Source organism: Chiloscyllium punctatum, chromosome 41 (assembly GCF_047496795.1).
Source record: "Chiloscyllium punctatum isolate Juve2018m chromosome 41, sChiPun1.3, whole genome shotgun sequence".
Taxonomy (NCBI): Eukaryota; Metazoa; Chordata; class Chondrichthyes; order Orectolobiformes; family Hemiscylliidae; genus Chiloscyllium; species Chiloscyllium punctatum.
Genome location: NC_092779.1, coordinates 33,806,535 through 34,383,250, shown reverse-complemented (window position 1 = coordinate 34,383,250; position 576,716 = coordinate 33,806,535). Strand labels below are relative to the sequence as shown.

The 576,716-nt window shown below is 41.3% G+C and overlaps 3 protein-coding genes across 16 annotated transcripts; 1 reads left to right on the top strand and 2 right to left on the bottom strand.

Moving 5' to 3' along the window:
• Positions 1 to 219,814: 219,814 nt before the first annotated feature.
• On the bottom strand, positions 219,815 to 501,445 carry elmo1 (engulfment and cell motility 1 (ced-12 homolog, C. elegans)). Of its 14 annotated transcripts, none has more exons than XM_072560695.1 (25): positions 501,360 to 501,437; positions 493,422 to 493,500; positions 489,501 to 489,555; positions 477,871 to 477,996; positions 443,894 to 444,047; positions 437,386 to 437,426; positions 436,470 to 436,542; positions 425,762 to 425,812; positions 422,279 to 422,448; positions 412,537 to 412,572; positions 401,381 to 401,480; positions 399,645 to 399,796; positions 393,518 to 393,596; positions 371,633 to 371,683; positions 365,987 to 366,109; positions 363,405 to 363,533; positions 342,764 to 342,868; positions 324,704 to 324,812; positions 309,063 to 309,199; positions 245,756 to 245,919; positions 241,025 to 241,137; positions 238,916 to 239,023; positions 237,513 to 237,595; positions 231,651 to 231,728; positions 219,815 to 220,972 (listed from the first exon to the last, which is right to left on the bottom strand). In XM_072560695.1, exons 5-25 carry the CDS (start codon positions 443,969 to 443,971, stop codon positions 220,772 to 220,774), a joined length of 2,181 nt encoding a protein of 726 aa, XP_072416796.1. In that variant the 5' UTR covers positions 443,972 to 444,047; positions 477,871 to 477,996; positions 489,501 to 489,555; positions 493,422 to 493,500; positions 501,360 to 501,437; the 3' UTR covers positions 219,815 to 220,771. The 14 variants fall into 14 exon arrangements, with proteins under 14 accessions (XP_072416796.1, XP_072416797.1, XP_072416794.1 ...); XM_072560696.1 differs by having other exon boundaries at positions 501,236 to 501,367; XM_072560693.1 differs by lacking the exon at positions 489,501 to 489,555.
• Positions 501,446 to 522,852: 21,407 nt separating this feature from the next.
• On the bottom strand, positions 522,853 to 552,451 carry rp9 (RP9 pre-mRNA splicing factor). The gene is made up of 6 exons (XM_072560710.1): positions 552,292 to 552,451; positions 549,155 to 549,185; positions 545,458 to 545,587; positions 542,477 to 542,568; positions 527,857 to 527,918; positions 522,853 to 525,849 (listed from the first exon to the last, which is right to left on the bottom strand). Exons 1-6 carry the CDS (start codon positions 552,423 to 552,425, stop codon positions 525,672 to 525,674), a joined length of 627 nt encoding a protein of 208 aa, XP_072416811.1. The 5' UTR covers positions 552,426 to 552,451; the 3' UTR covers positions 522,853 to 525,671.
• Positions 552,452 to 552,484: 33 nt separating this feature from the next.
• LOC140464982 (gamma-glutamylcyclotransferase-like) lies at positions 552,485 to 564,801 on the top strand. Its single transcript, XM_072560709.1, has 4 exons — positions 552,485 to 552,871; positions 555,857 to 555,999; positions 563,626 to 563,761; positions 564,000 to 564,801. The coding sequence occupies exons 1-4, from the start codon at positions 552,485 to 552,487 to the stop codon at positions 564,150 to 564,152; spliced, it is 819 nt and encodes a 272-aa protein (XP_072416810.1). The 3' UTR covers positions 564,153 to 564,801.
• Positions 564,802 to 576,716: the final 11,915 nt, after the last annotated feature.

The following is a 576,716-nucleotide window of genomic DNA, read 5'->3' as shown; positions in this document are numbered from 1 at the left end:
CTCCAGTGCTCCGGGGAAAGAAACATTCCAGCCTATTCAGTCTCTCCTTTCACTCCAATGTTCCAGTCCTGGCAACATCCTTTTCTGCACCCTCACAAGTTTAACAACATCCTTCCTGTGGAAGGGTGACTAGAACCGTGTGCAGTATTCTGAAAGTCCTGTACAGCTGCAACATGAAATCCAAACTCTTACATTCAATGCTCTGACCAATGAAGGCAAGCATGCCAAGTGTCTTCTTCACCATCCTGTTTACCTGCGACTCTACTTTCAAGGGATTATACACCCCTGGGTCTCTTTGTTCAGCAACACACCCCAGGGCCCTGCCATTAGCTATATAAATCTTACCCTGGTTTGTCTGACCAAAATGCAACACCTCACATTTATCTCAATTAAGCTCCATCTGCCACTCCTTGGCCCATCTAATCAAGGTCCCAATGTACTCTGAGATAATCTTCACTGACCACAAACCACCTATTTTGACGTCATCTGCAAGCTTACTAACCATACCTCCTATACTCACATCCAGGTCATTTGTAGAAATGATCATTTTAAAATTATTCTTAAACCATTCAAAATGGCACTTAAATATGGTTACCGTAGAATTTTTCACTGTAAAATCCTAGGATTCTCTGGGAAGCAAGGGAGGAGATTGCAGAGCCATTGGCCTTGATTTTTGTGTCCTCTTTGTCTACAGGAGTAGTGCCAGAGGACTGGAGGCTAGCAAACGTGGTTCCCTTGTTCAAGAAGGGGAGTAGGGATAATCCTAGTAACTATAGGCCAGTGAGTCTCACTTCTGTTGTGGGCAAAGTCTTAGACAGAATTGTAAGGGATAGGATTTATGCACATCTGGATAAGAATAATGTGATCAAGGATAGTCAGCATGGTTTTGTGAAGGGCAGGTCGTGCCTCACAAACCTTATCGAATTCTTTGAGAAGGTGACTAAGGAGGTAGATGAGGGGAAAGCGGTAGATGTGGTATATATGGATTTTAGTAAGGCGTTTGATAAGGTCCCCCATGGTAGGCTACTGCAGAAAATACAGAGATATGGCATTGAGGGTGAGTTGGAGGTTTGGATTAGGAATTGGCTGGCTGGAAGAAGACAGAGGGTAGTAGTTGATGGCAATGGTTCATCTTGGAGTGCCGTCACTAGCGGTGTTCCGCAAGGATCTGTTTTGGGACCATTGCTGTTTGTCATTTTTATAAATGACCTGGAGGAAGGGTTAGAAGGTTGGGTGAGCAAGTTTGCGGATGATACGAAAGTCGGAGGAGTTGTAGACAGTGAGGAAGGATGTGGCAGGTTACAGCGGGATATAGAGAAGCTGCAGAGCTGGGCAGAAAGGTGGCAAATGGAGTTCAATGTAGCTAAGTGTGAGGTGATTCACTTTGGTAAGAGTAACAGAAAGATGGGGTACTGGGCTAATGGTCGGATACTTGGTAGTGTGGATGAGCAGAGGGATCTTGGTGTCCATGTACACAGATCTCTGAAAGTTGCCACCCAGGTAAATAGTGCAGTGAAGAAGGCATATGGCGTACTGGCTTTTATTGGTAGAGGAATTGAGTTCCGGAGTCCTGAGGTCATGCTGCAGTTGTATAAGACTCTGGTGCGGCCGCATCTGGAATATTGTGTGCAGTTTTGGTCGCCATACTATAGGAAGGATGTGGAGGCACTGGAACGGGTGCAAAGGAAGTTTACCAGGATGTTGCCTGGTATGGTAGGAAGATCCATGGGCGGCACGGTGGCACAGTGGTTAGCACTGCTGCCTCACAGCGCCAGAGATCCGGGTTCAATTCCCGCCTCAGGCAACTCCCTGTGTGGAGTTTGCACATTCTCCCCGTGTCTGCGTGGGTTTCCTCCGGGTGCTCCGGTTTCCTCCCACACTCCAAAGATGTGCAGGTCAGGTGAATTGGCCATGCTAAATTGCCCGTAGTGTTAGGTAAGGGGTAGATGTAGGGGTATGGGTGGGTTGCGCTTCGGCGGGTGTGGTGTGGACTTGTTGGGCCGAAGGACCTGTTTCCACACTGTAAGTAATCTAATCTAATCTAATCCTATGAGGAAAGGCTGAGGCACTTGGGGTTGTTTTCATTGGAGAAAAGAAGGTTTAGGGGTGACTTGATAGAGGTGTACAAGATGATTAGGGGGTTAGATAGGGTTGCCAGTGAGAACCTTTTTCCACGTATGGAATCAGCTATTACAAGGGGGCATAGCTTTAAATTAAGGGGGGGTAGATATAGGACTGATGTTAGGGGTAGGTTCTTCACTCAGCGAGTCGTAAGTTCATGGAATGCCCTGCCAGTAGCAGTGGTGAACTCTCCCTCTTTATGGGTATTTAAGCGGGCATTGGATAGGTATATGGAGGATAGTGGGTTAGTGTAAGTTAGGTGGGCTTTGATCGGCGCAACATCAAGGGCCGAAGGGCCTGTACTGCACTGTATTCTTCTATGTTCTATGTTCTATGTAAAATACATGTGACAATAAAATTATTGATTAATTCATTCATAAAACTTCCTTCCTAAAGGACATTAATGACCCAGTTAGGTCTTTACAACAATTGATAATTTCATGGTTAGCATTACAAAGATTAACTTTATATTCCACATTTCTGAGTTGAATTCAACTTCCTTCAACTGACATGCTTAAAGTTGCACCAAGGTCATCAGCCTGGGTTTAAGGGTAACTGGCCCAATTACATTACAACAACTCTTTCCCACAAGAGCATAAATTAAAATGGGGTCACTAGGATTGTTAAAATACATAGTTGGGAGGGTTTGCTATGACCATTTATTCCTCATTCCTAATTGCCCTTGCGAAGTCAGTGCTAAACTGTCTTCTTGAACTGCTGCAGTCCATTTGTTATAGGAAGCCACATAATATTGTTAGGCAAAGAATTTCAGAATTATGATATCAGTGATTTTGAAGGAACACTAATATATCTCCAAGTCTGAATGACAAATGGTTTGATGGTAGTGGCGGGAGTGAATGTTTCTGGATAGTGGCAGTCAAATGTGCCGCTTCATCTTTGATGGTATCAAGCTTCTTACATATTGTTAGATCTGCACTCATTCAGGCAGGTGGGAAGTATTCCACCTGACTTGTGCCTTGAAAATGATGGGCAAATATTAAGGAATCAGGATGTGAGTTGGAGATGAAAGACCTCCAATAACCACACTGTCTTCCTTTATGCCAGTCTCCAACCAGATTTATCCCTGTTTTCAATTGATGCCTTTTATTTGGGCTCCTTGATGTCACATTTGGTCAATTGGGGCCTTGTACCAATGTCCATCTCATCTTCCCTCTGGAATTCAGCTCTTTTGTCTGTGTAACCAAGGCTGTAATGTGGCCTGGGGTTGGGTTGAGGGTGTTCCTCAGTGGGACTAAGATTGCCTGATCCAGAGGGCCCCCACTCCACCTGACATGTCCCCAAAGCCAGCAAGGACACTCATCAAATAGATATCCATGTGGTAAAAGAGTAAAGTACCAGTGGCAGTGAGACAAGTGTTTAATTGATCACTCATTGCACAATTTCTCTTTGGGTGGGAGAGCATTCTCCAATCTCACCACTGTCCATAAAATGCCTCGGACAACAGAAACTGACCTCCAGATTTCCGACCCTGAACCTGCTTCCTAACCTGCTCCTGCAGGTCATTTAGAATTCACACATGGTGTGTTTGATTATTGTGTCAGTAACTTGTTGACATTTGATTGTCCCACCAGGTACTTTGCAACAAGATCCCACTTTTTGGTCTGGAAGCAAAATGGAGAATATTTCTGGCACATTATTCAGTAGTGGGCTCGGAACAGATAGAAGATTTCAAAATGTTTCTCCTGTTCCGGCCTCAGAGTAGATAAGTTTCTTAGAGTGTGTTATTTCTGTAATGTATTGGGATACTTTGACAAAGCACAGGGAAACCGGTAAATATCTCCAACTGCCACTCTAACCCCTCACCCGCTTTATCCCCTCATCCACATACCTGATACAGTTACTTTTTATCCATAAATTTTCAAAGACTTTGGGAACATTTAAACCTTGTGCTCACCTGATTATGGCAGTTCATGCTTTTAAAGGGGTCATGGTCTGGAGTCCCTTGAAAATCTTACACTGAGGTTGGATTCCAAAAACAGGGACACTCCATATTTCTTTACCTAGTTTGGAAGTCTGGGCCAGAAATGTGACGAGTCTGTCAGGAAATAAAGAAACAATATGGTAGATTGTCAATCCATAAGACCATAAGACATAGGAATGGAAGTAAGGCCATTCGGCCCATCGGGTCCACTCCGCTATTCAATCACGGCTGATGGGCATTTCAACTCCACTTACCCGCATTCTCCCCGTAGCCCTTAATTCCTTGTGACATCAAGAATTTATCAATCTCTGCCTTGAAGACATTTCCTGACCTCCACTGCACTCTGTGGCAATGAATTCCACAGGCCCACCACTCTCTGGCTGAAGAAATGTCTCTGCATTTCTGTTCTGAATTTACCCCCTCTAATTCTAAGGCTGTGTTCACGGGTCCTAGTCTCCTCGCCTAACGGAAACAATTTCCTAGCGTCCACCCTTTCCAAGCCATGTATTATCTTGTAAGTTTTTATTAGATCTCCCCTTAATCTTATAAACTCCAATGAATACAATCCCAGGATCCTCAGTCGTTCCTCGTGTGTTAGACCTACCATTCCACGGATCATCCGTGTGAATCTCCGCTGGACACGCTCCAGTGCGAGTATGTCCTTCCTGAGGTGTGGGGACCAAAACTGGGCACAGTACTCCAAATGGGGCCTAACCAGAGCTTTATAAAGTCTCAGTAGCAGAATGGTGCTTTTATATTCCAACCCTCTTGAGATAAATGACAACTTAATCGCTTTCTTAATCATGGACTCAACCTGCACGTTTACTTTTAGAGAATCCTCAACTAGCACACCCAGATCCCTTTGTACTTTGGCTTTACGAATTTTCTCACTGTTTAGAAAGTAGTCCATGCTTGTATTCTTTTTTCCAAAGTGCAAGACTTCGCATTTGCTCACATTGAATTCCATCAGCCATTTCCTGGACAACTCTCCCAAACTGTCTAGATCCTTCTGCAGCCTCCCCACTTCCTCAGTACTACCTGCCTGTCCACCTAACTTTGTATGATCGGCAAACTTCACTAGAATGCCTCCAGTCCCTTCATCCAGATTATTCATATACAAAGTGAACAGCTGCGGCCCCAACACTGAACCCTGCGGGACACTGCTTGTCACTGGCTGCCATTCCGAAAAAGAACCGCTTATCCCAACTCTCTGCCTCAATACAACAGTGATTGCCATTTTTCAGAAGTTTTTGACTTTTATCTCTACTCCTTTCTGCATTGATGCTAACAGGTCTTTCTATTTTGAGCATTTTCTGTCATATTTGTTTTGTGCAAATCATACCTGTTCTCCTGCAAATATTCCATTACCTTGCTGCGTTTCTCACTCTTTATTAAGTTTTCTGAAATAGTTCACATTTCCAACACAGATTAAAATTAGATAAAAGAGATGCAGAAATAGTATATGGAGCGAAACTGATCACATTAATATATGCTATTTTAATTTAAATTTTACTCTAAATGCCTCTATTTTTTGCCTGATACATTATTTCAGAATCTCTGATGTGAATACAATGTTTCAAATCTGTCCAATAAACAATACAAAACAAAAAGACCCACTTATTTGGCTACCAAGCTATTCTTATCAAGGATGGACCTTTCCTGTTGGGTAAACACAGAGAAGATTCTTTCAATTGTAGGGGCCATAAATGTAAGAGTCATTAATATATCAAAACTTTGGGGAAATTTTAAAATGTGAAGCCCCTGATTACATGGAATTGCTATGACAAATATACATTTAAGGTGAATCTAGGGAGGTACATAGGAGAAAAAGAATTGAAAGATAGTGAGGCCAAATAGGATTGGATTGACTCATGGACTATAACCACTGTCACACAAAGTAGCTGAATAGAATGGCTGTGTTTGAATTTTAAATATTCCGTACTATAAGTACTTGCAGTGCTACTATTTGTCCAGTGGGTGGCAGGCTGATCACCTATCAAATTCATTTTCAGCTTTCAAAATGTATCTTGGAGGTACATATATTCACTTTAAAAGGAGAGTTTTATCTTCTTTCTCTAACCTTTAGTTTATCAGTAACTGTGCACCATTCTCACAGCTGAATTTCGCACCAACATATAGTTAGCAAACTGGGTCAGGTTCATTACAATATATCGAAGATGTTAATACCATTGAGGTAAAAACAATGACTGCAGATGCTGAAAATCAAATACTGGATTAGTGGTGCTGGAAGAGCACAGCAGTTCAGGCAGCATCCAACGAGCACGAAATCAACGTTTCGGGCAAATTTGCCCGAAACGTTGATTTCGCTGCTCGTTGGATGCTGCCTGAACTGCTGTGCTCTTCCAGCACCACTAATCCAGTATGTTAATACCATTGTCTACCACTGTGGCTCAAGCACTGATCCTCACACCCCTCCACTACCTACACCCTGCCTTCCTAAAAATAGCTGTTTATTTGTATCTGAGGTTTGCACTGTTGTTTCACTTTGCTGGCCTAAACATTGCCAGATTTTAATGAATTCAAGCTTCCAATTCTATTATGCATGCTCTCCATTATATCCACTATTCTTTGCCTTCAGCTGACAGAAATAGATGAACTCAATCAAGCAAATTGCAGATGACAGCTATCACCATGTGTCTCTACCTATGATGCTTTGGAATTGCAATAATTGATACTAAAACGAGCCTTTCATGGAGTGCAGGTGAATTTTTTTGTTTGTAAGGAATGTCCATCACTGGATAGTTGCTGAGGAAGGAAATTCCCTGAGAAATTAATTTTAAGACTAGTGATCACAAGCAGATTGTCTTGCACACGCCATTAAAACAATATGAAGCAAATGAACTGTTCAACATTTTGTAAGCAAGGATAATGTGTGATGCATCCTAAAATACTACAGACATACTTCAGTAAGAAAAACATTTATACACCCGAGAAAAAAATACTTTAGATGAAGCTTTCAGATCTTTCAATTTTATGTTCTAAACAATTATACCAAATTCACTACTTCTATTTATGTATGTAGAACTCAAAAGCAATAATGATTCATTAAAACATAAAGTCTGGGAAAAAGGATGCCATTATTCATTTGGAAAGATGGCGTATATAGAAATCCTTAATGTAAATATTTATTGCTAAAAAGAGAGATGTTACTAAATCTTTTTGTCTAGTTCTCATTAGGACAAATAAAAGAATGTTAAATTTCAAACAGTCACAAAACAATTTATACTACATGACAAAGGAATGCTGTTTGTTGACAAGTCGGCTCTAATTATCTAAGGCATTGTTAAATAAGAATTTGGATGGCTTCCCAATTATAATTACCTTAATTCATTGTTGATTTGTTTTAATTTCTTCAGATCTGAACAAGACTTTTGATATGAAAAGTAGGACAAGACCTTCAGTTGACACATTCAGAAAAAGTTTCTTCAAACAGAAAACTTATTGATGTAGTTAAAATTTAGCCTCAGCCTGAATATCTGGGTGTATGCATTCATATAGATGAGGTCTCTTAATTCTAATTTGCAGAGCACATATTTGTAATTAAAACCAATATACTTCCTTCTTTCTCATTAGGACATATTCTAACTTTTAACACAGAAGGAAAAATATGCACTTCCCATCCAAAATTAAACCAAGATCTTTTATGACTTCCAATCAGTGCTCAAGATGAAAACTTGTTATCTCTTCATCAATAGGTATTCTTATCTGATACAGTGAACAGTGGGTATTCTATGGTGATAAGATTTATTTATTTTGAGTTTCATTTTATTAAAGCTTTCTCTGATTTCTTTTCAGAAGTGAGAGAGTAAAGTGTAAAGCTAACCAGGTAGTCTGAACGGCCTTGCCAATATTGTGAAACTGGTTCGACAAATGATTCCAAACTTCTAACATAAACACAAATTCTAATTCCTACATTTTCTCCTGTGGAATGCCATCTTCTGAGCTTGTACCATCTTTTCCACTGTTGCCAGTAACTAACCTATAATTCTTATCTATGACTGAACTAACCTTTGCATGTGCTTTCCACACAGAGTTACAGTGGAATCAGAACCCAGAAGTGATTTAAGTACAGGCCAAGGTTACATAGAGGCAGAGAAGAATGTGTATACTTGGTGCACAACAGCAAACAACTGCAGAATTCCACTTTGTCACTTGTGTGAAGAATTTATTTGTCTGTAACGTACATCTTTTTGGATTTATTGAAAAACTTGGTGATGTTGCTTTTATTCTAGTTAACAATAATAAAGAGAAACAAATTGACAGATTTTGGTGATTGAATAAGACATTTACTCTTGCGGTGAGACTCTTGAAGTAATGGGTCTTGAATTCTAGTGCACTTCTCCTACCAGAGTTGGAACATTGGCCATACATTTACCACTATGTTGTTTTAGTTCAACAAAATTTGAAAAATATTCAAATGGAAAACAATCATCAAGTGACATACATCTTAGAATGAGTTATTTGATCAACATGTGAATGATGTTATGCAGAGTTAATGGACAAGCTGAAGTATCCTGCTTTTCTCAAGTCATCCAAGTTTGAATATCTTGTTTCCTCATAAGCTGGATTGGTTCATTAGATGTTGTTTTATACAAATATGACGACTTTCTGGATCTGCTGCTTTTAGAATGTTTTATGTGGCTGACAAGAAATAGATCAAACCTAGCAATGTTAAGGATGCTGCTGTTATGTAATAAGTTAAACTTTTCATTGTTTCCCCTAAAATCTAGTCTGCATTCTGCTAATGTGCGCAAAACTGCAAAAATATGTTCCAATTACAAGCTTACAGTACAAATGTTCTTTTCCATTTGTTCCTCCAGGTGTGGATTCAAGGTTAATCCGTGTTGCCTCATCAAACAAAGCTTTTCTGTGATATGCAGAGTTCTCAAGATTTTGAATTCCACCAGGATTTGCCAGTCATTAAATTTAACTTCAGCCAATGCCATCGATGATGCTGAGGAGAGTGCGGAAACAAAACAGTGAACACAATTGTTTGTAGAGAAAGGTACCCGCCATTCTCAACTTTCATTGAAAACTGCTCTTTTGAGCAGTAGCTAAATTGTTTTGGAATAACAATTCAATTTCTCAGATGGTCCGTTCCAATGTTGACATGTTGAGGGACCTTTCTGTACTCAGGAGGATATATTATCATCCATCAAGGTACTCCGGACATAAAGAATATTACACTTGGTGTATCTGTTTTCTTTAACTGGGATTTAAGACTCTGTAACATTCTCAGATGTATTTTTCACATTAACATATGTATCATTCATCTCTGTAGAAGAGGTAAATGCAAGGGTTCCTGTGGGGCTGGCTGACTCTTGAGTATGAGGTCCCTTCTTTATTGTGATGACATTACTGATAATGTTTGGTAATTATTTTGGCTACCCTTCAACCTGTTTGCTTCGTTCTTCCCTTCTGACATCCACTTCCAAAATTTATCCCAATTTCAACAGGTTTCTTTGTAATAATCAGAGAAGTAAACCCCAGACAATTTTTAAACAGTTAATCCTTGGTTATTACAAGTAAACAAGTAAAAGATCCAGTATATCCAACATTATATCTAGTTACACCTTCTTAGTCTTTAGAAAATAAATGTAGTTTTTAAAAGGAAAATGGATCCAACCACAACAGGGGTTATTGCCACTGTGGCCAGGGCGCTAATAAGGTGCAGAGAAATTGAGAAGAAACAGACACATTGTCATCCAATGTGGAGAGTATCAGAAATAGAGCAGTCCTTAGTGATGTAAGCAGTCAGCATTCACATCACACACAAATAATGGGTTAGCATAGTCCTCCATTCGGAGGGACATGGAGGACTCCAACAAGGAGGGCCATGCAATGCCTGGATGTGGTTCTTTGACATTGAGGACCTTATTCCAACACATGCAATTACTGTCATGTAAGCACAGTAGTAGACTGTAAGTGCTGGATGATTACTGATATCTTGCTGCTCACCTCATCCACCACATCACCCAGAAAGGCATATAAAGGTCTTGTTATACTACTCACAGCTCAAGGTGAGAGGGAATCAGGTCTTGTGCACCCTATGAGATTCTGGATTGTCTTTGTGAATTGTGGCTTATGGATGCGATATTATATATATATTTTTATTGAAAAAGAATTTTTAAAAAATATTACTACCAAACCAAAACAATACAATTCAAAACAGTAAAAAGAAAAAGCACAGAACTGCACTCATGTACAAATATGCATGTATGTATATAAGAGAAAAAAGGACCAACTAAATACACAAATAAATAAATAATAGCTAACAGCTAGCTAATAAATAACAATACGACTCAGCAAGACAAAGCAATAGCGCTCGGCTATCGAGAGCATTAATTTATACATATTCACATATTCTTCCTCTCTGGGTGATAGATTAATTAAATGCAATCGTTATGGCTATATAAAAGCCCTTATTAGTGTGGCAGACAAATCTGTGTCCGGGTAATCCAAAAAGGCCCACCACATCTTATAGAAATTCTCAGTTTTATGGTGCATCATACTTGTAAGAAAATCCAAAGGGATATGCTCCATGATTAGCTTACACCAGCCCAACAAACCCGGGAGATTTTCAGTCACCCAACCAGCAGAACGTTTTTTTCTTGCACAGGAAGTAAGGATATTGAAAAGTTTTTTTAAAAATGCGTATCTAAAGGAAGTAGACTAGCCAGGCCAAGAAGAAGAGATTCCGGGTCCATCTCCACTTCTGTCCCCACGATTCTCTCTATTTCACTCACCACAGTGCTCCAGTATGTCCGGAGCTTGTGGCAGGACCAGAGACAATGAGTGAGAGTGCCTGTACTCACTTTACACTTGGGACATGTTAAAGATACTCCCACTTTAAATTTTGAGAGACAATCCGGAGCCAAGTGGACCCTGTGGGAAATTTTCAATCATAAGGCATGTGTCCTTTTGCAAATCAAGATCTTTCATGCATTTTCTCAAATATTCTCCCATGAATGAGTGGAGCTCTGAGCACCCAGATCTGTCTTCCACACTTTACACAGTCACTGGGTCTCGTCTGAGGGGTGCCACCTCCTCCAACAGGGGGTAAAGAGTGCTGACAGAAAGTGTGTTCTTAGCACTAAGCACCCTCCTCTCTATGTCGGAACTATAGGAGTCTGTTAGAAGTGTAGTTCTTTTTTGAATGACGTCCCTGATTTGGTAAAAACAGAAGAGGTCCCTGCTAGGTAGCTCGTACTTCTGAGCTAACTGGTCAAAATACATCATTGTGTTCCCCCTCAAATAGGCAAGACACACCCCTAGCTGCCCAGAGTTTGAACCCACAGTCCATCGTCCCCAGTTGAAAACCCAGCATGGCAAGGTTTTGGCAATATTGCCTTCCCTCGGCTGAATTGCCCTCCATGCTTTAACGGTATTGATAACGATTGGGTTATGGCAATTTTCCCTAACTGTCCTCATTTTGTCTAGGAACACCAAACTAGTAAGGCAGCACTCTGCCTGAGAATTTTTGATATCTAACCATAATGAAAGAGGGTCCCCACGGGTCCAGTCACTTGCATAAGATAACAGCGAGTTTAATTGATAGTTTTTAATATCCAGGATGTCTACCCCCCCCCCAGTCTGTGGGGTAGCTGTAATTTAGTTAATTTAATAAGGGGCCACTTATGACGCCAGATGAAAGAACTGAACCAGCCATTCGGTCTCCTGAATGTTTGCCTAGTGAAGATCAAAGGGAGCAATCACCTAGGGTACAATAGAAGGGAGAGAATATTCATTTTAATGAGGGCCATCCGACCTAACCAAGAAATCGGAAACCCCTCCCATCTTCGAAGGTCTTGTTTGATTCTGTCGAATAAATGGACAAAATCAACTTTAAACAGCCGATCAAAAATGGGAGTAATGAAAATACCAAAGTAAAGAAAAGTTTGTGAGAAGATTTGTAGCTCGGGTGCTCATTGTTGTGGTTCTGTTCGCCGAGCTGGGAATTTGGGTGTTGCAGACGTTTCGTTCCCTGTCTAGGTGACATCCTCAGTGCTTGGGAACCTCCTGTGAAGCGCTTCTGTGTTGTTACCTCCGGCATTTGTAGTGGTTTGTCTCTGCCGCTTCCGGTTGTCAGTTCCAGCTGTCCGCTGCAGTGACTGGTATATTGGGTCCAGGACAACAGGAGGCCCCCAAGCACTGGGATGTCACCTAGATAGGGGACGAAACATCTGCAACACAAATTCCCAGCTCGGCGAACAGAACCACAACAAAGTAAAGAAAACCCCCTGTGACCACTTAAAGGGAAATCGAGATTCGACCTTGAAACCAGGCATTTTCGGGAGACCACCCAAAGGCATGGCCTCCAATTTTGTTAAGTTGTTCTTGTAACCCGAAAAAGCGCCAAACAAATTGATACATTGTATCAGGTGAGGTACAGAAACTGCTGGCTTTGACAAAAAGATAAGGACATGATCTGCATGCAATGTAATCTTGTGTGACTTTGACCCCAATTCAGGAGCAGATATGTTGGGGTCCCTATGATTGTCCTCCGCCAGCGGCTCAATCACCAATGTAAAAAACAATGGTGATCGGGGACAGCCCTGTCGACTGCACCCAAGGATATTAAAATTGCTTGATGGCACACTATTGGTGAGAACCGCAGAAAGAGGGTCACAATAAAGAACCTTTACCCATCTGACAAAGGCTTCATCCAAGCCAAACTGCTCTAAAGTATAAAAAATGTACAGCCACTCAACCCGATCAAATGCCTTCTCTATATCTAGAGAGATCACTAATCCCTGTACGGATTGTTGTTGACATACTTGGATCACATTGAGTAACCTCCTGACATTATTAGGCGACCTCCAGCCCTTTATAAAGCCTGTCTGGTCCTCTTTAATCATGGAAGGCAACATAGTTTCTAGTCTTAGTGCAAGAATCTTAGCTAGAATTTTGAGATCAACATTCCAAAGTGAGATTGGCCTATAGGATGCACAGTCCTCCGGGGTCTTCCAGTTTTTAAGAATAGAAGAGATATTAGTCTCTCTGAAGGTTGGTGGGAGGTGATCACCACTGTACGAATCATTGAACATGTTGAGCATCAGTATGACAGTATGTTCATAAATTTTTTATAAAAGTCACTGGGAAGTCCGTCAGAACCAGGCACCTTTCCATTCCTTTCTCAGCCTCCTGCACCTCTTGTATTGACAATGGGACATTAAGGAAAGACTCTTTTTCAGGGGTTACACCCAGGAAATCCAAATTCTTGAGAAAAAACTCCATCCTAACCCGTCTATGATATAATTCGGAGTAACATCTCTGAAACGCCGCATTAATCCTTGAAGAATCACAGGTTAGGTTTCCAGCACCTTCCCTGATCGAGGTGCTGGCTTGAGGGGCACTCTTTTTCCTGGCAAGGTACTCTACATCCTTGCCCAGTTCATCACCATGCTCAAACAGCCTCTGTTTTGCAAAAGTAAGCTCCTGCTTAGCTGTCTGTGTGAGCATGGAGTTCAGTGTGGCCCGAAGCGCTATGATCCCCTGTAGCTTAGACGATGAGGGCATATTAAAGTAGGCCTTTTCAGCTGCCTTCAGCCATGTTTCGAGCAAACATTGCTGCTCACCCTTCTGCCATTTCTTACTGGCAGAGTAGGAAATAACTAATCCCCTGGCATTAGCTTCAGGAGTTTCCCAGAAAATGGCTGAGTCATAGAGTCATAGAGATGTACAGCATGGAAACAGACCCTTCAGTCCAACCCGTCCATGCCGACCAGATATCCCAACCCAATCTAGTCTCACCTGCCAGCACCCGGCCCATATCCCTCCAAACCTTCCTATTCATATACCCATCCAAATGCCTCTTAAATGTTGCAATTGTACCAGCCTCCACCGCTACCTCTGGCAGCTCATTCCATACCAGTGCCACCCTCTGTGTGAAAAAGGTTGCCCCTTAGGGCTCTTTCATATCGTTCTCCTCTCACCCTAAACCTATGTCCTCTAGTTCTGGACTCCCTGACATCAGGGAAAAGACTTTGCCTATTTACCCTATCCATGCCCCTCATAATTTTGTAAACCTCTATAAGGTCATGTCTCAGCCTCCGATGCTTCAGGGAAAACAGCCCCAGCCTGTTCAGCCTCTCCCTGTAGCTCAAATCCTCCAATCTCAGAACATCCTTGTAAATCTTTTCTGAACCCTTTCAAGTTTCACAACATCTTTCCGATAGGAAGGAGACCAGAATTGCACGCAATATTCCAACAGTGGCCTAACCAATGTCCTGTACAGCCACAACATGACCTCTCATATTCCTTTACTCAATACTCTGACCAATAAAAGAAAGCATACCAAATGCCTTCTTCACTATCCTATCTACCTGTGACTCCACTTTCAAGGAGCTATGAACCTGCACTCCAAGGTCTCTTTGTTCAGCAACACTCCCTAGGACCTTTCCATTAAATGTAGAAGTCCTGCTAAGATTTGCTTTCCCAAAATGCAGCACCTCACATTTTTCTAATTTAGTTTTAGGAAAGCCCTGAAATCATTGGAGAAATACTCAACAAACTTACTATCCTTAAAGATGAAGGGATCCATTCGCCATTGTCCCAAAGTTGCTATAGTGTCCCTATTCTTGACCAATAAGTGCATTGAAGTGTGATCATAGGTAGTAATATTGCCAAATGTACAGGACGCCACAAAGTCCAACTGTGCTTCAAGAGTGAAAAAGAGATTAATCCTGGATACTTGTGTGGATTCAAGAAAAACATAAAATCCCTGCCTGTAGGGTGGAAACGCGTCCAGACAACCACCAACTCTAATTCAACACACAAATCCTGTAATTGCTTAGATTGTAAAGAAGGTATTGGGAGTCCTTTGGGCACTCTGTCTACTATGGGATCAATAAGACAATTAAACCGTCCCCTGCCATGATAATATCCACAGAAGAAAAATCCACAGAATATAAAAATTACATAAACTAAAACAGCTACAATTAACACACCTGCAAAATTTTCAAAAACTATATACAACAAAAACCAAAAACCAAAACCACCAGTAGATAGGCATCTAGCCATCCCAACCTTCTTAAGCTCCTCCTGGCCGAGCCACAAACATAAGTAGAAAAAGAAGAGATGAAAAAGAATAGCAATGCGAACAAAGGAGTTTAAAGTAAATGCCCAACACATACCCTGGTATAGCTTAACTTAGAAGCTAAAAGTGAATACTCTGTCCATCTCAAAGTATAATTTAACCCAAATTATTATCAACAAGACTTCCTTTAAGAAGGAAAAACCCAAAAAATGCTATCTTCTGTACCTATTAAATCGTCGAGTCTAAGTTAACATGTCCACAAAGTTTCTTGCTTTCTCTGGCAAGTCAAATGAGTGTACGGATCCATTAAGCTGAAGCACCGCTGGATACCTTAGAGAGTACTGGATCCCAAGTTCTCTCAATTTTTTCTTGATGCCATTGTAGGATGTCCTTTTCCAGATCACTGCCATTGAGTAGTCCTGAAAAACATGACCCTGGAGCTCTCACAAACCAAAGCCCTCGGATCCTTCCCCTGGGTTCTGGAAGCTTCCATGATTCTCTGTTTGTCTCTATACTCGAGGAAATGCCTGAGGATGGGGCAAGTGTGTTGGTCCAGACCTGGCCTTCGCGCCATGACCTGGTGAGCTCTTTCAATCTTCATTCTTCCCATTTCAGCCTCCATGCTAAGGCATTCCGGCAGCCACTTCTTGAAAAATTCCACTGGCTGCTCATCTTCCTTCCACTCCAGCAAACGGATGATACGAAGATTCTTCCTCCAGCCCCTGTTCTCAGGATTGTCAACCTGATCAAGTAAATCATGGACCTGTTTTTCCAGGGCTTGGATCCAGTTCTTATATGAGTTGATCTTGGCTTCCACCACAGTGATTCGGCATTCGACCTCGTCCGACCTTTTCCTGAGGTCTCCAAACTGCTGCTCATGTTTCTGAAGCAGAGATTGGGGCCAGCTTTTCCTCAATCTGCTTCCCCAGCACCTCGTGAGAGTTTGTGAGCTCCGCGACCAAGGCTTGGTGATTAAGTTGGTCGACCATGTCAGTGGGTTGGGCCACAGCCCTGACCTCGGGTGAGCTTCCTCCTTCTTTCGGCATTTCTTCACAACAGGAATGAAGGTAAGCAAGATTCTAAGGTTCTATGACTCTTTCAAAGTTTGTAAAACTAGCTTGACTGGGGTGGGCTCCGTCTCTGCCTTACCTGTGTTGTAGTGTGGAACCCAGCAAAGCGATCCATCGAGATTGCCACCATCTTGAATCCCGCAGATGAGACATTCAAAGTTTCTATAATTCCTTCTGCTTCATAGAAATTAGTGATCAATCTGTAATAATTATCACGATTGCTTGTGGCAAGGCTTTTTAATCATACACAGTTGGACATTTCACATGCAGGGTACTATAAATACAGATATCTTCAATCTGCACTGTGTAAATTCCCCATTAATGCATTGCTCTTTGAAGCCACTTTCTAGTTCGAGTGCACAATCATTGTTCAGACGAGAATGGAAGGCAACACAGGACACACTTGGCATGGTGAGTCACAAACTCAGCTTGGTAGTCAAGGTGCCACTCAAACCTTCATGTTCCTTTTCTCTTTGTATTCCCTATTGGCCCGATCAATACTGAGTTTCCAACCTTCCTACCCAACTCTTTCATTTGCATTCACATTTCCGAACACTCCCCTAATCCCTGGCCCTGCAACACAGTCATGCCAACCATCAATGCCAGAGTGATTACGACCATCAATGACTCCCCCTCCTGCAGTATTGAATGTCCTCAAAAGCACTAGTGTCTCCTACCAGTATATGTTGAGTTGCCATCCTTCTCATTAATTGGCCCCTCTGTACCCAAGGATGCAGGCTCCAATCTCCAGAATTGACTTCCCTAACTTTGCTACCACAGCAGTGGTGTCTGGTAATTCTCTTGGCTTTCATGAGCTGATTTCCAGAACTGACATGGCCTGCCCACCTAGACAATTGGCAGAATATTAAATTACATGTCATTGAGGTGAGATTAGGTACTAGCGGCATGCTAATGCGTGCAGGTAGGCTTCTTGCTGCTCACTAGTGAGATTCTTGGAGAAAGTCAGGACTGCAGATGCTGGAGATTAGAGTCAAGAGTGTGGTGTTGGAAAAGCACAGCAGGTCAGGCAGCATCCAAGGAGCAGGAGGATCGAAGTTTTGGGCATAAGCTTTCTGATGAAGGGCTTATATCTGAAACGTCGATTCTCCTGCTCCTCGGATTCTCCCTGACCTGCTGTACTTTTCCAGCACCACACTTTTGACTAGTCCGATTCTTGTTTCTCCATTTATAATATGGCTACAGAACTGAACATTTTCTGTGGATGTTAAGAACCTCATTTCTTCTGATCTCACCTTATTTTCCCAATAGGCTTACCTTTGCCCATGTCATTCAGGGCTGGGAAGATTTAGCCCTCCAAGTTTAATTTGCTAACATTAGGTATCTGGAGTAGATATTTAATAAAGGTGAAGAAAAAAGGTGAACTATATATATTTTATATTATATATTTTATATGCATTTTGTTTTTTTTTTCATCATAAATACCTAAATCATAAAGAGAAAGATTGTAAAAATGACGAGATTCTTCTCCTAAACCCCACTCCCTCCAAACCACTACATTTCCCAGCACATTAAGTTATTTCAATGTAATATATTATATTTTTCTGCAGTTATCCAGGTATGTTTGGAAAATACTAATTATTTTTCACAAGCCAATTTAAGTAAAATTTCTTGTTTCCAGGGAGATGTTTCATACATTTCTTTCCAAAGCCTTTCGCTTGAGAGGTGAATGGACTTGAATGTGTGGCTGGGAAACTAGTGCAGGAAGCAAGGATTTAAATTCTTGGATCACTGGGGTATGTTGTGGGGATAACTGAGACGTGGCTTCAAGTGGACAGGGCCTGGGAAATGGATATTCAAGGCTATACATGCTATCGTAAGGACAGACTGACTGGCAGAGGGGGTGGGTGGCCCAGTTGGTAAGGAATGCTATTCAGTCCCTTGCACGGGGGCACCTAGAATCAGGGGATGTAGAGTCAATATGGATAGAGCTGAGAAATTCTAAGGGTAGAAAGACCCTAATGGGAGTTATCTACAGATCCCCAAAAGTAGCCTGGATGTAGTGTGTAAGTTGAATAAGGAGATGAAATTGGCCTGTCACAAAGATATTACTACAGTTGTTATGGGGGATTTCAACATGCAGGTAGACTGGGAGAATCAGGATGGTACTGGACCCCAAGAAAGGGAGTTTGTGGAGTGCCTCCGAGATGGATTCTTAGTTCAGCTTGTGCTGGAGCCTACCAGGGAGAAAGCAATTCTGGATCTGGTTTTGTGCAACAAACCGGATTTGATCAGGGATCTTGAAGTAAAGGAACCATTAGGAGGTAGTGATCACAATACAATAAGCTTTAATCTGCAGTTTGAAAGGGAGAGGGTAGAATCGGAAGTGACAATATTTCAGTTGAGTAAGGGAAACTATGGAGCTATGAGGGAGGAGCTGGTCAAAGTTCAATTGTTCAATACCCTAGCAGGGATGACAGTGGAACAACAATGGCAGGTATTTCTGGGTATAATGCAGAAGATGCAGGATCAGTTCATTCCAAAAAGGAAGAAAGATCCTAAGGAGAGGGAGGGATGGCTGTGGCTGCTGAGGGAAGTTAAGGCCCATATAAAGACAAAAGGGAAAAAGTATAACATAGCAAAGATGAGTGGGAAATCAGAGGACTGGGAAGCTTTTAAAGAACAACAGAGGATAACTAAAAAGGTAACACACAAAGAAAAAATAAGGTACGAAGGTAAACTGGCCAAAAACATAAAGGAGGATAGTAAAGGCTTTTTAGATATGTGAAAAGAAAAAAAGGTTAAGACTAAAATTGGGTCCTTGAAGACAGAAACGGGTGAATTTATTACGGGGAACAAAGAAATGGCAGAAAAGTTGAATTGGTACTTTAGATCTGTCTTCACTGGGGAAGACACGAGCAATCTCCCAGATGTAATAGTGGCTGAAGGACCTGAACTGAAGGGAATTTATATTAGGCAGGAAATGGTGCTGGAGAGACTGTTAGGTCTGAAAGCTGATTAGTCCCCGGGACCTGATGGTCTACATCCCAGGGTACTGAAGGAGGTGGCTCTAGAAACCGTGGATGCATTGGTGATCAGTTTCTAATGTTCTATAGATTCAGGATCAGTTTCTGCGGATTGGAGGGTGGCTAATGTTGTCCCACTTTTTAAGAAAGGAGGGAAAGACAAAACAGAGTTATAGACCAGTTAGTCTGACCCCAGTAATGGGAAAAATGCTGGAGTCAATTACGACGCATCTGGATAGCAGTAACAGGATAGGTCAGAGTCAGCATGGATTTATGAAGGGGAAATCATGCTTGACTAATCGTCTGGAATTTTTTGAGGACGTAACTCTGAAGATGGACAAGTGGCTGTAGTATACCTGGACTTTCAGAAAGCCTTTGATAAAGTCCCACATAGGAGGTTAGTGAGCAAAATTAGGGCGCATGGTATTGGGGGCAAAGTACTGACATGGATTGAAAATTGGTTGGCTGACAGGAAACAAAGAGTAGTGATAAACGGCTCCCTTTCGGAATGGCAGGCGGTGACCAGTGAGGTACCGCAAGGATCAGTGCTGGGACCGCAGCTTTTTACAATGTACATTAATGATATAGATGAAGGTATTAAAAGTAATATTAGCAAATTTGCTGATGACACAAAGCTGGGTGGCAGGGTGAAATGTGAGGAGGATGTTAGGAGAATACAGGGTGACCTGGACAGGCTAGGTGAGTGGACGGATGCATGGCAGATGCAATTTAATGTGGATAAATGTGTGGTTATCCACTTTGGTGGCAAGAACAGGAAAGCTGATTACTACTTAAATGGAGTCAAGTTAGGTAAAGGAGCAGTACAACGAGATCTAGGTGTTCTTGTATATCAGTCAATGAAAGCAAGCATGCGGGTACAGCAGGCAGTGAAGAAAGCTAATAGCATGCTTGCCGTCATAACAAGAGGAATTGAGGATAGAAGCAAAGTCCTTCTGCAGCTGTACAGGGCCCTGGTGAGACCACATCTGGAATATTGTGCACAGTTTTGGTCTCCAAATTTGAGGAAAGACATTCTGGCTATTGAGGGAGTGCAGTGTAGATTCATGAGGTCAATTGCTGGAATGATGGGACTATCGTAACGCTGAAAGATTGGAGCGACTGGGCTTGTATACGCTTGAATTTAGAAGATTGAGAGGGGATCTGATTGAGACGTATAAGATTATTAAAGGATTGGACACTTTGGAGGCAGGAAGCATGTTTCTGCTGATGAGTGAGTTCCGAACCAGAGGACACAGTTTAAAAATAAGTGGTAGGCCACTTAGAACAGAGTTGAGGAGAAACTTCTTCACCCAGAGAGTGGTGGGTGTATGGAATGCTCTGCTCCAGAAGGCTGTGGAGGCCAAGTCTCTGGATACTTTCAAGAAAGAGTTGGATAGAGCTCTTAAGGATAGTGGAATCAAGGGTTATGGAGATAAGGCAGGAACAGGATACTGATTGAGGATGATCAGCCATGATCATAATGAATGGTGGTGCAGGCTCGAAGGGCAGAATGGCCTACTCCTGCACCTATTGTCTATTGTCTATTGTGAAATACTCCTACCCCTATACTTCCACACCCTGCCTTGCACATGGTTTATTGTAGGCATTGTCATGAAGATCCAGAAGTTATTAAACACAATCATTTTACATGCGCTGCAAAATGATTCTACCACAAAGTGGCATGCAAGCACTAAACCCAAAAGCACTTTTGTTGAGCAGATGCATGCTTACATCATTAGCATTTTGAGTTAATTTCATTATTCCACTCCTTTGGGTTTGCAGAACTGTGGGGATGCTGGTGCATGGAAAGGGAAACCAGATTAAACTGTGGCATGAAAATTACAAAAAATACATGGTGCAGTGTGTGGGAGCACTGAGCACATTGGATGGAAGTATTAGAAGACATTATTCAGAATTCATATTTTGCTAATAACTGGATTGCAAAATTTTCTTGGTTCATATGTTTTCCAGAATTTGTAGATCGAACAAATGTTTGGGACCAACCAAAAATGATGACAGAGCTTATCCATGTATCAACAGCTTCCATATTTTAATTTGTATCTGAATCCAAAGAGGTTTAACTCACCAGACTTATAAACAGGGCTGGGCCAAAAAGTTAAACTGAAACATTAGTGGCAACAGTGGATCATTTACATAGGGGAAATAAAGCATTCATACCGATGTGGTCAATGAGTTGGAATTTGGGCAAGTGAATCCAAAAAAAAAGGTGTTTATTTAGTGCCGCAGCATGCTTTTTAGAAATATTTGAACACAGCCCATTATAATGAATTACTGCAGAAGTGCATTGGCTGGCTATTTTATGTAAATAAAAGCTGGAGTGAAGCTTTGAGGGTTTGACCTTGAATCTAATCTGCTGTGTGCATGATCTGTGAATGCTTAATGCCGAGTCAGGATGCCAAAGCTGAAAGGCATTTCGTTGACGTCCTTTGCATTAACAAATACAAATGGGTATCGAAGAAACAAAACATATGAAGAGCTGAGGCAAGACAATTATAAATTTGATATTAGGTTTAATGACATTTAATTTCTATGGTTCTATGGTTCATCAAAACAGCTTCAATGGAACAAAGGGTGATATTTGTTCAAAAGATAAAGTCAACAACAAATTCCATTCTATACGCTATCTTTAAAGTTAAATTCATTCATAGGTGCTTCAAAGGAATGTCAGGAAATATTGGCCAATGAACCACATGTTAAAGGACAGATAACCAGAGGCTTGGTTAAAAAGATAAGTTTGAAGGAGCCAGATAATGGAGGAGAGGGAGGAGGGGGGAGAGATTTCAGAGGCAGCTAAAGACATAGCCATCAATAGTAAAACAAGGAAAATTATGGGTTCACGGGAGACTAGAAGGGTTATAGGTTGGAGGAAATTTGTCGGACAGGGAGGTGGGATGTGAAAACAAGGATTAGAATTTTAAAGCTCTGGTGGTGGGATATGAACTTCCAGTTGCTGGATTACTCATCCAGTAACATATGCTAGCATCGTCACAATATGTCTGAAGGTGCACTTATTTCTGAATAAAAGTATCACTAATCTTTAAACCAACAAACAAATAAACCAGTTAATTAAACACTTAGTGAAGACGTATATGTAAACATGAAATCTCCAGAAAATGTAATATGTTCTTTTCAGCCGCTATTTATGAGACAAAGTCACCAAAGTCTTAATCTCTCATTTGAGAGACAGTGAGATGGTAGTTTAACCTGAGGTCACTATATCGTGAAAAAGGAGAAAGGCTGAGAAGGATAACCTTAGCCAGTGTGGGAATTGAATTATTATTACTCTGCATTGCAAATGAGCCAACTGAGCTAACTGACTCCCAGTGTTATTTATGCTACCTTTAGAACAAGCTGTTAGATAGAAATTGAGTTAACTTAATGAACAGCCTTTTGCTGGAAAAATAAAAGCATTTATATGTTTGAGTCAGTCAGCAAATTCCTAATATAATTTTAAGTAATAATATTTCCGATATATGAGGTATGAAATGAATTGCAAATCTTCAGTTTTGCAATGCCCAACCATTTGCTTTGCATAAATTAACCTCCCCATTACTTGTAAATGCATATTGGATGTTCACAATAATTTCCTCTTAAACTCACCACAGAAAGTTAAGACTAGCAATTAAGAGAGTAAACAACCTGTAAATCATGTGATTAATGTTATTGCAATATCAACCAAACTCTCCAGCTGAGGAAGGGTAAAACTGAAACCATAAATTGTCATTCCTTCAGGTTGTGGGTTGTTCTCAGAGACTTTAAAAAATCTCTAATTTTATATATTCCTATTCTTTCCCACTTTTTGCTCTGTATTTACCCTCTCCATAGATGCTGCCAGATCTGCTGAGTTTCTCTGCACTTGCTGTTTTTAGCTTAGGTCTCCAGCATTTGCAAAAATTTGCTCTATTTTAGGTCTTGGCTGCCCTGATGAAACAGGAGGGATATTCTTTGGTAGCTATAATTGTTTGAATAGTCAAGACTACATTATTCCGGAGTTGAAAATGACAGGCAGGTGCTCTTTTCTGACACGTGTTGCAAAAGGAAATGGAAAACAAAGCCAAGGGAAAGATTAACTGTATATCGAAAAAGAAAAGAATCATATATATTTAGGTCTGAATCTGTCCTACCATTTAATATTTTTCATTATAAATTATATTATGCTGATTTCTTAGTAGTCAATCCAAGATTATCTGTTTACTCTATATATGCTTTTCACAGTAAAATCCAGTATTAGTAGCTGATAAAATATGTAGAGATTGCATAATCTCCTCTGAAAACATTGAAATAATTCAACCTGACAAATACATTTTGTACAAAAACCTATTTAACTTCAACAGTGTTACACTGAAGGTGTGAATTATTCAATTTGACGTGCTCTCTAATATCACAGCAAATATTAATCTGAAGCCTCAATGAACAGAAATAAAGTGACCCTATTAATGTATAAAATATTGATTTCCATCTGTGAGATTGTGTGAATAGGGAACAAAAATATAACTATTCAATTAGTTACTGATATTGAGTGAAATTACTTTCAGATTAACATGAATAAATTGCTTTGTTGGTAACCTCTGCCTTGTGCAGGATTGTGAATAAACTGGCATAACATTTATTCAGCATCTTATCAAGCATCTTTCATGATATTGGAATGAAAATCAATACACAACAAAGATAGCTTCATGTTTTAACCCTTTCATTCTGGGAGTTTTTTTGCAACTCATTATGTACGTTGGCTGCAAACTATCACAGCTCTAAAACAGAGGAAGCGCTTCTGTAACTTTCCTGAGCAAAAATAAATTATAGCTACCAAAGAATATCCCTCCTGTTTCATCAGGGCAGCAGTGGCTGAGGAGATCTCTCTCAGCTTAATTACTCATATAGTTAAGGTACTTCCATGGTCACATTTTAGGTTCAGCCCTGGCGTAAACATGGACAAAATTCTATGAATTCCCAACAGGAGCTAAAATGAACTCAATGAAAATTGAGAAGATTCTCTGCTGGTTGGAGTCGTGTGTATCACAAAGGGGGACAGTTGTTGGATTTTGAAGTCAGTGATCTCAGCCCTAGGAGATTGCAGTGGGGGTTCCACAGGTAATGTTCTGGACCCAGCCATCTTTAACTAGTTCATCAGTAGTTGTCCTTAAACCATCATGAGAGAGGATGTTCATTAATTTTGCGCTGTATTCAGTACCAGTCACAGCTGTTCAGAAACTGTACCACCCCATGTTCACATGCAGCAAAGCATTCATGTTTGGGCTGATAAAATAATAACAAACATTATATCATACCTCAAAAGGGCCATACAATGATCATCTCTAACAGAATCTGTGTCTCCCCTGATATTCAATGGCATTGCCATCACTTAATATTCCAGCATCAACATCCTGGAGTTTACCATTGATTGGAAATCTGACTGGAGTCGCATGTAGATACTGATACTATAGGAACAAGTGAGAGACTGGGAATTCCATGGGGATTGACCATCTTTCTGACTCCTGAAAACTTGCCCACTATCTACAAGGCACAGGTCAGGATTGTGATACAATGCAGCTCCAATAACACCGAAGAAGCTTGACCCATTCAACCTACTTGGCAGAACTCAATCCACTCCCTTAGACTTTCCCTCCCTCCACCTCCAGCATTCAGGAGTGCTTCATAAGGACATAAGAACTAAGAGCAGGAGTAGGCCATCTTGCCCTTTGAGCCCACTCTGCTATTCAAAAAGATCATGGCTGATCTTTTCATAGCCTCAGCTCCACTTACCCGCCCTTTCACCATAACCCTTAATTCCTTGACTGTTTGAAACATTATCTATCTTAGCTTTAAAAACATTCAATGAGGTAGTCTCAACTACTTCACTAGGCAGGGAATTCCACAGATTCACAACCTTCTGGCTGAAGAGATTCCTCCTCAATTCAATCCTAAATCTGCTCTCTCTAATTTTGAGGCTTACCCTCTTGTCCTAGCTTCACCCACCAGTGGAAACACTCTCTCTACTTCTAGCTTATCTATTCTCTTCATAATTTTATATGTTTCTATAAGATCCCCCCTCATTCTTCTAAATTTCAATGAATATAATCCCAGTCTAACCCAGTCTCTCCTCATAAGCCAACGCCCTCAACTCTAGAATCAACCTAGTGAACATCGTCTGCATCTTCTCCAGTGCCAGTACATCCTTTCTCAAGTCAGGAGACTAAAACTGCACACAGTACTCCAGGTGTAGCCTTACCAGCACCTAAGCACATAACCTCTCTGCTTTTAGCAATGAAGTACAAAATTCCATTTGCCTTTTTAATTACCTGTTGCACCTGCAGACCAAGCCTCTGTGATTCATGTACAAGGACACCCAGGTCCCACTGCATAGCAGTATGCTGCCATTTGTTACCATTCAAATAATAGTCCTTTTTACTGTTACTCCTACCAAAATGGATGACATCATATTTATTAACATTACACTCCATCTGCCAGACCTTTGCCCATTCATTTAAACTATTTATGTTCCTCTGCAAAGTTTCATAATCTTCTGCACACTTTACTCTACCACTCATCTTAGTGTCATCTACAAACTTTGACACACTATGTGTTTTCCCCAACTCCAAATCATCTATGTAAATTGTGAATAATTGTGGTCCCAACACTGATCTCGGAGGCACACCACTAGTCACTGATCTCCAACTAGAAAAGCACTAATTTAATTCCACTCTTTGCTTCCTAGTAGTTAACTAATTCTCTAGCCATGCTAAGGCATTACCCAAAGTACCATGCATTTTTACCTTATGCAGCAGCCTTTTGTGCAGCATCTTGTTGAATGCCCTTTGGAATTCTAGATACACCACATCTACTGGGTTCTTGTTATCCACTGTGCTCGTTTAAAATTTCAATACCTCAACAACACTCTGTTGACAGCACCTTCTAAACCCACAACCTCTACCATCTAGACACCATAGTTAGTAGATGCATAGGTTCACCATCTCAACTGCATGTTCTCCTTTGAGCTACACACCATCCTGATTTGTAGCTGGCCCCCATTGTCACTCAACCAAAATCACAATACTGCTTTTCTACCAGGACTGTGCGTGTAGCATGGATTTCAGTTATTTAAGAAAACAGCTTACTATTACCTTTTCAAGAACAACTATGAATGGGTAACAAATGCTGGCCTTGTCAGAGATGCTCACATCCCATGAACGAATGAAAAAAAATACACTTCTGAGATCAAAACACTCTAGTTTCACTATTCCTCTCTCTCAAGGCAACATAGGCGTAGGCTGCTTGGCTCTTACAATTCAATTGGATCATGGTTCATCTAGTTGTGATCATAACACCTTTCTGCTCCGCTCATAACCGTTGACTTCCTTGACAATGAATAGTCTATCTAATTTAGTCTTGAATAAATTTGGTGATTCTGCCTCCACTGTTTTCTAGGATGGAGAATTACACAGACTAACAACTCCCAGCGACAACAAGTTTTTCTTCATTTCTGTCTTGGAAGTAAGACTGAGTGTCTCCTAGTTCTAGTTTCTCCTATAAGAAGAAACATCCTCCAGGAATCCATTCAGTCAAGTCACTTCAATGTCTTACATGTTTCAACAAGGTCATCTCTCATTCTTTTAAATTTCAGTGGGTGAAGGCTGAACCTGTTCAACTTGTCTTCATAGATAAGCCCTTCAATCTCAGGAATGAGCCAAAAAAACTTCTTCAATTTGCTTCTAATGCAACTACTGTAAGTCCTTTTTCAAATAAGGAGATCAAAATTGTATATAGTACTCCAGACTAGGTCTTAACAAGGCCTTTTCCAACTGCAATAAAATTTCCCTACTCTTACATTCCACATCCCTTGCAATAACTGACTCTAACTTCCATTGTCCTTCCAAAACATCTGCAAAACATTCTTGTTATTCATGTACAAGGACACTCAGATTTCTCTGTACCTGTCAGCTCAGAAATCTTTCTTATTTAAATAATATGCTACTTTACTATTCTTCCTGCCAAAGTGAACAAGTTTACATGTTCCACATTTCCCCATGCATCTACTGTTATTGTTGGTTTTGATGGTAGAGGTCAACAGGTTTGGACAATGCTGATGGAAGACTTTGGGCATTACTGTAGATGTTATAGATGAGATCTTGAAATGTCTTTGAACATCAAGAGGCAATGGATAGATTCCTTGTTGTTGCAGATGTTCATTACCTGACACTTGCATGGCAAGCATGTTACTTGTCACTAGTCAGATCAAGCCTGGATGGTGTCCAAATCTTGTTGCACATCTTATGGCATATGAAGTATTGTAAATGATGTTGTATACTTGCAACTATCAGGGAATATACCCCCTTCTGACATTTAAATGAAGGGAAGGTCATTGATGAAGCAGCTGAAGGTGTTTGGGTTAAGGACACTACCCTGAGGAACACCTTTGCAGATGTTCTGGAGCTGAGATGACTGACCTTTAACAACTTCAATCCTTTCCTATGTGCCAGGTATGATTCCAGCCAGCAGAAAGTTTTTCTCCTGATTCCCAGAGTGTTCAGTTTTGCTAGGGCTTCTTGATGCCACATCCAGTCAAATGCAGCCTTAATGTCAAAGAAAGTCATCCTCATCTCACCTCTGGAGATGAGCTCTTTTCTTCATGTTTGGACCAAGTCTGTAATGAGGTCAGGCACTAAGTGTCCAAACTAATCAGTGGTGAGCAGCTTATTCCTTGCAAGCCCTGCTTGATAACACTGCCGTTGGCCTTATCCAACACTTTGCTATTTATCAAGAATAAACTGATAGGGTGGTAATCAGTTGGGTTGGATTTATCCTTTATACGGTATTCGTTTAAATTTGATACTAGCCTTACTTTTTACTTTTAGTATCCTTTTCAATGAATCTTTCCCACTGAGAAAAATCTTTGCTGAGTAATTAAATATCCTCAACTGCATTTCTACTGTTTTAACTTATAACCTAGTTTCTAAGCTCATGTTAATGAGTTCAACCTTTGTGTCATGAAAATTATCTTTATTTAAGTTTAAAATATTAATCTTAAAACTGCACTTCCTACCTTCAAACAGATGGTGAAGTTCTACCATGTTATGGTCATTGTTGCCTGGAGACTCCTTTACTATGAGATTATGAATTAATCGTAGCTCATTGTTTATTAATACATTTGGAACAGTTTGCTTCCTGCGAGTCTCTAAAATATAAGAAATTATCCTGGGTACAAGATATGAGCTAATTTTGGATGCCATCTTTGTCAATCTGGTTTCCCCAGTTTACATAGAGTCATAGAATCATAAAGCACAGAAATAGACCCTTCGGTCCAACCAGTCCATGCTTACCATAATCCCAAACTAAACTAGTCCCACTTGCCTGCTCTTGGTTCAAATATTTCTTTTCAAGTAGTTGTCAAACGTCGATTAAATGTTGTAACGGTATGTGTATCCACTACTTCCCCCTACAAGTTCACTCCAGCCTCAAATCATCTCTGTGTAAAAAAAGTTGTCTTTCATGTCCTTTATAAATCTTTCTTCTCTCACCTTAAACATATGCTCCCAGTCTTGAAATCCGCCACCCTAGGGAAAAGCCACCTGCCAATTACCTTGAACAATGTGGACACAAACCAGAAAGATTGGATGAATTGTGTCAGGTGACCAGTGATGAGTTTCTTGCCAGGTAATAAGTCCCATTTTCCAACTAAATGTTGAAAGATCAGACAAGATACGCATTAGTGAGCAGCAAGAGGTCTATTTGCACACAATAACATCCTCATAATGATGTCAACCTGTCTCAATGATATGCTGATTCCTAATTTGCCCACCTGCAGGATAGAAACTTCACTGCAACAGTTCCCAAAATGACAGTCAAAGATTTTCCTCACCACATGTTTCTCTGGACCTCCATCACTCAAAAACAGCCCATAACATGCTCCATGTGCAGCATCTACACAGATCCCCCATTTCAGTTAGACATCCAGACCCCCTTCAGAAAAGCAGGTAAAATTACCCTCTAGGAGAAAGAAAACCCATTCAGGGCAGCCATCACTTATCAGCGCCTGATCAGGGGAGATTCCAGCAGTAGTCAGTTCTTCCCTCAAATGGAGCATGGGAGAATACAATGAACAGGCCACTACAAGGGCATGGTCTATAGGGAATGAACTTGGGAAGATAGTGTGAGAAAACTCATCGGGGCTTTGGACAGACACCCAACATGAAACTCACGAAAGTTGACAATGAACCAAATTTGACAAAATCCTGCTCGTAATGATTAGAGTACCAAAAAAACTTGAAACATTAACACTTTCTCTTCACAGAAGCTGCCAGATCTGTTGAGTTTCTTCAGCACTTCCTAATTTTATTTCAGATTTTCAGCATTTTGCTTTTCCTTGAGTAAGTATTCTACTATTCTATTGCTCCGACCTAAGTAGATAACTTTACATTTCCCCACATTATATTCCATGGAGTTGAGATATAGAACAGCCTAATTCGAATCTAATTGAATAGCAAAACAGGCTCGAGGGGCTCCATGAATAGTTATATTGTATTTTCCTTTTAATGCATAAATTGGCATAAATTTATTCATGAGGAAGTGGGGAAAGAAATGGTTTGAAATGGAAGTGTGATTCATCAGCTTTGACTCCTGTTTTGTTCAGCGAAGGGGGTTATTCACTGTACGGTGCTAAGTATTGATTGTTATTAGTAATTAAAGCTTTAATCTTGAGTGGTTCTATTTTTGGCACAACAGTCTACAAAGAATGTTCAAAATTTTCAATATCATTTGAATGAACAAAATGCTTCTTGACATCATCTTTGAGTGACTGATTTTTAACTTGATGCCCCCATGTTTCAGACTCCCCCAGCAGAGAAGATAGTTTCTCTCTATCATACCTAGCCAATTTTAATCATCTTAATTACTTCAAATAGACCATCCCCTAATCTTCTATATTTCAGAGAATATAGGTTGGTGCAATTTCTTTTCAACTATTTAACACTTTTCACCTTTGCACTCAGAAAGCCTGAACTCACTTTCTGAGTTGGACCTGACTAGAAATGAATAGGAATAACTGCTCTCGTAGGTGAATCTGTGAAATTCTTTAGCACAGAAAGGCTGTTGGGGCTAGATGGACAGGTTTTTAATCAGTGGGGAATCAAGGGCTATGGAGAAAATGCAGAATGTGGATATAAGGATAATCAGATCAGCCATAATCGCATTGAATGAAAGAGTAGACTGGAAGGACCAAATGGTCTACTTCTGTTCCAACTTCTTATGGTCTTACGGTCTGAAGGTGTAGCATTTATTACCCAGATGGTATTTTAGAGTCAGCCACATTGCTTGGGGTCTGAAATCATATGTAGGCCAGGCCAGGTAAGGATTCCCTTCACTGAAGCACATTAGCGAGTTAGATGTATCTTTTTGTCACAACCATGACCAGTTGTCACATGGGGCTGCATTCTCCTTTCTTTAGCTCAGTCTGAGTTGTGGTGAGTTTCCTGGAGGCTTTGTTGCCATGAAATCCAATGAGTTCTCTTGCTGTATCTTATCAAACTGGCCTCTTTATTTACTTATTGTGCCCTATGGCTTTGCTAATATCCAATTTCCACTTCAACTTGCTATGTGTCGTTCCCAGAGCAACTTGCCAGTCACCGGATATCTGCCTTGCTCCTGTGTTGATTTTGAAAGCCTGTGGTGCACCCAGACAAGCACTGAGAGCTGTTCCTGCTTGGTTCCTGATATTTATCACAGATGTGGCAGATGAGGAATTTGGTGTCCCCCTTTGTGGGCAGTATGCTAGATGGGGTGCTGGTGACACAGGACATAGCTGTAGAGGCCACACACCAGACCATGGCAGCTTGGTTCGAGATTGCCATCCAAATGTAAACAGTCTCAGATGTTTGGAGGAATGTCAAGTACTGTAAGAGGAAGGTGAACGACCTTCTCCACTACACCCAGGTTAAGTGCCACCATCTTCCCTCTGATTCTTCACACACTATCTCTATAACCGAACCTATCTATCTTACTTCGGCACTCTCGCTACTGCCTGCAATATCTTCTCCAACTCACTGTCGACTGCCCCAACCCCTGACACCACTAACCCCACATGCCCTCTGCACTGCCGACATATTCGCCAGGGACACCTGCTGCACCCTACCTGCATCAGCAGTAACAGCTGTGCCACCCACTTGTATCTCCCTTTGTGCCCACCTTTCTCTCATTTCAAGAGGAAAACAACCCATAATTGGGCCGAAAGAGTTAGAGAAGGTGGTGTGAACACAGAATAGTACAGCACAGAAACAGGCCATTAGGCCCACCAAGACTCACTGACACATGATGCCTTTCCAAACTAAAATCCTTTTTGTTTATATGTGATCCATATCCCTCTATTTCCTAATAATGTTGATCTTGTATCTACTTGTACCTCTAGTAGTGCCTTCCAGGTACTTATCACTTTCTTTGTAAAAAATATCTTACCTCATATCTCTTTTGTACATTCCCCCATTACCTTAAAACTGTGTCTCCCAGTACTTAACATTGCTACACTGGGAAAAAAAGACTCTGTCTATTCTTTCCATGTCTTTCAGAATTTTGTAAACTTCTATCAGGTCACCCCTCAGCCTCTGACGATCAAATGAAAACGTGCCAAGTTTGTTTAATCTCTCTTCAGAGGTAAAACCCTCCAAACCCAGCAACAGTCTGGTAACCAGATTCAGGTTACCAGAATCTGGTTTCCAGCATCTGCAGTCATTGTTTTTACCCAACAGTCTGGTAAACCATTTCTGTACCCTCTTCAAAGCCTCTATATCCTTCTGGTAGTGTGGCGACTGTACAGCTCTTCAACCCTGAGGATCTAGTCTCTGATCACGCCAAGCAGGTTCTGGACTGATATTGAAGGCTGCCTTAGACCTACTGTACTGGGACCTTCTGAGCAAAAGCTTATCCTCCTTGACTTGGCTGAGATCCACTGACAATCATGACAAGCTTCCTGGGTTTCTGCCTGCTCTAAATACCAGAGCAATACAGCAGTAATATGAGCCTGGAATCTCTAACTGAGGGGGGCAAAGTGCAAAAAGGAGAGGCAATGCAAGGCAGGGATGCTTTGAACATCCAGGTTGGCTCAGAGAGAGTGAGCTCCATGAGAGGAAGTGAAGAAATCAGAGATGCAGCTAGGAGCTGGGTGCATGTCCCACAGCACAGTATTCTTGCTACAGTATTACCATGATAGTGCCAGACTAGCCCCAAGTGCAGCATTGAAGTGCAGAGTGTTCTATAAATCAATCAGAGATATGTCTGTCCAGGGATCCTTGTGGCCAGTGCCTATGGAGTGTGCCCTGTGCCCAGTGTCGATCAGGGAGGTTCTTTGAATCAAGCGGGTGAGCTGAAATTATTTGGTACCCACACTCAGTTCCATGTTGAGAATCCTCGATGCTTATTTGGTACATTTGGTTCAATCGGAAACTGAATATTGATGTGGTGAATTGGACTGAAATTAAGGTGTTTAACAAACAATAATCACTGTCAATTTGCTTCTCCCCATCGCCTGGAGAGAATCACATCAGGCGGCTTGCGGAAAGCCGAAAAGATGACATAAGTTCCTCCCAACATTGAGGTTGACCTAACCACACTTTTTGCCTGATTGTGCCACGTGTCGCATCATAATCCCCATGCAATCCCCAGACCTCCCCCAGGTTACACTTTTGGACCAGAATGGGACAATGTGCAATCCCATAGTGTTAACGGCACTGTGCATAATCTCAGAACATATAATTGAACAGTATGCGATTTTGGGATAGATAATGGAGCAGTGTGCAATCCAGGATGCAGAGCAGAGCAGCATGCAATATTGGGATACACATTAGAGCAGTGTGCAGTCACAGGATGTGTAGAGTCATAGAGGCATACAGCACAGAAACAGGCCCTTCCATCCAGGATGTATAATTGAGCAGTGTGTAATGTCAGGGTGTTAATAGAAAAGCACTTACTGTGTGAATTGAGTTGCAGTCCAATTCCAATTATATATTTTCACAATGATTGAATCATTAATTTTTTGGTGAATCCTCACCACTTTTCATCATATTATATGGTCTGTGGGGGACTGATCACTAGGAGGTATATTTGCTGCCACTAACTGCCTGCTAGGTTGGGATCAACAGAGGATCAACAGAGTTGACCTGATCTCACGCTGGTGGAAAATCATTTGGTAGACTGACGATGAGGCTCTTGTCTTAAACAAAATGAAGAGGATGATAGCCATCAGATTCAGGTTACACTGGAACAATAGGCATGAGAGAGGCATAGATGCTAAGTCAAACTCCTTCTACATCCCAAGCTGTTCACCCACTCAAGTCTGTGTGACACCATCATACTGGGTGGTGCTTAATGGATGCCTTAGCACTAACTCTTTCTATCTAATAGCTTATGCAATAGTGGGGAGTATCTACATTTGATTTGTGAAAATAATTTGTATCCAATGGTGTATAGTGATGAGAAAATGGCAATTCTTTTGAACAATTTGCGAAGGATCTCTGTAATTTTATATGTCTACGCCCTGATGCTGTTGATGTATTGAGTAAACAAGGAAGGTCAGTTTCAAATCTTGGGAGGGATTTAGTTGAGTGTACCTTTGATGTACTTCTGAAAGCGATGACTCAATATTCTTTAGAAAATGAACTAATGAGTGGACTTGGATAGTAAATTTTAGATTTCCATAACTAAAACCTTAGCCCAATTGCAAAGGTACACAGTTATGACTGAGTAACAAACATGTTGTCACACTTGTACATAGAATGTGGAAATTACTATCTATTGGTTTACAGCAGTGGTCATTATGAAGCTAAAGGCAGAACTGTTGGAAAAGGGTCACTTAGGGAAGGTGTTACCAGTGCCCAACATGGTGAGAAGAATGATGGGTGGATGAAGTTAATCAAGTGACATATCAAGAAGATTCAGTTCTCACCAACAATAGAAACATCAGTGATTAAATACTCTGCCTTCAGGTCAATCCCCTCACAAATAGTTACCTCAATTTGATCTCCCCTCATTCTCATTCCAGAGAGTATAGGCCTAAACTATTTAACCTCGCCTTGCATTTCAAACCCCTTATCTCTGGGACCAATCTAGTGATTCACCTCTGAACTGTCTCCAATGTCACTACACCCTTATTTGAGGAAAGATATAGTGGCATTGGAAGCTGTTCAATGGACGTCCATGAAATTGATCCCAGTCTGTCGTATGAAGAGAGATTGAACAGTTTAGGCCTGTACTCTCTGGAATTTTGAAAAATGAGGGGAGATCAAATTGAGCTATTCAAGATGATGAAAGGTGTGGATAAAATAGACATGGAGTGGATGCTTTCTCTTGTGGGACATTCTTGGACAAGAGGGCTATTTTTTTGCAAGATTTGTGAAGGTTTGTAGCTCAGGTTGAGGTTTAGGGTGTAGGTTCGCTTGCTGAGCTGTAGGTTTGATATCCAGACGTTTCGTTACCTGGCTAGGTAACATCATCAGTGGCGACCTCCAAGTGAAGCGAAGCTGTTGTCTCCTGCTTTCTATTTATATCTTTCTCCTGGATGGGGTTCCTGGGATTTGTGGTGATGTCATTTCCTGTTCATTTTCTGAGGGGTGATAGATGGTATCTCGATCTATGTGTTTGTTTATGGCATTGTGGTTGGAGTGCCAGGCCTCTAGGAATTCTCTGGCATGTCTTTGCTTATCCTGTCCCAGGATAGATGTGTTGTCCCAGTCGAAAAGGTGGCTTTTTTTTATCCGTGTGTAGGGCTATGAGGGAGAGAGGGTCGTGTCTTTTTGTGGCTAGCTGGTGGTCGTGTATCCTGATGGCTAACTTTCTTCCTGTTTGTCCTATGTAGTGTTTGTGGCAGTCCTTGCAAGGAATTTTGTAGATGACGTTGGTTTTGTCCATGGGTTGTACTGGGTCTTTTAAGTTTGTTAGTTTTTGTTTTGAGAGTGTTGGTGGGTTATGTGTGCTACTAGGATTCCGAGGGCTGTCATTTCTGAAACTTCTTTGATGTATGGTAAGATGATTAGGGTTTCTGGCTGTGTTTGGTCTGCTTGTCGTGGTTTGTTCTTGAGGAATCTGCAGACTGTATTTTTTGAGTATCCATTCTTCTTGAATATGTTGTATAGGTGGTTTTCCTCTGTTTTGCGTAGTCATCTACAAAACCAATGTCATCTACAAAATTCCTTGCAAGGACTGCCACAAACACTACGTAGGACAAACAGGAAGAAAGTTAGCCACCAGGATACATGAACACCAGCTAGCCACAAAAAGACACGACCCTCTCTCCCTCATAGCCCTACACACGGATAAAAAATGCCACCTTTTCGACTGGGACAACACATCTATCCTGGGACAGGCTAAGTAAAGGCATGCCAGAGAATTCCTAGAGGCCTGGCACTCCAACCACAATGCAATAAACAAACACATAGACCTAGATGTCATCTATCACCCCTCAGAAAACGAACAGGAAATGACATCATCACAAACCCCAGGAATCCCATCCAGGAGAAAGATATAAATAGAAAGCAGGAGACAACAGCTTCGCTTCACTTGGAGGTCACCACTGATGATGTTACCTAGCCAGGTAATGAAACGTCTAGATATCAAACCTACAGCTCAGTGAGCAAACCTACACCCCCTAGAGGGCACAGTCTTGGGATAAGAGGGAGCAAATTTATAACAGACACAAGGAGAACTACTTCTTCTAAAGGGTTGTGAATCTGTGGAATTTGTAACCCCAAAATGCGTTGGATGCTGGGACAGTGAGTAAATTAAAGTAGGAGTTAGACAGATTTTGAAGTGGCAATGGGTTGCAGGGATATGGGGAGAAGGCAGGAAAATGGGGTGAGGAGTACATCAGCCACGATCGATTGGTGGAACAGACTCAATAGGCTGAATGGCCTAATTCTGCTACTACATCTTATAAACTCATTAACTTAAGGTGGTGAGAAGGGCATTTGCATCTTGTTAATACCACTACTCTCTGGATTTAACTTTGCTTTCCCAATTAACTGCTAGAAGGTATTGGAACCATGAAAGCAAAGAAGGGAAGAAGGCTCAGTAAGGTAGGAGTGTGCTCCAATCAGTCCCGGAGCAAAACTCCAATCAGTCTGATGACTGCAATGGGAGAATGTTCCAGTCAATCAGGGGATGTGCTCCGATGATTTTGGGGAGTTTTTTGGACAAAAGTCAGTCCAGCTTGGTGAAAGCTGTGTTCAGGATCAAGTCTATACTGAGACCAACCATTGTCTGGACTCTGTTTACAGTGCCAATAAAGCAAAGGGAATGGTCATTGGAATGAGGAGGTGTAATTGGTTGTCATTATCAGGAATGTGGATGGTGAAGGATGGAGAGCTTATGGCGTGGGGAAGGGTGTGGCAGTCAAAGAACATCAGAGTAAAAGGGACTTTAATCAGAAGAAGGGTAAGGCTCAGCAGAGATAGTAGAACCTTAATGAAGAAAACTCAGAGGAAAGTTAAAAATCACACAACACCATGTTATAGTCCAACAGGTTTAATTGGAAGCACTAGTTTTTGGAGCACTGATGAACCACCTGATGAAGGAGCAGCGCTCTGAAAGCTAGTGCTTCCAATTAAATCTGTTGGACTATAACATGATGTTGTGTGATTTTTAATTTTGTATATTCCAGTCCAACACCACCATCTCCAAATCACTCAGGAAAGGTTGGGAACCTCAGTGGGGACAATGACTGATGGGGCATGAAGGAGGGACAATCACAGGGATGATGAATCACTGAGGATGGAAAGAAATGGGAGGGGAAATGGTGTATTACAGAGTGGGCAGGAGGGTAGGAAGGAGTTAGTGCTCAAGCAGTCCAATGAGGAAACTGTATCCCATCTCATTGATCGAGTATTGTGCAATATATTTAATACCTTATCAAAGTAGAAATGGCTGCAGCCAAGGTGGGAGGAGACGCCATGTGGTGGAGACAGTTGAATCCTGTGAATCAACATTTCTCCGTAGCACATTCCAACAAAATGTTGAACTCAAGGAGCCAAGATACATTTTCACTTGATTTCTACGTGACAATCCCTCAAGTATGTGGTCAGCATTGCAGCAAGGGAACTGCGATCCAGAAGCTGCACTGCTGGTACCAGACAACCATCGCAAGCCTTGTATGTGCTGGGATCTCAATGGGGTGCCACAGCCACATAAGGGGAAGGTTGGCAACTGCTCTGATTTCAGAGACAGGAGGATGGGCAATGAAGTTGCTGGCAATGCCATCATGCCAAGGCCATGATGGAAGTATTCTGCTTCAAACTACCTGAAGGGGAGCTGGCTATTATATCTTGGCAAGTGGACCGGCATACCTTCAGTACAGTGGGCACTGCCTTCACCCTGTTCGTGTCATGATACTCACAAGGAGCTGTTCTTTGAAGCTGCATAGAATGTAGCTTCCTATGGAGGAGGTGGGGTGAGAAACATTGCAATAGGTCGAGACTTTCCTCAGCACAATGGGGGAGGCTGGACGTCTGAATATCTAAGAGATGTATAATTATCTGCAATATATTACCGTGTCCACAGATTTCCTGACAACAATGTTGTGATGGCACAGACCAACCCCATTACTCTTCTGGTCATTTTGCTTCTCAGAAGGAATTGTAGCTGTGGCCTGTCCAATGGCACCAACACTAGCAGGAGGAGGAGGAGGAGGAGGAGGAGGAGAGGACTAGCCTGCAGAGACATACTGCCTGTACAAGAGACCAATGTGGATGACAAGTTTTGCTTCAAAACCAAATCTCAATGCAGATGTTTGCAAATCGCAGGCTGTTCGTTTTGGAGATATCTCAGGACGTCTTGGGAACTTAACACCTACATTTGCCAGTTATTGAACATGCACCAACATCCCCATCCACTAGGAGGGAATCCTATTTTTGTTGTCTTAAATGTGACAGTGGCCCTCAATTTCTATGCACGTGGATCAATTCAGGGAGCCAATGAGGTCCACTGTGGAATCTCAGGCATCCACCGTCAATCTATCTGGTTGGTGACTGATGCTCAGTTTGCTGACGTTCCCCTAGATATTAATTTCCTCTTGCACACTGGGAGGCAGGCAGTCAGGGTTTTGGGATTTGCTGCCTATAGCTGCAGGTACAATGGGTTGTTCTCATGCAGCCATCAGATCAGCAAACAGCAATGTTGGTGACTGGGAGAGACTTCTACTCCATCTGTAATCGTGCTAGCCAGGTTATCCAGGGAGAAGCTTTCTCACGTCATAATCATTTGATGCCCCTCCGCAACGAATTCAATAAATGGTGCCTCTGTGAGGCAGGATGAGATGAAGGAGTGGACATCTCCTCTGAGGAGGAAGCTAATGCTGGACATAATCCTGGTCCAGGAGAGCTCCTCACAGATACGACAACAGGGCTATAGTTCAACAAGACAGACAGGCAATTGGAAACCTCATATCCTGCTGCTAATGTCAAAGCGCCCTCAAAAACACTTCTTCTTCCACTAAGTGTGAACACAGGAGTGGACTGAGCATGCTGACTGCTGCAGCATTTGGAAAGTAGTGTCGTAGGAGCCATGGTGAGTTGCTGCATCTTGCAGATGGGGGCACACTGCTGTAACTGTGCACCAGGTCAAGAAGGATGATTCAGTGGCCACCTTGTAAATCTGTGTCATGTAAACTTAAAACATGTGAAGGACTAAAGCTGAGACCTGGAGCATTCAAAAATCCCCACCCTGAAATTTCTACACAATAACTCTCCCAACTACCTGTTATTTTCTCTGTTTAATCATCTTTTTTAGTCTCTTTGGAGGGTCAGGGTGGACTCGATGGGTTGAATGACCTCCTTCCATACTGTAGGGATTCTATGATTCGATAATCTCTGAGGATGTATTTATTTTGAGCCCCCTCAGCCTGTTTTCCATTTCTTCTAGATCAAAACCATTAATTTTGCTTCAATTAGGGATGAGTGGGGAAGGTTGTTATTCAATACATTCCCAAATGAATGATTAGAATGATTTACTGGATTGTGTTCAGCCTTAGTTTCTAACAGCTTTGCATCATTTGTCATTCTCTCTCCTCAGAAAATAACATTGCCATTATGTTCAGCTTTAAAAATACTGTAATGGTATTCTTTGGAGCAGAATGTTCACAAAATTCACAAACTATTTTGAGCAGTGAAAAAGGCAGTAAAGCTAATTCTATACAGTAAAATGCACCAACGTTATGAACTTTAATGTGATCAGTGTGGTGTAGACTATATTCTGGAAAAAACATTTTAACGTCGGGGTAAATCCGAATTAGCTACATCTTTTCCCTCATTGTTTTTTTGTAGTGGTGGAAGCAAATTATTCCATTTCTACCCTTTGTATTTCAGTCCTACAGCCACTGGCAACATTGACCTTGGTGTCAGTGTTTACTATCAAGACAGTGCTCTGGAGGAATGATGTGCTCCTGAAAAGACAAATGTACAAGAATCTAGAGAGACAGCACCACTGCCAGCCGTGAATAGAAATAATCATTCCAGACATTTTGGAATCATTCCACTGTTTGAACAGTGGCAGAGTATTAGCCAAGCAACACAGGCCAACAACCTAAGCCAGTGGTTCACTGCCACAAAAATAAAGAACAAATCTTACACAAAAAAAGGTGCAAGGCATGTCACTTGTTTAAACATGGCTGCACATTTTGTCTGTTCCCTGTGTACTGGTACCTCCCTGGTAGCTGGAGACATCTTTGTGCTGCCTCACCAATAGCAGGTGTGTTGGTTTGTGAATTTCTGTAAGTTGTCAGCAGCATGAGATTCATGTTCTGGTGTTAACCAGATTGTATCATTGTATTTTACAGAGCTGACAGAGGAATGTGGCATTAAGGTAATAGATGTGAGTGCAGTACCAGAAAAGAGACTCTACATCATATTTGGAGCTATGGGAATGGTTTGTTTGCAGATCACCACTGGTCCTTTTGTGGTATTCAGGCTCTATTTGCATTATACAAAATAGATGGCCTTAAAACAATGTGCAAACACACACTGTCCCCAGGATGGCTGTGTAATATATATTATAAGCATAGAATAAATATAAAAGGCAAGAAATTTATATACATTTTTACCAGGACAGTGTTTCACATCCAATGAAGTGTTTTTGAAATGTAATAAATTTAACATGGAAAAAAAAATTGATTGATTGATAGATTGATTGATTTATTGTCACGTGTACCAAAGTACAGTGAAAAGCTATGTTTATGAGAAGTACAGGCAGATCATAGTAGGCAAGGATGTACAAATCAAAAAGGCTTAGAAAGAGGCATACAGGTTACATTGCATAAGGCGTGCTCTAGGTGAGATCAATGTTATTATTTAAGGCTAGAGAGTCCATTCATTAGTCTAATAACAGTCGGGAAGAAGCTGTTCCTGAACCTACTGGTGTTTGTGTTCAGGCTTCTGTACCTTCTGCGTGATGGAAGAGGTTATAGGAGATCATGCGATGTATCCTTGATGATGTCAGCAGCTTTTCCATGGCAGCAAGCCGTGTAAATGGAGTCCATGCATGAAGATTGGCTTCTGTGATGGTCTGGGCTGTGCACACTATCTTCTGTAGTTTCTTATGGTGCTGGGCAGGGCAGTTGCCACACCAGCCCATTACGTACCCAGATAGTATGCTTTCAATGGTGCAGCTGTAGAAGTTGCATTTATATTGGCATCATTCTTGACTTCGGGACACAAGAAACACTTTGTAATTCATGAAGTGCTTCTGAAATGTGACAAGTGTGATAATGTAAGAAGAACACATGAGGTTTTGCTGTAGACTGCCAGTTACAGCCATCTCTTGAATATTTTAAGAAATCGCATCTGTAAAACATTTATTTTCTCCTTTGGTTTTCAACCTGCCAAGGTTTATTTGTTAGGATCCAGCAAACATCACTGTTATTATGTTGGTAAATGCAACAAACAGACCTCGAAACAAGTGGGTAAGATGAATGACTTGTTTACCTTTTCAAGTGGTATTAACTCAGGAAAAAGATGTCAGCCAGGGCATCATAACGAAAGTCTGCAGGTTGAAAACTAGAATGCAAAATGCTGATTAAGTTAGTCTTGAACAATTCCAGTTGTGAAAACCATGAACTTGGCTGTCAGTATTGTGTGCTTGTAGCCTGAAGCAATCTGCTTTTAAGATTCAAAACCAATAGGTCAATGTTAACTCCTCGGCTCCATATTTTATTTTCATTGTTTGTAATCGGAGAAGTTTCAGTTTGGAAAAAGAGTCATATTTGACTTGAGATTTTAACACTGTGTCACTCGCCACAGCTTGAGTTTCTTTGCCTTTGCCTTTTCTGACTTTCAGAGTTCTAGCATGTGCAGTGGTTTTAATATTTCCAATTTTTATTTTAATCAACTGAGCTGTTTGCAAAATAGTTTCTGTACAAACCAATATGAATGACTCTGTCTTTCTACTGATATTCTCATTATTCCCTGTTCCTTTAAAAAGTGTAGATTATGTGAATGGGTTATCTATCTGAAGATTTAACTCCTTGTATTGCCAGCATTAATGTGCACACAGGAAAATAAATACGCCCCATTCAAATATACTTGTTACATGCCTATATAATGCACATAATGTGCAAATAATACTTCTGAATTACTTCTAATAACAGTGATGTTTGCTGTCGAGTCAATCAAATAAATGCTTGAGATCATCTTAGGGTCTTTTATACAGCTGAATGATGGTAAAAATGACTTGAGTGCAATAAGCTGAGTGCACTGTGAATTCATCAGTCCTGACATGAAGCGCAGCAGAAGAAATGAACAGTAAGAGACAAAGTATTCTCTGAGTCAGTACAATGTATGCCAATTTTAGAAACATAATTGACATCATTCTTTTCAGAACTGCCTCCTGTCAGCAGCTGTTAGAAAACTATACCTGTCTTCTTAATAACAGGGATTTTTCTATTAATGTATTGTGAATGGTATGGTATTCTGAGTTTTTTTATCTTGTAAGTTAACTCTCCGAAATGAGAGTTGGGCCTTATAAACTCTCAGCCTCCATGTCACTGATGGTTTTTATTATTTAGTCAGGAATTTCTTTCATGCCTTCTTACTTGGAGATGTTTTTGAATTCTATATTTTAGATTATTGTTAAATGAGCTCTAGATTGCTACACCCTTAAGTGCTGATATTGAGGCGAAACTTAAAGGGTACCCGGTATAATAAAATGATCCCTTGGAAAGGAAACTGACAGTAATTGTTCCCCATTCTGTGCTTGCGTGCAACCCTTCATGTTTGTGGGTGGTAGTAGAATGACATTACCCAAAACTATATTTTAGGCCATAATTATCTAAAAGATTTATGAAATACTAATAAGGCAAGTGAATTATAGCTGTAAAAAAAAGACAATGTTAGTTTTTACTGGCTTTCATTCACTCCTACTGCCTTGGTGGAGCCCTCACTCAGCTCTTCACTAACTGCTCCTCGCTTGGTACTGCCTTGATTTTAGAATTCTTATCCTAATTTACAAATGCCTTCACCCTTCCCCATCTCCTCAATCGCCTTCAGCTTTACAATATCCTAAAACTCTGCACATTGCCAATTCTGTCTGCTAAAACATTCCCAATTGAAATAACTCCATTATTGGTGGCTGCTTGTAAGAATATTTGCATATTATCAAGAATATTAATCGTTCAATCTAATTTCATTATAAAAAGATTGATATCTAGCACTTTATAGGTAGTGTGGTGAGAAAACATGGACGGAGACTATAGTGAAGAAAACGACAGCTCTCTAGAAAATGTCGGTTCTTGCTTGCTGCTTTAAAAATTGCTGCTTTAGTTATTTTTGATACTTTATTCTTCAACATCTAAATGAAAATTTGGGGAACAAGAGATCTGATTGAATGACCTCCTCCCATTCCTAATTCCATGACCAATTTTGTTTTGTTAGAAATACCCTCAAAGCCTATTCTTGAATTAAATAACTTACTATATTTCTGTTATACTGGTTCCAAAGATGGAAAGGTTTTTGGTTGTAACTTGTAGCTTAAGTGAATGTCCTGCTGAAGAATGGGCATTCATGACAAACAATAAAAGACTCTGTAATGTGCAATGTATTATTATTGCCAAGTTGTATTAATGGGAAAACCTGAAAAGCCAGTTTTTTCAATACCAACTGCATGGTGCTTCTCAGTAGTTCTCACCCTCACTAATATGTCATCTCTTCCCACTTCTGTTCTCAAGTCCTGCAGATGCTGTGCACCATACTGAGTCTACCTGCCACCTTCTGCTGACTCTCTTCACATTACCATCTTGTGGGAAAGGTGCCCTGGAGTGCATCCTTGTCTTTGCCTCATGCAACATTACATCCATTTTGGCAATCATCAAACCCAAGGTGGGGATTCACACTGCTCCGTCACAGAGAATTTACAGGAGTCATAGTGAGCATATTTGAAAAAAAATAAGAAAACTAAAGTGTGTCACTGTAGGAAAGCAGCTAAGTCATTGGTGAATCTTTATCCCTTTTTCCCTAAAGAAGTGCATTCATTTAAATTGGAACTGAGAAATTAAAAGTTTAATTATAGGTAAGAATGACGATAAGTCAATATCAGCATTAATACAGAGCTGATTTTAGAGCAGTAATTGACATTAATAGTTGAAACATCTTTTGCTGCAGTAAGGTTTGTGAGCAATGGTAAAACATATTATATGACAAGTATATTCCACCCTTAGGCTACTGTTTGTGTGGGTTTCCTCTGGGTACTCTAATTTCCTTCCACAGTCCAAAAATGTGCAGATTAGATGGATTGACCATAGAAAATGCAGGATTACAGGGATAGGATATGGAGGTAGGTCTGAGTGGGATGCTTTTCAGAGGTTTGGTGTGGATTTGATGGGCCAAATGCCTTGTTTTCAAACTGCAGAGATTCTATGAAGTAGCTGTTAAATATAAATTAAGAAAAATGAATGGATACACACATAATGAAGATTGCAAAGCAGGTGATGTATAGTGTCTGCAGTATATGAAAGCCCCTGGGTGCTAGTCCGATGAAGATCAGACAAGTCAAAAGTAAATGTCAGCGGCTAGTGGATTTTGGTTCAAAGTCACTGAGCTGCAGGTGCTGTGACATATCAGGGAAGGGAAAGGTTACTCGATCATCTTGTACCACATGCTGGGCAAAGTTTTAGGATAAACTCTTCTGATCTGCTCAGTGGTCAAGGACAAAAGGGTATGTCTGAAAGTTAGACAAGTAAGGAAATCAAGAAAGCAAAATTTGAGGAGGCTCAGCCTTTAATTGTCCAACAGGCTCAAAGTACTTGCAACTTTTCTGGGTGAAAGTGTGATTACAGTGTGGATGAGTGATCTGACCATGGCCACATGGCTGAAGGATGTCACACAAGCAGGGGGTGGGGGTAATTACATTGGAATATACTGGTAGTTGGAGTCAACACCGCTGGGGATTGGGGCATAGAAGTGGCTCTCTGCAGCCAGAGTACAAGCCCATGAGGTTGTGTTCACCCCTTTGGCTTTACTGACACCTTCTATCACTACACTCCTGTTTATGGAGGCAAAGGTCAGGACATCTGTTTAGGGTAGGAGATGGATTTCTTGTGGAAAAGAAGAATCCAATGTAATGGCCTACATAGGTATCAAAGGCATAAGAATGACTAGGAAAATGGTTCTACTTAGAGTTAATCTGCAGAGTTAATCTGCAGATTAATTAAATTGAAAAACTCTGAATTATTACCTGAACCATGAGAAAATTCGCATAGGGTAAATATGGTTACAGAATTAAATAATTGGGTCAAAGATTGGTGTGGGAGAAATGTGTTTTAACTGGGGCACTGAAGGCAGTAATGGGAAAGCAAGAACTGTCTTGTTAGTATGGATTTCACCTGAACAATTTTGGAACCTGTGTCCTAACCAGTCATGTAACTATGATATTAGAGATGAATTTAAACGAAAGAATGTGCACGATGTATCAAGTCTGGGGAGATAGAGTCATAGAGTCATAGAGATGTCCAGCTTGGAAACAGACCCTTCGGTCCAACCCGTCCATGCCGACCAGATATCCCAACCCAATCTAGTCCCACCTGCCAGCAGCCGGCCCATATCCCTCCAAACCCTTTCTATTCATATACCCATCCAAATACTTCTTAAATGTTTCAATTGTACCAGCCTGCACCACTTCCTCTGGCAGCTCATTCCATACACATACCACCCTCTGTGTGAAAAAGTTGCCCCTTAGGTCTCTTTTATATCTTTTCCCTCTCACCCTAAACCTATGCCCTCTAGTTCTGGACTCCCTGACCACAGGGAAAAGACTTTGCCTATTTACCCGATCCATGCCCCTCATAATTTTGTAAACCGCTATAAGGTCACCCCTCAGCCTCCAACGCTCCAGGGAAAACAGCCCCAGCCTGTTCATCACCTCCCTACAACTCAAATCCTCCAACCCTGGCAACATCCTTGTAAATCTTTTCTGAACCCTTTCAAGTTTCACAACATCTGTCCAATAGGAAGGAGACCAGAATTGCACACAATATTCCAACAGTGGCCTAACCAATGTCCTGTACTGCTGCAACATGACCTCCCAACTCCTGTACTCAATATTCTGACCAATAAAGGAAAGCATACCAAACGCCTTATTCACTATCCTATCTACCTGCGACTTCACTTTCAAGGAGCTATGAACCTGCACTCCAAGGTCTCTGTTGAGCAACACTCCCTAGGACCTTACCATTAAGTGTATAAGTCCTGCTAAGATTTGCTTTGCCAAAATGCAGCATCTCACATTTATCTGAATTAAACTCCATCTTCCACTTCTCAGCCCATTGGCCCATCTGGTCAAGATCCTGTTGTAATCTGAGGTAACCCTCTTCGCTGTCCACTACACCTCCTATTTTGGTGTCATCTGCAAACTTACTAACTGTACCTCTTATGCTCGCATCCAAATCATTTATGTAAATGACAATAAGTAGTGGACCCAGCACCGATCCTTGTGGCACTCCACTGGTCACAGGCCTCCAGTCTGAAAAACAACCCTCCACCACCACCCTCTGTCTTCTACCTTTGAACCAATTCTATATCCAAATGGTTAGTTCTCCCTGTATTCCGTGAGATCCAACCTTGCTAATCAGTCTCCCATGGGGAACCTTGTTGAATGCCTTAATGAAGTCCATATAGATCACATCTACTGCTCTGCCCTCATTAATCTGCTTTGTTACTTCATCAAAAAACTCAATCAAGTTTGTAAGACATGATTTCCCAAGCACAAAACCATGTTGACTATCCCTAATCAGTCCTTGTCTTTCCAAATACACATACATCCTGTCCCTCAGGATTCCCTCCACAACTTGCCCACCACTGATGTCAGGTTCACTGGACTATAGTTCCCTGGCTTGTCCTTACCACCCTTCTTAAAAAGTGGCACCATGTTAGCCAACCTCCAGTCTTCCGGCACCTCACCCTTGACTATCGATGATACAAATATCTCAGCAAGAGGCCCAGCAATCTCTAGCTTCCCACGGAGCTCTAGGGTACACCTGATCAGGTCCTGGGGATTTATCTAACTTTATGCATTTCAAGACATCCAGCACATCCCCCTCTGTAATACGGACATTTTACAAGCTGTCGCCATCTATTTCCCTACATTCTATATCTTCCATATCCTTTTCCACATTAAATATTGATGCAAAATACTCATTTAGTACCTCCCCCATTTTCTGCGGCTCCACACAAAGACCTTGCTGATCTTTAAGGGGCCCTATTCTCTCCCTAGTTACCCTTTTGTCCCTAATGAATTTGTAAAAACCATTTGGATTCTCCTTAATTCTATTTGTCAAAGCTATCTCATGTCCCTTTTTTGCGCTCCTGATTTCCCTCTTAAGTATACTCCTACTGCCTTTATATTATTCTAAGGATTCACTCGATCTATCTTGTCTATACCTTACCTGTGCTTCCTTCTTTTTGTTAAACAACTCCTCAATTTCTTTAGTCATCCAGCATTCCCTATACCTACCAGCCTTTCCTTTCACCCCAACTGGAATATACTTTCTCTGGATTCTCGTTACCTCATTTCTGAAGGCTTCCCATTTTCCAGCCGTCCCGTTACCTGTGAACATCTGTCCCCAATCAGCTTTTGAAAGTTTTTGCCTAATACAGTCAAAATTGGTCTTTCTCCAATTTAGAACTTCAACTTTTAGATCTGGTCTATCCTTTTCCATCACTATTTTACATCATTCATCTGCTCTATCCTCCTATTCCTGCCCTCACTAGCCCGTAGCACCGGGAGTAATCCAGATATTACCACTCTCAAGGATCTCCTTTTTAAATTCCTGCTTAACTCTCTGTAATCTCCTTTCAGAATCTCAACCCTTTCCCTTCCTATATCGTTGGTTCCAATGTGTACAATAACCTCTTGCTGGCCCCCCCTGCCCCTTGAGAACATTCTGCACCCTCTCTGAGACATCCTTGATCCTGGCACCAGGGAAGCAACACACCTGATTTTTCGCTGCTGGCCACAGAAACGTCTGTCCATACCTCAGCCTAGAGAATCCCCTAACATAATTGATCTCTTGGAACCCGACGTACCCCTCATTGCATTAGAGCCAGTCTCAATACCAGAAACTTGGCTGTTCGTGCTACATTCCCCTGAGAATCCCTCACCCCCTACATTTTCCAAAACAGCACACCTGTTTAAAATGAGTATAGCCACAAAAGACTCCTGGCATGTGCTGCCTACCTCTCTTGCCTTTCCTGGAGTTAACCCATATATGTGACCGAATCTGAGACTTTCCCCCACTTTCTACAACTGTCATCCATCACATACTGTTGTTGCTGCAAATTCCTCATTGCTTCTAACAGTCTCTCCAACTGATCCATTTGATCTGATACGATTCGCAACCAACTGCATTTATGGCCGATATAATCCGCAGTAACTCTTAAACTCTCTTTAAACTTCCACATCTGACAAGAAGCATATATCACTCTACTAAAAGCCATTGCTCCTTCACAATCTACAGACCCAGAAAATAACACCGTCTTATTCCTCTACGAACACTGCCCCAGGTTAAATTAATAGTTATGGCTTATATTTTAAGTTTAATCAAGAGACATATCTCCAAAAACATAAAATCAAGAAAGAACCCACTCTACTCACTACTGCAGACTTTCTGTAGGCCACACTTAAAACAAAATATACTTATCTGATTCTGTGCTGTGAACTTTGCCCAACAGTTCCTCCAAGATCAGTTGTGAATTTCATTGTTTGTTAATTTTCCCAGACGCAATCCGATGTCCAGCGATTCATGAATTCAACCAGCAAAGGCAGTGTCAGTTTCTTTCTTTCTCTCTGTCCTGCACTGACCTCACCATGTGCTTCCTTTGTCTGTTTCTTCTCCCTTTTAAAACTGCTGTTGTTTTGATTTTTCTTTCCAAAGTTCCAAAACAATGCAACAGCATATAAAGTAGTAATTGCTGCTCCTGGAATTCGAAGAAATCACCTCCAGCACCTAAAATACCTCAAAAAAGGAATAGCAAGAAAGTTTTCCTATCCTCCATCTTGGATTACCTAGAATCCTTGATGTGATGAACAGAGAAAGCAAGGCACAACTGAAAGTTAGCAATATAGGAAGAGATAATCAGAGCATGGCAGGAAACAACAGAGCACAGAATATTAAGAGGTGGAGGGGAAGCTTTGATAATTAATGATAGCATCAGTATATTAGAGTCACGATCTTGATTCTAAAGATTAAGATGTTGATTCAGTTTGGGGAGAGATAAGTGGCAAAAGAGAAAAAAGGCTCTGCTATTCAGTCTCACAAAAGTTAAAAGATTTTCAGGAAAATATATTAAATTCCCCAATGACTTGTCTTCTTGACCCAGGTTGACAGAAATCATAGAGCAATTTCCTCAACTTAACAAAAATCACTATTTATTATAATTAATTAGATTTTATCTACAGGTAAATAGTTATGAACAATTGGCATACAACTCTACAAATTAAAACTCTAATCACCTTCTAGACTTCCCTTTACATACGCATACAAATGGACAGATATAGAAAGAATGAAATAAACACAGATATTATAGATATGGGGAGACTAGGAAAGCGGTGGTCTTTCTTTACTGGATCTGTTGAGATGATTTTTATGATTCTTGTGTTGGTCAGAATGCTACTTCTCAGTAGTCTTTCTCCAGATGCTTCCACCAGTTTGCAGCAGGCACAGGGTGGCTGGTTCACTTAAATAAGGGCTCTGGCTTATTAATTAAAAGTCACAGCTTACAGCAATTGCTGAGGGCGGATAACCTGGGTTCCTTCAGATTTAAAGTGACTTACTACAGAGATCAGACATGGACGTTTAAGCTGGTCATGGTCTGAAAGCTTCTCTTTATGTTTTGTACAGCCCTAAGCTGTTCAGCTACCTGAGAACCAATCACATAATTATAGGCAGGTAAAAGATCTTTGTCATTGGTAATTGGTCACTAGTCCATAAGCCAATCCATTACTTTTTGCCAACCAAAAATCCATTTGTACACAATCCTTCAGCTCCAGTTCATCTGAAAACTAAACTTCAATTATTTATTGAAATAGCTTTCATTTTGTGTCAGGCAAATTGCTTTCAAAACATTGAGCAGTCCTTCAGCCATCCCTAGTTTTTAAAATAATTCGTTTCACACTTCATTCCACAATACGGACAACATAAAAGACAGGATCTTCATTTAGGACGTAATAAATATAGGAAATCACCTTGTAGGAGTGGTTTACAAACTCCCTAAAAGTAACCATTCTGCATAAACGCAATCCACTGAGAAAGAAAGATTCTACAGCAAGAATGCGCCATCTATAACTAACTATAGTTCACATTAGTTTCATATTGCAAGAAAAAATGTGTTCGCAAGTGTGAAGATATCCAGCAGGTCAGAAGATTGGACAAAATATAACACACAGCAAAAAAACAACTTAAAGAGTATAGTAGAAACCCAGATAAAAATGTATAAACAGATAGCAAGAGTTTCTTTATTAATTTGAAAAGGAAAAGCAGTAGGTAAAGTGAATGTTGGTTCTCCATAGAGTAAACCTGGGGAAATGATAATAGATAATAAGGAAATGGCATATAAATGGAACAGATATTTTGATATGTCTGAAATGTAGAGATACAAACAACATCCCAAAAATAACTGTGTACCAAGACGTGTTAAGGATGGAGGGATTTAAAACAATTGTAATCACGAGGGAGAGGATGCTGAGCAAAGAATGAGAGCTAAAAGCTGACAGGTCTCTGGGTGATGGACTTCATCCTAGAGTCTTAAAAATGTTGGTTGCTAATATAATGGAAGCATGAGTTTCAATTTTCTACAATTTCCTCAGTTTTGGAAAGGTCCCATCAAATTGGAAAATAGTGAATGTAACTCTCGGATTCAAGAGATGAGCAGGTCAGGAAGTTTAAATTAACAGGCCGGTAACCCTAACATATGTCATTGGGAAATTACTCTAATCTATCATTCTTAGTATTGGCAGGGCATTTATGATATTGATGTACTCATGCAGATTCAATATGGTGAGAGCTTTGTGAAAGGAAAATCATGTTTGACTAACATACTGATGTTTTTTGAAGGAGTGACAAGCAGTATGGATACAAAGAAAACATGCGGTGTTTTTAGACATTCAGTAGGCATTTTTCTACCTGTCACATTAAATAATACCTCATGGTGTAGGGGATATCAGGAAACAGAGAGTAGCATAAACTAGTCACTTTTGGATTGTAAGGTGTAACAAGAGGAATGCCACAAGAATCGAATATTCATAATCTGTAACAATGACTTAGATGACAAGGAAAGATGTGTGGTTGCTCAAGTTACTGATGACACAAAAATAGGAGGAAAATAAGAAATGAAGAGGGATAAGAAGCCTGCAATGGGATATTGTAAGGTTAACAGAGTGGCCAAAACTTTGGCAGTTGAATACATTGTGGAAAAGCGTGAACTTTGGGAGAGATTGCAGAACATTGCATGCAGAGGAATTTGGGTGTTCTGCCACATGAATCACAAAAAGGTAATTTGCAAATACAACAAGTGGTCGGGAAGGTAAATGGAAGGTTATCATTTATTACAAGGGAAATGGAATATGAGAATAAGGATATTCTGCCATAGCTGCACAGGGCATTGTACTGCATGCAGTTTTGGTCTCATTATTTAAGAAAAGACATAGTTGCACTAAAAGCAGTTCAGAGAGGTGCTCTTAACTGACTCTTGGGACAAGGGTGTTAATCAATAAGGAAAAGTTGGGCAGATTGATCTTGTATCCCTTGGGGTTTAGAAGAAGGAGAGGTAGCCTCATTGAAATACACATCAACCTGAGGAAGGCTAATGGGATGAATGCAGAAGGTATGTTTCCTCTGTAGCAAAGACTAGATTTGAGGGACATCATTTAAAAAACCGCAGTTTCTCACTTAAGATGGAGAGGAGGACAATCTATCGAGTGTGTGGAAATCTATTCCCGAGAAGGCAGTGCAGGCAGAAGCATTGAATATTTTTAAGGCATTGGTAGATAGATTACTTACTGACAAGGAACTCAAAGAGTATCGGGGTAGGCAGGAAAGAAGCCACGAAGAGATCAGCCTTGATCTTATTCAGCGGAGCAAACCTGAGGGGCCAAATGGCTTTCTTCTTCTTTAAAGATTCCTATGTGACAAGTTACTAACTATATATCCTAAAGGAGAGAGTGGAAATTTTGCTTTTAGATTATGGATGGGGATTTGAAGCCAGTTGCTGTAATTTTTACACTATGTAAGAACTTCAGCACAATGTTTGTCCTGAGACTCTAAGTCCATTGGAAGTGTTTCCTACTGCTTCAGCTCAAATGTAGGATTTCCAAGCTAGAGGGGCAGCTGAAGTCGTGTGGAGCCATTATAGATGACTGTTTAATGGACCGTACTTTCTAGGAGATGATGACCACACAGGCAGTGAGAGGTTAAGAGAGATATGGAGGAACTGGAAGAGGCAGGAAGTGCAGGAGTCATTGGGTTGTGTCCTCTCTCAACGCTACTGCACTTTGGGCTGATCCAGCAACTAATTCATTGTTGTCTGAACTCCCACCTCTTTAAAAAGGAAACAATGTCACTGCTGGGACTGTGCCTAGCTGAACACTTGTAGTGATGGACACTGCTCTTTCTGAATGAGGCTGAAGATTCCCAAAATGAGGAAAAGCAGGTCTCAGTGACTGAGAGTGGAGGTGGTGACTGGTGACATCAAGGAGGTTCTGTTGCCACAGAGGTGGCCTTTACCACCAGAGGTGCGTTCTCATGCCACCATTGAGGGAGACAACCTCCTGAATGTAGAGGAAGGACTCCAAGGTTCACCAAATGGTCTCCCCACACAGTGGGATCATAGCTCCATTGGTAAAATGCTGTTGGTGAAAGAAAGAGGACAGTAATTAGCTACCACAGTAGTATAGTTGACCTTTGGCAGGCCATCCTCCACTTTCCCTGCTGCTGACAGAATTCTACAACAGCTTGAGGGGGATGGCACTCTATCTTGTAACTGCCCTTGCTATTTTACTGGCTCACCTACTTGCCAGGAGAATATTTGTAGAGAAATCACAAAGATATGAAAGAACCAAAGTGATGATACCGAGCAATCTAACATTATTCCAAACAATATTTGGGTAACTAGAGGAAAAGATAAGGAGAGAGAGGAATTTCTGAAATGTGTTTCAGGACAACATTCTTCATCGATCTGTCCTTGATTCGGTGAGAAAGCAGACATTGCTGGATCTGGAACTGGGAAAGGAAATGGTGCAACTGTCTTCAGAACAGTAGTAAGAGTGACCATAAAGTTTGGATTAATAAAGGAGAAGACCAAGGAACAATTGAAGGAGACTATTAAATTGGAAATGGATGGACTTCAATGGGGAATGAGAAAGGAGCTTAAAATAGGACCAAACACTGCAAGACTTATACATTAATGGTAAGGTCCTTGAGAGTGTTGCTGAAAAAAGAGACCTTGGAGTGCAGGTTCATAGCTCCTTGAAAGTGGAGTCACAGGTATATAGGATAGTGAATAAGGCGTTTGGTATGCTTTCCTTTATTGGTCAGAATATTGAGTACAGGAGTTGGGAGATCATGTTGCAGCTGTACAGGACATTGGTTAGGCCGCTGTTGGAATATTGCATGCAATTCTGGTCTCCTTCCTATCGGAAAGATGTTGTGTAACTTGAAAGGGTTCAGAAAAGATTTACAAGGATGTTGCCAGGGTTGGAGGATTTCAGTTGTAGGGAGATGCTGAACAGGCTGGGGCTGTTTTCCCTGGAGCGTTGGAGGCTGAGGGGTGACCTTATAGCGGTTTACAAAATTATGAGGGGCATGGATAGGGTAAATAGGCAAAGTCTTTTCTCTGTGGTCAGGGAGTCCAGAACTAGAGGGCATAGGTTTAGGGTGAGAGGGGAAAGATATAAAAGAGACCTAAGGGGCAACTTTTTCACACAGACGGTGGTCCGTGTATGGAATGAGCTGCCAGAGGATGTGGTGGAGTCTGGTACAATTACACCATTTAAGAGGCATTTGGATGGATATATGAATATGAAGGGTTTGGAGGGATATGGGCCGGGTGCTGGCAGGTGGGACTAGATTGGGTTGGGATATCTGGTCAGCATGGACGGGTTGGACCAAAGGGTCTGTTTCCATTCTGGACATCTCTATGACTCTATGACTCTATGATAGGAAATATAGTAACTGAATAATGGATGAACTTTAAGGAATGGAGTAATTCCAAAGTGTAGCCACTGTTGAAGGTGAGTATGCTTCCAACTGGCACGATGAGGTCCCAGAAACAGCAATGAGATAATAGATGAGAGCAAACTATGTTTGATGGTGTTACCATTGGCTCGAATATCAGACGCCTTCACTGCTCTTCTTTGAAAGGCAATATGTAATCTCATAAATACAGCTGAGAGGGCAGATGGACACTCACTATAACATTAATATTTACAAAGATGAAACTCCCCCTCAGTAATATACTGCAGCATCAGCCTGTGTTGTCCACTCAAGCAGGGCCTGAGCCCATGATATTCAGACCCAGGAGATGCTACAAAATGGCTCAAGCTGATGGAGTGAAAAATCAGTTTTTTTTTGCAGGTATCAACAGAGAACAATGAGCATCTGTCTTACTCAGCAATCGCCCTGTTGGTATTTCAGGGATATGCCACAAACACTAGATCATGAGTTCTCACCATTGGCTCTCCTCAAACTGAATTTCCAACATTAGCCTAGCTGCCAGCAGGTGCCACTGAGCAGGGGGTACCAGGAAGTACCAAAATGGAAAGAAGAGCTAATCATCTAAAATCTTTCTATAAACTGCACTAGAAAATCATCCAAAACAAAATTCATGTGATTTAACAGAGTGAAACTTCAGTCAATGGTGTGATTGTAAGTTGAGTCTTTACCTATATTACAGGAGCAAGCAAGTTGTTAAGGTCTTTTTTTTTCTCTTTATCAATACTTACATAGTCCTCCATTTAAAAAATAGACAGCATTCATTTTGTAGTTATGGGAAGTAGGTGCCAATACATAATATTCCCTGATTCTATTTTATTTTTTAATCTTACTGGATTCAAACACAAGTTTTCATCCTCAGTTAGAAAAAAATGTTCTTATTCTTTATTCCTTTTTATTCTCTCTTTTCCTTTTCCCCATGTAATTTACAGTTTTAAGTTGAAGATTTACAGTGTGACCAATGTATTATGAATTTATGTCGCCCATTTACATTTTATCACATCTGGTTTAGAAAGCGTCAGCTGCTTTGGGAACAGTCTTATGTGAAAGTACTGAGAGGATTGACTTGTTCTTTTAAGCTTACTTTTCCCCTATGTTTCTTTCATTCAGCAATAGTTCAGTGAACATTTCACTGTAATCAATAGGTAAAGAGTTTCAGATGCCTCTGGCTATGTTTTAGTTGGTGCTTTTTAGCCTGAAATCAATAATTGAGATAAAAAATTCAAATGCACCAGAAAGGTTGGTTTAGCAAGAAGCTTTGTCCTTAGAATCAATACTTGGACCAAGAAAGTCCTTGGAACCTTGCCACTTGAAAAAGCTGAAGATAGGCTTGAAAACTGAAGACTGTTCAAGGTTCACAAATTATCTTTGTGCATCTGAATTTCCTCCATTTTATTTGCATGCTATAGTTTTGGCTATACCTATTTTTAAATTTGATGTTTTTATCTCTGCCTCCAACTCATCTGTGATACCGGCTGTTGCTGTCTCCTCCAGGCCAGGGTGATCAATTCGAAAAGAAGTAAAGTATGGTTTGTTGGAATAACAGGAGTGTCGGGGAAATATATTTCTGTCTCTCTATCTCTGTCTCTCTCTTACTTCCCCACCATGTCCCTCTCACTCCTTACTCACATGAAGGCAGACACCAGGCCACTGGACAAAAAGGACAGATGTCTCAGAAAATTGATTCTTAGCATTGCAGTGACAGAAAGTGCAGAGCATGATCAATGAATGAAAGATCTTCCACAGTATGCAACAAACCTAACATGGGTATTTGTGGTATTCTGCTGCTGAGAAACTATTTATAAAGAACAGCGGTAAACTACTACAGGAAAGCAAAGTTGTTCAACACCAGTGGTGCAAAACAGGCTGATTGAGAATTGATGGCCCATTTCATGCCCATCTCATGACCTTGATAGCTGTACATTTACTACGATAAAGACTTCAATGTGTACAGGCCGTTTGACACCACATCATCCTGAAGCATTTTACAGCCAACTAAGCACATCTGAGTTAAGTCCTGACAGGCTACTTGTGCACAGCAAGATCCCACATACAATGAAGTGATGATGGCACAACAATAGTTTGATGGTCAATGAATAAATAACAGCTAGGACAATGAGAAAAACACATTTGTTCCACTTCAGGTGCTGTGAAAATGTTTACACTCACAATAGAGGAGCCCCTGTTTAATATCTCCTCTGAAAGAAATCATGTCTGACATGCAGCACTCCTTCAGTTCTGCATTGATCTGTTCATCTTAGTTATGTCCTTAAGTCTCTATAACTGTGAATGTTTGACTTGGGTCGAGGGTGCTACCACTAAGTCCTGTAAGAGAGCCACACCTAGCAGTAACCTGCTGTTTGCATTTCTATTGATGCCTGTATATTTTAAAAAACCTTTCCATCCCACCTGCACTTTTGGAAGTAAATACTTCGCACCGATTATAACATTTACAGAAGATGTAACATTTACACACCAGAAGTATTTATTGCCTTCCAAAGTGACCCCACCAAAGTTTCAGGGATAAATGGAAGGAAACCTAAACTCCTTACTATTCATTCAAAAATATCCAGCACTAGCCCATCATGTACTGTACCCTGCCTTCAATTTATCTTACCTCCACTATTCCCCACACCCTTATCCTATCCCAAACAACCCTTTTTTATGAAAGGGCTAATCAATGTTGATCAAGGATTAACCTCCCTTCTGGAGACTATAGATTTTTGAATGTAGATTTTTTTTAAAAATTCATTCATTGGTCTTGGGCGTTACTGGCTGGTCAGCATTTATTGTCTCACTTGATCCCCTCCAGTCTGCACCACCAGTCAACAGGGTCATGGCTGACTGAACATTCCTAACATTCTCTTTCCTGCACATACAAAAGGATAATAAAGGAATATATGGCTTAGAATTTCTTGATGTTAAGGTTTTAACCTGATACCATGGTTAGTTAGTTGATTTCTTGAACTGTCATTTTTTAAAAAGTTCTTAATTCTGTCATGTTTCTCTTCAATCAGGCCGAGAACAAGTACTTGCCTTCATGTTAAAGAGAGAAGCTTTTTAGTTTGTGTTCAATGCAGCATTCATAAATCCATTTCCTATGGTCTGCCAACAAACAGCACAAGTGAATTAGGAGTGGGTGTAGGCCACTTGGCTGTTCAAGGAGTCTGCACTGTTCCTTGAAATAATTTCAACAGACAGTGAATATTCAAAAACATTGTAATGTGTTCTGGGCTTGATAAGTGCAGGCTAGTGTTGTATAAGAGTCTGGAAAGGATGAATATTGACAAGTGCATTAAATACTGCTTAATATGATTATATCACACAGGCTAGGGAACAAGAATAGCGTCATATGTCGAAGGAATGATGTTGAGATCTTCCTCATAGTCTCAGAATAATGTCTAGCGTGTCAGTGTTAGGTGTTTGTTATGTTTTGCCAGGGGAGGTGGTAGAAGCAGATATGTTTGCAAAGTTTAAAAGGCATTTAGACAGGCACATGAACAGACAGAGAATATAAGGCTGTGGACCTTGTACAGGCAGATGGGATCAGTTTAGAATGACATTATGGTCTGTGCAGACTTGGTGGGTCAAAGGGCCTGTTCTTGTGCTGTACTGTTCTATGTTCTGCGTTCTAATGTAACTAGTACATAGTCTTTATCATAGTGTAATATGGACTTTGTTTAAGACGTGAGTCTCTTCTCATTAGACTTCCAAGTAGTTTTAGATTAGATTAGATTACTTACAGTGTGGAAACAGGCCCTTCGGCCCAACAAGTCCACACCGCCCCGCCGAAGCGTAACCCACCCATACCCCTACATCTACCCCTTACCTAACACTACGGGCAATTTAGCATGGCCAATTCACCTGACCTGCACATCTTTGGACTGTGGGAGGAAACCGGAGCACCCGGAGGAAACCCACGCAGACACGGGGAGAACGTGCAAACTCCACACAGTCAGTCGCCTGAGGCGGGAATTGAACCCGGGTCTCTGGCGCTGTGAGGCAGCAGTGCTAACCACTGTGCCACCGTGCCTCTTCTACCTCATTTGACCAACAAAGCCCCATAGATCCCTATCAGGAAAGGGAATGATAGCAGCACCATCATAAGATGGATCTTCCGCTAGGATGAGCTGTGGAGAGGATTCATCTTACAACAATAAATTTCCACCTACAAAATGTGAAAATTCCCATCATAGTGTAAATTAAATAGGAGATGAGGAAACTTTCACATGTCTCATGTAAGTCCTGGCTGAATGGGTTTATTGCCCTTATGGAAAATGTTAATGCTGGCTCAGACTACCTTTCATCTAATTCACATTGGTTTAATGAAAGTTGACAAACCTCTGTGGGTTAGATGATCCCTGTGGCTATTTTAAGCTCGTGTTTTGGTCTCTTGTTAAAACCATATCAGTTCTTGCAATCTCCTTGTATTAAATTGGCTTCTGAGATTAAAGGATCAATAGTCCACACTTTGTATCATCTTAACAACATTTATATAGCAACTTTTACATAGTAAAATTCCCCAAGATGCTTCACAGCAGAGTTATCAGACATGATTTGATACCCTACCATGTAGACAATATTCACATTATTAATCAGATGCTTAGTTCAAGAAATGTGTTGGAAGTTGCTTCTTAAAGGCTGAGAAAGAAACAGTGAGGTTAAGGGAAGGAAATCTACAGTTAAGGACCTGCACAGCTGGTGGTGGTACAATCGCCAATGATGAGCCTAAAGATATTGGGGATGCTCTAGAAAGGGATTTGGGTTAACACAGAATGCTTTGACAGTTGTACAATGGGGGAGCTGGCAGAGATAAGGAGTGGCAAAGCTGTGAGGTGATATGAATACAAGGATTAGGGCTTAAAGGCTGAGAATTTGCAGATCTCAATCTGGCATTGAATACATGGGTAGTATTTTAGTCGGACTTAGTCAGACACTCACCAAGTCCTAAAATCCTTTTGTGAACCAAATATGACAAAGCAAATAAGCAGTCCCTGTAAAATGGATCTAGCATTTCACTTCTAAAACAATACACATTACCAAAAACTTTTTATGTCTCAAAACATCTCAGAATATTTGATGTGCCTCTTGATGAAGACGATGGGAGTTGATAGAAGCACAACTAGTGGATTAAATATGTAAAAAGCTGATGTATAAATCATCAACCTCCAGGGTGAATATGTCTCTCAGAATCAGCATGGTGTCTGCTTCTCCGATGCTAACCCAGCAGTTTTGTTTTTACAGAGCCATTAAAATGTAAAGATGAGCTAAGATTATTTGCTACATTCTGAGTTGAATTTCAATGTTGCTATTCTTCAACAAAATTGCTTTCCACAGTTCACTTTGTGTCAATCAACATTTGGAGGCAATCTGATTGATCTTTCACAGTGTGTGTGTGTGCATGTAAATACATACACACACAAAAATATACACTTATTTCCTTTCAGATCTGCAAGAAAGGTCAGTGCTGAGGCAGTATTAGTACATAAATGAGGCACAGAAAACATTTTTTTTATCTGACAGATCTGACAAAAATACTTGATATGAAAACAATTTGATTTTCTCCCATTCTTGAGTTAAGGACATTGGATTGGTGACAGATTAGGCTGAGTCTTACTGGAAATTAGCTCAATATCATTTTTAGTGGGTTTTGTAAAGAGTTTTGTAGTGATTGTAATGAGGTCAGCCAGGTTGACCTTGTAGAATATGAGTTCCCTGACTGGGGTTGTTAACCTGGTCCAGTCAGGGAGCCCTGGCTGACAGATAAAAACAGAAGGCTCAGATATCCCGTCACTCTGACAGCTGGCGCTGAGGGAGCTGGATCAGTGTTAAGGACTTTCAACATGTAAATAAAGACTGACTTGGTGACAGAATACTGGCCTCTGTTGAGTTATTTCAGTGACAATGAGAGTACAGTATGCCCATGAAGCAAGTTGCCTGCAACAGTCTTCTTTGAGTTGGGTAAACATTTCTGGCATGATGCTGTTATTTGGGGTCTTGACTCATTTTGCCTTGACATTGAAGACTGTTATTTTTTAACCTGGCAAATGACATTCGGCAGATGAAAAGCAATGAATAATTCTCCTGACAGCTTGTGCACCCACAGCATTTTTGGTTATTAGGATTTGAACTTTCCCTGAAGTACCAGATATTAAAACCTTTCAGGAGTTGATGGTTTTAGTTAAGGAATACTATGGCCCTATGTCTCCTCTAATTTTGGGATGAGAAGGGTTTTATTTGGCAATTTGAGAACCGGGGAATCTCTATCGGGATTTTTGACTAGGTTAAGATGACTGGCAAAGGCATGTGACTTTTTTTAACCCTTAATGAGATGTGAGAGACTGTTTGGCATGTGGTGTAACTGTGCGAAAGCGCCTACTAGCTGAGGCACAACTGGACTTCAAACATACACTCCAACTGGCTTTACCATTGGAAAATGTAGTAAGTGGAGCTTATGATTTGCAGGGTATTCTGATGAAAATGACACCCTCGCTGGGTCAAATTGAACTTGGGGAATGCCACTTGAATGAAGGCAATTGCATAGACTCAGTCAGGACATATCCTGAACAGAGGGACTCTAAGGTAGCCCACAGCAAAGCCCCAAAAAGAAGCCAAGACTCAGCCAAAGGGTTAAAAATATCTTCAGGATCTGGGTTGGAACATCATTTTGCTGTTGCTGGTGTGTGTTCTTGAGATAGCAAAACAGTCCAAAAAGACTTAAATTGAGTAAGAGCTAGTACCCAGGAGAGTGCACACCCTGGAAAGTCCATCTACATCTCATTTTGAAAAGTTAAATTGCTCAGCAACATCCAAATCAGAACTAATCAAAATAAATGTCTGGTTAAATTGTCACCTGGCCCTAATGGAAGTCGATATCGGTGCGGCCGTTTCAGTCGCAGAATCAGTCTTTAACAAAATTCGCTCTGGACTTTGGTTTGTGCACGACCTCAGATGGATTGAGAACCTTAATGGGGGGACCTTAATAGATTAAGGATACAACTTTGGTTTTGGTCTCTTATGAGAAGCAGCTGGTTCAGTTAGCACTGAGTGTAGTAAAAGGCTCAGGCCCAAGCTGGATGGAGTGAAATTGTTTGAGAAAGATTCACCTGGATTGGCACAACATTTTTCGATTAGAAAAAGGCTGCCTGAGTGTAGTCCTAATTAAATACCCAGAGGGTTTTCAGGAAAGTCGAGGGACTATCAAAGGAGCCAAGGCCACCTTGCATTTGACTTGGAAGCAACTCCATGATTCTGCCAGGCCTGACCAGTGCCATTTGCCTTGCAGACAAAAGTAGAGGCAGAGATCAGGTTGCTGGAAGGTGAAGGAATCGTCAAACCAGTCCAGTTTGCAGAATAGACTGCACTGGTCATACTGATTGTGAAACTTGATGGGTTGGTTTCCCTTTGTGGCGATTTTAAACAAACAACAAACCACTTTTTGCAGCTGAATAAATAACCAATCCTTTGCACTGAGAATTTATACACAAAGCTGGCAAGGGGCTGTCCTTCATGAAGCTGGACATGAGCCATGCACATCTCCAACTGCAGTTAGATGAAGATTCCCAAAAGAATGCTGGGAATACCTATAAGGATTGGTACCAATATGCAAGACTGCCATTTGGGGTCAACCTGTACAATTTTTCAGCAGTTGTTGAAGAACATTTTACAAGGTCTACCCCAGGTTGCCATTGATCTGGATGATGCACTAATTACAGGGAATAATAATAAGCAGCACTTAGAAACCTTGGATGTAATCCTTAGCTATCTCTCCGAGGCAGGCGTATGCTACAAAATGGAAAGAATGTGTGTTCTGGGCACCTTAAGTGACACACTTGGCCACAGAATTGAGATGCCTGGGTTACACCCATTGGAGGATACAGTGAGGGCGATCAAAGATGCCCTGGCTCCCATGTCTGTACTGGAGCTTAAGTCTTTCCTTGGGATGGTGAATTATTATGGAAAGTTCATACTTAACCTTGCATCAACTCTTAACAAAGGGTCAGCCTTAGAAATGGTCACGTAGCTAAGCCATTTCTTTCAGGGAAGTGAAGACACAGCTTTCATCCTCTAAGGTACTGGCACACTCTGGTCCCAAGTGAGATCTGGTGTTGACATGCAATGCCTGTGCATACAGCATCAGGGTAGTATTAGGTGGTCCAATGAAAAGGAATGCCCAATAGTGTATGTATTCAGGACTTTGGCTAATGCAGATGGAGAAGGAACATTTGGTGATCATATTTGGAGTCATAAAGTTTCACCAATACATTTGTGGACATAATCTTTTAATAATAATGAACCACAAACCCCCGCTAGGTCTACTTAAAGAGAAGGCAGTGCCACCCATAGCTTCAGGTTGAATTCAGCAATGGCTTTAATATTAAGTATAATTACAAGTTTGGAACAGTGCATGGTGGTCCAAGTACCAAACGCAGATACGTTGAGCTACCTCCTGACAGATATATCACCAACGCTCCTGGAACAACCCGGAATGGCTTTACATTTTCTGGAAACACGTCCGGTCACAGCTGACAATATCAGATTTTCAACACAGAAAGACCCAGTCCTGGCAAAACTAGTGGTAATGGGGAAACCAAAGGACCATCACACCCAGAACTGAAACCTTTTTAGACCCGGAGAGATCGGATTACAGTAGAGGATGGCATATTATTATGGGGAGCAAGACTGATTGTCCCAAGGAAAGATCACAGCCAGATACTGTCTGAACTCCACCAGGGTCATCCAAGGGTTTTGAGAAGTTTTGTCTGGTGGTTAGGATTGGATGTAGAAGTAGCCGCGGTGCTGCATAAGTGCCCAGAGTGCCAACAAGGACAAAAGTTACCGCTAGTAGCACCCCCACATTCAGATGGAATACCTGGAATGACCAGGTATTCCCTGGACTTGGTTACATGTCAGCTATGCAAGTCCATTCAGGGGCTCAATGTTCTTAGTCATTGTGGACGCCCACTCAAAATGGTTGGACATGCATTGAGTTCATTCGTCAAACACAGGAACAGCAATACAAAAACTGTGTGCATTTTTTGCAGTACACAAACTCCTGGAAGTGTTGGTTACAGATAACAGGTTATCATTTACCAGCAGGGAATTTGAGTATTTCCTAAAGTTGAATGGTATTCACCATATTTGGACAGCTCCATACCATCCACCATCCACCATCCACCATCCAATGATCTGGCAGAAAGAGGAGTTGAAACTTTGAAGGCAGGCTTAAAGAAATAGCCTACAGCTTCACTCGGTATCAAACTGTCCCAATTACAATTTGATGATAAAACGACCAATTATTCAAAGAATTGCTAATGGGGAGAAGACTCCAAACCAAATTAAATCTGATCTTCCTGGACTTAGTGGGAGAGGGTGAAATGGTATCAGGATCATCAATGCCAGACACAACACTCCACTAAGTAGTGGCACAATGGGCGGCACGGTGGCACAGTGGTTAGCACTGTTGCCTCACAGCGCCAGAGATCCGGGTTCAATTCCCACCTCAGGCGACTAACTGTGTGGAGTTTGCACGTTCTCCCCATGTCTGCGTGGGTTTCCTCCGGGTGCTCCGGTTTCCTCCCACAGTCCAAAGATGTGCAGGTCAGGTGAATTGGCCATGCTAAATTGCCCGTAGTGTTAGGTAAGGGGTAAATGTAGGGGTATGGGTGGGTTGCGCTTCGGCGGGGCGGTGTGGACTTGTTGGGCCGAAGGGCCTGTTTCCACACTGTAAGTAATCTAATCTAATCTAAGTGAGAGAGACAGTTTACTTTAGGGGATGGTGTTTTGTAGGAATGGCCTTGTGTGGATAAGAGGCATGGTCAACACTCTGGATTCAAGAGACACGCTACTGTGGTTTACACGCTGCTCATATCAGAGGCAGAGTTTGGAACCTGACCTGGTACTAAAGCATCCCAGGAGGAGATACAAAAAAAAAGGAACTGGCCTAAGTTCTCAGACTTAGAGGGGCTGGGATGTAGGAATTGTAATGGGTTCAGCCAGGCAGACTTCATAGGGGTGTTAACCCAGTCCAATCAAGGAGCTCTGGCTTGTATAAACAGGAGGCTCACTCTGAGAGCTAGCTTTGAGGAAGCTGGTCCAGCATCAAGAACACATGCAAATAAAGGTTGACATGGTGATGGAATACTAGTCTCTGTGGAGTTACTTCAGTGAGCACATCAGTAACATGTCTCTTTAGCTTATCAAGGAAGAAACATCCCAGTTTTCCAGCACTCTGAGGATTGCTGGAGACCAGGCACCTTCTCAGGCCCCGGGAGAGGATAGTCCCATCGTGTTGGTAATTAATAACTTTACCTGAATGAACAGCCAAGCCTAGGGTCAGCAGGCATGTTTGTCAGAGACACTCAGTAAACTGGATTGGAAGTTGGAGGAGTTCACTAACGTTATCAGTATCATGTTGCCTCATAGAAAATAGAACATAGAACAGTACAGCACAGTACAGGCTCTTTGGCCCTCGATGTTGTGCCGGCCTTTTATCCTACTGTAAGATCAGACTAACCGACATACTCTTCATTGTACTAACTTCTATATGCCTATCCAAGAGTCACTTAAATGTCCCCAATGTATCTGACTCAACTACCATTGTTGGCAGTGCATTCCACGCAACCACCCTCTTTGTAAAGAACCTACCTCTGATATCTCCCCTAAACCTTCCTCTAAAATTATTCTGCCCGGTGATAGACATTTCCGCCATGGGAAAAAGTCTCTGTCTATTCACTCTATCTATGCCTCTCGACATCTTGTACACCTCTATCAAGTCACCTCTCACCCTTCTTTGCACCAATGAGAAAAGCCCTAGGTCCCTCAACCTTTGTTCAAAAGAAATGCTCTCCAGTCCAGGCAGCATCCTGGTAAATCTCCTCTGCACGCTCTGTAAAGCTTCCCCATCTTACCTATAATGAAGCGACAGAACTGAACACAATATTCCAAGTATGGTCTAACCAGGCTTTTATAGAGCTGCAGCATAACCTCACGGCTCTTAAACTCAACCCGCCCTGCTAGTGAAAGCTGACGCACCATATGGCTTCTTAACAAACCTATCAACTTGGGTGGGAACTTTGAGGGATCTATGGACATAGACCTCAAGATCCCTCTGCCAAGAATCCTATCTTTAGCCCTGTATTCTGCATTCAAATTTGACCTTCCAAAGTGAATGACTTCACACTTTTCCAGGTTGAACTCCATCTGCCACTTATCAGCCCAGTTCTGCATCCTGTCAATGTTTCATTGCAACCTCACAACAGCCCTCCACACTATCCACCACTCCACCAATCTTCGTGTCATCAGCAATCTTACTAACCCACACTCTACTTCCTCATCCAAGTCATTTATAAAAATCACAGAGCAGAGGTCCCAGAACTGACCATGTGGGACACTACTGGTCACCAAGCTCCAGGCTGAATATTTTCCATCTACCACCACCCTCTGTCTTCTATGGGGTGGCCAATTTTGTATTCATGCAGATAGGTTTCCCTGTATCCCATGCCTCTTTACTTTCTGAATGAGCCTACCATGGGGAATCTTATCAAATATCTTGCTAAAATCCATTTACACCACATCCACTGCTCTACCTTCATCAATGTGTTTTGTCACATCCTCAAAGTATTCAATAAGGATTGTGGGGAATGACCTGCCCCTCACAAAGCCATGCTGACTATCTCGAATCAAATTATAGCTTTCCAAGTAATCATAAATCCCGTCTCCCAGAATCCTGTCCAATACTTTGCCCACCACTGACGTAAAACTGGGTGATCTGTAATTCCTAGAATTAATGCTATTCCTTTTCTTGAACTAGGGAATAACATTTGTTATCCTCCAATCATCTGGCACTACTCCAGTGGACAGTGAGGATGCAAAGATGCCAAAGGCGCAGCAATCTCTTCCCTCACTTCCTGTAGTAACTTTGGGTATAGCCTGTCTGTTCCTGGGAATTTATCTATCCTTACGTTTTTCAAAATTCAAAATTCTGAATTGTCTGCATCACGACAGAAAAACAGTAATATTTGGATAAGCTCTTGCTGCATCTATTCAGGACGGTTGCACTGATAATATATGGGGAGTTTCAGAATCAGAATAGCTTTCTCATGATTTCTGAACAGTCATAGCAAACACAAATGCGATTTCATCTTAAAGGATGATACACAATGGTTTGGAATTCTCCCAGAATGAGGGCAATATGATGCCTCTACATGGATCTCTGAGTTATTTCACCTTATCGAGATGTATGTAGTACAGGCCATTTCACCAACAATATTGCAAAGTTATAAATCTGGCAGGACTGTTCCATCATTGTCCAGACTTAATGCAGCCAACAAATGCACAATTGGTTCTAACAGACCATGTTCTTACAAACCTATAGCTCAGGAGAAAGTGAGGACTGCAGATGCTGGAGATCAGAGTTGAGAGTGTGTTGCTGGGAAAGAACAGCCAGTCAGGCAGCATCCGAGGAGCAGGAGAATCAATGTTTTGGGCATAACCCCTTCAGGAGGAATGACTAACCCAAGTATTGAGGTAAGTACATGAAAGTTTGTTTAACTTATGTTCTTTTATCTCTGATATGGTGAAGAAAAAGCGTTTGTGGAGCATGTAAAACAACAGAGGTCTTTTGCAGGTCTGGGAGAGTGTGACCCTGAACTGTGGCAGGGCTGACTGCAGGAAGAGTAGGTGGCGGTGCATGGGTGTGAGTGTGTGGTGGAGGATCTGGAAGGAGAATCGTTTCTGAAGGTTTTGGATTTGTAGTACTGGTTGTCCTATTCAGGTCCAAATTGTATTGGTCTGAATGTAGTTCGGAGTCCATGTGGGATCAGTCATTTCCATAGGCAGGCAAAGAGGAAGGTGAGGTGGCTGTTGTAGTGAGTCTGCTACAGGATGTGGCTGAAGAGCTTCAGGGCAGAGGGGATGACCTGTGGGTTCTATGAGAGAGACTCTTTAAGATCCTTATAGAGAGAGGAGAACTTCGTCAAGGTAGGCATCCTTGGAAGAGGTTTTGCAGTCGGGTTGAAATCAACTAGGAGAAAGTGAGGACTGCAGACACTGGAGATCAGAGTTGAGAGTGTGGTGCTGGAATGACGTCATTCCTGATGAAGGGCTTATGCCTGAAACGTCGATTCTCCTGCTCCTTGGATGCTGCCTGACCTGTTGTGCTTTTCCAGCAACACACTCTTAAAACCTGTGGCTCAGTATGTGAAAAACCTCCAAGGCTTTGTAAAACAATGAGATGTGTGGAACATGTCTGTGAATTGTTGAACGCAGATGAAACTTGTAAGTTCCCCTTTGATCATATCAGTTTCACAGAGATGACAAGGATGCAATTATTACAAGAAACAGAATGGCTATGACTGCTTGAGGCCAAGTTTTGTAATGTACATTATTTGTCAATGAATGATCTGCACATTAAGTGCAGTTTGATGGCAGTTGTGTGACATCATCCTTGGATGCCTAATTAATGCATTTACCCCTACCACAGCCTTGTATTACCAACATATCCACTCCGACCACAAAGACTAGAAATATAAACTTACTCTGCCCACTGTGAATGTATCAGCTGCCATTTCTCTTTGTTATTGCACAGTTGAGATTTGGTCAACGATTCTGTATTATCCAATTTGCAATCTTGGGAGTGAGTTACAGCTCCCCCAAATAAGCAGGACCACACCCACCATGATCCATCTTGTGTTGCTGTCCCTCTCAACCTCATCAACTTTCAACTTTCAGGTTTGCCATGTTGCTATTCAGCCCTTTTATTTGAACGTAATATCCCCTCAAGCCACTATATCAACCCTCTGCCCTCCCACTGAAGCCAAAGTTATTATGATATGTGGACACCAGCCCCCAACCTACAGTACTCATTATCTTCCTTATATGTGAAGTTGCCCTGTTGTACCTGCCACACAGTGTGTTTTAACTCATATCTAGCAATGAAAATGCGAGTTGACACTTAGTAGTAATAAATGATAAAAAATTTTTTGTTAACCCAATTAATATTACAATTATGAAACACACTACAAACTAACAATTTACTCTATAAATCTATCAACCATATTGTGCTTTAACTTAACTCTGGATGATTATATGCCACCAGACTAGATTTTGGCCTTGATCCATGTGGTGATGATGGTCTGGTCTTCTCCCAATGGCCCCAGGGGTGTCTTTTCCTCTTGGTTGTTGATCTCAAGTTACTACTCCCGAGGGTGATTTTGTGGTGATTCTTATACTTAGAAATCTTCACCCCCATTTGGAAGGTCTTCGATGTCTACCAATAGATCAACCAGGGCTCAATCACCCTGACTGATCAGACCCAACCAGGCAGTGACATGCCAACGGCAGGGTGGTTCTTGAGTATCCATATTTGGAAGTTTTGGGTGCATGTAGGTCATGTAGCCCTCTCCAAATAAGGGTGTGTGGCACCCCTGTGTCTGGCAAACAACTCAATGTTTCTGATTGTCCTGGGGATGGCATTCAACTTGATTCCAATTCAAATATATATTGTACCGTCTGCAACTGCTGGGTCAGTTGCATACTGCCTGCCTGTAGCTGTAGCCTGTCTGGATTCTGCAGCATGTTTATTCCAGAGACTTTGGGCACAGTCACATTTGATCAAGGCTTGCCTCAATTTCCCAGCATGCCTCATTTATTGTCCATTTTTCATAAATCCATTATTTTGAGCTGCCTGTCTGGCCACACCCCCTTCATTGTCATTATCCCTTAGCATCACAACAGACTATAGCCCATTCCCAGATGGCTCAAGATCTGGGAAAATTCAAACCAATTGTTTTTCTATTTTACATCTCGATTTAGGGAGTGAGGAAAGAGGCTTAAGGGCAGTAATCTCTGGGTTACTACCAGTGCCATATGCTAATTAGGCAAGGAATAGAAAGATAGGACAGATGAATGTGTGGTGAAGGAGCTGGGACAGGAGCAAGGTTTCATGTTCTTGGATCATTGGGACCTCTTCTGGAGCAGGGGTGACCTGTACTAGAGGGACGGATTGCACCTAAACTGCAGGAGAACCAATATCCTCACAGAGTGGTTCACTAGTGACACTCAGAAAGGTTTAAACTTGAGTGGCAGGGGGCTGGGAGCCAGAACAGCAGGTCAGCAAGTGGAGGGATTGAGGGGAAGGTAAATGTAAGGACCGGTAAATCAGAAAGGAAGGACAGGCAGAGACATATAAATAAACACGATGGTATTATTGGGCTGAAATGTGTTTATTTAAGCACGGTGGCTCAGTGGTTAGCACTGCTGCCTCATAGCATCAGGGTCCCAGGTTCAATTCCAGCCGCGGGTGACTGTCTGTGTGGAGTTTGCACATTCTCCCTGTGTCTGTATGGGTTTCCTCCCACAGTCCAAAGCTGTGCAAGTCAGGTGAATTGGCCATGCTAAACTGCCCATAGTTTTAGGTGCATTAGTCAGAGGGGAAATGGGTCTGGGTGGGTTACTCTTCGGAGGGTCAGTGTGGACTGGTTGGGCCGAAGGGCCTGTTTCCATCTAAAAGAAAAGGAAATCATTATAGGTAAGGCAAATGAGCTTAGAGCCTGGATCATTACATGGGACTATGATGTTGCAGCCATTAGATACTTTGTTGAGAGAAGAACAGAAAGGGTTGAGGGTATATTTACGAGAATGTTGCCTGGAATGGTGGGAAGGTCTTATGAGGAAAGCTGAGGGACTTGAGGCTACCTTCATTACAGAGAAGAAGGTTGAGAGACGACTTAATTGAGACATATAAGATAATCAGAGGTTTGGATGGTTAAAGCGTTTTTTCTCCGATGGTGATGGATAGCACAAGGTGACATAGCTTTAAATTGAGGGGTGATAGATAAAGGACAGATGTCAGAGGTAGCTTCTTTACTCAGAGAGTAGGAGGGGCATGGAATGCACTACCTGCAACAATATAGACTCACCAGCTTTAAGAGCATTTAAATGGTAATTGGATAGGTATATGGATGAGAATGGAATAGTATAGGTTAGATGGGCTTCAGATTAGTTCCACAGGTCAGCACAACATTTTGGGTTGAAGGGCCTGTACTGCACTGGAATGTTCTATGTTCTATGAGCCAGGGCCCAATGTATCTACTCCAGCTTATTTAGAGAAACAAGACAGGAGATTGCTAGGGCCTTGATTGCTAGCCACTGGAGAGATCCCAGAGGACTGGTGAGTAACTAATGTTGTTCCTCTGTTCAAGAAGGAAAATAGAGATAATCCAGGAAACAATAGACTGGTGAGTCAGTGGTTGGGGAGCTATTGGAGAGAATTATTTGGGATAGGATTTATACACATTTGGAAAAGCATGACCTAATTAGGTGGCTTTGTGCAGGATAGGTTAGGTCTTACAAACTTGATTGAACTTTTCAAGGAGGTGACAAAGCTGATCGATGAGAGTAGAACAGTGGATGCTGTCTACTTGGATTTTAGTAAGACTTTTGACAAGGTCCATCATGGTAGGCTCATCCAGAAGATTAAGATGTATGGGAACCACAGTGATTGGCTGTATTAGTTCAGAATTGGCCTGCCCAGAGAAGGCAAAGGGTCGTGGTGGTAGAGGGCTTTTCAGGCTGAAGATGCGTGAATAGTGATGTTCTGCAAGGATCTGTCCTGGGACCTCTGCTGTTTGTGATTTGTACAAATGACTTGATTGAAAATATAGCTGGGTGTATTAGTGAGTTCGCAGATGATACAAAGATCAATGGAGTTGTGGATAGTGTAGAAGGTTGTCAAAGGTTACAATGACATATAGATCAGTTGTAGATATGGGCAGAGAAATGGCAGATGGAGTTTAATCCAGGTAAGTGTGACATGCTGCACTTTGGGAGATCAAATGTTAAGGTAAAGTAACAGTTAATGGCAGGTCTCTAAACAGCATTGATGTATAGAGAATTTTGGGGTTCAAATCCATAGCTCCCTGAAAGTGGTCACGCAAGTAGATAGGGTGATGAAGAAGGCATATGGCATGCTTGCCTTTATTGGTCAAGGAATTGAGTACAAGAGTCAGGATGTCATGTTGCAGCTTTATAACACTTGGTTTAGGCCACATTTATGCATTTAATTCTCATGAGCAGGAGGATGTGGAGGCTTTAGAGAGGGCGCAGAAGACGTTTACCAGGATATTGCCTGGGTTCGAGGGAATTAACTATAAGGAGAGACTGGAAAAATTCAGGTTGTTTTCTCTGGAGTGGCAGAGGCTGATGGGAGATTTAATAGAAGTCAATGAAATTATGAGACGCATATATAGGTTTGATGGTCAGAATCTTTTTCCCAGAGTTGAAATATCTAACATGAGGTGGCATGTATCTAAGGTGAGAGGGCAAAACCTCAAAGAAGATGCAAGGAGCCAATCTTTTACACAACATAGTGGTAGGAGCTGGAACGTGATGCATGAGTGGTGGTGGAATCAGATATGATAAAGCCATTGATGGGATTTTTACCTAAGCACATGAATCTGCGAGGAATGAAGGGATGTGAACCAAGGGCAAGCAGAAGCAATTAGTTTAATTTGCTGTCATGTTCGGCAAAACAGTGTGGGCCGATGGGCCCATTTCTGTGCTGTACTGTTCCATTCAGTATGGGCCAATGGGTCCATTTCTCTACTGTACTGTTCCATTCACTGTGGGCCGACGAGGTCGTTTCTGTGCTGTACTGTTCCATTTACTGTGGGCCGACAGGCCCATTTCTGTACTGCACTGTTCCATTCAATGTGGGCCGACTGGCCCATTTCTGTGCTGTACTGTTCCATTCGCTGTGGGCTGATGGGCCCGATTCTGTGCTGTACTGTTCCATAAAGTATGGGCCAATGGGTCGATTTCTCTACTGTACTGTTCCATTCATTGTGGGCCAATAGGCCCATTTCTGTGCTGTACTGTTCAATTCACTGTGGGCCGACAGGCCCATTTCTGTGCTGTACTGTTCCATTCACTATGGTCTGATGGGCCCGTTTTTATACTGCACTGTTCATTCACTGTGGGCCGACGGGCCCATTTCTGTGCCATTCTGTTCCATTCACTGTGGGCCAACAGGACCGTTTCTGTGCCACACTGTTCAATTCACTGTGGGCCGGCAGGCCCGTTTCTGTGCTGTACTGTTCCATTCACTGTGGGCCAAAGGGCCTGTTTCATTCCTGAACTGTTCCATTCACTGTGGGCCGATGGGCCAGGTTCTGTGCTGTACTCTTCCATTCACTGTGGGCCAACAGGCCCATCTCTGTACTTTACTGGACCATTCACTGTGGGCCAACGGGCCAATTTCTGTACTTTACTGGACCATTCACTGTGTGCCAACGGGCCCATTTCTGTGCTGTACTGTACCGTTCACTGTGGGCTGATGGGCCCGATTCTGTGCTGTACTGTTCAATTCCCTGTGGGCCGACGGGCCCATTTCTGTGCTGTACTGTTCCATTCACTGTGGGCTGACGGGCCCGTTCCTGTGCTGTACTGTTCCATTCACTGTGGGCCGACGTGCCCGTTCCTGTGCTGTACTGTTCCATTTACTGTGGGCCGACCAGCCCGTTTCTGTGCTGTACTGTTCAATTCCCTGTGGGCCAACAGGCCCATTTCTGTGTTATACTGTTCCATTCACTGTGGGCCGACCAGCCCGTTTCTGTGCTGTACTGTTCAATTCGCTGTGGGCCGACCAGCCCGTTTCTGTGCTGTAATGTTCAATTCGCTGTGGGCCAATACAGCCATTCCTGTACTGTAATGTTCCATTCACTGTGTGCTGATGGGCCCGATTCTGTACTGTTCCATTCAGTATGGGCCAATGGGTCCATTTCTCTACTGTACTGTTCCATTCACTGTGGGTCGACGGGCGCGTTTCTGTGCTGTACTGTTCCATTCACTGTGAGCCAATGGGCCCGTTTCTGTACTGTACTGTTTCATTCACTGTGAGCCAACGGGCCCGTTTCTGTACTGTACTGTTCAATTCGCTGATGGCTGATGGGCCCGATTCTGTGCTGTACTGTTCCATTCAGTATGGGCCAATGTGTCCATTTCTCTACTGTACTGTTCCATTCACTGTGGTCCGACGGGTCCGTTTCTGTACTGTACTGTTCCATTCACTGTGAGCCAACGGGCCCATTTCTGTACTTTACTGGACCATTCACTGTGGGCCGACGGGCCTATTTCTGTGCTGTGCTGTTCCATTCACTGTCGGCCGATGGGCCCGTTTCTGTGCTGGACTGTTCCATTCGATGTGGGCCGACGGGCCCATTTCTGTGCTGTACTGTTCCATTCACTGTGGCCCGACGGGCCCATTTCTGTACTTTACTGGACCATTCACTGTGGTCCGACGGGCCTATTTCTGTGCTGTACTGTTCCATTCACATTGGGCCGACGGGCCCATTTCTGTGCTGTACTGTTCCATTCACTGTGGGCCAACGGGCCCATTTCTGTGCTGGACTGTTCCATTCGATGTGGGCCGATGGGCCCGTTTCTGTGCTCGACTGTTCCATTCGATGTCGGCCGACGGGCCCGTTTCTGTGCTGTACTGTTCCATTCACTGTGGGCTGACGGGCCCATTTCTGTGCTGTACTGTTCCATTCACATTGGGCCGACGGGCCCCTTTCTGTGCTGTACTGTTCCTTTCAGTGTGGGCCGACGGGCATGTTTCTGTGCTGTATTGTTCCATTCATGATAGGTCGACGGGCCCGTTTCTGTACTGTACTGTTCCATGCACTGTGGGCCGACGAACCCGTTTCTGTGCAGTACTGTTCCATTCACTGTGGGCCAACGGGTCAGTTTCTGTACTGTACTGTTCAATTAACTGTGGGTTGATGAGCCCATTTCTGTTCTGTACTGTTCAATTCACTGTGGGCCAACAGGCCCGTTTCTGTGCCGCACTGTTCAATTCACTGTGGGCCGGCAGGCCCGTTTCTATACTGTACTGTTCCATTCACTGTGGGCCAAAGGGCCTGTTTCATTACTGAACTGTTCCATTCACTGTGGGCCGATGGGCCAGTTTCTGTGCTGTGCTGTTCCATTCGCTGTGGCCAACAGGCCCACTTCTGTGTTGTACTGTTCCATTCACTGTTGGCCGACGGGCCAATTTCTGTGCTGTACTGTTCCATTCACTGTGGGCCGACGGGCGAGTTTCTGTACTGTACTGTTCCATTTGCTGTGGGCTGATGGCCCCGATTCTATGCTGTACTGTTCCATTCACTGTGGGCCAATGGGTCCATTTCTCTACTGCACTGTTCCATTCACTGTGGGCCAACAGGCCCATTTGTGTGCTGTACTGTTCCATTCACTGTGGGCCGATGGGCCAGTTTCTGTGCTGTTCTGTTCCATTCACTGTGGGCCGATGGGCCCATTTCTGTGCTGTACTGATCAATTCACTGTGGGCCAACAGGCCCGTTTCTGTGCTGTACTGTTCCTTTCACTGTGGGCCAATGGGTCCATTTCTGTACTGTACTGTTCCATTCACTGTGGGCTGATGAGCCCCTTTCTGTGCTGTACTGTTCCATTCACTGTGGGCCGACGGGTCCAGTTCTGTGCTGTACTATTCCATTCACTGTGGCCCGACAGGCCCATTTATGTACTGTACTGTTGCATTCACTGTGGGCCGACGGGCCCGTTTCTGTGCTGTACAGTTCTATTCACTGTGGGTTGACGCGCCATTTCTGTGCTGTACTGTTCCATTCACTGTGGGTCGACGGGCCCGTTTCCGTGCTGTACTGTTCCATTCACTGTGGGTCGAAGGGCCTGTTTAGTTACTGAACTGTTCCATTCACTGTGGGCCGACGGGTCCCGTTCTGTGCTGTACTGTTCCATTCACTGTGGCCCGACAGGCCCATTTCTGTACTGTACTGTTCCATTCGCTGTGGGCTGATGGGCCTACTTCTGTGCTGTACTGTTCCATTCACTGTGGCCCGACAGGCCCATTTCTGTACTGTACTGTTCCATTCGCTGTGGGCTGATGGGCCCGATTCTGTGCTGTACTGTTCCATTCAGTATGGGCCAATGGGTCCATTTCTCTACTGCACTGTTCCATTCACTGTGGGCCAACAGGCCCGTTTCTGTGCTGTACTGTTCCATTCACTGTGGGCCGACGGGCCGATTTCTGTACTTTACTGGACCATTCACTGTGGGCCGACGGGCCTACTTCTGTGCTGTACTGTTCCATTCACTGTGGGCCAACGGGCCGAGTTCTGTACTTTACTGGACCATTCACTGTGTGCCGACGGGCCTATTTCTGTGCTGTGCTGTTCCATTCACTGTGGGCCGACGGGACCATTTCTGTGCTGTACTGTTCCATTCACTGTGGGCCAACGGGCCGATTTCTGTACTTTACTGGACCATTCACTGTGGGCCGACGGGCCTACTTCTGTGCTGTACTGTTCCATTCACTGTGGCCCGACAGGCCCATTTCTGTACTGTACTGTTCCATTCGCTGTGGGCTGATGGGCCCGATTCTGTGCTGTACTGTTCCATTCAGTATGGGCCAATGGGTCCATTTCTCTACAGCACTGTTCCATTCACTGTGGGCCAACAGGCCCGTTTCTGTGCTGTACTGTTCCATTCACTGTGGGCCGACGGGCCGATTTCTGTACTTTACTGGACCATTCACTGTGGGCCGACGGGCCTACTTCTGTGCTGTACTGTTCCATTCACTGTGGGCCAACGGGCCGAGTTCTGTACTTTACTGGACCATTCACTGTGTGCCGACGGGCCTATTTCTGTGCTGTGCTGTTCCATTCACTGTGGGCCGACGGGACCATTTCTGTGCTGTACTGTTCCATTCACTGTGGGCCAACGGGCCGATTTCTGTACTTTACTGGACCATTCACTGTGGGCCGACGGGCCTATTTCTGTGCTGTACTGTTCCATTCACTGTGGGCCAACGGGCCGATTTCTGTACTTTACTGGACCATTCACTGTGGGCCGACGGGCCTATTTCTGTGCTGTACTGTTCCATTCACTGTGGGCCAACGGGCCGAGTTCTGTACTTTACTGGACCATTCACTGTGGGCCGATGGGCCCGTTTCTGTGCTGGACTGTTCCATTCACTGTGGGCCAACAGGCCCATTTCTGTGCTGTACTGTTCCATTCACTGTGGGTCGACGGGCACCATTCTGTGCTGTACTGTTCCATTCACTGTGGGCCGATGGGCCCGTTTCTGTGCTGGACTGTTCCATTCACTGTGGGCCAACAGGCCCATTTCTGTGCTGTACTGTTCCATTCACTGTGGGCCGGCAGGACTGTTTCTGTGCTGTACTGTTCAATTCACTGTGGGCTGACGGGCCCGTTTCTGTGCTGTACTGTTCAATTCACTGTGGGCGGACAGACCCGTCTCTGTACTGTACTGTTCCATTCATTGTGTGCCAACGGGCCCATTTCTGTGCTGTACTGTACCGTTCACTGTGGGCTGATGGGCCCGATTCTGTGCTGTACTGTTCCATTCACTGTAGGCCAACAGGCCCATTTCTATACTGAACTGTTCTAATCACTCTGGGCAGACAGGCCCGTCTCTGTGCTGTACTGTTCAATTCACTGTGGGCCGACGGGCCCGTTTCTGTGCTGTACTGTTCAATTCACTGTGGGCGGACAGACCCGTCTCTGTACTGTACTGTTCCATTCATTGTGTGCCAACGGGCCCATTTCTGTGCTGTACTGTACCGTTCACTGTGGGCTGATGGGCCCGATTCTGTGCTGTACTGTTCCATTCACTGTAGGCCAACAGGCCCATTTCTATACTGTACTGTTCTAATCACTCTGGGCAGACAGGCCCGTCTCTGTGCTGTACTGTTCAATTCACTGTGGGCCGACGAGGTCGTTTCTGTGCTGTACTGTTCCATTCACTGTGGGCAGATGGACCCCTTTCTGTGCTGTACTCTTCAATTCACTATGGGCCATTAGGCCCGTTTATGTGCTGTACTGTTCCATTCACTGTAGGCCAACAGGCCCATTTCTATACTGTACTGTTCTAATCACTCTGGGCAGACAGGCCCGTCTCTGTGCTGTACTGTTCAATTCACTGTGGGCCGACGAGGTCGTTTCTGTGCTGTACTGTTCCATTCACTGTGGGCAGATGGACCCCTTTCTGTGCTGTACTCTTCAATTCACTATGGGCCATTAGGCCCGTTTATGTGCTGTACTGTTCCATTCACTGTAGGCCAACAGGCCCATTTCTGTGCTGTACTGTTCCATTCACTGTGGGCTGACGGGCCCATTTCTGTGCTGTACTGTTGCATTCACTGTGGGCTGACGGGCCCATTTCTGTGCTGTACTGTTCCATTCGCTGTGGGCCGACCAGCCCATTTCTGTGCTGTACTGTTCAATTCGCTGTGGGACGACCAGCCCGTTTCTGTGCTGTACTGTTCAATTCGCTGTGGGCTGACCAGCCCGTTCCTGTGCTGTACTGTTCAATTCGCTGTGGGCCGACCAGCCCGTTCCTGTGCTGTACTGTTCAATTCGCTGTGGGCCGACCAGCCCGTTTCTGTGCTGTAATGTTCAATTCGCTGTGGGCCAATACAGCCATTCCTGTGCTGTAATGTTCCATTCACTGTGTGCTGATGGGCCCGATTCTGTACTGTTCCATTCAGTATGGGCCAATGGGTCCATTTCTCTACTGTACTGTTCCATTCACTGTGGGTCGACGGGCGCGTTTCTGTGCTGTACTGTTCCATTCACTGTGAGCCAACGGGCCCGTTTCTGTACTGTACTGTACCATTCACTGTGAGCCAACGGGCCCGTTTCTGTACTGTGCTGTTCAATTCGCTGATGGCTGATGGGCCCGATTCTGTGCTGTACTGTTCCATTCAGTATAGGCCAATGTGTCCATTTCTCTACTGTACTGTTCCATTCACTGTGGTCCGACGGGTCCGTTTCTGTACTGTACTGTTCCATTCACTGTGAGCCAATGGGCCCATTTCTGTACTTTACTGGACCATTCACTGTGGGCCGACGGGCCTATTTCTGTGCTGTGCTGTTCCATTCACTGTCGGCCGATGGGCCCGTTTCTGTGCTGGACTGTTCCATTCGATGTGGGCCGATGGGCCCGTTTCTGTGCTGGACTGTTCCATTCACATTGGGCCGACGGGCCCATTTCTGTGCTGTACAGTTCCATTCACATTGGGCCGACGGGCCCATTTCTGTGCTGGACTGTTCCATTCGATGTGGGCCGACGGGCCCATTTCTGTGCTGTACTGTTCCATTCACATTGGGCCGACGGGCCCCTTTCTGTGCTGTACTGTTCCATTCAGTGTGGGTCGACGGGCAAGTTTCTGTGCTGTACTGTTCTATTCACATTGGGCTGACGGGCCCCTTTCTGTGCTGTACTGTTCCATTCACTATGGGCCAACGGGCCAATTTCTGTACTTTACTGGACCATTCACTGTGGGCCGACGGGCCTACTTCTGTGCTGTACTGTTCCATTCACTGTGGGCCGATGGGCCCGTTTCTGTGCTGGACTGTTCCATTCACTGTGGGTCGACCGGCCCGTTTCCGAGCTGTACTATTCTATTCACTGTGGGCCGGCAGGACTGTTTCTGTGCTGTACTGTTCAATTCACTGTGGGCTGACGGACCCGTTTCTGTGCTGTACTGTTCAATTCACTGTGGGCGGACAGACCCGTCTCTGTACTGTACTGTTCCATTCATTGTGTGCCAACAGGCCCATTTCTGTGCTGTACTGTACCATTCACTGTGGGCTGATGGGCCCGATTCTGTGCTGTACTGTTCAATTCCCTGTGGGCCGACGGGCCCATTTCTGTGCTGTACTGTTCCATTCACATTGGGCCGACGGGCCCATTTCTGTGCTGTACTGTTCCATTCACTGTGGGCCGACGGGCCCGTTCCTGTGCTGTACTGTTCCATTTACTGTGGGCCGACCAGCCCGTTTCTGTGCTGTACTGTTCAATTCCCTGTGGGCCAACAGGCCCATTTCTGTGCTGTACTGTTCCATTCACTGTGGGTCGACCAGCCCGTTTCTGTGCTGTACTGTTCAATTCGCTGTGGGCCGACCAGCCCGTTCCTGTGCTGTACTGTTCAATTCGCTGTGGGCCGACCAGCCCGTTTCTGTGCTGTAATGTTCAATTCGCTGTGGGCCAATACAGCCATTCCTGTACTGTAATGTTCCATTCACTGTGTGCTGATGGGCCTGATCCTGTGCTGTACTGTTCCATTCAGTATGGGCCAATGGGTCCATTTCTCTACTGTACTGTTCCATTCACTGTGGGTCGACGGGCGCGTTTCTGTGCTGTACTGTTCCATTCACTGTGAGCCAATGGGCCCGTTTCTGTACTGTACTGTTTCATTCACTGTGAGCCAACGGGCCCGTTTCTGTACTGTACTGTTCAATTCGCTGATGGCTGATGGGCCCGATTCTGTGCTGTACTGTTCCATTCAGTATGGGCCAATGTGTCCATTTCTCTACTGTACTGTTCCATTCACTGTGGGCCGACGGGTCCGTTTCTGTACTGTACTGTTCCATTCACTGTGAGCCAACGGGCCCATTTCTGTACTTTACAGGACCATTCACTGTGGGCCGACGGGCCTATTTCTGTGCTGTGCTGTTCCATTCACTGTCGGCCGATGGGCCCGTTTCTGTGCTGGACTGTTCCATTCGATGTGGGCCGATGGGCCTGTTTCTGTGCTGTAATGTTCCATTCACATTGGGCCGACGGGCCCATTTCTGTGCTGTACCGTTCCATTCACTATGGCCCGACGGGCCCATTTCTGTACTTTACTGGACCATTCACTGTGGGCTGACGGGCCTATTTCTGTGCTGTACTGTTCTATTCACATTGGGCCGACGGGCCCATTTCTGTGCTGTACTGTTCCATTCACTGTGGGCCAACGGGCCCATTTCTGTACTTTACTGTTCCATTCACTGTGGGCCGATGGGCCCGTTTCTGTGCTGGACTGTTCCATTCGATTTGGGCCGATGGGCCCGTTTCTGTGCTGGACTGTTCCATTCGATGTCGGCCGACGGGCCCGTTTCTGTGCTGTACTGTTCCATTCACATTGGGCCGACGGGCCCATTTCTGTGCTGTACTGTTCCATTCACTGTGGGCTGACGGGCCCATTTCTGTGCTGTACTTTTCCATTCACATTGGGCCGACGGGCCGATTTCTGTACTTTACTGGACCATTCACTGTGGGCCGACGGGCCTATTTCTGTGCTGTACTGTTCCATTCACTGTGGGCCAACGGGCCGAGTTCTGTACTTTACTGGACCATGCACTGTGGGCCGACGGACCCGTTTCTGTGCAGTACTGTTCCATTCACTGTGGGCCAACGGGTCAGTTTCTGTACTGTACTGTTCAATTAACTGTGGGTTGATGAGCCCGTTTCTGTTCTGTACTGTTTAATTCACTGTGGGCCAACAGGCCCGTTTCTGTGCCGCACTGTTCAATTCACTGTGGGCCGGCAGGCCCGTTTCTATACTGTACTGTTCCATTCACTGTGGGCCAAAGGGCCTGTTTCATTACTGAACTGTTCCATTCACTGTGGGCCGATGGGCCAGTTTCTGTGCTCTACTATTCCATTTGATGTGGGCCGAAGGTCCCGTTTCTGTGCTGTGCTGTTCCATTCGCTGTGGCCACCAGGCCCACTTCTGTGTTGTACTGTTCCATTCACTGTTGGCCGACGGGCCAATTTCTGTGCTGTACTGTTCCATTCACCGTGGGCAGACGGGCCCGTTTCTGTGCTGTACTGTTCTCTTCACTGTCGGCCGATGGGCCCGTTTCTGTGCTGGACTGTTCCATTCGATGTGGGCCGATGAGATCGTTTCTGTGCTGTACTGTTCCATTCACTGTGGGCCGACGGGCGAGTTTCTGTACTGTACTGTTCCATTTGCTGTGGGCTGATGGCCCCGATTCTGTGCTGTACTGTTCCATTCACTGTGGGCCAATGGGTCCATTTCTCTACTGCACTGTTCCATTCACTGTGGGCCAACAGGCCCATTTGTGTGCTGTACTGTTCCATTCACTGTGGGCCGACGGGCCCGTTTCTGTGCTGTTCTGTTCCATTCACTGTGGGCCGATGGGCCCATTTCTGTGCTGTACTGTTCCATTCACTGTGGGCCAACAGGCCCGTTTCTGTGCTGTACTGTTCCTTTCACTGTGGGCCAATGGGTCCATTTCTGTACTGTACTGTTCCATTCAGTGTGGGTCGACAGGCCTGTTTCTGTGCTGTACTGTTCTATTCACATTGGGCCGACGGGCCCCTTTCTGTGCTGTACTTTCCATTCACATTGGGCCGACGGGCCCCTTTCTGTGCTGTACTGTTCCATTCAGTGTGGGCCGACGGGCCTGTTTCTGTGCTGTATTGTTCCATTCATGATAGGTCGACGGGCCCGTTTCTGTACTGTACTGTTCCATGCACTGTGGGCCAACGGGTCCGTTTCTGTACTGTACTGTTCAATTAACTGTGGGTTGATGAGCCCGTTTCTGTTCTGTACTGTTCAATTCACTGTGGGCCAACAGGCCGGTTTCTGTGCCGCACTGTTCAATTCACTGTGGGCCGGCAGGCCCGTTTCTGTGCTGTACTGTTCCATTCACTGTGGGCCAAAGGGCCTGTTTCATTACTGAACTGTTCCATTCACTGTGGGCCGATGGACCAGTTTCTGTGCTCTACTATTCCATTTGATGTGGGTCGAAGGTCCCGTTTCTGTACTGTACTGTTCCATTCACTGTGTGCTGATGGGCCCGATTCTGTGCTGTACTGTTCCATTCAGTATGGGCCAATGGGTCCATTTCTCTACTGCACTGTTCCATTCACTGTGGGCCAACAGGCCCATTTGTGTGCAGTACTGTTCCATTCACTGTGTGCTGACGGGCCCGTTTCTGTGCTGTACTGTTCCATTCACTGTGGGTTGAAGGGCCTGTTTCATTACTGAACTGTTCCATTCACTGTTGGCAGACAGGCCCATTTCTGTGCTGTACTGTACCATTCACTGTGGGTCGACGGGCCCATTTCTGTACTGTACTGTACCATTCACTGTGGGCCAGCGGGCTCGTTCCGATGATGTACTGTTCCATTCGATGTAGGCCGACGGGCCCGTTTCTGTGTTGTACTGTTCCATTCACTGTGAGCCAACGGGCCCATTTCTGTACTGTACTGTTCCATTCGCTGTGGGCTGATGGGCCCGATTCTGTACTGTACTGTTCCATTCTGTATGGGCCAATGGGTCCATTTCTCTACTGCACTGTTCCATTCACTGTGGGCCAACAGGCCCGTTTCTGTACTGTACTGTTCTATTCACTGTAAACCGACGGGCCCATTTCTGTGCTGGACTGTTCAATTCACTGTGGGCCGACGGGCCCGTTTCCATGCTGTACTGTTCCATTTACTGTGAGTCAAAGGGCCTGTTTAGTTACTGAACTGTACCATTCACTGTGGGCCAACGGGCCCATTTCTGTGCTGTACTGTTCCATTCATGATAGGCCGACGGGCGAGTTTCTGTACTGTACTGTTCCATTCGCTGTGGGCTGATGGGCCCAATTCTGTGCTGTACTGTTCCATTCACTGTGGGCCAATGGGTCCATTTCTCTACTGCACTGTTCCATTCACTGTGGGCCAACAGGCCCGTTTCTGTGCTGTTCTGTTCCATTCACTGTGGGCCGATGGGCCCATTTCTGTGCTGTACTGTTCAATTCACTGTGGGCTGATGAGCCCGTTTCTGTGCTGTACTGTTCCATTCACTGTGGGCCGACGGGTCCAGTTCTGTGCTGTACTGTTCCATTCACTGTGGCCCGACAGGCCCATTTCTGTACTGTACTGTTCCATTCACTGTGGGCCGACGGGCCCATTTCCGTGCTGTACTGTTCCATTCACTGTGGGTCGAAGGGCCTGTTTAGTTACTCAACTGTTCCATTCACATTGGGCCGACGGGCCCATTTCTGTGCTGTACTGTTCCATTCACTGTGTGCTGACGGGCCCGTTTCTGTGCTGTACTGTTCCATTCACATTGGGCCGACGGGCCCCTTTCTGTGCTGTACTGTTCCATTCAGTGTGGGCCGACGGGCCTGTTTCTGTGCTGTATTGTTCCATTCATGATAGGTCGACGGGCCCGTTTCTGTACTGTACTGTTCCATGCACTGTCGGCTGATGGGCCCGTTTCTGTGCTGGACTGTTCCATTCGATGTGGGCCGATGGGCCCGTTTCTGTGCTGTACTGTTCCATTCACTGTGGGCTGATGGGCCCGATTCTGTGCTGTACTGTTCAATTCACTGTGGTTCGAAGGGCCTGTTTAGTTAATGAACTGTACCATTCACTGTGGGCCAACGGGCCCATTTCTGTGCTGTACTGTTCCATTCATGATAGGCCGACGGGCGAGTTTCTGTACAGTACTGTTCCATTCGCTGTGGGCTGATGGGCCCGATTCTGTGCTGTACTGTTCCATTCACTGTGGGCCAATGGGTCCATTTCTCTACTGCACTGTTCCATTCACTGTGGGCCAATAGGCCCGTTTCTGTGCTGTACTGTTCCATTCACTGTGGGCCGACGGGCCGATTTCTGTACTTTACTGGACCATTCACTGTGGGCCGACGGGCCTACTTCTGTGCTGTACTGTTCCATTCACTGTGGGCCAACGGGCCGAGTTCTGTACTTTACTGGACCATTCACTGTGTGCCGACGGGCCTATTTCTGTGCTGTGCTGTTCCATTCACTGTGGGCCGACGGGACCATTTCTGTGCTGTACTGTTCCATTCACTGTGGGTCGACGGGCCCATTTCTGTACTGTACTGTTCCATTCACTGTGGGCCAACGGGCCGATTTCTGTACTTTACTGGACCATTCACTGTGGGCCGACGGGCCTATTTCTGTGCTGTGCTGTTCCATTCACTGTGGGCCGATGGGCCCGTTTCTGTGCTGGACTGTTCCATTCACTGTGGGCCAACAGGCCCATTTCTGTGCTGTACTGTTCCATTCACTGTGGGTCGACGGGCACCATTCTGTGCTGTACTGTTCAATTCACTGTGGGCCGACGGGCCCGTTTCTGTGCTGTACTGTTCAATTCACTGTGGGCGAACAGACCCGTCTCTGTACTGTACTGTTCCATTCATTGTGTGCCAACGGGCCCATTTCTGTGCTGTACTGTACCGTTCACTGTGGGCTGATGGGCCCGATTCTGTGCTGTACTGTTCCATTCACTGTAGGCCAACAGGCCCATTTCTATACTGTACTGTTCTAATCACTCTGGGCAGACAGGCCCGTCTCTGTGCTGTACTGTTCAATTCACTGTGGGCCGACGAGGTCGTTTCTGTGCTGTACTGTTCCATTCACTGTGGGCAGATGGACCCCTTTCTGTGCTGTACTCTTCAATTCACTATGGGCCATTAGGCCCGTTTATGTGCTGTACTGTTCCATTCACTGTAGGCCAACAGGCCCATTTCTGTGCTGTACTGTTCCATTCACTGTGGGCTGACGGGCCCATTTCTGTGCTGTACTGTTGCATTCACTGTGGGCTGACGGGCCCATTTCTGTGCTGTACTGTTCCATTCACTGTGGGCCGACGTGCCCGTTCCTGTGCTGTACTGTTCCATTCACTGTGGGCCGACCAGCCCGTTTCTGTGCTGTACTGTTCAATTCACTATGGGCCGACCAGCCCGTTTCTGTGCTGTACTGTACAATTCGCTGTGGGCCGACCAGCCCGTTTCTGGGCTGTACTGTTCAATTCGCTGTGGGCCGACCAGCCCGTTCCTGTGCTGTACTGTTCAATTCGCTGTGGGCCGACCAGCCCGTTTCTGTGCTGTAATGTTCAATTCGCTGTGGGCCAATACAGCCATTCCTGTGCTGTAATGTTCCATTCACTGTGTGCTGATGGGCCCGATTCTGTACTGTTCCATTCAGTATGGGCCAATGGGTCCATTTCTCTACTGTACTGCTCCATTCACTGTGGGTCGACGGGCGCGTTTCTGTGCTGTACTGTTCCATTCACTGTGAGCCAACGGGCCCGTTTCTGTACTGTACTGTACCATTCACTGTGAGCCAACGGGCCCGTTTCTGTACTGTGCTGTTCAATTCGCTGATGGCTGATGGGCCCGATTCTGTGCTGTACTGTTCCATTCAGTATGGGCCAATGTGTCCATTTCTCTACTGTACTGTTCCATTCACTGTGGTCCGACGGGTCCGTTTCTGTACTGTACTGTTCCATTCACTGTGAGCCAACGGGCCCATTTCTGTACTTTACTGGACCATTCACTGTGGGCCGACGGGCCTATTTCTGTGCTGTGCTGTTCCATTCACTGTCGGCCGATGGGCCTGTTTCTGTGCTGGACTGTTCCATTCGATGTGGGCCGATGGGCCCGTTTCTGTGCTGTACTGTTCCATTCACATTGGGCCGACGGGCCCCTTTCTGTGCTGTACTGTTCCATTCAGTGTGGGTCGACGGGCCTGTTTCCGTGCTGTACTGTTCTATTCACATTGGGCCGACGGGCCCCTTTCTGTGCTGTACTTTCCATTCACATTGGGCCGACGGGCCCCTTTCTGTGCTGTACTGTTCCATTCAGTGTGGGCCGACGGGCCTGTTTCTGTGCTGTATTGTTCCATTCATGATAGGTCGACGGGCCCGTTTCTGTACTGTACTGTTCCATGCACTGTGGGCCAACGGGTCCGTTTCTGTACTGTACTGTTCAATTAACTGTGGGTTGATGAGCCCGTTTCTGTTCTGTACTGTTCAATTCACTGTGGGCCAACAGGCCCGTTTCTGTGCCGCACTGTTCAATTCACTGTGGGCCGGCAGGCCCGTTTCTGTGCTGTACTGTTCCATTCACTGTGGGCCAAAGGGCCTGTTTCATTACTGAACTGTTCCATTCACTGTGGGCCGATGGGCCAGTTTCTGTGCTCTACTATTCCATTTGATGTGGGTCGAAGGTCCCGTTTCTGTACTGTACTGTTCCATTCACTGTAGGCCAACAGGCCCATTTCTATACTGTACTGTTCTAATCACTCTGGGCAGACAGGCCCGTCTCTGTGCTGTACTGTTCAATTCACTGTGGGCCGACGAGGTCGTTTCTGTGCTGTACTGTTCCATTCACTGTGGGCAGATGGACCCCTTTCTGTGCTGTACTCTTCAATTCACTATGGGCCATTAGGCCCGTTTATGTGCTGTACTGTTCCATTCACTGTAGGCCAACAGGCCCATTTCTGTGCTGTACTGTTCCATTCACTGTGGGCTGACGGGCCCATTTCTGTGCTGTACTGTTGCATTCACTGTGGGCTGACGGGTCCATTTCTGTGCTGTACTGTTCCATTCACTGTGGGCCGACGTGCCCGTTCCTGTGCTGTACTGTTCCATTCACTGTGGGCCGACCAGCCCGTTTCTGTGCTGTACTGTTCCATTCACTATGGGCCGACCAGCCCGTTTCTGTGCTGTAATGTTCAATTCGCTGTGGGCCAATACAGCCATTCCTGTGCTGTAATGTTCCATTCACTGTGTGCTGATGGGCCCGATTCTGTACTGTTCCATTCAGTATGGGCCAATGGGTCCATTTCTCTACTGTACTGTTCCATTCACTGTGGGCTGACGGGCCCGTTTCTGTGCTGTACTGTTCCATTCACATTGGGCTGACGGGCCCCTTTCTGTGCTGTACTGTTCCATTCAGTGTGGGCCGACGGGCCTGTTTCTGTGCTGTATTGTTCCATTCATGATAGGTCGACGGGCCCGTTTCTGTACTGTACTGTTCCATGCACTGTGGGCCAATGGGTCCGTTTCTGTACTGTACTGTTCAATTAACTGTGGGTTGATGAACCCGTTTCTGTTCTGTACTGTTCAATTCACTGTGGGCCAACAGGCCCGTTTCTGTGCCGCACTGTTCAAATCACTCTGGGCCGGCAGGCCGGTTTCTGTGCTGTACTGTTCCATTCACTGTGGGCCAAAGGGCCTGTTTCATTACTGAACTGTTCCATTCACTGTGGGCCGATGGGCCAGTTTCTGTGCTCTACTATTCCATTTGATGTGGGCCGAAGGTCCCGTTTCTGTGCTGTGCTGTTCCATTCGCTGTGGCCAACAGGCCCACTTCTGTGTTGTACTGTTCCATTCACTGTGGGCCGACGGGCCAATTTCTGTGCTGTACTTTTCCATTCACTGTCGGCCGATCGGCCCGTTTCTGTGCTGGACTGTTCAATTCACTGTCGGCCGATGGACCCGTTTCTGTGCTGGACTGTTCCATTCGATGTGGGCCGATGGGCCCGTTTCTGTGCTGTACCGTTCCATTCACTGTGGGCTGATGGGCCCGTTTCTGTGCTGTACTGTTCCATTCACTGTGGGCCGACGGGCAAGTTCCTGTACTGTACTGTTCCATTCACTGTGTGCTGATGGGCCCGATTCTGTGCTGTACTGTTCCATTCAGTATGGGCCAATGGGTCCATTTCTCTACTGCACTGTTCCATTCACTGTGGGCTTACAGGCCCATTTGTGTGCAGTACTGTTCCATTCACTGTGGGCTGACGGGCCCGTTTCTGTGCTGTACTGTTCCATTCACTGTGGGTTGAAGGGCCTGTTTCATTACTGAACTGTTCCATTCACTGTTGGCAGACAGTCCCATTTCTGTGCTGTACTGTACCATTCACTGTGGGTCGACGGGCCCATTTCTGTGCTGTACTGTTCCATTCACTGTGGGTCGACGGGCCCATTTCTGTACTGTACTGTACCATTCACTGTGGGCCAGCGGGCTCGTTCCTATGATGTTCTGTTCCATTCGATGTAGGCCGACGGGCCCGTTTCTGTGCTGTACTGTTCCATTCACTGTGGGCCGACGGGCGAGTTTCTGTATTGTACTGTTCCATTCACTGTGGGCTGATGGGCCCGTTTCTGTACTGTACTGTTCCATTCATGATAGGCCGACGGGCCCATTTCTGTGCTGGACTGTTCCATTCACTGTGGGCCGACGGGCCCGTTTCCGTGCTGTTCTGTTCCATTTACTGTGAGTCAAAGGGCCTGTTTAGTTACTGAACTGTACCATTCACTGTGGGCCAACGGGCCCATTTCTGTGCTGTACTGTTCCATTCATGATAGGCCGACGGGCGAGTTTCTGTACTGTACTGTTCCATTCGCTGTGGGCTGATGGGCCCGATTCTGTGCTGTACTGTTCCATTCACTGTGGGCCAATGGGTCCATTTCTCTACTGTACTGTTCCATTCACTGTGGGCCAACAGGCCCGTTTCTGTGCTGTTCTGTTCCATTCACTGTGGGCCGATGGGCCCATTTGTGTGCAGTACTGTTCAATTCACTGTGGGCCATCAGGCCCGTTTCTGTGCTGTACTGTTCCTTTCACTGTGGGCCAATGGGTCCATTTCTGTACTGTACTGTTCCATTCACTGTGGGCTGATGGGCCCATTTGTGTGCAGTACTGTTCCATTCACTGTGGGCTGATGAGCCCGTTTCTGTGCTGTACTGTTCCATTCACTGTGGGCCGACGGGTCCAGTTCTGTGCTGTACTGTTCCATTCACTGTGGCCCGACAGGCCCATTTCTGTGCTGTACAGTTCCATTCACTGTGGGTCGACGGGCCCGTTTCCGTGCTGTACTGTTCCATTCACTGTGGGTCGAAGGGCCTGTTTAGTTACTGAACTGTTCCATTCACTGTGGGCCAACGGGCCCATCTCTGTACTGTACTGTTCCATTCGCTGTGGGCTGATGGGCCCAATTCTGTGCTGTACTGTTCCATTCTGTATGGGCCAATGGGTCCATTTCTCTACTGCACTGTTCCATTCACTGTGGGCCGGCGGGCCCATTTCAGTACTGTACTGTACCATTCACTGTGGGCCAGCGGGCCCGTTATTATGATGTACTGTTCCATTCGATGTAGGCCAACGGGTCCGTTTCTGTGCTGTTCTGTTCCATTCACTGTGGTCCAACAGGCCCGTTTCTGTGCTGTACTGTTCCTTTCACTGTGGGCCAATGGGTCAATTTCTGTACTGTACTGTTCCCTTCACTATGGGCCGACGTGCCCATTTCTGTACTGTGCTGCTCAGTTAACTGTGGGCTGATGAGCCCGTTTCTGAAATGTACTGTTCCATTCTCTGTGGGCCGACGGGCCCGTTTCTGTGCTGTACTGTTCTATTCACTGTGGGCTGATGGGCCCGTTTCTGTGCTGTACTTTTCCATTCACTGTGGGCCAACGGACCCGTTTCTGTGCTGTACTGTTCTATTCAGTGTGGGCTGATGGGCCCGTTTCTGTGCTGTACTGTTCCATTCACTGTGGGTCGAAGAGCCTGTTTAGTTACTGAACTGTTCCATTCACTGTGGGCCGACGGGCGAGTTTCTGTACTGTACTGTTCCATTCGCTGTGGGCTGATTAGCCCGATTCTGTGCTGTACTGTCCCTTTCACTGTGGGCCAATGGGTCCATTTCTGTACTGTACTGTTCCATTCACTGTGGTCTGACGAGCCCATTTCTATCCTGCACTGTTCCATTCGATGTAGGCCGACAGGCCCGTTTCTGTGCTGTACTGTTCCATTCACTGTAGGCCGACGTGCCCGTATCTGTGCTGTAGTCTTCTCCAAGTAGGTTTGTGATTGGATGGCCCTTTTGCACTTTTCCCATCATCCCACCCCCGAGGCTAGTCCCTACTTAAAGGTCTTCTCCTATCATGGCCGATCTTCAGCAAACAGTCAGCAGGGATCTCTCTATGCTGGAAACCTGAAATGCACACCCAGTTGAGATTGCTTACATAATTCTGGGGAGATTCATGATACAAATGGCACATTGTGTCTCATCGAGGAACACATAAACAGGAAGAGACTTGCTGACAGCCATTCCCCTGCCCTTGATGTTGGCCCCCACCAACTCCAATAACCCTTTTCGTCAATACCCCTCTCAACATTCCTCACTTATGGACTGTGTCATTTACCATGCATGGCCCTTGGCTGAGTGCATTATAGGCAGCAGCCTCTGCTTGGTGGTGGAGCTGTTGAACAATGTAGAATCTGTTGGCCTCTGATAGATCAGGGAGCAGGAATTCTGCCCCCAGGATACTTGGACCTGGGAGAAATCTCAGAATTGCCCAGTTGATTGGCACTTAATGCAGCAGGCAATCCAGATGAGATGCTTAGCAGATCTGTCACCAGAACCCTATCAGTTGGCAAGATTTCCATCACCAATCCTAATTCTCATTTTTAGAAGTATCTTAAATTCTAGGTCACTCTGACACATCATATGCCCTCTCTTCATACTGATATAGCCTCATATTGATATGACCAAAGTAGTGCAGTATCAAAGGATAATTACCCTTGAGGTAAGCTTGAGATTTCAATGGTGAGAAATTGAAGAATAAAAAGTTTATTATTATCCCCTAAGGTACCTGGGAGGAATAGCTCCTTAACAAATAAATGGTGAATTAAAAACTGAAAAATTTGAGTAGGAGGTAGGCGGTTGTTGAAAAGAAATTTTATTAACATATAATACAGAACAAAACAATGTAACACTAGAATGGTGCCTAGGATAAGGGATATCAAATACTTAGAGAGAGACTAACAACTGGCATTGGACCCCATAGATCAAGTGGGAACTTTGTGTTCAAAATCATGAAGGATGTTGATGGAGTAACTAAAGATGATCCATTTCCGGTGGTAAGAAGGTTTATAACTAACAAGGATATAATATAAACTAATTCCAAGGAAATCCAAAGGATAACTGTGTCGAAATAGTTTTATTCATAGAGTTGCTATAGCCTTGAGTGCAGGTGGAAGCAGTTTCAATAATAACTTACTAAAGAAAATTGTATAAATGCTTCAAAAGGTTAAAGAATTGCAGGGCAATAGGGAAAAGCATTAGGGAAGTGAGACTAATTGAATGGCTCTTTCAGAAAACAGAATGAGCTGAATGCTTTCCTTTTGTGCTACAGTATTCACTGATTCTATTTTCGATTCATAAAACATGCAATCACCCACTCAGTACTTTATTGATAAATTCTCTTGTCAGTCTGATTTACAGAGACATTTGCAATCATTTATTTCTACCTGTGACATCTCCTCTACACAGCTGATATAAATTAGCTGCAACTTTGCAGTAAGTTTGATTTACAGCTTCAGTCGAAACAGAGATTTGAGAGACACTGACTATCAACACTATGCTTCATTATCTGGGAGGTTTTCTTAAGAAAATTACTGTAAAGCCTTGCCTTTCATCAATAATGCCACAACTCTATCATTTTAACAGTTTTTGGCCTGGAGAAACAGAATTGTATGTGAGTCTATGTTTCATCTCATTGCTCTCTGCATTTGATTGCTCACGAACATATTTTTTTATTTGATTGCATGTCCCTTTGCCTGCTGCAGCCCTTGTCATTTATCAAGTGCCTCTCTGGGAGCATAACAAGAAGGAAATAACAGGAGAAATTGCTGAAATTACACAGCAGACCTGACAAAGTCTAGAAGGAGGAAAAATTGTTTGATGTCAACAGTAGACTGCTCATCAGCAGGTTTCTGTTATCCTATCGGTTAACTTGTTTCTCCATTTATGAGGAGTTGACAGAGACGCTGTGGATTTAATGCACTTTCTGTACTTATATCAGATTTTCAATTTTGTATAGGTTTTTTTTATCAATCTGATAACATTTAATCCCTTTCTGAAACGATTCCTCTTGCAGCACGATTCAAACAGGGTTTCTTTCACCAGCCTTGAAAATAAATATGGCTCAAGTATTATTCCCCTGAGCTTAGAAAGCTAAGGAATTATCTAGTCACGGTGTTAAAAATGATAAAAGGATTCTGTAGGGCAGATACAGAGAAACAATTTCCTTGAGCGGGGAAATACAGAACAAATGGACAGAGTAATTAAATTAGAAGTGGCAATTCAGGCATGGAATCAGGAAGCACTTTTTTACACAAATGCTATTGGAAATCGCATTTCCAAAAGGCTATGGATGCTGGGCCAATTAGAGTTTTCAAGACTGTGATTGATGTACCCCAGCTATTGGTATCTTCTGAGTGGTTTCATTTCATTAAATTCAGTGAATTCTGTGTAGGGTACATGGGCTTCAATAAATATTGTTTGAAACTTTGTTTTGTAACTGTCCATCATATCGGGTTCTCAAGAAAATTTGTCAAAAATAATAATAATGCACAAATAACTATATTTAAATGTACATATTTTTAAATAGTACAATTGTTTTGTACCATATTCTTTATTTTTTGCTTTTTTTTAAAAGTCACCAGACTGGTTATTTTGCTTTTCTGTTTTATTTTCAGGTTATTTGACTGTGCTTTCATTTGATGGCTGGGGACTGTCTGTCAAAAAGTATGGGCTCGTGATTTGTTCAACTTTTTTCTTTGTGTGCAGAAATGCTCGAATGTTGGCAGGTCGGTGCCAGACCTAGAGGTTTGAAACTTGACCAAATCGTTGATAGCTACCCGACAATAGGGGAAGTTACCGAATTGTGACGTATCCACAAAAGACAGGACAAATCCAGTCTGGTCAATCACCACACTCTATTCTCAATCATCAGTAAAATGATGGAAGGAGTCATTGACAATCCCATCAAGTAGCATTACCAAGGGGTGACCAGCTCATCGATGCCCAGTTTGGGTTCCAGTAAGGCCATTCATCTCCTGGCCTCATTACATGGACATGAGCTCTGATCATCAGAGGTCAAGTGAAAGTGACTGCCCTTGACATCAAGGCAGAATTTGACTGAGTGCAGGATCAAGGAACACTAGCAAGACTAGAGCCACTAGGAATCAGGTAAACACTTTACTAGTTGGTGTCATACCTAAGATATAGGAAATTGTGGTTGTTGGAGACCAGTCTTCTTAGCTCCAGGATATCTCTGCAGGAGTTCCTCAAAGTAGTGTCCTAGGCCAAACCATCTTCAGCTGCCTCATCAATGACCTTCCCTCTAGCATTAGGTCAGAAATTGCACAATGTTCAACACCATTCTTGCTTCCTCAGATGTAGAAACAGTAACAATCCATATGCAGCAAGACTTGGACAGCATCCAGGTTTGAGCTGAAAATTGGAAAGTAACATTGTGCTATATAAATGCTAGGCAATAAACATGATGTGCTCTCCCACTATCAACATCCTGGGGGTTACCATTGACGAGAAACTGAAGAGGACTAGCTATCTAAACACAGTGGCTGCAAGAGCAGATCTGAAGCTGCAGTGAATAACTCATTTCCTGTTCCAAAGCCTGTCTACCAGCTGTGAGGCACAAGTCAGGAATGTAATGGAATGACTGGATGAATGCATCTCCAACAACATTTAAGATGCGTGACACCAAGCATCAAGCAGCCCACTTGATTGACATCACATCTACAAACACCAAAAGTGGCAAAAATAAGTCATTGGTAGTAATATAGAAAACACAGAAGGCAATTTGCACACAGTAACTTCACAAACAGCAATGATTAACATGATCATGTTTTCATGACATTGGTAGAGGCGTAAATATTGACCAGCACACTGGGGAGAACTCCCAAGCGCTTCCTTGAATAATCTCTTTGGATATTTTCCATTTACCTGTAGAAATGGCCCTGATTAAATGCTTCAATTGTTATACAGTGCCCCCAGCAATGCATGGCTGTATTAATCCAAAATTTTGTTTAAGACTTTACACTGGGATATGAACACAGGACTTTCTGATGCAGAAGATTTGAAGGAGGCTATAGCTCCACAATTTATCACTCCTTGTTCTTTTGGAATATGTGAGTAAAGAAATCTTGCTTATCCTCTGAACCAAATCTATTAAAGTTTTCTTAGTGCTGCAACAGTCCCTAATGTGGTTTATCAGTATTCAAGTTGGAGTTCAGCTAGTCTTGTTTAGACTTTGTCAGCTGGTATGTGAACAACAAATTTTAATCTGAATTCAGTAAGAGAATATGAATTCCTTGTTTTCCATAGATATTGCCCAAAGCTCTCTTGAAGACATTAGCTAATGGTGGTATACAGTTCTGTAGGATATAGCAGTTCCCTGGGACATTGAAAGTGACCATGCTTCACAGCTCTTTGATCATGGGGAAAATAAAACTATTCCACACTCTTTGTTTATTCGCTGCTTACATGTCTGGCCTTTACAATTGTGGATCAGTGCATAATGATTTTTAGACACTTTTTTTCAAAATGGAACAAGCTGCATTGAAAATTAGGGATGATAAGACTACTGATCCCAGGTTGAGGCCATTAATGCCAGGCAAGGACACTTAAAATCGAATGTTTGGTCACTACTCGAAATGTGCCATGGGCAGCAAGGCTGAAAATCCTATCAGATGACAAAAAGCAAGGCGTATGTCTAAAGCAATGATCTCAGCATTACTATGGTTTCTCATCTTATCTGGCACCTGATATCAAAACAACAATGTTCAGTTATACTGCCTTCTAACATACCACAATGCTATAAGGCATAACTCAGGAGCATTAGCAGACAGTTAAACTGCCACCAAACTAATAAACAGATTGTCAAAAAGATAGATTTTGAGGTGCATTTTAAAGGATTAAAGGTAGAGAGACAAAGAGATTGAGGGGGAATTTCCAGAGCTCAGGGCTTGGGCAGCTGAGGACATAGCTGCCAATATCTTTATTTAAGCTATATTCTAAGCATCAAGTTTTTTTTAGTGTTTAATTTATGCGATGTGGAAATACCTGGCAAGACCAGCATTTATTGCCTCTCCTTTATCACAAATACGAAGGTGAGGCAGCTTCTTGAGAGTCAGGCACAATGTCACAGGTGTACCCACAATGCTGTTGGTAATTAATTCCAGGATGTTGACCCAACAGTGATAGATTTTCAAGTCAGGGTGGCATGTGAGTTGGAATGTGGTGGTTTTCCCATGAGCCTACTGCTTTCATTCTTGTAGGCAATAGTTATTACAGACTTTGAAGCTGCCAAAGAAACCTTCATGATTTTTTCTATTACACCTTGTAGATAACATAAAGTTGCGCCATGATTCACTGATGGTGGAGGTAGTGAAGATTTAAGGTGATAGGTGGAGTGCTAATCAAGACAATTGTTTCATCCTGGATAATGTTGAGTGCTCTTGAAGCTGCATTTAATCATTACACTTGTGGCTTGTGACTTGATCATGGTAGACAGACCTTGGAAGGTGCAGAGATGAGTTATTGTGGTAAAGCAAAGGAAATTATGAATGTTCAAAAAAGAACCGAAGAACTTCAGAGTTCTTAAAAGGTTATAGGGCTGAAGGGGCTCGCTGAAGTAGGAAACTGTAATGTCATGGTAATTGACCAAAATAATTAGGAATGTGCAAAAAGTACTGGCCTAGCCAGTGATGCCCATGTCCCATGAATGAATGAAAAAAAAGAATAAAGAGATAAAAATTTTAAAATTCAGATCTTTTATGAATGGCCTTCTGGTCAGGAATTCTAATAAGGTTGGAATCAAAAATCTCAACTTGTACTGGTTGACCTTTCATTAAATCAGCATCAAATGTACAATTTTTTCCAGAAACTGGTAAACACATTGGCTCAAAGCAATTAATTGTCCCTTGAGTATGAAAAATAAACAATGTAAGCAATCTCTCTTTAATAATTTGCACTACTGGTGAACGAGGCAAATAGCCAAGTTGTTCATGAGAGAAACTATTATGCCGAAGAGGGAATTAAACATCGCTGCCCTAGCAACATTATCTGAACACCTCAAAAACTCATCACTAAAAGGTGATATTTCTTCAGACCTAACGTCATTCTTGTTTTCATGTCATTTCACATCCAGGCAACTCGAAATAACAACAGCTCATACCGCCCAGTCTTGTTGCATTCCAGTTTCAAGTGCTTCCCTGCTACATATGAAATATTCATAGAAGAGAAATGGAATGAGGTGTATAAATGGAACAAGTCAATCAATGTCAATTCAGGGAAAACAGAGAATTTCATTTTCGAGACTTACACACCCTAAATATTTAAAAGGAGAGAAACTGCAGCACACTCTAGTATAGAGAGATCTATGTGTCCTTGTACGTGACACAAAATATGTTAACATGCAAATACAGCAAGAAACATGTTGGTCATGGTTGCAAAGGTTGGAGAAAAGAAATGGGGAAGTATTGTTAAAACTGTATAAAGATCACACTTGGAGTACTGTATCTAGTTTTAGTTATCCTACTTTAAAAAAGGATATATTTCTCGTTGAGGCAGTTCAGTTGGTTGATTCCTGAGACAATGGGGCAGGCTTGTAAAGAAAGGTCAATAGGTTCAGCCTGTGTGCTTTGGATTTTGGAAAGATGAAAGGTAATCTTATTGAAACGCACAAAATTTTAAGAGTGTTTGACTGGATGAGAGTTTCCCATCATTGGAAGTTGGAGTGACAGTTTTCAAAAAATCTCCTTTTACATGAATTCTTTCATGGAATGTGGGCATCAATAGATAGGCTAGCACTTCATGCCCTTTCCCAATTGCCCCTGAAATGAATTATAGGCAAAGCTGAGGAGATATTTCATCTCTTCATTAGGTTTTGAAATTCACTTCCACAGAGGGCAGTGGGGCTCTGTCATTAAATATATTCAAGGCTAAGTTAGACAGATTGTTGGTCTACAAGTGAATCAAAAGTTAGCATGCAGGAACGTGGAAACAATATCACTATTGGATCAGCTTTTATCTGATTAAATGACAGAGTAGGCTCAAGAGGCCAAATAGTGTATTCCTACTCCTTTTTTTCCTATGTTCTATACAGCTCTGAGTATGACTTCTTTGGGAATTGTCTTCCACTGTAGCATTAAAGACTCTATAGAAACCATCAACATGGATACATTCCTGATCTCCTGCCAAAGTTCTGATGGGAGATTAGGTTGCAATCTCCCACCCACTTCTCAAGAAATTTCTAACCCCTCTGTCTCCTCCAGAGATGCTAATTGACCTGACCTCTACTCTCATCTGTAGAATCACAGAATCAAAGAATGGTTGCATCACAAAAAGATGCCATTCAGTCTGTTGTATACATGCTGGCTTGTTTTGCTATGCCAGTGTCTGCAAGAGCAACTCATTACTAGTGTGTAGCAACTAGTCTCATTCCCCTCCCTCTTTACTCAGTCATGTGATTTTTTTCCCTCTTTTGGTGCTTATCTAATTCCTATTTATAAGACATGATTGAATATCTCAAACAATGCATTCCCAATTCTAAACACTGCTGTGTACAAAGCTTTCCATGTTATGGTCACTTATTCTGCAGTCCTGTACTCTTTCTAAAGCCTTCACATCTTTTCTAACATGCAGTCCCTAAAACTGGACACAATTCTCCTGTTGAGGCTAAGCCAGAGTGTTATAAATATTTCACCATAAATTCCTTGTGCTTCGATTTGTAGGATCAGCCATGATTGTATTGAATGATGGATCAGTCTCCAGGGACTGAATTGCCCACTTTTGTTCTGAGGTCTTATATTCTTGTGTTCTATTGATGAAGCCCAAGATTCAGTCTAATCTGTTAAACATATTCACATGCCCTATTACCTCCAACAGATTATGAATGAATGCCCTTGGTTTTTCAGGTTTGTTCCTGCGCTTCCTCTTTAGAATTCTACCCTCACTGGCTTCCTCATTATTCCACCAAAATGAATCATCCCACATGTTGAATTGAATCTGCCACAAGTCCGTCCAGTTCCCAAGCCTGTCAGAGTTCCTTTAAAGTCTTTGGCTATCTTTGTCACAAGAACATAAAAATATAAGAACTCACGGCAGGAGTAGGTAATTTAGCCCCTGGAGACTGCTCCACCAAGCTGACCTCATTTTGGCCTCAACTCCACTTTCCTGCCTACTCTCTATAAGCCTTCAACCAATTACTAGTTAAAAATCTGTCAGTCTCCTCTTTAGGTTTAGTCAATGTCCCTGTATCCTCTGCAATTTGGGGAAGTGAACTCCCCAGATTCACAACCTTTTAGGAGGAGTAATTTCTCCTCATCTCAAACCTAAAACTGTGATCTCTCGTTCTAAATTGCCTGACAAGAGGAAATATCCTCTCATTCTTCCAAACTCTAGAGAGTATAGGCCTAGACTATTAAATCTCTCTTCATAAGACAAAGCACTCAACTCTGGAATCAATCTAGTGAACCTCCTCGGAATTGTTTCTATTGCATTTACATTCCTCCTCAAGTAATGGGATACAAATTGTATGTAATAATCAAACTGATATCTCACTAATGCTTGGACAGTTGCCCCATAGCTCATAATAATTGGAAATTTTGTTTCATCTGCAAATGTTCAAATTGTATCTAAGACATCAATATATATTAAGGAAAGCAATAGTCCTAATGTTGACCCCTAAGAAAGCTTACTATATATCTTCCTTCAGTCTGAAACTCTCTGTTTCCTGACACTCAGCCATTTGTATTCACAAATGAAGTTGAAGAGCTTCAACTTCTCTGGCAATTATGTGATAGTTTTATCAATGTTTGGAAATGAATGAATGTCATATTAAATGCATTGGCCTTATTAACCCTCGTATCTTATCATAGAAACTTAATCATGTTAGTTGAACAATATTTGTCTTCAACAAATCAATATTGGCTTTCCTTAATTAATTTATACTTTTTTTTAAATGACTATTACTTTAATCCCAGATGATCATTTCTAAAAGCTTTCTGGTCATAGCTTGGCCTGTACTGCTGGATTAATCTTACAATGCCTTTCTTTGAACAAGGATGTAACATTTGCAAACCTCCTGTCTTCTTCCACACTTCTGAGTCTAAGGAGGATTTGAAGCTTATGACCAGTAGGCAAAATATTCTTACTTTACTATTCTTAGTATCTTCAGCTACATTCCACCTGGCCCTGGTAACTTATGTACGGCCAATTATGTTATTTTTATGTATGGTCAATTTTTCTATTCTCCCTTGATTATCAGTGCGTAGCCCATGCATGAACTGGGTACTATCTATGCCAGCTGGGATTTCTGCAGGTTGGGTGTTGGCGGGAAAGTAAAATAGAGTATGTGCCCTGTCCATTTTGTCTCAACCCCCTTAATACAGATGCCAAAATTGGCAGCCCACTCGCCATATGTAAATAAATTGTTAAGAGTCAATCCAGCAAATTACAAATTGATCACATTTGCATATTTCCTACACCACAATAAGATTGGCATGAGTCACTGGTTGTATGTGGACAGCCCATGTGTTTTAAAACCTTAAAAAAGTGCAGAAGGAAAAAAAATGCAATCTTCTGGAAGATCCCTTTGTGTGAGATGAGTCCCTCTGAGGATTTTGGTCTTACTTCCTTCCTACCCACAGGTTCTCTGTAACCCAATCCCATTCTCGTTCATCCCTCTCCAAATTGGTCTTGTATTCCTTGCCAAATATCCCTGAATAACTGCCAATTCCCATGTAGTCAAGTGACCATGGGCCCAAAATTGGGCATTCTAAATTGATTCTAAGCCAAAGAAATTGGGTCTGACAGAAAATTGGCCAAACTAACTATCAGCTACAGAGAACAGTCAAAACAAAATCAAAGTGGTCACAAAGATTCAAGGGAACCAGTTACAACCAGCCCAATTATGTATTGGAGAAGCTTTATTCAGACTTTCTGGCACCTTGACTGTCTGAGTACATGTTCTTTACACCTCCCACTGTCCATGCAATAAATTGGACTGGTTTGATGATTTCTTCATTTTCCATACTTCAGATTTCTGCTCCTAATTTTGCCTGTAAGGAAAATGGTATCGGGCGGGCCTTGCAGAATCATGGAATTGCTTCCTGGTCAACATGCATGGTGATCTTAGCCCCTCTGATAATCCTAGACCTTCCTGCAAAACTTCTTAGTGTTTCATTAGGACTTCCTTCAGGCAGACAACTTCAAAAATGCTGAGCCAATCCAGGTGAATCTTTTCCAACTAATTTTGCCCCAGCAAGCTTGGGCTTGAGCCTTTTACTACAATTGCTGAAGTTATCCTCTTAATCTACAATATTCCTTAACTAAATCCCTCAACACTTGAAAGGTTTTAGTATCTGGTGCTTCAGAAAAAGTTCCAAATGACCAAAAACGCTATGGATCCACAAGTTGTCAGGTGAATTACTCTTTGCTTTTCATCTGCCCCAATGTCATTTACTGAGAAAAATTAACGTATTATTTCCACATACTGGGGCCAGTCTATGACAGCAGGATCGATTGAGTCAAGCTTCCCAAATAACTGTATGATGCCAGGAGTGCTTACCACAACTCAAAGACAACTGTTGCGAGGAAATCTCTTCATGTATGTACCTTTCTGTTATCACCACTGAAATAACTCCACAGATGGAGGTATCCCATCACCAAGTCACTCTTTATTTACATGTGGAGAGTCCTTGACACTGATCCAGCTCCCTCAAGCCAGCCCTTAGACTGAATAGGATGCCTGACAATCCTGTTTTATCTGTCAGCCAGGGCCCCCCAATTGGATCAGATTAACAGCTCCAATCAGGGAACTCATACTCTAAGAAGTCTAAGAATTGATGGATTTAATTAAGGAATATTATGACCCTAAACATCCTCTAATTCTGAGATGCTATCAGTTTGACTTGGCAATTCGAGAATCAGGGGTATCCGTGTCGGGATTTTTGACAATTGGCAGAGGCATGTGACTTTGGGTTAAACTCTTAAAGAGATGTTGAGAGACTGTTTGGAATGTGGGATTACTAATGTAACTCTGCAAAAGCGTCTACTAGCTGACCTTGTCACAATCAATATATTCACCAGATTGTGCTGGATTATTTGGATATTGTATTGCTACAAACTATACATTATTGGTGTCTGGAAGAAAATCTACCATAATAATGAAAAGAAACTGATGGAATGTTGGAATACTGCCCCAAATTAATCATCCAGGTAATTCCTGCTGCATTTTTCAGATGCAATGTCTGTTAATGTTGCTTTAGATCAGTGATCAACTGCTTGGTATCCTTCAATGGATATCATAAATTAATAACCCAAATTTTACAGCAATCTGTTCTTTCATTTCCACAATGAGATATGAAAATCATGTAACAATGTAAGCATTTATATCCACGTAGAAGTAAGAGACTGTGTTTTCTTACATAGGAACATAGGGAGTAGGAACACATGATCCACATTCAACCCCTTGGGCCTGCTCCACCATAGATCTGCTTTTATTCACTCGTGGGATGTGAGTGTCTCTGGCTGGGCCAGCATTTCTTGCCTGTCTCCAGTTGTCTTTGAGAAGGTGGTGAGATGCCTTCTTGAACCGCTGCAGTCCCACAATGCCCTTAGATATGGATTCCAGGATTTTGATCCAGTGACAGTGAAGAAATGGCGATATATTTCCAAGTCAGGGAGATGAGAGGCTTGGAGGCAACTTGCAGGTGATGGTGTTCCTATGTATCGGCCACCCTTGTCTTCATCAATGAAATTGATTGTGGGTTTGGAAGGTGCTGTCTCAGGACCTTTGTGAATTTCTGCAGTGCATCTTGTGTGTTTAATGACTCTGCCCCAGCTACCTGATGAAGGAGCAGCGCTCCAAAAGCTTGTACTTCCAAATAAACCTGTTGGACTGTCACCTGGTGTTATGTGATTTTTAGCACTTTCAAATGAAAGACTCCGCTACACCATTGCACTTCTTTCATTGCCCTGCTGATATTTACAAATCTTCCCCTTTATTGAGTTCATCAAACTTAGATTTGACTTCAAGTAAATTGCTCAGTTTTTCATGACTTCAGTTGTAGAAGGTTGCCTGAATTCATTATGGATATTAACATGACTTTTAATCAGCAAGCATAGATCTTTCTCTCCTCTCTATTTATTTGTCTTTTTGCAATTACTATTCAGAAGATTGCAGCTCCCTGAGGTAATGCAAATGCAGATTAATAATCCCTTGCCACTTTCTGCTGGCATTCTATACACTCCGACATTTTAACAGAAATTAATGAAGAAAATGAGGTTGGTTCCTGCAAGCCCAGCATTATAATTGCTAGACTCTTGATTGACAGGCTAAGGATGAAAATTGTCCTCAACAAAAGTATCAACGGACAGTCTCAATGAAGTATGTAACTGTCTGGAATGTAAGTGCACAGTGATCTTCTACGCTCATAGATTGTAGGATGAAAGCCCAAAGGGAGATATTCAACAGTGGCAAGATTGCAGAAAAAATGAGAATAATGTATGCTAGTAAATAAAGATGTTACAAAAAGGAAGGTAAATCATACAAGAAAGCTGCTGTCACCTATTCCTATTAAATATTATACTTTCAAAGAAATCACCAACTTGGAAATGATCACTTGATACTAAGATACTCAAGAGCAAGATATTTTTCCTTTGATCAACTAAGCCTGGAATACAAAATGTGTTAAAAATGGATTTTGTTTTTTTTTAACTATGCTTACGGTCTCTGTACTGAAACCATGTTCCTCCCTCACATTGGCCCACTGTGTGTCATGAGCTTTACTGTGTTGTACACCCATGTATCCTATTCCTGGTTAGTTTGCAGAAAAAGGAGCTCTGTGCCACCATCCTCCTTCCCTTCACATAAAAGTAAAAGTGCTGGAGAAATCCAGCAGGTCTGGCAGAACCTGTGGAGAGAGAAATAGAATGAACATTTCGAGTCTAGTATCTGTCTTCTTTAGATCTGGCAATTCCAGAGCTTGGTGTCGAGGAAACCGAAGATATGAACACCAATGAAAATGGGAGGTACTTAAGAAGCTAAAATGAAGTATCTCAGAGGTTGTGAGACTGGAGGAGATTACGAGATAGGGAGGAGTAGGTGGGATTTGAAAACAAGGATGAGAGATTTAAAATCAATTTATTGTTTGATTGGAGTCAAACTATGTTAGCGAGTACAAGGGTAATAGAGGAACAGGGCTTGTTGTGAGATAAGACATGGGTAGCAAAGTTTTGATGACCTCAGTTTTGATGGGCAAATGCAGGACAGCAGCCAACAGTGTGTCAGAAAAATTGAATCTAATGATTTAAAAAGCATAACTGAGAGTATCAGCAGCAGATGAGCTGGCACAGAGACAAAATTTCCACAGAGGTGGAAATAGGCAACCTTAATGATGGGATGTATAGGAGGTTGGTAACTCATCTGAGGATCAAGTGTAACACCAAAGTTATGAATGGACTGGTTTAATCCATGATGCAAAATGTATTGTTTAATTATATTTTAATATAATTTACTTTATAATTTGGATTTTGAAATATTGGTATGTGGGTTTTGATCTATATGTTTGAGGAGGTTTAATGTTTAACTTGTTAGCACTTCTGGAGCCATGATTCTTAAAACCTAAGTGGCTAATCAGGGAATAAGTTACAAAACCCTCAAGACTGGGACTTGAAAGAAACAGTTAAATTGATAGACATGACAGAGAAGCAAACTCTCTCTGGTACTATACTGTGACAGTGTTGAGATAGATAAGTTCTTTTTCTGAGTGTTTCAAACTCTTTAAAATTGTATTACATGAAAATAGGATTTTATTCTTTTTATTCTATTTCACTTTCCTTTCCTTAGATTAATAAACTTCTGTTCTATCATTAAAACCAAATACCCTCACTGTAATTTTCTCACATGACCCTCATAGAACTATTATGTCATTCATTTCTGTGAACCTACTCCTCTCTATTTTGGACATACTCATTGCCTGAGTTTCCGTAGCCCTTGAGGTAAAGAGATCCAAAGGTTTACAACTCTTCCTCCTCATTTCAGATCTAAATAGCTTGTCCCTTATTCTGAGACTGTGTCCCTAGTTCTAGATTCTCCTGCCAATGGAAATAAGATAGTTCATAGGTTACCTCTTGCCACCCTTCATCCGATTGCATTCCTTGGAGTTTAAATCACTGTGTTCAGAGAAGTAGCATTAAATAATATGATAAAAAGCTCTTTGATTAATTATATTGGGCGGAATCTTGCAGAGGCCTGTGGGCTATGGTGAGAAATGCGGCAGAATCACACACGAAGTCCAATGAGGTCTATCTCAACATCACTAAGGCATTTAACTGGGTTCCAGGTGGCATATTGCATATTAAGATGGAATTGTTGTTTTTTAACAGATCATTAACTGTACATCTCACCTCACTAAAATGAACTTTTCCATTCTATCACCTTCCGCGATCAATCTCGATACCAAGAATTTATGATGTCGAAATCAGAGCATGTATCTGTGACTTCATCTTGCTGCTTACTCCAAAGGACATCCATGCTAGACACCAGGTACAAGTATCCCACCGACCACATGCAGCCCACATCCAGGCTCATAACGCTGCTGTATTACCTTACCTTAGTGTAGGCATAAAACCTGGGAATATGTTATTATCTGGCCTCAGTCAAAACAATGGAGATAGTCCTCAGTCATGAGAGAGATCTCATGCAGCCTAATGAAGAGAAACCCTTCATTAAATTTGACAAAATTGACACTTAGCAAAAGAGACAAATAACCAATTGAAATTGCAATTGAAAATTAAATGCCCTTTTTTTCAGCCTTCTCTCCAAATTTTGTTTGTTTCCAATTATTGACTCAGCCCTTTATTCCAGTCGCAATCTGGATATGACAGATCAGATGATGAGTGGCTTGGAAGGGAACTTGCAAGTAATGGTGTTCCCATGAATCTGCTCCCCTTTACCTTCTAGATGGTTGTGGGTTTGCAAGTTTCTGTCTAAGGTCCTTTGGTGAACTTCAGAAGTGTATCTTGTTTTTATAAACACATTGCTTCTATTGAGTGTCAGTGATGGAGAGAGTGGATACTTGTGGATGCTTGTGGATTCGGTGCCAATCAAACAGGTTGTTTTGTCCAATGGCATCAAGCTTCTCGAGTGTTGTTGGAGCTGCACCCATCCAAGCAAGTGGGGAGTATTCCATCACACTCCTGACTTATGCTTTGTAGATTGTGGACAGGCTTTGGGGAGCAAAGAGGTGAGTAAATTGCAATAGTATTCATAGCCTTTGACCTGCTCTAGAAGCCATTGTATTTATATAGTGAATCGAATTGAGTTTCTAGTAAATTGTAACTCCTCAGCCTGTTGCTTGTGAGGGATTCAGTGATGATAACATCATTGACTATCAAGGGATGGTGGCTAGATTGTCTCACATTGGAAATCATTATTGGCTGCATTTGTTACTTGGCACTTTTCAGTCTAAGCCTGGATATGGTCCAGATCTAGCTGCATTTGACCATGGATCATTTCAGTATTTGAGGAGTCACAAATGGTGCTAAACATTGTGCAATCTCAGCGAACATCCCCACTTCTGACCTTATTATGGAGGGAAGATCATTGATGAAGTAGCTGAAGAAGGTTGAGCCGAGGACACTACCCTGAAGCAGAGATATCCTAGCTGGGATGACTGATCTCCAACAACCAGAACCACCTTCCTATGTGCCAGGTATGACTCCAACCAGCGGGGAGTTCTCCCCTGATTTCCATTGATTCCAGTTTGGCTAGAGCACCTTGATGCCAGAGTCGGTTGAATGTGGCCGTGATGTTACTCTCACCTTACCTTTGGAAACTTGCGCTTTTGTCCATGTTTGAACCAAGGCTGTAATGAGGCCAAGAGCTGAGTGGCCCTGGCAGAACCCAAAGTGGACGTCAGTGAAGGGGCTATTGATGAGCAGATGCTGCTTGATAACACTATTGATGGCACCTTCCATCACTGGTGAATGATGATCAAGTATAGACTGATGAGGCATGAATTGGCTGGGTTCAATTTGTCCTGCTTTTTGTGTACAGAACATACTCGGGCAAGGCACTTTCCACATTCTCAAGTGTTGTAATTAAACAGGAACATCTTTGCTAGGGATTACCACAAGTTCTGTAGTAAAAGTCTTCGATGTTATCGCTGGAATATTGTCAGGCTTTGTAACTTTTGCAGAATCCAGTGTCTCCAACCATTTCTTGAGATCACATGTAGTGAATCGATTTGGGTGAAGACCTATAATTCTGGGGAGCTCTGAAGGAGGCCAAGATGGATCATCCACTTGACATTTCTGGTACACGACACGCAAGGATTTCGCAATGTGAAAACCAGACATCATCTCCACATGGACAATGTGGTGGTACCCTAACTACCTGATGCAACCCCAGTGTAGCAGCAATGTGCTTTAGGACTCAACCAGCTCAAACACTAATGCTGCAGTGAAGCTACTCTTGGTGGTAGGCACTGAAATCCCTCATCCAGAGTAAATGTGCACCTTCACCACTCTCAGTGCTTCCTCCAATATTATTTAATATGAAGGAACACTGATTCATCAGCCAAAGGTGAAAGGGTGGTAGTACATAGAACATAGAACATAGAACAATACAGCACAGAACAGGCCCTTCGGCCCATGATGTTATGCCGAATATTTTTCCTAGCTTAAGCACCCATCCATGTACCTATCCAATTGCCGCTAAAAGGTCGCCAATGATTCTGACTCTGCCACTCCCACAGGCAGCGCATTCCATGCCCTCACCACTCTCTGGGTAAAGAACCCATCCCTGACATCCACCCTATACCTTCCACCCTTCACCTTAAATTTATGTCCCCTTGTAACACTCTGTTGTACCCGGGGAAAAAGTTTCTGACTGTCTACTTTATCTATTCCTCTCATCATCTTACAAACCTCTATCAAGTCACCTCTCATCCTTCGCCATTCCAATGAGAAAAGGCCTAGCACTCTCAACCTATCCTCATACAACCTATTCTCCATTCCAGGCAACATCCTGGTAAATCTTCTCTGCACCCTCTCCAAAGCTTCCACATCTTTCCTAAAGTGAGGCGACCAGAACTACACACAGTACTCCAAATGTGGCCTAACCAAGGTCCTGCACAGTTGCAACATCGCTTCACAACTCTTGAATTCAATCCCTCTGCTAATGTACGCTAATACACCACAGGCCTTCTTACAAGCTCTATCCACCTGAGTGGCAACTTTCAAAGATCTATGAACATAGACCCCAAGATCCCTCTGCTCCTCCACCTTACTAAGAACCCTACTGTTAACCCTGTACTCCGCATTCTTATTTGTCCTTTCAAAATGGACAGCCTCACACTTGACAGGGTTGAACTCCATCTGCCACTCCTTAGCCCAGCTCTGCATCATATCTAAGTCTCTTTGCAGCCGACAACAGCCCTCCTCACTATCCACAACTCCACCAATCTTCGTATCATCTGCAAATTTACTGACCTACCCTTTGACTCCCTCTTCTAAGTCATTAATAAAAATTACAAATAGCAGAGGACCCAGAACTGATCCCTGCGGAACTCCACTTGGAACTAGGCTCCAGGCTGAATATTTACCATCTACCACCACTCTCTGACTTCAAACGGTTAGCCAGTTTTCTATCCAACTGGCCAAATTTCCCTCTATCCCATGCCTCCTGACTTTCTGCATAAGCCTACCATGGGTAACCTTATCAAATGCCTTACAAAGATTCATGTACACTACATCCACTGCTCTACCCTCATCCACATGCTTGGTCACCTCCTCAAAGAATTCAATAAGACTTGTAAGGCAAGACCTACCCTTCACAAATCCGTGCTGGCTGTCCCTAATCAAGCAGTGTCTTTCCAGATACTCATAAATCCTATCCCTCAGTACCCTTTCCATTACTTTGCCTACCACCGAAGTAAGACGAACTGGCCTGTAATTCCCGGGGTTATCCCAATTCCCTTTTTTGAACAGGGGCACAACATTCGCCACTCTCCAGTCCCCTGGTACCACCCCCGTTGACAGTGAAGACGAAAAGATCATTGCCAACGGCTCTGCAATTTCCTCTCTTGCTTCCCACATAATCCTAGGATCTATCCGGTCAGGCCCGGGGGACTTGTCTATTCTCAAGTTGTTCAAAATGCTCAACACATCTTCCTTCCTCACAAGTATCTCTTTTAGCTTACCAGTCCATTTCACACTCTCCTCTTCAACAATATGGTCCCTCTCGTTTGTAAATACTGAAGAAAAGTACTCATTCAAGACCTCTCCTATCTCTTCCAACTCAATACATAGTCTCCCACTACTGTTCTTGATCGGACCTACCCTCGTTCTCATCATTCTCATGTTTCTCACATACGCATAAAATGCCTTGGGGTTATCCTTGATCCTATCCGCCAAAGATTTTTCATGCCCTCTCTTAGCTCTCCTAATCCCTTTCTTCAGCTCCCTTCTGGCTATCCTGTATCCCTCCAACGCTCTGTCTGAACCTTGTTTCCTCAACCTTATGTAAGCCTCCTCCTTCCTCTTGACAAGACATTCAAACTCCCTCGTCAACCAAGGTTCCCTCACACGACCATCTCTTTCCTGCCTGACAGGTACATACATATCAAGGACACGTCGTATCTGTTCCTTGAAAAAGTTCCACATTTCCACTACATCCTTCCCTGACAGCCTATGCTCCCAACTTATGCTCCTCAGATCCTGTCTTATAGCATCGTATTTACCCTTCCCCCAATTGTAAAACCTACCCTGTTGCACGCACCTATCTCTCTCCATAACCAAGGTGAAAGTCACAGAATTGTGGTCACCATCACCAAAATGTTCACCCACTAACAAGCCCATCACTTGTCCCAGTTCATTACCAAGTACCAAATCCAATATGGCCTCCCCTCTGGTCGGACAATCTACATACTGAGTTAGAAAAGCTTCCTGGACACACTGCACAAACACCGCCCCATCCAATCTATTTGATCTAAAGAGCTTCCAATCAATATTTGGGAAGTTGAAATCGCCCATAAATACTACCCTGTGGCTTCTGTACCTTTCCAAAATCTGTTTCCGAATCTGTTTCTCCACATCTCTGCTGCTATTGGGGGGCCTATAGTAAACACCCAACAAAGTGACTGCTCCTTTCCTAGTTCTGACTTCAGCCCACACTACCTCCAAAGGCAGATCCCCCTCAAACTTCCTTTCTGCAGCCGTTATACCATTTCTAATTAGCAATGCCACCCCCCCTCCTTTTTTACCACCCTCCCTAATCTTACTGAAACATCTGTAACCAGGAACCTCCAACAGCCATTCCTGTCCCTCATCTATCCACATTTCCATGATGGCCACAACATCGTAGTCCCAGGTACCAATCCACGCCTTAAGTTCACCCACCTTATTTCTGATACTCCTTGCGTTGAAGTATACACACTTGAACCCATCTCTGTGTCCAGTGCTACTTTCTCCACAGCCTCCCTAAATTCTTGGACATCCTGACAAACAGCTAGCCTACTTGCTGGACTACAAGTCCAGATCCCATTCCCCCTGCCAAATTCGTTTAAACCCCCCGAAGATGCTGCAAGGATGGTGTAGGAGGGAGGGCTTCAGGCATTTGGACAATTGGGCTGCATTCTGGGGAAGGTGGGACCTGTACAAGCAGGATGGGTTGCACCTGAACCAGAAGGGCACCAATATCCTGGGAGGTAGGTTTGCTAGCACTCTTCGGGGGGTTTAAACGAATTTGGCAGGGGGATGGGATCTGGACTTGTAGTCCACCCAGAGATGATGACTCTGTCCATCCTAGCTTTTAGCTTCCAACCTAACTCCCTGAGCTCCTGAATGATCTCCCCACCCCTCTTCCTACCTATGTCATTGGTGTCAACGTGCACCACGACTTCTGGCTGCACACCCTCCCCCTTAAGGATTCTGAAGACACGGTCCGAGATGTCTCGGACCCTGGCACCCGGGAGGCACCAAACCATCCGAGAGTCTCGCCCATGTCCACAGAACCGCCTGTCCGTCCCTCTAACTATAGAGTCTCCTATAACTAGCACTCTCCTTCTCTCCTCCTTTCCCTTATGAGCCTCAGAGCCGGACCTCGTGCCAGAGTCCCAGTCACTGCAGCTTACCCCTGCTAGGCCTTCCCCCCCAACAGTATCCAAAGCGGTATATTTATTGTTGAGGGGAACGACCACAGGGGATCCCTGCACTGCCTGTTTCCTCCCCTTCCCACCTCTAACTGTTACCCAGCTACCTCTGTTCTCTGGCATAACTATGTCCCTGTAGCTTCTATCTATCACCCTCTCAGCCTCTCGAATAATCCTCAGTTCATCCAACTCCAGCTCCAGTTCCCTAACACGTTCTGTGAGGAGCAGGAGCTGACTGTATTTCCTGCAGATGAAGTTGGCAGGAGCATCGGTGGTCACCCCTACCTCAAACATCCTGCAGGAGGAACATTCCGCTGCCTGCGCTGCCATTACTCTACACTTAGTCTCCAAAACAAGAACACCGAGTAGCTTACCTGTGGACTGTAAAGCTAGGTTAGAGGAGGAGGATGGGAGGGAGGCCCTACTCTGTAGGGCCTGGGGTCTAGAACGCACCCACTCAAATATCAATCACTTACCTTCCCGACTAGCTCTGCACTCCAACTTCACTTCCGCCCAGCTCGTGCCGCTCTCTGTTGTGAAAAGACCGTTGGCGTCAAGGTAAGTTCTTAAATATCAATCACCTGGGGTCTAGAACACACCCACTCAAATATCAATCACTTACCTTCCCGACCAGCTCTGCGCTCCAACTTCACTTCCGCCCAGCTCCCACCACTCTCTGCTGTGAAAAGCAGAGAAAGAGTTTTCCACGTCTATGCTTGGCTTGATGCCTTGACGCTCCATGGTTTCTTAAGTCAATGTTGAGGACTCTCAGGTCAACTCCTTGCTGACGGTATATCATTGTGCTGCCATGTGTCTTGTCCTGTTCTACCAATGATTCCAGACAGACCTAGGCATGGAAATGCTGGCGTCTGGGAAATTGTAAGGAATGATCCTGTCAGTATGACCATATTAGGCTGTTTCTTGTCTAATCAATGAGACAGCTCTCCTAATTTTGGCAGTAGCCCCCAGACATTAGTAAGGAGGACTTCGCAAGATCGACAAGGCTGATTTTGCTGTTTTCAATTCTGGTTCCTAGGTCAATGCTGAGTCAGTTTTCTCCTTTCTAGTCATAGAGTCATAGTGATGTACAACACGAAACAGACTCTTTGGTGCAACTTGTTCATACTGATGAGGTATCCTAAATTAATCTAGTCCCATTTTCCAGCACTTGGCCCATATCTCTCTAAACCCTTCCTATTCATGTACCCATCCAGATGCCTTTTCAATGTTGTAATTGTACCAGCCTCTACCATTTCCTTTGACAGCTCAATTCATACACGTACCTCTGTGTGAAAAGGTTGCCCCTTTGGTCCCTTTTAAATCTTTTTCCTCTCAACCTAAACCTATGCCTTCTCGTTCTGGACTCCCCAACACAGGGAAAAGATTTGTCTATTTACCCAACCCATGCCCTTCATGATTTCATAAACCCCAATATGTCACCCCGCAGCCTCCAACACTGCAGGGCAAACAGCCCCAGCTTATTCAACCTCTCCCTATAGCTTAAACCCTGCAACCCTGGAAACATCCTTGTAAATCATTTCTGAACTTTTTCAAGTTTCACAACATCCTTCCTATAGAAGGGAGACCAGAATTGCACACAATATTCCAAAAGTGGCCTAACCAATGTCCTGTACAGTCACAACATGATCTCCCAACTCCTGTACTCAATGCTCTGACCAATAAAGAAAAGCACACTAAACACATTCTTCATTATCCTATCTACCTGAGACTCCACTTTCAAGGGACTATGAACCTACACTCCAAGGTCTCTTTGTTGAGCAAAACTTCCTAGGACCAGTCGAGTGTATTATGCAACTGAATTGTTTGTTGAGCCATTTCTGGGGACATTTAAAGGTCAACTGAATTGCTGTGGAGCTGGAACCGAATTAGATGACACCAGGTAATAATGGCACTTTCCTAAAGGACATCAGTGAAACAGATGGGTTGCTCTGACAATCAACAGTGGTCATCATTACACTCTTAATTCCAGTTATTTTTTGAATTCAACTTCCACCATTTGCCATGCAGGTTTCAAGCTGGGTCAGATATATCTCTGAATAAATAGTCTAGTGATAATACGACTGGGACATCACCTCTACACTTGCTTCAGACCTCAATGTGATCTCCTCTGAACTACCCTAAAAGCTTTCAACCTCTGAATTATCTGAACTAAAATAACTTTGATTATTCTGAACTGAAAACAAACTAATTAAATTCAATGTTTACCTATCTGTTATAAAACACCACACCAAAAACAATATTCCACAGTCACTTATAGAATCATAGAGGCATAGAGTCATTTAGCTTAGAAACAGATCCTTCGATCCAACCATTCCATGCCAACCATAATCCCAAACTAAACTACTCTCACCAGCCTGCACTTCACCCATATCCCTCTCAGCATTTCTTATGTATATACTTACCTGAATGTCTTTTAAACATTATAGCTGAACCTCCATCCATCACTTCCCCTGGATGCTCATTCCACACATGAACCACTCCCCGTTTAAAAAAAATTGTCTCTTGTGTCTTTTTTAAATCTCACCTTAAAAATATACTGCCTAGTCTTGAAATCTTCCACCCTTGGGAAAAAGTACTTGCCCTTCTCTTTGTCCCTCCCCCTCATGGTTTTATAAAACTCTATAAGGCCACCCCTCAATCTCCTTATCTCCAGTGAAGCAGTCCCAATCTATCCAACCACTTTTTATAAAACAAACCTTCCATTCCCAACAACATTCTGGTAAATCTCTTCTGAACTCTCTCCAGCTGAATGATATCCTTCCCATAATAGGGTGACCAGCACTGGATACAGTACTCCTCACCAACATCCTATGCAACCTCAACATTATGTCCCAACACCTATACTCAAAGGTCTGAGCAATGAAGGCAAGCGTGCTAAATGCATTCTTAACCACCCAACTATATGTGATGCCAACTTGAAAGAATTTTGTACTTGAACTCCTAGGTCTCTCTGTTCTACAACACTACTTGAGGCCCTACTTTTAATTGTATGAATCCTGCCCTTGTTTGTTTTACCAAATGCAATATCTAAATTAACCTCCACTTGCCATTCTGCAGCCCATTGACCTAGTTGTCAAGATCTCTTTGTAATCTTAGATATCACCAACCAATCTTGATATCATCCACAAACTTACTAACTATGCCTTCTATATTCTCATCTAAATCATTTCAATCACCTGCTTGATGTGGAATGCTGGATTAAGGTTACTGCTACACAAGGACGTGGAATTGATTTTATTTTAAAGAAAGCCTCAATGAGCCACATTCATCTGCTTTTATAGAATTGAATATCATTTTTGGAAAGTGAATTTTGCCATAAATATGTATCTTTCATCATGTCCTTTAGAGGCACAAAATCAACTGAAAATGTGATACAACCACAGCTAATAAGAGAAGTTAAATAAGATCACTAAAGGAGGCTTATAAAGTTTCCAAACAATTAGTAAGGCTGAGGATTGGAAACATTTTAGAATCCAGCAAAGGAAGTCTTAGAAAATAATATGGAAAGGAAAATAGAGTGTGAAAGTAAACTGGCAGAAAAATAAAAACAGACTGCAGCAACTTCAAGAAATACGTGAAATGAAAAGATTAGCAAAGACAAAAATTGCATGCCCAACACAGGCAAAGGTAGCAGAACCTACAATAGTAAATAGGGGAACCTGAAAATGGCAAATAAACTAAATAAATACAACATACTGAATCTTACTTGTTTGGCCAAGTCTGAGTTTTTTGGATAGCTTTCTACCTTGAGGTCTAAAGAGTTTTCTCACCAAGTTGTTTTACCAAACTCACCTCATTAACTACTTACGCTGCCCCTACGGTGTTCCTTAAGTCCAATTCTGGTCCTATCTTCACACGCAGTGCTCACGGAACACCTCTACATTCAGCAGATATCCACCAAAACACCAGCATCCACTGTCTGCACAATGTTTTTAATCAAATTTTTGGCGATTGTTCACCCAGATGAGCGTTGGCAATCTAGTGTTACCCCTCATCAGCAATGTCTTGGCACAATAGCCATTTACAATCTCATTCTCTCACCCTTGTGACATTTTAACCAGCAGACATACCTGCATCTGGGGGAAGCTAGTTATACTGCTGTATCCTACTGCCTGGACTGCAGCATCATGGGGCATTGAAATTAACCCATGTGATCTCACACAGATGGCATTGGCCAATGTCAGGCAGTTCTGAAGAAGAGTCACTGGACCCAAAACCTTAACTCTGATTTCTCTTCACAGATGCTGCCAAAAGTGCTGAGCTTTTCCCACAATTTCTGTTTTTATTTCTGATTTACAGTACCTGCAGTTCTTTCAGTTTTTATTTGGCCAATGTCATGATGCATTTGTGGGTGCATGACTGACAGGGCACCTATCAGTCTCTGGAAGGAGGCAGTCACATTGAAATTTAGACCAGCTATCATCTTCACAACCACTTCCTCAACCCTCATCCAGCACAATTCCACCAAATGACCCAGGACATAAATTGCTTCTGTCAGCACTGTGCCTCAACCTTCTCTACGAAATGGAATACATGCAAGCCATCGCCATCCGATGAAAAAGGCACTCACTGTCCAATCTATCTAATCTACCTGATATGTCTCAATTAAGTCATCTCTCAACCTTCATCTCTCTATTGAAAACAGCCTCAAGTCCCTCAGCCTTTCGTCGTAAGACCTTCCCTCTATGCCAGACAATATCCTGGTAAATCTCCTCTGAACCTTATCCAAAGCTTCAACATCCTTCCGATAATGCGGTGACCAGAACTGTATGCAATACTCCAAATGTGGCCACACCAGAGATTTGAACAGCTGTAGCCTGATCTCATGGCTCTGAAACTCAATCCCTCAACTAATAAAAGCTAACACACCATGTGCCTTCTTAACAACCCTATCAACCTGGGTGGCAACTTTCAGGGATCTATGTACGTGGACACTGTGATCTCTCTGCTCATTTACGCTACCAAGAAACCATGAGCCCAGTAATCTGCATTCCTGTTACTCTTTCCAAGGTGAAACACCTCACACTTTTCCGCATTAAACTCCGTTTGCTACCTTTGAGCCCAGCTCTGCAACTTATCTCTGTTTCTCTATAACCTACAACATCCTTTGTCACTATCCACAACTCCACCAACCTTAGTATCATCTGTAGATTTGTAGACTTCACATTGCTACAATTTTCATGGAGGAAGACACAAAAAAATCTCAAAGAAACCAAATAGTGGCAAGATTTTTTTAGAAAAGTAAACAGGACTGAAAATTGAGCAATCCCCTGGACTTCATGGTCTTCATCACAGAATTTTAAACAGTTGGCTGTAAAGAATCATTAGTAGTCATGTTCCAACATTCTAAAGGTTTGGAAATAGATTATAAAATCTGTAAATCCTCTATTTAAACAAAGAGTTCAAGAGAAAACAGGTAACCACAGGTCTGTTAGTCTGACTTTAGTAGTAGTGAAATTACTGAAATCTATGTCAAAAGATGAACTAAATGTCCAGCTAGAAAATAATGGGAGGATCTGGCTGGGTCAATGTGGAGTAATGAAAAGAGAGTCATGTTTGACAACCTGTTAGAACTTATTGAGGGTGTAATGAGTAGAATAGATAAGGCGGAACCTGAGGAAGGTGATACTAGTCAACGATGGAGCGCAGCAAATAGTCACCAAACTGAATCCTGGAATGGTAGTGTTATGAAGGTGTAGAAGTACCTTTGAGAGAGTGATGGACTTAGCAAGCACACTGAGTGCTGGAAGAACTTACAATGTAACATTTGGTTCAGAACAGATAGCACTGGCTGAGTTGCTATGAGTCAAAAACAAATTTGAATTCGGCCAATCAGTTCAAATTATACCCCCCAAAAATACCAAACTCCAATCAAGTTTGAATTTAGTATATTGACCATCTTAAAAGCCAATAACATAATCCAATGCTTTGGTGGGGGGGGTGCACGTTGTCAGGATTTGAACTGGTTTGGACAGATTTGAATAGGTTTGGGGGTACAAAAAAATCCCAGCAAATTTAAATACTTGCAGATAGCGTCCTAGATCTTTAAATAAGGCATTGTTGAGACAATTTGTTTAATTTCAGTGACTTGTGGAGATGAAATTAAAAGTGAGAGAAATAGCTCTTAAAACTGCTAAAGAAGTTATGGGATTTGAAGATGATTCTCAAATTTGCCAAGGAAGTTTAGAAGGAAAGAAAATGGCCATATGTTTAGAATTAGCAAATAAGTTAGATTTGGGTTTAACCAAAGACAAATGTAAAGTTGACATTGTAAGGGAGTGACTCAAACACATAGGTGTGTCAGAGAAACAGACAAGTGCAGTAGAGGTAGAAAAACTTAAATTACAATTGAGGAAAATGGAGTTAGAAGATAAACAAAGAGAGAGAGAGAGAGGAAAATGAATGAGAAAGAAAGTTCTTAGCTGAGCAAAAAGACAATTTGAACTTGAGAAGTTGTGACTTAGTCCGCAGAGTCAAGTTAATAGGATGGAGATTAAAAGAGAAGTTAGTGATATATATAAATGTTAAAATTCTGCCACACTTTAATGAGAAAGATGTTGAAGCCTTCCTTATTTCATTTGAAAAATTGGCTAGGCACATGAAGTGGTCCAAGGATTTATGGGTAATGCTAGTTCAGACTAAACTGGTAGGCAGAGCCAGTGAGGTATTCACCACACTGTCAGATGAGGGGTCAAGACATTATAAAGAGGTCAAACAGGCTATTTTAAGTGCTTATGAATTGGCACCAAAAGCGTATAGACAATGGTTCAGAAACACAAAGAAGGAATGAGGTCAGACTTATGTTGAGTTCAAAAGAAATAAACGTAGTCATTTTGATCGATGGATGCGTGCTTTGAAAATTAATAGGACCTTTGAGGCTCTAAGAGAGATTATTTTGCTGGTGGAGTTTAAAAACTCATTTTCAGAGATGGTAAGAATTCACGTGGAGGAACAGAAAGTTCAGGATGTGAGAGGATTAGCAGATGAGTACATGTTGGTGCATAAGACAAGCTTCCAGCCAGAATTTCATTCTGTGAGGGATATGAAGTTGGGAAAATGGGAGATCCTACACAACTAAACCAAGAGTAAACAGCACTGTTAAGAATTTACCACAGGATAAAAAAGAAGCCCAAGGAAGTGCAAAAGCGGTAAAAGGCCTCAGGTGTTTCCACTATGGTAAAGTGGGACATGTAAAGTCACAGTGCTGGTCATTAAAGAAAGGCACTGTGGGAAAAGATGTGGTAAAAGAAGCTAAGCCAGTGGCATTAATGAAGGTAGTAAAGGAGACCCCAAGAAGAGCCAAGGAACTGCAGGAAAGTGCACAGCCTAAGCATGGGCTGGGTATGGACTAAGTACATGATCTCTACAAAGAACTCACCTCTATGTGTAAAGAACAGGTGGAGAAGGTCAAGGAGTTATAATTTTGAGAGATAAAGGATCTAACCAGTCACTGATAGTAAGGGATGAGTGAATATGCACTCTTACTAATCTGTAACCCGAGAGTGTGGTAATTTGTAGAATTGATAGATAAAAATTTAGCATTCCCTATGTAAGATCAGGTTGGAGTGCCAACTCAAGACTAGGGATGTTACAGTGGGAGTGATTGGCAGAGTGTCAGTTCTAGGAATTCAGTTTGTTCTTGGCAGGATCCAAGGTGGGAGTGACACCCCTTGTTGTGGAGAAGCCCAAAGAAGCCCAAGAAACTGAGGAGTTAAAACAGAGTTATTCTGGTATTTTCCCAGATTGTGTGTAATCAGATCCCACTATCATAAGTCAAAGCACAAAGCCAAAAGGAAAGAAAAAGGTGAAGGCACTAAGGTTCAGTTAGCAGATACTCTACTTGACGTAATGGTGTAGATAAAACCTGAACAAGCAGAGGGTCATACAGAAATGTTTAGTCCTGAAAAGCTAAGGGACTTGCAACAGCAAGATCTGACAATAAAAGATGTATATGTGGATGCGTACTCCAAAAAGGAGGCAGAGAATACTCCGAAGAGTTATTATCTGAAAGATATAATCCTAAAGTGGAAATGGAGATCATGGCAGGTTAGTGCAGAGGAGAAGTGGGCCGAAGTGCACCAGATTGTGTTACATGTGTTCATGCAACACATGAACTACCTGTAGCAGGTCACCTAGGGGTATGAAAGACTCAGGCTAAGGTACAAAAACAATTTTATTGGCCTGGAAAGACAAGGATGTCGTTAACTTTTGCTGTACCTGTAAAACGTGCCAAATGGTAGGGAAGCCACAGGCGGTAATAAAACCAGCACCTTTGTTGCCAATTCCTGCATTTGAAGAACCTTCCACACGGGTTCTAATTGATTGTGTAGGTCCCCTCCCGAGAACTAAAAGTGGGAACAGTACTTGTTAACCATAAAGGATGTGTGTTGCTGGAAAAGCGCAGCAGGTCAGGCAGCATCCAAGGAACAGGAGAATCGACGTTTTGGGCATAAGCCAGCAACACATTTTCAGCTCTGATCTCCAGCATCTGCAGTCCTCACTTTCTCCTCAACCATAAAGGATGTGTCTACCAGATTTCCAGAGGCAATTCCATTACAGAGTATCAAGGCATAAAAGGTAATAGAGGAGTTAGTAGCTTTCTTCACATAGAATGGGCTACCCAGAGAGATTCAGTTGAACCAAGGGTCAAATTTTACTGCTAGCCTGTTTAAGGAGGTTATGGATAGCTAAGGTATACAGCACTTTAAATCCAGTGTGTATCATCCTGAATCCCAGGGAGCTTTAGAAAGGTGGCATCAGACCTTGGAGACCATGTTGAGAGCATACTGTCAAGATTACCCGAATGATTGGGATAAAGGTATCCCATTCATATTGTTTGCCATTAGAGATGCCCCAAAAGAATCTACTCAGTTCACTCCCTTTGAGTTAACATTCATGAAGTGAGAATCCCTTTGAAATTAATTGAAGAAAAATTGACAGGATCACAGTCAGAGATTTCACTCTTAGATTATATATCGGAGGTGAGGGAGAAACTAAATTGAGTAAGTGAGTTAGCTAAACAGTACCTAAAGAGGGCAGTGTGTCGACTGAAGCAGGTGGCAGATAAAAGCACTGAGATGCGGACGTTTTCCCCAGGGGGCGACATGTTAGTACTGTTACCAGTGATAGGAGATTCCTTCAATGTCAGGTTTAGTGGTCCCTATAAAATTGAGAAAAAGTTGAGTCAGGTGAACTCTCTAGTAAAGATGCCAGATAGACAAAAAAGGTATTGAGTATGTTATGTGAACATGTTGAAACATGTATTATATTGAAGAACTGGAGAAACAAGTGTTAGTTACTGCCCCGCAGAGTGAGGAATCAAATCCAGATGATGTGGATTTTGATGTGCCTCAAAATAGATTAAAAATTGAAGTCCTTGAGGAGTGGGATAGGTTAGTAAGCTATCTGTTTCAGGAGCATACAATGCAGTTGAAAGATTTGTTATTACAGTATAAGGACATATGTAAGAATCAGATGGGGAGGACTTATGCTATTGTACATGAAGTAGACGTAGGGAATACTGCTCTGATAAAACAACACCTCTATCAGTTTAATTCTTTAAAAGCCAGACAGATCCAGATGGAGGCGGAGACATGTTCGATGAGGACATCATTGAACCAAGCCAGAACGAGTGGAGTTTGCTGATCATCTTAGTTCCCAAACTGGACAGGACTCAACGATTCTGCGTGGATTATCAACGCTGTTACAAAATCGGACTCATATCCAATTCCGAGATTGGGGGACTGTATCGAGAAAGTCGGACAAGCCAGTTACATCACCAAGTTGGACTTAATGCGTGGCTTATCAAAGACAGTGAAAGAGATTTCTGCGTTTGTAACCCCAAATGGGCTATATCAGTTTAAGGTGATGCCCTTTGGAATGAAGAACCTGCCCGCCACATTCCAAAGACTCGTGCTCAGAATTGTGGCTAGGTTAACAAACTGTGCAGTCTATTTCGACAATGTAGTGATCTTTAGTAAATCCTGAAAAGAACACATGGTACAGTTGGAAGAGCTCTTTGAACGACTACGAGAAGCAAAACTGGTGATAAACTTAAATAAAACTGAATTCGCAAAAGCAGAGGTGACGTTCTTGGGTCATAACATCGGTCATGGAAGGTTGACCCCTGGGAATGCAAAGGCAAAGGCCATCAAGGAATTTCCACAACCAACTTGAAGAAAGACGTGCTTTGATTCTTAGGACTTAGCGGATTCTATCGGAAGTTTGTTCCAAACCTTAGCAGCATAGTGGCACCGTTAACCGATTTGTTGAAGAAGAACACAAAGTTTCAGTGGACAGAACAATGCCAGGAGGCATTCGACCATTTAAAAGCCATAATAACCACCAAACCAGTTTTAGCTACATCAAACTTTTCAAAACCTTTTAAAGTCACCATTGATGCTAGTGGCATTAGAGTTGGAGCTGTACTCCTATAGGAAGATGAGGATGGGATTGAACTGCCAGTTGGTTACTTTTCAAAGAAGATCACTATCCACCAGAGGAAATATTCCACAATTGAAAAGGAACTATTGAGCTTGGTACTGGTCTTACAACATTTTAATGTGTATGTCACACACAATGTGTTGGAGACGTTGTGTACACGGATCACAATTTGCTTACATTCTTAGAGTGCGTTCAAGACAAGAATATGAGACTATTTTGTGGGAGTCTTATGTTACAGGCTTTAAATTTAAAAAGTGTACGTGTTGCGGGTCATAAGAATATAGTTGCAGATGTGTTATCTTGGATTTTTTTTATAGATATTTTTATTGAAAATTTAACATATTTTTACAAGTTTACAAATAAAAAATAACCCAAGTATAAACATTGATATACAGTTAAATCTTAAATAAATAATAACCAAAATTTATCAAACAAAAAGAAAACCGAGAGAAAAAAAACAAAACTTAACTAACTACTAATCTAACCTACAACTAACCAGAGTGTATAATTACGTCTCTTACATTATTCAAAGAAGAAGAAAAAAAACGACGGATAACACAGAAATTGAGTAGTGAGATACATGCTTGGACTGTGTTAACATCAAATCTTAACAAAACCTGTACTCATGTGGGATTCTTCTCCCAAGGGGCCCCGGACCAGCCAGATTCACTATCTCAATTAAATAAAAGCCCTTGTTAGGATGGCCGAAATATCTGTATTTATGTAATTCAAGAAAGGGCTGCCATATTTTATAGAATAATTCGGTCTCTCGGTGCACCATATTTGTAAGGAAGTCAAAGGGAATACATTCCATGATTATTCTGTGCCAATTCGAAAGTCCAGGGGGACCCTCAGCCACCCAGTTTACCAACATATTTTTCCTTGCACAGAAAGAGAGAATAGAAAATAATCTCTTCCCATGCATATCCGGGGTGTGGGGGGGGAGTTCGAAAAACCCAGAAGGAGAGATACAGGGTCCACTCTAATTTCCGTCTAAGATTTCTGTCAGAGCACTTGCTACTTTATTCCAATATCTACAGACCTTATGACAGGTCCATAAGCAATGTACAAGAGTGCCCACCTCTATTTTACATTTGGGACACATTGGAGATGCTCCTGCCTTAAATTTTGCCAATCGGTCCGGTGCTATATGGGCCCTATGAAGTACCTTCAACTGATTGGCCTGAGTTCTGTTGCAGATGGTGATTCTTCTGGCGTTTTCCCAAATGTCATTCCACGTTTCTACAGAGATTTCCAGTCCCAAATCCTGATCCCACGTTTTAAGCAGATTGTCCATATCTCCCAATACTTCATTATGTAATAAATGATAAATAGTGCTGACCAAAGATACCCCCTTTGGCCATAACACTCTATGTTCTCTATCTGATTTATAAAGACTATCTAATAACGTATCGAAAGAGGTCTCCATTAGGTAATCCAAATTTCTGACGCAGCTGTTCAAAAGACATCAGGACCCCTTCTTTAAACAGATCCGCTAAACAGGAGATATCCCTGGATCTCCAGAGTTTGAAAGTGGCATCTGTAAGCTCTTGTTGAAATCCCCATGCTCCCACTATCAGAGCATAGGGGGATGTTTTATGTGAGTTGCCCTCATTTTGCCACAATATATTCTAAGCTTTAATTGTATTTAGTATTATAGGGTTTTTACATTGATCGTGATGATTTTCCTCTTGTCAGAAAATAAAAGGTTAATAAGTGGGCATTTTACTTGAGAAGCCTCGATGTCCAGCCAGATTGATTGTGGGTCAGACAAGACCAAGTCAGCTCTGTAATTTAATAGGGAACTTAACTGATATTTCCTAAAATCTGGGAAGTCCAATACCCCCTTGCCTGTGGAAGCTGTAGCTTCTTCAGCTTAATGAGGGGCCATCTATGATTCCAGATAAAGGAACCCAACCAGCCATATAATTTACGTAGAGCCACCCTCGGCAGCATCACCGGGAGCATTCTCATAGGGTATAGGAGACGGGGCAGGAGATTCATTTTAATTAGTGCTATTCTGCCTAACCAGGAAATTGGAAGGTCTCCCCATCGCTGGAGGTCCTGCCTTATCCTTTCCAGTAAATGCACAAAGTTAACCTTGTATAACTGACCAAATACTGAGGTGATAAAAATGCCTAAATATAAGAAACCCTCCAGGGACCACTGAAAGAGAAAGTGGGATCCGTCCAATAAGTGGGATATACTAGCAAGGCCACCCATTGGCATAGCCACCAATTTTGAAAAATTAATTTTATAGTCTGAAAACGCACTAAGTGTATTAATAACTTGGATTAAGTTATGGACATCAAAGGATTACTGAGAAATAGAAGAACATCATCTGCATAAAGGGTAATTTTATGTTTACCTGTACCAATCCTCAGGGCCGTTATATTAGGGTCAGCCTGTATAGCTTCTGCTAGTGGCTCAATTATTAGTGTAAATAGCAATGGCGAGAGAGGACATCCCTGACGGCAGCCCCTATACACACTGAAGCTATCCAAGCCTAATCAATGGGTAATCACAATTGCTTTAGTATCATTATACAGTGTTGAGACCCATTTGGTAAACACCTTTCCAACGCCAAATCTCTCCAATCTGTAAAACCGATATGACCATTCAACCCTGTCAAATGGCTTTTCCGTGTATAATGAGACTACTACACCTGGTATCTTTCCCTGCTGGCAAGCTTGAATCACATTCAAAACTGTGGAGTTTGCACATTCTCCCCGTGTCTGCGTGGGTTTCCTCCGGGTGCTCCGGTTTCCTCCCACACTCCAAATATGTGCAGGTCAGGTGAATTGGCTATGCTAAATTGCCCGTAGTGTTAGGTAAGGGGTAGATGTAGGGGTATAGGTGGGTTGCGCTTCGGCGGGGCGGTGTGGACTTGTTGGGCCGAAGGGCCTGTTTCCACAGTGTAAGTAATCTAATCTAATCTAATCTAATCTAAAACCCTTCTAACATTATTGGATGATCTACAGCCCTTAATAAACCCAGTCTGATCCTCCTTTATGATGTGTGGCAAAACCCTTTCTAGCCTCAATGCTAACGTTTTAGAAAGGATTTTAAAATCTACATTTAGCAAGGATATTGGTCTCTATGATGCGCAATCTTCTGGGTCCTTTCCTTTTTTGAGGATAAGAGAGATATTTACCTCTTTCAGCGAAGGCGGGAGACAACCCTGACTGTATGAATAGTTATACATGTCCATAAGTGGACCTGTCAATATTCCTGTAAATTCTTTATAGAATTCAGCTTGAAAGCCATCTGGGCGGGGTGCCTTACAGCTCTGAAGTTGCCTGATTGCATCAAGTACTTCTTGGATTGTTAGGGGAACATTCAAGACTGATACCTGTTCCGGAGTTAGGTCCAGAAAGGTCAGATTTTTAAAAAATGATTGCATCCTCCTAGTTCTGTCTTGGCAATCCTGCGATTTATATAAATCAGAATAAAATTTTCTAAAGATTGTGTTAATCCTTTTATGATCATGAGTCAGAATACCCGTACTTTCCTTGATAGACGTGATAGTATGAGGAGCCTTCTTTTTCTTTGCAAGAAATGCTAAATATCTACCAGGTTTATCGCCAAATTCATACAACCTTTGTTTTGCAATTAATATTTCCCTCTTAGCCATTTGGGTAAGCGTGGTGTTTAGAGATGTCCTAAGGGCCGCAATCCTTTGTTATTTGATAATAGAAGGTCTGTCAGCATATGCTGTTTCAGCTGCTTTTAAGCGAGCTTCGAGCAGACGCTGTTGTTCTCCCTTTAATTTTTTCTGGGTCGCTGAGTATGAGATGATCAAACCTCGCACATAAGCTTTGATGGTCTCCCACATCATTGATGGGTTGCTAGCCGTACTTGAATTAATTTCTAAAAACGTTTTACATTCTTGAGAAAAGTACTTTACAAATTTACTATCTTTCATCAGAAAGGGGTCCATACACCAATGCCGGGGGGATGTTGCATTGTTCCTTGCCTTGATTTCCATATATACAGCAGCGTGATCGGAAATTGCGATACTGCCTATTTTACAGGACGATATGGAATTTTTAAAAATCGAGGAGGCAAAAAACATATCGATTCTGGTATGACATTTATATGGATTGGAGTAAAAAGAAAAATCTCTGTCCTGTGGATGAAGGAATCTCCATACATCTACTAGTCCTAATTCTTTGTTCAAATCTACCAATTGTCTAGATCTGGGAGATATTCCTGCAGTACTCTTGGGAATCCTATCTATTTCTGGGTCCATAATACAATTAAAATCTCCCCCTATAATTGTATGATGAGCACCGAGAGCTATCAATTTTGAGAAGGCTTCCGTTATAAATTTAAAAGGATGTGCCGGGGGGAAATACAAATTTAAGATCCCATATTCTTCTCCATTTATAAGGGCTTTAATCAGAATATATCGTCCAGATTTGTCTTTTATCTGATTTAGGATTTTGAAAGGGAAATTCGTCCGAATAAGAATAACAACTCTCCTGCTTTTTGAGCTGAAAGAAGAAAAAAAGGCCTGATCAAATCCACCCTGTCGTAATTTCAAGTGCTCTTTATTCAATAAGTGTGTCTCCTGTAGGAAAGCAATATCAACCCTTTCTTTCTTGAGGTTTAATAATATTTTCTTCTTTTTGACTGGTGAATTACTCCCCTTGACATTCCAGGTACACCATTTAACCAACTGATTAACCACAATCGTCCGGGCAAGTCCGAGACCCCTCGGGAGGGGAAACCCTATCCAGAACATTCCGAGCATAGAGCATATAAAATTCACAAAAAAAAAAGGATCTTTAACACACTCACATCGACATAATAAAAAACTATTTCTAAATAAAAAAAAGAAACGTATTGAAATGTAGATTTTCCTCCTTGTTCCCCAGGGTATCACTTCCTTTCCAACAATCCATTGTATCCTCTCCCAACCAGTGCCCCACTCTTGACCCGGGTGCTCCTCGATAGGATGAAGAAAATTCAAATATACTACAGAGCTAGAGTTAACAGTGAGCACCCTACCTCCCCCCTACCCACACCAACGCCTGGATATATTTGGTAATGTTAATACCATGTATAAGCATATATAACTATAAAATTACAACCTCAACAAGTAATAATTAAATGTAATAATACAAAATAACAGGGGAAAACAACCCCACTCCTAAAGACAGAAAGAAAACAGGATAAGGTAACCACCTCCCCCCACCAACATTAACTAGACACCCCCACCCCCCACCCCACCGGCCTATATATATATAAAACAAAAGGGGAGAAAATAGCTAAGTAGAGAACAAATAAATAAATCCCTCTCCCCACCCCCTGAAGATAATATTAAACAGTAAGGTAAAAAAAGGGATTAATATTTAAAAATGGGGGTGTAAACTGGGGTGGGGGGAGAGCAAAACAACATCAATTAACTCTTACAATTTATCTAAGAGAGTCCAAAAATTCCTTGGCCTTTTCCGGCGATCCGAAGTTATACGCGGACCCTTCATGGTTAAAGCGTAGCGTCACTGGGTAGCGCAAGGAGTACTGAATATTTAAGTCCCTTAAACACTTCTTCACTTCATCAAACGCCTTCCTCTTTTGGACCAGAGCTGGGGAAAAGTCCTGGAATAACATAACCTTGGATCCTTTATAAATAATGGTTTGGGGATCTTTCCCAAGATTTCTGGAAGCTTCTAAGAGCATTTGCCTCTCCTTATAGCTCTGCAGCCGGAACAGGACCGGGCGGGGGCGTTGGTTCGAGCCGGGCCTGGGCATTGCAACCCGGTAGGCCCATTCCACCCTTACCTGGCCTCAATATTTAAAAGCTGTGAAAGCCACTGTTCGAGAAACGCTGTAAGCTGGCCTCCCTCTTCCCGTTCGGGAAGGCCCAGCAAACAAATATTTTTTCGGCAACCTCGATTCTCAAGGTCGTCAATGTGACTCTCTGAGGTCCGGACTTGCTGTTTGAGAGTCCGGACCCGATCCACGGCCGATTCTGCTGTAGTTTCAGAGGTCGTGACCTTTAGCTCCGCCCCTCCGACTCGGCACTAAACTTCCTTGATGTCTCGGTCGTGCTTTTGTAGTGCGGCTGAGGGTGAGTCCCATCGGCTCCGGGACTCTTCAATGAAGGCATCGATCTTCGCGTCGAGTTTAGATATTATTTCCGCGAGGCTCGCCACCGTGGGTAAGTCCCCCGGGGCTGCTGCGGACACCTCAGCTGCAGCTGGGGAGGGTGGGGGAGAGGCTCCTGCCTGCTGAGAACTGCGGGCTCCCTTCTTTTTAGTCATTTTTACTGGAGATTAAATTGTTTAAATGCAGTAGTAAGCAACTAATTACATTAAGTAAAAACTATTTTGAATGATTTGGTGAGTGTGGTGGGGTAGGTGACCCACTTTGCCCAAGTCTTCGGAGGAGCACTATATACTCAGACTTGCTGGGTCACTGCCAACTTGGATCCCGTTTATCGTGGATTTAATTGATAAAGTTTGGATAAGATTTGTATTTATTTAATGTTATATACAAGCAGGTATGTGGAAAGAAGTTCAGGTGAACTTAGATTAAAGTTATCTGTATGTTAGGGTGATGTGTTTAAAGAATAGAAAGAAAAATGAAGCCATCTTTTCGTTATAATTGTTCATTATTTTTCTTAAAGGGGGAGGTGTTATGAAAGTGTAGAAGTGTACTGTACCTTTAAGAATGACATGTCAAGCACATCGAATGCTGGAGAATTTGCAATGTAACATTTGATGCAGAACAGATAGCACTGGCTGAGTTATTATGAGACAAAAACAGATTTGAATTCGGCCAATCAGTTTAAATTATACTCCAAAAAATACCAAACTCCAATCAAGTTTGAATTTAGTATATTGACAATATTAAAAGCCAATCACACAGACTGATGCTTTGGGGGTATAAGACTGGAGAAAATTGAACAGTGGGAGGAGAACTGCCATGCCACCAGCATGTAAAGACTGCCCGAAATATAGCTCTCTTTATTGATCAGTAACCTGCGAAGCAGAAGCCCCAAGAAGAGGAAAAGGAGACAGGAATACAGAGAATAACCAAAATCTGCCTGGTTTTGAGATAAGAAGTTTTGTTTTGTAAATCTTAATTGGGATTTTTATCAGACCAGTGTTGTAGATGGGAAGGTAAAAGATAGCTTAGAGGAAGGAGTTGTAAATAGTTGTTAGTTAATTATTCTCTGTTATACTTTAAGAAATAAGGTTGTTAATTTTTACTTTAAATAGTTCTTGGCCTCTTGAATTTTCACAGATTACTGCAGGAGATAAATCTTTTCTGTGTTGCTGGTTTAAATTAAGCAGGAGGGTTTACTTTATGTTATAACAGTAGAATGAGGTGTGATGGAGGAGACCGGACCTGTATTTGCCAAAATTCAAAAGAATGAAAGGAGATCTCATAATTCTCACAAGAATGCAGGGAGATATTGCCACAGGTCTAAATGGGAGGTGGTGCAAGCTGTTCAGGCATTGGATATGTAATCATCTGGTGAGGATGCCCCCAATCTGATGCTCTCAACTGCACAAGAAGTTAAAATGTTCAAAAATATCTTGGGTAAGGTTAGTGGCTCACAACCTGAATAAATATATGTTGTTCTCCATAGCTCCACTCTCACTCTATGCAAAATAAAAGCCCAGTGCTCCTGACCCATCTGGATCCCCACCTCTGATACCACCTCAGATGAATAAGAGTCAAAGCCCTCAGAAGATTTAATTGTCATGGTGATCCTCTGAACCCTCCACCAACGGAGACACATTCTCCTCAGTCAATCATTTCTCTACAGCAGACTCAGGGTCACATTCTAACGAGTGTATCCTGGAGAAGGTTCGGGCCAAGGTCTTGAACACTCAGAGGATAGTTGGAAAGTTGTCTCCTGCTGAGTCTGCTGCAGCTGATGTGCCTATGGACCTGATCATTAGTGAGTTGATGAAAATGCTTCCAGAGGCAGGAGTGCCAGAGAGTACCTGTACACTGGAGTGAAGGGCAGAAGGACGTCTCTGACATTATGGCTCCAGCATGTGAGTGCAAGGCTGCCTTCATGTGACAAGCAGGTACTGCTGTGGGAAGGTAGGTGTAGAAGAGCAATAGGTATACACTGCTTAAATGATGGATGCATTCACTCTTTGGTAAAGTGAGAAGGAGCCAGAGAACCTTAACCTCCCTCTAGGTTCCCTATTCCCACGACGGCTGAGAGAGGTGCCAATACACTGTGACAAAGAGAAACTTTGGCGATTTTCATCTCATGACACTCGAGGATGACCTCCCTCTGTGTCTCCTCTCTGTCAGTGACTCCGTTAAGTCAGGCCAAGGAGACCACACCTGTACCTGGACAGGGGACCCAGCAGCTCGGAGCCCTCTCAGCCCCGGGTCACCAGACTCATCTGAGGCAAGTTAGCAGAGCATTCAGCAGGTCCCTGAAGCTCAGCTGTGCCCAGACAGAGCAGTAGAAGAAGCAAGATTAAAGAATGTTGAATTATTTTAACTACAAGGTGTCACTGTTCCATAGAACCAAGTATTTCCCAAAACTAAAGCTGACAGTAATATGACATGATTCTGTCTGAAAAGGCACCTGATTGTTTGTTTCTATTATAGCCATCCTTGAAGGATAGACCCTCCAATTTTCTGCCTCTGATGAATACCTCCTTTCCCACTGATGTTTGAGAAATGTGTGCAAGGCCTTACGTATTCTTGAACAACTCTCTTCTGATGTTCTGAGCCAGAAACAAAGCAGAAGGTCATTAGAGCAATGCTAAAAATGTAACTTTTTAGAATGCCAAACAAACGAGCATAAAGTCCAAATGTTAGAAATCAAACATTCCCTGAGGCAGGAATACCTCCCACCCATTTATGACTGCTGGTCTGTTTTACTGTTTATTTTAGTTCATTAGAAGTCATTCGGCATCAAATCTGGTCAGTATGAGGGTCTCTTGGACCCATTCTCTGCATCTAACTACTACCTTGGCTTCATCATCATTAATGTTGCTTCCTTCTGTAGAACTCCTTTCCTTCCTTGCTTGAGGAGACTTCTGATTTGTCTATCTCTCCCTCAGCTAAGTTGATGCTTCATCATACAGCAAGGCTGTGCAGGGTGCAGTGATTGATCACTATCCTGGACATACGGTCCAGTGTGTACTGGAGAGCAGCTCCGGAGCCATCCAGACAATGGACTCTCATCAGATCTCTCATGTCTGTTCAACGATGACCCTGGTTTGGGTCTTCCACACTGGGACCATGAGTCAAGTCTTCTAAGCATACTCAATGTAAATCATGGGTCAGCTCTAGGGATGACACTGGGGAGCACATGTTTGCGTTACCTGGGAGTTGTATAGAATGTAAGTCTCACAATGGGTCCCTGGATAGTGGGCACACAACTACAGGAATTGATGCCTGTGGTCAGAAGTGTGCTTGATATTGATGGAGTGAAAGTCCTCCCTGTTCAGGATTCTGGCTAAATTATGCCAGGGACATCTGAGTACCACATAGGCAGTGGATAGTCCCTTAGACCTGAGGGAACTCAGTGATTGACATAAAACTGACCACTCAGGCAGCTTAGCTTTTTGGATCGAAAGTGAACTGCACAAACTGACTTGTTTTCTTAAAATTGAACTCACAAATGGACTTGTGGTTGGCTCACTGGAAAATGTCATGTAAGTCCGCAGTTGCATTTTGAAAGGAGCAGTGGTGAGGGAGGTCAGTGTTGCTGTGATCTTCAGCACTGCAGGCTCCCTCCCAAGCTGAGCACCTACAGAGCCCCCTACTGGAGACGAATGATGTTGGAGGCTCTATTCCTGGTAACGCAAAGATCCTTCCACCTTTGGCATTCATTCACCCACAGGTAACTGGAATGACTTTGGCAAACTGCGAATGATGCTAAAGACTCAGGTACCCATCTTTAGGTTCTGCTTGTTTCACCTGAGCTTCAGCTTTCTACCGCTATTGCTGCACAGTCCTTTGCTTTCTCCTTATCTTAGGCACCACAAAACCAGTTGGGTTTAGCTGGCTAAACATTCTGCATTGAAATAAGAATTTGTGAACAAATAGAAGGAACAATCTATTCCATTTCTTTTTGAGAACTTGCCACCACCCCACCCCACCCCCCCACAACCTTTGGGGCCTTATCAAACAGTTCATGGCTTGGGTGAAAGCCTGCCCTCTATTCCCCTCAACATGTTTAGGTGTAACCTGCATGATAAATGGCTGGTTGTCCTCTTCTTCACCCAGCCATGTCTGCAGAGATTGTATTTTTAAGCATGAGAATACATTCTATGGTATTGACATGCTGCTCACTCTGATGGTTGGTGTTCTTTGTTGCCCCTGTGACACACTCCTGCAACATTGGAATCAACACACAAAGAAATGCTTCATCTCCATGTCCTTCAGATTCAGATACATGGCTCAGCTCCTACACAGCTTCATGTGGAACAGTGCAACCAATGTTGCTGAGTGTGAGTTGGCCCTCAGTTCAGAGTTCAAAGCATTACCCCAATCTTGTTGAGATTTGGGTGTTACAAGAGACTATAAAACAGCCTTTATGACATAGTAAATGCTTTGGTAAGGTTTGCTTTCTGTATTGTGTGCTTGGGCAAAGTATGATTTGGTCTCTGTTTCACTTCATACTTATTTTGTATTTGAGCTGTGCAGGAATATGCACAAACAGACCTTGGCCAAAGTACTAAAGGAAAATATTAATTTCTTAGACATCACAATATTTAAACTGGCCAAAGGCAACACCCATTGTTAGCAACACATGGCTAATTTTATATCATTTATATGCACTTAGAGTCACAAACATAGAGTCACACAGCACATAAAAGAAACTTTGGTCCAACTTGTCCATGCCAACCAAATTTCCCAAACTAAACTAATCCCACTTGCCTGCACTTGGCCCATATTCCTCTAAATTTTCCTATTCTTGTATCTTTCAAAAATCTTTTAAATGTTGCAACTGTACCTACATCTACCACTTCATCTGGCAGTTAATTCCACACACTAACTACCCTCTGTGTGAAAAAGTTGCCCCTCTGGTTCCTTTTAAATCTTTCTCCTTTCACCTTAAACCTACGCCATCTAGTTTTGAAGTCCACTACCCTATGAAAAAGACCTTTGCAATTCATGTTATCAATGCCCCTCATGATTTTATAAATCTCTATGAGGTCATTCCCCAACCTTCCATTCTTCAGAGAAAAAATACCAGTCTCTCCTGAAAATCAAACTCTGCAGTCCCCACAACATGCTGGTGGATGTTTTCTGAACCCTCTCCAATTTAATAATATCCTTCCTATGTCAGGACAACTGGAACTGTATACAGTACTCCAACATTGGCCTCACCAAGATCCTATAGAACCTCAATATGACATCCCAACTCCTATACTCAATGGTCTGAGCAATGAAGGCGAACATGCTAAACACCTTGCATCCTGTCAATCAGTGATGAAACTTTCGAAGAACTATGTACATGAGCCATTACTTCTCTCAACATCATCACCCTAAAGAAACATTCCATAAACCTCCATTCACACTAAATATGTTTTTGTCACATATACAGAAAGCTAGAGGAGTTTAACCAATCAGTTGCTACTCTTTTTACTGCATCACAGGTCTCAATGTCAGATTTAAATTTAAATTTAACAATTGACATAGTGTCCATTACAATTGTATCCACTAGAATCTTTCCCTTAGAGTAGCTCCTGAACACATGTAGACTTAGAGTCATAAAGATGTACAGCATGGAAACAGACCCTTCTGTCCAATTTGTCCATGTTGACCAGATGTCCTAACCGAATCTCGTCCCATTTGCCAGCAATTGGCCCACATCCCTCTCAACCTTCCTTGTTCATATACCCATCCACATGTCTTTTCCATGTTCTAATTGCACCAGCATCTGCCACTTTTTCTGGCAGCTCATTCTATACCCGCACCACCCTCTGCATGAAAGACTTGTACCTTTGGTCCCTTTTAAATTTGTCCCCTCTCACCCTAGAACGATGCCGTCTAGTTCTGGACTCCCCCTCCCCAGGGAAAATACCTTGTTTATTTACTCTATATATTTGATAAATCTCCGACACTCCAGGGAAAGCAACCCTAGCCTATTCAGTCTCTCCCAATAGCTCAAATGCCCCAACTCTGGCAATATTCTTGTAAATCTTTTCTCTACCCTCTCAAGTTTTACCACATCCTTTCAATAGGAGGGAGACTACACACAATATTGCACACAATATTCCAAAAGTGGCCTGTATAGCCGCAACATGACCTCCCAACTCCTATATTCAGTGCTCTGACCAATAATGGAAAGCATATCAAACGCCATCTTCACTACCCTATCTACCTGCAACTCTACTTTCAAGGAACTTTGAACCTGCACTTCAAGTTGTCTTCATTCAGAAACACTCCCCAGAACCTTACCAATAAGAATATAAGTCCTGCTCTGATTTGCCTTTCCAAAATGCAGCACCTTGCATTTATCTAAATTAAACTCCATCTGCATTCTCCTCCCATTGGCCTATTTGATCAAGATTCTGTTGTCCTCTTAGGTAACCTTCTTCACTGTCTATTATGTTTCCAATTGTGGTGATATTTGCAAACTTACTAATTACTTAAACTAGAGATTCCATGTTAATTTGCAAGAAATTCATTAACTCAGTAATGTCAAGTTTCTAGACTCCTAGATAACTGTATATTCCATTGTTGATGTGTTTTTAAAAAAATTTCACCATTTCACCCTGTTCTGTACTTTATGACGTCCATTACTCCATCCTCTTACAACCACCCTCCCTCCAGTGCAACACTTGCAGCATCCCTCCCCCTTTCACTTTTCTCATGTCCCTTTTCAAGATCTCACCCCTTGCATTCTTCCTACACCCCTCCATATATAGGCTCCCGTTCCTCCACCCTTGCTCCTTCTGACTCTTCCTTTCAATTTGTAACTTCCCACACCTTGTAGCCTACCTAACTTCTCCTTCGCTTGGCCCATCTTTGCCCCTATTTGCAGTTTCCACTGACCAAAACCCCATCAAGACCCAGCAACTTGGACTTCTTCAATCAGACAATGACCTTTCGCTTCTGCCACTTACCTTCTCACCACTTGCTCATGTGATGGTATTTTCCAGGGCACTTTTGGGGACAGCCAGCCTTGTTTGGTATTTTGAAGTCTTCTCAAAGAGTGGTTAATTTTTGGACTTTTCTGCTCCAGATGGTTGTGGGGGCTCAGTCATTGAGCATATTCAAGACACAATCAATTGATTTCTAGATATTAAATGCATTGAGAAATATGAGGAAAATGCAGGGAAAATTGTGTTGAGGCACAAGACTGGCCATCATATTGTTGAATTGCTGTTTAGGCTATAGGAGATGAAGGGTCTACTCCTGCTCCTATTTGCTACGTCCTTATGTACCACCATATTTCAAAATCCATTTGTTATTCAAGCAATCTGAAATGTTAATGAATCACCTTATATGTTGAGAAGCAAGTCATATCCAAGCTCCCCTATCAATTGGACTTCCAAGGAAAGATCATTTATTTTCTGAATTATATGTGCCTGCTCATAAAAATGAATAATGACAATAGCTGTGACTGAAAGGATAATAAAATCAAGCAGGTCACAGTCAAGTACAGAAAGGACAAACAAAATTTGGAGCTGTCCATATATTAGTTATGAGCACTTATTATAGATTAGCTGTCAGGTTAAAGAAAAATCTTTTAGAGACACAGCCAGAAACTTTTGATGTACATTTCTTCGAATTTAGGTGTAGAATACATAAATATTTTGCCACATATTGTGTTGGTTTAGGAACTTACACTTGTACAGCTCTGCACTTTCTGAACAGTAAGCCCAACCCATGTATGACCTATATTTGTCTTTACAAATCTTTTTCTCTTCATAAACTTACACAAGCGTTTATTATTTGCTTGTGTGTTCCATGCATGCTTACTCTCAAATTCTATTTTCCCTCTTGTAATCAATCTCTTTACCTCCCTTTGCTGGAATCTAAACTGTTCCCAGTCCTGAGATCAGGTTTTTTTAAACCAATTTGTATACATGTTCCTTGGATTTAATGTTATCCCTAATTTCCCTTTTTAGCCATGATCTGACAATGTTTCCTGTTTATTTGTAAGCCAGACTGGAACGTAAAGCATTTACAGTTTATTCATGTGTTCTTTAAATGTTTGCCGTTGCCTATCTGCCATCATTCTTTTAAATTATGATCCCTAAATTATCATAGCCAGCTCGCACTTCATGCCATCATAATTTCCTTTATTTAAATTCAGGGCTCTACTCTCAGAAACAATTAAGCTGGAGTGCCTTCTATGTGTATCTAACAATAGGCTGCACTGCAAAGTGTTCCTGAAATTACTCATTTAAGAATTGACTCCAGAAGAGGACTATACCTTTTCCAAAGATTCATGCCTGAATGTGACATTTCATGGCTTCACCTTCTTCATCACCATTATGCAGTTTTTGGGAAGAAATAGTGCAATTCAGCAAGTTGCTTTCAGAATCAGAATTACACATACTATTAAAATGTCAACCTATTAACTCTCCTAGATTCTCTATTGAGCAGAGCACATGTAATTCACAACACATTGTAGATTCCGTGTTTCTTTTATGGTTAATGCTTAGCTGATTGATCTGCAGTTATCAGGATTTATTTTATCTCATATTTTGTGTAAGACTTAGATGTATATTGCCTTTTCTTCACTGTTGCTGTTGAAAGTTCTGGAATGTTCTCTCTAATATCCTTTACAATGCACCTTCACAATGTAGAATGCAATAAGTTTATGCAAGGCCCATCACTGCTACCACAGGTATCTAAGGCTAGAAGTAAGTGCCAGCTTTGCCTTTATTCAATGAAAAATAATTGATGGGTATCTTGGTCTACGTTTGATTAGATTAGATTACTTACAGTGTGGAAACAGGCCCTTCGGCCCAACAAGTCCACACCGCCCCGCCGAAGCGCAACCCACCATACCCCTAACCAAACACTACGGGCAATTTTAGCATGGCCAATTCACCTGACCTGCACATCTTTGGACTGTGGGAGGAAACCGGAGCACCCAGAGGAAACCCACGCAGACACGGGGAGGACGTGCAATCTCCACACAGTTAGCCGCCTGAGGCGGGAATTGAACCCGGGTCTCTGGCGCTGTGAGGCAGCAGTGCTAACCACTGTACCACCATGACGCCCACATGTTTGTCTTCAATCAACATCACTGAGACAGACAAGAGATCATTATCTCTTTGATGGTTAGTAAGAGATTGTTATATGAACATTGGAATGTTTGGACAGTTGAAGATATGCAGTAATGTTCCAGTATTACAACAGTGTAGCAGGCTTGATGGATCAGATAGTCTGTTCCTACCCAGCATTTTTGCATGCTTATTAACTGTAATGTCAGCTGGTTTTGGGCCAGATTTCTCAAGGAGGTACCCTTCATGTTTCACATATTGTTGGATGTACCTTGCCTTTCGGATGAAAACCAGCATTCCTTTTGAATATAACCACTCCCTTTTCTTCCTCTTCAGACAAAACAAGGTTACCTTCATTACCAGGTTAGCTGATCTAAATCTAAACATCAATGTTGATTCATAGAAAATCAAGCTTTATATTCCTTACGCTTGCAAATCAACACCCTAATAATGCAAAGTCTTATCAAATCGGATGGCACCATGGCACCAATTCCCATAACATCCCATACACATACCCTTTGGCAAAAAGGTAAATTCAAACACAGGCTTTCACAGGCAGGAGAGATTTCAGAGAGAAAAGTCGAGCAGGGATCATTTGCTGATGCATGGAACTTTTTCTCTGCAGCAGCTTCTGCCACAGCTACCAGCAGCTTCTCTGCTACAATTAAACCAAACTAGAAAAACCCTGAACTGGGAGAACTGGCCACTCTCCTGCCATTGCTAAACTAGGTCTTTCTGAGACATTTCAGCACCTTTGCCTTTACAATCATGCCTAAAAAACACCCAAGGACAAAATAACCTTGTTAAAATGACAGTAGCTTTATAATGATAAAAGCGAATAGTGATAATTACAACGTAAAATTACTGTTAGCAGTTTTATTGTATCTGGATTTTACATATTCATAATTAAATGCGAGGTAAGAATTTGTTAAACTATTAGTCAGGCATTTATTTAATAAAATCACTGTAATTGATGTTTTATTTTGTTAGGAACATATATAGCTATAAGTTGAAATTATGTTTTATATGTTGAAAAGGTTTAGATATGGGTTAGTTCCATATCGGAATGCTCTTGCGGGTTGGTTGCAGAAAGTCTGGAAGTATGTGTTGTTTTGCATGCACTTTAAAGAAGCTTTTATTTCTTAAGGTGAATTGTTCAATGCATTAGAAAAAGTAGGGTGGATGTGCAAAGATATAACAATTCTGAAAATCTGCCAATCTAGGAGTGGTACATGCCAGAGGATGAAGGATGGCTGGACATCGGGATTAATGGGCTCATGTAGGTGCTTCGAAATTAAAGTTTTAGTTTAGTTTACTTTGCAGTTTGTGTGAAGAGGTTTAGAGACACAGATGAAGGGAAAAAGGATCTACTAATGTAAGGAAATTTGCCAAGGAAAGTCAATTGCAGCAGTGCTGGCCTGAGTCCGAGCAAAGGTGATAGTAGTAACACATCACTGCGGTTTGAGTGTTTGTGTAGACATTTCTGAGATAAAAGGAATCCAGTGACTTTGAATCCTTTTTGCATGTCCATAATGAAATACAGGTAGTTCTCCTATAACACGCATTAATGAAACGCAATTTGGCTGTAACGCAATTCGTGAATTGTGGACCTGTTTTTTATGAAGTGAACTCCGGTTTGCTGTTGCATGATTCCATCCCTGGCATTTACCTGAACAGCAAAACCCAGCGTCAGGATCTTCTGTCTGCAAAAGGCAAATTCAGTGTGTTCATCTACAACAAGAAGCTCTGCAAGCCTTGAAACTTAGCTTGAGATTAGGAATTGTAGTCTACATTTAGAAGGAACTTTATTTCCAACTAGGGAAGAAACTCAAGGATTCTGCATCATGGTCAGTTGGCTTGTGCACTTTCTGATGAAGAGCTTCATGAAAATCACTGTAGTCAGTGATTTTAGTGTTAAAATGTTAATTGTATTATTTCATTAAAATATATGAGCTAAAGATTTCCTTAGACTGTGCTAACGTTTGTGTTAGGGTAACTACTATTTTTGTTGCGATTTTTACTGATATTTTTGGTTCCTTGCCCCAACCCTATTTGTTCCATAAGCCCATTATTTATATTGCATGATTTTATATAACACGGTGTCACACAGGCACGCAACTAATGCATTATAAGTGAACTACTGTATTTACAATCTTTGTTTTATCTACTTCCGAATAGTTCTTGACTCATTTTACTTCGGAAATGTTTTATTCTTTGTGTTAAAAGTACAGTGGCAGCCTCCTACGAAGTACTATGCTTCAAGCTGATGGTACTACTGGACAACTGTGATCCCAGAATGGCTTGATAGATCTTTTTGTATGTTTATTTAGTTAATTAATGTAAGAGCACATCACTGAGACATATTTACACAAGGCTATAGAGTTTCTTTAATAACAGAGCAAAAGGTTATTGCACAAATGAAGAAATCACATTGTGAACAATGCAGTTAAAATGATCTTAAATTACACAACTAAACAAAGTTTCCTCACAGCATCCAGTGAAAAGAGAAATCTTTAGGCCCCGCTATAAAAGTAAAGCAGCACAGTACTTTTCAACTTGTGACAATTCTTCAAAAATACTGTGAAATCTCTGCAAATGCAATGGAGGTACAGCAAGTCATAATGGAAAACAAAATTCTCAATATGCACTGACAGGCTCCAGACTCACAACAGAGTTCCAATTATTCAAATAAAGGATGACATTCCATTTCATATATCAAAAATTGTCAAACTCCTGATTGATCTCGAGAATGAAGATGTGTGAGCAGTTAATTTGGTGGACTTTTCCAACAGTGACCAGAAAGACTTTAAAAATTTATTTCAACTCAAATGATCAATGTGGAGTCAAGCTCAAACACTAGTGCTTTGTCCATTGAACCCAGGGAGAGATCTGATCTGAAAATCACTTAGGACTCCCTTTGAGAATACTTCCATTGAAGACACAGCGGTGAATAGATCCACTGACAGGTCTCAACAAACATCTTTGCCTCCCTTCACCTTCTTTTCTACTCTCATCATTAAACAATATTTAGCACGTGTCAATATTTACTGTCTTCTTGAAGTAAGAAAATCACCAAATATAAGTGAAGAAAATCTCAGTGAACCAGTCAATGCCTTGTCCAATGCAATGGCCTCCACTCTCAGACTTGTCTAGGCACTTGCCCTTTGTGGCCTCAGAGAGGCAGGACAGCTTGCTCATTTATCCCAGCAGCTGAGATGCACATGCAAATGCCATTGTTGTGGAACTACATGTGGGGGCAGAGGCTTCTGATCTGGTGTCAATGCAGGGAAAACCTCCATCTCAAAACCCTGCTGTATTGATTATCCCTCAGTCAGAGGGGCCAAAGTAGCCAATGACAATGTTAGCACATTATGAAGTAGGTACTCTCATCCTTTTTCAGTAATGGCCTCAGCTTTTGGCTGGCACCTGAATGGATAAAAGGGAACATCGGCTGCAGTATAACTGGCATCCAATCCAAGCATCTTTACACCAACATCATCACTGACCAGTCAACACTGACAGTAGGGTGTTTGCATTCTGTGTATGTCAATGCACTGCTCCTGCTTTCACTCTGAGTGCTGCGAGATATGGCTCTCTGTAAGGCAGGCATTCTCTCAATAGACAAGCTCACTTGTTCAAAGTCCTGATTCATGGTGATGGACATGAGCTGAATAGAGTATTCCTCCATTCTCAGCCCATGAGCCTGCACTGCCTCAAGGAATTTTGATATGTGGGAACACCTCTGTTGCTCCAAGTGGAGCCTTCATTCTTGTAACCTCCAAAACCCTGCATTTAGGCCTGGCTGAGCATATCTGTATCTATTCTCTATCCTCTGAAGCAACTGCCCACCACTCTTTCTGGCTCTCTCAACCCCTCCTATTTACTCATGGTCTGCTCCTCGAACAGTGCCATTCTTTCCAATTATGTACAAAGACCCACCAATGTCAATGTATCTGTGCTGGTGGAGGGTCGGTTTATAATAATGCTAACTATGTTGGCTCAGTTTCTTGAAATAGTCCTGATTCTATGATAGGTCTCAGGCATCTCACTACCACAGTCACAGGAATACAATCATGAGAACTAGCTTTTGGGAGCAGAGGTCTCTGCAGTGTGGAGATTTCTCAATGCAATGAGTCTTTGGTATGCTGTCTGACAGGGAAGAGTGCACTCCATCTTTGTCCTCTCGAGGTTGCAATATTGTTTCACCTTCTCCAACAGATATGCCCATTCCTCCATTGCCAACTTTCTCTTGTGGGGCCACACTGGCAAACTATTTCTATAGCTCCCTGCTACCTTCCATGGTAGTCATAATATTAAGCTGCAGCACTCCTCTTCCTGTCAGAACTAGTTCTTGGCATTGAGAGACTTTTTCTCTTTCAAGGAGAAAGAAGAGCAAGCAAAATGGCACTGTTGTTGTATACGGGCGTAAGGTTCCAAAAGGGTTAACACTGAGGAGAACCTCAAGCATCACCCACCATGATGATATTATATAGATTTGTGGGCAGGACAGCTTAGGACCTTGAAGGAATGAGGCCTAACATTTAGGCCTCCTCAAAGTTATTTAGTTGACATCTGGTTACTCGGTTAAATGTAAAAGATTCCATGGCACTGTTGGGAAGAAGGATTGGGGAATACTCTCTGGCATCCTATCCAACGTGTATCACCAAGTTACCATCATCAAAACAAAAATATTTGGTCATTATCAGATTAATTCTTGTGGAAAATTACTGTCTGCAAATTGGATGCTTCCCTTCCAACAGTAACAAAATACACAATTAGTTTTGAGATATTTTGGGACATCCTGAGTTAGTGAAAGATGTTATATAAATGGCTATGTACAGGTCTAATGATCCCAGCTGACAGCAATTTTTGAGAAGGTTTGTAACTCAGGTTGAAGTTCTGGATGTAGGTTTTCTCACTGAGCTGGAAGGTTCATGTTCAGACATTTCGTCACCATACTAGGTAACATCTTCAGTGAACCTCTGGATGAAGCATAGCTGATGATTCCTGCTTTCTATTTATATGTTTGGCGACTAGCTACAAAACAGCATGACCCTCTCTCACTAATGTCCTTACATAGAGATAAGGAAGGATACCATTTCAACTGGGACAACACATCCATCCTAGGACAAGTCAAACAGAGACACGCACAAGAATTCCTAGAAGCGTGGCATTCCAACCAGAACTCTATCAACAAACACATTGATGTGGACCTGATTTACCACTCCCTAAGAAAAAGAACTGGAAATGACATCACCACAGGAAATGACATCACCAACCCAAAGAAACCCAAACATATAAATAGAAAATAGGAATCATCAGCAATGCTTCATCCGGAGGCTCACTGAAGGTGACGAAACTTCTAAACATGAACCTTCTAGCTCAGCGAGCAAACCTACATCCAGAATCCCAGCTGATGTTATTACTGGACAAGTTTAATGCTAGCTAAAATCTGATTGATTAGATTATCTTTTGTTTTATATTTTTGTTTTAACAAGATGCTCTTTCACTGAAACACAAATACACAATGTCCAGATTCAATTTTAGCTATAAAACAAAAGTTTATTAACAAAATAAATAAAGATAAAATAGAATAAACTAAACTATTTACATATAACACAAGTTTAAGATTTTGAAACACATGGTAATCCCAACAGCATTCCTTTAAAGTACTCAAACCAGATAGAATTCACTTGTCTATCACACCTACATGGCTGAACTTAACTGTGAATTCAATTAGGAGAAAGTAAAGACTGCAGTTGCTGGAGATCAGAGTCAAAAATGTGGTGCTGGAAAAGCAAGGGAGATCAGGCAGCATTTGAGGAGCAGGAGAGTCAAAGTTTCAGGCATAAGTTTTGACGATGAATTCAACTTCCCGTCTTGAGAAATTGATAACCTCTTCTTTGAGTGTTTATACAGTTGGGCTTAGACTTTCTCAGCTTCAAACAATCCCTTCCGTGTATTAACAAGCTAAAAATTCCATTTCAAATCCTTCTAACTGAAGCAAAACACAGTATATTTTATTTTGTAAAACCTTCTCAATTAAAACAAAGCTATTTTACTCTCCAAGAAGTCTCTCACTCTCATTTTGTGTTTTAAAATAAATTACCAAAGTAAGTTCAACATTAAACCCTCTCATACACACAGAACTAAATTCCACACACCAGCAGATCAGAAACTAAACCCAAAAATAAATTACATGACAATATTATATACTATATAAAAATCATATGCCTTACATCAGACAGGAACAATCCTACCTAATGTTTGAAATGTGCTTTGATCTCATTAATCGTTAAATGTAAATTCTGTCAACAGAGAAGTAGAATTTACAGCATCTTTTTAGTAACTGACGTTATTAGAAAACTCATTATTTCATATTTATTAAGCAATGCATATACTAGAGATAATTAGGTTTTCTTTACAACCTAACGTAGAAATGATGTGACTATTGTTTGTTGTGTTATATATCAAAATTGTGATAGTTGATATCAGTGACACTGGCAGCCTTACATGTAATATATTCCCCTCACATTCACAACACAGTCAAGATAAAAGTAGGTTATTCAAGGTAATTATCTTAACTCATTAAGAGAAGATAGCATTGACCTTATCTCCAGTTGTGCACAATTCCATCTGAACCTTTTGATTAAATCAGTTTCACGCATTGCATCAATTTCTCGTTCACTTGGAAACTAGCTGCAGAGTCCTTTAGTAGCTTCTTGTGTTCCTGGAATGTGGATATGAATCAATAACTGATGTAAAGCCACAACTTGCAACAATTACATGTAAACTAGTCAAATATTTTTTACTTTTGGCCAAATGCGTAGATCCCAAAATGCATTTGTGTAACTGTTTTTATGGCTGTGTTAGCTAACAGTCTCATTCACGAAAATTCACTTACTCAATCACTGAAAAGTCGCTCATTCAATCTACTCTGTTCTCTGCCTATTTAACATGTTGAAACCAGCATTTACATCCAAGTGAAGGCAAAGGCAATATTACAATTTCCAGTCATGTGGTTGACTTTGGATATATGCAGGGTTATGAACCAAGAGTGGAAACCTTATGGATCAAATTATGCACCATTCACTGCCATTATATAACATTCAAACACGACCAAATCACTCTCAATACATTCATCAAGTGAAACAAAACAAAACTATATATAGCTATAGTACCTGAAAATAAACTTAATTTGAAATAGAGACTTCGAGCTATAAAATTAATTTGCTATTGCTTCATGCTTGCTGTTCTGATTGCTTCTTGCTAAGTCTATAGACATAGTAATAATATTGCATGATGTTATTAAATTTCCAAAATTCATTTTATCTTATTCATTTTTATGTGATTGCATTAAAAAGGTTAAAGTGCTATAAATGTACACATCATTATCACCTACTGCAGTATTGGTTCAGGATATCATACTCATTGCCCTATTCAATCTGCTTTTCAGCTGCAGTATTTGGAACCTGTGATGATACAGAATAAAACAGTGGTAACATTGTCCTCAATCACTCGTCACATGACCCATGGAGAGTAGAGGAACTGCACTTGGCTCAGTGTCACTTGTTCTCATTCCTCTCTGTCAAATTTAGGGTGAGAATTTAAGAATATCTATTTGCCACGTGTTGGATGATAGGATGATAGGATGTTTTTGTGGTTCAAGGAAATTCTGTTCAAGAAAACAACTGAAGTGACAGACTTATACCTTGACAGGTTAATGTTTTCCCATCCATTATTCTGTTCCTTTTTGTAAATTCTGACCTTTTCAAATTTCATTTGAACTCCAAGAGGTTGGACAGGGATGCAAGAAATGTAGAATCTCATTCTTGCCCCACATTAGATATTTCAAAAATCAACCTGTTATGAAACATCACGGAGCAAGTGAGACTTGATCCAAGCCTCCTGGTCCAGAGGTGGAGACACTACCACTGCACCATAAGAGCCCCCTTTACCCAGTATGTGCTCTGGTCAAAAATTTGATCTATTGAGAAAATGGAACTGAATACTGGGGAAAAAAATGTAGATTTTTTCTGATCAAGCAGTTCAGAGACGTCATTACACATTTCTGGTGCAGGTCCCATGTACCAGATAAGCCAGTATACAACTCTTGCCTCTAAATACAAGTCAACAATGCTGTGCTTACTATGTGGCACCAACTGCCAACGACATTTGCCACATGCATCAGGAGTCAGGAGAATAATGGATACAACTAAGGTGCCAAGCACCAAACCAATCCAAGGAGGGAATCCTGATCAATGGCTCCTGAAGACATTGCAGTGCAAGGAAGGATAATTAACTACAGGAAAGTAGATCTCAGAGGGTTTTGTGGAGGACACAGGGAGAATCACGCCAAAGCTGCAAAGGTCCTTAAGTACGTAATCTCCTTGACAGACTGCACAGCCTATTTGTCAAGGTTGGTATTATCCATTAGCTGTGCTTATTCAATATTTATATTTTTTGCATGTCCCAGTTACACTTCTGTTTTTTCTTCTTTGTGTCCCTGCTGTTTTCCACTGGCAGTTATTTTTTTCTGTTTCTGCTTCATTATTTCCATCAGACTTATGTTGACCTGCTCCATCCATCATCAGTCTGACTTCTTGAGGTGAACACATTGATTGGCAATGAATTGTTCACGTTAACCCTGCATACATACAGCCTATTTTCAACATTATTGCCTCTATATGGATCCTATGCCACAGATGATAGTTATAACTTTCGACTTGAAATGACCTCTTAATTTTCTCCACTGTAATTCTATTGGACACTACACTATTCCAACTGGAGAGTTATACAGTCCATGACATTGAGATGTCATAATCCCTATGATCTTCAATGGATGACTCATGCATGAAAAATGTTTTGGTCAGTGTGAATCAGGACCTGAAATGGAAGAAGTACCTCTACCCAAACCTAGAGTCAATCAATATGATCAGAAGTGACACGCCCACAGTTCAAATTTCTATTAATTATGAATCAAGTCAAGAACTAACTCAAGACTTGGATCTCCCAAAGTATTTCAATCCCAAAGTGTTATCACACATTAGACTTTCTTTGGATTAAACCTGAGTTTTCACTGTCTTGAGGGAATGATATTCTAGAATTATTTTGGAGTAATTTTGGTCCTGGGGCAATAAGGTCACGTCCACTCTCCTGAGATTCATTAAATTAAGGTATAGCTCCATGACAAGGTGGTTTGTGCATGCCACCAGAAGAAACGGTGTGGTGTTAATTTTCTCATTTGGTTGGAGTTGAATTAATTTAAAATGTTGGGGGTTGAAATTTAATTCTTCGCAAAATCACAAAATGGGAATTGGAGGAACTGTTTCAATTGGGCAGCGTTTTTTTGTAGATTCATGATCAACTGAAGCTGAATTTGATGCACCACTCCCTGATTGCATTTTTACTTGTTTGAAGAGGCTGTGCAAATGCAGGTTGTTTCTGTAAGGAAGTCTTTCCACAGGGCAGTGCTCTTCCACGGAAAGAGCCCCCTCAGTTTAATGACATGTGTCGAAATGTAATTTCCCCTGAGGTTAGCCAGCTCCAGTTCCATCCCTTATGTTCCACAGTAATCAATCATAGAAAGCTGTTTTTATTAGTGGTGTTACCACTAAAAGCCTCAGTGTTGGACAGCTTGTCTGATTTGACAATAGCACAAATATCTCACCTCCTGATTACTTTTTGTGCTATGAAGTGCAGGTGAGAACTCACCAAATGAAAATCTGTCCTCTTATCAGTTCTCAATTGCCACTGTCGTATTACTTAGGAGATGGACAAGGCATTTCAACTGTTAGGGAATTAAAATATTAATATTCTTGGTGCAAAGAAAGAAAACAAAGGCAAAAATACTTGTGTTTATACAGCCCCTTTCACAACCTCAGGGTATTGCACCTCTTGATGTCACTGAATCCCTCACTATCAGTATCCTATCAACATTGACAAGAAACTCAACTAGACTTGCCACATAAACACTGGCTACAACAGCAGGTCAGAGGCTAGGAATACTGCGATGAGTAACTCACCTCCTGACTCCCCAAAGCCTGTCCGCCATCTAGAAGGCACAAGTCAGGAATATGATGGAATACTCCCCACTTGCCTGGATGGATGCAACCCAAACAGTACTCTAGAAGCTTGACACCATTGCAGTTCAAGAAGGCAGCTCAGCCTTCTCAAGGTCACCTGGGGATGGGCAAGAAATGCTGGCCCAAGCAGTGACACCCACATCCCAGAAATAAATAAAAAAATTTCCAATCCAAACATGCCTGTGGATCCCACTACAGCAGTGTGAGTATAAGCAGATAGATTTAAGATACTTTCTGCATCTCGTGACATGTAGGGCAGACAAAGATTATGCTTATGTCTGTTTCGATTGCTAGATATAGCTGTAGGTTGAGGGGCATCATTCCATATCAAGCATGTTTAACCAGGGGATATTCACTTGGAGGTTGCCACTGATGATGTTACCTAGCCAGTAATGAAACATCTGGATATCAAACTTACAGCTCAATGAGCAAACCTACACCCTAAACCTCAACCTGAGCTACAAACCTTCACAAACCTTGCAAAAAATATTCTCCAGCTCTTACTGTTTGCTGTTGGCATATTAGAAGGACTTATAGGTTCATCATTAATCTCTTTGGCCATGTTATGAACATACCTTTTATGGCCATCATTTCCTGGAGTGGGACTTGACCGGCTTAGAGGCAAGGCTGCTACTCACTACACTTCTCCATCTAACAAACAGATAATAGGGAATATATTCAATAAAACCAATTTTCAGGTGTGGAACTTGAAACACACTACTCTCAGTCCTGATGAAGCAGGTGACATGCAAGTTTATATGCTCCTTGCTCATCCAAACGTTCATGGAATGAATTAAGGGAGGTCATGAACTGGAGTTCAAGATGGTAGCTTCTCACCAGAATAATGTTAAAGGCTGCTTGATACCATGATGTGAGCACACTGTAAGATTTTGGTGTCTACACAATGTGCTCACACACTCTAGTGAACTTACAGTCACAGTATACTGTACTGCATAGGCTGAGACAGGACAGTGCTGACCCCCATGACAGGGCTTAAGTTTTCCTTAGTACCAGCTTCAATGGCACCGTGGAGCGAGAACTTTGAGGCAAATCTGCTTCCATGATGCGGGTTGAGGAATAAGTATAAACCACGCTGGAGATTATTGTGCTACTCCTCATTGCAGCAATATCATAGGATTGCTGCGTTTAGCATACTCAGAGCAATTTGCAATTGGGTACTATAGATTCCCTATGGTATGGAAACAGGCCCTTCAGCCCAACAAGTCCACACTGATGAGTAACCCACCCAGACCCAGACTCTATATTTACCCCGACTAATGCACCTAACACTATGGGCAATTTTAGCACAGCCAATTCCCCTGACCTGCACATCCTTTGGATGTGGGAGGAAACCCATACAGACATGGGGAGAATGTGCAAACTCCACACAGACAGTCACCCGAAGCAGGAATTGAACCTGGATCCCTGGCAATGTGAGGCGGCAGTGCTAACCACTGAGCCACTCACAATGAACAATTTCTGTTGTTCTATTCAGTATACTGCTGAACAATTTACTTACAATTCTGAAGAAGAGACATTTCAGAGTCAAAACATTAACTTTGTTTCTCTTTCCACAGATGATGCCAGACTTACTGAGTTTTTCCAGTATTTTCTGTGTTTGTTTCAGATTTTTAGAATCCATAGTATTTTGCTTTAATTTAATAGCAGCGCCCATTACACAATTCTGTTGCTATGGTCAGGTTCTGGTCTTGGTTAAGTGGCACTAAATATTTGTCATCATCTTCATAGGATTTGATTACAAAAATAGTTTATCATGCCATTAGTTTTGATCTAATTAGTTTGGTCTCCCATGCATTGCTTCGAGTCCAATTAGTGTTTTCCTTAAAATGATTTACTTATAGTACAATGGGTTTATACATTTTCATAGATACCAGTACTTCTTCAACTTCCTTCCAGGTTGCTCTACATAATCATGTGCCCACTGATTTATCATTTCATCATTATGCATCATCATTATATATTCTGCAGATGACTGATTACTCAGCAAATACACCACCTAAAAAGTATAGCGCACTGGCTACTTCATGCAATTTAAGACTAAATGATTTAAAAACTGAGCTGATTTTAGGCCAAGTTAGGTCTTAAGGAAGTTTCCATTATCTCTTTACAACTGCTGGAGACAGTCAGGAAAGTGGACCCTGGGTCAGTTCAGTCAGCTGGTCACTCTTTGAATATCATAGTTTTACTGTCCACCTCACAGTGATGGTAGTCAGGTTAGGATGAACACACCAAATGCTAACAAGAGGGACTGTGATGCAAACTCAATTATTAAGATCATATGATTAGTCTCAATGTCTCAGACCGGAAAGCAAGGATTTAAAAAATAGACAAAACCACATGACTCACATTTGACTACTTTGGCCCCTGCTGGAAAAGTGTGAAGAGCAAATGAAGAGCAATTCGAGCATGGATATAATGCCTTCCATGGTTGAAGGTAACATTAAAGCCCACTATTTGTGCTCACATTTAAAGAATGGTCACTTGGCTGACATTCTGGAAAATTATACCTTCACAAAGAAGGTAGAGCACTTTTTGGATGTTCCATATTTAATGAGATCATGGGGTGCTCTGTACCTAATTTTAACTTCCCACCTTGACTCCGCATCTCTTAATACCTTGATTATAATAAAACAACTGGCGACCTCTGGTTTAAAATTATGAACTGACCTATATCTACATTTTGCAAGATAGAGGTCCACTATTCCAAACTGAATAGGATGATTCTGGTTTTAATTCTAGTCCTTTTACCTTTGACTCTCTTATCAGGTGAAGCCAGTTTTGTCCAGCTACTCTTATCAAAATCTTTCAAAATTGTAAACATCGAATCAAATCACTCCTTCACCTTGCCCATTCCAGAAATATGAGGCTAGCTCATGTTCAGTTGAACTCTTAGAACCCAAGAACTTGAGTGTCTCTTTCTAAGTTACACAACAATCAAAGTATTGGATGGGTATGACTTTGCAGATTAGGAAACAATGAAAGAGACAAGAGGACCAATTCCCTGTTTGGGAGCTATTTGTATAATTCAAACTCTAAGGCATTGGTTTTTGCTTTTGCTTCATATTAATCATTGATATTGACCCTTAGTTCAAGTTGCAAAACTAAAGTAACAGATGTTAAAAAAAAGAAAAATCACTCAAGGATAAATATGACATCAGGTAAAGTTATTATGCATACAGAGCCATGCTCCTATTTTATGGAATCTTTGATTAAGTTGCAAGCTTCAAATTAAATAAAATAAACATGAAAGTTGCTGATTACTGGCTTTTGGAATACATTATTTATCACATTAAAAATTAAAATATTTTTCATCCCATTTTTGAATTAGTTAATTTAAGAATAAACTGTGATGAATTATTCATTACTTCTCCCATTCAAGCTACATGCAAAAAGCTTAATTTGATTGAAAGAACTTAGAATAAGAGCTCAAAGGCTAAAAATCAGTTGATGCCATTTTCTGGACATGTCTGGGGCACTTCAGAACCTGACAGTAACCATTGAGGAGGAGATAGGCAGCAAGCAAATTTAGTACTGCTACCTCATTTACCTGATTATTGACTAGGGCCACGCATCAACTAGGTTACTGGCTACCTCAAAATTTAGTAGAGAACCATGAAGAAAATGTTAATGGCACATGGTGCAGATATCCTTGTATTTTTAAAGGCAGTCTGCTCCAGTTCAAGGCAGTCTGTACCTCTTAAAGGGCATCACTAAACTACAAGAGATGATGGTGGATACATTGCTGAAGTTGTGAACAAACAAAAATGGAATGGCAGGTCAGAGAGAGGACTTTCGGATTATAGATGCAGTGTTGGAAGTCTTAGAGCACAGGAGGAGAGAATCCACGGTGAGAGGGGCACCTATAAGTATCATCCAGTGAATGTATTGGCAGCAGATGATTAGTAAGATCCATTCCTGGATTTTGACCTGAGGACCTGGTAGCAGAGCTACAAGAAGTTTAGTGATCTTACATAGGTGATCAAGATTGTACTGAATGCAGATTCATGTGAAAATTCCTCATTACCACAACATCACCTTGTTTCAATACTCAATATGCCACATCCCCAACACTCACCTGATGTATTCTCCAGAGCAATTATGTTGACATTTACAAGAACAATGGGTACTTACTGAGAACAAGTATCAGAATATTTATTCTTAAAGCAACTAAATACTTTACAATTCTAACACAGATGCTGGTTTATTCTGGGCTCAAGCTGATTGAATAATGGACTTTATTGATGGATTACAAAGTACAGCAGTAGCTATTCAAGTGGAGCTGATACCTTTATTCAAGAATATCAAATGGCATGATGTCACACTGCTGTCATCACTTAACTCTCTTCAAGGTACATGTTTACTTGACCACAGATATCAGGGCATCCTCCTTTTCCTTCAAGGAGTAGGATTTTTCCCATGAGAAACATGCACAAAGATACAGAACAGAAATAACAGAGCTGAATTTACACATATTACCTTGACACATTGAGATAATATTTTGGTGGATGTATAATATGACCAGATCAAGTTCCTCTACATTGCTTAAGATATAAATATGATAACGTTCTTTCACTGTAGCTGGTGTAAATTTCAAACCCTCCCCAGGGCATTGTCGATCTACACACAGAACATGGACTACAGCAATTCAAGAACGTAACTCTCTACCACTTTCTCATGGGCAACTAGAGATGCGCAATAAATATTGGCCGTCCCACAATGCCCAAGTTCCACAACAGAATAAAAGAAAATGTGCTGCACTATTTTATACAGTTGTGCTATTCCTTATCTTTTGTAGGTGTGGACTATTCATTGTGGGCGTGTTGTTATCTGATTAACATAATATATTCAATGTCTGAATCATTACCTTGGATAATCTTATGCAAAATGAATGGATCTTCTATTCAGACTGAGAATATGGCAATGTTGTATGATCTGGACAGCATATTAAATGGAAAGATGCAGCTTGTATATTCAACAGAGAAATTCGAAAGGCTTGAGGAGTTGCTTCACATTTTATGAAAAATTGCTTTAATTGTTCATTGAGCACGCTCTGACAGACATATGGATTGTGGATAATGCAGACAGAAGATGACATACTGGATTTTCCATTTCCTGCACATACCTTGGAATTTCTTGCCAACATATTGAGGGCTGTTGTCTGACATGATCAGTGGTGCAATGCCAAATATGTTCAAAATAGCAGTTAACATGCCAGTGACTGTAGTATCCTTAATTTACATAACAAAAGAACATTTGGTAAAATAATCTGTCACCAATATATAGTCTTGAGCGTGTAGTAAATCAATGGTTGTCACTGATTGTGGATTGAAATCTCACTTAAGAAGGCTGTCGTTAACACCTAAGTCAAAAACAAAATAGAGTATTGCATTCATTCTTTGCATTTTGTGCCTCTTCCCAATAGTCAGAATAGTGGAATTGAGTGACAATGCATAGAAAAGCATTGAGAACACTCCTAGCCGTGTGTTTGCAATTTGGTTGGGAACTGAAACCACAGCAGAGTTAGGTTGCACTGGTAATAAAATGTTGCTGGTTTTTCACTGTTAGTCCTGCATTGCTGCAGGTACTCTTGTTTAAAATTATGGGTTTTCACTACCAAAGGACATTAACTAGGATGTTAATTGATTGCATTCTTAGTGAATAGAAATTACTCACCCTCTCCCTGAGGAGGTTATTGTGCACTGGGTTAGTGATGCTGGAAGAGCACAGCAGTTCAGGTAGCATCCAACGAGCAGCGAAATCAACGTTTCGGGCAAAGGGCTTTTGCCCAAAACGTCGATTTTGCTGCTCGTTGGATGCTGCCTGAACTGCTGTGCTCTTCCAGCACCACTAATCCAGTATTTGGTTTTCAGCATCTGCAGTCATTGCTTTTACCGAGGTTATCGTGCAGCAGAGTGAGTTGAAGCATTTTGATTATTATGCAGGGTAGACCTCGATTCTGGACTCAACAATGTAGTTACCTTGTTAATAATCGTCTTCTGGTGTTAACTAAACAGGCTTATTTTGGGAAATAGCCATTGAGCAATCTTCAAAAATGCTCATTCAATGCTGCACCAAGTTGCTACCATGATATATTCTTGAGAATTTCAATTGGATTATGTAAGTACTGAAGTAGTTATTTAAGATGGAGCTAATTGTTTTAACACGGGTAAGGGGGAAACTTTAAGGGCTGGCATGAAATGACCCTCTCGAACTTTCCCGTTAACTTACTTTGAATCATGGAGGGCCACATTTCCTGTGGCCATCATAGCAATCATGCTACCTTTAAAAGATGATGAAAAAGAAAAGATTTTACCTGACCCTCTTCAAATTTAGGCACCAACTTAGCCTCAATGCTCCATTCTGGGGCAGGCAGATTGCGAAACCGGCTGATGCGTGTGTTCAGGCTTCTGTACCTTCTCTCTGATGGTGGAGGTTGTAGAAAAACATTGCCAGGGTGGGATGGATCTTTGAGAATGCTGGCAGCCTTTCCTTGACAGCGGGCCTAGTAGATGGATTCTATAGATGGGAAGTTAGCCTTTGTGATTGTCCGGGCCGAGTTCACCACTCTCTGTAACCGTCTCTGATCTTCAATGGTACAGTTACTATACCAGGTAGTGATACATCCAGACAGAATGCTCTCAATGGCTAACCTATAAAAGTTGGCAAGTGTATTGGCCGTTATGCCAAATTTTCTAAGTTGCCTGAGGAAGAAGAGCTGTTGTTGGTCCTTTGTAACCAGTGCATCCACATGAAGAGTCCAAGAAAGCTTGTTGTGGATGACCACTCCCAGGATGACACTCTCCACTCATTCCACCTCTGTGCTGTTATTGTGTAGGGGGGCATGAGTAACATCCTGCCAAAAGTCAATAATGAGTACCTTGGTTTTGCCAGCATTGAGAGCTAGGTTATTCTCAGTGCATCATTTTTCCAGGTCTTCCACCTCCTGAACAGAGCAGAACTAATGGAGGACAAGGATGCCTGTTACTTGTAAGTCCTATGGAAGTGACAGTTCTCTGCATCCTGGAGGTAGCTGCAACACAACATTTATTTGTGTTCACTCATGTGACATGGGCATCACTGGCTGGGCCAGCATTTGCTTCCTATCCCTAGTTGTCCTTGAGAAGTTTGTGGTGAGCTGCTTTCTTGAAGTCCATGTGTTCTGTGTAGACGCTCAATGCTGTTAGGGAGAGAATTCCAAGACTTTGTCCTCGCAAATGTGAAGCAACGGCAATATATTTCCAAGCCAGCATGGTAAGTAGCTCAGAGGGAAACTTGAAAGTGGCGCTGTTCCCATGTATTTGCTGCTCTTGTCCTTCTAGATGGAAGTGCCTGTGGATTTAAAAGGTGCTATCTAAGGATCTTTGGTGAATTTTTGCAGTACACCTTGTAAAAGTACACATTGCTGCTACTGAACATTTGTGGATGCTTGTGGATGCAGTGCCAATCAAGCGGGTTGCTTTGTTCTGGATGGCGTCAAGCTTCTCGAGTATTGTTGTGGCTGCACTCACCCAGGCAAATGGGGAGCATTCCCTCATGTTCCTGTCTTGTGCCTTGTAGATGGTGGACAGGCTTTGGGAACTTAGGAGGTGAGTTATTTGCTGCAGTATTCCTAGCCTCTGATCTGCTCTTATAGCCGCTCTATTTATATGGTCAGTGCAGTTCAATTTCTTGTCCATGGTAACCCTAGGATATTTATAATGAGGAATTCAGTGATGGTAACACTATTGAATGTCAAGGGACAGAGGTTAGATTGTCTCTTATTGGATATGGTCATTGCCTGGCATTTGTGTAGTGTGAATGTCATTTGCCACTTTTCAGCCCAAGCCTGGATATTGTCCAGATCTTGTTGCAGTTGAACATGGACTGTTTCAATAGCAGTGGAATCATGAATAGTGCTGAGCATTGTGCAATCATTATTGAACATTTCCACTTCTGACCTTATGATGAAGGGAAGGTCATTGATGAAGCAGCTGAAGATAGTTGGGCCTAGGGAACTACCCTGAGGAACTCCTAAAGAGATGTTCTGGAGCTGAGATGACTGACCTCCAACAATCACAACCTTCATCCTATGTGTTAGGTCTGACTTGACTAGTGGTGAATTTTCCTTCTGATTCCCATTAACTCCAGTTCTGCCAATCCTGCTAAGTGCCACATTTAATCGAATTTTGCTCCTCAGTCCATGTTTGATCCAAGGCTGTGATGAGGTCAGGAACTGAGTGACTCTGGCAGATCCCAAACTGAGTATCAGTTGCTCCATAATTTTACTGATGATCAAGAATAGACTGATGGGGCGGTAATTGGCTGGGTTGGATTTGTCCTGCTTTTTGTGTACAAGTCATACCTGGACAATTTTCTATATTGCTGGGCAGATGCCAGTGCTGTACTTGTGTAGATGCATGTGGCATGTGGTATTGCTGAGATAATTGAGAAAAATGGTATATTATTGTCTTATGCCCCTGCTGAATTCTCAGCTCACTCTCATCCTGCTATCTTGCATAATAAGGAAGCTACTGATGATTTGACCATGAACATCTTGTTTCTCAGCCAACCCTACTTCCCTCACATCAACCTGCCCTTTCTAAGTTCCTTTATCCAAGAATTGCCACCTGTTCAGCACACAAGGCCCAAGAAACTATGAAATACCAGGTGGAGTTGGGGGTAGGTTTGACATGGTAATATGGATGAGGTGCAGTATTCTTTGATAAAGTGCCACATAATGAGCTTATGTGCAAAATTAAAGCCCATGGAATAGAGGAGATGCTGACACAGGAAACAGAGGTGGGGAGGGCAGAGATTTTCATGATAGAATTTTCCATTTTCACCTTGGTTTTGATAGTGAAATTCTCCTCCTGTATATAACTAGGCCGAGATGTGAAAATATGGCCAGGGTCAAGGTTCTAACTCTTTCTAGGGTTTTCAACATTGGTTCAGCAAATTCATTGTTATTTATGGCACTGAATGAGGCATTTGAAATATATGCAGGCTCTCTGTCATTCTTAGTTACACAGACTATCACCATAATTCTCAATTTTATTTCCTTCAAGTGCCTATTTAATTCTTTTTGAAATCATGAATCACCTCTGCTTTCACCACCCTTTTGGGCAGAATGTTGCAGACAGTGTAAAAAATGTTCTTGTTCACAACCCCTTGAAGGTCTTGTCAAAATCCTCAAATCTGTATCCCTTAGACCTTGCACCTCCAGTTAATAGGAACAGATTTTCCTTGTCTAAACCTGTCGGAATTATGTATTCCTCTGTCAAATCCCAAACCTCTAACATCAGTTTGTCATTTAACCTTACAGTTAAGATATCCTGTCCGTAGTATAATAAAACTTCTCCACAGCTTTTCAAGCTCCTCACACCCTGAAAGCTTTACTATGTGACCTCCAGCCTGTAAGTCCCATTCCATGTCCTTGCCTAAGGTCTGCTGACAATTCCATTCTTACTGTTTCTATTCTAATATGAAAGCTCCTGACACTTCATTACCCAATTAGGTGATGCTTGAATGAAGGCCATATTTTCAGCCCCTGACTTATTTGCATACCAGAGTAAATCAGAGCAGTTGTAGCAAGTGGTAATGCCCCTACCTCTGAGCTCGGGGTTGGGTGGTGAGGTGTGGTGGGTGTCAGGTTTGGGTCCCACCTAGTCCAGAGGTTTGTCATAACAGTTTGAGCAGGTCAATTTGAAAAATATTAAATACCCCTTTACATCGAAACAGGATGTAATATTAGGTGAAAGTGAGGACTATAGATCTGGAGATTAGAGGCAAGAGTGTGGTGCTGGAAAAGCACAGCAGGTTAGGCAGCATCCGAGGACCAGGAGAATCAACGTTTCAGGCAAAAGCCCTTCATCAGGAATGAGGCCGTGAGCCAAGAGAGTGGTGAGATAAATGGGAGGGGACTGGGGGAAAGGTACTGAGAGTGCGATAGGTAGATGGAGGTGGGGGTAATGGTGATAGGTCAGAGGGCAAGGTGGAGTGGATAGGTGGGAAGGTAAATGGACAGGTGGGACAAGTCATGAGGGCAGTGTTGAGCTGGAAGGTTGGAACTGGGATAAGGTAGGGGCAGGGGAAATGAGGAAACTAATGAAATCCACATTGATGCCATGGGGTTGGAGGGTCACGAGGCGGAAGATGAAGCGTTCTTCCTCCAGGCGTCGGGTGATTAGGGAGTGGCGATGGAGAAGGCCCAGGACCTGCATGTTCTTGGCGGAGTGGGAGGGGGAGTTGAAGTGTCCGGCCACAGGATGATGGGATTAGTAGGTGTGGGTGTCCCGGAGATGTTCTCTGAAGCGCTCTGCGAGAAGGTGTCCTGTCTCCTCAATGTAAAGAATACCATATCGGGAGCAACGGATACAGTAAATGATGTGTGTAAGTGAGGTTTGAGGGCTTGGAAAGAGGTGAGGGAGGAGGTGTGTGTGCGCAGGTTTTGCAATTCCTGCGTTGGCAGGGGAAAGTGCCAAGAGAGAGGGTGAGTTGGTGAGGGGCGTGGACCTGAGGAGGGAGTTGCGGAGGGAATAGTCTTTATGGAAAGCGGATAGACGTGGGGGGGGAATATATCTCTGGTGGTGGGTTCCATTTGTAGGTGGCGGAAATGATGGAGGATAATGTGATGTATACAGATGGTGGGATGGAAGATGAGTACTGGGAGGAGGGGGGGGAGTGTTGGTTCTGTTCTTGTTGTTGTTGGACAGGTGGAGGTGTGGGAAGTAGATAAGATGTGCTGGAGGGCATCATCAACCACGTGGGAGGGGAAATTGCAGTATTTAAAGAAGGAGGCCATCTGGCGTGTCCTTTAGAGAAGGAGGCCGTCTGGTATGTTTTTTAAAGAAGGTCTCCTCTACACTGGGGAGATAGGATGCCTACTTGCAGAGCACCTCAGAGAACATCTCTGGGACACCCGCATCAACCAACCCCATTGTCCTGTGGCCGTACACTTGAACTCCCCATCCCACTCTGCCAAGGATATGCAGGTCCTGGGTGTCCTCTATCATCACTCCCTTACCACCCGACGCCTCCACTCTTCTGCCTCAGGACCCTCCAACCCCATGGCATCAATGTGGATTTTACCAGTTTCCTCACTTCCCCTCCCTCCACCTTATCCCAGTTCCAAACTCCCAACTCAGAACTGCCCTCATGACCTGTCCTACCTGTCCATCTTCCTTCTGACTTATCTGCTCCACTCTCCTCACCATTATCCCCATCTCCATCCACCTATCGTACTCTCAGCTACCTTCCCCTAGCCCCACCCCCCTCCCATTTTGCTCACCACCCCCTCGGCTCACGGCCTCATTCCTGAAGAAGAGCTTTTGCCCGAAACGTCGATTCTCCTGCTCCTCGGTTGCTGCCTGACCTGCTGTGCTTTTCCAGCACCACACTCTTGAGAATATAATGTTAACCTTGCCTCTGAAATACCATTCCATGATGTTATTCTAATTAACCTTGCTGTTGGATATCTCTTGATATATTTTAATATAAAATGAAATTTAAATTTCAAACCGCCCAATAAGGATATGGATGCAGGATTATCATCCCAATAACAAAACCAATTCTACCAGTACCACTTCTGAAACAGTACAGCCTGAGAAATGCCAGCCTTTCCAAGAAGCCTAGGCCCTAAAAATGAATTTAAAGTAATATTACTTGCATAATGGAACTTGCTCAGTTTGTATGATGGTATCAGGAATATGTAGCAATGGAATAAATTGAGAAGTCTGAAGAGGAAACATTAGTAAGACAACATGGGACAGTAGGAAAACAGCAGGTTCCTCCTATCCCTGAAGAAAAGGACAACTACCCATTTTCTGCAATTCCTCACGTCAATATCCAGAGGAATATGTGGCAAACACTTAAAGACATTTGCTCTATTGGGTTAGGCTGATGTGTAGGACTGCACTTAGCAAGATTCTGCTCAAGGGCTATAATTTGAACAAATGATTAACTGCTCCATGATCTAATTGTTGTGTGAAAAATGTTTTTGGAACAAATTACTTGCCTGTAGGCTAAAGAGATGCAACATGCTTGATTTAAGCATTTATTTTAATTTTTGTTAATGGTTTCTTCTCAAACCGAAGCGCACACAGCAGGTTGGTTTACCTGACCTCTGCAGAACAACATACAATTAAATCAGGTTCATTAATATTGTGCGCTTACAAGCTATGGAATATGTAGCTCTAGTCAGGACAGCAGCAGACCGTGGCTTAGTTCCTTGAACAGCCCCAGGTTTCATTCCAGAGAAATGCAGTGCATTCTTCAGAAAATGCATTAGTTTCAATTATAGCTTTCAAGAGCTGATAAAGTATTATCTTTAATTGGATGTCATTACGAGCTGTAAATGTGTTAAAGGGTTAATTTTTTGCCATAAGAATGTAAAGAGAGAGAGAAAAGTAAAAGAATTTGGCTCGTTGCCTAAGATGTCCCTTGAAAGTTAATGAATTTCTGTTGAAATATGTTTATTGTTATTTGGATAAACATGGTCATTTTATACACAAAATCCCACGCACAGATAAATCATATTAATCTAGTTTTGTTGCTGCTGGACAAGGGAGAAATGTTGGCTGCAACGACAGAATAAATCTCTGCTCTTCATTAAGTATTTTTGATCCAATTAGTCACCAGAGCAGGCAGAAATGGTCAATGCTGAAGGAAAAAAAAATGCCGCAAATAATGTTGTACTGTCTTAGAATTACAATTGATTACTTGTACAATTCTTGACCAACTGAGGAACAAGAGTGTATGGATTGCAAGGGTGAGAGAACATAATACATTAAATCAGGCTCACCCACACAGAATGACTTATGGAAGAGTGAGGCCTAAGTTGTTGGAGGGTGATTGAAAGGAGCTGAGTGTCTGTGAGAGGTGAACAGACTCAGAGTTTTGACTGGGTGAGAGTGGATTGAGAGTGAGACGATCTTGTATGGTGGAGGAAGACATGCGATTGAAAATCGGTGAGAATTCAGCTATCATGAGGGAGACCGAGCTGGGGAGGGAGAAGTTCCCATTGTGAGGGATTGGGAGTTAGGTCATCACGGGAAAGGATTGTGGGTGTCCTCTGCCAGTGCATCTTGCATTCCAAATGGGATCTTGTGACACATTGGTAGTGTTCCTACCTCTGAGCCATGAGGGCTGGGTTCAAATCTCACCTACTCCAGGTTGAGCAGAAAATGTCTATTTTCCTTTCCTTTGTTCTTTCTCCACATGTCTTTAGTATTGAACAATGCTTAGTTTCTTGATTGGTTCACTTTGCAGAGCCTCTGATTGACCATTCCATCAGGATGTTCCAATTAGCTAAGTAATGATTCCAGGAATGAGCTCCGTCCACAGCCACACATACCACCCCTGAAGAGTGTCCATTAAATTTAAAACTATTACAGACCCTTCCAATGGTGGTACCACCTATGGTGTATCTGTCGCTTCAATGTATCTACATTTGCTGCTTGGCCTCTCAAATGGTGTTCCAACTTCTAATTATAGGCACTTAATGTTAGAGCCCAACATTGAATTCGGTCTGAAGCTATGGACAGCATTGCCTTATGGTCTTTAAGTAGGCATAGTAAGGATTTTGTGCTCTATCATTGCTACAGATTTATGTCCGTAAAGTTATTGGTGAAACTTGCCGACTCAAAATGTGACCACAAAAACTTTCCTCTCTCTGGGTGTATTTTTGCTCTGCATTAGCCTGGATGCATATGCTATTGGGAGTATCTCTCCACTGGGCCACCTATGAGGCAGCATGGTGGCTCAGTGGTTAGCACTGCTGCCTCATAGTGCCAGGGACCCAGGTTCGGTTCCTCAGGTGACTGTCTGTGTGGAGTTTGCACATTCCCCCTGTGTCTGTGTAAGTTTCCTCCGGGTGGCTCCGGTTTCCCCTCACAATCCAAAAGATGTGCAGGGTAGGTGAATTGGTTGTCCTAAAATTGCTTATAGTGTTTGGTGCATTAGTCAGGTGTAAATATAGGGTAGGGGGATGAGTCTGGGTGGGTTACTCTACAGAGGGTCTTGTTAGGCCAAATGGCCTGTTTCCGTAGTCTAGAAAATCTAATCTATGAGCTAATACTACTCTGATGCTGTACAGGGAGGCACTGCATGTTAATAACAGATCTCGATTGGGATCATAGTGAGCGATTGGTTACAGGATGATAACAGGTTCTTCACTTCCCTGAAAGCTATGGCTTGGCTATATGACCACTTCCAAGGCTGACCCATTTTTAAGAGTGGATGCAAATGTGTCAGGATGGAGGCCAGATTATTTACGAACTTACCATAATAGTTCACCAGCCCAAAGAAAGACATAAGCTCCAGTACAGACGAGGGACCCAGGGCACGTTTGATTGCCCTATTTTACCTGTTAAAGTCCAGGCCTTCCACTCACAAAACTTTTCAAGAAGTTAGCCCAGATCCTAAATTTTCTCGGTGTAGAGTGGATATTCCAGGAGTGATACTGCTGGTCAAAACCCCTTGGTTTTAACCAAAACAGAATTTATTTACAAAGTACCGAATGAAATACAAACAAAAGAGAACAGAATACAGAATAACTTAAACAGTCTGAAGACCCAACTGACTCTATTGCAACTTCATGATGCTGTTCCAAATATTTGCAATATCCCCAAAAACACCCCCTTGGCAAAAAAGGAAAAATCAAACATAACATGGAGCTGTTTCCTTGAGCAGCCGCCTCAAAAAACTGAATGCTTGCTAAAACCAAACCAGAGAAAAGCTGAGTTGGGAGAACTAGCCGCTCCCCTTTCAATATACAAGTTTTTTTCCAATCTGAAAAGCATCTTCAAGTAGATAAACATAGACATTTCATAACCTGTGTCTTTACAACCCATCTGAAAAAAAAACAAGGACAACATAACCTTGTTAAAGGAGCAGCAACATCATATCTCCCCCCTCAAAGAAAAAAAAAATCAATATCCAAAGATGACATCACTTTAAAACACCTTTATCTTACAGTGTTGGTCCACTACAACACCCATATACATTTCATGGACTATAAACATGCAAACATGCACTACTACATTCTGTTTCAGTCTGTTTACTCCTACCACCGAATGCCTCTGTTTCTCATCCAATTTCGACAATGGTCGACAATCATATTTTCTCGTCATGCCACATGCACAATTTTCAAACTGAATAGCTGTAACAACAAGCTCCATTTCAACAGTCTGGCATTTTTGTCCTTAAATTTCTTCACAAACTTCAATAGGTTATGATCAGTGTATATGATTGTCTCATATATATTACTGGTAACATAAATGTTGAAACATTGTAACGCCAACGCCAATCTTGAAGTCTCCTTCTCAACTGTTGAATATTTCTGCTGATGACTGTCAATTTCCTGGAGAAATGCCCATTTGGTCTTTCTATCTTCTCATTGTCTTTCTGTAAGAGCACAGCATTGACACCCTCACTCGTATTGATGGCCACCTTGAGGTGTGGCTAACACTGGGGCAGTGGTTAACACAGCTTTCAGGCTGTCAAATGTCTTCTGATGGTCAAGTGTTCACTGAAACCTCTTGTTTTTCTTTAACAATTCCATGAGTAGAGCAGCCACACTGCAAAAATTTGGTATGAATTCTGATAAAATCCACTCAATCCCAGGAATCATAGTACATCTCTTTTTTATTGATGATATGGAAGATTCCCCACTTACCTTTGATTGTGCGCTCCATGGGGCCATTTGTCCATGTCCAACAATATGGCCCAGGAAAGTGACTTGGGCTTTGGCAAATTCACTTTTAGCCAGGTTTATCGCCACGCCTGTCTCCCGAAGTCGATTGAACAATTCTGATAAATGTCGCAAATGTTCCTTCCATGTGTGACGAAAAATCACCAGGTCATCAATATATGCTACACAATTGAGTAACCTGGAAATGACCATAAGACCATAAGACCATAAGACATAGGAGTGGAAGTAAGGCCATTCGGCCCATCGAGTCCACTCCGCCATTCAATCATGGCTGATGCGCATTTCAGCTCCACTTACCAGCGTTCTCCCCGTAGCCCTTAATTCCTCTAGACAACAAGAACCTATCAATCTCGGCCTTGAAGACATTTAGCGTCCCGGCTTCCACTGCACTCCGTGGCAATGAATTCCACAGGCCCACCACTCTCTGGCTGAAGAAATGTCTCTGCATTTCCGTTCTGAAATGACCCCCTCTAATTCTAAGGCTGTGTCCACGGGTCCTAGTCTCCTCGCCTAACAGAAACAATTTTCTAGCATCCACCTTTTCAAAGCCATGTATTATTTTGTACGTCTCTATTAGATCTCCCCTTAATCTTCTAAACTCCAACGAATGCTTGTCCCACCTCTTCAATAGAGTCTTTCAAATGCAGAATTATATATGAATCAGCCTTTGTACTGGCAGTGGCTTTGTGATAGTCCACACATAACTCTTGGGCACCATCTGGTTTTGGCACAATTACTATGGGTGAGCTCTAGTCACTGTGAATTAGATTAGATCCCCTACAGTGTGGAAACAGGCCCTTCAGCCCAACAAGTCCACACTGAGTAATTCACCCAGACCCATTTCCCTCTGACTAATGCACCTAACACTTTGGGCAATTTAGTATGGCTAATTCACCTGACCTGCACATCTTTGAACTGTGGGAGGAAACCGGAGCACCCGGAGGAAACCCACGCAGACACAGGGAGAATGTGTAAACGCCACACAGACAGAAACCCGAGGCTGAAATCGAACCTGGGACCCTGGTGCTGTGAGGCAGCAGTGCTAGCCACTGAGCCACCATGCCGCCCAACTCACTTTAATTATGTTGTCTTGGAGCATGCGTTCAATCTCTTTTTGAACCTGTGCCAACTTTAGAGGGTTGTGCCTATAAGGATTCTGCTTAATTGGAACAATATTTTCTATAACTATATCATGTATAATTAGGTTAACACTTCTCAGCTTATTTCTGCATATCTCCACATGCGATAGCCATAACTCTTTCAGGTCATTTTGATTTTCCTCTGGAAGGTAACTCAATTATTGACAACTTCCTTATTGTCCAATTTAATTTGAGGAATGTCCAATTCAGAATCCTCTGAACTTGGTTCTTCACTCTGTGTTGTAACCAATAACACAGTCTCCTTTGGCTTTCCTTCCTGTCAAAATACCTTTTGAGCATATTCACATGACACTGTCTGAGATTTCTTCCTGTCTGGAGTCCTTACCAAATAGTTCACCTCACTCAACCTCCTTTCAACTTGATAAAGTCCACTAAACCTTGCTTTTAAATGTTTGCCTATCACTGGAATTAACACTAACACCTTATCTCCAACAGCAAAATTGTGAGTTTGTGATTTCTTGTCTGCTTTCTGTTTCATTGTATGCTGTGATACTTTTTAATGCTGTCTAGCCAACTCCCCTGCTCTATTTAATCATTCCTAAGAATCTGACGCATCGTCCAAATGGATGATCTCTGAATTCTGACTCACCAATTTCTCCTTAATCAATTTTTGTGGCCCTCTCATTTCATGCCCAAAAACTAATTCAAATGGACTGAATTTGGTCGATTCATTTGGTGCAACTCTGATGGAAAAAAAATACAAATGGAATTCCTTTATCCAAATTATCTGGATAGTCTTGACTATAAGACCTCAACATGGTCTTTAATGTCTGATGTCACCTTTCTAGCGCTACCTGTGATTCTGGATGGTACACAGTAGATTTGAATTGTTTTATTCCTAAGCTGTCCATAACTACCTTGAATAATTTTGATGTGAAGTTTGACCCTTAATCTGATTGTATCAGTGGATAGTCCATATGTAGTGAAATATTTGAGTAACTCCTCTACAATCCTTTTGGCTGTGATATCACCTCTGGAAATCTACTGGACACATCCATTATCGTTACCCAATACTGATTCCCACTTTTTGTTTTAGTTACGGGTCCTAAGCAATCAATTAAGACTCATGTAAAAGGTTCCTCAAATGCAGGAATAGGTATTAAAGGTATGAATTTTCCATTTCCCTGACAATGTATGACGTATCTGGAAAAATTCAACTACATCCTTGTGCAGTCCAGGCCAGTAAAAATGTTTTTTTATTTTAGCTTGAGTTTTTCTTACCCCTAAATGACCCCCTATGGGTAGTTCATGTGCTACCCTCAAGACTTCCTTTCTATTACCCATTGGCAACACGACTTGACGAACGTCTGCCCATTTCTCATCGGCTTAAGATGTGATGATCTCCATTTCCTCATTAAGACATCATTTTTAAAATAGTAGTACACTAAGATACATTTGGATTTTTCTTCATGTATGCTTTTTGATGCAATTACTTTAAATATTCATCTTTCTGCTGTAACTCAGTTAATTTATATGAGCTAAAGATTTCTACTTTGTCATCTATTTGCTCTTGGTTTGTCTCAAAAATTTGATCAAACAGGGTCTTTGCTAATTCCACTTTATTTTTCTTATCTATACTCTTTGATCTCTCCCATTTGAATGAACATTTTGTGACCTTGTTACCATGCAGTCAGGAAAACCCCGGGATATGCTTCTTTTAATAGTCCAGTTGCCTGAGTCTCCACTGGCTTTTCAACCACACTCCTACCTGTGAACCAGCTATATCATTAGCAAGGGCAAATTGTATTCTTGGAGCTGAGAGTTTGACCGGTACTCCTACCACGACTTCTCTTCACTGAACACTCTAGCCTCGCTCTACATAATTGAGCATTTCTTGTCTCACCATGAATTCCCGTTACTAGCACTTTTTCTGGCAATAGTCCTTCAGAGGTATATAGCTCCTCATCTTTCAACATCAAAGATTGAGAGGATCCTGTGTCTCTTAATATTGTAACCTCTTTACCTGCTGCTCCTGACCTATGCAAATAAACTTTACCTTGGCAGATATATGTTTTTAGAAGATCTGCAGTTTATGAACATCTGGCACTTCCTCCTTAACCAACCTCTGTCCGGGTCGTCCAGCTTTCTAGCCTCCACTATGCTTTCCATTACTACTCCAACCAAATTCACTGGATTATCCTGTTTTCCTACATCTGGCTTCCCAGTGCTTTTCTTAACCCACCCACACTGTGATTTCACGTGACCGACTTTATGACGTGAAAACACTGGAGCATTTTAGCTTCTCTTTCCCCTTCAAGGGTCTCCTATTTATTCTGTGGTTAGTTATCCTTACGATCCTCACCAAGATTTACCTTTCCCTTACCATATGAGGATTTCTCTTTTCCTCACTTTCTATCACTCACGGATTGATACTGATGTTGGAAGCCAAACTTTGATTTATGGACCAACTCATATTCATCAGCCATTTCAGACGCTAATCTTGCCGTTTTAACTCTCTGCTCTCTCATATGAGTTCTCACTACTTCAGGAAGTGAAGTTTTGAACTCCTCCAAAATAATCATCTAAGGATGTCATAGGTTTGCTCTATTTTTAATGCCCTTATCCGCCTATCAGAATTACTCTGTTTGATCCATTCAAACTCGATGCAGGTTTGACCAACGTCCCTCCTTAGATTCCTGAAATGTTGTCTATAGGCTTCTGGCACAAGCTCATATGCACTTGAAATGGCTTTCTTCACCTCCGCACACGCTCCACATACCTTCTCTGATAGTGATCCAATTACCTCACTAGCTCTATCTACAAGTTTTGTTTGGATCAACAAGTGGTCACTGGCCACTTCATTTGTTTAGCCACCTCCTCAAATGAGATGAAAAAGGCCTTAGGCAATGCTTGAATATATTTAAACAGATTCCCTCCAGGCCTTTGGCTGCCATGGGTTAGCTCATCCTCACTCAATTTACCTTCAGCCTTCATCTCTATTCTTTTCAGCTGATGTTCCCATCTAAGTGCCAATTTCTGAAGTTCAAACTCTTTCCTCCTTTTCTTTCTCTTTTTCTCTTTTTTTTTGTTCTGTTTCAGCGATTCATTCTTTTCTTCTTCTGCTTTTAATTGTAATTCAAACACTTTCATTTCTTCTGTCCTTTTGTTTTGCAAAATGGGGCAGCTCAAACTCTAGCTTGACTGCTAATTCGAGCAGCTTTTCCTTTTTCACCTTTTCTAAAACTCCAGTCACTTTTTCCACCCCCAGAAAACTCTTAGTGACTGAAAGAGCCATTGGTATCCCAAGCACTGTTTAACCAAAATCAACACTCAGAATGAAAGACACTCACACCTTCCACTTTCTGCCTTTGAGTCAAACAACCCTAATCACAAACTGGAACCACCGAATAAATCCTGAATGAGCCCCAATCTGTTATGGACCAGGCCAGATCCCATCAAAACATTTTAAGAAGTCAGCCCAGACCCTAACTTTTCTCATTGTTTTGAGCAGGTGTAAAATGGAAATTCCAGGAGTGATGCAGTTGGTTCAGAACCCCTTGGTTTTAAACAAAACAGAATTTATTTACAGAGTACCAAATGAAACAAACAAAAGAGAACAGAATACAGAATAATTTAACTTATCTGAAAACCCAGTCGGCTCTATTGCAACTTCATGATGCTGTTCCAAATATTTGCAACATCCCCATATTACACCCCTTTGACAAAAAAAAGGAAAATTCAAACATAGGTTCTTATAGAAGAGATGTCAGAGAGAGACAATCAGCATGGAGCTGTTTCCTTAAGCAGCAGCCCCAAAAACTGACTGTTTGCTAAAACCAAACCAAAGAAAAGCTGAGCTGGGAGAATGGGCCACTCCCCTTTCATTGTACAAGTGTTACTTTTTAAAATACTTGAAAACTTCTTCATGTTGATAAGCCCAGACATTTCAGAACCTGTGTCTTTACCACCCCTCCCAAGAAAAACCAGGGACAACATAGCCTTGTTAAAGGAGCAGCATCATCACACACCTTATAGCCCCGCTGGGTATAAAGCCTCTATGCTGGGGGCTGGGAATTTATCCACCTGCAACAAATGGTCTACCGATTGTTTGAAACCCCCACAAAGACGAACCGACTTGCCAGCCTTTACAATTGGTAAAACCGATGCTGCCCATTCCACATACTGGACTGATTTGATATTCCTTCGATTTCCAACTGCCTGATTTGTATCTCCATTTTCATTTGCAAGGCAAATGGCACTGGGTGGGCCTTGCAGAATCATGGAATTGCTTCCTGGTCAACATGCTCCTTTGATAGTTCCTAGACCTTCCTGAAAAACTTTCTGGGTATTTATTTGGATTGTACTCAGGAAGACATTTTCTAAACAAAAACCGTTGAGCCAACCTAGGCAAATTTTTCTCAACCAATTTTACCCTATCAATCTTTGGCCCGAGCCTTTTACTACAATCAGTGGTCACATGAAACAACTGCTTCTCATAAGAGACAGGAACTGCAGTTGTACCCTCAACCTGTAATGGTTCACCGGAATAGATTCTCAGTCGAACTGAGGTCTTCGGCAAACTTAATGGTTCGAATCCAGAGTGATCACTGAAGTGGTATCGACCTCCATTAGAACCGGGTGACCATTTAGCCAGATGTTTATTTTGTTTTGTTCTGATTGGAATGTTGTGAAACAATTTAACTGTTTGAAAGCAGAAGCAGGTGGACTTCCCCGGGGCATGCACTCCCCTGGATACCAGCCTATGAGTTCTCTTATTCAATTTAGATCTCTTGGAACACTTTGCTGTCTCTAGGCCGCACATCAGCAACAACTACTGTGGCTTGCTGGCCCGGATCCTGAAAAGAATTACAACCATTTGGCTGAGGCTTGGCTTTGCTTTGGGGTTTTGCTGTGGGCTGACCTAGACTCCCTCTGTTTGGGATATGTCCTGAGTGAGGCTGTGTAATTGCTTTCATTGAAGTGATGTTCCCCAAGCTCAGTCAGAGTTGCGAAGCTGTCCACTTCCATCAGAATATTCTGCAACTGATATGCTCTACTGGCAGCCTTTTCCAGTGAGAAAGCCAGTTGTAGTAGCTGGTTGAGGTCCAATAGATCTTCAGTCAATAGACACTTCTGCATGGTTACATAATTAATCCCACATACCCAACGGTCTCTGAGCATCTCATTAAATATTAAACCAAAATCACACACCTCTGCCAGTCATCTTAACCTCTCAAAAACCCTGATACAATTCCCCCGATTCTCAAATTGCTTAATAAAACTGATAGCAACTCAGAATTAAAGGAGTCTTTGAGTCCTAATATTCCTTAACTAAATCCATCATCTCTTGAAAGGCTTTAGTTTCTGGTGCCTCAGGGAAAGGTAGGCTCCTAATAACCATAAGAGCTGGTGGTCCACAAGCTGGCAGGAGAATTGCTCATTGCTTTTCATCTGCCCCAATGTCCTTTGCCAGAAAAAATAATGCAATCTTTCCACATATTGGGCCCAGTCTTTGATGGCAGGATTAAACAAGTCAAACTTCCCAAATAGTGGCATGATGCCAGAAATGCTTACCCCAAGTCAAAGATGACTGTTGCAAGTGAAGTTCTTCAGGAGTGTGTTTTTCTCTCATTGACACTGAAATGACACCACAGATGCCATCACAAAATTGTCTCTTACTTATGCATGGAAAGTTCTTGACACTGAACCAGCTTCTTCAGAGCCAGCTCTCAGAGTGAACAGCATTTCTGACATCCATGTTTATATCTGTCAGCCAGGTCTCCCTGTTAGGAGCTGTCCAATCAGGAGAACTCATATTCTATGAGGTCCACCTGGCTGACGTCATTACAATTCCTACAGGAGGCAAAACACAAGAAATTATAGGCCAGTTATTCTGACCTGCTATTGGTAATATTAAGATCTTTTATTAAAATCCATTATTAAAATGAGATTCCAGAGTACTTGGAGTGCATGGTATAATAGGGCTGAGTCAGCAAGGGGAGGTCATGCCTGGCGAATCCGTTAGAATTCTTTGAGGAGGTAATGAGTACATTAGACAAAGGCGAGACAATGGTCACGATCTATTTGGATTTTCCGAAGACTTTGACAAGGTCCATATAGGAACCTAAATAAGGTAAGAGCATGTTGGATTAGAGACAAGTATTGGCCTGGATAGAGGATTGGCTGATTGGCAGAAGGCTGAGAGTGGGATAAGAGGTCTTTTTCAGCTGGTGACTAGTGGAGAATTGCTGGAAGTCAGTATCGGACCACAACTACTCACATTGAATATTAACGATCTCGACAAAGGAACTGAAGGCATTGTTGCTAAGCTTGCAGATGACTCAAACCTAGTTGGAGGGATTGGTCATGTTGAGGAAGTGGAAGGCTGCAGGAGGACTTGGACAGGTTGGGAGAGTGGGCAAAAAAGTGGCAAATGGAACACAATGTGTGAAAGTGTGAGATTATGCAATTTTGTTGGAAGCGTAGAGGAAAGGCTTCAAAAATCTTGAACACAAAGGAACTTCAGCATTCTAGTTCAGAATTCTCTGAAGGTAAACGTGCAGTTTCGGTTAGCAGTTAGGGAGGCAAATGTTAGGGAGCATTCATTTGGAGAGAGCTAGAATACAAGAGCAAGAATGTGCTACTGAGGTTGTATAACGCAATCATTGGACTGCATTTGGAATATTGTGAATAGTTTTAGACCTTGTATCTAAGGAGAGATATGCCTGTGATGGAGGGGTTCTAAAGAGGTTCACAAGAATGATCCTGGAGATGAAGTGCTTGTCATATGAGGAGGGGTTTAGGATCTTGGGTCTATGCCCGATGGCGTTTAGAAGGATGAAAGGGAATCTGATTGAAACTTACAGAATACTGAGAGGCTGAGATAGAATGGATGTGGAGAAGATATTTTCACAAGTAGGAGATACTCAGACACAAAGACACATGCTCACTGTGATATGATGACTGTTTAAAACTAAGATGAGGTGAAATTTCTTCATTCAGAGGATAGTGAACTTGTGGAATTCATTGACAACAGAAGACTGTGAAGGCCAAGGCACTGAGTGTATTAAGACAGAGATAGATAAGTTCTTGATTAGTAAGGGAATCAAAGGCTATAGGGAGAAGGCAGAGAAATGAGCCATTGTTGAATAGCAGACAGACTCAATGGGCTGAATGACTTAATTTTTCTCCTCTATCATATAGTCTTAGGGATGAGCTGAATTTCATGGAGAATGCAAAGATGGCAGTATTGCAAATGGCCTGTGATGATCTAGACTGTGGGGAGCAGTTGGAAGGAGCAGCAGCAGCTTGGAGTGAGTTTAAAACTCACTGAGCTCGGGGAGCGTGATCTAGACTGTGGGGAATGGTTGGAAGGAGCAGCAGCAGCATGGAGTGAGTATAAACTCACTGAGCTGTAAATAAATATACTGGAGTGATGTCACAGGGAAGCTGTGACCTGACGGGCTGGTAGCAAATCTGCAGTAAGTTGAAAAAGAGCATAGCAGAGAAGTATTAGAAATTAATTAATTTATAAATTCAAATAAATTAATAAAGTAACTAACTGAGTAGAGATGGCTGGGCAGCTGATGTGCTGTAGCTGTATGATGTGGGAGCTGGCTGATCCCATTGTGAATGGCAGTGACCACATCTGCAGCAAATGTTGGTTGCTGGAAGAACTCCGGATCAGAATTGATGATCTGGAATCTGAGCTCCAAACACTGCGGCACATCCGGGAGGGTGACACTTACCTGGACACTTTGTGTCAGGAGGCAGTCACACCCGGTAGATTAAGTAATTCAAATTCAGTTCGTGATCAGGGACAGAGGGTGTGATTGCAAGTGAGGCAGGTAGGGGGATTCTGAGTTCAGGAACAGAGGAGCCTCAGCTCTTGACCTTGTCCAACAGGTATGAGGTACTTGCTCCCTGTGTGGATGAGGGAAAGGGCTGCGGGGAGGATGAGCCAGCTGATCACAGCACCATGGAGCAGAAGGCTATTCAAGAGGGGGGAGCAAAAAGACAAGTGGTAGTTACTGGGGAGTCTATAAGTAGGGGGACAGATAGTATCCTTTGCAAGCCAGATTGGGAGTCCCACATAATGTGTTGCCTGCCCAGTGGCTGGGTGCAAGACACCTCTGATCGGCTTGAAAGGATATTGGAGCAGGAGGGGGAAGGATCCAGATGGTGTGGTCCAAAATGGGACAAACAGCATAGGCAAGGCTAGGAAGGAGGACCTGCTTGTGGATTACCAAGCACTAGAAAAGATATTAAGGTACAGGTCTCAAGGATCATAATCTCTGGATTACTGCCTCAGTCACGTGAAAATTGGCTTAGGGATAAGAAAATTAGGGAAGTAAACACATGGCTGAGGGAGTGGTGTGGGAAAGAGGGGTTCCATTTCATGGGGCATTGGCATCAGTTTTGGAACAGGATCTGTACTGATGGGACAGTCTCCATCTCAACTGATCTGGAACCAGTGTTCTCGTGAAAAAGATAAATAGGATGGTCATGAGGACTTTAAACTACTGAATTGGGGGAAGGGAAGGGGAAATCAATAAGAAGTATGATGGTAAATAAAAAGATAAGAAGCAGGTTAGCATGTGTGTGGGAGGGTTTAAGTACAAGGCAGACTATGAAAGAAGTTAAGAGGAAGGTTAGCTCAGGAGATATTATTAGAGATGTTGGAAATCATAAGGGTATGAAAACTAGCGTAAGGACACTTTACCTGAATGCTCATAGCATTCGTAACAAGGTTGGTGAGTTAACAGCACAAATCATTGCAAATGAATATGATTTAGTAGCCATTACAGAGACATGGTTATAGAATGGTCACGACTGGGAGTTAAATATCCAGGGGTATCACACTATGTGGAAGGACAGACAGGAAGGTAAGGGAGGTGGTGTAGCTCTGATATTCAAGGACGTCTTCAGAGCAGTGCTGAGAGATGATGTAGGTTCTATGGAGAATGAGGTTGAATCCATTTGGGTGGAAATTAGAAATTCTAAGAAGAAAGAATCACTGATAGGTGCAGTCTATAGGCCACCAAATAATAACATTACATTGGGGTGGGCAATAAACAAGGAAATAACTGATGCCTGTAAAAATTACTACAGCTATTTTCATGGGGGATTTTAATCTACATGTAGATTGGTTGAACCAGCTCGGTCAGGGTAGCCTTGAGGAGGAGTTCGTTGAGTGTATCCATGACAACTTTCTTGAACAGTATGAAATGGAACCGATGAGGGAGCAAGCTGTCATAGATCTGGTCCTATCCAGGTATACCATTTTGGATACTGTTGGGGGAGATGGCTCACCAGGGGAGGGCAGCAGTTGCCAAGATCATGGCACCATGGCGGGCACTGCTGTTCAGACGGGCGGGAAAAAGGCTCGTAGGGCCATAGTCATAGGGAATTCTATTGTGAGGGGAGTAGATAGGCAGTTCTGTGGCCATAAATGGGACTCCCGGATGATATGTTGCCTCCCAGGTGCTTGGGTCAGGGTTATCACCAATCGGCTGCAGAGCATTCTAAAAGGGAAGGGGGAACAGCCAGTTGCCTTGGTACATATAGGCACCAACAATATAAGTAAAATACGAGATGAGGTCCTGAAAGCAGAATTCAGGGAGCTCGGAGAGAAGTTAAAAAGGAGGACCTCAAAGGTGGTGATCTCGGGATTACTACCAGTGCCACGTGCTAGCCAGCATAGAAATGAAAAAATAGGCAGGGTGAAGACGTAGCTTGAGGGATGGTGTGGGAGGGAGGGGTTCAGATTTGTTGGACATTGGGACCGGTTCTGGGGAAGGTGGGACTATTACAAATTGGATGGTCTTACATCTGAATCAGACTGGAACTAATTGTCCTTGGGGGAATTTTTGCTACTGCTGTTGGGGAGGTTTTAAGCTAATGTGGCAAGGGTCTGGGAACCAGAAGAGAAGGCAAGTAGACACCGAGGTAGAAACTGGAGACTGTAAGAATCATGAAGTTAGCATTAATAAGGGGAAGAGTAGGCAGAGAGCAGATGAACGCAAAAGATCAGGTGGCCTGAAGTGCATATACTTTAATGCAAGGAGTACAGTGGGTAAGGAAGATGAACTTAGGGCTTGGATTAGTGCCTGGGAGTATGACGTTATTGGAATTACAGAGACTTGGTTGGAGGAAGGGCATGATTGGCAACTAAATGTTCCAGGATATGGACACTTCGGACAGGACAGGGAGGGAAGTGAAAGGGGGCGGTGGGGTGATGGAGGGGGTGGTGTTGCATTGCTGGTCAGGGATGATATCGCGGCTGTGCTAAAGGAGGACACTATGAAGGGCTTGAACAGTGAGGCATTATGGATAGAGCTGAGAAATAAGAAAGGTGCAATTACATTGTTGGGGGTGTATTACAGGCCTCCCAACAGTGAGCGTAAGGTAGAAAAACAAATAGGTAAACAGATTATGGAAAGATATAGAGGCAACAGTGTGATGGTGATAAGAAATTTTAATGTTCCCAAAATTGACTGGGATACACTTAGTGTCAGAGGTCTGGATGGGGAAGAATTTGTAAGAAGCATCCAGGAGAGTTCTCTAGAGCAGTATGTCAATAGTCTGACGAGGGAAGGGGCCATATTGTTAGGGAATAAGCCAGGCCAGGTAGTACAAGTTGCAGTGGGGGATTTCTTTGGGAACAGTGACCTCAACTCTGTAAGTTTTAGAACATTTGTAGACAAAGAGGAGAGTGGTCCTAAAGGGAAGAGTACTAAACTGGGCCAAGGCCAATTATATCAAAATCAGGCAGGAGCTGGGAAATGTGGATTGGACACAGTTATTTGAAGGGAAGTCCACATACGATATGTGGGAGGCTTTCAAAGATAGGTTAAAGATAGTGCAGGACAGGCATGTCCCGTTGAAAGCAAAGGATAGGAAAGACAAGATTTATGAACCATGGATGACAGGAGAAATCATATGATTTGCCAAGAGGAAAAGGGAAGCGTACATAAGGTCCAGGCAGCTAAGAACAGAACGGACCTGGAGGAATATCGGGAGAGTAGGACCAATCTTAAATGAGGAATTAAGCAGGCTAAAAGGGGTCACGAACTAGATTTAGTGAGCAGAATTAAGGAGAATCTCAAAGCTTTTTATTCTTATAAAAAAAGCAAGCAGGTAACTAGAGAAATGACTGGTCCACTAAGGGTAAGGAAGGAAGGCTTTGTGTCGAAACTGAGAGAATGGGTGAGATTCTGAATGATTACTTTGCATCAGTGTTCACTGAGGAGAGGAACATGATGAATTTTGAGATTAGAGATAGAAGATTGATTACTCTGGATCATGTTGTCATAAATAGGGAAGATGTGTTGGGTAGGCTAGAGGTTATTAAGGTGGACAAATCCCCAGGACCAGATAGGATCTACCCCAGGTTGCTAAGGGAGGCGAGAGAGGAAATAGCTGGGGCCCTGACAGATATCTTTGTGGCATCCTTAAACAGACTTTGCTGGCAGACTGGAGGGTTGCCCATGTTGTCCCCCTGTATAAGAAGGGCAGTATGGATATTTCAGGTAACTACAGATCAGCGAGCCTAATGTCAGTAGTGGGAAAGTTGCTGGAAAAGGTGGTGAGGGATAAAATCTATTTATATCTGTAAAAGAATGGCTTATCAGTGATAGGCAACATGGTTTTGTGTGGAAGTTTTTTGAGGAAGTGAGCAAGTTGATGTCATGCGCATGGATTTTAATAAGGCGCTTGATAAGGTTCCCCAAGGTAAACTAATGGAGAAAAATGGTGTGCAGGGTGTTCTAGGTAAGTGGATAAAGAATTGGCTGAGCAACAGGAGACAGAGAGTAGTAGTTGAAGGGAGTTTCTCAAAATGGAGAAAGATGATCAATGGTGTTTCACAGGGATCAGTGTTGCTTGTGATATACATAAATGATCTGGAAGAGGGCACTGTTGGTATGATCAGCAGGTTGGCAGATGACACGAAAAATTGGTGGAGTAGCAGAAGCATAGGGCACTGTCAAATAATACAGGAGAATATAAATAGAGTTGGGAAGAGACGTGGCAGATGGAGTTCAGTCCTGGCAAATGTGAGGTGATGCACTTTGGGAAGTCTAATTCTCGAGCGAATTATACATTAAATGGAAAGCCTTGGGAAAAGCTGATGGGCAGAGAGATCTGGGAGTTCACTGTACCATGAAGGCAGCTGCACAGGTGGATAGGGTGCTCAAGAAAGCATATGGGTATGCTTGCCTTCATCTGACGGGGTTTTGAGTATAAGAGCTGGCAAGTCATGTTAAAATTGTACAAGACATTGGTTTGGCTGCATTTAGAATACTCGGTACAGTTCTGGTTGCCACATTACCAAAAGGATGTTGATGCTTTGGAGAGAGTGCAGAGAAGGTTTACGAGGATGTTGCCTGCTATGGAAGATGCTAACTATGAAGAGAGGTTAAGTAGGTTAGGATTGTTTTCATTAGAGAAAAGGAGATTGAGGGGGGACCTGATTGAGGTCTACAAAATCATGAAGGTTATAGACTTGGTAGATAGAGATAAGCTTTTTCCCAGGGTGAAGGATTCAATAACGAGAGGTCATGCTTTCAAGGTGAGAGGTGAAATGTTTAAGGGGGATACATGTGGCAAGTACTTTACACAGAAGGTGGTAGGTGCCTGGAACGTGTTGCCAGCAGGCGTAGTAGAGGCAGGCACGGTAGATTCATTTAAGATGCATCTGGACAGATGCATGACTAGGTGGGGAGCAGAGCGATACAGATGCTTAGGAATTGGGTGACAGGTTTAGATTGTAGATTTGGATTGGCTCAGGCTTGGAGGGCCAAAGGGCCTGTTCCTGCCCTGTAAATTTTCTTTTTTCTTTGTTCTTTGTTCTGGTCCTGTGTAATGAGAAAGCAATAGATAATGATCTCATAGTTAGGAATCCTCTTGGAAGGAGCGATCATAGTATGATTGAATTTAGCATACAGATTGAGAGTGTGAAGATAAAATCCGATACCAGGGCCCTGCGCTTAAACAAGGGAGAATACAATAGGATGAGGGAGGACTTGGCTAAAGTAAATTGGAAACAAAGATTTTATCATGGAACAGATGACGAGTAGTGAAAGGACTTTCAAAGCAATTTTTCAAAGTGCTCAGCAAAAGTATATTCCAGTGAAAAGGAAGGACTGTAAGAAAAGGGGTAATCTGCCATGGGTGTCTAAGGAAATATTGGAGGCTGTCAAAGTGAAAGAGAAGGCATACAAAGTGGCCAAGATCAACATGAAACTAGAAGATTGGGAAAAGTTTAAAAGTCAATGGGAAGCCATAAAAAGGGCTATAAAGAAAAGTAAGATAGAACAAGGGAAAAAAAACTAGCACAGAATATAAAGACAGATAGCAAAGGTTCCTATAAATATATAAAAAGAAAAAGAGTGGCTAAACTATATGCTGGTCCTTTAGAGGATGAGAAGGGACATTTAGTAATGAGATATGATGAAATGGCAAGTGCACTTGTGGTAATTTTCCAAAATTCGCTGGACTCTGGGGCAAGTTCAGCTGATTGGAAAGCAGCAAATGTGATGTCATTGTTTAAAAAGGGAGATAGTCAAAAGATGGGGAATTATAGACCGGTTAGCTTAACCTCTGTAGTGGGGAAGATGCTTAAATCTATTATCAAGGGAGAAATATCAAGGCATCTAGATAGAAATTGTCCCGTTGGGCAGACACAGGTTCATGAAGGGCAAGTCAAGTTTAACTAATCTTTTGGAATTCTATGAAGACATTATGAGCAAGGTAGACATCAGGGACCCAGTAGGTGTGGTGTATCTAGATTTTCAAAAGGCAATTGACACGGTGCCACACAAGAGTCTCCTGCATAAGATAAAGATTGATGGTGTTACGTGTAAAGTACTAGTATGGGCAGAGGATTGGTTGACTAACACGAAGCAAAGAGTGGGATAAATGGTGCTATTCTGGTTAGCAATCAGTAACTAGTAGTGTGTCTCAGGGATTAGTGTTGGGACTGCAATTATTTACAATTTACAGAGAAACCTCGATTATCCGGCATTCGATTATTCGAATTTCAGATTATCTGAATAAAACCGCAAGGTCCCAATGCTTGGCTAAACTGTGTTATCCGGCATTTGATTATCAGGCACTTGATTACCCGAAAACAATACTCCCAGCCTGTGTCATTCAGATAATTGAGGTTCCTCTGTACATAGATGATTTGGAGTTGGGGACCAAGTGTAGTGTGTCAAAGTTTGCAGATGACATTAAGATGAGTGGCAGAGCAAAGTGTGCAAGTGACTGTGAAACTTTGCAGAGGAACACAGATACTTTAAATGAGTGGGCAAAGGTCTGGCAGATGTAATGCAATGTTAATAGATGTGAAGTCATCCATTTCGGTAGGAGTAACAGTACAAAGGATTATTAATTGAATGGTAAAAAGTTGTAGCATGCTGCTGCGCAGAGGGACATAAATCACAGAGAATTAGTCTGTAAGTGCAACAGGTAACTAAGAAGGCAAATGGAATTCTGTCCTTCATTGCTAAAGGGATTGAGTTGAAAAGCAAGAGGTTATGTTGCAGCTGTATAGGGTGCTGGTGAGGCCACACTTGGTGCAGTTTTGCTCTCCTTACTTGAGAAAGGATGTATTCGCACTAGAGGGGATGCAGAGGAGATTCACTCGGTTGATTCTGGAGTTGAGGGGGTTGGTTTATGAGGAGAGACTGAGTAGACTGTGATTATATTCATTGGAATTTTCAAGAATGAAGGGGCATCTTATGGAAACATATAAAATTATGAAGGAAATAGATAAGATAGAAGTAGAGAGGATGTTTCCACTGGTGGGTGAAACTAGGACAAAGGGCATAACCTCAAAGTTAGGGGAAGCAAATTTAGGACTGAATTGAGAAGGAACTTCTTCACGCAGAGGGTTGTAAATCTATGGGATTTTCTGGCCAGTGAAGTAGTTGATGCTACTTAAGTAAATGCTTTTAAAGCTAAAATAGATTTTTTTTGAACAATGAAGGAATTAAGGGATACGGTGCAAGGGCAGGTAAGTGGAGCTGAGGCCACGAAAAGATTAGCCAGGATCTTATTGAATAGCTGAGTGGGCTCGAAGGGCCAGATGGCCTACTTCTCCTCCTAACTCTTATGTTCTTAATCTCCATTTTTAACACGAAGAATGGTTTTAGCAACTGAGCAATGGCTGGCATATAGATGAGCAATAATACATAAATGGAAGTAGGCAGTTTGAAGGTGGAAAGAACATGAGATTGGAAATTTTGCTCATTTTAATCAATTTGATGCCTGAGTAGATTTGTTACATGTGCAAGAGATGAAAGTCAATAACTCAGTCAATCTGGGCAGTTTCTTAGAGCCTGTTGCTTGTATAAGAATTCATTGAAAATTGACTGAAGGGCAAATAAATGTCTTGACATGAAATGTGGACTGTGGAATTCTCTGCAGAGTAACTTGTTCAATGAAATCTAGATACAGATGGAACTACATTAAAGGGCAAAACTCAAAAAATGGGGAATCAGACTCGATGGATTCTGGAGATAAAAATACAGATACAAACATGAGGGCAAATAGCCTACTCCTGTATCTATGCTGTAACATTGGGAGTGGTTTACTTATCTTTACTTAATATTGTACTTGATCACTGATAATTGTTCCAATGTTATGAAGTATTGTGTATGTTCCATTATGAATAACAATATATACAGGCGATCAATAGAGATGAGCATTTAACCACAATTGCACTGCATCCCTCTCTCTTTAGCTTTTTGAGGATTGGTTTTGTACAATGCACAACAGTGAGGCAAAAGTGAGGACTGCAGATGCTGGAAATCAGAGTCTAGATTAGAGTAGTGTTGGAAAAGCACAGCCAGTCAGGCAGCATCCGAGGAGCAGGAAAATCGATGTTTCGGGCGAAAGCCCATCATCAGGACTGAAGGCAGGGAGCCTCTAGGGTGGAGAGATAAATGGGAGGAGCACCCTGGAGGCTCCCTGCCTTCAGTCCTGATGATGGGCTTTCGCCCGAAACATCGATTTTCCTGCTCTGTGCAACAGTGAGTCTGACCTCTAGTTTGCTGCAGTTAACAACAGTGTAAGGCTGTGTGTAAGCATCTTCACAAACCCAGGTTCCCAGTCAACAAATCTAATCCAAGAACATCTAACGTCCTCATTATAATTTCAAGAACTCTGCAGTTAAGAAAGTGCCAACGGTTCTTAAAATGAGTTTTACTGTGGAACATGTAGTGCTGAAAGCTTCATATCATTAAGACTGCATCCATAGAATTAGGTAAGCTATAGTATAGATATAGGTTTTGCAAACTTAACCATCAATGCTCCATTTCAGCCTCCACCTACCTTACCTCATCCCAATCTATCTACATATTCACTTTTCCCTCATGAACTTATTCAGTTTTCCCTTGAATGCTTCCACTTATTTTTCTTAGGGCCATTAGGATAAAAGAGTACAGGGAGGATGCAGGAACATGGGTTGGATGATCAGCCATTATCATATTGAAGGGCAGAGCAGACTCAGAGAGCTGAATACCTTACTCCTGCTCGTACTTTCTATGTTTATATGTTTCTACTATTTGCGGTACTGAATTTCACATTCTCAATAGACTTTGAATACGACCTATTAGGCCTGTTTCTATTGTACCTATAAGGGTATGTTTAAATAACATAGAATGCTTTTAAAAGTTGTAAATCATGGCAGGAATAGCCAGTTTGTGTGTAGATTGCATTGGCTGCTGTGCATGCTGCAAGGAGGGGAATATGTAATCTGTCGCAGTGGGGTGTGATCTGACTCCTTTTAGGTGCCATGTGTCTGAATCAGTGTTACCATGGAACCGTGCCTCACAGTGATTTTGCTTTGCACTTTCACTGGTTTAGCACCTTCTGTTGTAGGTTATATTGTGTAATGAAGGTTATATTGTGGCCAGTTTTGGAACCAAACTGATCTAACTCAGGGAAGGTGCAGCAATAAATAAGCTACAGACTGAAGCAGAGATAAGTCATTATCTCAGGAGTTGCCTTCCACAAAGAGCTTGTTAATTTTGAGATCCAGGGGACATCACTACTGCAATAATCGGTCAAGCAAACAGCATAAAAATGAATGCATAGAAAACAGAATAAAGCTCAGCAGATGGTGTGCTTGATGAACTTACAAGAATAAAGATGATGAAAGACTCACATTGTTCTCAACATTTCATTCCTTACCTTCTTAGTATTGCTGTTTTCATAGACAAAAAATAGATGAGCTGACCTGTCCAATTAACCATTATGCCTAATGGGTAGTATTCCCCGAATCACATTCATTCCAGATGATACCATCTCTTCAATACAACACTCTATGTGGATATTTTCCCAAATGGTACTCGAGTATTTAATTGATCTCAATAGATTACAGGTCTAAAATCATTGTTAAGAGAGTTTCAGCTATGAAAAACATTGTGGGTGGATCAAGTGGCCACTGTGCTCATAGTGCTGTTTTTCACGATGCTAATGAGTGGTCTGCAGCTAATTCTGACATTGCTATCATTCAAGGACATGGAATGTACCAGCAAGGAGAGTATTGGAGGTAAATACAATGCAATTTGCTGGTGCCAAATGGACACCCAACCCCTCTTTGTAGAAAGGCAAAAAAGAACCCAGCTCCTGTGCTGAGTTAAGAGGCAAGATTGGTCTATTGGGCAGGATGAACTTGGGCTGGAGGAGGAAGTGATTCGTATTATGAGGAGGGGAAGCTGTGAGGTAAACCTGATGGGAATGGAACAATAGTTCTCAAAACTGCACTGAAATGTCAGCCAATCACTGCCACTTACTGACATATAGAGAAACTTAAACTGACCGTTGTTCATTAGCTTGTTTGATAAGCCAGAAATCAACTCTTAAACTACATACAGAATTGCATAGAATTTCAGAATAGAAATAGGTTATTTGACCCAAAAATTCTATACCTTATGTTTCAAGTGAACTTCCTATCTTAATTTATCTCTCACTATCAGCACTATCACTATCTTCTTTCTCCATGATGTACATGCCTAGTTTCTGCCTAAATGCATTTAAAATTGAGGCACATAATAAAGAGAAATAAAAGCAACGACCCAATTATGCTGGTCGCATACATCTCTTCCAGAGTGTAATCTGTCTGACTTCTGCTGTCTTCTGTTTGAAAGCGCAAGCTGGCAAACTGAACAATCTACTGATAAGGGATCCAGAAAAATAACCTGGGGTGTCACAAAGTGTTTAGGAAGGGAGTCTAGTCTCACATTCTGACCCTTACCCATTTCCAGCATTGTTCACTATCAAAAGTATGGTTCAGGTATTGTCTCAAAACCAAGGTCGTGCTGGATGGACCTTCGACTGGTTTTCCGATTTGGGTTTGGTGATTGATGCCAGATCGGGTCAAAGCTTGCTTGGACCATGGGAAAATACAGGCCTGTGAAGCTGATAGTTAGTACACTGCTGGATGCACTAATGCAACATTGTGTTAAACAGGTCACAAAGTTATTTCACTCATCTAATAAAACTAAAATTCTTGCCTGCTAATTTATAGTTCAATATTCAGCCATCACTGATTTTGTACAGCCAGATTTGAGGTACTGTACCTGTGAAAGAATTCATGCTTATTCAAGGTATTCAGGTGGAGATAGCTTATCTCGTCCTAGAATCTAATTAGACTAAGTAATATTTTGACCACCCTGTGGTACTGGATTAGAGCTGTGATTAATTCAGTACATGCTTGTAATAATGACAATAGAACTATGACATACCGCTAAAAGCCCTTTTACAGCTATGAAAAATAGACATCAACACCATGGCAGACAAGTTATTTTTCTTGTCGACAATTCATCAGCATAATTTAGGAGAATGAGCTGCATTCATATAACATTAGACATTAGAAGCATGGAATCTTATTTGGTCTATTGTGCCTGCATCAATTGGGGCCACTCTTTTCCCGTAGTCTGACAAATCGTTCTATTCAAGTGCTTGTCTAGTTTGCTTTTAGAGGTTATAAAGGATTGGACCGGCCTCTACCACCCTTTCAGGAATTCGCTACACATCATAGCAGCTAGATTCAGAAAAACAAATAGCCCTCATCTCTTCCTTGGATCTTTTGCCAATTATCTGAAATCTGCATGTGTCAGTGGAAAGAGTTTATTTCATCAAAACACTTCAAATTTTGAACATCCATATTAACTCTTCCCTTAGTCTTTTCTGCTCCAAAGAATTCAGTCCCACTTTCACTAGTCTCTCCAAATGGAATTACAGAATGAGGACAGTGTAGAAGAAGACATCAGCCTGTCAAGTTTGCGCTTTCAAAAGCAACTTAGAAAATTTCATTCTCCTGCCCTTGCCCCATAGCCATGCAATGGTTTCCCATTAGATATTTACCCAATTTTCACTTCATCACCACAATACAATTGGCCTTGATCAACATTTTCAGGCAATGTGTTCCAGGTTATAACACTAATGGAGTAAATGCATTTCCCTCATGATGTCGATGCCTCTTTGGCCAATCACCTTCTCTGGGTGTCCTCTGGTTCTCACTCCTTCTGTCAATGGGAACAGTTTCTCACAATTGAATCAGCCTAAACTCCTCTTAATTGTGAATATCTCAATTAAATCTTCTCTTGATTTTCTCTTCTCTATGAAGAACGATTCTAGCTGCTCCAATCCATTGACATAACTGAAGATGCTAAATCCTGGGAACTATTCTTATAAACTTATTCTACATCCTTTCTAAGTTGTGGCGTCCAAATTGGACACAATAATAGTTGAGGACAATAATGTTTCACATACGTTCATCTTATTTCCTAGCTTTATTCAATGCCACTACTATTAAATATGCAGCATTCGATATACCTTTTTAACTATTTTCACTATCTACATGCAATCTTCAATGATCTGTGCATATCTACTCCCAGATCTCTTTCTTCCTCAGCATTGTTCACTTTATTTTATTTGCCTTTCCTGATTATTCCTACTTAAAATTTATTAGTTCACACTTTTCTACATTAAATGTCATCTGCCTAGTTCATCAGCTTGTCTATATTCTCATCAAGTCTTGTGCTGTCCTCTTCACAGTTGACTATATTTTCAAGTTTTGAAATTGTTCCCCAGACATCTAAGCCCACTTAATTAACAAATATCAAAAAAAACAGTGACCCTAGTATTGTTACCTGGAGGATCCTACCAATGTTCCCTGTAAGCTACTTGGCCACGTAAGCGATTGGCACTGGCATGCTGATTGCAGCATTAACTTCTGATTTCAGAATTCATGGTCGCACCTGGGCCTCAGGGGCCCATTCAGGGGGAAAGAAGTTTAGAGGGAAAGCTGCATCCTACCGAAAAGCAACTATTTTGTTTCATGTCAGTCACTGTACACAAGTTCTGGAGTTCTGAGGAAGGATCACTCAACCCGAAATGTTAACTCTGATTTCTGTCCACAGATGTTATCAGACCTGCTGAGCTTTTACAGCAATTTCTGCTTTTGTTTCTCAAATCTCTCTATCTATCTGTCTGTCTGTCTATCTGTCTATCTATCTGTCTGTCTACCTATCTATCTAGCTTTCTAGATTCTGACCCTGAATCATAAGGACATCCTCTCTCTCCAATTTTATAATATTCCTCTTTATCAATAAGGCCCCTCCTTCCCCTTTCCTTCCTGCATATCCATTTGAACATCTGTTAGCCTGTAGCATTAATTATTCAATCTTGCCTTTTTTTTGAGCCAGAGACATACCACTTGAAGTGCGTAAGAATGTTTTCGAAGTTCGATTAGCATTTTTACAACCACCTGAGAGAGCGAATGGTGCTTCAGTTTAATGTCTCATCCAGCTGTGCAGGACTTCCTCAGAATTGTCATTGTCATTCTAAATCTTCTGCTGAAATCCCTGGAATGTGACTCAAACTCACAGCCCTTTCACAAAGATGCCTGAATTCAAAAACTGAGTTGCAGCTGATTGTCAAAGTCTAATGCTGCCAGTGGAACCACGGTGGAATAAAATGTCACTTTTGAGTTGTGTACTTGCTCACCTCAGAGTGCACATGCAAACAAACCCTCCAGGCATCTTTAGGAAATGTCTGGAAACAGAACTATTCACTTTGAGAGGACTTGCAACTTGCAAGAGTACCATCAGGAGCAGTATCATCTTTTTGCTTTAGACTGTGGATCAAATCAGAGGTTTGCATCAGACCATATTTTGAGCTGTCAACTATTTTTGAAAACTGTTTAAAAATTAAATAAATGTAGTTGAAAGTTGGATAGAATGCGTTTTTAAAACAGATGAAATATTTATCACAGTCAAAGCAATGTTGTATTTTCTAATATTGTTACCACAGCTTGCTGTCAAGCCAAAGTGTTATTCATTATTAATTACTTGACTGATGTATCTATACAATAATGTTCCTTCCTTTCTTAAATCTTGCAGAACTTCTGTTCCTGGAGCTTTTCTTCCAAGCACTCTTGACTTCTTTTCTCCTGCCCAGAATGTTTTGGAGGCTTCTAAACTGCACCTTTGCTCTTAAAAGCGGTTTCTTTCTGAAAGAAGGCCACACACGCTCAGACTTTTGGATGGTTCTGTCTTCTTTTCTATAGGGAAACGGACTTCTTTCTCTGTGTCTCTCTGAATCATAGGAAACTTTGCTGAAAGGCACCAGCTGAATTATTTTATTGTTTTCTCTCCAGAATAAACAGTGATTTGCCATGTGATAATACAGTGGCAGTGAGTGCTTGAGTGCTACTTGAGTAACTTGTGAATGCTTGTTTGCTATTAGAGTAAGGAATGAATGGCTGCATGACATTACAGTAACTAATAAATGGCTGTGTGAAATTGGAGCAACCAGAGAATGACAATATATTGATTGAATATCCAATGAATATCCAACGTGTTTTTAGAGTAACTTGTGAATGATCATATGATCTTAGAAAAACTTGTGAATGGCCTCATGCTATTACATTAACTTGTGAATGGCTATGTGATCATAGAGTAAATGTGAATGGATGTATTATTCTAGAGTTACTAGTGAATTCCCATGTGACTGTAATGTAACAAGTACAAACTGTACTGTAGTTAGTCTCTCGATGTTGGCTAATTTCTGTTCTTTCCGACAAGTGTTTTCTTTAATTTGTAGAGCTCATTTCTGCAGTCAACTACTATAAAAAGATGAATGTTTAGTCTTTTACTTTCCCTCATGAATAGTTCTGTTGGTGAGTAGGAACAGTGGAGGGCAGTGAGCAGTAGTTTAGTGGAATTGTGAGATGCCTGTATTCTTCTATAAGAGATGCTTGACCATTTAGACTCCATACTCAGCTCCTCTATCTGACTGAGCATATCAAGCTAATTCAATTCAACCACCCTTGTGTACACCATCTCCCTGGCCCTACACTCATCTCTTGAACATCTAGATAACAAGGCCATCTATGTCAGACTCCTACTTTTTGACTTTAGCTTCACCTTCAACACTGTAATTCCAATCAACTAATTTCCAAACTTTGAAACTCTGAGATTCTGCTCCCCTCTCTGCAACTGAATCTGCGACTTCCTGACCCACAGACTGCAGTCAGTATGGATAAGTGACAACACGTCCTCCACAATAATCCTCACACTGGTACTCTGCAATGCTGCATTCTCAATCCCTTACTATACTCTTTATACAGTCACGACTGTGTGGCCAAATTCAGTTCCAACTCTATGTACAAATTTGCAGATGACACCACTGAAGTGGGTTGGATCTCAAACAATAATGAAACAGAGTATAGGAAAGAGACAGCTTAGTATTATGGTGTAAAAACACCAATCTCTCCCTCGCTGTCAGCAAAATGAAGAAGCTGGTCATCGATTTCAGGAAGTGGAGTGGAGGACACGCCCCTGCCTGTATCAATGGTGCTGAGCTTCAGGTTTCATTGGAACAAATATTACCAACGATCTATCCTGGTCCATCCATGTCAACGCAACAGTGAAGAAAGACAACAACTACTTCCTCAGAAGGCTAAGGAAATTGTTATCAATTTTTATAGATACACCATAGAAAGAATCCTATCCAGATGCATCAAAGCTTGGTATGCCCAGGACTGCAAGAAATTACTTCTGGGTACAAGCACCCCACAAGCACAAACAGGTCGGTCAATTGACATTCCCATGGTTTGGAGGGAAAGTTTCTAAGGAATCAGAATGAGATCTCCTAATAGGGATCCCTAATAATTCCTGGACACCATACTGATGCTCAAGCTCTAACTGTACATCACGAAAACAAGCCTTCTGTCCATTGGCTTCATCTACATTTGGGTAAAAACAATGACTGCAGATGCTGGAAACCAGATTCTGGATTCGAGGTGCTGGAAAAGCACAGCAGTTCAGGCAGCATCCAAGGACCAGTAGTAATTGCCTCAGGAAAGCATCCATCATAATCAAAAACCCCTCCCACCCCCAATTATCCTCGCTTCCACCGTTTTTGATTGGGCAAAGATACAAAAGTTTGAAAACATGCACCAATAGATTTAAGAACAACTTCTTCTCCGCTGTTGTCAGACTTATGAATGGGCCTCTCATATTAGAATTGATCTTTCTCTCCACCTTCTCTGTAGCTGTAACACTATATTCTGCATTCTGTTCTATTACCTTGATGTACTTATGAAAGGTCTGATTTGTCTGAATAGCACGCAGTATAATACTTTTCACTGTATCTCGGTACATTTGATGATAATAAATCAAATCACATCAAATCAAAAATGTGTGGTGTATTGAAATCCTGAACTGGTCACAGATTACTCAAACATCACTGTTATCAGAAATAATCGCATTAGGGATTCCATAGTGATTTAATGTAGGACCTTGTTAATTGAACCCACAGTGGTGGAGGATAACCTATTTCATTCAATCCAATGACAGAAATAGTTGACCACTTCTGGGTACAAGCACCCCACAAGCACAAACAGGTCGGTCAATTGACATTCCCATGGTTTGGAGGGAAAGTTTCTAAGGAATCAGAATGAGATCTCCTAATAGGGATCCCTAATAATTCCTGGACACCATACTGATGCTCAAGCTCTAACTGTACATCACGAAAACAAGCCTTCTGTCCATTGGCTTCATCTACATTTGGGTAAAAACAATGACTGCAGATGCTGGAAACCAGATTCTGGATTCGAGGTGCTGGAAAAGCACAGCAGTTCAGGCAGCATCCAAGGACCAGTAGTAATTGCCTCAGGAAAGCATCCATCATAATCAAAAACCCCTCCCACCCCCAATTATCCTCGCTTCCACCGTTTTTGATTGGGCAAAGATACAAAAGTTTGAAAACATGCACCAATAGATTTAAGAACAACTTCTTCTCCTCTGTTGTCAGACTTATGAATGGGCCTCTCATATTAGAATTGATCTTTCTCTCCACCTTCTCTGTAGCTGTAACACTATATTCTGCATTCTGTTCTATTACCTTGATGTACTTATGAAAGGTCTGATTTGTCTGAATAGCACGCAGTATAATACTTTTCACTGTATCTCGGTACATTTGATGATAATAAATCAAATCACATCAAATCAAAAATGTGTGGTGTATGGAAATCCTGAACTGGTCACAGATTACTCAAACATCACTGTTATCAGAAATAATCGCATTAGGGATTCCATAGTGATTTAATGTAGGACCTTGTTAATTGAACCCGCAGTGGTGGAGGATAACCTATTTCATTCAATCCAATGACAGAAATAGTTGACCACTTCTGGGTACAAGCACCCCACAAGCACAAACAGGTCGGTCAATTGACATTCCCATGGTTTGGAGGGAAAGTTTCTAAGGAATCAGAATGAGATCTCCTAATAGGGATCCCTAATAATTCCTGGACACCATACTGATGCTCAAGCTCAAACTGTACATTTGTTGATATCTGGGTCCCTTGATATATCCTATTCTTAGTGAAGGAGGAATAACAAGTCTGTCATTGAAAATCAATAAGTCATCACCAATAGTGAAATGACTGTGTGTGAAATAGGTTCTCACTCTTAAGTCATTGAGTATCTTTTATCGGCCAACTTTCTTTACAATATCGACACATAACAACATATTTGGGATCATTTTCCCATTCCATTTTGTTGAGGTTAAGTTTTGTTTGTGTTTCTAGACCCAACATTTTTGTTGTTTGTGTGTATGAAATGAATTTGCCCGGAGATTCTTTTTCATCAGATGTAATATTGTTGAGAGATGTACTGAAGAGGATATTTGCTGCTATCTGTGCTTTCCTTTTCATGTATTGTACGTAAAAGCCATGAAACATGGGTCAAGTTGTTTGTGTCTGTGAAGTAGATTTTGCCAATTCTTTTCCATCTAATGCTCATGATCAAACACTATAAGAACCATGACCAGGATCTATTGGGATCTGGGTGATGAGGACCCTGGTGAGATCTATGGAAGAATCAGTTGAGAAATCCAGTGAGGCCTATCTCCATTTGGGAGTATCTCACTGTACCTTGTGTGCTTTGGCCAAGCTTCTCACTAAGCCATGGTGAGCTGCCAATTAGGGAGGATTGTAGATTGTTAAATATCTTATTAATTCTGATTTTGCCTCATTAATATTCAGGTTCCTACTTTGCTGACAAATTAGATGTCAAGAGCAAGTTTTTGGCAACTTCAGCTCACCGCTTGAACTGGAGAACTTCCATGTCGCACACCGAGCACCAAATATCACCAGGCACACTCCATTGGCACTGACTGTGCACACTCCATGTGCACAGTCATTGGCAGCCACATGTGCCAACCCCTAAGAATCCTCATGTCACATCTCCAATCCACTGACAGGATGCTTCTGCACCAATGCCCAGCATCTAACAGCTGCTCTGTTGACACTGTGTCCTCAGGTATATGGACCCAACTCCTGGGCTGGACCAGACTGTAGTGCCACCCTGTTTACTTGATCCCATAGTGTTAACTCCCTCCAAGCCCATCTGCATGCTCACAGCATTGCTGCCATACAGTATCTTGCCTTAATGTTTTGTGCTTTGTCCCATGAACAAGAGATACCAGGCTCACTGTACTCCTGTATTATTGTCCCATTTGCCATGGTCACAAAGCCTAGGAAGCTTGTCATGGTAGTCAACAATTCTTCATCAAGTGAAGGGAAATGGGGAGTCCCATACCAGTCTTGGACATGGTCAGTCAGTCACTTGGGATTGTCAGAGTCATGACATTCTCCACATTTACAGGAGAAATCTGAAGCCACTCCACTGGAGATGTTGAGCCATCCGCACCTTACCAACTGCATCAATATCATTCTTCCTTGCTGTGCAACTCTCACATTAACCATGCTGCCCGTGTCATTCATTGCACATTGCTCCTAACCACTGGCTGCGACTCTTTCTTTCCCTTTTGTCTTGCAGGTACCAATAGGAGATCCATGATTCTTCCAGCAACATCTGTTGGAAGCTACTTTCAGCCTTGAGTATAATGGATGATGGATCAGGCTTAAAGGACTGAATGGTCTATTCTTGCTCCTATTTTCTATGTTTCTATAGATTTCTGTGTTTATAACCCTCTGAAGAAGAGAGTACTAAGGCCTCAGAGGAAACATCCATAGGACTGTCTCCTGTACCCCCAGCAGCTCAGATACAAATACCTTGGTGGAAACATCATGCCTTGGGAAATTCAGAATAACCATCTGGTGAGCACGTCACTGGGACAGCTCCACAGATGTTAGAGGAAGGAATGTCCCAGGCCACTGGCATTTGGAGGACTGCTGGCGATCAAGCTCCTGCTCAGCCCCAGGCAGGAGAGGACCCTGTGGTGTCAGTAATCATGGATTTCATCCATAGGCACAGAAGGGGTGCAGGAGCAGCAGACAGTTTGTGGGAGGCAATGACTTTCATAGCCCAGAGACTGCAAGGATGCAGCTATGCAATGGGGATCCAATTGTCTCAGTCATGTGATTCCCTGGCTGCCGACATGGACAGCTTGCCTGCCGGTTGGAGAGGTGCACAAACCAGCATTCCATTGGCAGTCCTCAAGACTGAAGGTATGGCAACAGGGAACAGGGAACCTGGGACACACTCTCTTCACAAAGAGATAGGGTAGTGCCAGAAGGCATTCCGCTGGAGGAGGTAGCACAGACACAGGCTCCTCAAGCGTTTCCACTCAGGATCCTGACAAGGTGGCTGGGCCCTTCACCCTCCCCCTGCCAACTCTCATCCAGGCCTTGGAAGAATAAGCTACAGGAGGTCCACTTGCCTCTGGTGATGTTGTGGATGTTCCCTCCACCCCGGGTATGGAAACAGAAAACAAGACAAACTGGATGCAAAAAACATTAAAAAAAACTTGTGGTGGCACAAATGATGTTGGACTGACTATAACGTATCACTTCTGGATAAATTCAATTGATTTTTTTTTGGATCTCTATGTAGCCCTGAATGTAACTGTGCCAGCAGTTCATGTCCATTCAGGGTGTACTATGGATCAATATCTCTCTTGAGGCCCTACCACAGCATTTAGAACCAAGATGGACAAGGCATTTGTAGGGAAATGGGTCCTTTTGGAACTAAACCCCTTCATGGTCTTAGTGTGCGCGGAAAAATGCTGGTGATGAAAGAAGAGGTCAAGGAGGTGTGCATAAACAGGGAATCAGTGCATTAGGATCTCCAGGGGTGAGGGACCCCACGGGTCTGAATCTCATTCATACTTGGATCTGAGTGTAATATTCTTGCTCTCTATTGGACCTCATATTCGAATCTCACAGCCTCCTCCATCAGAGGTTTAGCACTTACTCCACGAACTCTGAGTCAGGGTGTAGCCAATTTCTTTCTCGTTGTGTGTTTTTGACTTCCAGCACAATGGTAGACAACAGTAGATGTTCTTCAGCCAGTGCCTTCCAGCCTTCATCTCTATGAGTGAGGGAGGCCTCAAACATCTAGCACTCCTTCCTGATAGCTCTTCCTGTGAACACCAATGGCTTCACCCCTCCCTAGGTCCCCACCTATCCCATCTAACATGAGCCTGCAGCTGCCCGTCTTTGCTCTGCAGTCCCTGGCATATGCAGTCACCAGTCGAAAGTGTGGTGCTAGAAAAGCACAGTAGGTCAGGCAGCATCCGAGGAGGCGGAGAATCAACATTTCGGGCATAAGCTCTTTATCAGGAATGAGGCTTATGGGCCGGGGGCTGAGAGATAAATGGGAGGGAGGGGTGGGGTTTGGGGGGAAGGTAGTTGAGAATGCAATGGGTACATGAAGGCGGGGGAGAAAGTGAAAGGTCGGAGAGGAGGGTGGAGCAGGTAGATGGGAAAGGTGATGGACAGGTCAGGAGGGCAGTGCTGAGTTGGAGGCTTGGGACTGGGATAATATGGGGTGGAGGGGAAGTAAGGAAACTGGTGAAATCCTCATTGATCCCATGTGGTTGCAGGGTCCCAAGGAGGATTATGAGGCATTCTTCCTCCTGGCATCAGGTGGTAAGGGTTTGGTGATGGAGGAGGCCCAAGACCTTGGTGGAGTTGGGTGGGTGTTGTTGAAGTGTTCAGCCTCAGGCCAGTGGAGTTGGTGGATGTGGGTGTCCCAGAGATGTTCTTTGAAGCAATCGGCAAGTTGGCGTCCTTTCTCCCCGATGTAGAGGAGACCACACTGAATGCAATAGATACAGTAGATGACATTGGTGGAGGTACAGGTAAGTTTCTGTTGGATGTGGAAGGATCCTTTGGAGCCTTGTACGGAGGTGAGGGGAGTGGAGTAGGTGCAGGTTTTGCAGTTCCTGTGGTGGCAGGGGAAGGTGCCCGGAGTGGGGTGAGGCTTGGTTGGGGGGGTGGGGTTCAGTGTGGATCTGATGAAGGAGTCGCGAATGGAATAGTCTCTCTGGAATGCTGAGAGGGATGGGAGGGCAAAATATATTTGATGGTGGGGTCCACTTGTAGGTGGTGGAAGTGGCAGAGGAGGATGCAATGAATGCGGAGGTTGGTGGGGTGGATGGTGAGGACCGTGGGGTTCTGTCCTTGTTGCATAGAGAGGGGTTGGGTTCAAGAGCAGAAATGCAGGAAGTGAAGGAGATGCACTGGAGGGAAACGTTAAACACTTGGGAAGGGAAATTGCGATCTTGGAGGAAGGAGGCCATCTAGGACTTTCTGAGGTGGAATTGGTCATCCTGGGAACAAACGCAGTGGAGGCGGAGCAGTTGGGAATAAGGGATGGTGTTTTTGCAGGAGGTAGGGTGGGAGGAGGTGTAGTCTATGTAACTGTGGGAGTCAGTCACTGGAGATGGAGTTGGAGATGGAGAGATCCAGGAAGGAGAGGGAAGTGGCCTCCTGACTTGATCTCTTCTACATCGGGGAGACAGCACATCTATTTGCAGATCGTTTCAGAGAACACCTCTGAGACACCCGCACCATGCAACCCCATTACCCCATGGCTGAACACTTCAACACCCCCTCCCACTCCGCCAAGAACATGTAAGTCCTGGGCCCCCTCCTACCACCCAACACCTGGAGGAAGAATGCCTCATATTTTGCCTTGGGACCCCGCAACCACATGGGATCAATGTAGATTTCACCAGTTTCCTCATTTCCCCTCCTCAGTCCCAGTCCCAAGCCTCCAATTCGGCACCGCCCGCCTTACCTGTCCATCACCTTTCCCATTTATCTACTTCACCGTCCTCTCCGATCTATCACCTTCTTCCTCACCTTCATCAACCTATCTCACACTCAGCTACCTTCCACATACTCCACGGGAGTCATACTGGAGGATTGGAGGGAAGTGAATGTTGTTCCTCTTTTCAAGAAGGTCAATAGGGAAATCCCTGGCAATTACAGACCAGTCAGTCTTATGTCTGTGGTCAGCAAAGTTTTGAAAAGAACTCTGAGGGATAAGATTTATGACTATTTGGAAAAGCATAGTGTGATTAAAGGCAGTCAGCATGGCTTTGTGAGAGGCAGGTCATGCCTCACAAATCTTATTGAGTTCTTTGATGAGGTGATGAGGCAGGTTGACGAAGGTCAAGTAGTGGATGTGGTGTATATGGACTTCAGCAAGGCATTTGATAAGGTTCCCCATGGTAGGCTCATTCATAAAGTCAAGAGGTATGGTATATAGGGAGATTTGGCTGTCTGGATTCAGAAGGCAGAAGGCAGAGAGTGGTTGTATCTGGAAGTATTTTGCCTGGAGGTCAGTGATGAGTGGTGACCTGCAGGGTTCTCTTCTTGGGCCTCTGCTCTTTGTAGTTTTTATAAACGACTTGGATGAGGAGGTTGAGGTGTAGGATAGTAAGTTTTCCAATGACAGAAAGGTTTGAGGTGCCGTTGATAGTATTGAGGGCTATTGCAGGCTGCAGTGTGACATCGACAATATGCAGATGGAGTTCAACCTGGATAAATGCAAAGTGATGCATTTTGGAAAGTTGAACTTGAATGCTGAATATAGGATTAAAGACAAGATTCTTGGCAGTATGGAGGAACAGAAGGATCTTGGTGTTCAAGTGCATAGATCCCTCAAAGTTGCCACCCAAGTGGATAGGGTTGTTAAGAAAGCATATGGTGTTTTGGCTTTCATTAACAGGGGGAATCAAGTTTAAGAGCCACGAGGTTTTGCTTTAGCTCTACAAAACCCTGGTGAGACCACGCTTGGAATATTGTGTCCAGTTCTGGTTACCCTATTATAGGAAAGATGTGGAGGCTTTGGAGAGGGTGCAAAGAAGGTTTACCGGGATGCTACCTGGATTTATGATGTGAGGTTGACTAAGTTCGGACTTTTCTCTCTGGAGAGAAGGAGGAAGAGAGGTGACCTGATCGAGGTATACAAGGTAATGAGAGGCATGAATAGAGTCGATAGCCAGAGACTTTTCCCCAGGGCAGGATTGACTGCTACGTGGGGTCGAAGTTTTAAGGTGTAAGGATGAAGGTATACAGGAGACGTCAGAGGTAGGTTCTTTATGCAGAGAGTCGTGAATGCATGTAATGTGTTGCCAGCAATGGTGGTGGAAGCAGAGTCATTAGAGACATTTAAGCAAATGCTGAACATGCACATGGACAGCAATGAATTGAGGGGTGCGTAGGTTAGGTTATTTTAGCTTAGATTAGGATTAATCATCGGCACAACATCATGGGCCAAAGGGCCTGTACTGTGCTATATGTATCTATGTCCTATGTTAATTTTTTAGATTAGATTAGATTCCCTACAGTGTGGAAACAGGCCCTTCGGCGCAACAAGTCCACACTGACCCTCTGAAGAGTAACCCACCCAGACCCATTTCCCGCTGACTCATGCACCTAACATTATGGGCAATTTATCATGGACAATTCACCTGACCTGCACATCTTTGGATTGTGGGAGGAAACCGAAGCACCCGGAGGAAACCCACGCAGACACGGGGAGAATGTGCAAACTCCACACAGTCAGTCGCTGTGAGGCAGCAGTGCTAACCACTGAGCCACCATGTCACCCATTGAGCCACCGTGCCGCCCATAATGGATTAAGTGAATGGGCAAAACTGTGGTGAATGGATTTCAATGCAAGTAAATGTGAGAACATCCATATTGGACCAAAATGGATAGCTCATAGAGTCATAGAATCATAGAGATGTACAGAACAGAAACAAGCCCTTCAGTCCAAGTCGTCCATGCCGACCAGCCATTCTAAATTAATCTAGTCCCATTTGTCAGCACCTGGCCCACATCCCTCCAAACCCTTCCTTTTCATGTACCCATTCAGATGCCTTTTAAATGTTATAATTGTACCAGCCTCCATCACTTCCTTTGGCAACTCATTCCATACATATACCACCCTTTACATGAAAAAGTTGTCCCTTTAGGTCCCTTCCTGAGGATGTTCTACCTCAGAAGGCTCAGGAAATTCAGCATGTCCTTACCAATGTTTATAGATTCACTATATGAAGCATCCTATCTGGATGCCTCACAGCTTGGAATGGCAACTTCTCTGCCCAAAACCGAAAGAAATTACAGAAAGTTGTGAATGTAGCACAGTCATTCACACATACCAGCTTTCCACCTATTGACTGTGTCTATGCTTTCTGCTTCCTCAGGAAACCAGCCAACATAATCAAAGACACCTTCTACTCCAATTATATTCTCTTCCACCCTCTTCCATTGGACAGAAGATACAGAAGTTTGAAAATACATACCAACAAATTCAAGAACAATTACATCTTCACTGTTATCAGATTTCTGAATAGACTGCTCACATATTAAAGTTAATTTTTCTCTGCACCTTCTCAGTAGCTGTAACATTATATTCTGCATTCTGTTCAATTACCCCATTGCATGTATGTAAGGTATGATTTGCCTGGTTAGTATGCAAAACATTACTTTTCACTGTATTGTGATACACGTGACGTTAATCAAATCAAATCAACAGAAAGTTAGAAACAGTGGAGACCCAAAGAAATTTGGGTGCAGCGGGGTGGGGGAGTATGTCCATGTGTATAAATCATTAATATTTCCTGAATAAGTACAGAAAATAATATTGCAACACTGGTCTTTCTAGCTGAAAGTCAAATTTCAACTATACACAGCCCTGCTTAGACTATTGAGATACAATGAGCAGTTTAGATTACCTACAGTGTGGAAACAGGCCCTTCAGCCCAACAAGTCCACAATGACCTACCAAAGTGCAACCCACCCAGACCCATTCCCCTGCACCTAACACTACAGGCAATTTAGCATGGCCAATTCACCTAACCTGCACATTGTTTGGAGCGTGGAAGAAAACCCACACAGACATGGGGAGAATGTGCAAACTCCACACAGTCAGTCATCTGAGGCAGCAATTGAACCTGGGTCTCTGGTGCTGTGAGGTAGCAGTGTTAGCCACTGTGCCACCGTACATACACCTTAGGAAGGAAGCATCTGACTTGGAGACAGTGCTGTGCAGATTTGCTAGAAAGATATCTACACTACAAAGTTTAAATCAGACAGAAGAATGGAAGACAGAAAGTAGATTTGTATTTCTTGGAATTTAGAAATGTAAGGATTGTTTCACTGATATTTTCACAACATGAAGGAAAACAAACAAGATAGGTGGAGGGAATGAAATTCTTCTGATTAGGCAAGCACAGGACGACAGGGCAAAGTTTTAAATATTACAGCCAGAACTTTCAGCTGTGAAATTGGGAAATGTTTATACTCGACATGTAAAGAATGGTTGAAGTTTGGAATTGTTTGCTGCAAACAACAATTGTTAATTTTGGATCTGAGCTGGAAAGTTTTTTGTTACCCAAAAAGATAAAGGATTCGTGGATATGACAAGGATATCTTTCTGTACTGCAGATCAACCATGATCAAATTGAATGGCAGAACTGATTGAGGAACTAAACAGCTTTATCCTGTTCCTTTAATCCTAGTAAAGTGGGATGTGTATGTATTGCAATACACGAGGCATCACTTGGGTGTGGTAGGCTGGAATAACCAGAGGTTATTTTCTAGTTCCTCATTGTTCATATGTTATTGGGAGTGTGCACTCAAAAGAAATATAAAGCCCATAAATCAAATGATTTGGAAGTTATAACTTTGTGTAAAAAATACTGGATAATTTAGGAGTGTGTAATTTATAGTGATTAGATTGAGGATACCGACAAAAATTTAGCATTTGTAATAGTGAGATTGAAGTAAAATTATGCGCACACAAGAAATGTCTTCTTGTTATCACACCTAACCGGAAAGCTCCAGGCATATAACAACTTCTGTTTAATATACAGGGCACATCTCCAATATCCAGCTTGCAGGCAGTAAATCATTTATATCACTTCAAGTTTCAGATGAATTTTTTTTTCCAATTACCAAGTGTGTGTTAATAGCTATCCTGTAATTTAGAGAAGGAAGGTAAAAAGGGCATTTAAAATACAGAGAATGCATGGTGAAAAAATGTGTCTATCCAGTATTAAAGTGCTATATGGCTTCCAACATGATAAGCAGAAAGCATGTGTATAATTCTGAATGGAATTTCACCACTGAAAAGGCTTGTAGGGAGCATTTGAAGATAGTAATAACTTACAAAAATGAGGAATTCTAATGTCATTACACTGTTTTGGGCATAACTAGAGGTGTTACATTTATGGAGTCTATTATTTAAACAGTGGTGAGGGCAACTGGGCTGCAATTTTCCACCATTGGCCTGTGTGTCAGTTTGTTTTATGTTCTCACTTCTGGGCCATGCCTCTTCATGGGAAAACATCCATCTGTCTGCAATTGGTCCCACTAAGCCAATGATGACTGGCAGTTTCCATTCATCATATCCTGCTAAGGCCAGACTCAAGTCGGAGGTAGTCTTTTGGTGGCACACCAGGGTGTGAGTTAGGAGTAGATCAGCACTCCAGCTACCATTTTTAACATCCCCCTTCATGGCCACAAATCTGAAATGGCCACATCGTGGTCACAAGACTGCCCTGTGAGAGATTTCTCTTGGACAGTGACAGTTTGATAGCTATGGCCAGTTGTAAACTTCACTTTAAGTCTTCAGGGAACACCTTGATCTTGAGGCACAATCTCTCTCTCATACATATCAGCAGACCCCAACACTGGACCATTAATCTCTTAGGGAATCACCTCTTCACTCTGAACACTCAGGATTCTGCCAGTTATCCTTAATTGGATGGTGAGCACATTCCTGGCAACTAATTGGTCACCTCATTAATAAATAAGTCAGAGCTGATGCACCAACACATTGCAGGTTTGGACATGGAAATGCATTAAGCATCTGGGCCCTAGCTCCAGAAATAAGCCTTATCAAATCCTTTTTGATTCCCAGCTCATTTTCCAAAAGTATAACTTATCCAGCAAAGCGGTCTGTTCCTGAAACCGCCATAAAACCTCCTCTGTACTGTCATTATCTAGCTACTGCTGAAACCCCTGTCAATGCGGTTCCATACTTCCATAGAATCATTGAATCCCTCCAGTGCAGAAAATCAAGTGTCACGTCGAGTCTGCACCAACTCTTGAAACAGCATCCACCCAGATCCTTACACTACTCCTATAACCCCACAGTTACCATGGCCACATAACCTGCACATCCCTGGGCACTATGGCCAATTTAACATGGCCAAATCCACTTACCTGTACATCCTTGGACTTTTCAGATTCAATTAACTCAATATAAGGAATTGCCAAGCCTCCCATCATTCACACTCCTTAAACTGAAGATGAACCAAATCTCTTCTGATATATCCTATCTCATCAAGCCCCACGGATCAATCAATCCTGGTCTCACCAATCTACATTAGCATATTTTTCCATAATACATCCAAATACAGAATTCCCTTTTCAAATTCCTCATTAATCACCTTTTGCTATTTTTTTTATCATAGTTCTCTCAAACACTCTGTTATGGACTAGATTATACCCCTTCAAAACATATCAAGAAGGTAGCCTGGACCTTATTTTTTTCTTATTTTAATGGTAAATGCGAGGTGCTATGTTCCAGTTACAATACGTGTATGGAATGAGCTGCCAAAGGAAGTGATGGAGGCTGGCACAATTGCAACATTTAAGAGGCATTTGGATGGGTATATGAATAAGAAGGGTTTGGAGGGATATGGGCCGGGTGCTGGCAGGTGGGACTAGATTGGGTTGGGGTATCTGGTCGGCATGGATGGGTTGGACCAAAGGGTCTGTTTCCATGCTGTACATCTCTATGACTCTATGACTATAGTTAAATTACAAAAAAAGAAAGTTGAACTTGGAACAATTTAACTCTATGGGAAAACTTAGCAGAATAATAGCTTATTTTACTAAACTGTTTCAATATGGTAACATCCTAAAAACAAACATGTCAAAGGGCAAATTCAGAAAACAGATTTGTCTCACACGCAATCCAGCAGCCCAGGAAGAGAACCCTCAACTTTTGGTTGTAATCTGGAGGAAAAAAAAGAGTTTCCACTTCTTCGAGACCCCAACAGCAACTGCTGCTGACAGCAAAAAATCCTGCTTCTGTGGGCAGGAGCTTGACCATACCCATTCAGACTGCTTCTATTGTTCCAGCTTAAAAAAAACACCCAAGGCTTTACAAGTTGTTTATCTTCTCGTAGACTGCATGACAACTGTCCCCCAAATTCTCTCTCTAAAAGAAATCAGAATAAAACACATCTCTTAAAACCACAGTATCTTGACAACTTCCTTCTTCTCATTCTGACACTGGTCCCTTGTATTTCTTTCCACTCTTTGTGGGTGTGCTTTTAATTGCATAGATCCTCGTCTCTGCATTATCTTCCTTTCAACCTCTCGCACTCCCTCTCTGTCTTTGCTTTCTCAGCAATAATAAAAACAATTTGGTGACACATTCATTCTTCAAAAAAACAACAGCTAAAAGCTATATGATGCAGCATGAACTCGAAGCAATAAAAGCTTTGAGACATATATTGTAATGAAGAAGTCCACTTAAACCTTGAAACAATTTAAACCATTTTTCAACTATTTATAGGCACTTGACTAATGTGATAGATATAAAAAAAGGGATTTAAGTAAGTGTGGTAATGCAGTGACTACATTACTAGGCTAACAATTCAGAGAAGGTAAGTTCACATTCAACCCCAGACGACTGAAAATTTGAATTTAATAAAAGTGATCATGAAGCTGTGGGATGTCATAAAAGCCCACTCAACGGTAGTTACTTGTCATTTCTTATCCACTTGGGCTTAAATGTGACTCCAGTTCCATACTAAACTTCAAAGGATATAGGTGCAGTCTATTCCAAACTACTGTTGTAATATAACACCACTGGCTCAAGTATTACTTCAGTGAACCTGCTCTGAACTGCTTCTGATGTACTTATATACTTTCTTAAATAAGGAGACCAAAACTGCACACAATGCTACAGGTGTCACCTCACCAACATTCTGTACAACCATGCAAAACATCCCTATCTTTATATTCCATTTCCCTCCCAATAAATGACAACACTCCATTTGCCATTTGAAACACTTGCTGTACCTACATACTAACATCTTGTGATTCATGTCCCAGAAGACCCAGATTCTTCTGCACTTCAGAGTTCTGCAATCTTTTTCTGTTTAATAATAAGCTGCTTTTCCATTGTTTCAGCCAAGTGGGCAATTTCACATTTTCCCACATTATGTATCCATCTTCCAAATTCTTGCCCACTCCACTCAACCTCTCAAAATTCCTTTGCAGACTCTCTACTAGCTATTGGCAACATACTTTCTAAACCAGAAAATTTAACCAGCATACATTCAGTCCCTCCATCTTAGTGATTGATTTAAATTGTAAATAATTGAAGACCTAATACTGATCCCTATGGCACACCATATCCTGCAAACCCAGAAATGACCTGTTTACATCTACCTTCTATTTTCTATTAGCCAGCAATCCTTTATTCATGATAACATATTGCCAAGACACTGTGAGTTGCTAGTTTTGTCTTTGAGGTGGGACTTCTGGAAATGTACCTGCATTACAGTCACTGCTTTCCCCGTTTTTTATATTGCTTATTACTTCTTCAAAGAACTTTAACAAATTAATAACACATACATCATTTCCATGGGTGGTATGATTCAGGCTGGAATTTCAGGGACAGACCCAAGTCTCTCAATGTTTTAGATAACATTGCTTTTAAGAACTTCTAGTGGAGTTGAGTACACAATCACTTTTTCATTATAAATAATCACTCCAGGGAAATCGAAAATCAAGGTTTTTTTTATTCACAGAATGACACACTTGAAAGGATAAGTTAATGGATTTTCTTCAAACACGTTCACTATATCTTCAAAGGATTTCCATCTATTAATAGGATAGCTAGAGGTTTTGTCACTCTAGATTAAGCTGTTAACTGATGAGTTGCTTTTTAAAAGTGTAAGATATTTTGAAATCTCATTTTAATTTTGTTTTTATAAATTTATGTTTCTTATGAGGTAGGGGAATTCATCAAAAATACATTATTGAGAGCATGAGGGTTGTTTTAGCTGTTTATGGCTTCTCCAACGTCGGAGCACGCGATCAAATATGCTACTTAAGGAAATAAAAATGTAAAATGCTGGAGAAACTCAATATTTTGGCAGCATCTGTGGAGTGAGAAGTAGTTAATATTTTGAGTTCAATATGACACTTCGACAGACGCTTCTCCAGTTAAGGAAGTGTCATTTTGGTGGAAGAACAGCCTTTGAGGTGAGAGTTAGATTAAAGCTTCACCTGCTGTTTAGGTGAACATAAAAAAACCCATTGCACAAATCAAAGGGCAGCAATGAAACCTCCTCATTCCTTGGTCAATATTCAATTCACAGTCAATTTTGTCAATAAGAGGTTAACAAATCATAAATGTATGGTTACAAGATGATCAGGGGTAGGAAATAAACATTTCAAAATTCAGAGGCAGGCAGAATTGTAAAGAAGCAAGGATAGTAAATGATGACATTAGTTAGTTCAGTTGGCTGGATGGTTATTTACTATGCAGTGTGAAGCCAATAGTGCATGTTCCATTCCTGTTCTGGCTGAGGTCACTACAAAGGCCCCATCTTCTCAACATTGCCTCTTGCCTGAAGTGTGGTGACCGTCAGGTTAAACTGCCACCAGTTGTGGTTCCCCCATGAGACAGCAGCCCTCGGGACTAGGGAGACTCAACCTACTTATTGTTTAATGAAACATGGTTAACTAATAATGTTGTAGTAAAAGAACCTCTGGTAGGTAGTGATTATAATACCAGTGAAATTATTTATTTAAGAAAAGAGAGACATCAATTGGCGGTGGTACAGTAAAGCTAAATTAGTCCCCATTAGAATGATGAGGTTATCCTAATGATCGGAGGCTGAGAAAGTTGGGTCTACAATCTCTGGAGTTCAAAAGAATGAAAGATAGCCTCATTGAAACATAGAAAGTACTCAAGGGACTTGAAACAGAGACATGGTTTCTGCTGGTTTGGGAGATCTAAAGTATGCAGGTGCCACAGTCTCAGGGTAAAGGGCTTTTTGGTCAGTAGTGGAGAATAGTACAAAAGACTGGTGCAGTGCTTGTTGTTTTATATCCTGTCTGGTGTACAAGAGAAGGCAACGTTATAAATAAGGATTCCTTGGGGATTAGTATTAAATTCACTTTTCTTCCTGTTTTTCTCTTAAGGATTATGGGGTGCAGTGTGGCACTCCATAGTACCTGTCATGAATCCCTTGATAGCGAATTAACAATTGGTTGTTCAGATATGAGTGAATAGCCACTGAGAGGGAGACAAATCGAAATAACATGTGCCGAGGATATAAGTAATGTACAAATAGCTTCCAGTGAGTCGCGAACATGATAAAGGCTGAAATTTGATGAAGAGGCTTTTCTCATAACTTATGCCATTAATTAGATTCATCCTTCATCTTTCAGCTTGAATATTTTTGTATCACAATTGCTGGAAGTCTAACTTGCTAAAGGTGTTATGAGGGAAGATGAGACCTGGACCATTACTCAATGGCAGACTGAATGATCCAAATGTTTATTCTCCTCTGTCTTACACAAGGTTCTAGTTGCCTTCTTTCTTAGTATTACAAGTTTCAAACTGTTCCACCTCACTGTAAGTCAAGCCCTGCCTTTTCCAGGAGCATCACAAAAGTTAGATTTCAACAAATACACAGAATTCCTTGTCTTACCATTTAGATCCAGGTTGACAGAAAGCACAGACCAGGTTCTTAACAAGAAATTTATTTATTACAAATAGAGTGATTCTCACTAAAAAAATTATGAACCACCGACTTAAAACTCCACTGAGATTTGCTAAGATAATCCTCTTGCTCATCAAAATGTTGCTTCTCAATCCTGCTTCTCCAGATACTTTCACTTGCTTGCAGGAGATATAAGGTGACTGCTTCCCACTCATAAAAGTCTCTGACTTGTTCATTAAAAGCTTGCAGCAACTGATGAGGGGGAATAAAGTGGCTATCCATGGGCTTGACAGGCTTTTCTCTGGAGCAAGACCAGCTTCTTCCCTTGCAGAGATCCATTCACTTCTGACCCAAACATTCACATCAGTTGTCTGGGAGCCAATCACATAGCTGTTAGCAGGCAGCAGGTCTTTGTCACCATTTCACAGATTGATCAATTACTTGTTGCTGGCTAAATCCCCATTTGTGCACAGCCCCTGGCTACAGTTCATTTGTGATTAGGATTTCCCAATGTTTGAAAAGCTGTGTAACAGAACTTGCAACTTAACTTTAAAAAGTTTGGCAATTCTTCAACAATCCTTGGCTTTTAAGCCAGTCCTTATCCCAGTTCAGTCCACAATCAAACCACGGAAACATAAAAAGATGTGGTCTTTACAAAATGAGCATAAGCCACTCAGCCTGTCAAACCTGCTGCAGATTCAATTAAATCATGGCTGATTGTTTACCTGAATGGTACTTTGTCATGCTATCTCTCTATTCCTTGGCATCATCTATCTTCAGAAGCCCATAGAATTTGAGGTTGTACAGGATGTTGGTAAGACCTCTTCTGGAGTACTGTGTGCTGTTTTTGTCACCCTGCTATAAGGAAGACATTATTAAATTGAAGAGGGTTCAGAAAGGATTTACCAAGATGTGGCCAGGAATGTACAGTTTTAGTTATAAAAGTAGACTAGATAGGCTGGGACCTTTTTCATAGGAGGCTGAATAGTGACTTTATGGAGTTTTATAAAATCATGAGGGGCATAGATAAGGTGAATAGCAAGGGTCTTTTCACTAGGGTGGAGGACTTCAAAACCAGGGGCCAAATGTAGGCAAGTGGGACTAGTTTAGTTTGGGAATATGCTCATTGTGGACTAGTTGGACCAAAGGGTCTGTTTCCACATGGTACGACTCTATGACTCTATTCCTGTTCAAAGTTTGTGAGAAGATTTGTAGCTCGGGTGCTCGTTGTTGTGGTTCTGTTTGCCGAGCTGGGAATTTGTGTTGCAGACGTTTCGTCTCCTGTTCAGGTGACATCCTCAGTGCTTGGGAGCCTCCTGTGAAGCTTTTCTGTGATATTTCCTATGGAGGAGGAAATGCCGGAGGAAACATCACAGAAGCGCTTCACAGGAGGCTCCCAAGCACTGAGGATGTCATCTAGACAGGGGACGAAACATCTGCAACACAAATTCCCAGCTCTATTTCTGTATCAAACAATAACGGAACCACCACAGCTTTCTGGGGTTAGAGATTTCCAAAAGCTCTCACATCTGAGTAGGGAAACTCCTCCTTAACCCAGTCTTAAATGACCCACCCCTTATCCTGAGATTACATCCCCTGACTGTAGGTTCATACAAGGGGAAACATCCTATCAATATCCACTTTGTCATGTTCAGTAAGAATGTTGAAATTTTCATTAGAAAATCTCTTATTCTTCCAACTCTAGGGAATATAGTTGAGTTTCCTTGATCTCTCCTTATGGAACAATCCACCATTCCAGGGATTAATCTAGTGAACCTCCATTGCACACCTTCTATAGCAAGTATACATTTTGTAGAAATAGGAGCAGGAGGAGGCCATTTGGTCCATTGAGCCTGCTCCTCCATTCATTACGATCATGTCAGATTATCCAACTCAGTAGTCTGCTCCTATTTTCCCCTTATCCTTTGATCCCTTTAGTTCCAAGTGCCCTGCCCAACTCCTTGAAATTATATACGTTTGGCCTTAAGTTCTTCCTGTGGTAGTAAATTTCACAGGCTCACCATTCACTGAGTGAAGACATTTCTCCTCTTGTCAGTCCTAAATTGTTTACCCATTACCTTTGATAAGGAGACCAAATTTATACATGATATTTCAGGTGTAGTTTCAGCTCAGCTCTACAATTACAACAGGCCATCTTTATTTATGTACTCAAATTCCTTTTTGATAAAGGCTAACATACCATTTGCCTTCCTCATTAACATTGTACTTAGATGATAGCTTTTAGTGACTCATGAACACCCTCTGCCTAACAACACCTACACTTCCCAATCTCTTACCAGCTCAGAAACATTCTGTTCTTCTGCTTTACTTACAAAGTGAATAACCTCAAACTTCATTCACATGCCATGTACTTGTCCATTCAATTAGTCTGTCCATATCTGCTTGAAGCCTTCTTGTATCTTCTTCTCAATTACATTCTGGCTGGTTTAGTGTCATCAGCAAAATTGGAAACACTACAACTGGTTCCAGATATTTCTATAGATTGTGAACAGCTATGGACCTAGCATTGATACTTATAATGACACACTGGTCACTCTGAAAATGACCAGTATGTGCCTGCTCCCTGCCTCCTGTCTGTTAACCAATTCTTAATCTGCACTATTATATTGCCCCTAAACCCATGCACGGTAAGTTTATTTACCAACCTCATGTGGAGACCTTTTACTTCTTCAGTGAATCTCTACTTTTGTTGAGAGCCTAAATTACCAAAATGTGGAGAAGCATAAAAGGAACAAAGCTCTTTCCTCAATAGATAGAAACACTCTAAAGATACACTGACTGTTCAAGACCCCTGCTGCACGAAAGCTTGAATGGACACTTTGTGATTGAATTGCAGATCAAATACTGTACTTTCTATTTAACCTCACTGCTTTTACTTATCTACTGTCTTATGATGCTTATGATATACTTATTATGAAGTTCTGGGGAAATGAAGTGCAACTGCTAGTAAGGGAACAATGGCCTCATAAAAAGAAACTATCCAGTTTCTGACCACATGATTTAACCAGCATTTTAAATAGTGGTTCACAATATATAGACTTTCTCTAAGTAAAAACTTGTTCAGGGTATGGTAATGGAGAATTTCTGACTGTAGCCAATTCCTGCAGAATCCAATCCATTAATAAATCTAACTATGGAGCAGCCAAGATTTATTTATCACAATTTTAGATGGACCAGATTTAGCTGTTTCCTTCAGTTTAGTGATGGTGATTGATGTTTTACCACATCCAGTTTTGCTTGACATTTCTTCATAATGAGATTACATCAAATAAGGTAGCAGAGGAAAGCTACAAAGGGATTTTTGGATTTTAAAAAAATCACACATCACAAAAAAAAGGCCCATTACACTTATTTGGCTGTTGGAAGAACTATCCAATTAGTTCCATGCTCTCATATCTCAGCCTGAATGACAACATTCTAAAGTCACAGATATAGCTGCAGTTGTCACATCTTTTAATCTATCATCTTCACTAACTTCCAAAGTGGATCATCTGACCTGACGCCTCAAGTCAGGTGACAATTTGTGGTAAACAGTTTACCTTAGGGTAATTTATCCAAGTAATGCATTCTGTCTAATACTTAAGTTCACACACAATCAGCTTTGATTGTGAAAATGTTTCTCCAACTGGATTGAAAACATGTTCTCTTTGTTTTGTTTATATCTTTTTCTCTTTATATGAACATATGCCATTGTCTGACTTGAAAACTTTCCAATCAATAAAACATTTTTTAATAAAACTGCACCAACAAAATTGCATTCATCACTTTGGCTTGGTCCATGTAATTTAGACTCCATACTGTTGTATAAGATAATGGATCTGAAGGAGTGTTATGTTGTGTTGCATTATATCCATACTGATGATTTCTCCAGTCTTTGGATGGAGACAGGTGAGTTCTGCTTGTTGATGGGAGCTGATGTATATTGTGTTCAGCTCCCAAGAGTCCTTAGTATTTATGCCTACTAAGTTATTGTAAACTGTACCTATTGCTATCATGCAATAAACTACCTTGTGGGTAAGACATGTATCTCTTCTGTTTACACTCACCAGTAGTTTATCCTCGACCACTGATAATTAAACAGGTCTTAGAATCAACATAAAAAAGGGGGGTTGGTGATAGAGAACTACCAAAACCAAAATACTACTTGCAAATTGTGTGGTATCTAAAAGTATGACATGGTGCCAATGGTGATATTGTAAAGTATACCAAAGCCACTTGGTAAGTCACATCCCTTAACCAACATGATACAATAAATTACTGTGTAAATTAACTTCTTCAGTACTGAATGTCATGTAAGTTCAGTGTATTATAGTTCAGTATAGTGTCAAGTTTTTATTTCAGTATTTCATTCTCTGGAACTAATTTTTTTGTTTCTTCAAATAACAATAACTAAAACTATGATTTAGCTTTTGTTATATAACCATGGCATTCCTTATGATAATTATTAAATATATGTTAATATTTCTCAGTGATTGAATCGAATTGGTTTCTTGTGTGCTTATAAACAAAAGACACAGGAATGAAGGAGGCATTTGATGTATATCTCTATTTGTTCTGAACAGAATTACAACATATAATACTTCACATGCTTTGTGTCAAGATTTACTGTTTTTCAATTTGATATCACATTATTTTAAATAACTAACAGTTGTTCTGGACTGATTTCCCGTTTCATGTTCTGTCAGTCAATCAAGCAAAATCTTCACTTTATTTTGGTGAATGCCTCTCACTCTGTGATCTGTTTGCTGTCTCAGGAACACTGGTCCTTTTGTAAGGATTAGGCAATGCCATTGACTGCTGCAGAACCAAAGCTTTTTTATCTGTTTCCTCTGGTTATCAAGTTGCCTGTGTGCTATCAGCATCACTGGGTGGGACCTCTGGATTGGTAAATGTCTACTTCATCTCAGCCCTACATCTGGTTCAACTGCTCCTATGTGTTTGTCACCAGAATATTTTTTTAACACATGAGGAATTGCTTTCACGCAATCCTCCTTCTGACAACTGCATAGTCACATTGTTTTCTTTGACAGTGATAGCATCAGGCTTGTGTAACATGGCTTATCCATCTTACTCAATCTCTGTCTTCTTATCAATACTTCATCACTTGTCTACTTCCTCTTCTGTGGTTTACATTAAACTTTGTACCGTCCTTTTGCTTAGCATCATGATCTCAAACCTCCCAATCAACACTGATGCCTCCAGTTCTGACATCTTGGCATGGATTCTACATCCCAAGTAGCAACTCAGCTGGGGGTCCATACATTAGAACAAGAAAGAATTGCTCTATTCATGGCTGCATATGACAACAATGTCACCTTCCATCTTTGCCCTCAGCCTGAGCAAACCACATCAGTAAGGATTGGTTTTGTCATTGCACTTCCCTGTATCCCTATTGTAATGTAAGGGTTACCTGCCATGGTGAATGCCTGTGATTCGCACGTAATCGACAAACATCTCTAAAATGAATGTGACCCCATTGGCTGAACACAGGGTGACTGGTAGATCGTACTTGCAAATATCTACATCAATGCAACCACCGTTTTCTCTGCTCTTGTAGACAACATGCTAATTGTAAAAGCTGTAATAGTGAATCACTGCCAGAATGGACGCTCTTGAAGGAATTAGGCCTTTGTGCACATACTTTCAGGCTGATGGCACTGACATCACCCATCAGATCAAACAATTCCATTCCCTGGCTGTTGAGACATCAGCTCCAGCAAATGCCATCTGACAATCCTAAAGATCGCAGCTTCAATTCTCATCGCTGATACCACACCTCAGTCTGAAAGTTAACACTCAAATTTATGTATTTAACTGCCTCATCTAGTTGGCCTTCTTGACTAACTTCAACTTCATGCTTTCTGATCTAGCACTCACAGGCCAGACGACCTCACGTATAGCGCAGAGTGTACCTTCCAGTATCTTGCCTAAATACTGTACATTATCTAATGAGCAAATCCACAAACAATCAGCTGTCATCATGACCTACCCTCTGCTCTTTCCCCTTCAAGTATTTAGCTAATTCCCGTTTGAAATTTACTGATGAGTGCATTTCCACTAGGCTAGCCATTCTGGCTTACATCATGCTGATAAAAGAGATCTTCCTCATCTTGCCTCTTGACAATTTTAGTAAAAAACTAAACTTATTCTCTTTGACAAAACATAGAAACAGGCAAACAAATGTAGTTATTTAGAAAAATCTTACTTTCTATTCCCATTGTTGGATGTCTTCAAGGAACAGGCTTTTGCCAGAAAAACCTACCTGAGCATTTGTCTCTGCCAGTACCAATTTGTACGACGTATGGAAAAACAGGACGTGATGGCAATTCTTTTTGTGTAAAATTGGCTGCCTTTTTTTTTGTACTTCCCATTGCTGGCACAGTGACAATTAGGAGCTGACACTATATGGCGAGTTGTAGCTGCTAACCTGTGCTTTATCATTCTGTTTTAATGTCTTCTATCTGCACTGCCGATGACTAAGCCTCTCAGAGAAGGTTACTTGTTCCATTCTACGCCTTGCCCTCATCAATGCTCTGTTGGAATGCATTAGACACGATGTAACACTCTGCTAATAACAACACCTTCTTCAGGGTGATTAATGTGCCATCTGATAAGTTGTGTTTAAATCACTGTAGGTGGAAAAAGCTGGAACTACACAGTGGGTGGACAAATAGTGCGACATCTTCAGCATGAAGAAGCCAGTGACAATAATTTAGACAAGGTTTGCTCATTTTCATGCACTGCCACCTCATTCCTATAAATTTGCCACAATATTCAATGTGAGGCCCCCAATATATGTCTTTCAAATGATTTTTGAATGATGCTGTCGCTGTAAAATCATCTGGAATGAGAATCCAAAAAGTTCATTTCAGTTTGATCACAATTGTCAGCTGTATGCTCTATTCATTCTCTCTCCACAGTGAGGCAAATCACTGATTATTCTTGGCATGAACATGATCCTAAAATATGAAAGGAGTATGTAATTCCATAATTTGGAGCCAATAGCTCTTTACTCAGATTCTGCCATCTTCTCTCCTGAGATATTCGCTCATTCATGATCTTTGTCTGAAGCTGCTTGGTTGATGCCTGTTACTTTCCATTTCAGGGAACTGATTGTGGAGATGTTAAAGCTTCAAAATTTATACCTTTTCAGTCTGCAAAATTGGGATTTGTCTTTGGAATAATGCCAATTATTTAACATAAATTTGGAGAGGGATGTAAATTGAAGGAACTGCTGTAGAGATTCATCTGTGCTCATTTTCAGACCTGTACTAACCCTGTCCATACTCAGAGTTCCAGGTCAAAGAAACAATAGATACCTTTCCCTGGGCCTTATCAGTGCACTCTGTTTTCAAAGTGACAATGCTGGTTGTGTCTCTGTGGGCACCTCAACCAAGCGAAGACTTCAATTTTATACTGCTTATGTTGGTTGGTACCTGTTAGAGCAGCTGATGATTCTTGATTTACATTGGTCACATTGTTTTAGGCCCATTTTATACCCCACAAATTGAATACAATGTATACCAATTTCTTCACTGCCCCATCTCTGTTAGTATTTGCCTGTGGTGATTTATGAGGATTTCCTTCCTTGGTACTTGGGTCCATTCTCTTTAAGGTCAAAAAAATGGAGCTGGCTATTAGTCCCACACAAAGGATTCAAAACCTTAATGCAGGCTTTCATGTCTCTGGAGATATAAGACTATCTATATCTATAACTCATCATTCTCAACAAACCATAAACCACAGGCACAAGAATAAAAAGCCATGATTAGGAATATAACAGCAAAGTTAGACAAATTTATTTCACTAAAAGATTGCTAGGCTATAAATTCAGAGAGTCATAGAGTCATAGAGATGTACAGCATGGAAACAGACCCTTCGGTCCAAGTCCATGCTGGCCAGACATCCCAACCCAATCTAGTCCCACCTGCCAGCACCTGGCCCATATTCCTCCAAACTCTTCCTATTCATATACCCATCCAAATGCCTCTTAAATGTTGCAATTGTACCAGCCTCCACCACTTCCTCTGGCACAGAATCAGATAAGTTAATCGTTGTTTTAAGTGTGGCCTACAGAGAATCTGCAGTAGTGAGTAGAGTGGGTTCTTTCTTGATTATATGTTTTTGGAGATATGTCTCTCGATTAAACTTAAAATATAAGCCATAAGTATTAATTTAACCTGGGGCAGTGTTTGTGGAGGAATAAGACAGTGTTATTTTCTGGGTCTGTAGATTGTGAAGGAGCAAAAATGGCATTTAATAGAGTGATATGTACTTCTTGTCAGATGTGAGAGTTTAAAGGGAGTTTAAGGGTTTTTGCGGATTATATCTGCCATAAATGTGTTGGTTGCGAGTCTTATCAGATTGAATGAATCGGTTGGAGAGAAATTCACTCGGGAATCACCTGAAACTCATGGTTTCAATGGACTCAAGAGGAATGCATTTCTGAGAGCAGAAGTTGTTGAAGAAAATGAGATTTATTTGTGAAAAAGGCATGGGTTTGTTTGAACCAGTTGGCTTTAACTGTCCTCCTGAAGACTGTTCTGATCTTTTATCATAAAAATAACTCACAGCAAAGTTTCCTTTTTCACATTTTATGGTAGTTTGCTGTGCACAAACTGGGTGCCATGTTTCCTGTAATCACAACTGGACTTACATCCTTGGATGGACTTTGGGATGTCCTATAGTCAGGAAATGTACTTTGTAAATACAAGTCTTTTTTTCATTCAAAGTATTAAGTTCTTCCTCTGTAATACAGAGCTCACAACAGAGTTCAATGTTAGTTTCTCTGAACTATAGGCTGTAGGAGGTAATATTATATTATGAAAAAAATTAATTAACACTCCAACGCAAATTTTGGGAAATATCAAATTCAGATATATCTTATAACTTCAACATTACCCTACATTTAAAAAAATACTGTAAGCAAGAATGGAAGCAGAACTTCAAGAATAATGAAACTGTAATAACAAATTTATACAACATTTTATAAATGCTGGATAGATCTCAGATATGATGGAGTTTTCCCATTTCTAATTAAAGTGTTTTTGAGTGAGGTTCATGGTGCCTGATCTGCTTAAGCTCCAAGCAGCTTTCCTCAAATAATCCTCCAATCGTCACTCCATTGATTATGTAACTGGGCCCTTCAACACATATCTTGTGGAATTGCATGGCCGGAGAAGCAAGAGTGATTCCCACTACCAGCTATGCCTGAGATTTATGCAACATTGAAGGCCCAACTGCATATTACTTCAGATGTTGTAGTCATGAACTGTGGCCCTGCATCATTAAGCCCAAGGAAATGGCCCTGAAAAGCAAGTTAGCATTGCAAACAGAGACCTGGAGGTGATGCTGGGATGGATGGTGGGGAGGAGGGATGTGCTTTATGCCTTGGATCACGAAAGGAAGCCAGATTACCAGATATAGCCAATGTGGACACAGATAGCTGGGTCAGTGTTGTATTCTGAGCTAAACACAACTCATAGCCATGTAGGACGCTCAATGATTTTCTGTAGTTCACAGGGTAACTTCCTCCATCTTTGCTTTGCTACCTCACACTCACAAGGCCACCATTCACTCTGGCTCTGCCAATGCACATGCATTACATCAGGGCTCATGACAACATCTTTCACAATTGCCAGAGGTGGGGGAGAAGGGGACGGTGAACATTGAGCATCTCATGCCATTCCAGGAGAGAATATTTAATGTGGCCAGAATGTGGCATGACTACACCTGTGGGGGTGGAGAAAACCAGGCAGATTCATTATGCAGCGCTACATTGCTTTCCCATTAACAGCAGTGCTAGGTCATTTGTATCTGCATGAGCTTTTCTCCCTCTTAAACAAATAATCCCCTCTCTTCTCTTATGCAGGCACTGGCAGCACCCAATCAACCCTCCATCCCAAAGAGGCCAGGACCAGAGATCCACAGCTCTACCTCTGAGGATGAAGCTACTAAATACTCAGAAGATGCAAAGTTTTCTTGCACCCTCAACTAGCTCAGAGACTTGTACCTTGGCAGCTAGATCTGACTTGGGAATGCAATCTAGCGGGAACCTCACCTGCTCATCTGCCTCACTGCTGCTGAATGAAAAAATGTCCCAGGGCTCGAACATGCAGGACTGCCAGAGATTAGGCTCCTCACAGATTAACCCAGACTCCTGGCCAATAATAACTTTATTAAAATGTACCAAGAGACACAGGAGCAGAAGGCAAGTTTGTTGACATAGTAAGCTGGAATGAAGGATAGAGGAGTTCCTCAACATTGTCAGGACTGTGTTGGCTCTGATATGTGTGTAGTTTGCTGTGTCTATGGAGAGGTTCCTGATTGTTGTGGAGATCCAAGTCCAGCACACACATAGCATCTACTGGATATGCACATGGATATACATGTTATTGCTCTAGCCATATGTGCTCAACATCAATGGCAAGGTGAGGGGGAAATTGATAGTCCTTGACCTCACACAAGTGTCTCTTCCTCTCAGGGAGACAGGGTGGCACCAGCAGGCATCTGGAGAGTGGAGGAGCCATACACAGCACCCCCAAAAACTTCTCAGGACACTGTGGAGGCGCCAGTCTCTCCCCATCCTCCTACCTGAGACTCCAAAGCCTGCAGAATTCCATGCTTAGGAGGGTGAGCCTGCATCAGCTCAGGAAACTCCCTGCAGGCCTGGGCCCTCTGGGCTCAAAAGGTCCTGGGGATAAACTCTGAAGTCTTCCAGCCTATCAGTGCCAACTACAGAGCAGGGTCCCTCCACCACAGCTATGAAATCACGACCACTCTTAGACACAGTGGGAGGGAGAGGAAGAAAAAGGTCCTGAGGACACAAAGATGGATGGGTGATACATCATTGTGAATAACTTTGCATTTTTGAAATAAAATCTTTGTTTGCTCTTTAATGTCATTTTTTACTGTCAGATCTGGTTAAGTAGCACCCATGTGAGAGGTGAGCAGCCTCTTTAGACATGCCAAGGATGAAAGAGGTTATAATCGCCAAGCATTGCTCATCTCTAACAATCAACCGACTCTTTGACTGCAGATAGTCTCGGGTGTCAAGGATGCTTGAATCATGATGTTGATAACTGTAGCCAAGGTGTTATATTTTAATGTAGGCAACACTGAGAGTAAATACAATATGCAGAGATTGTGCTTGGGCCTGACCTACACACATCATTGCACACTTATACTCACTTTGAAAGTGAGATTATAGAGTAGACAAGTTAGCTTAATGTCTGTTATTGGGAAAATATTATAAAGGATTTAATAGCAGAGCATTTGAAAATACACAATATCATAAAGCAGATTGAGCATAGTGTCATGTAGGGGAAGTCATGCCTGATAAATATACTAGAATTCTTTGAGGAGTTAACAAGCAGGCTAGGTAAAGGGAAAGCAATAGACATGATATATTTGGATTTTCAGAAGGCATTTGATAAGTATCACATATTTGACTAGTTGATAAGATGGGCCCACTGGATGTAGTTAATTGACATAGATAAACATTGGCTAGCTATAGAAGACAGAGAGTTGGGATAAAAAGGGTATTTTTATGTCTTGCAACTTGTGGTGTTCCAAAGTGACCAGTGTTTTGGCCACAATTATTTACAAAGTATATTAATGACCTGGATAAGGAAAATGAATGAATATCAGCAGCTAATGGAAAACACAAAAATAGTTTGGAAGTGGTTGAAATAACAGAGAATCTGCAGAGGGATGTAGACAAGTTAAGCGATTGGGCAAAAACTTGCCATATGCAATATAATGTGGGGAATGTTACATTCTGCACTTTGGTGGGAAGAACAGTGGAGCTGAATATCATTTAAATGGTGAAAAAAGGAATTTGGGAGTCTTCATCCATGAATCACAAAAAAGGCAGAATCCAAGTTCAGTGAGTAATAGAGAAGGCAAATGGAATATTGGCCTTTGCTTCAAAAGGAGTGGAAGATAAAAATAGGTAGGTTTTGCTAAAACTGTAAAAGGCAGTCGTCAGACCACAGATAGAATACTGAGAACATTTTTGAGCCCCTTGTCTAAGGAAAGATATACTGCCATTGGAGACAGACCAGAGAGGGTTCACTAAGCTGATACCTAGGGGTCAGTTCACTCAGCTGGCTGGATAACTGGTCTCTTTTTGTAATCCAAAAAATCCAAGATGGTGGACAGGAGAAAATCAAGGTTGTCAGAGCTGCTCCATTTTTGAGGTTTTTTCAGTGCTGATGCTGATTTCTTGGAGCAGTAATTATTATTGTTATAACTTTATGCTTTGCTTTTGGAACTTTAAAAAAAAATCAAAAATGATACTTAAAATGGGGAAAAAAGAGAGTGCAGGGATTTTGAGAGAGGACATGTGAAAGGCCCAAGTACAGCTCTAGAGTTCATCAAAGAAAATCCTAGCAGTGAGCCTTCACAACTGACTAACTGTGACTTATAAGAAACTCTGGAAATCAGAAATCAGTCCAAGTCAAACAAAATAGCAGTGAAATTTACAGCTGACCTTGGGGAGACATCATTATCAGAACTACTCACAACTGGGAGTGTCAGGATTTTATTGATCAGCTAAGTGTTTGTTTTTAAGACTTACAAAACTTATCAATCTTGATTTTCTTTTTAAATCTATAATTGTGAGTTGGGTGAGAGTTATTAAATGTTTTACTGAGAACTATCTCATGGTTACATTTCTTAAAATATAAAACATAGGTATCAAGATATCCCAGAGCAGTGTTTATAGACCACGTAAGACTGTATTATTTTCTGGTTCTGTCGATCAAGGTGTAGAGATGACCTTTAGTAAAGTGATGTGCTCTTCCTATCATATACAGGAGATTAGGGAGAATTTCAATATTACCAATGATTATGTCTGCAGCAAGTGGGTTTGGTTGTGAATCTTATCAAATTATGTGGATTCGTTGAAATGGCAATTAGAGACAATGAGGAATTTACAGGAACCATGGGTGTCATGGATGGCAGCTTCAGGAAGGTAGAAAAACCAACAATACAGTAGAGTAAATGGCTTAGCTATAGGAAAGGTGGGAGAGGAAGGCAGGTAGTGCAGGAGTCTCCTAAGGTTATTCTCCTTCTCAAACAAGTATGCTGTTTTGAAAAATGTAGGAGATGACAGACTCTCAGGGGAATGTGGCAATGACAGGGAAGCTTTTGGTACTGAGACTGGCTCTGCTGTAATGAGGGGTATTTCAGCTTCCAAGCAATCAATTATGATTGGGGACTCTTTAGTCAGGGGCACAGACAGATGTTTCTGCGGCCAGCAGTTAGACATCAGAATGGTGCGTTGCCTCCTTGGTGCCAGGATCAAGGATGTTTCAGGGAGGGTGCAGAATATTCTCAAAGGGGAGCGTGGCCAGCAGAAGGTTGTTGTACACATTGGTACCATAACATAGAAAGAGAAAGCGACAAGGTTCTAAAGGGAAAATGCAGGAAACTAGGCAGGAGGTTAAAAAGTAGGTCCTCAAAGGTAGTAAATCTGGATTATTCTCAGTGTCAGTACTAGTCACAGTAGGAATAAGAGGAAAAAGCAGATGAACGTGTGGCTGAGGAGCTAGTGCAGAGGGCAGGGATTCATATTTTTAGATCATTGGAATCTCTTTTGGGATAGAAGTGACCTGTAAATGCAGGATGGATTGCACCTGATTTGGTGGGGACCAATAGCTTAGTAGGGAAGATTTGCTAGAGCTGCTTGGGAGGATTTAAACTAGTAAGAGAGTGGGCAGACCCAGCGAGATAGTGAAAAAAAAGGTAAATCTGAGGCTGATACAGTTGAGAAAAAGAGCAAGTCAAATAGTGAAGGCAGGCAAGAGGATGTGCAGAGAATGTGTGGAACAGATAAATTAAACTGCATTTATTTCAATGCAACAGGCCTGACAGATAAGGTAAATGAACTCAGGGCATGGTTAGGAACATGGGACTGGGATATCATAGCTATTACAGAGACCTGGCTCAGGTATGGACAGGACTGGTAGTTCCAGGGTATAGATACTATAGGAAAGATAGAAATGGAAGCAAGAGAGGAAGGGGAGTGTTGCTTTTGGTTAGGGATAACATTAGGCAGGATAGTCCTGAGAATATGTCCAGTGAAGTTATTTGGGTAGAACTGAGAAATAAGAAAGGGATGATCACCTTATTGGGAGTGTACTATAGGCTCCCAGTTGTCAGCAGGAAATTGAGAAGCAAATTTGTAAACAGATCTCAGCTTTCTGTAAGAATAATAGGGTGGTTATGGTAGGGGATTTTAACTTTCCAAACATAGACTGGGACTGTCATAGTGTTAAGGGTTGAAATGAAGAGGAATTTGTTAAGTATGTACAATAAATTAATTTTCTTCAGTATGTGGATGAACCTACGAGAGAAAAGTAGTTATAGAAAAGGATAGACCTGATCTAAAAGTTAGAGTTCTAAATTGGAGTAAGGCCAATTTTGATGGTATTAGGCAAGAACTTTCAAAAGCTGATTGGAGGAAGCAAATCGCAAGTAAAGGGACAGCTGGAAAGTGGGAGGCCTTCAAAAAATGAGATAACAAGATTCCTGAGGCAGTATGTTTCTGTTAGTGTGATGGGCAAGGCTGGTAGGTGTAGGGAATGCTGGATGACTAGAGAGGTGGAGGCTCTGCTCAAAACAAAAAGTGAGACATATGGCAGGTGTAGGTAGCTGTGATCAAGTGAATCCCTTGAGGAGTATATTGAGCAGTGGGAGTATACCCAAGAGGGAAATTAACATGGCAAAAAGAGGACATGAGATAGCTTTGGCAAATAGAGTAAAGGAGAATGCCAAGAGATTCTACAGATATATTAAGGGCAAAAGGGTAACTAGGGAGAGAATAAGGCCTCTCTAAGATCAACAAGGCCATCTATGTGTGGAACCATGGGAGATGGGGGAGATACTAAATGAATACCTCCTGATAGTATATCGTGAAGAAGAATATGGAAGCCATAGAACTTCGAGAAATAAATAGTGATATCTTGAAAAGCGTCCATATGACAGAGGAGGAGGTGCTGGATGTCTTAAATTGCATTAAGGTGGATAAATCCCCAGGAGCTGATCAGGTGTAACCCAGAACTCTGTGGGAAATTAGGGAAGAGATTGCTGAGATATTTGCATATCAATAGCCACAGGTGGGATGCTGGAAGACTGGAGGTTGGCTAATGTAATTCCATTATTAAAGAAAGGTGATAAGGAAAAGACATGGATATTCACATATCAGTGAGCCTGAGTTCAGTAATGGATACCTTGCTGGAGGGAATTCTGAGAGACAGGACCTGAATGCATCTGGAAAGGCAACTTGATTAACTTGATTAAGTTACTTGAAGAAGTGATAAAGAAGATTGATGAAGGCAGGGTGGTGGATGGTGTCTATATGGACTTCAGCAAGGGATTTGACATGCTTCTTCTTGGTAGGCTGGTTAGCAAGATTGGAATCCAAGGGATCCATGAAGAGCTAGCCATTTGGATACAAAATTGGTTTGAAGGTAGGAGACGGTGATGGCAGAGGCCTGTAAGCAGCAGTGTGCCACAAGGACTGGTGCTGGGTCATTTATATAAATGATTTGGATATGAACATAGAAGGAATTATTAGTAAGTTTGAAGATGAAACCAAAATTGGTGGTGTAGTGGATAGTGAAGAAAGTTACCTCGGATTACAATGGGACCTTTACCAGATGGGACAATGGACCGAAGAGTGGCAGATGGAGTTTAATTTAAATAAGTGTGAGGAGTTGCATTTTGGAAAGACAAATTAGGGCAAGACTTGTACACTTAATGGTAAGGTTGTGTGAAGCGTTGCTGAACAAAAAGACCTTGGGGTGCAGGTTCATAGATCATTGAAAGTGGAGTCATAGGTAGATAGGATGTGAAGAAGGTATTTGGTATGCTTTCCTTTATTGGTCAGTACATTAAGTATAGGAGGTTATGTTGTGCCTATGCAGGACATTGGTTAGGCCATTTTTAGAATATTGCATTTAAAAAAGATGTTGTTCAACCTGAAAAGGTTCTGAAAAGATTTACAAAGATGTTGCTGGGATTGAAGGGTTTGAGCTATAGGCAGAGGCTGAATAGGCAGGGGCTATTTTCACTGGAACATTGGAGGCTGAGGCGTGACCTTATAGATGTTTATAAAATCACGAGGGGCATGAATAGGGCGAATAATCAAAGTATTTTCCCCAGGGTAGAGGAGTCAAGAACTAGAGAACAGGAGGTTAAGGTGAGAGGGGAAAGGTACAAAAGGGACCTAAGGGGCAACGTTTTTGTGCAACAGGTGGTGCATATATGGAATGGCCTACCACAGAAAATGTTGGATGCTGGTATAACTATACCATTTAACAGACATCTGGATGGGTACATGAACAGGAACAGTTTAGAGGGATACAGATTAAATGCTAGGAAATGGATCTAGGTGAATTTGGGAAATCAGGTCAGCATGGACTATTTGGACCAAAGGGTCTGTTTCTGTACCATACATCTCTATGACTCTATGACACTGATGTTGAGTGATGTCAACAGTGTGGCTCAGTTCCTGCATCGGCTGAGGTTAACTTGAAGGTTCCACCTTCTCCACCTCTGAGAATCATAGAGGTGTACAGCACGGAACAGATCCTTCTGTCCAACTCATCCATGCCGACCAAATATCCCAACCCAATCAAGTCCCACCTGCCTATGAAACATCACTGGGAAATATTACTCTACATCTCAATTCTTCCTACAAAAGTGTTCTACCTCACACTTTCCTACATTGTATTCCACCTATCATCTCATTACCCACTCTCTGAAACTGTTTAAGTCCTTTGGCAGTCTCCTTGCTTCCTCAACACTTCCTGTCTCTTCAACTATACTTGTATCATCTGCAAACCTAGCAACAATGCCCTCAGTTCCTTTGTCCAGATTGTTAACATATAATGTGAATAGCTGTGGTCCCAACATTAACCCCTGCAAAACTCCACTAGTTACCAGTTGCTATCCTGAAATAGATCCATTTTGTCTCTACTCTGCCTTCTGCCAATCCTCTATCTGTGCCAGTACCTTGCCCTAATATCATGAACTCTTATCTTGTTTAGCAGCTTCCTGAGAAGTATCGTGCCAAAGGCCTTCTAGAAATCCAAATATATCACATCTACTGGTTCTCCTTTGTCTAAAGTGCATTCTTGGACACTTGATGGTGAAGTGTCAATTAAACTAGCTTGACGCCATTACTAAATCACCGCAGTCATGATTGAGGCCAAACTAGGGGAAATTGCATGTTCCAAACACTTTTCTCTGATCCCCAAGGTAAAAAAAGCAATTTATTCTGCCCACTTTATTCACAGTGTCACTGACTACGTGCAGTTATTGTGCAGCTGAATTTCAATTTGAGATGACAAGGTTCTAATTTTGTATTCTTGTATGAGTGACTTGCACACTCTACCTGAGACACATGATTTCTCCCAACCTTTATGATACCTTTTATGATCTTCCAGCCTTCCTCTGTTTCTGTGATGCTCTTTGTTTAACTATTAACGTCCTCTCTCTATCCCCAAAAGCTAATGGCTTTGTGAATTGCCATGCCCTTCTTGGCCCAATGCTCGCTCCACTAGAGTTAATGGTAACCATGACCTGTCATAACCCCACCTCAGAGCTCTGAAACCCCTTCTATGGTCTATGAGATCTGACATTTCTAAACACATTTTAGTCTTTTTCTAAAATTCATTTAGGTGGGTTTTTATTTTTCACATTCACCACTCCCTAGAATTTTATTCCCAAAAATGACAAGTGAACATTGAACTGCATTGGGCAAGGTGTATTTGTAAAAGGCAACAAAGTGAATGGTGGGATGTTATTGTGTAAGCTGCAGACATAGGTGCAGAATCTTTGTTCATCCTTATTCAAGTGCACATTTGGTCTTTGCATGCTTACCGACTGGTATCTTGCGAACTTCTGAACGATGGATGGCTGAAGACTCTACCATATAATGCACAGAAACTAGAAAATAGCATGCTACTTTTCACCTTTAAGGGTAGATATCATAAAGTCAGATGGACAAATGGAAAATCCAGCGGGGCCTGATGTGATTCTGATTTCAAAAATATTTTACACTTGAAATATAAAATCTACCCTTGTGTTTCCAAAACACACTGCTGCTCATGCAACATCCAAGTAAATTCAATAGTTTCATTATGACGAGAGAGCATAAATTCAGGTAATAAATCTTATTTTATTGTAAACTGCATAATCTCAAGGACATTTACTTAAGATATCTCAATGTGATAAAGAAACACTTCAACAATACACAGATGTGCATTTTCCATTAAATATATATGTAAGAGGCTAAAAATGGTAAAACAGTTTTTTTACATATATAAAATGTTTCCTGGTAAATTATTCTCTAACATCATAATGACACAACAGTGACATAATACTGGCTGCTTGGCATATTTCACGAATCATCACTATGTAATACAGAATCCAGTATCTTCCTCTACACAGAGCCAAAGCCATGACCATATGTTTAGTCTGATACAAATTTACTCTTTACTTTTAAGTATGGTACACATTAATGAGCTCTGACATTACTGGCATCATAATATACATTTTACTATCAAGCAAAATGTGTGGCTGGAAGGTCAGACCTTAAAGGGAATGCAAATTGAGATATTAATAGCCCTAGATCAAACTGATTTCTAGCTTCCTGAATGAACACAGGCTGATTTTCCATTTTTTATAAACATGTGCACAAGGGTTTATACACATATAAACACATACACGCATGATCTGTCTCCTCTCATTATACCCCTGATGCCTTTCACCACTCTGATGAGAAAGAGTGATGTGCATTCTCATGAAGTCCTGCCACAACAAACTTTTGGCAAAAATATAATTTGCAACAAGTTGCAACGTGAGAATGTCTGAGAAATGGTCCCATTCCCAGTGAAGGTAACACTGCAGCTGGGTCACTACTTGCAGTGGCACAGAAATACAAGGGTTTTTCCACCAAATAATGCCCAGAAATTAGAAAACAACTTGGTCTAGTTAAAGATTAGCAGAAGCCAAAAGGTAACAGGAAGATATATAGATAACAGAGAGAACAATAGGGGAAGATGATAGCTCCAGTTACTGCTGGTTCCAGTTTACTCTCACAGCTGTGACCCTGTCTAGTTACAGTCATAAACAAAGTCATAGTTGCTTGGCTCCTTGGGGATCGGAGGTGGGGCTTCCGGAATTTTAATATTCTCTAGGTCGAGAAGGCGAAGCTTCATCTCCATGCTGAGGAGTGTGTCGAGGTCATTCTTTGTCAGCTCGCTCATCATCTCCTTCCCAAGTAGAGCATTCAGTCCATCTGTCCACACACAGTACTAGAAAAGAGAAAATGACGGTGTTGAAAACATTCAACCTCCTTTACATATCAGTTTGAGTCTGCTGTCTTTTCAGTACTGGCTCTTTTTAAGAATCTTGTCAGAAGGTCTACAAAAAAGCTTCAGAATCAATACCAACTTACTTATCAAATTCACAGTGCAGCCTCATTCTCTGCATCTGTCACAAATTCATTAGTGTTCATAGTATAAGCAATTCTACATCCTTCAAGTGGCCTGCATTATTAGTTTTAGTTTTTACTGAGTAAGAAAATGTGAATCAATATTAAACATGTTACAATTTCCATGGGAAAACAAATCAGAGTAGGATAACTATGATTATAAGGAATGGCTTATGTTGAATTTACAGCATAGAAACAAATCATTTGACCGGCTAGTCTGTGCTGGTATATGTTTTCTCCCATTCTCTTTCATCTATTTGTATATCCTCCTATTTGTAACTTTTCAATCAACCCTTCCTATATTCTTAAAGACCTCTGTTGGTCAACCCTTAGACTTCACTTTTCGAGAGAAAAGAATCCCACTCTGTTTGATATTTACTGATAGTTATAACCTGTACACTTATGGTATCAGAAAACAAAGAACTGCAGATGCTGAAAATCTGAAACAAAAGAGGAAATTGCTGGAGAAACACAGCAGATCTGGCAGTATCTGCAGAATGAAAGCAGAGTGAAGGTTTTGAATCCAGTGACTCTTCTTCAGAACTGATGTTAACTAGAAAAAAGTGGTATTTATGCTGATAACAGTGAGTGGGGAGGAGGAATGAGCAAAGAGATGATGACAAATCTGAGAGAGACAGAGAGAGAGAGAGAGAGAGAGAGAGAATTAGGCAGATAAAGGGATTGTTGATTGCAAACCAGGAAAGGGGAAAAGCTGACCGTGGGGACAATAAGGAGGTGAAAATGGGTTGGCTGTGGTGAAAACAGCTTTTCATGCTGTTTCTTCCGTGATGTCATATTCTTACAGCAATCATCCGTCAATGTCTGAAATCTGACTGTAAATATTAATTTGACGAGATGGTGAGTTTGCTGTTTACTAAAATTCAGGGAGTACATAATTGGGCAGAGGATAATGGGTGTGCCACAGTTTGTTCAAGGCTACTTGTTAGGAGAGTACTTTATTTTTCTGATAATGAAGTACTTTTAGTGTTATTTATAAACAGATTTTCCCTTTTTGGGCAGGGAGAGCAAGGCTTTTTTTGATCTAACCTATTTTCTGGATTGCCTCAATATTGGACCAATCACAGTGAAGGAAATCAGAAGTTGACTCAGTTCTATCACTTCCCATAATGTAACATTTACTAGTTAATAGTAAATAAACAAGATGGTGCTCACTCCCTGACTAATAAACTGACAGATATTTACTTGATGACCCCACACAGCAATGGCTAAGTATTGCTATTTCATGACATCCTAACAAAAAGATGACAAAATTAATCACTTGTAATCTTCAAGTTAGTCTTTCAAATGTCAAAATGAACACAATTTGGCATTAATGCTCCCTCTCATCTTCTTTCTCTCAAGTTTAGTTGCTCTGAATTAAAAGACAGTAGGTGAAAGGCGTACCCAGTACCCAACAGCTTCCCAGAATGGCATACCTATATTTATTCCTCTGTCCTGGCCTCTCTTACCTGTCATCTCTAAGCTATCAGAGAAAATCACTATGTGGGAGCTACCGGTGCAAAGCCCAAAATGCCATCTCCACACTTTTAATAATATAAAAGTTACAACTTTTGATCATTCCTTCTTCATGCATCCTGAAGAGTTTGTTTCAGTTTTAAGAGAAACCCGACAGCAGAGAGCCCCAGCACAGTACATTGTGGAGATGATGATATGGCTTATGCCCAACTTGAAAGGGCCAAGTAGTTTTATCCAGATAACCAATTAATGTTGCAGTTACCTTAGTGACTGTCATTGCTAAGACATGATAAACTTACTTATAAAAATAATGCTGTCTATCCTGCAATATCATGAATTTAAACCTTAATTATGGCTTTGAACCATCACTTTTACTCTTGCATCTTCTTGAAATAAAGCTGGGAAATGTGCAAGGCAATCCTTTTAAAATCTGGAGATCTGCAGCCAACTCAATAGTCCAATGAAACACAGGGAAGTGATCTACTCATACCACCAAGGTGGCACTGGGTGTGATATATCACAGAGAATTATCTACTATAATTGGAAACATATTCAAGCTATAATTGTGGTTTTAGAATTGGTGTAGAGTGAATAACTTGAAAACATACTGGCTTTAAGCACTATTAGTGTTAGTCACTGGAAAGCTTATGCTGATTTACTTACACGGCGAAATGTGCGCTAAAGGCATATGGAAGCACACTTGAGTGAAGAGTCAGTGATAGGCTGTTTTATGGAGACATGCTAAATTACCACAAATATCACTTCAGAAGGTTAGAATGAGGGATTTGTATCACTCATTTAAGAAGGGGTTCCAAGGCTCCATTAACTACTTTTTTTGAGCAGGGTGTGTGGGGCGGATGATAAGTTAAGCTCAAATATCTGGAATGCTATGTTTCGACACATACTAAGAAGTTTTCATTACCTACTGGGACTTGAGGAAGAAGACGATATCTAGTTATGATTATAGATTTAGACGAAAAGAAACAGTTGGAGGTTTAAACAAAGCATGGTCTGGTTAGAAACAGAGAAATAGGCCTAGGACACTCAGACATTTAAGCCTGTTTTCCCATTTTAGTCCATGCCTCATCTACTTCAACATAATTTTCTGTGCTATCCTCATTTGCCTTGATGTCAGTAGTATCTAGAACTCTTTCAATCGTTATCTTAAAATTAATGAATGACTGAGCTTTCTCATCACTGTGTTGCACAGAATTTCAAAGATTCACCACTTGCTGAATGAAGAAACTTCTTATTTCAGTCTATTGGCTAAGGAGTTGGTGCAGGAGGGAGGGCTTCAGATTCCTGGGACCTTTACCAGTCTGATAAGACCATAAGACATAGGAGCAGAAATTAGGCCATTCGGCCCATCGAGCAACTCCACCATTCAATCATGGCTGATAGGTTTCTCAAATCCATTTTCCTGCTTTTTCCCAGTAACCTTTGATCCTCTTGACAGTGAAGACCTTATCTATCTCAGTCTTAAATATACTCAATGACCTGGCCTCCACAGCTTTCTGTGGCAATGAATTCCCCAGATTCACCACTCTCTGGCTAAAGAGGTTTTTCCTTATCTGCATTCTAAAAAATATTGCCTTTACTCTAAGGCTGTGCCCACAGGTCTTCCTGCCAATGGAAACATCTTCCCAATGTCCACTCTGTCATTCAGTATTCTGTAAGTTTCAGTCAGGTCCCCTCTCATCCTTCTAAACTATAACAAGTATAGTTCCAGAGTCCTCAAACGTTCCTCATATGTTAAGTCTTTAATCCTGGGATCATTCTCATTAACCTCCTCTGGTTCCGCTGCAGACCCAGTACATCTTTCCTGAGGTATGGGGCCCAAAATTGCTCAAAATGGTGTCACATCTGAGGCAAACAGGACCAACTTCCCTGGGGGAGGGGTTGGGGTTGTGTGTGTTTGTGGAGATGCTAGTGCTGTGAGTGAAGGCTTCACCTTTGGCCAAAGTCATGGAATAGAAGTCAAAGCACAATAAGGGAAGATGCACGAATAAATATACAAGAAAACAAAATCAACTCAGTGCGAGCAACACCATATACAGTCAAGTTATGGCAAAAGAGAAGGATGTTCCCAATGACTGGGGAGTCTGGAGCTAGGGGCCAGAGTCTAAAGATAAACAGTAGGGGATTTAGGACTGAGATGAGGAGAAATTTCTTCACCCAGAGTGGTGTGAAATTCCTTGCCACAGAAAGTAGTCAAATCCAAAACCTTAAAGCTTTCAAGAGGATTTAAATTTAGTTCTTAGGGCTAAAGGGATCAAAAGGCATGGAGAGAAACTGGGAACAGAATAACGAGTTGGATGATCGGCCACAGTCTCACTGAATGGCAGAGGGCTGAATGTCCTACTCCTGCTCCTAGTTTCTATGTTTTTAAATTGGAGTATTTTGTAGGCAGGTTGAAGTCAGGTTTGAATCTTTTAAAATGCATACTTCCCTCCCAATGCCAACTCATCCATTCCTGGGGCTGAAATTAGTCTCTAGATTGGTGCTACTTTGAAGGTGGAACATACCTTGAACTGCATCATCTGTTAACATTTTTTTGCCTGGCTGGTTAAAAGTTCTTTAATTAGCAAGTGTTGATGACACCTTTATGGGTACTAGATGACACAAAGATAGGTGCAGGACAGGTAGTGTTGAGGAATCAGGGAGACTGCTGCAGAAGGATTTGGACAGGCTACAAGAGTGGACAAAGAAGTGGCAGATGGAATACAATGTGGGAAAGTGAAGATAATGCACTTTGGTAAAATAATAGAGCCAAAAACTATTTTCTTATTGGGGAAAGGATTTAGAAAACTGAAGCATAAGGGAATTGGGAATCCTAGTTCAGGATTCTCTTAAGGATAACATGCAGGTTCAGTTGGCAGTTAGGAAGGCAAATGCAACGCTAACATTAATTTCAACAGGGCGAGAATACAAGAGCAGGGATGTACTGCTGAGGTGGTATAAGGCTCCGGTCAGACTACATTTAGAATACTGTGACCAGTTTTGGGCCCTGTATCTAAGGAACGATGTGCTGGCCTTGAAGGGGTCCAGAGGAGATTTACGAGAATGATCCTGGGAACGAAGGGCTTGTCATACGAGCAGCAGTTTGAGGAATCTGGGTCTGTACTCTGCGTTTAGAAGGATGAGGAGGGACCTGATGGAAGCGTATGGAATACTGACAGGCCTGGATAGAGTGTACTTGGGGAAATGTAGGAGAGATTAGGATCTGAGGGACTCAGCCTCAGAATGAAGAATGACCCTTTAGAACTTAAATGAGGAGGAATTGCTTCAGCCAGAAAGTGGTTAATCTGTGGAACTCATTACCACAGAAAGCTGTAAAGGCCAGATCATTGAGTGTATTTATGACAGAGATTGATAGGTCCTTGATTAGTAAGGGGATCAAGACGGAAGAGGGCAGGACAATGGGATTGAGAAACATATCAGCCGTGATTGAATGGAGCAAGTGGTCTAGCTCTGCTCCTGTATCTTATGGAAGGCTGATGGTGTGAGGTAGATGAATTAGCACTTGCAAATGTCACGGTGAGATTACTAATGCACTGAGTTGGTGACAGAATCCATGGGGGTGAGCTTGGCTTCCTTGCACTCTGAATTCAGTAACACTTACCGTTTCTGCTCACTGAGCAAAGACAAATGTTTTGACAAAAATAAAATCCGTGAGACATGGAAAAGGTTACCAGTATTTATCATATTACACCACAGGTGTTCTTTTCAAAATCCATATTGTGTCCTTATGATATTGTCTGTTCTTTGAATTCACCTGAAGATGAAAGCTATACCAAGTTCACCACATCTCATTCATGAGTTTGATCTGTTCAAAGGACAACTGTGACTGGCAAATCTATTTCACTTTATAACCTGCTGATTCTGATTTGTTGTAGTCTTCATTGTTTTTTATTTAGTATTAATGTTCTGGTATTGTCATGCTGAATTGTATTGGTTTTAGGCATCATATACCCAGAGCAATGAAATTCAAATAAATGCATAAAAATGATGAATGTGCTGTTTAGTTTATGCAAAACAACTGCTTGCAGGGTTAATATATAACTGGAGGTCCTGAACTATACACACATTGTAAAAACCTCACAACCTTGAGAAGTCCAAACAGATCCTGATTGGATTTCATTGCACAAAGTGAAGCAATATTTAATTTACTTCATACATTAATATGCTTCTGATGATTCCCCAGGACAATTTTTACACTGGGTGTTCTGTTCTCTCACTTATCAATCAATAGCCCGGTAACATCATGCATCAGAATGCACAGCAAACAACTAATACCTTATGCAATTCAACACTGAGCACCATTGAGATGATTCACCTTGGTGACTAGTTGAATTTTATTATACTGTATAGCAACAAATGTAGTATGTTCAAGAATTTGCCTGGATAAGTGCAGCCCCTCAATAATCAAGAAACTTGATGCCATCCAGGACAAAGCAGTCTGCCTGATTGGCAATACATCCACAAGCACCATTCCCTCCACCACAGACACTAAGTAGCAGCAGTGTGTACTATAAGTTGTTCTGCTATAACGCCAACAGTTGTGTTCCTCTACAACCTGATGCTACACAAAACACGCCATAGAAAATTGCTATACCCATTCAGTAGAAAGTTTGTGTTATCCAAACAATGTCCACAATTCGTGTGATTTTTAACTTTGTACACCCCAGTCCAACACCGGCATCTCCAAATCATGACTACTATCAACACCACTAACCACCGGCTTAAAGTGGAGAGGATCTCCAAGAACATTGCACACATATCGATAAATTCTGTGTTACGATTGAGCCCTCCACTATCACCTGATGAAGGAGTGTCACTCCGAAAGCTAGTGTGCTTCCAATTAAACCTGTTGGACTATAACCTGATGTTGTGTGATTTTTAATTTTGTACACCCCAGTCCAACACCGGCATCTCCAAATCACAATTCGTCAATCACATTATAGCCAATTCATGCTGATGAAATGTGCGTTATAGCAGAATGACCTGTATCTACAAGATGCGCTGCAGAAATTCACTCTAGTTTCTTAGACAATGCCTTCTAAACCCACGATCACTTCCATCTACAAGGACAAGAGCAGCTGATAAATGGGAACACCACCATCTTCAAGTTTCCCTCCAAGTCATTCATCATCCTCACTGGGAAAAGTATTCCTGTTTCCTCACTGTCATAGGGTAAAATTCCTGGAATTGTCTCCCTAATGGCATTGTGGGTCAACCCACAACAGGCTGACTGCAGCAGTTTAAGAAGGCAGCTCAAGGGAAAGTAGGGGCAGGCAATAAATGCTGGCCAGCCAGCAACACCCACATCCCACAAATGAATGGAGAAAAAACACTATCAGCTCCTTCAGATCATAGCACTACATAAAAGAATCATTGCTGATATTCTGCCTCTACCTCACTTTCCTAGTTGTTGCTCCTATCCTTTGACTTCTCAGACTCTATCAATCAATCTGTCTCATCTATGAATATACACAATGATGGAGCATCCATCTGTTAACTCCAAAATGCCCTTCTAACTCCCACTTTTGTTTTCAGTTCATTTACTAATCCTCCATCCATACTTACATAATGTCCTCATCTGCGTGAGCTCTTACCTTGTCTATTAACCTTTTGTGTGATACCTTACTGAATGCCTTTTGGAAATCCAAGTGTGCTACAGCTACAGCCCCACCTGAACCATTGTACCATTTACATCCTCAGAAAACCCAAATAAATTGGTTAAACAGAATTTATACTTGCAAAACCAGGCTGGCACTGATCTTCTCAGTGCACTGCTAAGAATTCAACAATAAGTTACAGCATTCTGCCAACAACTGATGGCAGGGTATTTGGCTTGCAGTTCCCTGTTTTCTCTTTTCCCCCGAGCAGGAATAAATGGTGTTTCAGTTGTTAGCTTGCAATCAGTTGAGATTGTTCTGTAATCCAGGCAATTCTGGGAAGTCATTACCTGTGCATGCACTCTCTCTGACTCTAGGACATAGACTATCAAGTCCTAAGGATATTTCATCTTTAAGTCCATGAGGTTTGCCCAACACTTCTTCTCAGCTGATATAAATAACTTTACTCTTAGTAGCCTCTCTTAGTAGTTCCTTATATGATCAATATGAAATCTGTGTTTCCTACAACAAAGACAAACACAAAAGGCACAATTTTCCCTGTTTGAAATTCAATGGCAGACCAATCACACATCCATCAGCTTGTTACGAGCTGACTAGTGAGCTTCGGACAGAATCTTAATGAATTGCAGTCCTCAACAGTGGCGCTTCCTTCCCCAGAAGCTTTCAATCAGAGATAGGCAGCTTCTATGTTATACAGACCATCAGAAGGGCCTACTCCTCAGGGCATCCAACAGTGAGAAGTTAGATCTTTTTCTTTTCCTTCTCATGTGGTGGGGGTCATGGTGCTAGAGGTAACAGCAGATGGGTGGCTTACTGAGGCCACACACTTGTCCCTCATCTGACCCACTGCCTCTTTTTGCTAGCAGGCTGGTCACTCTGGCTATCCAGTCAAAACTGAAAATGTGTTGCTGGAAAAGCGCAGAAGGTCAGGCAGCATCGAAGGAACAGGAGAATTGACGTTTTGGGCATAAGCCCTTCTTCCAGCAACACATTTTCAGCTCTGATCTCCAGCATCTGCCGTCCTCACTTTCTCCTACCCAGTCAAAAGTCAACCACTTTTCTCACCTGCCAGTACAGTAGCAAAACAAGATGGTGATGATTGAGGTCTTTACTTGTGTGTTGATTGACTTCTTAAAAATCTTAAAGTTTTTGACTGGACCTTCTCATCCAGAAATTAATTTCCGAGGTGGAGAGAAGGAGGTATCTTTCTTGGGCAAGTACCTCCCCCATTTTTCCCCTTCTCACCACTCAAGGAAGGAGAAAGTTTTGCCTATAGCATGATGACTCTTGTGATGAGGCTGCCCCCTTAACAAGGTTATATTGTCCTTGGGTTTTTTTCAAGAGGCGTCGTAAAGGCAGAGGTGCTGATTTGTCTGTATTGGTTTTGTTGAATAACAACAGGGGAGTAGCCAGTTCTCCCAGGTAAGGTTTTTTTTTCCCACTTTGGTTAGTTCTAGCAGGCAGTCAGAGAACTGTTGGGGACCTAGAGAAGCAGTTACAGGGAAGAGAGGTTCCATGCTTCAACAGAGGTCTTGGCTTGAACTTTCTCTCTGAAAACTGTCCTCCCTGTAAGAACCTGTGTTTGAATTTATCATTTACCAAGGGATGTGTTTATGGGATGTTGCAGGATTGGAACAGCTTCGTTAAGTTCCGATATCATGTCAGTTGGATTATTAAATAAGTTATTCTAAATTCTGTTTTCTTCTGTTCGTGTTTCATCCGTAATGTTTAAATAAATTCTGTTTTGTTTAAAGCTGAGTGGTTTGACCAGTTGCATCACTCTTGGACTATCTTGGAAAATAAAAAATTGGGGTCTGCGCTACCTTCTCAAAACATTTTGAGGGGGCTCTGACCTCGTCCATACACTCTGCCACTTATTCATTCCTGATGATATTTTCTCCTGGCCCTACCTCTAAGACACCAACATTTACCTTAGTTACTCTCCTTTGTTTTGTATACTTGTAAAAGTTCTCACAATCTGTTTTGATATTCTTGCTTACCTTATTCTCATTCTATTTTTCTCCTTTTATACCCCACATTTTGGCTGACCTCTGCTATTTCCAAAAGTCTCCCAGTGTTTTAATACTGGCTTAATAATTACCCTTCCCAATAATACATGCTTTTTGGTGGCATGGTGGCTCAGTGGTTAGCATTTCTGACTCTCAGCACCAGGGACTCAGGTTCGATTCCAGCCTTGGGAATCTGTCTCTATAGAGTTTGCACATGCACCCTGTGTTTGCATAGGTTTCCTCCCACAGTCCAAAGATGTTCAGGTTAGGTGGATTGACCATGCTATGCAGCCTAGGTGGATTAACCATGGGAAATGCAGAGTTGCAGATATAGGGTAGCGGGGTTGAATTTGGGTGGGATACGCTTTGGCGAGGTGGTGTGGACTTGATGGGCTGAATGGTCTGCTTCCACACTGTAGGGGTTGTAAAATTTTTTAAAATCTGTAACAACCTTCAATCTCCCCACCAAAACATGAATGAACCTTTCTCACTAAATGTTTTTTAACGGAATTTATGTTTGATGGACATTTTAAATAATGTCTTTAAACACGGTCCACTGTTGACTTTTCACCATAACTCTTGGTTTATTTATGTAATTAAACTTAACTTGCTCTTCCCTCATGCTCAAGTAATTAACTTTAAAATTTGTGTTTTGGATTAAAGCTTGTCGCTCTCAAGCATAATAATTGAAGTGTTGTGCAAAAACAAGGTTTGACACCTCCTGAGATGTATATGTTTAATCCCTTAGTTGGACCATGAAAGTTTGAGTAATCATTAATATGTCTAGATATGGCGCACACTTCACTGTCATTTAGGCTACAGACAAAGTGGGAAAACTGCATTGGCTGTGCAGCCGGAAAGTTTGTATTAAATTCTCAAGTGTCAAGCTTACAGTCCTGACACTTCTGGTTCTAAAGAAGAAAGGGGTTACATATTGACAATAAGCATCAATTAAGATAATAGTATCATGCACTATCAAATACGTGCCATTTTGTCCTATTTTCCTTGACCTTATATTTCTACAAACCTACTGAGTAGCAACAGCATCATCAAGCACCTGATTGGAATGTGTATTATAATCTAAAAAAAATGAAGCAAGTATCAACATTATTTAAATGGTGCACATTAAAAATCAAATATGAAGAGAAAGTACTGAACAGGCTGACTATAAAATGTATTGACTTTATTATATTAGAAGAAATTTTGGCAGCCAGGTCTTCATTCAAAAATATTCCTGGCTTTTCGTTATGAAGTGCCATTAAATAAAATATTAATGGGTAATTCTTCAAAGATTGCAACAGTTTCTCCATCAAGTAAAAACTGTTGAGAAAGCACGTTAAAAATAACGTTAATGGAAGGAAGGTGTTACACTTACTTCATGCTTGTCAGGAGCAATGAAATTCAAAGAATCATCTGGGTCATATAGTATAGAGAAGGCGAGTTCTAACACTTCCTGTGGAGACCAGAACAACATGAGCAATCAGTCAAACAAAGGGCATGACGTACAAGGGAAGAGACAACCATTTTTTTCTGAATGCCACATTCAACCACAGTTTATACTTATACAGCAATGTAAATATAATCAAATGTTTCACACAGTTTGCCTTACAAATAAAGTAGGATTTTAAAGACTCACTGAAAGGAGGACGCAGAGTAATAGAGAGTGGAGAAAATGGAGTCTTGGAGATATTTAGGGAAGGAATTGCAGAGCTGTGGATCTAATTACTAATAAAGGTAGAACTATGAAAATTAGGGATGCACTGAAGACCTGAATTGGGGATGCATAATTATCTCAGAGGCTGCAGGTGAAGGAAAGAACGACAAAGAAATTCAAATACAAGGATGAAAATTCTAAAATGGATGTGTTAACAGATCAGGAGCAAATAATGCAAGTTAGGGTCTGGACAGTAGTTTTGAATGACTGCAAGTTTAAGGGCAGTGCATTATGGGAAATTGACAGGAATATTGAGTCCTGAGGTGACAAAAGCAACAGAAAGAGTTTCAGCAGCAGATGAGTGCAGGCAGTAGTGGACAGGGGCAATACTACAGAAATGGATATAGCCAGTCTTTATGAGTTCTCATGATAGGCAATAATTATTACCTCTGACAGAGATGCCCATAGTCCAGGCATGAATAAAGTAAAATAGTAATGACCAAAATTGCTTTGCTTTCTGGGAATTGAAATTGGAAAGCTAATTGTGCTTAGAAAATGTGAATTGAGGGTTCTTGTGGTACACAGGGTAGTGTTCATGCCTCTGAGCCTGGAGACCCAAGTTCAAGTCTCACCTATTTCAGAGTTGTGTAAATCACATCCCTGAACAGGTTGATTAGAAAAATCAATATTACAGTGCATTTAAAACATGTAATGGCCCCTGATCAGAAACGCTCAATTTGGTGTTCACATCATCACATTTATTGACTTTCCCAAAAGGTGCATGTACTTACTGAATGCTAACCAGCCTGGGGCCTCATATATTGGCCATTTGTTGTTTTGCAAGCCATGTGAGTAGCATTTCTGCAGCAGAATATTGTGAAGCAAATCAAAACCAGCTCAGATCCGAGAGTTGCAATGGACAGGGATTGAACAGTTTTAGATGCTACACAACCTGACTCACAGCAATAATGACATACACTGCTTTCTCAAGCAGTAGACCAACAAATCTTCAGTCTTTACTAGCAGTTGACAGACTGGTCTCCTGAGCATACTTTAATAAGTTCATTGGTGTCTGTTTTATATTACTTTGGAGAAGTGACAATATTCTGTTTTTTTCTGATAAGTCAACATCACAAGTGATTATGATCTCAGTTTATTGCTGTCAGCACCAATGTTTCAATCATGGAGAGAGAGCTGAATGAAATGCACTAACCCCCACCTCCTCTGGGTTGGATGTTCAATTCGAGTGAAAGTTCTTTTTTAATGTACAGAATCTTCAAAGTGGTTGATTTAAATTGGCTTATATTTGGAATTCTTTTAAACATAAATAATCATTTGGGGCCTGTAGTTATCTCTTGATGGAAATGCCTCTGCAGTGGAGTGCCTTTCATCATTTCTTACATTCTCTGCCATCTTTTGAAGCTGTCAGAAACCGTCTTCTTCACTTCAGGAGAGATCACCCCTACAGCATCATGTGCCAGGCAGAAAGCCTGACAGCAGCAGTGCGATATAGCTGCCACATCAAATAGATCTGCTGCTCCAGGGATAACATTTCAGGCATTCTGACCCCTGCCTAATGTAAACCTTAACTTGTTTAAACCTCAATAGGCATTCAGCCCACAGTTAATGTCACTCACCAGCGTTCAACAGCTCGCCAAGTCCCCAAGCACCTCCATCCTTTGAAAGTCTCCACAGTCATTTACAAAGGGATTAAACGGTGATCAGGGAAAGACCAGGTCATTCAAATCTGCCCATTTATCCATGGCACTTGGAGCACTGTGACTAGACAATTCCAACCTTACCCATCCTCACACTGGATGCTTAAAAGAAAATCCATCAAAAACCCAAACTTACTGAAGGAAAAAATATATTTGGAGCAAAAAATGATCAAGAGCAGAGCAGGAGAACAGAACACTGACAAAACGTCTCAGCCTGCCAATGCAACAGTTTTCAGTCTAAATCACCGATCTTCTTCTGGACTTTTACACATTTATATTTCCTGTCATTCCACAACTGACAATTACTAAATCTCACTTTAAACACTTACCCTTAATTAACTTCAAGATGTGGCCATCACTGGCAGCAATTATCTTTATTGCACATCCCTAGTTGAGTGACTTCCTTGGCCACATTAAAGTGCAGTTTGAGATGTGAGTCTGGAAGCCTTGGAATCATATGTAAGTCAGGCCATGTAAGGATGGAAGATTTCCTTCTTAAAAATATACTAGTGAACTGGATGTGATTTTGCAATCTAAGAGCTCAATTTTTTGAGTTTATTTATTTATTTGCAAATTGTAACAAAGGAATATGGGTGACAGAAAGCAGTCACTTTGACTGATACAAAACATCTTATTTCAAATGCTCTATTTTTTGCTAAGGTGGAATTTAAATTCATACTGCTGGATTGTTAGTTCAGTTCTCTGGATTTACTACACTATGCTATAGTATCCAATTCAATTCTGAATATACGAATAAAAACCATTCATCAGTATTGGTTTCAAAAAGTTGCCACATCCCTTCATCTTCTTCAGTAGTTGAGAGGCATTGTTCCCTAAACTGTGGTGTTCATGTGCATTCTCCACACATTCAACCAATTTTCATTTTAATCCTCTGTCTGCGCTCAGCATGACAGCAGTTTCAGTTCAGGATTCATTGCCTTTGGAGAAAGATCCAATTTGGCAGTTTCCATATTGTGTCAAACAAGTTTATTTTTGAGTTTATTTATATATAATCTGGGAATTGTAATGATGGAACGTGGGTGACAGAAAGCACAGCAGGTAGAGATCCACACATGAGATTCAGTACAGATTTGATAGAATCCCTACTGTGCAGGTAGAGGCCATTTGGCCCATCGAGTCTGTACCGACCCTTTGATTGAGCACCCAGACCCACCCTAACCCTCTATCCCCGCATTACCCCTGTCTAAGCCACCTAGCCTACACATCCTTAATCTGCAGGAGGAATCTGGAACACCTGGTGGAACTCCACACAGACACGTGGAGTATGTACAAACGCCACAGTCGCCCAAGGCTGGAATTGAACCTGGGTCCCTGGTGTTTGTGAGGCAGCAATGCTAACCACTTAGCCACCTTGCTGCCCCTTAAAAATGCTTCGCCCGAACAGGGTCTTGAACCCTGGACCCTCAGATTAAACTCTGATGCTCTACCTTCCAAGCTAATCAGGCCCTAAGATTTTCAGATCATTATTACTGTATCAGGGATCTTTCCCCAATCTCACCAGGTCATTCATGATAAAAAATATTATTAACATTTTGGAATGAAGTTGAGAAGAGGAAGAATGTAGAATTTGGGTTTAGTTACAAGTTATGTTTGTCAAGAATGCCAACTAAGATGGAACAGAAATTTAGCACTTATTTTCTTCCCACTTTCCAAGTTGTTCTTTCCCTGTTACACCAATGTTCAACAAGTCTGTAAATTGTTTCCACTCACAAGTGGTAATTCTGTCAGATTTAATGCTAGTTTTATGTGATGCCAGATGTTATTCTCTACTGATGCCAATTTTAGACAACATTTAAAACAAGTGTTCCATACAATTTCACTGGTTTCCTGACCGATACGCGAGATTATTGTTTCATCCAATTTTCTCAGCAATGCTCAGTTAAGAAATATGCCAGAGCAATTCAGTTGCAGACCTGCGCTTTCATCAGCTAATGAAAAGGGTTCACATTTGCAGCTGAAATAGTCCACCAACAAATATCTTCTGTGCTTGATGCCAAGAGATGCCTAATTTGTTCTACAGTCCCAGTTCCCTGTAGGTGGTGATGCATGTACATCACAGAGTGCCTTTGTACCATATGGGCATGTTAAGTAACTTGGTGGCAGCACTCCCACCTTGGAATCAGCAGGTTCTGGGTTCAAGTCCCATCCCAAGAGATTTGAATAAATAATTTAGACTGACACTGCTAGTGCACTAAAAGAGTACTTTCCAGTCCAGTCAAACTACTCACCTGGAGTTAAAAGTTGTTATGGCACAAGTCTGAAGAGAACCAGGGGCGTTCTCTCAGTGAACTGACCAATATATACAGTATTGCCCAAAGTAGATGAATGAAACAGATTGCCTGCTCATTAACACATTGCTGTTTGTAGGAGCTTGCTGTGTGCCACAGGGTTGCTGTACTTCATTGATTGTAAACACTTTGCAATGAATTGACATTGAGAATGATGTGTATAATTGCAAATTCCTGCCTTTTTTTCCCCTTTCTTAAATGAAACCTATTACGCTAATTGTGGATTATTTGAGCAGGGTGATAATGAACTGCTAAAAATTACTGTGCAGAGTATCATTATTGCTGCAGGTTAAGTTCATTTTATCTGCTGAAATTCAATGCAAAGACAAAGGACATGGCAGTCAGGTAAATAGAGGAGTGCTGCTCAAGATAACCCATGCACTGAACACTTCTTCAATTTCCACAGAATCAATTACATTGATACACATTAGTGCAGAAACCGTAATTTACATACTTAGCAGAGGAACAATAAGTTCTAGTGTATTTCCAATGTCCTTGAACTCCCATTGAGTTTTACTGGGTAAATCCACATTAGATCAATACCTTGATCATGGGAGTCTGACCTTTAGAAGGCCAAGCTCAACACACTCAATAATTTCCACCCTCTTCTTCCTACTTATTTGATGATTAGTTTTTTTAAAAAAAGGCTGCAAAGTAGTGGCATTCATGGAATAATTTTCACAAAATGCCTGTCATAATCCCACAAAAATAGAGTCTGGCTGATACTGACAATCATTTTAAAAAATCCATTAGGGAATTCTGAAAAGCTTCATTAGTCAGAGTAGTGAGAATGTGGAACTCCCTACCACATGGAGAGATTGAGTTAACTGTATGGATGCAGCGAAGGGGAAGGGAGATAAGCAGAAGTAGGAGGAGCGAATAGAGGACTACTATGATAGATTGAAATGGGAAAAGATGGGGAGGGCTCATGTGGAGCATAAATGACTGGTTAGGGTGAATGGCCTATGACATGCTGTATATCCTATACCATCAGTCACTAATCAGTAGCCCGACACACTCTAGACTTGAAAACAAAGTGCACCATATTCAAATTTGACAGCAAATGAGCAAAACAAGTCTTTCTCTCTTCAAAGCAGTGAATGCCAAAAACCGAGAAAAGAAAGATTTGTGCTTAAATAGTGCCTTTACAACCCCAGAGCATCCCAAAGCATTTTATAGCCAAAGAGATAGTTTTGGAGTGTAGTCATTGCTGCAAAGAAGGAACCAGGTGCCAATTGCACACAGAGTAAAATCCCGCAAGTAACTGTAAAACAAATCAACATATTGTGTTATTGCTTTAGGTCTTGGTTGAGGGATGAATGTAGGCCAGGATATTCATAACTCAACTGCACTACTTCGAGTAGTGCAGTAAAATATTCTATGTCCGCCTAAGTGAGGAAGATGGGACTTTAGGTTAATGTCTAATTCAAAAGGTGTGCATTTTCATTTGTAATACTCCGTACATACATTCTTACATTCATTTAATACCAACATGAAACCATAAATTATCTTGGCATAAAACTAGAATCCTTCTGAGGTGCACAATGAATATTTACCTTATTTTGTTTAAGGGCACCTTTTTCTTTCATGTGCGGACAATCCTTTCCGGTCACAATAGCTTTGATATCAGCCACTGGTACTATAAAAGAAAAGATTTGTTGCTTCTATCACCACAATATAGACTAAATCCACGGGCAAAGAATTCAGAGGCCCAGGTTAGATTACATTAGATTCCCTAAAGTGTGGAAACAGGGCCGAAGTCCACACCAACCCTCCGAAGAGAAACCCACCCCCCTATATTTACCCCTGACTAATACACCTAACATTACGGGCAATTTAACGTGGTCAATTGACCTAACCTGCACATCTTTTGGACTGCGGGAGGAAACCGGAGCATCCAGAGGAAACCCACGCAGACACGGGGAGAATGTGCAAACTCCACACAGACAGTTGCCCGAGGCGGGAATTGAACAAGGGTCCCTGGCATTGTGAGGCAGCAGTGCTAACCACTGAGCCACCGTGCTGCCCCACAGTGTGGAGATAAAGATTTAAAACTCACCACAGAATGCAAATGTAAAAACCCATCTGGTTCACTAATGGGAAGGAAATGTGCCAGCTGTACCTGGTCTGGTCTGGTCTTCAGGTGACTCCAGACCTGCAGTAATGTGATTGACATGTACTGCCCTTTGAAATGGCCTAGCAAGCCACTTGATTCAAAGGAAATCAGTACATTCCCACACTCATTCCTGAGTATGTGTAACAGATTTCTCCTTGATCAAAGCCGCTCTGAAAATAATAGCCTAAACATGTGCCTGAAAGCAGCTACCCAACATCTTTTCAAAAGCTTGATTCAATTATACATAAATACTGAAGTGGTATCAGCTCTGCAATAGTGCTATTGATGAAACAAGGTCAGGCAGATTGCCACAATGCTGTGCTAATGTGGTCTCCTCCTACTTCACATCGACTCAGGTGGGGGAGGGGTGTGTGAGGGGGGTGCGTACTGTACTACAATTTTTTTATAATCCTTACAGTAAGGAAACAGGCCCTTTTGGCCCAACAAGTCCACATCAACCCTACGAAGAGTAACCCACCCAGACCGATTCCCCTACGTTTTACCCCCGACTAATGCACCTAACATTGGGAAATTTAGCATGGCCAATTCATCTGGCCTGCACATCTTTGGATTGTGGGAGGAAACCAGAGCACCCTGAGGAAACCCACGCAGACACAGGGAGAATGTACAAACTCCACACAGACAGAAAGGCTGGAGTCAAACCCAGGTCCCCTGGTACTGTGAGGGAGCAGTGCTAACCACTGAGCTACTGTGCCATCCCTCATGCTCATTTTGCTCATGCACAAAGAACAAAACTCTGTAGACATTATGTACAAAAGCATGTTCCCTGTGTTTATTGCATGTGAGAATAGTTTCTATGATTCTGTAACTGACTTCACTTACACTTGTCCTGTAAAGATTCATGGGGCACCTCTCCCTGAGGGCTCTCCTCCTGGTCTCCATAATGCAAGACTTTGTGGTTTGGCGAAAGGCGACAATACCAGAATTTATCTGTAAAATTAATAATTATTTGTCTGTAAAAGTAATAGTTTTGTCACTTCTCACTTAGTTTTAAAAGCTCATTGTTATGAATATAAACACTCATGCAAAAATATGTAGCTTTTAAAAAAGCTGAACTTATATAGATAACTCTTCAGTCCAAATATTATGAAACGTTTACTGAGGCTGAATCAACAAAAACCTTCCAAAATGTGATTTCCCATTCTTGTTATGCTGTCCTTGCTACCTCGCACTGGCACAGCAAAAGGAAAGCATAAACCAATGCAAATATTAATGGTCCTTGCTTCATTCTGCACATGGTGCATAAAGGATAAGGAGTAGCCCCAGCAAACTCTCCTAAGACCTTGATTTCACTGATTCAGACCCCTGGAGTCAACAAAAAGCAACTTCGCGAAGATCATCCACTGTCAGTTTATAACATATACCCTGAGTCATATGTATGGCATGTGGTGATGTGGTTAAACCATCATCAATCATCTCTCTCTCTCTCTCTCTAATGAGAGAGCAGCCCTATGGCCCAGTTGGACTATGATGATTTTATCTTTATACCATCAAAACAAAATAAGGAACTGGCATTTATATCACACCTTCAATGAAATAAAATATCCCAAAATTCTATAATCCATGAATATGCTTATGCAATACGTGTAACAGAAATGCTGCAGTTACACATCTTGAAGAAACTTCCGGTCCATCCTTCACATTTTTCCAACTCCAGTATATGCACAGTCACACTGAGCAAATTCGCTCTGTTCTGGGCTGTTTACTTCTGAGAGAAATTAGGGGTAGGCATTATATGTTGACCTTGCCATTGTCATTCAAAGCCCAAAAATAAATAAAAATGATATACTGCATAAAATTATAGAAATATATACCGTCCTATTACTTAGCAATTCATTAAAAATGGAGAGGTGACAGCCTTGTAGTATTATCACTCAACTGATAATCCAGAGACACAGGTAATGTTCTGGGGACAATGGTCCGAATCCTGCCGTGGCAGATGGTAGAATTTGAATACATTAGAAGTCTGGAAATGAGTCTAATGATGACCATGAAAGCATTGCTAATTGTCAAAAAAAACCCATCTGGTTCATTAATGCCCTTTTGGAAAGGGAACTGCTACCCTTACCTGGTCTAGCCTGCATGTGCCTCCAGACCCACAGACCCTCTGGGCAATTAGAGACGGTCAATCAATGCTGGCCCAAAGCCCATGAGTGAATAAATAAAATGTTTTCTTAAAGTACAAAATAATAACTCAAAACATTTTGGCAAGTTTGTTAACATGGCTACTTTGACATTAGAAAAGTGGAATGATCTATTTGATTGTGATGTTAACGTACAGAATTTGCATTTCCAATACTCCTGTATATAATTAAGGCTGCATTTGTTGACACCAACGCAAGTGCCACTTTAAATTGCGCACGTGCAGATTTTGGGGGATGCAGATGGCGTGAGGGGGGCAAGACTGCGATGGGAGTGGGAATGAGATTGGAGAGAGAGAGAGAGAATCAGAATATGTGGGGAGAGATCAGGAAATGCGGAAAAGAGAATGGCATGGAGTGGGAAAAGATCAAGATGGTGGAGTGGGAGAGAGACTGGGATGGGGAAATGGTGGGTGGGTGGGTGCGTGGGTTTGGGTGGCTGGGGTGGGGTCCAAGGAATGGACCTCTGCCACACCTTCCTGGACTCTTCTTATCACTCCCCCAACCCTCCCTCCATTACTGGGTACTCCTTGTCTCATCCTCACCTCCTGGTCATTTGGGCCCTCTTCCCTTCTTACTCTGGGGATTCCCCATGTATGGCATCTCTCTCCAACAGCAAAATTCACTTCAAAAAAGTCTACATGTTGATGTCAATGCTTGGAACTGTGCATTTCCCAATGAGCATGCATATGCAGTTGCCCACAATTGCTGGAGTCAGTAAACACTGCCTATAATTAAAGTGTTTATTCTGGTAGAGGTGAAGGTGTTGGTAAATCGGACTGCTGACTACCTTGTCTCCGCCGGCTACTGATCTTCCTGAAACAGGTTCCTTCACAAAGCCGGTTTAGCCGCTGTTGTTTGACCAGTTCCAGAATTTCAGGCTGAATCTTCTCTCGGAGTTCACTGCAGGCAGAAGGACAAACAGTCAAAGACAGAACTCTGCTCTTGTAAGCAGTGAAGGGATTAAGTTGTGATGAGCACATTTAGGGGTGTAGGAATATTAGTGTACAAGGGGTTTGTGCGTTGAAGCGAATATATAAGCAATGGGGAGTTAACTTTCAGATTAATATCGAAACAAGAAGTGTAGCTCTCTAACTAATACAACCGTGAAAATTAATCAAAATTAATTTCTGCCTGGAACTAACATTTGTACCTTCGCTTCCAGTTGGTCTGGCAATCTGCATTTTGCTGTCTTCCGGAGACCTCATATTTAAAAGGGATCTTGAGAAGAGATGCCAATGACCTTCTTAGCAATGCAGTCCGAGTAAATTGTTGGAACAGTTTCTATTCTGCATGGGGATCTGTACAGTATCTGATCTGGGGTTAACTGATACTCAAATTGCAAGATCAAAGTAGAAAAATTATTTCATCCTCCCTCGTTAAGTGATGAGAACAAGAATTCAGCCCAAATATCTCTTCAAATGAGTATTCAAAAAATAAATGATCGCCGAAGTATTCCTAAGGAAAGGGTTACAATTTTGGATGAGCACTAAGTCACACTAAATGTAACCATTCAACATGCTAATCAAGCAGAGCTTCTCAGGTAATTACTTACAATTATCCTGCTTGTTATCCCTTTTAAAACGTTAATCAATGGAACCCTGTGTTTCATACTGACATTTATTACCACATGGTAATCTGCAAACCAGAATACAAATTCTTGCCTAACAATTCAACAAAATCCGAACACCTTCATGATCTTAATTTGGAAGATAATTACCTACTACTTCAAATATATTTGAAATACCAGTTGTAACAAATACAAGTTTAACTTACTATATGGTGAACCCATTTTGACTTTTTTCTCTCTTCATGCCATTTCCTACTTGTAACAGCTGCCATTCTCATTAGTAGGGATGGAAGACCTATCTTCAGATTAAAATGTTGAATCTTTGAAGGAAAAGATCAACTGTTTATCATCTTGATCAGCCAGTTGAGACTTAGAACTTCTTGTCTACAATCCTAAATTTAGCTGCTGTATAGGTTTCACCAGTAATACTGGGCATCACCTTCCTGAAGAATTTAAGTACTCTATCAATTAAGATTTTAGAAAAGCATGCCCGTTCCGTGTCAGTGAGAAACAAAAGAAATAGAAGTTACAATACTGCTTATTGACATAAGGGCTATCATTATATCATTATGAATGTTTGACTGCTATCCACAACCTATAATTATCTCAGGAGGGGTCTGGAATTTACAGTTTAGAGGTGATTTTGGAATGGTGATATTGTCACTGAACTTTAATCTAGAGGCAAATGCTCTTGGAACATAAATTCAAATATCATCATGGTAGCTAATGAAACTTTAAATTAAATCACTAACAGCAGGAATTAAAAGGTAGACTCAGTAATGGTGGTCATGGCAAGTATCAGTGATTTTTACAAAAACCCATGAGAGAAAGAAATCTGCAGTTCTTACTTGGGCTAACATACCTGTGATTTTACAGACACAACAATATGGTTGAGTTTAACTACCTTCTAATCCATTTGGTTCAATGGAAGTTAGGGATGGGAACCAAATGCTGGCTTTGCTAGTAATGACTGAATTCAATAAAAGGTTAAAGGGAGAAAAACAATTCAGCTGATAGCTCGAAGAAGTTATTAAAGGACTAGGTGTCTTTGACGTTGAGTTGTGAAGACAAGTCTATTATAATAAAGTATTAAGTGGCCGAAAGTCTTTCAAAGCTTTGAATTTATTTTTAAGATTGGGAGTTTTATTTTTAGACACATTGATGACCGCAATAAATATTTAGAACTTTATTTCATCTCAAGATGGCTCTGAAGGTTTGCCCACAGAGGATACTGACTGATTTGGCATGAAGGGATAAAAGAAAAGAATGAGTTGACATTGGGGCCGATACAGACCATGATTTGGCATATAGAGTACAAGTAACCACTGGACAGGGTGTGAGACATGAATTGCCATTGAGAGTGGTGAAGTAAGGGGCACGAGGAATGAGGGATGATGGGCCTAAAATATGAGCAAACACTGGGGGAAAGACCTAAAAGTGGATCTTTTGAAAAGCCAATCCCATCAATCCCTGTCCATCCCATCCTCAGAACCTTTAGCTTCAACCTATCTGCATCTGGGGCTGACAGAGCCAACCCTATTCCACAGCAGCCTCCAGCACCAGAAAACAGATGCTGCCATTACTGGTACCTTCTCCCAAAGCCAATGTGCTGAGCTGGGAAATTTCCCAATTTGTGCTACTTCTCTGGGGATCGCAAATCTGGCCCAAAATTCAAGATCCTGGAGGTAGCAGGTGGCACAAAGTAGGACTGTAATATTTTTACTGGCTTTTCAGAATTAAAACCTATGATCTTAAGGAATCTAATTAGTGTGTTCAGTTATGCACACTCTAGTGCCTGATCTCCTGTTAATACACTGTGAATCTCCTGGCCAATTCTGTGCAATTCTAAAAGAAGGTTTAATTTATATGCATCAAAATGTAGGCAATTGGCAAGAGCACAGTGCCTTGAAGAAATGACTTAATTTAACTTCTGATACTATTAGAAATTCAGATACATCAAGTAGAATTAGTGAGTAAACACAGCCATTTTAACCCGAAGGAAACAGAACACTTAAAATGCTATAAACGCATCAACTTTGAAATTGATGCTAATGTAAATGAGTAGTGTATTTTGGTTGGTATAGCAACTGTCCATTTTCAACATGGGCAGTTTAAGGGGAGAGTATTGTATTGCATAGATTTAAAGGGGACATCTTTTGACAAGTGGAGGTGGGAAAGAAATGTTCACCTAGAGCCATTATTCTTAAGGTATCCAGACACTTATAGTGGAAAATGTGAACATTTAGAAATGGGATTGATGATGATGAATTTAATGGTAATACTAATCATTCTGTTATGGACCAGGTCAGATTCCCTCAAAACATTTCAAGAAGGCAGCCCAGACCCTAACTTTTCTCATTGTTTTAAGCAGGTGTAGAATGGCTATACCAGGAGTGATACAGCAAGCTCAACCACTCAGTTTTAAACAAAACAGAATTTATTTACAGTCTACTGAATGATGCATGAACAAAGGAGAACCGAATTTAGAATAATTTAACCTATCTGAAAACCCAATCAACTCTATCGCAACTTAATGATGCTGTTCCAAATACTTGCAACATTCCCATATACACCCCTTTGGTAAAAAAAAGGTAAAGTCAAACACAGCTTATTACAGGAGAGATGCCAGAGAGAGAGGATCAGTGTGGAACTGCTTCTTTGGGTCCAGCAGCTTTTCTGGGTTCCCAGCTAAAACTTGACCAGCAGCTACAAACAAAACAGCTTGCTAAAACCAAACCAAACCAAACCAAACCCTGAACTGGGAGAACTTTCATTGTATAAAATGTTTTAAAAAAACTCAAAAGCTTTTGCAAGATAGTTCCAGACATATTGGAACCTCTGCATTTACGACCTCTCTCAAAAATAAAACCAAGTACAACTTAACCTTGTTAAAGGACCATCAGCATCACGATTCTCAAACAACCTGAGGTGTAGAATGCCAGCAGATTTGGGGGTTTAGACGTACCAGAAATCTCTCTATGTGGAACTACGTTACTGAAGAGGAGAGAAAACTGAGCTAAAAATAACCTCTTCCCTTCCTTATAATGATTAATCTGTACTTATCCCGTTGAAACTGGGCAGCATGGTGGCTCAGTGGTTAGCACTGCTGCCTCACAGCGCCAGGGACCCAGGTTCGATTCCAGCCTCAGGTGACTGTCTGTATGGACTTTGCATGTTCTCCCCATGTCTGTACGGGTTTCCTCTGCGTGCTCTGGTTTCCTCCCACAATCCAAAGATGTGCAGGTCAGGTCAATTGCTGAATTGTCTATAGAGTTCAGGGATGTGTAGGTGAGGTGCATTAGTCAGGGGTAAATGTATGGGAATGGGTCTTGGGTGGATTACTCTTCAGAGAGTTGGTATGGACTTGTTGGCCTGAAGGGCCTGTTTCCACATTGTAAGGATTCTAAATTATTTGTTTTAACTACCTGTGTCATTTTTCTCTTAAATAGGAACAGAAGTAGAGCAATCATTCCCTGAGCCCCATCCCACCATACCATTAAATTATGGTCAATAAGTTTCCCAAATCCATTTGTCCAAGCTCCATACCTCTTGATGCCATTACCTAAGAAAAGCTATTGATCTCAATCTTGAAAATTTCAATTGATCCCCATAAATCACTGTCTACTTAACTCGTAATTTTACAGATTTTCACTGCTTTATGTATGAAAATGTGCTGTCTGATTTAATCCCTGAACGGTTAAATTCTAATTTTAGGATATTTCAATCTTGTTCTGGATTCGCCAACCAGAGGAAAGAATCATTCTGAGTTTAGCCTAGCAAATCCTTTGCTACTTCAAAAAAACTTTGATTAGTTGACTCTTCAATCTTCCAAACTAAAGGGAATGCAAACAAAACTCATGCAAATTGCCTGCCTATATTTGGGAATCACTCTGAAATGTTTGAAATGACTCAAATTGAGAAGAAAAAGACTAGAAAGTATTGGGTGCCTACATGATTGGACGAGACTGGAAGTCTTCCTGGTTCATCCTCTCAGATTGCCGGATTTTCAGGATCTCAGTATAACTCAGGTTCTGCAACTTGCTCTTGAACTGATCCAGTGAGTTAGGCTTGGTTGTCAGTGCTCTTGTGATCTGCTCCTTTACAACTTGCATCACCTGAACAGAAATTCAAAATAAAAACAAACAAATCCTGGTCAGTCTGTAAACTCACTTACACTTCACCAGTGGTTCTGAAACAATGTGAACTCGGAATGTGGCATTTACAACACAAAACTGTTCTGCTTACAAAATCGAATGCAAAGAGAAGCTACAGTTTTAGATGTATGTGCACACATTAATCTGATTCCTGTTATCTACGTTTGGGGCGTCCAAAGTTAGGTCAGGTTTTTCTGCGCATTGAAATCACCAGCAGTCTACTTTTGTCATGAATTAGCGTCACACAACTGGTGTTAATCTATAAACCTGACAAAACAAAATCTTAAGGACACTTACAATTTGTATCTGTTCATTGTATAGAAAAGTTGAAGGTGCAATACACTTACTCTTTGTTTTACATGTATTCACTAACTGTGATTCAGTGTACTTGCAAGATTGGCCCTAAACTTAATTTTGCTTTTTAACCCCACTGACAAGTCCTGACAGATTGCACAGTCCTTTGGAGAGTTACATCAGAGCAGTATGTGTGTGTTTTGTTTAAATCTGCAGGAGATCCTTGCCACTACCCCCCACAGATAATGAGGATTTGGTGTATGGTTGTTTAGTACAGTTGGCTGATACACTTAATTAATCACACCAAATTACACTAATACTTAAAGTGGTGGCACTTTGTAAATCTGTAAAATGGCAACTCTACTAGTTAAAATTATAACTTACTCATTAAATTCCCTGTCTACACACAACTTCAGATAGATACTAAGAAAAAGTGTCTTATGGGCAGTAGGAAAGGTAGTTCAATTACTCTGTCCACAGTGTTTGATGAGATGATCCTTTTGTTGATCAGTTCACAGTACCTCAATCTTCCTTCTTCAGGTACTTTCATGTTTCTGCAGGTGGCACAGGATGACTCAACATGCTTATAAAGGTCTCTGATTTATTCATTAAAAGTCACCACTTACAGAAACCAAAGAGGGGAAATAAACTGGCTATTCACAGGCTTGAGATGCTTTTCTCTGCAGAGGGACAACAGCGTTTTACCTTCCAGAGGCTCTTAAGTCTCCCTACCTCTGGGTTCAAGAACTATTTGCTCTCAAGGTGTGTCATAACATCTCTGAAAAGGTTGATGAGAAAATAACTTTCTAAGGTATGGTTGGACCATATCTACAATACCACATTCTAAACAGGACACCAGACATTAGAAGGGTATAATGGTTTTTGTAGAGGTGCAGCATAGATGTATCAGATTTTCAGTGGGGTTTAAATTATGTGAATATATTTTATGAGCTAAGTGTGAATTCCCTTGTACGCACAAGATTAAGTCATCATTAGATATTTAAAGAGTTGGTAGGGAAAGCAAAGACAAACTATTGGTTTTGGTGTTGAAAAGTGTGGTGCTGGAAAAGCATAGGTCAGGCAGCATCCGAGGAGCAGGAGAATCAAGGTTTCAGGCATAAGTCCTTCATCAGGAGGCTGTGCTTTTCCAGCACCACACTTTTCAACTCTGATCTCCAGCATCTGCAGTCCTCACTTTCTCCTATTTGTTTTGGTGGGTGAGTCCAGGGTAAGAGGCAGAACTGGTAACTTTGAGCTCCGTTATTCAGCAGTGAAATCAGGAAGCACTTTGTCACATGAGGACAGTGGAAATCTGAAACTCTTGTCTACTTCAAAAATGGTGCTGGCTGGAACAATTAAAAGTGTCAAAACCTAACTATAGATCTTTGTTATTTATAGGTATTAAGGGGTAAAAACCAAAAGGGATAGATGAAGTTAATATGAAGATCAGAATGATCTAATTTAATAATGATATTAGTTTGAGGGACTGATTGCCCTACTCTTGCTCTTATTTTACATAATTATTTTCAATATGGTACATTTGCTTATACATCATGGCTGAAATTGTGAACTACATCAAGAGCTTTTTTGGTTCATTTTATCAACATTTCTAGAAATAATATCAGTCACCTTGGAGGGAGGAGTTGTTATGGGCAATATCTTTAAAGGGACATCAGACATGGACCTCAACTTAAATTTTTGGAGGGTGAATGGCACACTGCAGAAATCATACCAGGTCTAATGTGACTCCTGGTCCTTAGTAAAATGCTGGCATACCATTTCTCAGCTGGGAGAATAAAGTAGCAACACAAAACTGCCCTGCTAAAATAAAGAAAACATTTTGCACTCGGGAAGAGGGAAGTTCAAGGTAAGGATGGTCTAAGCTGCCATTATGGGGCTTGAAAGATTTGGAGTTTTTCTCCAGGCTTAACCAGGAAATATTTCATATTTCTCAGCCGCGTGTGTAGTTGAGTCCCTACAGTCACAGGTCTTGTCTAGTTGGCTCCCAATGGCATCATGACAGCTTTCAGTGGGCTGCTCCTAGCAGCACATTAAAATCATAGGTGACAAGAATCTTGGTGGTGCCAAGGCAGCTAAGTAACCTGTAACCCTGCACCAGATACACAGGGCTAAAACTGTTCAAATATTCTTTTTGAATGCTTTAATCATGTCACAGCACTCCAATCCCTGACCCCCTGTAATTCATCCCTGCAATTATCATATCAGAATTTGAGGTCACCAAAATATATTTGTAAGACGAGCACAGAATGTTATGTTGAAAAAGTCTTCATTCATAAACTTGCAATCCCCACTACTCTCAAGGTTTTGCTGATACCATAGTTGGACATTATTTTGCTGTTTTTGTTTTCAAAAGCATATTGAAGCCTGCTTGGCTGCATTAGTAATCTCTAAGTTGAGTTGCCATGGTTTCCCAATGATTCAAAACTGATTCCCTGGTTGATTTCTATTCTGTGATGATATGCCTATTTGGAAAAGAACTGACGTATGATCTTATTGCTGGAATATCTCCACTGGGGGGCCAATGATGGATGTTCCTCAGCTGCCTAACTCATTGAAAAGTAACTGCAAATTTACCCAGAGGCAGGTCCTGATCTATCCTGGGAGACCTCTGGGCATAATTTGTAACAAGTAAGTTAGTACTTACTGCTTGGCAGTAAAATATCTATCTCCCTTGCTTCATTCATTTATGAGAGTGCATAATATGTCATTTTGGTGTAAAATTGAATTTGAGAAGCATTTTCAGACTCGGATAGACCTGATAGAATGGGAACTCAACAAACTGGTAAACAATGGCAAGACTCTATTCATCCAAGAATGGGGTTCATCAAAAATACTGTCATGGTTATGATCTCTAATTAAATACAAATTTATATTCTGTATGCATGTTATATTTTTAGATTTTCTAATTGATTTTACATTTAAAACCAGATTTTAAAAGAGTCTTATTGAGATAACTGAAAAGATTGTATCTATTAACATTTTTCATAACCTCCAGACATCTGAAAATACTTGCACGATTAAACACATTTTGAAACAAAGATATAATTGCAATGAGGAAGTCCAGATCCCACTAACAACAATGTGATGTAGAACAGATAATCAGACCTTTAGGTGATGAAATAAGTATAAATATTAGCCAGGAGAACTCCCGCTGAAATGGGATCTTTAGCCTAACAGGGTTGACATGGCCTCGGTTTAACATCTCATGCAAGGTGCAGCAGTTACAACAAAGCAATACTCCCTCAGTACTACACATAGATTTACCCTTACAGTAACAAGAATAGGATTTTGAATGTACTATCATTAAGGCACAATTGACATTTACTTCAAGTTATGCCAATGACATTGATCTTCTTCTCTTCAATGGTTTCAGAAGCCGCATCAGAGTTTAGGGACAGTACATAACAAGCATATTAAACTGAAACTCATATCTACAATATCAGTTAAAGTGCGTGTTATTCACACGTAGAAGATAATTTGTCAATAGAACCCATAATTTTCTGAATCAGAAGCTAACACTTTGTAGTCAGATCCAATCCTGATAGTGAAGAATCAAGTAAAGATTGCAATGAAATACAATCCATATGGGGACATCAGTGAGGCTCAGCTAATAAAAGATATCCCCATTGAGTGGTTGTCAATAAGACTTTGAATGTGGCATTGCAAGTAAATGATATTACTGACTTGGTAGCTTTCCAACTAACACTCAATATATCCAGCTGAATGAGAAGTCCCAAGTTGCTGGGCGATTTGTGATCTTTGCCATGTTTTGCATGAGTTGAGTATTTTTCTAACAGTTCATTGTTATCTCAGCTCTTCAGTGAGCTTCAGAAAGAAACATACTTGTATGCAATCAGTACTCTAACAGCGTTAGTTGTTAAGATCACTGCTTATCTGTATTATAAACTTGAGGTGAACTGCTCCAGTTTGACAATGCAACCAGAGGTCATTAGAAAATAAAATTCATCCAGCAATAACGAAATGTTGTTTAGGTTCCATGTTGTGGGAGGGAGTGAGTGAGATTAACAAGTTTCACTACAGGAGAAAGTGAGGACTGCAGATGCTGGAGATCAGAGCTGAAAATGTGTTGCTGGAAAAACGCAAAGAAGGGCTGATGCCCGAAACGTCGATTCTCCTGTTCCTTGGATGCTGCCTGACCTGCTGCGCTTTTCCAGCAACACATTTTCAGCTCAAGTTTCACTACAGGGTCAACATACAGTTACATAGCATCAGAACTAGGGTTACAATTGTACATCTGACTGCTTTTTAGTCCTCATCACTTAGAGAAAGTGGCGAAGCCTTCAGTGACCTCGTTGTTATTCCATGGTACACTCTTCTGAAATATTTCACCTCATTACTTTCTCTGTGTTTAAAAAAACTTCCCAAAATGTTTTGGAGAGGCCAAGTTTTTGGTCACCACTAGCTCCTCTTCCCCATTATGACAGAAAAGAAAGAGTTTACATGCGAGTGCCAGCCCTAGGCACGTGCTCAGGTGGGAGTGGAACTTATACTTGAACAATTTAGCAACAGCAACAGTTGACACTGCTCTACTTGGTATCCATTGTTTTGTATTTTGGATATGTAGCTGAGTGAAGTTATGTTTGTGGCAATAATCTATTCTGGCCAGAGCAAAAGACGACATGGACCACCTACTGGACCTAGTCCAAATTTTCAGATTACGCTCTCTGGTATTAGACTCTCTCAGAAGGGGAAACAACCTTTCTGCATCTACTTTGTCAAATTCACTAAGAAATTGTGTTTCAATAAAGTTGCCTCTCATTCTTCTATATTCCAATGAGTACAGGCCTAATCTACTTATCCTTTCCTCATAGGACTGTCCCTCATACCTGGCTAAAACAAAGACCACAGAACTGCGGATAAAAGCAAATTACTGCGGATGCTGGAATCTGAAACCAAAAGAGAAAATGCTGGAAAATCTCAGCAGGTCTGGCAGCATCTGTAAGGAGAGAAAAGAGCTGACGTTTCGAGTCTAACTGACCCTTTGTCAAAGCTCAGAACTGCGGATGCTGGATATCAGAAACAAAAATAAACAGAAATACTGGAATAACTCAGCAGGCCTGGCAGCATCTGTGGAGAGAAACGTTTCAGGTCCAGTGATCCTTCTTCAGAACTGACTGTAACCGGGAAAAGGTTGGTATATATGCTGAAGATGGGTTGGGAGGAGTAAACGATAGGTGGAGATGGAGCCCAGAGAGAGAGAACATCAGTTGGATGGACAACCGAATGGATAATGGTCAGTCTGGGAGAATTTATAGCTGCTAATGGGGATGATTAGTAGTTGACAACATTCTGTTTGTGATAGCAGCCCATGTGATGACAAGGCCTAATGTATGGGAGTTGGAGTCAGGGCATGGGAGAAGATACTCAGGCCCTAAAATTTCTGAACTCTACATTGAATCCTAAAGGCTGCAGGATCACCAAGTGGAAAATGAGATGCTGTTCTTCCAACTTGTAGTGAGCTTAGCTGGAGCACTGCAGCAAGCCTGAGACAGAGATCTTGGCCAGGGAAACAGGGTGGTGTGTTGTAGTGACAGGCAGTAGGAAGCTTAGGGTTAGTTTTACAGACAGAATGTATGAGTTCTGCGAAGCAGTTGCCCTGTCTGCATTTGCCTCAATGTAGGGGAGACCACATTATGACCAACGTATTCAGTAGACTAGACTGAATGAAGTGTAGGTAAATCACTGCTTCAACTGGAAAATGGGTCTAGGACTTTTGATAATGAGGAGAGGAAGTAAATGGGTGGATGTTATATCTTATGTGATTGCATTTTTAAAAATTTATTCATTTTGTGGGATGTGGGCACTGCTGGTTGACCAGCATTTATTGCCTGTCCCGAGTTGCCCTTGAGAAGGTGGTGGTGAGCTGGCTTCACAAACTGCTGTAGTCCATCTGCTGTGGGTTAACCCATAGTGCCGTTAGGAACGGAATTCCAGGATTTTGGCCCAGCAACAGTGAAGAAACAGCAATATATTTTGAAGTCAGGTTGGTAGGTAATTTGGAGGGGAACTTGAAGGTGGTGCTGTTCCCAAATATTTGCTGCCCTTATCCTTCCAGATGGAAATGTGTGTGGGGTTGGAAGGTGCTGTCTGAGGATCGTTGGTAAATTTCTGCAGCCCATCTTGTAGATAATATACACTGCTGCTACTGACCATTGGTGGTGGGGGGAATGGATGCTTGTGGATGCAGTTCCAATCAAGCTGGCTGCTTTGTTCTGGATGGTGGAAACAGTGAGGTCTGCAAATGCTGGAAATAGAGTTCAGAATGTGTTGCTGGAAAAGCACAACAGATCAGGCAACATCCAAGGAGCAGGAAAATCAATGTTTTGGGCAAGAATCCTTCATCAGGAATCCTGATTTTCCTGCTCCTCGGATGCTGCCTGGCCTGCTGTGCTTTACCAGCAACACACTCTTGACCTTGTTCTGGTTGGTGTCAAGCTTCTTGAGTGTTGCTGGGGCTGCACTCATCCAGGCAAGTGGGGAGTATTCCATCACACTCCTGACTTGTGCCTTTTACATGGTGCATAGGCTTTAAGGAGTCAGGAGGGAGAGTTAGTCACTGCAGTATTCCTAGCTTCTCACCTGATGTTGTAGCCATTGTGTTTCTGTGGTGAGTCCAATTGAGTTTCTGGTCAATGATAACCCCCCAGGATGTAGATAGTAGGGGATTCAGTGATGGTAACACCACTGAATGCCAAGAGATGGTGTTAGATAGTCTCTTATTCGTGATGGTCATACTCTGGCATTTGTGTAGCATGAATGTTATTTGCCACTTATCGGCCAATCATGGGAAGATGCTATGGGGGTGTGAGGTGTTGGATGTGGAAGTGGAGCGGACCAAGGTATCCCAGAGGGAATGGTCCCTGTGGAATGCTAACAAGGGAGGGGAGGGGAATATGTGCTATGTGGTGGCATCTGGCTGGAGGTGACAAAAATGGCAGCTAATGATCCTTTGGTTATGGGATGATAAGTGAGGACTGGGTGAACCGTTTCAATGTTGAGGGAGGGAAAATAGGTGGTGAGGGCTGAAGTGCAGGAGATGGGCTGCAGATAACTGGGGGCCCTGTCAATCACAGTGGTGGGGATCCTTGGTTGAGGAAAAGGTGGACATTTCAGAGGCCCCTTTGTCGAAGCTGGCATCATCAGAACACATGTGACAGAGACAGAGGAACTGGGAGAACAGAATGGAGTCTACAGGAAGCAGGATATAACCAGAAATTGCTGGAAAAACTCAGCAAACTCAGACTCGTTGTGTCATCCTCACCATTTTTGCCTCTTTTTGTCATTTGCAAACTTGGCTATAGTGAATTCACTTTCCTCATCCAAGTCATTATTATATGTTGTAAATAATTGTAGCCCCAAAGCTGATCTCTGTTGCATGCCATCAGTTACACATTGCCAAACTGAAAATGGCTCATTTATCCAAATTCTCTATCTTCTATTAGTTAGACAATGCCCTATCCATGCTAGTATACTATCTTCAACACCATGGGCTCTAATCTTAAGTAACCTAATGTGTGGTATCTTAACACCTTGTGAAAATGCAATTATATCACATCCACTGCTTACCTTTTACTTCTCTTGTGTGTGACCTCTCCAAAGAATTCTAGTAAATTTGCCACACAAGATTTCCTCCTCATGATTCTGTCTGACCATATTATGCATTTCTAAATGCTCTGCTATTACATCCTTTATAACAGACTAAAACATTTTCCCAATCACAGATGTTAAGCTAACTGGCCTATAGTTACCTGGTCTTTATCTCCTTCCCTTTTTAAATAAAGGTTTTATGTTGGCAGCTTTACAATCCTCAGGCACATTTTCAGAATCTAAGGCTTTCTGGAAGATTACTACTAATGCAACCACTAGATAGTTCCTTCAATACCCTGGGATGCATCCCATCAGGTCCAGGGAACTAACTGATCTTTATTCCTCTTAGTTTCTCAAGCACTTTTCTCTAGCAATATTTGTTGTATTTATTCCATCCCTTCCTTTTACCCCTTGAGTATTTAGTAATTTTAGAATATTATGATCATCTTCTACAATGAAGATTGATGCAAAGCATTTGTTCATCTACTCTGCCATTTCCTCACTTCCCATTATTATTTTCCCAGCCTCATTTTCTCAGGGACCTAGGTTCATTTTGGCCTCTCTCCCTTTTTATATATTTAAAGAAGCTCTTGGCGTCCATCTTGACATTACTTGCAAATTTGTCCTGAAATTTTACTTTCTCACTATTTTTGGTAGTTATTTTTTGTTTGTTTAAAAGCTTCCCTAATTCTTTGACTTACGACTAACCTTTACCACGTTGTCTTTCAATATGATGCTGTCCTTGACTTCACTAGTTAACTATCCCCTTCCCAGATAATCGTTCATCCCCACCAGAATAAGTCTTTGCTGAGAGCCATGAACTATTTTCTTAACCATCTGCCATTGTTTCTTAATTGTCATTAAATCATTTTTCCCAGTCCATTCCAGCCAACTTTGCCTTCATTCCTTTTTAATTATCCTTGGTTAAGATTAACACAGTTGCTTCTGTGTTATTTAGCATTTTTTAAGCTTAGCACAGTTGTCCCTCCCTCTCAAACTTAATATTAAATTCATCCATGTTATAGTCACTGTTTGCGAGGAGATCTTTTATTAAACTCAAGATCATTTATTAAACCGACCTCATTACACATCACCAGATCCAATATAGCCTGACTCCCGACTGGATCCCATCACAAATGATTCGAGGGAACTTTCCCAAATACTGTCTATTTTTTCTTCCTGATGGCTCACTTTCCTCATCTATATGAGGAATAAAGTCACCCAAGATCAATGTAATCCCAATTGTACAGCTGCATCATAAACCCTACTATTAAAACTACTTTGTTGTTGTTCGAATGTATGATGATTTATGAAATGCATATGAAAACCAATCTGGTTATGTGTCGTCAGGGAAGTGGTAAGAACAGACTGTTCTTTTGTATGGTCTCAATCATAGGGTTGTATCACTATGAGTTGCATTTTGTATCAGCTGAAAGGCCACTGCAAAGACACTCACAGACCCTGGACCACACTGAGAAAACCACAGTTCCATACACACGTAGGTTATTAAGAATGTTCATATATATGTTCTTTCCAGCGGGAATTATTGGGTTGTATGCACCATTCAGAAATATAGAATGGTCAAATTTACTTCCTCCCTTGAACCTGTAACACCAATGTTACCATTCTGATATAGTCAAATTCAAAATAGTTGAATGACAGACCACTGAATGATACCACAAAAAATATTGAAACTACATTCAGGGTATTCATGTATTCATCTATGAGCAGTAGCTAGCTCATAGACCAGATTAATATGGACCTTATGGCTATGTCAATGTTCATTCAGTTCCCAATGTCATCAAACAAATGTTCTGAAGGGGAGCAAAAAGAAAAGCAACTCTGATGACAGTTTTTAATCAAAGGGTTCAGCTTTTCAGTTTTTAGTTTAAGATGATGTAAAGAATTCAATTTTCGGTTATTAGTTTTTGCATGCTAATCACCTTTAACAATTTACGGACTGGGATTGATGTGATGGATGCAGAGAATGAAGAGGAGACCTTGAAAAATCACAAGGTAGAATAAAATTTCAAGAATGCTGTGTAAGTATGGAAGGACAATGGACAGTGCATCTGTGAGATCTCGACTCAACTATCAGTCTCTGGCTTGATGTTGAAGCAGCTGAGCACATGAACAACTCAAAAACATAACATTTTTCATTTGGTTAAAACATTGTTCTATTTTTCTTTAACATTTATTTAAAAAAACACAGATACTGTGGTACACCCCAGCATTAAGTCAGTTGTAATTAATGCACTGTCTAATTGGGTGGCACGGTGGCTTGATGGTTAACGTTGCTGCCTCACAGCGCCAGGGACTTGGGTACAATTCCAGCCTCAGGCGACTGCCTGTGTGGGTTTCTTCCGGCTGCTTCGGTTTCCTCCCACAATCCAAAGATGTGCCGGTTAGGTGAATTGGCCATGCTAAAATGACCATCGTGTTCAGGGATGTGTAGGTTAGGTGCATTAGTCAGGGGTTAAATGTAGGGGAATGGGTTTGGGTGGGTTCTGCTTTGGAGGGTCAGTGTGGACTTGTTAGGCTAAAGGGCCTGCTTCCACACTGTAGGGATTCTATGATTCGAACTACAGTCACTTTCACTTTCAGCAGAGTAGCAGCATTCGGGCCCAGGTTTTGAGCTCAGGGCTCGTCCGTTCCATCTGCCTTTCTTTTTCCTTCTCCTTTTCTCTTTCCCATCATTTTGCTCATTATTGATCTTTACTTGATGGGCGAGGTCCCCTGGAGTGTCAGCGGGGGCAGGTGCAAGTGCAACTCCTTCTTGGAATGTCAAAAACGACAGGAGTGGTTCCTTCCCGGCACTGGTTTCTTTGCTGAAATGGTGGTCTCATGAGGTGACAGCATCAACAATGCAAGCCAGAATGAAACACCGACTACTTCGGCATGGTGGGCCCAATGCCGAGTTTGAGCCCTATTCAGGACCCAGCTGCTTCAGTGGCGGCTGCATTGCAGAGATTTGCCCAGTGTGGACCCATGGCAGCGATTACGTCAGTGGAGACAAAATGGTACCAAAGAATAGTGTCACGGTTCCAGCCTTGGTGATGCAGCTCCAGGCCATGTCTGGGCCTGGGTACCTGCCAGCGGAGGTGGTGGCATTCTGGCTGCGACAGCTTGTGGGAACCCGGGGCCTCTGAGTGCTCACGGGCTGAGTGATGGATTTTGTGGCCTTGATTTTCTGGCAGCGAGGACATGTGGCAGAGGCAGGAGAGTGATGTGAACATTTTCTTTTCTTATGGTTGTTGCTTTTATTTCTGCTTTTCTTCTTAATCCTGCCTTTTATATACTAAGATGGTGCCAGAGAACGGTGAAACTGTACATGTTTCACTGTATTCCTGTACTTGAGTACACATGACAATAAAATCTAAATCTACCTGCCGGATTATGCTAATTAGTTTTATTTGGTTACAATATGCACCGATCTCTTTCTGATCTCAGCTTGTGTTGGAAATTTGCAATGAAATGACAGAACATGCCTCATAATGGGTTAAATGATCTCCGCTTTCAGTAGAAAACATAACAACAGGTCTGGCCGAAACTTAAGGCTCAAAACCTGCAGGATCTGAGAGACTGCTTGTGTTTCCCTGAAAAAATGATAAGTGATATTCCAAGAGCAGTCTACAGATGGTTACTGGGAGACTTGCAACACCATAACAACAGACATACAGAGACAGCCCTGGATTGTATACACTTGATAATTATTTGCCAATGTTGAATGCTGTATTGAGGCAAATGTTAAGATAAATGTCTGGCAGGATTTTCAAATAAGTAATTGGTTCTCCAATCCTGAAGTAACAAAAATCTTTGAGATTTCTGCACTCCTCCAATCTTTACTTCCTGCACGATTCTGATTGTCATCACACCACTATTCCGAGTCCTGGCTTCAACTGCCTCGTTCATACATCCATAATTCTTCCCTAAACATATGTTTCTTTGAAGACGTTGCTAAAAGTCAAGCTCTTTAACCAAGCTGTAGATACCAATTTTAATATCTCCTCACATAACGCAGTGTCACATTTTCTTTGATAATACTCCTTTGAAATGCCTTTGGGCAGTTCCTTATATTACCAACAGTGAACGTGTCTTCAGATACCAAGATTGGGAGTTCTGGGATACCTTCCCTCCATCTCTTGACTTCATCTGCCTCCTTTATGACCCTGCTTAAATCCAATCTCAATGCCAAACTCTGCCATTTTGCTTAAAATTTCCTATGGGTCAGTATCATACTTTTTAAAAATATAATGGTCTAGTAAATGACCATGGAACATTTTATTATATTAAAAAAGCCACATAAAAATAATGTCACTAAGAGGGTGACTAAATGCATTCTGTAGTTCTTGATATTTTTAATTGTGTCCTCTATTGCCAAATCTAGAATTCCATGTTTAAAACTTTTACCCTGTTTTTAAAAATATACAAATTATTATCTTTACTGAGGGCAATGTTCTAATAAAATAAAAATACAGTCTATTCTCCATTTGAAGTATTGGTTCAGTTTTCCCATTTGTGCAATGTTTTGCTTAATTTGCAAAAATTAAATGCGTTTTGAACATTAAATTATTTTTAACTCAGCTGAGCAGACTGTAACTGAAGTAACTCTATTTGAACAGAGTTGGAAAAGCCAGCCGATCTGTAGTTCGTGGGACCAAGAAGTAGGAGAGTGAATCTGTTCTGGGAAAAGGGCCTTTCTATAGAATCACAAACAGACACTGGATAGGTTAAGAACTCCATCAAATACATTCACAGAGAAAATAGCAAGAACGTGGCAGTAAGTGTCCGTGACTTTGAATTATTTTCAAATTGACAAAGGCTCCAATCCCCCCCCTACCTTTCCAAAATGTATCATAGCCAGTTTGGTAATGCTGGACCTGCATAATTAATAATATGTGCAGTCCAAGGCACAGTGTGCTTCTTATGGTCAAGTTATTCACTGTAATGGTGCAATGGTTAATGTGAAAAGGGATGTATCAGTCTGGATTCTTCTTTGTCCCGAGCAGAACTTATAACTAAAAAGAAAGGAAGTGACAAATCATATTAGTGGCACAGCGGTTAGCACTGCCGCCTCACAGCGCCAGAGACTTGGGTTCAGTTCCCGCCTCAGGTGACTGATTGTGTCTGCGTGGATTTCCTCTGGGTGCTCCGGCTTCCTCCCACAATCCAAAGATGTGCAGGTTAGGTGAATTGGCCATGCTAAATTGCCCGTATTGTTAGGTGAAGGGGTAAATGTAAGGGAATGGGTCTGGGTGGGGTGCGCTTCAGCAGGTTGGTGTGGGCTTGTTGGGCCGAAGAAATCTAATCTAATCTAATATTAATTGAAACTCAACTTATAACCTAAATACAAAAAAAACGCAACAAAGACTCACTTTTAAAAAGCACCTGATAATCTAGCCAAGCATCCCAATATACTTGTCTTGAGAAAATCAGCATTGGAAAGTTTTCATGCTAAGTCACAAAAGGAGAGTTAATTAATGTTTGGTTAAAGAGCTAAGATTTAACCAGCATCATAAAAGGAGGAAAGTGAGAGATAAAGGAAATGGATGCAACTGGGGAAGGCATGAGAGGCTTTAAAGTCTGACATTTGGAAACCTGACCACCAGTGACAGCAGTAATAAAAATCAATGATGCACAGAAGGTGGGAATTAGAGGACTTGAGGATATTACAGGAATAAGGATCAATGCGGCAAAGTCAATGTAAACCAATGCAGGGAGTTTGGAGGAGTTAGGACAGAGGCACAGAATTTTGGGTTAGCTCAAAATCATGGAGAATTGTATATGAAAAGCTGGTCATGAGGACAATATTAGAAATTTCCAGTTGTCTGTGTGTCTGCAATACTCATCACTTCAAGCAATATTGGTTGGGAAATGGGGAAGGGCTGAAAATGGCCAAAGAATCTAATAAGGCCAGGATCACCAGGGTCCTGCCATACTTGAGAGCAGGATCTCCTTAACCATTTCTGGATCCATTTCTTCATGGCAGAAAGTTAGCTGGTTGGGGTTATAGATGGGCACGTGGGAGAATAGTTCCTTGCAACATTGGGCAGGAGTTGGGGAGAATGTTGGTCTTTTTGCTGAGGTGAGTTCGGGAGATTGGACAGTGCACCTGGGAAGGAGAGGTTCGTGATCACGATGAAGGAGGGAATGGCTATGGTTGGTAAAAGGGGGACCTTAGAGCCAGAGGTTCAACTCCTGCTCCTTGCGGCCAATAACAGGCTAGTGAAACTACCAGCCCACATAGCAACTGTGGATTTCAAATCAGTCTGCCAATTACATAGTAGTACTCAAATTCACTTAAAAGGGAAGAGGTCTGAGCGTGATGAGCTAGGATTGCATTTCAAGCACTTTTGTGATTTAACTATTACCTCTGTCCCTCATGAACACACCCATCCACCTCCCCCACCCCCAACCTGAAGTCAAGGGGAAATGAAGGCAATTTAATAATGAGGTCATAATGTCAGTAACTCACCAAGGTTTACCTAAATAGTTGTGAAAGGTTTAATTGCTTTTCCTTTCATTATAGTGAATCATTAACACAGAACGTTACCACAACACTGTTTGACTACTGATTCATTGATTGATTCTACCCATCAACTTATTTCATAGACATGTAGAAATATATAATGGAAGAAATAGTTAGCACAGAGCAAACAGAGACACTACTTATCTGCAAATCACTCCAAGTGATTCTGGCTGACATTCAATTCTGTAACATCAGCTTTCTGTCCAATGTACAGGTTTACACATTGTCCATTACAATAATGTGGCTTCTGAGCAAAAACTGCTGAGGAAGACAGGGCTAAAGGAACGTTTGGAATATATGAAACCAAAGCCAACAGAACTAGATGCCAGTCAAGGCTAAGTGGCAATATTTCCATCTCAGAGGATAGAGGATTGTGGGTTGAATTCCTACTCCAGACATGTCAGTGCAGTAAACCAAGACTGTGCATGCTCTCTCCATAGATGCGGAAGATCCAAAGGCACCATTTTGAAGAGGAGCAGAGAATTCTCTCCAGTAATCCACAAGTTAATTCTCAACCAGGTTAATCTGCATGCTGGGCATTATCACACTGCAATTTGGAGCAACTTCCTGCGCACAAATTAAGTGCTGCATTCTACTTCAAAAATACTCCACTGGCTTCAAAGTGCTTTTGGATATCCTGGGGTTGTGGATCTCAGAAATACTTGGAACACTGCAGGAGTCCATTCAGCCTATCATGTCTATCCTAGTCAGTAGAAAGCTATCCATCTTAATCCTATTTACCAGCTCTAGGTCCATAACCATATCCATTACAGCATTTCAACTGTACATAGTGATGGAAGTTTCTAACCCTATCAACCTTTCAGGCAGTGTTCTGGAAACTTATCAGCCTCTGGGTAAAAAGATCTCCCCTTAACTGCTCCGTAATCCTTCAACAAATTGCTTTAAATCAAATCTGAATGGTTATTGACCACTTTGCTCAGGAAACAGGCCCATCCTATCCACACTATTGAGGCACCTCCTAGTTTTACATTCCTTGATTAAGTCACCTCAGTCTCCTTAAAGGAAGCCACTCAGTTTATCTAATCTTTCCTCATGGAATAAATCCTCCATTCCGGGCAATACCCTCATAAATCTCCTATGCAAAGTTTGTCACACAATCACATTACTCCTGTAATGTGGTGACCAGAACTGGACATTGTATTCTCCATCTGGGGCCTAACTAAGCTTTATAGACTATTAGTTTAACCTCCCAGATCTTAATTCTGAAAGCCAGTTAATGAAGCAAGGTATTCTGTGTGAGGAAATTCTCCCTCAATTCTGTCTTAAAAGGGTGGCCCTTGTTGTTAACTGTCGACAGACATCACACCAGGCCTCTCCTTGCTTGCACAAAATGTCCCAAGCAAGAGGCAGATAGAGATACTGAGAAAAGACAGGGCAACAGAGAAAGAGACACACACACACACAAAATCATAGACAGCTGTAGCAGCAGTTAGTGAATGGTACTCAGAAATACGAATTTTTGCTTACACACTACCTCCAGCTGTACCATCACTAACTGTACCAGAACATGATGGTGTGGGTCATCTGCTCACTGCTTCTTGCAGATGAGATGTCGGACAGTGGGAGACATGTGCTGGAATTTTACTTTCAATGTAGTAGCTTCTTGAGAAATCAACTGAAGTTTTTCCATTGCTAATTTTTAATCTTGTGATGGCGCAAAATCAAACCAAAATATTTTTTGCTGTAGACAAGGGTAAGGCTTTATTAATAACCAACTTTCACCACCTTCTGAATATATGCTGAAAATAAACAAAAAACTGCATGATTCTAATTAGTTTCGCACTATTTGCTATGCTTATCAGACACAAACAACTGTGTAATTATCGCTTTTAGACATTTTATGGACTCGGCACAAGTTATAAACAAGCAGCGACTGACTCTACAAGTTGTAGTCTTGAATAATGAATTGTACTTTTATTTAAACTTATAAGCAATCTCCATTGCACCAAGGAAGCGAGCAATGAGCTGAATGCCTATCCTGTTGATGTGTCAACATCTAATACAACATCTAATTGAATAATTAAAATCTGACCCAAATGGTCACAAGCTGAGTGACGAAAGCCACCCAAGAAATCTCAACTGATATGATTACCATGAGGTGGGAAGTATGTATTCTGCCATGACAGAGTAAAGGCCAGCCTAGGGGATGAGTCCAGGAGGCCAGTCTTGGGTCAGGGGCCAGAGCACAGAGTGGGAGGCACTCCGAGCCTCGGCAGGCTTCGTAGACGAGTTCCGGAGACAAGTCCCGGATCGGAGGCCAGTGCATGGAGGCAGCAAGGCCTCAAGTGCTGAAGTCCAGCGGGCATGGACTCAGTGAAAAGGACGATAACTTGAGTATTTTTAAAAGATACTTTTTATTCTTATTCTGGACTTGGAGTAATTCAAGTGATTTTTAAAACTTTGTATTCCTACGCTAGACCAGTCTTCTACTCGTTCAATTTTGTAACAAACACTTAAAGTATCTGTACCTCGGTACCCTGTACCAAAGATGGTGTCAAAACTGTGACATCACAAACGTTTCATTGCACTCATTCAAATAAAGACTATTTTATTCTATTCAAAGCTATCAGTGGTGACATGGAGCATCACAACTGGAAGTGAAGCTGGTGAGAATGCCTTTTTCAGGAAAACAAGTAGTACTGGAACTAAGCATCTTCAGGAGGGTGCTGATGTATAGAATCTTGTAGGTTACTTACATGTTTAAATTAAGCCCAGTATGCCACACTACTGAGTTTAACTAGAGAGATTCCTCAATCATTAACAACCATCTGTGATTCTGATATTAAACAGATTCACACAAAGTTAATTGATACAACTGCAGGTGAAATAAATTGTGGAAGTATTCTCAGAATAATTATAATTTGGCATGCAATGCCTAAATACTAAAAAAAAGGCTCTAGGTATAGAGATTTTAAACGGATTCTCAGAACATGATGACTTCAGTTTAAAAGTTTTCATATTTGGTTCTTTATGATAATTTTTTTCCTAAAATTGTTTCTTAAATGAAACTTGTTAAACCCCGGCAACAGAAGCATCATCTCACAGTTCGTTCCAAAAATTGCAGAACACAGCGCACTAATCCAATTATTCGCACTATAAAGAACCCCAATGAGCAAATCTAATCCATTCTACTACACAAAATACCAATCTAACAATCTATTCCCTTCTATTATATACGCACCAACCATACCTTTCTACTTTCAAAACATCAGTGTACACATCATCAGTGACCCAATACAATCTACCAAGCAGAGCATCAGTGTGTCAATCCAATCTCTTCTGCTATTCAGAAACTTATGAAAAAGGATCACTGGACTTGAAACATTAACTCTTCTTTCTCTACACAGATGCTGTCACACTTGTTGAATTTCTCCAGCAATTTCAGTGTTTTTCTTTCAGATTTCCAGCATCTCTGGTTCTTCATTTCATTTCACTGGTTCGATGCATCCCTAGGGAGCATTAAATGATGCTCCCTCACCAACCTCCACCTTTCAAAAATATTAAAACTTAACAAACAAAAATACTTGGAAAACATTTTTAAAATGTATTTGGCATTATGGCAAGTCCTGTATTTACTCAACCTGTACACGTTTATCGTAGAATCATAGATCAAAGTCCAAAGATATGCAAGTTAGGTCGATTTTTCATGATAAATTGCTCATAGTATCCAGGGATGTGCACGTTAGGTGGATTAGCCGTGGGAAATACAGGATTACAGGGATAGAGTGGAGGTTGGGTTTGGGTGGGATTGTCTTCAGAAGGTCAGTGTGGGGCTCAATGGGCCGAATGGCCTGCTTCCACACTGTAGGGATTTTATGACTCTACAGAGACTTGGCAAACTTACCATTCACCCATAACCACATAATTTCTTTGGCTCAGTGAGTGCTAATAAACATGTCCTGTAACATATCTTGGCTAACATAATGTGCATTTGGTGAGATTTCAATGTAATAGCGTTAGTGCAGCATTGACATTTCATGTAAATTTAGCACCTACTTTGCACACAGCGAGTCACAGATTGCTGCATGCAATTATCTGCATATTCATTCAATCTTTCAAACCCCAGCTCTGGTATTCTACCGCTGATGACTTTCACCCCATCACTGAAATATAACCCTGGAACTGAGCTGTCTGTTTCATAGCTGAAGGTTCAAAGCTCCATGACGTGGCTGTCTAGCCTGGCAGTGACAAAGGGCTTGATGTTGAACCTGCAACACTTGTGTACATATCGTATCCTGGGTTTTGACTGATGAATGTTTTAATGCCTGCAAAATCAAACCACTACTCACCCTTCGTACAAATATCAGAGTCATTAATCCTTAGAAATGAGCAAGTGATTCCAATTTCTTAATGTTCAAATAGATTGCTGAAGAAATTGATTGAAGTAGTAATTAAGTAGTTCGATAATCCCTTAATGCATTTCCAACCAGTATCTCCATATTATTAGCAGTTTTATTTTTTCAGTCACATCCTTCTGATTGTTCAGTTTATTTATTCTCTGTCCCAATACAATCCACATCCATCTCATTTCAGTCTTGCCAGTGCTCTACATGAATGACTTTATTTTTCTTTTACCTGAGTCTATTAAAAATAAAGAAACTAATTTAGGTTACAAAGGGCACTATAATATTTTGGAATTACAGACAAATTATTTAATACAGTAGAAGTTCTGATACTATTGCAAAGCTCATTCTGCATGTTATTAATTAGTCAGGAGAATGTTTTGGAAAACATTTCTCTACAAGTTTGCTGAACATTTACTGGCAATCATGAGCAGCAAGGAGGAAATGGTGAAACTGTAAATGGCTCTAAGTGAGCAGAGAAGTTAGGTTACAGGAATATGAAATTCAAAACAGTAGTTAAGCTGAAACCAACAACATAACGCCAGGGTTGGTATACCCTCTGAAGTTTATGTTTTAATAAAGAAAAGGTTGTCATGTGCAATTTGACTATTATCTGAAAACCAAATGCCTTGAAGCAAAACACACAGAAACTCTGATGTGGAATGATGTGTGTGCCACACAAAATCACTTCCAAAGTCCTGAGCAATTTCTGTGGACAAGAATCTGGGAAAATCAAAGAAAATAACCTAGATAACTGAGCAATGCTCACAAAGATCTATCACTAAAATCTGGATATTACATTAAAAGTGTCACAAAGTGACACTTGAATGTGCATGTCTCAAAGCAATGATACCCAGTTTTCAAAATGTTATTTATAAATAAAAGGAGAAAATTATAACTGGTAATCTTTTGAGAGTCATTTTAAATAACAGCCAGCATTTGAAGAACCTCCAAAAAATATAGGGGTAAAGAAATAAAGTAAGTCTGAAAAATATTAATAAGAAAATTATGGTAGAGCAAAAAAAAATAGAAAATCAAAACTGCAATTGGCCATTCTACTCCTTGGGTCTGTTGCATCATTCAATTAGTTTGTGGTTGATCTTATCTTCAACCTTGCTTCAATTCTATATTGATTAATATCATTACTTAACAAAAATTGAATTGGTGACCTCTGAACGTTGCCTTGCTCTTGGTCAACATTATTTGTAAAATCCGATTCTACAATGGGTACATAGATTTGAGCAGAAGATCCAAGCTGACAGTCCAGAGCAGTTCTAAGTACTGCAGTGGTGAAGATACTGTCTTCTGTATGACCTTTTAAATCAAGCCTCCATCTGCCCTCTCAGCTGTGCAAAAAATATTATGGTGCCACTCGGGGAAGAATAGCTGAGCTCTCCCAGGCATCCAGCTCAATATTTTTTCCTCATCTAATATCAAGAGTTTCTGCACATTATCTCATGGTTACTTGCAGGACTTTTCAGTGTGTAAATTGGTGGGTGCATTTCATCAATTGCATCTGTGATGATGTCACAGTAATGTTAGTTGCACAACTATTAGGAATAACCAGTTATCATAAACAATATTGTATAAATTTAAGTTTGCTTCTTTTTCAGATATCAGGGTAGAATTGGAATTAATCAATATATGATTTTCCTTCATTTAGTAACTGGCATGCTCAAGGACATTAATCTAGTACTCAACATATAGAATATTATTAATTGTTTAAAGTCAATATCACATTTCCAGATCAGGTTCAGCACAATTGTACGTGGAATTAACAGTGTTCCTTTACTAGTTTCATCTGTTGAACACAGATAGTTTAGATTCTTTGAACCATCCATTTGTATATGTCCTCTCTTTTGTGTTAAAGTGTGTCCAATAATGAAATGCCCACTAGAAATTAGGCTGAAGCTGCAAAAGCTAGATGACACTAATGATGAAGAGTGGATGCTTCTGACCCAACAGTTTAGGCTAGATTCCAACACAGGTCCTAGAGGTGGAAAAATTATACAGTGGATCACTCAACAACATTTGAGTGTCTCCACAAATGACTACCACTCCGAATCAATTAGCAACAATGCACAGTGCAGTCATATAACTCTCTGAATGCACTCAAAATTAAAACATTATAGCATTTTCATAAACATAAAGTGCATGCTCAGTTATTTACCTAACAGCTTCTGCAAAGTAACAAAGTAGTAATACATCACAAGATTCTGAGTATGGGAGATGCACTATGGGGATATAATACAAGTGCAAAGAGGAGGATATGAAATGTAAGGTGTTTCAAAGGAATGTTATCAGATGAAAACTGACAGAGAGCCAAAAGAGGTGACCAAAAGCTTGGTCAAGGTTATAAGTAAAGAATAAAGACAAACAACAAAAACGTATTTGTGTCACTCCTTTCAAAACATCATTAAATTCCAAAGGCTTTACACAAAAGTAGTATTTTTTGAGTTGGAATCACTGTTCTAATGTAGAAAACACAGCAATCAATCTACACAGCAAGATCCTACAAAGAGCAAGTTAAATGACTGGAAAGTCTGACTGAAGCATGGAATAAGGAATAAATGCCAAACAGGACTCCAGGGAGACTCTTCTTCAAATAAAGCCAAGGGCTCTTTTAAGGTTCATCTACGATGCTGTCTCAATTTGTCATCTCATCTGAAAGGTAGGCTTTAAAAGTGTCTGAAAATGAGGAAAGAGAGCTAGAGAGGTGGATGGGTTTAAGAAGGGAATTAGGCGAAAGTAGGTACTGCAGGTGCTAGAGATTAGAGTCAAGATTAGAGTGGTGCTGGAAAAGCACAGCAGGTCAGGCAGCATCCGAGAAGCAGGAAAATCAAGGTTTCGGGCAAAAGCCTTCATCAGGAAGGGAATGAAGAAGGGAACTTGAAAGCAAAGAATAGCAGGGATCTGCAATTGCTTACATGGTACAGAATAGAGGAATTTTATAGCATAACACAACCAGAACCCAAACTGCCTCAAACTCATGGGGGTTGAAAAATATTACATGCAACAGAGAGAAGTGAATTCAGCACTGGAAGATCAGGCTGAAATCAAACACAAAATCAAAGTGATAACTTGTTAGCCAACTCAACAATATTGGAGCATCTGAATGAATGATCACTACTGATCTACTCATAATCTAAGGTCAGAAGAACAAACTCATTGCAAACTGCTTATTTCCAAACTTGATCGGAGTTTGTTAATCCATCCTGACGCATTAACAAATCAGTGTAACTTATTCCAGTTTTCTGGTTTGGGGAACTATAGAGACTTGATTGACATTGAATGATTCCTGATGGAAGATACACATTTTTAAAAATTCTTCTGTGAGGTGCTAGCATTGCTGGCAAGACTAGTATTTGTTGGCCAAGCTAATTTTCCTTGAACTGAGTCTTGCTAAACCATTTCAGATTCAACCATATTGCTGCAGGTCTGGAGTTACCTGTAGCTAGACCAGGTAAAGATGGCAGATTTAATTCCCTGAAGGACATTAGTGAAGTTGATGGGTTTACGAGATTCAACAATGGTTACATGGTAAATAACAGACTTGCTTTTGATCCTAGATATTATTGAAATCAAATTATGCAATTTGCCATGGTAGGATTACAACTCATGTCTTCAGAGCATGAGACTGGGGTTCTGGATGACTAGACCAGTAACCTTACCACTATGTCATTGTGTAAAGGTTGGGTAAATACAGGACTTGCTGTAATGCAAATAATGTTGAATAACATTCCAACACTCACCATCTATGCTCACATAGAAATAATGGTTATTTGAGTGAGGTGTCCCATAACTGAAAACATTTGCAAAGTCATGCATATCTGAAAACCAAAGATTCCCTAAGTTAATGATTGAACACATAATATTCAAAATCATAAAACAGGTTAGACTCAAATTATCCAAACACATGGACAGAATATCACAAAATCTGTTATTTTCTTCCATTTGAAAGTAAGCCATGTAACTAGTTTTCACATCACAACATCTCCCATTAAAACAGCTAACAGTAATTAGCAATTAAACAGCTTTTATAGTTGGTGGACCAGTCACAAAGCCTAAATGTTGATGGCTTATAGGGCAGCATGGTGGCTCAGTGGTTAGCACTCCTGCCTCACAGCGCCAGGGTCCCAGGTTTGTTTCCACCTTCAGGTGATTGTCTGTGTGGAGCTTGCATGTTCGCCTCATATCTGTGCGGGTTTCCTCTGGGTCCTCCCACAGTCCAAAGATGTGCGAGTTAGGTGGATTGGCTAAAGTGGCCAGGAAATGTGCAGGCCAGTGGATAAACCATGGGAAATGCAGGTCACAGGGACTAAGTTTAGGGGAGGGGGTGATTGATCTGGGTGGGTTGGTGAAGACTTGGTGGACCAAATGGCTTGCTCTTGCATTGTAGGGATTCTACTTCCTTTCTCAGTCACTAAAACACCACCTTTAGCTTAATAAAGCAAAAGAGGAAACATCATGTATTTGTAAAAATAATTTTAACAATCAACTGCACAGTTTATGTTACTGAAGCACTTATGATGTTATTGATTAATTACTTTGCTTTAATCTGAAAGGTGTAGATTACAGGATGGATTGTTAACAATATTCAAGGAACAGCAAGGTGAGGGGGCTCTGTAAAATTTGAAAGCTGCAAGCTTAGGAAATGGACACACACTAGATCCTTAATTATTGGCAAATAAATCCTTGGCAGACTCTTCTTACTTATTTATTTTCCACCAAGTAGTCCCATAACATTGCATCTTTCGGGACATTTTGAATCAATTGTTTCCACTCTCACTACGTGATTGGTAAGGTAATTGTTCAAGCTCCACTCCAGGATTTGAGCACACAAATTAGACTGGCATTGATGAACTGTCACAGATGCCATCTTACAGATGAAATGAGAGCAAGGCATGAACAACCTGGTCAAAGTAAAAACCAGATTAGCCATGGGCTTTTACTTCAGCTTTTACTGCTGTGGGCAATCTTGTTGTTTATGGGATCTTGCTAAACACAAATTGGTGACAGCATTAAAAGTTTCATTTGTTGCAATGTGCATTAGAATGTCCAGAGGTTGTGAAAAGGTTTACATTTATATACCATATTTCAAAACGTCAGGACGTTCCAGAGCATTTTTTGCTACTAAAATATTTCTTTAAAGTAGTAAATGCTGCAGTAGAAAAGTGCAAGTTTTCCTTCTTATTGAGACAAGCGAATGAATCAGGGAAAGTAACAAGAACAAAAACAAATTCGTAACAGACTTGATTTGCAGGTAATCATCAGTAAAGTTACTTATCACCTTCTGGCATTATACAGAGCTTTAATACAATTAGCTAATTAGTTCAGACTCTCAAGTGCTTTCATAAAAAGAGAGAACAGCTAAAGAATTGGTACAGAACCTCTCAGAGCCATTCCTGCAATTTTCAAACTCTTCAAAGAATATGAATCACAAAATCACTTGCTGCTGCCACACAACTCAGTTACCGTGTTACAGTGCCATTTGACAGATAACCTGGGAGGTGGACTCTAAATTCAGGAAAGCTGCTGGAGACCCACCATCTAATTCCTGTGTTCCCACAAAACACATATCAAAATTATATGACAGCTAGCAACACAAACAGCAGTGGATCTTTCTTGCCCCTCTTTAGCACAAGCTTAATCATCATGCAGAAAAGGTTTTGAGACACTTATTCTAAAATAAAAGAAAGACAAGCTCCTGCTTACGTGACAAGTGAATCTATTCAAGATTTAACTTGTGCAGCTTTCAGCTAGATCTGTTCATTTGAGATCCAATTAAACCGAAAGAATACTTTCTGTACTGCACTGGAATATGAGCTAATCACTATTTACACAGCTCTGCTTATTGTGTTTATATTAACAGGAGCACTGCATTTCAGGGGCCAGAACTTTGTAGAGAGGTTGCTGAAATATTGGGACACAACTTTGATACACCATTTGTACAAGAGAAATTTAAGCATTGTCATTACAGGAATTATGGAAATAAATCTCACAGAACAAGTAACATATACTGCCTGGGTTTCCTGGTTCCAAACAACTTCTGAACATGGATCTGACAAAGAAATTGAACGTCCCCTCAGACAATTCTGTTGCCCAAAGAAGATTAGATCACAATGAATCTTCAGTTTGCTCTATTTACTATCTGACCATCTAGGGTTGGATTACTGAATGCAAATTTTAATGGTAGCAGGCTTTATTTGCATGGATCCATACCCTGCTAAGGGCAAAGCCTGCACAGTCAAGATATTAACAGCTTTAATAGCTGTTGGTGTCAGTGATCCTTCTGTTCCATTTATTTTTATTGATGGAAGCATTTTCCCTCATGGATTAATAGCATCACCATTAATAAAATACATGTTAAGCAGCAGTCCCTATCCCACCAGGCATTAGAGTAGTGTAATTGCAAAGTCACAACCATCAGGATATCAAATCTATAAGCTTACAACAAATTAAGGAAAAGGAAACAAACAGGCGGCAAAAAGAAGCTGGGCAACTTGTAAATCCTAGGTCAACACTCCTACCTCTGTCAGTTAATACAAAACAGAGTCATTACCATGTAAATTACAGAATAAAAATAACCTGTACATTCAGCAAACAGCTGCAACCATGTACGAGAAATATATCAGCTACTCACATAGGCACTGCTGGTCCATAGTGACAGGTTGTAAACCTATATTAGCGGAGCTCAAAAGAAAAGCATAGGGGTATAGGTAGGGTCTGGAGAGGATGGGTGGGTGAGAGGAGAACAACAGTCTTGTTCCAAAATTATCAGACGACACTACCACAAGAATAGTGTCCCCTATGGTGGTCTCGTAATGCAAGATATTTTACAAAATACCTTCAATCTGTCTAAAGGAGATGAGCTGCTAACAGTTCCAAGCAGCAAAGCTCCAAATCTGAAGAGGAGTGAGCAGCTCTGCCTGTGTTTATAGTGTAATCTCTACCTGTCTACGTGCGGATTGGCTAGTGCTTCTGTACAAATGTCCAATCGTGCAAGATAGCTCAAGATGCCTGCCCACCTCTCCAACATCTCTCGGCAGTACAAGCATTGTGCAGGCACTAACAGCCCGATCTTATGTATATCAGCCTGTCAGGCAGGAGATGGAGGGATATGACAATTAAGCAGAGAGAGAGAGATCAAATCCATTAAAATCACCAATGTGTCACGGAGCGCGGAGAGAGAAAAAGAGCTCAGGCTCAGTAATTACCATTTCCCATTACCATGGAAACAGACTCCGGCATCAAGTTAAGATCTGTAGTGAACATCTGCTGTCAGCCTCATTAAAAACACAGCCCATCTTTTTATACTCGTTCTTAATTTTAACCCAGAGGCTGACAGAATTCTTTTTCATCTTTTGTCTTTTGCCTGCGAGCAGGAACATTCTTCTTCTGTTTGTCCTCCAGTGTGATTCTCCCTCAAGACAAAATGCAAAGAACTGGAACAAATAATGCCCAACCCTACAAACCATTCCTTTCGTTTAACTACCTCAAAATTTGATTTTTAAAAATGATCAGGGTTATGTATTCTCCTAACATCACAGAAAATGGAACATTTTACTTTTTCTCTTTTTTCAATTTTCTCAACATTATGCCACAATCAGCTAAAGATAAATTTACCTGCCATCGCTCAGATAACACTTTGCTTTTTAATGGTGGCAATTTTTCTGGGAGTTTCACACCAACTTATCTTCTATTCCATTTTAACTATTCTTTTCCAAATCTTGAAAATTATAGTCTGTAATTTATTTCAGTGTATATCCTCTACTGCCAGCAAAACAGAATTGAAATGACAGACGCAATGTCTTAACAATAAGCTGATGGTACACTCTGTCTATAGACGGTCAACGCTGAGAGATACAATTCCTTCACACCGACCAAACAAAAACCTGAGTTGGTCAAATATGTCTGTCCCCATTTTGTATTGAATCCCACTGAGTGCAGGTGACCTTTACTATACTCATGTTTTTATGAATCAATCCACCAAAGGTCCAGCTGGAAATAAAGAATAGGATGCTTCAATCATTGCCATTGAGCATTTTTATAGCTGTGTTGTGCTGTGAAACACAGGTTCTTTATGGTGTCAGCTGAAGCACTCTCTCCTCAGAGTTGGAAGCTTGTACGTTCAAGTTCCACTCCAGAGAATTGAACAGAAACCATAAGCTAACACTCCCAGTGCAGTACTGAAAGACAGTCACTTTGGATGTACCGTCCATCAAATGAAATGTCAAAACAAGCTCCATGTTGATTGTTTGAAAAATGAAGAGATCTTTTCCTGGTCATTGTCGATGCCTTGGTCTATGTTTTATGTCAGTTGCTATCTACTTATTTATCTCGTTGTGGTCTTTAAGTACTTTGAGGTGTGCAAATCAGTTCTGTTTCTTAAATTACAATGGTGATTACATTTGGAAAACACTCCTTTCATTGTTGTCAGATCACAGAAGTCACTGTACAATTGCAAGTCTTTTACTTTCAAATATTAACACTGAAATCAAAAGAAACTTTTACAGTTCTTGGCTCGATAAATTACCCAATTAATGTTTCAAACTGAACTACAGTGTTTTTAATCTGTTTAAGTGATGGTCTCTGAAACTGGTCATTTCATGAAAATTTTCTCGTTTTCAAACCCTGAAATTCAACATAAACTTGATGACAGTCATTAAGACATATTTCCATTTTTTTCACTCCTTTAATCTACATTACTGCAAGCTTTTAATTCTAAACATTTTTAAGTGTTATAAAACACAACTCTCATTTTGCATATTGAGCAGATGCATAAAGGATGCTTCAGACTGCATCATTAATCTCCATAAAAAACATTTTACTAATAATTCAGAGGAGTCTGACAAGTCCCCCTGGTGGTTAGGTTCCTGATTTGCTCCAAAGCATTAATCTATGAAGAACAGATTTGTACATCACATTTCTTAGATCACAATTAAACCCTCAGGCTGCCAAACATTTCTTCTCAAAAGTGTCGGAGCAATAGCCCATACATCAGAAAGACAGACAGAGAGAATCTCAAGTCCACGGAGCCAGTCTCTTTTACAGATTGTTCCTATCATCAGGCCAAATCCATGCATATAAAGAAGAATTTATAATTTATTGAAGGGCTTTATATTATTCACATGGAAATCCGATTCCCTAATTTTATCACCCGGAAGAAAGTTTTCTTGATTCCAATTTACAAACTGTGTGCTTCATTATTTGAGCACTTTACCACATTGAGCACTTGCATGAATCAATGATCTTCATAATTTTGGAAACTTTAACTGAGAAATCTCCCTGCTGACCTTTGATTAATGATGACTAATTTACAAATGATTAGAGATGTTTGCTGCCTTCGCATAGTTTGTTGGGGTTTCCAGAGCAAAGCTCAGGTTGACTTGAAGCCTCAGCTCCTGCTGTTTATGTTACCTGCCATTGAGCACCTGAAGTCTGGTATATCCACTGATGACCATCAGTGACATTGACTAGCTATTGGTAAGCTTTTGATAATGAAGATTGACATGACTAATGCAGGTAGCGCAAGGGTCCCTGTGAACGAGACATACTCCTTTATACTTTGATGCCCCATTAACCTTTTCTGAGACTCCAAAGACTTGAACCCATATTAATGGAGGTGCCATCTTTCTGAAGGCCTTTTATCCGTCTCAGGTGGACATGAAAGACTCCTGCATGATTTGAAACCAGCAAGGGAATATTTCCCAGTGACCTGGCAAATATTCATCCCTTATCAACTACAAGGGGAGTGGGACTAAACAAATTGCTCATACAGTGAGCTGGCAGGGATTCAATATGCTGAATAAACTTCTGCAGTGCAACCATTCTATGAATCTACCTCAAACTGCTTAGTTGGTCATTTATCTCACCGTTTATGTGGAGTGTGCAAATTTCCTAAAGCATCTCTTGCATTCTAACAGTCAATTGCCTGTCATTGACTGTAAAGTGCTGTGAGACATCTTGAGATTGTGAAATTAGTGATAGAAGTATAAATCTATCTGTCTTCAAATCAAAAATCCAGAATCCTTATGTCTCCCCACCTCCGTACAAATACAAAGATATTATTGTTATACAATTGGTTGATCAGACTTACAGAGGGCAAAGAGTCTTAAACACCAACAATACAACATTTCTTGAATTATGCTACATCCTTCTGTTGATTCAAATCAAAGCCTTCATTCATTTCTTACTGCAACTAAATGCTTGTAATCTCACTGGTTTTTAATCCCTGGACTCTTTCCTGATCGGCTCTGTGGAATCATTCAACTCATGATAAGACCATAAGACATAGAAGCAAGGCCATTCGGCCCATCGAGTCCACTCTGCCATCCAATCATGGCAGATGGGCATTTTAACTCCAATTACCCGCATTCTCCCTATAGCCCTTAATTCCTTGTGACATCAAGAATTTATCAATCTCTACCTTGAAGACATTTACCGTCCCGGCCTCCACTGCACTCTGCGGCAATGAATTCCACAGGCCCACCACTCTCTGGCTGAACAAATGTCTCCGCATTTCTGTTCTGAATTTACCCCCTTTAATTCGAAGGCTGTGTCCATGGGTCCTAGTCTCCTCGCCCAACGGAAACAATTTCCTAGCGTCCATCCTTTCCAAGCTATGTATTATCTTGTAAGTTTCTATTAGATCTCCCCTTAATCTTCTAAACTCCAATGAATACAATCCCAGGATCCTCAGTCGTTCCTCGTATGTTAGACCTACCATTCTAGGGATCATCCGTGTGAATCCCCACTGGACACGCTCCAGTGCCAGTATGTCGTTCCTGAGGTGTGGGGACCAAAACTGGACACAGTACTACAAATGGGGCCTAACCAGAGCTTTATAAAGTCTTAGTAGCACAACGGTGCTTTTATATTCCAACCCTCTTGAGATAAATGACAACATTGCATTCGCTTTCTTAATCACAGACTCAACCTGCATGTTGACCTTTAGAGAATCCTCAACTAACACTCCCAGATCCCTCTGTACTTTGGCTTTACGAATTTTCTCACCGTTTAGAAAGTAGTCCATGCTTGTATTCTTTTTTCCAAAGTGCAAGACCTCGCATTTGCTCACATTGAATTCCATCAGCCATTTCCTGGACCACTCTGCCATACTGTCTAGATCCTTCTGCAGCATCCCCACTTCCTCAGTACTACCTGCCTGTCCTCCTAACATTGTATCATCAGCAAACTTCGCTCGAATGCCCAGTCCCTTCATCCAGATCATTAATAAATAACGTGAACAGCTGCGGCCCCAACACTGAACCCTGCGGGACACCGCTTGTCACCAGCTGTCATTCCGAAAAAGAACCTTTTATCCCAACTCTCTGCCTTCTGTCAGACAGCCAATCCTCAATCCATCCCAGTACCTCACCTTGAACACCATGGGCCCTCACCTTGCTCAGCAGCCTCCCGTGTGGCACCTTATCAAAGGCCTTTTGGAAGTCTAGATAGACCACATCCACTGGGTTTCCCTGGTCTAACCTACTTGTCACCTCTTCAAAGAATTCCAACAGGTTTGTCAGGCACAACCTCCCCCTTACTAAACCCCGGTACATGTTGTGCCCCGGTCCTGACCACTGTTAGCAGGTCTGTACATAACTCCCATTATGGTTTTTTTGCCTTTGTGGTTCCTCAATTCCACCCACACAGACTCCACATCATCCGACGCGATGTCATTAAGTGCCATAGATTTAATTTTGTTCTTAACTAACAAGGCAACCCCGCCCCCTCTGCCCACTTCCCTGTCTTTTCGATAAGTTGAAAATCCTTGGATATTTAACTGCCAGTCCTGACCCCCCTGTAACCATGTCTCCGTGATGCCTACCACATCATAATCATTCACGATGATCTGTGCCATTAGTTCATCTGCTTTGTTACGAATGCTACGAGCATTCAGGTAAAGTGCCTTAATGCTAACGTTCTTATCATTGGAGATATTGGAAGTCATAAGATGTCCTAAGTTATCCTTCCTTTTTGCTGCATTCCCAGTCTGCCTCAAGTTTAAATCCGCTTGCACATATGCTATCCTGCTGCTTGTTAGATTACCAGCACTACCAAGATGTGAAGTAAATGCTCATTTGACTTGCTGCTAAACCAAATTGTTTTGAGGATGTGTTATCTGAAATATTATTTTAGAATATTATTGACTGGACCTTGAGTTTTGCCTTCAGCAGGATATATTGCTGGAGGCAGCAATGCTTCTGTTCTCCCTCATAATGCAAGAGAGCAGGTATGGATAACGTAACCATCAAAAAAATCCAACGCATGTTTATTACCACCGGCTGTTTTATACAATTATTACAATCACAGACACGTAAGAGTTAATTTAAGGTTATTGGTTTACAACAGAAAAGCACACATCTAGTAGCACAACATGCTTCAAGTGATCCCAACTAAGGTGGAGTTTGAGATATCTATGCCCTCATGGCACATGCTATGAAACAGTGATGATAACATGAGCTTGTCTCTTAAAAGTATATTAAAATACTGACCGTGAGATAGAACAGCAGACACATATCTGCACTGTCAACATTTTGGAAAGAACACTTTACAAAGTCAAGGATATGGTTACATCAGGGGTCAATGTTGCTGGAGAACGCAAGCTGTTCAACTAGAAACATCAAGTCGGTAACACACTCAAAGAGAAGCCGCTTGACCCAGTTTGTATGTAATAAAGTAACTGAATTTGAACGTAGAGTCAGAGAGACATCTTGCCTCAAGCAAACGCCTTTGTTCCCTCTCTATCTTTTAAAGCCCTCTCAACAAAGTCTGAGAGTTGCAAACCAACTGGAATATCTCAGCACCACAAGTGGAGGACGTCTGCAGAACATATCTTCATTGTTGCAACCTGAGAGCTCTTGAAGGAAAACCACTGTCTCCAGATAAGAAGAATTCAGCCATCCACAATTGATTCTCAGGGAAAAAAAATCTTGGTGCCAACAGGTTTATTAACAAAGCAACGTCTGATACAGACCAATGTTTAAAGAATGTGATTTTTTTTTCCCTGAGTTGAACTGTTTCTTGATCAAAGTACTTTTATAAAAACACACTTTGAAGGGTGTGTGTTACTTTTCAAGAAAGATGGCTGTATATTTTTGCACAGTTCAAAATTTTTTAAAAAACTTTTACATCTTTGCTTAAGTAAGTTTTGTTCATATAATCTAATTCTTTATTGTTACTGAAGGAATCTGGCTGATTTGTGGACAAGTGAGTTATATACTGTTTGCAATTCAGTTACAACAGGTAAGTAAGGGAATCAGCTGCCCTCTTTGCAAACTCCTTGGTATGAAACAACAAAATTTTTTGTAATTCTTTTTTGGCACACAGCTGTCACTTAAAAATTTAGTCAACAAGATCAAAATATATCTGCCAATTCCAAGGTTCTTGAGTGAAAGAAAGCAGGATTTTATTATCTACTAACCCTAAGAGAAGGTTACAAAAAGTGACAAGCACACAATTCCAAGTGGTAACTTTAAAAATGAAAAGAGCAGGGTGGCTAATATGATCAGAAACAAAAAAAGCAGAGACAGTTTAAAGTTTTGAGAATCCTGGAGTTGCAAGGGTTCCTAACTATTTAGCTGCTGACTTGTTTCTTCAGCAGATGTGCCATTTGTCGAATTCTGAAGTTCTTGGTCAATGGTTATTTCCCAGAGTTATTTTTCACTGGATGCTCCTTTCAAGATATAAGGAACAGTGAGAGAGAGAGACAAAGAGCAAGCTATTCATATTCTTTAAGGAGAAAGTGAGGACTGCAGATGCTGGAGAAGTCAGCTCATCACCACCTGCAGCAGGGTAATTAGTGATGAGCTAACCAACAACATTCACATCTCCTGTTTGAACGGAGCTGGTTTTGTGCGTTCAGTATGAGTTCCCTGGACTTGCCTCAGTCTGTGTCAGATAATCGGAGCAACTACTTTAGGTCAGTATCCATCCTCTTTAAAAATCATTTTAGTCCATAAGGGTATTGGGTATTAAAGTCAAATTGAATATTGATAATCCATGTTTACCTTTATTGCAACAATACTGTATATAATCGGTGTTGTCACCTCCCTTTTTAAATTCAAATTTTGTTGTAACTGTTGGAGGAATGGAGTAATTGAAGCAATTAGTTCACATCTCCTAACTCAGGAGTCGTAACAGAATAATTAAGGACTTCTAGCATAGTCTGAAGTAGCCCAGTATATGGGATCAGATCAAGAGCATGAGAAAGGGATAATGAGAAATGATAAATTCTTCCTGAATAATATACATTTATATTATACATTCAAGCTGTCAGTTAGTTCTGATGCAGATAAAGCCCATTCATAATTGATGCTACCATGAATGATTCTGCTTCAGAACCCCTCTCTTTGCCTGAGGTATGCTGAGCCTCCGGATAAACTATCACCAGTTGCCTTGATCGAGAGAGTAGCCCTTTGGTCTGGTAGGACTTTGGTGACTTTACCTTTAACTTAATTAAAAAATACAGCTGAGCTAAAGTGACAGTGAATGGTCTGAATATACAGCAACATTCTCTGTGATAATTTCTCACCATAAATAAATTTCCAAGTGATGTGACATGGTTTGACTGACTTTTAAGCAGACCACATTGAAGCTGTCATTTGTAAAACTTGAACATAACAGTTAAATTTCAGGAGCTGTCAAGAATCTGTAAACTGAAATCCTGTCATATTTTTTAAAACAGAAATTAGATCCTCAGGGAAATGAACAAACAACCATGCAGATTTGAAACTAGTTTTCTGAGATTTTTATGTTGTTTACAGCAAAAATATTCTGAGAGCTGGGATAACATCTTGTTTTAAGGTGTGCAAGGCCTGGAGCCCAGAACCTAAAAACCAAACGTTTATTCTTCTGTTCTCACATCTCATTTTGAAGTATCATGCTCAGTATATGTGGTACACTGATGTCGTTCCTATCTCTGGGCTACAGGTTCAAGTTCCATTCACCCTAGACATATAACTAAAACTAGGCTGATTAAAAATACCTATGGATAAGCAAGATTCATTGAACCTATCATAAAGGCTCTTGGGGCATGACCTCTGCAACAGAAGTCCCCAGTTCAAGTTCCACCTGCAGAAGGTGTTTCATAGCATATATGAACAAGTTAGTTTAAAATATCTATAAAAGGCATTTGGAGGTTAAAACTGAACAAAAAGTATGTAATAGTCATGCACCTTTCTCCAAGTTCACTCATAAAATTCTCTTTTGCTTCAACAACTGTATGTTTTTTTGTAATCATTTCTAACTCAGATCAATATAGCTTTCTGTTGTCTTCATCTGGTGATGCAAATTAATGTTCAGGCAGTTAGTGCTGAGGGGACAGAACGAATGGTGAATACTGATGAGATTCGGTTTCACTGGAGTTTGTAACTGCAAACGTTGGAAGTGTTGCAGGCAGCCAATCACCTGCAAATGCTGTAAATGCAACTGTGAATGGTAAGAATCAGACAAAGCAAGATTTAAAACTTTTGATGAGAAGGGGAAATAAGACAAAACTGGTGGAACATGCACTCAATGTCTTGTTCCCACCTAGCTATAACGTCTTCCTCCATTCTGAGTCCGACATAAGCTAACTGGGTCAATGGTTATCGCTACAGTCAAAATATACAAATACTTTGCTACATGCAATACCGCAACCATTCCCAATGCCAAATTCAAATTGTTTAAAAGACTCCCCTCCCTGTTTTATTACCTTTGGTTGAAAATGAGGAAACGTTATTGTTAAATGATGACACAAGGAGTGGTGGAAATACTGTCATTTCATGTACAGAGTTGGGGATTAAGCTAATGGTATCAACACTGTTAGGTTACAGTGGCATCAGTCGGAGACTTGGTGATGACATCATACCTTCTGACCCACTTTAAATAACAAATATAGTATTCTACCTTTTGAGCCAAATCCCCAAGGGTTCAAGTCCCACTCTGGAGAGTTGAGTATGTAATCTCGGCTACTGTAGTCCAGCACTGAGTGTGATGCACAATAAAAAGTCTTTCAGATCCAACATTAAATAAGGTTCTTGTTTCTTGTTTCAGGTGAACTTAAAGGAGCACAGACACTTTTCAAAGAAAAGCAGAATTGTTCCATTGGCATCCTGGTCAACATTTAATCTTCAACCACCATTAATAAAGCTCTGGTTAGGCCCCATTTGGAGTACTGTGTCCAGTTTTGGTCCCCACACCTCAGGAAGGACATACTGGCACTGGAACGTGTCCAGCGGAGATTCACACGGATGATCCCTGGAATGACAGGTCTAGCATATGAGGAACACCTGAGGATACTGGGATTGTATTCGTTGGAGTTTAGAAGATTAAGGGGAGATCTAATAGAGACGTACAAAATAATACATGGCTTTGAAAAGGTGGATGCTAGAAAATTGTTTCTGTTAGGCGAGGAGACTAGGACCCGTGGACACAGCCTTCGAATTAGAGGGGGTCATTTCAGAACGGAAATGCAGAGACATTTCTTCAGCCAGAGAGTGGTGGGCCTGTGGAATTCATTGCCACGGAGTGCAGTGGAAGCCGGGACGCTAAATGTCTTCAAGGCCGAGATTGATAGGTTCTTGTTGTCTAGAGGAATTAAGGGCTACGGGGAGAGTGCTGGCAAGTGGAGCTGAAATGCGCATCAGCCATGATTGAATGGCGGAGTGGACTCGATGGGCCGAATGGCCTTACTTCCACTCCTATGTCTTATGGTCTTATGGTCTTAAAACTGATATTCTGGTCATAAACTCTTTGCCATTTCTGGTGGATAACTGTGTGCACATTATCTAGTACATTTTGTGGACAGAAATGTACTTGATAATGGACCAAAATGGACCGTGGTGGCACTGTGGCTAGCACTGCTGCCTCACAGTGCCAGGGTCCCAGGTTAAGTTTCAGCCTCGGGTGGAGTTTGCACATTCTCCCAGTGTCTGCGTGGGTTTCCTCCGGGTGCTCTGGTTTCCTCCCACATTCCAAAGATGTGCAGGTCAGATGAATTGGCCATGCTAAATTGTCCATAGTGTTAGTCGGGTGGGGGGGTCTCTCTTCAGAGGGGCGGTGTGGACTTGTTGGGCTAAAGGGCCTGTTTCCACACTGTAGGGAATCTAATCTAATTTACATTATAGCAGTAATTTCACTTCAAAGAGGAGCTATACAAACCTTCTCAAAACTCACTAGATGCTGTATAAATTCCCTGTTCTCTCCTTTCTTCCTTCTCTTTGTCGATAAGCATTCAGTTATTGACCAAGAGGTGTTTTTAATGCTTGAGTATCAGTCCTTATTGTACAAATCTTTCAAGGTCGCTCCAGCATTGAATGTCAAACCTTCACCTCCAGGACTGTTACTAACCTCAAAATCCATTGAAGATCTTTTCTACCCAGCATCCAGTTGAACAGTCCATTTCCACCTCCATTCCAAAAGGAAGAACAGTCTGGTAAGCCTGTTGTTTTTAAGACTGAACTGATATCTTTCCATCTCAACTATTTTTTTCTCTGCTGGCCTGGCCTCTTCCTTTCTACATTCATGATTCTTCTGATGCCCTCTGCCACTTCATCACTCTCCAATTCCTGGTGATAACTAACCTCCTTTTCACTCTCTAGACCTTATGCTCCACTGGATGGGCTGGAGTTCTCTGTTTTCTCCCAACCAGTTCCTATTCACCACTGCTGACTTCTGCCTAGCTAAATTTGTCCTCACACTGACCAACTTCTTTAACTCCACTAATTGCTTCCAAATAAAAGGTGTGGCTGTGTGTACCCATGTGTCCTAGTTATTTTAGCCTTAATATGGAATACATGGAACATTTCTTCTTCCAAGCCACATCCCTCAGCTCTACTAATTCCTCAGATGCTGAACTCTGATTTTTGGTGATTAATAATGCCATCTACTATAGGACACACTGAATACAATTATGCATTAACTTTTCTGCTTCAGAATTAGTGTTTAATTTTGATTGATAAGAATTACCTTATCCAACATGTCTAACCCTGTGTTCTGTTTGGCACATGGTGACATAGATTCTTTTTGTAAATGCTATTTCCTTTTTTATTTTTTCCTAATGTGTTTATTTATTCTTGTTTCTTTAAAACCTGTTTATACCTGTAACATTTCAATGTTTAAATCAATGCTGTTTAAATACTGTTGTCTTAAATGCTGAATACTTCTATAATGTAACAATTCACTAGTACTTTATTTCTTTATTTTTGTTTAATTGTAAGCTTATAAATTCTAAAGTTTCACATTACTGTATGAATTTCTTCCAATACAGCTTTGAAAATTAGATTAACAATTAAAACAGTATTGAGTTACTTATTTCAATCTTTAAATTTGTTCAAGAGAAACAGTCTATCTTTTTATTGTTGACTGGAGATTTCTACCTTTTCAAACAATCAACATTTTAATTTCCTGCCTTTTCAGAGTTTTTCCTACCAACTGCAGCAAACAGAGAGGTTTCCTGCTTCTTCACAGACAAAATAGACTTATACCTACCTTTCATAGCCCAAGACAGAATACGTGCCCTCATGCATAATTTCTAAAATATGTGTCTGAGGCTGCAGTGTTAAAAAATCTTCTCAGCAAAAACACAGTTTAAATTATGAACGTCCCGACCTTAGACAGGTTTCAAGATTCTTCTATTTTTCTTCTGTTATACTCTTTCTTCGAATTTTCAAATTTGCCTTTCTCGCTCCTTAACTGAAATACAGCTTTTATGATATGGCAGTCTTGGTATAGACTAATTATTAAATAATTCTATTTATATTCACACTGAGGTAAATAAATTTTAAAAACTAAGCAGTATCTGACGCATATAACTTTTGCCAGTGCGTAAGGGGCCAGTTAAAACAAAGTTTGCTGCATAATGCTGCCACTAAACTGCCTTCTATGCTGTGCCTGAGGACTTCATTATCAAAGCTGGGGATAGAACACTGGTCAGTCTTAAAAAAAAGGTACTTGTGCTACATAACAAGAAGCAGTTTATTACATGATAGCAAAAGGAACAGGTTTCATTGACTTGCTCTGGATAGGTATGAGACTATCCGAGGTCGTAGATGACATACAGCATGCAAAACAGGAGCAATAGACAATTCTGCTCTTGGAGTTTATTCCATATTTCATGATGATCACAGCCAATTATCCAACTCAGCGCCCTATTGCCTCTTTCTCCCCTTTTTCTCTTTTGATCCCTTCAGATAGTTCTGACTTCACCAGGATCTAATGCAAGAGTATATGATTCTATGAAAAAATACTGAGACATTGTCAGACTGCATTAAGCAATGCAACTTCAACGTTAACTCTTTTAGAAATACTACCTTATACAACCAGATGGCACGGAATAAGGCTGCGAGCAAAGAGCAGACCAGTGGTATTAATTGGAAAGTGTTTTCAAATAACTGGCACATTCACAATATGCTGAATGGCCTTCTGCTCTGTATGACTCTCTAATTAATTTATTTTGTGTAACCTTTAGACAGAATTGTATTTCTTTCATCTCAGTGCATGGTTTGATTTTAATATTTCTCAAGCATATCTGAGAAAAAGGTTCCCATTATTTATATATATGATATATAGTACTATGCACTGCATTTTACATTACTAAAGGTATACCCAGTAAATGCTCAAAGTTTAAAGGTCTGCTAAAACGGAGAAGTTGGAAGTAACTCAGTGAACCTACTTTTGCCAAGTTGTAAATCAATATTTTTCATTTTCTGACTTTCACCTTTGTAAATGCATAAACAGTCCTAACTGGTCTGTTGGGTCATATTTTAAAACAGCACCCTATTTATATAGAGCAGCACGGTGGCTCAGGGGTTAGCACTGCTGCCTCACAGCACCAGGGTGCCAGGTTCGATTTCAGCCTTGGGTGACTGTTTACACATTCTCCCCGTGTCTGTGTGGGTTTTCTCCCACAGTCCAAAGATGTGCAGGTCAGGTGAATTGACCATAGTATTAGAGGGAAATGGGTCTGGGTGGATTACTCTTCGGAGGGTCGGTGTGGACTGGTTGGGCCGAAGGACCTGTTTTCACACCGTAGGGAATCTAATCAAAATTATGATCTGCTCAAATTCCTTCTGTATACCTCACTAATTTACTCAGATATTGCTTTGGCTAAATGCAAGCCAATTAATATACCTTTGGCTTACATTTACTCAATCAGAAAGATTGAATGTACAACAACAACCATGAAATGCAATTGTTGCAAGGACAAATACATAAAATGAAATAATTCTACTTAAAAAAGAATGCTTGGGAGAAGATGCTTTTAGTAATAAGGGGAGATATTGATGTTTGTGATTTGCTCTGAGGGAGATGTTAATAAAGGAACCTAATGCTCAGTTTGAGCCCTGATTCCAGCCATAGCCAGTATGACCCAGAGCTTGGTGAATGGCTATCTGTTCTTACTAAGATCTGGTGGTGGAAAAACCTTTTTGATGATGCTTTATATAAATGGCAGCTTCATCGCTTACTATAAATACTAAAATCTAAAGAACGTTTCACATAACTAAGTAAATAGGCATAGGGTGAGGAGTCAGACACTTCATAAAATACTATCCTTTAATCCATAGCATGCTAACAAATAATAAACTTATTTTAGAGCAAAGAATTGTTGAAAGATTTTGACAAAATTACTTGCATCGTAAGTAAATGCTGCAAAGCAATCTAATAACTGGTGTTCAAATATTTGTAAATCCTTAGCTTTCATGATCAGGATTATACTGAGACTTAGGAAGACAGGTTTGTATTTGCTGAAAAGATCGAGGTGTTTAAACCATTAAAACAATAAGATTGGGTAGACATGTAGACATACTTCGGGTATCAAGAACATGATCTTTAAATTAGAGTGAAGCCAATCGGGCTTGAAATCAAGTACAGTCATACCTTTTCACATTTTGCGACAGAAATTTGGATCATTGTCTCCATGAAAAAGCTGTAGATGATGGGAGAATTGGTGCTTTCATGGCAGTGATATGTAGGTATTAGGGATTATGAATCAAAAGCTTTGAAAGAGAATTGTGGTACTGATTAGCGGGCACCTGGTCTGAGAAGCTGGATGATCTACTCCTTACAAAAATGTTATGGTTCAGAAGAAAGCCATTCAGCCTGTCCCGTCCTGTTCTTGTGTTATTTCATGGTAGTAATACTGTTTTGTTTCAGTTAATTCAGAGCATGATAATGATGTGCAAATCACATTCCGGGTGCAGCCTGAATGTGTAAACAGCAGAAGCTATTCTCTAGATTCTAGAATCCCATTAGCAATGTCATGGAAGGTCTATACGTTTATGTTAAACAATTTCAGCTATTTTGTAGGCTCGCAAACAATGCTTGGAATTCTGACAGCATTTATCACTGGAAGAGGCCAGAATGTTTTTGTTACTGAATATCATTGCCACAAGATTGAACAACAAGAAAAAAACACAAACCCAATGCAACATTACTTATCAAGACATTAAACAAACTAAAAGATGTGTTTTGAACTTGAATGAACTTCTTAGTGAACGCTACAACACAATCAAAATGCTCTTCCAATTCAGGATATATTTATTCTTAAAAATAAGACTGAAAGAACTGAGGATGCTGTGAATCTGAATCAAAAGCAGGAATTCTTAGAAAAGTACAACAGGTCTGACAGCATCTGTGAAGAAAAATCAGAGTTAATGTCTTGGGTCCAGTGACCCTTCCACAGAATGGTGTGTGCGCACACATTTATTCTAAACTATAAGATAGGTACTAAAAGTTTTCAAATCACAGACAGCAATTGCTATTTAACCTCAGATTGATCATGCTGATCCACCTGGTAAGGATTAATAACAATGTGACTGAGATGGCCTCAGTCAATTTGTTTTCTGTGCGTCACAATCTTAGTTTTGAATGACACAGTATCTTCTCTTCACTGTGATCTATCAACATAATTTAAGCAATACTTTAACAATGTAGGCCATTAATAAAAAGTCGGTAAATTAAACCTTGTTAGGAATAAGCTCAGATATATTTCTTTACACATAATGACAGATTCAAGGCTTCAGAGTTAGTTAAACACAAAAAACAACGACTGGAACAACAAGCAGATACCACATGAAGCCACAGTTATCAGAATGGACTTGTGACTGCCAGCAAAATGCTGACGACAAAGGCTCCTTCGATGTAGTGAAAAACCAGAACTGTTGTCAACAAGGAATGTAAGTTAAAATCCTTTTCCATGCTTATGTTAGAGTGCTTAGCTCAATAAGTGGAAAACTAATGACATACCACAGAGGTGTTTAATTTGGTGGGTTATGTTTCATCATTAATACTGAAAGCCAGAGATTTATACTGTCAAACGTCTGTTGAACTGAATGGCCTGTTTCTGGAAATGTGGATTATTATGATCTTTGACCAGAGCGGCAAATTCATGTTATGGTCTTGGGATGAGATCACCAAATTATGCTATGATCTGATTAGGTACTACAAACTTTTATTCTTAAAGTGAGACTGAAATGAGACTTTCAGGGAGTTTGGTAAGGGAATAAAGCCACAATTGTCCATGGCTATGAAAAAAACAGCAATCCTTTATGATACAAATTTGAACAGTAATATATTCTACAATACATGCACAACATGCTTCTCACACCTAGAATTAACATACAGTAAACACAGATAAAAGTATGTGATCAAAAAGCCTACAGCACACATTAAAAATTGTGAATGCAATTAGCATGGATCCCAAAAACATCTCAGTAACTCTCCCCACAAAAGATGTTAATGACATGGTGAGTCATAAAATCACATTAAGCTTCACTGGGGACTATAATACTTCACTTTTGAAGATCTGGCCCTGAAACTCCCTCTCAAGAGAGTCATTGCCTTAAATGACTGATCCTTTTCTAGGAGTAAATACACTTCCGTCAAGATCACGTTCCTCTCCATTCCAAAACATCTATTCCAGTAGGAACTGACAGTGAGCTGGTTCTGGTTACAATGATAATCCTAAGCAAAACAGCTGTCAACCAAATCTATTGTGATATTTGATCCTCATTCTAAGTTATGAAGCAGTTAAACGATACTGGGACTGGGCATGCTCTTGATCCAAGGTAAACCCACCTCAAGCAGCCAGGAGGAAATAAAGCACATATTTGTTATATCAACATACATGCCATTTGGTCTAGCTAGCACAGAAAATATGTGATATCAGCCAATATTTGGCTATTGGGGATATGCTAATTTTACACAAAATGCCCGATGACCTATGTGTTACAGTAAGCAATCACTGATTCAGTCAGTACCTAGATCTTGAATTCTGCAATGTAATTCTAAGATGAAATCCTGCGTTTCCAACATGGCATTCAGATCTTACACTAGCAGGAAGAGGAGCTTGGTGAAGAGCTTATTAGCTGAATGTAAACTCATTGACATGAACATCAATCCATGGGAAGCAGTGAAAATTAATCAGTGATAGAACCTGTTATTAGCCTGTTATTTAGTTGTTTGTTTAATCATGTTGGTGAGACAGCTGCTATAGACACATCACAAGCCCAAACACATACTTTTCACTGTCAGTCACTGGCAGGCTACAATGTAGAGAGCTACTGTTCTTTACAAATGAAAGCTAGTCATTAGTAAACTGTTCCATCCTCTAAATTTCAAAACCAATCTGTGCTGAGGGATGCATTCAAGTTTGGGGCAGCTGCTGCCAAGATGTGTGGGGAAAGACCACTATCTAAGGTCTTTCTGCTGAAGTTAAATGAGGGTCCGTTCAGTTATTGGACTCCCCTCCGGTGCCTCAAATGCATGTAAGTATAGTCTGGTATGTTTAATAGATGTCTTTGGTTTGTTGAATAGAATCAAATTCCAATGTTTGTTTCCTTGGCATGCTACTGTACAGAACTGAGCTGCATTTGTCACTGTGTACATATAGAGTCTTTTTATGAATAAAGTATATTTTTGAAATTTAAACAAAAGGGTGGCCATGAAACAGCTCCCATTTCCCACATGCAACATCCATAAAGAAGCATATTTTCTGTTAGAATGTCAGACTGTTAGTGAATGTTGTCTTTAACAAAGTCTGCAACTGCAACATTAATGAAAGATTCATCGTTTTATATCAACTTGCATGGCCTTAGGCTATCCCAAAAGGTACCACATGAATGCATGTTCATTCTTTGCTGCAAATGTGGTCTTTCTCCTGTTTCTGTAACATTCCCCGATAACTGAACACTCATTTGGTAAGCGATCGTACATTAAATGATGGATTAAATATGGCTTGCATTCGAGGAACCGAATCTATCCCTCCCTCATAACAACTGCACCTTCGGGAAAGAAATGGAAACCAGAAAAAATGGTGGCCATGAGAGATGAGAAAGAACTCACTGTCATATAATTATTTTAGCTTGATACAGGAGAGGTGCAGCAAAGATGAAAAACTTTCATAAAGCTTCAAGTGTAATGAGGATCAATACTTCTTTATGAGCTACAAAGCAGATTACTTCAAAGAGGTACTATACAGAAGTACATGCTTGATCTGAACCCTCACAATTCGATCACTGCTGCAAATCTATTCAGCAATCTCTCTCTTGATTGACAACCATAACATCATTACGCGTTGCGATATTTTTTCAGATGCATTGTACCATTGTCATCTCAAGAAGTTGTTTAAAAGATACCACAACACAACATTCAAGCACATTAAATGGCACTCTAAGGACAGGCAATTCATCAGGTGTTTGTCTGATAATGGGGATGACTTTAATTCTTAACATCTAATGTGTAGTATGTCAAATCAGTGATCTTGCTGCTAAAGACAATCAACAAATTCCTTGATGTGACCTTAACAGCAATTTTTTGTAAATGCAGCCACATTGTACTTCTAGACATCCCAAATCATGGAATCTGTTTAAACCAAGGACTCAAGGCATAATGTGGAAATGTGACATGAGGTTTCCAATCAGGTAGAGAATTTAACAAGGAATCGAGAGTGTGGTTCTGGAAAAGCACCACAGGTCAGGCAGCATCCGAGGAGCAGAAGAGTCAGCGTTTCGGGCAAAAGCCCTTCCTGATTAAGGCCTGCTGTGCTCTTCCAGCACCACATTTGACTCTAATCTCTAGCATTTGCAATCTTCACTTTTGCCTAATTGATTTAACAAGGAACACAATTCCAGTAGTTTAGCATATTAGCTGCCTACTAAGTAATGTTTAGTCACTGTTGAATTTTATTGTTTTCTTAATGTAGAAGTCTTAAAATGTGATTTTTTGGAATGTAATTCTTTGTGTAGGTTGCTGGGAATTCATATTGCTTTTTAATAGTTATTGCTTTCCCCAGGGACCTTACTGGAGATAGAGTGGAAATTCTAGAACTTACTGAAACTCAAATGGTAGAGCAACAGTTTGATTTCCAATCTTCATCCTGTTAACATATCATTTAAATTGAGGTACTTAGTTGAAAATCAAGGCACATAGTGCAGGGCATCGCCCAGTGTGGAAAATGTAGAACAGAATAAGACAGGAACACTATCAATTGTAAGACACAGGCAATACTGATTAGGAGAGACTTACTTGACTCTTCTTTCTTCATCATTGAGCTAAAATCCTGAAATTCCCCAATTAACAGCATGAGGGAAACACTTTCACTACATTGAATTCAGCAGTTCAAAAAGGCAACCCACTGCCACCTTCTCAGGGTACTAGCAATGGAAAATAAACAAAGCCTATGTGGAAGGAATTGATTGAAAAATTAGCTACATTGAACATGGCTCTAAAATCTGTGTTTTGCCTGGAGAGAAAAGTTCCAGAAGGAAAAATTATAATTGTATGTTTTGTTTCCTCAACAACTAAACAAGGGACTGATTTAAAAAGAGGGGTGTTCTGCTTTATCTCATTATGGGAGATGACAAGTCTACTGTTTGTCATCAAAACACTGGCAATCATCCAGAAAGAACCAGAAGAATTGGTGGTCCAAATGCCTGTGTGCATTTAAATGTAATACTGCAGCATGGTGATAGTTGGTACTATTAATATTTAATGTTACAGCTCCAACAAAGACTGCATAAAAATTCTCTTTCCCTATCATCTGCAAATTTCACAGCCCATTGGCAGACCCTGAGGCTATTTATTCAAGTATTTGGTCCTCATATATCTTGCCTGTATGAAGCTGCTATGAAATCTCCCACAAACTAAAATCTTCATTCCCCTATGATTGTGACTACACATTTCCGAAAGCAATGAATTTGCTGGTAACCATTTTAATTCTTTCAGATTATCTCTGAATATTCAACCATAAACAGAAAACAGACTATTAATCCTGACTAACAAAATATACCTGACTGATTCTCAAATTACATTTTGCTATCAACATTAGACTTCCAAGCCAAGCTATACCTGAAATGCTTAAGGCACAAGTTATCTTCCAAATTTGGACTGCAGATTTGGAAATCACCAGATTAAAAAGATTAGAGAACGGCTGCATGAAACACTGACAGTTACTACATTTGACCATAAAGTACAGGGACAGAATTATACCATTCAGCCCATCAGGTCTGCTCTCCCATTCAATTGTTTTGCAACACCAATCTGCTGCCTTCTCTTTACAACTCATGATCACATTACTACTCAAGGACTTTTCCTTCTCTGTCTTAAATACATTCAATGACTTGGCCTCCCCAGCCTTCTGCAGCAATAAATTCCACAGATTCACTACCCTCTGGTTGCAGAAACCCCTCCTCATCTCAGTTGTAAACGGCTGTGCCTTCACTATGAGGCGGTGCCTTCTAGCCCTAGTCTCTTCTACTAGTGGAAACATCTATTTCATGTCCACACTGACTCTAAAACTAGATTCAGTACTCTGAGATCAACATATCATTGAAAACACTCCTGTAAGAAGTAAGCTGTTTGAAATCCAAAGTTGACCGAATTGCTTTGATTAGGTGGTCCTTGCAAATTTGAAGTCACTGGGTACTGGGAGAGAAAATTCTAAACTTGTTGAAGTCCTACATAGATTAGTCAAAAGAAAAATGATTGTGGTTGTTGGAGGTCAATTATCTTAATTCCAGGACTTCATTACAGGAGTTCCTCAGGGCAGTGTCCTTGGCTCAATTATCTTCAGCTACATCGCCAATGACCTTCCCTCTTTAATAAGGTCAGAAGTGGGATATTCACTGAAGACTACACAATGTTCAGCATAATTTGCAAATACTCAGATTCAGGAGTCTGTACACAAATGCAAGAAACCTGTAACAGCATTCAGGCTTGGACTGATAAGTGGCAAGTAACATTCATGCCACGCCAATACTGGGCAAAAACCAACTCCAGTGCAAGAGAACCTAAACATCTCCCTTTCACAATTAACAGCATTATAATCACTGAATCCTACATGATCAACAACCAGGAAGTTATCATTGACCAAAAAATTGTGCAGAGAGTAACCTACCTACTGACTCCCCAGGTCTGCCCACCATGCACAAAGCATAAGTCAAGATTGTGGTGGAATACTCTCCACTTGCCTGGATGAGTGTAGCTCCAGAAGATTAGATACTACCCAAGACAAAGCTGGTTACTTGACTGATACCCCAACCATGACTGTGAACGTTCACTCCCTCCATGATGGGCCTATAGTGGCAGCAATAGGTTGTTCTGCAATAACATGTATTTTGTCAGTGCAAATTGACTATGATGCAATTGACAAATTGTGGGCACTGTTTGAATAATGCAAACTTTCTACTGAACGGAGAGAGCAATTTTCTATAGCACAGGTCGCAAAGGAACACAACTGTCGTGTTATAGCAGAATGACCTACATAACATCTATAAGATGGACTGCAATAACTTGTCAAGACTCTTTCAGTTCCATCTTCCAAGTCCACTATTTCTACTACCTAGAAGGATAAGGGCAGCAGATAGATGGAAACACCAATATCTGTATCGTTCACTCCAAGTCTTTTAACCACCTCAACGTGGAGCTATATGTCCATCTTTCACAGTCACTTGGCAAAAATCCCAGGACTCCAATCTGAACTACACTGTAAAAACATAAGAACCAAGAACAAGTAGGAGGCAGTACTGGCTATTCAGCCACTAAGTCAACTCTTGTCAACTCATTAAGAGTATGATTGATCAGACGAGAGCTTCAAATTCACTTTCTTGATTGGCTTCCATAAGCCTAGACTGCCTTGTAGATCAAATATTTGTTTAACTGAGCTTTGAATATATTCAATGACACAGTCCCAGCTGCTGACAAAAAGACCAACAACCCAGAAAAAACTATCCTCTCCATCTCCATCTTAAACAGGAGATGCCTTATTCTAAAACAGTGTCTCTTAGTTCCCACAAGAGGGAATATCCTCTGAGCAATCCCTTCAGAATCTTACAAGTTTCCATCTATTCTATGACCAATATACAAACTGAAACGGACACATCATTTGCAAATCAATTTATTTGCTGTCGGTATGAAACTTGCTCCATGAATCCAACAATTTTCACTAAAAATGCTTCTGAGATAGTGAAAAATTACTTTCCTCAACTAATATCAACTGGCTTTCAACAGTACCACGTCCTCCCTTTGGCTCGATTCCCTTAACAATAATCACTCTGAACTCATGGGGATATATCACAGTCAAACAATGTAGCCTTGTCAGTGTATTAGGTACATATTCCATGGCTTGGTCCATAATGTTAGTTAATTTATCTCAATTCCAATTTATGACAGAAATTTATGATGCCAAAAATAACTGGAAAAATATTTTCTAACAATGAAAATATTTAGGTCCTCAGACATACAGATGAATGACTGAACAGTAATGTTTGCCAATTACAAGACAATAGAGACTGTTTAACTCTAAAGGGTTAGGGTATATTACAGTGTAAGATCAAAATGAATTTTCTTTATACAGTGCTAATGATAAATAGTGAAGTCAGCTGGAAGCATTCTGCAGGATTTTCACGTATTAGAGTTTGCTTTACTTATAGCCTCAAATGAATCGATAATGGCACTAAAACCCATTCTCCAAATCCATCACACAAGATGCAAGGCATGAGTGTTATGGAATATTCACCAGCTCCAGCAACACTGAAGAAGTTTGATATTGTTCAGGACAAAGCAGCCTGCTTGGTTAGTACCACACCAACAAACATACACTCCCTCCACCATTGATACTCAGTACTATCCACAAGATGCACTGCAGAAATTCACTAAGGTTCCTTGCACAGCACCTGCCAAACCCATGACCAGCACCACGTAGAAAAATAAGGGCAGCCTCTTCTTTCAGGGTCACTGCGTCAAGATCCTGAAATTCTCTCCCTAATAGCATTCTCAATCTGCCTACATCAAGACTGCAACTGCCAAGAAGGCAGCTCATCGACACCTTCTGAAAGACAACGAAAGATTGACAATATATGCTGGTCCAGTATGATGGGGGCGGCACAGTGGCTCAGTGGTTGGCTCTGCTGCCTCACAGCACCAGGGACCCAGGTTCGATTCCAGCCTTGGGCGACTGTCTGTGTGGAGTTTGCATATTCTCCCTGTATCTCTGGGCGCTCCAGTTTCCTCCCACAGTGCAAAGATATGCAGGTTAGATGAATTGGCCATGCTAAATTGCCCATAGTGTTAGGTGCATTAGTCAGATGGAAATGGGTCTGGGTGGGTTACTCTTCGGAGGGTCGGTGTGGACTTTTTGGGCTGAAGGGCCCGTTTCCATACTGTAAGGAATCTAAAATAAAAGCAATGCCCACATCCCACAAATTAATTAAACATAACACATTCTTTCTTTGTGCTAGCAGACTTTTGGTCTGGACCCCCAGTGACTCCACTTTTGTAAGGACTCCTTGATGCCACACTGGGTTAAACATTGCCATGATATCAAAGACAATCATCTTCACTTTCCTGTGGTGTTTGGGCTAACATGATATTTAGTTCAGATACAAGTGAGCCTGGAAGAACCCAAGCTAAGCATCAGTGAGCAGGTTAGTTCATTGAACAAGTGCTGGTTGGTAGAACTGTTGATGACCCTTTCCATCATTTTGATGGCATTTGAGAATGGACTGATGGGACAGTTATTTTCCAAAGTGGATATATCCGAATTTTTGTGCACAAGACATATCTGGGCAGCTTTCCATCTTGTCGAGTAGGTGGCAGGGTTGTAACTATACTGGAGTAACTTGTCTGACTACTTCTGGAGCACAAATCTACAGTACTATTGCTGGAGTATGATCAGGGCCCACAACCTTTGCAGTATGCAGTGCCTTCAGCTGTTTCTTGTTATCATATGGAGCGAATCAGATTAGCTGACGACTCCCTAATGTCACAGACATTAGGGATCTCAAGAAGAGTTTGACATGGATTGTACACTAAGTACTTTTGGCTGAAAGTGCCTGCACATGTATCAGATGTGCTGGGCTCCCCCATCGTAGAAGATGGGGTGTGTAGTATCCTCGGTCAGTGGGTTGTTTAATCATGCACCATCATTCATAATTAGTTGCAGCAGGATTGCAGAACTAAGATTTGTTCCATTTATTCTTGCATCCGTCTGTTGCGTACTGCTCATACAATTTGGCAAATTGCCCTTTGTTGAAGCTTCACCATTTTTAGTTTATTATTAGCTGTGCCCAACATAACTGCTGGACTTCTCTCATCTTCATTGAACCCAAGCAATCAGCAAGTTTGAGGGAATTGGCAGAATAGGGGATGTGCTAGGCCATGAATTTGGTGCATGGTTATATTGTGACAAAAGTTATTTACGTATGTATGTAAGCAACAAATTTAGAATTTAGATTTTAAAAACAGTGGCTCATGAGATTGGTTACTTTTCTAAAAGTAGCTCAGATGGTTCTTCTGGAGTACTGACTTAATCCAGTATGTGCCAAAGAGTCCAGAATCCCTGTAGGATGTATAGAAAATTGCTTGTTTCCTGCAGTAATTTATGACAGGCAGGGTAAGCATTGAAGGCAATTAGCTTGTTTTTTGGTTCTGAAATCAAGGACTGATTTAATTCAAAAACCCAGAGATGGAAAACTCTTAGGGCAGTTGAAAGAGACCTGACTGAGCTCAGAAGCAAATATAGTCTCTCTCCTATAAAGAGTACTGGACAGTTCAGGGAAAGCACAATTCCTACTCTTTACAAAGAATCATTCAATTGACAAACTTTCGATATCAAGGGTAGTTTCTCCAGATTGGAGTATTTGTAACAGATAGTGTCAAGAAACGTTTTTTAAAGATCTTTCAAATTGTGTTTTATATCTAGGTAACTTGGTTTCTCTTATTTATATTCATCTTTTGGGTAATAAACTTCTCTTCTGTTGTCAATGAAAAAAAAAACTGAAGACTTATGTGGCTATGTTTCAGTGAATGACCATGGTGTTAACTAAAAAAAGACCAAGCCAGGTTTCAATCTGGGATCTGACGAGTCTGGTATTACAAACAGCTGGGATGACATAAGTATACAATTCTGCTGCTAGTGACAGTCCCCAGTAGCTCAGTCTTGAATTGCTAGATCTGTTTGAAATCTTTCCCTTCAGCATGGTGGTGGTGGCACACAACATGAAGGTTATCCTCAATGTGAATTCGGGACCTCAACTCCACATTGCCACTTCTAGCAATGCTGTCAAAGACAAATACATCAGCTACAGATAGATTGGCAAGGATGGGATCATGTGCATTTTTCCCTTTCCTTGGTTCCTTCAGCAACTGTTACAAACCCAATCTAGCATGTATGTCCTTTAGGCCTTGGTCAGCTGAGATGCTATTGAGCTATTCTTCTGAAGGGCAATGAATTTCATCACCCAAAATGCCTTCTATACCCCTGCCACCCTTAGTGTTTCTTCCAAATAGTGTTCAACATGGAGGAGTATTGATTTATAAGCTGAATGACAACAATAAAATAACCAGCAGGAGGTTTTCTTGTCTGTGTCTGTCCTGATCCCATGACACATCAAGGATCCGTTATCAAAGTTGAGGGCACCCAAAAAATCTCCGTCTCAACCATGTACCAGTGTTGCTATGTCAGTGGGATGGGTAATTCTAAGGAACAGCTTTTCCAATATTGACATAACCCTCCATGTGCTGGAAAGGAGAACTCTAGTATTGCAGGATTGTCTCGTTTCTGGTTCCTTGGTCAAAGCTGGGTTAGCCAAAGTGGCTTGAATTTAGGACCAGCCTGAATCATGTAAAGGTGGTCAATAGATCATGCTTTGAAAACCACCGTTTTAACAAAATTAATCTTTCTCAATCTGTCTTCATGAAATGCTTCTTTACATATGTGAGGCAGCGTTCCATTCTACCACCCGGTGAGGCATCATTGACAGAAATTGAACTCAAGTCGGTCCATAATTTTTCTCTTGGATTCATGCTTTATTAAAACTTCGTCTGTCAGGAACGGTCTTTGATAAATACAGCAGACCTGTTTTGTGACAGATATCCTATTACTCCTTCCTCTCCTCTTTGCTATGAATACAATTCATTGAAGAAAGCATTCTGCTACTGAATTACAGTAAACTATTTTTAAATCAGGTCTACCTCTTTAAAGCTGCAATTTCAAACTGACCTCAGTGAAAATGCTCGCTGCTCAACTACTCCTGCAGATATTATTTAACCAACCTTTTCAGAGATGTTATGACACAATTCTGCAGCATGTGGGATTTGAACACGGGTCTCCTGGCTGCAAATAACAGACGCATCCCAAAGCCAATTAGTGGCTAATTGCAGTTGTGCAGACAAGTTAGCCTGTAAAATAAATGTGACACCAGGGCTTTTCTTGTTCATCAGTTCTACAAAGATTTTAATTGTCTTATAAATACAGTATTTCAGCCACTTAGATCTGAGTGTGTTACAGGTATGCTCAAACTAATTGAATGTGATAATTTGGGGAATAAGAAAATGGGACAATTATTTCAATTTGTGAAGTGACGCACAGTCTAGTTATAAGTGACACCAAGTTTGAGCACGTTTAAAAGAAATAAAGTAATTACACTTTCAATTTACTTTCTGAACTCTTATTTTATACCATATCACAATGTGCTTTTGTGTTTCAAATGTAATTGTAATTGCATTCCTCTGTCTCCTACTTTAATGTAGGCATTCACATATTTGTTGGCATTTTTCATAGAAACTTCAAAACAACAAGTAGGGAATTTCAAATAAATGATTTCAAAATTCTCATCCTCACTTTCAAGTCTCTTCAGAGCCTTGGCCCATCTTACTTCTGGAACCCCCTTCTACCCTAAATACTCCCAGATCTATCCATTCCACCAACTTTAGCATTTGGAGCTTCTCCAGTTGTCATTGTGAAGAAATCTGTGGCTTGCAGGATCATTGTGGAAGTGTATGCAAGCTGTTTGTAGCACAGTTGGCTTGTCCGAAGTTTGTTGGGTGTACGATATGTGATCTCAAAGCCTTTCCTTGGGCAGTCCTAAGCTGAAAGAGAATTACAACTTCAGGTTTCCAGGAAATGGGTTGTGATGTCAGCATGTGAAGGAAATGGAAGCTGGCTGAATATAAACGCTCGCGCTTTGACAGGGTTGCAGCAGTGTTGTGGGTGTTGTGTGTACGTTGGGGGTGGGGGGGGCACCAGTTTGAAAAGGAAGCCTGAAAGCTCCATGCAGGAGCAGGGAAATGAAAAATAAAGTCATTGCAGCTGCTTCAATTATTTTAAAGAGATTCTTTAAGCAGGTGGCCATATTTGTGAAAAGCATTTCTGTGAAATTTGGGTTGGTTGGGAGCACCTGTCAAAGGAGATTCAGGGGTTAAATCCTGCATGGAGAAAGGAAACATAACTCTAAATGAGAGAATGGGCGTTTGAAGAACTTTCTGGTTGAAAGTGATGTCATAAATGCTAAGGGGACTGCCAACTGCATAAGAGAGATCTATCTTTTTTGTATTTGTTATTTAAAACACAACTTACAGTTTATATTGATGTCAATTTGCCAACTTGTCAATTTTGCCAAATTTGTCAATTTGCAGATTTTGGCTTCATTGTTAAAGGTGAAAATGTGCCAATTTTTTTGTTGATCTCAGTTGTTAAATTGATCTCTTTTAACTTATTGATTTTCATAGGGAATGTAATATTCATCACTGCACCATCGGCAGTCATGCTTTCTGATGTCACCCAGCTGGATAGTGCTGTTAAGGCAGCATTCGGTGTGTTAGGTTTCATTCGTAGAGGGATTGAGTTCTGGAGCCGCAATATCATGCTGCAACTATACAAAATGCTGGATCAGCCACACTTGGAATGTTGTGTACAGTTCTGTTCCCCATATTTCGGAAAGGAGGTGGAAGCATTAGGAAAGGTGCAGAGGAGATTTACCAGGATGTTGCCTGGTCTGGAGGGAAGGTCTTATGAGGAAAGGTTGAGAGACTTGAACCTGTTCTCATTGGCAAGAAGGCAGCTGAAAGGGGATTTGATAGAGACATACAAGATGATCAGAGGATTAGATAGGGTAGACAGTAAAAGGCTTTTTCCTAGGATGTCGATGTCAGCGTGTACGCAAAGGCATAACTACAAGTTGAGAGGTGATAGATTTAAGACAGATGTCAGAGGCAGGTTCTTTACACAGAGAGTGGTAAGGGCGTGGAATGCACTACCTGCTAATGTAGTCAACTCAGCCACATTAGGGAGATTTAAACATTCCTTAGATAAGCACATGGATGATTTTAGGATAGTGTAGGGGGACGAGCTGAGAATACTTCACAAGTCAGCGCAACATCGAGGGCTGAAGGGCCTGTTCTGCGCTGTATTGTTCTGTGTTCTATGCCCATGCTCCAGCCTCCCTAAATTTCTCTACTTCTCCACCTTACTTCTTCTTTGCGACACTGAAGTGAAACATGCCTTTTTGACCTAGTCTAATAGCATTGAGCTAGGGAGCTAAGTTTTGTTTTACATTGTTTGTGAACTATTCTAGAACATTGAATACGTTAAAGGAAAGAAGCAAGCAGATATTGGAGTAGAAAGCATTAAATAGCTGCTTGGTACTGTAGCTAATACAAAGCTTTATAATTTTAATCAGAAAATAGCTGCTCATATCCCTTTGGCCTTTGCAACTTGTCATCGTGGGCTTTTAGAACTAGGATCAGAAATAGATTTTGGATGAGAAAAGAAAGAGGTCTATTCAAATTCGCAATTCAAGATAGGATGAGTTTGAGATGAGAAATGCTGACTAACAATATTTTTTTTCACCCAGCAAAATAATTTTGCTTAATATTAATATACAATTGCGTCAAAATGTAGGTTCAGTAATGCTATATTGTTTCATCTAAAAACATAATTTTCAGGAGAGTCTCTACATTCATAAGAGGGCTAATATTACCAATATGTCTGCAAACCATTAATCAGATGCCAGGTTAAAACAGTAAATAGTGATAAATGATTTTTCCCTTACTTTCTTGAGATGCCCTTGGCGTATTTATTTGTGTGTGCTGATGGAACTATATTAGTGCAAGTTGTTACTATGGGCCACACTTTAATAATACTGTAATCACATTTCTCGAAAGGGAAAACTAGCAGCATGAATATATGAAATATATATGCAGAATTATTAAGCATAGCAAGTGATGGTTACGGAATGTGGATTATGCACAGTATCTATATACTATAGTGATCAGGACAATAATTACCCAATATGCGCCTGCCTGCAGAAATGGTAGAACAAAATTAAAAACAATATTTAATTCTCATCCATAGACTAATTTCCAAAAAAATGAAAGCTAGGTACAGCCTCCAACAGGGCTTGGTGAGGATGTAGAAATGGAGGAGGAACATCACACAGAAAGGTATATTCTCAGCTTACTTAGACTGGAGCAACAAGTTCAAATGATTGTTGACCTAAGAGGCATTAATAGAACAGACAAGTAAAGTTGTGACAGACTGAGGAGATTACAGGATCACCATTTTTTGCTAATCTATTTATTGTGCATTTGATTCATAGACAGCCTCTCCAGATAGAAGAATCAAAATACAGAATTACGGAATCTAATCAGATCTTTTTATAACTGCAATATGAATTCCAGACCACGACAATTCATTTTCTTCAATATAAAGACAAACATTACATTAGCTTTCTAAATGAGGTTTTTCACTGATTCACTACATTTTAGTGCATTCTGCACTTGGATTGCTGAATATCCCCACTGCACCATAGTTTCTAGTTTCTCTTCACTTTGAAAATACTTTCAGTCAAAGTTCTTTGGCACAGAGTGATCAGCATTATCTGAAGGAGGACTAAAAGTCAAGTTAATCAAAGGTATCCAGAAGAAACAAAGGCTTAGATTACTCAGTTAAAGAGCAAGGAGGAAATTGTGCAACTGTGATTCAGCCACTGTATGACAACAAGGCATATAAAGGAAGGTGATGGTTTATTAAACTAAGGACCCCAAATAAGGCAGGCTGACAGCTGGTGGGCAGTGTTTGAAATAACGGTCGTTTCAAGTTTGATTAGATATTTCTAATAACTTTAGATTTTTCACATTCTGCACAATATTCCTTTTCTATAATATTATACCAGTTTATGAAATTTCATTCTGACAGGCTGGGAAGATGATGGAGGAATAGGGTTCTTACGCCAGAGCTTCTTCACTCCACCCATTTCTTCTCCTATTTTCAGATTTTTTTTTCTTTTCCTTCTTTCTTTTCTGGCCATTCCTCAGACAGCATCAATGGCTAAGTTGAGCCAACACGAACTCTGGGGTCTCCCGGCCTCCTCGAGGAAGCCCAGTGCGGACTCTTGCTCTCGAGACGAAGCCCAATGTGGACTCCCAACCTCAAGGAAGCACAGTGTGGACTCCCAGCCTCAAGGAAGCACAGTGTGGACTCCCAACCTCAAGGAAGCACAGTGTGGACTCCCAGCCTTGAGGTGAAACCCAGCGGAGACTTCCTGCTTTAGAACTTTATGACTGTAATGCTGAACTTCGACCTTTATTTTGATTTAAACCTAAGATTTTGTACCGAGGCACTTTGTACCTCACTTTATGAGGATTGCAATGCTGATCCTTGAACTTTATTTCTTCATTTTCCTAATTTATATCTCAGATCTTGTACCGAGGTATCTTCATACCTAAGATGGTACTGGAAATGACGATGTTGTACAATTTTTGCTGTACTCATGTATCCCTGTAAGTCTAATTCTAATTCATATTGAAAAAGATATGCATATTTCTTCCAATAAAGTTGTCAACACCAATACCCTTAACAGCTTTCTAACATAAGGTATTTAATGCTGATCCTTGCAAGATCCAGACAAGAAACTTTCAGGACAATAAAGACTGGAAATGCAATGTGCAAACTCTCCATTCCACATTTAATATTTAAGCCCAACAAGGTCAATGTTGACTTGGATTTGTATTCTACCTTTGAACTGTTTCACATGCCCTCACTCATATTTTAAGAAGTAAGATCTGCTGCAAAAAGCTGTCTTACATTTGTGTGAATACCAGTCAATCATAGATAAATTGTATATATTAAAGACATCACTCCCTACTGAACTTCAGAAAGCAATCACCTCTACAGTTATTATTTATTCAGAAATTCCTCCTTCCAGTAAAGATTTTGACTCCTGTAATTTTGGCAACATTTGCCCAAATAAAAGTTCCATTAACATTAAGTCTACACCGCAGAAATACACCATCTGGCCCAAAGGTTTATTTTGATATTTATGCTCCACAGGAGCTTCTTCCAATCTCTTTTCATCTGGCCCTATTAGCACATCCTCACATTGCTTTCTCCAAGATGTATTTGTCCAGTTTCCCATGAAATGCATCTATCCTCAGCTTCTTGTGGCAATGCATTTCAAATTTTGAGTACCTTCTTGATAAAACGTTCTCTCCTGAATTCACGATTGGAATTAGTAATGGTCTTATGGTTACTACCTACTGTTTTGGACTCACCCTATAAATGGAACCTTTTTTTAAGATCTGTCCAATCAAACCCTTTCAAGCTTTTAAAGAACTCACCTAGCTCATTTAGGGCCCAAGAATTCCATTTAGGGCTGCACGGTGGCTCAGTGGTTAGTACTGCTGCCTCACAGCATGAGGGATCCAGGTTCGATTCCACCCTTGGGTGAATGTCTGTGTGGAATTTGCATATTCTCCCCGTATCTGCATGGATTTCCTCCCGGTACTCCGGCGTCTTTCACAGTCCAAGCATGTGCAGGTTAGGTGGATTGGCCATGCTAAATTGCCCCATAGTATCCAGGGATGCGCAGGCTAGGATGGCTTAGCAATGGGTTACAGGGACAGAGTAGGGAGGGACGTCAGGGTGGCACGCTCTTCAGATGGTTGCTGTGGACTGCTGTATATTTCTATTCTATGTTTCTAAGACAACTGAATGAAGCCAGCAGTTGGATTGACAACTTGATACTTTTACGTCAACAAACGTCTAAGGGATTTCAATTCCAAGACAGCTCTGACAATTTCAAATGATTTAATATCACACCAGTCCACTAGAAATAAATCAATCACTAGTCTCTATCAGTTTTAATAGTATTTGATACAATAATAGTATAGCTTTGTTTAGCACATCAGATTCTTTGGCCAAGCAACTCATTTAGGCCAATTTTTGGGCATCTTGTTTGTGGCTAAAATCACAGGCATGAGGGTTGTGAGCAATTCATCCTCACCCCACATCTAAATAATTGCAATGGGTTAGCGTCATACATCCTCTGGTAGTTTATCCAATTGGATAGTGAATTTTTGGTGGTTAATTCATGGCAGTGAGGTGGTGGGGCAACGAAGGGAGAGAGAGAGAGAGAAAAAATGCAAAAGGGGGAGAGAGAGAAAGAAAGAGAGAGGGGTGAAGACTATAATGGGTCCTGATTATGGCACTGCAGCAGATTTCTGATGAGGAGGAAACAGTGGTCCAGTTTCCCTTTCATCTGTAAGGATGTTGCTGAAATGATTATAGGCTTTTAAATAAAACCATTGATGGCTGAAGATTAATCGTCAGCAGAAGCCTCACTGCAAATCAGCATCAGCTCGGGGACCATTTGCCATTTACAGATGTAACAGGTCCAGCACCAGACTGAGGCTTTCACCAATGATGCTTCAATAAAAATGCACACTATTCGTAATTACGCACTTTAAAGCATCAAGGTGCTTGGTACGTAAATAGAACTTCAGCTGTTTTTAAAGTGGATGTGCAATCCACTTTCTAACATTTTTGCTGTTTCTTGGTCAACATTGCTTTGTTAGAATAAAAAATGCATAAGAAATCAGACCACTACCCCTACCTCTCACTCGTCAATTCTGAAAAGCGGTTCCACGTCATTATTTTTAAGATTGCTTTGAGGAATATGCTAGAGGTGTCCCAGGGTCAATATACAGGAGGTTGTGTTCTTGCGCAAATCGGCATTATAGAAAAATTGCATTTTAGAAACTGCACTTAAAGTTTTGGCAATGTAATCATGTTGCAGCCAACACATATCATAAAACTTTGCACTTCAGAAACAGTGTCCCAATTCATTAATCACATTACAGCAAATTCATGTTAACGAAATGCATGTGATAGCATAACGACCTATAGTTGGAAACAAGAGCAGTATTTTTTCTGAGATAATTAATTGGATATGAGCATCACTGACAAGATCAGCATCTATTGTCAATTCCTAAATTGCCCTCTAGTAGTTGGTGGTGAGTTGCCTTCTTGAACTGCTACAATCCTGATGATATAGGCACCCCTAGAGTTCTGTTAACGAGGTGGTTCCAAGATTTTGAACACAATGCAGGGGAATGGCAATGTTGTTTCCAAATCAGGATAAAAGTGAACTTTGGAAGGGAACTAGCAAGTGGTGATATTTCCATGCATCTCCTGCTGTTGCCCTTCAAGTTGGTAGATATCTGGGAGGTGATTACTGAAACAACCTTTATTATAGAGTCATAAAGCTCGGAAACAGACCTTTTAGTCTAACTGGTCCACGCCGACTGTGTTCTCAAAGTAAATAAGCCCCACCTGGCTGCATTTCGCCCACATCCCTCAAATATTTCCTATTCATGAACTTCTCCAAATGTATTTTAAATGTTGTACCTGTATCCAACACTTTCTCTGGCAGTGCATTCCACCATGAACCACCTTCCGTGTAAAAAAAAGTTGCCCCTCACGTCATAGACTCAGAGTCATGAAGATGTACAGCACGGAAACAGACCCTTCGGTCCAACAAGTCCATGCCGACCAGATATCCTTAATAAATCTAGACTCATTTGCCAGCACTTGGCTCCTATCCGTATACCCACCCAGATGCCTTTTACATGTTGTAAAAGTACCAGCCTCCACCACTCCCTCTGGCAGCTCATTCCATACATGCAATACCCTTGACATGAAAACGTTGCCCCTTAGGTCCCTTTTAAATTTTTCCCCTTTCACCTTTAACCTGTGCGCTCTAGTTTTGATCACCCCATGCTAAGGAAAATCCCCTTGTCATTCACCTTATTTATTAACCACATGACTTTATAAACCTCAAAAAGGTCACGCTTTCAAGGTGAGTGGTGAAAAGTTTAAGGGGGATACACGCAGCAAGTACTTTACACAGAGGGTGGTGGGTGTCTGGGACACGTTACCTGCAGAGGTGGTAGAGGCAGGCACGGTAGATTCATTTATGATGCATCTGGACAGATGCATGAGTAGGTGGGGACCAGAGGGATACAGATGCTCAGGAATTGGGCGACAGGTTTAGACTGTAGATTTGGATTGGCACAGGCTTGGAGGACTGAAGAACCTGTTCCTGGGCTGTAAACTTTCTTTGTTTCTTTCACTCCTCAACTTTCTTCACTAGTGAAAAAAGCCCTACTCTTTAAAGTCTATTTTTATATCTAAAATACTCCTTTCCCAGCAACATGTTTGATCATCGTTCTGTAAAACATCTTGAGGTGCTGCACATTGATGCAGCCATGATGCACAAGTGGTCAAGCAAGTGAAAGTTTGAGATGGTCAAAGGGACGTTAATCAAGAGTTTTCATTTGTCCTGAAAACCAAGTTGATTATTTTTGGAGCGATGTTCATCCAAAATGAGAGCATTATATTCATGACTGGCACCTAGTCAGCATTGGATAGGCTTTTAGGGTCTCATTTGATGAGTTACTCACTGCACAAAATCCAATATCTGACCAAATATTGAAACTACAGTATTTATGCAGCTGATCCAGTTCAGTTCCTGGTCAATGGTAACCCCTCCTCTACCAGCTCTCCTCACAGATTGTTGATGGTCAGGTATTTCAGGGTGGTAATTCTAACTAGGCTTATTCTTGTTGCAGGTGAGCATTTTCTGGTACTCATGGAAAGTATTGCTCACCTCAGCTCAATCCTGAACATTGACTAGTTATACTGCTCCTAGACATGGTCTGCTTCAGCACATGAAGAGTCGTGAATGGTACTGAACACTCTGCCATCCTCCGTGAGCAACCTGCTTCTGATTTTAAGATGGACGGAAAGTAATTGAGGAGCAATGGTATCCCATGGTAGATTGTTTGGACCTAGAACCCTGCCATGAACCATGCAGAGATGCCCCTAGGTTGAGATGAACACCTTCCAGTAGTGACTGAGGCTCACTTCTATTTTGTTGCTCAGCACTACCACCACTTGAAGATTTGGAATAGAATCCACCAGCTCACAACCTGGCAACCACGAGGTGTTGTAGGCATTAGAAGTAGAAGTGTATTGAACCTGAATTTATAATTGCATGGACAAACATATCCCTCGCACTACTATTACCACCAATTAAACCTGGGAACAAATCCTTTTTAAATAACAAGGAGCAGTGCCAGACATTAATAAACATGATTTGTCAACCTGGTGAAGTTACAAACATGCCGAACCAGAAGCAGCAGAATGTGACTGACAGGGATAAGTGATCCACAATCAATAGATCAGTTTAAAGGGCTTTAGCCCTGTTGCATCGAGTTACAAATGGAGGTGGGTAGTTAAACAAACTAATCAGCGGAGGAGTCTCCACAAGTATTTCCATCCTCAATAATGGGGAGCCGAGAATATCAGCACAAAGAACAAGATTGACGTATTTGCAACAACCTTCAGCCAGAAGTGCCAAATGAATGGTCCATCTAGAGATCCCCAGCATCACAGATTCCAGTTGTCAGGCAAATGGATTTCATTTCACATGATGTCAAGAAATGGCTGACATCAGTGGGTGTAGAAAAAGACCACTGTGGTATTAAAGACTTGCACTTGCTCTGGTACAGCAACAATGTGAAAATATCCAGTCCTATTCACAAAAAGCAGGACAAAAAGCAGAAACCTGGTCATGTATTGTCCCAGTCATTGTGCGGTTAATCACACTTAGTCAACAATAACCTGCTCATGGATGCTCAGTTTGGGTTCTATCAGGGCCATTTGACTCTAGATTTGTCCAAGCACAGACAAAAGAGCTGGACTTAAGAGATGAGATGAGAAAGTGCCCTGAGACATCAAGACAGCATTTGAAAATGTTATGAAGGAACCTGACCAAACTTTTATCAGTTAGAAACTAAGAAGTATCTCAACTGGTTGGAATCATACATAGAACAAGAAAGATCATTGGAGGGCAACCATTTTAGCTCCAGGGACATCAATATCAGAGTTCCTCAGATTGGTGTTCACCTACAGCAATGACCTTCCCTCCATCCGAAGCTAAGAGGTGGGTATGTTCTCTAATGATTGCACAATGTTCAGTATAATTCTTCAGTGTGATACTGAATCAGTCAGTGCTCACAGGCAACAAAACCTGCATATCATTCAGGCTTAGGCTAGTATGTGGCAAGTTGTATGCATGCCATGCAAATGTCATACAATGACTATCACCAACAAGAGAGAAACCAACCATCTCCCCTTGACATCGAACAGAATCAAAATCGTCTAGTCCACCAATGTCAACTTCCTGATGTTTACCATCAACCAGAAAATGAACTAAACTAGCCATACGCATATATAATAAAGTTGCAAAAAGAGAAGATCAGAGTTGAGCAATTTTGGAGCAAGTAACTCAATTTCTGACTCTGTAAATCCTGTCCACTATCCACAAGGCACAAGATAGGAATGTGATGGAATATAGCCTGCTTGCCTGAGTGTGACAGCAAAATACTGAGAAATTCCACACCATTCTGGACAAAGCGGGTTGCTTGATTATTACCCCAAACACCACATTAAACATTGTAGTGTACAATGGTAGTGTATAGGATCCACAGAACATACTGCAGTACCTTGCCAAGGTTCCCTTGTCAGTACATTACATTGATGAGATTTTCATTACCTAGCAGAATACGTATATGAGAACCCATGCAACTTCCTCCCAAATCACACAACATGCTGACTTAAAACAACAATTCTTTCCTTGTAATTGGGTAAAAATCAGGAAATCCCTCTCTGAACAGCAGTGAGGATATACATCACATGGACAATAATGGTTTAGGAAGGTGGCTCTTCACTACCTTCTCAATGACAATTAAAGATGGGCCTTACTAAAGACAGTCTCATCTCAAGATTGAATTAAACTGCCCTTCCCTTGTATTAGCCAAGATTCCTAGACAGTTGTGTATTTTCTTTCTATTTGCTATTGGTTTCAAGTTTTTAGTTAATGCATTAGATGTTAGTAGCTGCAAAGTTCGCCAGTATATTCAGACCACTTTTAGCACAGAATGTGCAGTGGGAAAACACTCAGAAGGTCACACTTACTTTGCCTGCCCCAATAGTGATGTCTTTGGTTTTACACTGATCTAATTAAAATTTGAATTGAATTCAGAATGTATTTTCTGTCTATTTGGCGCTTCACTGCAAACATTTAGAGTAGACAGTGAGTAAAACTGACTTGGCAAATGCTTTGTGCCTTGTCTCATAATACAACAGAAGACATGTCCTTAAAGCTACCAACTTATGTATAGATCTAACCAGCTTGAAAAATAGCTAGATAGATTACTTGATGTCAACATTACTCTAAAACAGGTTTCTATACACACAAAACCTGGAATGATTGGAATGAAACATCTGAGGGTTACACTCTCAAATCTCTGCAGACCTGTAAATGAGTTGAGCTGAAGGATCAGTTTATAAAAACCTTGCTGGAAGATTAACTATTGCTGGGGTTGAGTAGAATGTCAAAACCAGTCACACATTGCAGTGATTTCACACTGACATTTGACAGAATGGTTATTTCAAATTCTTCATGAAATTCAAAAGGAAGCTGGCATTGGTGCTGTTTCTTTTTAAAGCTACAAAGGAAATTCACCATATGTTAGCAATGTCAGGACTTGATTTGCTCAAAGTATCTGTTGGCATTACACAATGTGTACCAATAAATTATCTTTCACTTCAGGAGTATAAAACAGAAACCCCGATCTTCAATTCAATCATAGCCCAGCAACAAAAGAGCAGCAGCACTGACCTTGTTGAAGTCCTCAGACGTTGCTCTCATTTCCTTCCAAGTCTTATTTAACAGCTGGATGCAGATGCAGAAAAACTCCTCAAATGATCGGTCATGGGTAAAAAACATGGGGTGAAATTCATTGCAGGTGTCACTGGCTGTAGAGTCATGCGAAAATTGGATGTTGAGCAAAAATGGTGGGAAATGAGGAATAGGTGAAAGACAGAAGTGGGGGGGGGGGGCAAGTGGAAAGAGGGAAGAAGATTGAAGGAATGTGTGATAAAAGGGGGGGTTGAAAGAAAGCAATGGGGGGGGGATTGGAGAGAAGCATGGGCAAAGGAAGGAAGTAGAAAACATAACATTTTTACATACTTCAAACACTACATGATGAGCAACAGTACACATATTCTTATATGTGTATTCTTATATTCTTATACAGCTTCAACTAAACATATAGGCCTTGATTTTTACAGAGTTGTGGAGATGCAGAAACCGAAAAACGTGATGGGCAGAGCAGTATCCAGACATCCCACCCCCATTTCTGACATGTCTCAGTATGGGAGGAGGACACACAAGGGGAATCCAAACTTAGCAGGGTCACTTGAACACTCTACTGAGTTCAAACATAAAATATAAACTGCCAAAACAAGAGCCTTATCCCACAGTGCAGGAGTTAAGAATGCTTGGATCCGACAGAATTGCTCGGGGAAGGCAGATTTGATCTGGAGAATATTCAAGCTTTCTAAAACACACTATTCCATAAAAACTAAAAAAAAGACATGCTTGTGCCTGACAGTTGAAACAACTCTGATCTAGCAATTTCAAAGGTTATTTGTTGACCTAATCCTACATGCAATCATTGAGGCATTACTAGTGTTTGACTGCTTTCCAGAACTATCGTTATCCTGATTGGCAGGGCATTAAACTCTCGACTTAATTGGTTGTGAACTCAAAGAGGTTATTAAAGGATTTGCTGTCTTTCATGTGGCGTTATGAGTATGAACATTTGATACTGTATGGGTTAAGTACTTGAGGGGATTCAAATGCATTGAATGGGTTTTCATAAATAAGATTTTTGCCTATATAGCTGCAGATATTTAGAACATTTCTTAGTTTAACTCAGCATAGAACAAAGGTGAATTGATGACAGACACTGGATGAATTGGCATAGGGTTATAAGATGGTGGGGCATCAGGTGGCATTAAGCTAGCATAGAGCTATAATGGATTGTGGAAGTGTATGTATGGACATGGACCTGGGGTTAAATAGAGGCCATCTTTGAAATATTAGCTGCCAGACCGACAGAGCTTAAGTTTAAGAAGAAACTGAGGCAAGTCGATAAGATAGTCCATCATTTGGAATGCCTGTGCCCACCTCAGATTTGTGCCTGGGGATAGCAGGCCCAGGCTGGAGTCAGCATTGGATCCGATGGGACACTCTGCTTCTGAGGCAGGTCAGGCTAGCTGACTCAGCCAACACAAAAGTGAAAATCCAGTTTATACAGTCCAGTGCGGACTGATAAAACAACAAACCTCAAGGCTAACAAAAGGCTATTTGGCCCATTGGAAATCATCCTTTCATATATCGGTTTTTACTCAATAATTGCAACTTACTGATCTATGGTCCCATCCAGTCTGGGAGGATGAATTCTTTCATATTACTTGTAACAGTCACTGAGCTCTGGAACATCTTTCTAATAATAGTTTCACAATTACACAAAAATTTGCTCTTGATTCTACCCAGGGTCAGTGACTTATAGCGGCAGTCTATTTTTAGATTTTTGCCAGCATGTTTCAACAAATTCAGTTTTCCTTGGAAGTCATAAATGAGTAATTGTGATAATATCTTCGCTGCAATATGGATTATGAACATTCAGATCAAACTCACTCACCCCTCCCTGGCCCTGGAAGTGACTGTCATTAGTATTATAGATTCCCTGCAATATGTAGAAAGAGCTAGAAATAACTTGATCTTAACCCTGCACATCTAATGACCATCAATAAGGAATTCATTCATCTGACAAACACTAAAATGCTCCATGAATTACACACTTTATAAGAAGAAATAATAAGATTTATTTATTTAATATGAAATGATTCCTCAGTTCAGTTGGTAAAGAAGTAACTTGTAACCTGTATTTATTAAACCACTTTGACATTATTAGGATGTCTAAAGGACATGACAGGCAATGAAGCATCTTTGAAGATTATTAAGCATTATAATGTAGGAAATACAACTGCCAATTTGTGCACAGCATTAACACACAAACAGCAATAAAGATATATGATCAGATTATGTCTTAATAGTTTTAGTTGAGAGATAAACAATTTCTTGCATTTAAGTTATTTTCAGGACTACAACATCTGATCAATTGCTTAATTAAAGTTAGGTTTATAAGAAAATAAAATTGGGTTAAATAAATATAATGACAAACATTTCAAAGGTGTTGGTAAATCTGTGTAACTACATGTGTGGTCATTCATGGCTACGTGGTACCATTTTTACGAGAGTTAGAAAGTTATGGGTTCACATTCCACTCTCAAAACTTCTGGACATCATCTAGGATAATGCCTCAGTGCAAAATTTGAGGGAACACTACACTAACATGCAAGGGTGCAAAATTTGCACTTGGTGGCAGATTTCAATATCCACCACCAAGAGTGGCTTGGCAGCAGCACTCCTGGTCCATTCGTTTGGGTTCTAAAGGACATTGCTGTGAGACTGGGTCAGCAGCAGGTGGCGATAGACCCACCAAGAAGGAAAAGCATACCTGACCTCATCCTTACCAATCTGCCAGCTGCAGATGTCTCGGTCCGTGACAATATCTGTAAGAGTGACCACTGCACGGTCTTTGTGGAGACAAAGTTCCACCATCACATTGAGAATGCCACTATCACTGTGCTAAATGGGATACACTTCAAAAAGATCTAGTAACTCAAGACTGGGCACCCATGAGATGTTACCATCATTGAATTTCCCACTATCAACATCCTTGGGGTTACAGTGACCAGAAACTCAACTGGACTCCCTACATAAGTACATAGTGACTACAAGAGCAGGTCAGAGGCTAGCAATATTGCAGCAAATAACACACCTCCTGGTTTCCCAAAGCCAGGCCACCAACCACAAGGCACAAGTCAGGAGAGTGTTGGAATACTCCCCACGTGCTTGATATGTGCAGCTCCAACAACATTCAAGAAGTTTGACACCATCCAGGACAAAGCAGCCCATTTGACTAAAATCACATCCACAAGCATTCACTCCCTCCATCACTGATGCTCAGTCGCAGCAGTGTGTACTTATCTATAAGATGCACTGCAGAATTCACCGAAGATCTTGAAATGGCATCCTTCAAACCATTGATCACTTCCATCTAGAAGGACAAGAACAGCAGATACATGGGAACACTACCACCTGCAAGTTCCCTCCAAGTCACTCGCCATCCTAACTTGAAAATATATTGCTGTTCCTTTACTGTTGCTGGGTCAAAATCCTGGAATTCCCTCCCTAAGGGCATTGTGTGTCAACCTACAACATATGGACTGCAGCAGTTCAAGAAAGCAGTTCACCACCACCTTCTCAAGAACAATTAGGGATAGGCAATGCTGGCCAACCAGCAATACTCACATCCCAAAAGTGAATTAAATGGGTGAAACAATAAAAAAAAGAGGCTCTGCCTCTCCTCACAGAAGACCGTAAACTGCCACATGACACTACGTGAAGAAAAGGCAGTAGTGTTATCTTAGCATCCCATAAACACGTCTTCCTCAAAAAAAATCATAAACTTGAAATTATCAGGCCATTATCTCATTGCCTTTTGTGAGAGTTTGCTATGCTGATTCTGTCCTATATTATGACAGTAACCTTGCTTAAGAGGAATTTCATTGGCCATAAAGCGTTTGGGCTTGCCCTGGTGACATAAAAAAAGTAAAATAGAAAGGTTCTAACCTTTCTAACTACTTATGGGACATTGGTTGCCAACTTTACCTTATGTAATCAATGCAATTCACAAGTAATTAATTGATTAGTTTGAGATGTGTTAATGTGCTTGAAATGTAAATTTTAAATGCCCAAAACTAGGCAACATTTGTCACTTGTCTCCTCCCTTTGTTTTAAGGAGAAACAGCGATTATTTTAATACAAATATGTTGAAAAATGAATTAGGAGCAGGAACATACAGCCAGCCCCTCAAGTTTACTGTGCTTTCTGTCAAAATCAACCACCTGATGAAGGAGCGTCGCTCCAAAAGCTAGTGCTTCCAATTAAACCTGTTGGACTATAACCTGGTGTTGTGTAATTTTTAACTTTGTACACCCCAGTCCAATACCTCCATCTCCAAATCATGTCAAAATCATGTCTGGTTCTGATCGAAGAACTTCATTTCCCAGTCTACATTTATATCCTTTGATACGCTTCTTAATGAAGAATCTATCAAACCCTGCCTTAAATATACTCAATGACCCTGCCTACATCGCACTCTGGGGAAGAGAGTTCTAAAGACTCTCAACCCTCAGAGAAAATAATGATCTTCATCTCAGTCATAAATTGGAGGCCTCTTTTGAAAAACTGTGCATTCAAGTTCTATAGTCTCCTTCTCAAGGGGAAACAGCTATTCAGCAATTAACATGTCAAATTCCTTCAGGACCTTAAATATTTCAATTTGATCCCTGTTCATTCTTCTGAACTACGATGGATATTGGCCCAACCTTCCTTCAAAAGATAACTTCACTTACGTACTTGCACCTTTTGTGATTCATTTACCAAAGTATCAAGATCCCTCTAAAGTACAGAGTTCTGTAATCTTTCTCTGTTCAAATAATATGATGCCCTTTTCTACTTAGTGCTGCAGTGAAACAGTTCATATTTTCCTACATTATATTCCATCAACCAAAGTTTTGCCCACCTACCCAACCATCCTTGTGTCTCTTCACAACTTATTCTCCTATTGATCCTTGTGTCATCAACAAAGTTAGCAACCACTCATTTGGTCCACTCAGCCATTTCATTGGGATAGATTGCAAACAGTTGTGGTTCCAACACTAATCTCTGTGGCACTCCACTCATTACATCTTGACAACCTAATAATGATCAATTTATACCTATTCTGCTTACTGTTAGTTAATTAATCCTTTTTTCATGCTACATCCTACATCATGAAGTCTCCTTTTGATTTGCCACTTTGTCAAATGCTCTCTGACAATTCAAGTCCACAACACTTATGGGTTTCACTTTAACTATGTTGTCTGTTACTTTCCGAAAACTCCCAACAATTTCTTCAATCATGATTTCCTTTTCACAGAACCGTGCTGATCCTAGCTGACTGTATTGAAATTAAGTAAGCATCCAGCTCTAACATCTTCCCTATGACAGATGTGTGGTTAACTGCACTGTAGCTTCTGGTCTTTCGCCTATCTTGAATAGAGGAGGTACATTTGGTATTTTCCAACCTTTGCTGAATCTAAAGAAATATGGGAATTTACAATCAGTAATCATCTACTTCTTTTATGACCTAGGATCATATCTAACAGCATCCAGTTCCAATAATTCTTCACTCTTTTTTTTTGTAAGTGCTTTAAGTTTCTTCGTATTTTTGACCCATTGACTGACGATTATTTCTGGGATGTTACTTGTTTCTTTTGAAGTGAAGGCATACGCAGAACATCTGTTTAATTTGTCTCTCCTTTCCTTATTTTCTGTTATCAATTCTTGACAATCTTAACAATACCAATACATGATTTAGTTATTCTTATTCTTTTAAAGTGCCTGCAGAAATTCTTACTGTTTGATTTTATATTTCAAAACATTTTCTCTCATAAGTTAATTGTTCCCTTATTTTCTTTTAGTCATTCTTTTTTTCTATTCTGTCCCATCCTATGACTTGCCAGTGATCTTTCTGGATTTTTATGCCTTTTACTTCCATTTGGTATTATCTTTAACTTACTCAGTTAGCTACAAATGATATGTACTTGCTCTATAGTCTTTCTTTCTAACTGGAATGCATCCTCGCTGGATGTTACAAAATATCGCCTTAAATGCCTGCCACTCCATTTCCACTGATTTATTCCCTAACCGAGATTTCCAGTTCATTTTAGCCAGCTGTGTTTTTATAGCCTCATTGTTGCCTTTATTTAAGCTAAAACACCAGTTTTGATCCATCATTAGTCCAAGGCCTACTCTTAACCCTATCAAATAGAAAGCAAAATTCAATCGGATTATGATCACTGCTACCTTGCAGCACCTTTACTATGAGGTCATTAAACTAATCAATTTGTATTGCATTAATGAGCTTTAAATCAATACAATGCAGCCTTATCAAGAGAATCAGTAATGAAATCCCGAAGTCCTTAAATCTCTAAGGTCTGTATCATACAAAAGATAAAATTAAAATAGGGAACGCTCCCTAACCCAAATATTGCCTTGTACATTGTGATCTATTATTGGAAAAGACTTTTCCAGATGATATCTTGTTGTGCTGAAGGCAAATGTGAAGAACAAAATCTTGACAAAGTCAGCCTTTGTTTTCAAAGTGATGCCGTTGTAGTGAGATTTCAATTCGTTTAACATGAACTCTGTCATCCATCAAGAACAAAGACAGCCTAATTTCACTGTTATAGAATCAATTCATAACATAAAATGAACTGTGTCTGAAAGACTTTTGCAATGGGGCATACAGCTGAAAGCCACTCATCACAATCTTGTCAAAGAAATAATTAAGCAGTGCTCTCAATACAGAAAAATCATTCAAGGCATAGGTTTTTTTTGCTATACTTTAAAATTTTGTTTTAGAATTTCAAACTTGGTTCAAATATCCTGCAGTGACTTGTTATACAAAGCCAATTATAACCTTGCTCACCAAGGTGACTCCTGGTAGGCAAACAGCTAAATGAGCCTGGGTAATCTACCCACACCATTCCCACTATCATCCTGTTGGTGCTGACCTTTATTTGTTTGCCTTTTGTGGACTATTGCCAGGCACAAATTAGTCAACAGAACATTCGTGACTACACTATAAAATGAATATATTAATTGTACAGCACCTATGACTTATCGAAACAATGAGAAGAGATTATGTAAGTAAACTTTTTAAAAATTTTTATTAAACTCATTCAAGAAAGGCACCAGGACAATGGATTTTGAATTAGAAAGATTCATACTATAGCAGTAAAGTATTTTCTTTAATGCTGGGACTGGATAGAGAAAGCTGCCTCTTCCACACTTGGAGGGAGTACATGATGCTGGAACTTGATCATAAAAGATTGGAAAATGGGTTTCATTTTTCAACAGAGGCATCTTTAACCCTGATAAGGACAAGGTTTAGCAAAAATAAATCAATTTTTCTTTTCAATTTAAAATGATTCTCTTTGCTCCTTTTGCATTTCTACCATTGATGCAGAAACATTTTTAAAAAATGATAGATTCGATGAATAAATCAGGATACATACTTAGGTTATACAAGAAACTAATGAGAAACAGCATCTTGATGAGGGCCGAATTTGTTTTCTTCTCTCTTTTCCTCAATCTTATCACCAACACATACCATAGCCTGGATTATTCCAGTTGATGGCACTCCCTCTGTGTTCCCTTTATTCTGTAGAAGTGCCTGGATTCTTTCTCACAAATGGAGATTAGATATTTATTGTTTAATTTATGGTTCGATTAATTGAAGCTCTAAGCCAAATCTTCAACAGAAAATTAGGCAAATTATCAAAACGTAGCAACAGGATGAAAACAAGGTTTTCTTGAACAGTATGGAATGGAACCGATGAGGGAGCAAGCTATCCTAGATCTGGTCCTACATAATGAATAATTAGTGATCTGAGTTAGGAATCCTCTTGGAAGGAACGATCACAATATGGTTGAATTTAGAATATAGATGGAAAGTGTAATGATAAAATTCAATACCAGGGTGCTGTGCTAAAACAAAGGACACTAAATAGGATGAGGAAGGAGTTGGCTAGACTGGAAGCAAAGACTTTATGGTGGGACAGTTGAGGAACAATGGATGATTCGCAAAGCAATTTTTCAAAGTGCTCAGCCAAAGTATATGCCAGTGAAAAGGAAGGACTGTAGGAAAAGGGGTTAATCTGCCATGCACGTCTCAGGAAATAAAGGAGACTATCAAATTGAAAGAGAAGGCATACAAAGTGGCAAAAACCAGTGGGAAACTGGAAGATTGGGAAAACTTTAAAAGTCAATAGAAAGCTACAAAGAAAAGTAAAATAGATTATGAGAATAGCTCAGAATATAAAGGTAGATAACAAAAGTTTCTATAAATATATTTTTAAAAATGGTTCAAGTAAACATTAGTCCTTTACAGATGAGGAGGAGGATTTGGTAATCGGATATAAGGAAATGGCTGAGACATTGAACGGGATTTTGTGTCGGTCTTCACAATGGAGGACACTAACAATATGCCAGTAATTGACAAAGTGACGAAGGTAGGTGAGGACCTGCAGACAATCATTTTCACGAAAGAGGTAGTGTTGGGCAAGCTAATGGAGCTAAAGATAGATAAGTCTCCTGGCCCTGATGGAAAGAGATGATGGGAGAAATAGCAAATACACTTAAGGTAGTTTTCCAAAATTTGGTGGAAGTTCCAGTAGATTGGAAAAGAGCAAATGTGACGGCACTGTTTAAAAAAAGGAGGTGGACAAAAGCTGGGGAATTATAGACTGGTTAGCTAAACCTCTGTAATGGGGAAATTGCTTTTATTACCAGGGAAGAAATAGCAAGACATCAAGTTAGAAAGTGTCCCACTGGGCAGACACAGCATGGGTTCATGAAAGGTGGGTCATGTTTAACTAATCTGCTGGAGTTCTATGAAGACGTTATGAGCACACTGGATAACACGGACCCAGTAGATGTGGTGTATCTAGATTTCCAAAAAGCATTAGACAAGGTGCCACACAAAAGACTGCTGCATAAGATACGGTGCATGGCGTTAGGGGTAAAGTACTAGCAAGGATAGAGGATTGGTGAACTAACAGGAACCAAAGAGTGGGGATAAATGAGTCTTTTCTGGTTGGTAATCAATGATTAGTAGTGTGCCTCAGGGATCAGTATTAGGCCTGCAATTATTCACAACTTACACTGATGATTTGGAGTTGGGGACCACACGTAGTGTGTCAAAGTTTGGGGATGACACTAAGATGAGTGGCAGAATAAAGTGTGCAGAGGACTGTGAAACCTTGCAGAGGGGCATAGATAGTTTAAGTGAGTGGGCAAAGGTCTGGCAGATGAGTTACAATGCTAATAAATATGAAGTCATCCATTTTGGTAAGACTAACAGTAAAAAGGACTATTATTTGAATGGTAAAAAGTTGCAGCATGCTGCTGTGTAGAGGGACCTGGGTGTCCTTGTACATGAATCACAGAGGCTTGGTCTGCAGGTGCAACAGGTAATTAAAAAGGCAAATGGAATTTTGTACTTCATTGCTAAAGGAATTGAATTTAAAAGCAGGGAGGTTATGTTGCAGCTGTATAGGGTGCTGGTGAGGCCACACCTGGAGTACTGTATGCAGTTTTGGTCTCCTTCCTTGAGAAAGGATGTACTGGCACTAGAGGGGGTACAGAGGATGTTCACGAGGTTGATTCCGGAGTTGACAGGGTTGGCTTATGAGGAGAGACTGAGTAGACTGGGATTATGTTCACTGGACTTGAGAAGAATGAGGGGGGATCTTATAGAAACACAAAATTATGAAGGGAATAGACATGATAGATGTAGAGAGGATGTTTCCACTGGCGAGTGAAACTAAGACACGAAGGCATGGCCTCAGAATTAGAGGGGATAGTTTTAGGACTGAATTGAGAAGGAACTTCTTCACCCAGAGTGTCGTGAACCTGTAGAATTCCATGCCCAGTGAAGTAGTTGAGGCTTCCTCATTGAAAGTTTTTAAATCTAAGATAGGGAGGAAAGGGTCGTGTGAGGGAGCCGTGGTTTAATAAGGAGTTGGAATCCCTTGTTAAATGGAAGAGGGCGGCCTTTGTAAAGATGAGGCGTGAAGGTTCAATAGGGGCGATTGAGAGTTATAAGGTAGCCCGGAAGGACCTGAAGAGAGAGCTAAGAGCAGCAAGGAGGGGACATGAAAGGTCCTTAGTTGGTAGGATTAGGGAAAACCCTAAGGCTTTCTATAGGTATGTTAGGAATAAAAGAATGACTAGGGTAGGAATAGGTCCAATCAAGGATAGTAATGGGAAGTTGCGTGTGGAGGCTGAAGAGATTGGGGAGGCACTGAATGAATACTTTTCGTCAGTATTCACTCAGGAACAGGACATTGTTGTCGATATGAATACTGAGGCACGAATAAGTAGAATGGATGGCTTTGAGATATGTAGAGAAGAGGTGTTGGAAATTCTGGCAAGGGTGAAAATAGATAAGTCCCCTGGGCCTGATGGCATTTATCCTAGGATTCTCTGGGAAGCAAGGGAGGAGATTGCAGAGCCATTGGCCTTGATTTTTGTGTCCTCTTTGTCTACAGGAGTAGTGCCAGAGGACTGGAGGCTAGCAAACGTGGTTCCCTTGTTCAAGAAGGGGAGTAGGGATAATCCTAGTAACTATAGGCCAGTGAGTCTCACTTCTGTTGTGGGCAAAGTCTTAGAGAGAATTGTAAGGGATAGGATTTATGCACATCTGGATAAGAATGATGTGATAAAGGATAGTCAGCATGGTTTTGTGAAGGACAGGTCGTGCCTCACAAACCTTATTGAATTCTTTGAGAAGGTGACTAAGGAGGTAGATGAGGGGAAAGCGGTAGATGTGGTATATATGGATTTTAGTAAGGCGTTTGATAAGGTCCCCCATGGTAGGCTACTGCAGAAAATACAGAGATATGGCATTGAGGGTGAGTTGGAGGTTTGGATTAGGAATTGGCTGGCTGGAAGACGACAGAGGGTAGTAGTTGATGGCAAAGGTTCATCTTGGAGTGCCATCACTAGCGGTGTTCCGCAAGGATCTGTTTTGGGACCATTGCTGTTTGTCATTTTTATAAATGACCTGGAGGATGGGTTAGAAGGTTGGGTGAGCAAGTTTGCGGATGATACGAAAGTCGGAGGAGTTGTAGACAGTGAGGAAGGATATGGCAGGTTACAGCGGGATATAGAGAAGCTGCAGAGCTGGGCAGAAAGGTGGCAAATGGAGTTCAATGTAGCTAAGTGTGAGGTGATTCACTTTGGTAAGAGTAACAAAAAGATGGGGTACTGGGCTAATGGTCGGATACTTGGTAGTGTGGAAGAGCAGAGGGATCTTGGTGTCCATGTACACAGATCTCTGAAAGTTGCCACCCAGGTAAATAGTGCAGTGAAGAAGGCATATGGCGTACTAGCTTTTATTGGTAGAGGAATTGAGTTCCGGAGTCCTGAGGTCATGCTGCAGTTGTATAAGACTCTGGTGCGGCCGCATTTGGAATATTGTGTGCAGTTTTGGTCGCTGTACTATAGGAAGGATGTGGAGGCACTGGAACGGGTGCAGAGGAAGTTTACCAGGATGTTGCCTGGTATGGTAGGAAGATCCTATGAGGAAAGGCTGAGGCACTTGGGGTTGTTTTCATTGGAGAAAAGAAGGTTTAGGGGTGACTTGATAGAGGTGTACAAGATGATTAGGGGGTTAGATAGGGTTGACAGTGAGAACCTTTTTTCACGTATGGAGTCAGCTATTACAAGGGGGCATAGCTTTAAATTAAGGGGGGGTAGATATAGGACTGATGTTAGGGGTAGGTTCTTCACTCAGCGAGTCGTAAGTTCATGGAATGCCCTGCCAGTAGCAGTAGTGGACTCTCCCTCTTTATGGGTATTTAAGCGGGCATTGGATAGGTATATGGAGGATAGTGGGTTAGTGTAGGTTAGGTGGGCTTTGATCGGCGCAACATCGAGGGCCGAAGGGCCTGTACTGCGCTGTATTCTTCTATGTTCTATGTTCTATAGCTAATTTTTTGAACAGTAAAGGAATTAAGAGTTATGATGAGAGGGTGGGTGAGTGGAGCTGAGGGCACAAAAAGATCATCCATGATCTTATTGAATGGCAGAGTGGGTCGAAGGGCCAGATGGCCTACTCCTGCTCCTATCTCTTATGTTAGGATCATAGAATTCCTACATGGTAGAAACAGACCATTTCGCCCTCCGAACAGTAACCTACCCAGACCCATTCCCTACCCTATACTTACCCCTGACTAATGCACCTAACATACAGGTCCCTGAACACTATGGGCAATTTAGCATGGTCAATTCACCTAACCTGCACATCTTTGGACTATAGGAGGAAACCGGAGCACCCAGACATGGGGAGAATGTGCAAACTCTGCACAGACGTTCGCCCAAGGCTGGAAACAAACCAAGGTCCCTGGCACAGTGAGGCAGCAGTGCTAACCACTGAGTCACCATGCCACCCCAACGTTCTTACGTTAAGGTAAAAAGATTTGGAGTTGAGTGGGTCAGATTCTAAGCTTTGGAAAATAACAGTCTAAAGAAAAGTAAAGGGATCTCAGGGCACACATGCATAAACTCTTAATAGTTGCAAGACAAGTCAACAATGTTAAAAAAATTGTAAACCAAAACAAAGATTCATTTCTAATGGAACAAAGTTGAAAAGCAAGGAGGTTAAATTTAGATAAAGCCTTAGATTAACCAAATTTAGAACACTAAGTATATTTATGGTCATTATATTACAAAAATTATACGAGGCATTCAGAAAGTTGCAAAATAAAGTGTTACAAAGTTATCAGAACTGAGGAGTTATAATAACTATTAGACAGATCAAACAGGTGAACATCTTTTCTCTTCAAAAACAAGAACTGGGATTTGAAAAAACTTTACCTTTGAAGAGGTGCTTAAAATTATTTGACAGGGTAGAGAAGATGTTTTCACTTAAGAGTCTAGGTGCAGTAAACATAAAATAGTCACTGGACTATTCAATAAAGAGTTCAAGAGAAATTTCTTTGTACAGAATGTGGATAACAGTGGAGCTCACTAATACATGGGTAGGATGAGGGAAATGGCATTGTGGCACAGAAGCTTTTGAAGGGAAATTTGAAAGGTACTTTAAGGAAAATGAATACTGAAGACAATGCAGATAAGGTCAGAAAATGAGGGGAATGTAAGCACCAACACAGACCACGTGGGCTGAATGGCCTGTTTCTATTCTGTACATTTGATTCATTTTTTTAATGCAATATTATAGGCTTGCCTCCTGGACAGCAGTCAGCCAAACTGACAGACTGGTTAACAGGTAAGAGGGGATATGACTGATCCTGCAACAAGGGTCAGAATTGCATTGTGACATAGTCGAGAGTGGGGGTGTTGGAAAAGCACAGCAGGTCAGGCAGCATCAGAGGAGCAGGATAATTGATGTTTCAGGCAAAAGCCCCTCATCAGGCCACTTTCTCTCACTATGCTGTGACAGATTGAACTGACAATCAGGAAAACTGGGGCAAGGCTGGAGATGCTGAATGAGCATCCTGGCTCCCTATGATCCTCACGGAGTGCTAGAACAATCATTAACGTCACAGAATGGCAGATTCCACTCTGGGTAGGCTTCTGGGAATCCCATAGACAATGACTTTAGTACCCAAGCTCATACTCTGCCTGCTTTTTGCTGGAGCTACATGCACAGCCTGATTTTTGTACCTGAAGGGTGGACAGGGAGTCAGCTTAGTCAATCCTGATACTTTAAAACTACACTTCATTCCGTATTATAGTAGGAATGAGAATAAAAACTTATGGCCTTGGACAGATAATGTGTGTTCAGCTTTGTTTGCAATCTGAGCTCAGCAACCTTATAGCAAACTTCAGTTGGTGCTGCTCCATCGTGTGATATATAGTTGATGTTTACTGTTGATGAAATCTATTGCTGCTGTACATCCACTCGTGCACACACTCCTAAAACATGACAAACGGCTATTTCTCATTTTGGCATACTAAGCTTCTTATGCAATGCCTCTGCACCTACAATGCACTTTTATCCATCCCTCTGGAGTCAGAAAACACTTCCAAATTACTTTTTTCAAACTTTAGTGAAAGGGAAAAAAGATCTTTGCAGAGACTTGGCAAGCCTTTGACTGAAATGCAAATATATTAACCATGAACCCCTGTTAAAAACACCTCTCAGTGCTTCTAGATATATTCCCACATTGCACCAAGCTTGTCATTTGATGAGAAAGACATGCAGGACTGCCAGTGGTTTGTTCACGTTACAGTGGTGTCTCTCTTTAGCATGGTCACCTGAATCCTCTATCACACATAAATTTCGATTAATATTTTATTCCCTTGGGCCTTTCCATTCACATTAGCAAAATAATTAATACAGAATCTGTAATGAAAAATGAGCTATTTACCAGTTCAAATTTATTACAAAGCTTAACTATAAGATTCTTTTTATTCCCTCAGAACATGGAATTTGAGGAGGTTCAAAAGCCATCTTGCAGCAAGGACACATCTGTCAATTCTAATGAAGTAACCCACATTGATGTAGCTCCTTTCATTACCACAATGAAATACTTCACAAGAACTGATGTGCTTTGGAAGTGTAGTTGCTTTTGAAATGTAGAAACTCCTTTGGTCTTACTAAATGCAACAAGATAATGATAATCTATTGTGTTTGGTTAAGGGATAAATATTGGTCAGGATATCAGGAAGAATGCCTTTGCTTTGGTCACTGTTTAAAGGTATGAAGTTGACTGTTCAGAGAGGTTTCTTCACCCAGAGAGTGGTGACCCTGGAATTCTCTGCATCATTTAACACCTTCCAACATATCTCATTGGCCCCTTATATTGAACCAACTCATCTGTACTGCTCCATTATGCAGAGTCTGTTGGCTAATTAGTGACTTCAGACATGTGACAACACAAGGGCTATCCATTAAATTCCTGCAGGTGACAAATTGATAATTAACTCTGTACAACATAATGTATCTGCACCATAACAAATCCAAGAATGCTTCTTGCCTCTGTCAATCAGCCAGATCTGATGTTCATTCCCTGGAAAATGCAGATGTGAAAACTTAAGAAGTTTCTCACAGGTAGTCATGAACTTTTGGAACTCTCATCTTAAGAAGCAAGTGTAGGTACAGCCTTGCAACAGTTTTAAGGTTAATGTGGATAGATACTAGATAAAGGTTATCTGGAGTACGTGGGAATATGGATTTGTCGTTACAATCAGATTAGCCATGATCTGGCCAGGAATGGTGGAGTAGGCTTGAAAAGTCAAAAGGTCAACATCTGCTGTTTTCAGTCCAGACAGCTGCCATTTGGCCCATCCATCTGGGTTGGCTCTCCACTAGCATAATTAACTATTAACTTCACTAAGTAGCATTTCAGTAGAGTTGTCCTAGAAGATGCTCAGCATAGTCTGGCTGCTTCTGCAGGAATCAAATGCTGGAGGAATTGCATTATGATACATACATCTAGCATTAACACTTGTAAAGGCCTGGAACCTATTTTCACAATGCCTTCTCTAAAATTAGTGATGCAGGGCACTGTAGCACAAGAATGGGCCAAAGTCTCGCAATTCTTATCACACCCACCTTAACAAAACAAATACAGAAATCAACAAAACATATAAACCTGTGGCTTGAAACATTTAAAGAAAACATTAACAGAATTGTGACAAACAAAGGCTCCTTATTTTAAGTGAAAGTATGTGTTTGTACTTAAAAATACAAGATGGAAACTTACGAAGTTCTCCCACTTTCAGGATTTCGCACAGCATCTTGGTGAGCTCAATGCTACTACGGCCAAATGGGCACTCATGCTTGTCTTCTCGACTGCTATTCTCCAGTACAATCTAGGAAGAATCCCAGGAGGGGTAAGGATGTTATAGTCATTTGCTCTGCAAGCTATCAGCATAGCAGTAGAAACAGTTCAATGGCTTTATATATAAATTGCATGCAATTTAGAAAGCAGCATTTAGGCCAGTGCTGGTTTTGATGCTGTATGCGAACATTCTCTCATTTTTCTTCACCGCACCCTATCAACAGAGTGTCATTTTCGGGATTCGTTTGCACTTGCGCACTTATCTAGCTTTTCCTTGAATACATCTGTGCTTTTTGCCTCTTCATTATGTGGCAAGATCCACAATCTCACCATTCTCTGGATAAAGAGATTTCTCTTGAATGCTTTGTATTCATTCACAGGATGAGGGCATTACTGGCTAGGCCAGCACGTATTGCCCATCCCTAATTGCTCACAGGGCACTTAAGAGTCAACCACATTATTGTGGATCTGGAGTCACATGTAGGTCAGACCAGATAAGGATGGGAATTGAGTAGAGACATTAGTGAGACAAAGAGATTAGTGAACCAGATATGTTTTTTTCTGACAATCGATAGTGGATTTGTGGCCATCATTAGACTCTTAATTCCAGATTTTTATCAAATTCAAATTCCATCAACTGCTGTGACAGGATTTGAAACCTAGAAGGTTACCTGGGTCTCTGGTTTAACAGTCCAGCGATATTACCAGGAGGCCGTCACCTCCTCTTTTTGGATTTCCTCTTGGATTTACCGATAACCAACTTGTATTCACAGCTTCTAGTTTTGGGCTCCTTACAAGCAATAATATCAGTGAAAATATAATGAGACTGACATTTCCACCATGTTACATTGCATTAGTAAGAATGGGTATGTAATATTTGATGGCAGATGAGAGAAGTTGGCACCATGACTGCTTCAGGAAAATCTTTTCAGTTTTGTGTGCGGGCATAATACATTGTGAGTAAGCTGGACAGTTGTATGTCAAAGTTCTAACTGATGGTGGCACGGAATGACATATAATGGGCCCACAGCAATCTCTTGCATTTCAAGTAAATTCTCCTGTCTTCTCCCATCACATAATTACTGTAATTAAGACATTTTACATTACTGCGCGAGGTCTCAAGATGTACTGGATAGTATCTCCAGGCCACAGGTGCAAAAAAAGATGCAAATATGAATATATCAAGAGATGACTCTTAGCTTTGTCATATTGAGAATGTGTTGCAGACAGCTCCAGCCCACAAACGGGATGAGGAGCAGAGAGAAGAAACAGGGTGCAACACTCAGCAATGCACGTCCATTTCCCACCTGTAAAGCTGTATTGCTGAAAACAGCATGCTGATATGTCTAGGTACAGCAAGCAAAAAAAGAAGAAATCTCTTCAAAAAAAAACTTGACATCCGATGTTGAAAATCTTTTCAAAGGTTCATCAATCTCTCAAAGTGTCACATAGAGTTATGGTCTCAAAGCTCTGCGCAGATCATAGCATCAGATTCTAACTCTACAGCTGAAGAAATATCAAACTGCTTTCATGTCATACAGATAAAATGTCGGCACACATCAAGGGCCGAAGGGCCTGTACGATGCTCTACTGTTCTAAGTTCTATTCCTGGCACCAAGTCTGTGGCTATTTAGAAGCCGGGGGGCCTTAAAATAACAATGATGTCAATGGTATTTGAGTCAAGTCTCGGAATGAAAAGTAAATGTAACCAGGTAACGTAATCTACTATCATCCTTTTTGATTTCAGCTTGGTTGGAAATATCAAATCTCACTCACAAGAAGTGACAGACACCTCCGACCCTCCCCCGCTACAGAAAAGAGAAATTACTCATAGCTATAACTGAAAGATAAAAAAGCGTACAATCGCACTCCTAGTTTCCACAAGGTCATAGAACACGACAAGTCCTCTAGTTGATGGATGTCATGAAGTCACTGCAATATTTCAATTTGAAATCACACTCCTGAACTGCTACCACCCAATGCTGTGCTTGAATTGTCCCATACACAATGCATTCCTATTCCAGGCACTGCAGTTTATGCTCTAATCAGCCACAACATGTCAGGTTTGAGAGATCCTGCAGCACAAGGCATCAAAATATATTCATGTCAACAATGAATAAATGCTATAGATCAGAACTTAAACTGCCAATTGTTCTATATAAATCAACACAAAACTACAGCAGGAAATAAATTATGAAGAGATTCCCCTTAACACATTCACTACAGAAGGCACCATTAGAATTGTCGCTCCTGGATCGGATAAACCACATAGTACAACAATCTGCCTATCATTAACTGTGTTCCCTAATTTGTTCAAGGCAATTCCACTCTACATCAATATAGCACTTAATTTTCTTATGCTGCACAGCTTCAAATAAGAAAGAATCCAGTCACAATTGTTAAGGGAAAAGTCCAACAAGTCTGATTCTGAATGCAGCCCACAACCCAAGTATTATTGATATCAGACATGGCTCAGTGGAAGCATTCTCACATCTAAGTCTGAAGGCTTGACTTCAAACCCCACTTGAGATACTTGGCATATGATTCTGGCACATTTCAGTGCAGTACCAAGGCATTCTCAGAGGTCTTGAGTTACTAAAGATTAAATCTTAAACAGAGGCCCCATCTGTCTTCTCAAACAGACATAAAAGATGCAATGGCACTGTTTCAAAGAAGAAAATAGTTCTACCAGTATCTTTGCCAATAGCTCCTGTCTCTCAATCAACATCATTAAACTAAATTAACTGGTCATTATAGCATTGTTGAATATTGGAACTTATCGTGATCTTCCTATTGTACCACAATAGCTACAATTCAAAAATAGTTCATTGGCTATAAACCACTTTGGGATATCTTTAAAAAAACTTGCAATTATAAAGCAATTTTCACAGTCTCAGGATACCTCAAAATACTTGCAGTAAATGCATTAACACTAGTGATCTGCCAAAGGGCAGGTCCCAGAATAATTTCGCCACACTGCCATTTGCCTTCCGCTTCAATTGATCAGAATTTCAACTTCAAGTTGTCCAACATCATTATTTTCTTATTCCCACTACGTCTAAATCCTTTTAATCTTTGTTCAGTCATCACCTTCAGCAAGTTCTCATGCCTCCAAATGTGGTCAATTCAACCATTTCTTTTTCTTGATGATAGCTATTAATTATATTATCTCCTTCATTATCTAGAGAAGTTCGTTGTTGCTCTTGTATTCTCTCTGACTGACCTGCTCCATCCTTAATAGAATCACTTTTTACAAAATTCTAATTTGTGGATACTTGCTTTTTTTCAAGGTTTATGTTTCAGCCCCATACTCTCAATCACAGTCTCGATGATTCTTTTCTGAAGATCTCTACTCATTCTTACAATGAAGAATACTTTGGAGAATGTATTCCTTGTATTTGTTATATCTGATTACTTTTTGACCAGAACCATCTTCTGACAAGTTACTTTCCAGGTATTTAAAATTGTGGTATCTCTTACAGCTCTTGATTATTCATATTCAACTTTATATTCCCAACAATTCTTCTTTCAATGTTCATAACAGTTGCCTATTTACATTAATTTTCATTCTTTAAGTTTTCACAAATAGATAGATAGTATGAAATGGAATATGTAGATGTATGTTGTGCTGACTATAAGGGCTGGGTCATCTGCATATCTCGCTACTTCATCAACTGACTCCACCTTTTCTGTATTTCACCGAGCCCTTCTTTTATCATGGTTCGTACATATATTTTAAAGAGTGATAAAAGATGCCTTGTTTCAACCCACGCCAGAATATATCAAAGTTAGCTTCATCATATACTGGAGCAGTCTGTGGCAGAGTTCAAGATAATATTTTATCTCTCCAGTCAACTCACGTTGCCTCTAGCACTTGTCCCACCTTTATCAGTTTAGCTGGTTAAAAGATTTTGCATAATCCACAAAACAAATGTACATTACTTGAGTATTTCCTCTTGCCTCTTTCATTTAAAACTCCCACCACTGCTTCTCCTCGCTAGCCTCTCTAATTCAATCACCTGTCCTAAAGCCAATTTGACCACAGCCAAACTTAATGGCTTGCTTCAGTTTCCAGTCTGGTTGCTAGGACCTTGAACAGTGTAGTCAATGTCTTTGTAGACAAGATCATTTTATGATAGTCTTCACATTTAGTGGTTATTTACTTTCTCTCCAATGGGATCAATGTGGTTATCAAAGTCTTTTGGCAATTCACTCACCGCCTACATCCCATCAGACAAATTATTAAGTTCTCTTGTTGCTTCCTGTCCAATTTTTAAAATATAATTTGTGCAGATATTTTTTATAACCTTCTGCTTTTGCTGGCTTCAGTTCTTCTAAATGTTTCACATTTCAGAAGACCAGGGCCTTAACCAACCTAGGAAATGTCTACTTGCTCTGCTTCTAGACTGGTTAGCCTGCCAAGCTGTACTTCCTCAGGAACTATAAGCAGTATATTATCACAATGACCAAATCTTCTCTAAGCTTGCTTACCTCTCCTTCTCGTCAATTCCTTTACCTTCTCGTAAGGAGTCCATTCTTCCTTTTTTCACCCAGTGAGAATGAAGGAATAGCAATATATTTCCAAGTCAGGATGGTAAGTGGCTTGGAGGGGAACTTGCAGGCAGTGGTGTTCCTGTGGTTCTGCTGCTCTGGTCCTTGCAGTCAAAGGTTGAGAAGTTGATGGCTAAGGAACATTTCTGAGTTGCTGCGATGTACTTGCAGGTGGAATAAACTGATTTCATTGTGCATCAAAGGTGAAGCAAATGAATCTTGTTGGAAGGGGTGGCAAACAAGTGGACTTCGTTATTCTGGAAAGTGTCAAGCTTCTGAAGTTCTGTTGGAGCTGTTCCCATTCAGGCAAGTAGAGAGAATTCCAACAGAGCTCTGATCTGCACCTTACAGGTGGGGGACAGGTACTGGGAAGATAGATGGCAAGTTACTCACTGTAGAATTCCTTGCCTCAGATCTTGTCATGTAGCTATAGCATTCAAATGACTAGCCCAATTCAGGTTCTGGGATTGTAACCCTCAGGTTGTTGATGAAAGGTAATTCAGCTATGAAAATGGAATACAATGTCGTGGGGAAATGGTTTGATTCTTTCTTGTTGGTTATAGTCATTATCTGGAATTCATGAGACATAAATGTTACAGGATACTTATCCATCCAAACCCGGATATGGACCAAGTCTTCCTGCATATGGACATGGGTTGCCTGAGTGTTTGAAGAGTTGCAAATTATAAAATAGTTGGTATCGATCCCACTTCTGACCTTGTAATGGAGAGAATATCATTGATGAAACAATTAAAGATGCTTGTGTCCAGGACACTAGCCTGAGTAACTCTTGCACTGATATCTTGGGCCAGTGGTGACTGTCCTCTGGAACCACAGGTTGTGGTAAGTATGATTCCAACCAGCAGAATACTTCAGCCTCGTCTTTTGCACTAATGTGCTGTACTCTCCCATCATTGGAGGCTGGGATATTGTTTGAATATGTTAATTCTTAAAAACTGAACAATTGGCGATAGCAAATATTGTCAATCTCCAGTTTCCCTCAGATGGTGGGAAAACAGATGATGGGGTCAATCTCTCAGCCACTTCAAAGGGCAGATAAGAGTCAAGCATGTTGCTAATCAACAGAACACCATATAGGCCAGAATGGGTAAGGGCAAAGGACTTAAGTGAGATAGTTGGGTTTTTACAACAATCCTACAGCTTTATGACATTTTGCTGATAGCACGTTTGTAATGGTGCCAATCACTCAACAATCTCCTACAGCCTTTTCTGCTGGGCAGAAGATACAGAAGCTTGAGTACACGCACCGGCAGGTTCAGGAACAGCTTCTTCCTAGCCATTATTAGGCTTCTGAATGGACACCCTCTTATTTATTTCTCAGTCCCCTTCCCCCGTCACATTCCTGATGAAGGGCTTATACCCGAAATATTGATTCTCCTGCTCCTTGGATGCTGCCTGACCTGCTGTGCTTTTCCAGCACCACACATTTTGACTGCTGAATGGACTTTCTAATTTCAAATAGCGTTGATCTGGCTAATGTTGAACTTGGCCTAGTGCACGTCCTGTGTGACGCAAGCTGTATGCCTATGTTTTTTTTCATCCTATGATCTGTGTGTCCTTGCTTACTATGATCTGCCTGTACTGCTCGTAAACAAAGCTTTTCACTGTACTTAGGCACATATGACAATAAATAAATCAAATCAAATTGAATCTGTGTAAAGATAGCTGGTGATGTAAATTTATTTTCCTTCACTATTCCTTTCCTCTCTTCTTTGTCTCACCTTTGCACTTCCCTTCTCTCCCCGTTTCTTCAGACTCCTTTCACATTTTCATTCTAGTCTTAGCTGGATCTACTTGTTTCTTCAACCCTCCCTATCCTTCCCATTTCATGCAACAGTCATTCTAATCCAAAGGGAGAGAACAGAAAGAAATGCCATGCAGAAATTGCAAGGAAAAATATGATAGTACAGATGAAGTAAAGAAGCACCCAGAAGGGCACAAACCCATCCATGGCTGTGTATGCAGAAATCTGTGATGTTGGCAATACAAGCTGAGAAAACTGTCGAACATATGGGATCCTTGGCTTTATAAACAGTGTTAAACAAATCACTGGTTAAACCCCAGCTGAAGCACTGCGTCCAATTCTGGTACTACACATTGACGGAGGATGTTTAGGCATTATAAAGGTCACGGGGGAGATTTACTAGAATGGTATCAGAGATGCGTGACTTCAGTTATCAGATGATAGAGAGAAGTTGGGGTTCTTTTCCAGGCTCTTCATTTCCTCTTAAAGGTTAAGGTTTGCTCTCCAGTCAGAGGAAGCTGACTAGGCAGATAGTGCTGGAGTCTGCAAAACAGATGTGCTGCTTTGAGAGGAATGGCTTCACTAGGGAGAGCAGCAACAGCCAAATTCATTACAACATGGTTGGCTCTGCTGCACTAGGTAGGAGTAAAACGTGGGGATATGAAAGTTATAGTGGATTCAATTGCAAGGGGAATGGGCAGAACTTTCTGGGTTTCAAACAAGACTTTAAGATGGAATGTTGCCTTCCTGGTATTAGCATCAAGGATCTCTCAGAGCAGCTACAGGACATTCTGGATAATGAGGGCGAACAGCAGTAGTTGAGGTACAAATGTGAAGGGTTTATAATAATGATGAGGTCTTAAAAACAGAATACAGGGAGTTAGGAAGTTGAAATAATTCCATTGAGGCTGGTATCCTATCACCAAGTTTCCCTTTATTTACATGAGGAGAGTCCTTAACACTGATCCAACTCCAGAGATACTTCTCAGAGCGATATGGGGGAATTCCAGTGATGAGAAAAGGTTGGATAGACTGGGACACAAGGTTGGGGGGGGGGTGGGGGTGGGGGGGGGGAACACAGGGTTTAAAAGACATGTGTGAGTTTTAACATAAAAGTGTTTGAATTCCTAGAACGCATTGCCAGAAGAGGTGGCAGAAGCATACACAATACCAGCATTTCAGAAACACCTGGATGAATACATGAATAGGAAGGGAATAGTGGGTTACGGATCCGATAAGTGAAGACAGTTTTAGTATAGAAAGGCAAAATGCATCGGTGCAGGCTTGGAGGAATGAAGGGCCTGTTCCTGTGCTGTAATGTTCTTTGTTCTTTCGAGCAGGATGTCTGACAATCCTGTTCTTATCTGTCAGTCAGGGCTCCCTGATCGGACCAGATTAACAGCCCCAATCAGGGAACTCATTCTACGAGGTCCACTTTACTGACCTTGTTTCAATTACTAAAGTAGTAATTTGAAAAGCAAGACCTCTAAGGTTGCGATCTCAGGCTTATGACCAGTGCCATGTTCTAGTCAGAGTAGGAATAGCAGGCTCTATCAGATGAATACATGGTTGAAGAGATGGTGCGATTGGGAGGACTGCATTTTCAGTGAGATTGATTCTGCAGAAGGTGGGGCAGTATAGACTGGATGGGTTACATCTGGGCAGGATTGGGATTGATGCTGTAGGAGAGTATTTGCTAGAGTAACTGGGGATGATTTATATAAAATGGCAAGAGTTGGGATCCGAAGAGTCAGAGGAAGATGAATTAAGGACAAAAGCAAAAGACAGCAAGGGGAAGAAAAAAATAATGGGTAAAGAAATCAAGAGCCAGTATCATACAAGGACACAGTAAAAATAATGGGAAAGGGACAAATAATGTTAAAAACAAGAGCCTTAAGACTTTGTGTACTAATGTGCAGAGTATTTGCCATAAAGTGGATGAATTAGTCACAAATGGTTGAAAACAAGTATGATTAGACGGAATTATGGAGACATGGCTGCAGGGTGATGAGGGATAGAACTAAATATCCAGGAGCATACAGTATTTAGGAAGGATAGACAAAGAAAAGGCTGTGTATGTGCATTACTGGTTAAAGGGAAAATGAACACAATAGCGAGGAAGGATATTAGTTCCAGTGATGTGGAATCTCTATGGGTAGAGCTGAGAAACACCAAAGGACAAAGGGGTGTTGAATATAGACCCCACCACCCCCCCGCTCAAAGCAGAGGGGTAATGTTAAGAGTAGCATTAATCAGGAAATTTCAATATGTATGTAATTAATGAACATAAGTAATTATGGGTGACTTTAATCTGCATATAGATTAGGCAAATCAAATTAGTAACAACACTATAGTGGATGAATTCCTGGAGTGTACACAGAATGGGTTTCTAGACCAATATTGAGGAGCCAACTTGAGACCAATTTATCCAAGACTGGGTATCGTGTAATGAGAAAGGGATAGCATTTTAGCTGTGTGAGGACCCTTGAGATGACAGAGGTGCGAGCTGGCTATGATAGATTGGGGAACGTTACTGAAAGGGGTGTTACTGGAAAGGCAATGGGAAACATTCAAAAAGCACATGGGAGAACTGAAACAATCGTTCATTCGTGTATGGCGGAAAAGTAAAATGGGAAAGATTGCCGAATCATGGCTTACATGGGAAATTTGTGATAGTATTTGATGCAAAAATAAGGCATACAAAATAAAACAGATCTAAGACATGGAAGCAGTTTAGAATTCAGCAAATGAGGACAAAAAGAATTGATTAAGAAAGAATTAATAATTGAATATTTGGAAAGCGTGGCAAAATTGGACAGAATCAACATTGATTTACGAAAGGAAAACTGTGCTTTACAAATCTACTAGAGTTCTTTGAGGATGCAATAGAGTTGATGTGGGAGGAATAGTGGAGGTAGACTTTCAGAAGGCTTTCGATAAAGTCCCACGTAAAAGATTAGTGTCTAAAATTAAAGCATATGGGATTGGGTCGGTATATTGAGATGAACCGAAAACTGTTTGGCAGACAGGGAAAAACATGAGTAGGAATGAATAGGTCTTTTTCTAAATGGCAGGTAGTGACTTGTAGGGTACTTCAGGGATCAGTGCTAGGACCTCAGCTATTCACAATATATATTTGAGATTTGGATGAAAGAACTAAATGTAATATCTTCAAAGCTGGGTGGGGCAGTGAACTGTAAGGAGGATGCAGAGATGCTTCAATGTGATTTGGACAAGTTGAGTGAGTGCGCAAATGCATGACAGATTAAGTATAATTTGGATAAATGTAAATTATCCACTATGGTAGCAAAAGCAAGAAGACAGATTATGTAAATGGTTATACATTGAAAGGAGGGAACGTACAATGAGACTTGTGTGTTCCCATACACCAGCCACCAAAGGTAAGCATGCAGGTATGGCAGGCTGCAAAGAACGCAATTGGAGGCCTTGATAGTGAGAAGCTTTGAGTACGACAGCAGGATGGCCGTGCTGCACTTGTATAGGGCCTTGGTGAGACCTCACCTGGAATATTATGCACAGTTTTGGTCTCCTTATCTGAGGAAGGATGTTCTTGCTACATAAACCTTTGCAGCAAACATTTATCAGACTAAGTCCTGGGATGGCATGACTGACGTATGAGGAGAATTGTTTAGGATTATATTCACCAATGTTTGGAAGAATGAGGAGAGATCTCATAGAAGCTAACAAAATTCAAATGGGTCTAGACACGGTAGATGCAGGAACGATGCTCCTGATGGTGGGAAATTAAGAACCAGGGGTTACAGTCAAAAGTATACCAGGTAAACAATTAATGAATAAGTTCAGGAGAAATTTCTTCACACAGAGAGTAGTCAGCCTGTGGATTCACTAACACATAAAGCAGAAAGAAGTTGGGCCAAAACATTGTTCAATTTCCAGGGGTTCGATGTAGCACTTGTGACTTAAGGGATCAAAAAAATTAGGGAAAAGTAGGAAGAGGCTATTGAGTCGGAAGATCAGGTAGGATCATAATAAATGGTGGAGAAGGTTCAAAGGCCAAATGGCCTACTCCTCCTCCTATTTTCTATGTTCTAAGCTTCTAAAAATATTCAAAATCGTGCTAGGTTTACATAGAAAATTTTTTAGAGAAGTATTTCACAGGATGTAGCATTGCTATCTAGGTCAATATTCGTTGATCTTTACTAACTGCCCTTGAGAAGATGGTAAGCCATCTTCTTGAATGCTGCATTCCACATGGTACCTCTCGAATGCTGTTAGGTTGGGAGTTCCAGTGACAGTGAAGGAGTGGCACTATAGTTCTAAGCAGGCTGATGTGCACCTTAGAAAGGAACTTGCAGGTAGCAGTGTTCCCATGCGTCTGCTGCCCATGTCCTTCTACATAGTAGATTCATGGGTTTGAGAAGTGCTGCTTGAGGAACATTGGTGAGTTGCTGTGTTACCTCTTACATGTGGTACACACTGCTGCAACTGTGTGATGCTGGTGGAGGGGAGTACATTTTTAATGTGGTGGTTTGGATGCCAGTTAAGCTGCTTTGTTGTTGAGCTTCTCTACTATGATTGGAACTGCAATCAGCCAACCAAGTGCAGAGTACGCCATCACACTTGTGTCACATAGATGAGCTTTGGGGCAACAGATAATGAGTTACTTGCTGTAAAATTTCCAGCCTCTGATCTGCTCTCGCAACCATGATATTTATATGACTGGTCCAATTCAACTTCTGGTCAATGCTAGCTCCTAGCATGCTAATTGTGGGAAATAAATGGGTGAATTCAGTGATGGTAATGCCATTAAATGTCTTTAGTTGGAGATGAGTATTGACTGCCACTTGAATGGCAAGTAACATTCACACCATGCATCAACACAAAGCACACGTTGCTCATGTTTTGTGCTTGTGGACATTGATGGTTTCAGGCAGTTAATCCTGAACAATTTGAGGAGCCTAGAATGATGCCGAACACTGCAATCAATAGCACACATATCCACTTCAAACTTTATGATGGCCAAAATGTATAAGCCAAGGGCACAGCCCTGAGGAACTCCTGCAATGATACCAGAGGACCGAGTTAATTGACATTTAACAGACATTCCTTCATGCCAGGCATGACTCTAACTATTAGAGAGTTTTCCTTTTGTTTAAGGGAATCAAGGGTTATTTGGAAAAGACAGCAAAGTGGAGTTAAGTATTATCAGAGCAAACATAGAGCCATAGGGTTACACAGCATGAAAATTTACCCTTGGACCAACCAGTTCATGCCGAACATAATCCAAAACTAATCCCACCTGCCTGCTTTTGGCTCATATCCTTCCAAATATATCCTAGTCATGTACTTATTCAAATGTCTTTTAAATGTTGAAACCATATCCACATCCACCACTTCCTCAGGAAGTTCACTCCACATGTGAAGTGATCTATGATCGGATAGGCCAATGGACCGAGGAATGGGAGATGGAGTTTAATTGAGATAAATGTGAGGTGCTGCGTTTTAGAAAGGCAAATCAGGGCAAATCTGGGTAAGGTCCGGGGAGTGTTGCTGAACAAAGCCTTGAAGTGCAGTTCATGGTTCCTTGAAAGTGGAGTCCCAAGTAGACATTTGTCCCAAGAATCCAAAACTAGAGGGCACAAATTTAAGGTTAGAGGAAAAAAACTTATAAGGGACCTAAGGCGCAACCTTTTCATGCAGAGGGTGGTCTGTGTATGGAATGAGTTGCCAGAGGAAGTAAAGGAGGTTGGTACAATTACAACATTTAAAAAAACATCTGGATAGGTATATGAATGGGAAGGGTTTGGAGGGATATGGGCCGGGTGCTGACAAATGGGACTAGATTAATTTAGGATATCTGGTCAGCATGGACAAGTTGGACTGAAGGGTCTGTTTCTATGCTGTACTGCTCTATGATCTCACTGAATATTGGAGTGGACTCGATGGGCTGAATTACCTACTTCAGTTTTGCTTGGATTTTTTTCCTATCAAGGATAGTTAACCTCACCTCACCTCTTGAATTCAGGTGGTGTGTTCATATTTGGACCATGTAATGAAAACTGGAGCTAAGTGGCCCTGGCGAAATGTAAACAGAATGTCATTTTTCAGGTTATTGCTGCACCGGTTTTGTGTGATAGCACTGCTAATGACCCCTTCCAGCACCTTGCTGACATTCAAGAGTAGACCGATGGGACAGTAATTGGCTGTGTTGGATTGTTCTCTTTTGTGTGTACAGGACATACCTGGGCAATTGATGGGTAGATGCCAGGAGTGTCAGTTTATTGGAAGAGCTTGACTGTTAGGGAGATAGTTCTGGAGCACAAGTCTTCAATACTATTGCCAAATTATTGTTGGGGACAATATCCTTTGCCTTCAATTATTTCTTGATAGCACATGGAATGAATCAAATGAGCTGAAGATTAATATCTGTGATGTTGAGGAGCTGTCCTAGATGGATCATCCACTTGATACTTCTGACTGAATATGGTTGTGAATGCTTTACTCTGGTCTTTTGCACTTACATGCTGGGCTCCTTCATCATTGAGAAGGGGAATATTTGTGCAGCTTCTTCCTCCAGTGATTTTTTTAGTTCTCCACCACCATTCAGTGCTAGATACAGCAGGACTACAAAGCTTTTATCTGATCTATTGGTTAAGCGATCAGTTCATAGAATCATAGAATTTATCTTTATCTACTGGATGCTGCCTCCACTATATGGCATAGATGTAATCCTGTGCTGAATCATCATCAGGTCGATCCTTCATTTTTAGCAATGTGTGGTGCTTCTCCTGCCTCCTCCATCTTCATTGATCAAGCACTGATCGCCGAGCCTGATTGTAATGTTGGACAGCATGATAATCTGTACCTCATGGTCCAGTGTGTGACAGAATACAATTGTCTTGGTTCTGATTGCCCACAGGCCCTCATGAATGCCAATTTTGAGTTGTCAGATCTGTTCTAAGTTTATCTTATTTAGTACAATAATAACGTCACATAATTTCTAAACATGAAGACAAGACTTTGATTGGGCTGTTAATCTGGTCCAATCAGGGAGTCCTGACTAACATATAAAAAGGGAGTATCAGAGATACTGACAATCTGGTGCCTGATTCTGTTTGATGCAGCACTATAATCGTGGGCTGTTCATGTGCAAATAAAGGGCGACTTTGTAATGGGATATTGTCCTCTGTAGAGTTATTTAGGGGAAGAAGACTTCTTTTTTTCCCCACAAGTTATTATCTGGAATGCACGACCTAAAAAAGGTGGTTGAAATAGATTTGAAAATGATCTTCAAAACAGAATTAGATAAATCTACACAGATGAAAATGTCCAGAATGCTGAAAAAGAGCAGTGGAGTAGGATTAATTGGATTTTCCTTCTTCTTTCCTGGGATGCAACTATCGCCAGCACATCCCTAAATAGCTCTACCAACAGCCAGCACAGGCACTTTGCACATAGTGCATTCCTTCTGTATTATATCAACTTAGAAATTTATACACAAGAGTTTAAAAATATATTGAAATAATTCCCCATTCATTTTTTCTTCCAAGTCGCTCAGAGAGTATTTCTTGCATTGGACGAGATGCCAGGACATTCTTGGAGAGTTGGCAGCCCAAGCACGGACAAAACATGATGAGGATGCCTTGTGTTTACTGAGATTATAAAAAATTCAATAACCATTTACTGAACTCAACATGAATATTGAAAGTTTCAGTTTTCTCCTTGTATTATTCCCTGCCCAGAGGCAATGAAATGCTATCATTAATTACATCTGACTGAACATCCAGAATACATTCTGCACATGTTGCTAGAAGTTACATCTGATGTTTATGGAGCTGGAAGATTGTTATGCTAATCTGTAATAATCACTGTGGAGATCTCCTTCAGCTGCCAACAATAGTTTTATGTTCAAATTCCCTTTAGCGCAATTCAAAATGCAACAAGACGACTGCCTTTTAGGACTTACACCATTTTCAAATCCAGAAAGCCAGGTGGTGAAAGATAGGATTGGAACCATTCTTTACATGGTTTTACTTTTACTTAGAGTGAAATGTTACAAACATACATCTAAATTGATCACACTACAGTTTCAATAACATCTCTTTATATTTGCTCAAGTGAAACCCCAATTACTGCCCATTTCTTCCACTCAGTTGAATGCAATTACTATGCAATTAACACAATTTTAGAAACAGAAATTTGCCGTTGACTCAATGTTCCTTTAACAAGAAATGGGAAACTTGGGAGTCGCTGTGACAAGAAGTTGGGAGAAGCTACAATAAAAAACGTGGAGCCTCATAAAGACTGCAGACAACAATAAAGCTAGTACAGTGCTTTCTTCTTACTGGTTGAGTTTGTTCCTTCTGTCACCAAAACGGTAAGCCTGTCCCATCTATTAGGTAATTAATTGTGCTCACGAACAATGTAACAAGCTATGTCTTCATGATCAAATTTGTGCAATTGGAGATGACATTCTGAAGTCAGCAACTAATACTAAGTGGTTTGGTGTTTTTTTTTCCTGAAATTAACTTCTGATAGCTCTGTGACTATAGCAGGAAGACAATGGATTATTTAAGTGTGATTAACAAAGTATCCACCTTACTCGAAGTGTGCGCTATCTAACTCCTACAGAAATAAGCAGCAGACGTTTTTAATTTCTAAATACTTCTCACAAATTTGAGAGTGATGCTTCACAACACAAGATGGGCCTGAATAAATGAAATTGACGATTATGGACTTGATGCAATCAAGTCTAGTTTGTGGAGCCATGAGTGGCCTCAATCTATTTTAAGTCTAAGTCTCGACTCTGGATGGCAGAACTTAAAAAAGCTGTGAGCGATAGAAGATGTTCTGAGGAAGGCATGTTTAATTTGAGCTCCATGGTTACAAGAGTACAGAGGCAAAACAATTTTCAGCCAACAATTATTGAAAAGTTTTTCTTACAGTTTAAATTGACAGACAGGTCTAAATATTTAAGTATATGCCGACGGTGGAGAACCCTATCAATGACAAAACATGATGGAAAATCATCCTCTGGCAGCCTGAAAGTCAATCTAAACAAAAAACAGATGCTAGAGTCATCATGGAGTTTCATGCAACCTTTTTCACCTAACAGAGATTTGGATATTGAAGATATATATTCTGAATATTTAATGATTTGGAGACACTGGTGTTGGACTGGGGTGTACAAAGTTAAAAATCACACAACACCAGGTTATAATCCAACAGGTTTAATTGGAAGCACTAGCTTTCGGAGCTCCACTCCATCAGGTGGTTGTGATGAAGGCGCTCCGAAAGCTAGTGTGCTTCCAATTAAACCTGTTGGACTATAACCTGGTGTTGTGGAATATTTAATGGCTTTCTAATGATACATTTGCCTTTAACAGTGAAATAATAAAGGATAATCATTATAAAATTGTGGATGCTTTTATTCTTTGCATCAGTCCCTGCATAAAACATCAAAACTGATTTAGTTTCTTCCTTTTATTAATTTTGGAATCCTCAAAAGATTTTCTTTCAAAACACCAACTAATACTGTGCATGACAAATTCTGGCACTTAAATAATTCTCACCGCAACATGATTTCCATGCACCAAATTTGACTAACTTGTGTGCTGAACACTACAAAGGGATTCATCAATTTTGTTCTGAAGCCCCAAGCTTTCACATCAAGATAAAAAGATAGCAATAAATCAATCCAAAACTCAAGTTCTATAAACTTGAGAAGACATGATGCCAGTTCCAAGTAGATAAGTCCTTCTTCAGCATGTTAGACAATTGTATCTCACCTCTTGATATGTGCAGCATCACACTGTAATAATGCTAAGCCCACAGTGCTACAAAGTCCGAAATGTTATTTTCTACCTAGTGCATGTGAAGACCTAGCATGGAAAAAGCTTCTGTATACCTTCAGACCTGAAACCAATGGTCTATACATATAGGTACAGCTTCCTGCCTGAAAATGACTCTTGCTAACCCTCTCTAGATTGCGTAGTTGTTGGCTGTCACCCATTTTTCACTGGCCTGCCACTTATCACGACAAACATGCCAACCTACTCAGTAGTCACATTCTAACTACTGACCCTTTGCAAGAAACAGCATTATACATGCTACATTGTAATAAACAGATCTCTCATCAGAGCTGGTATATAGCCCTAGCAATTACTGATGTCATTTGCACACTGATGGACTCCAAAACATACTTTTTGTTAGAAGTGCCAATGAGTCACATTTCTAAAAGAGATGATAAATGATTAGCAGAGGGAACTGAGAAATAACTTGATATAGATTTTTGTTTTAAATTGTGAAAAGGTCTGATGTGGTGTAAACACGATGCTTCTTGTGGGTAAGAGATGGAAGTGTCAAAAACTAGAGGTAATTATAGCAGCTACTCACCATAAATCTAATCAGACCATAACTCTAGTAAAGGAATTCAGAAGAAATGTTTTTACCCAGATAGTGATCAGACAATTAGCATAGTGTCAAGGGTCAGCTATGTGACAGTATCCAAGGCAAAAGAAATAAAATAGTATGCCAAGAAAGCAAGGTCCCATAAAGTGGAAGTAAGATCATGTAAGGCAAGTAACACCAACATCGATCATATGCACCAAATGGCCTGGCTCTATGGTGCAAGTAATTGAATTTTATTGTATTCAGCACAGTGACCAAAGTTGCTCTGGTACAAGACAATACAAATTTTGTTAAGTAAACAAATTATGCAAATAAAATGCATCTGAACTGCAGAGATACAGCCAGTGGTTTAAACAAATTACATACACAATTCCCTCAGGCATGCTTCATCATTCAATTAGGTCCCAGCTAATCTGCATTTCATCTCCAATTACTCTCAATACCATAACATAAGAAAATCTATTGACCTCACCTTTGAAGGCTCCCTTGCTGTAGAATTCAGAGCCCCTTGGAGGATAGAATTCCAAATTATCACAAAACCTTTATGTGGAACTGTCCAGCTTCCACTTGCTTTGTTCGAATTTTAACACTGATTCAATGATTCCCATTTCTGAGGAAACAATTTCTCTGTATCTGTCCAATTTAATCCTTTTTTTTCCTTTCAAATACTTTGATTGAGAATTCACAAAATCCCTACAAGTGTGGAAGCAGGACATTCAGCCCATTGAGCTGACACCACCCCTCTGCACAGTATCCCACCCAGACCCATCCCTCACCCTATCCTTGTAACCCTGCATTTCTCATGATCAATCCACCTAAGCTTGCACATCCTTGGACTGTGGAAGGAAATGGGAGTACCCAGAGGATACTAGCACAGACACAAGGAGAAGGTGCAAACTCCATACAGACAATTGCCACAGGCTGGAATTGAACCCAGTGTCATGGCGCTGTGAGGCAGCAGTGCTAACCACTGAGCCCAATTAGTTTAGAAGGGAATATCAGCCAAGTTTATGAAAGACATCCTCATAATTTAACTTTCTAATCCCCAAGATTTTTCTGGTGAACTTAGTCTGCATGGCTTCCCATGCATTGTTTTGGAATTGTGCTGCCCAAACAATGAATATTGTACTTAAGATAGGATTTGCCAAGACTCTGGAAAATGTATAATCTCCCCGTTGTTGTACTCCAGATCCATGTACTATGGTAGCAGTCATCAGTACAAAGATCTGAGATGCCTACTGTGACTACAAATAAGACTGAGTGACAAGTCTTACCCGAATGTAAGCATCTTGATGGTGCTTCGCAAAGTACAGCATGTTGTCAAGGGCCAGCATCCCAGGTGGAGTCTCAGTAAAATCCATGGCTGGATTTACATGATTCTAGATTGAAAGAAGCAAAGAAAAAGTTTACAAACAGCACTGTAGTTAACAAGTAGCTTGCTTCTGTCTTGACCGTCAGTAGACACACCAAAAGCTAAGCAGATCAATATGATTACGTCGGTCAGGTAGGCTACATTCATGTGCAAATCATTGAACCAGAAAGCACCAGGGCAGGCCATTTGTCCATCATTTCTACGTCACCTCTTCAATTGTGCTATTTGGTTGTGTCCCAACTCACTGCTCTTTCCGAAGAGCCCTGCAAGTGTTTCCCTTCAAATGCTAATCTAATTCGTTTTTGGAAGTTATTACTGAATCTGTTTACATTACCTCTCATACAAAATACTCCAGATCATGCAAGCTGGATGTGTAAATATTTGCTCCTCATTTCCATATTTCAAACCCTCTGAAAGAAAGGCCTGATCCATGATTTATCAAAGAAACTTTTCTAAGTTTAGAAACAATACAGGAGAAGAAACGCTAGCAAGTTAGGCGGTTTCTAATCCAATCTCCTCAACCAGTGAATAATGGTCTCAGGGAACAGAGTGACAGTGTTTATGCTAAGGACTAGTTAACTGTGGGCCAAAGTTTCTGGTCTAAAGATTGCATTATATAAGAGTTGGGCAACAATTAATGACCGTCATAGCCAGTGTGATCTCCGGATTAATCTTAGAGGGAGTAAAGAAGGATTTGCTTGATTCTACCTACTGTAATTCTCCAAGTCTTTGATCTGGATTTGTGCCTCTCCAATTGCACCTAAAGACTAGGGACTCTTTTGACTTAATGCATAAAGTATCACAGCTGTACACAACAGGTTGGCTTGACTCTTTAGCATATCGCTGTCCATGCTGTGTGTTGATAAAGGTCATTCCAAAGAAGATTCATATCAGACGCAAAATGTCAACCCAATTTTTCTCTCCACAGATGCTACCAGACGTGCTGAGTTTTGATTTCACTCTTCCTTCCACCTTAAAGCAACCATATGCAAATCATTATGATTTCTCAAATGAGCTTTGATCTTGATGGATAACTACCATGGTTAGCTCAGCAAGAGCAAGAGAAATGCTTTCAGCTCAATCCCATTCACTGGTCACATATTCATTCACTCACCCACTACCACTTCCCCCCTCTCCCCCAACTACTCTTACACACTCCCCCAGCACCCACCCTGTCGCCCACTCTCTTTCACAGTCCTTGCCACTCATTCACTCTCAGCCACTAGTTCATGGTCAGTCCATCCTTCACCCATCACCCCATACTCAGCCACCAGTCAGTCATTCCCACCTACCCATTTTCCATAAGGTGACAAGACATAGGAGTGAAAGTAAGGCCATTCGGCCCATCGAATCCACTCCACCATTCAATCACAGCTGATGGGCATTTCAACTCCACTTACCCGCACTCTTTCCATAGCCGTTAATTCCTTGCGAGATCAAGAATTTACCAATCTCTACCTTGAAGACATTCATTGCGCTCCATGGCAATGAATTCCATAGGCCCACTGCTCTCTGGCTGAAGAAATGTCTCCTCATTTCCGTTCTAAATTGACACCCTCTAATTCTAAGGCTATGCCCAAGGGTCCTAGTCTTCCTGCCTAAAGGAAACAAATTCCCAGTGTCCAGCCTTTCTCAGCCATGCATTGTGTTCTAAGTTTCCATTAGATCTCCCCTCAACCTTCTAAACTCTAATGAATACAATCCCAGGATCCTCAGCTGTTCATCGCGTTAGGCCTATAATTCCAGGCATCATCCATGTGAATCTCCGCTGGACATGCTCTAGTGCCAGAATGTCCTTCCTGAGGTGTAGGGCCCAAAATTGGACACAGTCTTCTAAATGGGGCCTAACTAGAGCTTTACAAAGTCTCAGAAGCAAATCGCTGCTTTAATATTTCAACCCTCTTGAGTTAAATGACAACATTACATTTGCTTTCTTAACCATGGACTCAACCTGCAAATCAAACTTCAGAGAACCCTGGACTAGCACTCCCAGATCCTTTTGTACTTTGGCTTTATGAATTTTCTCACCGTTTAGAAAATAGTCCATGTCTGTATTCTTATTTCCAAAGTGTAAGACCTCGCATTTGTTCACGTTGAATTTCATCAGCCATTTCCTGGACCATTCTCCTAAACTGTCTAAATCTTTCCAGTCACCAATTACTCACTCCTTACCTATCCAACATCCCATTCCCCAAAAATCATTTGTTCGCTCTTCACCCACCCCAGAATCAGTCACTCTGTCTTTTATGGACAAAATCTAGCAGCAGAAATGTATAATTACAAAACTTTTGGGGTCCAGACCGAAGCCAAACCAAGGAACTTTCTCATCTCTGCAGCTATGAGTGCAACATACAGCTAGACATATATGTATAGCTCTGCCTGGGATACTCCATGCAGATAGACAATTACATTAAAATAGTTTTGGTAATTCCCAAGAAGTACTGGGAAAGAAATGCAGTACAGCAAAGTAGAAATTCAGAATCTGAATTCTATATTTAAGAAACGGTATTGCAAAATGTCATAATGGATAATTAAAAAAACGTCACGTGCAGAGTGAAATGGTGGATTCTGTGGACTCTAATTTACTGTAGCAAGGTAGTTAATGGCATCTGTTTATCCTGTTCCTTTAAGTTATTCCATGGAAGATCATTGTAAGTGTGAGCTGATAATCTTACAGGAAAAACAGGGCATCTGGGTCCTGAATGAGCAAACAAGTCACACGTTACTTCCTAATCAGTCCGATTGAACGGATGTGAAAAAAACACTGCATGGACTGAGGAGAAAGTGCAAAACCAGTTCGGGACAGAGACAGAAACAAAGAGAGGAAGAGAAAAACAGGAAGAGGACGCAAGTAAAAACAAATTTAAAAGCATTACATGAGACATATGCAAAACTTCCAACAATCAAAATATGAAAGAATAAGACTTCATTATTATGAAGGTTAATTCACAAAGTCATAAAACATAATTGGTAAAAATAATATTTTAATTTGTTCATGGAATTTGGGTGTCACCAGCTAATCCAGCAGTTACTGCCCATCCCTAATTGCCCTGGAGAAGACAGTGTTAAGCTATGTTCTTGAACTCTTGTAGTCCTTAGGGTGTAGGGACTGTTACAGAGTGACTTCCAGACTTTGAATCCAGCAACAGTGGAGAAGCAGTGGTATAATGCCACGTCAGGTTGGTGTGTGACTTGGAGAGAAATCTGCAGGTGACATTGTTCCCATGCATCTACTGCCCTTCGCCTTCTAAATGGTAGAGTTTGTGTTTGGAAATACGGTCAGAGAGGCCTTGGTGGGTTACTGTAGTGCACCTTGCACATACTGTTGCCACTGTGCAGCGATGGTGAAGACAGTGAACGTTCAATGTGGTGGATAAGGTACCACCACAGTCAAGCAGGCTGCTTTGTCCTGAATGTTATCAAGCATCTTGAGTGCTGTTAGAGTCACATCCATCCAGCAAGTGGGGAGTATTCCATCACATTCCTGACTTGTGCCCTGTAAATGGTGATCAGGCTTTGTGGAATCAGGAGGTGTTTAACACTTACACTAGCATCTGACTTGCTCTTGTAGCCACAGTGTTTGGTCCAGTTCAGTTTCTGGTCACCGGTGACTTCAAGGCAATATGGTTAGATTTTTCTCTTGTTGGCGATGGTCAGAGATTGAAACTTTTGTGGTGTAAATGTTACTCGCCACTTATCAACAGTTATCACCGAATATTGTCTGGGTTTTGTTGCATATGGACGTAGTCTGCTTCAGTATCTGAGGAAGCATGAATGGTGCACAACATCAGTAAATATCCACATTTCTGAACTTACAATGAATGCAAGATCATTGAAGAAGCAGCTGAAGATAGTTGGGCTAAGGATAGTCCTCTGAGGAACTGCAGAGATGTCTTGGGTTTTTTAAATGATTGACCTCCCACAAACACAACCATATTAATTTCTGCCAGGTTCAATTTCAACCACTGGAGAGTTCTCCCTTTGATTCCCATTGACTGCATTTTTGACAGAGCTCCTTGATGCCACAGGCAATCAAATGTGGCCTTAATGTCATGAGCAGCCACTACTAGAGTTGAATACTTTTGTCCATTGCCTTGACCAAAGCTGTGCAACAGGTACTTTATTGCAAATGCCACTTGAAAGGATTGTGGACAACCCCTTCCATCACTTTGATAAAGTTAAAACTTATTTCATGGGGACTTAGAGAAAACTAACAGGGTGTGTTGCAAGTTTAGGTCATATCTACTGTAACCCTTGCCTCTAGCAATTTCACACCATCAATTGCATTTCAACTGTGAGCTGCTATTATCATGATGCAAACAGGGAAGCTGTGTAACTCAAACAAAAAAACTTTGAATATCTACTACACATATTCCTTGCTTAAATTTTTTGTGTGTGAATAATGGTGAACCCAAAGACCACACTGTTATTCTGTTGGCAACTTCCAAGTTACTGAGAACCTTAACCATATGTATGTGACCAATATTGAAAATATTTTAAGAAACAACACAAAAAAAGCATCAATTCATAACTGACCTTGGCTGTTCGTGCTAAATCACCCAGAGAGTCCACCCCCCAATATGTTTTCCAAAACAGCATACTTGTTAGAGATGACCTGTGTGGGAGAGCTCACAGTACAAGAGCAGCTAAGTGTATGGTTGCACGTGTAAACTTGGTGTTCTTTTTTTATGTAACTCTACAATAGTGAGTGGAGTGGGTTCTTTTTTGATTATATGTTTTATTGAAATCTGTCTCTTGATTAAATTTTAAAACTATAAAACATAGATACTAAGTTAGCCTCGAACAGTGTTTTTACAGCAGTAAGACTATGCTATTTTCTGGGTCTGTAGATTATTAAGGTGCAAAGATGGCCTTTAGCAGAGTGATGTGATTTTTTTGTCAGATGTGGGAGAGTACGGAGAGTTTCCATGTTACTCAGGATTATGTCTGCACTAAGTGTGTTTGGTTGTGAATCCTATCAGATTGCATGGATTGGTTGGAGTGGCAGTTAGGAATTGAGGAGTTTACAGGGGCTGGGGGCACGATGGATGGCAATTATAGGACGTGAGGAAAACCAAAGATATAGTCAGATAGATGGGTTAGCTCCAGGAAAGGTAGGAGAGGGAGGTAGGTACTGCAGGAGTCTCCTGTGGCTATCTTCATCTCATGCTGTTTTGGAAAATGTAGGGGTGATGGACACTCAGGGGAATGGAACAACCACATTTCTGGTACCGAGATTGACTTTAATGTAACAAGGGGTACGTCAGGTTCGAAGCAATCGATTATGACAGGGGACTCTCCAGTTAGAGACACTGACAGACATTTCTGCAGCCAACAGCGAGTAATCAGAATGGTGTGTTGCCTCCCTAATGACAGGATCAAGAATGTCTCAGAGAGGGTGCAGAATATTCTCAAAGGGGAAAGGGACCAGCAGGAGGTCATTGTCCACCTTGGCACCAATGACATAGGAAAGGATGAGATGCTGAAGGGAGATTATAGAAAGTTAGGGATGAATTTAAAAAGGAAGTCCTCAAGGGTAGTAACATCTGGATTACTCCCAGTGCTATGAGTTAGTAAGGTAGGAATAGGAGGATAGAGCAGATGAATGCATGGCTGATGAGCTGGTGTAGGGGAGAAGGGTTCACATTTTTTGAATCATTGGACTCTCTTCTGGGGTAGGGGTGATCTGTATAAGAAGGACAGATTGCACCTGAATTGGAAGGGGACTATTATTCTGACAGGGAGATTTGCTAGAGCTGCTTGGGAGGATTTAAACTAGTAAGGAGGGGGGGGGTGGGGTGGGACCCAGGGAGATAGTGAGGTAAGAGATCAGTCTGAGACTGGTACAGTTGGGAAAAGGAGTAAGTCAAACAAACAGTCAGGGCAGGCAGGGACAAAGCACAGAACAAGGCAGGAATGATAAACTACATTTATTTCAATGCAAGAGGCCTAACAGGGAAGGCAGATTAACTCAGGGAATGGTTGGGAATATGGGACTGGGATATCATAGCAATTATAGAAATGTGGCACAGAGATGGACAGAACTGGCAGCTTAATGTTCAAGGATACAAATGCTACAGGAAGGATAGAAAGGGGGGCAAGAGAGGACGGGGAGCGCAATTTTTGATAAGGGATAGCATTACAGTTTATTTAGGGAGCATATTCCTCGGAATACAGCCAGGGAAGTTATTCCGGTGGAACTGAAGTAAGAAAAGGATGATCATTTATTGGGACTGAGGAAAATTGAGAAGCAAATTTGTAAGGAAATCTCAATTACCTGTAAGAATAAAAGGGTGGTTATGGTCGGGAATTTTAAGTTTCCAAACAGAGACTGGGACTGTCATAGTGTTAAGGATTTAGATGGTGAGGAGTGTGCACAAGAAAATGTTCTGATTCGGTATGTGGATGCACCTACTACAAAAGGTGCAAAACTTGAAAAATAAGGTGGGGCAAGTGACTGAAGTGTCAGTGGGGGTGCACTTTGGAGCCAGTGACCATAATTCTATTACTTTTAAAACAGTGATGGAAAAGGATAGACTGGATCCAAAAGGTAAAGTTCTAAATTGGAGGAAGGCCAATTTTGACGGTATTAGGTAAGAACTTGCAAAAGTTGATCGGCAGCGGATGTTTGCAGCTAAAAGGACGGCTGGAAAATGGGAAGCCTTCAAAACTGAGATAATGTGAGCCCAGAGACAATATGTCCCTGTTAGGGTGAAAGGTAAGGCTAGTAAGTGTAGGGAATGGTGTATGACTAGGGTAATTGAGGTTTTGGTCAAGAAAATGAAGGAAGCATATGTGAGGTAGAGACAGTAGAGATTGAGTGAACCCTTAGGACAGTATCAAGGCAGTAGACATAGACAGAGACATAGACATAGAACATTACAGTGCAATACAGGCCCTTCAGCCCTCGATGTTGCGCCAACCTGTGGAACCAATCTGAAGCCCATCTAACCTACACTATTCCATTCTATGTCTACCCGGTGACTATTTAAATGCCCTTAAAGTTGGCAAGACTACAACTGTTGCAGGCTGTGCGTTCCACACCCCTACTACTGTCTGAGTAAAGAAACTACCTCTGACATCTGTCCTATATCTATCACCTCTCAATTTAAAGCTGTGTCCCCTTGTGCTAACCAATCACCATCCGAGGAAAAAGGCTCTCACTGCCCACCCTATTTAACCCTTCTGATTATCTTATATGTCTCAATTAACTCACCTCCCGATCTTCTTCTGTCTAATGAAAACAGCCTCAAGTCCCTCAGCCTTTGCTGATAAGACCTTCCCTCCATACCAAGTAATATCCTCTGAACCCTTTCAAATGCTTCAACATCCTTCCTACAATGCAGTGACCAGAACTGTACGCAATACTCCAATGTGGCCACACCAGAGTTTTGTACAGCTGCAGCATCATCTCATGGTGCCGAAACTCAGTCCCTCTACCAATAAAAGCTAACACACCGTATGCCTTCTTAACAACCCTATCAACCTGGGTGGCAACTTTCAGGGATCTATGTACATGGACACTGAGGTCTCTCTGTTCATCTACGCTACCAAGAATCTTACCATTAGCCCAGTACTCTGCATTCCGGTTAATCCTTCCAAAGTGAATCACCTCACACTTTACCGCATTAAACTCCATTTGCCACCTCTCAGCCCAGCTCTGCAGCTTATCTATGTCCCTCTGTAACCTGCAACATCCTTCTGCACTCTCCAAAACTCTACAGACATTAGTGTCATCAGCAAATTTACTAACCCATTCTTCCAGGCCCTCACCCAGGTCATTCATAAAAATGACAAACAGCAGTGGACCAAAACAGATCCTTGTGAAACACCACGAGTGACTGTATTTCCCATCAACCACCACCCTCTGTCTTCTTTCAGCTCACCAATTTCTGATCCAAACCACTAAATCACCCTCAATCCCATGCCTCTGTATTTTCTGCAATAGTCTACCGTAGGGAACCTTATCAAATGCCTTATAAATGCCACACTTCGCCAGGAGGTCCACTGAAGATGTTACCTAGTATGGTGATGAAACGTCTGGAAATGAACCTTCCAGCTCAGCGAGCAACCTACATCCAGCCATATAAACTGCTTCACCCAAATCCATCTGTTTGGTCACCTTCTCAAAGAAATCAATAAGTTTTGTGAGGCATGACCTACCCTTCACAAAATCATGTTGACTATCCCTCATCAAACTATTCCTTTCGAGATGATTATAAATCCCATCTCTTCTAACCTTTTCCAACACTTTACCCACCCGAAGTAAGGCTCACTAGTCTATAATTACTAGGGTTGTCTCTACTCCCCTTCTTGAATAAGAGAATAACATTTGCTATCCTCCAGTCTCCTGGCACTATTCCTGTAGACAATGATGACAAAGATCAAAGCCAAAGGCTCAGCAATCTCCTCCCTGGCTTCCCAGAGAATCCTAGGATAAATCCCATCTGACCCAGGGAACTTAACTATTTTCACACTTTGCAGAACTACTAACACTTCCTCCTTGTGAATCTCAACCCCGTCTAATCTAGTAACTTGTCCTCAACAACACTGTCTTTTTCCAGTGTGAATACTGATGAAAAATATTCATTTAGTGCTTCCCCTATCTCCTTTGACTCCATGCACAACTTTCCACTACTATCCTTGATTGGCCCTAATTTTTTTTTATTCCTGATAAACCTTTGGAAGGTCTTGATCCTATCCACCAATGACTTATCATGTACCCTCCTGGTTCTTCTTAGCTCTCTCAGCTCTCTCTTAAGGTCTTTCCTGGCTAACTTGTAACTCTCAAGTGCCCTAACGGAGTCTTCACGTCTCATACTAACATAAGCCTTTTTCTTCCTCTTGACAAGAGCTTCAACTTCCTTAATAAAACATGGCTCCCTCACTCGACAACTTCCTCCCTGCCTGACAGGTACATACTTCTCAAGGACACGCAGTAGCTGGTCCTTGAATAAGCTCCACATTTCAATTATGCCCATCCCCTGCCCCATCTTATGCATCATAAAATCTTGCCTAATAGCATCATAATTGTCTTTCCCCCAGCTATAACTCTTGCGCTGCATTATCATACCTATCCCTTTCCATTATTAAAGTAAACATAATTGAATTGTGGTCACTATCACCTATCTCCAAATCGAACATCTGGCCAGGTTCATCACCCAGTACCAAATCCAAAGTGGCCTCGCCCCTTGTCGGCCTATCTATATATTGTAAAAACAATGACTGCAGATGCTGGAAATCAGATTCTGGATTAGTGGTGCTGGAAGAGCACAGCAGTTCAGGCAGCATCCAAGAAGCTTCGAAATCGACGTTTCGGGCAAAAGCCCTTCATCAGGAACACAGGCAGAGAGCCTGAAGCATGGAGAGATAAGCTAGAGGAGGGTGGGGGTGGGGAGAAAGTAGCATAGAGTACAATGGATGAGTGTGGGAGGGGATGAAGGTGATAGGTCAGGGAGGAGAGGGTGGAGTGGATAGGTGGAAAAGGAGATAGGCAGGTAGGACAAGTCCGGACAAGTCATGGGGACAGTTACTGAGCTGGAAGTTTAGAACTAGGGTGAGGTGGGGGAAGGGGAAATGAGGAAACTGTTGAAGTCCACATTGATGCACTGGGGTTGAAGTGTTCCGAAGTGGAAGATGAGGCGTTCTTCCTCCAGGTGTCTGGTGGTGAGGGAGCGGCGGTGAAGGAGGCCCAGGACCTCCATGTCCTTGGCAGAGTGGGATAGGGAGTTGAAATGTTGGGCCACGGGCCGGTGTGGTTGATTGGTGCGGGTGTCCCAGAGATGTTCCCTAAAGCGCTCTGCTAGGAGGCGCCCAGTCTCCCCAACGTAGAGGAGACCACATCAGGAGCAACGGATAAAATAAATGATATTTGTGGATGTGCAAGTAAAACTTTGATGGATAGGGAAGGCTCCTTTAGGGCCTTGGATAGAGGTGAGGGAGGAGGTGTGGGCGCAGGTTTTACAGTTCCTGCGGTGGCAGGGGAAAGTGCCAGGATTGGAGGGGGGGGGTTGTTTGGGGGCGTGGACCTATCCAGGTAGTCGCGGAGGGAACGGTCTTTGAGGAAGGCGGAAAGGGGTGGGGAGGGAAATATATCCCTGGTAGTGGGGTCTGTTTGGATGTGGCGGAAATGTCGGCGGATGATTTGGTTTATGCGAAGGTTGGTAGGGTGGAAGGTGAGCACCAGGGGCGTTCTGTCCTTGTTACGGTTGGAGGGGTGGGGTCTGAGGGCGGAGGTGCGGGATGTAGACGAGATTCGTTGGAGGGCATCTTTAACCACGTGGGAAGGGAAATTGCGGTCTCTAAAGAAGGAGGCCATCTGGTGTGTTCTGTGGTGGAACTGGTCCTCCTGGGAGCAGATCCGGCAGAGGCGGAGGCATTGGGAATACGGGATGGCATCTTTGCAAGAGGTAGGGTGGGAAGAGGTGTAATCCAGGTAGCTGTGGGAGTCGGTGGGTTTGTAAAAAATGTCAGTGTCAAGTCGGTCATCATTAATGGAGATGGAGAGGTCCAGGAAGGGGAGGGAGGTGTCAGAGATGGTCCAGGTAAATTTAAGGTCAGGGTGGAACGTGTTGGTGAAGTTGATGAATTGCTCAACCTCCTCGCAGGAGCACGAGGTCGCGCCAATGCAGTCATCAATGTAGCGGAGGAAGAGGTGGGGAATGGTGCCGGTGTAATTATGGAAGATCAACTGCTCTACGTAGCCAACAAAGAGACAGGCATTGATGGGGCCCATACGTGTGCCCATGGCTACGCCTTTGGTCTGGAGGAAGTGGGAGGATTCAAAGGAGAAATTGTGAAGTGCGAGGACCAGTTCGGCCAAACGAATGAGAGTGTCGGTGGAAGGGTACTGTTGGGGACGTCTGGAGAGGAAAAAACGGAGGGCTTGGAGGCCCTGGTCATGGCGGATGGAGATGTAGAGGGATTGGATATCCATGGTGATGATGAGGCGTTGGGGGCCAGGGAAATGGAAGTCTTGGAGGAGGTGGAGGGCGTGGGTGGTGTCTCAAACGTATGTGGGGAGTTCCTGAACTAGGGGAGATAGGACAGTGTCGAGGTAGGTAGAGATGAGTTCAGTGGGGCAGGAGCATGCTGAGACAATGGGTCGGCCAGGTGGTCAGGCTTGTGGATCTTGGGAAGGAGGTAGAACCGGGCAGTGCGGGGTTCCCGGACTGTGAGGTTGGAAGCTGTGGGTGAGAGATCTCCTGAGGTGATGAGGTTCTGTATGGTCTGGGAGATGATGGTTTGGTGATGGGGGATGGGGTCATGGTCGAGGGGGCAGTAGGAAGAGGTGTCTCGAGTTGACGTTTGGCTTCAGCGGTGTAGAGGTCAGTGCGCCAGACTACCACTGCGCCCCCTTTATTCGCTAGCTTGATGGTGAGGTTGGGATTGGAGCAGAGGGATTGGAGAGCTGCGCGTTGTGAGGGTGAGAGGTTGGAGTGGGGGAGGGAGGTAGACAGGTTGAGGCGGTTAATGTCCCGGCGGCAGTTGGAAATGAAGAGGTCGAGGGCAGGTAATAGGCCAGCGCGGGGTGTCCAGGTGGATGCAGTGTGTTGGAGGTGGGTGAAGGGGTCCTCGGAAGGTGGGCGGGAGTCCTGATTGTGAAAGTAAGCTCGGAGGTGGAGGCGACGGAAGAATTGTTCGACGTCACGGAGTGTATTAAATTCATTGATGCATGGACGGAGGGGGACGAAGGTGAGTCCTTTGCTGAGGACTGATCGTTCGTCCTCAGTGAGGGGGAGGTCTGGGGGGATGGTGAAAACTCGGCAGGGCTGGGAGCTGGGATCTGGTGTGGGTGTAGAGCTGGGAGTGGGGGCGGAACCTGTAACTGGAGTGGGTGTGATGGTGGGGGGAATGGGGGTGGAGTCATGAGCAGGGGTAGTGTTCCCCTTGGGGTTCTGGGGGGTGGGGATAGTGACAGTGGGGTCTGTGGGGGGCATGTCAGCAGAGTGCATGTGAGTGGCGCTGGTGGGGGTGGAAGTGGTGGTGACCACGGCAGTACGGGTGGCGGAAGTCACTGAGCATGTGGCATCAGCGATGATGTGAAGGGCAGAAGTGATGTCAGGTGTGATGCATGAGGAATTGTGCGGGGTGGAAGTGGTTGTGAGAGTAGCCATGATGGGGGCGGAAGTGACATCATCAATCAGCGGTGGTAGCTGCATCAGCCGCATGGCTAATGGTGGAATAGGTTCCGAGGCCAGGGGAATCTTCTGGAATGTTTGAGGAGCACTGGTTATGAAGGTGGGTGGATAAAAGTTTGTTGTACTTACAGTTTTTGATGTTTGAGATGGAATTGAAATACTGTTTGTTGAGAGTATTAATTCTCCTGAGGATGTCGTACAGAGCGGGTCCTTTGCAATTCTGAGAGAGTGTGGCCAAGCTCGCTGCCTTTATTCCTGATGAAGGGCTTTTGCCTGAAACGTCGATTTTGAAGCTAATAGGATGCTGCCTGAACTGCTGGGCTCTTCCAGCACCACTAATCCAGTATCTATATATTGTGTCTGGAAACCCTCCTGCACACATTGCACAAAAACTGACCATCTAAAGTACTCAAACTATAGTATTTCCAGTCAATATTTAGAAAGTTAAAGTCCCCAAAAACAATTACCTTGTTACTCTCGCTCCTATTGAGAATTATCTTTGCTATTTTTTCCTCTACATCACTGGAACTATTTGGAGTCTATAGAAAATTCCCAACAGGGTGACCTCTCCTTTCCTGTTTCTAACTTCTGCTCATACTACCTCAGTTGACGAGTCTTCAAATGTCCTTTCTGCCACCGTAATACTGTCCTTGATGAGTAATGCTGGAACCCAATCACACACGCCTCCTTCCTCTGCCCCCTTACCACCTTCTCTGTTTGTATTCAATACACTTTAAGAGGGAAATCAGGAGGGCAAAAAGGGGGCATGAGATAGCTTTGGCAAATAGAGGTAAGGAGAATCCAAAGGGATTTTGTAAATACAATTAAGGATAAATAAGTAAATAAAGATCAGCAAGGCAGCCTTTTTGTGGAGCTGCAGGAGATGAACGAGTATTTCTCATCAATGTTTACTGTGGAGAAGGACTTGGAAGATATAGAATGTGGTGAAATAGATTATGACATCTTGAAAAATGTCCATGTTACAGAGGAGAAGGCACTGAATGTCTTAAAACACATAAAAGTGATACATCCCCAGGACCTGATCAGGTGTACCCTAGAACTCTTTGCGAAGCTAGGGAAGTGATTGCTGAGCCCCTTGCTGAGATATTTGTATCATCGATAGTCATAGGTGAGGTGCTGGAAGACTGGAGATTGGCTAACGTGGTACCACTGTTTAAGAAAGGTGGTACGAACAAGCCAGGGAACTATAGACGTCAATGGTGGGCACATTTTTGGAGGGAATCCTGAGGGACAGGATTTACATGCATTTGGAAAGGCATGGACTGATTAGGGATAAGGTAAAAACAATGACTGCAGATGCTGGAAAGCAAATACTGGATTAGTGGTGTTGGAAGAGCACAGCAGTTCAGGCAGCATCCAACGAGCAGCGAAATTGACGTTTCGGGCAAAAGCCCTTCATCAGGATTAGGGATAGTCAACATGGCTTTGTGTGTGGGAAATCATTTCTCACAAACTTGATTGAGTTTTTTGAAGAAGTAACAAAGAGGATTGATGAGGACAGAGTGGTGGACCTGATCTATATGGACTTCAGTAAGGCATTCAACAAGGTTCCTCGTGGTAGACTGGTTAGCAAGGTTAGATCACATGGAATACAGGGAGAACTAGCCATTGGATATAGAACTGGCTCGAAGATAGAATACAGAGGGTGGTGGAGTGTTGCTTTTCAGACTGGAGGCCTGTGATCAGTGGTGTGCCACAAGGATCAGTGCTAGGTTGACTGCTTTTTATCATTTACATAAATGACTTGAATGTGAACATAGGAGGTATAGTTAGTAAGCATGCAATGACATGAAAATTGGAGGTGTCGTGGACAGAATAGATAGTTACCTCTGAGTACAACGGGATCTTGATCAGATGGGCCAATGGTCTGTGGAGTGGCAGATGGAGTTTATTTTAGATAAAAGGGAGATGCTGCATTTTGGAAGGGCAAATCAGGACAGGAGTTATACACTTAATGATAAAGTCTTGCGGAGTGTTGCTGAACAAAGACACCTTGGTGTGCAGATTCATAGTTTCTTGAAAATAGAGTCACAGGTGGATAGGATAGTGAAGGTGGCAATTGGTATGCTTTCTTTATTGGTCAGACCACTGGATTCAGAAGTTAGGAGGTCAAAGTTGCGGTTGTACAGGACATTGGTTCGGCCAATCTTGGAATATAGTGTGCAGTTCTGGTCTCCCTTCTAAAGGAAGGACGTTGTGAAACATGACAGGGTTCAGAAACGATTTACAAGAATGTTGCCAGGGTTGGAGGATTTGAGCTATAGGGAGAGGTTGAATAGGCTAGGGCAGTTTTCCCTGGAGCGTCAGAGGCTGAGGGGTGACCTTAAAGAGGTTCATAAAACAATAAGGAGTATGGATAGGGTAAATAGGCAAGGTCTTTTCCCTGGGATGGGGAGTCCATAACTAGAGAGCATAGATTTAGGGTGAGAGGTGAAAGATTTAAAAGGGACCTAAGGGGTGGTGCTTGTGTGGAATAAGCTGCAAGAGGAAGTGGTGGAGGCTGGTACATTTACAACATTTAAGAGACATCTGGATAGGTATATGAATAGGAAGGGCTTAGATGAATATGGGCCAAGTGCTGGCAGGTGGGACTAGATTAATTTAGGATGAGTTGGACTGAAGGGTCTCTTTCCATGCTGTACATCTCTATGACTCTGAACAACACAAAAAAAGGCATTTGTTTAAAGACGTAAAAGTGTGAAGTTCTTTTACTTTCCAAAACTTAATTATTCATCTTCAGATTTAATCATCATAATCGAGCTAAATTTCAAAAATGCCATTTTGATGTAATTTTTCAAGTCTTCTTGTTAAAACACTTAAATGTCAACAACAAAAATTTGAAATGTCAAATGTGTACTTCAATTTCTTGTTCATTTCACCACAAAAGGTCAAGCATGTAATGTCAAATATTACCTCCAATTGATTTTATACAACTGCGCACAGGGATCAAAGTTTCAGCTTAAGGTTTTTATTTATATTTTAAGACTATGTTCCAGAATTTAAATGAGTCTAAAAGATGGCATATCATAAAAGCCCATGGAATAATGTTACAAAGGTCATACTGTTGTGGGCCCCCTTTCCTGTGAATAGTATAAATCTGAAAATATATTAACAAAGTCAAGCGGGACTTGGGGCACACTCAGGACACAAGGCCGAGGTTCACGTCCCACATCAGGAAGTGATGGCCACAGTGATGCGTCATAAGAAAACCAAGCAAGTTCATTATTTTAAAAAAATGATCCCACATTAAAGGTTGCTGACTACGGCTCAGACATAGCACCCCCTGAGTCTAGGGTTCAATTCACATTCAAGAGATAGAATTACATGCAGACTGGCACCTCACCAAGATGTGCCACATGGAAGAGATGAAAATTTATCCAGCAGCCACCAGTTCTTTCAGGTGGATGTGAAAGATCCTGAGACATTATACAAAGAACAGCAGGAGAATCAGACCCACCACAGCCCACCAAGTGCTCTGGCTCATAGTTATTCCCTAACCAATATCATTAAAATAGATTATTTGGTCTTTATCTCATTTTGTGGGAGCTTGCTGTGTACAAACCAGCTACAGTGTTTCACAGTTTACACAGTGGCAGAACTTCAAAAAGCAACTTATAACCTGGTAAAGCTCTTTTGGAAGCTCTGAGATGATTGAAGAATTTCATTCTATCGTGCAAACTGTTTATGCACTCAAGAACGAAGCAACTGTATATTGAAGACCAAGGTTGTGTAAGATCATGTTGAATGATCAGGCAGCAAGGGAAATGGAGCTTTGAGGTTCAGGCAAGTCCTGAAAAGTTTTGCCTTGCTAACAGTTAATGGAAAACAAAGTTTTGCCTCTTTCCAATAGGTGGTCCGGCAGCGACAGAGAGTTAAGCCTGAGACATGTACATATGACAACTGAGGCAGCACATAATACAGAGAGTTTGCAGGGAGCCAGAAATATATCATTGGAGGTAACCTGCTGAGCAGGACAAAGTCATTGCTCAATATGAAGTCGCAGGTAGGAATAGCATTAGGAAAAGGTGTTGAAAGTGGATTACACAGGAGAAACAGTGAAAGAGAAATGGTTTAGTGAAGTGTAAGTTGAAGGAATCAAGATACATAAGGTGGTGTAAAAGAGAGTGATGGCAATGTCCTTAATCTTTTGAGAGCAGCAATCCCTGCTGATGGACTGCTGAACTCACACCTAACTTCCTTATTTTGAGTCACATTCCACATTTCTGTGCTCAGGTTCCGATGTCAGAGAGCTGAGTCCATCTTCAATCCAGCTGACGCCTCGCAGTGTGGAATCAGCCTGGAAGGGCATGCCACACACCTTTTTAGAGCACGAGCTGCCATATTCCAAACAGTAAGTGGGTAGGGTGACGTGTGGTCAGGCATTAGGGACGGGGGGGGGTGTGGTGGCATGATGGACAGCAGGCAAAGGAGAACGCTACAGTAGAGGGGTTTTTGGCAATGTGCTGGGTCAGGGTGGGGTGGGGACAGGTGGTGAGGGGTGAAGATGTGGATAGGTGAGGGTGTGGAGCGACAAGTGGGTGAGGGTGGATTGAGGCTCGGAGGCACACAAAGAGTCAAGTCATGGGATCACGGTCAGACTATAGTCACCCACGAATCAGAGCAGGTTTTAAATGCTTTCTCAAGCACTATCAAGTGAAGTAAGTTTGAACTCTCTGGAGTCTCCGGCTCTAACTTGGAGTTTGTTCACAGTCACTTGAAACTAAGATTTAGCATGCAGCAGTGAACTCTAGGACAGATGTGAAATAACATAGGATCAGATGGCAAGTTGGTGCAAATCTGTTCTGAGAACCTGAAGAAAATTGTGTATTCCATCATCATGAACTGTAAAATCAAGGCCAACTTTTGAAATATTTACCACTCAACGTTCAGGTTCAAGCCCATTTGAAAGGGATTTTGCACCTTTTTTGACTTTTCTCTTATTGTTGCAATGAAAGCATATTTCAATGTTTCATCTGCCTTTTCCCACACATCTCTGTCTTGCTCATGAAAGCAGTGCCGTGAGCTTAGTGAAAGTCGGGGGTTGGGGTTGGGGGTGGGGGGGCGGGGGGGAGGAGGAGGAAGGGAGGTTACATTTCATCACATACCCTTCATGTTAAAATGCTCAGAATGGTCCAATTGTTATTCCCACACACTCAACAACCAGTATTTCATTTCGTACACTGTGGGTCACCAGAGTGAGACATTGAAGAATACCCAAAAAACACCCAGTCATCAGGAAGAGGAGGAGAAACAAGACATTTAAAATTTCCCTGTTTCTACCATCAAATACAATGGGCATAATAACTCTACAGGTTTATGAAGTTAATCTTGGATTCAAACCATAAAATCATGAGATGCATAGATCGATTTGACAGTCAGAAGCTTCCCCCCCCCACTGACCTGAATTATCTAATACTAGGGGGCATGCATTTAAGGTTGGTAGGGGGGAGAGGGGTTCAAAGGAGATGCGAGGGGCAAGTTATTTTTTACACAAGGAGTGGTAGGAGTCTGGAATGTCCTACAAGGGGTGGTGGTGGAGACAGATATGATAGGGGCATTTAAGAGATTTTAGATAAGCACATGAACATGTTACAAAATCGAAAGCATGTATGGTCACTTTAAGATAGAAAATGCTGTTCTGAATTTAAAGTATAGCCACAGCTGCCAGCTAAAGGTCAGGCTGTTCCAAATGTAACAATTGGCTATTAAATGTATACTTGAGTATTAGTTGTTGTTTGACAACAATTCGAATTTGACCAGTTTAAATTATGGCCAGGATTCAAAAACCAAATTGAGTTTGAATTTATTGTTGTGACATCTGGAAACTAATCAAATTATAAGAACTTAATGTGCTATGGGAGGGGGGGGGGGGCATATAAAAACACTTTGAAATTGATCTGAGAGCAACTGCTGTAGAGAGAGAATCTGCCAATCTAACATCTTGCTCTCAAAGAAATTAGAAAACACTCTCTATCAAAGGTACCTTTTCATGTGAAACATACTCACAGTAAAAAGAAAGAAGATGGCCCAGGGAGATCATCAGCCAGGAAGTCAAAAGACACAGACTGTGGAGTTTTGAGATTGTTATTGTAATTTTAATAAGTGTCTTGTTGGAACAGCATATTATTATAGAATTGGAGTCAGATAGTAAGCAGTTGAGAGAAAGGGGGGCTTGGATTTGTGAATAGTCGTTTTGTTTAATGTTCACTTATGGTGAATTAATTTTCTTCAAATAGTGGGATTTAGAAGTTCTCTGTCACTCATATTTTTACAGATTACAAGGCGAGGTGAGCTTTTCTGGGTGTTTGGTTTAATTGACAGAAAAAGTTCGCCTCCGTGTTGTAACAAATATGCAAGGAATGGGCGGATATGGACCAAGTGCAGGCAGAAGGGGATTAGTTTAATTTGGTGTCATGTTCAGCACAACATGGTGGGCTGAAGGGTCCATGCCTTTGCTGTACTCTTCAACGTTCTAACTGACAACATTAAAATGAAATGAGCCAACAGCAAATCAAAGAAACAAAAGCAACTATGAAATGTAGGTCATCCACCAAACAAGCTTTGTGCAAAAAGAAACAGACAACTACACACAGCATGACACTGACAACTATTAGTTTGTCCCTAGAATAAAGACACTGAAATGTTGCCCTTGGGCTACAGCCATTATGCCAATTCTGGATACTCATCCATCTCCAGGAATTTGTGCCCAGTACAAAATTAATCTCAGAACTCCAAGCAAGTCACAAAAACAGCTGGACATTAATGCGTTGCCAGTAGGTAATCTTTAGCTTGCCATCAAAATCAGAAAGTGTGCGTGGAAAACTAAAATGACTGCACAATAGTTAAATTAAACCATTTAATGCACTGACATAAAACAACAAAAAATATATATATATTACACAACAGTTAGAATAATACAGAGATATAATTTTAAACAATTAAAGCCAGTACAGGAATGAAAAGCATGTAACCACAAAAGAATAGAAATATAAACTGCAGGGAAACAAGCAACTTACAAAAATAAACTAGAACCACTTTATTTATGGAACAAATTTGAACTAATATGGTATTCTTAGAAGCGAAGTTTCTTTCGCCAAGACTCCAAAGGTTTTTGAGGACACACAGTTGGAGTCTTATTACTCTTGGAAAGTTTTAATTTTAAACTTGCAACTTAATTTGCATTATTAACTCTCACCATGCCACTGACCCACCATTTCATCAAACGAAAACTAAGCTATTCCACTAAAACGGGATGGAATCAATCAGGCTGGCACAATTCTCATATAAAACAAAGCAAATACTGTACTAGAAATACTGGAACTCTGAGACAAAACAAAACCCAGCAAAAGCTAGAAATACACAACATGTCTGACAGCACCTACAGAATTAGGTTGATTTTAGAAAATATTTAAAATACAACGGGTTTTAATGCTTTGTGGCATGATCATTGTTAATAAATGAAATAAAATTGTAAGTTTAAAATAAAATTGCTAGCTTATTGAAAATATTCTAACTTTGCACTGCCAATACTTGCTTAAAAGTGGTTACATCTGATTCTGGAAAAGCGTTAACTATGTTTCTCTCATCCAACTGCTTTCTGATCTGCTAAATATTTCCAGATTTCACGGAATACCTGGTGTAAACTTTCCTAGCTTGTATAACTACAGTAATAGATCACTGATTTGTCAATGATGCAAGGTCAATATGAAAAACTAGGATACTTTAATGAACTGACAGACTAGCTTTCATAGCCATTTACCAGCTAATCATATGCCTTCTCCACAACACCTCGTTATTAGGGATGTCAAGACAAATAAGCAACAGGAACTAAAGATTCATAGCATCTTTGGTGCTCTAGAAAATGTGGGACCTGGTTCTACGATTAAGAAAATTAGCAGGGAGTAAAGAAACAATTCACTGAACTAACTGGTCTTAGCAATATGGTCATTTCCCTCTTCAACACTGGGAAGCTTGAACATACACACCAACAGGTTCAAGAAGAGCTTCTTCCCTCCTGTTGAATGGACCTTTCTAACTTCAAATAATGTTTATCTTGCTCTGCAAATCTCCTGTGCAGCCGTAACCTTGTATTCGTCGTAATATCAAAGCGCCCTATTGATATGTATTTCATTGCTTGCTCTGATCTGCCTGTACGACACGCAAAACAAAACTTTTCACTGTATTTAGGTACATGTGACTACAATAAATCAAATCAAAGAGGATCTTTTTCACTCTGAAGAATTCCAATAAGTAAGTAGGTAGAGAAATCTGAACAGAGAAGCTTGAAGATAGAGGAGAAATGACTCTCAAACACCCCAGCCTCTTAAAACAAACAATGTTTTCCATCTTTGGAGAATTTCTTCAATGAATGTGCATACTTACAATGAAACCCAGTTTCTTATAATCTCTGGTGTACATAGACTTTCGCTTCTCAATACTGCCACTGTTAGTAGGTTCCAAATCAGCATCAAAAGCAATCCTGCGCAGCTCGAATATGATATCCCTTTGGGACTGTAAAAGGAACCAAGAAACAGATCACTAATTAAACAAAACTAAACAAATGTAATGACTCAACGAGTCAAAGAGCATATAGCTGCAAAACTCCTATGACTTTATCCACGAAGATAAGTACACATGAGAGGGGCTTTTGGACCTTTCCAATAAAGAATGCTACACTTTCTCCATCAGAACATTAGATGATTTGTGTGAAACGTTAACTGATATTAATTAAGGATTTTTTCTCATCTACACTCAAGTCTCGTTGCTCCCTAGCCAGGTTTTAATTTTGACCAATGGTTTGCAATCCTGTACATACAATTTAGTACTCATGATACAGTGATCTCCTCTTTCTCACCCTCCTATCAATGCTGAAGAGATCCCAGGTTTTCCCAACCATTCCTCATACGTCTGTCCTCTTACCCCTGAAAGGAGGGTTTACCTTTTCTGTTTCTCAAACAATGAAGATATCCAGGTAATTGTTTGGAACTGAACTCCTGTTGGTCTCCCAAATCAAATCTCCCTGTAAGGTGGCCACAGAATGCAGCAACATAGCAAGGAATTACTCCGTTTTTTTGGGTTGAAAACACTAACATATTGAGTGAACTTTCATGCATTGCAAGCCTTTATTCAGAAAGACAGTCTAAAATGTAACATGAAAAAATTAACCTACAAACCAATTCTATGATAGAACCACAAGAAATTGTGGCTGTCTCCTTCACTGGAGAACTAATCTGTATTTGTGCTTATGCAACTGAGAGCTAGCAAATGAAACAATTCCTTCTTAGCCTCCCCATCAGGTATTTGCCTTAAGGGGAAATTGAATAAACTCATGATAGAGAAAGGATTAGTATGAGAAATTTTTAGGGTTGAGTGGAATAGAGCAGGAGGAGGTTTGTGCACACAAACATCGGTTAGAGCAACTGAGCAGAATGGCTTGTTTCTGTGCTTTAAGTTCTATGTAACTCACCACAGCAATAAATAAGAGTGCATGTAACATGGGCCATCTTTTATTCAATGAAAGTTTCCACCGCATAGCTTAAGTACTGAGATTCCACCTAAGTGTATCCACAATTAATTTTCCAACACTATTTACTTTCCTCTTCAAGAATGCCTAATAAATATTACCAAAAAATAAAGGCTTTCTTTTCTGTGCTACCTTGGAAATGAAAATATAATGGTTATGTTACTACAGTTGATAATCCACAGGCCCGGGTTAATAACCTAGGTGATTACAATTCAAATCTGGGATAGAATCTAGAAATAAGTAAAAACTCCCATTTATCCAAATTATAGTTCATCTGCCAGGCATTTTTCCACTCACTCAACTTGTCCAAATCACATTGAAGCATCTCTGCATCCTCCTCACAGTTCACACTCCCACTCAGCTTTGTATTGAGTTTCCTCATCCAAATTATTGATACATTTTGTGAACAGCTGGTTCGCAACACTGATCTTTGCAGTACTCCACTAATCACTGCCTGCCACTGAGAAAAAGACCCCATTTATTTATACCCTTTGTTTCCTATCTGCCTTCCAGTTCTCTACCTATGTTCGTACATTACCCCTAATCTCATGCGCTTTAATTTTACACACTAATTTCTTATGTAGGACCTTAACTGAAGTCATCTGAAAGTCCATGAAAACCACATTCACTGACTTCCTCTTAGCAAGTTATGTCCTTGAAAAATTCCAGTAGATTTGTCAAGCATGATTTCCCTTTCGTAAATCCATGCTGGCTCCATCTGGTCCTGTCACAGTTTTCCAAGTGCTCTGCTATTAAATGCTTTATTAAGAACTCTGGCATTTTCTCCACTATTGACCTCAGGCTAACCAGTCTGTTTTCTCTCTACCTCCTCTTTTAATAGAAATTTGTCACTACATATTGTCATTACCCTGCCGAGTTTGAGTATAACTCGACATGGGGAACATTTACTACAAAGGGTCAAGAAGGCAGCTCATCACCATCATCTCAGTATAATTACTGATCGGTAATTAGCACTGCCTTTGCCAGTGATGTTAAGGTGCTAGTGTTGCACTGGGGTGGACAAGGTCAGAAGTCATATGACACCAGGTTATAGTTCAACAGGTTTATTTGAAATCACAAGCTTTTGAGCGCCACTCCTTCGTCACTTCACCTGATGAAGGAACAGCACTCCAAAAGCTTGTGATTTCAAATAAACCTGGTGTACTATAACCAGGTGCCGTGTGACTTCTGACCTTTGCCAGTGATGCTCTCGCCCCGAGAATTAAGTTTTTTGTACATCCCTGCACTTGAAGGCTGGAGTTAGTTGAATTCCAAACCATTTGCTGCAGTCAGTGGATAAAGATTGTGAGTAGCATACAGCAGCTGGTGCAATGAGGAAGCTTTCAAACATAGCTCTCACTGGCACTGAATGAAACAGTGTTGGGGTATAATCATTGTGCAGACCTCACCAATTAACATAGACTGAAAACAAAATACTCACTTGATCCTGTGGATCCATCTTAGTCATCATTCGGTCCTCCAGAAGATTAAAAGTGAGTACTTGAAGAACATACAGCTGGTGGGCCATTTCAGTCTGAATAGTCCGGGTTCCACGAATGACATGCTATTGTACAGAAAGAATTCATTAAAAAAATGATCAGCAGTTTATTCATAATCTATGCTCAGTTACACCACTACTAGAGAGCAACATATGAGCAAGGAACAACACCCAAATTAAAATAGGATCAATTTAGAATTGCATAATCATACAATACAAAAGGGGCCCTTCAGCACATCAAGACTGCACTGGCAAAAATTATTCTTAAATCTATACCAATCTCATTTATAACTCTTGGTCCGTGGCCTTGACTGCAACATTTCAAGTGCTCATCCAAGTACTTTTAACAGGCCTGAGCCATCCTCATCCACCACCATCTGTCTCTGTCTGGACAAACACATCCTCACTATGTGCAACTAAAAGAGAAAATGCTGGAAAATCTCAGCTGACCTGGCAGCATCTGTAAGGAGAGAAAAGAGCTGACGTTTCGAGTCTAACTGACCCTTTGTCAAAGCTTTGACTCCCAACCACAACTCTTTCTCTGGTACATCAATGACATCATCAGTGTTACTTGCCCCTCTCATCTGGAATTGGAAAAGTTTATTTATTTTGCTTCAAATTTCTACCCCGTTCTCACTTTCACCTGGTTCACCTCTGACTCCTCCCTTCCCCTCCTCAACATTTCAGTTTCCATTTCTGAGGACAGGCTGGCCACCATTATTCACTATAAACCCACAAACCCCTCAGTTATCTTGACTACACATCCTTACACCCTGCTTTCTATAAACATACTATTCCATTTTCCCAGTTCCTCTGTCTCAAAAGTTCTCTTGATGCCAACAAGGGCGCCTCTGAAATGTCCACCTACTTCCTCAACCAAGGGATTCCCCACCACGGTGGTTGACAGGGTCCCCAGCCATGTGCAATCTATCTCCTGCACTTTGGCCTTCACCCCCTCTCCTCCCTTCGACAACAGCAGAACCGTCCCCCTTATCCTCATTTACCACCCAACCAGCATGCACATCCAAAGGATCATTAGCTGTCATTTCTGCCACCTCCAGCAGATAGTCACCACCTGAAACATATTTCCCACGCATCCCTTGTCAGCCTTTTGCAAGGACTGTTTCCTCCAGGTCATGTTGATCCATTCCTCCCCACTCCCAACACATCCCCACAGCACCTTCCCATGTCATTGTAGACTTCCCCCCTCTTCACCATCCAAAGCCCAAAAATACAACTTCCAGGTGAATCAGTGGTTGACCAGGTTGCTTAAACTAGTCTACTGCATTTGCTGCTCACAATGTGGTCTCTTCGATACTGGGGAGATGAAGTGCAGACTTGGCAAATCCTTTGCAACATACCTACATTCTGTCCACAAAAAATGACCTTGAGCTTTCTGTTGCCTGCCACTTGAACACCCCACCCTGTTCCCTGGCCCACATCTCTGTCTCAGACTTGCTGCAGTGCTCCAGCTAAGCTCAGCGTAAGAACCCGAAACAATGACTTCTCCACCTTCTGATGCTGCCTGGTTTGCTGTGTCCTTCCAGCCTCCTGCTTGTCTACCTTGTCATCACATGGGCTGCAAACACACCAAATCATTGTCAGCCACTAACTGGCCTATTAGCAGCTATTTATTCTCCCAGACTGATCTTTATCCACTCCTTTGCCGACCCAGCTGCTTTTCTCATTCTCCGAGCTCCATCTCTTCTTATCATTTACTTCTCCTCCCCTTCTTTAGCATATTTACCAACCTTTTCTTCACTACAATTGGTTCTGAGGAAGGGTCACTTAACTCAAAATGTTAACTCTGCTTTCTCTCCACAGGTGCTGCCAGATCTGCTGAGTTTCTCCAGTATTTTCTGTTTTTGTTTATGATTTCCAACACATGCAGTTCTCTTGGTTTTTTTTTAATTTACTTTTTAAAGGTTGTGAGATTTCCTGCCTTCACTAACCTCCTAGGCAATCTCTGGCTCAAAAGAAATTTCCTCAAATCCTCTACAAACCTCATATTTTTGACCTTGACATGATGTTCCTTGTTACTGATCCTTTGATGAAAGGGAACTGCTGCTTTATATTCTTCCTGCCCCTCAATCAGGTTCTTCCCTCAACTTTCTCTACTCTGAAGAAAACAACCCAAACTTATCCAGCCTCTCTTCATAGTTAAAGTGCCCCATCCCAAGCAACATCCTGATGAATCTCCTCTGCATCCCTTTCAGTGCTATTTATGCTTTCTGGGCCGGCGGTTTTGTGTTTTAAAAAATATAGTCACTTCTTTCCGTCTGCACATTTCTTCGCTTTTCTCCCGAGTGCACTCATCCATTAACTCCGGCTCAGTCAGCTCCATCTGCTGTCTGGTATTTCAAACGAGTGTACGTTCTTCACAAGCAAGTCTAGACAGTGAGTGCTGCCAGATTATTCAAATGTAGGTAGCATCACAATCTAGCCTAACAGTGACACACAACAGTTTTCAGCAGAAGCAATTGAATAATGATCTCAAGCAGAAATCCAACTAGTTTCCCTATATTCGCCCCAGAGGACTAAGTGAAATTTTACTCTGTCTAATTCCCCATAAACCTGCGCCATTCTGGTAATAGCAGCTAACAGACCATAAAATCCTGTGGGGCATTCCAAAGTGAAGAAAAGCACGTTGTAGGTACTGTTCTTGAATCTAAAATTGACCATTTGGACATGGGGCAAGGCCATGGAATTACTCTGGGGTACAAATCAGTATTGCCTGAATCTGAGAAATTGATATTCTGTCCTTTTGAAGTGCTATGGGATAAAATGGAGCACACAAAGTTCATCAAGTGGGAAGAAGCAGATGATGAGAAACCAGGAATGATCATTTTGGGATTTTCAGCTCCAGAGGCTATAGAGTAAACGGTGTGTTAAATTGGACAATTTACGATTAAACCTTCTGTGAAAGCAAGAGGCTGTGACAGAAGTTAATTTAACTCATTTTTTGTTTCGAATGTGTGGTTCTTATTCAATGTTCAAAATTCTACCTAATTATTTGAAGACAATTTTGTAAGAAAAGACTGGTGGAGATATCAGAGGTAAGCTGAATCAGTTAGGTGAAAATTGTTATTATCAGCCAGGAGTAGTTACCAAAATATCAGTGAGATGAACAGCGTGTGCCATTATTTATGGGTAAATGCTACAGCAACTTTAGGTGAAGTACAGATCATAATTAAATGGGAATACCCAAAGGTTGCTGCTCTGATGCTAATTTCCAATATCTCACAGAGTGCCACATCAATGATACACATTAAATGCCATAACTTCCTTTATGTGGTAGATATGGAATAAACAATGCTGCACATAATTAGGACTAGAAATTACAAATGGAAGCACCCATTGGGTGACAAGGTGGCTCCGCAGTTAGCAGTGCTGCCTCAAAGCACCAGGGACACGAGTTCAATTCCACCCTTACGCAACTGCACGGATTTCCACTGGGTGCTCTGGTTTCCTCCTGCAGTCTAAAGACTTGCTGGTTAGGTGGATTGGCCATGCTAAATCGCCTATAATGTCCAGAATGTGCAGGCTGGGTGGGCTAGCAATGGTTATAGGGTAGGGAGGTGGGTCTGGGTAGGATAGCCTTCAGAAAGGTGGTGTGGACTTGACAGGCTGAATGGCCTGCTTCCACACTGTAGGGATTCTATGATTTAGCAATGTGTTAATTGTTAATTAATCAATGGCAGGGAGGGGGCAGTTAGCGTAGCTCTCTGGGAATTGTATGGAAAAGAACCTTTGCATTCCTTAGTTTTTGTTTCAATTTGTTTACAGAACGGGGATATACAACCCATTCGTAACTGCCCTTGACTAAGTGGGGTGTGCCACCTTACTTGAACCACTGTAAACCATGGTAGGGTACACCCATAGTGTTATAGAAAGGAAGGGAGCACCAAGATTTTGACCCAGTGACATGAAAAAGAGTGATATGGTTCCAAGTCAGGATGCTGTGTGGCTTGGAATGGAACTTGTAGGTGGTGGTGTTCTGTTCCTCTTGCATTCTAGCTGGTAGAGTGTGCAAGTTTGAAAGGTGATACTGAAGCAGCCTTGGTAAGTTTCTGCAGTGCAGCTTGTAGATGATACACCCTTCTGCTTAGATTGTGGTGGAGGGAATCAATGTTTAAAGACAATAGGGTGTCAATCAAATAGGCTGCTTTGTCATGAATGGCACTAAACATTTTCAGTGTTATTGGAATTGCACTCTCCCGACAAATGGGCAATATTCAATCATACTCCCAACTTGTATCTTGAAGATGGTGACTAGGATGGATTATGCATAATAGATTGCCTGTTCCAGTAGCCACAGTACTTAAATGCCAAGTCCAGTTCAGTTTCTGAACAATGGTGTAAAGACAGTCTTGCTATTTTTCTTTATTTTTGAATTCCCCATGATGTTGATAGTGGGGCTTCAGTGATGGTAATGCCATTAATATTAAGGGAAGAATGTTAGATTCCCTTTCATTGAACGTGGTCATTGATATAGCACTAATACAAAGAAGCTCCTCCAATGAAATTAATCAATCATTACAATCTAAGTTTTGTTTTAGGAATGCAATATTCATTGCATCTTGTCATCTTTTTGCCTACAGGAATCTGACCTATCACTTTTCAACCAACTTAAGATGATTTGAGAAATTGAATTTATTACAATTCCCTGAGTAGTTTCTTTTTTAAGAGGTCAGGAGAAGTTATAGGAAGCTGGAGACAGCTCAGAAGAGCTTTACCAGGATGTTGCCGAGAATGGAAAGTTTGAGTTGTAAGGAGAGGCTGGAAAGGCTGGGACATTTTTCATTGGCGCATAGGAAGTTGTGAGGTGACCTTATAGAGGTTTATAAAACCACGAGGAATATAGAAAAAGTGAATGGCAGGGATCTCTTCCCTAGGGTGGAGAAGTTCAAAACTAGTGGACATATTTTTAAAGGTGAGAGGAGAAAGATTTTAAAAAGACATGAGGGAAAATGTTTCTACATGGAGGGTGATTCATGTGTGGAATGAACTTCCAGACTAAGTGGTGGATGCGGGTACAGTTACAAACTTTAAAAGACATTTAGATAAGTACATGAATAAGAAATGTTTGGACAGACATTGGCCAAGTGCAAGCTGATGGGGCTCATGTAGTTTGGGATTATGGTCAGTATAGACTGGTTGGACCAAAGCGTGCATTAAATTTAAAATGCTATATGACTTTATGATTCTAAGTCTTTATAATTGCTCACCTCCCCAAGACCGGAATTCCTGCTTGTTTTGATGTCTAAGTCACTACCCTGGTCTTTCCAACTATAGCATTTTGTGCATCCTTCATGTTAGCCAAATGTTTAGGCTTCTCAGCCCTGAGTTCTGGCATTCACTCTCCAACTTGTCAGTCTCTACCTCTTTCTTGAAGACTTTCCTTAAACTTATTCTCTTTGACTTCCTTCTTCGACTCAGTTTAAACTTCTATCTGATCAAGCTTTCTTGAAACATCTTTGAATATTCCGCAAAGTTAAAAGCAGTATGTAATTGTGGTTTTCTAATAAAACATGTAATCATTGTTCAGGCATAAATGATGGCTTTACCCAATACCTATCACAGACTTACACTTAAAATAATGGAACGCAGCTGTTTCTGGGCCAAGATATTTGCTATTTCCTGTAAAGAGAGAAAAAGATATCCACAGTTTAAAAGAAGTGCAATTTAACAAGTAACAATTTGAAAATAAAATAAAAGTAATTATTACAGACAATCCAAAGTTGCAGAAATAAATTTCACCATAATACAATAGTAAACAATATTATTGGGACAGGCTTGTTTCGTATGGTCGCGCTCCAGTGAGTGTGTAATACGTTTGTTGTACCCTGCTGAAAACTTCAAGATTAAAAACTGGACTCCTGGTTCTAACCTGAAATATTTTCATTCAACATCACCAACAGTATTTCCTCCTCTCTCCATAAATCTTCATGGTTCATTTATTACTGATTATTTCTAATCACGGTTCTTACCATGGTATCACTAAACATCAAGGTGAGAAAGCAGGTTATGAAACCACCTCAGCCAGCATGGGGTTTGAAGTCATATTCATGGCGTTATTCTGAACAACCTTAGCTTTCCATTTGGTTGAATTAATTGACATTTTACTTGTGAGTGAAAAGTAAAATTGACCAATCCTATTGAACAATTCATTATAGATCTTTTAATGTGTAACAGCTGCTCTCTTGCACTTCATTGCTATACTGGAGCTTTTCCTACCCTTTGTCGCCTCACTACCCACTCCTACTATATTGTCCTTTCTTTCCCCAACAAATGTTTACATTAGACAAGAAACACACAGCACTCTTGATAAACCAGCAAAATTCATAGACCTCAAAATACTGTGATCTACTGCAATGTCTGAGCATTTATGCTATAAAGAAAATATAACAGTGATGTGTACATCTGCTGCTTTACATTTCTATTACTTCCTACTTGTTTTACATTGATTTTAGCAGGTGTGTTGATGTTCTTACATAGATTTTTTTAAGGGATAATAATATCTCAAACTTTTGCTTGTTCAGACTTTACTGCAGTTATGCGAATTTTCTGATTCTCTGGAATATTTAATCAACCAGGTCACTCCTGGTCCCATAGTTACCAGTTAATAAAAAGGTTCCTGCACTTCTTTAAATTTCCCAATGTTTATCTGCTCTCAGAGACTTGGTTATCAATTTCCCAGCCCTCTGCTCTCAGAATTCACAAGCTTTCTCTCCAGCCAAATTACTTTCATTTTTCCAGCCCTTCCTTAATGTATTTATGCATTGTGACAGTGACACCCAATCAGAATTGCAACTTTCTAATAAAATATTGCCTGCTTAGCCTGAATGATTACATTCCTCTTTTGTACAAGGATTTCTGGCTTTGATTCAATTGACTGATCAGGCCACCTGTTCAAATTGGACTCGGGACCCATTCCTCAAACCAACGCCTCATGATACAGCCTGTATCTTTGCCTTTGCTTTCTTCGGTTTCTGCACAACATTTTACAGCAAGTCTGAAATGCTTTCTGTTATATTCTTCCACAATGTGGTTTACCATTAATAGCAACAACATTGGTTTCTCTTGAAGTCTGCTGGGTCACCAGCAAGTTTTTTTTTGCTCCTGGTTGTTCTTAAAGACTCTAACTTTCGGAAGGTCTGGAATTTTGACTCAGTGACAGCGAAGGAATGATTATATAATTCCAAGTCAGGATGGTGAAGCACAAGTCTTCAGCAATATTGCCAGAATGTCATCAGGGCCCATAGTTGTCAAAGCCTTCAGCTGTTTATAGATACTAATGTGAAACTAATGAATTGACTGTTGACTGGCATCATGGTTCTGGGAGGCTGAGATGAGTTACTCACATAGCACTTTTGGCTGAAGATGGATGTAAATGTGTCAGTCTAGTGTTTTGCACTGATGAATTTGGCTCCTCCACCACCTGAGGATTGGGAATATTTGTGGAGGGTTCGCCTGAATTTAATTTTTTTTTGTCTGCCACTATTCATGGCAGGATGTGGCAGGATTGTAGAGTTCAGATGCAATATTCTGCTTCTGGGATTGTTTATCCCTGTTTCTTACATGCTGCTTCCACTATTCGGCAGGAAAATAATCCTGCATTGTTGATCCAACAGATTGATACTTTTTTTTGTAGCATGAATGCCTGGCATGCCATGTTGTACTCTTCATTGATGCATGGTTGATTTCTTGGCTTTATGTTAATGGTAGAGCAGGGAAAGGGCAGTTGAATATACTTGTATCACTGATGGCCAACAGTATCTCATTGATGGTCTGTTTTAATTTGCTAGATCTGCTGTGTCTCATTTAATACTGCAGCATTGCAACACAACACAGAGGGTATCCTCAATATGAAGATGGGATTGTGTCTCCAAAATGAAGCTGTGGTAGTCACTCCTGCTGATACTGTAATGGGTGCATCTGTGGTAGGCAGATTGGTCAGGAGAATGTCAAGAAAACCTTTCCCTTTTGATAGCTCCTGCACCATCTGCCACAGACCCAGTCTACCATCGATGACGTTTGGGACTCGGCAGGTTCAGTTAGTTGTGGTGCCACAGAACCACATTTGGTGAAAAATATTGAAGCACTCCAACCTGAACACATTCTGCACCCTTGTTACTATCAGTACTTCCTACAAGTGGTGCTCGACATGGAGGAGGACTGATTCATTAGCTGAACAGGGATGGTAAGTGACAAACAGAAGGTTTCCTTGTCCATGTTTGACCTAATGCTAAGAAACTTCACAGAGTTGGAGCCAATGTTAAAGACTCCCAGGACAACTCCTTCCGGACTGTCTCGTCAACTCTGGTAGTTATTCAGGGATAGTATGGGCAGCCAAATTGCCATCAGAGTATCATTCCGTTAGAACAAATGTGACAGCTGTTGTTTGACTCATCCTTGAAACAGGTCTCCCAGTTCTGGCATAAGCCCCCCAGATGTTATTGAGAATGACTTTCCAGGGTTGATGGGGCTTAGTTTGCTGTTGTCATTTCCGGCATCTAAGTGTAATTCAAGTGTTCTATCGAGGTTCATTCCTTTCTTTTAGGTTTTGACGCATTTTCATGTGAGTCACTTGCTGGGGCCTTTCAATCAGCAGACAAAAGTCAACTACAATGCTGTGGGTCTGGAGTCACATGGAGATCAACCCAGGTGAGGATGCCAGATTTAATTCTCTAAAGGGCATTAGTGAACCATCTCCTTTTATGATAGATGATGGTTACATCGGCTTTTAATTCCAAATTTCACATAATTTAAATTTCACAATCGGTCATGATGGAACTTGAACCAAGCCTGGGCGTTTTTATTACTATTCCAGTAACATTACACCTGCATCATCACCTCCCCATCGATGCAGCAGTCTGCAAGATTGGTAACTGCTATCTCACAAGAGAAAAATACTTATTTATCCATATGAAATCCAAAGGGATGAAACTAAGATGTATAAACATTAGTGAAACTGCTTCCCTCCTACTCCGTTTGATTGCCAGTTTTACATCTATTCAGAACACAATTCCTTGAACCACAAAAATAAGCAGTGGTAAGGCCTGCTTTTGCAGTTCCTTGTAGTTTTTATCTTGCAGAGTTGGGAAGGAATAGTCAAAACTAGGAACACATAAAAGTGGCAATTATATATTGATTATTCCATTCACAGAGATCATAAGTATTATCAGCAATTTTGGTGCACTGAGCACTATCCAGGGTCAAGTATATTAATCTGCTGAACAAAGGCCACGGCTCCACTATCATAGGAGAGATAAATGCTCAGGAAACCCAAAGCACAGGCATGATGGTCCAGCAACCTAGAAGTCATGAGTTCAATCCTCATCACAATAAATGGTCTCATCATTTTTGCATTGATGCACACAAAAAAAACCCAAAATATGTTTAAATAATTATTAATGTTTCACTATGTTCCACAATGGGATGGAAGCTACTTAGCCTGATCAACATTTGACTCCATGCCCACATTACTTGACTCTTAATCTCCTCTGGAAAGTTACGAGAGGCAATAGAAGTCTGAATCCCAAGCAAAGATGGCTGCCAATGGTGAAAATTATATTGAAAGTAAGCTTTAAAAAATAATCCTTCTCTGCAAGTTATGTCAACATCTATTACTTTCATGAACTGTAATTGATTAGCTGATCTCATTTAAAATTAACAATGAGCAAAATGCATGCAGTTATTTGCACAGAAGTTCATAATTAATTGAATGCCTTCAGGGTAGCAAAACAGCCCCAGATTGTGAAGCTCTACCACTTATTGATTGAGCAACATCATGAAAGGACAGAACTACAGATTTCAGTCCTGCCTCTACCTTCCTCTGTAAATAGATTGGATCAAATATAATTGTTTAAGGAGAAATAAGGAATAAAATTAAAAATATATACATATTACAATGAGAATAATGTAAAAAGGGAGAATAGAAGAATCTTTCATTGAAAAACATAAAAGATTCATTATTCTTATTCTGGAAAAAGCAAAAAGAGAAAAGAAAAATATAAGCAGATTTAATTATGGCTAATCCCAGAAGAGCATGAATTCAAGAAGAACCATTAATGTTGTACAGCTCTTCAAGTTCATTGCACAGTTTCCCTGAACGAATATGTAGAAATATTACATCTTTTAAAACAATATTTTTGTTATTATTATCCACCTCAGTGGGCTTGGCTTGTTATCAGCTTTAAGCTTGCAAAATGGAGAGTAAACTGCACACACTTTCAGATTGTGTCCCTGTTCTCATGCACCTACAGGTGAGGCAGCATCGGGTTCACTGAGCTGCATCTCTCCCATTATTTACCCCCACTGCTGCTGGCTCAGGAATCCACCAAATCAGAAGTTCAAACCTGTGTTCATCCCTGCCCTGCAACATTAACTGTTGCCCATATAGCACAATTATACTGCCTTGTTATACCTTTCATTTGATTTCTCTATGATTTTGTTTTTATTTTTGGTGATTATTCACAATTATTTTAATCAATCCGTTCATACATATTGGGACAAACCTCCAAGACAGGTGAAAGTTGAACCCAGACTTCCTGGTCTGCCATTCAGTATAAGACGAGAAATTATTCTTTGATATGTGCCAGTTTAGCAACTGGTAAACTAGGTAGAGGCAGAGAAGTCCAATGTTACTTGCACCAACGTTTGCAACAGCATTAGAAACAAAACAATTAAACAATATGATTTGTTCTCTGCTCATGTTTCTTTATTTTAAAAAATGCTGGTACTTTTCAAAACTATGCAATCTTGAAACAGAAGACAAACACAGGACACATCAATCAGGGCAGGTGTAAAATTTGCTTAAGATGGAGTCAGGAAGAAGAATTACTTACAGTCTGAGAACAACTGAAGACACCAACATTACCCTCCAGATCAAGCTGTGACAGCAAGCAACAAGAAAGCAGGAGGCAAAAGCTCTTTGTTAGTAACACACATAAGTGTAGCAAATGCAAGGAATGAGAAACAGAGCAATCAGACGTCCTGCAACTTTCTGACGATTCCAGTCCACATGAAACATGCAGTACTGTGGACTTGATGCCTCCTAACCTCAGGTCTCTGTAGGTTTTTAATATCAAAACTTCAAATTGTTATAAATTCAAGCCTGCTACCTGGTTTCAGAATTACAATTAAGAAGGGAAAAAGAGGGTGAGCATTGATTTAAAACATAATCTTGCCTCAAAAGACGTAGGTGAATTATTACAAGTCTTTGACTGGGACAGTAATGAAACAGGAGAAATATCACATCTACACAACCATGTAATAAATGAGCAATTTGCAGCACTGAAGTTAAGTCTAATTAGCTCTAAATTGTTTCTTTTTCTTCCATGAGTACATTAATTCTCCCATATTTCAGGGAGGTTAGCATTAATGTTGACTTTCTTGGATCTGCACACAGTGATTAAAAACAACCCTTACCCGATAAAAGAAACCTACCCACTTTTCCCTTGAGTGGTGGAAATGGAAGGCAAATCAGTCAGGTTTCCTTTAGAACTGTGCTCTGAACTGCCCTCACAGGTACTGACTGAACTTGTAAACACACCCCAGCAAAATCTCCCTCATTATCCTGTCACAATATTGCCTTCAATGCTAGTTTAGACAATACTTTGAGAAACACTTTGATTAGATGCAGCAATTAAGCTATATGGCCCATTAACTAATTTGATGGCTTTTGTTTCTGTCTCCAGTCCAACTAAATAATGCTGGAAATAATCAGTAGCAACTTGTGGTTACAAGATATAGAGTGCCGCTGTGTAGAATAGTAATGTCATTCTTACCTAGAAGTCAAAAGGTCGTAAATTGAGTCCAACTCCAGAGATTTCAGAATAAAATCAACACACTTAGATGTCATGACACTATTTTAAAGAGGAACTATGTGCATGCATACGCATTCATGTGTATTGGAGGGAGTGGTTGTTGTGACAAAAATGATATCAATCAACATGACTAAAACGTATAACTTAACCATTATCACATATGTTGGAGATTGCAATGTGCAAACTCACTACAATGTTTCCTAAATTACAATAGTGACATATCAAATGTGCTCAATTGACTGTAAAGTGCTTTGGCACATCTTGAGGTCATGAAAAGTGGATAAATCTTTCAAGTTTGCCTTTGTGTGTGGGACCACAAGAGATGGGAGAGATACTAATCAAATATTTTGTGTCAGCTTTTACTATAGAGAAAGACATGGAGGCGAGGGAATTTGGGGAAATAAATATCGATGTCTTGAAATCAATCCACATTACAGAAAAAGGTGCTGGAGGTTTTAAAAACAACATAAAAGAGGATAAATCTATTGGAACTGATCAAGTGTATTTCAGGACATTGTGGGAAGTTAGGGTAGAAATTGCGGGGCCCCTAGCAGAGATATTTGCATCATCTATGCCACAGGTGAGGTGCTGGAGGACTGTAGGGTGACTAATGTTGTGCCTTTATTTAAGAAATGTTATAAGGAGAAGCTTGAGAAACATAAACCAGTGAATCTGACATCAGTGGTGGGTAAGTGATTGGAGCGGATTCTGTGAGATAGGACTTACATGCATTTGGAGAGCAAGGACTGATTAGGGGTGGTCAGCTTTGTGCATGGGAAATTGTGTCTCACAAAGTTGATTGAGTGTTTTGGGAATGTAAGCAAAAGTATTGATGAGAACAGAGTGGTAGATGTTGACTGCATAGAATTTAGTAAAGCCTTTGACAAAGTTCTGCATTAGTAAATTTAGATTGCGTGGGATTCAATGAGAGCTTGCCAATTGGATACAAAATTGGTTTGATGGCGGGAGTCAAAGGGGTGCTGGTGCATATTTGTTTTTCAGCCTGTGACCAGCAGTGTTCCACAGGGATCGGTGCTGGATCCAATGTTGTTTGTCATTTATATAAACGACTTGGATAAGAATTTAGGAGACATGCTTAGTAGGTTTGTGGATGACATCAAAATTGGTGGTACAGTTGACAGTGATGGTTATCCAAGTTTACAGTTGGGCCAATGGGCTAAGGGATGTCAGATGGAGTTTAATTTGCTTAAAAGTGATGTATTGCATTTAGTAAAACAAACAAAGGCAGAACTTATACAATTAATGGTAGGACCCTTGATCGTGTTGTCGAGCAGAGAGACCAAGAGGTTCGGATCCATAGTTCTTTGAAAGTTGCCTCACAGCTAGACAGGGTGGTTAAGGAGGCATTTGGCACATTTGCCTTCATTGCCGAGACCTTCAGGTATAGAAGTTGGGACATCATGTTGAGGTTCTACAGAATGTTTGTGAAGCCACGTTTCAAGTACTGTGTAAAGTTCTGGTTGCCCTGCTATAGGAAGAACACTATTAAATTGGAGAGGGCTTAGCAATAAATTACCAGGATTTTGCCAGCACTGGAGGATTTGAGTTATAAAGAGAGGTTGGATAAGCTGGAACTTTTTTTCACTGGAGCGTAGGAGATTGAGGGATGATCTTATAGAGGTTCATAAAATCACGAGGGGCATAGATACTGTGAATAACAAAGGTCTTTTCCCTAGATTGGGGGAGTTCAAAATCAAGGAGCATATTTTTAAGGTGTAAGGAGGAAGATTTAAAACGGATCTGATGGTCAACATTTTCACAAAGAGGGTGGTTCATTTAGAGTCACAGAGAAATTTAGCATGGAAACAGACCCTTTGGTCCAACATGTCCATGCCAACCAGATATCCTAAACTAATCTTGTCCTATTTGACAGCACATGGTCCATAGCCCTCTAAACCCTTCCTATTCATATACCCATCCAGATGCCTCTTAAATGTTGTGATTGTACCAGCCTCCACCACTTCTTCTGGCAGCTCACTCCATTTGCACACCACCCTTTGCATGAAAATGTTGCCCCTGAGGTCCCTTTTATATCTTTCCCCTCTCACCCTAAACCTATGCCCTCTAATTCTGGACTCCCCATCCCAGGGAAAATACCTTGTCTATTTACCCTATCCATGTCCCTCATGATTTTAAACATCTCTTTAAGATCACCCAGCAGCCTCCAACACTCAGCCCATTCAGCCTCCCTCTATAACTCAAACCCTCCAGCACTGGCAACATTCTTGAAAAGTTTTTCTGAATCCTTTCAAGTTTCACAACATTCTTCCAATAGGAATGAACTGCCAGAGGAAGTGGTAGATGCAGGTACAGTTACAACATTTAAAAGACATTTGGATAGGTTTAGAGGGATATGGGTCAAGTGTAGGCTGGCAGGACTAGCTTAGTTTAAGAAATTTGGTCGGCATAGACTCTTTGGTTTGAAGGATCTGTTTCCATGTTGCATAACTCTTTGACTCTGAATGCTGAACTAGTATTTAAATGCTTCAAACCTCTGGTGCTCTGTCCATGAGGCTTTTGTCATCTTGGACTGCAAGTGAGGCAGGTAAAAGGATCCAGAATTTAACTTTGGAGGAGTGCCAGTCAGTAGCCTTGTCCAACAGATGATGCTCCCAGTATAGATAAGGAATGATACGTGAATTGCCCAAAGCACTATGGTACTGAACACCATTCAAATTGGAGGAGAAAAGAGAAATGTAGTAATAATTGTGGATACTACTGTTAGGGAAGTAGTTACTGCTGTCCACAGCAACGTCAAAGAGTCCCAATGGTTGCTTTGCCTGGTGCCAAGGTTAAGGACATCTCTTCTGTGCTTGGAATGGGAGAAGAAGGATCCAAGTGTCACAGTTCACACAGGGACCAATGACTTAATTATAACCAGGAAACAGTTTGTGCTGAGGGATTACAAAGCATCTTGGGCTAAATTAACACACAGAATCAAAAAGGTAATAATCGGAAGATTACTGCCTGAGCTACATGCAAATTGGCAGAGGGTGAGGAAGACTAAAGATGTAAACATATTGTTCAAAGATTGCTTTGCTAAAAAAGCTTCTGTTTCACAATTCCAAGAAAATGCAGTACAATGGAATCTGGATACGGTTGTGAATGCAGCAAGGAATTGAGAAGGCAAATTGAATTTTGGCCTTTATCGCTAAAAGGGTGACGTTCAAAAATAGAGAAGTCTTGTAATGACTGTGCAGGGAGTCGGAGAAGCCATACCTGCAGAACTGCACAGTTTTGGTCTCTACATTTAAGAAAGGGTATACTAGTATTGGAGGCTGTTCAAAAGACATTCATGAGGTCAACTCCTGGGATGAAGGGATTGATTTATCCAGAACTAGTAAACAAATTTGGACTTTATTCATTGAGTTTAGAAAAATAAAGAGTGATCTTATTAAAACATACAAGATTCAAGGGAGGCATCATGGGGTAATGTTGAGAAGATATTTCCACTAATGGGGGAATACAGAGGACATTGTTACAGAATAAGGAGACACTCATCTAAAATTGAGATGCAAAGGAACTTATTCTCCCAGTGGGAACGTCTGCTTCTGTCCCAGAGAATCGTAGATGCTAGATTACTGAAAATTTATTAAGAAGACATTGATTGATTATTGAAATATCAAGGAGCTGTGGGCTTTGAGAAGCTGGCATGAAAGGCTAGTTGAGGCTTGGGGTAAATTAAGCCCATGATCTTATAATGGTTTGAGCAGCTAAATAGCCTACTCCTATTCCTTTTCCTCAAGTTCTCATTCTCCTAAACTCCACTAAGCCCAATCTCCTGTCACATGTCAGATCTGCCATTCCAGGAATCAGACTGGTAAAGAGACAAATTTATTCTCTTTGGACTGCTGCTTTCACTGCATCCTGAGATCCACATTCAGTACTACATACTATACACTCTTCACCTCTCTCTATATCAGTATCATACCATCTCAAAAGCTGTGGTAGTCCCCAGTTTTCCAGTGTGTTCTTTGCCTCATTCAATGCCTTAACAAGAAACACATTTCCTCCCTTTCAGTTGTTAAAGAATGCAAGCTCCAATGTTGATCAGATACTGGCAGCCATCTAGAATCTTTTTATTCTCCCCTCCTGTCTGATTCCACCCTCGTCTCTAAGTCCACCTCTTGTCATACATTCAATATACCCTCTGACCTTCCACTCTAATTCTGAATTATCTGTGCTCAGAAAATAACTGGTTTTATTCCATTACATCCCCATCTCAATGAATTTTGAGCATGGCATAGCTTTAAACTCTTCTTCCATTGCCCTCACCTCTGTGCCCACTTCTACTGGAGTCCTGGCAAAGGGGGTGAGCACTGATTTCCTTTATGCTTTCCATTCGTTTCCTCTCCCAGCTCCATGGAACTTTTCACTCATCGCCAATAATCCCCCTCCACCAGAATAGAGAGCTCCATATGGTGTGTTGCCTGCCTGGTGCCAGAGTGGGAAACATCCCTGACTGGCTTGAAAGGATATCGGAGAGGGAGGGGGAGGATCCAGTTATTGCGGTCCACACTGGGACAAACAACATAGGCAAGACTAGGAAAGAGGACCTGTTTAGGGATTATCAGAAACTAAATTAATGAACAGGTCCTCAAGGGTTATAATCTCAGATTACTGCCTAAACCATGTGCAAATTGGCATAGGGACGCAAGAGTAAGGGAAGTAAACATATGGCTAAATATACGGAGCAGGAAAGAGGAGTTCCTTTTCATGAGGCACTGGCATCAGCTTTGGAAGGAGGGGATCTGTTCCATTGGGATGCTCTCCACCTGAACCAAGTTGTGATCAAAGTTTCAGCGAGAAGGGTAAATAAGGTGGTAAACAGGACTTTCAACTAGAAAGTGGGTGGGGGGGAAGGGTGGGATGTTAAAATGCCAAGAAGTATAATGGATAATGGGAAACAAAGCAGCAAGTTAACATCTGTGACAGTCGATTCAGCTGCATGGAAAAGTATGAAAAAATAATGAAAAGAAAGGAGAACTCAGGAGAGGTTATTAAAGTCTCAACTATACATAATAAGACAAAGTGTTTGGAAAGGGTTAAGGATCAAACTTTAAGCCCACTGGATACGATGGCTCAGTGGTTAGCACTGCTGCCTCACAACGCCAGGGACCTGTGTTCAATTCCAGACTCGGGTGATTGTCTGTGTGGAGTTTGCACATTCTCCCCGTGTTTGCATAGGTTTCCTCTGGGTGCTCCGGTTTCCTCCCACAGTCCAATGTTGTGCAGTTTAGGTGAACCGGCCAAGCTAAATTGCCCATAATGTTCAGGGATGTGTAAGCTAGGTGCATTAGTCAGGGGTAAATGTAGAGTAATAGGGTTGGGGAATGGGTCTGGATGGATTACTCTTCCAAGGGTCCATGTGGACTTGTTGGGTCGAAGGGCCTGTTTAAACACCGTAGGGATTCTATAATTGAATGACAATGAGAAACGGATGGCCAATACAAGACTGAAGGTGCTTTATCTGAATGCACACAGCATACAAAATAAGGTAAGTGAGCTTCTGGCACAGTTCAAAATTGGTGTGATGGGCATCACGGAGATATGATTACAAGGAGATCAGATTTGGGAGCAAAATATCCGAAGATATACATCCTATTGAAAAGACAAGCAACGTGGGTGGGGTTGCCTTATTAGTAGAAATGAAAATAAATCAATAGCAAGAAACAAAGTAGGGTCAGATGATGTAGAATCTATGGTTAAAAGGTTAAAAACAACCCTAATGGGAGTTATGTCTCGGCCTCCAAACAGTAGTCAGGATTTAGGGCACAAGATACACTAAGAGCTAGAAGAGGCATGTATGAAAGGCAAGGTTACAGTGATCATGAGGGATTTCGATATTTAGGTGGACTGGGAAAATCAGGTTGGTAGTGGATTGCAAGAAAAGGAATTTGTGGAATGTCTACAAGATGGCTTTTTGGAGCAACTTGTGGTGGAGCCCACTAAGGAACAGGGTAATGCTGGATTTAGTGTTGGGTAATGAGGCAGACGTGATAAGGGAGCTTAAGGTGAAGGTATCCTTTGGAGGTAGTGATCATAATATGACAGAATTTACTCTGCAACTTGAGAGGGAGAAGGTAGAATCAGATGTAATGGTATTACAGTTGAATAAAGGCAACTACAGAGCATGAGGGAGGAGCTGACCAGAATTAACTGAGAGAGGAACCTAGCAGGAAAGACAGCGGAACAGCAATGGCAGAAGTTTCTGGAAGTAATTCAGGAGACACAGCAAAAATTCATCGCTTGGAAAAGGAAGCGTACTAAAGGGAGGATGAGGCAACCATGGCTGACAAGGGAAGTCAGGGACAGCATAAAAGCAAAAGAGAAAGTATCTAATGTGGCAAAGGGCAGTGGGAAGCCAAAGAATTGGGAAACCTACAAAGACCAACAGAGGACAACAATAAAAAAGTAGGAAGAAGATAAAATATGAGGGTAAGCTAGCCAGTAATATTTTAAAAATTGCAAGTGTTTCTTTTGAGCTGTAAGGGACAGAAGTGAGGCAAAAATGGACATTGGGCCACTGGAACATGATGCTGGGAGAAGTAGTAATGGGGAGCAAAGAAATGGCTGAAGAACTAAGTACTTTGTGTTAGTCTTCACAGTGGAAGACAAGAGCAATATCCCAAAAATTCAAGAGAGTTGGGGGTCATAGGTGAGTCAAAGGAGAAAGTGGTAGAAAAACTGAAAGGTCTGAAGGTGGATAAATCACCTGGAACAAATGAGTTACACCCAGAGCTCTGAAAGAGATAGCTAAAGAGAGAGTGAAGGCGTTAGAATAAAGCCAAAGCACAAAGGGATCTGGGAGTGCTAGTCGAGGATTCTCTAAAGGTAAACATGCAGGTTGAGTCTGTGATTAAGAAAGCGAATGCAATGTTGTCTCTTATCTCAAGAGGGTTGGAATATAAAAGCAGAGATGTACTACTAAGACTTTATAAAGCTCTGGTTAGGCCCCATTTGGAGTACTGTGTCCAGTTTTGGTCCCCACACCTCAGGAAGGACATACTGGCACTGGAACATGTCCAGCGGAGATTCACACGGATGATCCCTGGAATGACAGGTCTAGCATATGAGGAACGGCTGAGGATACTGGGGTTGTATTCGTTGGAGTTTAGAAGATTAAGGGGAGATCTAATAGAGACGTACAAAATAATACATGGCTTTGAAAAGGTGGATGCTAGAAAATTGTTTCTGTTAGGCGAGGAGACTAGGACCCGTGGACACAGCCTTAGAATTAGAGGGGGTCATTTCAGAACGGAAATGCGGAGACATTTCTTCAGCCAGAGAGTGGTGGGCCTGTGGAATTCATTGCCACGGAGTGCAGTGGAAGCCGGGACGCTAAATGTCTTCAAGGCCGAGATTGATAGGTTCTTGTTGTCTAGAGGAATTAAGGGCTACGGGGAGAACGCTGGCAAGTGGAGCTGAAATGCGCATCAGCCATGATTGAATGGCGGAGTGGACTCGATGGGCCGAATGGCCTTACTTCCACTCCTATGTCTTATGGTCTTATGGTTAGTGGTGACCTTTCAAGAATCACTGGAGTCAGGGAGGATCTCAGAGGACTGGAAAATCACTAAGGTTATCCCCCTCTCCCCTATGGGGTGGACAGAGAATGGAGTGGTGCTGGTGCTACTAAGATCCTGATTGCTAACTGCTACAGCTTACATGCTCAGAAAAGCAACAAGTGAGGAAAGGTGAGAGGAGATCACCAGCCATAGACTCTTGCAGGTTGTCCGAGAAATAAGGAATAAATTGAGCCCTTTACATGACATGGGACAATCAAAGTGAGAGAGAATTTTGCAAAAACATGGAATGGTTAGTCATCCTGCTCACATCCTGAGAACAATTGGATGAATACGTTGGTAACAAAAGTGCATATATTTTGCATTAAGTAGCAGGTTTAGCAAACATATTCAATATGGAAATGGATGGAATTGTTCAGCAATGTTTAATTCATTAGGAGAGTCACTGTGCGTATTAATATGCTTTACTGAAGAGAGAAATGCAGCCTTTAGCCATGCATCATTAATTATGGCTATAAAGATCTGCACTCTCAAATGATCCTGAAAACAAATCCCAAAATTTGCCAGAATTAATACTTGCTACTTCAAAATATTAGCATCAACATCAAGGGCTCTGTTAGTAAGGCTACGCATAACATTTACTCCTTTTAAAACAAATATACCATATCTTCAGATTGAAGCAATTTTTAAATTCTTGCCCAAGATGATTTCAAGATTTAGAAATAGGGATAAGTTAATGATGATGCCCAAAAGCCTTTCAGTAACAGCACACCTCCAACTTCACAAAAAATATGTCCTTTAATTTCTCTATTAATTCACTCAGCCATGTTAGGTGGGAAGATCATACATGAGGCTGTAGCCAAAAGCAGAAAATGGGCCAATCACATTGAGTTTTGCATATAATAATATAATACTGCCTTTTGCCAAAAGTCACATTACCCCAGGGCTCCTTCACATTGCTAAGTGCCGTAAAAAGATGCACAAGGTGTTTGTTTATCAGAGTCCTCTGTCCAGACAAAGTATAATTGATCACTAATCTACCCAGTCTACAAATCTACCATGCAGCAAGAGAATTACCATATTAATGGCAAGACATGCTGAATGTTGGGCAGATTTTACACTTGAGGGTGTGAGACACTTGGAACCAGATTCACCCTGTACTAATTGATTGTGTTTCCAACTACAAATCATAGTCAGCTTTCAGGATGAAGAAAGACAGAATTTAAAAGATAAAGAGAGTGGGAAAATGTGCTTACACATTTGACGCATGATTATTAATCATCAAGTATGGTGTTATATTAAATAGTAGCCATGTATGGACTTTTTAAACATTGAAATCTACTGGAATTTTTCAAAATATCAATTTTCTTAAATGATAATGATTACACAGCCCTTTGGACTTCCAAAAGGCACTGAACAGAGTCTCATATGCAAGTGCTTTAAATAAATACATTGGTTAGTAAAACAGAAAATAAGACAAGAGCTCAGCTGGTGTTATGTGAATTCTAAGTGAGTTTTGAGAAGATTTGTTGCTCAGGTTGAAGTTTTGGATGTAGGTTTGCTCGCTGAGCTTGAAGATTCATTTCCAGACGTTTCGTCACCCTACTAGGTAACATATTCAGTGGGCCTCAGGCAAAGCACTGCTGAAAATTCCTGCTTTCGATTTATATGTTTGGGGTTTTTTGGTTTGGTGATGTCATTTCCTGTGGTGAAGTCACTTCCTGTTCCTTTTCTCAAGGGGTGGTAGATGGGATCTAACTCGATGTGTTTGTTCATAGAGTTCTTGTTGGATGTCAATACTGCTAGACTGTACACAACCTGCACATTAACAGGTTAACAACAAGCTGAACAACTAAATCCCTCATACTAACATATCAATTCAATCATAATTTATGTGCTTACTGTTTAGCTAATGAAGAAGGTCTGGTAAACATCTCAGCCTTTCTTATTAAAGGAAAATCAGCAGTCAACTGTACACACTGCAGCTCAGCAAAGCTCACCACAAAAATCAATTCCATTTGTTCTGCACTGAATGGTGTACCAACTTCAACCACCTCCAATTAATCAGAGCACCAACAATACATCAATATCGTTAAAGCTCCCCACTGCAATTTGCTTCTCTCACTTTCACCCAATTAGATTCATTCCAAAATGTTTGTGGAAAAACATTAAAAAGATAACGACATTGTTTACATTTGAGGAACTTTTGATTACCAGGGAAATCAAACTACCAGGGAAATGATGGACATAAAGTAAAAATCAATCTTCTCATTCTCCCTATCGATGTAGCTGGCATTTATACCTATTCAGTGCTTGAACAGTGAAGCTGATTCATGAATTTTGAAGCTGCCAGTAGAGGACCAGGAAATGGTCAACTTTCCATTGTTAACCAGTTTTGTAAGGTTTCAACTCCTACCAATTGATGGTGCAACAAACTGTATCATAGCAAAAATAAAAGCAAATGATCAAATATCAGAAGAATCTTACTTTATCCTTGTATATTAGGCTGAAAATTTCAAAAGAAGCAATTAAAGAATAGTGAGATATTTAAATTCATAGCACCATGCAGTAGAGGAGACTACCATCTAGCTTATGTACTTGTGTCAACTCATTGAAAGAGCTGTTTAATAAGTCCCATGTCCACATTCCTTCTTCATTGTTCTGCAAATTTTCCCCAGTAGCCCTTTGAATGTTTTGACTGCATCTACTTCCACTCCTCCTTTTCGAAGCATTCATAATTCGCTGCAGAAAAATAATTCTCATCTCACCCTCTGGTTATTTTGCCATTTATCTTAAATTTATGTCCCCTGCCAGTGGAAATAGTTACTCCCTATTTATCAAAACCTCTCAGTTTTGCCAGTCTTCCAATTCCTTAATTCAACTTTTCTCTTCTGTTGTCCATTCTTCTTCTGCCTAGTTTCTGTCCTTTTTGTTTACCTAATCTATCATTTATTTCTCTGGCTTCTATTTTTATTTGAGCTTTAAATGCTTTCTTTCTTCTTGCTCCAATGCAAGGGCTTGGGGCAGCTAATGATTTAAATCATTAAAACAATCAGCTTAAAAAGATAAGTCTCTGGTTGAAAGTAGGGTGACAGGCACAGCCACATCTTGATCTAATTCTGAAACTTATTTAAGCATCAAACTGAGATGGAAACAACACTCGCACCATTTGTCATGAGGCCAGAGGGAAGAAGTGCCACAGTATAAGTGCCAACGATGTCCTCCTTATTTTAGCAACTGCAGTCATAGTTATTAAAATATGGATGCTCCTATTAGCCTCAACATTCCTCAGTTCTTGTAAAGCAAAGGTAAAAACCTTGTTTCTCCAGATTTTAAACAGATCAAAATATTCCCAAAAATAAACAACTGGAAGAAACCCAAATTTCAAGGCAGCAATGAATAACTAACAGAAATTTACAAATGTGTTATGTCCCTGAAGTAGCTTAGAAAAGGCCAACGAATCCAGCTGTGTTGTGTGGGACATCAATAAAAAATTGCTCAGCAGCACTTCAAAGTTAGATTCAGTGAGGAGGCTCTGGAAACATTGGTGAAAACAGCTATGGATAGACAGAAGCAGGATTGCTTGGTGGACACAGGCAACAACTACTTTGAAAAATACATTATTGTCAATGGGGCCATCAATATGAGTGTATAGAGTATGGATAAGGTCAGAAATCTAAATTCAGGCACAGCATAACTATGAAAACAGGGCAGTAAATGCAGGACTGAGGACATTGTTCTTAAATGCGCACAGTATATGAAACAGGTAAATGAGCTTGTAGGAGAGGCAGAACTTGGCGGGTACAATGATGTCGGTATCACAGAGACATGGTTGCAAAGAGATCAGGGCTGGTAATTAAATATAAGAGAATACACATATGTCAAAAGGACAGATAGCTTGAAAGAGGGGGCAAGGTTTCTTTGTTAGCAAATTAAATACAATTACATCAATAGCAAGAATTGATAGAGGGGAGGGCATAAAATCTTTGTGAATAGAATTGGGGAACCACAAAGGAAATTAAATCTGGATGAGAATTATGTACAGACGCCGAGCAGTAGTCAGGATGTAGGGAAGAAAATAAATCACCAGCTAGAAAAAGCAGTAAGAAAGGCACTACAGTGTATTACAATAATCAAGTGGGACTTCAGTATGCAGGTGGACTGGGAAAATCAGGTTGCTGGCAGATCCCAAGAAAAATAATTTGTAGTATATCTATGCAATGGGATTTTTTCAGACCAGCTTGTGGTAGAGGCCATTAGGGAACAGGTCATTCTGGATTTGGTGATATGTAATTCGATTATAGAGCTTAAGGTAAAGAAATCCTGAGGGAGCAGCGACCATACTATGCTAGAATTCACCATGCAGTTTGAGAGAGAGAAGCTGGAATCTGATGTGACAGTATTATAATTGAGTAAAAGTAACTATAAAGACATGAAGGAGGGGCAGCCCAGAGTTGATTGGAAGGGGAACTTAGCAGGAAAGATGGTGGAGCAGCGATGGCAGGACCTTCTGGGGGAAATTCTGGAGGCAGAGCAGAAATTCGTCCCAAGGATGAAGAAACATGATAAGGCAACCATGGCTGACAAGGAAAGTCAGGAACAGTATAAAAAAAAAAGTAAAAGCATACAATGTGGTGAAGATTACTGGGAGGCTAGAAGATTGAGAAGCCTTTAAAAACCAGCAGAGGATAACTGAAAAAGTGTGTGTGGGGAGGTGTGAGAGAAGATGAAATATGTGGGCAAGCTAGCTAGTAATATATTTTTAAAAACTGCATGAATGTTTTTGATACATAAAAGGTATGAGAGGGGCAAGAATAAACATTGGACTGCTGGAAGTAAGGCCGGTGTAGTAGTTATGGCGAGCAAAAAAAATGGTGGAGGAAGTAAACAGGTACTATGCACCAATCTTCAGAGTAGAAGACACCAGTAGTATGCCAGAACTTCAAAAGAGTCGGGGCAGAGGTGTAGTGAACATCAGTAAGGAGACGGTGCTGACGAAGCTGAAAGGTCTGAAGGTGGATAAATCTCTCAGATTCGATGGACTACACCCCAAGGTTCTGAAGGAAATAGTCGAGGAGATTATGGAGGCATTGGTGATAGTCTCTTAGGAATCACTGGAGCCAGTGAGGATCCCAGAGGACTGGAAAATAGCTAATATAACACAAATGTAACGCACCTCTTTAAGAAGGGAGGGAGGCAGGCAGTAGATGGAAAATTATAGGCATGTCAAGCTTACCTCTGTCATTGGCAAGATTTTAGAGTCCATTATTAAAGATGAGATGGCAAAGTACTCAGAACTGCATTGTAAAATAGGTCTGAGTCAGTCGACTTTGTCAAAGGAAGGCCATGCCCAACAAAGCTGTTAGAATGTTTTGATAAGGTAACAAGCAAATTCGACAAAGCAGAACCAGTAGACTGATCTATTTGGATTTCTAGAAGGCCTTTGATTAGATGCCACACAGGAGATTGCTAAATAAGATAAAAGTCCACAATATTAGGGGCAAAGTACTGGCATGGATAGAGGATTGGCTGCCAGGCAGAAGGCAAACAGTGGGAATAAAAGGGGTCTTTTTCAGGATGGCAGCTGGTGATTAGTGGAGTTCCACAGGGGTCAGTGTTGGGATCACAACTAATCAGGTTATACATTAACAATCTGGATGAAAGAAGTGAGGGCATTATTGCTCAGTTTGCAAATGACACAAAGCTGGTGGAAGAACAGGTGGTGTTGGGAAAGTGGGAGACTGCAGAAGGACTTGGACAGGCTAGGAAAGTTGGCAAAGAAGTAGTAGATAGAATACTAAGTGGTAAGGAGTGAGGTTATGTGCTTTTGTAGGAAGAATAGAGGCATGGACTATTATCTAAATAGGGAAAGACTTCAGAAATCTGAAGCACAGACTTAGGAGTCCTAGTTCAGAATTCTATCAGTTGACATTTAGGGAGGCAAGAGCAATACCAGTGTTCATTTTGAGAGGACGAGAATATAAGAACAGAGATGTACTGCTGAGGCTGTATATGGCTCTGGTCAGACCGCATTTGGAACATTGTGAGCATTTTGAGCCCATATTCACAGAAGGATGTACTGGCCTTGGAGGGGCTTCAGAAGAGGTTTACAACAATGATCCATGGGATGGAGGGTGTATCATATGAGAAGCAGTTGAGGAATCTGGGTCTGGACTCAATGGCATTTAGAAGAATGAGAGGGAATATCCTTGAAATTTACAGAATGCTGAGGCGCCTAGATAGAGTGGGCGTGGTGAAGATGTTCCACTTGTAGGAGAGAGTAGAACCAAAGGGCACAGCCTCAAAGTGAAGGAACTCCCTTTTAAACTGAGGTAAGGAGACATTTCTTCAGTCAGAGGGTAGTGTATCTAAGGAATGCACTGCTGTAGAAGACTGTGGAGGCCAAGTCATTTGAGAGCCTTTAAGACAGAGATAGGTTTACGATTTATCAGAGGATCTAGGGTTTATGGGGAGAAGGCAGGAGAATAGGGTTGAGAAACATATCAGCCATGACTGATAGTGAAGAAGACTCAATGGGCTGAATGGCCTAATGCTACTTCTACATTTTATGGTTTTATGGTTAATAGGTGTCAAAGAAATTTGCCCAATAGGTCAGAGATCACAAAATACAGTTTGAAGTGAAGTGAAGTTGAGAAACAGTTTATTGCAAGCGATATCGCTGGAGGAGAAACTGACTAGGCTGACACAGAGTTGACAGTCTGCACAGGTAGATCAGAATTTCTCTTCCCAGAGTAGAGGATGAGACCAGTTTTTTTATGCTGCACAATAAGGCTGATTAAGAAATGGGAAACTATAATGTATCTGGAAATAGAGTAATCGAATTGCAAGGATGCTAATTGGAAAAGTTATCAGATAAACGTTCTGTTCCTTCACACAATGCAACATCCTGACAGTATCGATGGTTCCATTCCGCTTCACAGGTAGGTGTTAATATCTCTTCTGAAGTGGTGAGGTGCTTCCATTGTCCTGTTCTCGGAGCATGTCCTTCTTAGTGCCTCTCTGTCTGACCTGCTCTTTGTGTGGCTTTGGTATTGCTGGATTGTGAAACTGCCCTCGGGTCTTTGGGCTAGCTGTGGTGCTCTGTCCTTGTAGTGAGCTTAAAGTGTATTTCCTTGTCTGTGTGGGCTGTTTGATTTGGCTTGCGAGCCTGCTTGGGAATTCAGGGTGATTTTTAGTACAGTTTGGCCAATTTTGCTTTTGTGGGCCTATCGTGAGTTGGCAGGTCTTTTCCCACAATAGGAGAGATCAAATAATGACAGGTATCCTTCCTAAAAGGACATTAGTGAACCTTTTGTAGATTTTAAATGTGGCAATCTTATAGTTTTATGATTTTATTTTTACTGCTAGTCAGCCTTTGATTTACAGATTTTGAAATTGAGTTCAAATGCAGATATTGCCCTGAAATTTGATTTGGTTTTCTCTGATCTTTAGTCCATACTGCAGTCACCTTACTTAATACAAGAAATAGAAACAAACAAGGCATCAACAGCTGATCCATGAATTCAAATTCCTTGCTTCATAACCTCCGGTTTAAATTGGATAGATATCACGTAACTGAAGTAGGTGGCATAATGTTATAAAGAAAAATCAAGTGGGATAACAGATGAAAGGAATAGAAGAAGACCATTCAGCACCTAAAATCTTTTCCACCAGTCTGATCTATATTTTAAACCCCTTACATTGGTTTCATAATCCTTAAGGCTTTTGCCTGACCAAAATCTAACAAGGTCAACTCCTAACATTAATCCAGCTATGAAAGTAAAATGGCCATACAAAGTCTTACAATAATTTTAGCAGCTGCAAAACAAAGGCGATGAAGCAAATGTAAAAAGGGGAGATCAAATACACAGAAATCAGTAAATATCATCAAGACTTCGCTTGTATAACATAAAATAGTTAAAGTGGTGCAGGCCATACATTTTGAGTTGTATGCTGAGTTGATAATGAGAAGAGTCATTGACCAGTTCTGAGGTAGAGGACAAGCATTGCACACACATATACATGCATTGTAATTGCACCACACTTGACAACTGATGAATTACTGGATACCAGATCAAAGGATTCTGTATAAATACCTGTCTCTTGTCATCAGGGGCTTTAAGGAAGAGTGCATTTATCACCGCGATCGTGTAAGTCTGAATGTCAGGATCCGACCTTTTGTGACCAAAATAACACAAACAACATATTAACATGGAAGCATGCTGTTCGTTTGTACATTTCAAACAAGACCTAGGTCATTGATTCTACCAGCAATATTAAATCACAATGATCAGATTTACATCTGTGCACTCTGGAAAAAAATCCAATTGCTGGCTGTGAGCCAGATGAAAGGAAAGTGCCAGCTCTGCTTCTTGTTCATAAATCAATGCTGCTTTTCACAAGTGTCTCAACAGTTGAAACTTATTGTTTCTAACAACACTCCACTGTGGCCACAGTAAAGACACAATATATTTGACCCAGAAGTAAGAAGTGCCTCCTGACGGAAGATTTAATGCTTTTGGAAGGTTTTGCATCTCAGTCCTCATTATCTTTCCTATTGTTACAATAGGATTCTCAGTGCAATAATCTATATCCAATTTAACATCTTAAAGGACTTTACCTGGAGGGAATGGAAAACAGAGTCCGAGTCCAGGACAGAGGCCAATGCTTGCAGGCAGTGAGGCCTCGTGTTCTGAAGTCCATGGACTCAGTGGAAAAAGGACTATAACTTGAATACTTTAAAAACACTTTTTATTCTTATTCTGAACTACTTAAACTCAGTATTCCCACATTAGCCTATTTTGCTTTACTATTTTAATTACAGAGTCACAGAGCACGGAAACAGACCCTTTGGTCCAACCAGTCCATGCTAAACATAATCCCAAATTAAACCAGTCCCACCTGCCTGCTCCTGACCCATATCCTCTACCTGGGTACCCTGTGCCTAAGTTGGGGCTGAGAGGCAACATTATAAACTTTTTACTGCACTCATTCCAGTACACATGACAATAAAGGCGATTCTATTCTATTCTTCTATAAATTACAGATGGCAGGACACTGTACTACAGTACTAAACAATATACACGGATATATTTACTATATGTGTATGCAAAATTCAAAATTTAACACAATCTCTTTAAAAATAATATGAAGCTTAAAATGCGACACATTAGTTTGAGCACTCTAATTCAACTCTGTGTGATTTTAAGAAGGTACATATACTAAGAAGCACTTTAACTTCAAGTCCAACCTTATTTTAAATAGTTTTGGAAAATTATTATCAAGTCTCCTTACCAGTAAGAAGATCAGAGAATCACAGAGGACATTTAGCCCAGTATGCTAATGTTAGCTCTTTCACAAAGCCGTAGGTAAAAACAATGACTGCAGATGCTGGAAACCAGATTCTGGATTAGTGGTGCTGGAAGAGCACAGCATTTCAGGCAGCCTCCAAGGAGCAGCGAAATCGATGTTTCGGGCAAAAGCCCTTCATCAGGAATAAAGGCAGTGAGCCTGAAGCGTGGAGAGATAAGCTAGAGGAGGGTGGGGGTGGGGAGAAAGTAGCATAGAGTACAATGGGTGAGTGGGGGAGTGGATGAAGGTGAAAGGTCAGGGAGGAGAGGGTGGAGTGGATAGGTGGAAAAGGAGATAGGCAGGTCGGACAAGTCCAGACAAGTCACGGGGACAGTGCTGAGCTGGAAGTTTAGAACTAGGGTGAGGTGGGGGAAGGGGAAATAAGGAAACTGTTGAAGTCCACATTGATGCACTGGGGTTGAAGTGTTCCAAGGTGGAAGATGAGGCGTTCTTCCTCCAGGCGCCTGGTAGTGAGGGAGCAGTGGTGAAGGAGGCCCAGGACATCCATGTCCTCTGCAGAGTGGGAGGGGGAGTTGAAATGTTGGGCCACGGGCCGATGTGGTTGATTGGTGCGGGTGTCCCGGAGATGTTCCCTAAAGCGCTCTGCTAGGAGGCACCCAGTCTCCCCAATGTAGAGGAGACCGCATCGGGAGCAACGGATTCAATAAATGATATTAGCGGATGTGCAAGTAAAACTTTGATGGATGTGGAAGGCTCCTTTAGGGCCTTGGATAGAGGTGAGGGAGGAGGTGTGGCCGCAGGTTTTACAGTTCCTGCGGTGGCAGGGGAAAGTGCCAGGATGGGAGGGTGGGTTGTAGGGGGGGCGTGGACCTGACCAGGTAGTCATGGAGGGAACGGTCTTTGCGGAAGGCGGAAAGGGGTGGGGAGGGAAATATATCCCTGATGGTGGGGTCTATTTGGAGGTGACGGAAATGTCAGCGGATGGTTTGGTTTATGCGAAGGTTAGTAGGGTAGAAGGTGAGCACCAGGGGCGTTCTGTCCTTGTTACGGTTGGAGGGGTGGGGTCTGAGGGCGGAGGTGCGGGATGTAGACGAGATGCGTTGGAGGGCATCTTTAACCACGTGGGAAGGACTCCTTCTTTAGAGACGGCAATTTCCCTTCCCACGTGGTTAAAGATGCCCTCCAACGCATCTCATCTACATCCCTGACCTCCGCCCTCAGACCCCTGGAGGCAGGAAACATATTTCCGCTAATGGGTGAGTGCCGAACCAGAGGACACAGCTTAAAAATAAGGGGTAGACCATTTAGGACAGAGATGAGGAGAAACTTCTTCACCCAGAGAGTGGTGGCTGTGTGGAATGCTCTGCCCCAGAGGGCAGTGGAGGCCCAGTCTCTGGATTCATTTAAGAAAGAGTTGGATAGAGCTCTCAAGGATAGTGGAATCAAGGGTTATGGAGATAAGGCAGGAACAGGATACTGATTAAGGATGATCAGCCATGATCAGATTGAATGCTGGTGCAGGCTCGAAGGGCAGAATGGCCTACTCCTGCACCTATTGTCTATTGTCTATAATCCCTATTGTCCCGAAGATGTTAACCATTCAACTTTTGTTTTTGTTTCCACTCAGCCACAGTCACTTTAATCCATAAACTGGAATTTTGCTAACATGTTTATTGTGTGATCCTTTATGAATTAACTTCTTAAAGTCCATAAACGCAACATCAATTGCAATGCCCTTATGAGCCCCTTTTAACACTTTTTGTATAATTTGCCACTAACAAATTCTTGCTGGCTTCCAATTATTCGCCCATACTTTACCAAGTGCTAATTAATTTTTTAAGACATTCACAGGATATAGTAGTCACTGGTAAGGCCATCATTAATTGCCCACCCCCAGGTACTCTTGAGAAGGTGGCAGCACCTTCTTCAACTGCTGCAGTTCAATTACTACAGTACCCACAGTACCATTAGTCGGGGTGGGGGTGGAGGGGGAGGGGGGGGAGGTGGTGGGGGGGATAGAGTTCCAGGATTTTGACCCAGCAACGCTGAAAGAATAATTATTTAGTCAGGATGGTGAATGACTTGGAGGGGGACTTGCAGGTAGTGGTGTTCTTAGGTATTTGCTGCCCTTGACCTTCTAGATAGTAGTGGTCGTGGGTTTGGAAAGTCTAAGAAACCTAAGTGAATTTTTGTACCAATTTAATATCTCTGAAAAAGATGGCCTCACTATTAACATTAGTCTGGCAGGTGGGCGCTGGCTTCCCTCCATCTTTTGAAGAGATGTATAACACTTGTAACTCACCCAACCTCTGGCACCACTCTCACATTCAAGGAGGACGGAAAGATTGTGGGCAGCTCTTCCGCTATTTTCATGCTTAGTTCCCTCAGCAACCTTGGATGCCTCCCAACCAGACGGTCACTTTTTTTAATTTGTCGTACTTTCTGGCTTGTGGTTCAACACTCAAATGGAAGCTTCTTGACTGGCACTATTTTAATGAAGCTTTAATGAATAGTTCCATTTTAAACAGTACTGCTAACCATACTGTTTTGCCCTGGATAACAATGCAAAATGCTAGTTTCTTACATGAAAATGCTGAAAAAATAGAATATTTAATCAGGATACCCAAGTCCTCCAATTTCATTCACCGCCTTTCACCAGAGAGCTTATAACCAGAAAGGATCACGGTTCTTCAACTACTGAAAGACCATGAAGTGTAACTTAAAAAGAAGGAATCTTATTTTCAGGAGGTAGTGTTTTGTATTCCTGTGTCAGAAATGCCCTTCAATTCCAGGTTTCCATCAATTTCTACCTTTTGTTCACCCAAAGAAAGTTTTTGAAAATGTTATTTTTCAGCATTTGACCCATTACAGCTAAAACACAACACTGAGAAGAGAAGCTGTAAAGAGGCCAGAAGCCTTCCCGTGGGGATCAAATGATTTATTGGATGAAGGCTCAAGTATACAGTTCTTGGAAGCTATGTTTTGGTTGTACTGACAAAAGGCTGAAGCAGATTGATCATTCACCCTCCCAAACACAACTGGAGTCTGAATCACAGAACATAGGAGGAGGCCAATTCAATTGTCTGTGCCAAATCTTTGAAAGTGTTGGTCAAGTTATTCTGTTCCTCTCTCTTGATCCATTGCCCTACACATTTCCCCTTTTCAAGTATATACTTAGCTACTCAGCAATATTTGAATCTACTTTCACCTTACTTTCAAACTCCTCAAGCTGTTTGCCCAATTAATTTAAATCAGAGTCCACTGGTTGTCAATTCTTCTGCCAGTAGAGATAATTTTTTCCTTTCTAAAGGCCAACAGAATTTTAAAGTCTATGAAATCGCCCGTTCACCTTCCCTGCTGTAACTCATTTATTTAATGCAAACTGCTCAGCTTTAACACAGGAACATAGAACATTCTGCAAACCAGTAAACAATTGGCCTGAAAAACATAATAACAAAAACAAAATTCCACTCAAGGCTTCTGGATACTGTTTTCCATAAAATACAGGGACCAAAATTGAGCATATTTTCCAGGGCTCCTGTGTTTTTCATACTCATCAGATAACTTCAGAACCAGCTCTCTTACACAGAATTTATAATACCTCCTTTGCCAACAGGATAAAAACTATAATTTTCTGGTACCTGCCCCTGCTGAATCTTACCAGAAATCAGTCAAGTTTTTTTTTGGCAAATTCCATGAGCCCTGGCATGTTTTCTCACACTATCTTCCCAAACTTGCCTCATGCCTCTACGGTGCTCCACTCATTGTATTCCCTTACTTGTCGTAGGCAGACAAAATTGCCACTGTTGGATCCTCCCTAGATTCCTGGCACTGACACCATCTTTAAAGCTCAGCTATGCACCTTGTCAAATGCTGACAGCCCAATGCTGCCCTACATGGTTTCTATCAATCACCCCAGCATGCCAACAAGAACCTGGAGGCACGTGTGATCACTTCCCATAGTGTGTGCCCTGAAATTTCAGTGACTGTTGTCCAAGATGGAGGACTGAGGTAGCAAGCAGCGAGCTGAGTGATTAGATTGCTATTCTGAATTTCATGTCAGAAACTATTGCCAACTAGTTTCTATCTGGTGAGTGGGAGATTGAAAAATTGCAGATCGATGAGGTGAAGTGATGTAATAACCAGGAAGTTATTATGTATCAATGCATGCAAACAGACCATTCACTGCTCACTCGTGAGAATCTCATCTTGCTGTTCAACACTTAGGTGGAAAATGGGACATTTTGCTCTCAACATTGGGAAACTCATTACTAATCTCTCGTTATTCTGTCAATTTTTACCCACCAGTCCCCACTTCATTCAGGGACTGGAAGATTCTATCTACCGGTGGAATCTCCACAGATGCTGGCAGACCTGAGTTTCTCAAGCACTTTCCGTTCTGTTTTTAATTTCTGATCTCCAGTATCCACAGTATTCTGATTATATTTCAGAATGCGATCATCTAGCCTTACTAGATTTACCAGTGTGTATGTTCATCTCATGATATCAGCATTTCTTTCATTCTATTCCTCTATCTGAGCCTAACCTTAAATACACATTTTTGCTACCTAGCTCAACTACCTGCATTGGGGGTGACTTACATATTTCAAGTTTAATGGATATATTAGTGGCAATCTTATATTTATAAACATTAATTTCACAATCTCCCCATTGGCGCTAACATATTGATGTCTGACCTATCAAATGTGTTCATAATTTTAAAAATCTCCCATCAGCACTTATTTTTCATAAAGAAAAGAATCTAACCTATTCCACTTGCATTGATACTTATGATCACAACGTAAATGATTTTGTATTTTCTCGAGTTTCTCCACATTTTTTCTGTAATATGTAGTCAACGCATACCATACCAATCTGGCACAACATCTTATTTACATTCCGAGGACTTACCCTTGTAGATGTGGCATTAGCTGGCCAATAGTGATCTCTTGTGCCACCTTCTGGTAGAGATCATAGCTGTTCAATACCATTGATTCCAAGATTGCTAGCGACCGTTGTAATACTGATACATCCGTGGCAGATTTGTTCACATAACTTGCTATCTGTATATTTAAAAAAAAAAATTTTACTTTTAGCCTTAAATTTTTTGGAAAGACATTGCTGCCCCACACAGGGAAATAACCTTATATCCCTTACCGTTTCTCAGATGTGATGTACTGAACACAAAAGATTCTATGAAGTTGGTACCATCAGGGCTGATACTGCACCAATTTTCTTTTATTTAGTTGAGAGTTGGGGGGGAGGGGATGGGGAGGCGAAGGGAGACTCCGTCTATTTGAGACTATTTTACACTTAGAGATTTACAGATTTTTGTTTTAAATTTGCCCATTCAAGCCAATCAGTAATTTGGGATTTTCAATTTATTAAAAAAAAAGTACCGGCTACAGCAGAAAAAAGAACAGATGTTTTCAACTGCTGCTTCAACATGTTTATTTTTTCTTCATTTTGTTTTCTTTGGTGGGAACAAGTGGAAAGGTGGAAATTGATTGTTCATAATAGGCATTAAGAAACAAATCAAGAATATGAAATGGAACACACAATTATATTTGGAGAAACATATGTACGCTACTGCCATCGTTGGATATCAATTCCGACAAGACAGTAACGAGGTTTCCTCAGAACAACTCCCTCCATCTGTTTCTATTCTGTAAAAATGCCAACTTTACAGCCCTTATTCTCTAAAGAATCCAAAAAGCTAAATCCATCTTAGCCTTGAACTTTGATGCTGGTGGTGGCTCAGTTGGCAGCATGTTCACATCTGCATCACAAGGTACCAACTGAAGTCCTATTCCAGGTCTTCAGCATAAATTCAAGGCTGTCAATCCAGTGCAGTTCTGAGAAAGTGCTGCACTGTCAGGGATACCATTTTTCAGATGGGGCATTAATCACCCTCTCAGATCCCATGGCACTATTTCAATGTTGTTCTGGGTACCTTGGCTATTATTGATCCCTCAATCAACATTGCCAGAAAGGTATTTTATCAAATTGCTACTCATGACAGCTCACTGTCTGCATATTATTAAAGTAAAATGGACAGACACACTTCTTTGTAATCCACGCGTCTTCACTAAACCACAACCATTCCATTTGCCTATTTTTTGTGCTTGTCCACTTGCTTTTGGTGTTTTTACAGAATAGAAACAGATTAGATTAGATTAGATTACTTACAGTGTGGAAACAGACCCTTCGGCCCAACAAGTCCACACCGACCCGCCGAAGCGTAACCCACCCATTCCCGTACATTTACCCCTTTACCTAACACTACGGACAATTTAGCATGGCCAATTCACCTGACGTCACATCTTTGGACTGTGAGAGGAAACCGGAGCACCCGGACGAAACCCACGCAGACACAGGGAGAACGTGCAAACTCCGCAGAGTCGCCTGAGTCGGGAATTGAACCCGGGTCTCTGGCGCTGTGAGGCAGCAGTGCTAACCACTGTGCCACCATGCCGCCCACAGATGGAGGGAGTTAAGATAAAGATCTGACATGATCTAACTGAATGTTAGAACAGGCTTGAATGGCTGGATGACCTACTCCTATTCCCTTGCTCCAAAATACTGTACAGCTGTGCCTTTCCTGTCTCTCACTTCGTTATTTCAAACCATAACAGCCAGCACAGTACCTTTTTGATGAAAGCCACAGAGAATGTATCCCAGGAGACAATTCCATGGTCCATGAGCTCAACGAATGCAGTCAATGTGAATGACAGCATATCCCCAAAGCTGAAAGAATAAATGATGTACAAGTCAGTTCAAGATGCCTGAACTCAGACCACAGGGGAATTTCTCTCAAGTTGTTTCTGCACTGCAAGAAATTAGGCACAGGTATACAACAGAAGAAAGCCCTACTGGTACCATAACAAGCCCTACATGGTACCGTAGATGTCAGAAAGCAAAGAGCATATGGGTAGCTGCAATAAAAAATGAACAAATTAAATTATGCCAATAACTCAATACACAGCAGTGCAATAATCTGAAAGGAAGAAGTATTAGTAGAAATTGTGCAGTGCAGCCAAGAGACCATCATGCAATTCCCATGTGCTGGGTTATGGAACTCCCAGATTAGATAAGCAACCAACTTCATCCACATTTCCAGCTTTGTCAGGGACTGTGTTATCCATCAAGAATTACCATTTCTTTTCTAGAAAACTGTTGGAGTAGGGACTCTAGATTAAAAAATAAGGAATAAGTTCATGGAAGAAAATATTTTCTGAACCACGAAGCATGACTTTAGTGAATGCATAGAAAATTGAAAATTGCCTGGTGTTAATATGTTACCTGTTTTTTGGAATTACAGAAACTGTGTACCAAATTTATTCCGTCTCCAGTTCTGTAATTAATTATGCGTCATCATCCTGTTTTACATAAGGTAACTATAATGTGGACCGACATCTATCAGCTGAGTTCACATGATAACTTAAATGCCACTGGCACAGATTCTACACTCAAATGGACTAATGTAGGATCTTCTAGTCATTCACCAGTAAAATGTGTTTGATCCTCTCCTCATGGTTAAGAGAATTAACTCCACAGCATCTGGATCAGCATATTATTGACTCCAGTTTCAGGATAGCAAAAACATGCTCTGTACTATTTGCATCAATAGTATCCAATCAAGGTGAAACATTTTGGCTGCACTTTTATTTTGTAATGCAGTTCCATTAGTCACAAGTATTCTGTAAAAACTAACAAAGATCAATCAGATCAAAGACTGATCAATCTATTTTTAAGAAATAAAAAGCATAGAATGGGCAAAATGGAAAGATGCTGGGAGAACTTCCTCGCAATTTCAGATAATGCCATGGTATCACCTGAAACTGGCAGACCTGTCCTGGTTTAATATCATACTGGCACTGTACCAGCTTAAACACTTGAAGTAAAGTACTTGAATCAATTTTGGAGAAACAATTTCTAAACAGCAGAGTCATACAATCCTCACCAATCATAACTTTCAAAACAAAAGGATCCATTCACGAAGCAGTGTTTTAAATGCATACGAATTGCACCGTTCATGTATCATTTATTTTCCATTTCAACTTGGAGACCATCATTTGATCATCTCGTGTTCACTATTACACTTTTATGCACACAATGGCATTCTACTCACCTTTCATAATGACAATCATATACAGACTAAACCCCACATTTACTGCTTTCCAGATTCTCTTCACTTCACATTACAAAAACAAAACAAACTCACAGTCTCATCCTCCTTCAATGTCTTTAGAAAGTCTTTCTTTAAGACCCTATTCCAGTGGCCCTGTAGTGTCTCACCTAAGTGGTCATTGTCTGCACAAGAGCCCTAATTGTTGATGCCAATTGAAAGGTAAGAATCCTGCATGCAAGCAAACCCAGGCAGTTCCCTAATCGGATTATTCCCTTTAGCATTGCAAGGAAACTTGAACAACAATCAAGAAGAGGCACCTGAGAAGGGATTGTTTTCAGCAAAATAGGGAAGAAGCAATGAGACTAATTGAATAATCTGTTCAAAAAGGTGGGGGTGGTGGTGAGGGGTGGGTGGAGAGCAGGACATATCGTTTTGGTGGTGGGGTCAGATTGCAGGTGGCGGAAGTAGCATTGGACTTGGAGATGAGTGGATGGGATGGGAGGACCAGAGGGTTCTACCATGTTGTGGTTGGAGAGGCTTCGTTTGAGGGCAGACGTGCAGGAAATGGAGGAGATGCAGTGAGCACACTTTGATCATGGGGGACAAGAAATTGCAGTCTTTGAAGTCGGAGGACATCCAGGATGTCCTGAAGTGGAATTACTCATTTTGGGAGCATAAACGGTGGAGCCAGAGGAATTGGGACTCTGGGATTACATTTTTGCCGGGGGTGGAAGATGATGTAATTAAGGTAGTTGTGGAAGTCAGTGGTTCTGTCATAGATGTCAATGCAGAGTTGGCTGCTGGAGATGGAATCAGAGAGGTCCAGGAAGGAGAGGGAGGTATCAAAGATGGTCCAGGTGAATTTGAGGTCAGGGTGGAAGGTGTGGGTGAAGCAGATGAACTGTTTGAGCTCCTTGTGGGAGCACAAGACAGTGCCAATACAATCATCAATGTAGCGGAGGAAAAGGTGTGGAATGGTGTCTACGTAGGTGCGGAAAAGGGATTGTTCCACATACGCTACAAAGAGGCAGGCATGGTTCGGACCTATATGGCTACCCATGGCCATGCCACTGGTTTGAATGAAGTGGATTGAAAAGGAAAAGTTGCTAAGGGTGAGAATGAGAGTGTCTGTGGAGGGGGTCTGTGGGAGTGAAAGAAATGGAGGTGTAGAGAGACCAGATGGTGAAGATAAGGTGTTGGGGACTGAAAGTTGTGGAGAAGGTAGATAGCATGGGTGATGTCCCGAACATAGGTGGGGAGTTCCTGAACAAAAGGGGACAGGACGGAGTCAAGATAAAAGGAGACGAGTTCAGTAGGACAGGAGCAGGCAGAGAAGATCAGTTGACTGGGGCTGTGAGGCTTATGAATTTTAAGGAGAAGACAGAAACGGGCATGGGGGGTTGGGGAACTATGAGGTTGGAGGCTATGGATGGTAGGAGGAGGTGTGAGCAAGTTGGCGTGTGGCTTTGGTGAGAAAGAGATTGGTGCGCCAATCTACCACTGTGTCTCCCTTGTTAACTGGTTTGATGGTGAGGTTGGGGTTGGAGTAGAGGGAGCGGAGGACCACACATTCAGATGGGCAGAGGTTGGAGCAGGTGAGAGGCGTTGATGTCGCAACGGGATTGGAGATGAAGAGGTCAAGGTAAGGTAGGAGGCCAGGACGGGGCCTCCAGGAGGATGGAGTTTGTTCGAGGCAGGAGGAGGTGCATCGGAGAGTGGGTGGAATTCATGTTTGAACAAGTAGGCATGGAAGCGGAGGAAAAAGTGTTTGACATATAGATATGTGCGAAATTTGGGCAGAGTGGAATGAAGGTAAATCCTTTGCTGAGGACTGACTGTTCGTCCTCATTGAGGAAGAGCTTGGGGGTTGGTAAATATCCGGCTGGGCTTGGAGCTAGGGCAGAGTGTTGAGCTGGGGTTGGGAGTGGGGATGGAGATTGTCTCTGGGGTGGGTATGTGTGTGGGAATGATCAGGAGATTGGCGGTGACATCCACGGTTATGTGATCAGCAGCATCAGTGGAAGTGTCGATGTCAGCACGAAAAGGCACTATTTTAGGATGAGTGCATAAGACAACTTCACTAACATGGCAGCAGAGTATTCAACCTTCCAGCCATATTAGCAAACAACACCGGATTGATGACAACCGACAGATGGTGTACAAAGATGTGCTAATTCAAGAACTTGCCATATAATATCATCAAGAAGTTGGCTGAACTTCCATGGAGGGTCTCAACTTGAAAAAGACTGAATTTGTTAATGAAAGGTTCCTTTCAAAATCAAATAGTCAAGATCATCAGTCCAGCAGTCCACACTTATCTACTCAACATTTTACATTTATCTAGACCAAAGAGTGAGATCTTGAAACACGAACAATTGATGTTCTTGCCCTCAATAAATTACCTGAACTCATCCCATCCTAATGCAGACACCTTGATTTTATTTGATAACATGCCATTATCATGCAAATTATAATATAATTAATCCATGGAAATCACATGGACAGACAGTCCACTATTCTCAATGAGAATCAGAGATCAAACCAAAGGCTGCACATATTTACCACCCACTAGCAACATTGCCAACCAGTGACCTAACGAACTTTAACTGCCCAGTGTTCTATATCAGTCTTTCCATCAAGTGGGGCTTCCAAAAATTAGCAGTGAACAAGTAGGAGACTAGGTGCTACCCTCAGCTATTAGTTCTTCCATAATGTCAAATAGCCAGGTAGCTTTCTTTCTACTGGACCGTTGCTACGTCACCATTAAGAGAAAAAAGACTTCTCCCAGGAGACCCTAAAGAACTTTTCCTTATTCACAACACCAACCCATACATGTAGGAATCAAGATGTGAAGAGCAGGTCAGAGGCTAGGAATCCTGCAGTGAGTAACTCACCTCCTGATTCCACAAAACCTGCCCACTATCTCCAGGGCACAGGTCAGGAGTATGATGGAATACGAGAGTTATTTTCATCACTCAACCACTTGGGAGTTGTACTGTCGGATGCCAGGGTCTTAAAGCTCTGGAAATTCCCCTCTCACCCTCACCACTTATCTACCTTACTTTCTTCCTTTAAGACACTCTTTAAATCTTATCTCTTTGACCAAGTTTTTGTTTGGTGAACTTATAAATCTAAATGGATCAGTGCAATAATTTGTCTTATAATGATCCTGTGAAGTATCTTAGGATTGTAGTTGTCAGGCTTTGTGGCCCATCTTACAAAAACTGTTGAGAATACAATCCAAAGAGTACCACTAGCCTGAATGACACACAGCCATTTTGCTCAAACTCACAAGCCACCAAAAGCATTCTGCGTTGCTACAGGAAAGACTGAGTGGCATCTCAATCCCAGGAGTGAGAGAAATATCTGGAAGAGTTTGATATCACTCCTGACCCAGACACTGCATCAACCCTCTAGGGCTCCCTAGAGAGAGACAAGATTTAAAAGGGACCTGAGGGGCAACATTTTCGCACAGAGGGTGTTGTGCATATAGAACGAGCTGCCAGAGGAAGTGATAGAACTGGGTACAATGATACTTAAAAGACATTTGAACAGGTACATGGACAGGAAAGGTTTAGAGGGATATGGGCCAAACACAGACAAGTGGGACTAGTTTAGTTAAGGGAATCTGGTTGGCATGAACAACTTGGGCCGAACAGTCTGGTCCTGTGCTATATAACTTGTATGGCTCTACAATGGCAAAATCGCCTTCAATGATGGGGATAGAATAGCTTAAACCTGGATTTCACATGCTCCATCAGGAAATTCTAAAACTTGTTTCACCAACTTTACAAGGATGTTGCTAGGGTTGAAGGGTTTCAGCTATACAGAGAGGCTGAATAGGCTGGCACTATTTTCCCTGGAGCATCAGAGGCTGAGGAGTGACCTTATAGAAGTTTATAAAATCATGAGGGGCATGAAATGGTGAATAGCCAAGGTCTGTTTCCTGGGATGGGGGGAGTGCAAAACTAGAGGGCACAGGTTTAAGACAAGGGGAGAAAGATTTCAAAGGGACCTAAGGGGCAAAGTTTTCACAGAGAGGGTGGTGTGTGTATGGAACAAGCTGGCAGAGGAAGTGGTGGAGGCTGGTAAAACAGCAACACTTAAAAGGCATTTGGAGGGGTACATGAATAGGAAGGGTTTGGAGGGATATGGGCCAGGTGGTGGTAGGTGGGACTAGATTGGGTTGGGATATCTGGTTGGCATGGAGGAGTTGGACCAAAGAGTCTGTTTCTGTGCTGTACATCTCCATGACTCTATGAATGTGGTTTTTATTGCCAGGGGATGGAGTACAGAAAAAAAAGTCTTGTTACAATTGTACACAGATTTGGTGTGACAACACCTGGCATATTGTGTGCATATTTAAGAAGTGATGCACTTACATTGGGAAAATTCAATAGATTGGTCCCGGGTTGAGAGGGTTGGCCTATGGTGAGATGCTGAGTAAATTGGGTCTATATTCTCTGGATTTCAGAACAAACAGTGATGATAGAATTCAAATGCCAATTACACTAAATAGACTTTACAAGGCAGGCATGAGAGATTGCTTCTTCTCACTGGGAAATTTTGAGTATGTGGGCAGTCTCAGGATAAGAGGTTAATAATTTAGGATTGGAATGATAAAAAAAAACTTTTCATTCAGAGCTGTGATTATTTGGACTTGACTAGCCCAATGGGTTATTCATGCTTCCCCTTAAGAGTATATTTAAGTTTGAAATTGACTGGTCTTTAACCAAATCAAATGATAAGGGGCATGGGCTAGAAAATGGAGTTGAAGCAGATCAGCCAAACTTGTGTTGAATAGGGCAGGCCTAAGGATTCATATGATCTGCTCCTACTCCCATATCATATATTTGAAAGGGTTTTTAGTGAATCAAAGGACTTTTTATGATCAGTATCTGGAATAGATGCAAGAGTCATTTCAGAGATGCTGTAAGATGGGAAAAAGAAACCTGGACAATCATTCTGGGCATTTTGACAGTTTTCTACTTTTTCAGTCACTGTATCATTACATTCAGCAACAATGTGTCTTACAACAAAATGACTGCAGGGCATTTAACAAAATAAATTATCTGCCAAATTCCACATACCTTTATTTCAAATGCTCCAAGTGGGCTCCTCATCAACATAAAAGCCAGTCCATAAATCTATTTGATTCACTCCATTTGGTATCAAGAATGGTTGGGCACATGGGAAAAAGCAAACGTTATGCCCCTGACAACTCTGAGGGGAAGGTGCTGAAAACTGATGCTTCAGAACTAGTTACTCTTTTAGACAAGATCCTTCACAACACCCATAAAACTGGAATCTACCAAACAAATTGCAAAATTATCCAAGAAGAAAAACCGTTCACAAAGTGCGGGACAATCTCCATGAGCCTCCCCTCAATCACAAGCCCAGTGACAGATTTAGTCATTGACAATGTTTTAGACAAAAGTTGCTCATCAATCACGTCACTGATGATCATTTTAGATTCCTGCAGGAATATTCACCTCTAACCTCATTTCAGTTTTAGTCTATACATAGACAAAATAATCTGAACTCTGAACATCAAGACAGCGTTCATCAGCAGTGTGACATCAGAGAGCCCAGGTAAATTGAAGTCAATGGAAATCAGGGGAACATTCTCCACTGACTTGAATCCTACAAAGATAGAAGGTAAAGATAGGAACATTACTACAGATGCTCAAGTCAGTATCTGAGACCCAACCATCTTCAACCGCTCGAGTATCCTTTCCTCCAGCACAAGTAGAAAACTGGGGCTGCTTGCTAATGACTGGAGAGTCAGTCCCAATTGCAACTACTGTGAAAATCTTATAACTCAAAGACTGGAGAATATTGGCTTTAGGCCAATAAATGTCAACTAACATTCATACCACAGAGATGGCAGTCAATAAGAGAGTGGCAAACCATTCCCTGTGACATTCATTCGCATTGTTTGACTCTGTACCCCTGCCCTGCCAAACCTCACACCCCAATCAACATCTTGGGATCAACTCTAACCAGAAGTCTAATTGAACCAGTCAGACTAATAGTGTGGTAACCAAAGCAGGGAAGAAGTTGAATATTTTGGAAGCAGTGAGTCACCTCTTGACTTTGCAAAACCTGTCCACCATCTAACAAGTCACAAGTCAGGATGGTAATGAAATGTATACTATAATTATCTGAATAGCGTAACTCTAACAACACTCAAGGAATTCAACACCTTCCAGGATAAAGCAGTACTTTTCATCAGCACCCCAATAACCACTGCATATTATGATTGCATTGCACCATCCACAAGATACACTCTAGCAATTTCTCTAGAATCATCCATGTAACCCTGCATTTTCTCCATGGCTAATCCACTTAGCCTTCATATCCCTGGTTACACTGGCCATGCTAAATTGCCCAATCTATCCAAGCTGCACATCTTTGAACTGTGGGAGGAAAGTGGAGCACCTGGAGGAAACCCTCACAGACGTTAAACCTATGCTGGAATCGAACCTGCGTCCCTGGCGCTGTGAGGCAGCAATGCTAGCCACTGTGCCATCCACAAGTTCAAATGACATTGGTGATACCATCAACTGCAACTTCCCCTCCAAGATAGAGTATTCAGATTTGGAAATATCACTATTTTTCACCACTAGTCGTCCTCTGGGTAATGTAACTTTCAGTATGCAATATAAATATTTCTGATGAGAGCAACCCTTTGATCTTATGAATAAGAGTAACTTGGATATAAAATATTCAGCAAAATTATGATTCAGAAAGGAATTAGAGAAAATATTTTATTTCTAGGAACTTAATACAACCTCAGCTAGGACATTTTCATTCTAATTATATGAATACATTTTTAAAAAATAAAATTATTAACTGCAAAGCCAGAGGGACCATTTCAACTTCATCAGACAAAGACAGCCTCCATTCACCCCTCTTCACAATTAGGTGCCTTTCTGGAAATGCTTACCAGGCTAATGAAGGCTACCAGTCCACGCTCAGTGAAATGACTTTAGCTCTATTACCTTTTAAAGAGACAGTATCTTAATGCTGGGCTTCAGAAAGTTTGTTGAATTTAAGTACTAGTTTCAAATTACTGGTAACCCATATTTTAAAAGACAGTTTGCTTCTACATACAGGTCTGAACTTGGCCCCATCAATTCATGGAATCATTCAAAAGTGGGTAAAAAAAAAGCTATATCAATTTAATAGTCCATTGTTACAGAGTATTTCAGTCAATGCTCCTGTAAATTCAGGATGACAGTCTTTTAGGTTGTTGGTAATCCTGGCAGCCACTCACAAGCAGTCATTTGACAGACATGCTCAAAGGCATCTTGCAAGTACATTTGATCATTTCTGTGTGTGAAGTGACAACATTCTGCATTGGTCTGGAATTCATTCAAAACAGGATTAAGGTTTCTAAAGTAGGACACAGCCACACAATAGTCTCCTCCCAAAAACTGCATCCAAGAAATACTGTCACTTAAATGAAAGGTTGTTATAACTTGCAGCAACCCCAAAACCAACAATGATGCTTTCTCTTCAGGTTTTCACAGTGGACTTACAAAGCAATAACTTTCACAAATTTAAGATAAGTTCCTTTACAATGCCACACAATGAAAAAATAAATAAACTCATTGGCTCAGTAAGAGCTGAGGTTCATCACATTAATAACCATGAGGATCTCATTACATAGACTAGCACTAGACAAGCTTGTATCTTCATTCATCTATTTCAGAAAGGTTCATGAAATTTAATCAAAGTAGCAATAAAACCAACCTGCAGATAGAGAAGTAAAAATCTCCAGGTTTGAATCTTTTACCCATAATCACACTAATATTTTAATCCATAAAATATGATTTTATAGCTTGGTAATCAGGATGCTACTTTTTTTTTTTTTTTTTTATTTCAAAAATATACTTTATTCATAAATGATTTGATGGTCTGTACATTGGATCATGCCATACATATGTCCATATTTACAAACACAGATTCGACTTTATTCTTGTCCTTTACAATCCTGTGCATTTTTTCAATCTTGTATATATACATATATTTGGCTGAGGCATCAGCAGAGCCCAAAAAAACGTCTGTATGGGCCCCCTGTTATTCTTTCGGCAGGCCGATCTTACACGGTGGTCTTTCCCCACCGCGCCTTGGCGGCAGCTGCCCCAAGCTTCAGCGCGTCCCTCAACACGTAGTCTTGGACCTTGGAATGTGCCAGTCTGCAACACTCGGTCGGGGTCAACTCCTTCAGCTGGAAGATCAACAGGTTTCGGACCGCCCAGAGAGCGTCCTTCACCGAGTTGATGATCCTCCAGGCGCAGTTAATGTTCGTCTCGGTGTGAGTCCCGGGGAACAGGCCGTAGAGCACGGAGTCCCGCGTCACGGCGCTGCTCGGGACGAACCTCGACAAGCACCACTGCATTCCTCTCCAGACTTCCTCTGCATAGGCACATTCCAGAAGGAGGTGTGTGACAGTCTCGTCCCCCCCGCAGCCACTTCGAGGGCAGCGTGCGGTGCGGCAGAGAGTCCGGGCGTGCATAAAGGATCTCACAGGCAGAGCCCTTCTCACCACCAGCCAAGCCACGTCTTGGTGCTTGTTGGAAAGTTCTGGCGATGAGGCATTCTGCCAAATGGCTTTGACAGTCTGCTCAGGGAACCGCTCGACAGGATCCGCCCTCTCCTTTTCCCGAAGGGTCTCAAGGACGCTACGTGCTGACCACTTCCTGATGGACTTGTGGTCAAAGGTGTTTTTCCTCATAAATTTCTCCACGAAGGACAGGTGATACGGAACGGTCCAACTACTCGGAGCGTTCCGCGGCAGCGAGGCCAGGCCCATCCTTCGCAACACCGGGGACAGGTAGAACCTCAGTACGTAGTGACACTTGGTGTTTGCGTACCGGGGATCCACGCACAGCTTGATGCAGCCACACACAAAGGTGGCCATCAGGGTGAGGGTGGCATTGGGCGTGTTTTTTCCCCCATTGCACCGGTCTTTGTACATTGAGTCTCTTCGGACCCGGTCCATCTTTGATCTCCAAATGAATTGGAAGATGGCCCGGGTGACTGCGGCGGCACAGGTCCTGGGGATAGGCCAGACCTGTGCCACATATAGCAATACTGAGAGGACCTCACACCTGATGACCAGGTTTTTTCCCGCGATGGAGAGCGACCGTTGCCCCCATCTGCCTAGTTTCTGTCTCATCTTTCTGATCCGCTCCTCCCAGGTCTTGGCGCACGCCCCAGCCCCCCCGAACCAAATACCCAGCACCTTCAGGTGGTCAGTCCTGACGGTGAAGGGGATAGAGGAATCAGGATGCTACACTTTAGATAAAATATTTACTGTGTAGCTCAACAATTTTACAAAGCAAGTGGCATTTATTGGTCAGTAAGTGCCTTCATTATTTTAGTTAGTATGCTTTTGGGTCATTTGCAATCTTTGTGATTCTGGAAACTTGCATTAGGGATGCAGACTGGCAAGGAAAATAAGACAGTGCAACAAAAAAGGCGCTTTTTAGTGAAGAGAGGAAGAATCATCGAACTGCTCATTATCACATGCAAAACAAAGCATTGCATAGAGCAAGAGGCAACACAGATCAGAGCAGGAAGCATTATTTGAAGGTGTGAGGGCTTGATTTCCAACCATGCAGTGAGAGATTGCAAAAAATGACACTCCATTTGGATTCTTACCATGGCTTCATAATCTTCTGCAGTTTCTGATAACGTCTGTAAAAATTTAAAAACTTGCACATATTACACAGTTCTCCAAAACGAAGCAACTTACATAGACTGGCACTAGGTAGGCTTGTGCCTTCAATTTCCCCCAGATTACTAGTTCAGAAAGGATCAAGAGTTGGAGTTATACTTTAAATGCAAGACAAAAAAAAAAGTTCAAGGCAAAATTATTTGTTTCTAACAGGAGTAATATTCCCACTCAAACCAATATATGACCTTAGAATCAGAGGCTGTAGTTTGGGTGAATAAAAGTTCTCCAAAGTATTTGAGCTGGTAATATTGTTGCATACTGGAACATGAGTAAACATTGTCATACCCCAAATCTACTCCCTCATTAATAGAAACATTGGGGTTGGGCAAAAATGGGGAGAAGAAAAATAAATTTCCAGATCAGAAACCACAGTGCTCAAAATTCCATTGTACTCATCTACACAGGAATAAACAAGAACTTTGTAAACTTGAATTGTATTGTTAAAAAGGAGATGATGCATGGTCCATGATGCCTTTGATAGTTCTTTGAAGAAGCTATCTTCAAAAGAAAAACTCCCTTTTCTTTCCCTGCAGTCTTGCATTTCTTCCCAGCAAGTACTTATCTAATTTTCTTTTGAAATCACTTTAAGTGAATGCACTCTAGATCGTACCTCACAGCATGTTCAGAAAAAAACTCCCTATTGTTTATTCTATCAACTATCTTAAATTCTCTGATAACCAATAGTCCAGCCAATAGAAACAATTTCTCTTTGGTTACTCTATCAAAACTTGACCAATGTTTTGTCCTGCCGTCATCCTTACTGCATCCCTCAATCAGGATTGTTGCTATAAAACAGGTTAACTCAGACAACATTTGACGAAATGCGCTCACATTTTCTTTGAAGGAACACAAGGCAAATCTTTGGGAAACCCATGCAGATGGCACAGACTTGGCAGCTGGTAGCAAGAAAGGCAGAACTGCAGCAGATCTGGTGGACTGAATTTGAAATTGCAGCTGACAGAGTCTGTGTGTGATTAACTGTCTGTGAGCAAGGATGTTGGAAGATTTCATCTGTCCTGTTAATAGTTAAATACATATGCTGGCCTTACAGAGAATTACATTGAATGTACAACACAATATAGACATTTACATTGTTCAGTCAATGCCAGTGTTTGTGAATGGAGCAAGTCTCCCCTAACTAAACATTATCTAATCTTGTCTCCCTCATGTGTTTGCCCAGCTACCTTTTAAAAGCATACACGCAATTCACCTTACCTCGAAGGAATAGCAATTTCCACATTCTCAGATCTCAAAAACATAGAGTCTTATCCAACACATCCAATCAAGTTTTTAAAAAAAAGCAAAAAATGCAGATATAAAAATTCATTATTCAAACTAAATATGCCTACACATATGGTTTTTCACAGGATGTGGACGTTGCTGACTACATGAGTATCTATTGTTCCCAAGGTAAAAACAATGACTGCAGATGCTGAAAACCAAATACTGGATTAGTGGTACTGGAAGAGCACAGCAGTTCAGGCAGCATCCAACGAGCAGCGAAATCGACGTTTCGGGCAAAAGCCCTTCATCAGGAATAAAGGCAGTGAGCCTGAAGCGTGGAGAGATAAGCTAGAGGAGGGTGGGGTGGGGAGAGAGTAGCATAGAGTACAATGGGTGAGTGGGGGAGGAGATGAAGGTGATAGGTCAAGGAGGAGAGGGTGGAGTGGATAGGTGGAAAAGAAGATAGGCAGGTCGGACAAGTCCGGACAAGTCAAGGAGACAGTGCTGAGCTGGAAGTTTGAAACTAGGATGAGGTGGGGGAAGGGGAAATGAGGAAGCTGTTGAAATCCACATTGATGCCCTGGGGTTGAAGTGTTCCGAGGCGGAAGATGAGGCGTTCTTCCTCCAGGCGTATGGTGGTGAGGCAGCGGCGGTGAAGGAGGCCGAGGACCTCCATGTCCTCGGCAGAGTGGGAGGGGGAGTTGAAATGTTGGGCCACGGGGCGGTTTGGTTGATTGGTGCGGGTGTCTCGGAGATGTTCCCTAAAGCGCTCTGCTAGGAGGCACCCAGTCTCCCCAATGTAGAGGAGACCACATCGGGAGCAACGGATACAATAAATGATATTAGTGGATGTGCAGGTAAAACTTTGATGGATGTGGAAGGCTCCTTTAGGGACTTGGATAGAGGTGAGGGAGGTGGTGTGGGCACAGGTTTTACAGTTCCTGCGGTGGCAGGGGAAAGTGCCAGAATGGGAGGGTGGGTCGTAGGGGTGTGTGTAAAAAATGTCAGTGTCAAGTCGGTCATCACTAATGGAGATGGAGAGGTTCAGGAAGTGGAGCGAGGTGTCAGAGATGGTCCAGGTAAATTTAAGGTCAGGGTGGAATGTGTTGGTGAAGTTGATGAATTGCTCAACCTCCTTGCAGGAGCATGAGGTGGCGCCAATGCAGTCATCAATGTAGCGGAGGAAGAGGTGGGGAATGGTGCCGGTGTAATTACGGAAGATCAACTATTCTACGTAGCCAACAAAGAGACAGGCATAGCTGGGGCCCATACGTGTGCCCATGGCTACCCCTTTGGTCTGGAGGAAGTGGGAGGATTCAAAGGAGAAATTGTTAAGGGTGAGGACCAGTTCGGCCAAACGAATGAGAGTGTCAGTGGAAGGGTACTGTTGGGGACGTCTGGAGAGGAAAAAACGGAGGGCTTGGAGGCCCTGATCATGGCGAATGGAGGTGTAGAGGGATTGGATATCCATGGTGAAGATGAGGCATTGGGGGCCGGGGAAACGGAAGTCTTGGAGGAGGTGGAGGGCATGGGTGGTATCTCGAACGTATGTGGGGAGTTCCTGGACTAGGGGGGATAGGATAGTGTCAAGGACGACCGACTTGAAACTGACATTTTTTACAAACCCACTGACTCCCATAGCTACCTGGATTACACCTCTTCCCACCCTATCTCTTGCAAAAATGCCATCCCGTATTCCCAATTTCTCCGCCTCCGCCGTATCTGCTCCCAGGAGGACCAGTTCCACCATAGAATACACCAGATGGCCTCCTTCTTTAGAGACCGCAATTTCCCTTCCCACGTGGTTAAAGATGCCCGCCAACGCATCTCGTCCACATCCCGCACCTCCGCCCTCAGACCCCACCCCTCCAACCGTAACAAGGACAGAACGCCCCTGGTGCTCACCTTCCACCCTACAAACCTTCGCATAAACCAAATCATCCGCAGACATTTCCGCCACCTCCAAAAAGACCCCACCACTAGGGATATATTTCCCTCCCCACCCCTTTCCGCCTTCCGCAAAGACCGTTCCCTCCGTGACTACTTGGTCAGGTCCACACCCCCCTACGACCCACCCTCCCATTCTGGCACTTTCCCCTGCCACCGCAGGAACTGTAAAACCTGTGCCCACACCTCCTCCCTCACCTCTATCCAAGTCCCTAAAGGAGCCTTCCATATCCATCAAAGTTTTACCTGCACATCCACTAATATCATTTATTGTATCCGTTGCTCCCGATGTGGTCTCCTCTACATTGGGGAGACTGGGCGACATGGAGACATGGAGGTCCTCGGCCTCCTTCACCGCCGCTCCCTCACCACCAGACGCCTGGAGGAAGAACGCCTCATCTTCCGCCTCGGAACACTTCAACCCCAGGGCATCAATGTGGATTTCAACAGCTTCCTCATTTCCCCTTCCCCCACCTCATCCTAGTTTCAAACTTCCAGCTCAGCATTGTCTCCTTGACTTGTCCGGACTTGTCCGACCTGCCTATCTTCTTTTCCACCTATCCACTCCACCCTCTCCTCCTTGACCTATCACCTTCATCTCCTCCCCCACTCACCCATTGTACTCTATGCTACTCTCTCCCCACCCCACCCTCCTCTAGCTTATCTCTCCACGCTTCAGGCTCACTGCCTTTATTCCTGGTGAAGGGCTTTTGCCCGAAACGTCGATTTCACTGCTCGTTGGATGCTGCCTGAACTGCTGTGCTCTTCCAGCACCACTAATCCAGTCTATTTTTCCCACCCCACTGCCGCACAAATGTAGACCTCAAGATGAGGTCCAATTGCCATCAACACAATTTAGCAATCTTCTAATGGAGAACTGTGAAAATCTCTAGTTATTATAATGTCATTAGTTCATTTGTTTCCAATAATCACAAACTGTGATTTTTTAAAAAAAAACAAATGCATCACTGGACCTGCCATTCCCTTCTCTAACTGTATTGTAGAAATTACAGCATGCAGAGCTCCGGCCCAGCTGACTCGTTCTGCTACATTCCTAGTTCCCTGCTTCAATGAATCCCCACGACATCGAACAATGAGTCTCATTCTGTCATTCCAAATTGAGATGGCTGATAAGATAACACAGACCTTACCATGCCATGAAACAGAAACCACCAATGTGTCCATTTCTCCTTGTTAGCATTTCTGGTTTTTACTGCAATTGAGAATAAATGTATGCTAAGGTACAAAAGATTTGCTCTACCAATAATAAATTGACAGACTTGGGGGTATCTGGACAAGCACCCAGTGGCCAAAGGTGAGTACAGAATGTAACATTTGATTAAATCCAGGAATTACCATGTCGGATGATCTGCTGATTGTTTTCTAAAAAGCAGTGAAAATAAAACAAGGGCAGAATTGCATTTTAAAAGGTCAAAAGCAATAAAATGGGGTCAGGCTGGATAATTTCTTTGAATTTCGATAGTCTGACTTCTTGGTCCAGAGTCTCAGTTGCCTCAGGGGGATCACCATCCCCTACAAAACTCATGCAACGTTTTTACAGTTGCAAAAATAAACTTTCATTGAGCCCAGTTTACGTAGCACTCAGTTTGCACCCATCATCCATCATCCATCTCTTAGACAACAAATTCTTCTGCTCATGCTACAGTTAAGAAAACCCCAAAAATGAATTTATTTTAGCAGGGAACATTTAAAACACAAGAAGCAGACTTCAGCTCCCAGTATCCAAACCTACAATTAAAAGTAACCTTAGCAACCATCCCCAAACATACTGCACATTTGCCAGAGTCAGGCAAAAGGGAAGAAAGTTATTGCTATTTCTCTTTCTAAGCAAAGTGCAGTCATACAGAAGTTGTAACAATTCACGTGATCTCATTTTCCTTCATGACTGGATGGCCCTTTTTGAGAACCTGGGGTGGAACAATTACTCCAGAAGTACACAGTGATTTGTTTTTACTCCTTGCAATTTCGTACACTGCATTCACTGCCCACAACGCAAGAAGCTTCTATTCAGTCTGCAAGCACGGCGCAGAGTTTGCTTTCACTCATCATTTCAATCTTCTACCTTGCTCTCACTCTGACCTCAGTCTGCTAGTGTTCCAAGGAAGCTCAGGCCAGCTTCAGGGATAGCACCCCATTGTTCAATGGGGCATTTTCCCATCTTTTGAACTCAGCATGCCATGAGATGGTCTACAATTTTAGATTTTAACCTCTGCCTTTTTTTCTCCTGCTGCTTCATTTTGTTCTCATTTCTTTCTTTAGTCTTTTATACAGCTACTATCTTTCACACCTCAGCTGGACACTTCTTGTGTGTTCTCAGTGTATTTATTAGCACACCTTTGGGTTTTGTACAAGAAAATCTTCAGTCATTAAGAGTGGAATCTTACAGGGGTCTCCATGCATTGGGCTATGGCAAGATTGATGGCAGAAGTGAATGAGAAGTCTGGTCAGGTCTAACTCAACAAAGTAACATCTCACTCCTCTTTTAGATGAATCTGTTCAGAGATGTTATTACGCACCTCTGGAGCAAGTAGGATTTGAAACCAGACCTCATGATCCAAAGATCAAGACACTGTCACTACTCCACAAAAGTCTGTCCTTCTCTCTTTTATGCTTTTGCAAAGCGGCGAGAGAGGTTTCACACTAATGAGTTGCTGATTAAGGGAGTGTCTAACTCGTTACATGCTCTATTAATAGCACAATTTGACACAATTTAGTAAGCTTCCTGACTTACCAAATGCATCTTGCAGGATAGATGTCGAGCTATCTCAACATGTAGGTCAGAGCAGGTACCTGGTGACATCAGCTCACCACAGGCTGCAAACATGTTGTTCAACATCAAACAGCATCTCAGAGTATGACACACCCACACCAGCCTCATTCACACCTCAGGCAACAGCCAAACCCTCATAGTACCTCTTCAATCCTCCTTGCAGGATGCTCAGGCAGCACAGCCTTATGCTACAGGGTGCACCAGCAGCTAGCACTGAAAGGCTGCTGCAGAGACACTTTGCATGCAGGGACAGGTACACCCAACTCATACACTGGAGCCAGCTGTAATACACGGCTGGTGTCTTGCTCTGTTATCCCACTTAGCTGCATACTCGCAGTATCCATATTATACCACAACAATCAGCTCAGTCATACAACCAGGCAGCGTGTCTTGCTGCTCAGCAAACCTTATTCAATTCATTCATAAACTTCAATATTAAAACTGAAATGACAACAGTATTTTTAATTCATTTTCACTGTTCAGATCCAATAATAAAATGTTATTTTATAATTGGGCAATGTTGGATTAATTAGCAATCTCTCACGATGCTCCTCCATCTAATGCTTTGTGATGCCAACTGAAGCCAATCTGTTTTAACTATCAGCACATTCAGGGACAGAGGTTATGATCAAATGTGGGTGCACTGGCTATTAGAGAGTGCACGGGCATTAGTGCAAGTGCAATGATTAATACAGCATTGCTGCTTCTACAGTTAACATTCTGACAGAAAGCCTTTTTTTTAAAAATAATAACACCAACAAAAACAGTCACATTGAACACTGACCATGATGCATTTGCTGAAGGTTCCTCCAGAGCCTTTCAGCACCAGCACTAAGTTTCATGTGAATTATAACAATAATACGTTTATTTCACTGTATAATTCACTTTTAAAATGGAAAAATACCTGTGTTATGTGACAGGAATCAATGGGATTTCTATACCATGACAGGCAGGGATACTCAAAAACTGCCAGGTCGAGAATCCCTTCTCTTGAATATGTATCACCATGTACTCCGTATTTTACCTCTCCAAAGTACACTATGTTGAATGATCCCAACAGCCGCTGAACTTATTAAACTCCAAGCCAACACATTAATGTAGATTTTAGTGAAGGAAGTTTAAAACATTTCTTTTGCCTCCCCTTCTCTGTACAATGCAAAATCGATTTGGTTAATCCATGACCTAGTTTGACAGCTCGGTCACCCAAGTTTGAGAACTGACAGCCCAAAAGAGATGTACAGATTCACACTCCCTCTGTCATAACACACATTACTACTGCATAGGTACCACCTGCAGCCTCCAATAATCAGCACTGAGCACAACACTGAAGTTAGAACCAATTTGTAACAAGAATCGAGTCACCTCCATGTGAAAATCCTAGCGCAGCATGTTTTCCAAAAATGTACAGGAACTATAAAAGACTTTCACTGCAGTGTAGTATACTTGTTCCACAAAAGGTCCAAGTTATGCTTGCCTGGCCAGATGTGTTGGTAGTTCCAGAGCAGAATTTGAACTTTGTCATAAAGGATCCACACTAAGGAAACTTTCTCCCTCACAACTTTAGGGGATTATATTCAATCACATTCTGTAGTGGTACAGGTTCTCCTTCAGAGATTCAAGGAATTGCTCAAATGTACTACAGACAGCAATTTTAACTGAAGGGAATCAGACTGGTCTGCTTTCTATATGCATTATGACATTAATTATACATTAATTGCATTTAAATGCAGGCTGGTTTTAGGGATTCACTTGCCGTTCTATAAATAGGCACAGACTGAAACTGTGGTTACTAGGTCAGTAGAAGTATCTTTTCAAATGCTTAACTTTGCAAATGAAAGTATATTAGAGTAAGTGAAAGTTAGCTCCAGTTCTATCCTTCAGCAACTGGCTGTCTGGAATGTCACATCATTTATTAACATGTGGCCATGGTACTCACTATCATTTGTGATCATACGATGTAAGCACTGGTTATAATGTTGTAGTCAGCTCTTGAAAAATGCAGACCATTAATGCCTGAGACTCTAAGCAAAGCCAGTCTACGGTCACATTATTTCACCCATAAATTTAAAACAAACTTGATAAACAATGGCATTAATCCACACTGGTACTGGCTGCATTAGAATACCATGTGCTGATATGTATTGCGTTCAACTAACAGAAAGGCCTGATTCACTCCACACTTTCTTCATAGAGGTAAAAAACAATGACTGCAGATGCTGGAAACCAGATTCTGGATTAGTGGTGCTGGAAGAGCACAGCAGTTCAGGCAGCATCCAAACACTGGAAGAGTTGCTATACTTCGCTTCCTGTGCTGTTTTACAGTGTATCTGAGAAATGAGTGACTTGACTTGACAATAACAAAAACTTAAGCAAATTTGTCTGGGATCTATAGCTGAAAAATGTGTTGCTGGAAAAGCGCAGCAGGTCAGGCAGCATCCAAGGAGATGGAGAATTGACGTTTCGGGCATAAGCCCTTCATCAGGAATCCTGAAGAAGGGCTTATGCCCAAAACATTGATTCTCCTGCTCCTTGGATGCTGCCTGACCTGCTGCGCTTTTCCAGCAACACATTTTTCAGGTCTGATCTCCAGCATCTGCAGTCCTCACTTTCTCCTGGGATGTATAGCTCAAAGTGCTTGATTGGTTCCTCTATCACCACATCCACCTCCAGCTCCCCCCAAAAAATGCAGCTTGCTGCATTGCATGGCCAGCTCAAATATCAAAACATACATGGTCTTTCTTTACAGCAGGATTTATTTAACTACAAACAATTTTCAAAGCTAGAAGGTGAAAGATTTTTATTTGGAATTTTCCTTCCTTTGGAGGCCTCAGTGAATCAACATGCCTTTCATGTGATAGGATTCTATTCAGCAAAGGCTATTTTAAAGGCACCTACTACCATTAGCTGCATTGTGGATTTCACACTGAGCTGCTGATGTGGAATCACTGACTGGCAGTCCAGACAAGCCTCAGGGGATCTGTAACTAGCTCTTTGCCGCAAAAGCAGTTCAGCTGCTGCTGTCGGTAAAAGCGTGCCACATCTGCTGAGTAGTGTACTGGTTATGCTACTGGAATAACAATCCCAAGAGTAGAAGTTCAAGTTCCACCATGGCAGCTTGAGAGTTTGAAGAGCTTGACAGTGTTCTGATGAAAGGTCACTGGCCTAAAACACGGACTCTGTTCCTTTCTGCACAGATGCTGCTGGACCTGCTGAGTATTATTATCAGCTCCTGCAATAGTTTGCCTGCGCTTAGGAGTCCAGAAACAGTGACGTATTGCCTTAAAGACATTAACTAACGATAAACCTGTGCCCTTACCCAGTCTGACTGATATTGGACACCAGACTCTATCAATGTGGTTGACGCTTGACTGACCCACTGTATTGCCTGAGCAAGCCACTCAATCTTACCAGGTACTGAGGGGTGGGTGACTTTGTCAGCAACACCCAAGAATGAATTTAAAAAGAGACATATTAAAAGGGTTATTCTAGACTGCAAAACAAGACTGCAAACTGAAGTCCAGTTGTTTCCAATATTGCCTCCCTATGATTTAACATATTACTTCCCAGTGCAACACAGATGTTATGTAATTCCTTCCAGCTCCCTCATTACAGACACACCCATACACTTTTATTTAGTAACTGGTTTCATTCTTCACACCCAGATGCTCATTTTAATTATACCTGAAAGATGGACAGATACTTACTCAGATCCACTTTCCACCATCTGTGTTAGGAGGGAGATACCATCGAGATTGATGAACTCCTGAGCGAAGGTAATGTCGCGGGAATGATTAGCCAAATCTTTCAGTGCTTCTAACTTGGCATCCATGCTGGAAGACTGAATCCTCTCATGCAGCCCCTGTGCTGTTTGAGTCTACATAAAAGACACAGGCCAAAAGAAACACAACATGCAGAAAATGTACTGAAAATACAAACATAATTCTTTGCTGCTCTCCTGAGTGAAGTAGATTTGAAATGGGACATAGAAACCACAAAAACTGGCAACCACCCAGCACCAAAATCAAGTGACTATTATTTACGGCTTAGCCACAGAATGGTGGGAAAATGACTTGATAGCAAAGGGTATCACAACTAAACTTTATCCTACCTTCACCAAACAGTCATAATACTCAGAAATGGGAATGGAAACCCATGTTGCTATTCTCTTCACTACTTAGCTTGGACATTGCCTGTGTCCAAGTGAATGGCAATTAAAGGCTTTGCTTGTGAAGGACAGGAAACAACCCATGGACAGAAGTCTCCATAGGAACAGAAATCAGATCCCCAGGGATAGCAATAAGAAACTGGATAAAATAAAGAATTGCGGATGCTGGAGGATCTGGAACGAAAATAGAAATTACCGCCGAAACTCAGCATGCATTGTGGGAAGAAAGCAGAGTTAACATTTTAAGTTTGATGAGTCTTCATTAGAAGAGTTCTGAAGAAGAGTCAGCAGATTTTAAACATTAACTCTGCTTTCTTTCCACAGATGTTGCCAGACCTGCTGAATTTTGCCAGCAATTTCTTTTTTTAATGAAATTGGTCCTCTGTAAACATCAGTGTGGATAAGAATGAGAAATAACCTGCAAAGTACCCCCATCCCATCATCCTCGACGTGAGCATGGCTCAGCTGATAGAATAGTAACGTTAGAGTGAGAAACTTGCCAGAAAGAAACTTAAGCGCAAAGTCTAAGCTGACACTCCAGGGCAATTCTGAGGAAATACAGCATTACTGAATTCATCAATATACAGAGGAGACATTAAACTGAAGTTCCATCTGACCTCTCAGGTGGATGTAGAAGATCCCATGGCACAAGTTGAAGAGAAGATGTATTCTTCTCTTCATCAACAGCTAACCTCAACAAACATCATTAAACTCAGGTGTCACATGATATTTATCACATTCGCATATTGTGTAATCTTGTGTTCAAAATATCTGCACTGCTGTGACTGCTCTTCAAGAGAACTTTATTGACAGTGAGGCACTATCGCAGTCTGATGCTCTGGATAAAGCTTAGCTATTTCAGGAACTTAGATTAGACATTGCGGTTTACATAAAGCCATGTGGTGTATTAAGCCACTCAGTCTTTGGGGTGAGAGGATAAAAAAAAGTGTGAAAGATTTAAATAAATTAAACCATGATGTTGAGTAAAGAGCTACAGACCAACATTAAAATGAGTCTTAAAAAAAAATTGACCTTGTCACCAAAACGATTTATAAGTATGGGACTTTCTATATAGTGTTGTCCATCTTAAAGAATGTATTGCATTATTATTAATGAAAGTTTTGTTTTCCATATACAAGCAAGCACCCAAGATTGTTATACTAGTTTACATTTCAGTGAAAGCTGGTGAGGGATGTTCCTGAATCCTGATTCATTCTTGGGGAGAAAATAATCAGCTTTCCCTCTATTAAAAATTGTTCTTGCACCCACTTAGTTTTTTCAAATATGACAAACCGAAAGAGTTTTGAGAAGAATGTTAATGCTGTCATTATCCTGATTTGCATTCCTGTAAATATCTTCCATATTCAAGTTCTCCTGTCTTCTAAATTCACCTCAATGTCAGAATAAAGACTTGCATTTATGTAGAGCCTTTCATAACCTCAGGTCAGCTCAAAGTTCTTTACAGACAATTAAGTATTCTTGTAATACAGTCATAGTGATAATGAGGTTAAAAAGAAAGCCAGTTGGTGTTTGGCAAGATTTCACAAACCATAATGTTATATTGACGAGGTAATCTGTTTGTAGTGATGTTTTGAAGAATAAATATTGACCTGGGGATATTTCCCTTCACTTGTTTGAAACAGAGTCACAGAACCTTGAGAGGTAGGTGTGATAACAATTCATGATGTGGCATTATTATTTGGAATTTGGCAGTTAGCTAGGCAGAACCATCTAGAAATTCAAGTTTGATGTGTATTCCTATATTGAGTGGAGTGAGAAGGGAATTATGTAGACTTTTTGAATTTTGAGAATGGTACTGTGACGTCTGGCAATTTCTTTACATGCAATTAAGTGGGAGCCTTTTGTAAAAAATAGCCCTTGAGGTGAATAATTGAGTGTTTTAGAAAAACAAGGAGAGAACAGAGGAAACAAATCAGGCTGTAGCCTAGCAACAAAGTGCCCTTTGACAAAGGGAGACATTAACAGTTTTGATTTATAAAGACAGAAAAATCAAGGAAAGTATCTTCTGTTAGAGAGAATTCATTTATTCAGAGGGTAAAAGATTTCAAGAGCAGCAGTGAAGTTTAACCGTCTCCGCATCAGTAGGGCAAGAGAAAAGAAATCCTGACTGATCTAATGTCAATAAAAGGAAAGCCCTAGAAATAGAAAGCTGTGGAAGAGGAATTAAAGGAATTTATGTTAAAAATGTAAGTGAGCCCTGTTAGCAATTTGTTTAATGGTCTCGGGAAAAAAATTATGCAAAGAAGCTCGCATTGAGTGAATGCAGAAGTTTGCCAGAAAGAAACCAAGTTTGGTCGTGCCAACTGAATAAGGAACTTTAAAATGGAAACAAGGTAATCCTTCACTGAGTTTAAGTTTCTGTAAGGTTATCGCTGGCAGTAAAAGGGTTGAATCATTACTTCTGCATTATTTGCAATACAACAATTTAAAATAGTTCTTGTATAATGAAAAACAGTTCATGCTTGTTTGCCTTTGTGTGCAAGAGGTTTAATGTTCTTTTCTTAGAAACACATTGGCAGCCGATTGTGTATATATTCAGTGACTGCCCATCACAGGTACCAAACTGTAAAAAAATGTAGCATGGTCTATCAAACAAGATTTCTCTTTAGAATTGGACGTGACCAGTATTACCATCAGCTGGGATCACAACAGAGGCCTCAGTTTAATGTCTTACGTTAGAGATGGCACCTGTGACAGTACAGTGCTCCCTCAGTAGTGCACTGTCAACCTAGATTATGTGCTCATGCTTCAAGTCGAATAGACAATTTTCAAAGTTAAGACAGATAGCCGTTTACCACAGTGTAATGACAGCTTGCAGCAGCAGCTGACACTGAGCTTCAGTTTTTGGCAGACGACTTACTTTTCACAACCCAGAGCAGAGAAAGCTAAATAGACTGCTTATAAACTGCTTATATCACTGTTATATCACTGCTTATAAACTTTCAACAACATCAATAAGTAGGGCTATAAAAAAAACGTGAATGCCACATAAATCACTTACCGGAGATGCTGCCAATCGAAGGATTGCCCCATTTTTAATTTCATTCCGATTCTGGAGGGGGGATAATCCACATGGTTATACACTGCTGGGCTCATTTTACTTCATAAATATGTTCAAATGTTCAGTTGGTTTGCTTCTCTGCCTGCTAGTCTATCACTAGCAAATGATCTTTTCGCAATCAAAATCAGAATAAAATAGAAACACAAGAGAATTCAACGTTCACACTGATGAATCCTAAGGCTCTCAATGGGAGTTACCATACAAACCAGCAAAGTACAAACTTACCAACCACCAATTTACTCAGCAAGTGAAATATAAAGGCTTCACCATTAAACCATTGTAGCAGCTACTCATTGGAGGGCACAAACTAAATAGTGGACCTAAAGTTCCCAAAGATCTCCAATAATGGAGGTTTTCCTCACTCTATGCTTGAACATGGTGCAGATTCATTGAAAGACAATCCCTGATAAATCAACAATCCCATTATCATTGCATCATGTGACTGTCAGGTTTTGGAAACCAATGACATAAAGAAAAGCCATTTTATGTAATGACTTGTTAAGAACAGCCTGCACTGTCTGATAGGTGGTGGCAGCCGATACAATTATGGCTTTCAAAATTGAACTAGAAAAAGAAGTGGGAAAGCCAAGAAAAATCACAGAGCTACAGGGCCAAAGATGGGCAAGTATTGTAACTGCTCCCTGATTCTATGATCAACATGATTTCTTTATTCCAATCAATTAATTCCCTTTAGGCTTCCCTGTGGCCAAGTGCATCGATGCAAAAAAAACACACTGTGCCATAGAAGCCAGTGAGAAAATCTGTCCAATTTATCAATTCATGATCTGCAAAATCACTCAAGCTTAGAATCAATCCAACTTAACAATTGAGAACTGCAACCATCCAGCTTCAGGCCCAAATATTGAAGAATCCAATATCGTTTGTACTCCAACAGAATCGAGCAGCAATCCCTGTGCTAATTCACCAAGTGTCTCATATAGAAAGAGTAATGAAAGAATCAAACCCCACTTTTATTTCCATGTTTTTGTCATTGCATGCAGTAGAACAGATTGGAGAGCAGGAAGCTCAGCTTGGGATCAATCAGAAGACAAGATTACAAACAGCCTGGTTCAGCTCAAGTCAGAGTTTGGGTGGAAGCACTGCTGAGTGGAAATGGAATCAGTGATTAAGGGACAGACTTTGTAACCAGGACTATAGCCAGTGACTTCAGACTTCCCAATTAATCATCACACAGACTTCCTGTTAAAAACATGCCCTGAACCAATTTAAATCAAAAACTATGCGTACAATAGATATCTAATGCATTTGTTGGGGGGGGGGGGGTGAAGGAATGGAGGTGAAAGAAAGTGTCATTAAAAAGGGAAATAATTTAAATAGTATGCATGATTTAATCACAATGTAAACTTATGACCTTGAAGCTGAAACAAAGGGAAAACCAAACATTGGTTTGGTTTTCAAGGCACAATCTCTGGATACGTGGATATCCATACATGGATATGGACAAGAAATAAAACATGTATAAAATGCTACTCACACCACCACATGGCAAACTTTAACCTTTTTATGATGAACAGTTGAGGCAGGCTCTTCAGTAAAACAAGATTTGAAGCTGCATCATTCATAATGAGTAAATGCCAAAGGAGCCTCCCATCATGAAATGAATACCAAACTGACCTTATAATCATGCTGACATTTACTATACTTTTAATTGCATAATGGTAATGGCAAAAGAGTGGCTTTGCTGAAATAGTGATTTCTCCCACACAAAACCGCTGCCCTAGCAGAACCTAGACTATTTGCAGCTCTGCCTTCCTTCTCTGCCTTCAGCTGAGATTCTCACCCTGTTTCCTGCCCTCACAAATACATTTCCAAATTTGCAAGACTGCCTGCTACACCATTTTGACAATTTTGAACTCTCAGACTCGGAGATTTCTTCACCAGTCTCCAATTTCATCCTGCAACAAACTCCAAGAACTCTCAAACTCTGCTGTGCATATCTTATCCCAACCAACCTGCAACACCCAACCTCCCCCAATTAATTAAAAATCCTTGTCTCTATTAGTTCTTTGGCCTACTCATGGTGAACTCTCTATTCCCCTGCCACTGATCTGTAGGACACTGCCAAACACCCTTTGTCCCAAACAAAATAACAACTTTATCATTTTAATAGGTTGTCCCCAAACTGAAATTGATTTGAAATGAACTTTGCCTTAATTTTTACTTTTATTAATCTATGATTTATGTCATTAACATATGCACCGGGGCATGTCAACTTATAAAATTTTTCACTGTTTCAGAGTCACAGAGGTGTACAGTACAGAAACAGACCCTTCTGTCCAACTCATCCATGCCAACCAGATATCCTATATAAATCTAGTCCCATTCGCCAGCATTTGGCCCATATCCTTCTAAGCCATACCTATTCAGATACCCATTTAGATGTCTTTTAAATGTTGTAATTGTGCCAGCCTCCAACACTTCCTCTGACAGCTCATTCCATAGACACACCATGCGCTCAGTAAAAAAGTTACCCCTTCGGTCCCTTTTAAACCTTTCCCCTTTCACCTTAACCTTATCCTCTTAGTTTTGAACTCACCAACCCTGGGAAAAGACTTTGTCTATTTGTCCTATCCATGCCCCTAATGTTGTCATAAACCATCTATAAGGTCAGCCCTCAGCCTCTGACGCTCCAGGAAAAATAGCCCCAGCCTATTCAGCCTCTCCCTATAGGTCAAACCCTCCAACTCTGGCAACATCCTTGTAAATCTTTTCATTTTTTATAAAAGTACAGATGACAATTTTTGAATTGAATTAGCTTTGTCAATAAATTATTATTCTATTCTAACTCCACAAAAGCTGTCTCCCAAAGCTCTGTCCTTCATTTCTCCTTCAGAAATCTCTGCAGGGAGCATCTCTATGCTCATGTTTTAGGTCACCCCCTCCTGACCTGTTCTGTTAGCTCTGCTAAAGGCCTGTATGAGTTGTTGTTTGTGACGGGAGCTATGAATGCGTTCAATGACAATCATAGTCCTTTATGAGTAGGGCCAGAAAAGCAAATAGGTATCAGAAAAATCTTTTGCAAAATAGGACATAAATAATATAGTGGTGAAAATGTTGAATTCAATGCTACAAAGATGAATTGAGGTAAACACCATTGATATACAAAGGGAAGCTGGGTAAATATCAGGGAGATGTAAAGAAAAGGGCACAGAGATAGAGTTAGGTGAAGTTAGGAATCATGTGGATCATTGACACTGGCACAGACCTGTTGGACTGAGCAACTGTTCTGTGCTGTGAATTCTGTGTCTGTCTATTGTCTGTAACTCCTCTAAACTATTGAAAGCTTTGAGAAATAAATAATGATGGGGCTGCTGAATCAGGACAGACATAGCTAATTTTTTTAAGCTGCTAGGCAATATTCATTCCCCCGATTTACAGTACATTTTTGCAGTAATTACTTTGCTTGCACTCTTCGTGAAGTTCATCACTTCATACACTTACTGCGGTTCTGGTTTTTTCCCACCAGAGTGCAGCCTTCAGCCAACTATGCCTACAATGTAAAAGCTGCACCTAGAGGTTTCCACTGGAAGATTGCAAAGAAATATCTGGAAAGAAAATATTTGCAGATCTACATAGAAAAGGCAGGGGAGTGACACCAGGTAAATTGATTGGTCAGAGGATCAGCACTGTGCTTCAACCATCCAATCATTCCAACTGTCAATGTGCAACAAGAGATATAACCTTCAATTCCAAAAGTGCTCAGGTGAACAGAGAAACAGATAAATATCTCATAACAGTTCCTAAGTGAGTCGGCAATTTTCATTTACGCTAATCGACTTTTAATGCAACAAAACATCCCAATGTGTTTCATGGAACGTGAACTGACATCAAAGGAGAGGAAATATGTTCAGGACAGGTACCATTTAAAAACTGGTTTCTAACAGCAGCGGGAGAGAAAAGTAGCGTTGATTTGTGACAGCAGAGACTGAGAGAGTTGAAGGTTAGTACAGAGGGGAGAATAGTGAGAACAGCAAGAGAACTGGAGAATCATACCGGTCATACAGGGGCACAGCAAGCCTCTGAATACATTAATCACCTTTTTCCAGAATGCCAGACAGGTGAGCTTTTGGTACTACTAAGAAAAGGCCCAGTATCTATATTCCAGCCCAACATGGGAGTTAATAACAGGTCAGCTCTAACAACAAGAAAGAGGCCTAATCCAGGTTACCAGTTACAAATACAACTAGCTATAATTTCTGGTCCTTATTTTCAATCCTATATTCACCAGCTCTTCTACATAAGAAACTGAGGCCATGTCTGGCCTCCCATGTGCAGTGGTGGTGCTATTTTGAAGAAGAACAAGAGGGTTATGATCAATAAATATTCCTCAATCAAAATCACAAATACAGATTACCTGGCTGATGGTAACCATCTAATTGGTACATTCTCCATGGCAATGCCTCGACTAATCAGAGTCCATGTGCCAATCAATCAGTACTTTATTCTCAAACAGTATAAAATGCTCCTTTTACAGTGGCATTCTTACAAGTGTCCTGATGAATGTAAGATGCAAAGCTTCGACAAACTGCATCTTTTTTTCATTGCTGTGTAAGTAGCAAAATGTTGGAGGTAATTCTGAACGATAGGATTTACATGCATTTGGAGAGGTAAGGAATAGTCAGCGTAGTTTTGTGCGAGGGAAACTGTGTCTCTCAAACTTGATTTGAATTTTTTTGAGGAAGTAACCAAAAAGATTGATGAGGGCAGAGTTGTTTACATGGAATTTAGGAAAGACTTTGACAAGGTTCTATATGGTAGACTAATTACTAAAGTTAAACCACGTAGGATTGAGGGTGAGCTTGCCAATTGGTTTGATGGTAGGAGACAGAGGGCGATAGTAAAGGATTATTTTTCAGACTGGGGACCTGTGACCAGCAGGGTCCACTTTTGTTTGTCAATTATATAAATGCTTTCAATAGAATATAGAAGGCATAGTTAGTAAGTTTGGGGATGACACCAAAATATGTGGTGTAGTGGACAGTGAAGGTGGCATTCTTAGATTGCAAAGGGTTTTCATCAATTAGGTCAACGGGTTGAAATCAACTAGGTAAAAACAATGACTGCAGATGCTGGAAACCAGATTCTAGATTAGAGTGGTGCTGGAAAAGAAAACATAGAGGAACAGGAAAATCGACATTTCAGGCAAAAGCCCTTCATCAGGAATAGAGGCAGAGTGCCTGCAGGGTGGAGAGATAAGTGAGAGGAGGGTGGAGGTGGGGAGAAAGTAGCATAGAGTATAATAGGTGAATGGGGGTGGGGATGAAGGTGATAGGTCAGAGGGGAGAGTGGAGTGGATAGCGGGAAAGGAGGATAGGCAGGAAGGACAAGTCATGGGGACAGTGCTGAGCTGGAAGTTTGGAACTGGGGTGAGGTGGGGTAAGGGGAAATGAGGAAACTGGTGAAATCCACATTGATGCCCTGGGGTTGAAGTCTTCCGAGGCAGAAGATGAGGCGTTCTTCCTCCAGGCATCGGGTGGTGAGGGAGGCGCAGGACCTCCATGTCCTCGGCTGAGTGGAAGGGGGAGTTGAAATGGGTTAAAGATTGGCAGATGGAGTTTAATTTGGATAAATACAAGTTACTGCATTTTGGTAAAACAAATAAGGGTGGGTAGGACCCTGGGCAGTGTTGTAGAACAGAGACACCTAGGGGTTCAGGTATATGATTCTTTGCAAGTTACGTCACAGTTAGACAGGGTGGTTAAGAAGACATTTTGCATGTTTGCCTTCGTTATTCAAAGATTGAGTATAGGAATTGGGATGTCATGTTGAGGTTGCACAGGGCACTGATGAGGTCTCTTCTGGAATACCATGTGCAGTTCTGGTTGCCCTGCTATAGGAAGGATATTATTAAATTGGAGAGCGTTCAGAAAAGATTTGCCAGGATTTTGCCAGGATTGGAGGAATTGAGTTATCAAAGTAAGCTGGAACATTTTTCATTGGAGCAAAGGAGGTTGAGGGGTCATCTTATAAAAGTTTATAAAATCATGAGGGGCATGGATAAGGTGAATAGCTGGGGTCTTTTCTCCAGGGTGGGGGAGTTTAAAACTAGGTAGCACATTTTTAAGGTGAGAGGAGAAAGGTTTAAAAAGGACCTGAGGGCAATGTTTTTACAGAGAGGGATTCATGTGTGGAATGAACAACCAGAGGAAATGGCAGTTGCAGGTACAGTTACAACATTTAAAAGATATTTGCATAAGTACATGAATAGGAAACGTTGGAGGGATACAGGCCAAATGCAGGCAAGTGGGACTAGTTCAGTTTAGGAAAGCTGGTCAGCAAGGGCAAGCTGTGCTGTAAGGTCCTGATGAAGGGCTTTTACCCAAAACGTCAATTTTCCTGCTTTTCAGATGCTGCCTGACCAGCTGTGCTTTTCCAGCACCACTCTAATGTAGACTCTGATTTCCAGCATCTGCAGTCCTCACTTTTGCCAGTCTCCATGCTGTATGACTCTAGATAAACTATTTTTGTGATCTTCATTCAGGGATAAATATTGACCAGGGATACATCACCTATTTTTCTTCAGAATACTATCGTTGGAAGCATTACCTCCAACTTTACCCAAGATTTATGGTCACTGAAGTCAAGTTGGCTACTCTCCTGGGCACAATAGCTTGTCTCCTGGGATAGCGGCAGGACTTTTGAACTTCTTTAATTCCACAGATTCTCGAAAACCTCTTATTGATTGAGAAGCCAGGTGCGATGTAAAGACCGTACCTTTTTATCAACGTTACTGTGTGGACTGAAAAGGAAGATTCTGATTTAAAACAGAAAGATCTTACAAAGAGATGGCTGCTGCTTGTTTTTAAAATGGCCCAGGTTTGCCAATGCTAGACAGTTGGTAGAAGATAGCAGAGAGAAATCATGCATGGGGACCCAATGGGATTCCCAGCATATTAGATTCCAAAGAAATTGCCCAGGAAATTGAAGATTCCCCTACGTTTAGAAAGTTATGACAGTGTCATGTAATTCAAAGAATTTGGTTCACATGAAATTAAGTAGAATAGTTACTCAGAGAAAGAGAATAATCATTAAATTGATGGTTTAACACCATACCTAACCTCACACACTCACAACTACCCCATCAAGCAGACCAGCTCTCCCCAACCCCTGACCTGATCACCCAGGGCCTGAGCTCCGTTCCTCTGCTCTCCTCCCCCACTTAGTCTCTCCCAAACCCCAACCACCCACTAACCCCTGCTGGAATTGAACCAAAACTAGATCAGATCCCCCAACCCCCAAAAGGAAGGAGTTACTTTTCAAAATAGGGCTGATGTTGATGAGGGAAACATATTCCTACGGATTGAGGAACAGCCTACATACAGGAAGTACAAATAACTGGGTCAGTTGCAGGATGCCGGCTACAGCAAGTCGTAGTCACAGAGTCATAGAGATATACAGCATGAAAGCAAATCCTTTAGTTCAATTCGTACATACTGACCAGATATCCAAAATTAATCTAGTCCCAATTGCTAGCATTTGGCTCATATCCCTCCAAACCATTCCTATTCATGTTGGGATCCAGATATATTTTAAATGCTATAATTGTACCAGCCTCCACAACTTCTTCTGGCAGCTCATTCCATGCATGCACCACCTTCGGCAGGAAGGTGTCCTTAGGTCCCTTTTAAATCTTTTCCCTCTCACCCACCCTAAACCTATGTCCTCTAATTCTGGACTCCCCCACACCAGGGGAAAGACCTTGGCTATGTACCCTATCCATGCCCCTCGTGATTTTATAAACCTCCATATGGTCACCCCTCAGCCTCTGATGATACAGGGAAAACAGCCCCAGCCTATTCAGCCTCTCCCAATTGCTCAAATCCTCCAATCCTGGCAACATTCTTGTAAATTTTTTCTGATTCCTTTCAAGGTTCACAACATCCTTCCTATGGCATGGAGACCAGAATTGCACAAAATATGCCAATAATGGCCTAACCAATGTCCTGTACAACTTCCACCTCGTACACCCAATGCACTGACCAATAAAGGCAAACATACCAAACATCATCTTCACTATCTATCTACCTCTGACCCCACTTTCAAGGAACTATGAACCTGCACTCCAAGTCGTAATTCAGCTCTAATGGTTTACAATCTATTTTCATGATGTGCTTCAAGGGTGTCACACATATGTCATAGAATCATAGAATCCCTACAATGTGGAAACAGGCCCTTCAGCCCAATAAGTCACATGGACCCTCCGAAGAGTATCCCACCCAAACTACATTTACCCCTGACTAATGCACCTAACCTACATATCCCTGAACACTATGGGCAATTCAGCATGGCCAATGCACCTAACCTGCACATCTTTGGATTGTGGGAGGAAACCGGAGCACCTGGAGGAAACCCAGGCAGACACGGGGAGAATGTGCAAACTCCACACAGACAGTCGCCTGAGGTTTGGATCGAACCCTGGCACTGTGAGGCAGCAGTGCTAACCAGTGAGCCACCATGCTACTCCTGAGCCAAGATATCTGATTAGAAATAGCTGCAAAGATATTTAGAAATCACAACTGTGACATAATAAAAAGCATTGATGTGGAGCAAGGGATCTGTACCAAATGATTTCATGTGAAAATAATTTTGAGGGTTGTTGTGGTGTGGCGGTAGTGTCCCTTTGGATCACAAGGCACCAGTTCAAGTCCCATCTGCTCTCGAAGTGTGTAATAACATCTTTGAACAGGTTGATTAAAATAACCTGTAGGAGGGGACCAAATATCCTAATATATTCTCAAGAATCTAGAAGAGTGAGAACAATTTAACTGAAACATGTAATCTTAAGCAGTATAACAGAGTTGTTGCCAGGAAGGTCCCCTCTCCTGAATCTAAAACTAGGAATTAAGAGTCACAAAACAGAGACTGACATGAGGAGACCTTTCCTTGCTCAGTGAGCTGTGTACCTTTGTAACTTACATCGCCAGGCATCTGTGGAACCTCATTTTGAGAATATCCAGAAAAGAAATAGATCGATTCTTGGACAGTAAGGAAATGAAGGGATATTGAGGTACGAGTAATCTTGAAAGGTGGAGTGGAGATTTTTTGACATACTCCAAAGTCTTAATGTGGTGGCTCAGTGTCAAATGTTATTTAGATGGTCACTTCCATGGCCAGGTGTAAACGGGCAGTTTATTCTTGTTGATAATAAGGGAGCAGAGGGAGATGAACAGTCTGAGCCACCTGGGGCATCAGAACGTCACTGTCAGCAGCTGATGAATAGGTCAATAAGTCAGCTCAAAAACACCGTGCATTCACAGAGTCGAAGAGCACACAGTATGTCATCACTACATTGTCAGCTGATATTTAACAATAGATTTGTATTTTTCTGCTTAGTCCTTCATCATTCCAGGAACATGTGTCCACATGCTTTACATTCGTAGAGTGCTAGTGTACCAGGTAAGGGAGATCAGAAGGCTAGATTCACTAGCCATTCACATTAAATCAGTGACAGATCTCACCCAAATCCTGCAAATCCTCCCCACCCATCTCCCATGTCTGCAAACCAACCATGCCCCAGTCCCGAGCCCAACCTCTGCTGGATGATCTACATAGAACATAGAACAATACAGCACAGAACAGGCCCTTCGGCCCACGATGTTGTGCCAAACTTCTATCCTAGATTAAGCACCCATCCATGTACCTATCCAAATGCCGCTTAAAGGTCGCCAATGATTCTGACTCTACCACTCCCACGGGCAGCGCATTCCATGCCCCCACCACTCTCTGGGTAAAGAACCCATCCCTGACATCTCCCTGAAACCTTCCACCCTTCACCTTAAATTTATGTCCCCTTGTAACACTCTGTTGTTTCCGGGGGAAAAGTTTCTGACTGTCTACTCTATCTATTCCGCTGATCATCTTATAAACCTCTATCAAGTCACCCCTCATCCTTCGCCGTTCCAACGAGAAAAGGCCGAGAACTCTCAACCTATCCTCGTATGATCTATTCTCCATTCCAGGCAACATCCTGGTAAATCTTCACTGCACCCTCTCCACAGCTTCCACATCTTTCCTAAAGTGAGGCGACCAGAACTGCACACAGTACTCCAAATGTGGCCTAACCAAAGTCCTGTACAGCTGCAACATCATTTCACGACTCTTGAATTCAATCCCTCTGCTAATGAACGATAATACACCATCGGCCTTCTTACAAACTCTATCCACCTGAGTGGCAACTTTCAAAGATCTATGTACATAGACCCCAAGATCCCTCTGTTCCTCCACCTGACTAAGAACCCTACCATTAACTTGTTTAATTTACTTGTGGTGCTGGAAAAGCACAGCAGTTCAGGCAGCATCCGAGGAGCAGGAAAATCGACGTTTCGGGCAAAAGCCCTTCATCAGGAATAGAGGGAGTGCCTGCAGGGTGGAGAGATAAATGAGAGGAGGGTGGGGGTGGGGAGAAAGTAGCATAGAGTACAATAGGTGAATGGGGTGGGGATGGAGGTGATAGGTTAGAGAGGAGGGTGGGGGAAGGTAGCAAAGAGTACACTGGTTGAATGGGTTCTGTCCTTGAACCCCCCTGGTGCTCCTCACATCATGTCTTTCAATTCTAATTCATTTAGGGAGCATTGTAGGGATACACACATGAAGCAATATTCAGAATCACTCACGTACATACACTTACCTTCTCTGTGATGTAAAAGTTCGTGCTATCTGCATACTGCAGAGCATAGTTTTCAGGGTTTGCTAGAGACCAACTGGATTTGAAAAGAAAGCAAAAATAGGTTGTTTCTGGTTACATTACAAAAAGCCGCATACAATAGCCTCACAACAACTATACAAAAAAGTGTTACAATCATGCTGCTATTTTTACTTGAAATATGCTGATTTAGTCCACAGAGCTTTACCTCCCCCACTCCCAAATTATCCCCTTTCGTCATTCTTCTCCCAACCCCTAACCTGCTATCTAATATGATTAGTCACCATCCAAGGTCATGTGCTGCAGTAGCATAGTATCAGATGGTGAGCAGATGGTATCATTTAAGCATTTAGGGATCATTGGGATTGGGATCAGGAGCAGGAACATCAGCTGAATTTTGCTTCCCCAAGGTTCAATATAATGATCCCCAATGACAAAACATTGTTTTTTGAGTAAAGGCTAGACACATTGGGACTCCGTGGATTTAGAAGAATGAGAGACAATCTTCATTGAAATATACAGGATTCTTTAGGGGCTTGACAGGGTAAATGCTGTGAGTCTGCTTCCCCTCATAGGAGATTCCAGAGCCAGAGAGCATAGTCTTAGAATTAAGGGTGCCAATTTACAGCTGGGATGAGGAGAAATTTCTTCTTCCAGAGGGTCTTTGGAACTCCTTGCCAGAGAGAGCTGTGGGAACAGAGTCCTTGTGTATATTTAAGGCTCAGATAGAGAGATTCTTGATCAGTAGGTGGATCAAAGTTTAGGGGAAACACATCTCTAGTATGATGCATGTAATTTCCTAAGTCATAAAAAAAATCTTCTTCCTGACCATTGAAAAGCTATTTTCTATGACTAAGGACACTGGCACATAGAGATTGAAAGTTATGTCCGAAGTACTTACCCATCACAGACCTCCCGTATAATTGAAGCTAAAGGTTTTTTCTGCAATTAGAAAGCAAAAAAGGTCATTTTAAAAAAATGAGACTTCCAAAGTTCTGGTCCCAATTGACCAAGCAGTTTACTAAGCTCCTCAGTAATTCCAGCAGTTTTTTTCCCCCCAACTCACCTTACAAAGCTAACAGCTCTCATGGTTGTGGAACAGCCTCAGACTACTGTTCGCACTGAGGATACAGCACATACACCCATTCCCTATTTCAGTCAGCTAGGCTGATGCTGTGAAAAAGAGAGCTGCCACTGAACATTAGTGGCACTGTAATAGTTTAAGACATCAGTGTCAGCTAGTTTACTCAATTTTCTTTTTTGAAGAGTCACAGCTTGGGTAACAACTCACCTCGTGGCAGAATCTGAGATACTCTGGTTATGAGGAGAAAGTGAGGACTGCAAATGCAGTCTTGTTGATGAGTTACTAAACTAAAAACCAAAAGATCAGAGGATTGAAGGCAGAGCAATGGCACGATCTATATGGACTTCAGTAAAGTGTTCAACAAGGTTGCCCATGTGAGACTGGTTAGCAGGGTTAGATCACACGGAATACAGGGATAACTAGCCATTTAGATACAAAACTGGCTTAAAGGTAGAAGACAGAGAGTGATAGTGGAGGGTTGCCATTCAGATTGGTGGCCTATGACCAGTGGAGTGCACAAGGATTGGTGCTGGGTCCTCTACTTTTCGTTATCTATGTAAATGATTTGGATGTGAACATAGGAGGTATACTTAGTACGTTTGCAGATGAAACCAAAATTGGAGGTGTAATGGACAGCGAAGAAGGTTATCTCAGACAACAGGATCTTGATCAGATGGGCCAATGGACCGAGGAGTGGCAAATGGAGTTTAATTTAGATAAATGTGAGATCTGCATTTTAGAAAGGCAAATCAAAGCAGAATTTCTACACTTAATGATAAGGTCCTGGAGAGTGTTGCTGAACAAAGAGACCTTGGAGTGCAGGTTCATAGCTCCTTCAAAGTGGAGTCACAGGTAGATAGGATAGTGAAGAAGGTGTTTGGTATGCTTTCTTTTATTGGTCAGAGTATTAAGTATAGGAGTTGGGAGGTCATGTTGCGGCTGTACAGGACATTGGTTAGGCCACTGTTGGAATATTATGTGCAATTCTGGTCTCTCGGAAGGATGTTGTAAAACTTGAAAGGTTTCAGAAAAGATTTACATGGATGCTGCCAGGGTTGTTGGGTTTGAGCTATAGGGAGAGGCTGAATAGGCTTGGACTGTTTTCCCTGGAGTGTCAGAGGCTGAGGGGTGACCTTATAGAGGTGTATAAACTCATGAGGGGCATGGATAGAGTCTTTTTCCCTGGGGTGGGGGAGACCAGAACTAGAGGGCATAGGTTTAGGGTGAGAGGGGAAAGATATAAAAGGGAACTAAGGGGCAATTTTTTCACACAGAGGGTGGAGCGTGAATGGAATGAGCTGCCAGAGGAAGTGGTGGAGACTGGTACAATTGCAACATTTAAAAGGCATCTGGATGGGTATATGAATAGGAAGGGTTTAGTGGGATATGGGCCAAGTGCTGGCAAATGGGACTAGATTAGATTAGGATATCTGGTCGAGTTGGACCAATGGGTCTGTTCTGTGCTGTACATCTCTGTGACTCTAAGTTCAAAACTCACAATGACAAGTTGGGAAACTGAATTTGATAATGTTAACATTGGTCTTTATCAGATAAAATACTTATGAAAGCGTCTGGATTAAACCCAATTCATTCACTTGTGTCCTTCAATGAAGGGATCCCATTATTTCTATTAGCCCCTGATTAATTCCAGTTCTGTGCTATTCATTTCACTCTAGCCTCCAGGTAATATTGGACAAGCATCAAGTGCATCCTGCCCGTGCCAACCATTATCTAAGAAGAAAGCTACAAATTGCCAATCTTTATGCACGAGCTAACAAGTGATGAACCTGAAACAAAAACTGAAATTGGAGAAACTCAGCAAGTGATGAGATCTGCTATTCTTGTTTTTCTCCTCCACCTTACTTTGTTTCCTTGTGCTGCAATTCATTCCTATGTTTAAAGCTAAGGGAGGAAACCTAGAACTTTGCGACCAGCAGAGCTTCAGGAGGCAAACCATGGTAGTTAATCCTGTGGAAATTCACATGACTGTCTTTTGCAAAGTCTCTGTAGCAGAGCAGGTAAGAGCTCAATTCACTTGTGGCGAGCCATGTAAAAGCACTGGTCCATCTCACCACACAGTCTTTCCAACCACTTTCCAGTTTAGTGCACAGAACACCAATAAACAAAGCTTATGCAGTTACAACAGCTGAGCTGTTGGCCCATTTACTGACCTCCTCTCAGTCCGTCACACAAATGCAAAAACATTCATTCATTCATTTTTGATCTGGTCAGCTATAATATTTTTAATGGTAGAGAGTGGTGTTACCTACCAAGCCCTCAAAATAAAAACCTGATGACACACAGGCACACTAATACACGTGGCGAGTTGGGCAGGAAGAGTGTATGGACAGGAAGGCAAAGACGAATGTAGTTACAGATCGAGTCCCGTGGGTTGTGGGAATGAAACAATCCTAACAGCTCAGCTGCTGACCTGCTTCTTTACCAGCAGCAAAGGTTACAGATCTTGAGTTTTCAAAAGATGATTTTTAATTGACACTGGGGTTTAAGATTGAGATGGGAGACAAAGATGAGGAACACGGGACAGAGAGAGAGAGAGAGAGAACCCGGGGCAGGGAGAGAGAGAGAGAGAGAGAGAGAGAGAGAAAGAAAGAACCCGGGGCAGAGAGAGAACCCGGGACAGGGAGAGAGAGAGAGAACCCGGGGCAGAGAGAGAGAGAGAGAGAGAGAGAACCCGGGGCAGACAGAGAGAGAGAGAGAACCCGGGGCAGACAGAGAGAGAGAGAGAGAACCCGGGGCAGAGAGAGAGAGAGAACCCGGGGCAGAGAGAGAGAGAGAACCCGGGGCAGGGAGAGAGAGAGAGAACCCGGGACAGGGAGAGAGAGAGAGAGAGAACCCAGGGCAGAGAGAGAGAGAGAGAGAGAGAACCCAGGGCAGAGAGAGAGAGAGAGAGAGAACCCGGGGCAGAGAGAGAGAGAGAGAGAGAGAGAGAGAACCCGGGGCAGAGAGAGAGAGAGAGAGAGAGAGAGAGAGAGAACCCGGGGCAGAGAGAGAGAGAGAGAGAGAGATCCCAGGGCAGACAGAGAGAGAGATAGAACCCGGGGGAGAGAGAGAGAACCCGGGGCAGAGAGAGAGAGAGAACCCGGGGCAGGGAGAGAGAGAGAGAGAGAACCCAGGGCAGAGAGAGAGAGAGAGAGAGAACCCGGGGCAGACAGAGAGAGAGAGAGAGAGAGAGAGAGAGAGAGAACCCGGGGCAGAGAGAGAGAGAGAACCCAGGGCAGACAGAGAGAGCGAGAGAGAGAGAGAGAGAACCCGGGGCAGAGAGAGAGAGAGAGAGAGAGAACCCGGGGCAGAGAGAGAGAGAACCCGGGGCAGAGAGAGAGAGAGAGAGAGAACCCGGGGCAGAGAGGCAGAGAGAGAGAGAGAACACCCCGGGGCAGGGAGAGAGAGAGAGAACCCGGGGCAGGGAGAGAGAGAGAGAGAACGCAGGACAGAGAGAGAGAGAGAAAGCAGGACAGGGAGAGAGAATGCAGGACAGGGAGAGAGAGAGAGAACCCGGGGCAGGGAGAGAGAGAGAGAACCCGGGGGAGAGAGAGAGAGAACCCGGGGCAGGGAGAGAGAGAGAGAACCCGGGGCAGGGAGAGAGAGAGAGAGAACGCAGGACAGAGAGAGAGAGAGAAAGCAGGACAGGGAGAGAGAGAGAGAACCCGGGGCAGGGAGAGAGAGAGAGAACCCGGGGGAGAGAGAGAGAGAACCCGGGGCAGGGAGAGAGAGAGAGAGAAAGCAGGACAGGGAGAGAGAACCCGGGGCAGGGAGAGAGAGAGAGAACCCGGGGGAGAGAGAGAGAGAGAACCCGGGCAGAGAGAGAGAGAGAGAACCCGGGGCAGGGAGAGAGAGAGAGAACCCGGGGCAGGGAGAGAGAGTGAACGCAGGACAGGGACAGAGAGAGAGAGAACCCAGGGCAGGAAGAGAGAGAGAGAACGCGGGACAGAGAGAGAGAGAACGCGGGGCATCGAGAGAGAGAGAACGCGGGGCATGGAGAGAGAGAACATGGGGCAGGGAGAGAGAACGCAGGGCAGGGAGAGAGAGAACGCGGGACAGAGAGAGAGAGAAAGGCGCTGGACGGAGAGAGACAGTGCGAGACGGAGGGAGAGAGAATTGTGAGACCAAGCCTAAAAGAGAGAAAATGAAAGAGAGAAAGAACTCAAGACAGAGAAAACACGCGCAAGAGAGAAATAGTAAGAAAGGACGCGCAAGAAAGAATGCACTAGGGAGAGAGAGAGAGAGAAGCTTTCAGGATAACTGCTATTATTGGTGTATGCTGCTTTTTTTTGTTCAAAGGCTGCTGTTAATAAGCCATTCTTTTGCATATTGCTTTTAGGCATGCTTTCACTTCTCACTACATGCAGTTATGTAAGCGTGAGTTAAACGAATAGAAAATGTCTTGACAAATCACTTTCAGTGCCTCTTGACTAAAGTGGTAATTCGAAGTCAGCCAATTTTGTATATTTCATGGGTTTGTCAAATGATCACAGTGGCTATTTTAGGTGAGCAATATCCTTTCTACAACCATTTTAGTCCATGAAAGTCTCAGGTAATAACGTTAAGCGGTTAAGTTCAATATTAAAAATCACACCATATCATTTTATAGTCCAACAGGTTTATGAGGAGGTATAAGTTTTCAGAGCTCCTTCATCAGGTAGCTAGTGGAGTAGGATCATAGGACACAGAATTTTATAGCAAAAGATCATAGTGTCAATCTGACTCAAGATTGGAATACACACAGACTTTAACCTCACATCCTTAATGCATTGTCTGAGCTGAGATGTCACCCTTTTTGATAAAACCTTAAGTTATCTTGGGAATGTGACTTGAAAGTAGTTCTGGGATTTACATATTAATGAAATGAAACTTGCAACCCCATTCGAAAAGATGAATGACTTAACATCAGTCGAGGTTTGTTGAATATATTACATCAGTGTATGACACTATGATCTTTTGCTATAAATTCTGCGTCCTATGATCCTACTCCCCTCACTACCTGATGAAAAAGCAGCACTCTGAAAGCTTGTACTTCCAAATAAACCTGACTATAACCTGACGTTGTGTGATTTTTAACTTTGTTCCAACACTGGCACCTCCACATAAAGTTAAATATTGGGAGTCCGTTTTCAGTACAATTGCAACTTCACTCCAAAACGAAGAGCTGACATAAGCCAAATTGCTCCATTTTATTGACAGTATGTATTCTGTTAAGATGAAAGAACACTCTGTCCTAACCTGGGTTTAAAACCTGTTTCAGTACCTGCGATCAACTTGTTCACTGGGCTGCAACACATTCTCAAGTTTTAACCCGTCATTGTTCAGTTATAGATTCATAGAGATGTACAGTACGGGAGCAGACCCTTCGGTCCAACTTGTCCACACCAACCAGATATCCTAAACTAATCTCGTCCCATTTGCCAGCACTTGGCCCATATCCCTCTAAACTCTTCCTTTCTTATACCCATCCAGATACCTTTTAAATGTTATAACTGTTCCAGCCTCCACCACTTCATCCGGCAGCTCATTCCATACACACATTATCTTCTGCGTGAAAAAGTTAACCCTTTGGTCCCTTTTAAATCTTTCCCCTCTCACATTAAACCCTCTAGTTATATAATCTCTGTACCCCATTCAGGCAGTTTTACGATTCGGATTTCCTTGAAGTTGGTGGCTGGTAATCTCAGGTATTCCTTCTCAAGTGGAGTCTGGACTTTCATCCTGCTGTTCACTTTGGTCTGATTTGGCATCAACCCCATTTAACAGGTCAAGCTCTGAGATTTGGTTCTGTTCCTTGGATCATTCAGTGCGTGACATGTGCAACTTCCTGGTATGCCCTTGTGACCCCCATGAAGCATGTTTCCTTCTCTGAATCACCAAATTCTTATGGTGCCGGAGGCCATTCATCCCATCAGATGTACACTAGCTCTCTGAATGAGCATTGTGACTTCATGCCACACTCTGCCCTTGTCTCATAACCCTATACATTGGCTTTAATTGAAATGAGCATCGAATGCCCTGTAAATACCTCGAATGATTCTGCCTCTACCAACCAATGAATCAACGTCCATTAGCCTTCACTATTCTTATCTGTTATTTTGTACAGTAATGAAGGTGCAATTTAAAGTTATGACCTTTTAACTTGCTGCAAAATTGAACAGCATAAATTGCAAGTTCTTTGGTACTTTCCCACATGCCTCTAATTCTTAGAGATTGGCAGTGGTTCAGTATTTGTATTCAGGTTTTTGCTTAAGCATCACTCCACAGACATTCAAGTTATTTCTTCTTAACAAGAAAGCATCAGTCTTTGGTACACAGCTCTTACCTGATCAATTTCCATCAGCTTTGGAAAGGCCCCTGGCCATTCAATGGCCACTTTCACAATATCCGACGGTGGCGGCATCCTAAAGGCTTATACCCTCACTGGGGAAAGTAGGGCAAGTTATTTCACTGTAACGGGACCTGAATCTCACCCAACCCTAGAGTAAAACACAACAGTGAAGTCAGCTGACAAATAAATTACACTTTTTGTTAAATGAATACATTGTCCTTTATTTAGTCAAGCACAATAAAAGCTTACAGAACACCAATCAGAGATGACAGATACCACTTTCTGCCATGGATTGTGGTTTGGCTTCCAATACTCCCTTTGTTAACAATGACATTACACTGCCAACTTTAATAATATCAATAACAAATGTTTCCAGATAACAGAATTTAACAATGAGCCACATGGGTATTCTAGCTCTCTGTTCTTTTAAAATCGTTCTTATAATGTACTTCTTTCACCAAGCTGTAAATTATTATTTGCAACATCTTCTTCTTTGGCTTGGTACCAGTTTGTCTGATTTCATTTTTGTGAAACGCCCTTGGGTTGTCTATGTTAAAGATGCTATATCATAGCAAGTTGTTGTTACAACTAGATAAGATGAATTTATGTTTAACAAACTCACACTTGTAACCAATTACATCCAGCTACTTTAAGAACCAGTCAGTAATCATAACAGGGACAACCAACTGGTGCAAGAACATCAGGCTTGTAAATGGAATTAACTAGTAATTGATTGGAGAATCATAAACTGGTTAACTGATAATCCAAATATCAAACCTATAAGTTTATAGACTAATAAGCTTGATAGAAACCAAGTATCTGACAAAACATAGTCTGAATGAGTAAAATTAAATACCCTTATGGTACCACTTATTGACTGATTTATGTATAGTCACGTGTATTTGTTACAAATGAGTGAAAAGTGTTGTATAATGTCGGTGCTCTCTGGCACCATCTTAAAATACAGAAATAAACTAGACATGGAATATAAAGGTAGAAAAATAATTTAGAAGTTCAACAGTACAGTACACTGCTTAGCCTTAGGCCTGGATCTGGGCTCATCCACCCCAAAGTTGAGACTAATATCAGCATGAAGCAGTTGGCCAGCCTTGAGTCCCTTCGACGCCTCACTGCAGAACTGTGTTGCTATTCTTCGGCACCACCTTTCCTCTACCGAAGCCACCATCGTGAGACTGCATTGATATTATCTCTGCAATTTAGTCTTCGTTGAGGGTGTTCAGTACATGGGACATGCGCCTAACATCATAATGCTTTGGACTGTAGGAATGTAGATTTTCTAGGGGGTGGTAAGGGGACAGAGTTGAGCACTATTGTCCAAATGCAATTACAGACAATAGAATTCACCATGGATAAAAAGGTTAACTTCAATTCTGAATTAAATTGGGTATTTTAGCATTCTAACAATGAACCTATATGCATTTTCTTGGCTGACTGAAAGGATTACCAACAGAAACAGACTTTGAGAGAATTCAAGATTAGTTTTGAGATTTCCATTCGTTCTGTATTTCAAGGATTCCAAACATTCAACTGAATTAGTTACACAATAAATGTATTTATATGTACGTACAGACACACAATATAGAATCAGCATCAAGACAGTTTTAAGGGGTGCTGATTAAGCAAAATATAGCAGTTTCACAAATGATGTGATTGAATCAGTGAATCTGCTTAGAAGACCAAATATTAAAATAAATGGTCTTTTTACAGGGTACCTTTTCTATAATACAACCCAAAAGGTATGACACTGTTCCTTTTATCTGCTGGGGTGTACTTCAGTATATCAGATTGGTAAGTGAGCATCTTACACTTTTAGTCTGTCTCCCGGTTACCATTCCCTCCCTGGTGTCCATGTGGGTGAGCAAAAAGCAGGCAAAACTCAGCCCATACGTTAATGAAAGCAGCCTCTACACTTTGCAATTAGTCATTAAATTTTCCACCAACAAGAAACAGATCTTCAGCTAAAAGGGAGGGAAGAAGACTCAACTTTATATAACATCTTTCACAACCTCCAGACATTCAAAGAACCTGACAGTGATTGAAGTATTCTCAAAGCGCAGTTACTCTCAGGGTAACCAAATTTACACATCCTGTGATCCCACAAACATTATGTTATTCATTCGCTATTGCACATACTTTGAGGATTAATTTTGTGTTTACTGAATTTAGACCTTAACCACCACTCCCATTTTCTCCCACAGAAGTTGCTGTTGACTGAGGATCTCTGTGCCAGAACCATTGGGTTCTGAAATGTTAGGTTGCCACATGTACAGGATCAACATTTTATCATTTACCTCCTCCATTCTCACTGTCCAAGGCTCCAGACACTCAGTCTGGTTTCCTCTACACTGGGAGATGAAACACAGACTGGGTGACTGCGAAACACCTATGTTCAAGCCATAAAAACAACCCCAAACTTCAAGTTGTCTGACACTTCAACACACCATTGCGTTCCCATGGTAACATTTCTCTCTTGGACCTGCTATTGTCCTCCATTCTGGCTCAATAAAACCAGAAGGAACAACACCTCATCTTCCACTTCAGTACCTTTCAGCCCTCTGGCCTCGACGTCGAGTTTAATAAATTCAGAGCAGGAACAACTCCTTATCACCTATCTTCCCTTCTTGCAGCATCTGTGAAGAGAAATCAAAGTTAACTTTTTGAGTCCAGTGACCTTTCTGAGGAAGGTTACCGAACCCAAAATTTTAACTTTGATTTCTCTTCACAGATGCTGCCAGACCTGCTGAGCTTTTCCAGCAACTTCTGTTTTTGTTTCTGATTTACAGCATCCGCAGTTCTTTCAGTTTTTATTTAGCTTCTCTTCCTCCCTGGCTCACTATCAACAATCCCTTTGCCTACCTACCCTTCTTTTCCCTTTCTCTCTCTCTCTGGGCACCTTCTCCATGTATCTTTCCTCCCCAACCTTTCCTCATCAGTGAAAATACTACCTATTCCTAGCTTCTTTCAGTTCTGAAGAAGGATGACTGTCTTTTGATTTGACTTATTGTTGTCACGTATACCTAAGTACAGTGAAAAATTTTGTTCTATGTGCAGTACAAGCAGATCATAATATACAGAATATAGGGTGATTGAACAGAGCAAGGCATACCAAAGTTACAGCTGTACAGAAGGTGTACAAAAAGCAAGATCAACGTTAGATTTGAAATTCAAGAGGTCCATTCAGAAGTCTAATAACAGCAGAGAAGAAGCTGTTCTTGAACCGGTTGGTACATGTGTTTAAGCTTTTATATCTTCTCCCTGACAGATGAGGTTGGAAGAGATTACAACTGGGGTGGGGGGACTTTGATAATGTTAGCTGCCATTCTGCAGCAACAAGAAGTGTAGATGGAGTCTGTGGATGGGAGGTTGGCTTGCGTGATGGTTTGGGCTGTGTTCACAACTTTATTACAGTCCTGGACAAAGCAGTAGCTGTACCAAGCTGTGATGCATCCAGTTAGAATGCTCTTGTGAAGGCTAAGGACTTGAAACGTTAATTCTGCTTTCTCCCACAGGGGGTGCCAGACCTGCTGAGTTGCAGTTCTTGTTCACTTCAAACCTTTGCCCAGTTGGGGGTTGGGTGCTATTGCTGTGTCATTTCCAAACAGCAGCGATGTGTAGAAGCATTGTGAACTGATCATGTTGTTTGGACTGGGCTTTCTGTGAAAAAAAGCATTGCATTGTTTCACAGATAATACTTGGCAGGACTGTGTGTGAAAGACGCCAATGGAACATTAGCTCTCAGACATCCTGAACTACAGGAAAATGTTTGAGGTGGTTGTGATATGTGAGATATGAATCACTATAAAAAGGACTGAAGTTGGAGTAAGTTTACTACAATTGGGAGAAAGGTCCAGACCAGTCAGCTGAACTCAGGCCTACAATGAACACTGGGCAGTCCAGCCATGTTGGTGATTCTAAGTGTCCAGGGCAAACAGTGATCTTGATCTGAGGTGGTCGGGGAAAGGGTCTGCAGGCATAAAGTAAGGTCAAGACCAGTTAATCTGGCTCATGGACCCACAGTTCTCATCAGAAGGATAAATTATATGGAGGATTGTTAAGTTATCAGCCAAATCCAAGCTTAGACTAGCATAAATGTTTTGTATGTGGCCATTAGGAAGTTCATTTTAAGGAACTGGTTTCTGCTTGATTCAAACACAATGTGATTTTGTTCTTCATAAAATCTTGAAGTCCAAGAATCATTCTAACAGGTCAGAGGGGTCAGGATCAGGAACCACATACATGTGGAATGAAGTGAAGAATCCATATCTGTACATGGCTGGCAGAGTACCCCTGGGATTAGATTAGATTAGATTAGATTATTTACAGTGTGGAAACAGGCCATTCGGCCCAACAAGTCCACACCGACCCTCTGAAGAGCAACCCCTACTTTTACACCTTCACGTAACACTACGGGCAATTTAGCATGGCCAATTCACCTACCCTGCACATTTTTGGACTGTGGGAGGAAACCGGAGCACCTGGAGGAAACCCACGCAGACACGGGGAGGAAGTGCAAACTCTACACAGACAGTTGCCTGAGGCGGGAATTGAACCCGGATCTCTGGCACTGTGAGGCAGCAGTATTAACCACCGTGCCCCCCATAAACATTACTGGGTCATGGAAGCCTGTTGTACTGTGTCAGCTATTCCATTATGGTCTCCCTATTAATGTTCTAGTCTAACCATTTACATCTCTCTCTCAACTAGTTTTGTTTCTCAACTTGTCCCATTCCCACTCCTTTTGTCTTGCACCATCATCCCTTTTGATCATAAATCCCTCTTGCCCTCCAACTTATCACAGACCTTCTACTATGTTCTTTCAGTGCTTTCCCCACCCTAACACATAATATCTAGCACTGCACTTGCTTAATAACCATGAGATCCCTCGCAATTCTGCCAAACGGTCATCAGCTGCAGGCATTGCCTGGCCACTCAATTGTTTGAAGGATATTTTTCATAGCAGCATGTCTTTACTCACTCTCTGTTGTAAAAATAGACATCATAGTTCTACTTTGCAAACGGCGACAAAAGCAGTTGTAGAGTCAGAGAGATGTACAGCACAGAAACAGACGCTTTGGTCCAACCTGTCCATGCCGACCAGATATCCCAACCCAATCTAGTCCCACCTGCCAGCACCTAGCCCATATCCCTCCAAACCCTTCCTATTCATATACCCATCCAGATGCCTCTTAAATGTTGCAATTATACCAGCCTCCACCACATCCTCTGGCAGCTCATCCCATACACGTACCACCCTCTGCGTGAAAAAGTTATCCCTTAGGTCTCTTTTATATCTTTCCCCTCTCACCCTAAACCTATGCCTCTAGTTCTGGACTCCCTGACCCCAGGGAAAAGACTTTGTCTATTTATCCTATCCATGCCCCTCATGACTTTATAAACCTTCATAAGGTTGTTGTGGTTCTGTTCGCCAAGCTGGGAATTTGTGTTGCAGACATTTCGTCCCCTGTCTAGGTGACATCCTCAGTGCTTGGGAGGCTCCTGTGAAGTGCTTCTGTGTTGTTTCCTCCGGCATTTATAGTGGCTTGTCTCTGCCGCTTCCGGTTGTCAGTTCCAGCTGTCCGTTGCAGTGGCCGGTATATTGGGTCCAGGTAGATGTGTTTGTTGATTGAACCTGTGGATGAGTGCCATGCCTCTAGGAATTCCCTGGCTGTTCTATGTTTGGCTTGTCCTATAATAGTAGTGTTGTCCCAGTCGAACTCATGTTGCTTGTCATTATAGGACAAGCCAAACAGAGAACAGCCAGGGAATTCCTAGAGGCATGGCACTCATCCACAGGTTCAATCAATAAGCACATCGACCTGGACCCAATATACCGGCCACTACAGCGGACAGCTGGAACTGACAACCGGAAGCGACAGAGACAAGCCACGATAAATGCCGGAGGAAACATCACAGAAGCACTTCACAGGAGCCTCCCAAGCACTGAGGATGTCACCTAGACAGGGGACGAAACGTCTGCAACACAAATTCCCAGCTCGGCAAACAGAACCACAACAACAAGCACCCGAGCTACAAATCTTCTCACAAACTTGAACCTTTATAAGGTCACCTCTCAAACTCCGATGCTCCAGGGAAAACAGCCCTGATCTATTCAACCTCTCCCTGTAGCTCAAATCCTTCAACCCTGGCAACATCCTTGTAAATCTTTTCTGAACCCTTTCAAGTTTCACAACATCTTTCTGATAGGAAGGAGACCAGAATTGCATGCAATATTTCAACAGTGGCCTAATCAATGACCTGCATAGCCGCAACATGACCTCCCAACTCTTTTACTCAATATTCTGACCAATAAAGGAAAGCACACCAACCGCCTTTTTCACTATCCTGTCTACCTGCGACTCCACTTTCAAGGAGCTATGAAACTGCACTCCAAGGTCTCTTTTTTCAGCAACACTCCCAAGGACCTTACCATTAAGTGTATAAGTCCTGCTAAGATTTGCTTTCTCAAAATGCAGCACCTCACATTTATCTAAATTAAATTCCATCTGCCACTTTTCAGCCCATTGGCCCATCTGATCAAGATCCCGTTGTAATCTGAGGTAACCTTCTTCGCTGTCCAGTACACCTCCAATTTTGGTGTCATCAACATGGAAACAGACCTGTCGGTCCAAGTCGTTCATGCTGACGAGATATCCTAAATTAATCTAGTCCCATTTGCCAGCATTTGGCACATATCCCACCAAACACTTCCTATTCATATACCCCTCCAGATGCCTTGTAATTGTACAAGCCACCACCACTTCCTCTGGCAGTTCATTCCATAGATGCATCACCCTCAACTTGAAAACGTTGTCCCTTGGGTCCCTTTTAAATTTTTCCCCTATTACCTTAAACCTGGGCCCTCTAGTTTTGAATTCCCCTACCCTCATGATTTTATACACCTCTACAAGGTCACCCCTCAGCCTTCAACACTCCAGGGAAAATCGTCCTAGTTTTTTCAGCCTCTCCCTATAGCCCAAAACTTCCAACCCTGGCAACATGCTTATAAATCTTTTCTGAACCCTTTCAAGTTTAACAACATCCTGCCTATAGCAGGGAGACAGGAATTGAATGCAGTATTCCAAGAGTGGCTGAACTAATGTCCTGTACAACTGCAACATGACCTCTAACTCCTACACTCCTGCACTTATCAATAAAAGCAAGCATACCAAACACCTTCTTCACTGTCTACCTGCAACCGCACTTTCAAGGAACTATGACCATGCACCTCAAGGTCTCTCTGCTCAGCAACACTTCCCAGGATCTTACCATTAAGTGTATAAGTCCTACCCTGATTTACCCTACCAAAATATATCACCTCGCATTTATCTAGATTAAACCCTATCTGCCATTCCTCAATCCATCTGTTCAGTGTCCTGTTGGACACTGAGGTTACCTTCTTCACTGTCCACTATACCACCAATTTTGGTATCATCTGAAAATTTACTAACCATACCTCCAGTTACCTGGAGGTGCTCCAAGTTTTGCCCTGTTGTGTAAATGGGACAGTGCACCGGGTTTCATTACACTACAGCATCATCCAAACAACACTGACCGTAGAGACGTTTCCACTCAATGAACAGGAAGCAACAATTTCAAATTCTCTTCCCTCTCTGGCAACCTCATTCACTTGCATGTAACTAAATATCTTAAAGTTTCAGGACTGTTTTTCTTTCATTTGGGTTAAAAAGTAAACATTGTGAAATGGGAAATTTTAACAATCCATCAAAATAAGCTGGCAGGTGAATACAATCAGATAAGTGAATAAAATTGATTGCAGACAAACATACAGTGGACAATTATTGGATAAAAAACAGTTTTTTTTAACATCACAGAATATGTATTCTGTTTCTCCTTACTGCACATTTCACAGCTACATACAATATAGGAGGAGGTCATTCATGCTGTTTGGAAGAACAATCTATAATTAGACCCACTCACCCACTCTCTCCTGATAATCCAAGTATTTTAGTGGAACAGAGCAGGAAGATTTGAAATGTACATAGCTCTACCAGCCTGTAAAACTCAATGTACTTTCACAGCAGCAGTTCAGTTTCTGGGGAACTCTCAACTTGCGAAACATGAAGTTCATTCCACCCTGATTGCAATCTTAGTCCATTAAATCCCACATTCCAAAATAATTATTGCTTTTGCTTTGGATTGCAAGCTTCCGGATTGTAAATCCATTGCATCAAATTTAGTTTCGTCAAGTGGCAGACCCACACTGGACTAAGTTTTATTTTTAGTTAAAATGGAAGTCACAAAAAATGTTTATTTCCTCCTAACATTGTTTAGCACCTTTGCAATGAATTCCTTATCTAGAACTTTATCCACCATCTTTTGAAAACCATTAAACATAGCTGTCTTCCCATCAGATAGTTAAACCAAATAATGCTGAACAGAAAGTAAGTGAAACAAGTGGAAGTCACCAGAGTCCCAGCAGACCATAGGGTGGCTGTCTCATCAGAGACAGACAAGCAGTGGTGAGGTAACCATGCTTCATTCAAAGGGAGAGGTTGAGAAAACAGGACCTGCTTGGTGACCTGAGCCAATACAGGAATTGAACCCGCGCTGTTGACATTGCAAACCAGCCGTTCAACCAGCTAAGCTAACCGGCATCCAATTAAATAACATCTAGCCACGTGGATAATAAAAACCAGACAGACAGGAGGACCAAGTTGTGTGGACTCTCCAGCCCATTTCACCACATCAGATAATGGTTGATCTACCTCAAATCCACTTTCAATCAGATTCACATGTCCCACAATTCCCTTAGATCCCAAAAAATTTGAATCACTGAATATACTCGATGAATGAGCATCCAAAGCTTGCTGTAGCTGAGAATTGCTAAGATTCTGCCAATGTGAAAAAAAATCAGCTTAGCTCATTCCTGAATGAGCAAGTACTTTTCCTGTGATTAGGACTTCTAGATAGGAGGGGTTCTGTTGAATCCAGCGGGATATCAAATCAGGAAATGGGAGTCAGGTCCAACAGGAATTGGGCTTTCAGCTTAGGAGAATTGGGGTGGGGGATGGGGAACAGGCAGTCGTAATTTTAAAGGCCTATTTTATTAATTATCCTGTTTTCAATCCTCAATTCATTTCTTAAGCCTTTAACAGCACATCCCTGCTCCCTTGCTGAACGGTTTAGAAGGACAAATGTAGCAGCCACACAACACCAGCACCTGCAAGTTCCTCTCTGAGGCATACACCATCCTCATATGAAACAATACCACTGTTCCTTCACCATCACTGAACTAAATATTGGAACTCCCTCCTAATAACACTATACACATCTACAAAAGGACTATAATAGTTCAAGAATGTGGTTCACACCTTCTCAAAAGATATTAAATGCTGGCCTTTTCAGTGGCATATGAATGCATTTTTAAAAATTCAATCTACATTAGCCTACTTACTATGCAATTGGGTGATATGGCACAATGTAAAGAAATAATTCAGGAGATCTCAGCAAAACAATGGGCAGGTAGGGATGAGAAGCAGTTTATGACAGAAAGATCTGGCAATACATTTTGAAAAAGGAAGTCCTGAAATGAAGTCCCAACTACATATACCATCCAGTACAATCAACACTCATCATTTATGTGCATATTCCCATTGTAGTTTAAACACAACACTGTATTTTTGTAGCTCTAAAAGCAAACCACATCCATTCTCTACATGTCTGTGGAAAATTCACCAAGGGTCAGCTTTTTCACACAGTGTTTGTATGGAATGAGCTGCCAGAGGAAGTGATGGAGGCTGGTACAATTACAACTTTTAAAAGGATCTGAATGGGTACATGAATAGGAATGCTGGCAAATGGGACTATATTAATTTAGGATATCTCCATGGAGCTGTACAGCATAGAAACAGACTCTTCCAACTCATCCATGCTAAGCATGCTAGATATCCTAAATTAATATAGTCCCATTTGCCAGCATTCCTATTCACGTACCCATTCAGATCCTTTTAAAAGTTGTAATTGTACCAGCCTCCATCACTTCCTCTGGCAGCTCATTCCATACAAACACTGTGTGAAAAAGCTGACCCTTGGTGAATTTAACACAGACATGTAGAGAATGGATGTGGTTTGCTTTTATAGCTACAAAAATACAGTGTTGTGTTTAAACTACAATGGGAATATGCACATAAATGTCAATCACTAGATGGTGACTTGTCCTTGGTGCCTAACTGTGCAAGTGAGAATCAACCTGTCTGACAGGTGTCACATATTGGGCAGAACATCATTATATTTATCGGAACATAATTTAAGGGTCATAATTTAATGATCCTGCAGGTGAAGGTCCAGTTGCTCAATGAAACAAGAAAAAGAAGTCCATCATTTGTAACCTCTTTTCTAGTTCACTGTGGGTATTTCTAAATGATGATTTATTTATATGTGTAGGACTGCCCTGTAGAGTGCTATTAAAAGGCTCAGTCTTCAGTTAAACTGATTGCTTTTGACATTTTCTAGAGGAATCTGATGCTATAGGGGATGGCAGCGGTCAGGGCTTTAGGACCCTGGAGCAACCTTGCAATAATATTAAAGCTATTTCCTCAATGAGGCATAATTAGCACAGTGTGGGTGAAGTTAAAAGGAAGAGAGAAACATATGAATAGCTGGGCAAAAACATAAAGTCTAGCTACATTTATTGTTGAAACACATGCAGAGAAACATTGAGGAGCAGATCAACTTAAGCAGACTGTAAGCGGGCTTAAATCAGTTGGAGAAAAACTGAAAAAAACCCTTTTTCAAAAAATCTTTGGTACAGCATTAAAACTGACTATTAGCCAGAAAAGGTACAGAATTGAGTTGATGCTATGAAGACAAATATGTCTGAATGGTAAACACTTGCACCTGCCCATCTGAGCATCACACTTGAAGTAGGTTAGATTGGCCTTGGAGAGATTACAATGTAGGTTTACAAGAATGACACCGAGACTTCAGCGGTTAAGTTAAGTTATGCTGGGCTACAAACCAAAGTCACGTAGAATCACAAACAACAATGCATCCCTCTCCCATAAGCTCAAAGCATTCTAGGTTAGTCTTGAGCAGAAGGTTAGTGAAATTATCTCACCTGCTCCTCAGGTACACCTGTACCCACAGTCATCAGATTGAGGGTGAACTCACAGAAAGCAACTGGCCTGGATGGAGTCCTGGCCATGGATTCGGATCCCGGTGCAGATCAGCTGGCAGCAGTATTTGCAGACATCCTTAACCTCTCCTTGCTACAAAATGAGGTTCCCACCTGCTTTAAAAAGACTACGATCATCCTGGTGCTAAAGAAAAATAAGGCAGCGTGCCTTAATAACCACCATCTGATGGCTATGACGTTCATCATTATGAAGTGTTTTCAGAGGTTAGTAATGGCCCAAATCAAGTTTGGCCTCCCAGACTGCCTTGATCCACTACAATTCGCCTACAGTTCTAACAGGTTGCCATATCCCTGGCCCTACACTCATCCCTACAACATGGAGACAACAAGGACACCCACTTCGCCTTCAGTACCACACTTACAACAAAACACATCTCCAAATTCCAAGACCTAGAACTCTGTTCCCTCCTCTGCAACTGAGTCCATGAGTCTAAATTCAGCGCTAACCCCATTTAATAATTTGCTGATCACACAACCGTAGTGGGTTGGATCTCGAACAATGACAAGATGAAGTACAAGAAAGAGACAGACGGCTTTGTGGCATGGTGTAAAGACAACAATCTCTCCCTCAATGTTATCAAAACGAAGGAGCTGGACATTGACTTCAGGAGGCGGAGTGAAGGACACACCCCTGTCTGTATCAATGGTGCTGAGCTGGAGGTGATTGAGAGCCCTTCAAGTTCCTAGGCGTAAATATTAGTAACAATCCATCCTGGTCCATCCACATCGATGTTATGGTCAATAAAACACACAAATGCCTCGACCTCCTCAGAAGGCTGAGGAAATTTGGCATGTCCACAATGACTCTTACCAATTTTTATAGATGCACCATAAAAAGCATCCTATATAGATGCATCACAGCTTGATATGGCAACTGCTTTGCCTAAGACCACAAGAGGTTACAAAGAGTTGTGAACGCAGCCCAGACTATCATGAAAACCAGCCTTCTTTTCATTGACTCGGTCTATACCTCTCACTGCCTCAGGAAAGCTTCCAACATCGTCAAAGACCCCTTCTCCCTGGTTTTACTCTTTCACCCACTTCCATTGGACAGAAGATACAAAGATTTGATAATACATGCCAACAAGATTTAAGGACAGCTTCTTCCTCACTGTTATTAGACTTATGAACGGACCTCTCATATATTAGAGTTGATCTTTCTCTGCACCTTCGTTGTAGCTGCAATACTAAATTCTGTATTCTGTACTATTATAGAGTCATAGAAATGTACAGCATGGAAACAGACCCTTCAGTCCAACCCGTCCATGCCGACCAGATATCCCAACCCAATCTAGTCCCACCTGCCAGCACCCGGCCCATAAGCCTCCAAACCGTTCCTAATCATATACCCATCCAAATGCCTCTTAAATGTTGCATTTGTACCAGCCTCCACCACTTCCTCTGGCAGCTCATTCCATACACGTATCACCCTCTGTATGAAAAAATTGGCCCTTTGGTCTCTTTTATACCTTTCCCCTCTCACCCTAAACCTATGCCCTCTAGTTCTGAACTCCCCGACCCCAGGGAAAAGACTTTGCCTATTTATCCTATCCATGCCCCTCAGAATTTTGTAAACCTCTATCAAGGTCACCCCTCAGCCTCCAACGTTCCAGGGAAAACAGCCCCAGCCTGTTCAGCCTCTCCCTATAGCTCAAATACTCCAACCCCGGCAACATCCTTATAAATCTTTTCTGAACCCTTTCAAGTTTCACAACATCTTTCCGGTAGGAAGGAGACCAGAAAGGCACGCAATATTCCAACAGTGGCCTAACCAATGTCCTGTACAGCTGCAACATGACCTCCCAACTCAATACTCTGACCAATAAAGGAAAGCATACCAAATGCCTTCTTCACTATCCTATCTACCTGTACCTATGACCTATGAACCTGCACTCCAATGGCTCTTTGTTCAACAACACTCCTTAACCTTACCATTAAGTGTATAAGCCCTGCTAAGATTTGCTTTCCCAAAATGCAACACCTCTCATTTACCTGAATTAAACTCCATCTGCCACTTCTCAGGCCACTGGCCCATCTAGTCAAGATCCTGTTGTAATCTGAGGTAACCCTCTTCGCTGTCCACTACGCCTCCAATTTTGGTGTCATCTACAAACTTACTAACTGTACCTCTTATGCTCGTATCCAAATCGTTTATGTAAATGACAAAAAGTAGAGGACCCAGCACCAATCCTTGTGGCACTCCACTGGTCACAGGCCTCCAGTCTGAAAAACAAGCCTCCACCACCACCCTCTGTCTTCTACCTTTGAGCCAGTTCTGTATCCAAATGGCTCGTTCCCCCTGTATTTCGTGAGATCTAACCTTGCTAATCTGTCTCCCATGGGGAACCTTGTCGAACGCTTTAATGAAATCCATATAGATCACACCTACCGCTCTGTCCTCATCAATCCTCTTTGTTACTTCCTCAAAAAAAAATCAAGTTTGTGAGGCATGATTTCCCATGTACAAAGCCATGTTGACAATCCCTAATCAGTCCGTGCCTTTCCAAATATACATACCTCCTGTCCCTCAGGATTCTCTCCAACAACTTGCCCACTACCATCGTCAGGCTCACTGGTCTATAGTTCCCTGGCTTGTCCTTATGATGATACTATCGATGATACAAATTTCTAAGCAAAAGGCCCAGCAATCATTTCTCTAGCTTCCCACAGATTTCTAAGGTACACCTGATCAGGTCCTGGGGATTTATCCACCTTTACCTGTTTCAAGACATCTAGCACTTCCTCCTCTGTAAAACAGACATTTTGCAAGATGTCACCATCTATTTCCCAGTTTATATCTTCCATATCCTTTTCCACAGTAAATACTAATGCAAAATACTTATTTAGTATCTCCCCCACTTTCTGCGGCTCCATACAAAGGCCGCCTTGCTGATCTTTGAGGGGCCCTATTCTCTACCTAGTTACCCTTTTGTCCTTAATGTATTGGTAAATACTCTTTGGATTCTCCTTAATTCTATTTGCCAAAACTATCTCATGTCCCCTTTTTGCCCTCCTGATTTCCCTCTTAAGTATACTTCTACTGCCTTTATACTCTAAGGATTCACTCGATCTATCCTGTCATATGCTTCTTTCTTTTTCTGAACCAAACCCTCAATTTCTTTAGTCATCCAGCATTCCCTATACCTACCAGCCTTCCCTTTCACCTGGACAGGAATATATTTTCTCTGAATTCTTGTTATCTCATTTCTGAAGGCTTCCCATTTTCCAGCCGTCCCTTTACCTGCGAACATCTGCCCCCAATCAGCTTTCGAAAGTTCTTGCCTAATATCGTCAAAATTGGCCTTTCTCCAAGTTAGAACTTCAACTTTTACATCTGGTCTATCCTTTTCCATCATTATTTTAAATCTAATAGAATTATGGTTGCTGGCTCCAAAGTGCTCCCCCACTGACACCTCAGTCACCTGCCCTGCCTTATTTCCCAAGAGTAGGTCAGGTTTTGCACCTTCTCTAGTAGGTACATCCACATACTGAATCAGAAAATGGTCTTGTATACACACTTCACAAATTCATCTCCATCTAAACCCTTAACATTCTGGCAGACCCAATCGATGTTTGGAAAGTTAAACTCCCCTACCATAACCACCCTATTATCCTTGCAGATAGCTGAGATCTCCTTACAAGTTTGTTTCTCAATTTCCCTCTGACTATTAGGGGGTCTATAATACAATCCCAATAAAGTTATCATCCCTTTCTTATTTCTCAGTTCCACCCAAATAATTTCCCTGAATGTATTTCCGGGAATTTCCTCCCGCTTCTGTTCTCAACTATACCAGCCTCAGATTGAAATCTTTCCTCACTATCTCCCTGGGTCCCACCTACCCCTGCCCCCACCTTACTAGTTTAAATCCTCCTGAGCAGCTCTAGCAGATTTCCCTGCCAATATATTAATCCCCTTCCAATTTCGGTGCAATCCATCCTTCTTGCACAAGTCACTTCTACCCCAAAAGAGATTCCAATGATCCAAAAATGTGAATCAAAGTCCCATACACCAGCTCCTCAGCCATGCATTCATCTGCTCTATCCTCCTATTCCTGCCCTCACTAGAACATAGAACATAGAACATAGAAGATAGAAGAATACAGCGCAGTACAGGCCCTTCGGCCCTCGATGTTGCGCCGATCAAAGCCCACCTAACCTACACTAACCCACTATCCTCCATATACCTATCCAATGCCCGCTTAAATACCCATAAAGAGGGACAGTCCACCACTGCTACTGGCAGGGCATTCCATGAACTTACGACTCGCTGAGTGAAGAACCTACCCCTAACATCAGTCCTATATCTACCCCCCCTTAATTTAAAGCTATGCCCCCTTTTAATAGCTGACTCCATACGTGGAAAAAGGTTCTCACTGTCAACCCGATCTAACCCCCTAATCATCTTGTACACCTCTATCAAGTCACCCCTAAACCTTCTTTTCTCCAATGAAAACAACCCCAAGTGCCTCAGCCTTTCCTCATACGATCTTCCTACCATACCAGGCAACATCCTGGTAAACCTCCTCTGCACCCGTTCCAGTGCCTCCACATCCTTCCTATAGTATGGCGACCAAAACTGCACACAATATTCCAGATGCGGCCGCACTAGAGTCTTATACAACTGCAGCATAACCTCAGGACTCCGGAACTCAATTCCTCTACCAATAAAAGCCAGTACGCCATATGCCTTCTTCACTGCACTATTTACCTGGGTGGCAACTTTCAGAGATCTGTGTACATGGACACCAAGATCCCTCTGCTCTTCCACACTACCAAGTATCCGACCATTAGCCCAGCACCCCATCTTTTTGTTACTCTTACCAAAGTGAATCACCTCACACTTAGCTACATTGAACTCCATTTGCCACCTTTCTGCCCAGCTCTGCAGCTTCTCTATATCCCGCTGTAACCTGACACATCCTTCCTCACTGTCTACAACTCCTCCGACTTTCGTATCATCCGCAAACTTGCTCACCCAACCTTCCAACCCTTCCTCCAGGTCATTTATAAAAATGACAAACAGCAATGGTCCCAAAACAGATCCTTGCGGAACACCGCTAGTGACGGCACTCCAAAATGAACCTTTGCCATCAACTACTACCCTCTGTCTTCTTCCAGAGAGCCAATTCCTAATCCAAACCTCCAACTCACCCTCAATGCCATATCTCTGTATTTTCTGCAGTAGCCTACCGTGGGGAACCTTATCAAACGCCTTACTAAAATCCATATATACCACATCTACCGCTTTCCCCTCATCTACCTCCTTAGTCACCTTCTCAAAGAATTCAATAAGGTTTGTGAGGCACGACCTGCCCTTCACAAAACCATGCTGACTATCCTTGATCACATCATTCTTATCCAGATGTGCATAAATCCTATCCCTTACAATTCTCTCTAAGACTTTGCCCACAACAGAAGTGAGACTCACTGGCCTATAGTTACTAGGATTATCCCTACTCCCCTTCTTGAACAAGGGAACCACGTTTGCTCGCCTCCAGTCCTCTGGCACTACTCCTGTCGACAAAGAGGACACAAAAATCAAGGCCAATGGCTCTGCAATCTCCTCCCTTGCTTCCCAGAGAATCTTAGGATAAATACCATCAGGCCCAGGGGACTTATCTATTTTCACCCTTGCCAGAATTTCCAACACCTCTTCTCTACATATCTCAAAGCCATCCATTCTACTTATTCGTGCCTCAGTATTCATATCGACAACAATGTCCTGTTCCTGAGTGAATACTGACGAAAAGTATTCATTCAGTGCCTCCCCACGCAACTTCCCATTACTATCCTTGATTGGACCCCTTCCTACAACTGCCATCCATCACATACTGTTGCTGTTGCAAATTCCTCATTGCTTCGAACTGTCTCTCCAACCGATCCATTCGATCTATTAAGATTCATAGCCAACAGCATTTATGGCAGATATAATCCGCAGTAACCCTTAAACTCTCTTTAAACTGACAAGAAGTACATATCACTCTATTAAAGGCCATTTTTGCTCCTTCACAATCTGCAGACTCATAAAATAACACCGTCTTATTCCTCTACAAACACTGCCCCACGATAAATTAATAGATACGGCTTATATTTTAAGTTTAATCAAGAGATATATCTCCAAAAGCATATAATCAAGAAAGAACCCACTCTACTCACTACTACAGATTCTGTGTAGGCCACACTTAAAATAACGATTAACTTATCTGATTCTGTGCTGTTACCCTGAAGTACTTATGTAAGGTATGATTTGTCTGGTTAGTGTGCACAACAATTCTTTTCACTGTATTGTGATAGATGTGACAATAATACATCACATCAAACAATTGAGGAGAGATTACACAAAATAGGCCTGTTTTGTCATAAGTTGAGGAGGATACGGGGTGATTTAATCAAAGTATTCAAGAAAAGACAGAAAATAAAAATAAATTATTTCCTGTGGTTGAGAATTCTAGAACTGGGAGTGCAGTCTGAGGATTAGGGCCAAACCATTCAGGAGAGATGTTCGGAAATATTTCTATACCTAAAGAGTAGCAGATGTTTGGAACTCTCTTCCACAAATGGTTGTTGATGCTGTACCAGTTGTTATTCATTTTAAGTCTGAGATACATTCGTTTTTGTTAAGCAAAGATGTTGAGGGTTGTGAGCCAAAGATATGACGTTAGGCTCCAGATCAGATTTCAATGAATGATGGAACAGGCTCAAGGGTCTAAATGTCCTACTCCTGTTCTTCTGCTCCAAGATGCCACCAAAATAATTCAAGTCTGAAAAAAAATCTTTTTCCAGCTATTAGCAAGGAAATCAAGCTTTACTTAATAAAAAGAAGAGCTGTGAGAGCAATAAAAGTCCACTAGCAGCCAAGGGGAGAAATCTCAATTGGGAACCCATGAAAAGAAGATGGTGACCAGACACCCAATGCAGATTCAATCCTTTAGAGGGAAAAGCCAATTGTCACAGAAAAAAAACTAAGCTGGAAAAAGATTTCCAACTGTGACTTAACAGTTTCTACTCTATTTATTCAATAACAAAATTAACAAGCAAGCTAAGAAAATTCACCAAAACAGGCTTAAAGTAAATTGCTTGTATTATGATCCCAGCTGATCACGGTGCTGCGTAAATCAGATGCAAGACTGAAATGTGGCTTAATAGATTTTTTTGTTTGGTTTTCATGAAGGTACATAGCAAGTTCTCTATTTTCTGTTTACTGTTCTATTGAAGTCAATCATAAAAGTGTATTTATAAAACGAGGTGTGCTATTATGCGTAATTCAATTCCACTGCAAAACTAAATGATTTTGTATTTAGCCTTGTATTGACCTTCCTCAAAAAAGGACCAGATTTCAATTCACTTTAATAAGAGAATGGAGCTCCCTTCTATCTCCAAATTCCTGTAGTTATGGACTATCAAACAGCTGATAAGAGACTTCAGTCAGTCCTTAGTGCGACTCCAGGAGGTAGTCAGAAAGTGGGGGGTTATTTTTAGCTGCTTTTACTGTCAACATATACAGCAGGCAAAACATGTTAGCACAGTGCTGTCCAGTAGTATTTAAATGCTCACTACAGGTATAGTCATCATATTTGCTACATGATATATTTGCAATTTTAATTAAACAAACACAGTTTGAGGTTATAAATGTATTGTAATCTAGACTGCTGCACTGATAAGAGAACAACTTTAAAAGGGTTCTGCAACCTGCTCAGCAAACTTGCTGTACATGCTCTCAAACGGTGGTGACATTCACAAGGCAAAAGTGAAACCATAAAGCCACATTGCTGAAGTCAATGTTTTCTCATAGTTATTAAAGGATTGGACACTCTGGAGGCAGGAAACATGTTTCCGCTGATGGGTGAGTCCTGAACCAGAGGACACAGCTTAAAAATAAGGGGTAGGCCATTTAGGACACAGATGAGGAGAAACTTCTTCACCCAGAGAGTGGTGGCTGTGTGGAATGCTCTGCCCCAGAAAGCAGTGGAGGCCCAGTCTCTGGATTCGTTTAAGAAAGAGTTGGATAGAGCTCTCAAGGATAGTGGATTCAAGGGTTATGGAGATAAGGCAGGAACAGGATACTGATTGAGGATGATCAGCCATGATCATATTGAAAGGTGGTGCAGGCTCGAAGGGCAGAATGGCCTACTCCTGCACCTATTGTCTATTATCATGCAATCTTTGTCTCCCTCTTATTTGATTTTACCCATCTTATTTAACTTGACATTTCTTTTCGAATCTTCAACAGGTTGTTGGTCCAGTCAATCACTGAGTCATTAAATGTCTTCCTGCTTTCACATTTTCAACAGTTTGCAGTGCAAAATGAATTGAAAGATGATGGTTGAGGAATAAACCCAACACTATTATTTAAAAGTTGCCCCTAACCAGCAAATCTGGACCATTGCCAGTTGGAATCATAATACAAGGCATGCCTTGCAGGGAGTTCAGTGAGTAGAAGTGGCAAATGTGTGTGGAACCAAGCCACACATGATCCAAACTGAAATAAAACATTAAACCTTTGTTTCAGCATCCATAGGCTGAGTAATCTCATTCCTGATCATTATCTGCTGAAATCTAATGGCAAGTATGCAAGTGGATGCATGAAACATGACTGACATGATCTATTTGCCCTGACCCACTATCAACAACTATCTGGTCCATAAAAAAATGGGTATTTGGAGAATATAGTACAACCTCCTCAAGAAATGATATAAAATAGCATCTGCAGAAAGGGAATAAATGTCAGACTGAAGGGTAGCCTTGCCTTGGATGAAATAAATAATGCAAGTGTCACCACAATGCAAAACAAACAGCACTTTGCCTGAATCCCTTGAGTTTCAAAGTATTCATTCCAATTTACCTTCAGGAATCTGTGTGAGCAGTACAAAGGCTAGTCTCAGATCCCAACATGCCAGGGAAAATGGCAACTTGTTTGATCTGAACAGCTTCTGAATCAATGTTTTAAGAGCAGCAGTTTCAAGCTGAGACTGTTCTTCTGATTTAAACAGTCAAGTCAACAAATAAAATGATTGCTCTAAGAAATTTGTGTGCAGCAACACCAGATTCTTTATGAAATGACTTCAATGCTGAACTACCAAGTAAGAATCTGAAGGATTTTAACGCTAGTTTTGCTAGGTTAAAGACTTATGCAGCGACCACATCAGTCATTGAAATGAAGCAATAGAAAGCAGAACAAGAGGAAATAAAAATTCAGTGTTTGGTACATGGCTGGACTAAAAATAATCACTGTCTCACTGTCTTAAAAATGTGTTAATGTTTTGCTTCAGAAGATCATTAATTTGGTTTGTACTATGACTAAAGAATGAGCTTGACAATAGTCAGTTTGTGCTTTGGTTTGCCCTTTCTACTTTGAACACTGACTGAGTCTGCATTTCTGTCAGGCGGTTTTGTAGTGTCCATCGTCCTTGTGTGTTTAACGGGTTAATCAAATCTATATGTCACTGGAAACAACAATGACTGGCGACTCAGAGACATAAAACATTAATTGTCATCCAAGTGCCTTTTCATGCCACTGCTTGTATTTTACTAGGAGCACCTTACCTCCCAAAGTGGGCACCCCACCCCATTGATATAAAGGGTGGCCCAGCTGGTGGCCCCACCATCTTGTCCTGAGGGTCAACACAACCACTCAACTGTCCTACAAACAGAACACTACTCTCCACTACTGGTTAAAATTAGTGTGGAGTGGGACAGGCATTAGACCTTGTATGCAATTTTAAGGCCCTTCCTCTTCACAAATGCTATAAAATCCAACTATAAGCATACCCCTAGTGTATCAGCCAACCTTTGGAATCAAGGCTATTGTAAAACTGTCCAAATTACACTGTTGCATAAAAACGTAGGAGGCATATTTCTTCCAGACTCTGTCCAGGGTTAAAAAACAGAATCATGCAACACAATTGGAGAACAATTAGCCCCTTATTCCTGTCCTTCCTGTTCCTCTTTAGAAGGATCATCCCAGTCTCATTCCTCTGTTTATTGTCATCTCTCTGCAATTTTTCTCTCTAAGTATTTGTGCAATTGCCTTTTGAACAGTACTACTTATTCTGCTTCACCACCTTTACAGGCAATACATTCCCAATTTTAACAAAATGCTGTGTGAAAAGAAATTCTCACCACCGTTTCCACCCCCACCACTGTCTGGTTTCTAGCCCACCTGCCACTGGAGGTCAACTATTTCATTGGAAAGCCACCCTTTCAATTTCTATTACAGATATACTTTGTGAATAATAAGCTCAGTGTGTGGAGGGACACTATTTAGATTACAATATAGCCATGCAATGCCCTCACAGAATCACATCATGAGAGTTATGAAATAACTGTCAGAGAAGGAACAGTGCTCTCAGGCATTCTCACTACATTGTTTGCATGGCTGTGCAGCAGTCTACAATATATCTTGCATTGTATTAAAGAGCGAGCTCACAACATTGCATTCAAGTACAATTATGGTAGTGGGTGGGCAGGGGGGGTGTGTTGGCAAAGAAGGGATGGATGGTCAAGCCTTACATGGAAAAGCTGGGAATAAGGTACAGTTATGACTAGAGGAGCAGTAACCAAAGGAGGGAGAGTGTTGGTGAATGAGGAAGTGGCAAGAACAGGAGACAGGGAACCTGCGATTGGAACAGTTTGGTCAGAATGGCGGGAAGTGCAAATGCACTACACTAGAGGACCAAGGAACTCAGCAAGACCTCTCAGCCCAGGACAGACTGTGCTTCAGAAGGCAAGAACAGTCTGGGTTTTATAGTTCAAGGTGTTTGGGAGGAAAAGACAGACACAAAAATTCCCTGACAGCCAGCTAATCTGTAAAGGGTATGGAAAGGCTGAGAAGGATAAAAGTGATGGGATCTACATAGTGTCTGAGTGCCAGCTGTGGACTGGAATGCAACACAAACACTCCTTACTCAACAGCTTTCAATAGCCTAGATGTCAACCGAATGGCCCATGATAACAGAATTTCACAAGCTCAATGGACACAACCACTGATGGTGACCAGAGAAACACTCGCAGCCTACAGTGAAATCAATCCATGGACACCATCTGAAGAAACATCTAATACTTTATGATAGGCACATTTATGATGCAGATTTGGTTATTGATTATATACATAGGATGCCGGCAATGACTGAGCAAGAATTGACAGTTACAACACCAACCTGGAGTCCATAGGTTATCTGATAATTGATGAGATACCAGATTCTGTGAACTACAGTTCTCAGTTTGGCAAGATGAATGGATGTTTAGATATTTTGAATCATAGATGTTACGACACACTTCTAGATCAGGTGAACTTGAACTTGGCTCAGAAATAGGGACATTATGACTGCACAGTAACAGCTCATAAGGACAAGCGCACCCTCCCTGCTCCTTTCATATTTCAGATATTTTCCAATCAACCTTTTCAGAGATTTTATGACACACTTCTTGATCTTGTGGGCCTTGAATTTAAGGCCTCTTGACTCAGAGGTAGGGATACTATCACTGTGCCACAAGGAGCCAATCCTTTCATATTCCAGATATTTTCTCGTGATTTTGTTCAGAGATGTTGTTACCTATCTCTGTAAGAGGTGGGCCTTGAATCTAGGCCTTCTAGTTCTGAAGCAGGGACACTACTAGTGCATCAGAAGATCCCTTTCCTTCCATACTGCACCTACTCTCCTAAACATGTGCATTCTTGTGTCACAGACAAGCAACATACTGACCAGATGTGGGAGGGAAAGGCCAAACTGGTAGGAGAGATGGAATAGGCATGTGTCAGTCGAAATAAAGTGGGACGCGTGTGATGTCAGAGAGAGTATCGGAAAAATGGGAGACAGAGAGTGCATCCTCTCAGGTGTACATCCATGGAGCTGCTCAGGAATCTGGATTGACTACCATGAAATAAACAGACCATTCACAACCACACAAAGTTCAAACAGAATTCTCATTTCCAAAATCAAATTTAAGCTGCCATTGACACAAACTAATTATAAATCACCCAATATGAAGAAATCTTTGAAAGAACATTAATCTGCACATATGTTCATTTTAAAATTAAACACCATGGGTTATTGGGTTAAGCTTCCTGGTTGACTAATTGATAACTACACACCAAAGCTATGGGCGCTGACAACATTCTGGCAATAGTACTAAAGATGTGCTCCAGAATGAGTTGTGCCCTGGGTAAAGCTGTTCCAGTACAGATACAACACCAGCACTGACCTAGCAATGTGGAAAAGGACCTGTTCTTAAATTCAGACAATTACCACCCTATTAGACTACTCTCAATCACCAGCAAAGTGCGTAACTGCATGTAAAAGTTTTAAACCAAAAATCTGTACTGCAGTCCTGACAGACTTCCTTGTTTATATTTCCCACATTTTACGACAGACTAATGACTGAGAGTTAAAATGTGCTGTCAGGAAACAGCCTGAAGTCTGTAGGCTGTATCAAAGTCTGAGCAACATATTCCAAACACAAAAACCAATGGAAGTAGAGGTAAATACACCAATGCTTTTGTGATAAGCATTATAATCTGCTCAGGAAAATTGCATAATACTCCTGAAGGCTAGATTGTCTGCCTTTGCATGCAGTCCCCCTGATTACACCAATTAAACCTCCCACGTCTCCATCTATGCCTCATTACACCTTCGTAGATTAGCAGGTTTGAAATTTTAATTTGGGTTTCTGTATGGAATTCTGGCTCCCTGCCCTAACAGCTCTGTATCCCCTTAGGGAAGAAGATTCAAAAGTAAATCTGGATTCGATTCACCCTACAATGAACATGCACACCCTAGGTGGAGAGAGATGGCATGGAAACATGCATAATTAATGTGTTAAAGGAGAAGCTGCTGTTAAACAGAAGTGGTGAAATGCCAGGCTATATTTATACACCTCTGCAAAACTCTGAAGATTAGCATGTATAAAAATACAGAGAATTAAAAGCTACCTCTTTTTAACTAGCTTCAGAGGAATGGCTTGGGGTGGCAAATAAACACTGGCTGTAGAATTTAAAATGAAACTTTCAGGTTGAACTTTTTTTTGATGTAATGTTCAAAGCAATTATCCAATTAACCAATTGTGTGATTAAAATGATTCATGAAAATATCTCTATAATTATTTATTTAAGTGCACAAAATCATATTGTGTCTTTAGTTTGAGTACATTTGTATAAATCTATTGTAAGTTAAGTTTCCTGACAAATTTCTATTATATTCACTGGAACGTAGTCCATAATGAAGTCCAGTTGGCATTAACTGTCATTTTGTTTTGTCAGATCTACAGCCCATTTCAATTAATAATGAGTGCATGAGTTGTCTGAGGTTCCTACACATTAGAGAACAACAACTTACTCTTATTAAGTCTAATGTAAACTTGTGAAATGGAATGGCTCAATAACATTAAACCTAAAAGACTGGTCTTCATGGAGGTTTAAGATTATGGTCATGACCACTTCAGGGAATAATCATGCTCAAACTGAAATAAGAGTAGATCACTTAGCCCTTAAAGCTAACCGACTCAGTTAATTCCTAATTCTGTTCACTTTGTTTCTAGTAGGCAAATATGTATTGAATATTTATTTTGTAACATGAAGATTACCATTTGAACATAAATAAGTTAAATCATTTAATGAAAATTATAGGTTAATTAGTGGGCGGCACGGTGGCACAGTGGTTAGCACTGCTGCCTCACAGCGCCAGAGACCCGGGTTCAATTCCCGCCTCAGGCGACTCTCTGTGTGGAGTTTGCACGTTCTCCCCGTGCCTGCGTGGGTTTCCTCCGGGTGCTCCGGTTTCCTCCCACAGTCCAAAGATGGGCAGGTCAGGTGAATTGGCCATGCTAAATTGCCCGTAGTGTTAGGTAAGGGGTAGATGTAGGGGTATGGGTGGGTTGCACTTCGGCGGGGCGGTGTGGACTTGTTGGGCCGAAGGGCCTGTTTCCACATTGTAAGTAATCTAATCTAAAAAAAAAGTTGTGATGAATTAATGATGAAACTGATCAACACCAATACTTGATTTAACTCCCTTTTGTTATAGAACTCTTCATAATCTTACCAAACAAAAATATGTTTAAAAAGCTTCAAGTTATCCTGGCATCAACAACGTTTTGCTACAAATTCAATATTCCTATTGCATTTTGTTTTATAATGTGCTTTCTAACTCCACACATAAATGGTTTAGCTCTAATTTTAGATTCTGTCAGTTCATCTTGAGTCGTCCACCTGTAGGAATAGTTTCTCCATATCTACCTCATTGAATATTTTTAACACAGAATCCTTTACAGCGCAGAAAGAGACCAATCAGCCCATCGAGTCTGCACTGACCCTCTGAAGAGCATCCCACTCAGACTCTAACCCCTTAAACCCTCATTCATCAAGGCTAAACCACCTAGCCTGCACATCCCTGGACGCTATGGGGCAATTTAGTATGGCCAATCCACCTAAGCCAACACTCATGGAGTCATACAGCACAGACACTTTGGTCCAAACAGTTAATGCTGAACGTAATCCCAAACTAAACTAGCCCCACCTGCCTGTTCCTGGTTCGTATCCTTGCAAACCTTTCTATTCATGAATTTATCCAAATGTCCCTATCCACATCCACGTCTTTGGATGACCTTGAACAATTCAATCAAATCATACCTCAATCTTCAAAAACCAAGATAATCCAAATCAGATTTATGAGACTGTCCAAATAACTTAACCCTCCAAAATCCTGCAGCATTCTGATAATCAAGTGCCAATCTATCTTTCCAAAAGTGAAGTGCAAGATAACAAGAAAGTTAAACACAAAAAGACATTTGGCTAATCGATGAGTTTAAGATTAGATTAGATTATCTACAGTGTGGAAACAGGCCATTCGACGCAACAAGAGTTGGGACGTCATAGAGATGTACAGCATGGAAACAGACCCTTCGGTCCAACCCATCCATGCTGACCAGATATCCCTACCCAATCTAGTCCCACCTGCCAGCACCCAGCCCATATGCCTCCAAACCTTCCCTATTGTTGTGGCTGTACAGGACACTGGTTAGGCTACTTTTAGAATGCTGCATAAAATTCTGGTCGCCCTTCTATGGAAGGAGTTTGAAAGGATACAGAAAAGATTTGCAAGGATGTTGCCAGAGCTGGAGGGTTTGCGATATGGAGAGAGGCTGAATAGGCTGGGGCTGTTTTCCCTGCAGCACCAGAGGCTGAGGGTTGACCTTATAGAGGTTTATAAAATCATGAGGCATATGGATAGGGTAAATAATCAAGGTCTTTTTCATCTGGTGGGGTAATCAAAAACTAGAGGGCACAGGTTTAAGGTGAGAGGGGCAAGATTTAAAAAAGGACTTTAGGGGTAACTTATTCATGCAGAGGGCGGTGTGTGTGTCTACCAAACAAACTGCCAGGGGAAATGCTGGAGGGGAGTACAACTTTTAAAAGCCATCTGGATGATATGTATAGGAAGGGTTTACAGGGATATGAGCCAAATGCTGGCAAATGAGACTAGGTCAGATTGGGCTGTCTGGTCAGTGTGAACAATTTGGACTGTATGAATCTATGACTGTAAGATAATTTCACCAGGCCTCAAATGTGGAACGTATGCCTGAAACTTCCCAATTGTTTGGGAAAATTCACTTTCAGGGTGACCAATAAGAGATATATTTCCCCATGAAGGAAGCGGGTGAGGAACTGCACCTCCTTTAATCGCTTATTGCCGATAGGTTCACCAGTGAACTGAATCAACAAACCCAGGAGAGAAACAACCTGTGTTTTGAGGAGCAGTGAACAGCTCAGTAAGTCATTGCTAACAGTGAGGCAGTCTCCAGGGAGCACAAAGAGCCAGCTGTCTTCTTGTTGAGCCTGGATAGATCAGGAGTAGACAGGCAGGGAGCTGGAAGAACACAGCAAGCCAGGCAGCATAAGGAGATGTAGAAGTCAACATTTCGGGTGTAATCCTTCTTCAGGTTGTGGGGGAGGCTGCAGATAAAGAGAGAGGTGGGGGCATAGTGGTGAAGTGGGGATAGGTGAAGACAGGTAAAGGGTACAACCTGATTGGTCAATGGGAGGAATGGATCTGCTTGGTGACAGGGAGCAGTGGCAGTGAGGGGGAGAAGCTGAGAAGGGAGTCGGGGCATGGCAGGGAGATTATTTGAAATTGGAGAACTCAATGTTGAGTCCTCCGGGTTGTAGGGTACCCAGGCGGAAGATAAGCTGTTGTTCCTCCAGTAGGCACTGTGGTTTGTTTTGGCAATGGAGGAGGCCAAGGATGGTCATGTCGGAAAGGGACTGGTTGGGGGAATTGAAATGGGTGGTGACTGGGAGATCTAGTCGGCCCCTGCAAGCCCGGTTGCAACGTTCAGTGAGCCGTTCCCTAAGTTTACGTTTGGTCTCCCCGATGTAGAGAAGACCACACCGGGAGTACCTGATGCAGTGAATCACTTTGGAAGAGAGGCAGGTGAACATCTGCCTAACCTAGAAGGACCATTTGGGGCCCTGGATGGAGGTGAGGAGGGTGGGGTGTACCCGCAGGTTTTGCACCCTTTCTAGTTGCAGGGGAAGATACCTGAGAGTTCAGTGGCAGGGGTGGTATGAGCCAAGGACTGTTGGAGGGAACTGTCCTTGCAGAAGACTTGGGGGGGGAGGGGAGGGTGGAGAAAGGAGATGTTCTCAGTGGTGGGGCTACTTGGAGTTGGTGGAATTGTTTCTGCATGATGTGATGATGTGTTGGATTCAGAGACTAGTGAGGTGGTAGTTAAGGACAAGAGGGACTCTGTCCTTGCACTGGCTGGGGGGGGGGGTTGGTTTAGAGCAGTGGAACAGGGAATGGAGGTGGTGCGGTGGAGGGCTATCAGGATGACGGAGGGAAGAAAAGCACATTGCTCAAAATAGGTGGACACCTGGGATGCTCATGAGTGGAATGTCTCCTCATCCAAGCTGATGCAGCGGAGACAGAGGAATTGGGAGAATGGGTTGGAATTTTTACAGGATATTGAGTGGGAGGAGGTGAAGTCCAGGTAGTTATGGGAGACTGTAGGTTTGTAGTAGATGTCTGTCTGCAGACTGTTACCAGAGATGGAAATGGTGAGGTCGAGAAAGGGGAGGGAGGTGTCCAAGTGAACACTTGGTCCAAGTGGACCAAGTGAACTTGAGAGTGGGGTGGAAGTTGTGGGTGAAGTTGATGAACTGCTCCAGTTTACTGGGTGCAGAACGCTGCACTTATACAGTCATTAATGTAACGGTGGAAGAGTTGGGGTGCAGCAGGGATCAAGAAGCAGACACCTGTTGACCAAGGTAGCCATCTCAGATTACAGTAGAAGGGAAGGAGATGATTGTAGTGGGGCTGAGAAAGAGAGGGTAAGCCAAAACAAGGACACAGCTAGAGGGATAAGGCATGACAGGGAGGCTGTAACAAGGGCGAGAGGGAGGCAGTAGGAAAAAGAGAGGAATAGACTGCAAGTGAAAGGAAGGAGACAGACATAGAAGGCGACAGAGAGAGAGAGAGGTAAAAAGAGGAAGGGAGAGAAAGAAACAGAAGGAGTAAAGGGAAGCTGCACTGGGGGAAGTCTGAGACAGGGGAAGGCTGTAGGGAAGTATAAGGGATGTTACAAAAAGGGCGAGAGATAGAAAGTGAGGAAACTAAAAAAGAGGCTGCAAATAAAGAACAAATTTAAACATGTCAAGAAAGGGATACAACTATCGAAAATCAGAAAAATGTGAAATGCTTGAGGTAATGAATTACTTGGAAATAAACGTGGTATTTCTAACTGAAGTCTGTATATGTTCAGGAGCTACTGTATGAGGAAATATGAAATGGATGGTATTGTAATGTTAATCGTGTTAATTGCTGAATTTAAATCAATGATTGAGATCTGAAATGTAGCAAAAGGAGTAACAACTGCTGTTTAACAACTTCCAGCTTTGTGAATACACAATGGGAATGAGTTAGTTGTGAGTCAGTCTGGAATGAATGCTTAGCATGATGACATTTTGTGCGTAGAAGAGTGTGTCAGTTATTTTGAAACAAACATTTGTTGCTAATTTATGCCAATGGTCTTGTGGTGTGGCTTTAAATTTAATGGAAGGTTTACACTAATTGAGGCTATTTATGAATTCGTCTAACTCTGCTGCTGGGCGAGTCCAAAAACCCATATGTCAATACAACCACAAAGAACTACAGGAGACTGAATCATGTCATAAAGAGTTCACGAGAATGAAAAAGGAGCCTCTGAGAAACAAAGTAGCCCCCGAAAATAAAGGCCCTCAAGAATCCCAAGAGAAATCTCGGGAAAAGTAATAATTTTGTGCTGCAATTCCCATTCATCTAACCCAACATCCAAAATATTTTAAACACTCCTGATCTCTTTCAAGTTATAGCATTGATTACTTTATCTGTTAATGTTGGAAATAATTTGAGTAAATAACTTCCAATTTGAATGTATTGTTCATTAACTCAAGTTCATATCACCTCTGCTGAAAATGTCTAAATGTTTCCAAGTTTTTTCTCAATGTACAATGCCTTTCATCTGCTGGAGTTACCATTCATCATTCTTTTTTATCAGAAAGTCATAGAATCCTTACAGTGCAGATAAAGGTCAACTGGCCCATCAAATCTATACCAACTCTTCAAAGAGCATCCCACTTGGACCCTTCCCCCAACCTATCCCAGGGTTCTAACCAAACATTGCTGGTCTGGGAGGGTATTCATGAGTATTCATGAGTGCAGTCGGGAAGGGTTTAAACTAAAATGGCAGGGATGGGAAACAAGGGCAAAAAAACTAGAATGGGAAATAATAAAATTGAAAAGTAGATAATTCAAGCCTCACAGTGCAAAATAATGTGAACAGCACTAAAAATGTTAGAACGACAAGCGGTTATGGATGTGGTGCCAATCAAGCAGGCTACTTTGTCCTGGATGGTGTCAAGCTTCTTGAGTGTTGTTGGAGCTGCACTCATCCAGGCAAGTGGGGAGCATTCCCTCACACTCCTGACATGTAGATGGCTTTGGGGAGTCTGATAGAGTTACTTGCTGCTGGATTCCTAGTTTCTAACCTGCTCTTGTAGCCATAGGACTTGTATGACTAGTTCAGTTTCTCGTCAATAATAACCCCCCAGAATGTTGATAGTGACAATAATGCCACTGAATGTCAAGCGGTGATGGTTAGATTCTCTCTTGCTGGAGATGGTCATTTCTGGCATTTGTGTAGCACAAATGTTACTTATCAGCCCTAGCCTGGATATTATCCATGTCTTGCTGCACTTTTACATGGACAGCTTTAGTGTCTGAGGAGTCACAAACGGTACTGAACATTGCGCAATCATTAGCGAACATCTCAACTTTTGACTTTATGATGGAGGGAAGGTTATTGAAGAAGCAGCTGAAAATATCTGAGACATGAACTTGAGTAATTCCTGCAGAGATGTCCTGAAGCTGAGATAACTGACCTCCGACTACCCCAACCATGTTTCTTTGTGCCACATCTGACTCCAACCAGTAGAGAGCTTTCTCTCTGATTCCCAATGAGTTCTGTTTTGCTAGGGCTCATTGAGCCTACACTCAGTCAAGTGTGAAAGGCAGTTAGCCTCACTTCATCTCTGGAATTCAACTCTTTTTCCCCATGTTTGATTGTCAGGGCCCATAGCCTTTAGAGTATCAAGTATTTACAATTGTTTCTTAATCTCACACAGAGTGAATCAAATGGACTAAAGACTGGTATCTCTGATGCTGGGTACAAGTAAAGGTGGCTGAAATGGAATATCCACTTGGTACTTCTGGCTTTGTTGGGATTGTTGTGAATGCTTCAGCCTTTTGTTTTGCACTGATGCATTGGGCTCTTCCATCATAGAGGATGAGGATGTTTGTGGAACCACCTCCTCCAGTGAGTTGTTTAATTCTCCACTACCATTCACAACTGAATGTAGCAAGACTACAGACTCTAGATCTGATCCATTGCTTTGTGAAATTGCTTAGCACTGTCTAACATTTGCCAAACTACTTGTTTGGCTTACAAGTAGTTTTGTTTTGCAGTTTCATCAGATTGACACTTCATTTTTAGGTAGGCCTGGGTGATCTGTTTGAGGTCTATCCCATTTAGCACAGTGATAATGCCACACAATATGATGGAGGGGATTCTCAATGTGAAGGTAGAACTTTGTCTTCACAAGGACTATGCCATGGTCACTCTTACTGATACTGTCACAGACTGATGCATCTGCAGCTGGCAGATTGGTAAGGATTAGGTCAAGTATGTTTTTCCCTTTTTTGGTTCCCTCACCACCTTCTGCAGATACAGTCTTACAGCTTTGTCCTTTAGGACCCAACCAGCTCGACCAGTAGTGCTGCTGCCAACCCACTCTTGTGGTGTACGTTGAAATCCCCCATCAAGGGTACATTCTGTGCCTTTACCACCCTCAATGCTTCCTCTAAGTGGTGTTCAATGTGGAGGAGTACTGATTCACCTGCTGAGTGGCAGGGGAGGAGGGGTCTATGTGGTAATCAGCAGAAGATTTCCTTGCCTATATTGGACCTTCTGCTGTGACACTTCTTGGGTTCCAGAGTTAATGTTGAGGACTCCCAGGGCAGCTCCCTCCCAACTGGGACAGTGCTCCAAATTCTGGAACTAACCCCCAGATATTATTCAGGAGGATTTCGCAGGGTTGACAGGTTTGTGATTGTCTTTTATGTTTCCAGTGCCTTGGTTGGTGCCAGGTGGACCATCCGAATGCATTCATTTTTTTCAAACTTTAGTTTATAAGACTATGATGGCTTGCTAGGCCATTTCACAGGTAGTTAAGAGTCAAATGTATTATTGTGGGAATGGAGTTACATTTGGCCCGGGTGCAATATCCTTCGTGAAAGGACATTAGGATGCTTTTGTGAGCCAGATGTGTTTTTAACAATTGATAGTGGTCATCATTAGACTTCAAACGTCAATCCTTTTAAAATTCAAGTTCCATATTTGCTATGGTGGGATTCAAACCCAGGTTCCTAGATCCCTAACCTAGTGCTATATCACCTTCCCTTAAAATCCCGTAATGGAACCTGTCAGTTCAAAGGGTTGTAAGTCTCCCACATCTATTTTTTTGAAAGCTTGTCCTCACTTTTAAGTTTAATGAGATCGAGTCTGTGATTCTGCCTTGATTCATTAGTTTTTCAGGAAAGTTAGGTTGATTATCTTCTTCTGTGAAGGCTGACACAAAGGAATTTTTCCAGTAGTTTTCAACTTCCTTATTTTATTTTGCATCATTTTTAATTTTTTAAAAAGAGGCTACATCATGATAGTGATAGAAGCTAACAACACCTGACTACAAAAGATGTCACTTTTTTTTTACAACTACCATGAATGGTCTGTATTTTCGTGGTTGATTTTGTTCCTAACTAGTTTTATTTGCACAACAATGGAACAAAGTTTGCACAGGAAGTTAATAATTACACCTAGTATTCAGCCAAATCACACCAAACCAATCAATTTTTAAAATAAATCTTATAAATTTTTACTGAAGTCACTTAAAAATTTTCCACAAGATCTAATGTGGGAGGTCAATGTTTGTAGGCACTTGAACCTTGTGGGCACATCTTCTGCTTCCTTCTCAATGTACACCAGAGTGAACTTAAAAGTCTCTCAACAGAAAACATCCATCATTGTTGATATAAAGATATTTGGAAAAATGTTTCTGTATTATTGCCATAACAATTTTAGCGTTTGATTCTGAAGATGTTTACAGTCCCAATTAAAAAAAAGAGGATTCCCAGTGTCAAAACAAAAACCCAAAGAACTGTGGATGCTGGAAATCAGAAATAAAAACAGAAATTTCTGTAAAAACTCAGCAGGTCTGGCAGCATCTCACGGAAAACAGAGTTAACTTTTCGGGTCGAGTGATCCTTCTTCAGGGTTGCATGTGGCCCTGTTTATGAAATAAACCAGGAGAAAGCTGCTCAACAAAGTTAAAAAATAGTACTTAAAGTTATTGAAAGGATACATTGAGCCCTAAAGAGACATGTGCATAGCATACCACATAAAAAAGTTACATTGACAATACACACGTGTTCACAAAATAATCAGTCTTTTGGAGAAGATAGATTTTAATTTAAACAAGAGGCTTTTTTCCCCAGTTATGAATAACAAATTGCAATTATTTATTCTCAGTATAACACCCATGTTTTTGTCTCATGATTTGTGACTTGACCAGAATAATTCAACTGAAGCACTGCCTTAAACTTATAATTGCCCAGTATTCCAGTGCAAAATCACAAGCGTCCAACGCAAATCTTAATCCATTTTTGAAAAGAAAAGCAACAAACAGAGCCCGCTTTCAAACATAAACTGACTGTAACATTAGAGATCTGACAAATTATTTCTACTCATTCTTCCACGTTACTTTCATTTCTAGTTCCTGGTCATTTCAAATTTAACATAGTGCACTTCAAGCTCCCAAAATAAATATTCTATATTTTTTACAATTGTTTTATACTCTCAATGCTATATGCAGTGTTACTAAAGCAGGATCAACCCCACCCTTTCTGTGTCACTTAAAACAGTTTGTCTTAATGGTGAAAATGAAACACGCCTGTTAAATAACTGTACCAGGAAATCCTGTCAACAGTCTTCTCGCACCAAATCCAAATAAAATGTAGTACAAAAATGATACGGTTTTACCAATCCAGCTGCATTCAGCACTTTTGTGATGAAGCACATCACACACTTGGTAACTTACAATTTCATGTCCAGTTAACGAAGGCTGTTTGATTTCTTGTCCCACCACAGAAATTTAAGAAGCAGTTATAGCATGAAGGTTTTGACTGCAGTCGTTAGAAAAGGAAGTAAGACTTACATCACGTACTGCTCAAAGGAAGCTGTTCAACTAAATGGAGCTCGAATATGTTGCATCTAAAGCAATTGGGAGGAGAAGCAAGATTCTCAGATTCAATCCACAGGTGAATCAGCTCAACAAGAATTTCTGTGAAGTCAAAATAAAATATCTTTAGTGCTTTACATACACATTCAAGCAAACTGATTTCCTGAACATTTTCTGCATGCTTTTTAAATGATTGTACATTCTATTTGTTCTCATCATTCATCATACTTAGTGCAAAGTTTTCAGACTTTTGAAATCTATTCTCAAATAAAATGTCCCTTTCTACTGAGTAAGATTGCTTTTTAATTCATCATAACACAAATAGCACTAGCAAACCTATTCACTGCCCACTAAGAATTAAGTGAATAACACACTACATACATGTTTAACAATCCTAATTTTGTCCTTAGTTGAACGGAATTGATTTCTGGAATTCATTAAAGGATAATGACCACTAATCAATGGTAATTGCTGCAAGATCTTCAAAAGATTTTGACTGCTAATACAGTTTTATCTGACAGGATCCTAGCTCTTGTTTTCTTTTGTGTTGTTAAGGAAAAGAATGGCAATGTTAGCACCAAACACCACCAGATGTTGAACTAAAACTTCTCTAAATTTGCCCCAACCAGTGCCTCAAGATCAGGAGCTAATGCTAATGTGACAGTTTCATTTCCCTTCACAGTGTCTCTGACTGCAGTTGTCAACTTAGAAGCCAGAGTAGCCGCTGTCTGAGGGTGCTGCTGACATAGTTAAAATGAGCCAGGGTGCTGCTTCTGCTGTTGCAATTAGATGTTCGCTAACCTTTTCAGAAATGTTATTACACATCTCTGGAGCAGTCTGGACTTGAATCCTGACCTGCTGACTCAGATGTAAGAATTATCAATAACATCACTAATCTAAAGCCAATGTTCTCACCATAGGAGCAACCTACAAATTTTAATTATATTTTTGGGTGTTCCTGGTGGCATTCATAATTTTCTGTTTCCCAAGAACTCGAGAGTACATATCTTTTCACTCCTCTGAAAAATGGATGTAGATCTTAGCTCTCTGTTCACATTTTCCAAATCCTACAAATTTCTCTAATTTCTCTCAAGATGTGGTTATCATACAGAAAACTCCTTCTGTCTGACCACTGTCTGATTATGTAGAATTGATAGGAGGTGATTTTCTTCATGTTTGTGAATGGGCTTTGCTGAAATGTTTCAGGTCCTTCTACTGATTGGACTGGCATGACTCATTCTGGGGGGGGGGGGGGGGGGGGGGGGCGTAACTCTTAGCACAACACCAAATTCTTCATATAGTGCATCCATGTCAATGTCTCTAAGCTTGCACGTTGAACACCACAACAAAGTGTTTCAAGGTGCACACCTTTCAAAAAGACTAATTTGGATACTCTGTTGTGAAAATCTAATCTAATCTAAAAACTGTTTGCTATTTCCATTATTCAAATACAACTTGACTCTTTTAAAGGTTAAAACGTTGCTAGTCCATTTCCCAGCCATATCCAGCATTAATTACTTCAAATGATCATACACTGCGAGTCCCAAAACCTTTTCTGAAACCTTTCTTTTCAGTTTCCTTTATAATGTTGTTCATCAGCTCATATACTGAACAACTGTATCTCAAGTTTCAACATGGGCGACAACTAATTTGAGGGCATTGCTGAGGAACAGAAAATAAAGTTTAGCCGCTTCATTGGAAAATCCCTCATCCACGAAGCAGAACGATGGCATTTTGGGGTAATTTTCCTCATTTACATTCTGAAAGTTGTTTGTCAGAGCTTTCCAGTGTTTCAGCAAGTTATCAAAGCCAACATCACTGGAAACCACCTGGGCACTATGGGCTCCAATAGTTTGCACTGTTCTGCCTTAAAATTGTCTTCAGTTGGTGTGTTGTGTTCACAAAAAATGGTAATGTATGCATATACCTTGAGAATTGTTTTCTGCATCAACGAAGTTTCCAACTGAGGATGCCCTGCTGAACCCTGACCTCAACGCTGAAATGGAGCTGCTGAGCTCAGAGATTGCCAGTGACCTTCAGGCCAGAGGACGACAAGATAGGGAGCCAAGCTCAGGAGTGGTTGGTGCCCTGAGAGCCAGGAAAGGCAGTTCTATTCTAGGGGGTCAAGTCCTGGGGATGGTAATGGTCTACACAACTTCTGAAGGTGGTGGTGTTGGGCACGCACTGCACTCTGACCAGCAAGTGGCAGTTCCAGCTGGTAGCCTGGATGTAGGTGGGTGGGATTTCCTGGCAAGAAGCTCCGGCTAAGCTGCGGTAGAGGGAATGGCTGCAAGTCAGAAAGGGAGCAGCGACACAAAGAGGATGCCAATTAGGTCAGGTAAGAGGCTGCAGGATTTCTACATTGTTGGCTGTGGTCAACATGCTACTATCACCAACAGTATAATATCACAGATATCGAACACGGTTCAGTGCAAGCACACTCAAATAATATTGATGAATAGACATGTGGTCATTTTATAGCCAATGACGGAACTTTGAGGTGCACAAGTAGACTGCCATGTTAATTACTTTCCATTGATGACATGATCAATGTACCTCATTGACAATAAAATAATTGGGAAGTCTTCATGTGGAAAAAGGCATTTTATAAACATCTTGCTTTCTTTTCTCCTATACTATGTGAAACATTTGCTCAGTGAACCATCAAAGATGTCTCTTTGCCTTTATTTTAAATGATTTCCAACATGTATGCCTGAGATCACTTGGATGTGACTGAAACATGCAATCAATTCAAAAACTGAAAGCCAGGATTTCAACATTGATAGAAAATTTATACAGTCAGTTCTGCTATAATGCAGTATTGTGCAATCCTGTGTTAGAAGAAAATCGTGTAATGACAGCACCACTTAAACTAATGGGGCCAGAATCGCGTCACAACGAATACACGCTTTAAAACTTCACGCTTTAGAAACAGTGTCCCCAAACGTGTTACAGTGAATTTGTGTTAATGAAATGCAAATTATAGCAGAATGATCTGTATAGAATTAGAAGCAATGGCATCAGCCTTACAGGGTATTGATTGTGTAAAGTTAAAGTTACTGATTTCGAAAACCAAATTATCACAACAAAAAAATCTTGCAGAAGGAAGGAAAGCAAGGAATGGTTGCTCTGAGTAACTTCTGAAGAAATATGAAAATCAAACAAAATTGGCAATTAAATACTGTGACTAATGCAGCGAAATGGAAATATAATTTCCCTTTAACTTTTTTCCTCCTGTGGTCAAAAGGTTCCAGATGAGTTCACAGATCTCAGATAGGAGTCTGCCACAATTATTATAATTGACTGTAGCATCCATATGCTGGAGACATATCAAGTCATTTGAGGTTCCGATTCCAAACCACTAACTAGTGACCCTTGGCAAAAAGTGTGGACTGCAAAAGAGAATAAGACTGAACTCAACTGTGGTGCTCTTCTCAATTGAGTACTCACTTAGTCTCATACACTTCCAACATCCATTTGTGCACAGCCAATCATGATTTCAGGGTAGGAAAGGAAAGGTGAAGGAGGAAAAAAAAGTACTTTCTTTATTTCAGAGAGGCACTAAATTTTAATTGCTTAAATCTCTGTCTCCACATCCCTGTAAAGATATGCTGGGAAAGAATGGAATGTAAGTACTCAAATTCCCACGTCACATAAGAGAATGCTAATTGGCACTAACGTTGCCTCAAGCGATATTTGAAACAAACCACAAGAGGAATGCAGTGTACAATGTTACCTTTTTATCTCATTAAATTTGAATCTATTGTCTAACACTCTCATTATTAAGGCCCAAAGGACATGTACAATATCTCTAATGCAGGAAACCACAACCCCAATACAATTACCTTACCCACCTAGTCATGGATTGATATGACAGCATGCAATTCTACAAACTGTCCATAACAAAATCCATGTCAATTTTGAGGTCAACCTTTTTGAAAATTTCATTCTTGGGAAGTAGTCAACACAATGAGGTCAGCAGTTTGTCCATCCCTAGTTGCCCTAGAGTAGGAAGTGTCCTTCTTTAAACCAAGAAGGCAGGTCACTACCTTCTTTTCAAGGGGATGGTCAATGAATGCTGGCCTTGGCTGTGATCCCTGTTGACAAATACAAAAACATTTGGCTCATATTATTAGTAGATATTTGATAAAACTGGGTAGCAAGTATGGTAGATGTCAAGTTGAGGCCACATTGATCAGAACAGCACATTTCTTTCCCGACATGACATCTTGGAACAAGCTGGATTTTTAAAGAAGTCACTTTTAAAGATATCAACTTTTCACAACTCAGTTTGGAAAATCTGGAAAAGATATTCAAACTGCTACACCATGGATTATTAGCGCAGGGTTTTGCAGTAGTATGCCAGTAACATAATCAAATGTATCTTAAAATATATTCTTTACTAATACAGAAGATATCTGCTGTACTCATTATCAGGAATAACAGGAAATGTCTGCATTTCAACTACATTGTCAGCAAAGCCCTCCCAGGTCAAATACATGTTTTTCTGAATTGGATTACCAATTAGATGTTAATTAGTGCCAACTTCAAGCAGTTTTCTCCTGTGGGCTCCAGGCTGGGCTGAGACAGCCAAAATTAATTTAATACATTACTCTTACAGAAGAAAATCTAGGCTGGACTTGTACAAAAAGTTCCCAGAGGATGCAGGCCGCAGTACAGTACCTCAGAATCAAGCTTTGCGCACAGGTTCCTTCTCTTTGCTAAATCCATACAACTGGGTATAGTGTGGCTTTAGCAGTGATTTTTCACTTCCTTTTGCAAAAGTAACAACAGGAGAGGAAAATTGCCAATCGCCAGCACATGCTGCCAACAAAGCAGGCCATTGATGAAAACGTACAGATACATACAGCGGTAAACATACTACAGAAAACAAATGAAGAGAAGCAGCCCAGAAATGAGCCCAGACCATGCTGAGCACCAGTGGGTGATGGAAAGTACTTGGAGGTCAATCATCAAGACAAAGCCTTTGAATGAAGGAATTTTCACATGTATTTCATCTCAGCAACAGAGCTCTGTGCCTATAGCATGGTTTACTTTGATCTCTAATTCCCAATACAGTGATAATCCACCACAATTAACTAATTTTACTGACAAACATAGTTTAAACGATCATTAATTAGTGCTCACTTTCAGCAGGACTGCAATACTCAGAATTATTGCTCTTATAAGTCAAACCTATTTTCATTTGACTTTTAGTCATAGTCATGCAGTGTAGAAGAGGCCCTTCAACCCATTGATTCTGTAACGGCCTAGCTACACTCATCCCACAGCTTTGAATGTTATGAAATTTCAGATGCTCATTCCATCGACATTTTAAAGGTTGTGAGGTTTTCCGCCTCAACTACCCTCCCAGGGAAAACATCCCAGATTTCCGCAGTCCTCTGAGTAAAACAAATTTGTCACATCCCCTCTAAGCTTCCTGCGCTACACCTTAAAATGATGTCTCCTGTTACTGATTCTTTAACTAAGGCAAACAGCTGCTTCCTATCCACCCTGTCCATGCTCCTCAATCTTAGACATTTTTATTGGTCCCCATCTCAGCATTCTCTGTTCTAAAGAAAACAACCCTTAAAGAAAACAAAGCTTATTCAGCCTCTCTTTATAGCTCAACTGCTCTATTCCAGGCAACATTCTGGTGAATCTCCTCTGCAACCCCTCCAGTGCAATTATAGCTCTCCTATAGTGTGGTGACCAGAAATGCACATAGTATTCCAGCCATGACTTGACCAAAGTTCTGTTCAGCTCCAATGTAATCTCCATGCTCTTATAGTCTATGTCACGGTTGATAAAGGTAAATGTTCCATTGCTTTCTTAATTACCATATTAACCTGTTCTGCCAACTTCAGGGATCTGTGGACAAGCAGCCCAAGAACCCTCTGTTCATCTGAGCTTCCTACCGTCCTGCCATTCACTGAGTACTCCCTCGTCTTGAGGCTTCTTTTAATTTTAAGAGAACTGAACAAACTAGAAATGGAATCATAAGATTCAAATAGACTATTAACATCATCATGATTTCAGTTATTTATATGAAAGAAAAGTAACTTTTTCAAAATTATTTGTTTCTTACAGTGGAATTAGTGCCTGTTTGAATTTGAAATGGCTGATAATTGGAAGAGAATGTGCCACATGTTGCCAATGTGTCTCTACGAGCCTAATAGAGACAACACACTAACACTATAATAATACAATACAAAACCACAGCCTTCTCACATGGAGAATGACTGGATGATTCCAATACTAAAAATAAACTTTAAATAAACAGGAGTCACCTCCTGTTTGTCTCTCAGGCGTGGTGCCTGGAAAGAGGGCCAAAAGCTGGCCAACTAAGCAAAGAATTAAAAACCAAAAGAACTGCGGTGCTGTAAATCCGAAACAAACACAGAAATTGCTGGAAAAGCCCAGCAGGTCTGGCAGCATCTGTGGAGAGAAATCAGAGTGACCCTTCCTCAGAACGGAACTGTAAACAAAAACATTATATCCTTGCCATTAAGAATAATAATGACAGAACTTCAAAAAGGAGGTATGAGCTGCTTCCCCCTACTGCTGAAGGATGAATAACAGGAAGGACAAACCTGCATTTCTATGAAAATTCCATGACTCAAAGATATCCCAAAACACTTTAGAGACATTAAATTACTTTTGTTAATACTATTATAAAGTCAGTAAATGCAGCACCCAATTCGCCTGCAACAGTGTGACACAAATAATAATGTGATACTGAAATTCAATCTTTATGATTGGTGCAGGTTGAGGGATAAATGTTGACTAGGGTATTACAGAGCCACTTGTTATTCTGCAAATGAAACAACAGAATCTTATACATCCCACCTTGAAATAGGCTTTACATCTATTTTGAAAGGTGTCATCTCTGACAGTGCAGCATTCCCCCTGTGCTGCAACAGTCTCATTCTATTCACATGTATTCTGGGATTTCATCTAACCAACTATATCAGAAGAAAGAACGACATTACCATGGCAGACTAGAATTAACTTGCCGAATGGTCTACTCCTGTCTGTGCCAACCATGATGCTATTCTAAACTAATCCAATCTGCCTGCAAATGGTTCATATCCCTTTATTCTCTGCCTGTAAATATCTCTCAAACATTGCTATTGTATCAGCTTCTACCATCTCCCCTGGCATCTACACCATCTGTGTAAAAACTTGCCTCACACATCTCCTTTAAACTTTCTCCCTATCACTATATCCCCTAGCATTTGACATTACTACCCTGGGAAAAAGATTCCAACTATCCATGCCTCTCAATTTTAAATACTTCTATCAGTTTGCTCCTCAGCCTCCAACAGTCTACTATAAACAATCCAAGTTTGTCCAACCTCAGTTTATAGCTAATACATTCTAATCCAGGCAATATGCTGGCAAACCTCTTTTCCATCATCTTCAAAGCCTCTACATCCTTCCTATGGTGTGGTAAACAGAACTGCACAAAATATTCCAAAGTGTTTTCTTTTATTCATTCATGTTCAATAACTTGGCCCTGCCTGTTCTTCCTATTGGACTTACTTGAGTTAATCTCTGCTTTCGCCTCAATCACTGTACATACTGACCTAGTGATGTGGTCTGGTCTCCCCACCTCACCACACTAGTTTAAAGCCTCCTGAGTGACACTAGCAAATCTCCCTATAAGGTCATTGGTGCCCTCCAATTCAGATGGAACACAGCCTTCTTGTACAGGTCCCTCCTGCCCTGGATGAGATCCCAATGATCCAGTGTTCATGTGCCTGTCCAATGAAGCCCTCTCCTCTTATCCAGCCCTTTAGCCATGCATTCAACTGCATTATCTTCCCAAGATTATAACTGTTTAGGTCCTGCTTTTCAACTACCTAACTAACTCCCTAAATTCCCTTTGCAGGACCTCATCTCTCTTCACCAATTCTATTTAGTACCAATATGGGCCACATTCTCTGGCTGCTCACCATCCCCTTTCAGAATATTCTGTGCCTGCTCAAAGACTTGCCCCTGGCACCAGGGAGGTAACATACCATCCTGGAGTCTCGCTTGCAGCCACAGAAATGCCTATCTGTGCCCCTGACTATAGAGATCCCGATGACGACTGCTTGCCAACACTTCAACACTCACTACTGTAAAACCGAGCCAATCATGATGTCACCGATCTGGCTGCTGCTGTTGCTTTCCCCTGAGACACCACAGCCCCCCATAGTCCTTGTTTGAGAAAGGAATAGCCACCTGGGACTTCTACACTGCCTTCCTGCCCTTCCTTGCGGTCATCCATCTATTTGGTTGAACTTCTGGTGTGGCCACATTCCTAAAACTCCTATTTGCCTCTGTGTGCTCCTCAGTGAGTCCAACTGCCACTCCGACTGATCCATGCGGTCTGAGAGAAGCTGCAGGTGGACATACTTTCTGCAGACAGAGTTGTCAGGGACATTTGACTTCTCCCTGATCTCTCTCATCTCACTCCACTAAGTGCCATTAGCACCTCTCTAGTAAATACTGGATTAATAGAAAAATAAAGAGCTGCCCTGACCACACCTTAATGCTTGATGCCCTCCTCAACCAAGGCTGACATTCACAAAGCCCACACTTTGAGCTCAACAGCAGTACTTCGACCTCACTGCTGAGACTCTGCTATTTCTAAAGCAAAACTACATTTTCTAACAGCCTCTCTCTTTCTGTTTTTGGTGCAAGGAGGAGGGAACAAGTGAAACACTTAGTCATGTCACGTTTGGAGACACCGGGTCCTCCACAATCCCTTTCTCAGTCGTACTGAGCAAGCCAATGTCGCCCAGAACCCTTGTCAGTCACTTTGCACTATCACCCTCTCTTAATTTCAGTCACCAAAAGTAAGCATGAAAGTCCAGCAGGCAGTGAAGAAGGCAAATGGTATGTTGGTCTTCATAGCGAGAGGGTTCGAGTACAGGAGAAGGGATGTCTTGCTGCAATCGTAAAGATCATTCGTGAGACCACACCTGGAGTACTGTGTGCAGTTTTCATCTCCTTACCTGAAGGAAGATGTTCTGGCTATAGAGGGAGAACAAAGATGGTTTACCAGACTGATTCTTGGCATAGGGCATCTGACATACAGCGAGAGACTGGGTCAGTTAGGACTATAATCACTCAAATTTAGAAGAAAAAGGGGATTCTCAGAAACCTATAAAATTCTAACAGGAGTAGACATGGAAGAAACAAAAGGATGTTCCAGATGACTGGGGAGTCCAGGGTTAGGGATAGGCCTTTTAGGACAGAGATAAGGAGAAATTACTTCACCCAGCCTCCTCCTAAAATCTTAAAATGACAGACGACAGTCTTCAGACAATTCAATTCACTCCACGTGATACTGGATGCTGTGAAGGGCCCTAATGACATTCTGACAATGGTCCTGACGACTTGTGCTCCAGAACCTGCCACATCTCTAGCCAAGCTGTTCCAGAACAGCTACAACACTGGCATTTACCTGATAATATGAAAAAATGACCATCTAGGTCTTCGAGACAAAAAGCAGGACAAATCCAGCCCTGCTAAATATTGTTCCACCAGTCTCTGCCTAATGAAGGGTTTCGAAAAGATATACAAGGATGTTGCCAGGGTTGGAGGATTTGAGCTATAAGGAGAGGCTGAATAGGCTGGGGCTGTTTTCCTTGGAGCATCGGAGGCTGAGGGGTGATCTTATACATGTTTACAAAATTATGAGGGGCATGGATAGGATAAATAGACAAAGTATTTTCCCTCGGGTCGGGGAGTCCAGAACTAGAGGGCATGGGTTTAGGGTGAGAGGGGAAAGATATAAAAGAGACCTAAGGGACAACTTTTTCACACAGAGGGTGGTACGAATGAGCTGCCTGAGGAAGTGGTGGAGGCTGGTACAACTGCAACATTTAAAAGGCATCTGGATGGGTATATGAATAGGAAGGGTTTGGAGAGATCTGGGCCGGGCGCTGGCAGGTAGGACTAGATTGGGTTGGGATATCTGGTCAGCATGGACGGGTTGGACCAAAGATTCTGTTTCCATGCTATACATCTCAATGACTCCAAGAGGCACTGGCAAAGTAATATCCTGCCCACAGATGGTCAATTTGTCTTCTGCCAGGGGCACTCAGTTTTTAACCTTATTAAGCTATGGTCCAAACATGGACAAAAGAGCTGAATTCCAGAGATGAGAGTAACTGCCCTCAACATCAATCAGATTCAGTACCAAGGAGCACCAGCAAAACTGGAGACAATAGCTGGAGAGCAGAAAGGAAGATGTGATTGTTGAAGGTCAATCATCTCAGCTCCAGGACATCCCTGCAGGGGTTCCTCAGGGTAGTCTCTTAGGCCTAAACATTTTTAATTGTTTAATCAATGATCTGACCTTCACTGTTTATTGAACAATGTTCATCATAACCCTCAGATTCTGAAGCAATCTATGTCCATATGCAGTGAGCATCCAGACTGAGGTGATAAGTGGCAAGTGACATGTGCACTATACAAATTCCAGTCAATGACAAGTTCCATAAAGGAAGAATTTAACCATCATCCCTTGGTGTTGAGTGGCATTATCTTCACTGAATCAACATCTTGGTGGTTACCATTGACCATAAATTGAACAACCATATGACTATTGGGGATATAGGAACAGGTCAAAAGAAACTCAGCTCTTTCTCCCCAAAGCACTGTCCACCACCTACAAAGCACATGTCAACAGTGCAAAGGAAGATTTCCCGCTTGCCTGGATAAGTGCAGCTCCAACAGAAACTTCACATCATCCAGAATAAAGCAGCCCACTTGATTGGCATCCCATCCACCAGCTTCAACATTCTTCACTACCAATGCATAGTGGCAGCAGTTTGTACCATTTATAAGAGGCACTGCAACAACTGATCAAGGCTCCCCTGAACACACCTTCCAACAGAGACCTCTACCATCTAGAAGATACTTGAGAACACCACGAAGTCCTCTTCCAAGCCAAACACCACCCAGACTTGAAACTCTAATTCCTATTCCTCCACCTTTGCTAGGTCAAGATCTCTTTATAATAGCACTGTGGGTGTGCCCACGCTGCAAAGATTCAAGTGGTTCAAGAAGGCAGGTCACCATCGTCTTCTACAGGGCAATTAGGGATTTGCAATAAATTTGGGTGAGCCAGCAAGGGCACATATACCATCATTAAGGGGCAATATTAAGCAAGTTTTTTTTATTCTTAGCAATAAAACAGGAATAGACACATCTGGAAGATTACTAATCATATTGTTCACTTTAGGAACAACAGTCCTGTATTGCTAGTGTCCAACCTCTGCAGATATCCAGGGATAAAGCATTAAATGAAGGATGTTGACACTTACTTTTACAAAAAGCAGAGGAATTGCTACTATACATCTTTAAAAGTATTTATTAAAAATTCAATGCTAGATTTTTTTTTGTTAATGAAGAGTATTAAAGGGTACGGAACAAAGTTGGATGAATGAGTTACAACACAGATAGCAATGATTTCAATAAACGGCCCATGAATAGGATCAAGAGATTCCTGGTTCTCTGCTCTACACACTACTACTGGCAAGGGTTAAGACAAACGGTTTACCTGCCATTGAGCTGAAAAATGATGTAGCAAAAAAAAGGATGCTTACTTTGAATGGGATTATCCAGACAAACTGCTGAGGAAGAAATGGAGAAAACCATAGCCTGAAAAATGGAGGAGCAGCATAATGAACGATCAGTAACCAGTATAAATCAGTGACAGACATTGGTATCACTTTGGTAAAACTGATGGTCAAGTAGTAAGTGAAAAACACAGAGCGGTGCAATGACAGATGTGCACAATATCAGTATCAGAAATGACACAGAAAAACAGAATTATTGTAATTAAATCAGCTTTCACCAGGGCTTTATTTCCTCCCTGTTCTTTTTGAACATGTTTCCCCTTCTCTAAAACATCTCGGATTGTTTGTGCATCAGATACCCCTATAATGCCCCTATATGGGTCTATTATCTTCTTTTTGAACCTTAATGGTGAGTATCAACAGGTCACTCAACTGAAGGGGTATGCAACAACTCAGCCAATCCTGCATGTATCCAACATCCAACTATTGGAAAATGGATCAGTTGGAACAAAGGGATGGTTTCTGTGCTATACATCAGATATGCTCAATTTGTCTTCTGCTAGAGCCACTCAATTTGTGATCAAACATGGACAGAACAGCTGAACTCCAGAGATCCAACTGTCCTTGACATCAACCAGATAGTAATGCTTTGCCTCACCAGGATAATGCAGTAGAAACCAAGCCCCATTATTGTTGAAATTTTCATAAAACACATTTTTTTTAGGGAGGGGAGGGGAGAGAGAGAGAGGAGACAGAGAGAGAGGGGGGGGGAGAGAGAGAGAGAGAGAGAGACTTCTGAACAGCCTGGAACCACACAGTCAGTGTGTCTTATTTACTGCCGTTGGTGTCTTCCTACTGAGGAGGAGTTTATTTTTGAATTTTTTTTTGTTTTTCTTTATTGTTTATTGTGATTGTTTTCTGGGTTTTCTTTCTGCTATTTCTGATCATTTGAAGCTGTGCTTAGTTGAACAGGCAGTTGCTATCACTGCTGCTGCTACAGCCTGAGCCTGCTCCTGCTACTGGACCCTGGACTTCACCTGCACCCCAGCAATGCTGCTGCTGCCTGGGCCTACCTAAACTTGGGGCCTGCTTCCACTACTGCTGCCTGGGGCCTACCTCCACTAAAAAAAGATAAAAAAAAGTGTCAGACTTTCCTGATGCTTAGAGGGAGTTGGATCAATGCCAAGGTATTTCTACATGTAAATAACTGCTGACTTGGTGATGGGATCCCTGCCTCTGTGGTATCATTTCACCTTTGATTTTAGAACTGCCCTTTTCCCATTTCAGTCTACAATCAAAAATACAGAAAAATAGAAAATGCAGTCTTCCAATAGAGACACAGGTTTAGGGACTGGAATTTAAGAGGGTAGGGCCCAGATGGATGGGGTTGAGGGAGGAGGCGTGCACATAATTGGAAATAACAGGATTGTGGCAATGTTACTAGAGTAGTAATCCAGCAGCTCAGAAGGTAGCTCATCACCACCTTCTCAAGTGCAATTAGGGATGGGATATAATGCTGGCCCAGCCAAGCCACGTCCACCTTCCTCGAGTGAATTTTAAAAAACTCTGGAGATCATGTTCAAATCCAATCACTGCAACGGGGGAAATTTGAATTCATTCCAGAATAAACAGCTCCCTCAGTAACAATGGTCATGAAACCACTAGGTTGACATAAAATATTCTTTGTGGAAGGAAAATAGAATTCCTTACCCCATCTAGGTTACATGAAACAAAAGAGCAACAACAAAGTGATTGACGGGCCTCTGAGTTTCAGCAAGCCACTCGTTCATACCAAACCTCTACAGAACAGTATATTTAAAATAATACCAAACAGATCACCTCATTACAGCAACCTGGGCAATGGAAGCAACAAGTGCACACCCTGCCCAGTTGACTATATAATCTAACAAGGGGAAACTTGTACTGAAATTGGGAAGTCTTTTCCAAAGACTAGACAAACAACAACCCAACATTAAAAAAATCCAAAAATAAATCATGTGGCCAATGGCCAAAGTTCTCTGGACCATTCCTGGTCCTTATTTTATATGGGGTTGTAAGGATTTATATTGAGGAGTGCCATAAGCACCACTCACTAGGATTATGTCATGTAAACTTGTGGGCAGAACAAAGCTTGTGTGACCTGCCACCTGGTCCTCCTCAAAGTCACTGTAACAATGTCTATTATATCAGTGTAACCTCTGATGCTTACATGCAATGAACTATATCATTCAACTATATGAACTATAACAGTTACAAGTGGAGTTCCGCAGGGATCAGTTCTGGGTCCTCTGCTGTTTGTAATGTTTATTAATGACTTGGAAGAGGGAGTCGAAGGGTGGGTCAGTAAATTTGCAGACGATACGAAGATTGGTGGAGTTGTGGACAGTGAGGAGGGCTGTTGTCGGCCACAAAGGGACTTAGATATGATGCAGAGCTGGGCTAAGGAGTGGCAGATGGAGTTCAACCCTGTCAAGTGTGAGGTTGTCCATTTTGGAAGGACAAATAAGAATGCGGAATGCAGGGTTAACGGTAGGGTTCTTGGTAAGGTGGAGGAGCAGAGGGATCTTGGGGTCTATGTTCATAGATCTTTGAAAGTTGCCACTCAGGTGGATAGCGCTTGTAAGGCAGCCTATGGTGTATTAGCGTTCATTAGCAGAGGGATTGAATTCAAGAGTCGTGAGGTGATGTTGCAGCTGTACAGGACCTTGGTAAGGCCACATTTGGAGTACTGTGTGCAGTTCTGGTGCCTCATTTTAGGAAAGATGTGGAAGCTTTGGAGAGGGTGCAGAGGAGATTTACCAGGATGTTGCCTGGAATGGAGAATAGGTCGTACGAGGATAGGTTGAGAGTGCTAGGCCTTTTCTCATTGGAACGGCGAAGGATGAGGGGTGACTTGATAGAGGTTTATAAGATGATCAGGGGAATAGATAGAGTAGACAGTCAGAGACTTTTTCCCCGGGTACAACAGTGTTACATGGGGACATAAATTTAAGGTGAAGGATGGAAGGTATAGGGGGGATGTCAGGGGTAGGTTCTTTACCCAGAGAGTGGTGGGGGCATGGAATGCGCTGCCTGTGGGAGAGGCAGAGTCAGAATCATTGGTGACCTTTAAGAGACAATTGGATAGGTACATGGATAGGTGCTTAAGCTAGGACAAATGTTCGGCACAACATCGTTGGCCGAAGGGCCTCTTCTGTGCTGTATTGTTCAATGTTCTATGTTCTATATCTTTGTAACTACAACAGCCTCTTCTAGTTAAAACAAGAAATGGTTTTCCTCTACCACATTTGATCAAGCAGACTGATACTTTCCTACACTTAAGGAGTATGGTCGCAGCAACCTTCATCATGAACAGCAACACATACAAAAAAATCCAAAGTGAGGACCAGCGATCTATGATTTACTGAAAAAATTAAGCTTAAAGGAAAAAGCATATAACTGTACAAAGAAATGTTGGAAGGTCAGATAATTGGTCAATATACTGAGAATAGTGAAGAATCATTAAAATATCAGAACAAAAATTAGAATCTGAGAGAAAGAGCAAACTGATGGAGGGGCAGGCTGACAAGTCACCAGGTCCAGATGGACTTCATCCACGTACCTTAAACCAGGTGGCTAATGAGGAAGTCGAAGTATTACTTAACTTTCAAAACTTCCACAAAATTTGGAATGGTTCTATCAGATTGGAAAGTAGTAAGTATAACATTCTATTCAAGAAAGCAATGAGGCCAAAAGCAGGAAATTGTAGGCCAGGTGATTTGATGTTTTGTAATGGAGGAATGTGTTAGAATTGATCACTAAGGAGTTCAAAACTGGACACTGGGGGGGAAAAAATCAAGGTAATCAGTAAGAGTCAGCATTGTTTTATGAAAGGAAATTGGTGTTTAACCAACTTACTGGAATTGTTTAAAGGAATAACAAGCACCGGGGAAAAATATTGTAATGTACCTGGATTTCCTGAAGGAATTTGACAAGGTTCCACATGAAAAATTATTGCATTAAGTAAAAGCCCATTGTCTGGTAGAACCTGTGAAGAGAAAACAGTTAACATTTCAAGTCCAGTACAATTCTTCAGAAAATACTTTGAAGGAATATGGAAAACATTCCTGTTCCCCCCAAAAAAAGAGTCATATCAATATTTTCAGGGTTTGATTCAGATTTCCAGCATCCACAGTAGTGTGCTTTTATAGGAACTCCTTGTGTAAGAAGCAACATAGTAACATGGATATAATGAAGGGTCATATGGTGGAGTGGTAATATCCCAACCTCTGGGACAGAAGATATGGGTTTCAAATCTATCTACCCAGAGGTGTGTCAAAATATGTCTGAACCGGTTGTTTCAAAGGATGTTGTAAACTTGGCTGGCTAGAAGCAACCAGAAAGTATATATAACTGGGTCTTTTCATATTGGCAGCAGTCTGTGCTAGATCCTCAACTTCTGAAAGTTGATATTAAAGACTGAGGAGGGGGGCGAAATCTGCAACTGACACAAAAATAGAAAAATAGGTTAGGAAAATGATGTAACAAGGATATAGATTGATACTGATAGGGCTATGAGCAGGCAAAAATCTGACAGTTGAGAGTATAATGTAGGAAAGTTCAAGTTGTACACTTTTGCAGAAGGACTAAAAAGCAGACTTTTATTTAAATGGTGAACTGCAGAATTTGAATGGTGCAGACGAATACAGACCTTCTAATGCAAAAAATATGCAAAGGACAGCAAATGATTAAGACAACAACGGAGTGCTATATAAAAATCAAAAGACCTGCAGATGCTATAAATCAGGAAATAAAACCCAGAAATTTCTGTACAAGCTCAGCAGGTCTGGCAGCATCTGTGAAGAGAAATCAGAGGTAAAGTTTCGGGTCCAATTCTGAGGAAAGGTGACTGGACCTGAAACGTTAACTCTGATTTCTCTTCAAAGATACTGCCAGGCCTGCTGAGCTTTTCCAACAACTTCAGTTTTTGTTTGTGAATGGAATGCGATACTTTGTCATGAGACGGATTGCACATAAAAGTAAGGAGATTATGGTTCAGTTGTCCAGCGCTTTGAGATGTGGTTTCACAAATCAAATACTTTGTTGAGTTTTGATCTTCTTCTTTAGAAAAGGATATTAGTGCAATGTGGGCAGTTCAGATGAGATTTACTAAATTAATAACTGAAAATGGACAGATGATCTTATGAAGAAAGATTAGACAGTCGGGGCCTTTTTATTTGGAGTTTAGAAAAGTGAGGGGGGAATGGATTGAAGTGTACAACAGTGGTCTTAGCAAGGTAGACATCGTGAGGATAACTCCTCTTCTGGGTGAGTCCAGAACTAGGGACTAAGGGGTGATATTTTGAAATTAGGTTGCTTCTGTTAGGGCAAAAATGAGGGGAAATTTTCTCTCTGAGAATTAAGAGACTTTGAAACATTGTTCCCTCAAAAGGTGGCAGTGTGGTAATTGAATATTTTTAAGGCAGAGGTAGCCAGATTTGTGTAAGGAAAGGGGATTAAAATATCAGCAATAGATGGAAATATGGAATTCAGAACACAAACAGACCAACCATAATCTTACTAAATGGTGGAGCAGGCTCCTAATGCATGTGTCTGTATAAGTTATTGACACTAAAGTGTTTGCTACAGTTTGCAACTCAGATATTGAAGCCTTACTCCCTCACAAAATAAGATCTGGACAATCTTTAAGCTGGGGTTGATAAATGGCAAGTAAGATCTGGACAATCTTTAAGCTGGGGTTGATAAATGGCAAGTACATACATAACATAGAAGTAGCAGGCAGACATTCAATTACTGTCAGTCACTGAACTCTCCTACTGTCAGCATTCTGGCAGTTAGCATTCACCAACATCTTAACTGCATAAATGCTGTGGATAATAACAACAGGTTGGAAGATAGGAATTCTGAGAGAGGTAATGCATCTTCTGACTGCCCAACATCCACAAGGCACAAGTCAGGAGTGCAATGGACAGACAAACGAAAAATCACAAAAAAAATTAATTCATTCATTTTATAGTTAATGTAGTCAGAATCTAGTCCCATCTCATGTGACTGTCACACAAAGAGATAACCTGCTCGCTGTTTAATTTCACAAGTTTGTTACATATTCTGAAACTTCAAAACGCTTGAAGGCATTGACAGTTTTGAACGATTACTGTAAAAGACTAATTCCGAGTGCTGGCTCTTTTTTGAAACTTAACTAAGCACAGGTCATGTTACACCACAGAAGGGACAAATTTCCTGCTCCTGTCCGTGTACAGACACTGAGTTATTCTCTGCCTACTTTGTTACTTACCTACCTATTGGATGAGAATGATTTAAAGAGGACCAAGATATGAACAATGAGTGAAGAGACTTTCACAAGTGGAGAGCACCATGCAGGAATGAAATATACTGTATGCTTACATTTTGTAAAACGTGTTTGCTTTGGGAGTGGAGTACAATGATGCAAAATGTAACACCACGCATTTGCTGGAAACAAACTTTCATAGCCTACTCAGTCATGTCAAGTGAAAATTGTTGGAACAGGTTCTTTATGGAAATTGAGCCTGTCTGAAACTGGCACATCCACTTTGACATGACAAGGATTAGTAATGTGACCGCTTGACCTGATTATCCCATCCTCTCTCGGGGCTTGGGGAAGCATGTAACTGAATTAGAATGGAAAATATCTCAAATTCTAGTTCCTGGAAAGGATCCACAATATTTAAAACTCATTTTGCAAGTGACTAAAAGCTGAAGAGAACCATTTATACCACAGCACATCTCACAGAACCATCACAACCATCTGTAGCTCTCAGCACTAAACTGATAATTGTTTTCTTTCTCCTCTCTAATTGCTTATTTCATTAAACGTGACCAAACTTTTCTCAAAATGCCATTCTCCTTCAGTAATCGCAGAGTCCTACAAAAGGACTTTAAAGTGCACAGCTCCAAGCTCTACATCTAAAATTAATGAATCTTCACTTGCACATTATTTCCTGCACTTGTTTCTTATTTAAACTGTTCAGCGGATGGAAACCAGAAATGGTTTTGATCACTTCCTGTAGCTTGCCCTGAACTGCACATTTTTCAGGTTGGTTTAAAAGTAACCTGCAAGTTAGATCTCAAAAGCCAGGCTGTTTGTCCCTGAGCCTCTGATTATCAACAGCACTGTAGATCACAAAAGCAACTCAAAATAAACTTGGCAATTGGTTTAAACTCAATTTGTTGTAAACTCACCTGAACACAGATTCATAGGCAAGGACCCAATCATGCCAGATCACGTAAAACAGGTGCATAAGTGTGACTCAAATTAATTTTAAATCATTAAGACCTGCAGGTCAGAACTTGGGTTCCATCAATTACACTGGGGACTAGTACCAACAAGCACACGTGCACCTGTTCTGGGAAAGGGAATTTTGGAAGTGCTCAGAACAGCTGTGACAAAATTGTTCACAATTCAGTGATTTACACAAACAATCTCCCACAATTCTGCCCTCACCTCTTCCCTTCTTTCCCACAATTACAACTAGGATCTCCCTGGTCCTTACTTATCATCTCACCAGGCTCCACGTCCCAAGGATCATAAGCCACCATTCCTGTCATATCCAACAGGATGCTGTCACCACCAGACACATACTCCTTTCCCCTCCCTTGGACCATTCCCTCCAAGATATCCTAGTCCACTTCTCCTTCATTCCCAGTACCCACCTCACATTCTCACAGCACTTTCCACGTAGTTGTAAAAAGGATTTTTCCATGAATACTCACAAAACTGAAAGTTTAAATTTTCTCAGCTTCTAATAACCTGCCTTTTTAAAATCAAACTCAAGGTTTCTAAGCTGCACAACCTAAACTTCTATTCAGGCAATTGAATCCCTGACCCTCTGTGAAAGATTCCTTTCTAGAACAGAAACTACACTTGCTTTGACCCAAGTCAGGTATCCTCTAAACTACCATGGGAACCTTACATCTTTGGGTTTGCTGAACTAAAATCAATCCTCAATTATTCTGAATTGAATCAAGCTTGTAGCTTTCCATGCTTACTTAACTTATCATAAATCCTATTGTACAAATATCTTGTTCCATTAACATTTCAGGGGTTCACAGTCATGTACTCTCTGACACATTCTGGTTTAGATCACTGCTCCAGAAGGACTTTGTACCATTTAAAACAAAACCTTCGCGACCATACCAACACACATACGTATTATTCGGAAATCCAAACCCTGAAAACTATACTTATAAAACTGAGAGATCACACACCTTGCTACACAATCCCTCTACTCAATCCCTCCATGGACCCCTCTGTCTGCATTCCTATTTCTACATTCCTCCAATGCTGGTCTGTTCTGTAATCTCAAATGTCTTGTTCAACCACTGCCTCGGCCTTAAGCTCTGAATTTCTTTTCAGAAATCTCTCTATTTTTAGATATTCATAACAACTCCTTTTTTTTAAAACCAAGCTTGTCATAATACCCCCTTGAGCCTGGTTTGGTGCCAATTTGTCTGACATTTCGGCAAAGTGTCTTGTACCCAGTTACTTCAAAGATGCTTCAGAGATACATTTCTTTGTTAGGAGCAGAGAAAATCCAATTCCTGAAAACTGACTAAAGAAAGGTACTGTTGTGTTGTCCCAGTCGAATGTGTGGTCCCTATCATCTGTGGTCGTGGCATTTAGTGGCTCTGAACTGACAGCCAGACTTCTCCAACCACTGGGATTCATGGTAGTCCAGAAACCGACAGCCATGTTCAGACAACAACTCACCAGGATAAAAGACCCGATACCCACCATGTGCAAGACTAACAAAATCTACAAGATTCCATGCAAAGACTGCAGAAAACACTAAAAAACGGCAAACAGACTGACAAATAACCACAAAATGCCACGATCAGCTGTCCCTGGTAGCCATACACACAGATGACAGGTACCAAAAATTCAGCTGGGACAATTCAACGATCATAGGACAAGCTAAACAGAGGACAGCCAGAGAATTGCGAGAAGCATGGCACTCATCCATGGTACTAGACCCAATATACCAACCACTACAATGAACAACTGGAACTGGCAACTGGAAGCAGCAGAAACAGAACCAAATAAATTCCAGAAGACACAGTACAGCGGCACTTCACAGGAGGTTCCAAAGCACTGAAGGTGTCACCTAGACAAGGTCTGCAAATCAACTTCCCAGCTCGGTAAACATACCCACAACAATGACAACCAGCATCTGAGCTATAAGTCTTTACACAAACCTTGAATATTTAAACATTCTGCATCCATTGCTTTTTGAGGAAGGGAATTCCAAATGCTCACAACCCTCAAGAGAACAAAAGAAATGGGCAATCACTTTTTTTAAAAATTACCCCAATATAGATTTTCCGACAAAAAGAAACATCCACCCAGTCAAGACCTCTCAGAATCTTATATTCTTCAGTTAAGTCATCTCTGACCCTGGTAAACTCTAGAAGATACAGGCCTAGCCTGTCTAGCCTTTCTTCAGAAAGCAATATGTAAAAAGAACAATGATGTAATGATTACATAATCTATTTCTATGAACACATGTCCACAGACCTGAAATGTTAACAGCTCCTCTCTCCACATACCAGAAGACTGTTTCTCACATTTTCTGTCACTATTTGATTTCCTGTAGCAGCACAGTAAAAAGGTGTGTTATTCAGCTCTGTACTAACTAAAATTCTCTCACAAACAGAATCCTGTCACTTTTGACAAAAAAAAAGCACTCCTGAACAAAATGTTGTTAGTTAACTCCATATCCAAATTGAAATGATAAGCAAGGAGTGAAAGGTAGTTCACCTGGGCATTGAGTACCCACTTGTCCAGTGTGGGTTGTTCTGACACAGCCAGGATCTCAAGAATACCAGCTGGCTGGTGTCAAGTAGAAAATTCTCTGAGTAAAGGCTTCCCTTCAAACACAGAAAGAAGTTAACTGGAGTCAACTTCATCATTCACATCCAAATTAAATATGGCAAAAGTGAGGACTGCAGATGCTGGAGATGAGAGTTAAGATTCAAGTGGTGCTGGAAAAGCACAGGAAAATCTGCTCCTCGGATGCTGCCTGACCTGCTGTGTTTTTTCCAGCACCACTCTAATTTTGACTCCAAATTAAATATACCCAGTACAAATAATCCTTATCAACAGGACAATGTGAATAGAATTGGTGCTATGCACATCAATACCTCATACATCCATGAGCTGTAGGTTTGTGACAACATTAGAGATTGCCTTAATCAAAACATTGAAAGTGTCAACTGTTACTATAACCAGACAGTGTAGGAGACTGTGGTGACCTACACCACCTGGAATGACACTGAAATTTTACACAATTCCTTTAATGTAATAAAACATCCCAAGGTACTTCACATGAGCCTTATGAACTGAACACAGTACAATATTAGGGCAAACAGCCAAAATCTTGGGTCAAACTGATAAGACTCCTTTAAAAGGAGGAAAGAATGACAAAGGGAAATGCAAAGGTTATGCCAGAAGCAGCTGAAAGGCAAAGTTAGTAATGGTGGAGCAATTAAGATGGGGGGGGAGCGGGAGGCGATCAAGTGACCAAAACAAAGTACAAACATCTATGACGCCCAACGTGAGAGATCCTTCTTATTACCCTCATCATATTACCTTCAAATACAATTGAAGTGTGTTTAAAAGTGACAATAAGTCATTACATCTGTCCTTACAAGCTGGAGTGGCTGTATTTGAGGAACCAGGGTGTTATTTTTGGAAAGAAAACAGTGAGCTTGTTTCTCAATGAAAGGGAACAAAAAGGGTCTATTTGAAGCAGGTCAGTGTTAAGTTTACAGATCTACTTAGAAAAGCCAACCTGGTTTTCAAAACACTCTGAACAAGCAATAAATGTTTCCTGGCTCCTGCAACATCTGACTACAGTTTGCACTTGTCTTTTACGGCGTTGCAAGTTGCTGAAGTTTACAATTCTTTTGGGAAATAATGTTTTCAAAATAACTGTCGCGCTTCCGTGTGTTTGGGGGAAATGTTGGGGGGGCTGCCGTTTCAGTGTCGAGCAGATACTATCATGCTGTCGAACTCTAGCGAGGCGAAGGCCGCTGTTGCACAAAAGAGAAACTGACGGAGCAGCATGAAGCTTCCAAATTGGTCTGAAAGAGGCTGGCACAAATTCAAGTGAAGCCAAAGCTGTGCTGCTGTGTTTCCACTGACCGGGCTGGCCCGGTCACCCGGTCAGACAGCTCGCCGGGGCGGGAGTGCACTGGGCTCGGGAGAGCTAGGCTCCAACCTCGGCTGCTCAGCCCCTCTCGCCGTTATTTCTGCACCATTTTGCTGTGTGGGCTGCTCATACGTTCGTGTATGTGTGTGTGAGAGAGAGAGAGATGCCATTTCTCTTCTGCTGAGGCAGCATTCACGTAGAACAGTCTTTTTTAAAAAAACACCATCAAATTTGCGAGGCGGCTTGACCCCAGTTGTATGTCAGAGCCACGCCGCTAACCTCGGGCCCGCTGTCTTTAAAGCCCAGGAACCAGCTCCAACATTGCTGTAACGCCAGATCATACACTGAGAAAGAGAGGGAGAGAGAAATACACACACACACAGGGCTCGGCATCTTCCACTGGGACTTGTCGGCAACTAGTGATCATAAAGGAGAAAGTGGGCCCCAGCTGCAAACTGGAACTACAGAGACTAGAATTCACCGGCAAAGCGGGGCAGACGGGGGGTAATGCGCAGAGCTCCATTCAAACAAATACAGAGAGGGAGTGAGAGGAGAGTCAAAAAGCATTCCAACCTGCTTTCCTGTTTATTATCGTTACTAACAATACATGTCCCTCCTCCTGCTAGGGCGGTGAGCGCCTTGGCTTTAATCATTAATGGCTCAATCTCGAAGAGGATTGAGAGAAGCAGTGACTGACCTGACTGTCTGCTCTTGTTGCTTTTCCCACCGTCTCAGCCCCCGGCGGCCGAGCGCTTGGTACCGACTTGTCACTTCACACACCCGCGCCTCCTGCTGGCTGCTCTGTCTCTTTCTCCAGCCTCCAGTCCCAGTAATTCGGCAACAAACCAAACCTTCCAGTCAAAACCCTCGTTAGTAAGTTTCTCACATAGTATTTACGAAGGGGAATGTGATTAAATACAGTATTTGTCAACCTTTTTTTTCTCCCTAATAATACGTCCCTGAATTATCAGAGTATCATTGGGTCCGTTTGTGAAAAGGACGCTGGATTGCTGGGTTAATAGGGTATTGATTTCTGCAACTGCTTACTACAATTCTGGGCCACTCTGCCTGCTCCTCGGATGCTGCCTGACCTGCTGTCATTTCCAGCACCAGTCTAATCTTGATTCTAATCTCTAGCATCTGCAGTCCTCACTTTCGCCCACTTTTGTACCTCAGCCCATGTAACAGTTTATAACTTATTTGCTAGAATAATTAATATTACCTTAGGACATGTAGCCACAATTACGGAATGAGGTTTATCTTATTTTGTGGTCTTCCCCTTTTATTCCAATGGGACCATTGTGTTTTTCAAAGTCTTCTAGCCATTCCACCTTCATGTACATCTTACACAAGTTGATCTATTGTCTTCTAAAAGCACAATACTGTAAATCTAAAGCAAAAATGTTGGAAATAGCTGGTCCAGCAGCCCATGTGGAGAGAAACACAGTTAATATTTCAGGTCAAGTTATCCTTTTGTGATGAATGTTCATAATCTGGTATTATTTGAAACTTGTCTCTCTAACATGCTCAGAATCATATATAAGTTAGATGTGTATTTTTATAATGTGTAGATTGAGAAATGGGGGAACTTTGTTTCACTTTGAATTCTATGAGTGGTACTAGGATATCTGGATATTTGTTAGAATCCAGGAACTGAAGAGTCTGGTGCTTTAAAAAACAAGTAAAGAATAAAGGGAGATAAGTTCTTGTCTATCCTGTGAAACAGAGAAGAGACAGAAACAGATTCCTTTAAGAAAGATGGAACCATCTAGAAGATAAGTGAACGTGCGGGTTTCTTGCATTGAAAACAAGTCATTCAGGGAGAAGTGACTTGAACAAGTAACAGTAAAATCTAGCAGTCTCTTGAACAGTCAGTAATGGAGAAAAATATTCTTGACTTGTTTATTGTCAGAAAGAGAATCTCCAGAAACAGAAGGCAGTGGAAGAGGAGTTTAAGGAATCGATCTAAAGAAATAAGTGATCTGTCTCCTGAAGCAATATTAGATAAAGAAGATAACATCACTTGAAAGCTAAAATTTGCTGAAACAAAGCCAAGAACAGTAGTGCCAATGATACAAGGATCATTAAAATGGGATTTCATTATTTGAAACATTATTGTTGACTATAAATGGATTGAATATTTATTTTTCATATTTGTAATAAGACCATTTCAAATATTTCTTATATAGTGTAAAATTGTTTTGTGTATAATAAGATTAATTTTCTTTTGTTAAAAGTACATTGGCAGCCTCTTGTGAATATGTTCAGTGCCATATTCAGTGTCTGAACAAGATGATAACCAAAATTATGGTCGATCAAGTTAGATCGCACTCTAGAATTTGACTTGTCGGGTATTACCATCAGCTGGGATCATATCTCTCTCTCATTAGAGCTGTTTTGATGAAAGGTCATTTCGACATGAAACACTAACTGTTCCTCTTCACCCGGATATTGCTTGCTTTTCAGGAAAGTTCTAGCCTATTTCTATTTTTATTGAATCAATTTCTCTTGTTGCCTTCACTTCAAATACCATTACAATTTCTAGAAGGGTCTGTTTTCCACTAAATCAGGTGTCATCACTTCACCCTTCGTGAGCATTACGGGACCAGATGAGCAACTGTAGTTAATTAAGTGTTAGTGAAAAAAGGAAAGTCTACCATGAAGAATTATGTAGCTAATTGTGGATTATGGAAAAGCTTTCAACAAGATAAACCTGTACTGGTGGTAATCCAAATTAAATCAGAGAGATAATAGCTATGCATATGGGACATACTGCTACAATCTGTATTTATTGGAAACCAGGACCATGGAGACATGTATTGACCCCGGTGCTTCTCTGTTTCCAAGCTCTTTGCCATCCCTGCCCTGTCCATTTTAACCCTCAACTTCTGTTGGATACCTTTGCAATTTTGTGTTGAACAGGATAGTGCTGGACAGAAGGAGACCAATTATCCAATCAAATCTGCTTTGGTTCTTTCAAAGAGAAGCTCCACTTCCTTGATTCTGGCCCTATGTCAACATCTTTTTTGACTCTTGGGATTTTATCAATGGTTACTTTATAAATTATGTAGGTTACTTTTTTTAAAAAAATCAACCTTTCATTAAACTTAAAACCACACATGGGAAGCATTAATTTCTTAGATGCCATAGCATTTAAAATAAAACAAGACAATAGCAATAATTTAGAAACAGAAATGTCATTTTTAATAAGTAGCAGACACTCCTATGCATGAGAAAACCAATCACTTTGAACACATCTTCTACAAACTGGTGAAGAAACAGCTAATGTGTTTCCATTGCAGATATACAAAGCTAGAATGTTAACAAGGCAGTTACTGCCACATTTACTACATCTTAGATTTAAATCACAGATTTAAATGTAACAATCTTAAGTGTTGACTACAATAACATCCATTACATGTCTCCCCAAAGAGTTGAACCTAAATTCATGCAGCCTTAAGCTAGATATTTTCCATTAATTTAAAGAAATTCACTACCTCTGTGATTTCAAGTTTTCCAGTTAATTGAACATTTCATTGTTGACAGTTTTAAAAATGCTCTCTCTCCTTTACAATCTTATTCATCACCTACCCATTTCAGCTTCATTCCCCTTCCCATCTGAGACATCTTGCAGTCTCCTTCCTATCCCCATGCATCTCAAGCCTCCTCTGCCCACATTTGCAGCCTCCTTTGTCGCTTGCTTTCCAGCCTCATCCTTCCCCAATTTGCAGCCTCTTCCTTTCTCCTTTTCAGCTTTTACGTTATAACTGTGCAACCTCTCACATCTCCCACCCTCTTTATCCTCCTCCACCCCACACCATTTGCAGCATCCTCCTTTCCACTCCTGACAAATCCCTTACAGCCTCCACTTCATTCACTCTCTATCACCACCCCATGGCAGATATGAGCTGATAGTAACCCCCAAGGCCCAGAGCCACACTGACAGCAATCACTAAGGCCTGGAGCCATGTTTGATAATACCAAGGCCAAGAGCTGTGTTGATAGCAATACCAAAGACCTGGAAATGGTCTGCCAGCAATTTCCTTTCCTGGGCCTGAATGGAAACTGAATCTGGTGTATAGCTTATGGGGCCATAAGTGACACCTTCCTTTGATCCATTTTCATGAATTGAGTTCTGCCTGCAGCTATCAACAATTTGCATTTATCAAGCCTTTTTAAGGAAGTAAGACATACCAAAGTACATTACTGAATTGACATCAGATGACATTTGATTTTAAATTCAGCCATACAAGTAGATATTCAGCAAAGATTTGGTCAATGGGTTCAGCAAAAGCCATGGGTTTGAAAAACAACAGGCAGTAGTTCTAAACATTGAAGTCAAAAGACTGTGCTATGGAACTAGTTGTGACCCTTGCCAAGTTGTTCCAGTACTTCTAGAACTGAAGCACTTATCAAAAATATAAAATAATTGATCACTGTGACAACCTTTAATCCAAAAGCAGCAATAGTAAGGAAAATTTATATTACCTTTGAAATATTAAGAGATTTTCAAATTTATTTTTTGGAATGTGCAGCAACTGTAAATGGATTACTAGTAATTTTCTTGGATAATAAGAAGCACTGATTGATGTGACACAGTGACCCATGACTGAGACGCAGTACAACCAACAAGAATAAGTTAAGATACAAGAGCCATGCATGTGAAGACAGAGGAGAGAGACAATGAATCTACTGGTGTAAAGATGACCTGCAGGTGGAAGGCAACATAGTCATAAAGTCACCCTGCACAGAAACAGACCCTTCAGTCCAACTCATCCAGAACCAACTAGATATCCCAATCTAACCTCAGCTCATTGCCAGCATTTGGCTCATACTCCTCTAATCCCTTCCTATTCATATACCCATCCAGATGCCTTTTAAATATTGTAATTGTTCCAGCCTCCACCACTTCCGCTGGCAACTTGTTCCATACACACACCACCCTCTGTGTGAGAAAGCTATCCCTCAAGTCCTTTTTAAATCTTGCCCCGCTCACCATAAACCTGTGCCCTATAGTTTTGGATTTCACCACCATTGAAGAAAAACCTTTGCTATTTACTCTAAGTATTCTCCACTTTATTTTATAAACCTCCAAAAGGTCTCCAATGCACTAGGAGAGGAAAAAGTTCCAGCCTATTCGGCCTCTCCCGATAACTCTAACTCAAACCCCTTCAGTCCCAGCAACAGCATTGTAAATCTTTTCTGTACCCTCTCAAGTTTAACAATATCATTCCTACTGAAGGATGACCAGAATTGTGAGCCTCACCAATGTCCTGTACAGGTGCAACATGATGTCCCAACTCCTATACTCAATGTTCTAACCAATGAACGCAAGCCTTCTTCACCACCCTAGGCACTTGCGCTCCCATGAATCTGTTCAGCAAAAACTCACAAGGGCCCTACCATTAACTGTATATGTCCTGCCATGGGTTGCCATTCCAAAATGTAACACCACACATTCATCTAAATTAAACTCCATCTGCCACTCCTTGGACCATTGGCCCATCTGATCAAGTTGTACTCTGAGGTAATCTTCTTCACTGTCCACTACACCTATTTTGGTGTCATCTGCAAACTTACTAACCATGCTTCCTATATTCACATCCAAATCATTTATATGAATGACAAAAAGCAGTGGATCCAGCACCGATCCTTGTGGCACACTGCTGGTCACAGGCCTCCAGTCCAAAAAACAATCCTCTACCACCACCCCCTGCCTTCAAGCCAATTTTGTATCCAATTCAGCATACAGTATGGACACAAAATGAAAGCAAATATGTAATACAGTACTGAAACCAATGAGTTTACTCGGGTTTCATGAAGTTTTTCTCTATGATGCCTTGAGAATATTCTTGCACTATTGTACCAAACTCACATCATTAACTACCTACCATGCTCCTATGGTGCACACTGCATTCAATATTAGTTCAATTCTACTACTTACAATAGCCAGAAGAACTCCAAAAAGAATATTATTAAGCTGGAGAGGGTTCAGAAGAGATTTACCAAGATGTTGCTGGAAATGGAGGGTTTGACCTGTAAGGAGAGACTGGATAGGCTGGGACTTTTTCACTGGAGCATAGGAGATTGAAGGGTGATCTTATAGAAGTTTGTAAAATCATGAGGGGTATCGATAAAGTAAATGGTGGGTGTCTTTTCCTTAGGCTGGAGGGTTTCAAGACTCGGGCACATCTTTAAGGTGTGAGGTGAAAGATTCTAAAAAGAACGTGAGGGCCAATTTTATTTTTACAGAGAGGATGGTTCGTGAATGTAATGAATTTCTACACAAAGTGGTGGATGTGGGTACAGTTACAATGTTTAAAAGACATTTAGATAAGTATATAAATAAGAAATGTTTGGAGACATATGGGCCAAATGCAGGCGGGTGAAACGAGTTTAGTTTGGGATTATGGTTGGACTAAAGGGTCTATTTCCGTGTTGTATGACTCTATAAATGACCAAATCCCCTGGGATCCCATGTACTGGTGTGACTTCCAAGTTTCCTTGGTGTTAGGTATGAGTCAAATTAGTGGAGAGATTTCCTCCTAATTTGAAAAGTGGTAGCATCATAGTAATTTAACTGTTCTAGTAATTCAGGGGACCCAGGTTAAAGTTCTGGGGATGTGCTTTATTCTAACATTGGAGATGGTACATTCTGAGTTCAATAAAAACCTGGAATTAAAAGCTAACCTAATGATGACCTATTGCCAACTGTCATTAAAAACCCACCTGGTTTACTAATGTCCTTTTGGGAGAGATATCTGTGCAACTGAGAATGAGCCAAAGATGATGGCCTCACTAATGACTTATACATTCCACAAAAGAATAACATTTTAGTGAGTATCTTAAAAGTAATTTTATCAAGACTGATGTCAGAGCATCTTAATGTTTTGGTTCGAAATGTGAATCTATGAAAACAGCATCTGGATATGAGAAGGATTCGAAATATGATTTTTTGGAAGGATGGAGCGATGTAGAAGGAAAGGTCATCAGTGAACATTATTAAGAAAAGGCAATGGTTTGATAAAGCTTCCTGAAGGAGGTGCTTAAATGAAGTTTAGCAATATCTAAATAAAGGTGGGGGGGGGGGGGGAGAAAGAGAATGATGTTGCAAGACAATTTAAGTCAAGAATTGAGCTAAACAAAGTATCTAGTTACATGTTTCACTACTAAATGCGATACCTTGTACAGTAACAATTGTCTGCCACATTTCCTACATAACTAGGCTTAACATCACTTCAAAATGGCCACAAAACATTTTGGGATGTTCTAAGGTTATGAAAGGAACTATGCAAAGGCATGGAACTAGATAAAATGTTGTGCACTACTTTGCTTCAACTTTTGCACAAGTTAGTGTCTGATTCAGAATCACTAATGCACAAAAATAATTTACAAGCCTGCAATCCACCAAGGTGCACAAGTGTAAAGACACAGTTTAATTCAAACTGCTCTTTCATTTGCAGAGCCAATGATTTCACTCTTGAAACAGCTTTAGTACCCCATTGCTTTCCCTCGATACTGTCTTACACATTGTGAAGTGAGTCAATGTCAAGATAACTTCATTTCTAGATATTTTACTGTATCACTGTGATTTCAGTAATATTTGATTGGATAACCTGTTGGCACAAAATATAAAGACTCTCAGATTAAGACAAGGCAATCAGGCAAATTGCTATAAATCATTGATACCTGTGGACCCATATACCAGGAAAGATCCATACCTGCAAAACAGGGAGGAAGAGAAAAGATATTAGCAGCTGCTGTCCTGCAAATACTATTTTTCTAATCAACATTTTCAGAGATGTTAATATATACGTCTAGAGCAGGTGGGATTTGATTCTTAGCCTCTCCGTCCAGGAGTAGAGACGCTACCATTGCACCACAAGAAGGCCATGTCCTCTGAAAAACAGTTCATTTGTACTTCAAGTGCATTACCAAGCTGGTGATTGCCTGATTTCCACTTTGATTATGAAACTCATTTGATAACACTTTTCATCTGATTAATGTTCAATAGTGATCAGGATTCTGTTGAAGGCATCAGTGAATTGAGTTGCACTATATTTACTGTTTATGAATGCAGATAATTTTCTGCCTCCATGATGATGAACAATGATAACACATTTGTTAATAAATGTGGATAAACTCAAGCCTTTTTAAAGTTGTTGCCATTTCTGTATCTGATGAAGTGACAAATCACATAACATATGCATTGAAGGGTTGGAATGTATTTTGAGCTCCATATAACCAAAAACATAAGGTATACAACAAGGTTACAGGTTGACCTGTACTTCCATTACCAATACCACACCCCCAGACCTCATTTCAACTAGCAGAAAAAAAGCCTCTTGCCCTCAATTCACTCCAAGCAGGTCTCACATGAAGTCAAAGTTATCATTGCTCCCTCACTGAGACTTCTGGTTAAAATCACAGATCAGGTCCTGATCATATCAATAGGAATTTAATGACCAGGAAACAAGAGTGAGTTGGGTAAGTGGAGAGTCATTCATCATGTTGAACCTTAGGGCAACCAGGACATAACTTTTAAAAATGCCCATTCAGAGCCAAAAATCTACATGAGAATGGATGTAAGCCACAACTTGATTCAGAGCAGTTGGTCATAAGATTCCTCAGCACAATTTTAAGACCCAGGGGTCGTTTCCTCTGGCATGGCAAAATATGCTCAGCTGGAGGTCGTGTTGAGATCAGTGTTATTTATGGGTTTCTGCAGTACTGTACATTGCATCTGGATTCTTTGGGAACAATCACTGGGGAGTAAACTTTGGAATATTTTTCTGAATTGTTGGTTTTTATAAGTGTTCCTTATATTATAAATGTTAAGTTTATGGCAAAATAATGGGGTGCATTGGTGTATGCTAACATTAAAGGATTTTGAAATTGTTTTTCTGGGATGTGTATTATTGAATGATAACTTTTGGCGAGATAGTGAAATATATAATTAATAAGATCTTAGAGGAGCAGAAGTAGCCATAAGGCTCATTGAGTCTCCTCAACCATTTAATGAGATCATGGCTGATCTGATCCACCTCAACTCTATTTTCATGCCTTATCCTCAAATACCTTGATTCCCTTACTGATCAACTATATTCAAGATAGACAGATTTTAAAGTCCCAGTCTCTATAGCCATCTATGGTAAAGAATTTCACAGACCGACTACTCTCTGAGAGGAAACAAAATCCTCATCTGTCTTAAATGTGTGATCCCTTGTTCTGAAATCATGTCCCCTGGTCCTAGAACAACCTCTCTGCATCGATCCTCCCAAATCCCTTAACAATCTTGTTTCTTTAAGATCCCTTTCATTCTTCAAAGTACAAATGGGTACAAACCCAACCCACTCAGCCACCCATCATAAGAAAATCCCTCCATACAACCTGGTGTACTCTCGTTAGACTACCTTCAATGCCAGTACATCATTCTTTAGACAAGAGGACCAAAATTGTTCACAGTATTCCAGGTGTGGTTGACTCGGGCCTTGTATAGTTTTCATAAGATCTCCCTATGTCATACTCCATTCTCTTTGAAATAAAAGTCAACAGTCCATTTGTCTTCCCCTTTATATTGGATGCTTGCTTGTGATTTATGATTCCCAAATCCCTCAGTGCTGAACCTTCTCCATTTAAATGATATTCAGCTCTTCTTTCTGTCAAATGCATCTCACATTTTCCCTCATTGTCTATGTCCCTCTGTAAACCCTTTGTGTCATTCTCACTATTTGCCTTCGTACCTACTTTGTGTTTTTACTAAACTTTGTGAAAGTACATCCATTTCCATCATTCAAATAATTTATATTGTAGATAACTGTGGCCCCACAACTGATCCCTGTGGCACTTTGCTAGTCACAGGTTGCCATCATGAAAATGTCCCCTTTATTCCAACTCTGTCTTCTATTCTTTGGCGAAATCTCTATTCATGCTAATGTACTACCCCCAACACCATAGCTTATTAGGTAGCCTTATGTGTCGTAGCTTATCAGTCATCTTTTGGAAATTCAACTATATCACATCCGCTCATTCCCTTTTATTTAACCTGTTTGGCCAGTTTCCATTTAATGAAAATGAAATGTGAATCAATCAACGGACTTTATACTTTGCCATAAAACATATGGAGCTGCATTTTTAATTATATGGGAACCAATAAGCAGACTGTATGTTGTAAGGTACACATGACTTGGAACTCTTACCACATATGCTGAAACCATATATGGTGCAGAATAATAGTAGAATAGAGTAATATCCATTAATGTCTAAATTTTATGTCAGCTGTATTTTGAAAGTTCTTATGTAGGTGGCTACTACATGACACAAGGCCTGAATAGATGACACACACACACACACAGGGTTTCAATGTTAAAAGTATCATGGGTGGCAAATCACAGAATCAGTGCTGGTCAGTGTAAAAACAATAGGAATTTAGACCAAGTGACTGACAAATCTTTCAAACTGTACACAGCTACATCAAAACTGAAAATACGTAGGTACAGTGGGACAATCTGCCCTGAAATCCCCAAATGCCAAGAAAAAGTCACTCATGGGGAAGACTAATCAGAGAAAAGTCACATGAAGAGAAAGAACCTTGTTGATTGGGTGACCAGCAAGAACTTGATAAGTAAGTGCTGGCGGGGTGGGGGGTAGTCACTAAGGGAGTGGAAGGCAAGGTCCTGGAGTTGGGGGTAGGGTTGCAAAATACAAAAGCAGGCAGAACAGGTCTGGCAGCTTGATTGTGTGTTTCAAGGCTCTGGACTGAGAGATCAAAGTCTAAGGCTGGTAGGAGAAAGAAATAAAGTACAAGGGATGCTCGTGGGAAGGGCATGGGAGGGTAGAAGGGAGACTACAGAGGCAAAAATCAAAGGAGACTACAAAGAAGATGGAACAGTTTCAAGTCTGTTAATAAGTTAAGAAACATGCAGCTAACTACGAGCCAAGAAAACTTGACATCAGTCAGGTAATCAATTATTTGCAAATGAATGAGGTCAGTTCAGTTGTAGGCTACATATGGTCAGGAGTTAAAAATCGCACAACACCAAGTTATAGTCCAACGGGTTTAATTGGAAGCACTAGCTTTCGGAGAGCTGCTCCTTCATCTGGTGCTGTGTGATTTTTAACTTTGTATACCCCAGTCCAACACTGGCATCTCCAAACATAGTCAGGAGCTACTTTATGGGAGTTTAGTGAATACTATTGTATTGAACACTGCAAAATGTTAAATTTAATTCTGAGATTGAGATTTAGGATGTCGTGAAAGGGGGTAATAACTATCTGCTTAAAATATTCCAGATTTGTGAACATATGATGGAAAGAAATTAGCTGTAACCCATCAGATTGTGTATTTCAGTTCTTGGCTTTTTGTACATAGAAGTGTCTGTCAGTTTTTTTTTTAGAATACAGCGCAGTACAGGCCCTTCAGCCCTCGATGTTGCGCCGATCAAAGCCCACCTAACCTACACTAACCCACTATCCTCCATATACCTATCCAATGCCCGCTTAAATACCCATAAAGAGGGAGAGTCCACTACTGCTACTGGCAGGGCATTCCATGAACTTACGACTCGCTGAGTGAAGAACCTACCCCTAACATCAGTCCTATATCTACCCCCCCTTAATTTAAAGCTATGCCCCCTTGTAATAGCTGACTCCATACGTGGAAAAAGGTTCTCACTGTCAACCCGATCTAACCCCCTAATCATCTTGTACACCTCTATCAAATCACCCCTAAACCTTCTTTTCTCCAATGAAAACAACCCCAAGTGCCTCAGCCTTTCCTCATAGGATTTTCCTACCATACCAGGCAACATCCTGGTAAACTTCCTCTGCACCCGTTCCAGTGCCTCCACATCCTTCCTATAGTATGGCGACCAAAACTGCACACAATATTCCAGATGCGGCCGCACCAGAGTCTTATACAACTGCAGCATGACCTCAGGACTCCGGAACTCAATTCCTCTACCAATAAAAGCCAGTACGCCATATGCCTTCTTCACTGCACTATTTACCTGGGTGGCAACTTTCAGAGATCTGTGTACATGGACACCAAGATCCCTCTGCTCTTCCACACTACCAAGTAGTCTACCATTAGCCCAGTAATCCATCTTTTTATTACTCTTAAAAAGTAAGTTATTTTGAAAAACAAACTTTTGCTAACTTATGCTATTACTTTTGACAATTTAAATAATGTGGTATTAGGAAATAAAAAATGTTCAAAAGTATTCAATGTTCTGGAAATGCAGGCAAAAAGGAAATATGGTAAGTATTAGTGCAGTGGTGGGTAGTAATATGGGTGTAATTGATCATGATATTATTCAGCTTTGGGGAAATATGGAATTACAAGGAAAAGAAGTCATCAGCAGTTGTTTATGGGATTCTGAACATTTGCCTCACTGTAAAATGAAGTATAAATTAGGAAATAATTGAGGTGTGTAAGGAGGCCAGTATAAATATCATGGGTAATTTTAATCTGCATATTGATGGGATAAATTAGAAGTCACAAGAGACCAGGTTATAGTCCAACAGACTTATTTGATATCACAAGCTTGAAAAGCACTGCTCCTTCATCAGGTGAAGGACCAGCACTCCAAAAGCTTGTGATTTCAAATAAACCTGTTGGACTGTAACCTGCCGTCGTGTGACTTCTGACTTTGTCCACTGCAGTCCAACACCGACACCTCGACATTATGCATAAAATAGATCATTACGATGAATTTGTAGATGCATCAGGGATTGTTCCTTAGAGCAATACATTGCACAAACTGCTCAGGTACAGGCTGTTTTAGATAATGTAAAGCCTAATCAAGTAGGATTAATATGAGATCTCATAGTTAAGGGCCGTCCAAGGGTTAGCGATAATAATATGACAGAATTTCAAATTAAATTTCAAGAGGAGAAATTCAGGTGTCAGATCTTCAAGTTGTTTGCTCGTTCAATAAACCATCTTGCTCCGATACTGACATTTCTGTGCTGGGCCTGCAAGAATCTTCCAATGAAGCTCAATGCAAGTAGAGTGAAGAAAACCTCACTTAGGCACTCTATAGCCTCCAGGACTCAATGTTAGTTTCATATCTTCAGGACAGGACATCCTTCATCTTTCTTATATTCCCCCATCCTTCCTTGTTCCTGGTTTGTGTCTTGATAGTTTTACTCAGCAAAGCAGACACATTTTCCCTGCTTCCTATCTTCATTTACATCCATTTTACATATCCATCCCTCCTTTACTACTCGTGCTCCCTGTATCTGCGCTGGCCACTATTGCAATTTGTTCCAATCGCTCTTCCCATCCTTCTGTCAATACCATGAAACCTATTGTTTTCTTGTATCTTTCAGTTGTGAAGAAGTTATACCAGACTCAAAACATTAACCCTATTTCTCTCTCGACAGATGCTTCCAGCTAAGCCAAATTTCTCCTGCATTTCTTGTTTTTATTTCGGGACTCAAAGATTCAGAGATGTACAGCACGAAAACAGACCCTATGGTCCAACTCGTCCATGTCAACCAGATATCCTAACCTATTCTAGTCCCATTTGCCAGCATTTCACCAATATTCCTCTCAACCCGTCCTCTTCATATACCCATCCAGCTGTCCTTTAAATGCTGTAATTGTACCAGCCTCCACCACTTTCGCTGGCAGCTCATTCCATACACGCACCACTCTCTGCATGAAAAGGTTACCCCTGAGGTCCCTTCTATATCTTTCCCCTCTCACCCTAAACCTATGCCCCCTCATTCTGTACTCCCTCACCCCAGGGAAAAGACTTTGTCCATTTACCCTACTCCTGCCCCTCATAATTTTATAAACCTCTATAAGGTCATTGCTCAGCATCTGATGCTCCAGGGAAAACAGCCCCAGCCTATTCAACCTTTCCCTGAAGCTCAAATCCTCCAACCCAGGCAACATCCTTGTAAATCTTTTCCGAACCATTTCAAGTTTCACAACATCTTTCCGATAAGAAGGAGACCAGAATTGCACAAAAGTGGCCTAACCAACGTCCTGGTTCAGCCGCAACATGATCTCCCGACTCCTATACTCAATACTCTGACCAATAAAGGAAAGCACACCAAACGCCTTCTTCACTATCCTATCTACCTGTGACTCAACTTTCAAGAAACTGTAAACCTGCACTCCAAGGTCTCTTTGTTCAGCAACACTCCCCAGGACCTTCCCATTAAATGTATAAGTCCTGCTAAGATTTGCTTTTCCAAAATGCAGCACCTCCCATTTATCTAAATTAAACTCCATCTACTACTTCTCAGCCCATTGGCCCATCTGATCAATGAGGTAACCTTCTTTGCTGTCCACTACACCTCCAATTTTGGTGTCAACTGCAAACTTCCCAACTATACCTTCTATGTTCACATCCTAATCATTTATTTAAATGACAACAGGTAGTGGACCCAGCACCAATCATTGTGACACTCCACTGGTCACAGGCCTCCAGTCTGAAAAGCAACCCTCTGCCACTACCCATGTCTTCAACCTTTGAGCCAGTTCAGTATCCAAATGGCTAGTTCTCCCTTTATTCCGTGAGATCTAACCTTGCTAACCAGTCTCCCATGGGGAATCTAGTCAAGCACCTTACTAAAGTCCATATAGATCACATCCACTGCTCTGCACTCATAAATCCTCTTTGTTACATAGAGTCATAGAGACGTACAGCACAGAAACAGACCCTTCGGTCCAACCTGTCCATGCCAACTAGATATCCTAACCCAATCAATCCCACCTGCCAGCACCCGGCCCCTATCCCTCTAAACCCTTCCTATTCAAATACCCATCCAAATGCCTCTTAAATGTTGCAGTTGTACCAGCCTCCACCACTTCCTCTGGCAGCTCATTCCATACATGTACCATCCTCTGCATGGAACAGTTGCCCCTTAGATCTCTTTTATATCTTTCCCCTCTCACCCTAAACCTATGCCCTCTAGTTCTGGCCTCCCCTAATAATTTTGTAAACCTCTACAAGGTCACCCCTCAGCCTCCAACACTCCAGGGAAAACAGCCCCAGCCTGCTCAGCCTTCTGCCTATAGTGCAGAAATTTTTGCTTATACTGAAAAATAAAGAGAAATAGAATCTAATGTAGGGACTGTTGGTACAAGTCATATTGTTTTACAGAGTTTCTAAGTGCATTCATATTCAAGAAATGCTCAAATTAGATTGGATTCATCAGACAGAATATTATCTGAAAAGTTCAGGTTTGCAGCAGTTCCATTACTTGTGCTTAGAAGGAAGATGGCAGTATGTATGTATGTTTAAACCCAAGATGACGAAATGTGGCACAGAAGCATTACTTCATAAGATTCCTACTCTTCCAGACCCTAATCCCAACTTCTCAGTGACAAACATTTTTCTAACCAGAATGATTACTGGATCCATACATTTTTCTCTGGAGTCACAGAAACTGATATATTTTAGGACATCTTTCATTTGATATTGTTTCTTCAAGTTATTATTTGGATTATTTGACAAACAGGACATATCCTAACAATGAATCATTCATTGGGAATCTACAAGGTTCTCTCTATTATGACATTGCAATCCACAGAAAAATTATGACATTAACAGTGGCAAGATAAAATGGCTATTTCCATATTCCAAACTATTGGTTAATAAACTTTTGAGGAAGTTTGCTTTCATAAAACAGCTATTTGTTGTTAACCTAATGAGTAATTTGCTGAATTTGACTAGTTATTTGTATTGAACCTCTCTCAGCTACTTAAGTTGCTCGATCACCCCAACCTGGGTTAAATTTAAAATTTATTGTGACCAGTGGAGTTGGACTAGAAAAGCAAGCAGTGCACCTCTCTAACTTCAAGTCATAACAAACATAGTTTCAAACAAACATTCATGTATATATACACAATAAGATAGGGTTGGATGTGAAGCCATTCTTCTGGCATTGTTCATGTTCCTCTTGATCAACTGCCAAAGTGAACAGTTTACATTATTAAATGGAAAACAAATGCACTGACATTTGTAAACCTTTTGATGCACACCAAATACAAGCACGTTAAAGATACTAATTTTGACACACAACTCAAAATGTCTACAAATCGGGAAAACAATATGACCTGTACCAACAGTAATCTAGTCCCACCTGCCAGCACCCAGCCCATATCCCTCCAAACCCTTCCTATTCATATACCCTTCCAAATGCCTGTACACATGCAACATAACTTCCCAACTCCTGTACTCAATAGTTTGACCAATAAAGGAGAGCATACTAAATGCTTCTTCACTATCCTATCTAATTGCAGCTCCACTTTCAAGGAGCTTACAACCTGCACTTCAAGGTCTCTTTGTTCAGCAACGTTCCCTAGGACCTTACCTTTAAGTGTATAAATCCTGCTAAGATTTACTTTCCCAAAATGCAGCACTTCGCATTTATCTAATTTAAACTCCATCTGCCACTTCTCAGCCCATTGGCCCATCTGGTCAAGATCCTGTTGTAATCTGAGGTAACCCTCTTCGATGTCCACTACGCCTCCAATTTTGGTGTCATCTGCACATTTACTAACTATATCTCTTATGGTCACATCCAAACTATTTTTATAAATCATGAAAAGTAGAGGACCCAGCACTGATCCTTGTGGCACTCCAACGGTGACAGGCCTCCAGTCTGAAAAACAAGCCTCCACCACCACCCACTGTCATCTACCTTTGAACCAGTTCTGTATCCAAATGGCTAGTTCTCCCTGTATTCCGTGAGATCTAACCTTGCTAACCAGACTCCCATGAGGAACCTTGTCGAACACCTTACTGAAGTCCAGATAGATCACACCTACTGCTCTGCCCTCATCAATCCTCTTTGTTACTTCTTCAAAAATCTCAATCAAGTTTGTGAGACATGATTTCCCACATACAAAGCCATGTTGACTATCCCTAATCAATCCTTGCCTTTCCAAATACATGTACATCCTGTCCCTCAGGATTCCCTCCAACAACTTGCCCACCACCAACGTCAGGCTCACTGGTCTATAGTTCCCTGGCTTGTCCTTACCACCTTTCTTAAACATTGGCACCATGTTAACCAATCTCCAGTCTTTTGGCACCTCATCTGTGACTATCGGTGATGCAAATATCTCCCACAGAGTTCTAGAATACATCTGCTCAGGTGCTAGGGATTTATCCACTTTTACGCATTTCAAGACATCCAGCACTTCCTCCTCTATAATATGGACATTTTTCAAGATGTCACAATCTATTTCCCCACATTCTATATCTTCCATGTCATTTTCCATAGAAAACTCTGATGCAAAATACTCATTTAGAATCTCCTCCATCTCCTGCGGCTCCACACAAAGACTGTCTTGCTCATCTTGAGGGGCTCGATTCTCTCCCTAGTTACTCTTTTGTCCATAATGTCTTTGTAAAAACTCTTTGGATTCTCCTTAACTCTATTTGCCAAAGCTATCTCATGTCCCTTTATGAGCTCCTGATTTCCCTCTTAAGTCTACTCCAACTGCCTTTGTACTCTTCTAAGGATTCATTTGATCTATCCTGTCTATAACTGACAAATGCTTCCTTCTTTTTCTTAACCAAAACCTAAATTTCTTTAGTCATCACGGTGGCTCAGTGGTTAGCACTGCTGCCTCACAGTATCAGGGTCCCAGGTTCGATGAATTGGCCATGTTAAATTACCCATAGTGTTAGGTGCATTAGTCAGAGGGAAATGGGTCTAGGTGGGTTGCTCTTCGGAGGGTCGGTGTGGACTGGTTGGGCTGAAGGGCCTGTTTCCACACTGTAGGTAATCTAATCCAGCATTCCTTATACCTACCAGCCTTTCCTTTCACCCTAACGGGAATATACTGTCTCTGGACTCTCATTATCTCATTTCTGAAGGCTTCCTATTTTCCAGCCATCCCTTTACCTGTGAACATCTGCCCCCAACCAGCTTTTGAAAGTTCTTGCCTAATACCATCAAAATTGGCCTTTCTCCAATTTAGAACTTCAACTTTTACATCTGGTCTATCCTTTTCCATCACTATTTTAAAACTGATAGAATTATGGTCACTGGCCCCAAAGTGTTTCCCCCACTAACACCTCAGTCACCTGCCCTGCCTTAGATTAGATTACTTACAGTGTGGAAACAGGCCCTTCGGCCCAACAAGTCCACACTGCCCCGCCGAAGTGTAACCCACCCATACCCCTACATCTACATCTACCCCTTACCTAACACTACGGGCAATTTAGCATGGCCAATTCACCTGACCTGCACATCTTTGGACTGTGGGAGGAAACCGGAGCACCCGGAGGAAACCCACGCAGCCACGGGGAGAACGTGCAAACTCCACACAGTCAGTCGCCTGAGGCGGGAATTGAACCCGGGTCTCTGGTGCTGTGAGGCAGCAGTGCTAACCACTGTGCCACCGTGCCGCCCGAGAGTTCCCAAGAGTAGGTCAAGTTTTGCACCTTCTCAAATAGATACATCTACATACTAAACCAGAAACTTTTCTTGTACACACTTAAATTCCTCTCCATCTAAACCCTTAACACTATGACAGTCCCAGTCTCTGTTTGGAAAGTTTATATCCCCTACCATAACCACCCTATTATTCTTACAGATAATTGAAATCTCCTTAGAAATTGGTTCCTCAATTTCCCGCTATCTATTTTAGGGCTTTTAATACAAACCCAATAAGGTGATCATCCCTTTCTTATTTCTCAGTTCTACCCAAATAACTTCCCTGGATGTATTTCTGAGAATATCCTCCCTCAATACAGCTGTAATGCTATCCTTTATCAAAAACACCAGTCCCCCCCCCCCTCTCTTGCGCTCCCCTGCTTCAATCATTCCTATAGCACTTGTATCCTGGAACATTAAACTGCAGGTCCTGTCCATCCCGGAGTCACACTTCTGTAATTGCTATGATATCCCAGTCCCATGTTCCCAACCGTTGAGTTCATCTGCCTTCCCTGTTAGACCTCTTGCATTGAAGTAAATGCAGTTTAATTTATCAGTTCTACCTTGTTTTCTGCTATGTCCCTGCCTGCCCTGTTTGACTCACTCCTTTTCCCAACTGTACCAGCCTCAGATTGATTTTTTTCCTCACTATCTTCTTGGGTCTCATTCCCCCACCTTACTAGTTTAAATCCTTCTGAGCAGCTCTAGCAAATGGGATTAAGTATATTAGTCCCCTTGCAATTCAGGTGCAATCCATCCATCTTGTACAGGTCACTTCTACCGCCAGAAGAGATTCCAATGATCCAAAAATATGAACCCTTCATCCATGCACCAGCTCCTCAGCCACTCACTAATCTGCTCTATCCTTGTATTCCTACCCTCACTAGCTCATAGCACCAAGCGTAATCCAGATATTACAGCCTGAAGGCCTCCTTTTTTAATTCCTACCTAACTTTCTACATTCTCCCTTCAGAATCTCATCTTTTTCCCTCCCTATGTCTTTGGTTCCAATGTGTACAATGACGTCCTGCTGGTCCCTCTCCCCTTTGAGAACATTCTGCACCCTCTCTAAGACATCCTTTGTCCTGGCGCCAGGGTGGCAACACACCATTCAGATTTTTTTTGCTTCTGGCCACAGAAATGTCTTCTGTGCCTCTGACAAGAGAGTTCCCCTATCACAATCGATCACTTAGAACCCGATGTACCCCTCATTTCATTAGAGCTTGTCTTGATACCAGAAACTTGGCTGTTCATGCTACATTCCCCTGAGAGTCCATCACACCCAATAGGGCAATTAAAGATTAGGAAGAAAGCTGGCTAGAAAAAAAGGCTAAAAGTAATGAGAGTAGCAATGGCAGGCATTTAAGCAGATATCTCATAACAAATGAGCAAAAATGTATTCCATTTAAAAAGGATTAGATAAAAAAGTTGAATGACCTGTGGTTAACAAAGGTGGTCAAAGAGAATATCCAATCTGAAACTAAGGTGAAACTAATCCAAAAAGTGGCAAAAACTAGCAGTAAGCCAGGGGATTGTTTTTTAAAGAACCAGCAGCAGATGACAAAATAAATTGGTCAAGCCTGATTTTTCTTTCACACAGCCATCCTAACTGTATCCTGTTATTTCTTGGATAATACTTATAATATTTTCTCTGTGCCACATTTTAAATTAACTAGCTTATATTTCCTTCTGTCTCACTCTTTTTGATTAAAAAAAGGGGCTGCACGGTGGCTCAGTGATTAGTATTTCTGCCTCACAGAGCCAGGGATCTGGGTTTGATTCCAACCTCAGCCAACTGTGTGTGGAGTTTGCACTTTCTCCCATGTCTGCATGGGTTTCCTTCAAGTGCTCCAGTTTCCTCCCACAGTCCAAACATATATAGGGTAGGATAATTGGCTATGCTAAATTGTCCAGTGTTCAAGGATGTGAGAGTTAGGTGCATTAGTCAGGGGTAAATGTACAGTAATAGGGTAGGGCAATGGGTCTGGGTGAGTTACTCTCCCTAGGGACAGTGTTGTTGTTTCCTATATTTATATTCCATCTTTATATTTTGTTCAATCTATCCTGAACTGAGAACATTCTGACAGAAACTGAGATCTTTCTACGTACTGACAAACATTTGTATCACAATGCACCAAAAACAGACTTTTTCATTTTTCATATTGCAATTTGTGGGATTATGCAGCAAATTGGCTGCAATAACCTGCACTAGAACAGTGATTATATTTCAAGTTAGATCATTAGATATAAACAGCTTTGGGATATCCCAGTACTATATAGATATAATATAAACAGACCTTTTCTAATATCATACCTCTTCCATCTTTTTGCCTATAATCAAGATGTGGGATATAATTTACTACTGTAATAGATTAGATCAGGATTGTTCTGATCTTACCTCGAACCCAATTCACCACACACAGACCGTTAGCTACATAAATACAAATTGCTTTGAAAGGAATGCTCTTGTCATTTAAATAAACACTCCACCTCACTTCCACCATTGTGTTTCATTACTGGAGTGAGGGAAATCAGTGTAGAGACTCTACAGCAAATCTAAATGTAAATAAGAAAAACTGCATTTATCTCCAAGTGAACCAGTTTGAAGATTGTTGAATAATTTAGAGGTTAATGTGGAGAAAACTATCTGACTATTCTACTTCAATCCTCTTGCCAGTTTTCCCTGAGGTAATTATTTGACTGTAACAGAGGTAGAAGAGAGGGTTGAATCCTTCATATGTTCTCTTAACTTGTATTAATTTAAACACAGCAAGACAGCCAACAGGGATGACCAAAGTGAAAGGAAAAGGGCAGCTTTTCTTGAAGGGGGGTATTCACCAGAAGACTTCTCTGGTTTTGACCCTTTTGTCACATGAACAAGAATCCTGCTGCTCTTCAGTTAGCTGTCTCTAATATGATTTGAATATTTTCACAATATCTTTGACTCGAACATTTGTTTTCTTCCAGTATGTTTCCTTTTACTTCTTCACCACTCTTTTATCTTCTCTATTACCGGAGTCTCATCATACTTCCAACCTCATATCCTTCCCTCTACATGCCTCCTCACTCTCACTACTGCTTCTATTTCTCGGAACTCTGTTTAGCTTCTACATATAATCCATTGAAGCTATATAAAACTGCTACAGATTTAAATGCATGTTCATCGATTTTCACTCATGATGCCACTCACAGAAAGGACAGACTTTTGCTTATAACAAAATTTTTGTTTCTACTGTGCAGCTAATGAACTATTTCAAAAATAGTCATTATAATGTTGGAAAATGCTGTAGGTAATTCTTATACAGGACTTCACTAACAATAGACAGAGTAATTACTAAAAGGTGTGGTATTGTTGGCGAGGATATAGGAGGAGTTTGTCTACTGTTCTTCTAGGATAGCCATTTCATTTCAGCAATTTTACTGAACGGTAATTAACTGAAACATTAATGGGTTTTCCCTCTCCACAGATGCTACTTTTCTCGTACTTCTATTTACTGCTGTTATTTAATAGTAGACTATTTCTAAGAACAAACTGCCTTGCCAACCAAATTTTTACTTAAATGTGATAACCTAAAGTTACTGGGAAAAAAAAATTCTTTTTAAAAAGCACAAGTGAACACCCAATCCCCACAATATCAGATTTAGAATATTCCAGATATCTACTACACTGAAGGATCATATTTCAAAGTTACTCCTTTGCTTCATAATGTTAAAATTAGGATATGGAAATAAAGCATCAATATTGCTTGTAGAGAAGCTTTACAGTATTCTTGATCTACCAATAGCGCAATCCAAAAGCTTTATTGCAATTCACAAATAAACCCAATCTCACTGCTACACGTTGATTCAATTATATCTTTTTAAAAGCACGTGCATAACATTTTTGTCACCTAAAAATTAATTTCTTGATAAATATAAATCACAGGGATTCTAAACTTGTAAATTAATTATGATTAACTTTTAACTCGAGCAAAAAACCACCTCTCACTGTCCACCACAAAAAAACCTGGTTTTTTTCTCATTGCCTTTCCAGTAGAACATAACAGAACAGCTTTAGAATGTCATTTGTCATTGTGCTCCTATGCCAGATTTGCATTTCAATTGTTGTAAGCTACATTTATGCTGCATTTGACTAAGAAATAATAGTAATGTCATCAGCTAACATTTTTAGAATGAAAACATTCCTACTGAGACTAGTCTTTGATCTGGCAGAACAGACAGGTATATAACAGCTAGAAACACAAATTCATTGGACAGAATGTTATATTGATGCAAAGAGCTTGCTTTCACAGAAGGAAATTCAGCAGGCAACTGACGGATCGACAATAAGGTAAAAACGGATGCTGCCTGAACTGCTGTGCTCTTCCAGCACCACTAATCCAGGATCGACAATAAGCCTGCCCTCCAATCTGAACATGCTGGACGCAGACTAAATTGGTGCTCAATGGGACTTCTGCACATCAGTGGAAGGAGATCTCATCTTCTAGAGCTGCTAGGTAGATTACCTTACACTCCAAATTAAAGCTACACACTCACCCAGGCCTATTTACCAGTTGCATGGCAATATGATATTGGAGTCAAGGCAATACACTGCAGATACTAGAATTCAAACAGACACTGCTGGGAAAACTCAGCAGGTGTGGTAGAGAAACAGAGTTAATGTTTGATTCCAGAATGATTCTGCTTCAGAACAAACAAGTGTTGAAAATTTTATTTTCTTATTTTGACAGAGGCAGTGTATGAGACAAAAGGCTTTGGGACAGAATGAAAGAAAAGTGAAGACGACATAATGCAATCAGTTGTCTGTTCTCCATTTTTCTTACATTCCCTTCCCCCCGCTTGCCACATTTCTGTCTCATTCATATCTTGCTTACTTTGCTCTTAATACAGAGGACTCATACCCTCTTTTTCACACCTTGATTTATCATTTACAACTGTTTCTCTTTCTCCATCTTAAATTAATTCTTTGTCTTTTGCACTGGGCCTCTGCCTCTACCAAATTTTTATATTTATTAAAAATTCCAACTTCTTTCATATATCATACCAGACTTGAAATGCTAACTTTCTCTCTACAGATGCTTCCAGACCTGCTGAGTTTCTCTAGTATTCTATTATTGGGGTTAATTGGAATTGTAACAAGCTCAATTGACTCAAATAGTTGAATATTGCTAGAAAGAAAAGGCTCATTTTTGTTGCAGCTTTTCACTGGGCACTTATTAGGGAAATGACCAAGAAATACTTAGATCACAAACAGTGTCACTTACTCACCATGCAAGGTAGAAGCTGAAATAGGGATGTATCAAAACCATCCTGTAGAATAATAGCTAATAACCAGAAGATTTTTCACCATATATGGTGCAAAATTATGAAGGGACATCAGATTGGCACTTTTGGTCCTGAAAAATGCCTGGTCTACCTTAGATTACCCTTGAAGTGTAAGATAGCTCAAATATTTCATCAACAGATGAAGCTAGCTGCTTCACATTAGTACTATGCAAAAGGAAACATGAGTGCTGCTCAGGTTGCCATCAAGTCAAATGACTTTTTACCTACCATACAAATGAGAATATAGTATAGGGGTAATTCCAATGTTATGATGTTGGGTATGGAGGCCATATGTCCCAAAGGCTGGCAAATTGCATCAATAGCATATCCCTTTGGCTGTTAGCAAAAAGCAAGGTGTTGACTGTACCCAACCAACTTGTACTTAGAAAACTCAATAATAATTGATTCTGCAATTCAACAGCGTTTGCTACATAATCCCAAGTGTGCAAAGAGTCATGTTAGCAATTAATTTAAAGATTGTCAGCTAGGGTTGCAACATGGCACTATTTACATGTGCTGACAGCTATAAATATTGATTCACAGGGCACTATATTTTGCAAACAGAATATGGATAAATATTGTGCCTAATGCAATGCAGCAAAACAAGTATCAGTCACTGTGATTTCCCTCTCTCAGGGCAATGTTTTGAACAATCAGTCAACTTGCCTTGAATAACATAGATATTTAAACAAAACATAGCAGTTAACTGTCAGTCATCATCATTAAGATACATTCTCCATGTCAACAACTCTACTAGAGTCCACTTACTAACCAATCAGCGTTCTCCTCTCATTCTGTGTAAAGGTGATTTCCCTTTACTTTGTTATTACGTGAATTACTCCGCTGAGTACAAAACAAAACGTGTTGATAAGATGTGGCTTTTTCAGCAGTCCTCAAGTTCTAAACTACCAAATAATTATTTGTATACCTGAATTACTTCAATGTGTTGTGCTTGTTCTCAGTTTCAATGCCAGCCCATCTACCAAATTACGAAAGTGAGTTCAGGGTGTGTGGGAAGATGCTAGGCTGAGTAACCACCCTTGTTTCAGATGCATTCCACTTATCCGGAACACCCCGGTGAGGGCACATAAAATCCAACCCAATGCCTGTATACTGTTAGAAAGGGAAGCATGTTAACTTTAGTCAAGTTCAGGTATTGAGTGTATTTCTACAGTTTTGCCCCATTCTGTTGAGAATACCAAATTTCTGAAGCTGCTCAAAATGAAATGAACATAAATATTTCTTTACTGAAAAGAAAATATTTCAGTCTTTTGTCTTAGTCAGAGCTATGACTTGGTTTTCTAGACTTGTGTTTCTTCTTTTTCTTCTTTTCCTTCTTTCTCTTCTTTTCTTTTCTCTTTTTCTTCTTTTTGTGCCTATCTACAGAATCTGATGAGCTGGAACTGTTACTGTCTGATGTGGTGTCCTCTAACATCTGTTTCAGCTGTTGTATCCTAAAAGAAAGTGTCACATTACAGTAATTAGAACAACCAACCACGCTCACTCAGAATTTTGTTTTCAAATGAGTTATTCTTTATTTTGACTATGATGTTCAATTACCAGAGAAAATCTATTCAACTTCTATAAAAAAAGGACAACTTACGCAAATCATCAATAGGAGAATGGTTCAAGCAATTGCTAATTAACATCTGCAATATACATTAATGACTTGGATGAAGCAACCAAAGCCAAGTTTATTTGTGCTACAAAGATAGATAGGAGAGCAAGTTTTTAAGATGCAAAGTCTGCTATGGAATGTAGGTGAAGTGGGTGAGGAAAAACAATTGGCATGTGACTTATAATGTGACAAAAAAATATGAAGTTAACCATTTTGGTTGGAAGAATTGGAAAAGTGAAATACAGGTACACAATCCTTTATCCAAAATTCTTGGGGGCAGTTGTTTTTCGGATTTCAGGATTTTTCGGATTTCAGAATAAATGACATTTTCACAATGAAACAAAACAAAATTACCTAACAGCAGATGCAACTTGTGAATAGTACAAGTGATGAGACACAATTGATGCCTGCCAGTTCTGGGCCACGCCGCCACGTCACATCTGAGTGATGTGGTTCAAGTGGGTGTGGAATTGAGCCACCTGTTTGCACGCCAAAACGACACTCCACACTCCATGAAAAACATTACGGATCTTGGAGTTTTTCTGATTTCGAAATTTCAGACAAAGGATTGTGTACCTGTACTATGTTTCAGTACATTCTGTTACATCTAAGGAAAAATATATTTATCATACTGATGAGGACTTTCTTTTTTTCCTCATGGTTGTGCAACTGAGGAACTCTGCCTCAGAAGGTAGTAGATAGGATACAAAATATTTTCAAAGGTGGTGGTAGATTTACTCCCTTATTCTAAGGTCACTGGGGATAGATGGGAATGTGGAATTCAAAACAAACAGATTAGCCACGTTTTTACTGAATAGTGAAGCAGGGTTGAGGAGCAGAATGGCCTACTTTTGCTCCCAATTAGTGTGCCTGGAAATAATTAGGAAGCTTTATTGCAGGAGGAATGGAATCTCGAAGTAGGGAAGTCATACCACAAGACTAAAGGATGTAGGTGTGACCTCACTGAGTACTGCACACAGGTTTGGTCCGCTATTTCAAGGAGAGATTTTTTTTAATGAGAATATGAGAGTAAAATATTATGATTTCCTAGTTTTATATTCTTTAGCACTTCTTAAATAATGGAGTGACATTGACAGTTTCCAAACTAAGCGAGCATTCCTGAATTAGGAGAGTTTTGGAAGATCATGACATCAACAATTTTCTCAACTGCTTCTTGTAATATTCTTAAATGGAAATAATTCGTTTTGGAGATTGTTCACACTTTAATCTCATTATTTTCTCCAACACCATACAACTATAAGGTACCCTTCAAGCCACTCATCCATGCTGAACTAGAAATATATTTCTTCAGTGTTGGGTCAAAACCTTGGAACTCCCTCCCTATACATTGTGAGTCCATCTATTCCAATGGACTGCAGATGTTTAAGGCAACAGTCCGTCACTACCTTCTTAATGATGGCTATGAACAGAACATAAATGCTAGCCCAACCAGCTACACACACATCCCCTGAACAAACAAAAAATACCTAAGAAAGGTTGTGCGTAGAAACCTTGGAGTTACAAACTCTGTTGCAGCAATGGCCATCATGCAGGCCTGACCAAGTTATAAGAGCTGCACTCTCACACTAACAGACAGGTTCTACTGTCACAAGTTTTCCTCCCCCACCCCTCCCCCCCCTCACAAGAAGGCACATCAATTTTCAAGCCTCAAAATAAGGTCACAGTGGCAAAAATTTGGAAAACACTGCCCTATTGCTTTTAGGCATATATTTTAGGCACATATTTCACTCCATGTTTTTCATTATTTCTATTTTGTTTTTAATCAGTAATAGAACAGATATTATTTTCACTGTCAATCTATGCTTACTATTGTAATGCTTACCTGGTTTCCTTTTCACACCGTTTGTTTTCTCTAATTAAGTCATACATGGGATCCTCATGTGCCTGGTAAAAGAATACATCACGTGTGATTTGTTTCTGGCAAGTAAAAGTTTTTGTACACCAATGGATATTATACAATTTTAAGATGTGTTACCTGAAACATCAAATTAGATTACTGGCTGGACATTTTGGACCATTTGGAAAGAATAGTTTGCAAAGCCAAGAGGACTAGGTGCAGCAGCGAAAACAATTGGTGCATTTATAAAGAATACAAGCTGCTTGCCGAGAGTCACTGAGTCTGCAATAGTTTCAGAGAAAGGTCGCATTATCCAGTTTGTGTGAGAGACAATACAATTGGATCTGAACACTCCTTGGAAGTGGCAACAAAGGTGGTGAGGAAAATATGTGACAATATGTTTGTGTGGGAAGACTCACCCCCTCCTTGCCAACTCATTTAATGATTGGCAAAGACAATCCAAAGGTGGCTTTCTTGACCCGCCACCAATTAAAGCCCCTAATTGGTCAATTAATGAACACTCGAGGCCTCGCCTCTGCACTGACTCAATCATCTGTCTCTCCTAGACGACAGGAAAGGGAGCTAGTTTCCCAACTGGGAAACCAGGCCAACGGGCTTGCTGGGTTAGGCATTTGGAAGCATGGAGGAGGGATGGTCTCTGAAAGCCACCCCTCTACTCTTGCTTCTGTCTCCTATGCTGCAGGAATATGGGGAGTACTTACATTCCCACTGCTAGATACCCTAAGTAGACCATAATATTGTAAATGAGCTGATTGTCGAGAGGTTTGACGTTTTTTTCCCCTCAGCGGGAGGGTAGTTGAGTTAGTCAGCACAGAAAGCGTTTGTCCCAAACTCTGAAAACCAAAAAAAAAATTCTGCCCAGAGAGACAGAAATAGAACTTGCCTGGAGCAACAGTCTTTGCCCTGTCATTTGTTTCAGTTTTTCTGAATGCCTCGACAAGTTTGCAAGTTGCAAATCTAAGTCGTAAGCTTCATTATAAATGGTGAGCTCCTAAAGGGAGAATTCAAAATCTATCACCAATATGACCAGAACAAGAAAATTTAGCTAGTCATAACTGATCCAGGAAGGCATCTCAGTGCTGAAAGCATATGCAGAAAATGACTTTGTTCCAAATGCTTTCTGTAGCCAGTTTGTAAATAACCTTTTTCTGAATTTAATGGTACTTGGCTCGAGTCCTTTTAAAATAACACTGCAAAGTTTTAAGCAGTTTTTTTCAGAATTGAAGATTGTGTATATGTTAATTTTCAAGAGTGATAGTTTACATATGTGTGCAGTGTAAACCTTTGCTACTAATCTTTACATTTTGTTTGCAATAACCTAGTTATTGTTATTTTGTTACTCAAGGAAGCTGGATGACTTGTTTCTGATATTGAGGCAAATATGTTTAATTATTATGCTTGGCGACGTCACTTCCTTTTTAAATTCAAGGTATGTTGCCTTCTGCGGAGGAATGGGATGTACCTCATCCTAATATAGTGTAATGAAATGTTCTACAGTACTTTTGGGAAGAATTATGTTTATTATCAAAACAAAAACAGAAAATGTTGGAAATAGTCAGATTGGACAGCATCTGTGGAGAAAAAAAAGTGTTTCACATGACTTTTCATTCAAAATGAAAAAGTCCGGTCTAACAGGATTTCAGAAATAATGTGGAGGAGCCGGTGTAGGATTGGGGTGGACAAAATCAAAAATCACACAACACCAGGTTATAGTCCAACAGGTTTATGTGAAATCACGAGCTGTCGGAGCAACGCTCCTTCATCATGTGCTGTGAGAGAGGGCACACCGACACAGAGTTTACAGGAAAAGAGACCATACAACTGGTGTAACTGCAGAGAAGAAACCTAAAATGGCTGATGGAGAACTCTGTTAGAAAGGAGATGCAACCTTCAATTGATTAAGATGCAAGTTTAGTAAGTGTTTCAAGTCACTGCCCCGAGATAATTAAAGATTGACTCAATGTCTGTCTAACTTTCCAAACTTCCATCAGGCAGAGATACCAAAGATGACATTTTAGGTCAGACACTGAATTGTAGATGTGAGGCCTTGTTCAGAACCTGTCTCCAAGTTTTAAATCAGATGGTCTTGTTCCAAAAGCAGGACTTTATAAAAGGCCTCACTGACTATTTGTGACTAGAAATTGTGTGTTTTTTCAAATAAAATAGAATGTATCTGCAAATAAACATCTTGGTTGAAACGATTCACCCCACTGATTGACGTGTATGAGTGTGTGTGCGAGACAGAATGTGAGAGGGCAAGGGCAGGGGCGGGTGCGTGGTGAGCGAGTGCAGGGACGTGGGTGAGGGGGAGAACGAGGGCAAGCGTGTGGGTGAGGGGGATCGCACGGGGCAGGGAGAGGGCAAGCGGGATCATGTGGAGCAGGGAGAGAGCGGGGGCGAGTATGCGGGCCAGAGGGAGAATCAGGATGCGGGTGAGAGGGAGAGGTACAGCGAGCACATCAGTAAAAGGTAGGCAGAGCGTGTACGCGAGAGAGACAGAACTTGCATTTGAGACGGATCGGGAGTGTGTGTGTGTGTGTGTGTGTGTGTGTGTGTGTGTGTGTGTGTGAGAGAGAGAGAGAGAGAAGGAACGTTTATCTGAGCGAGAAAAAAGTAATCCAAAACTGCACAAACTAATAAAGGTAGAGAAGTCATAACAATTTATCAAGGTGATGCTGTCAAAACAGAACAGTAAGGAAGATTTTACAGATATAGACAGTGTGGTGGGGTCACTTGTCACGCGACTTGAACCAAAGATCACCGTCATGAAGTAAGTTGGTCAACATTAATAAAAAGGTCCTTGATAAGATGAATGACTGGAGAAATTTGATGACAGAGAACCCCAAAGGAAATTGTGACTGGCATAGAAACATGGGAATAGGAGTGAGCCTGCTCTACCATTCAATAAAATCTTAGCTGATATGTGGCCTAACTCCATTTGCTTGCCTTAGGCACATATCCCTTGACACCTCTGCACAGTAAAAACTTGTCTATCTCTGATTTAAATTTAACAACTGAGTAAGCACCGATTGCCAGTTAAGAAGAGAATTCCAAACCTCCACTATTCGCTGCATGTAGCAGTGCTTCCTAACATCTCTCCTGAAAGACCCGGCCTTAATTCGTAGACTTATGCCCCCAGTTCTTAAATCTTCAACCAATGGAAATAGTTTATCTTCATCCACTCTGTCTTTCCCAGATAGTATTCTGAAAACATCTTTTCTAACCTCTATCACTCCCTCAGCTTTCTAAATTCTACAGCATTAAGGGATAATCGGTCTGATTTCTTGTCATAATTTAACCCCCAAAGTCCAGGTAGCATCCTCATAAACCCTGTGGGCCAAAACATCCTTCATAAGTTGTGGGTGCTCAGAAATGCTCATAGGATCTAACTAAGTAGGATCTAACCAAGGTGTACAGGTGTAGTGTAACATCTGCATCCCTATACTCCAGTCCTATAGACATGAAGGCCTGCACTCCATTAGCCTTCTTGACTATTTTCTGCACTTGTTTGTGGCATTTTCAAGACCTTTGCACCTGAACCCACCACTCTTGTTGGATATCCATGTATTTAGCTCTGTACCTTCTAAAAATACTCTGATCTATTGTTTATTAGTCTGAAATAGATAACCTCATACTTGTTTATATTAAAACCAATCTACCACAGCTTTGCCTATTTACCTAATCATCAATATCCTGTTGTAATTTTACACTGTTGTCAACATTATCTACAATGCTAACCAGTCTTGTTTGTTGTCAGTAAATTTGGATATTTGACTTTTTATGACTTTATCCAAGTCATTAATGAATATTGTGGATGCATGAGGTCCCAACACAGATTCTTGCAGGACACCACTATGTCACGTACTGCCAATTTGAGTACTTATCCATTATTTCAACTCTGTTTCTTGCCACTCGAACAAACAATTTCAACCAATGGAAATAGTTTATCCCACACCTCTTCCCACCCTACCTCCTGCAAAAATGCCATCCCGTATTCCCAATTCCTCCACCTTTGTTATATCTGCTCCCAGGACGGCCAGTTCCACCACAGAACACACCAGATGGCCTCCTTCTTCAGAGATTGCAATTTCTCTTCCCACGTGGTTAAAGATGCCCTCCAACGCACCTCATCCACATCCCGCACCTCCGCCCTCTAACCCCACCCCTCCAACCATAACAAGGACAGAACCCCCCGGTCCTCACTTTCCACCCTACCAACCTTCACATTAACCGCATCATCTGCCAACATTTCCGCCACCTCCAAACGGACCCCACCACGAGAGATATATTTCCCTCCCCACCTCTTTCCGCAAAGACCATTCCCTCTTTGACTACCTGGTCAGGTCCACAACACCCAACAACCCATCTCCTGTCCTGGCACCCTCCCCTGCCACCACAGGAACTGCAAAACCTGCATCCACATCTCCTCCCTCACTACCATCCAAGGAGCCTTCCACATCCATCAAGGTTTCACCTGCACACCCACCAATGTATTGTATCCGTTACTCCCGATGCAGTCTCCTCTACATTGGGGAGACTGGACGTCTCCTCGCAGAGGGCTTCAGGGAACATCTGCACCAATCAACCCCACCGCCCGTGGCCCAACATTTCAACTCCCCCTCCCACTCTGCAGAAGACATGCAGGTCCTGGGCCTCCTCCACTGCCACTCCCTCACCACCTGACGCCTGGAGGAAGAATGCCTCATCTTCCGTCTCAGAACACTTCAACCCCAGGGTATCAATGTGGACTTCACCAGTTTTCTCATTTCCCCTCCCGCCCCACCTCACCTCAGTTCCAACCTTCCAGCTCAGCACTGTCCTCATGACCTGTCCTACCTGCCAATCTCCCTTCCCACCTATCCGCTCTAACCTCCCCTCTGACTTATCACCTCCATCCCCACTCCCATTTACCTACTGTATTCTTTGCTACCTTCTCCCCAGCCCCACGCCCCCACCCCTTCCCCCCATTTATCTCTTCACCCTGGAGGCTCCCTGCCTCTATTCCAGATGAAGGGCTTTTGCCAGAAACGTCGATTTTCTTGCTCCAGAGATGCTGCCTGACCTGCTGTGCTTTTCCAGTACCACTCTGATCTAAACTCTGGTTTCCAGCATCTGCAGTCCTCACTTTTGCCTAATTTCCTATCCATGTCAGTAATTTATCCTCAATTCCATGGACTTCCACCTTAGCTCACAGTCTTTTGTATGTAACTTCAAAAGCCTTTTGGAAATCCATTTAAATACCATCCTTCAACTTAGAGTTATCCAATGCCTTTGAGTAACAAAACAAAAAGGGTGTGCCACTCTTAAAGTAGCACCTACACACACCCAACTATTGGATAGGGAGACAAGGAGTGGGTAGGGGCAGGGGAAAGGTTTGAGGTGGGTAGTAAACTACAGAATACCACTTTACTCTTTTAAACAGAAGGTAAATATACCTCCACCCTCCCCTACCAAACTGTCCCCCCCCCCCATCAAAAATTCCCAGGACCCAAATGGCATGGGACTAGATACAGGATAAAATTCCTTCAGCACTGTCCCCCATCAAACACTCCCAGGCCTTCTATCAGAAAGAGGCTACTAAACTTGAAAGAGTGCAAGATTTACAGAAATGTTGCCAGGACTGGAGGATTTGAGTTATAGGGAGAGGCTGAATAGGCTGGGATTTTTTCTCTGGACAGTCGGAGGCTGAGGGGGTGACCTTATCAACATTATAAAATAATGAGGGGCATGAATAGGGTGAATAGTCAAAGTCTTCTTCCTAGGATGGGGGAGTCCAAAAGTAAAGGGCATAAGTTTAAGGTGAGAGGAGAAAGATTTAAACAGACCTGAGAGATAACGTTTTCATTCAGAGGGTGGTGCATGTATGGAACGAGCTGCCAAAGGAAGTGGTGGAGTTGGGTACAATTACAACATTTAAAAGGCAATTGGATGGGTATGTGAACAGGAAGCATTTAAAGGGTTATGGGCCAAATAGGACTAGGTCAGATTGGGATGTCTGTTCAGTGTGGACAGGTTGGACTGAAGGTTTTGTTTCCATGCTGTCTGACTCTGTTTATGACAGATGGCCTGCTATCCACAAAGTGAAAAAAAAAGTTGAAAAATCAGTTTGTACCAGGAGCAACTAGAAGAAACAGTAAATCCAACTTTATGCTTGAATATTTCAGCAGACCTTTGCTATGAAAATTTTGCGATTTACCAAAGACAGGAATTGTAAACTCGGGACTGGATTACAGTAAATCTGTTGTATCTGTCTCATCACATATTGCAAATTCGCCTATCCACACCAAAAAAGTAACAACAAAGATCAACATCCATGGCCAAAAATTGTGTATCTGCAATTTTTAACCTATTATGAAACAAGCTCTGCACTTGTGAATTTCTCCATTTGCAGGAATGAAACCCTTGCAGATAGGGAAGAATGACTGTACTTTCACTCTATCGGTCAGCTAGTGCACATTCTCAATCTTACTCGGCTCCTAATCCTCACTCATGCAGTACCGGGAAATGGTGTCAGAGCCAGGCAAGTGGGCAGACTGGTGGAGGCAAGGTAATAGGCTGACAGGGCAGGGAGCCTGGAAAGAGTTTCTGGGGAGCAGGGCCAAAAGAGTCCAGGAGCAGAACAAGACAATGATAGTCATGGGGAAAGGTTGTAAGTACATTTGTAAGAACCAGATGCCACTGTAAGTGAAGGCCAGAGCATTACAAAAACCTGGAGATGTAGCAAGGCTTGGAGGGGGGACAGGCACAGAGATTCAGGACAGCAATCACTGCTTATGGGATTTATTCTAGGGACTAGCTTTTTAAAAACTAGGTGAAACAAAGAAGGTGCCAGCTACAGAAATTTCTCTTCCCTATTGGTTCCCAATCCAACAGCCCGTATGGCTAACTAAAATCTCTACAGTGTGGAAAAAGACCATTTGGCTCAACAAATCCACACCAACCCTCCAAAGAGTAACCCACCCAGATCCATTCCCCCTGCCCTATATCTACCCCTGAATAATGCACCTAACCTACAAATCCCTGAATACTATGGGCAATTTAGTACAGCCAATTCACCTAACCTGCACAACTTTGGACTGTAGGAGGAAACCAGAGCACCTGGAGGAAATCCACACAGACACAGGGAGAATGTGCAAACTCCACACAGATCGAAATCGAACCTGGATCCCTGGCTCTGTGAGACAGCAGTGCTAACCACTGAACCACCATGCCATCCTTGAAAGGTTCCTGTTCCCATCATCCCCAACTTGAAATCTGACGTCGCATCCCTGTGAGCTGATTGCCAATTCATGTGAATGGCAGAGGCAGAGGCAGTCAATTAAAGTCAAAGTGTGATAAAACCAGCCACAACCAGACCAAGGGAAAGACTGGGCTAGGAGTGGGGTAAAGAGGGTAGGAGAGATTTCTGTCTACAATTGCGATTCAAGATCTGAAAGATAATCTGTGGTCGTGTTAGAATTATTTTTGTTTTTTTTGCAGTCTTGTGGAGAAGTATTGATTAAGAGTGATGAAGGTGGGGGGAGCAGAGAAGAATGAAAGGGGAGGGGGTATGAGAGAGAAAAAAAAGGGAGAAATAACGCTTTAAGCCACAGACACTGTGGAAAACGTAATTTTTAAAAAACGTTACAGGAGCACATTCAGAGTTGTATCTATAATGTTGCCTTCTTTTAGCAATGAGGGACGTTTGGCACATCAGCATCGTGTTGTGGGCGTGGGTTGGGATGGGGGTGTGTGTGTGCACACGCACATGTGTTCAGGGCAGTTCTGCTTAGAGGACAGAGACAGTTCTTTGATTTTTTAAAAAATTGAGAGTTGTAGATTCAGGAGGTCTCGGCCTAGTAACAACTAATTGACTGGTTCCTGGGTAAGTGGCTGCAAACCATGTATGTAAACAATAAAGCAGAAATATCGAGCTTCCAAAAAGAAAACAAGTCAATCTTTCTCTCTCCAGTGTGAAGTAATAGAAAATCTCCAGGTAGTTGTTCTCACTCGTCATTTCCCTGTAAATTGTGTTTTTTGCAATTTGCTTGCTGGAAAGGAAAAGATGGAAAACCACCTTCAGAGACACCAAAAGGAGCAATTCTGAAGCAGTAAATTAAAGACAGCATCGGTGAACAAGATCTCATAATCAAAAAAACTGAGAGGAAGCAAAGAAATTGAAAGGAAACAACTCAACTACTGAGGTTTGGATTGTTGCTATTGAACAGTGATTCTGTTGCTTTTTTTTGCCACCCTAATAATCTTGTCTTGTGTGTGTTTGTACATGGGAATTTTGAAACACTTGTAGAGTTCATGTTTGAGTTATAAGCCAGCAATTCAGTCTCTGTCATTCCATTCATTAAAACGTTTGGTGACAATAAATAGTTCTTTTAGTTTTAATTAAAAGAAACTGCACAAAAAGTTTTCTAATCTGAATTAGACAGGTAAAATTGGGAAAGTTGGATGTTTAATCAAAATTTTCACACTGTTACAACTCGAGAAATGGGGCTGGATTTCCAGCACACTACTACTGAGTTGTGATTTGGAGATGCCGGTGTTGGACTGAGGTGTACAAAGTTCAAAATCTCACAACACCAGGTTATAGTCCAACAGGTTTAATTGGAAGCACACTAGCTTTCAGAGCATCGCTCCTTCATCAGGGATAGTGGAGGGCTCAATCTTAACACACAGAATTTATAGCAAAAATTTACAGTTTGATGTAACTGAAATTATACATTGAAAAATTGATTGTCTGTTAAGTCTTTCACCTGTTTGAATACCATGATAGTTTCACTTCTTTCATGTGGAAATCACAAAACGTTTTTTTTTAAAAAGTTGCATTCTCAGGTTAGCTGTAAACAATAGTGATAGCTAGACAATATGCTGAAGGTGTTAGCCCCCGTGTTCTCTGTCTATGCCATGATGTTTAGATTGATTCTAATCTAAAAAGTGGGATAACGGAGTTTTACATGAATTCATGCAGTTTTTGAGCAAAGTACGATGTAACCCTGCAAGTACAAATTCACCCCACAAATACATGTGTGCATGTGAGTCTTTGTCTGTTGTGTGTGTGGGTTGGGGGTTGAAAGTGTGAGTATGTGTATGTGTGTAGTGAATGTAGAGTGTCTTAAGTGTGTGAGGGGGGTGCATGTGAGAGTGTGGGAGTGTGTGTGTCTGTAAGGGTGTGCGTGGGTGTCTGCGTGCGCATCTGTGTATATGTGTGTCCATGTGTATTGGAGTGCATGTATGTGTGTGTGTGTAGGAGTGTCTGCGTGTGTGTATAGTGCAATGGTGGACATCTGTAATGTGACATGAACCCAAGGTCACATGGGTCTCATGATTCAGCCAACATTGTCTATCTTATACGTTGCAGGCAAGGATGCCCTGAGGCATGGTACATTGGGGAAACTGAGCAAAGGCTATGACAACGGATGAATGGGCACTGCACAACAATCAACAGACAAGAGTGTTCCCTCCCAGTTGGGGAACACTTCAGTGGCCCAGGACGTTCGACCTTGGACCTTTGGGTGACGATCCTCCAAGGCGGACTTCGGGACAGGCAGCAGAGGAAAGTGGCCGAGCAGAGGCTGATAGCTAAGTTTGGTACCCATAGGGAGGGCCTCAACTGGGACCTTGGGTTCATGTCACTTTACAGGTGACCACCATTGCACTATACCCACACACACCCACGCACTCCTATACACACATACACACGGACACACATATACACAGACACCCACGCACACCCTTACAGACACACATACTCCCACACTCACACCCTTACAGACACACACACTCCCACACTCACAAATGCACTCCCTCACAGACCTAAGACACTCTACATTCACTACACACACACACACACACACATACACATTCTCACACTCGCAACCCCCAACACAGACAGACAAAGACTCACATGCACACATATTTTGTGGGGTGAATTTGTACTTTGCTCAAAAACTGCATGAATTCATGTAAAACTCTGTTATCTCACTTTTTAGATTGATTCTAATCTAAACATCATGGCATAGACAGAGAACACGGGGGCTAACACCTTCAACATGTTGTCTAGCTATCACCATTGTTAACAGCTAACCTGAGAATGCAACTTTTTTAAAAAAAGGTTTTGTGATTTACACATGAAAGAAGTGAAACTATCATGGTATTCAAACATGAAAGACTTAATAGACAATCAATTTTTCAACGTATAATTTCAGTTACATCAAACTGTAAATTTTTGCCATAAATTCTGTGTGTTAGGACTGAGCCCTCCACTATCACCTGAAGAAGGAGCGACACTCTGAAAGCTAGTGTGCTTCCAATTAAACCTATTGGACTATAACCGGATGTTGTGTGATTTTTAACTTTGTACTTCTGAGTTGGGCGACAACATAAATTATTTGAGAAATTATGCAAGGATATAAGTTAATTTAAAAGACAGCTTGCCGCTGTTTCACTGATATACTTAGTCTTGAGATTATCCTGTAATTTTATTGCAACATCTTTTTGCTTTGCTAGACAAATTGAGTGGAATCTTGCTTAATTATTTTCTTCTCTCTACCCTCCAACATGCCTCATTCAAGTGTCTAGGTGCAGACAATGTGCCAAAACATGTAAAGAACATCCACATCTCCGATATTAACACAAGATCTGAACAAAAATCAATCTCTTCTGGAGATGAATTGTATCTAAATGTTGTGAAGGAAGTGTTTAATTTAAATGAGCATTAATTTATTGTTTACTTTATACATTTATCAATTGAGGTGTTTATTCAGATGTTTATTTTGTTTTTCCATTAACATTCACTTAGACGTGTTTCCTTTAATTCCTTCCAAGCAGCCTGCACTATTCAGGACTTATCCAATGTATTTCTCTTTTCATGAGATGACTTTCCCAATGTCAATAAAGCTTAAAATCTCATTGTGGAAACCCAGCCACCAGTGATAATTATTTCCAAACAGTAAAAGTAAATCAGAATGTTACCAGTACTAACTGTTCCCAACTGATGAAAGTCTTCCAATGTCAACTGGAATCAATAATTCCCAACTCATTAAGCTTTGAATGAAATATTCCAAGGTGCTTCACTGGGCATCTTAAAACAAAGTACAACACCAAATAAAAACAGAAAAGTTTGGAAATACTCAGTAGATTAGGCAGCACAGAAGAAAGAAACAGAACTTGTGTTGCATCAGACTTTTTGTTGGGAAAAGTTAGAGATAATAATAGGTTTTTAACAAGTAGTGGGTAAGGTAAGGGTAAAGGAAGGTCTTAAACAGGTGAAAGACAGTAAAACTCAAATGAAAACAATGCTGAAGGAAATGGCAATGGGGCAAGAGAAAAAACAAAGAAAGGCACTGGAGTCAGAAACAGACCCTTCAGTCCAACTTGTCCATGCCAACCAGATATCTTAACCTAATCTAGTCCCATAAGCCTCTAAACCCTTCCTTGTTCATATACCCATCCAGACGCATTTTAAATATTGTACCAGCCTCCACCACTTCCTTTGGCAGCTTGTTCCATACACGTACTACCTTCTGTGTGAAAAAGTTGCCACTCAGGTCCCTTTTATATTTTTCCCCTCTCACCCTTGGACTCCCCCAACCCAGGGAAAAGACCTGGTCTATTTATCCTATCCATGCCCCTCATGATTTTATAAATCTCTGTAAGGTCACCCCTCAGCCTCCGGCATTCCAGGGAAAACAGCCCCACCCTATTCAGCCTGTCCCTACAGCTCAAATCTTCCAACCCTGGCAACATCCTTAGTAAATCTTTTCTGAACACCTTCAAATTTCACAACTTCCTTCCGATAGACGGGGGGAGAATAGAAGGTGGACTGGCCATGCTAAATTGCCCATAGTGCCCAGGGATGTGTAGGTTAGGTGGATTAACAATGGTAAATGCAGGGTTATAGGGATAGGTTAAGGGGCTGAGTCTGGGAGGGATGCTCTTTGGAGAGTCGGTGTGGACTTGTTGGGCCGAATGACCTGTTTCCAAACCGTAGGGATTCTATGACATACCTTGAGCAGTTTGCTGCTGTTGGAAGAGAAAAACTAAAACACACAAGGAAACGGAAACAAACATTGAGATGCTGGAGGTCAGAAAATGTTGAACTCATACTCAATTAACAGCTGGGTGCTGATCCTCAAACTTATGTTGAGCTTCACTGGAACAGCACAGAGGATCAAGGGCACATGTCGGCCTGAGAACAAGACTAATTAATATGACAGGTCTCATTTTATATATCATTCAACAGTTTTTCTCACTCAAGATGTTCAATGCAATCTGATTTCAGATCATTCAACCTGCACTCAATAATTTATTCATAATTTCTACCTATTACATTCCTGACAATTGATTTGTTGCATCTATTTCTGTTTGCTTTCAGGTTCCAATTTGATAAAATGTTTACATATAAAGCTTGAACCTATCCTCTGTGGGGACACTGACAAATCTGTTATCACTGGTGTTTGTTGCAGGTGTCCTAGCCTGAGTCTCAACAGGAAACTTTATGTGAAGATAATAATGACTCTTCAATGATGCTTGAATGTTGGTCGGCATATTAAAGGCAAAATTAAATATTTCCCCGATGCCTGTAATGGAATATTTCCAGACTTTTTTAAATGAAATAGAATTTCTTTTATTTTGTGTTAAAAGTGTACTCGTGAATGTGTTCAGTAACTAACTAAAAAAAACATTAGGACCTGACAAACCAGATTTCATTCTGGAATCTGAATTGTCTTAACAGCTGCTGGAAGCATAGTACAGACAGGATGACAGTTTTGATCTCTTTGACTGGCAGAGGATGTACAGCTTCAGAGATGCTGCAGATCTTTCATCTTCTCAGAACTGCAAAATGCATCACCAGCAATTAATTACTTTTGAAATTGTTTTTAAATAGGCAAATACAGTGCATGAATTAGCTGATGTACGATCACACAAACAGCAAGTTAAGTAACTGATATATTGATCTAGTTTTTATAACAAAGATTGAGAAATTAATGTTGGTACAAAACCAAATAAATTATTCAAAGAGCAGGGCAAGTATTATGGAATATCAATTTTAACTTGCAGGCAAGATCTCAGTTTATGATATCATCTGAAAAACAGAGCCTGTGACAACGAAGCACACTATTCATATATTGTACTGTTGGTGTGTTCAAGTACTGATGTGGGCAGAACTTCTGATTGAGAAGTTAAAAGCACATGGTAAAATTCTCTCTCTTGCTATTATATCTCATATTTTACATGCTAATCAATGTAATGTTGATGGTATTAAATGAGGTTAAACCTGACGTGGCTCAGTTTATCCTATAATAAGTATGAACAATACCAGTAGCACGACAAAAAAAAACTTGGTTTTAGGAAACGTTAGCTCGAATTGGACAGTTTTCAAAAACAGTAAACGAAACTAATGTGCCGAAAATTTGAAACCAAGGGAATTTAAAATTAAATATGCAGATGAGTTTGGGTAGATGCAGGTGAATTTCTTTTATTCTCTTGCAGGATGCGAGTGTCACTTGCTAAGCCAGTATTTATTAGGCACCCCTGATTGCAAAGAGGGTAGATAAGTGTCAACCACATTGCTGTGGCTGTAAGCTAGACCAGTTAAGATGGCAGTTAAAATATTTCAAATCTATTTTCTGATAAAAACTTGCCATCAATCAGGTGTTGAGGTTGGAAATACATGAAAAATAACATTCTTAAATGAGGTGGGCTGCAACTTTGAATATGATAAAATCTCTGCGCAATTCATTGCCATTCTGCTCTAAAGTGTTACAGTATTAATTATTCAAGTTTTGAGATTTTTGTGTAACTTGGCAACTTCGAAAGGATGAGGGCATAGAAATTAATGTTGGTACAAAACCAAATAAATTATTCAAAGAGCAGGGCAAGTATTATGGAATGTCATGTATCAATTTAAACTTGGAGATAAGGTCTCATTTTATGATATAATCTGAAAAACAGAGCCTGTGACAACGAAGCACACTATTCATATATTGTACTGTTGATGTGTTCAATTTGCCTGCCAAAAGGAACCTTCACAACCCAGGCACTGCTCCCAAGAAATTCCTCTGTTGTCCTTTTGCCAAGTCCAGATTCCCTTCTCTCTACCAAGGCCCACTTCCTCAATTCCACCCAGGATCTTCAGTCTTTTCCCTAATTAACAAGGCAGTGCTACCCCAATATTCCATCATGACCTGCCCAGACTCTGATCCCAACCCCATCACCAGCACTTTGATTCTCCTCCATTAGACTCCCATTTGATCTCTTTTGCCCATGATCCTACTCCATCACCATGGTCCTCTTTCATCCCCATGTAGAGATCCAATCTCTCTGAATTTCCCTCTCCAGAGTGTGAGGCCCCCAAACTGCCCTCTGATTTCTTCACCTCGCTCTCCAACCCTGCCAATCAACCTACTATTACAATTTAAAACTTTCTTTATAGTTGTCACTGAGGGCTCCCCATCCAAATGAAAGCCCTAGCTACTAAAATTCCAGAGTGTTTGCAGGAATCCCAAACTGAGGTTTGCCCTCAACTTTCTGATTAGCCTATAATTTAACAAATTTTTAGAAGTAAAGAATGAAATTTTTTCTGACTTACTACTCTGAACTGTTCCAATTTCTGATTGCCACTGATGAAATAGGGACATTCTCTATCCCCGGTTCTGTGTCCAAAATTTTTGCATCTCCAGCCTGGAAACAACAGTGAGAAATAGTAAAAGTAGCAATTGATAGCAATTCTTCAATGCTCACGTTTTAACATTCCCAAATGCTACCAATGAAGGAAAACTTAAATTTTAAGCTAAATAAAACTACTAAGTTGTAGCAGATCACTTAGCCAAGTTCAAGATAATTAGGCAGAGTCAAAATGGTTTCTGAAAGGAAATTCATGCTCAACGGATCCATTGGAATTCTCAGAGGAGGTAAAACGTGCTCTGGTTAAAAAATGGGACCAAGAGATGTACTGCTTGTATCTGGCTTAACAAAAGGCATTTGATAAGATGCTACATCAAAGCTTAGTACAGGAAATAAAGTGCATTCTTCACTGACAAGTATTTACCCTGATTACATTAGTAGAATGGGGGATATGCCAGGGTATGGTATTACAGATTGAATACAATTATATTGGAAACTGGAGTGGAGGTTACAACTAGATCAATCTTGATTTTGACAAATGGCAGACCCGACTCAAAAGACTATTAATACTGCTGATGACCAACAATGCCACCAGGGGGATCAAAACAGAGTTCAGTTTTGATCAGTTCAAAATCAATTTCATTTAGCACAGCAGTAGAGCCACACATCATAATGGAGGGTATCTTCAATGTGAAGATTGAATTTTATCTCAAGACTAATTATTTGGTTTATTTAGTAATTGAAACAAAAGTAGAGAGAATTAACTGGGAAATGGAAGTGGTAGTTAGGACACATCTGCAACTTTGCATTCTATGAGCAAATATACTATCAAGTACATCTTGTTTTGTATTGCACCACCTGGATTGGATTCACTTAACACTGCTATGGTTAGATTTATGCAGCATGAAAACAGGCCCTTTGTCCCACCACATCTATGCTGACCAACAAACATCAAACTATACTAATCCCATTTTCTTGCACTTGCCCCAGAGTCTATGCCCTGGGATTTAAGTGACCACATGCTCCTTAAAAGTTGCAACAATACCCACCTCTACCATCCTTTCAGGCAGTCCGTTCCATATTTCTAGCAAACATGGAGTGAAAAAAACACTTTTGCTCAGATCCCCTCTTACCCCTCACCTTAAAACTATGCGGTGTTCTCTTACATAAAAGTCTGCCAATGGGAAAAGATTCTCAGCATCTACCCTCTCTACGCCATTCAGTTTTGCATACATCCTTTATAGAATTCCTTCACTGTCCTGTGTTCCAGGAAAACAAACGCAGCTTGTCCAATCTTTCCTTGCAACAGACTTTCTATCCCAGGCAACATCCTCGTGAATCTCTTGTAAACCCTCTCCAGTGCAATCACATCCTTCCAATAGTGTGGCAATTAAAACTGCACAAGTATCCAATATTCTGCACCTTGGATACATCCTATATGTCTTCTTCAGGGATCTATGGATTGTACACCATGGTCCCTTTGTTGCTCATTACTCTCTAGGGACCTATTATTCATTGTGTAAGTCTTTCCCTTATTAGATCTTCCAAGATGCAATATCTAATACTTATTAGGATTAAATTTCATCCGCCATTGCTCTGCCCAATTTAGCAGCTGATCAATTATCAGACTGCAGCCCGAGTCCACTGTCCTCATTATCAACATCACAAATTTTCACACTATTTGTAAATTTATTAACTATACTTTCTACATTTACATCCAAGTCACTAATGTATATAACAAACAGTAAGGGTCCCAAGCACCACTGGTCACAGGCTTTCAATCATAAAAATGCCTTTGTGGATTGAAAAATTGGGGCTGAATGCTAATGTGTTGGCTGAAAATGGGTGTTGACTTAAGTGTTAAGTGCAAAAACAATTTATGAAGCTGGAAAATGGGTTGTCCTATATGTCATGACTTACCTGATTATGTTAACTATTTCAGATTTTATTTTCATGTGTTACTACCTATACAGTCAATTCTTAATGAGTCAACTTTAGATAATTTTGCTTTCATCAAAGTTTCAAGTTATCAGCCATTCCTGCCAACAGAACCATAAATCCAAGAGAAGGATGCCCAAGATAAGCCAACTTCTGGACTGGTAACTCTGGAACAACCAAATACATGCCATTTGACAAATCTCTCACCAACCAATCAAGGAGTTAGGCCATGCTACACCAAAAAAATCACTGAGAAACCATATTTGACATCTAGATTTCTCTGTGAAAGGACATTCAAAAATTCCAGGTATAATCAAACCTGCAAAAAAGTTAAAGCACTGTTAATTGGAGACTATGTGAAGTTTGTACAGTAAATGTGCTACAAAGCCAAAATTGCTAACGAGTGGGAGGTTATACTATCAGCTCATCAACTATTTTTGAAACATAACACAAACATTTTTGAACAGTTTAACAATATAGCCATTCTCTCCAACAAAGAGTAGGGTGCCCACCACAACAAAGAAGCTCTGTAATAAGATTCAAAACAGCTTGACCAGCAAACTCTCCCATCTCTAGCCCAATCCTGCAGTGAAAGAAAATCACCCTGGCAAAGAGGCTGGACCACTAGAAGTTCACCTGCAGCAACAGATGAGTGGGTCTTTTTAAGACAAGGTATGGCATTGTGTTCCATGCAGTGTTTATGAAGTGGGGGGGGTGGTGGGGGAGGAGAAAGAAGAGAGCACGAGAAAGAGAAAGAGCAAGAGTGAGAGCGCACAAAGAGACGTTTTTCCCATATTCTTCACTCTTTTCATTTGACTTTTTTTGACACATGTTTACATATACGTAAATCGGCTTACACAGGTATGTTTAATCACCACTAAGCATGAATTTGTAGGTGAACACCTCCAATTTGATTGACCACAATTCTATTATATTTAAATATGGAATTATTTACTTCCTTTGTTTCATTTCAACAGTGAATATACAAATTAATAAGATTCTGCTTACACTGCATGACTTTCACTTCTTTTCCCAAGGGCATCCAAAGTCCTTTGGTAGGAGCATGTGCCAGGAAATCTCTTGCTTCTTCATTGCCTGGCAGGTCTGGAATACAATCTTCAGGCTTGTCGTCATTTTCCTGAGTACAAAGAATTCATTTTACAGGTCTTATAAATATTGCACAGTATTTTACATTATGATCCAAAACTATAGGGAACTAATTTTGTTTTCTGCAAATTAAACTGAATGGGTTAGAGAAATGAAAATCAGACAATGACTGTTAGGATAAGAAATAGGTTTTTCTTTATAATCCATGTCAAACAAAACAAATTGCATCCACTGTAATCATATATTTTCAAGATTGCATTAAAGTAGTTTCATTTGTTGGTTGTTAACAGAGGAAAGCATACATTCTCCTGTTTTCTTTTGTACAAGAAATCTATCTTCTGTATCATATACCTACAAAAGGATCAGAAATGTATGACAAACTAATTTTTCAGTATTTACTCTCATCCTCAACATTTTCCCTTAATTTTAAATGCTTGCTTGCAATGATTCATACTGGATTATGGTTCCACTGATATCATAACTTCTCCTGCTTTTCTTAGTGATTACGTTAAGGTATGAATGTGAATAGTCAACAGCCATAAGCTATTTGACCACACTGGTCTGTCATTGCTAAACCCTCACCTGACATCCACTGATTGCTGAACTCCTTACATGTCATTGGAACTGTTCATTTCCTATTGCACAAAGCCCACAGAAACAAAGAAGGTATGCTTTCTTTTATTAGGCAGAGCACTGAGTATAGGAGTTGGGAGGTCATGTTGCAGCTGTACAGGACATTGGTTAGGCCACTGTTGGAATATTGTATGCAATTCTGGTCTCCTTTCTATCGGAAGCATGTTGTGAAATTTGAAAGGGTTGAGAAAACAATTACAAGGATGTTGCCAGGGTTGAAGGATTTGAGCTATAGGAAGAGGCTGACTAGGCTGGGGCTGTTTTCTCTGGAGCGTCAGAGGCTGAGGGGTGACCTTAAAGAGGTTTATAAAATCATGAGGGGCATGGATAGGATAAATAGATATATTATTTTCCCTGGGGTGTGCGAGTCCAGCACTAGAGGGTATAGGTTTAGGGTGAGAGGGGAAAGATATAAGAGAGACCCAAGGGGTAACCTATTCCATGTAGGGGCTGGTGCATGTAAAAGGCATCTGGATGGGTATATGAATTGGAAGGGTTTCGAGGGATATGGGCCAAGTGCTGGCAAATGGGACTAGATTTGGTTAGGATACCTAGTTGGCATGGATGAGTTGGACCGAAGGGTGTGCTGTAGTTCTCTATGACCCTAAGTAATTTCTCTCACTGATTAGAGGAAGGCATTGTCTTGAATCGCTAAACAGATTTAATTGTAATGAAGACACACACTTGTACATTTTACAGAGCCACATCATGTTAGAATCATAGACTGGTGACATTTTAGGAAGCCATTTGGCTTGCTTTGTCCATACTGGTCCTATGCAAGGGAAATTGAACTATTTCTTTTTAGATTAGATTACTTACAGTGTGGAAACAGGCCCTTCGGCCCAACAGGTCCACACCGCCCCGCCGAAGCGTAACCCACCCATACCCCTACATCTACATCTACATCTACCCCTTACCTAACACTACGGGCAATTTAGCATGGCCAATTCACCTGACCTGCACATCTTTGGACTGTGGGAGGAAACCGGAGCACCCGGAGGAAACCCACGCATACACGGGGAGAACGTGCAAACTCCACACAGTCAGTCGCCTGAGGCGGGAATTGAACCCGGGTCTCTGGCGCTGTGAGGCAGCAGTGCTAACCAGTGTACCACCGTGCCGCCCACGAAAGGTCTCTTGACCTTTCCTCCAGCCCTACATTTATTTTCCTTCAGTTTCTTTATCCAATTTCTATTTGAAAGACAAGCATCATTTAAGTGTTTAAAAATAAATGCACACAAGACACAGCTTAGTGTTTTTACTTTCTGGATTAGAGTGGTGCTGGAAAAGCACAGCAGTTCAGACAGCATCCAAGGATCAGGAAACTCGACGTTTCGGGCAAAAGCCCTTCATCAGGAATACAGGCAGAATGCCTGAAGGGTGGAGAGATAAATGAGACGAGGGTGGGGGTGGGGAGAAAGTAGCATACAGTAGTCTGGTTCAGGGCATGGTTGAAGAGCTGCAGGGCAGAGGAAATGACCTGGGAGTTGCAGTGGGAGAGGGACTCCCTGAGGTCCTTGCAGATAGAGGAGAAAAACTTCTTCAAGGCAGACATCCTTGCAAGAGGATTATGTCCTGAAACAGACTACTCTATGAGACTTTCTCCCCACTCCCACCCTCCTCTCATTTATCTCTCCACCCTTCAGGCACTCTGCCTGTATTCCTGATGAAGGGCTTTTGCCCGAAATGTCGATTTTCCTGCTCCTTGGATGCTGTCTGAACGGCTGTGCTTTTCCAGCACCACTCTAATTCAGAATCTGATTTCCAGCATCTGCAGTCATTGTTTTTACCTTAGTGTTTTAACATGTTTATGGATCACGTGGGAGTGAATTGGAACTTTATACTACAATGGTGGAATTTTTGTTTGCTTATAACTCAAACTTTTAAATGGCACAAGTTTAGCTTTTTAAAAATCCATTTTAGGTATGAAAACTACAACACTAAGCTTTGAGCCCAAATGGCTGGTTACACCATACTGGAAGGAAATTTTTCATGCAGATCATCGTTCTACTGAATGGTTCGGAGCATGTGCAGCTCTCTAACTTATGACATTACTATGGAACTTTTGTAGAAATGAAACAGACATTTATAACCAGACATTTTAAAGTATTAATTGCAAAGGAAATAGGCTAGAAAAGCATTTTGCTACATTTAAGATTACATGTCAAATCATATGGATGCACCTCCATTTTAGACTAGATGATCGGTCAGACTATGACTTGTACAGTAAAGTAGATTACACATGACCTTGTCACAGATATAGGCCAGTTATTTTAAGTATTACCTATGCACAAATATTAATACGTATACTCAAAACAGAATTCCACTTCAAAATGCAACGGTGCAGAGTTGTGAAATTAGACAGTCTCGTTTTGGTAACTTGTTAAAATATGCCTTAAAATATTTCAGAAAAGTTATGAGTTTCAAGCAATAGGTGATGTTGCTTGAGGCTATCAGGGCAAAGATGTGTATTGCTTCTTTTCTCTAAACCTTCATTTTTGTATTTCAGGACTGCAGGTGAAAAAGATTTACATAGATACAGCTATATCAATGTATCTTAATGATAAATGTGTAAGACTAACATTGTATACGTGGTTCTAGATAAAACACCAAATGCTAACACTTCATATGATGTAGAACAGAGACATATTGCATTAATTTGATGCGCTACATACTGTAAGAATTTTGATACTGATTTTTGGACATTATTCTTCACAAAATAATACTTCAGTCTCAGAACATTAGGATACTGGTATTGGTACACATAGAAAAATTAAGAACAAGAGTCACATCACACTCCCATTCGTCACCATGTGGTATGCAATGGTAGGAAATATGAGGCAAGGATCTATCAACCCATTTTTGCTTTGAGAATGTGCTTACTGCAGAATAACCAACAGCCAAAAATAGTTTTTAAAACACACTTGTCAATATTAAAAAGTGCATCAATCAATTTATCACTAACCTTAATCATTCCTGGTGGTGGCTTCTCATAACTATTTGAAAAAAAAGACAATTTGCAATAATTTAAAGACTTCACAAACAATAAGTAATTCAGACTGGTTAGTTTTTATGCATAAGGAAACATTCGCATGTTTTGAGAAGATTTGTAGTTCAGGTTGAGATTCTGGATGTAGGTTTGCTCGCTGGGCTGCAAAGTTAGTTTTCAGACATTTCGTCACCATACTAGGCAACATAATCAGTGAGCCTCCTGACAGAGCACTGGTGGTATGGCCTGCTTTCTGTTGATGTGTTTAGGTTTCCTTGGGTTGGTAATGTCATTTCCTGTGATGTCATTTCCTGTTCTTTTTTCTCAGGGGTGGTAAATGGGATCCAAGTTAATGTATTTGTTGACAGAGTTCCAGTAGGAATGCCATGCTTCTAGGAATTATCATGTTTGTCACTGTTTGGCTTGTCCTCGGTGGATGTGTTGTCCCAGTCAAAGTGGTGTCCTTCCTCATCTGTATGTAAGGATACTAGTGAGAGTGGGTCATGTCTTTTTGTGAGTAGTTGATGTTCATATATCCTGGTGGCTAGTTTTTTGCCTGTTTGTCCAAGGTAGTGTTTGTTACAGTTCCCTGAGAAAAAATACAGGAAATGTCATCGTAAGAAATGACATCACCAACTCAAGGAAATCTAAACACAAATAGAAAGTGGGCCATGTCACCAGTGCTTCATCCGGAGGCTCACTGATTATGTTACCTAGTATGGTGATGAAACATCTGAAAACAAACCTTTCAGCTCAGCAAGCTAACCAACGTCCAATAAGCAAACATATAATAAGTATGGTTTATATTTCTTACCAAAGTCAAGCAGTTATATAATTTGGATGCCAAGGCGGAAACTGAATGACACCAATTGGGATGATTTCCTCCCTGTTGTTATTCCCTGGAGTCTCTCAGTCCATTCTCCCCTGGATACCTCCAGTCTTGCTTACTGCTGCTATTTGCCTCACTGCTTCAATCACAGGCATATTATCAATAGCAAGCATAGGAGACAATTCTATTGAGGGAAACCCACTTTTTTTCTAATTGGTCACCCTGTGAATGAAGTTGCTAGGAAATTTCAGGAAAAGATTTGTTTGCCACAACAGCATTTTTTTTTCAAGCATTAGTCCAATGCACAAGAAGCAAGATAAACTTTGCCTAAACTATTCCTGCCTCTTAACTGCTTGTCTAATTACTATAAGTCATATAATCACTGACTCAAAAGGGATTTACAGTAAGTGTCTTTCATTTGTAAACAAAGAGAAAAACACTATTCACAATGACAGAATATCCCAAAATGCTTTACAGCTAATTCAGTATAGTTATTGTTCTATAACATACACAGCAAGTCAATCTGCACACTGTTTTAAGGTACTACATAATCGTAATATCAAAAAATCTTCTTAGTGTTTTTTTAACTGAGGGCTGATGATATCTTCAGCAAGATGGGATTGCAGAATTAAGTTAATTTGTACAAATTTGTCTTTGAGATATACCTATCTTTCTAACTTCCGTTTCTGTTAAGTATACGGTATCAGGATGCTGCCTGACCTGCTGTGCTTTTCCAGCAACACACTCTCAACATAGAAAATCGGATCACCTGTCAGAATTTTAGGACCTGGTATAGGCACAGGCACTCATTCTAGATTGGAACAGTAACTTGCTGAATCAGGTTACTATGAAACAAATTAGTAAAGGGCAATTATTAATGTTTTGGAAAATAGCACATGTAAATTGTTAACTTAAGCAACAAACTCAGAACACTACCCTTGGTTTGGCACTGACCTGAAACAGATCCTTAAATTCCATAGCCCTTAGTCCCAGTTGCGTTTCATAAACATGATATGCTCAACATTAACATTTAAATCTATGTTTTAACATTTTTTATTATTTCATGGAAAAATGTGAAAGGTTGAAAGACATCATTTGCACCTATCCTAATTGTACAAGTCACAGGCCCCGTAGCAAAACAAAAATTGTCGACAGGTCTAGCAGCTTCAATGGAACAATAAAAACAAAGTACTACAGATGCTGGAGATCTAAAATAGCACTGGAAATAAGTCATATTGGATTCAAAACATTAACTCTTTTTTCTCCATAGATACTGCCAGATCTGCTGCGTTTTTGCGGAATCATGTTTCTTTGGGGGGAAAAAAATCGAGTTAATGATCCCAATTCTCTTGAGCAGTGGCAATCCCTCAATCAGACTGTTGCATCACTTATTCCAATAGTACTGTACTGCAAACCAGCCGTTAAACCAACTGAGCTGTTCAACACCCTACACTGCTGAGATTACCAATGAAGGACTCACTTCCTCAACCTCTCCCCTCGCCTGAGACGTGTTAAATCTCAGGTTAAAATGCCACCAGTGCTCTCTCTCACTGTGTGTTATGGCGATTTTACTGTATTGAGCTTCACACTTCTGGCGGAGAGTTAACCACACATATCTTTTGACCATAGTCAGCTGCCCTATTTTGAGATTTAAATTTAAAAGGTGGAGGGAGGTAAGGTGAGGGTTGGTGGAGGAGACTGTGGGGTGGAGCGGTGGCCTGGTGGGAGATGTAGAGTTTGGAGTTATTCAGTTCGGGAGTCTGTCAGATGAAGTGTGGGCGGATGTGTGATAAACTGGGGCCTCAGCTTAATAGTTACACGGGAGCTAGAATAAGGTTTTAATTGTCCGCCCCCTACAAAGTCGCTCTTAATCTAACATACACTTGACCCTCCGAACATTTCAGAGCCAGGGGTATTGCCGATTTTGCGGGCACTCTGAATACTGTCAGCTCCAGTATTTTTCTTTAGTTTTCTACTTCACGATTCCAGAACCTGCAGGTTTAGATTCTGCCCAGATCCCCGCTCACAAACCTGCGAGGGGTATCTCTGGGCAGCTGTCAGCGGACATTCCTTCACCACCGAAAGACAGCGAAAGTCAGGCCGAGGGAGACAAAAACAAACTGCTGGTCAAACTGAGCAGGCCCGGCAGCATCTGTGAGGGGAAAGGAGCGTTCACGTTTCGATTTCGGCGACAAAACAAACACACACCCACCCGACCGCCCGCCCTCAATCGCGCGGCTCTCGCTCTCATCCACCGCTTTATTTTTCGTTCTCTCAGCCTTACAAGGTCTCGACGTGTTTGATTTTCTTCACTTCTTGGTGCAGCCGTTTCTTCTTCTTCTTCTCCGGCTCCCTTTCCTCCGCCGCGTGACGCTTGTGCCGCCGTTCGTGACCGCTCATTCGGCTGCCTTCCGCCATCTCAGTCAGGGATCACGGACGCGGGAGTCGCCGCTCAGAGCCGGGGCCTAGCAGCTGCGATGAATTCTCCCCCCTCCCCCCGACCATCACGGGCACCGCAGAAACATCCAGCACCTCCATCAAACATGCGCACTGGCACGAGAACCACTCGCGGCCATTCCCCACCCCCATCCAGACCGGACCGTGACTATATAAAGAGGGAGCGGCTGGTGCACAAATGTTGGTCAATCCTGATGAATGGCTTGTTGTTGTTGTTGTTGTGTATGATCGCCAACAGAAAACCCATCACCGCCATGACCGTGCCTCTCAACGACACAAAGCAAGTTCATACTCCAGCCGGTGAGGGAGATTCCTTCTGCTACTTCGGTTACGGAAGTAACTTGTTGCGGGAGCGGTTGCAGCTTCAGAGTTCTTCGGCCGTGCTGCTCGGTGTGGGCTACCTGACTGTAAGTAAACAAGACCTGGCCTGCCTCCCTCCTTCACCGTTAACCCTGCTGACCGGGGGATGGTGCTGAGGGAGCACCCTTTTGTTTTTAATGATGAGCTGAACCAACAAGCTGGGGATCTGAAATAGAAACAGAAACAGAAACGGAGTGTTCTGTTGAAGAATCCCCGCACTGGGAAACGTTAACTCTGCCTTCCCCCCCCCCCCTCTCTCCCGCTGATGCTGCCAGACAAGGGTGGGCTCAGTGGTTCGTACTGCACCCTCACCCGGGTCCGATTCCACCTTCGGGCGACTGTCCGGCTGGAGTTTGCATGTTCTGTACGTGGGTTTCCTCCCAAAGTCCAAAGATGTGCAGGTTAGGTGGGTTGGCAAAGATAAATTGCCCTTACTGTCCAGGGTTATGCAGGCAAGGTGGATTAGGCGTGGGAAATGCCTGGTTACAGGTATAGGGTAGGGTTGGTGGATATGGGTGGTATGCTCTTCAGAGGGTCACTGTGTACTTGATGGACCGAATGGCCTGCTTCCATACTGAAGCGATTCTAATATTCTATGATCTGCTGAGGTTTTCCAGCAATTTATATTATTGTTTGAGATTATTTTGTTTTGAAGATTGTTCAGGGGTGAACAATCCCCTTGTTTGTTCCTCTTGTATTTAAAGTTTCCTTGCTGACTAGAGGCATGTGTCAGTGTTTTAGCTACATGTGTTAAAGGTGGTAGGTTTTATTGTTAATGTCTAGAATGGACCATTCTGTTCTTCATCTTTTTGTATGAAGGGATCCTTGCCTGAAAAGTTTAATCGAGACCTTCCCGGAGTAGCAGTCGTTGCTGGACTGCCTCTCGGCTTGATTTTTTTTTTCCCCTCCACCCCTGACCTTGCTCTGATATTCTTTCCCAAGCTTTGGAACCCAATTCCCAAGATATGGAAGTGCTGGTGTTGGACTGGAGTGAACAAGATCAGAAGTCACAGGACACCAGGTTATAGCCCAACAGGTTTCTTTGAAATCACAAGCTTTCTGAGCCCTGTTCCTTTGTCAGGTGATGTGAAGAGAAACCCCAGCTCAGAATATAGGCAGAGATACCAAAAGGTCACATGCTAATAGTGAGTAAAATGTCGACAGGCTGAATAATAAATCTCTGCAGGTGATCAAGTGTCCAGCGATGTGAATAAAGTGTCAATGGCTGAATAGCAAGGGAAGTGATGACTTCGATTAATTGAGGCAGAGTGATAATTACAAAAAATTAAAAATAAGGTGTTGCTGGAGACAAACCAAATGGCTGGAATAACATGATAGGTGTAAGAGTCAGAAGTCAAGGCTCTAACCAAAGTAACAAATAATCCAAAGCCAAGCAAACTAAGGTAGAGGTAGAAATTATCAAGGTGATGGTATCAAAACAGGGCAGTAAGGGAGATATCACAAATACAGAATAGTATGATGGGATTCACATGTAATGTGACATGAACTGAAGATCACGGTTGATGCAATCTTCGTGGGTATAGAATTTGGCTATCAGTTTATGCTCAGTGATTCTGCATTGTTTACCTCAAAGACCACTTTGGAGGATGCTTAGTTGAAGATCAAAGGCTGAATGTCCTTGACTGCTGAACTGTTCCCATCTGGAATATTCCCTCAATCAACTGTGATCTTGGGTTCATGTTGTGTTACATGTAACCCCACCACACTGTTTTGTGTCCTTAAAATCTTTCCTATTGTCCCGTTTTGATACCATCACCTTGATAACTTATGATCTCTCTACCTTTAAATAATTTGTACAGTTTTGGATTACTTATTACTTCTGACCAACTTCCCCAGAAATTTGGAATTGTCTCGTCGAGTACTCCATCGCAATATTGCAGAGAGAAGGTGGAGTGGAGGGTGAGGACAGGGTGCGTCCACACTGCATGGCTATTGATGCTTTAATAAAATAGAAGTTCCAGTGTGAATAATGGATGGATAAGTGAACGGATGTCAGGAAGATGGGTCATGGCCCATGACAGTTGTGTGTGCATAGAATGAGCTGTCAGAGAAAGCGTGGAAGCTGGTACAATTATAACATCTAAACGTCACCTGGATGCCTACATGAATAGGAAGGGTTTAGAGGGATATGGGCCAAGTGCTGGCAAGTGGGACTAGATTTATATAAAACATCTGGTCAGCGTGGACAAGTTAGACCAAAGCGCTAAAACTCTTATGACTTTTGTATCGCAAGTTTCTTTTAATTAGTATGTTCATATCTATTTGCAGTATTTGTACAATATTATTCTTGCTTGCACATATTTGTTGAATGATTCCTATCATGTAATGGGATCCTACATCCTTTGTTGTCATTTTCAAACTACAGCCTAAAACGTAGTTTCCAACACATACATGTGTTATCTTCCTAATGTATTCAATGGGATAATGTTTGTAATATGGTTCAAGTGTCTTGACTCATTTGGAAGCTCTCAACATTTTTTGATTCTATGCTTATTATGTGAATTGAGTGTAACAAGCTCTCCCATTGGCGAGCAAAACCATTTGGATCTGAACAAACAGGATGGAAAATATGGCAGTATTGAAGTGTTTCTTCATGCTTTTGTCTTTTCACTTATAACAATTTTCACTTTTATTGATTTATGACTTTTTAAAAAGTGTGTTTAGAGTCATTGAATTCTTATAGAAAGAGGCCTTTCAGCCCATCAAGTCTGCACTAGCCCTCTTAATAGCATTGCTATCTCTGTAACCTCACATTTAATGCAGCCAATCCACCAAACCTGTACATCGTTTAGACTGAAGGAGGAAACCGGAGGACTCAGCAGAAATCCATGCAGACACAAGAAGGTGCAAACTCCACACACACTCCCCCAAGGCTGGAATCAAATCTGGGTCCAAGGCACTGTGAGGCAGCAGTGCTAACCAGTGTGTCACCATGCCACCCTGTTGTTCAGGTATGGAATTCCCAATGTTTTCTATTAATTTTCAACTTTCTTTTCCCCCCCCCCCACCAGGGCTATAAGCTTGCATTTGGTTTCCCTGATTTGCAAGACAGCAGATGGGGAGGAGGTGTTGCGACTATTATCCCAAGTCCTGAAGATGATGTATGGGGCGTTATATGGCATTTGGAAGCTGCTGATCGGCCATCTTTAGATGAGCAAGTATTGTTTTATATATCTAGTCAGTATTTTCAAATAACATCTTCTGAAGACTGTTCACAGGACCTGAAATGTTAACTCTGCTTTCTCCCCACAGACACTGCTATAACCTGTTGAGTTTTTCCAGCATTTGTTTTTGTTCCTGATTTCCAGGATCTGCAATTCTTTAATATATTTTCTCTTTTTAAATTTTTACTTTCTATAAAGACTTGGAGATTAAATGGATGATGGCCTATCTCATTCAGTCTTTTTTTAAAAATATGATTTGGGTTCCAGTTTGAGTCAGACATGCATGTGTATGTTTATGCATAGGAATCAATTTAGTCTCTATTTCAGACAGGTTCCAAGTATTCTTAAAACACTGTTTTATTGACCATCCTATAAAAGTGCATCCTGCAATGGATAATTTTTTAATTTGCATGATACAGCTCTTTATCCAAGGAGCAGTTAGCCAAAATTACCTTCTTCAGAGGATTCATTGGAGCTCTTCATGTAGTGCTAAGTGTTTTAAAGGGAAATTTTTCATCGATAAAACTGCAGCTCCCTGTTATTTTCCAGGCTTTACATAAATACCATTACGTATATCTGAGCAAAAGATATTCATTTGCTCAATTGACACTAAACCAATTAATTTACCTGCTGCTTAACAGTTTTAATTTGATTACTATTGCCATACGCCACCACTCAACCTCTACAGTCAGGTATGCCTCAACTGAGGGCCACACTCTCTCAGAACTGCAAAGGACCCCTTCTGTACTTTATCCTAAGGATTTACCTGCTCCTTGGATGCTGCCTGAACTGCTGTGCTTTTCCAGCACCACTCTAATCTAGACTCTGATCTCCAGCATCTGCAATCCTTACTTTGGCGTAGTTGATTTTAACCTTACTCTGCTCTGAAGCTCTTTGACCATGTCCTGAAACAGACTGTCTATCACAGCCACATCTGCTTCCTCCGTGCCTGCCTCCGCAACTAACTGATACCATATGGACTCCGGACTACATTCAAACCGGCGCAGTTTAGATCCGAACACCAGCAACGTTCTCCTTCAGGATCCTCTGCTCCACACTCTCAGCCATGCATCACGACCTAACCCCTCTATAGGCAGCTATGCCTCAAATGATTTTCCTGCTCCTTGGATGCTGACTGACCTCCTGTGCTTTTCCATCAGCATTCTAATCTAGACTATTGTGATAATGTCAAGGTCTACTGTTGCTTCTGGCTAGAGACCTCAGCAAAAGATTGTTTTGAAGTGGTGGGGCTGTTGTGGAGGAGAGAAAAGATTGGGTAAATACAGTTAAAATTATATGAGAGTGTACAGAAAAAAATCAAAAAGGTTAATAGCATGATGGCCTCTTCATCAAGAGAATTAAAATACAAGAGGGTGGTAGTTATGCAAAACCTAATTGGGTCACATCTGGGGTACAATGTGATTTGGATATCACATCATGGAGGGGTAGATTAGCCTTGAATGGAGCCTTCCAATGGTTGGGCAAATACAGGATGAGGAGATTAGACTGTAGAGATTTGGGAGTGAAACTTGTGAACAGGTCATCAATGTTTGAAACTGTCCTCTTTTTTTAAATAGCAATTGATGTTAGATCGATTTAACAAGAATGGTTAGTTATTAAGTTAATAAGTCACCTATGGGACTAGCTATGATACTTCAGAGAATGCTGAGGTACTGGTTACAATCACTCAGTCTTCGTTCAATAGTGGGATGGTTACAGAAGACTGAAGAATAACAAATGTTATATCCTAATTTGAATAAGCATGCAGCACAAGGATAAAAATAGCCACCACAGTCTAATCAATTGGAAGTTGCTACTGTGAAAGTGTGATTAAACATCTGTGAGATATATATTTGTAAAATAACTCCAGAGGCTGGCATCCCATCACCAAGTCACTCTTTACTTATACATGAACAGAGTCAGGCACCAAAGTGTCAGTATCTCTGAAACTCACACTTTTTAAAAAGAATAGTTTTTTTCCTTTTTATTAAACCCTATACTACTGCCAAACAGTGGTAAAACTCACCCTTTTTAATCTGTCAGCCAGGGCTCCCTGATTGGGGCTGTTAATCTGGGCCAATCAGAGAACTCATTCTATAAGGTCCAGCTGGGTGACCTCATTGTAATCACTACAATTCATATCTTCTTTTCAAAGTTTGGACTTTAAACTAGTAGCGGATGGGTGTTGGTTTAGTTTTATCAAGAGCTTTAAAATTACCTGGGTCATTATTTCCTGAACCGTGATTTTAGAACATAGAACAATACAGCACAGAACAGGCCCTTCGGCCCACGATGTTGTGCCGAACTTCTAACCAAGATGAAGCACCCATCCATGTACCTATCCAAATGCTGCTTAAAGGTCGCCAATGATTCTGACTCTACCACTCCCACGGGCAGCGCATTCCATGCCCCCACTACTCTCTGGGTAAAGAACCCACCCCTGACATCTCCCCTATACCTTCCACCCTTCACCTTAAATTTATGTCCCCTTGTAACACTCTGTTGTACCCGGGGAAAAAGTTTCTGACTGTCTACTCTATCTATTCCTCTGATCATCTTATAAACCTCTATCAAGTCACCTCTCATCCTTCGCCGTTCCAACGAGAAAAGGCCGAGAACTCTCAACCTATCCTCGTACGACCTACTCTCCATTCCAGGCAACATCCTGGTAAATCTTCTCTGCACCCTCTCCAAAGCTTCCACATCTTTCCTAAAGTGAGGCGACCAGAACTGCACACAGTACTCCAACTGTGGCCTAACCAAAGTCCTGTACAGCTGCAACATCACTTCACGACTCTTGAATTCAATCCCTCTGCTAATGAACGATAATACTCCATAGGCCTTCTTACAAACTCTATCCACCTGAGTGGCAACCTTCAAAGATCTATGTACATAGACCCCAAGATCCCTCTGTTCCTCCACCTGACTAAGAACCCTACCATTAACCCTGTATTCCGCATTCTTATTTGTCCTTCCAAAATGGACAACCTCACACTTGGCAGGGTTGAACTCCATCTGCCACTCCTCAGCCCAGCTCTGCATCATATCTAAGTCCCTCTGCAGCCGACAACAGCCCTCCTCACTGTCCACAACTCCACCTATCTTCGTATCATCTGCAAATTTACTGACCCACCCTTCGACTCCCTCATCTAAGTCATTAATAAAAATTACAAACAGCAGAGGACCCAGAACTGAACCCTGCGGAACTCCACTTGTAACTGGGCTCCAGGCTGAATATTTACCATCTACCACCACTCTCTGACTTCTACCGGTTAGCCAGTTTTCTATCCAATTGGCCAAATTTCCCTCTATCCCATGCCTCCTGACTTTCCGCATAAGCCTACCATGGGGAACCTTATCAAATGCCTTACTAAAATCCATGTACAGTACATCCACTGCTCTACCCTCATCCACATGCTTGGTCACCTCCTCGAAGAATTCAATAAGACTTGTAAGGCAAGACCTACCCTTCACAAATCCGTGCTGGCTGTCCCTAATCAAGCAGTGTCTTTCCAGATACTCGTAAATCCTATCCCTCAGTACCCTTTCCATTACTTTGCCTACCACAGAAGTAAGACTAACTGGCCTGTAATTCCCGGGGTTATCCCTATTCCCTTTTTTGAACAGGGGCACAACATTCGCTACTCTCCAGTCCCCTGGTACCACCCCCGTTGCCAGTGAAGACGAGAAGATCATTGCCAACGGTACTGCAATTTCCTCTCTTGCTTCCCACATAATCCTAGGATATATCCCGTCAGGCCCGGGGGACTTGTCTATCCTCAAGCTGTTCAAAATGTCCAACACATCTTCCTTCCTAACATGTATCTCTTCTAGCTTAACAGTCCGTTTCACACTCTCCTCTTCAACAATACAGTCCCTCTCGTTCGTAAATACTGAAGAGAAGTACTTGTTCAAGACCTCTCCTATCTCTTCCGACTCAATACACAGTATCCCACTACTGTCCTTGATCGGACCTACCCTCGTTCTCGTCATTCTCAGGTTTCTCACATACGCATAAAATGCCTTGGGGTTATCCTTGATCCTATCCGCCAAGGATTTTTCATGCCCTCTCTTAGCTCTCCTAATCCCTTTCTTCAGGTCCCTTCTGGCTATCCTGTATCCCTCCACTGCTCTGTCTGAACCCTGTTTCCTCAACCTTATGTAAGCCTCCTTCTTCCTCTTTACTAGACATTCAACCTCCCTCGTCAACCAAGGCTCCCTCACACGACCATTTCTTTCCTGCCTGATAGGTACATACATATCAAGTACACGTCGTATCTGCTCCTTGAAAAAGTTCCACATTTCCACCACATCCTTCCCTGACAGCCTATGCTCCCAACGTATGCTCCTCAAATCCTGTCTTACAGCATCGTAATTTCCCTTCCCCCAATTGTAAAATCTACCTTGTTGTGCGCACCTATCTCTCTCCATAACCAAGGTGAAAGTCACAGAATTGTGGTCACCCAACCAAGGTGAAAGTCACAGAATGTGACCAGCATGTAATGCCTGGAGTGTTAATGGAAGTTTGTTTATACTGTGAAGGTTGACAACTGGAGAAAGAAGACATCAATCCATTAGCATAGTAGAGTCTCGTGGGTCAGTAAGTTATCGTTCTATAATTTTAATTCAAAAGCTGTTTGGGCAGTTCAAGGGAGACTTGGCTGGGGTCAGAAGTGAGTACAATCGCTCCAGAAAATGTTCAGAGCACTTAAAGAAATAGTTACTTTAGTGAAATCATGTATGATTGATATCTGATTATTATTGTGTTGATGAATGCATCTAGTTTGGAACACTAGACCAGGAATGGTTGAACTCTGCATTTGATTAAGGCTCATTTTAAGTCTCGGCTCTATTGGGTGAGTAGTCATGGAAACTGGCCCCAGACCTCACCAAACAGGAACTGAGTAGAGGCAGGTAAATCAAATGACAGAAGGGGAAAGATTTATCCCTGTTTTTGAGCAACTGTAATTTTGGGCTTAATGGTGTTTTGTCTCTCTGTATCTTAATCTATCTTTGTTTATTTATTTCTTTTGTACAATAAACTTTTGTCTTAGTGCTGCAGATTTGGTTTTAAAAACTGTGCTTGTGTTTCAGTGAAAGGCCACTATGTTAAATTTCAAAGAATCAGGTGAAAATTAAGTCATATGGAGAATGTGTATTAATTGGGAAAAGCTGGCATGAATCTCTAAATGCCAATCCTTGATAATCATACTGGAAATCCTGTTTTTCTGGATAGATTACTAACCTAGAATTGTGTGCAAGCAACACAATTAACCAAATTTGTGGAAGACAAACACTTTGCAAGTATTATGAACTCTGAAAGGGGTAGACTTTGGAAGGAAATGTACAAGCTGGACAAGAAGTGTGAAAAGGTGCATTCTGTTGGAAGAACCAGGACAAGCAACAATGGGTGCAATTCATAAGAGGAAATGAAATCAACTGGAGGCTATGTCTACACAAATAATCGAAGACAGTAGATTGGGAAAGCAGTTATAAGACAACTGAATTGTGCGCTTTATAAATGGGAAGCGTGTGAAAGCTTCAGAGGATGCAGTAAAGATTTTTTGGCATGGACCGGTTGGACCGAGGGGTCTGTCTCCATGCTGTACATCTGAGAAAATTCATTTACATAGCTCACCACCCATCTTGGCTCTTATTGCCCTACCTCGGGCTCTTTTCACTTGGAATGAGAAAGAGGCAGATATTAAGGGATGTTTAAAGTGGTGGCAGAACCTACATGTTTGGTGTAGGTGGGGAGATGTCCCAAGTGAGTGAGTAGGCAACACAAAATGCATGCAGAGTTAGTGTGGGATTGGGGTAGATGAAAGTGTGTGGGGACATTGGTGCAGTTCAATGGTGAGAGTGATAGACAGCTTTTGAAGGGACGTGGGTAGAGTAGCAGAAATAGAGAGAGTGAAGGGTATCAGTCAGAAGTTAGGAGCACTTGCACTCCTAAATCCTGTTTTATGGTATTGCTGTAGATCTGAGACTACATTGACTATTGCACAGGTGGCAACCTCTGACCAGGCTGGCATGGCCTGGTGTCATGGCCTCCATTGGTGGATTAGGAGGAAGGGAAAGTCTTGACTGTACCAGCTGAAAAGTGTAATGCTAGAAAAGCACAGCAGGTCAGGCAACATTCAAGGAGCAGGAGAATTGACGTTTCTGGCATAAACCCTTCATCAGGAATGCAGTCCTTACTTTCTCCTTGACCGTACCAGCCATCCATCAGGACTGTCAAGTCCTGTCTGTAAAGCGGGGCCCCAATTTTCCCCTATCTATGGCAAGTTTCAAAAGCTGTGCAGCACAGTTCTGGATAATGCTTGTTCAAGTGCACAATAGATGTTTCAAGGTGGCCTGGGTGCAAGGGATGCATGTCTTTTAACCGATATTCAATGAGTGGTGTGTAGTTCTGGAAATGGCACAAGGTCGGATTGGGATGGAATCATGTGAAGGGTGTCAAAAAAGCGATTCAGCCCATTGTTTTAAGCAGGCTTTATCAAACTAGATGGTTTTTGATGCTCAAATTTTGCAGAAGAGGAAGCTGGCCAGCTGTCTGACTGTAGATACATAGTTTGCAGTGTTGCTGCATTGTTTGCTGGCAAATTATTGTGTGAAGAATCTATGAAACTGCTCTGCTAGATAACTTCAAACTTGTGTAAACTGTTTGAGTGACTTCATGAATTCACGAACTTGTGAAAATAGTAATACTCAATACAAAGAAGGTGATGCCTTCCATAAACTCATTTTGTTGGATGGAATTTTTTTCAAATGTAATCCTTTACTCTTCAGTAAAGGATGAAAATATTGCACTCTCACTAAAATACAAATGTATGTGAACCATTTCCAGAAACTGTCCTATTTTAATTTCAACAACTGTAATTTTAGCTGAAGCAACAGTGCCTTGTGAAGTGGACAAAGTTCATCAAATAATACTGATTTTTTTTTTAAAACCGTAAGCTTTATAAACACATTTTCACCCATGAGTGTGAATTAAATCTCTATATTCTACAAAAGTATAATTTAATTTTAAATGTCTAGTTTTATGCATTTGGTTTTAATGCACAAAATGTGTGGTTATGGTGCTGTTAATGCTGTTTGAGATTGGACCATCATTAAAGGATGTTTTAATTAGTGATGGAGCTGGGGAATGGCAGTGAAGGACATGGGTTTGCAGTTATATTTATTACATTGCAGTTCTTGTTTTCTTTTGAATTTGCACTATTGTGCTTCTTGAAATTAACAATCATAATCATTTTATATTCTAAGGCTGGTAGGAAGCTTTAATGGTTGGGAAATAGTTTGAATTAAAGCTAATATATGGTTTTGTTATTACTTCTGATCCACAAGGGTAAAACAGACTAAGACCTCTGATTTTATCACCTAATCCCTGCATGGAATCGAAGCCTTGTCACCATTTAGTGTTTCATTAAAAATATAAATCTATTTCTCCCCCCGCCGACTCTATAAGAAAATGTTTGCAGTGATGGTTTCACGTCTGTATTCTGTTTTATTTTTGAACCATTTTGAAGTTGAAATGATTGGGTGGTTCGTAGTGATCCAAGAATGTGCAGAGACTGAACATCTGATTTGTTTTTCCCTTTTCTTCCCAACAGTCAAGAGGGTGTGAAAATAGGACTATACAGTCCAATACAAGTTAAAATTCAACAAGAAAATACAGGAGAAGTATCATGTCTGACTTACCAAATGAATAATTTTAATTCTACCCTGCCATCTCCACTTTACAAAAAGGTAGGCTTTGAAAATTAAGGCTATCTTGTGGTAATCTATCTGCACTGCTTAGTGGGAAATTTTTGTTTTTGAGGTTGTCCTTTGCAAATTATGTACTATCAAAACATTTTGATATTAAAAATTAGACCAGAGAAAAATATAACTATATTTTGGTAAATAACAACAGCTTTCCATTTCATTAGCAACTTAGTTAAACAGATACTGCCTTACTTTCTAATTTATTTAATCTGTTTTGCAGGTAATTTGTACAGGTGCAAAACAGAATGGATTGCCTGCTGAATATGTTAAGAAGTTGGATGCAATAAAAACAAATAATTACAATGAAACCACCCCATTTACAATCCAAATTAAAATGATATTGCATCACCTACAAAATGATACATTGGAATGAAAGATGTTTATTTTTGAAAAGTCATTGTCTGTGGCTATGATACAAATGTTTGAAACATGCTGAATCCTTAGGATTTTGTTGAATTGAGTTTTTTTGATCTAAAATTGTGAAAAGTTTATAAATCTGACAATAAATGTCATTCAAACTGCTGCATGTAATTAAAGTTAAAATGCAAACATTGTTACGCTAGATCAATAGAATTTAATTGCCTTTTTCAGCCATAACTCATCTGATGTCCAGTATTTGAAATGTGATATGTTTTTGTTTTTGCTTTTATTTTAAAATGCTGATCTTTGACAAATTCAGTCCTCAAGTTATAAATCTTTGTTTCTTAATTAGAAAAAAGCCCAAGTAAGATTTTTGAACATTGACAAAATGGCCTGTATCCTAATGTTGACTCTAATTGGACCATATAGCAATTGACATCTTATCTGAGAAAATATTAACATTTTGTTGTCATTATTATCTCTTTTAGGATTTAGAAACCTCTTTTTAAAGATTGTCTGATTCCATAATGGCTTTGTTAAACTTCCATTTATTAATTCTTTGAAAAAGTTGTCATTGGCTTGCCTAGGATTTTATTGAGAGTTGCCTGGAATGTGAGTGTAACCATACTGAAGTTTTACATTGAATAAAATGTTTAATATAAGTCTTTTGTGAGAAGATTGTAGCTCAGGTGCTCGTTGTTGTGGTTCTGTTCGCCAAGCTGGGAATTTGTGTTGCAGACATTTCGTCCCCTGTCTAGGTGACATCCTCAGTGCTTGGGAGCCTCCTGTGAAGTGCTTCTGTGATGTTTCCTCCAACATTTAGTGTTTTGTACCTGCTGCTTCCGGTTGTCAGTTCCAGCTGTCTGCTGCAGTGGCCGGTATATTGGGTTCAGGTCGATGTGCTTATTGATTTGAATCTGTGGATGAGTGCCATGCCTCTAGGAATTCCCTGGCTGTTCTCAGTTTGGCTTGTCTTATAATAGTGTAGTCCCAGTCGAACTCATGTTGCTTGTCATCCGCGTGTGTGGCTACTAAGGATAGCTGGTCATGTTGTTTCATGGCTAGTTGGTGTAATCTCCCACTGCAGATTTCATTCCTTTACTCTTCCTCATCTCCATCAAACTAATTCTACATCCTGATATCCTAATACCCTATTTCAAAGCCATCTCTTAACTATTGCACCAATGCCATTCTTGATTAAAGTGTCACCTCTGTCTCTTTAACTAGCTTCCTATTCTTCTCGAGTATCATATATCCCTCCAATATTCAGGACCCAATCCTTGTCATCCTACAGCCGTGTCTCCATAATGTCTATCAGATTAGATTTACTTACTTCATTGTGTAGTTTCAATTTGTTTATTTTCTTATTTTGTTACACATTTTAGATATGGAGCCTTTGGTTTCATATTTTTATTATCTTTGTAAACCCTAGTCTTAATTGTTGTTTTTATTCTGAGGTTTTTTTTTTGCTCCCTCTATCCCTTCCTACTATTCCCTGATCCAAATTTTCCATAGTATCATATTTCCCTTTTACCTTCTCTCTATTCTTTGATTAAACCATATCTTTTCACATGATCTCTTGGCTCCACTGTTCAGTTTCAAACTCTCTCTACTTCCCTATTTGTGGTTTGCAATGGTTCAAGTGTAAACTGTACTAAATGGACAGCCCCCACATTTCCCAGTACTGGTGCCAATGGCCGACAACTGGGAACCCACTTTGAGTCTCTGAGTTACATAGTCATCTCTTAAACTTTAGGTACTCTGTTAATTTGCATGCAGCTTAGGATGATAATAATACACAAATAACATCTTTAAAGTTCTGCTTTATAATGTTATGCCTAACTCCTCATACTCTCCATGCAGAAGCTTTTTACTAGTTCCACCTATGTTGTTGGTACCTACATGGACCATGACTACTGGTCTCCCCCTCATACACCATGTTTCTTTCCAATTCTGAGCACATTCTTCAGTCAAGCAATACAACAATGTGGACTCTCGCAATTTGCTGTAGAGGATAGTGCCAATTCATCCTCACTGTACTAAGTCTTCAATAGTTCCCTTACTTGCCTCACTTGCAGCCACCCACTCCTGTCCTAACTATCAACTACTCAAAAGACCCTCCCCTAAGTAGTGTTACTATCTCCTGGTACAGTGAATCCAGGAGACAGTAACTCCTTCACTCTTCCATCATAAATGTTTAGTTGAAGCTGCCTGAACTTCAAACACTTTCAGCAAGAGTATTTGTCCTAGATCACAATGGTATCCAGAAGCTCCCACATGCTGCAGTCTTGATACATTATATGTTGTGCCATCATTAATGGATTTCAATTGTTCAGTTATATTATTCACTTGTTTATGTTTCCTTTAACTAATTTATCAACATAACCAAATTACAGTAAACCCTTTATTAACTGGCACCTATGGGATCAGGAATGTGCTGATTGATCAAACATTCCCAATAATCAATAAGCACAGTAAACAGTGACCAGGTGAAATTTCAAGACATCAACATCCCTCAAAATATCAATGCAAAAACACACTAAGTAATAGAAACACAATGCAGAGGGTATACAAGTCACTGTTATACTTTATTTACAGTATACAAGGACATTCCTGTAGATTGCGGAATTTAATGTGTACAAGTTTTGCCAGTTTATCAAGAGTACCAGTTGATAAGGAGCTAGTAAAAACAAAGTTTGCTGTACTATGTTAAAATTTAAGAATTGAAAAGAACTTAACCACGAACCGCAACTCACTAAACTGCTAGCTCCTTTCTCTGCTTTGGTAGAATATTACACATGTAAGGGTATTTTTATTATGCAACCAGTACTGCCTGCTTGAATCAACTCCTATGCATATCCAGGATCAACATCCAAAAGGCTTGAAACTTAGAAGCACTGGCTGCATAGGCCTCAGAAGCTCATTTGTGGTAGCCACTTAAGAAACCAGAGCTATAATCCACATGCTAACATCCATTGCCATGTGCATAGACCATCAGAAACCATACAGCTTAGGAGGAACATACCTTGATTAACAGTGACACACCCTGTCTTCATGAAGTTACAGAAAATTTCTCAGAAATACTAGACAACCAAGGGATTTATGAAAGAGCTTATGAAGAACTGACAGTAATTGATATTAATAAAGAAGTAACACTTGAAAATATATCTGGGTTGAAAATTGATAAATTACCTGGACCAGATAAGCTACATCCCAGAGCATTAAAGGAGGTGGCTATAGAGATAGTGAATTATTACTTATATTTAAAAATTCAATAATTGCCGTAAAGGTTCCTGCAGTCTGGAAAGTAGCAAAGGTAACTCCATTATTTAGGGAAGGAGAGAGAATGTTTAAATAACTAGAGATGTGTTAGTTTAATATTTGTGGTAGGGAAAGTGTTAGAATTGACTGTGATTAACATGATAGCTGGACATTTAGGAAAATAATGGCAAAATTTGGTAAAATTAATACAGGTTTTCGAATGGGAAATAACGGTTGGTAAACTTCTTGGACTTTTTAAAAAGATGTTACTTATAGACTAGATAAAGGAGACCTATTGAATGTACTTCATTTTGATTTTCAGAAGGCCTTTTATAAGATCCCACACAGAGATTATCAAACAAAATTTGAGTGGATGGGTTGGAAATAATACAGTAATATGGATTGAAAACTGGTTACCAGAGAGAAAATTGGATAACTTGAAGCCTCTGATGATGCACCATGTGTGAAATCCAGCCGAGAGCACTATGTTACAACAAACCACCTGAAAGGACATGTGAAAGTTACCTCTGAGACAGGTGAACCAAGGAGAAGCTATCTCACACAGATTTTTCCCTTTTTCTTGCAAAAGTAGGGAACTCCCTACTTCCGATATGAGATTCAAATTAAAGGTCTTTCAGAAATGCAGAGCCATATTTCAAGTCTGACAGTTTTTCTAAAACAGAGGATTATTGAAGGAAGCCAAACCACCCTGTCCCTTTCCAAAGCAGTCAGCTGCTGTACTCTGAAATGTAAAGGTCCAGAATCACAGACAGCTACTTTGACACCTTATTAAGTATATAAGGTAAGGGGGGAGTAGAAGGGTGCCTTATGGGTCTGGTGCCATGATGCAAAATAGTAAAAGGGACAGGTAACTGACACAGTGTTTGGTATAGGTCAAAGTGGGTTGGCAAAATTGGGTTCTGCAGAGGTGAGAGAGGGCAGATGTTGGATTATGAGGATCAGGTCTGGTGGCAGGGGTCATGGGAATAGCCATGGGGGTGAAAGGTGGACGGAGGCAGATCGGGTCCAGAGCCAGGAAAGAGAGACCAGGTCCCAGGGAGATGGTGGAGGTAAATTGTGTCCAGAGTGGGAAAAGTGGGGCACCTAGGAGAGGGTGCACCACCAGGGCAACTACAACATGATCCCAACCAATACTTACCAGAATTCTTACACTGCAGCCACTCCATACTCAAGCGAGATAGATTTAGATGAATAACAACAGGAACACAACAAGTGGTGCTTCCCACCAGAAAATGAAGCATACAACTTACCACTATGGAACAATTCCTCAGAAAAAGGAACAGCTAGTGTTCATCTTCACTCCTAAGAAGAAAGCACACATCTAGCACTGGTCCTACCCATTCTCCAGAGGGCTGAAAGAAATGTTTGATGCTGAAGTTTCACAAAAAGAAACATGGTGAGTAGGGGAGTGAGATACAGCTTAATGAGTAAAAATGTAAGCTTTTTAATGAATGGAAAAATAATGATTGGAACGAGTAAACATTGGGGATAGGATGAATACTTGTGAGGAGGTGTAGTATAAGGTAGCACCTATCAATAGGATAGCTCATGCAACACACAAAGTGATGTCAGGTCATGTGGCAAAGTATGAAACAGAATTTACTGTATAATAGCCATGGAGATGTTTTCCTGTGCTGCATATATAGTACATAATTTATTGAATAACAGGTTACCAATACCATGTTCATCTCCCAGCACACTTGCAATTGTTGAGGGCTTAATAATGGCCAGGATATGCTGGAGAACATTTATCTCTCCACCCTGGAGGCTCCCTGCCTCATTCCTGATGAAGAGCTTTTGCCTGAAACATCGATTTTCTGGCTCCTTAGATGCTGCCTGCCCTGCTGTGCTTTTCCAGCACCACTCTGCTCTAAACTCCGGTTTCCAGCATCTGCGGTCCTCACTTTTGCCATGCTGGAGAACTCCCCCACTCTAAAGACTGTACCTCATACTATAAAGTGAAACTGTTTAGAGGAGGTAGATAGATATTTCACATATCATGGAGTTAAGAGTTTTGAGGAGCTGGTGGTATTTAGACCTGGGGCAGATCACTTATGATCTTATTGAATGGTGGTACAGGTTTGAGGATCTGAATTACCTGCCCCTGCTCCTATTTCTTATGTTTTTAATGTTTTACATACTTATATCTTAGCAAGTTATGACTGTCTTATCTGGCCTGGATTTCTTGCAATCTTTTATTAGATTATGGTAGAAATAGAAAGGGGATGAAAAATAGAGCAAGGATATGTTCCTCCTGGGCGGAATTTGCCTTGACCAATGTCATTGGAGCACATTAATGATTTGAAAATGCCATGTTTCGCATGTCATGCTATTTATATGCACTACCATAAATCTGGTACTATCCTGCAAGTGAAAGTAAGGTTAAAGGAACAAACTTGTTCAGTTACTTTGTTGCTAAACCTTTGATGTGTTTTCATTTCTACACCTAAATTGCCATTTATTTTTGCACCATTTCCTGGAGAATTGTAATTTACTACTTCTTTTAAACGGAAAGAAGGAATGAAGGAAATCTAGGCTATTATGTCTGCACCAAAGAAGCATGACACTTACTCATTGATAGTCCCACATCAGAACATAACAGTGGAGGCAACCCTGCTGCATTTGAACAAGGAGCAAGTTATTGTGAAAACTTTAATTTCCAAAGAAGTTGTCAGAGGACAAAGGCACCACTGACATTCATATTCATGACCTTAGGTTCTTCCTCCACTGGCCTAGGAATGACCGTGGTGTGTCCTTTCCAACTACCCATGGTTGTCCTGCCATTCAATAGCAGAACTCAAAGATCAAGGGCCTTCCAATGCTTCAACCTTCCTGAAACTTTATAAAAGGCACAAATTCAGTTTTGATTTTTAACAAGGGATACACAGAGGTTGTGTGTCACCATATCTCCAGTAGACTATGTCTCCACGGAAGAACTAGCCTTTCACTTATTGAATATATAATTATTACAAATGGCGCAATCTCTTCTTGAATGAGTACTTTATAGTATGAGGTACAGTCTTTAGCCGCTTTAGAATCTTGTATGTCTCAATAAGATTGTCCTCATTCTTCTAACTGGTAATTGATAAAGACCTAATATATTTAGGTGTTCTTGATAAGTCAACCCCTACATTCCAGTAATCAGCTTTTGAACATCCTCCAATGCCAATATATCATTTCTTAAATACATAAACCAAAACTGTACAGAGTACCCCATGTGTGGCATCACCACCACAATGTACTCTAGTAATAATAATTGGAACTTTCACCTCTACTTGTTGTACCGTCAAAGAACTCTGGTAAACTTGTAAAATATGATTTCTCTTTCACAGAACTATGTTGGCTCTGTTTGATTGTGTAAAGCTTTTCTAAATATCCTGCTATTTCTTCTTTAGTAATGGACTCTCACATTTTCCCAACAGATGTTAGGTTGACTGGCCTATAGTTTCTTGGTTTGTCTCCATCCCTTTTTAAACAAAGGTAGAACAACATAGCACAGGCTTTCCAATTCACTAGGATCCTCCAGCATTCCAGTGAGTTTTGGATTATTTCAACTAATGTCTTCACCATCTCTACCGCTACTTCCTTCAAAGTCCTTGGATGCTCCAAGTCCTGGTCACTTGTTTACTTCAGTCTCAATAATTTATCAAATACTTTGTTACTTGTGGTAGACACTTTACAAGGTCTTTCCTACACTTTGCCGATCTGATATATTTATATGGGTAATATGTCCTTCATGGCACATTATCATTAGCAATTGTTTCCTCAAGCCCTGATTCATCCCTTCCTAACTCTTCTTCATAAATTCCCTTTTTTGTTTCCTTTGATGGCTGTCCTGTGTCTTTTGTTTGCTCCTTTCTACAATCTCTTTGGAAAATTCCAAATCGATTCAACCATGGCCTACCTGGACCTATACCACATTGTTGAAGATGCCAGAGCAGTATCTGGCACAAATGCACTTCCCAGCTGTTTTATTTATTTATTCATGGAATGCTTTTTGTAAAATAATCAAAATAGAGGTGAGTCCTTTATCTGAAGTTTATTTCTTGACAAATATTAACCAATAGTGATTGTTCACTACCAAATTACCCATTAGTTTTCCGAAATGTTTCTCAATATGTTCTGTTTCCTGCTAACATGACTATGTTATATCAGTATCCATTTCTTGCCCCTTTAGACTTCCCAACTATCAGAACAATGGAATTTCCCATTCATTCTTTAAAAAAGAATATCTGCAGCCATATTGTCAGACCTCCCTTCTATCGAGGAGACAACAGTGAGCTTTCACATCAAACTTTTCTATCTTTCCATAGTTAACAACCTTTCTCTGAAACAAAAACAGGAATTACTGCAGAAATTCAGCAGGTCCAGAAGCATCTGTGGAGGGAAAGCAGAGTTAACGTTTCAGGTACAGTGACCTTTCCTTCTAACTAATAGTAGGAAAACGTAGCATAAATGCTGAATTATAGGTGGGGCCAGGGATTGGGGAGTGCACGATAGGTGGAGATGGAGCCCAGAAAGAGATAACTGCAGGTGGACAAAGAGTTGGATAATTGCAAGCTGATAATGGGGCCCATTAGTAAGTGAAAATGCATTGGCTGTGATGTAAGCAGCCCGTGTCATAGAGTATACAGATATGTAAAGGGCAGGAAGAAGGTGTTCAGGCCCTGAAATTATTGAGGAATGGGTGCCCCACCAAGCAGAAAGTGAGATGCTGTTCTTCCAACTTGCACTGAGCCTCACTGGAATATTGCAGCAAGCCTGAGATAAAGATGTCAAAATGGTAACAAAATGACAGCCTCTGCTCTTTTGGATGCAGGTGTTGGTGGGAGGATAGGTGAGCATGAAGCGGATGAAAAAAAACGGTCAGAAACAGCTAAGGGCCCTGTCAACCATAGTGGCAGGTAATCCTTGGTTGAAGAAGAAGGTGGATATTTCTGAGGCATATTCTACCCCCCCCCCCCAACCTTCACTGTGACTGGTTGAATCACCAAATGCGATGGAGATGGATAAATTGGGTGAGTGGAATGGAGTCTTTGCAGAAAGCAACATATGTGGATGTATAGTCCAGGAACTGTGGAAGTCAGTGAGTTCGTATGGAACATAGTTAGCCAGCCTCTCCCCAGAAATGGAAACAGAGATGTCGAGGAAGTTAAGGGAAGGATGAGTCAGGGAAAAACCACATGAAGGTGAGAGCAGAGTGGAAATTGGGTGAATTTTTAGTAATTTTTTTAAAAAGAACAATTTTTCTCTGCACACAGTGTGTACTTCTTTTCCTGCCTCTTTCATCTTGCTTGGAGTATTTTTTGATCTTCTTCCCACCCATCTTTTCCTCATTTCCTTCATTCTATATGTGATACTGTCTCATCTATACCTCATGATTCCCGCCTCTTCCCATGTCTCAAATACCTTTGATTCACCCTGGCCCTTCTATTTTCTATTTTCTCTCTTCAAATCCTGCCTCTCTTTTACACCATATAATTTACCAATCTTCTCTCTTCTGTGCCATGCCTTGGTTATCTGCTAATGTAGTAAACTGTTCACACTTATTGTACCAATAGCATTACTCCATTTGCATTACAATCTGTATATCCAAAACAGTATTACACAACTAGTTCTTCGGTGCCTCTCAATAGACATATGACTTTAAAGTAGGTACTCAATTATTTTTTTCAAAATCTGCTTCAATTAACTCTTTATGTTTCATCTCAAATTCACTTTGGCCTTCACTGCCCATGTGCAATTTTGGAGGTCGACAAATGATGTTGAAATACAAGTCGTTCTACTATAACAGATGCTTTGTTAATGCAAATTCGCTATAACATGATTGACGCATTGGGGACACTGTTTCTAAAGTGTGAACTTTTAAAGTGTGTATTGATTATAATGCGATTCCAGCCCCATTAGTATACGTGGTGCTGCTAATACGTGATTTTCCTGTAATACAGGGTTGCATGAAAATGGAACTATCGCATCACAGCAGAACCGACTATAAAGATGTTAACAGTTATTCTTACTTTATCCACGTGATGGCAGTGTAATCATTGAAAAAACCTTACCAAAGGACCCTTTTTTAAATGGAAATCGCAAGTGCTGGAAATGCTCAATAGGTCAGGCACCATCTGGAGATGAAACAGTTGACATTTGAGGAATGGAAACTGCCTGTGCATCCTCAAATGTTAAGTTGCTGGAAGAATATAGCACTTTCTGGCTTTACTTTCCCTTTTACACTTTGGTTTTGTTTATTGTCCTTTAACTTTAGGTGTTCTATCTTTGGTGAGAGTTATGCAATTTCCGTTGGATTTCAAAAAAGGTATGCCACTTATCTAAATAATTCCTCATCTTTTATAGATTGTAACTACAGTGAGTTCTAGTTAAAATTATTACATAAACAAGAATTTATATAGTGTAGACTATCTGCAAGATGTACTGCAGAAACTCACGAAAGATCAGCAGATGCATTAGAATACCACCACCTGCTAGTTCCCCTCCAAGCCACTCATCATCCTGATTTGGGCAAGATATCATTGTTCCTTCTGTGTCGCTGCATCAAAATCTTGAAATTTTCTCCCTAATAGCATAGCGGGTCATCCTACAGCATGTGGATTGCAGTGGCTCAAGAAGGCAGCTCACCACGACCTTCTCAAGGGCAGCTAGGGATGGCAAAGTCAATGTCTAGCAAGTAAACATATTTTTAAAAATCTCTTAGCATAATGAAATGTTCTAAGGTACTTCACAGGAATATCATAAAATAAAGTATGACTGAGCCATGTAGGGAGATGTTAAACCAAAAGCTTGGTGACACTAAAGATGCAGAGCTGAAAATGTGTTGCTGGAAAAGCGCAGCAGGTCGGGCAGCATCCAAGGAACAGGAGAATCGACGTTTCGGGCATAAGCCCTTCTTCAGGACACTAAAGATGCAGGCAGACAGGCTTCACCTCAGATTGTTGCCAGTGAAATGAGGTGTATTGGTAGCTCGGGAAAGAGGTGTGGAATGAGGGTAGAAACCAAAGTCTTTGGTCTTCCTAATAGTTGATTGGAGTTTTTCTCATCAATATGATTATTTTATAACTGTGGTGGATCCAAGAGAAATGATAGTGAGGTGGAATTGGGTTTTGTCGGCATACATTGGGAAACCATCACTGCACCGTTAGATGAGGGGCAGCATGTGGATGAGAAATAGGAGGGGATCAAGGATAGATCCTTGGGAAACAATGGGGCAAGAGCAGAAAGTAACATTGCAAGTGATTTTCTAACTACAATTGGATGGATAAGAATGAAACCACTTGAGAATAATTCCATCAGGATGGACAAATATTGGAGGGTGGTGTGTTTAACCATGCCAAAGGTTGCAGCAAGGTTGAAGTGGACTAAGGATGGAACGCTTACCTATCTCATAGTCTCATGTCTTTTATGAATTGGTTGGAAACCTGACTAGAGGGATTCAAGCATAGTGTTCTGAAAAACAGATGATTTGCCTGGGAGACAAGAACTTGTTTAAAGACTGTGGAGATGAAAAGAAGGTTAGAGTCATAGAGAGATGTACAGCATGGAAACAGACCCTTCGGTTCAACACATCCATGTCAATCAGATATCCTGAATAATTCTAGTCCCATTTGCCATAATTTGGCCCATATCCCTTTAAACTGTTCCTATTCATATACACATCCAAATGCATTTTAAATGTTGCAATTGTACCAGCCTCCACCACTTCCTTTGGCAGCTTGTTCCATATACATACCACCTTCTGCGTGAAAATGTTGTCCCTTAGGTCCCTTTTAAATTTTTCCCTTCTCACCTTTGGACTCCCCCAACCCAGGGAAAAGACCTTGTCTGTTTACCTTATCCATGCCCCTCATGATTTTATAAGCCACTGTAAGACCACCTCTCAGCCTCTGTCACTCCAGGGAAAACAGCCCCACACTATTCAGACTGTCCCTACAGATCAAATCCTCCAACCCTGGCAACATCCTTGTAAATCTTTTCAGAACCCTTTCAAGTTTCACAACATCCTTCTGATAGAAGGGAGACCAGAAGGTGGATTGGTCTTGCTAAATTGCCCTAGTATCCACAGATGTGTAAGTTAGGGGGATTAGCCATGGCAAATGCAGAGTTTTACGGATAGGTTAAGGAGGCTGAGTTCTGGGTGGGATGATCTTTGGCGAGTAGGTGTGGACCTGTTGGGCCAAATGACCTGTTTCCAAACTGTAGGGATTCGATGAAGTCTATTCAATGACATACAAGATATGCATCACCCTCTGCGTGAAAAAGGTGCCCATTTGGTTCCTTTTAAATCTTTCCCCTCTCACCTTAAACTTATGCTGTCTAGTTTTTGATTCCCCCACCATGGGGAAAAGGCCTTGTCTATTCACCCTAGCCATGTCCTTCATGATTTTATAAACCTCTATAAGGTCATCCCTCAGCTTCTGACACTTCAGAGAAAACAGCCCCAGCCTATTCAGCCTATCCCTGTAGCTCAAACCCTCCAATCCTGGCAACATTCTTTTAAATATTTTCTGAACACAACATCCTTCCTACAGTAGGAAGACCAGAACTGCATGTAGTATTCCAAAAGTGGCCTAACAATGTCCCGTACAGCCGCAGATTGGATGGTAGTTTGCAAGAACAGTGTCATTAACGGTTTTCTTCTGGAGGAGAAGAATGATGATGGAAAATTTAAAGAAGGGAGGGACAATATGTGAAGAGATAGAACCATTTTTAATATCAACTGACAAGGGGACTAGAAGAAGTTGGGTCATCAAAAGATTCATAGGAGTTAGATTGAGGGAACAAAAAGTAGGTCTCGTGGTTAGAACCAGCTCAAAGTTTATGAACTTTGGTTTACATCAGAAACATGATTTGTGCTATATTGTATGCCAAGGATCAGGAGTCCAGTTCTTTATTCTACCATGGTTAATCACTTCTGCATCAATTATATATAAGCCAAATGTATATCCTTACTCAATGTTGGATGCTGAATTGGTAAATCTATACATATTATTTATCTCAGAAGGCAGCAAAACCCCAATGATAATCCATTTAACAATACTCTGATTCAGTGGCACTTTAAACAATTGATGAAGTTGTTGTTCAGTCTTTTCTCCTTATGCAAGTGCTTTTTAAACTGGTTTTTATCAATATCCACAGATAAATTTACAGATTGTATTGGAGTGACAAAATTATCTTAATTCCCAATTCCCCATCTGCTCCTTACATTAAAAAGCTCTAAAGATTGTATTTTGTCAAAATGCACATTGAAAAACCTTGTTAATTATTACATCTATGTTACAAACAA

Bases quoted from the DNA above. Each gene is read 5' to 3' on its own strand.
- LOC140464982 (XM_072560709.1), top strand. From the start codon at position 552,485: ATGAATTCTCCCCCCTCCCCCCGACCATCACGGGCACCGCAGAAACAT. The intron at 552,872-555,856 runs GTAAGTAAACAA...CCCCCCCACCAG, and splicing joins TCGGTGTGGGCTACCTGACT to GGCTATAAGCTTGCATTTGG. The intron at 556,000-563,625 runs GCAAGTATTGTT...TCTTCCCAACAG, and splicing joins GATCGGCCATCTTTAGATGA to TCAAGAGGGTGTGAAAATAG.
- rp9 (XM_072560710.1), bottom strand. From the start codon at position 552,425: ATGGCGGAAGGCAGCCGAATGAGCGGTCACGAACGGCGGCACAAGCGT. The intron at 549,186-552,291 runs GTAAGGCTGAGA...TTTTTCAAATAG, and splicing joins ATCAAACACGTCGAGACCTT to TTATGAGAAGCCACCACCAG. The intron at 545,588-549,154 runs GTTAGTGATAAA...CTTTGTACTCAG, and splicing joins CACCACCAGGAATGATTAAG to GAAAATGACGACAAGCCTGA.
- elmo1 (XM_072560697.1), bottom strand. From the start codon at position 443,971: ATGCCGCCACCGTCGGATATTGTGAAAGTGGCCATTGAATGGCCAGGG. The intron at 366,110-371,632 runs GTAAGTCTGTGA...TCTGTACAATAG, and splicing joins TGCGTTCCATTATTTTAAGT to CATGTCATTCGTGGAACCCG. The intron at 241,138-245,755 runs GTAGGCACCCAA...TTCTGCCTGCAG, and splicing joins TTCCAGTCTCGTCCAATCAT to TGAACTCCGAGAGAAGATTC.